The sequence below is a fragment of the Crassostrea angulata genome, chromosome 5 (assembly GCF_025612915.1).
Source record: "Crassostrea angulata isolate pt1a10 chromosome 5, ASM2561291v2, whole genome shotgun sequence".
Taxonomy (NCBI): domain Eukaryota; kingdom Metazoa; phylum Mollusca; class Bivalvia; order Ostreida; family Ostreidae; genus Magallana; species Magallana angulata.
The window spans coordinates 8,918,554-9,495,269 of record NC_069115.1 but is presented as its reverse complement, the minus strand read 5'-3'; the positions used below and the strand labels follow the sequence as shown (position 1 = coordinate 9,495,269).

General features: G+C 32.6%; 12 protein-coding genes, 4 long non-coding RNA genes and 3 pseudogenes across 20 annotated transcripts; 11 read left to right on the top strand and 8 right to left on the bottom strand.

The window, feature by feature from the left end:
- Positions 1–19,649: 19,649 nt before the first annotated feature.
- On the bottom strand, positions 19,650–22,251 carry LOC128182995 (uncharacterized). The gene is made up of 5 exons (XR_008243513.1): positions 21,799–22,251; positions 20,875–21,018; positions 20,654–20,761; positions 19,955–20,038; positions 19,650–19,764 (listed from the first exon to the last, which is right to left on the bottom strand). It is a non-coding gene; the product is annotated as an uncharacterized LOC128182995 (long non-coding RNA).
- Positions 22,252–24,233: 1,982 nt separating this feature from the next.
- LOC128183776 (tigger transposable element-derived protein 6-like) lies at positions 24,234–25,112 on the top strand. Its single transcript, XM_052852932.1, has 2 exons — positions 24,234–24,260; positions 24,612–25,112. Exons 1-2 carry the CDS (start codon positions 24,234–24,236, stop codon positions 25,110–25,112), a joined length of 528 nt encoding a protein of 175 aa, XP_052708892.1.
- Positions 25,113–26,359: 1,247 nt separating this feature from the next.
- Positions 26,360–38,227, bottom strand: LOC128182993 (uncharacterized). 2 transcript variants are annotated; one of them, XR_008243512.1, is made up of 5 exons: positions 38,139–38,227; positions 37,969–38,030; positions 37,190–37,336; positions 31,770–32,000; positions 26,360–26,503 (listed from the first exon to the last, which is right to left on the bottom strand). XR_008243512.1 is itself a non-coding variant. In XM_052851778.1 (4 exons), exons 1-4 carry the CDS (start codon positions 38,210–38,212, stop codon positions 36,725–36,727), a joined length of 630 nt encoding a protein of 209 aa, XP_052707738.1. In that variant the 5' UTR covers positions 38,213–38,221; the 3' UTR covers positions 36,268–36,724. The 2 variants fall into 2 exon arrangements, 1 of the variants encoding a protein (XP_052707738.1); XM_052851778.1 differs by lacking the exons at positions 26,360–26,503; positions 31,770–32,000 and adding an exon at positions 36,268–37,071 and having other exon boundaries at positions 38,139–38,221.
- A 7,050-nt stretch (positions 38,228–45,277) lies between these two features.
- Positions 45,278–57,134, top strand: LOC128186158 (uncharacterized). Of its 2 annotated transcripts, none has more exons than XM_052855903.1 (6): positions 45,278–45,373; positions 53,251–53,360; positions 53,744–53,981; positions 54,068–54,184; positions 54,668–54,734; positions 55,050–57,134. In XM_052855903.1, the coding sequence occupies exons 2-6, from the start codon at positions 53,295–53,297 to the stop codon at positions 55,111–55,113; spliced, it is 552 nt and encodes a 183-aa protein (XP_052711863.1). In that variant the 5' UTR covers positions 45,278–45,373; positions 53,251–53,294; the 3' UTR covers positions 55,114–57,134. The 2 variants fall into 2 exon arrangements, with proteins under 2 accessions (XP_052711863.1, XP_052711862.1); XM_052855902.1 differs by lacking the exon at positions 45,278–45,373 and adding an exon at positions 48,161–48,204.
- Positions 57,135–57,436: 302 nt separating this feature from the next.
- On the bottom strand, positions 57,437–64,165 carry LOC128186157 (uncharacterized). The gene is made up of 5 exons (XM_052855901.1): positions 63,728–64,165; positions 60,491–60,628; positions 59,476–59,599; positions 58,710–58,895; positions 57,437–57,815 (listed from the first exon to the last, which is right to left on the bottom strand). The coding sequence occupies exons 1-5, from the start codon at positions 64,117–64,119 to the stop codon at positions 57,585–57,587; spliced, it is 1,071 nt and encodes a 356-aa protein (XP_052711861.1). The 5' UTR covers positions 64,120–64,165; the 3' UTR covers positions 57,437–57,584.
- Positions 64,166–70,974: 6,809 nt separating this feature from the next.
- Positions 70,975–72,366, bottom strand: LOC128183409 (uncharacterized). Its single transcript, XR_008243592.1, has 3 exons — positions 72,284–72,366; positions 71,388–71,463; positions 70,975–71,287 (listed from the first exon to the last, which is right to left on the bottom strand). It is a non-coding gene; the product is annotated as an uncharacterized LOC128183409 (long non-coding RNA).
- Positions 72,367–77,088: 4,722 nt separating this feature from the next.
- LOC128184274 (tryptophan 5-hydroxylase 1-like) lies at positions 77,089–133,221 on the top strand. Its single transcript, XM_052853702.1, has 13 exons — positions 77,089–77,157; positions 120,005–120,124; positions 123,694–123,847; positions 124,214–124,302; positions 129,278–129,345; positions 129,838–129,888; positions 130,027–130,172; positions 130,698–130,833; positions 131,798–131,924; positions 132,061–132,159; positions 132,289–132,422; positions 132,514–132,580; positions 133,036–133,221. The coding sequence occupies exons 2-13, from the start codon at positions 120,005–120,007 to the stop codon at positions 133,048–133,050; spliced, it is 1,206 nt and encodes a 401-aa protein (XP_052709662.1). The 5' UTR covers positions 77,089–77,157; the 3' UTR covers positions 133,051–133,221.
- Positions 87,813–90,917, top strand: LOC128184275 (uncharacterized). Its single transcript, XR_008243716.1, has 2 exons — positions 87,813–88,847; positions 90,621–90,917. It is a non-coding gene; the product is annotated as an uncharacterized LOC128184275 (long non-coding RNA).
- LOC128183775 (uncharacterized protein K02A2.6-like) lies at positions 96,722–100,879 on the bottom strand. Its single transcript, XM_052852931.1, has one exon. The coding sequence runs from the start codon at positions 100,877–100,879 to the stop codon at positions 96,722–96,724; it is 4,158 nt and encodes a 1,385-aa protein (XP_052708891.1).
- Positions 133,222–146,561: 13,340 nt separating the features above from the next.
- LOC128184082 (deoxynucleoside triphosphate triphosphohydrolase SAMHD1-like) lies at positions 146,562–164,413 on the top strand (annotated as a pseudogene).
- LOC128184083 (uncharacterized) lies at positions 149,389–154,965 on the bottom strand (annotated as a pseudogene).
- A 17,437-nt stretch (positions 164,414–181,850) lies between the features above and the next one.
- Positions 181,851–448,167, top strand: LOC128183652 (uncharacterized). Its single transcript, XM_052852754.1, has 9 exons — positions 181,851–181,974; positions 182,556–182,668; positions 206,360–206,413; positions 220,127–220,228; positions 278,920–279,395; positions 283,185–283,373; positions 336,063–336,189; positions 401,422–401,586; positions 446,429–448,167. Exons 3-9 carry the CDS (start codon positions 206,387–206,389, stop codon positions 446,624–446,626), a joined length of 1,284 nt encoding a protein of 427 aa, XP_052708714.1. The 5' UTR covers positions 181,851–181,974; positions 182,556–182,668; positions 206,360–206,386; the 3' UTR covers positions 446,627–448,167.
- On the top strand, positions 208,376–211,134 carry LOC128183653 (uncharacterized). The gene is made up of 4 exons (XM_052852755.1): positions 208,376–209,410; positions 209,829–210,005; positions 210,105–210,257; positions 210,454–211,134. The coding sequence occupies exons 1-3, from the start codon at positions 209,027–209,029 to the stop codon at positions 210,252–210,254; spliced, it is 711 nt and encodes a 236-aa protein (XP_052708715.1). The 5' UTR covers positions 208,376–209,026; the 3' UTR covers positions 210,255–210,257; positions 210,454–211,134.
- A 27,248-nt stretch (positions 448,168–475,415) lies between the features above and the next one.
- Positions 475,416–476,476, top strand: LOC128182817 (uncharacterized). Its single transcript, XM_052851569.1, has 2 exons — positions 475,416–475,882; positions 476,301–476,476. The coding sequence occupies exons 1-2, from the start codon at positions 475,525–475,527 to the stop codon at positions 476,474–476,476; spliced, it is 534 nt and encodes a 177-aa protein (XP_052707529.1). The 5' UTR covers positions 475,416–475,524.
- A 164-nt stretch (positions 476,477–476,640) lies between these two features.
- LOC128183254 (uncharacterized) lies at positions 476,641–477,470 on the top strand. The gene is made up of 3 exons (XR_008243564.1): positions 476,641–476,822; positions 476,984–477,087; positions 477,285–477,470. It is a non-coding gene; the product is annotated as an uncharacterized LOC128183254 (long non-coding RNA).
- An 849-nt stretch (positions 477,471–478,319) lies between these two features.
- Positions 478,320–486,546, bottom strand: LOC128184471 (uncharacterized; annotated as a pseudogene).
- Positions 486,547–523,751: 37,205 nt separating this feature from the next.
- Positions 523,752–566,776, top strand: LOC128182878 (phenylalanine-4-hydroxylase-like). 2 transcript variants are annotated; one of them, XM_052851644.1, is made up of 13 exons: positions 523,752–523,886; positions 550,880–551,002; positions 554,105–554,258; positions 560,385–560,473; positions 561,747–561,814; positions 562,546–562,596; positions 562,721–562,866; positions 563,644–563,779; positions 565,236–565,362; positions 565,466–565,561; positions 565,689–565,822; positions 565,912–565,969; positions 566,690–566,776. In XM_052851644.1, exons 2-13 carry the CDS (start codon positions 550,880–550,882, stop codon positions 566,705–566,707), a joined length of 1,200 nt encoding a protein of 399 aa, XP_052707604.1. In that variant the 5' UTR covers positions 523,752–523,886; the 3' UTR covers positions 566,708–566,776. The 2 variants fall into 2 exon arrangements, with proteins under 2 accessions (XP_052707604.1, XP_052707603.1); XM_052851643.1 differs by having other exon boundaries at positions 565,912–566,776.
- Positions 566,777–569,067: 2,291 nt separating this feature from the next.
- Positions 569,068–571,509, top strand: LOC128184772 (uncharacterized). 2 transcript variants are annotated; one of them, XM_052854361.1, is made up of 5 exons: positions 569,068–569,227; positions 570,043–570,255; positions 570,348–570,599; positions 570,697–570,752; positions 570,883–571,509. In XM_052854361.1, exons 1-5 carry the CDS (start codon positions 569,216–569,218, stop codon positions 571,088–571,090), a joined length of 741 nt encoding a protein of 246 aa, XP_052710321.1. In that variant the 5' UTR covers positions 569,068–569,215; the 3' UTR covers positions 571,091–571,509. The 2 variants fall into 2 exon arrangements, with proteins under 2 accessions (XP_052710321.1, XP_052710320.1); XM_052854360.1 differs by having other exon boundaries at positions 569,068–570,255.
- A 189-nt stretch (positions 571,510–571,698) lies between these two features.
- On the bottom strand, positions 571,699–576,388 carry LOC128184869 (uncharacterized). The gene is made up of 10 exons (XM_052854502.1): positions 576,216–576,388; positions 575,023–575,118; positions 574,794–574,880; positions 574,210–574,501; positions 573,756–574,038; positions 573,264–573,500; positions 573,042–573,118; positions 572,810–572,914; positions 572,158–572,322; positions 571,699–571,837 (listed from the first exon to the last, which is right to left on the bottom strand). The coding sequence occupies exons 1-9, from the start codon at positions 576,317–576,319 to the stop codon at positions 572,206–572,208; spliced, it is 1,398 nt and encodes a 465-aa protein (XP_052710462.1). The 5' UTR covers positions 576,320–576,388; the 3' UTR covers positions 571,699–571,837; positions 572,158–572,205.
- Positions 576,389–576,716: the final 328 nt, after the last annotated feature.

The window sequence follows — 576,716 nt, the reverse complement described above, 5'->3', positions numbered from 1 at the left end:
CTTGCTCTTATTACAGTGAATTTTTATTTTTTTAGTTTTGAGACAATTTTTTTTCATTTTCATCACCGTTTACCATACTTTTCACTGAAATTGAATCAATGGTAATTTCTTTTATTGTTAGAAAGGCATGCATTGTATCTTTTTAGAAAGGATGTAATCAGTTTGAGAATGTTATCATTCAAAAGTACATTTTCATTTAATTGGACATTTGATGAGAATTTTGTTTGATCAAGTCAAATTATTGCAAGATTGCAATTTATTTAGCAGTATGGTAGTATAAAATTATTTGTAGTATTTTCATGGATTTTCTTCATTTGATGAGAACTTCTTTTATTAAAGGAACTGATTGCCAATTTTTGTAACTAAGGACTTGATTTATTTAAGACACCGTTTGCCCTTTGTCATAAATATATCTTTGTATCAAAGCCTAGATTATTATCTTTCTGTGTTTTGAAGACAAAAACAAAAGAAAGTTGACACCTCTTAGTTTGGTAATTACATATACTTTGTGGTAGATGAATTGAAGGTTTGTGGACAAAATATTTTCATTATATTGCTTGAATTTTCTTGAACTGTGGCCATGTTGCAATTATTTAAGATCCATGCTTAGAAAAATTGTTAATTGCTAAATTGTCATTTGCATAACAGCCAGGTAGTTGCAAAATGATGGTATATGTACCTTGACCTATCATAAATTGATATTTGTAAAGGTTTCTAGACCAGATATGTAGTGTTCCAAAAATATTTGAACTATTTAATGCTTATAATGCTTATGAATGCCAATTGTTTTTTGAAAAATAAAAACGAAAAGTTAAAATCCGTGAGATTTGCTTCATGTGATTCAATGTGGTTATAAATTCCTCGTATTTAATTAGGAATCTTCAGTACAAAACAAGGGCTATATAAATGCCCTCTACTGATTGGGTTGTATTCTAATGCAGGAGAACAGATATTGAAGAAAAATGCCGACAGATGTTCCAAATATCTGTTAAGTTATATATCAGTTAAGGAAGATAGGTAACAAAGAGGATTTGGAGAGCCAGGTGTCCAGATCTTGTTGGGTTGTATTTCAATTAGAGAAAAATAGGTTACCTAGAGGATTTGGACCGTGTCCAATTCTTGTTGAGTTGTATTATAGTTAAGGAAGGAAGGTAACCAAGAGGATTTGGACAGGTGTCCAACTTTTAGTGGGTTATATTCCAGTAAAGGAAGAAAGGTAACCAAGAGGATTTGGACAAGTGTCCAACTTTTATTGGGTTGTATTCTAGTATTAAAGGAAGAAAGGTAACCAAGAGGATTTGGACAAGTGTCCGACTTTTGTTTGGTTATATTCCAGTAAAGGAAGAAAGGTAACCAAGAAGATTTGGACAAGTGTCCAACTTTTATTGGGTTGTATTCTAGTAAAGGAAGAAAGGTAACCAAGAGGATTTGGACAAGTGTCCGACTTTTGTTGGGTTATATTCCAGTAAAGGAAGAAAGGTAACCAAGAAGATTTGGACAAGTGTCCAACTTTTAGTGGGTTGTATTCTAGTAAAGGAAGAAAGGTAACCAAGAAGATTTAGACATGTGTCCAACTTTTATTGGGTTGTATTCCAGTAAAGGAAGAAAAAGTAACCAAGAGGATTTGGACAAGTGTCCGACTTTTGTTGCGTTGTATTCCAGTAAAGGAAGAAAGATAGCCAGGAGGATTGGGACAGGTGTCCGATTCTTTTTGAGTTGTATGCCAGTTAAGGAAGAAAGGTGGCCAAGAACATTTGTACAGGTGCCCAATTATTGTTGGGTTGTATGCCAATTGGAGAAGAAAGGTAGCCAGGAGGATTTGTACAGGTTTCTTATTTCTATTGGGTTGTATTCATTGAAGGAAGACAGGTAACCAAGAGGATTTGGACAGGTGTCCGATTTTCATTGGGTCGTATTCCAGTTAAGAAAGAAAGATAGCCAGGAGGATTTGGACAGGTGTCCATTATTTATTAGGTTGCATTCCATTTAAGGAAAACAAGTAATCAAGAAGATTTGGACAGGTTTCTAATTCTTGTTTTGTTATATTTACATTGATAGGATACAGGTAACCAAGAGAAGCTGGACAGGAGTAGAATACCTGTTGGCTACTTGTTTGTATCAAATATGAATGGGACTTTATCATAAGACTTGCTTAGTTTTCTTGTAATGAATAACATTTTCAGTAGGAAGCACTTTAAGGTAAATTGTAGAAGGAAATAATATTTTTTTATCTTAGCAAAACAACTTCACAAAAAAATAGTTTGCCTCACACAAAACATTTGCAGTTTTGTCACAATATACCTACAAACAATAAAACAAGCATTAATTTGGAATGAATAAAGAAAAATAAAAAATAAATTCAATAAATGTGGACACTTAAATATATTTACCCAATTAGATTAAAACAGTTACAACCCAAAAACTACACTCTCGTATGTACGGTTTTTTCATATCCAATAAGCAATATCCAACAGAACTTGGACTTGACGAACCCAATAAATAGCCTAATGTGTGTCTGTCCGTCTGTCCGTCCGTCCGTCTGTCTGTCCCACTTCAGTTTTCCACACTTTTTTTCTTTATGCATTTGAGGAATAATATGAAACTTGCTGAACAGCTTCAAAATGTCAAACTACAGATCAAGTTTACACTTTTGTAGCGTCTGATTGACATATTTTCGAGAAAATTAATTTTTTTTAATCCAATTTTTTAATGTTCGGGTTCGTTATCGGGTTCGGAGTGTATTGAATAAAGGAGGCCAGTATGTAATCAGTAATAATATCGTGCGTTACTTGTACCATTCCTTTTATCATTTCTAACAAACAAATAAATTCTGTAAAATAGTGTTAAACATTGTGTTGTAAATTTAATCGGCAGGGTTTTTTTTGTATTATTACAATCGGGTTCGTTGTCGGGTTGGGCTGTTTAACTGTTTGGTTTGATTCGGGGTACAGAAGACGGTAAGAAATGATATTGTGCATAACAGTGCTTTGTTTTCACAAATTTTTACCAGCGAATACAGAATAGACTTGGCGAAATTACAGGAGATGAAATAAAGAGTATTACTTTACCTATTTTGTATTTAATTTCTATATCAACTATATAGTTTTAATTTCCTCTGTTCATTTTTCTCTGATTAAAGCATGATATCTCGTTTACAATAGCTCTGAAATAGTTGTGTGCTTGGAAGCTTTCATAGAATAATACAAACCGGTAGGGGGCGTGTATTGCTTATGCAATACTCTCAGAATGCTTGTTATTATTTGTGCTTATCCTTTAAACAAAAGATAGTTTTTCAAATGTACATGTGGGAAATCCACCATATCTTGTGTAATGAATATTTCAAACTGATATATGCATATCATATCAACGTTTTAGTCTACAAATTTACTGTACATTTAAACGTTAGCGTTAGCGGGTTATGTAATTTTTTTCTGCAATGATCGCTACCTTCATAACCCGAATGAATCACGAAAGAAAGCATTTTATTATTTATATTTACATCTTTCTTTTGAATAAATAATAAATTGATTATCAAAAGTAAGTAAAATTAACTAAATTACTGTTAATGTACGTAAGTTCGTTAGCTAAAAGAAACAGCCAAATCGTCTCCTGTGAGACTTAGAGTCTGACAACATCATTTCGTGCAGTCCGTGGTTTTTCTTAAGTCGCTGTAGGCTTCAACCAATCGATAAACAGGGTGTGTCAATTTCACTCTTGTCAGTTTCAGCCGCTGTAGATGTCGACCTATCGATAAACGGGGCGTGTAGATTTCTATCTGGCTGCTTCTATAGAGCTATGAATGAACTATAAGTTTCCTAAGAAATAGTGGAAATAATACTCGGTAGATGTAAATATATGCTAATGAATTTCTATAAAGCGGAACATATGTAATTGTCTACGAAAGTAAATATTTTTGAAGCTTAAACATCTTTTCTCGGTATGAATCCGGGTATTAATAATCCCGTCTCAAAAACGTACAGCTTGAGACCATTTTTTCCAAACCTAAATGTTTTAATTTATGATATAAGAAATGTAAGATACTGAAGATATGTATGTTTTTAAGATATTAGTTTTGCAGAATGGCCTCAATATGTCGAGGCAAAAACATTCTGATATCATAAAAATGACTCATTTGTTTCCAAAAACTTGTTACCTTAAGATCACAATTTATTTTCAGTGACTGATCTATCCTGATCCTATTGCCCTTTTGGATAAATACGTAATGCTAAAATTGTCCAGACAAGATTCCAGAACGGATCACGATCTCATCCGAACATCTCAACGGAAGTAACTGGTTTTGTAGATGCATGTAAGTTCGTATACGTTACGATTCGCTTACCACAAAACGATGTGCTCTGTTGCGGTGGGCACGTTCATGATTGCAATTCTAGTCTTTTAACGATCATGATGGAAGGTGATCACGATTTGAGCTACACTTTGACCACCAAAGATATATTCATCACGGCTGACCATATCGACACATCGCAACTGAACGGAGCGTAGCGCTTCTCCAAAATTTAGTCAGATCATTACGATAAGGAGATGGGATCATATTACACTATAAAGTTGGTAGATATTATTTTATCGATTTCGATTCACACATATCTGTCTGTTTGTATGTCTACCAACCCATCTACCAGTCCTGATAGATAAATAGATAGATAGATAGATAGATAGATAGATAGATAGATAGATAGATAGATAGATAGATAGATAGATAGATAGATAGATAGATAGATAGATAGATAGATAGATTTTATACAATAGCGCATCATTGAGAAGCGTGTCATAATGTGACAGTACTTTTAGATCAAACCTTGTCGATTGTTTATATTCCCCATTGATATAAATAAACACGAACTTTATCAAATGTTGCTCAAATATTCATTTTTGGCTTGTATACATTGTTTATATTATATATTTTATGATGATTGTCAATACCTAATAAAAACATATGTCATGTTAATAAAGAGATTAGGTAGATAGAAGACATACGCTCTGAAGGAAAATTAAAGCTGGGTTCTTACGTCAAAGTGCATTAGAGTTTTCAGATCTGAATTGAATTAGGTAGGTATCTTAAAGCAAGAATTGTTGTCACTTTACGCGGATTTTTCACGATTTTATCGCATCCGTAAAATTACTTTTGGATCAACCCTCGTATATAAGCCAACAATGAATATTTTAGCAACATTAGATAAATTCTTGTCTATTGATACAAATGGGGAATTTTCCCCATTTGTATCAATTTTGTTAAATGTTGCTAAAATATTCATTTTTTGGCTTGTATAATTTGTTTATATTATAAATGTTATGCTAATTGTCAATAACGTTCTTAAATCTGTAATCACAAGAGATATAGGTTTCCAAAGTACACCAAACGACGTTTTATGCCTAAATCGATCCTTAGCATTTACTTTGATGAATTGGAAATTTTGGGTATGAATGGGTCTAGACTCAATCCTAAAGGTACTTTTATTAAAATGATGTTTAGTTTTCATTCCCTTTTTATCATCTCTTTATTAAAGTGGAGTCTAGTACCATTATAGGTCAAAATACCTAGAGCTAAAACAAAAAAATTAAACTTTTTTAACAATTGTCAAACTATAAAATCTATTCACAGGTATTGATATGTGTCAAACTAGCTCATTGTGATAGGCGGAGAACTGTAGACTGTACCTCTTGGTCGACAGGGTGTTCGAAGCATAGTGAGCGTTTTCTTTCTAATCACTGTGCTTTTCTTATTTATGGGTAACACATTTTTTTCTAATTTTTATTTAGTAGAATTACTTTGAAAAATATTTAAAACCCTTCAGATAGCGATAGAAATATATATTATGTTCTTGCTCGGTCTCAATAATGTCAAATAAACAATAGCGCTAGTCGAGTCAGAGATTGCTTGAGATCACATTGAAATGTTAATAACAGAAATGAAACTAAGGAGACAAGTGTAAAGTATAAATGTATGTTTGTTAATGGTTGGGTAATGCAGTTATTTATTGTACATGTACTGGTGCATGGTACCTTCAAATGTAAGATTCTATTATATAATATGTACATAATTCATTCAAATATCCTAGGCGCGAGGGATTCGACAGCCATTGCACGCTTTTCTCCTTTAAGTTTTTATTGAATATAAAACGCAGCCAAAGATCTAACTATTTACAGTCTGGTCTATGAGAAAATTTGAATTTTCATAGTACGTATGTACCCTAAAGCATCCTATTTTTTTTAAAGATATTATCGTATCTCCAACAATTAAAATGGAATGATTTTCTGAATAATATTGTTGACGATAAACAACAATTCATCAAAGTCTCATCTGAATTATAAACCTATTCCTCTCTTAGTAGCTTTTAAAAGAGTCGTAATAATTCAGGAAATATAGCCCAAAATTCGGCTTAGACGGCTGCTTGGTTTGAAATGGACTAAGTCTCGAATCAATTTTTTACTGTGGACATCCTTCGAACTCCTTTTCTGCCAAACGTTTGTTTTTTACCTTTACAAGGCCAAAATCCAACAAAATATCTAGTTGTTGATTTGGAATGTTAACTTTTACGAATTGGAAATGTCTATTGGTAAGTCGTACATAAAAAGTTTTATCCGAATTTTAACGATATTTTCTAAAATAGTTAACAGACTTTCTTGAAAATCGATAGGGGTTGTTCTTTAATTATGCTTATGACATGTACGTAGTTTGATGAATATACATGTACATGCGAGGGTTTTCTTTCAATCATGCTCACAAGGCTGAAATAGACATACACCCATCGATCTATCAATCCATCCATCAATTCAGCCATCCATTAATACGCACAGCAGCGATGCTATATCCCCTTCGCAACAAGTTATGCGATGGGATAATAATTATAATCGTGTTTCGAAACGCAGCACGAGCAAGTATATATATATATATATATATATATATATATATATATATATATATATATATATATATATATATATATATATATATATATATATATATATATATATATATATATATATATATATATATATATATATATGTCTGGGATGCGTTTTAATCGACACAGACGTTAGCACTACTACCCTTACCAAATCATTGCCAGGTCTTACCGGTATTCACGTACAATTTTAGAGTAATCCTAAACTTGTCCAAGTTTTAAGATTTTGTAATAAAAGTGGTTTTTCGTTTGGGGATTAAGACTTGTCGAAAATAAAAAGTTGTTTTCTTATCAATGTATATCCGTGCAGCAAAACACTGCAAAAAATCTAATTTTTAGCGGCTCTTTGTACCGTAATGATGTTTTTGTCAACATATCGACTACTCTAAATTATGTAGTAATCTTTGCAAAATTTCGTCACTTCGGGGAGTCCGAGGATATAAAATCCTCTATCTACACCTAAATATCTAATCAAAGGAAAACTAAGCACCATTTTTATAAGTTCCGTAGTAGATCTTGTGAGCAGAAGCTTTGGACATATCATTTCTACAAAACCGATTGGAAATATGTGATATGCCTTAAATATTTATTGTTACAGTAATCAAATACCAAAAAATAATTTGATTCATTATACTACTTCAAATCAATACACATTTTATATCAGAGTACAAAAAAACTGAAAATAATTATAAGCTGTGTTAATTTTTATATTTGTAAAACTTTATAATAACCAAACGATCATTATCCATAGACAAATGAGTTCAGGATACAAATTGAATATGTCCATTACTTTACTTTCCATAAAACTTATGTCTTTTTTTTGAATTAATGTTAAGTATCCACACAATAATCAATTAAAAGATATAGAAAAAACCTTACCTCAGCTTGCGTTGTTATAGATGCTTAGGTAACACGAAGTAAAGTGAGACTTAAAATTTAAACCGAATATATGCACTGCCATGTTACTTAGGGCTTCCGTATAGATTGTTCGAAGAAAAGGTTTTGTACAAAATATTCATAGCGTGAAATTTGATGACACAGGAGCACCTCTAAGTGGAGCATCCCTTCGCAATATTTTGTCGTAAAAAAAACAAACCCCAAAAGCATGGCATATGTGATGCAAATATCAATATTTATTTTAAGATCAAAGTAAATTTGATCTAAGCATTTATTTTCTGAGAACACTTTAAACCCATAGTATCCCAATTATCCCGGTTCCTATACCCATCCTTGAAATTTAGGTTAAACAATTAAATTTCTATACTACATTCTGTGTGTGTGTGTGTGTGTGTGTGTGTGTGTGTGTGTGTGTGTGTTGAAATGGGGGTTTTGTTATTAGAAACCCCCTCTATTTCTAACACAACACATATGTTTTAAAGTTCAATAAGTTATCTACATTAACGCAACATGAATAAAGTATCATATTTGACGATTCACGTAAGCCAATTCTTGTTTCATAGCAAAACTTAGCAATAGTTTTGTAACTTGCTAAATTAGAAAATTCGGAAATGCGTTTTTCTAGTATAATATTAGATTTGCAGCTGTTAATCTGCAATGATTTCCGTATCAAAGCGGACGAGATAATAGATATCCCATCTGAATTTTGGAGCAGTTCCAGTCTTAGTAACTCGGTAAATTTTCCCAAAATCGACAGTTTTCGTTGTTAAAAAATGAAAGAAATTAATATCCTATCCGTTTCATCTCTTCAAATTCGACGTCCTCCTTATTTTTAATACTATATATATATATATATATATATATATATATATATATATATATATATATATATATATATATATATATATATATATATATATATATATATATATATATATATATATATATATATATGGACTATACCTTCTACTATAGACCGGCTGTTTCTTACTTTCACACGGTCTAAATCCATCAATATATCAAATTGGTGATTTAAAACCTAACCCATTGTCGGAAATTGTTGTTGTCAAGACATACATAAAGTTTCATTGTACATGTTGATATTTAACGATATTTTAATACCATGCAGGAGAGGTGTTCGAAGTTTGATAGCTGCTGGTGTTGATATGTTGATATATTTATATATATATATATATATATATATATATATATATATATATATATATATATATATATATATATATATATATATATATATATATATATATATATTATCGGTTGTCTAAAAAAGTTGGTTGTCTTTACATGCATGATAGGAAAAAAAAACAATTGTTATTCTTAAGTGTACTTTCTCAATTATTTATTCAATGATATGTTGTAATGTAATAATCTAAAAAGAAAAACCAAAACAAAACATGGGTTTTATAAGTAGACTTATACACTTTTGTATATTGATATTAATTTATGTTACACATATTCTACTTACATAAACTATTTTACATCCTGGGGAAAAAAATGCTTTTTACGAGTTTACAATGTGATGAAAGAGACATCGCACAGATGCGTATTGTATCGAATAACTTACTAAACACTAAGTATTTAATCTTTTTTTATGTTTAAAACGCAGGTGTTTTGTTTAAGGCTGAATAAATATTCATTCCATGCAGAATAATCTGAATGCATCAAGAACTGAACGTATACTTGCAATATACTTACGTATCATATAAAGCATAGGCTGCAGCAATTGTCACGAATCCAAAAACAATTCTATGTGTTACATAAATTTCAATTATCATTGTTTTAATCATGAATCTTGGAAATCTGTTATAACACTGTTTTTGCCACCAATAATTCAAAAACTTATTTGTTTACTATTTATATCTAAATACGTTTTCTTAGAGAGGTAGGTACGTTAATTACTCTGTTTAATTGAGGAAAAGTTTGAAAGAATTTTAGTGCACTTAAAAAAAATAATAATTTCCTTTTCTCATACTTTATTTTCCTTTTGGCATTTCTGTCCAATTATAAATTTGATATATTTTACATTTGTATTTACAACCTAACCAACAGGGAATGTTACAGAATTGTACTTGTGCTAGGGAAGTTAAAAAAGATATGAATTTTCATAATATAGAATTAACAAACCTATATCTTTTTGCATTCTAAGAGACGATAACGCGTTGAAATAATAATATAAGTATAGAGTGTTAACATATAATGTTAACACTCTATACTTGTAAATATTATTATACTGCGTTCACGTTACACTTTCATGATATCATATAAGGCATAACAACGGTTTTCTTTTCTAACAAAAACAAACAAAAACATGAAGACATGAATAATTATAAGCGCATGCACATTCAGGTTGTATCAAAAGTTACTTGTTTTCTTTGTGAACTGTGTGAGATTATTAGTCCCCTACCGGTTTCACCGGAGGGGACTATAGCTTTCCTCTGCGTCCGTCAGTCCGTCTGTCCATCCGTCTGTCTGTCCGTCTGTCCGTCCGTCCGTCTGTCTGTCCCACTTCAGTTTTCCACACTTTTTTTCTTTATGCATTTGAGGAATAATATGAAACTTGCTGAACAGCTTCAAAATGTCAAACTACAGATCAAGTTTACACTTTTGTAGCGTCTGATTGACATATTTTCGAGAAAATTAATTTTTTTTATTCCAATTTTTTAATGTTCGGGTTCGTTATCGGGTTCGGAGTGTATTGAATAAAGGAGGCCAGTATGTAATCAGTAATAATATCGTGCGTTACTTGTACCATTCCTTTTATCATTTCTAACAAACAAATAAATTCTGTAAAATAGTGTTAAACATTGTGTTGTAAATTTAATCGGCAGGGTTTTTTTTGTATTATTACAATCGGGTTCGTTGTCGGGTTGGGCTGTTTAACTGTTTGGTTTGATTCGGGGTACAGAAGACGGTAAGAAATGATATTGTGCATAACAGTGCTTTGTTTTCACAAATTTTTACCAGCGAATACAGAACAGACTTGGCGAAATTACAGGAGATGAAATAAAGAGTATTACTTTACCTATTTTGTATTTAATTTCTATATCAACTATATAGTTTTAATTTCCTCTGTTCATTTTTCTCTGATTAAAGCATGATATCTCGTTTACAATAGCTCTGAAATAGTTGTGTGCTTGGAAGCTTTCATAGAATAATACAAACCGGTAGGGGGCGTGTATTGCTTATGCAATACTCTCAGAATGCTTGTTATTATTTGTGCTTATCCTTTAAACAAAAGATAGTTTTTCAAATGTACATGTGGGAAATCCACCATATCTTGTGTAATGAATATTTCAAACTGATATATGCATATCATATCAACGTTTTAGTCTACAAATTTACTGTACATTTAAACGTTAGCGTTAGCGGGTTATGTAATTTTTTTCTGCAATGATCGCTACCTTCATAACCCGAATGAATCACGAAAGAAAGCATTTTATTATTTATATTTACATCTTTCTTTTGAATAAATAATAAATTGATTATCAAAAGTAAGTAAAATTAACTAAATTACTGTTAATGTACGTAAGTTCGTTAGCTAAAAGAAACAGCCAAATCGTCTCCTGTGAGACTTAGAGTCTGACAGCATCATTTCGTGCAGTCCGTGGTTTTTCTTAAGTCGCTGTAGGCTTCAACCAATCGATAAACAGGGTGTGTCAATTTCACTCTTGTCAGTTTCAGCCGCTGTAGATGTCGACCTATCGATAAACGGGGCGTGTAGATTTCTATCTGGCTGCTTCTATAGAGCTATGAATGAACTATAAGTTTCCTAAGAAATAGTGGAAATAATAATCGGTAGATGTAAATATATGCTAATGAATTTCTATAAAGTGGAACATATGTTATGGTCTACGAAAGTAAATATTTTTGAAGCTTAAACATCTTTTCTCAGTATGAATCCGGGTATTAATAATCCCGTCTCAAAAACGTACAGCTTGAGACCATTTTTTCCAAACCTAAATGTTTTAATTTATGATATAAGAAATGTAAGATACTGAAGATATGTATGTTTTTAAGATATTAGTTTTGCAGAATGGCCTCAATATGTCGAGGCAAAAACATTCTGATATCATAAAAATGACTCATTTGTTTCCAAAAACTTGTTACCTTAAGATCACAATTTATTTTCAGTGACTGATCTATCCTGATCCTATTGCCCTTTTGGATAAATACGTAATGCTAAAATTGTCCAGATTAGATTCCAGAACGGATCACGATCTCATCCGAACATCTCAACGGAAGTAACTGGTTTTGTAGATGCATGTAAGTTCGTATACGTTACGATTCGCTTACCACAAAACGATGTGCTTTGTTGTAGTGGGCACGTTGATGATTGCAACTCTAGTCTTTGAACGATCATGATGGAAGGTGATCACGATTTGAGCTACACTTTGACCACTAAAGATATATTCATCACGGCTGACCATATCGACACATCGCAACTGAACGGAGCGTAGCGCTTCTCCAAAATTTAGTCAGATCATTACGATAAGGAGATGGGAGCATATTACATTATAAGGTTGGTAGATATTATTTTATCGATTTCGATTCACACATACCTTTCTGTTTGTATGTCTACCAACCCATCTACAGTCCTGATAGATAGATAGATAGATAGATAGATAGATAGATAGATAGATAGATAGATAGATAGATAGATAGATAGATACGTTATACCGGTTTATTTTAGCCCCATGTTATATTTGCCCTTTCTTACTTGCTTACAGTTTCGCCCTGTCTTGAATTTGCCCAGACAGTTTTGAATAAAGAATATCGTTTGATACATAGATATTCGTTCAGTTTTAAATTCGCCAGCTATCAACAAGGGCGAAAATAAAAAACAGGCGAATATTTCCCTGTATACAGTAGAAAGATGGAAGGATGGATAGACAAATCTTACAAATTATTACATTTTAGTTTACTGTTTAATTAAAAAAGCATTTGACGTTATTTCTTAATTATTTAAACAGCTTATTGTGCCAATATCTGACGTTTTCCTGGATTTTTCAAGATTCTAGGAAAGCGTCAGAACCGGTGCTTTTACGAAAACTGAAAATTCACCAGGTCAAATTTGATATCTCCTATGATTTTTGTGAGCAAGTCCTGTATTAGGAAAAACAGGAAATAGTCTTATGAAAAACTAAAAAACAAATACTTGAGAATAAACAAAAAAAGTTCTGAATAGATCCGTTTATTTTGGCTAGGGTTTACACATGTTATAGTTTTACACTAAGGAAATTAAATGGGTATTACAAGTTCATTGCAACCAACTATTTTTGTCTAATTCTTGTGAGAAAAAATATCTATCTATCTATCTATCTATCTATCTATCTATCTATCTATCTATCTATCTATCTATCTATCTATCTATCTATAATTATTGACGCTATACAGGCACTGGATTAAAAATATGTATTTATCATTATTGGGAAATAAACATGTGCAGACATTAATCGAGTGAAGTCAGCTAATAGATAACTAAATGAAGAAGCTTTTCGATTACCATCTAGTGACTTTATATTTTGTAAACTGAAAAGGATCAAAAAATATAAATGAAAACTGCATGAATAGGATGCACTTCAATTGGCATCTCGGCATTTCAATATATTTCCGGAATATGAGTGGCTCTCTCAATGGCTGTCTGATACAACTAAGTTAAGTGTTTGCTCTATGAAGGGTCATTAAATTATTCATTGATAAACACATTTGATGAGCAAGTAAAAGAAATTTGCTTAACATCGAAAAAAAATATTTTAAATAGTACCAATTATACTATTTTAGATACAAAATACATTTTTGAAACAGAGTGCAGTAAGCTTTTTGGAAAAGATCATGGTTTTTCACCTAATTATGCGTGTGACTATGGAATATGTTGTGTATCAGAAAACAATGTCGAGACCCTAACATCTAGTGTAAGGACAAGAACCATTTATTATGTGTTACTCGAGACAGATGCCACTTAAAAAATCATTCCGAACAAAAACTGTTGCGTTTGCCTTTCCAGAGCATCTATAGAAATGATATAATTGTAGGAGAAGTACTGCAGAACAGATGTTGTCCGTTCGAAATATGCAAAGATAGTGTGCATTGGTGATATTTTAGAAAAAAAAATGGGGGTAGGAACACGGAAACGAGTTTCATTGAATGTTGCAAAGAGTCAAAGGGTTTGCATAGCAATTTCACTTTCACCACGTGCATACATTTAATGCCTTGTACACCCTTTTATCTTGTACACAGATTTAAGCACGTTATTGACAATCATCATAAAATATATAATATAAACAATGTATACAAGCCAAAAATGAATATTTGAGCAACATTTGATAAAGTTCTTGTTTATTGATATCAATGGGGAATATAAACAATCGACAAGGGTTGATCTAAAAGTACTGTCACACTATGACACGCTTCTCAATGATGCGCTATTGTATAAAATGACACATCAAAATTTTTCTTATTAAAATTAAAATTCGAAGTATTTTTTTTAATTAAATTTCGTTCAACACTTAACAAGATATTGATGTTTATAGTATGATATATACGTGACATTGCCGCATTATTAATTTACATTTTTTTTAAGGTTTGTATATATGAATAAATTACATGCTTCAAAATTTGAAAATGCCCTAAACAACACAATATTTTAAAACAGATATATTATTAACTTTTTCTGACCGTTTTGAAAAATTCATTTCGGATATCTACCCAATGCCTTTTGTCTCTAGATCAAGGGAAAAAATGGCTGACAATGTTAATAGTGTTACATGTACGATGCATTTTTTGCTCCGATGGGTAGAAATCACTAGAAAATGTACTGGAATTGATGTATCTACCAACATTTGAGAGTGAGTGTACCGGATACCTAAAACTTGGTTCCAATACCTAATAAAAACATATATCATGTTAATAAAGAAATGAGGTAGATAGAAGACATACGCTCTGAAGGAAAATTAAAGCTGGGTTCTTACGTCAAAGTGCATTAGAGTTTTCAGGTCTGAATTGAATTAGGTAGGTATCTTAAAGCAAGAATTGTTGTCCCTTTACGCGGATTTTTCACGATTTTATCGTATCCGTAAAATTACTTTTGGATCAACCCTCGTATACAAGCCAACAATGAATATTTTAGCAACATTTGATAACGTTCTTGTTTATTGATACAAATGGGGAATTTTCCCCATTTGTATCAATTTTGTTAAATGTTGCTAAAATATTCATTTTTTGGCTTGTATACATTGTTTATATCATAAATGTTACGCTAATTGTCAATAACGTTCTTAAATCTGTAATCACAAGAGATATAGGTTTCCAAAGTATACCAAACGACGATTTATGCCTAAATCGATCCTTAGCATTTACTTTGATGAATTGGAAATTTTGGGTATGAATGGGTCTAGACTCAATCCTAAAGGTACTTTTATTAAAATGATGTTTAGTTTTCATTCCCTATTTATCATCTATTTATTAAAGTGGAGTCTAGTACCATTATAGGTCAAAATCCCCAGAGCTAAAACAAAAAAAATTAAACTTTTTTAATAATTGTCAAACTATAAAATTTATTCACAGGTATTGATATGTGTCAAACTAGCTCATTGTGATAGGCGGAGAACTGTAGACTGTACCTCTTGGTCGACAGGGTGTTCGAATCATAGTGAGCGTTTTCTTTCTAATCACTGTGCTTTAATTCCTTATGGGTAACACATTTTTTTTCTAATTTTTATTTAGTAGAATTACTTTGAAAAATATTTAAAACCCTTCAGATAGCGATAAAAATATATATTATGTTCTTGCTCGGTCTCAATAATGTCAAATAAACAATAGCGCTGGTCGAGTCAGAGATTGCTTGAGATCACATTGAAATGTTAATAACAGAAATGAAACTAAGGAGACAAGTGTAAAGTATAAATGTATGTTTGTTAATGGTTGGGTAATGCAGTTATTTATTGTACATGTACTGGTGCATGGTACCTTCATATGTAAGATTCAGTTATATAATATGTACATAATTCATTCAAATATCTTAGGCGCGAGGGATTCGATAGCCATTGCACGCTTTTCTCCTTTAAGTTTTATATTGAATATAAAACGCAGCCAAAGATCTAACTATTTACAGTCTGGTCTATGAGAAAATTTGAATTTTCATAGTATCTATGTACCTTAAAGCATCGCATTTTTTAAAAAGATATTATCGTATCTCCAACAATTGAAATGGAATGATTTCCTGAATAATATTGTTGACGATAAACAACAATTCATCAAAGTCTCATCTGAATTATAAACCTATTCCTCTCTTAGTAGCTTTTAAAAGAGTCGTAATGATTCAGGAAATATAGCCCAAAATTCGGCTCAGACGGCTGCTTGGTTTAATTAAATTCAAATAGACTAAGTCTCGAATCAATTTTTCACTGTGGACATCCTTCGAACTCCTTTTCTGACAAACGTTTGTTTTTTACCTTTACAAGGCCGAAATCCAACAAAATATCTAGTTGTTGATTTGGAATGTTTACTTTTACGAATTGGAAATGTCTATTGGTAAGTCGAGCATAAAAAGTTCTATCCGAATTTTAACGATATTTTCAAAAATATTTAACATACTTTCTTGAAAATCGATAGGGGTTGTTCTTTAATTATGCTTATGACATGTACGGAGTTTGATGAATATACATGCGAGGGTTTTCTTTCAATCATGCTCACAAGGCTGAAATGGACATACATACATCGATCTATCAATCCATCCATCAATTCACCCATCCATTAATACGCACAGCAGCGATGCTATATTCCCTTCGCAACAAGTTATGCGAGCGGATCATAATTATAATCGTGTTTCGAAACGCAGCACGAGCAAGTATATATATATATATATATATATATATATATATATATATATATATATATATATATATATATATATATATATATATATATATATATATATATATATATATATATATATATATATATGTCTGGGATGCGTTTAAATCGACACAAACGTTAGCACTAATACCCTTACCAAATCATTGCCAGGTATTACCGGTATTCACGTACAATTTTAGAGTAATCCTAAACTTGTCCAAGTTTGAAGATTTAGTAATTAAAGTGGTTTTTCGTTTGGGGATTAAGACTTGTCGAAAAATACAAAGTTGTTTCTTATCAATGTATATCCATGCACTGCAAACAATTAATTTTTTAGCGACTCTTTGTACCGTATTGATGTTTTTGTCTGCATATCGACTACTATAAATTATGTAGTAATCTTTGCAAAATGTCGTCAATTCGGGGAGTCAGAGGATGTAAAATCCTCTGTCTACACCTAAATATCCAATCAAAGGAGAACTAAGCACCATTTTTTTAAGTTCCGTAGTAGATCTTGTGAGCAGAAGCTTCAGACATATCATTTCTACAAAATCGATTGGAAATATGTTATATGCTTTAAATATTTATTGATACAGTAATCAAATACCAAAAAATAATTTGATTCATTATACTACTTCAAATCAATACACATTTTATATCAGAGTACAAAAAAAACTGAAAAAAAGCTGTGTTAATTTTTATATTTACAAAACTTTATAATAACCAAACGATCATTATCCATAGACAAATGAGTTCAGGATACAAATTGAATATGTACATTACTGTACTTACCTTGAAACTTCTTTTTTTTAATTAATGTTAAGTATCCACACAATAATCAATTAAAAGATATAGAAAAAACCTTACGTCAGCTTGCGTTGTTATAGAAGCTTAGGTAACACGAAGCAAAGTGAGACTCAAAATTTAAACCGAATATATGCACTGCCATGTTACTTAGGGCTTCCGTAGAGATTGTTCGAAGAAAAGGTTTTGTACAACATATTCATAGAGTGAAATTTGATGACACAGGAGAACCTCTAAGTAGAGCATCCCTTCGCAATATTTTGTCGCAAAAACCCCCAAAAAGATGGCATATGTGATGCAAATATCAGAGTAAATTTGATCGAATCATTTATTTTCTGAGAACACTTTAAACCCATAGTATCCCAATTATCCCGGTTCCTATCCCCATCCTTGAAATTTAGGTTAAACAATTAAATTTCTATACTACATTCTGTGTGTGTGTGTGTGTGTGTGTGTGTGTGTGTGTGTGTGTGTGTGTGTGTGTGTGTGTGTGTGTGTGTGTGTGTGTGTGTGTGTGTGTGTGTGTGTTGAAATGGGGGTTTTGTTATTAGAAACCCCCTCTATTTCTAACACAACACATATGTTTTAAAGTTCAATAAGTTATCTACATTAACGCAACATGAATAAAGTATCATATTTGACGATTCACGTAAGCCAATTCTTGTTTCATAGCAAAACTTAGCAATAGTTTTGTAGTTTGCTAAATTAGAAAATTCGGATATGCGTTTTTCTAGTATAATATTAGATTTGCAGCTGTTAATCTGCAATGATTTCCGTATCAAAGCGGACGAGATAAGTAGATATCCCATCTGAATTTTGGAGCAGTTCCAGTCTTAGTAACTCGGTAAATTTGTCCAAAATCGACAGCTTTCGTTGTTAAAAAAATGAAAGAAATTAATATCCTGTCCGTTTCATCTCTTCAAATTCGACGTCCTCCTTATATATATATATATATATATATATATATATATATATATATATATATATATATATATATATATATATATATATATATATATATATATATATATATATATATATATATATATATATAAAAACGAATAAGTCCTTGGTATAGGTAACGATATAGAAAAATGTTTTCAGTAGACGATAACACAATAATCCATTTCTTTCAAATTTAATCCAGAGCGCTTTCGCCTGATCGGCTCTTCAGTGGATTTCAAATTATAACAGAAATAACAAACGTTGACGTCGTTATTATGACGTCATAAAGTAGACAACGTCACGAACAGTGTAAACAATATTTGGAGATGGCGGCAAATATTTTTTACAAACACATGTAAACGTAATAAAATATGTACAAATGATATTGTTTTAAAATAAGAGGTTATTGAAATGAAAGCTAAATAAAGTCAATGCAGAATAAATAATGCAATTATCGATTAAGTTTAGGTTTAAATTTTTTTATGAAATATTGTTCTTTTGCAAGTCGCAGCTGATCACTTTCTTCGCGGACTTTGTAAAATGGAAAAATTTCAAACCGGCCTCTCTCGCACATATCAAAATGTTCACTACACGGAGTGTTACGAACAGAAGGATCCCTTATCTGCTGCTTATGTACCCTCACACGGTCGGCTAGTTTGGTCCCTGTTTGGCCAATGTAATTTTCTCCGCATCCATTACAGGTCATGCAATAAATGATGTTTTTAGATTTGCAGTTCATATTAGAATTGACTTTGAAAACTGTACTGTTTTTAAATGAAATTGTTTGTCCTGTCTGAATATAGGCGCAAGTCCCACATATATATATACTATACCTTCTACTATAGACCGGCTGTTTCTTACTTTCACACGGTCTAAATCCATCAATATATCAAATTGGTGATTTAAAACCTAACCCATTGTCGGAAATTGTTGTTGTCAAGTCATACATAAAGTTTCATTGTACATGTTGATATTTAACGATATTTTAATACCATGCAGGAGAGGTGTTCGAAGTTTGATAGCTGCTGGTGTTGATATGTTGATATATTTATATATATATTATCGGTTGTCTAAAAAAGCTGGTTGTCTTTACATGCATGATAGGAATAAAAAAAAAACAATTGTTATTCTTAAGTAATTTTTGGACATGTACTTTCTCAATTAGAAATTAATGATATAAGTTACTGCAAAATCGATTATAAAGAAGATTTATTTTCTTTGTCTGTTTATATCTCTAGTCATAAAAGATATATTGTCGTGTATAGTCATATGATGACTTGAACCCTCCTTCTTGTAGATTATTTTTTAAAACTCAATTGCGCTCAAAAAGAACCGTTGTCCTTTAGCAAATGTCTGTATTTTTTTTTCCATTAAATTGATACATGCATGTAGATTGATTTTAAAATGTACGGGAATAATGTGAGTCATTATACTACAATAAACGTGAACCAAATAATTATTAAGAGTTACGCATTTCAAATCAATTAAAAATCATGATTTTTTATACCTACCAATTAAAGCACCTTCATTGGAAAAAGTCCTAGTAATTGGTGTTGATATCTGATTTTTCTTCACCAGTCTCTGAGTACTAGTACCTACGCAAGTACATTCATTATAATAAAAGACAAATGTTTGTCACATTGTTCAACAATGTTCTCTTTATGTGTCAAAATAGAAAGTGTGACTGTTGACTTTGTCGTCACATTTTTATGGAAAGCAATATTACCCTAAAGCTCTTATGTGTGAAACTTGCACTTGTCATGCTCCATTAAATTTTCATAAGAAATGATAAAGTATGTATTTACATGTAGTATTGATACTAACAAAAAGCAGCTTGACATTTGTTTCCCCAGCATCACATGGCTTTCTCCTAGTTGCACATGTACATAATTAATTTCTAACCCCATTAAAATTTATAGACGTATAAGATTAAATTTAATATAAGGAAGCATTATTGTATCTAACCCATTTTAAATTTACAAATGTAAAAAACAATACAAATATTGATATAATATGAAAACACTGAAAAAGCCATTTCTGTGATGCATTTATGTTTAAACGTTTTAACATCACATTTACATTCTTACAATATTACTTTATTTTTAAAGCTAAGTTAATATTTTTAACGGACAAAGGTCAAGTAATGGGGCTACTAGTAATCTATCATCTCTGTTTACCTTCCAATATTTGTAAATAAAATCCATGTATACCTTGTTTAAGAACATCCATAGTTGAAACAGTATTAAGAGAAACTAAAGTCCTGTTTAGTGGAACGTTTATGCTTAGACTTTTTTGAGTAGTCGTTTTACTGATGAATTCTAAAACAAAACAACATGTATATGTGTAAAATACCATGATCTGTTTAACGGTTGCATCTCAAAGTTTTGTATTGGAAATTTGATCAAGTATAGACTGCTACTAATGTAGTTACTTTTAACAGAAGTACATCCAGTAGCAAAATTGCATCTTTGTTTGGAACATATGCAAGACTGTTGGCAACCATATCCGTAATCTGGAAATTGACACTGTGATTCACAGTATTTTCCAGTTAATCCAATGGGACATTTTGCAGCTGCTACAAAAACGGAATACAATTGAAATGAATTGCATAGTAATACATTATATCAAGTCCAATATATTATAGACGCATAGGATACATTCCAAACGTTCAGAGGAACCGACTTTACTACATGTAAAAATAATAAAATTACGCTTTTAAATAAAGAATAAGGTTTGCTCTCGTATAAAGGTACATGTTTTTTGTGGTATTTTAAAAGGTTCAACACATTTTGGTAATGTCTGAAAGATTCCAAAGTGTAAATTTGTAAATACAGTTATTACTGTGACAGTGTAAACATACTTGCAGTTTTCCAACGATAAAACAATGAAAAAAAAACAACCTAAATATGGTGATATTGGGGTTTCATCAATATTCGTTGAATACCAATTTTCGTGGATTTCGTTGTTTAATTGATCCACGAAATTTAATGTTCATCGAATTGCAGTTTCTTTTAAGATGTATTCATTTGATCAGTGGCCACATATTTACGTATTCTTGAAACTGTGATTTTCACATTATCCAAGAAAATTGATACCCTTGAATATTAATGAAACCACAGTATATGCATGTGAAAGTGTCAAATTTTGTTTATATATCGTTATTGAAGAGTATCCAGTGTAACATAAAGAAATATAGGAAACTAAGGTCTCCCTACGTTTCATTTAACAGGTTTGTGTTTTATATGCTTTGTTTATCGGTCATTTTGTTTTATTTAAAAAAATATATATACAAACGCAAAAAAAATGGAATTAATGATGAATATATTATTATATACTTTATCAAAACTTCACAAACCTGGAGGTGGGCAGCCATTGATATGATGACAGAGATGTACACTGCATTCACATTTGCCGGTACATTTAAGTCCATATTGTGGGTACGGACAAAACCGTAAACAGCGACGTCCTTGATATCCAGGGGGACATTCAGAGGTTGATTCCTTATAAAAAACCAAATTTCTGAAATATAATCAAATACATGTATAACGAAATGGGAATTTCATTATCTTAAATAAATACATACGATGAATTGCTGCTGTAATTAGGACAGTAAACTTAGCTGAAATATCCACTTACGGAGCATTCAGAAAACTATCCATACTTACGAGTTTAATTTAGGGCAAAACGCTGCAATCAAAATGAACCATCCACATATGTGATATTTTTGTATCATTGCAACTGTAATTGTTTTAAGACCAAACAAAACTAGTCAGTAATGTTAATGATAAATTTAAATCAAACTTCTCGGTTAGAAATATTTGCTCAGTCTGTAATATCAATGGGAAAATATTTATAAATTAGGGATTTTTCCATACGATTTCAAAATACAAAAAATATATAATCCATGGATATGCTACATCCTTCCTTGTGTACATTTTATGTCTTTTACAATGTGAAATTTTTTTTCGAATGAATTTTGTTTAGGTAGGTTTTAATCTGTAAAACATCTGCCATAATGGAAATGCATTGCATTTATCTATAATAAAAGCATATCCCACATATATCGGTCATGAGCTTTGAAATATTGCGTATTAAGTTGTAAATGCGAGGGTATATACTTCCATGTGTCTGGATTAAAAACAAAGTATAATTCATTAATATTTTTAAAGCTGAAAAAAAAAAACATTTCAATATCAGGCATCTTCTCACTGATTTCAAAATTTCTTAACTTTTTTCCTGACATCCAATATCATCGGGATGAATATTACAAATCGTAGCGAAATACTTTAAACAGAAAAAGGCAGACAGTTAACGTTAAATAAGGTTAAAGAAAGGCATGGTCAACTAGCTTAGTGTGCATGTATACTGAAACATACCCTTTGGGATCCAAACAAAGGATGGTAGTGATCGTTACAAAAAAATGTATTTTTGATGAAATAAATGTTAAATTGTCACAGTGTGATATTTCTGTTAATAAAATAGATTACTACAACCATTGATAATTGAGTATACACTTGGTGATCAAAACGATTCTTTTAATAACTAGAATATTAATAGTTATTGGTTATTTTAAAGTGTGACACCATAATCAATTGTTAAATATACAGTAAGACTCGTTTATAACGAACACGGATAAAGGGAATTTACGGATATAACGAAGTATTGTTGTGTTCCGGAAAGTTGTTCATAAATTTTTGATAAATATTACGGATAAAACGAATTCTGATATAACGATTTTACGGATATAACGAACTCAATTAATGTCCCACAGGCATAAAAATTAACGAATTTTTGGCTGTTTAATCAAACAATAACAATTGCCCATAAGCTTTAACGTGCGTTCTGAAAACGAATTCTGTGTGATAGTTAAGGATACTTAAGTTAATTTTACATGATTTTACACAATAATATTGCCAATTAAAATCAGTTTGGTTAACAGAGGTTCAATTTTTTCTTCTAATTGAGTTTAATTCACATACGTCATAATGATTAATACTCAGGGTAAGTTTTTCCACTATGTCAGTCTTCGTTTAAACAATGGCCTCGCCGTCACGGAAACGTAAAGCAATAACAATTGAGACAAAATTTGAAATAATAAGATGCGTGGAAATATCCGAAATTCCTAAAAAGGAAGTCGCAGTGAAATTTGAAATACAACCAAACACTTTAAGTACGATTTTGAAGAACAAGGCCGAAATAATAAATTACGTAACGTCGGACTTAAATCCAAGTAGAAAACGGCATCGGTCCGGGAAACACGACAGTGTGAACAGTGTACGATATAAGTGGTTCAGCGTAAAAATGCCCCAAATATTCCGATCAGCGGGCCAAATCTATACAAAAAGCAGAAAATTTCACTTCCAAAATTGGAGACTCTAACTTTAAAGCGAATGTGCGTTGGCTTGACAGGTTTAAGTCACGAAACGGCATTGTCTGTCGTAGAGTTTGTGGAGAAAGTGGTGCTATAGATACAGATATAAAGCACGACTGGAAAAACCATAAACTCCCAAAATTGATCAAAGGTTATAAATGTACATGTATCCCATGTGATATATTCAATGTTGACGAAACTGGCTTGTTCTATACACTAATGCCCGAGAAACGTTACAACTTAAAGGTGAAAAATATTAAGTTGGCAAAAGGTTAAAAGACTGGTTAACTCTGTAAGTTGCATGAAATATGGATGGGTCAGAAAAGTTAAAATTTATAGTGATTAGTAAATTTGAAAAACCCCGTTGTTTTAAGAATGTACTTTACTGGCTATCCATATATCGCACTAACAAAAAACAGATGTCGAGCGCCTTATTTATCGAATGGGTTAGAGCCCTCGATAGAAAAATTCCTCGACAAAAAGCGCAAGATCTTAATGCTTGTGGACAATTGTTCTGCATATCCCAAACTTGAAAACCAGGGAAGAATCTACAATCTGAAGACAAAATACAGATAGAGATTGATTGAATACATTCTAAAAGTATTTGAAAATTGTCTAAACATTTTATTTTCTGTTATTTCTCTTAAATGTTTTAGTATGATCTTTAAGTATTTCGATAATTATAGTTCTAGTCTCCTAGTTAAGTGTACATATGAATGTTAAGAGATGGCCTACGGGTATTAATGATAAAAATGGTGTGAGGTGTTTCTATTAAAGAAATCCCGTTATATTTTCAGTGTGATGGCAGCAAGGTCGGTCCCCAGTATAATGTTCTCAAAGCCATACACACTGCCGCCGCCGCTTGGGACAACGTTGGAAGTATTTGTATTGCCAACTGTTTTAGTAATGCCGGTTTCTCGTTGTCTTTGAATCCCAACAATGACTTCAACGCGGTAGATTATATGCCACTTTCAAGCTTTGTACCTTTATCCGCATCTTTAGCTCAGGACTCCGACGACAACATTCTGCTGACAGATCTCACCCAAAGACTGACGCCCGCAGGAATTACTTTCACCGACTTCGTGAAAGCTGACACTGATCTCATCGTGACGGAAGAAATGGCGGACAATGACATTGTAACTGAGCTTCTACAGAAGAAGAATCATCACACAGAGTCTAGCTCCGATTCGGAGCCGGACGAAAAACCACCAACACTACGTGACATCGCCTCGACGGTCGAAATCATTCGTCGCGGACGCAAAAGAATATCAGCGAAAACGATTTTCTCAACTGAGTGAAATCGAAGATGAACTCATGGAAAAATAAAACCAAAGTAAACACGATCTCGTTGCGAGCAACGAGGAAGTATTCCGTCTGATTTTTAGGAGATATGACGTTATCGACTTTAATTTTCGAAAAACAAAACATTATCTGGAAAGAGGAGTTGAGTGCTTATGCTCTCCTGCATTGTTTTTTGTTAGTTCTCTTACGTTGCTTTTTTAAATACGTACATTTCTTCAAATTTGGATAGAAAAGATTAAACTTTTTGGGAGTTGATTTAGATCAACTCTCCTATGCACTTACTCAGGCAAAACGAAAGTGAAACAGTGTTTGGACCTACGCACAAGCTTGCTCGTCGGAGATAAATGGAGACAGTCGAGCGTTTGGTTGAACAAGACAGGAGTTCAATCCTGCCTGGCTCCATACAATTTCTCAGAAATATTTCGACTACTGATACTACTTGCCATGCAAAATCAAATATCGCTGATTTTGAATAAATGCCTACTTCAGTACTTTGATTTACCTCTGGCCCCAAAATTCTTAGTTAGGTAACGCAGAAAATCATAATATTGGTAAAATATATAAATGTATTATACCTACTTTTGCTTTTATAACCTATTACAAAACATCAGTGTCACTCGGTAAATGACTATATCGATAATATACTTTAGGCCCATCCTGATCCCTAATTTAAAGAGTCAGTCCCTCTTTCTTAATATCAAATGAAAGGTCGTTTAATTTTAAACACACTTTGTTCAACAGGTGTTTAGAAATTCATTACCGTTCGTGAGATATATGTGAAAGAAAGTTTTTGGGGCCGATCCCTTTTGACTGTCGGTCAACCTCCAACAGAGCTTAACTTGGAAGGAGTGTCTCTGAAAGACTGGAAAGCGCAGTTGACTGCTGGCTAATTCTTCGTGACAGGAGCACAAAGAAGTGGTCTTTATAAATTTGTCAAATTACAAGATGCTGAATGATTTGTCCTAAAATGCTGAATGCTGAAATTAAACATGAAAATTTGATTGATAATTCGAAGAAAATCACAGATTATATTTGGCGTATGGCATTTTAATGTAAAGTATTGCACTGCACATCACCTAATGATATGCAACTAGCTTTTGACGGGATGCCGTGCAACTTGACTTCCTTTTCTTAATCAACATGTGCGATGCACAATATCCATTGACATCCTGTGCTTAAGTTAAAGATATAGAAGCCATATTGTTTAATCAACTACCACTTTTCGTACTTACAGCTACAAAAATCAAAGACAATATCAGACAATGTGGAGATAAACCTCCTGTTGATGGTGTCAGGGTCGGGATTTTTCACTGTTGTTCGTTCTGTTATCTTGAAGATAAGATGCTACTGCTGACACGGGCAGCTGCCAGGAATAGGGTATATGGAACTAAAAGAATAGGGTAATTTATCTTGCTTGCAATTAGTTGTGTGAACTTCTTAAAAAAATGGAACATGCGACACAGGAAGATAGTTTTTTGTTATATACGCCTGTAATTTTAACAACCCAACGTCAGGATATAATTCAGATAAATAGTCACTTAAGTTAAATGGAAGTAAAAAGGATATAAATTCAGCATTATCAAATACATTGCTATCTCAATATGGCATTGTGCATTTTATTAAAAATGTGTGCCAAGTGTGACACAATTTGAGTAATAATGACAGGAGATACGTAGAGTAATATAAAAATATACCCTTATCGCTCATTTCCATGTAAGCCATTTATTTTATACTTCGTAAAAAATACAGGGTTTTTTGCATTCCTGATATGAACAAAAGCGAGCGACGCTATCACATCATATTTAACATCAGCCGCTATTTTTCATTTCCGGAACACCTATGCACTTTTAAATCAGTTCCTAGATAAATTATGACCGTCATAGTATGACATCTTATTATAAATGTTGTCACAATACAATGAAGTGTCTAAAATACGCCAGTTTTAGAGATGAAATAACTAGGAAAATCGGAAAAATGGAAAATTAAAATAAACGTTCTTATCAAATATAATATGTTTTACGGTGCGACTGTTGGGATGAGCGCAGCAGGAATTACACATAGCTTGCATCTTTGTCAACTACAAGTATGTGATAATTTTATAATTAACATCAGAGGAATTTCAGAGAAAAGAAAAAAATAATATTTCTAAGTTTAAAAAATGCTCAGAAATACAAGCCATAAACTTACAAAACTCATAAAAACGCACTTTACTTTTGGATAGCTTTAACCAGTCAGTAGTATGTAATCTGTATGTAATGTATTATAACTTCGCATTTTCAAAGAATGACTGCACTCAGCGCCGTGTTTGGGATTTGGGGTCTTTTTCTGTCTGTTTCTTAACTTAATATCATTTTTGTTAATTTTATTAATGAGTCTTGTCAATTTCAAACATAAATCAAGATTTAAGACTGCCATACAAAAAAGTCAATTTGTGGGGTTTTTTTCCACTCAAAACGTTCGAAATACGGAGAATTGTCGCTCATCTGCCCTTGATATAACATAAAATTGATATTGATATGCATAAGAGGTGGATCTAATTTTATCAGAATGGTACTAAACTTGGACCAACATGAAAAATAATGCCATGTATAAAACTTTAAATAATCATTCTTGCACCATAGCCCTATTTATTCTATACATGGTTCAAGTAAACTATTTATTATTGTTTCAACAATAAGACCCCGCTCATGTTAGTACAGAGGCGTGTTCAACAAAGCAAGCACTCGCCGTAATTTTTATTGTAGGTATAGGTAATTTTGGCGAGCTCTCGCTCTGTTGAACATGCTCTGAAGACTTCAAATCAATGCTTGACAACTTAACGTGTTCGCAAACATTGTCCTAGTTAGGACATAATACGTCACGTGATAGACTTTTGTATTTACAGAGTTACCTGAGGTGAGAAATCACGTGGTGAATTGTAATAACCCATGGTTAAAACCAAGAAAGCGAAAGTAAGTGGAAGCAGGTTTTTCTCATTAAAACCACGACCGCATGTTTGTCTATTCATATCCTTTAGACAAAACTTAGATAATGAAAGTATACAACTACTATTAAACGGAGAACAATAGACAGACATGCGCTGACTATGTATAAGGTCAGTAAAAAAGTGGGCGATCTCATTATTGTATCGAGATTCAAGTAAGATTGACGACCTCCGCCTATGAAAACTACGAAAGTCCATTGAGCTCATTTTCGTAAGTATAAACAATATTTTTTTCGCGAAAAACCGCGAAGCTTACGCGATAAAACGAATAACTTTCGCAAATAAACGCGAGACTTTCGCGAATTAACGCGAAACTTTCGCGATATAACGCGTTGCTTTTGCGATATAACACAAAACTTTCTCGAATAAACGCAAAACCTTTGCGAATAAACGCAAAAATTTTGCGAATAAACGCGAAACTTTCGAGATATAACGCGAAACTTTTGCGAATAAACGCGAAACTTTCACGAATAAACGCGAATAAACGCGAAACTTAAATATAAATAGTGGCATTTCATACAAAAAAACCCTATGAAGAACAATGACCGAAAACAAACATATTAATTTAAAATCAAACAAAATAATCACATTATATAAAGATGTAAATGAATCAGAATTAACCTTTTACAAATTGATATAAATTCAAACGTAGGAAATATTTAAAATCTTAATACTGACTTTTCAAGAAAATCATGCAGCGCGCTTTCAACATTCTTATCGGCGCTGTATGATAGAAAATCAGGCATCAATATATATTGATTATAACAATTTTGATTCGAATTAATAAAATCTTATTTAGTATCACTTTAGAATTGAAAGGATATCATTGTTCAAAACGTTATAATAAATGTTATATCGCCGCGAGATAAATTAACGTCCAGTTTATTTTAACATCAGAAATATAAATCAAGCTGTGATTTGAAATGTCTTAAGATTTTTAAAACTTGAAGGTTTTCGATGGTTGATATTGATTGTTTTTAAGAAAAAAGATAATGAATGCCTGTTCGAACACAGGGTCCGCGAACAAATGAAAAATGATGCTTTAACTTATTATCTACTTGGAACATATAACAACTAAAAATGTTATAAAGTTTTATCAGATTTATTCATTTCTTTTTGTAAAAAAAATATCTCATAAATCAACGGAACACGATGATATAATAATAATGAATAATAAGTACTTCATGATTTAAAACTAAAAGTATTTGTTTTCATTCACTTTTCTTTATAAGGGTTCATGTATGATATGCCTTTATTTATATAACGGTTTCGCGCTAATTTGTGAAAGTTTCGCGTTTATTCACGAAAGTAACGCGAAAATTTCGCCTTTTATTGCGAAAGTTTCGCGTTTATTCGTGAAAAAAATATATTTTTTTACCTACGAAATTGAGCTCAATGGGCTTTCGTAGAAAACAAACTCGAACTTGGTTAAAAGATATTTTTATTTAACGCAATTACGTTGCAGTTGGGATGTTGACCATTTCTGCAATTAAAAGAAAAAAATCTCTTTTAAAAGTTTATTCTCTGGTAAATATCGCATAACCTTAAGTGCAGTCATCCTTTAATAGTTTGACCATATGCAACCTACATAATTGTTTAAGTGTTTATTTGTTTTCTTTTTTTTATTTTTAACAAAATGGCGAGGTTTTAACTTTGATATCAGTTTAATTTTTAATTTCCTCCCTATTTATACTTACAATGTACCAGTAAAATTAGCTTGCAACATTATGACAGTAAAACATGAAACTTGCTAGCATATTTACATGTATAATCTTATCATAAAAAAAGAAAACAAAACCAAGAGATGTTTGTAAAACACTTATGCCCTTCCTGGAGGACCTCTTTGGAAAAAAAAAATGAACGGAAATTGCAAATAATTAGAATTTTTTGTAGTCCAATGCACGTTACTCCTTCAAAAAATTGCTCAACCCTAATTAAAATCATCGATATATTCAAATGATAAATCTGTATATCAAATTTCATATCAGTAGGTGCAACCTATGCGACGTAATGAATGAAGACTTCAATAATTGGATTTTTTTTAAATTCCAAGGACATAACTCAAACATTACTTAATCGAATCTAAAATTGAACTCGACATAGATATTCATATGATAAATATGTATATTATCAGATATCATTTCAGTAGGTGCAACCTCTGTTAAGAAAATTAATGATGGACCGACCGATCATCATACGGCAGCCAAGCAATAAAAAACTAATCATCTGAGAGATTGCATTTTACACTAAAATTGCGCAGGAGGGTTGTTTGTTCCACCTTTAGATTAAGTTAAGTGCGAGATCACTGTAACTTTATATATAAAAATTATATTTTACTTTGTTTTCGCATCTTGACACAACACGATGTTAAGTCTATCTTGGTCGTTATAATTGCGTAGTGTTTGACACGTGTATTTAGTGTTTCGAAGAGAAAAGGGAGAAAAACACTGTATGTTTTGACATTTTATTGACTAAAATTTTAAACATTTCTTTTATACAGGAAAAATTAATTTGCATGCTTACCAGCAGTATGCACAGGAACATTACTAAATTTATTATAAGTAATACTATCCCGTTGTAACAATTTCGACAACTTAAATGCATTTGGACGCGTACGTGTTGTACGTGTGGGTCTACACGTGTGCTTACAGGTACACATACAAAAGTTTGGATATGTTTAATACACAGAAGGTGAACAATGTACGCGTACGTGTTCAACAATTAGATTCAACATTATGAACATGTTCAGCTTTTTATCACTGTTTTAAAATTTGTTAAATTACTACGATGTAAGCAAAAGTACAGGCTTTTTTTTAATGTTCCAGAGCACAATTTTTCTTGATGCGTCGTCTATTTTACATTTAACAAAATTTGTCTCCAATTTCTAAAAAAAAAATTACCCAATTTTGATATCATATCCTGAGAATTTACTCATCTGAGATTTTTCTCAAATTCCGTTTTGTAAATCAATAAGAAATAGAAGCCCGATATACATTTGTCTATGTTTCTTTAACAATGCTACTTTTTCTTAACCTCCATGAACGTTTGCTTGTACGCATTCTGAATACCATATTCTTACTCCGCGGTATGCAGAACTGAAGGACGCAAAGCGAATGAAAAAAGAGGAGTCTTCTAGTTACACATATTCGTACACGCTCATGTCTAAATGCTATAACATTTAACTTATAATATTGGTCTTTAGCGATCAGTTACGAGAAATGACGACAGATTAACATTTTATCACTCTTGTTAATTTAATCGGATTTTCTCTGTTTGAAACAGAATCAGACATTTATCGTACTAAGATTTCGCTCAATACGATATTTCAGTTAATTTGATCCTTGGGACCTTGTTCGTCCTTGACCAGACACCTGGCGTTGTCTGTGCCACGTTATATAACCCAGAGTTCTCTCCTCCTCAACTTGGGAAGTAGCCCTTTCCCTTTATAAAAAGAGGAGGCAAAAGACAGCTTCCAGTTGGCTACTCTTTTTTTCAATTTTACTAATAAAAAGTTTCAATCAAATTCCTCAATATAACATCATGTATAATTAATAACAATAAACATTGATTACAAAAACTCTGAAAATAAGATATTATATTTACTTGAACCCTCTGAATCATTTTTTTTAACTTTTATTAAAACCGCGCAAGTATCTTAATATGATCTTACCTGTATAAAAAGAGGAGGCAAACGACAGCTTCCAGTTCACTACTGGAGAGCCGCTTTCCCCGCACCTCCTTTTTATACGCACGGACACTATCTCCGGACCTTATTAGTAAATGCGATTAAGTGCATACTAATGATCTGACGAATCGTGGTCAGTAGAAGCGTTTTATTTAGATTTCTGACCCGGCATCGACAGGCTCATCACTGGACTTAATAACACATTTCTCCATGAACCTAAATAAACATACGTTATATATTTACCGCATGTCCTTCAACCAATTTCTGTAGAATTTCCGTTATGATACATTATTGTTTTCATTGAAAATGAATAAGATATAGACATGCAACATCAATTAAATCTAAATTTAAAACCCACTTCCTCAATTGCAACATTACTTCCTCTGCAAGTGTAAATGAATATGATTTTCCAAAACCGTTAAGAGAAACGCTTTTATATTTTCATATTATTTTTTTCTGATTCTTAGAAATCGTTCAAAGTAATTGTTTAGCCTAAGCCGAAATCACGCGATCGTTTAAATAAATAAAATCTCTATTAAATGAATCAGTTATTGTAATTTAAACCGCTAAAACGTTAAGAACTAAATCTGAACATTCTCTTTTTAGCTCACCTGAGCTGAAAGCTCAAGTGAGCTATTCTGATCACTTTTTGTCCGTCGTCCGTCTGTCCGTCCGTCCGTCCGTCTGTCCGTCTGTCCGTCTGTCTGTCCGTCTGTAAACTTTTTACATTTTGAACTTCTTCTCTAAAACCGCTTATCCAATTTCAACCAAATTTGACACAAAGCATCCTTATGGGAGGGCGAATATAAATTGCAGAAATAAAAGTCCGATCTGTATTCAAAGCGGAGAAAACCTTGAAACTGTAGAAAAAGGGGGGTGCATTTTTAAAAATCTTCTTCTCAAGAACTACTGATTCCAATTCAACGTAGTTTAGCATAAATTATCCTTATGGGAAGGAAAATATAAATTGCAAAAATTAAGGTCTAATTCTGTTTCAAATCTGAGTTATTACGAAAATAATAATAAAGGAAAGGCGTGTTTCAATCAGTTTAATAGCCTCGGATTCGGCATCCGGTAAAATGGGTAGACAAGACTTGGCCTGGGCAAAACAAAAGATAAGCAGTTATTAATCTGCCAATCTCATTAAAATTTCAGGATATTTGATGGACCAGTATATTTGTATTTGCTCTAAATATTGCTGCAAAATAATGCGTATTTGGAATTGACGATTGCCGATCTGCCCCGGCTTTTATTTTACCACGGCCCGGTTTTGCTTACCCATTTTACCAAGACTCGTATTCCATACTTCTAAAACGAGGTTCTTTGTTTAAAGCAGCCATGACATTATACGAAAAAGGGTCGATCTGACTATGATGAATTTGCTTGTTGTGCAACAGTTAGCGTATGAAGGGAAATTTTTGAAACATGAAAAATATATTGGTGCCGATTTTGTGAAGTAAATTGAGGCTAAATATTTCAATGCGTTGGCAGTTTTCACACATGACGTTGATGTTAGCTTGTTCTGATTTTCGTTTCGTTTTCATTATTTATGCTTTGTAACCTGGAAACTGTCGTCTGTATTTCGTGATTTTTACGTATCAAATCAAACAGAGACTTCGGTTAATCAAACAGTTACGTTAACTGTTTACCTGCGCAAATTAAGCAAAATCTGATGTAGGAGTACTGAAATACAATTCATTCTATCGGTAATTCGGCATTATTTTTTGCGTAATGGTAGATTAATGCAATAGGTTTTTGTTGAGATGCTCGGCATTTTCTCTAGTTTATTCAGTTTAAATAGAGTTTGATATCGCTTACGGAAATATGTAGGTATATACATGTATATATATAATTCATTTCGAAAAAATAAATTGTGTTCTTTATTTGTTATACATGTAGTGCATGTTTCTTGTGTTTAATTGTTAACAATTTCTATTAACTAACCATTTTTGAGTGTTTGCTTCGAATTATTAGCAAGATACAGAGATTTGCTAACAATTCTATGTTTGTACACAGATCTTAAAAGCTAAAGATTAAATCAAAGTACTGATAGTACTGAAAAGCGCTAACCCAGCTTCTGTATGTATATAACAGATATATGTATATAGCATTTCAGCTTCTGTATACGCACTATATTTCCTCATCACTGCATGACAGTCCCTGCAATGATGTATGTAAGCCCCGTACATTAATTTCACAATAACCCGTAAATTAGATTCACAATAGCCCGTGCAGTTATGTGCATAAACCCCTGAAACTGGTTCCCTAACCAGTTTAAATGATGTATACTTTTGCTTAGAGGGGGCGGTTATTCGATGCACCGGAAGTTGAAGTCTAACGACAATAAAGGGCTGAGCTATGCTTAGCGCTTTAAAAAGTAAAAAAATTGACAATATTTATTACGAAAATTTTCAAAATCTGTTCTTCCAGAAACCAACTTATTGAATTGTAAACTTAACCTTTTTAGCTCACCTGAGAATGGGCCACAATGGGGGGTCGAAGTTTAACAAATGAATATATAGAGTAAATCTTTAGAACTCCTCTTCTCAGAAACTAATCTGCCAGGAAAGCTGAAACTTGTGTGGAAGCATCCTCAGGTAGTGTAGATTCAAAGATGTGAAAATCATGACCCCTGGGGATATGGTGGGGCCACAATGGAGGGTCGAAGTTTAACATATGAATATAAAAAGTAAATCTTTAAAAATCTTCTTCTCAGAAACTAATTGGCCAGGAAAGCTGACACTTGTGTGGAAGCATCCTCAGTTAGTGAAGATTCAAATTTGTGAAAATCATGACCCCTGGGGATATGGTGGGGCCACAATGGAGGGTCGAAGTTTAACATATGAATATAAAAAGTAAATCTTTAAAAATCTTCTTCTCAGAAACTAATTGGCCAGGAAAGCTGACACTTGTGTGGAAGCATCCTCAGTTAGTGAAGATTCAAATTTGTGAAAATCATGACCCCCGGGGGTAGGTTTGGGCCACAATGGGAGATCGACGTTTTACATAGGAATATACACAGTTAATCTTTAAAAATCTTCTTCTCAGAAACTAATCAGCCAGGAAAGCTGACACTTGTGTGGATGCATCCTCAGGTAGTGTAAATTAAAGGTTGTAAAAATCATGACCCCCGGGGGTAGGGTTGGGCCACAATGGGGATCGAAGTTTAACATAGGAATATATACAGTAAATCTTTAAAAATCTTCTTCTCAATAACTAACTCGAAGGCAAAGCTGGAACTTGTGTGGAAGCATCCTCAGGTAGTGAAGATTCAAAGTTGTGAAAATCATGACCCCTGGGGGTAGGTTGGGGCCACAATGGGGGATTGAAGTTAAACATATGATTATATACAGTAAATCTTTAAAAATCTTCTTCTCAGAAACTAATTGGCCAGGAAAGCTAAAACTTGTGTGGAAGCATCCTCAGTTAGTGTAGATTCAAATTTGTGAAAAGCATGACCCCCGGGGGTAGGTTTGGGCCACAATGAGAGGTCGATGTTTTACATAGGAATAAACAGTCATCTTTAAAAATCTTCTTCTCAGAAACTAATCAGCCAGGAAAGCTGGAACTTGTGTGAAAGCATCCTCAGGTAGTGTAGATTCAAAGTTGTGAAAATAATGATCCCCAGGGGTAGGGTGGGGCCACAATGGGGGGGGGGGTCAAAGTTTAACAAAGGAATTTATAGGGTAAATCTTTAAAAATCTTCTCAGAAACTAATCAGCCAGATGATTCTTTATAATTGTTAAGACTTTGGCCCCAGGACAATTCTTTGGCCTCACGAGAAGGTTGAGAGTTTACTGTACGTTTATATCCCATATATAAACTATTGTTAGGGATCTTTTTGAGAACTGCAATACTCAACACATGATATGACTATAAAATCATCCTGTTAAAAAAAGGGACTAATGATTATAAACATAAGAATATCCAGGGGAAAATGGATTTTATTTATACAGGATTTACATGAATTATTGTATATTGTCCAGATAGTTTGTATTATGACTCCATTGAGCTGATTTTATCATACCTATTGTTCCTCAGGTGAGCGATGTGGCCCATGGGCCTCTTGTTTAGATTTTCATTTAATGATATTGATCAAATTTTCCAAAAATAAAACTTCCGTTATGTAATCCTATAGAAAAATTGATTCCAACAAGTTACTTGGTATATCATGTATTAAAAATAACAAATAATAATATGTTGGAACAACGTTTCTTGAAATACATCAAAATATTTTAATGAGTGAAAACATACAAAATACAATCATAATGCACATTGATAAACGATCAAGATCAAGTTACAAAAACATTTTGCATAAATTCGATATGCAATGCAATCATATTTCAAACAATGTATGATTTAAATGTTCAGAAATCTTGAAAACAATAATTTGATTCAACAAACAGTGTAATAATTAGATTTATTTTATATTTGTTTATGAATGATTCCAATTCAATGATATTTAATAAAAACCAGCGGCAATTTTAAACATGAAAAACAATGTTTTTGCATCTCTAATTTATGTTGTTTCTCTCCGATTACAAATTACTAGTTCCTAAGGGAATGTTGATTATTATAAGTACAACAAATGACTGAGAACCTTTATTAATTAAGATTTTTAATTAAATGAAAGTATCGCTTGTTGGAAGGTTTCCAGAAACATATCAAAGTCTTTTCTATTAGTTAAAACATGCAAAATACAGTGTACATTAATAAATAATCTAAATATATGACTGATATCGTACAGATAAGATAATATGGTATACATGGATGTTCAAAATAAGGCATGACTTAAATGTACAAAAATGTTGAATATACAACATTAAACAGTGTAATGATAAGTTAGTTAATCATAGTTAAATGATCAGTTGCCTTTATATTTTATTGTTGTTTATGTAAGATTCCAGTCCATTACTATTTTATAAAAACAGCGATTCTTTTTAAACATTACAATTAACATTTCTGGAACTATAAGTTCTACAGTTTGTTTTCCAATTACAAAACACGAGTTTCTTGATATCGTTGGTATGATCTCTTGCATATAATGCTAAATATAGCATTATAATGATTGCACTCAAGCAGACAAGAACAATGACGGAAAGTCGAATCGGTGTTGTATTGTTTACATGAATGCTACTGCTTGATAGTTTTGTATCATTATATTTTTGAATGATCTTTTGACTAGTCGATGATGTCAGTTTTTGAGAAATGGCATAGCCTATAGTACCAGAGAGAAAGATGGACGTGGTACTGTCAGTATGTAGTTTCATGTTACGGAATCTTGTTCCTGCAAAAAGGCATATTTAACAATGAAGTGTGTACAAAATGTTTCGTTGTTATGTCGTTTATAATTTTTTTTTAGATGCACTTAATTGTTTTGTGTGTATGATTTCAGTGGCACATACCTTTATGCGTACTTATGTGTTTAGCACATCCTTCAACGTTGTTACAGTCATTAATCTCGCATGTACATTGATTCTGACAAAAGTCGCCAAACTGTGGATATGGACAAGGATGTTCGCAAGATATGCCAAAGTATCCTTTAGGACAATCTGAAATATTAACAAAATAAAATGAATACTATTTTTTATCTACATTATATGTTCACTGGCGGAAGCCATATATGAAATTTAAATATACTATGCTCAAAATTGGGCTCCATCGAAGTAAAAATAAACATCGATCTAATGAGTTGCTTATAGATATAAGAACATTTTAGATAGTTAGCTCGCTTTTTATCCTGACTACAATTTACCGCATATTAACCACAAGACCATATTGAAAGAAGAAAACAAGCAAACCAACAAAACAAATTTGTAGATAATATCAATTCATACACCATAAATTATGAATGTTATTAATAAATAATCCCTGGAAACTTTAAACTTAATGTTTCAAAATCTATGCATAACTTTTTGAAGACATAAGCCTTTAGCTATATTTTAAATAATCTTAAAATAAATTCACCATTATTTTGGTATACAATTTATTTCTATCACCATCAATATGATATATATGCATAACATAAATGTGGTATTAAAAATATATAAATCTTATTACAATGAAGAGCATATAAATGGTATCTTATGAGTCGTTATTTTTATTTTTTTTCGCTCAATGAAACCGACGGCACATATATAAGAATACTCTTGTCGGGAAAAAAAGAGATTATTGTGTAACTTACGAACGCAGGTCCCTAATATGCTGTCATATTGAAAACCCGGGCAGCAAATACTTGTTCCGTCGCTACAATTATAATAAAATAAAAAAGTAAAAGTGAAATTCATTGATATGTTTCAACAAAAGTATTGTATAGAACATTTTATAAACCCAGTTATTTAAACCAACAGTTACCTTTTATCGCAATGCGATATGTTAACTTGTAAACATTTATTGATCGCGAGTAAAAACACAACAAATCGTATCATGATGCAGGATATCTCACGTGCTGACGCCTATTGCCCGAAATGGTGGCACAGAATGTCATAGCGTTTATTCATCGAATTTAGCGAATTCGCTGAACGGGAACTATGCTTTTTTATTCAGGGAAATTCATTATAAAAACAAATTCAAACTGTTGATTGAAACTAGATCGTAAGATTTTAAAGCCGTGGTAATATAATTTTGTACATACTTCAATTTTCAGAAAACAAGACATTTGGTAACCACACATTTATCAGACTTTTCAGAGGGTTATAACACAACATTGATTAATTTTTTTCTCGTTTCTAAATGTTTTATTTAATGGCTAATCATTCACGTGCTTAGAAATTATGTAAAATAAACATTTGTTATACCTAACAAGGCTGAGAACAGTTTTAATTCCCATACCTTTTTATTTTCATGTAGCCGTAGGTGTGAAGTATTGTGTTTTTAACAAGACTAACATTACAGTGGTTACAAACTGTTTTTCGCATTTTCTTCAACAGAGAACATCGTAGAATACATCTGATTACGTTTTGAGAAGTTTTAATTGACCATGCTTAAATAAAGTTAACTTTGTAAAACAACCTGCATTGTATTTTTTTTAAGAAAGTAACCAACCCCCCCCCCCCCTCCCAGTTTATATCTCTCCAAGAACACCATGTTATGATAAATTTTCTGCCTATTCACGGCAACGTCTGTGTATTGTCGAACGAAATTGTGACCTATATCTTTACACTCTCTCTAAGAGCGCAAATCTATCCATGTGGACCTATATATTTAAGAGGCTCTGGCTTATCAAAAAGCAAATTCAATGACAAATACCTTTCTCTTTCTTTTAAATATTAGGCCATGGTCTTAGTCTCTAGATCTATGTTTGACATAGGAAGAGCTATACTTAGTGAAGAAGTCTACGACAACTCAAATAAATTTCGCTCAAAATATTAGCTGCTTTGTGTGCGCTATACGAGCATTCCTGATGAAAATAAATGTATCGATGCTATATATTTCATGGATTCTTCCTCTTAATACAGATGCCACAGTCTATGACATTTGTCTAACATTTCGTTGAAAGCCAGGACAGTTAAATCTGTGTCTACCTCTTGCCAACAGTTTATGCATTCCAAGATGTCTAGAGTTTCTTCCATTAAAACATAAAGCGCTATGACAAAAGTATTCGCGATTTTTCAAAATGGCGACGTCATCGATATGCGTCTCGTTCATAAAAGGGGGAATAACTTCTGATGAACACCATTTTATCTAGTGTAACTTTCACAGAGTTGTCTCTAGCTAGAAAGTGACGTAATTTGTAAACTTCCGTCGTCTGCATTCTTGTACAATTGTAAACAAACATATCATTCATTATGGGCCAAAAATCGAAAGAAGTGACAAACAGCGTGAGAAAACTAATCGTTGAGATAAAGGTTGAGGGTTAGAAGACGTCTGAAATTGAGAATTTATTGGGGATATCGGAATTTACCATCAGATCAATTTGGAAAAAGTATTTCAATGCAGGGGAGATCAACAAAGCAAAGAGAAGCGGACGTCCTTCCAAGATGTCACACCGGGATCGGAACTGGCTCGTTCGTCAAACAAAAACTTTTTGAATGACATTACTTATGATTTTAACAGAAGCAGAAATGAAAACGAAAATGTTCATCCACGGACAGTACAAAGATTTCTACATGCACAAGAGGTGAAGCGACGAGTTGTGAGAAAAAAGATGGATGTGTCACAGATCAACAGAAAAAAACGTGTTTCGTGGTGTCTTGAGAAAAGAAAACTCACTTTTAATAATTATTGGAACACAGTTATCTTTGCCGATGAAAGTCAGATAGTTTTAGGTGAAAACTACAGAGTTTACGTTTGGAGAACATTAAATGAAGCATACCTTTCCCGATGCATGTGCCCACCTCGACAGAGAAGGGTATCCATTATGCTGTGGAATTGCCTTACATATTGCGGAGTTGGAACACTTTGCCTTGTCAATGGTAATATAAATGCAGAAAAATATATTTCAGTCTTGGAAAACTATTTGTGGCCTGTCATTGCTCAGCATTTTAGCAACTAAACGTACCGGTTTCAAGATGACAATGTCCCCTTACATAGAGCCCATTTTACGAGGGACTACAAACTGTGAAATAATATTCTAACTATTCGGTGGCCGTCAGAGTCAGAGTCTTCAGACATTAATATAATTGAAAATTTGTGGCTTCGGATCAAACAAACAAAATCGGGAACAAAACATCACGACCCCTGAAGAGCTTTTTGGCGTCGTTTCGGCCATCTGGACTTCCTTCGACCAGAACTACGTAAGAAACTGCATGATTCCATACCACGCCGTTTACTAGCGGTTATAAAATCAAAGGGTCTTTTAGACGTTTGTTTCTATGAAGCGCATGGTTGTTTACGTCCGCAATTTTGAAAAATCACGAATGCGTTTGTCATAGTGCTGTAGTCTTAAAAATGGTGTTTTTTTATGTTGGAAAGGAAAAATGTGTTGTAATATATATTTGTCATCTGTCATTCTTCTAATTCCTAGGAATTTACTCCGCTGAGATTTTTCTCAAATTCCGATTCCAAATTCTATTGGAAATATGGCCCCGATATACATAAGTCTATGCTATAATTAACAATGCTATTTTTTCTTAACATCCGTGCACGTTTGCTTGTACGCGTTCTGAACAACTTATACTTACTCCACGGTATGCAGAACGTAGGACGCAAAGCGCATAAAATAAGAGGATTCCTCTAGTTACGATGAGTGATGATTGATAAGCATTTTATGACTCTTGTTAATTCAATTGGATATTTCTCTGTTTAAAACACAATCAGACACTATTGTTTTCTTTGAAAATGAATAGAAAAAAAACTTGCAACATCAATTAAATCTGCATTAAAAACCCACTTCCTCAATTGCAATATTATTTCCTCCGCAAGTGTAAATGACTTTGATTTTCCAAAACTGTGAGAGAAACGTTTTTGTAGTTTCATATTAATTTTTTTTCTGATTCTCCAGAATCGTTCAAAATAATACTCTATCATAAGCCAAAATCACGCCCTAATTCAAATAAATGAAATCTCTATTGAATGAATCAGTAATTGTAATTTAAACCGCTTGATTGTTAAGAACCAAATTTAAACATTCCCTTTTTAAATTTCCTTTTAATGATATTGATCATATTTTCCAGAAATAAAACTTCCGTTATGTAACAATACATGTACTTAATCCTATGGAAAAATTGATTCCAACAAATGACTTGGTATTTCATGTACTAAAAATAACAAGTACTTCAATTTGTTGGCACAACGTTTCCTGAAATATATCAACATTTTTTTAAGAGTGAAAACATGCAAAATACAATCATTTAGTACACAGATAATCGATCAAGATCAAGTTTTCAAAAATGGTGTTTAAATTTGATATGCAATATGATCATATTTTAAAGTGAACTTTGTGGTACATCCTACATTGTATTTTTGTATTCTCTTTTTAGGAAAGTAAACAAAAATACCTCCCCACCCCGATTTATATTTCTCCCAGAACATCATGTTATAATATATTTTCTGTCTATTAACGGCAGCTACTGTGTATTGTCGAACGAAATCGTGAGCTCTCTCTTTACACTCTCTCTCTAAGAGGCCAAACCTCTTCATGTGGACCTATATATCTTAGAGACTCAGGCTTTAAAAAAGCAAATCCAATGAAAAATATCTATCTTTTTCTTTTAAATATTAGGTCATGGTCTTAGTCTCTAGATCTATGTTTGATATAAAAATAGCTATACTTGGTGAAGAAGTCTATGACAACTCAAATATATTCAAAAATATTCTTTGTTGTTGTTTGTGTGTGTGTGTTGGTTTTTTTTCTAGGAAATACTCTCCTCTTATTATAGCTTCGAACGAAGATCTTATTTGTTTTTCGTCAAAACGTGACTAAAGCTATATTTTTATCCGCTTCTTGACTTTCTTGTACTGAATTGCTGTCTGTATTATTTGCTTTTCATACGGAGATACCCTGAAAATGATATCAAAAAAATAATTGCGTTCCTGATTGACAATATTTCCATTGTTTTTGGAAATCAGGTCTTTCAACGGTCTGTTGGAATTTCTATGGGTACCAATTGCCCACCATTGTAAGCAGACCTATACGAAGCAGAGTTTATTCAAAGCCTTATACATCAAAACACAAAGAAATGTCTCATGCTGGTATTGAAGTATTAGGTTAATTTTGTGTGTAATATAACAAACTTTCCCTTGAATTGTTTTTTAAGTATCAGCCCGAGAACCCAAAATCAGAGAGAGGACGTCTAGGGTCAGGATAATTCAAAATGGTCTTTATAATTGAATAATGGCAGTGTATGTAGTGTTTAGATGGGAAACACGAGAAAGACAATGTGTGTGTGTGTTGATATTCTATTGATATAATTTCTAAAAAAAAATCTAAAATTGTAATATGTTTTTATACAGGAAAAATAATTAACATGTTATCCAGGAGGAAAAACCTTTGTATTTACCTGAACAACACTGATGTTGAGTGTCCTACTATCCGAATGAACCGAGTAATAATTTTGAAAATATAGGATTAAGCATTTGGACGTGTAAGTGTTGTCCGTGCGAGGTTTCACGTATGTTTACAGATACACGTACCAAACTTTGGATATGTTTAATAAACATAATGTGTCCGCCTTAGATTCAACATTATGAACATGTTTAGGTTTTTCTCACTGTTTTCAATTGGTTATATAACCTTAATGAAACCAAAGGCACAGTCTCTCTTAATGTTTCAAAAGCACTTGTTTCCTTAATGTATCGTGCATTTAACAACATCTGATATACACAAGTCTATTATTTTTTTAAAGATGCTACAAGTGTTTACCTTCGTGAACTTTTGTTTGTACACGTTTTGTACAACATATAGAATTATGCAGTATGCAGAAATTTTAAAGTGATGTATATATAATTAGTGGTTCCCCACTAGTTACAAATACTCTTTCACGCACACGTCTAAATGCGTAAACTCTCTAGTATTGGCCTTCAGAGGTCAGCATCGAAAAATGATGTCAAAGCAATCGACGTCTTTGGTTTTTATTATACCTTGGGTGTATATAAAATACGTCATTGGAATCAAATGTTCTCAAAATGTGCATAAAAGTAAACTGTTCTGTGCCATTTAGTCGTCTCATTCTCCGTGTCTAGTTTCGAATTATGATTAGAATGATGTCGATTTTCATAACGAAGCCGTGCAAACATACTCTTATTTAAATGTGTGTCTTACTCTATATGTACATGTATAAGGTTTTTTTTTTAAATGTTAAATGGTGTTACATCATAGGCCTTATACATTGCGTCATTTATTTCCTATAACAAAGGATAACAGTTTCAAATCAATTATAAAGACATAACTTTTTTTATTGGAAATTGCGTGGGTAATGTTTTGACCAGAATTACAGTTGACCAAATCTTATACAGAATTTCAGCATGAATAACAGCCATTTGAGAGAGAGAGAGCTGGAATCAGCCAGTTAGAACTCTGAAAAGTGTTTTGTTTTTAACCAATCAAATTCATTCTAGTATTTGGGTAAGCCTTGTTTTGAGGTCACAAACATTTACGTGACGCTTTACCAGACTCTCTGCTCGTCGGAGATTTACGGAGACAGCCGAGCGTTTGGTTGAACGAGTCTAAATTAAAACACACTTTCTTTAATGCAATTCTACTTCCTTTTCAAACGCAAATGGTTTTGATTTTCCAAAACCGTTGAAATAAACTTTTTTGAACTTTCGTGTTTTATTTTTCTTTTCTGAATCTCAAAAATTGTGAAATGAAATTGTTTATCTTAGGCTATGATCACATCATTTTTTAAATCAAAAAGAAAAAAAATCTATATTCCATGAATCAGTAATTGTAATTTAAACCGCTTGATCGTTATGAAAAAAAGAACATCCTTTTTTTAAATTTGCATGTAATGATAATATTTTTTTTTCTAAACTACCGTTACATTAAAAGGCTTTTTTCTATGAAAAAAATCCTAATTAAATGTTGATATCAACAAAGAAATTGTGTGTGACATAAAATGCACAGACCGAATTATTCATTAAGGTCTTCCACTGGGAGCGGAAGACCTTACTACTATTCTGAAAAACTTTCAGATTTCTTATTTTTTTTCTTCTATACCCCAACTTTGATCCTTAATATCTCGCTCGTTTGTTCACCGATTGTTTTGAAATTTTCAGGTCTGAAAACATGCCATGCGATGTTGTCGTTGCATATTTTAGTTGAGGATAATCCCAATCTTGTTTGAGTCCCATTTTAGTAAAATTTAACGACTTCATTTATCCAGGGGGATTTGGCTTTAATGATGACTGGCAGAGTCTCAAAGATGGGCTGGTTTGGAAGCTGATACATTGAATTTGTGCGAGACATATTTTATCTATTATTTTGATGCAAATAAAAGGAGTGGTATAAATGTTGAAACAAAGGTTAGAAAAAAATGCCAAAAAAATTCGCGTATTTTCCGTTCTAGTTTTCTACCTGATTATAATTTGTTATAAGATGTATTTTAAAAGTTTTTGGTCTTACCAAGACCTTTCATTCGGTATACAGACAAAGGGACTAGCCTCTATAATAGGGAGTTAGATGCGTTTCTTGCCAATAACTTGTAAAGGAATAAAAATTTCCAATGCATTATTGAAGCAAAGTTGTAAAGAAATTAATTTTGAACCCTTCCGTAATATTCAATTTAATATTTTCGTAATTTATAGTCAGTATTTGCAGAAACAATTTTGTCAGTTCGGTCCATTTTTGTGGGGGTACGCACGTTTAGGAGGTTATGAAAGGGCTTCTTGTAATGCACTAACTGACACATGCAGCGCGCAAAGATAATTCCAAATAACATTTCCAAATGTTTTTTTTCATATGTACATTTTCATTTCATAAAGATGAACCTCGTTGACCTTATTTTTGTTGTTTGCTTCATAACTGTGTCCCTTTCTATATTTAGATGCATTACGAGACTCATGTAACCGATCGATAGGAGAGTCGCTAGCTGTATTCAGGCCCCCGGGTCAATTTTCAACCCGGATCACAATTCTTCGTTACACCGGCAAGATCGAAAAACATATCCGAGGCTGTTTTCTGAGCTTGACAGTACTTTTAAAAGATGAAGGTACTAATTCTCAAAAGATAATTCATGTATATACTATAGGTAGAATGAATAATATTGGTGGTTTTTTTTACATTTTTTTTTCTTCAAATTTTCGTTTTCCGTTTCGCTTTACGTTTCGTTTTCTATATATATTCTTTGTTGTAGCAACGTCCGTATTTATATGAGATAAAAAAGCTATGGTGAGATCATCTCACATTTGTTGCTTAGTTGTTAAAATCGATATCAGATAGGTTTGTAAAACTGAGCATAGAAGTGTGAAACATCTGAGGTAATCTAGAAGATATTCTAGGAATATACACGTCATGGAAAAATGTTTGTAATCGTGCGTAGTACAATGCATTAAAAATAGAATGGGTTTTTCCCTTTAAAGATGATTTTGTTTTTAACAGACTTTATCAGAGCACACGTGTATGTATTATGCCAAATTCAGAACTGTATTTGGATAAATGGTTCCTAGAATCAATATATAGAAAAAATTTCTTTTTTTTTTTGCGAAAATGAAACCTAATTAATTTGGATATGTATCTCCGGCTTTTCTATAAATACACGTGGTAAATCCCAATGTAACAAAAACGAAAGATTGGCTTCTTTTCTACAAAAGCTAACATATGTATCGATTTTTTCTTATCAAAATCATTTTTTAAAAAAAACACCAGAGGCCAATGGGCCGCATTGCTTATCTGAGCAACAATAGGCATGATAAAATCAGCTTCATAGAGTCATAATACAACATATCTGGACACTGTGGTATAATGCATGTAGATTATGTGTTTAACAAATCCTCTAGATATTCTTATATTTATAATCAGGTCCCTTTTCGAACAAGGTATGTTCATAGTCTTATCACACTCAGCACTGCAGTCCTAAAAAGACCATAAACAATTGTTTATATTAAGGATATAAACCTTCATCAAACTCTGAACCCCTTGTAAGGCCAAAAAATCGTCCAGAGGCCAACGTTTTAACAATTTTAAAGAATAAGCGATATGTAAAATTACTTGGCCATAAGTAAAAGCATTAACATTTCAGTTTTTGTTAATATTTAAGATGTTTTCCTTTGTACAACTGGATTCCCAATGTGGCCCCAGCCTACTCCTAAGGATTTTAATTGAACAAATTTGGGTCTACACTATCTAAAATTGCTTTGACGAAAGGTACAGTTTTTTTAGAACAAGATTTAAAGATATTTAGCTATTCCTGTGAAAAAAAATTGTCCCCCACCCCCGTTGTGACCCCATCCTTCCCTTGGTGATCATGATTTTAATAAACTTGAATTTTGACTACCTGACAATGCTTCTACGCAATTTTCATTTTTCCTGGCAAAATGGTTCTTTAGAAGAAGATTCCTTAAAAATTAACTCTGTATAGTCCTTTGTAAAACTTCGACCCCTCGCCATTGTGACCCCACCCCATCCCTGAGGGTCATGATTTTTGCAACTTTGAATCCACACTAACTAAGGATGATTACACACAAGTTTAAGCTTTGCTTTCCTGGCCTAATGGCTTCTGATTTACTCTGGTTTTTAAGATTTACTCTACATATCCCTATGTAAAAATTTGACCCACCCATTGTAGCCCCTCCCTACCCTTGGGAGTCATGATTTTAACAACTTTAAATTTAAACTTCCTTAGGATGCTTCTACACAAGGTTCAGTTTTCCTTGCCAAATGGTTCTTGAGACGAAGATTTTTAAAGATTTACTCTTTATTTTCCTATGTAAAAATGTTGGCCCTCACCTATGCCCCGGGGTCATGATTTTCACAACTGTGATTATACACTACTGTGCTACAATGCTACTATACAATTTTCAGCTTTCCTAACCTTACGGTTTTTGTGAAGAGGTGGTTTGAAAAATTCTCGAAAATTTTCAATTATTTCTAATTATCTCTCCTTGTATTAGAGGCGTGATCCTTAATTTTCAAAACATTGAATCCCCTTAGTCTTAGGATGCTTTATGCCAAGTTTGGTTAAAATTGGATGACTTGACACTTGCTCTTAAAGACAAGAATTCTCTAGAATTGAGTTTAAAAATCATAAACGAGTTTTGCGATCATGCCGAATCAAAAATCAACAAAATCAAGACCGAACGTATTCTATTAGGGGGACTTAAAGATATAAATATGTATAATGAAACTAATGGCGTTGAAGCAAAAAATATATAGGACATAATAAAGAAGAACGTTACAATAAAATTGAATTAAAACATATCACGACATTTAAAAGTTATTTGAATCGTTGAAACGTAGAAAACTAACAGTGTTTGGTAAATCATGTATAATCAAAACATTAGCAACTTCAAAACTAGTTTATATTGCACCAATATTGTGTATACCAGATTAAGAATATATCCGTATGGTCCAAAGACTCTTATTTAATTTCATATGGGACAAATCGGAAAGAAGCAAACGAAATACCTTGATAGGCAATATAACATAATAGTTACGTACAACATAAACTTCATTAATAATATTAGCTGAATGTTCCGTTGCGTCTATGAAAAAGGCAAGTCGCTTACATTATATCTGATAAATCCAAGCTAAAGTAATAGATCCAAAATGCATTAAAAAATGGAGGCGTATATAAAGATGTGTAACTATATGCTTAAGGACATTGATTCATTAAAAGGTCCAAATGACAAATGCACCGGTACACATGTACAAAACCTTTTTATATATGTATCAACAGAATTGAAACTGAAACAAAACTATTTTAGATTATCTGATTTTTTGAATTGAAACCGAAACAGTGTATACTTTCGGTATTTCATATAAATAGTAAAACATTTCAGTTCCAGTTTTGTGAGACAAGGCAACTCAGACATAAACGTTCAGGTAACTTGAAATTTTTGATATTCTCTGCATGCAATCATGCCTGAGGTCGCAGCGTTAGGCAAATCGTTAGTTGAATATCTGCTTGGTTCGATACACCACGGATAGCATATAATATATAGCATCTGTTGCGGTTGTATTGATCATGGAAATGAAAAATAGTGGGGTTTGGGGTTGCTTGTTTGTTTTGTTTTTGTGTGTGTGGTTTTTTTTTCGGGTTTTTTTTTCTTTTTTTGTTTGTTTGTTTTTTTTTTGTTTTGTTTTTTTTTTTTTGGTTCTTTTTTTTTTTTTGGGGGGGGGGGGGGGGTGGGGATGTGGGTTTTTTGTGTGTGTTTTGTTTTTGTTTTGCTTTGTTTTTTTTTTTTTTTTTTTTTTTTTTTTTTTTTTGTGGGGGGGGGGGGGGGGGTTGTTAAGGGGGAGAGGTAAAGTATGGATAGCTATTTAAAACAATTTAAAGTCACAATTTTGATTGTAGAACATGTTTATTTTTCACATGATAAATTATTTTTTTAAACAACAAAAAATGAAAGTCTACCAAATTGTGATGTACGATTACAAATAATTACGATTATAAACTCGGATAAAACTCAAAAATATAAAAATAAATCCTCAGGTTAGATTGAGTGATGAAAGATGACAAATAAGATTTACGAGACGCACAGTAAATGGCGAACCTCCTGTCTTGTTTAAAAACTGGATAACTAAAAAATAGTGTTTTACTACAATGTTATATTTTTTTCACTTTATTATCACTTTTAATTGGCTTAAAAAAGAAAAATAGCTCTCAGTAAGATAGCAACCGAGACTCAATCCTAGCAGTTGCCACACTTTCATATTTATTACGTTCTATCGTTTATTAATAATACGCTGGGCTTACAGGTAAGATATTCTAGCAACATTATATTTATCTAAAATTTAATGCTATTACATAAATTAAGGAAATGAATTATCTGTCATATCTCTCCGATTTTGTTTTCTGCACTCATGTTTTGGATCTGGAAAAACAGCTCTTTGGAACAGTATTGTAAAAAAAAAAATTCCCTTTTTCGTAGTAGTTAAAAAAATTATAATTCGACGTAATGTTTTTTGAAGCACTGTTTTTCATAAACACCTTAACTATAATAAGATTTTAAATGGTATGAACTATTTAGATATTTCTTTATTGTTATGTTTTCCTACGCCAGTGTTTGATATCGGAAATAATCGAAAGTGTATAATCGATTAAATAATCGAAAATTTTCAAATTATGTTTAATTGAATGAAACTCTGAACAAAAACTTGCGTCTTGCGTTGTATATACAGTAATATAAACTTGTTTCAGTTGTTTGAAATTATTAACTATTTTTTCAAATAAATCAAATATGTTAATTAAATTTATATATTATGACATGTATGCACATACAATCTAATTTACTGCACCTGGTTAGAATAAAAGAAAACTAGGAATTGTACCATTTATAGTGACTAAGAAGTTAGGAACAAATTCAAAATCTTCAAACAATAAACATAAACAATTTAAAATATAACAAATTAATTTGAAATTCAGAGTTCAAATCCTATTTCAAAATTATTAAACCAAAACAATTTAACATTTAAACATCGTGACTATAAAGTTTACAACTGGCCGAGTCACATGACATACCACTTAAATGTTTCAGCAGTACATTTCAAGGTTTTTATTCAAGAAAATGAGCAAGTCAACAATCCAAAAAACTTCCACACCGTGGATTTATAGTTTGTATTTGGATATGGAAATATTTCCTGAGTCATGTTATTGTTGGGATCTTGATTAGTGGCATTTGCCTCGTACGTGAGGCTTGCACATCGCGCCGCCATTTTGTTTAAAACCTATTTTCGTTTTGGTGGCAGGGGATAGTTTCGAAGGAAAGACCCGGTCAAAATTTTGAAATAAAGAGAGAACCTGGGGTTTGGCTGGTTATTTGAGGGGTATAAATTGGTAGAATATTTATTGCATTCATTTTGTGGATAGAGGAGCTCATGTCAATTTCTTTGATATGTGACACTTTAATACTGGTAGCACTTTTCATCAGATATGGAATAAAAATGCGAAACTGAGGCCAAAATTTTCACTTTCGGTTTTGTGCTTGAAAAGTAGGGTGGGTTCAGAACACGAAATGTCACTCGAAAAGAAGGTGATTGACCCCCCATCAATTGGTGATTATTTGCATGGGTATACATTAAGCTACAAATCCTATGGTAGTTTATGGCAGTTGCTCGGGACTGGAGCGTGGTTCTGGACCCGTGAAAATGTGAAACAAGGGCAATTTTTCAGAAAATTTTGAGACCGTCCCTGGCTGTTCTTTATAGTGCTATATGTAAGTTGTACTTGTTTTATTCTGAAATGTTTAAAAATTCTCAAGAGTTGGGGCCATGTGTCCCCTGCATGCAAACCAATTTTAGCAAATTTAAAAATCCACTGAAAAATTAAATCTCATATATGAGCACTATCTGCCTCACATTTCCTCGACCAGAAAAACTATCCCCTGCCACCTTTGATGTTTGGAAAAAGTCAAGTCGTACGAAGAATTTTCGTAACTTACGTTTTCATTAATTTTTTTTAAATAATCGATTATGAAAATCTTAATCGATCATCGACATCGAGAGACATTTAGCGACCGACTTTCGATTGTCGGCGATAATCGGCCCATCACTAATATATATATATATATATATATATATATATATATATATATATATATATATATATATATATATATATATATATATATATATATATATATATATATATATATATATATTCATTTATTTATATTTGGAAGTTTAAATCCCGATATTTCAGCTAAATCAGTGTAGATATTCCTAAAATATTCTACTTCGGAAATTTATGAACAACGTTTAACAATATGTCCCTGTATATCACCAGTCTTTATCTTTCTCACCAGTTCTTGGTCATTAGTTGCTTCATATACGTTGAAAATATCTTTGTTAAAACTTTACCCTCGGTGATCATTTTTGCCATTATAACTGGCTTTCAAAAATGTTGAGGAGGAAATTATATTTTGGCACAATAAACCAGATGATGGAAACCCCAGCTTAGAATATTATAAAATAAATTTGTTATTGTGATTTAGTTTGGATCCCACTGGATTTCTGTCATACTCATTTGAATTGGTTGCTCAAAGAGAAAACTCAGTTACTTTACCCTCAAGTGGAAACGGGAAATAAGTTTGCGTGAAAAGAAAACGTCTTATTAAACTTTTACAGAAATTTTCATATTTAGATATTGTAACCTAACGTTAAATGATGATTTGAATCAATGTTAGATATCTTAAAATACAAATAAGTCCTTTTAAAAAGGTTGCCTCTATGTTTTGCAGAGAAATTTGATGATCAAAACATTCACAGTTTCTGGCATAATTTATGAAGTTTGTGTAATTGTGTAATAAACTTAAGTTGAATATGTCATACATGTATGTAGAGCCTACAACGGTTACATTGAAATTCAGGGGACCATGCATTATTTATTTCAATATATCCGTATTTCAATATAAGCGAAATTGACTGACATGAAGCCGCCATTTTTGAAAGTTCAATCCCGATGTAAGCATAGAAAACCAAACCCGAACAAATGATTTAGTCATCATGTATCTATTACAATAAACAGATTACATGGAACATTTGTCCTTGAAAGTTTGTTTTAAATTATATCCGAAAGTTCTGAAAGTTTCATTTTGTTACTATCTTAAAGTTCATCATAATCTCCGATCGCATTCTTTTACGTTTTAGAGAAAAATCACCAGACTCAACGCTTCAAATACTGCTGAACGCTTCTTGTATACCATCGTATGTGTACACGCGATAATCTCAAAATCCTTAGCTAGTTCGAATTTAGGCTTTGTTCTTTCACCAATAGCCATAACTAGTTTGTATTTAGCGTCCGGAGATAAGGTATTTCTTTTTTGTGGGGTTTCCATATTCCGTCTAGCCTCAATACATCCGTGTTCGTAAAAACAAAAAATTCAACAGTGAATACATTTCACTTTTTAATAGAAGTATAAAACACACATGATGAGAGCTAATAATTAATTCACACCAATGTATATCAACCGGTCAGTCTGGCATAATTAAAGTCACCAACCGTGACGACAGCCGCTAGAGAGTACTTCGATATAACCGTTATAAAAACAACTAATTATCACCTTTGAGGACAGATCAGTGGCTTCAATATAAGCGATATTTCAAAATAGCCGATTTCATTATATCCGTTAAATCAATGCAAAGAATATGAGAGGGAAAAAATGGGGATTTATTTCTATTTCAAATTAAGCGGAATTTCAAAATAGGCGATTTCAATATAAGTGGAGTAAGCTGTACCATTGTATAAGTTCTGAGAGGTGATGCATGTCCTTAATTTCATACCAAGATTTTGATTGGCTTTATTATTGACAAGAGTAAGTAGTTAAAACTAATGTGAGGTTGTTTTCAGGAATTGCATCAATGCTTATGTGATCGAGGGGGATATCCAGACTGAGAAAATTACCGATAATTTACTTAATCATTTATTTTGCATGCATATCTAGGTTTATTATTTGCTGTTTTGTGTTTGTTTTAGATAATATACATCATTACTGTGTTTTTTGTAAATAGTTTGCGGCTAAACTCACAGAAATACACTTGAATGGCACGAAATAAGTTATCTTCTGTTAGTTGATAAGTCATCCATCCGAAAAAAAGAAACAAAATACTTATATCAAGTCCCTTATCAATTCATGTCTCTTTTTTATCAGAACGAAAATAATGCCCGGCTAACAGTTTTTATGGGGGGTTTTGTTGTTGTTTATTTTGAAACATGGTTTCTCCTACATCTAACAAAAGACATGCATGTTCTGATGGATCAAGAAAATCTAATTTTTCAAAAAACAATATTAAATATAAATATCTACAAATATTTTCCTAATTTAGATTCTTTTTAAACCAATCTTAATACACAATTCAGAAAATATTAATGTTATATTAAAATCTTGAAAATTGAAAAGTAACATTATGAGGTATGTTTTGCTTTTTCAGGTATCTGCATCATAGTTTGCGAAAGATATGCATAAAGGGAAGATATGAACAACCTTAGTGATTTTTGGAAATGGTGTATTTTGTTTGCAATACTCATATATTTGAAGAAGGTAAATTTAGTAATGATTTAATTTTAGAATAAAAAAACCAAACATAATAAAAGCTGAAACTCATTTGTAATTTACAATACCCGTACCATGTTTTTCTTACAGAGTTTTAAACAGTTTCAAGAAAGTTTTCAAAAAATTTACCAAGAAAATATTGATACTTATTAAATCCACATAATTGTGAACTATCAACTTTTCAAATAAACAAAAAATGATTAATATGAAACTTGTACAACTTAAAACCTTTTATTAAAAAACAATTGCTCCTTCGAAGGAGTGCATAAATTTTCAAAATGGTTTCAAATTTAACAAGATAAACTTGATGAGATATATTTGAATTACAGTTAACTAAATATTATATTATTTCATATTAACCTATATCTCAGGTTTCAACGTTGCCGCGCTGTGAATTGTCACGTAATTCTGTGAAGAAGGTTGATCACTGTCCTACAGATGCTGCATCCTGGATTAAGGCAGCAGAGAAAAAGAACTGTCAATCTATTGAACATAACTGTTCAATTTCTTCTGGTTTAAATTCAAATTTTGTTGTCCAATACCATTGTCTTGTGAATAGCTGGATGAATGCGACCGTAGAGGTTTGTGCATTCAATCGTACTATTTTGGGTAAGAATGTCTTATAAGAGGCGTTATAATATCCAACAAATGTCAACCGTTATTTTCTTATTTGACTTAATATTATTTCATTAAAGGTTTTTGTGCAGAGTATAACTTGAAGGGAGCAATAATACAGGATAACTATACATACAACTGTACCAGCCATGATCCGCCATGTCCGAAAAGTTACAACTCAGCAGAGGCGTACAAATGTAATTTACTCAAATCTGTTTTAACGAACTAAAATATAACTTTAATACACGTTACACTAAACAACTATTGATTTTGAGATTATTTGTCTAAATTAAAATCCCCTTTCAGTACAGAACATGGTAATGATTATGAAGAAAGCTGGATGACTGTGGCCTTATCTAGGCAATATTCATCTCCTTTAGATGGGTACTCCGTAAAAAATGTTGAAGAAACATATTCAAATTTCAATCCTTAAATACTAGTCATAACATTTATTCTTTTTTAACAAATAGCTGATGGCCAAAATTAGCATACGTAACATTTTAAGGTAGCTTTGATAGTTAATTTGTTAACTATCCAGCCTCCTTAAGTAAATATCAAAATGCTGTGAAATATTCAACTCCCAACTGCTTTTAAAATGTTGCGATATTCACAAATAATAGAACAATTTATTTTTACTTTTGATTCATATCCATTTGTTTCTTTATTCTATATTATACTAGATCCCACATGCTATGCTTTAGCAAAAAGAAATCATCAGACTACGATGACGGCGTCTTCATCGGCAAGGTAAAAACCCAAATGCATATAAACAATATTTTTAGAATTATTTTAATTATTTGCAAACATTGGAAATGAATGTTTTAACTGTTAAATATAAGCTTGATTAAATGTATTTTTTCTTCGACTTAATTTTTATTCAAGTTTAAAACACGCTTATATTGAATATTATAATGATACCTTTAACTGGTTACATTATCATGACACAGCAAACAAATTTGTCTTGAAGTAGTTTAGTTTCGGATAGTATCAACAATGTAATGAACGTGTATACTCATTAGCACTAAGTACTGTAAAAGAATGCATTATCTTTTTTATTTGCAGACGGATCGGAAATACAACTGTAATTTTTGTGACGATCATTTTTGGAATACTCATTCATGTATGACCAAAATAAAATACATTTGTGAATTAACTAATGAGCTTTTCGGTATTTCCTAATCAGTATAAATAAAATATAAATGTACGCAATTGGATAATTTGCAATTTGAAGTTAAAAAAAGTTAGACTTATCAATACATATATGTATATGTAGTAGGCATTTTAATGGGTGCACCAAATCTCAAATCTCTTTTTTTACGAAAAATGTGTATTTTCCTTTGATTCTTGAGAAATATTTTATTTTTGTTACTGGGAAAAACAAATTGAAGAAAAACTCGCATTAAGAAATAAAAAGAAGTATTTGAATAATGCATTGTACAATAAATCATCATTTAAAGAAAGTTTGCACGCATGATATTAATTAAACATTTTTCATAGTTACAATTTAGACACATAGTGTTTTTGTAATGACATCAAGCTCAAAGCTTCCGAAAGAATATTTTTATTATCTATCTATACAGTCATTTTATTATTAAAACTCCAAAATGATATCAACAATATGTGTTTTAAAGTTGTCAATGTTTCATTTAAATTAATTTGAATGTTTTCATTTTACAATTATTTTTCAAATTATTATATTGTTATTTTTTACTGTTTTCTAAAGCAGTCGTAAGAAAATTTACATAACTTTTCCTGAACCGTTTTTGCCACCGTTAAATCTCCAAACAAGTTCCAACGAACACATTAAAAAATCGATTAGATAGAAACATATAAACCCATGTTTGGCAACGATGGTTACTTAATTAAGTACATTTTACACTTATTTAAACTAACATATCTTTATACCTCTTGATATCATTGAAAAAATTCAGTTCCTGTATAAATAAGTAATTTCTCATTAACAGAACACATGCTGAATTGCTCGCACAAGGGTCTGTAGCTATTAATTAATTCATGGAGCGCGTTTTCCACAATAGTCCGTTCTAAGTTATTTCTTCCGTCCTTTTGTGGCGATTTTTGATTAAAATAAACATACCTATCAATGAACATTCAAATCTATGAAAGGAGAACAAATCAAAGATTTTCTTAATTAATGCCGAGAGAACATCATCGGAGAATTTCACTTGAACCTAAACAATCGTCGAACGGAGATTCAAAATGGGGGAGTACTCGGACCACCTCGCACAATGTGTTAACGTTATGATTAATACAAATTAATGTTGATTATGAAAAACCCGACACCCCTTTCCAGTGGGCTCTCCCACGTGAATATAAGTGAGAGAAGCTGAGAGCTGGTGTCATTCCTGTGTTAGCAGCAGAAGGTACCGATCGCCCCCATCTTGAATTTATTTCAAACTGTCACATCAAGTAAATTTTTTTCGTAGAACTCATCGGTTAAATTATTTTGCGATCTTCTTCGTCATCTGATCGGTGCTGAACACCTAAGCTTAAAACCTATTCAACCAAAACGGTGCATTACACCTGTCTTTATCAAAAATCCTCCCTCCTTCTGCATATACTGACTTAGATATGCGATAAATGTCTTAAGGGTACTGTAGAGTTTTGGTTCTTATCTTTGAATATGTGTTTTGACACTTCCCCTCCCCCTGTATCTTTTGTCATGTGAATTTATGTGAATAATGTTTATAAAATGATTATAATTAGATTAAATACACGTGATCTGGAAGAGTTGAATCCTATATTTAGGGTTGGTAGAAAATCACTTGTTATTTATGCATTATTGTTATAAATTGTTACCGTGTTTACAGAACAGAGGAAATTCGAAATTATATTATGTTATACGTTTACAGCCTACGTGTTTGTTTTTAAAAGGCTATTTATGTACTTACGGGATTGTAATATCATTATCTATTTGTATCTTTATCCTCCTGCTTCTGTAGTTCCTCTTTATTGAGTATTTCACTTGTTTTTCTTGCACATTTACGCATTTCTGTTTTTCTGTTCCGAAGTTGACCTCTACTTCCGGGTCAAACTAATGTTGTTTTGAGGAGGCTATCTATTTATTTATTTTCTGTCTTGTATGAAATAGTTTGTGTATCAATAAATGGTGAAGCTTACAGCAGACTCTTTATTTTATTTACTTATATTTGGGTTTGGTACTTGCCAGTAAAAGTACCTGGTGTCAGAAGAACAAATTAAACCAAAATGTAGGCCTAGCGTTAGCACGTTACAGTACCATTAAAAGACAAATTTATAACATCAGGTGTGTGTGATTCTAAATAACATAGTTATGATATGAAAATTGTTTTAAATTCTTCCAGTCGTAAACTCACCAGGAGCAAAAGGGTTGAAAATAAAATAGGCCAGGGACAAATTATCCCCATGTACAGTAACAATTCGACAACAATGTATCAACACATTGTTATATTTGAAAACTATAATTTTAAGTACACGATAGTTTAGTTATTTTGATATCACATGCACTGTTACCTATCTAGATTGATTTCCAACTTTCATTCAGTGACATGGGATCAAGGGTTAGGGAATTGCTAGTACATTTTTATTCATATAAAGATACTATCTAGTTGCAAATCTCCCAGCTTCAAATCTTTTCTGCATCAGGCTAATAGTAAGAAGTGCTTTAAATAGAATTTTGCGATCACTTTGTTTAAGAAAATTTTGACATCCACTGTAATAGAATATGGGATATTCATTATCATCTAGTTTCACAGATCGTGGACTATTGACAGGCATATTACGAATTTTCTCCAGGCATGGATCTTTAACTTTTAGGAAAGTTATTTGTACCTGTAAAGATAACAAGAACAAATTACAAGAAAAAACAGTTTTTGTTTGATAAAATCAGACCTCACAACATTAAAACTTATTGTTATCATAAGTTATAATGTCTTTAAGGATATCTCAAATAATTATTCCAAGTTCAAAGAACATGTAGTTCAGAAGTGCATTTTTATGTTTTATATATTATTTTCACCTATACATGTACATTTGACGATATATGTTCACTGAATTTATTGTTAATATGCATAGAATTCATGCATATTAACAATCAGCACCAAGTAATCAACAGATTTAAAGCTTTGCTTGAGGTAAAAGAGTATTTATTAATTAGTGGTTTGGAGACTCTTCCTGTTACAAGTGCATGTAAACAACTGAAATAAGAAATACATGTAATAATGCATGTAAAAAACAGCTTGGCCCAGGTGAAAGACCAATTCAATTCAATGTTTTACGTAAAATTAGTAGAGAATATAAGTACAAATGTGAATTGATCATGCTTGGGAAAGCAATGGATTTGCCCCAATTTTATGTATTTCACTTTCAATTAGAAAAATGTGCTTTATTTTGATGATTTGGCAAAATATTTAATAGTATCTTTATTAAAAGAAATATCTAATTTAAACCAAAGCAATGACTTAAAAGTACATGACATAATAAAAGATTTCTCTTTAAAATATCTACAATCTAATGTCATTAATCACTTGCGCAGATGCGATTTATTCATATAATTTGAATTTCATTGGTGACTCAGAAACATATATTTGTATGGTTAGACAGAGAGACAAACTAATCAAATACTGGCCCTTTCCAAACTTCATTAAATAAATCACTTAACAGTGCCTCATACTTTTGTTTCATGCGATTTATGGTAAATAAACTAAAATCAATCATTTTTCTTACCCATGTCTTTTTGACAGATATCCCAAGTATTCCCTCATTTACTGATGACTTGTCAAGGTATACAAATAAGTCTCCAATATGCTGAGACCATGAACTGTTGTCAACATTTCCTGTATCCAAAGACGAACTGTTCCTAAGTTTCTTTGCTGGTGGTTGACAAACTTTTTCAGGCAATGTTTTCTTTACCTGGAACAGTTAAATTAAGCATCATACATTTTGTTACTGCACAATTGCTTAAAATCTCGGTGGCATTTATGACAATTCCCCATAACCACAACATTCCATCTACATTTAAAACAATGTACTGTGAATGTACTGGGCAGTCATCTACATGCAAGAGGGCCAATATATTATGGAGATGTTATTTCATGGATGCAACCAGATTCAGTTATAGTAAGAAAGACAACTCTTCATCAAGAATGTAAATTCGTTTGGGAAGGCAACCCATAAATACCAAGAAAATTAAGCCCCCATGAATGCTAATGATTTTACAGTATTCATTATGTAATTGTTAATATTACACAAAAAGACAATCAACAAGAAATAATCCCCACAGCATTAAATAATTTCAAATTATCAATAACATTAACAGTCACAAGAATTAGAATTAAAATACATGTAATATCATAATGTGATTATGTCCAAGAGCCTAAATTCATATAATATTAAACTACCACTATAACATTCAGACTCGTGAGAGAAAAATATTGTACATGAATAACAAATCTAAAATCATATAAGAATGTTCTTCCTATCATGTTCATACCTCACAGACACAGAGAATTGGCCTCTGAACTGCTGGATCAGAACTACAACAGAGCAGGTCAGCCTTGGAGGTCATGGTTCTACCCATGATTTGGGATTTCTTGGTGCTTATAAATGGAGGTGACCTGTGAATAAATTAACAAAAGAAAACCCATTTACTTAACATCAATACTTGTTTCTCTTTGTCTTATACAAATGAAGATTGGGCTGCCCTCTGCCAGACAAAAGGCAGGGGGCAATGTATTTATCCAAAGGGGGTGAACATATTCAATGTTGCACACAGAATCTATATTTATTGTGATAAGTGTAATGACAGTCACAAAAGTTCCAGATCAACTACCTCATAACAGAACCACTGAGGGAAATTCACAGGAAATAAAAGTTTGCAAATATTAAAAATATTACTGTAAGCCTGTGTTCAGCACAGGATTAGGGCACTAAACTGATACGTGAAATACAATAGTACTGTTGATTCATGTACCTTAAAAGTTGTTGTTACACCCTATATATAATATATATATATATTATAATTAATGTACGTGTATATGTGTATATGTAGTAACTGCTCTTACATGTACCAACAAAAAGTTCAACTTATCTTATATTAGTTTGATGTTGGCCAACTTAATACTGGTTCAGTATATGCATATATAAAATGTCTGACTACTATGTCACAGCTCATTAAATTCATTTGATCTCAAGAGATGGGCAACATATGACTTGTTGGACGTCCATGAAGGTGTCTGCAGATTCAAACGTATGAAATATCTCTCCACTTTTAGTTTTGATCAATACATTTGTATTTGTGTATTCAGGTCTAACAAATCATGTGTGGTCCTCAAAAATGAATCCCTGTAAACCAACTTGTATTCCTGTGTGAGAAATGTTCTAATTCGAAAGTTTTGTGAGGGTCTGGACTTTGCAAATATTTCAATTATCTTTAGTTAAAGCAAAATTATGTTATTGCGAATAAAAGATGGTCAGGTTTACATTTGATATAATTCAGTAGTACTCACCAAGTATAAATACCAAATAAATGTAGCAACTTCTCAAACAAGCACTGGTATTTCCACTCGGATATATCCTTGTTGGGCTCGCTTTCTGCAACTATTTGTGCCAAACAATAGTTAAATTCATCCAGTTTAAATAAAAACCTGTAAAGAAAAGGAAAACTTTCTAATTAAGAATGCTTATATGCTTAATTGGGGGTTGTAACCAACAAAGCATCTAAACACAACCTTTCAAAAATACTTAGTCTAACAGGTCTGGGGTAATTAAATTAAGTTCATTAGGTTATTAATGGGATTAATATATCTTGTATATAGGCACATATTTAATCAACACAAATGCAAAAAAAAGAAAGTTATTAAAGGAAGTTTCATTTATGAATGATTTTGTAAATTTTGTTTCTTTGTTGATACAATAGATTTAATTGATGTAAATTGAATAATGACACAAGCTGCATGTCTGGTAGTCTGGTAAAATGCTAATAAGCCCCGAGAATAAAATTGTATATACAGTGTACAGATATTTATTTTCACAACATTTTAATAGCGATTGTAAAAGCCCATGGATTGATTGTATTCAAAGAATTTTGAACATGTGCGGGCTACAATATGTCTGGCAGAACCATAATTTTGTCAATATAGAATGGTTATCTGCTACTGTAAATCAAAGATTAAAAGACCAATTTATGCAAATATGGTCAAATGATATAAATTGTTCTTCCAGAGGTCAAGTGTATAAAATTTTAAAACCATATTTTGGCTTTGAGAAGTATCTTGATATTTTACCTGTAAAACTAAGAAAAAAATTCATTAAATTTCGTACATCAAACCATCGTTTTCCTGTAGAGACAGGCAGATGGTATAACATTCCTTTGAATGAGAGGTTATGTCTTTTGTGTAATAAAGGTCTCATTGGAGATGAATTCCATTATATTTTAGAATGTTCGGCACTAGAAGAAATAAGGAAAAAATACATAGACACAAAATATTGGAAAAGACCAAATTTTTTTAAGTTTTCTGAACTCATGACTAATTGCAATTGTAAATCGCTAAGAAAATTATGTGTATTTATTTCAAAAATTTCTGATGCTGTCTGCTCCTCTTAGTTGTTTTCCTATTATGATCCTTTATACTAAAATCTAACATAAGTAGTGATTCTATAGTCTGTTCTTTTTTTTATTTATATTTTTTCCCTGTATGAAAATGTACCTGTTTGTCTGTACCTCTGACGATTTGTATTTGTATGTATTATATATATGTTCCTCTTGTACCAAATTATTTGGTCTGAGTGAATAAACTGAACTTGAACTTGAACTTGGTAGACAATTTCTTAGAAAAAGAAATATCCTTTTCTATATGTACAAATCTATGGCAAAAATATTGGTCTCTTTGTTGGCCTATAGAGTCATCATATGGGCCAAAGGGCCAGTGTTGTAAATGATTCATACATCCCATCTTTCCATACACGATATACATTTAACATGGCTTTTGGAGCAAGTGAGAATATTGGTCCCTGGTGTCTGATGGCATACATGCCACACAACATAACACTAAAGGAGTTACATCTGTACATGTATCAGCCTTCCCCTGTTACTTATTGTGTACATGTATAAGCTGGTGTTTGTATATTTATTTCCTATGTAGCTTATAACACAAGATTTGATTGGCTAATTAGCCAGTTGTAGAATTCCGTACATCTGACCTGAGCCGGAGGAAAATAACGTGACAACGGTACAATGCAATGTGAAATCAAAATGCATCAAATGTGTAAATGGGATACAATGTATATTTGGAAATTGTAATAACCCTTCATTGGACATAGGAAGCAGGTTTATCATGATGATGTTTACAAAGAAAATAAATTCACTATCCAGGGCCAATCAAGGGTGTACAGGGAATACAACCCGGGGTAAATCTAGCTAGCTTGTACACCCTTGATTGGACCTGGATATAACTACATATAATAACATGGCCCCCGAAACAACTTATAGGATACTTTGATTTTTACAATGGGTTATAATAACATTTATGCAACAAGTCGGAGCCCTGCTTATTACTCCAAAAGCTGCAAGGCTGATTTAACTATAAGAGCAAATATGAAATGCATTGAACTTTTTTAATTTCTAAATTTGTTAATCATAATTATGATCTTTGGAAGAATTAATGTTAAACCAGACCTGACCACTGTCAGAATCTGCACTCCCTGAATCTCTACCCAGGTGCTCTACTAAATTTCCCAAATAAATTCTGGCCCAGACAATGATTCAGTCTCCCTGCCACATTTACCTTAATTACCACTTTAGATGATCTTTACCACAAAAGAGTATCCCCAGGTTTTTTCCCCTGGCAGGAGTTCACCTGTCAGTTCCAGTTGTAGGTCACGGTTTCAAATTTAATAGGTTATTGCGTAGAAATAATGACAAATCAGACCAAGATTCGCAAACCAGTTTGAGTATCAGAATCTCAATATTGTATACTTTAAAAAAAAATATATAAAGAAAATCAACATCAAATACCAGTGAATTTCTTTGAGTTTTTATGATTCTCCAATATAGTTAGAGCCCCCACCCTCCCCCCCCCCCCCCCCCTTCCATTCCTATGGAATAGTCAGTCCCTGATATTTTCTACTTTCCCAATTTTCCGTGATCTCACCATGTTCACCATGCATGTTCAATGCATTCAGTAAGCTCACAATGCGTTAACTGTGCATTCATTTGCGCCCTCCAATTCCTCCATTTATGCCCACTGTTTACAAAGTGCTCACCATTCGCTCATTGTGCGTTCATCTTGCGCTCATCCTTCGTTCAGTGTTCACTTATTGTTCAGTCAGATAAAATTATGAATTTAGGCTTATGACTGTATGTATTACATGCAATTTATTTGTTATTTTTTCCTGATAACTTATATATATTAAACACAATTAATGTAAGAATAAATCATAACTTGAGTAAATTTTTCATCTTGCCTTCACATAGCACTTACAGTTCTGAATCACCGTTCATAAGTGCACACTGAAGTCCGTTTAGCCTGTGCTCACCATTCACTCACCGTTCAAATAGCAAAGTAGATTATTTCACAGGGACTGAATGTACTTGGAAGCCAACAACAACCTCTTTGAGGAAAATTTTGTTTGCCCACATGAAAAGTATAAGTGTAGCTTTTGTTTGAACATTCATTCATTGACCATTTCGACATGCTTTGAACATATATCTTTTATAAAAGGAATAATGGACATTAAAAACATACTTATCCAGCAGGGGTTCCGCTTGGATGAGCCTCAACTGTCGTTGGGTTGGCCCCCACGTCTTAGCAAACTCTTCAATTGGTGATGTGGTGTTTGGGGCAATGTCTTGTAAGGACTCGTAATTCAACTTCAAGTCACATGCATTCACACACCTCTCAACTTCCAAGCGATCATCCTCGTCTAAATGAAACAGGCGCCATTCTGACCAGATGATTTTAATGATGTCCTCTTGTTTGTAACGAACGCATAACTTGTTAACTAAATGACAATTCCAGTCCGATGAGTATTTAGGAAGATGTTCTTCACATAAAGTTGATGAACCTCTTTTCAAGACATCAGACATGTCAGATTCTGCTGAAGAAGACGAACATTTTTCGTTCTCCGGATTGCTCATCTTGTTTATATTCGTGCGCTTGAATAGGTTACCAGATAGAATCGACCTTCCGAGTTTTCGGTCCCAGACTTTTCGGTCCAGGTATAGGGAAATTATTACATTTTAAATGATTCAACAAAGATTTAATTTGAGAGTAATTTTTGTTTAGTTTTTTTTATTTATATGTAAAATTCTAATGTCACCAGGCAAAAAAAAAATCAATTACATGATAATTAATCAATGAAGTCAGGCAAAATGTACGTAATCAATATGCATTATTAAATTATAGTCTGTCCAAAGTTATTGCTTCCATCGCTTTTTGATGATTTTAAATAAAATTACACATACCTGTGAAAGAAATACAGTTGAAATTGTTAAAAGAAAATATCTCCAAGATATTTTGATTGAACAATTATCCCTTTCCACTCAGAAAAATTCACAGGAACGAAAACAGATTCCTTACGGAGATTTATAATGGGGAATGTTTACATCTTTTCTTCATTCGGAATACTCTCGGAATACATCGCGCAATTTTTTAACATTATCATCCGGGCTTATTAATGGCTCAGATGCAATGCAAAATCTCCGTAGACTTAATTTTTGGATGTGTATTGAAACCTGAAGCGGTAGAGGGGGCGTTTCAAAACAGATAATCTGGACATTTTTCATATTAGTGGATGAACGTAGTATGAGCACTAAGGTATTTACTATTATTGAAATATCAAGCAAAAAGTGGTGGAAGCAAAAACTCGGGACAGAGTATACGAGAAATCTTATAATAGAAGTACAAGTTGCTAGCATTCAGAAAAAAATCTGCTACTTTCGAATAGCCCGTATTGAAATACTATATATTTGAGAAAACATTTTACAAGTATGCTACACATAAAATATAACTCTATAATTAGCTCAGTCTGAATCATCCAATCAATTATAACACTAGCTGTGCCGGGTAATTATGCCAGTGCCAAGGTGGCATTTTTGCATCCGTCTAAACTGCACATATTGAAAAATTCAAACATGCCATATGATAAATCATTGCATATTGATTTTACAACCACCTTAAGTTTGTTAATTATCATTGTAACTCACCTGTCAGGTGAGATATTTACCTTTCAAAACTAAATTCCTACAGATAAATAATAATTTTTCTCATAGGAAAACAATAATTATTCCTTAAGGAAATTTGAAATTTCCTATTAGAATACAAGAATGTCCTATTTGAATTTCAATTCCGATAGGATTTTATAAAATCCGATAGGAAATATTAATTTCCTATAGGAAAGATACTTGTACCTGTTTGAATCAATTTCCTACAGGAAATAGCTTCTTCCTATATAGGAAATATAATTCCTAAAGTAATTAAAAAAATCCTATAGAATTCAGTTTTTAATATTTTCTTGTAAGAAAATCGTTTCTCTCATGGTAATTATCATTTTCCTATGGAATATTAATTTTTAAAGGTAAACATCTCGCCTGTCAGGTGAAACACATTAAAAACAAAAGTGGACATATATACTCTCTAGAAAATGGTCAATCATTTGGTATTTATATCAAGAATTTTCCGAAACTGCATCTTAAGCGGGTGTAAAAATGCCACCTTGGCACTGGCATAATCATCCGGCACAGTGTTTTATACATAAAGAATGGTGAAAAGAATCGTAAGAGCAGATTAATAAGGAATAAATATTTTTCCATACAAGTGAAGGTTACCATGGAAACAACATGCAAGGGCCGTCGCGCACCTCTTTTGTAGTTGAGACAAAAGAACATGTTTTTAAGTATGAGACAATAAGACCATAATTATCGTTCGTTCCGAACAAGAAATTAGGGACAACAGTTCTGGAGAAAAGCAACAAATTAACAGAGAACAGATCTTTGGGTAGTTTATCATTGAGATACCTCTAAAGCTATGAGGAGGGAGCAGCTTGAAGGTTTAAATTAGATATGTCTAGAGATTCGATGGGTTTATTATGGATCAATCAAGATAGTTTATACATTTTCTGCATTTCAATTTTTTATAACTGTAAGCTAGTTCCGGTCTCCGGGCCATCAAGGTTAGACGAGTTCAATTTTGATCCCAGTCCCACTTTTGTCTGCAAGGTCCAATTAAGGTCTTCCGTTTCCAACGGAAGACCTTATAGTTTTCGTACTGTTTCTTATTATTAAGGTCTTCCGTTTCCAACGGAAGACCTTATAGTTTTCGTACTGTTTCTTATTATTATTATTTTTTTTTTCCAAATTTTGTGCACGCGATTTCTCGAAAATTATTCGGCCGATTTCAGCCATTTTTTCACAGATGATGAGTCATGATCTGAATTTTATATGTTTTTGAAATTTTTGTTGTCGTCACTTCCGGTACCGATTTATCGGCCATTTTGTAGTTTTTTTACGACCTATTTTGTGCAGAGCTGATCTCAGAAACTATCAGATATATGAGTTTGAAATTTTCAGGATAGGTAGTCTATAGTCTGAAGTTGTGCACTATTATTTTGTTTTACGCCAGTGGTGCCATTTCTTGGAGCTCGCTTAGGCATGAAAATTGGGTACGAATTTTTATTAAAAAATTTCATACGTTTTGATCTGTATCTTTTTATCAGTTGATATTTTGTTAAAACATATATAACAAAAGTGGTAGATAATCAAAAGTTCAACAAATTCAAGAAAAAGGCCTGGCCCCTTTATTTAGGGGCCAAGGCACTTGTAAACTCTAATACAAATAACTTAAAAACGATACAGATGTTGTAATGCATTATAGAAGCAAAGTTGTTGACCGTAACAATAACTATCAGGAAAAATCATGGCCACGCCCATTTATTACGTAATTAGGGATTTTTAGGTGCCAAAGTACTTAAACTTTGACGTAATATATCTAGAGAAGGAGACATATTTTATTTAGCTTTGTAGGAGAGAAAATGCTTGCGTTGATGATTCCATCAATCAAAACACCAAGGTCTGTCCCCATTAAGGATCTAGAGGGCTGGTCCCTAAAATATTCAATCATTTGTGTCTAAAAAATGAACAACAATTTTGGATACGTGTAAGAACAAACTATGTTAGAATTTGTGAGACCTTTTGAATGAACTCAAGAAAAAGGGGCTGGACCATTACATTAGGGGCCAAGACACTCGTAAAGTCTTTTACATATTTCTTAAAAACGATTAAGATTTTGTAATGGATTATAGAAACAAAGTTGTTGATCGTAACAATGTCAGTTTATGAAACTCGTTGCAACACCCATTGATGACATAATTAGGGATTTTAGGGGACTAACTTCTTAAATCTTCAATGTTTTGTATGTGAAAAAGCAAAACACTTTGTCAAGCATTTGAAAGGATATTGACAATCGTAAACATTATCAGGGAGTGGATTCGGGGGGGGGGGGGGGGGTTCTGAAATTCCATTGATATTTTAATCGTATCGTTTAAAAAATGAACGGAAGACCTACTCGTTACTCGTAACGAGATTGTATCTAGTTATTATTATTTTTTTCCACGAATTTTGTGCACGCGATTTCTCGAAAACTATTCGGCCGATTTCGACCATTTTTTCTCAGATGATTGCCAGTGGTCATAATTCTAGAAGTTTTTTTAAAATTTGAAATCGGCACTTCCGGTTCCGATTTACGGCCGATTTTGTAAGTTTTTACGACTAATTTTGTGCAGACATAAACTCAGAGACTATCAGAGATAGGAATATGAAATTTTCAGGATAGGTAGACCATAGGTTGAAATTGTGCACAATGTAGTTTTTTGGCGCCAGTGGCGCCATTTCTATGAGCTCGCCTAGGCTCGAAAATTGGGTACGAATTTCGAATCAAATTTTTCATACGTTTTGATCTGTATCTTTTTATGAGTAGATATTTTGTTAGGACATATATAACAAAAGTGGTAGATAATCAAAAGTTCTTTTCAACAAAATCAAGAAATAGGGGCTGGCCCCTTAAATTAGGGGCCAAGACAGTGATAAACTCTATTACGAATAACTTAAAAACGATAAAGATTTTGTAATGCATTATAGAAGCAAAGTTGTTGATCGTACCAATATCTATTTGAAAAAATCATTGCCACGCCCTTTTATTACGTAATTAGGGATTTTTAGGGGCCAAAGTACTTAAACTTTGACGAAAAATAACTAGAGAAGTATACATATTTTGTTAGACATCATAGAAGAGAAAATGTTTGAATAAATGATTTAAATTGATTCCACTTATCAAAACTTTCTGTCCCCATTAAGGATCTAGAGGGCTGGCCCCTAAAATATTCAATCATTTGTATCTCAAAAATGATCAACAATTTTAGATGGGTGTAAGAACAAAAAATATTTGTATTCTTAAGACCTTTTCACACAAATCAAGAAAAAGGGGCTGGCCCCTTAAATAAGGGGCCAAGGCCTTCGTAAACTCTATTACAAGTAACTTAAAAACGATTAAGATTTTATAATGCATTATAGAAGCAAAGTTGTTGATCGTACCAATATCTATTAGAAAAAATAATTGCCACGCCCATTAATTACGTAATTAGGGATTTTTAGGGGCCAAACTACTTAAACTTTGACGAAAAATAACTAGAGAAGTATACATATTTTGTTAGACATCATAGAAGAGAAAATATTTGAAAAAATGATTTAAATTGATTCCCCTTATCAAAAGACGAATTTCTGTCCCCATATAGGATGTAGAGGGCTGGCCCCTAAAATATTCAATCATTTGTATCTTAAAAGTGATCAGCAATTTTAGATGGATGTAAGAACAAAAAATGTTAGTATTCATGAGACCTTTCGTATAAAATCAAGAAAAAGGGGCTTGCCCCTTAAATTAGGGGCCATTAGACTCCTAAACTCTATTACTCATACCTTAAAAACGATTAAGATTTTGTAATGCATTATAGAAGCAAAGTTGTTGATAGCAGCAATATCTGTTTGTAAAACTCATTTCCAAACCCATTGATGACGTAATTAGAGATTTTAGGGGACTAAAATATTAAATCTTTAATGTGCTGTATGTTAAAAAGCAAAACTCTTTGTTAAGCATTTTAAAGGATATTGACAATCGTATACATTATCTAAAAGGAGGTGGTTGAGGGAGAATTCTGAAATTTCATTGATATTTTAATCGAAACGTTTAAAAAATTAAACGGAAGACCTACTCGTTACTCGTAACGAGATCGTATCTAGTTTTATTTCAATTTTTGTGCCCGCTTTTAAACGATGGTTATGCTAAGTATGTGTTTGGTATTATACATTGCAGTGGTTTACCCGGTCAATTAAGCTATATTTTAATGAAATATGATGTACATTTTTTGAACAAAACAAACGACATTAAAAGGGTATATTAGCGTTAATTCGCCTTACATTAAAATTCGCCCTTAACGTCGAGGCGGCGATGAATGTATTTTTAACACGACTTTGACATCGCTTTAAATAGAATCTAAATATGGGTAGTGTTTTAGTAAATAAGAAAATACACCTGTGTAAATGTTGTTCAGTACTACATGTGTATTTTTGAATTTTGTTTTGTTTATAATCGATGCATAACATACATGTACGGGTTTAATAAACCCAAATATTTGGGGAAGAAACCAAATGGTTCCCTGTCCTAAACATCTTTATGAGGATTTTTTTGTATGTTCATTAAGAAATCATTATTATTCACTTTGAATATTTTTAACTTTGAAAGGAGATCGATTCTGCTGGTGTAAATGGGCGACAATCTTTAACTTTCTAAGATAATTGGTTTGTATGGATAATTATTTGCTACTGTAATAACCAAAAAAAAAAATCGGACCACGCAGCCTTAACAAGAGAAACATAATCATGCATAAAGTGCATGAAAAATGAGACTGAGATTAAAAATAGGCTCCTCAAACTTTTATCGCCCAGGACCTAGTTCTCTTAACTCTGACATCAAAGCAAAAAATATGGTGTAAATATATATAATGCAGGGCATGGCATTTGCCTCTGTTGCGCTTTAGTCGTGCTTCAGTTCGGGAAGTCCGGGGAATCGGTTCTTTTAATCAGGCGTAACGCAGTTGCAATAATATAATGCGAAACGACCAATCGACGAGAGTAAATCAGCATATTTATTTTAAGAATAGTGGAACTGACATGTGAACAGTAATACATTTGATGCTTAACTATGTACTCTAGATAAACGTTTTCACTTATTGAAGCTTTAATATTTGATAAAACTATCAGCGCAAACCGGAATTTATTTCATTTAAACATGAAACTATAGCCATAACGTTCCAAACCAATCAAAGTAAAATTTACCTAAAAGAGACACTCCATTAATAAGCAGTGTTGTGATTATTTTTGGAGTCTTCATGAAGTACATTCAACAATCATTAGAGATTTGATCCCTAGAACAAAACTTCCGCTTAACTTATTTCCTCTTAAAAAATAAGTTCTTCGAGCAAATGAAAATGATAGTTTAGAGTTTCGAAGCATCAATCTTTTATTGTCCAACTCAAAACTCAATATAAACGTTTCCTTCATTGAAAGAATAATTTCTATAGAAGTTTAAAATTTGACAGTATGACGGTAATAAAGCATCCAGTAATTGGTCCAGCTTTCAATACGCTCAATCCTTTGATTCATAATAAGAAGCGCTTTGTTGAAGCATCCGGTTCCATTATACATGTAGCTTTGATAAAATGACATGAAGATTTACATGTAATGGACTATTCGCCTACCATTAAAAAAGAAAACTGGTGCAAAAATGTATCGTTTTTACATTTTATTATCAAGCGCTGTCTAAACTTTACCATACGAAATGAACTAAATAAAGAGATTACAATATGTGACCCAACAAAAAAACCTATTTTATTTGACATTAACAATGTTCTTTTTTTCATTACTGCACTAGTCATTAGAGGAACGTTTGGAAAGAAACATTTCCATTACAGTGATGAATTTTCTTTTTTTGCGATATAAACAATCAATTTTCGAAAAAAAAATATTTAGCTATAAGGTTTTTTACACATGAAACTCATCGTGTAATTACAAGGAAAGTTCTTCAAAGAACGGGATCCTGTGTCAAACCCTGCACATCTTCGCTCCAAAGGATTTACAGGGTATCCAGGTTCCCAGCCCCTAGAACCATGTGCAGTGTGAGAGTGATTCCAGTAAAAGGTATCATCTGACCCAGAAACAGCCAATCCAATCCATATCACAGGAGCTTCTCCACTTGTTACTGATAAATAAATTTAACATTTAACAATTTATATTCATTCCAAGGATTTCTTTGACCGATTCAAAACTTCAGAGTTTATACACAATTTGCTAAAAGTTACCATTTTCAGAAACCCAGGTCGCTTCACCCGGATTTTCCAGCTCAATCAGGTAGGCGTTCATTCGTACGCATGCCATCTAAACCATTTAATATAAAATAAAAGAAAAAAATCATTCATGTTTTTAATTTGGAATGAATCTTATTCCCGTTGTTAAACGTTTCTCTTTAAAAAAAAAATGAATAAAAGCCTGTTGTGCCAAATATTTGGCACATGGACTCCTAAAACATTATAAAAAATGAGAGGATGAAATCTTTTTTCAAATGCTGGTAGGTGTACTTTTAGTAAGTGATACCCCTAAAATATAGTGAATGACTTCATCATTGATTGCGTTTGTTTTTCATCTAAACTTGTAGCGCATCATCTACACGTACATGTAAATAACTTGTAGCTTCTAGTGAATCTTGTATTTAATGAGAATTTGTTTTTATGATCAACAGTCTGCATATTTTGTTAATAATCAAATTATGAATGACTGAAAAGATGGCATTAAAACTAAATATAAAATCATGAACTTGGATGACCATAAGTTTCTGATATATGGAACGGTACATTGTATTTTATTTTCTTTGAAAAAAAAATGAAAGTGAAAAATTAAAATCAGACAACAACAAGAAAAAGAAGAGAAGTTATACTCACAATTATTTTTAATTATTGTTTATATATTTCACTGATTGAATTCTCTTCAAGAGTAAATTGCAGTTTAGTATGGAGCGAGTCTATTGGATTTGTGTAGTTGACAATGATGGGAAATTGTGGCTCTTGATGCGCTTGCCCAAACGGCCACACCATAAAACATATTACAAGTTTGAATGGATGAAAAAAGCCATGAATAATATAAATACAAACAAAGAGAAAATATGTGAGCTAAACATATGACAAGTGATAGAAACGTTTACCTTAGCATCTATCCATTCAAATCCCCGACCCACGTAGCAGTACTGGTGTGTTTCATAAACTTCCCACGAACTGGGACAACCTTAATTAAATTATACATTACATGAAGCCTGTAATAATTTTAAAACGTCACAAAACTGGTATATTTTGGAAGTACAGTATGATTTCTAAAATATCAGATCGTTTTTTACCAGTATACCAATTTAACGAATGTTTAAATATGCATCATCATGTTAAACAAAATTCATGAAAAAGAAAAATCGTTTTACTCTATTAATTTAAGATTAAATATTTATATCTAAAAAGAGAAACACAATGCTGCGTGTAATGTTTTACTGTAATCAAATATTAATCATTATTGCTCGAGCATATATCTTCTGTCCTTTTGCTTAAATATATGTAAGTATACACCAGAGCAGATGATTAGAAACCTGTATAAGCGAACAATGCAGAATAGCGAGTGCTTTAGATTTCATTTGTAACCTTGATTAGAGAGTATGGAATATATAAAACAAACACATATTTCACTTGTGTTAAGGATTTTTTTTTCATGCAAATTATACTAATGAATTTAGACTCTTTATTTAAAATGTACAGTAGCTGGGTGTCAAAAAATCAACTATAATATGTGTCTTAAGCTTTAGTAATCATTTGTTTCGCTATAAACTATTATTTAGTCATGGAAAATTGCATGAAATAAATTTAGGTGTGCTATTAAATCTGGTTTGGGTTTTATGTTTTTAAAATATAGCTTTTCCTTTAAAGGAGATAAATACACGCTTGAAATGTCGAGGACCATACAACCCTCTCAAATGAAAGGTCAGGAAAGGTCAGTTATTAATAGAGCTGTCATTCAGTCACTTTACCATTTAGTTTCAATTCAGCATCAGTTGCCTGATTAAGAAAGTCTGAACTTGTATCTTATAGTTGGCGGGTATAATTCATACCTTGTGTGCATTTATAATTAGGAACTTCCCACTTTTTGCCCGGAACACACCAAGTTGTATTTTTATCTCCAAAGTCAAAAAATCCAGAATTGCATTTGTATGTTACAGAAGGTGGGTTATACTTTCGAACTGAGATGAAACCATTCTCTATTTCTGGTTCATTGTTACTGCAAACTGCAACAAAATTAATTTAAAGTAACAGTTCTGACAATGCATCAGTTGTTGACATGAATCGGATATACATTGGTAACGAATAACCGTGCATGTATGAAAACAATACTAACTGAATTAGAAACTAGATACCGAAATCAAACAATCGTTCTGGTAATTTGGTAAGCAGCACGAAAAGCAATTTGAAACCTCACCCATAGGAATGCACACTGATATGTTGAAGGATGTTTTCACACACTTGGAATAATGATGGCAATAAACAGAGCCGCACACCTTTTTAGACTACAAAAGAAGTACACAGTGATTCCAATCGTGCATTAGAATACACAGACAATTTTTTTTATCAAATTTTTGAAATAAAAAAAAAAACAAATAACTTACAAGCAATAAGCGTTTATTTCTGGTTATACGTTTTAAAAATTCAAGTATATATGTTATTCAAAGTACAGAACCGACATTTTGTATTGCCAAATTAAGGTGTTTTTTTTTAATTTTTTTTTTTTTTTGGTTTTTTTTTTCTACCTCTACAAAAACATTCTTAATTTTATAAGTTTTATAAGAGGTTATAACAAATGCAGTTTGACCTGACTTTTTTGTTTGAATTTATGTCAAGCGTTTGTTTGCATCAAATATGTACCAATCTTATGAATGAAAATTCATATCAGTTTATTCTATAAACATCCTATTTATGTTTTTAAGTACCATTTGAACTGTTTTAAATTTTAAAGTCTATTTCTTGGAAATAGAAATTGTCAAGATACATCAAAGTGCAAACCCCGTCTTTAAAAAACCAAAACAATAAATACTCTATCTTCATATTAAAGAGGCTTTCATCCTTTTGAATTGAATTTAGTTTTCATGTTAAGTATGGAACCATTCACCCATATTTCTATTAGAAATAATTTCGCCAAAAATAAAATACTACCAAAATTTACCTGGTCAGCCATTTCGTTGTACACAAAATCGTCATCCGTTATCAAAGAACCAGACTTGTTTTCTTTCACGTTGTTCAATTCGCACACAAGAAGTTTGCGGTTATAATTTACAGATAGACACATAGCGTAGGCATCACATTCCGAGCAACACATCTGCATTCCTAGATTATTAATAACCATAAAAGGAGTACTTGGTAACTTCTTTCCAAATTTGAAGTTATCAACTGTTATTGACTGATAAAAACAAAATGTTAAAACTAAGAAGGAGGACACTTTTTGAAGCATATTTTGTACCGTGTTCATGAATTTCTTTTTAACCTTGTAAACGCATCGTGAGTGTAGTGATTATATATAATGTTCAAAGCAATTTTGACACATGCTCGAACACTACACTAAATTATTCAATTTTTCATCTTAACTTGATTAGTGTGAGGTAACTGGATTTTATAATGTATTCAAATTTACACAGTTTGAATCGTTGATAACTTCGACATAAAAAATACAATAAATTTTATGAAGATTTAATTAGCCAACAAAAGGAAATTTATTAACAACTACATGACAGTATGTGATATTGTGAATTTTACCACCTATACTTACATAACACAATATATCTCATTATTTTTAAACATAATGGAGTGTATCGCCATGCAAGCTAGCAAGAAGATTTCAATTCAAATGTTTCTAATTCCTAGGCCTCTTAATGAGGATAAATGGACAAATGTGCAAAAAATTAACCATAAGACTTACTTTAGATATACCTAGAAATTTAAGATATATATATATATATATATATATATATATATATATATATATATATATATATATATATATATATATATATATATATATATATATATATATATATATATAAATAGGCCTCTTAATGAGGATAAATGGACAAATGTGCAAAAAATTAACCATAAGACTTACTTTAGATATTCCTTGAAATTTAAGATAAATATATATATATATATATATATATATATATATATATATATACCAAAAATAAATAGTATAAATCCACACACGTAGTATTATATGAAAAAAAATCACAACATCGAAATTAACTCAACTAGTTTCATTTTAAATCATCAGGAGTTTGAAAACATGTTGCTGAGTTACACAAATACACATACATACGAATACATATTTCTTATTGTGACGTCATAAAACGCTAGTATTATGTTACGTTATGAAGCCGAATTGATTATGACGTCATAATATAAAGATATACATTAAGTACGGGAAAATAAAATTCTCCATACAAATAATAGAAATATATAAAATAATTACGGGAAACAGTTTTTATCTGATACATTATATAATTATTAGGCATTTTAAACAGGTCTATATTTGTTGATAAACAGTTTTTCTTTTGCCTCACGTTCTTTTTCTGTGGTATCCCTCAGAAACTTGTAAAAAGGAAAAACGGTAAAATTAGGACTTTTATTCCTTGCACAGTTCCTTATATGTTCACTGACGGACGTACATTGGTATTTAGGTAAGTATACTGTATGTATGTGTATTTGTGTAACTTAGCAACATGTTTTCAAACTCCTGATGATTTAAAATGAAACTAGTTGAGTTTATTTCGGTGTTGTGATTTTTTTTCATATATATATATATATATATATATATATATATATATATATATATATATATATATATATATATATATATATATATATATATATATATTGAAACACAATAAAAACCACAGTGGTCGGCGAGTTTTAAATAAAAAGAAAAATAAGAAAACACGAAAAACGTTCAATATAGCTTAAGCGCTTTCATTATATATATATTTATAGCCATTCATTTCAGTTCAGAAGGGAATGGATCTTAATAATGTGGCTTTGAAAACTTAAATGAGTCCTATATATTTATACAAAGCTTTTCTTCTAAATGAGAGTATTAGGGTAATTACAAAAATGACAGAAACCACTAAGGCCTCTGTAGCAATGTAAGATTGCTTTAGAAACATCGTAGCCAGTCGTGCCCAATCTTGTTTTGAAATTAGTTTTAAATTAATATTCCACGATGAACATTCGGTAGTTTCTTTTTGATTAAAGATTACTAACATACTATTACAGCTGCTGCTGCAAAATCATAATCTTTTCATAATGAGTTTCTGTTTAAATTTTTGAGTGGGAAAAAACGAATAGCTTCGTGACAAACATTTAGTGTTCCGTACGAATCGTAAAGATGTTCGTTTCACACGGAACGCTGAATGGTTTACACGAAACTATTATCGCACGACAGTCGCAAGCTTCTTTTGTGTAGTAATACTTTTCGGGTTTGTACCTTTCACCGAACATTTTAAGGGTGTTATTACGATGTCAAGTGTTGTACCAATAAAACCTTGTTAATTGTTATAAACGTTAGGTTTGTTTATTATTTACTTTCTGTCATTAATGCGAAAGCAGTCGATAAAATACAAGTATTATTCATCACATGAAATTTTGCGTGATCAGTTGAATTTGTATAGATCGAAAGCGAAATGTTTGTTCCAAATGTAAATTACTGACCACTTACACACCGTATTTAGGTCAAGAACAAACGCTGTAACTGATTCTATCTAAACTTTTATCATACACCCAACGGTTGAATAACGTCCCACATAGGCCTAAGTTGTTTATGTTTTGCACAGACACAATCATGCCTAAAAGTAGATAACGCTATCTTTAAAACAAATAAAATGTAAAAAAAAAAAAAAATATGTAAAGTGGGCTTTCAAAATATATACTGAAAGGTAGTCGTTGTGGAATCTTTAACTTAGACTTCGCACATGACATTGCAGTGATATTGAGGTTGATCAAGGTACAGTATACAAAATATTATATTCTCGATTGTCGTATGTTTTAAAAACTGATGCTGTACTTTAATGTTGACTGCGCATAACAAGGTATTATTTTGTTATGTTTTGTTTTTGGTTGTTGTTTCTTTGTTTGTTTGTTTTTTGTATGTTTGGTGTTTGTTTTTGCATTTGTTTGTTTGTTTTGTTTTGTTTTTTATTTGTTTTTTTCTTTAAGCAAAACGTAAATAAAGGTAGGCACAGAGCTGTGGCTGATGTTCCTCTGTTGCTTTTTCAATATAAAAACAATTTAGTAGATAATCCAATCATTTTAAAAGTATTTTTTTTATATAATTTAATGAACATGTTTGTTAAATACAAATCCCGAAACCCAGTGCTACACTTTAACGCGTATTGAAAGCAAGCAACTTTCTTATCTTAAGTGTATCGTATCGTTCAAGTAACGTACCGTACCGTTTGAGAAGCGCATCGTACCGCATGATGGAAACACGTATCATACAAAACGCATTGTATCGTAGAAAGCGTATAAAAACCACATGAAAAGCAGGCAAGACACTTCAAAATTTAATGAAAATAATACTTCTCAATACGTAACGGATAACTTTTTATAAGTTTATGTATTACGTGGGAAAAGCAAAACAAAACCGCCAGCTTTGGAGTAATATTAAAAACGATGAATTGATTTTACTGCAAAATATTAATGCATCTTACACAGTTATAATATTTTCAGGTTGGACTCGAATACTACATACTACTATCGATGTCAGAGATAAAATTTCCTTTTTTTTTATTTGATAATTATATTCTGCAAGCATGAAATTAAGTCTTTCTTTGTTTCTTTTTGAAAAACCAACTTTTCGGGTTAGAAATCATGTACACAAAGTCCCGATTTTCACACCTTACTGCAGTCACCTGTTTCACCTTTAGTTACAGGCCTGGCGCCGTGTGTATAGGAAGCGTGTTGTGTCAACTAATTGAACAATGTTGCATAATCTTTGTTGATTCAGACTTCTTTTTAGGACTTATTAGATTTTTAAATGCGCTTCAGATTCACAACTAAGTGAAAAATACTACTGCATAATATTTAGAGTGACGGTTTTAGTATTTTTTATTTATTGAATTAAAAAAGTGTAAAAACACAACTTTATTGCGTTCATTATTCAGATATTCTTAGACTTCATGTATAAACTTAAAACAACTTTTTAAGAGACACTTTTTTGCGCATTTACCATGAAATGGCAATTTTCTCTGAAGTGAAATGAGTTTTGTTGCAAAGTATGTACTTTGCAAAAATACGCTTTTTAAGGAGGCCGACTTAAGTTTTGATTACGCATGTTAATATAGTCGATTTATACTTCCTATGAGATTTTTTCGATATCATTTATAAAATTTGACACAATAAATAGAATACAGATAAAAATATTTATATTTTTCAAGGACATTTTTTAAAACGGTTTTTTCGTTGTGGGGTAGAGGAGCGTTGCCATTGCGCTCTTATGACGTTATGATAAAATGAAGCTTTATAGGAGTTCGTTGTAAGAAATAACATAAAAGAAAAAGAAAAAAATTACGCCATTTAAATTTTATTTACAGAATGATGCTTTCCTCGCGGACATTTACCTTATTTTTCAAAAGAATCCATTTTACCAATCTTCATTCGTAATGATCCAAATATATAGCAAAATTTGGTGCATTTTAATATTTTGAGATGGACCCTACTAAAAACCAGACAGTAGAATTTAATATTTTTTACATATAAGATAGAAAATGATTTTACTAATAATATATAATGATTTGAGAAAAAAAAAAAACTATTGTAGTATTTTTTTAATCTGCTTCGATGTGCGGAAAAATGACAGTTTCCTATATTTTCCTATAGTAAATGTACATCTACTTTGAAATTGTCCCTAAAAAGAACCAGACGGTCGATTGTCTTGAAACTTCGCAAATAAACTAGAGTTGGTTTAAGTTACATATGGTTAAAAAATAAAGAGTTTTGCTTCTGTAGTTTTTCCGCAAAAAAACCCTTAATCGGCCTCTGTAAAATCTAAAAAAAAAAAAATCTCAATTCATTGCTTAAATTGATGACGTAAAACAATGTACAATTTATTGATGATTTGTTCATTCATTTTAGAGTTTTTATTCTTAAGCAAATATAACAAATTGTGCTAAATTCATAATAAAATTTGAAGAACATTGCCATTACAATGAACAATACCAAAAGGAATGCACGATATGCGTTCGAAAACAGTTGGTCATCGTTTTATAAAAAGTGGTCATGCATCTTACCAGGTTAACCGTAACTTTACTTTGACAATTCTAAGCTCAAAATTTATTTGTGAAACTTGAATTTATACTCATAGTGCCCTAAAATTAAATCTTAATCTATGTATTCCCAAAAATAACAAAAACACCAAGCTTACTAACCGCTTGAATTACATTTAGTACTTTGATTCAAAATTCTTGAATTACAACAAGTCTTCCCTAAGAGAAGGGAATAAAAATGCAATTTAATGTAACACACATTTATATTAACATTTTTACCTTATTAGCCATAGTTAACCATCATATATCTAATCCTATTTTTATACTTTAGTAAACTTTTAATCATGCAAAACTCATGTTGGTCTCTTTTATATTTGTTTTGCAACCTTTGCGGCACGTTGGGTGCGTTTTTGTTCATCGTAATTTGCTACACAATCTATGATTCTTATAACTGTATTGTTACATTTACCTCATTTAAACTGTAAATGTTAAAGACAGGCAGATGTATTTAAACATATCGTATATCTAGGCGGTCGATTGACATATATTGAAAAAAAGTAAAAAAAAAATGCATTTCAGCTGGAATTTTTGTAGCTAGAAATGTAAAGCATTTAACGATGTTTAATTATTTTACACAAAGTGATTAAAAATATGACTGAAAATGATATCTTAATATTCATTAAACTTTTTTATCCATGTGCACAGCTATTTACGTCTTGTAGAACATGTGTTCTGCGGCTCATAATTATAATTTGGTTGAGGTTTAACAAGAAATGTGGTAAAATGTGTGATAAAAATAATTTCTAATGAATTGAATGACTTACTAAATACAATTTTTTATCCTACTCGTTGTGTGTTTTCTATCCCCAAATTGGCATTGCTTGGGGATGGAAAAAGAACTCGTTGTGTAAAAATAATTTATCATCACAAACTGTTAAAAGTCATAAACATTTTTGAAATTATCTTAATTAGAGATGATGATAGTGATGGTAGTTAACAGGCGTTTTTATTCGTGAATTAGTTTGCATATAAATACAAGGGCAACGTTCATTGAACAATATACAATAGTATTTTTTACATGTAAGGGAAATACAAGTAACTATGAAAAACTGGAATTTAAGTGCGGTTATTTACCAATTTTTACCCGTTGTGTTTGTACATTTGCACTATGTATGAGTTTTAGTTATTAAGAAGGAAATCCTTAATGGATATTTCTGTCGTAATACATTTACTCGATATAAAAAGGAAATATATATATAGTTTTCTGTAAAAGCAGCACATTAAATGGACTAGCAACGACACGGAACAGCTTTAGTGTATATATTTATACATCTATACTACTATATTAAAAAAAAAATAGACTCGAATTTTTTGGTCTTTAATAATGAGAAATCTGTCATCTGTTATATATACTTTAATTATCATTGGAACTTGAAGATTACTAATTAAGGTCTTCCGTTTCCAACGGAAGACCTTATTGTTTTCGTTCGGTTTCTTTTTAGGGTCTTCCGTTTTCAACGGAAGACCCTCTTGTTATTCTATTGTTTTTTTAGGGTCTTCCGTTTTCAACGGAAGACCCTCTTGTTATTCTATTGTTTTTTAGGGTCTTCCGTTTTCAACGGAAGACCCTCTTGTTATTCTATTGTTTTTTTTTATTATTATTATTCTTCTTGTTTTTCCTTCTGACTTCTTTTTTGCTTTATATCTCAAAAACTATTCAACCGATTTGCAAGAAATTTTCAGGGATTATGTTAAATAGTTGTCCCTTTAAGATTTTTAACTTTCAGTCATTAAGTCACTTCCGTTTTCTAGTTACGTCATTTTTAAAAATTTCAAAAAGTGATTTTGTCCAGGACTTTTCTCGTAAACGGTTGTTAATAAAGACTTGAAATTCTCTGTGATTGTAAATCTGAGGATTTACTTATGGCAAATTTACAAAAAAAAATATTTTGTCACTTCCGGTCGAAACAGGAAGTGATTATAATTTTTCGGAATTTTCATTTTTTTGAGCGAATAATAAAATTATATGCATGTTGTAGAGTTTGCAAAGCTTAATGCAAAACTGAAATTCGTTTTCAAATCGGATGATGCATTTCAGAGATATCGGGGTTTGAAAATTGATCTTTCCGGAAATTATGATTCCGTGTTTTTGGTTTTAAAAATAGTGCAAATTTCACACTGAAAGTAATTTCTACTGAAAACAATTCGTACTGATTATTAAACTATATATAAAACACAAAATTATATGCATATTGTAGAGTTTGCAAAGCTTAATACAAAACTGAAATTCGTTTTCAAATCGGATGATGCATTGCAGAGATATCGGGGTTTAAATATTGATTTTTCCGGAAATTTTGATTCCGTGTTCTTGGTTTAAAAAATAGTGTAAAATTCACACTGAAAGTAACTCCTGCTGAAAACAATTCGTGCAGGTCATAAAACTGGACTCTGTTTTTTAATAGTTAATTAAAGTGTTTATCGATACAATTTCGTTATTTCGATCGATAATTACGTTGTTAGTTTTTATTAGTCTTATTAGTTTTAATCGAAACAATTATCGTACGATTCCCCATTTCAACTCGCCATGTTTTGACTGCGAACAAACAGCTGATGGCTGTGTGTCTACATTTTTAAAAGAAGCAAGGCCTGCAAGATGTCGATAGTGGAAATTTCAGCTCAACTAACGTATCACAGATTATAAAGGTATGTTTCAATACAGAATATGTCGTATTGACTTTTTCTTTTCAGAGTATTTGCACTTTTCAATCTAATCCGAGATTTCTCTGACTCTAACCTCCGCTTTTGAAGTACGTCACAATATAAAAGCGGGCGTTAGAGTCAGCGGAATCTCGGAATATTATTATGTCCAGTGTATTTTCACGGTAGCTGCAGAACTGTAGCTCTCCGGGAAAAAAATAATGACAGACCGGAGAGCTACAGGGCCACCCATTGAAAAAATTGTACATGTATATTTATTACAAAGAAAAACGTGCACTAGTTTTGGACTGATTTACCTTATTTATACGCAAATTCTGTGAAAACAATTCGTACCATTAAATTCTTCATGCAATTTACTACTGATATCGCCTCTTTATTTGCCTCAGACTTTCTCCGAAACACGCTACCGACCTCGGAAAATCAAGTATGTTGAATTTACATCGAGATCGAGAGTCGCCATTTTTACATGTAAACAAAGTGGACCACATGAATTTACGGGACTGGTGATGGTGTTTAAAAGACTATCCGAGGCAAGTGAACAGAGGATATCAGTAGTAAATTGCATGAAGAATTTAAAATTAAAAGCGGTGGGAGTTCTAAGGTACACAAGAATAGAATGTTGTAATTAGAGTGCATGTTTGCATGATGATAACTTTACCCTAAATATTTAAATATAGCAGATCTTTACCATATCGCCTTCACTTAATTTATGAATTAAAAACTCAGGCTTGTGTTTAATTAAATAAATATATTTGACAAAGTAAATATTCAATCTAATTAAAATTAGACCTTTTGTCTCGCTCTCTGTTATATATGGTTATTGCTTGTGTAACAGGCATGTAAAACAGAGTGCGAGATGAAAAGTCTCAAATTTCATATTATATCAAACTCAGAATTTAGGTCAATGTTCCATGATATCTATTAAACAGTCTTCTCAAGATATAAGTATTTCACAGAATCATTGTAATTTGAGAGATTAGATTATCTTTTATACATATTGATTCATTTTAGGTAAGCTTTACATGCATATCACATCTACATAGTATGTAAATATTTTTTCTGCATGTGCCTCAGATAGATCTCTCTCTCTCTCTCTCTCTCTCTCTCTCTCTCTCTTAATCTTGGCAAAGACTCATGAAACTGTCAGAGGGCAACTTAATTTTGTGACAAAAATATCTCGATCTTGTAAAAGAAATCCAAAGTGCATTTAATTTTAAAATGAGCATGTATTATTAATCCCTCATTTTTATGCGCATTATACATAGTATTGTTTTTAAAACATGTAATTCGTAAGAAAGAAAAAAAACCCTCGCTAAATTTATTTGCAATAAACCCCAGCAGAATTGACAAAACATGGTATACACGTAGCAGAAGCTTATACTTTGACACTGTTTGGATTGGTAATATTCCTTTGTAGTTGCTCTCGCTCTCTCTCAATCTGATATGTCTATACCCAAGAAATTATTTTAATGTTATGATATTATGACTTGATATGCACATTTTTGTTTTTGTACTGGCTAAATGTTAATGTCATATATTTGGATATGTCATACTTATAACACTGCATGGTCAGTGTATTTTTTCCAAAAATATTATGTATATGTTAATGTAAACACAGCTATTACAAGTACATGTATGTTAACACAGCTAATTTATTTTTTTTATTTCAGCTTAAAGCAGACTCTTGTTACCACATGGCTTTTACCTGTTGATTCTTGTGGTTTCAGCTCTTGAGGTTAACCTGTCACCTCTACCCACATGCATATTCCTTGTGTTCTACAGACTATCTACCGGTAATTCAAATTAAATCGGATAATGCTTGAACAATAATGGAACTTTAAGAAAGCATCATGTCCTATTGTGGTGAAATTGTTCATGGTTGATAAGAAATTATGAAAAACAAAATTAAGGCTGTTTAAAGAAATATAATTGTTGTGAAAATTTGTTTTTCAATAAAAGTATGCAATTATGTTTCCTTCATTTTTTATTTTATAAAGATATTTAGATGTGTTTACATAGTTGAAAAACCACCCAACTCTTTCCAATTTTCTCCATAAGATTACATGTAGGATATGTAAATGTACATTTGACTTTTGAATAACACCAGCAATGATAATTGCGTTTGAAATGAGCAAGAAACAATCTATTTTCACCCTTTTAAGGTATATATGCATAAAAAAGTAGAAAAAAAACATGTCAAATTTGAACATTTTTAATGGAATTCTCCTCCGCCTCCAGCTACCCGGGTGTGTTTGAATTTAATTTTATTTAAGGCAGATGTTGAACTTGTTGATCTTACTGTTTTATCATGGTTAAAAAGAGACAAGAAACGAGAATAGATTAGATATTTAATAAATATGATTGTTAGCTTACCGGTACTTTTTTTCATGGAAAAAAGAAATCACATGCAGGAATACTTGTCTATTTAATTATTAAAATGCTACAAATCATTCAAGAAACATAAAAAGATCAAATTTTAGTATCATTGATGATTATTTTCAAATATGTGTGAGAAATGACTCATAGAAATTGCCACAAGTTTCAGAAAATTAGGTAAAAGATTTCAAACCATGACTTTTTATGAAAATCAAAAGATAGGGGGTGGGTATACATGTAAGGGCATTTCTAAGTTGTGTGATGCTTTTATCAAGATAATATCATGTAGATGTATGTTGTATTGCATAAGGTTTCTTATTAAAGGTGGTTGAACAACAATTGACCTCTAAAAGGTCAGGTAAAGATGTTTTACTATGGAGAACCCTGTAAATCTGTGTTGAGTAAAAGAAATTGGAAATGGTGGGTTCACTTAAATGGCCATATGTTTATTAAACCTCATTGGAATTGTCAATATGTGGTATACTTTTTTCTCAGAATTGAATCAGCTTTATTATTCTAAGACAAAGACATCTGTTCATAAAATGTACTAAGTTAAAGGTAGCAAGGGACGATTCGGTTAAAGTACCCGTTAATATTTTTGTAAAATTAAGGTACATCACTACACCTAGACTTATACTTTTTAAGACACTACTTCACAAGATGGCGATTTAAATGTTTTGTTGAACTCTTAATATCGTTCGATTGGGTTGTATACCGTCATAGCTTAATGGTTAAAGTATTGGGTTTCTAAAGCGTTTGAGTTTTAGTCCGCCTGGAGCTTTTGTTACTGTTTATTGAATTAAATTTTTGAAAATGTAATTGTTCATCCATATTTGCACATTTTTTGCCTATTTGACTTAAACACTTCTTATCAATTATGATATCTATCATAATCAAGTAATTTTCTGCTGATTTGAGAAAATATTTCAAGGTGTTTTGAGCCACCATAAGAGATGCTGCACTTGAAGGCTTATGAGTGTTGCTAAGATTCATAAAATGAATTTTAATGATCATCATTAGAGGGATCTCCCTTGTTGGAATTGGTATGCAATATGAAAACCCCTAATGTTTAATACGTACATGAGAATTGAATGGTGAAACTTGTGGCTAAGACTGTTGTGTTGACTTTACACTGTGAAATTGCAGGTTACAAATGGGAGGTTATATAACTCGAAATTTATGTGGATGGGACATTATATACCTATTCACTGGGTATGAGGATGATAGCAAGTTTATTGTCCTCCAAGACAGCCACTATTTCATGGGCGAAGCCAAGTGAAATAGTTGCTGTTGAGGGGGACAATAAACTGTCTGTCATCCTCACACAACACAACAGTCTTAGTCTGTCTTTCTGTCAGTAAATAGCTATAGATATCTTAATTATTATCCTGAAGAAAACTTTATTTGTTGGAATTTCTTGATGATAAACAAATTAGAATTATCGGACTTTGAATTTAATGCTGTGATCGGATTATACCAGAGGTGTTCCGAGTTTAAAAAAGGGAAATCGTATGCTGCTGGTGAATACTTTGGTTGACTATTCACCATGGACCACCATGGACAGATAGCATAGAAACTATTTCACAGTTAGATGGACTAGCATGTTTATTCATTGTAATTTTACATAGGAAATATTCACAGAAATATAATAAACTTTACATTGCTAAGTTTCTGACATTTGATGGTGCTACAAGCACAGTTTGGAAGGTCAAAGGTGACATCTTTTGTATCTGACTCCTTTTCGGCTTTATAACTCAAAAAGTTTATAACTGATTGAGATGAAACTTTGAGAGATTGTGTGCAACTATTATGCCTCTAAGATCCTAAAGTTTCTCTGAAAACGACCTTTCCGTTTTTACGTTACGTCATTTAAACAAACAATTTTAAAAAGTCATTTTGTCCGCAGCGTTTCTAAAAACGCTTTAAGATAGAGGCTTGAAATTTTCAATGGTTATGATTTTGTCGTTTTACCTCTGTAATAAGGCTCGAAATGAAAATATGTCACTTCCGGTCAAAATCGGAAGTGAATCAAATTTTTCGAAAAAATTGAATTTTTTGATCAAGTCAAAAATGAATATCTGTTTTGTGGAACCTATTCAGCTTAATCTAACACTGAAAGCCGTTTTAAAATCGGACGATGCATTAGAGATATCGGGGTTTAAAAATTGATATTTCCAGAAAGTTTGATTCCCCGTCCTTTGTTTAAAAAATAGCGTAATGTTCAAAGTAAAATTAACTTGTACCAAAAATTATTGTTAAGTCGTACTTGAAATTAGTAAGTTTTTTGTTAAGTCGTACTTAAAATCATTCGTATTTTGTTAAGTCGTACCAGGAATATTCGATTTTTTTCATCTTTTTATTTTAGTTACTCTTGTTATTGGTTTAAGAGCTCTTTCTCTTACAGGAACTTCCAGCTTTACTTCCATCTTTAAAGGAAGACCCACTCGTTGCTTTGCAACGAGCTTTGCTCTAGTTTATTATTATTATTCTTCTTGTTTTTCCTTCTGACTTCTTTTTTGCTTTATATCTCAAAAACTATTCAACCGATTTGCAAGAAATTTTCAGGGATTATTTTAATTTTTTGTCCCTTGAAGCCTTTAAACTTTTAGTCATTAAGTCACTTCCGCTTTCTAGTTACGTCATTTTAAAAATTTTCAAAAAGTGATTTTGTCCAGCACTTTTCTCGTAAACGGTTGTTTATAAAGACTTGAAATTTTCAGTGATTGTAAATCTGCGGATTGACTTATGGCAAATGAACAGAAAAAATTATTTTGTCACTTCCGGTCGAAACCGGAAGTGAAACAAATTTTTCGAAAAAATGAATTTTCTGATCAAATCAAAAACGAATATCTGTTTTGTAGAGCTTATTAAGCTGAATCTAACACTGAAAGCCGTTTTAAAATCGGACGATGCATAACAGAGATATCGGGGTTTAAAAATTGATTTTTCCGGAAATTTTGATTCCGCGTCCTTGGTTTAAAAAATAGCGTAATGTTCAAAGGAAAATTAACTCGTACCAAAAATAATTGCTAAGTCGTACTTGAACACATTCGGATTTTTTTTGTTAAGTCGTTCTTGAAATCAAAAAAGTTTTTGCTAAGTCGTACTTAAAATCATTCGGATTTTGTTAAGTCGTACCAGGAATAATTCGACTTTTTTCATATCTATATTTTAATTAGTCTTGTCATTGGTTGAAGAGCTCTGCTTCTTACAGGAACTTCCAGCTTTACTTCCGACATTAAAGGAAGACCCACTCGTTGCTTTGCAACGAGCTTTGCTCTAGTTTTATTATTATTATTCTTCTTGTTTTTCCTTCTGACTTCTTTTTTGCTTTATATCTCAAAAACTATTCAACCGATTTGCAAGAAATTTTCAGGGATAATGTTAAATACTTGTCCCTTGAAGATTTTAAACTTTCAGTCATTAAGTCACTTCCGTTTTCTAGTTACGTCATTTTTAAAAATTTCAAAAAGTGATTTTGTCCAGGACTTTTCTCGTAAACGGTTGTTTATAAAGACTTGAAATTCTCTGTGATTGTAAATCTGCGGATTTACTTATGGCAAATTTACAAAAAAAATTATTTTGTCACTTCCGGTCGAAACCGGAAGTGATTCTAATTTTTCGGAATTTTCATTTTTTTGAGCGAATAATAAAATTATATGCATGTTGTAGAGTTTGCAAAGCTAAATGCAAAACTGAAATTCGTTTTCAAATCGGATGATGCATTTAAGAGATATCGGGGTTTAAAAATTGATCTTTCCGGAAATTTTGATTCCGTGTTTTTGGTTTTAAAAATAGTGCAAATTTCACACTGAAAGTAATTTCTACTGAAAACAATTCGTACTGATAATTAAACTATATATAAAACACAAAATTATATGCATATTGTAGAGTTTGCAAAGCTTAATACAAAACTGAAATTCGTTTTCAAGTCGGATGATGCATTGCAGAGATATCGGGGTTTAAATATTGATTTTTCCGGAAATTTTGATTCCGTGTTCTTGGTTTAAAAAATAGTGTAAAATTCACACTGAAAGTAACTCCTGCTGAAAACAATTCGTGCAGGTCATAAAACCGGACTCTGTTTTTTAATAGTTAATTAAAGTGTTTATCGATACAATTTCGTTATTTCGATCGATAATTACGTTGTTAGTTTTTATTAGTCTTATTAGTTTTAATCGAAATAATTATCGTACGATTCCCCATTTCAACTCGCCATGTTTTGACTGCGAACAAACAGCTGATAGCGGTGTGTCTACATTTTTAAAAGAAGCATGGCCTGCAAGACGTCGATAGTGGAAATTTCAGCTCTACTAACGTATGACAGATTATAAAGGTATGTTTCAATACAGGATATGTCGTATTGACTTTTTCTTTTCAAAGTATTTGCACTTTTCAATCTAATCCGAGATTCCTCTGACTCTTACCTCCGCTTTTGAAGTACATCACAATATAAAAGCGATCGTTAGAGTCAGCGGAATCTCGGAATATTATCTGTCCAGTGTATTTTCACGGTAGCTGCAGAACTGTAGCTCTCCGGGAAAAAAATATTGACAGACCGGAGAGCTACAGGGCCACCCATTGAAAAAATTGTACATGTATATTTATTGCGCAGAAAAACGTGCGCTAGTTTTGGACTGATTTACCTTATTTATACGCAAATTCTGTGAAAACATTAGTACCATTAAATTCTTCATGCAATTTACTACTGATATCGACTCTTTATTTGCCTCAGACTTTCTCCGAAACACGCTACCGACCTCGGAAAATCAAGTATGTTGAATTTACATCGAGATCGAGAGTCGCCATTTTTACATGTAAACAAAATGGACCACATGAATTTACGGGACTGGTGATGGTGTTTAAAAGACTATCCGAGGCAAGTGAAGAGAGGATATCAGTAGTAAATTGCATGAAGAATTTAAAATTAAAAGCGGTGGGAGTCCTAAGGTACACAAGAATAGAATGTTGTAATTAGAATGCATGTTTGCATGATGATAACTTTACCCTAAATATTTAAATATAGCAGATCTTTACCATATCGCCTTCACTTAATTTTTAAATTAAAAAACTCATGCTTGTGTTTAATTAAATAAATATATTTGACAAAGTAAATATTCAATCTAATTAAAATTAGACCTTTTGTCTCGCTCTCTGTTATATATGGTTATTGCTTGTGTAACAGGCATGTAAAACAGAGTGCGAGATGAAAAGTCTCAAATTTCAAATTATATCAAGCTCAGAATTTAGGTCAATGTTCCATGATATCTATTAAACAGTCTTCTCAAGATATAAGTATTTCACAGAATCATTGTAATTTGAGGATTAGATTATCTTTTATACATATTGATTCATTTTAGGTAAGCTTTACATGCATATCACATCTACATAGCATGTAAATAATTTTTACTGCATGTGCCTCAGATCTCTCTCTCTCTCTCTCTCTCTCTCTCTCTCTCTCTCTCTCTCTCTCTCTCTCTCTCTCTCTCTTTTAATCTTGGCAAAGACTGAAACTGTCAGAGGGCAACTTAATTTTGTGACAAAAATATCTCGATCTTGTAAAAGAAATCCAAAGTGCATTGAATTTTAAAATGAGCATGTATTATTAATTCCTCATTTTTATGCGCATTATACATAGTATTGTTTTTAAAACATGTAATTCGTAAGAAAAAAAAACCCTCGCTAAATTTATTCGCAATAAACCCCAGTAGAATTGACAAAACATGGTATACACGTACCAGAAGCTTATACTTTGACACTGCATGTTTGGATTGGTAATATTCCTTTGTAGTTTATGAATTGAAATATTGCTGTTGCACTTCAAGTAAAACAAACTCTCTCTCTCACTCCTGCTCTCGCCCTCTCCCAATCTGATATGTCTATACCCAAGAAATTATTTTAATGGTATGATATTATGACTTGATATGCACATTTTTGTTTTTGTACTGGCTAAATGTTAATGTCATATACCGGTATTTGGATATGTCATACTTATAACACTGCATGGTCAGTGTATTTTTTCCAAAAATATTATGTATATGTTAATGTAAACACAGCTATTACAAGTACATGTATGTTAACACAGCTAATTTTTTTTTTTTCATTTCAGCTTAAAGCAGACTCTTGTTACCACATGGCTTTTACCTGTTGATTCTTGTGGTTTCAGCTCTTGAGGTTAACCTGTCACCTCTACCCACATGCATATTCCCTGTGTTCTACAGACTATCTACCGGTAATTCAAATTAAATCGGATAATGCATGAACAATAATGGAACTTTAAGAAAGCATCATGTCCTATTGTGGTTTGTTCATGTTTGATAAGAAATTATGAAAAACAAAATTAAGGCTGTTTAAAGAAATATAATTGTTGTGAAAATTTGTTTTTCAATAAAAGTATGCAATTATATTTCCTTCATTTTTTATTTTATAAAGATATTTAGATGTGTTTACATAGTTGAAAAATCACCCAACTCTTTCCAGTTTTCTCCATTAAGATTACATGTAGGATATGTAAATGTACATTTGACTTTTGAATAACACCAGCAATGATTATTACTTTTGAAATGAGCAAGAAACAATCTATTTTCATCCTTTTAAGGTATCTATGCATAAAAAAAGTAGAAAAAAACATGTCAAATTTGAACATTTTTAATGGAATTCTCCTCCGCCTCCAGCTACCCGGGTGTGTTTGAATTTAATTTTATTTAAGGCTGATGTTGAACTTGTTGATCTTACTGTTTTATCATGGTTAAAAAGAGACAAGAAACCAGAATAGATTAGATTTTTAATAAATATGATTGTTAGCTTACTTTTTTTCATGGAAAAAAGAAATCACATGCAGGAATACTTGTCTATTTATTTATTAAAATGCTACAAATCATTCAAGAAACATAAAAAGAACAAATTTTAGTATCATTGATGATTGTTTTCAAACATGTGTGAGAAATGACTCATAGAAATTGCCACAAGTTTCAGAAAATTAGGCAAAATATTTCAAACCATGACTTTTTATGAAAATCAAAAGATAGGGGGTGGGTATACATGTAAGGGCATTTCTAAGTTATGTGAAGCTTTTATCAAGATAATATCATGTAGATGTATGTTGTATTGAATAAGGTTTCTTATTAAAGGTGGTTGAACAACAATTGACCTCTAAAAGGTCAGGTAAAGATGTTTTACTATGGAGAACCCTATAAACCTGTGTTGAGTAAAAGAAATTGGAAATGGTGGGTTCACTTAAATGGCCATATGTTTATTAAACCTCAATGGAATTGTCAATATGTGGTATACTTTTTTCTCAGAATTGCATTAGCTTTCTTATTCTAAGACAAAGACATCTGTTCATAAAATGTACTAAGTTAAAGGTAGCAAGGGACGATTCGGATAAAGTACCCGTTAATATTTTTGTAAAATTAAGGTACATCACTACACCTAGACTTATACTTTTTAAGACACTACTTCACAAGATGGCGATTTAAATGTTTTGTTGAACACTTAATATCGTTCGATTGGGTTGTATACCGTCATAGCTTAATGGTTAAAGTATTGGGTTTCTAAACCGTTTGAGTTTTAGTCCGCCTGGAGCTTTTGTTACTGTTTATTGAATTAAATTTTTGAAAATGTAATTGTTCATCCAAATTTGCACATTTTTTGCCTTTTTGACTTAAACACTTCTTATCAATTATGATATCTATCATAATCAAGTAATTTTCTGCTGATTTGAGAAAATATTTCAAGGTGTTTTGAGCCACCTTAAGAGATGCTGTACTTGAAGGCTTATGAGTGTTGCTTAGATTCATAAAATGAATTTTAATGATCATCATTAGAGGGATCTCCCTTGTTGGAATTGGTATGCAACATGAAAACCCCTAATGTTTAATACGTATATGAGAATTGAATGGTGAAACTTGCGGCTAAGACTGTTGTGTTGACTTTACACTGTGAAATTGCAAGTTACAAATGGGAGGTTATATAACTCGAAATTTATGTGGATGGGACATTATATACCTATTCACTGGGTATGAGGATGATAGCAAGTTTATTGTCCTCCAAGACAGCCACTATTTCATGGGCGAAGCCAAGTGAAATAGTTGCTGTTGAGGGGGACAATAAACTGTCTGTCATCCTCACACAACACAACAGTCTTAGTCTGTCTTTCTGTCAGTAAATAGATATAGATATATTAATTATTATCCTGAAGAAAACTTAATTTGTTGGCCATGCAGAATTTCTTGATGATAAACAAATTAGAATTATCGGACTTTGAATTTAATGCTGTGATCGGATTATACCAGAGGTGTTCCGAGTTTAAAAAAGGGAAATCGAATGCTGCCGGTGAATACTTTCGTTGACTATTCACCATGGACAGATAGCATAGAAACTATTTCACAGTTAGATGGAATAGCATGTTTATTCATTGTAATTTTACATAGGAAATGTTCACAGAAATATAATAAACATTACATTGCTAAGTTTCTGACATTTGATGGTGCAACAAGCACACAGTTTGGAAGGTCAAAGGTGACATCTTTTGTATCTGACTCCTTTTCGGCTTTATAACTCAAAAAGTTTATAACCAATTGAAATGAAACTTTGAGAGATTATGTGCAACTATTATGCCTCTAATATAAGATCCTAAAGTTTCTTTGAAAACGACCTTTTCGTTTTTACGTTACGTCATTTAAAAAAAAAATTTAAAAAGTCATTTTGTCATTTCATTCCGATTTTACATTTGTCATTTTACTTATGTAATAGGGCCGAGAAATGAAAATCTGTCACTTCCGGTCGAAACCGGAAGTGATTCAAATTTTTCGAAAAATTTAATTTTTTGATCAAATAAAAAAAATATATGTATTTGGTAGAGCTTAATAATCTGAATCTAACACTGAAATCCGTTTGCAAATCGGACGATGCATTACAGAGGAATTGGGGTTTAAAAATTGATTTTTCCGGAAATTTTGATTCCGCGTCCTTGGTTTAAAAAATAGCGTAATGTTTAAAGTAAAATTAACTCATACCAAAAATAATTGCTAAGTCGTACTTGAACAGATTCGGATTTTTTTTGTTAAGTCGTTCTTGAAATCGGAAAGGTTTTTGTTAAGTCGTACTTAAAATAATTCGTATTTTGTTAAGTCGTACCAGGAATAATTCGAGTTTTTCATCTTTTTATTTTAGTTACATTTGTTATTGGTTTAAGAGCTCTGCTTCTTACAGGAACTTCCAGCTTTACTTCCGACATTAACGGAAGACCCACTCGTTGCTTTGCAACGAGCTTTGCTCTAGTTCCCTATTCTTTTTTTTTCTTACAAATTTTGTGTACACGATTTCTCAAAAACTACTCGGCTGAATTACGTGAAACTTTGAGATCTGATAGATATTGCTCTGAACCTTATTGGAATTTTTTTTTAATCGGGACGTCACTTCCGGTTTTGAGATATTAAGAATTCAACGATTTTTAGAGGGTCGGCTTGTCCACGAAGGATCTCATTAACTAAAAAAGATTCTGAGTTCAAAATTTCAGGAATGATAGTCACAAGAATGTAGATTTGCAATAGGGCATTTATAATTGTTCAGCGCAAAAAGTGCAGAAGCATGTCAGGGCTCCAAAAATGAAATTAAAAAAGTGTTGTGATTTTGCATGGTTTTCTTACTTTATCTTTTTTCTCGGAAATATTTTGTTAAGGGACCTAGAGTTCTTGAAAGTAATCGCCCTGTAACTAAAAAAACGGTTAAGATTTCAACATGGCTGTCGCTGCAAAAGTTGTTCATTATGATCTTATTAATGCCGTAACAATAATATTTTGTTCGGTTATTGCGTAATATGAGAGTAAAAAGCTAGACTTGTTACCATGTATATGTATTTTATTTGACAAATAAATGTGGTATTTGTGCGTATAACTGACATAATGGGTACCAGTTAACATACGGAAATTGTTTAAACAGTTTAGTTATTTCTAGTGAAACACATTATGGATAAAAAAAACTGCTTCTATGCAATGCATTTGAGTCGCATTTAAAATCTAGCTGAATTCCGAGCTGTGTATGTGAACATCTTTGCCCGCGGCTGAGGAAATAGGTCGCGGCTAGCTGGACTAGCGAGCGGTCTGCCGTTTTCTAATACACAAGATTTGCGCCTTGCTGTAATGCACACATGGGTTTATTTATGTAGCTGCAAACTCAATAATTCCGATTTTAACGATTTGAATAGTAAATAAAAAAAAGATTATACCCCTACCTACTACCATAGACAGTGTTCCAGCTTACATTCGGAAACTGTCTAAACAGTTTAATTCTTTTCTAGGGAAACACGATATGGGTAAAAGAACCTCTTTCATGCAATGCATTTGAGTCGCATTTAAAATCTAACTGGATTCCGAGCTGCATGTATGTAAACAATCATACGTATCCGATCCACTGCCCGCGGCCGAGGAAACAGGTCGCGGCAGGACTAGCGAGCGGTATACCGTTATCCAATACACAAAATTTGCGCCTTGCTGTAATGCACACATGTGTTTATTTATGTAGCTGTAAACACAAAGAATTTCGATTTTAACCATATATTAAAAGAGTAAATGAAAAAAATATTATACCATTACCTACGAAGTAATGCTGTTTTTGTCTCGTAATCAAAAAAAAAATATATAGATAGTATGACTGTCAATGAAATAAGGCGTTCATTGTGATCTTGTATATGTCATAAAATAGTGTTATTGTTGGAAAATAAAATTCAGTTATTAAACTGAAAACATTTCAATCCCAGCACATTGAGGGTACATTTACATAACACGGGCTGGGAGACGCCGCGCAAGTGGACAACCGATTCGCTGTAGTCTAGGACACATGCTTCTCGTGTTTACGTGTATACATTATCACACATTGATTCGTTGTTAAATTATTTAAATTTTCAATTATATTGGTTAACGATGCATCAAACCATTGATTAAAATCACAGTGCGTAAAATAAAGAAAAACTGCCATCAATGAATATAATACAGCGTTTCACAGTTGTACGAGTTGAAATGTAAATACATTCACCTGTGTCCATTTCTGACATTTTGCTGCTGAGAATATAATGCATTACACTACCCATTTCAACAAAAGGGGCGCTATTCTATGGAGGGTAATCGTGTTTAAAAATCCAGACATGTAAACTTGTAAATCCGAATATGCAATCGTGTTGATGTGTGAGCCTGAGCATGAATATGTGTAATTCTGATCGTGTAACCTATAAAACTCGGGCATAAACACGTGTAAAATTTGACTCAGTTCCTTCGCATGATGCACATTTTGCAACTTTATTGTTTACATTAGTTAATTAAACCTTCAATTTTGCACACTTTCAATCCGTAGTTTCTGCGTTTGTAACTTCAGGCTCGGCAATAGCACATCTGACATGATACAAATCGACAAATGTAAAGTCTACAAGCTTGTCGAATTTTGACATGACCTTATATGGAAACAATGACGTCACTGATAGAAAAAGGCTAGCTGCAGGTAAAGGCATGCCGTAATCGCCGGAATAGGGACGGAATAAATAAAAAAAAAATATTAGGGTAAGCCTATAATCATATAATCTCTGGATAACAACATTTCATTATTTTTCGGAAAATTAAATTATGAGATTGGTGTACATTTTGTCAAGAGAATGAATAAAAGATGCGAGTAAAGAATTCGATCGGCTTCAGATATCCTCATAGAACTGAAAAAATTACATTAAATGACTTTGTTTGAATACACGTGTATAAAGATATATACGCATTCTTATTAATAGGCGTCTGAACCGGGAGGGGGGGGGGGGGCTAGGGGGGACTTAGCCCCCCCCCCCCCCCCCCACATTTTTGCCAAGTTAGACCTTGTATCAATATGTCAAGAACTTTAGACAGGAACGTGGAGATCTACTATTTATTTAGAAGCACATGGTACATCATCATAACATAGCGCACACAAATCGGAATCAATGTCGCTTGTGTGATATACAAAAATACATGATCTTTTGCGTGGCCGCTTAGGCACATTATCAAACGTACAACTATAAATAGTTATAGTAATATTGTTACATCTCCCCTTTTTTTATCAAACAATATGAACAAAAGGAAAAGATCTACAGCTACTTGTAAATATTGACTAGCTTGACAATATTATGCAAAAATATCTAAAACTTTACATTTGACTAGACTTTGAAAATAATGCAAAAACAACAGTTCACAACAGTCAGACATTGTACACCGCTTGCACATAGTTCTCCAAATAACGTGGTGGTTTCACAACGCGGCCATAACGAGTGGTCGGAGCGGACTCTCTGTTAGTTGTTACTTCACTGCTCGTAATTACCATTGGTTGGTAATTTGCGTTTTGTTCCAGGTCAGCAGTTTCATCTATGGCTGGTTTTCGATCGTTCTCAGGAAGATCCTCGATAGACGGTGATGTGTATTCCGGAAATACCGTAAAGTCATTTCTTTCCTCATGTGTATCTTTTAGGTGAGATCGGTTTCTCCTGTACGTTCCGTCTTGAGTTTGCACGTTATACGATCTGGATCCTTCTCTTCCGATGATTGTTCCTTTCTTCCACTCCTTGTCTCGCAGTTGTGTTGGCTTCATTCGCACTGTGTCTCCTGGTTGCAATTCGCGTAGGTCTTTCGCTGTTCGGTTATAGTAGTGCGCTTGTCTGTCTTTTTCCTTCCTCATGTTCTTGATGTTAGCTCGATCACCAACAGATGAGAGTAGTGATTCTTTTACAGGCATCAGCGTTTTGGTTCTACGGTTCATTAGTCGCTGACACGGACTCTCTCCAATACCCTGGGATGGTGTGTTTCTGAAATCCAGTACAGCAAGCCATGGGTCTTGTCCACTGTGTTTAGCTTTTCTCATCAGTTGCTTTGCTGATTTAACTGCATTTTCTGCTTTCCCATTTGATTGTGGGTAGGCTGGACTCGATGTTCTATGGTCGAATTCCCACATATGCTTAAAATTACTGAATTGTTGAGAGGAAAATTGGGGTCCATTGTCACTGATGACTTTGTCTGGAATTCCATGCCTAGCGAAGTGTTGTTTTAACTTGTTGATCACTGCTGCTGATGAAGTGGTCTCCAATCTGTCTATTTCGAAGAAATTGCTGAAGTATTCTACTGTGATGAGGTACTGGTCATTGCTGACTGGTGACTGGAAAAGGTCTACTCCTACGACAGACCACGGACGGTTAGGTGTCTCATGCGAGATGAGAGTTTCTTTCTGTTGTGACGGTTCATAAGTTCTACAAGTGTCACACTTAGAGACTAGATCCTTGATTTCTGAGTTCATGCCTGGCCAATACACACATTCTCTGGCTCTGCGAAGACACCCTTCTGCTCCAATGTGTGACTGGTGAAGCTTCCTCATTACTTCTGCCCGTAATCCCTTTGGTATGACACAGCGGGTTCCTCTGTATACGATACCATCTTGAACGGAAAGTTCATCTCTCACATGAAAGTAAGGGTGCACTTCCATGGGTGTACTTTCCTTGGTTCTCGGCCATCCTTCAAGGATAGTTTTCTTCAGCAACTCGTGTGTTACGTCACTGGTTTGTTTAATCTTCAACATCCTTGCTTGTGAGATTGGTAGGTATTCCACCATGTTGATATCTTCAAATATCTTGAACACTTCTTCTGTACAAGCTTCTTTGGATAGTTTCTTGGGATGAGCTCTGGATAGAGCGTCTGCCACGTACATTTCCTTGCCTGGCTTGTACATGATCTCAATTTCGTACTTCTGTAGTCTCAAAAACATGCGTTGAAGGCGTTTTGGAGCGGAGATCAGAGGTTTCTTGTGAATTATTTCTAAGGGTTTGTGGTCGCTTTCCACAAGTACTTTTCTTCCATATGTGTACTGGTTGAATCGTTCCATTCCAAACACAACAGCCAATAGCTCTTTTTCAATCTGTGCATACTGCTGTTCAGCTGGAGTCAAGGCTCTGCTCGCATAAGCGATAGGCTGTCCTTGCTGTAGAAGGGTTGCGCCAAGTCCAGTGCTTGATGCATCACACTGCAGCGTCGTTTCTAGCTTCGAGTCGAAGTATTTCAATACAGGTGCCTGTGATATTGCTTCTTTGATCTTGCTAAAGGCTTCTTCATGCTCATGTGTCCATCTCCAAACAACGTTCTTGTGTATGAGGGAACGAATCGGATCGCACATGACACTTAAGTTGTTCATAAACTTGGCTAGGTAGTTCACTAGTCCTAGGAATCTATGAACACCGGCTACATCCTTAGGAGTTTCAAAGTCAATGATAGCCTGTACTTTATGAGGGTCAGGCTTCAGTCCCTTGGTTGTCAGTACATGTCCAATGTAGGGCATTTCTTTTAGTCGCAACTTGAACTTGTCCTTGTTCAACTTGATTCCTTGTTCACGGCAACGATAAAGGAATCTGCTCAGCTTCTGGTCATGGTCACGTATGGCTTCCTCTTCACTTTCTCCTTCTCCGTAAATGAGGATGTCATCTGCTACAGCTTTAACACCAGGTAAGTTTTGAATGGCTAGTTCCAATCGATGCTGGAATATTTCCGGTGCTGGTGAGATCCCAAATGGTAGACGACGCCAGCGATAACGTCCATATGGAGTTTCGAAGGTTGTAAGATAGCTGGACGGCTCATCTAGCTCAACGTGCCAGAACCCATTCTTCACATCGCAGAGTGTGAAGATACGTGCTTTTGCTAAATCCGGTAATATATCTTCGATTATCGGAAGTGGGTAATGACTGCGCCGCAGGGCCTTGTTCAAAGGCTTCGGATCTATACAAATACGTAACTTGCCATTGGATTTCTTGAATGCTAAGAGGCTCGAGACCCAGTCAGTTGGCTGGTTCACTGCTTCAATGACTTGTAACCCTTCCAGCCTTTTCAGCTCTTGCTGTAGTAGGGGTTTGATTGCGACTGGGACTCGTCGCAATGGAAGTTTCACTGGGGGAACCGTATTATCTACTTCCAGATGTACTTGTTCACTGAAACGTCCATTTCCAGTGAAGATGTCTCCAAACTTCTTCTCAATTTCTTCCATAGAGAGTTTCCGATCCTCAGCGGAGTCCTCTATGTTCATGATGTTATCATGCTGTACAGCAATTAATTTCATACGTTGACTTGTGCTTGAACCCAGAATGGGGTGTGACCCACTATTGACAACGACAAAGTTCTCATCATAACTTTCTCCGTTCTTTGGATTGGTCAAGGTAATTTCGCAGGCACCAATGGTCTTCATCTCTTGGCCATTGTAGACTCTCAAGGTGTGCTGTCCTCTATGAAATCTCACATTTTTCGGGATAATGTCCTGGCTTAACACATTGCAGGTTGCACCACAGTCAATCTGAAACTTCACTAGTTTTGACTGGTCATTAATTTTCATACGAGCGAATAATTTCTTTGGATGTTCTTTTCCCGAGGTCTGTTCCACACTGAGAATTTCATCATCAGATGTAGAGTCAGAGTCGCAGTTCTCCAACAAATGTACTCTCTTCTCGGGTTGTCGGCATACGGATTTAAAGTGGTTCTTGTTGCCACAATTTGCACAGACTTCGCCGTAAGCTGGACAAGCTTCCTTCTCTCTTGGATGCTGATATCCACAAAAGCTGCACGAGGTTTTCTTTGCTTGGTGAGATTTCCCTGATGCGTGATGAGGTTTTCCTCCGGCGTGATGAGGCTTTCCTCCTTTTCTCTGTTCCTTGTGTGGAGCGTTGGCCTTGAGAGGTTTTCTAGATGACTTGTTCAGTGCATGAACTTCATCTTGCAGGTTCATAGATTTAATCTGGGTTGCAGTCTTTTCAGCTGCTCGACATATGTCAACGCACTTCTGTAATGACAAGTCAGCTTCTTGTAGTAACTTTTTTCTAACTGCATTGTCTTTTATGCCACAGACTATTCTGTCTCGTATCATCTGATCTGCTAACTGGCCAAACTCACATGTCAGTGATAGTTTCCTCAATTTTGTGACGTAAGCGTCCACAGATTCACTGGATTCCTGATGCTTGTTGTTAAAGACGTACCTTTCATATATCGTGTTTGTCTTTCCCACACAGTACTCCTCCATTAATCTTAGGATGACAGTGGGGTCATTTTTTTCATTTTCATCTCTGAACGGAAGTCCGTTATATACCTCTAATGCTTCATGTCCGATGCAGGTAATAAACGTTGCCACTTGGTACGCATTGTCTTTGTCTGCAAGTCCTGTCACTATCACGTAAGAGTTCCATATTTGTTTCCACGTTTTCCATGTTTGAGAAATGTTCCCGCCTAAATCTAGTTTCGGGGGTAACGGAATGTGACTCTGCATGGCCGCTGCCTGGTCTCCCATATTGAATAAATGTCGTAAGGATTCACTAAAGTCAATCTGATCAGTGATGCTCATCGGCTCTTACGAATAAAGTCTACTTCAAACTCCAACGCTGCGTTTCTCTGCATGCGAGGAAATTCGGTCCACAGACGTACTTCGACGTTTTTCTCAATACACCATGTATGTTCCACAAAGCAAGTGTCTGTTACTTAAAACGTACTCACTTTTTTACTTCTGACACCATGTATCAATATGTCAAGAACTTTAGACAGGAACGTGGAGATCTACTATTTATTTAGAAGCACATGGTACATCATCATAACATAGCGCACACAAATCGGAATCAATGTCGCTTGTGTGATATACAAAAATACATGATCTTTTGCGTGGCCGCTTAGGCACATTATCAAACGTACAACTATAAATAGTTATAGTAATATTGTTACAGACCTAACCATTAGGAACATAGCAACAGAGAGGATTCAACCCCCCCCCCCCTACTTTTTCCTCGCAACAAACAAATTTGTTCCTTAAAAGACCTTAAAGAGAATGAAATATTAATAGTGATATTGAAAATTAGAGTCATAGTAAGTATACTAGCACAACCCCCCCCCCCCCCCACCACCACCACCACCACGGATTAGGAATTTCATGATTTGGGGGGGTTGGGGGGGGGGGGGGTTGGGCAGGTAAGATTGGAGTTATTGGTATAACCCCCCCCCCCCCCCCCCCCCCACAGCTTAAATTACATGTCAATTTTTTTTTAGAGATATAAGATATTAGGCATATCCTTTTATAATACCATAAGAATTATATTACGGAAATTAGAGCATTCGTCACATCGGCAACGATTTTTTTTCTACATGAACCTCTTCCTGTTTGGTCCAGTTTCAATCACACCTCAATTTTTTTTCTAAAAATAATACCGGTGTTTTCGATAGAAAAGGTGTCGTTCATTAAAAGCTTATTGCAACAGTTTAGCTGAATATTATGTTTATTTTTCGTTCATTCCGGTCCGGCGGTTACGGCATGCCTTTTCCCACAGCAAGGCAGTTGCCATATAAGGTCATGTCAAAATTCGACAAACTTGTAGACTTTACATTTGTCAATTTGTATCATGTCAGATGTGCTATTGCCGAGGCTGAAGTTACAAACGCAGAAACTACGCATTGAAAGTGTGCAAAGTTGAAGGTTTAATTAACTAATGTAAACAATAAAGTTGTAAAATGTGCTTCATGCGAAGGAACTGAGTCAAATCTTACACGTGTTTATGCCCGTGTTTTATAGGTTACACGATCAGAATTACACATATTCATGCTCAGGCTCACACATCAACACGATTGCATATTCGGATTTACAAGTTTACATGTCTGGATTTTTGAACACGATTACCCTCCATACTATTCACAACAGGATTATTCCAATCGAACATCTTAAATATCTGTAATCTGTGATATTTCATTTGGCTAACAAAATATTAGATTTTTAGCCGGGCTCTGCTGAAAGCAGAGTCCTGGCTATAGGCAGGCCAATCGCCAATGTTACTATAAATAGCACAAATAAACAAAAAACCAAACAGCGTCGAGGTAAAGCTTCCGCTATACCAAATAGTTACCCAAAGAGCCGCCACGTTTTGTCAAAAGTGTTGGCATTTTGTTTCTTTTTTAAATTTCGAATGAATTGTCTCTTTTTTTTAGTTTTCTTATTAATAACGTGTTTTTAAAACATTACTATGCATTTTGGACACATACAATGCGCATGGATTTCCATGAACTACTTTGCTGCACGATGAAGAAACGGGGATTGAATATATAATGCTTGATGCAAAATTCAAGGCAGCAACTGTTGAACTTTTTAACTTCTACTAGACAGACTTATTTTTTGTTTATAGCCGCTTACAGAATTTGGTCGCCCTCTGATGCTTTGCCGACATTAAAAGCATGAGAGAGAGAGAGAGAGAGAGAGAGAGAGAGAGAGAGAGAGAGTGAGAGATTTTCAGTCTTTACTACACAATATGCAGAAAGACACACCAAAAGAGCCCGGCTTTCAGTACTTCAGTACTTTGATTTTATGAGTTATGAGAGAGAGAGAGAGAGAGAGAGAGAGAGAGAGAGAGAGAGAGAGAGAGAGAGAAAGCAGGGTGTAGAAAGTAACAGTTGATATATATTTAATGAAAAGCGTTCGAGAAAAGGCAGCTTAAGTGGTACAAGGCTTGTGAACATTTCAGCTTGGTTTTCACAAGAGGGTAAAACGACCACGAGTTCTGACAGATTTGGCGACAAAGAGTTAAAAAGAGATTGAGACAAACAAAAGTGCAATTATATATTGAAGGAGATAAAAAATAATAAATCTATGTTTGCCATAATTACAAAATTTTATCCTAAGAATATTTTAAAATTTAGATCCGCTAGATATTTCTATTTCCCTTCAATGTTAGGTGCCTATTTAAGTTGCATGTTCCGGTTTGTCGGTCATTACAGTATCAAATGAATTTCCATGCAAACCAAATGAATGATCTTACAAAGTTATAGACGTATTTACACGGAATTGCTCTCCTTTTAACGTTTAAAATATTCAAAGTAATTTTAAAAAATTGGGTATACAAAAAAACCTAAAAATACATCATGTTAATGTTTAGAAAAGAAAACCGTTTGGTTTCATCTTCCGAATGATTGGTTTAATTGGTTTGCTTTATTTTTGTTGTTTTAAATAGTCATGCTGTACATTTTATATGTTATGATAGATCATATAAAAAGGACATATGTCAAAGTCGTAATACAAGCATACTAGCTTCGACGTAAGGAGTTAATCTAAACACGAGGCGAAATATTTGTAAACAAATTTGTACATTGTACAGCAAACCTTGTCTCAGAGGGGGGTTCTAAAAAAATTGCCCGGATAAGGCAACGCCCGGTTTAGAGGACATTGTTGCAAATTAATGAGTATTAAATGCAGTAGGTCTCGATCGTGCATATTCTTGTAAAATTTTAAATTCTTCTGAAATATATTAGATTTCATCGATTTTATTAACGGTACCAATTTTCATTTTAATTTTTTCGGAAAACCCGGGCAATAAATCCATAACGGAATACATACGATGGAAATACTTTTTCAATCAAATCACCTTTATTGATAAATTCAAAAACAACATGAAGAGTGCACGCCTAACCAGAAGTTGTTAACAAACATTAACAAGTCAACGGATGGCTGAAATACCCAATGGCGAGCATTGCTTTGATGCAGGGAACAATGGATAAATATTAATAAGAACTAGAGCAGAGCTCGTGGCAAAGCCACGAGTAGGTCTTCCGTTGTTGCTGCGGGTTAAAAATATATGTGATATGGTGTCAAACGATTATAATGACTAAATTTTCAGTTCCGCTTTTGTTATAAAAACGTGTCGTGATTGAAAACCTGTATATAAAATGTGTTTTGAACAAGACAGGAAGAAAATGTTTTTGGAAAAATATTTGTCGAACACAGTCTGTATAATCGTTTCAAAAATTCTATAAACAGTGAGATTAAATGCCGAGTTAAATTTTCAAAGGGTAGCAAGCATCGTTATAAACAGTATGTACTTATGATTCATGTCAGGAATTGCAGTTTTTTTTTTAAAAAAAACCTAACCCGCCTACAAAACACGTAACCTTTTCTCCAAGATAACTTGTTTATTTAAATTTTTCTAAATTTTTGAAGACTATTTGCAAGTTTAAAATTGTTACGTGCTGACAAAATTTAGTAATTTGTCAAAATTGATGGCATCTTTGAGATTTTCTACATGGAAATGTGTGTCGTCTGATATTATTTAATGATACGAATAGATTTGGACATTCAAAATACATGTAATATATAATCAGCTAAGAAAAAGATGAGCTGGAGAATTTATGCAAAAGCGAGCATCTAAATTTTACACCAGCTGGTGCTGTTTCATAGAGACACCGCTATGTAATGTGAATTAGATAACCTTTTTTACAGAAATGAATATTACTTCTCTCGACGATGTAATAATATGCAAAATCCTTATTTTTATGTCAGTGGGTTGACTAATTAAATTAAAAAAAAAACTTCAATTGCGCTTGCGTAAATTGGAATTCTGGGAAGGAATTAGACAGTCCGTGTTAGAGTAATTCGAAGAAGTTATGAAACTGGTCAGTTTCTATATCAAACTGTGCATTGATGTATTAAAAGACTATCATTGGTATCGTCTGTAGCCATGGTCCGGAATCCGTATGTGCAGTCATACATTGTATGTACATCGATACATCTATACCTCCTCACCTACAACCATACAAATGAGGGTGCAACCTTCATATACACAAGCATATTAGTATTATAGTTCTGGAAACTATTTATCTTGTATTTTAATATACTAGTATTGGGTATTCATTGTTCACATAAAAGCCACTTATATTCCACTGGCTGTATCTAACCTTGTAAGTAAATTAAGTTGCATTACAACCTCATAATACACTTCAATTAAAATTTGTTTTTTTTAAATCAATTCCCATACAATTAGCAATAAATAAAATTCCCAATAACGCACATCTATCTCAATTAAGTGTAACTTTAAGAAGCGCATATATTTTTTGGGAGGCAGAAATGTCGCTATATTATAGTCTGAAAGTCAAGTGAATTATCATGGTCTTTAAAAGAAATAAGAAATCCCTCGACAGTTGCAGTAATTTGATGATTTCTATGGTAATCGACTGCATTGCTTAATGTAGTCGTATTTCCCAAGAACAAAATTTTCTTTGTCTTCAAACTTTTAATTATAATATATTATGAATTATTATGTTCATAACTATAAAAGTTTAGCGTGTTCAACAGGTTAATTTATTAGCCATATTCTTAGGTTACGATTTCACATCTTTAATGTGAAGATGATTGACTTCGAATAATAGTCTTATTGTTAATAAAAAGCACCCTTCCAACTGTTACTCGATTACATATGTTCTGAGTTGTGTGCACTAAGGCGACACAAGATCTTCGGTCGCACGTGGCGATTGAATTAACACAGACTGACCGAATAAACACACGGGTGGGAAAATTAAACACGTTGAGGAGAAAATGTTACACATAAGAAGAAGTCACCAAAAATGATTTTCGACAGATCTGGATATCTTTTCGCCAATTTAAAAAAATCCAGCGCGAACACTTGTCAAAGGGGCGAGAGGAGGGGGGAACGCAGCACTGAGTTCGCTTCCACACTGAAACGAACAACCATGTAGAAAAACTACAGAGTGATTAATATGTGACTGATAGAATCTAATCTTAAGTTGTTTAAAACTCATGTGAATATTCTTTTAAATAATCATCAAATGCCTCAATTCAGGACAATTCAGGACATTCTTTTATCGTGCTAGCACCTACCGCAAACATGTAACATGGAACTTTGATTATAATTTGATTTAATTTTTAAACTACATGTACCTTGTACGCTATCGTATAATTAAATCAATGCTTAATCAACTGTACAAGTAGAACAAATTGATTTATTTTCGTCATAAATCTATACAATAGTTGAAAACATAATAAAATATAGTTCTGTCCGTGCAAAATATGAAACATGAACGCGTGATAAGGTACATGTAGAAGAACTCGAGCCGACCTCAGATCACTTGTCCACTCGCGCTGGATCTCCTCGGCCATGTGCGAGGGATGATCATCATTTAATATTTGGGGGGGGGGGGGTTAAAGTTTTTTAGATATACAAACCATCCATTAATTTATGTCTGACTATGATTCCGATTTAGAGTAATATCTTTTATTAATATTAAGTTACACTCAAATGTTTAATTAAATAAATACAAGATGGACAAACTGTTTAGTTTATAATATAAAATTAAAACAGTTCTTGTATTTACGGCTATATAAAATCAAACACGTTTCATCTTCATCTAAGTTTGCGTCGCGATGTGCGAATCCTGTGTATTAGATAACCGCTTACCGCTCGTAGTGCAGCCGTGGCTGATCTTCTCGGCCGTGGACGAAGGATAGATTACGTAAAGGTACAACGCACAGACACGCACAGCTCAGAACCCAGGAAGATTTGAAAAGTTTGCAGTATAATGACCATATTCTATCAAATAGAAGTTCTTTATTTTAAACTTAAAACCCACAATTGATCTATGTGTGATATTGCTTTAGATTGAGAATGACATTGCTTTTATTAATTAACTGAACGATTTCTTAATTGACACCCATTCTTTTAGTCCATAAACTTTTATGTGTAATCAAAACTATAACAATTTTTGAGTTTGCAACTAAATAAACTCATTTATGAGAGACGCAACTCTCGTGTATTAGATAACGCGACCATGGTGACCGATTTTCTCTGCCGCGGGCGAGGGAGAGTTTCGTTAACTTGGCCAAATTGCCGCGAGTACTGGTCAACACGTATTACTTTTTACCCTCATATTATGAAATACCCAAACACAAAAACAGTTTTATGAGATCAATAAAGTCACAAACAACATTTTTTGCAGCAACGCCCATATCGAAAAATTTACCGTTTAAGAGTTATGAAGCACAGACTTTTAAGGGATCTAGACCCCTCATTTTAGGGGCTAGCCCCTTTTATATGGTATCAAATGAAAGCTCTTAATATTCTGCACACCTTTTATTCTATATGTGTCTAGAAAAAATTTACAACTAAAAAGTTATTGAGCAAAGATATGAGCAAAATTGAACATTTTTTGAAACATAAATTTCGATGTAATTTTTTAAGCAGTATACGTGTGTTAATCAAACATGTAAAACTAGGAGGACAACGTTCAAGATGTCTACATTAAAGATTTGTAAATTAAAACTACTTGCTACGGATCTACTCGGAGCTTTTGCAGGTACACGAGACCCACTAAAAAAATATTCAAAGGGGAATAACTCAAAACCGGAAGTAGCGATTTCACCATATTTTTTGCTATAGTAAGCAATTGTCATTTACAATAAACCCTGAAAATTTGAATAAAATCTAATGACAAACAAGCGAGATATTACAGATTAAAGAAACGTCTAGAAGAAAAAGAAGAAGAACTAGAGCCGAGCTCGTTGCAAAGCAACGAGTAGGTCTTCCGTCGCAACTTCGTGTCGCGAAAGGATTGTCCATCAGTCTGATTAAAATACCCCCTTCTCCTGACACTTGTCAGAGCCTGACAGACCCTGTATTGATAAAAGGTCATCTTTACATGACAATTTCTTCTTACGAATTAGAGCTTTAGAAAATTGATTGGAACTCTTCAAATGGAGACAAAAAAAATTAATTCATACCTGTTTTCTATGTAACCTCTAGATTGAGTATTGCACTACTCATTAAACAGATAAAGGCATATTCTGTTATTGATACAGGTCTATCAGAACCTGGCGAGTGTAAGGAGAAAGGAAATGGTTTTTAATTATACTGGATTATCAATATGATAATAGTAAGTTCAAGAAATCGAAAACGAGACTCAATTTCAAAGTATTTTTTTCATACCAGGCAAGTTCTTCGTTTAACTTACTTCAAGTTTAGGATAACTTTAAAAAGTACATCATTTATGTACATGTATATAATTAATTTAATTATAATAAAAGTGTGGATGTGGCGGTGGGGGAAATGACCCAAAAATCAATTTTCTAAGCGTAAACTTAAGGGAAATTTTGGTTGAGAGAAAGGGGGCATTGCTCCCACTGGACCATCTAAAAGGTACTGTTAGCAAGCTCACAAATGATATCCCCGCTAAGAAAGAAGTCATTACTCACGTATTTCTCTATTAGAGAATAATGGATGGTTCGTTTTCTTTAAGTAGTGAGTCAGACAAGGCAGGGTATATTTACAGGTCACAAGTAATCTTTATGACAAACTCTAGCTTTTACTCATTTCCATTAATACAAGATGTGACACATGTTTAATATGACTTTGAACTTGCGCAACTGACCGTGGGTCAAGTTCATGACACATCATCGGTCATCAGGAATCTTTACATGAAATAGAAACTCCCAATGTTTCTCCTTAAATGACTTAGGAACAAATCATTACACACCCTCAGGTCATAAGCAATCTTTGTGTGAAGTAAGAAATTCCAAAGTGGACCGGAAACAAATTTTGCACTTTTCCTGTCAGTGACCTTTACTTTGTCCAAATGACCTTGGGTTTAGGTCATGAGGCTTCGTCAGGTAATGAGTATTATTTGTATGAAGTAAGAACACTTCCAACGTTTCTCCATCAGAAAGATATAGACCAGACACGACGTACGGACGGACAAGGTGATTTTTATTTAACCCCCCCCCCCCTCAATTTATTTTCGTGGGGTTTAAAAATCTTTTTCGCCCGTTTTGTGCGGCACAAAAAAGACCTATATTTTTCAATTATTTCTATCATATCTCATATAAATATACATGTAAATGTATGATTTGTATGCACATTTGAGTTCTTCTCATCATCGTCGGAAAGGATAAGAAACCCTTGGGGTCCAATAATGTCTTTTCATGGGCATTTGTCAATTTGCATAACTAAATGATTTCCAAGCGGTAATAAGCTATCAAAGCTATTGAGATGTTACATGTAGATATTGAATTTCTATAGATTTAAATTTAAGGTTAGGAAAAAAAACACTTTTTTATACAGTAAAAAAAAATCTAAAATAGCTTTATGTACGCGTACACATAAATAAGAAGATGTAGCGAAAGCTATAAAGACTTTATTTCTTCTGTTCTAGACTTTTTCAGAGTTAACAAGCTACAAGTTAACAATCTCCCACTTTGACAAGCTAGATTAAAAATGAAATATTCAGCTGAGTTTTAATCTGCATTACAACCTCATATTACACAACTTCAATGATTTTTTTTATCAATGTGCATATAACAATAAGTAAAATCCCCAAGAACAAATATCTATCGCAATTAAATGCATACATTTTTGGGAGGCAGAAAAGTCGCTATATTATAGTCTGCAAGTCAATTGAACTACTACACTTATTTCAAAGAAATAAGAAACTGTCGACACTTGCAGTATTCTGATGATTTAATGACGATCGACCGACTTTATTGCTTAATGTAGTCGCATATCATTACTTCTAATCTTGAGAACAAATTTTATTTAATATTTGACTTAAAACTGTTAACTTATAAAACCAGAGACATAAATAACTTATTAAGTTATTTAAGTCTCTGATAATATATATTTTATTCTGTTCATAACTATAGAAGTTTAGCGTGTTCAACAGGTTAATTTTTTAGCCACATTCTCAGATTACGATATCGCACCTTTAATGTGAAGTTGATTGACATCGAATATTTAAACACTTATTGTTTAACAATTGACCGCTGCATTGAAAGCACCCTTCCAAATGTTACTCAATTATTTTTCAATTGCTGATCTGCAGCCCGGGGGCAATATTTTAGGCTATGTGCGCTAACGCGACATGAGATTTTCGGTCGAACGTGGAGCGGATTCATTTGACTTAGCATAGACTGACCGAATAAACACACGGGTGGGAAGGTGACATACATTGAGGAGAAAAATGTACACATGTTAAGTAGTCGCCAAAAATGGGTCTTCGCCACATTTTGAAAAAAAAAAATCCCTTGCACTGTGATCATGAAACCGATAAAATCTAAACAAATCTTGTTTAAAAACACATGTAAACATTCTAAAAATAATCACTAAATCCCTCAATTCTATCGTGTCAGCCTCTACCGCCAATCGCAACTTCTCGGGCCTTTCTGGCAAGCTCGGAAAAACACTTCGAATGTATTACCTAGGCGTCCATGACGACCCCCCTTTTTTTAAAACTTAATATAATTACAACACATTTTATGATCTGTTGAGATGTGAGCTATATTTCATTAAAGGTATCAATATACACTAAAATATAACACAGAAACGACATACAAAACTTCTTGCCGATACTTATTTTAATGGGAAGCGACTCCATTTTGTATAATATTCTAACATCCGGTGATGTCAATACATTCGAGGTGTTTTTCCAAACTTGCCAGAAAGGCCAGAGAAGTTGCAATTGCCTCTACCGCATGTGTTAATTTGATATTTGATTTTTTTTATCCTGCCTTGAACGCTTGGAGACTGTTTAATTTTCTTAATTCGGCTAAATAATGCTTCCAATTTTGAGCGCTCTCTCTCTCTCTCCCTCTCTCTCATTTTATGTGCAACCTTATGAAGACGTCAACTACTTTCTACGATATCTATAAAACCTCTCAGCAGTATTTAGCGGAAATATTCGTGGGTAAATAAAAAAAATCTTAAATTGAAACACAAGTCAATCTTACATGTACCGGTCAAAATCTCGAATAAACAAATAGTTGGAATCGTACAAAATATCAATAAACATGCACGTGTGATAAAGTACATGCAGAAGAACACGAGCTACCGCGGATCACTTGTCCACTCGCGCGGGATCTCCTTGGCTATGTTCTAGGGGTGATCATTTGAAGGTTTAATCTTTGTGGTTTTTCGTTGTTTATCTATAACATTATTAGTACATGTATAGTTTTTAGAACATTTTAGAATTACAAATTCACTATTGATTTATGTCTGATGATGTTTCTGATTTGGAACAATATCGCTTTTATCAATTTTTAGAGGGGCTTCTCAATTCACATTCTAATGTTTCATTCAATAAATTGAAGGTGAACAAAAAGAACATAAAATTGAAACAGTTCTTGTATATATATCTTGTTATTAGATAACCGCTGACCTCTAGGTAGTGCAGCCGCGACCGATTTCCTCGGCCGCGGATGAGGGATCGGATAACTTACGTAAAGTTAAAACACACATAAAAAGCTCAGAACCCAGGAAGATTTACAATGTTTGCAGTATGATGAATAAACTCTAATTAATATAAGTTTTTTTCCCCTTTAATCCCACAGTTGATCTATCTGTCTGATACTGCTTCAGTTCGAGTTTATGATTAAACAGAACGATTTCTTATTCTATCGTTTAATTCAAATTAAGAAGAGTAAGCTTTAATGTCATTGTGTACGATTCTTGTGTTTGCTGCTAAGTAAAATCACATATGACAGACGCGATTCTTGTGTATTAGATAACCGCTGACCGCTAGGTAGTCCAGCCGCGACCTTGGCGATCCATTTTTATCGGCCGCGGGCGAGATGGGTTATGTAATGACGCACACAACGAAGAATTTAGGTCGATTTGAAATGCTTGCAGTAAAATGACTCAAATCTATTTCATGGAAGTTATTTTTTTTTAAATCTAGTTTATGTATCTCACTAGACAAGAAAAAGAACGTTTATATTTTCTCGTTTTTGTTTTTCTTAACGGTTGTCCACTATAGGACCTAAACAGAGGTTACTCTAAAAAAAAAAGGCTGTAAGAAAAACATGTACACGTATACTTTTTGGACACTTTTTCAATTGAATCAAAGCATCCCGTATATGCTGGAACACTTTCAGCTGTTAATATATGTACGTTATTCGCACGAAGACGATTCGCTTACTTGCCAAATGAATACAGGTACATGTTAACAAGACAAGCTTTTTACACTCATAATACGCATTACCGGTACAAAATAGTTTTGTAACGACATTGATAACACAATAATGAACAACTTTTCTATCAACAGCTATAGCGAAATATTAACCATTTTTGAGTTATAAAGCGAAGACTTTTAAGGGCTCTAGACCAGTAATTTAAGGGGCCAGCCCTTTTTCAATGGTGTCAAGTGAAAGCCCTTGACATTTTGCACATATTTTGTTCTATATGTGTTTAGAGAAAATTTTAAACTAAAGAGCTACATAACAAAAACACAACAAAAAATCAGCATTTTTTGAAACACAAATTCAAATTAATTTTTTGAAACTTTAAAGGAGGAAAATTGTAAATACAAAACTCGGAGGACAACGTTCAAACTCTCTATTTTGAAGATTTATGACTTTGTAACACAGGCTGTGAGCGGTTTCAGAGCCTTTGCGTGCACAAGAATGCCTATATTTTGGGGAAAAATGGGAATAACTCGGTACCGGAAGTGTCGATATCAACGATTTTCCATAGATATTGAGAAATAGTAACTACCAATAAGCTCTGCAAATTTGAACTTTATAGGACAACAAACAAGCAAGATATTTGAGTTTTAAAAAACGTCTAGAAGAAAAAAAAGAATAAAAAGAACTAGAGCAAAGCTCGTTGCAAAGCAACGAGTGGGTCTTCCGGTAATGTCAAAAGTAAAGCTAGAAGTTCCTGTAAAAAGCAGGGTTCTTAAACCAACAAAAGAAACTTAAGACGAAAAACCGAATTATTCTTGGTACGAATTAACAAAATCCGAATGATTCCAAGTACGAATTAACAAAGCTTATCGATTTCAGGAACGACTTAGCAAATACAAATCCGAATGTGTAAAAGTACGATTCAACAATTATCGAATAATTTTAGGTACGAGTTAATTTAAGTCTGAACATAAAACTATTTTCTTAACCAAGAATGTGGAATCAAAATGTCCGGAAAAATCAATTTTTAAACCCCTATATCTCTGTATTGCATCGTCCGATTTTAGAACGGATTTCAGTTTTGAATTATGAATAATAAGCTCTTATTTTCTGTTATTATGATTAATAACAAATTATAGCAAAAAATAAGTTATTATGAAAAGTCTTCGTAGCCCCTTTGGCCCCTTATTTGAGGAGTCACTCCTTTTTTCTTGATATCAAATGAAAGGTCTTTTAAATATAAACATATTTTGTTCTACATGTATTCACGAATTGTTGACCGTTCTAGAGATATCCGAACAATTGTGTTTTAGGGGCCGACCCTTAAACTCCTTACCAGGGCCACCAACATAAATGTTCTAGATACCATATCGTTAAGAACATTATTTTAAGCATTTTTTGTTCTATAGTGCTTATCAAAATATTTCTCCTTTTCTAGATATTAATGATCAAAGTTTTGGACATATGGCCCCTTGAAACCCCTAATTACGTATCATATGACATATGTATGGTACCGTATAGATAAACAGATGTACAATGAACTTTTTTGGTTCTATAATTGATAACAAATTATTTTTCAGTTAAGAGTTATTATAAAAAGAATTTACAGCCCTCTTGGCCCCTTATTTGAGGGGCCAGCCCCTTTTTCTTGATATCAAATAAAAGGTCTTGTAAATATAAACGCATTTTGTTCAACAAGTGTTCAGAAATTGTTGACCGTTCTAAAGATATCTGAACAAATGTGTTTTAGGGGCCGACCCTTAAAATCCTTACTGGGACCACCAACAAAATTTTTTTAGGGAGCATATTGTTAAGAACATTATTTTAAGCATTTTTTGTTCTATAATGCTTATCAAAATATTTCTCCTTTTCTAGATATTTAAGATCAAAATTTCGGACTTTTGGCCCCTTAAAGCCCCTAATGACATAACATATGACTTAGACATGGTACTGTTTAGATAAACAGATGTACAATGAACATTTTTGGTTTTATAATTGATAACAAATTATTTTTCAGTAAAGAGTTATTGCAAAAATACTTTAGAGCACTTTTGGCCCCTAATTTGAGGGGCCAGCCCCTTTTTTCTGAAATCAAACAAAAGATCTAGTTAATGTAAACAACTTTTGCATTACATGTCTTAACAAAATATTTACACATTAAAAGTTAGGGCCGAAAATGTGCGAAATTTTCGTGAAAAAAAAATGGTGCTTATTTTCAAGCTCGGGCGAGCTTCGCCGCCTTGCTCATTTTTCAAAATATAAGACAAATAGGATCATCTACAAACATTCATCTACTATCCCTGAAAGTTTCATATTTCTATCGCAATTAGTTTTTGAGAAGTTACGTGGACAAAATGGTCCTTTAAAATTTACTTAATCCTCAAGATCTCAAACCGGAAGTGACGTCATCAGCCAGAAATTTTATAATATCAAGTACGTTTGATGCTCAATACGTCCTGTAAATTTCATGCAAATCGGTCGAGTAGTTCACGAGAAATAGCGTTCGAAAAAAGTCAGAAAAAAAATAAAAAATAAAATAATAATAAGGAAAAGAAACAATAGAATAACAAGAGGGTCTTCCGTCGGAAACGGAAGACCCTAATTGCCAACAGAATCAGTACAAGGTCTTCCGTTGAAAACGGAAGACCTTAAAAATAATAATGAAGAATTTCCAACAGAATCAGTACAAGGTCTTCCGTTGGAAACGGAAGACCTTAATAATATGCAACTCTGTACGTGTAACCATGCAACGGGGATAACAAACGATATCGGCAGTCTTACTCCCGCAGTATCCTGAATCAAGGCTTAAAATAATGGGATGAACTATAACCTAATTATCTAATTTTGGCAAAAATGCGTATTTTATATAACAAGACTTAACGGTATAAACTGAAATGAGTTGCTAGTTTGGATCTATATTCACATTTGTTTAAATCAATAGCAATGACAGAAAAATTGGTCGATAAATTAATTGAGCATTAAACTATCTCGCAGAAGGCCGATCGATCGATAAGTGGCCGGACTACGGGAGATAACTCTTACTAATTATTAGCAGTCAGTTTTTTTTTCATAACGCCGGTTTACAGAATAGACAGGATTCGGATTGCACAACATTTTAAACAAAAATGAAAGGAAAATGTCAAAATAATGTCGCCGGATTGGACAACATTCTGGAATACACATATCCGGATTCGACGATGTTCAACATGTACATTATTTTTTTTATTATTTATTGAAATATGATTTAATTTACGGGAAAAAACTACTGCTACGTACGTGTATATTATTGCCCACATACTTAGCCTGTTTAAACCATCGTTTAATAGCGTACACTTATTTTATTGAAAATCGGGACTAAGCAGCTTTAACATTAAGATTTACATGTGTAAGACACGTTCTTTGTCACGTGCATGATTCTGCACATGAATTATTTTCAATACATGTTTATTTATTAAAAAAAAAGGTCACCAATTCCATTCACAACTGTTTTCATTCATAATCACGAGAGTTAAAGAAAATTTTGAATTTTGAATTAATCTCAACTGTTATGTATCCAAGGAATCTATTGATTTTATCCTGTGTTACGTAGTTAGGTGATTAGGTTTTAAGGGGTCAAACGTCCAAAATTTTGATCACCCACTGCAGATATAATTTAATTGATATTTGATTTTTCATTTGATATCAAGAAAAGGGGGCTTGTCTATCAAGTTAGAGGACCAGACGGCTCTAAAGTTGTTTATCTTAAGCTCTTTACTGAAAGGTCATAAAAGCAGATATGTTATCTTACAGTTATGTATCCAAGCAACATAATGATTTTATCATGCGTTATGTAATTATAGGTTTCCATAGGTCAAATATCCGAAAAATTAATCAGCCATATATCAGAAAAGAAAAATCTTTGGAAATACAGTATGGAAAAAAAGATGCTCAAAATGCTACGCGGGGGTGTTAAGGAACGCAGCACAGTTAAGGCTGTCAATAAACTCCGTTCAGACAAAAAGTACGGGAAATGTGCATTATGACATCACAGTATATAACAAACCTCGAAAGTACTTATTAATCTATTTATTAGTAAAATTAACTTATACTAATCTTTTAATTAAAAACAACAAATGCTATTACTTACAATTTTGATGTCCGTTATATCGTACACACTGAAAAATAAGCGAGATGTCGTTCTCGCTGTACTACAAAATATGACGTCATATGCTTCAAAATGACGCATTAAGTTAAATCATTGAAGGCTATCGTGCAGTTTTATAGCGAAGAAAAATAAATGTCATACATTAACGGAAAAGTATAAATGAATATTTTGTTTAAAATCATTATTAGTAGAATGCTACCTATATAGTCTTATTTTCATTTTGTTAAAAGTATGCATCGTATTAAGAAGCCACCTCGGTTTTGTATGTAATATCGTATATCTAAAATCTGAGTACCTAAATAAATCACTTCATTGCAAGGGCATACACTTACCTGATCCCGACAAACTTTTACATGTGAATTTGAAATATGCTATGTAACTTAAAAACTTCTACGATCCTTGTAAAATCTTACAAATTAATTATTTTTTAATGAAATTAACCCTGTGACCTTCAAAATTATTCAACATATGCATTATAGATTACGGTTTCTACTAACAAATATTCTTATCTTAAAAAGTTCGCACCGTTTTTCAAAATCTACGATATAACATCAAGTTATTTCATAATTCAGTTGTGAATTTTGACATGATTATGCCCTTGCAATATTGAATTTTTTAAATGACCTCAAAACCACTAATACATCTGCTTGTACCATGCGACTGCCATATCACGTGACCACTATGAACATAAAATATTGTACTGTTATATATATATTTTAGAAATATATTGCAATTGAGTGACTGTTATTAATTTTAAAAAGGACATGCCAGTTTAACTAAAGTATACGTGTTTTCATCACAAAAATTTGCCCATATTTTTATTGACCGCCTTAACTGTACTGCGAAGCATATGGACAATTTAGCGTCTTATTTTGACTGTTATATTCAAAATCGTGAAATTAAATAATTATTTGGAATAAGATCAAAAACTTAGTATTATCCTTTAAAATAGATGTCAGTGCAATAAAATCGTGTAGTACATTACTGCCACATTGGTGCATTATCACGTGACAACTATAAATAGCTTACGTATATTCCTTAACATAAAATGAGATAGAACAACACTACCCCGCGGTTAAAAAAAAAAATAAACATACCAATTGAAAGCAAAACATCTCAGTTTAATCAAAACCGCTGCTAGAATCCTATCTTTTTCCTCATTAAAACGTTATTAATCCGGTTCTCGTAAAACCTTCCTAACTTTTATATAGTTTGCACGGAAAACGGCAAATTGCATCAAAACAACACACAACTTGGGATTCTAGCAGCACTTTTCAATTTAAGCATTGATCAAACTAACGATACGTATAGAATTTCAAGTTCAATTAAACAGGGTAGTGTTGTTCTAGTTGGATTTTTATATCGTAAACAACGACGGAGGAAAGCCTGGCCGAGAAATAAAAGCAAATTTACATACCTTTTAGCGAATGATTGATTAAACTAACATCTCCCCCAGTATTCTTATGTTCAATTCTCAATAAATCACACCACAATACTTTATTAGAGTTCTTTGATTAGTTATATTATGAATATGTGTACAATGCTTGCCGATCAAATTCACACGACATTCAACTTTTAGTCATGACGTCATCAATGTGCAAATCTACGTAATAAAAACTAATTTCTGGAAAAAAATTGTCTTCAGTATTTTTTATTCGTTTTTGATCTACGTTTCGTTGCTTAGATATTTGAATATGTACATAATAATTAAGATTTGTGATTTCACGGAATTACATGTAACTCAGATTCCATATGCTTCCTTAACACCCCCGCGTATACTAAACAATATTCAACTTTCAAAATGTCCTTAAACGGCCCTTATAAGGAGATAAGGGATCGACCCAAAAAACTTTCTCTCACACGGTACACTTGTTGAACAAAATGTGTTTAAAGTTAAATGATCTTTCATTTGATATTAAGAAAAATGGATTGACTCATCCAATTAAGGATCAAGATGGGCCTAAGTCTTTTATGTTTTGTGATAGGATAAAAGAGCAAAATTATGTATAATACGTTTATATATCCTACATTTGTAACAGTATAATGATTTTTTCATGCGTTACCTTAATAGGTATTTTAGGGGTCAGAGGTAAAAAAGTTTAATCTTTTCTATCTCAATTGGAAGAAATGCAAGTATTTTAAAAAAAGCAACGTAAGAGAACTTATAAAAAGCATTACAGGAAAGCATTAGTAATCAACTCCTTTTCCAGATCATGTTTGTTTTGTCGAAAATAAAAGCCGATGACGTCATATCACATTCTAAAGATTGGACGGAAGATATCCTCGTTGCTCGCAACGAGATCGTGTCAAGTTTGTTTTTATTTTTTCTCAGTCAAGCTTTGCTAATTGATAATCAAAGAAAGTTCCTTTACAATCCTGCGCATGCGGCTTACATTCACGCTAAATCTCGGGACGATTTTTAGTTTATGTTTCCACAATATCAATTTGCATTGATAAACTCAGAAACGATAATACAAATGCGTGTAATTTTTCATTGAAAAATTGCTATATATTTTGTTCATAAAAAAATAATAAATAAATAGGAGAGATAACTCTAACTCAGTGCATTTAATACGAAAAACCCCGAGAGTTCCGAATGTTAACACGGTGTGTAAATTTGAAGCGAGTAAAAATTGTTGGTGAAAATCTGTAGAATTCTTAAGTAATAGGAGCTAAATTTTCAGATGAAAGGTATTTACAGTCTCACAATGGTTTGTTATGAATTATATAACTTATTTTCAATGCAGATTTATTATTTTTCTCCAAAAATCGTTTCGTAGCGATTTTGCAATTTTTGCTACATTACGGGTATATGGGAGGCATTTTTACTGTGTTGAAGGTCTGTCCTGAGACAGAGCTAGATTGTTCTAACTAAGCAGAGTGAGGTGAAATTAATAGCATTGTTGTAACCTTAAAGCTTGATTATGTACATATAAATGTCTACAATACGGAGAGTCGATGTATCTATTTTGTAAGTGTCCAATATCATTTGCAATGTCAATCGATGCACGCACGGGTCAAAGTCTAGTATATCATTAAATATCAATAGGAAGTTATAAGCTGGAATCACAAAAAGGCTCTGCGTGCCATGCTAAACTGGTTTTAGCACACAACTGTCTTGAAATCCTGTTCTATTGAACCACATGTCTTATATACCTGCTAAGGCATTCGAAAGGAAAACTTCACTATTTCGAATTACATTTATTACAGTTACTAGGTAAAAATGATTTATGTCTAATTCGTTCCTCATACAAAAGAAAAAAAAGCACATATATTCTAAGAACACAATGTTTAATTAAAGACCAGCAGTAAACGTACTTTGATGTTTTGCATCACAAGTTTATTTTCACTTTAAAGAAAGTATGTTGTAGTATCTGGCCCCGCCGTCACCAACTTTCCTGTAGTCAACACAGAACCTCATATCTGAGGCTTGACTTCAAATCTATGCACTTTTCTTTAAAGGATTTGAGTTGAAGTTTGAAAATTTTGGTGACGGTGGAGCCTGAACTGTTTGTTGTTGAAAAATATAAATGCATTTCGCTAAAAACATTAGGCTCTATGTACCTGTATTTAATACGGTTTCCCCAATTCGGTCTCCCTAAATGTAAATCTAATTTCAGATGGATGCCATTGGGAACACATGTAGGTCGGAAACGGAGACAAACCAAAAGAAAATTGAAATATCCTTTTCTCTACCAAATAAAGTTGGTCAGCTTGCCAAAGCACTTGAAATAATGAAGGTAATGTATTTAGTCTATAAACTAATTACAACACGTTCTTCAAGCACTTATTATTATAAAGGTTCCCCGTTTCACATGATACCTTATATAATATTATATAAACTATTATTTCTTTTATTGGGTGCCATCATTTTTTCCCAAAAAGCTGTTTAAAGATATTAATGAGTTTTCATTATTCATTTATTCGAAATGTGTTTAAGCATCTTGAAATATGTATTGAAATTCTAATTTTCTTCTTTATCTTACATGTTTGATCATTGGTGTTAGTTGGTATGTAAGTAAGTAAGTAAATAAATAATTCATTAAAGTGATCGATGAATATATCATTTACGATGATATACATACTATTATATAAATTATATTCTTAATACATGCTCGAGAGTTTAAAAAATACAAAATTTGCGGTTTGCTTTGAAAAGTTTACAAGATAAAGTTTAAAACAAATTTTGTTTTAAGTTAGGAAAAATCTTAAACAGTCATTTTTAAAAATTATTATATACATGAAGGCTATGCCTCTTTCCTATGAAACTGGTTGTTGTCTTGTACCACTGTGTTTTTATTTTTATTCGTCGCCGGCTAAAAACGATCCATTTTGGTGTGTTATTTTTAGACAATGTGAGACCAATCTATCATAAAATGCTTCATTTTTTGGATTATGTTTTGTTGTTTTGCAATTCATCATGCACCTGCATTTCATCATACAGATTCGTGTCATTTCTTTTTTCTATGGTAAAAGTATCCATTGCTCAAAGCATAACCAAACATTTTGAGCTATAAACGGAATTTTGAAAATCTGGCTAAACAGATTTTTGGTGTTTTGTTGGTCAAATGATTAAAACAAAACTGTATGGAACGCTGTTTCAATAGTAATAATAAATTATTCTAATATGAAAAATAGTAGTGTCATTGTTTGCGACATTGACTAAATCAAATATAGAATGACCCATTGCAAGTTATTGTTTTCGTCTTTTCTGACAAATTTTTAACAAAAATAACATATCTGTCAAATAAAGATAAGTGATATTCAGAATTTAAAAAAAAGGAAAACGATAAATTTTATAATATAAAATTTATTTTTTGTTGGTTTTCACTTTCAAAAAAGTGTTTTAGTAACCAACTTTTTGAAATAATGGCCATGCATTGAATATTTTTTTGAAAGAGATATATCACAATATTTTACACTATGATTGGATTTATAAATTGTAAAATATAACAATTAATTCAACTTTTTAAAAAATCAAATACAGTTTATGAATGGCAGTGGCACCATGTAATGCAATGCTTTAAGTTTTCAGTAAAATTTTATAAACATATTCCAGGCCATTTTTCAATCGGTTTGAAATATCTATCAATTTTTGAATTAATTAAACAAAAGAATAATGATTAAAGTCCTATGCCTCTTGTATTGAATATTTTCTTCTTGTTCATACATGAGATCAATGATCACCATTTTGAGACATAATGTCTTTTATGGTTTTGAAGCATTTCTTCATTTTTTTACATTGATTGCATCACGACTATCTTATTGGATGCAAGAGAGATAACAAACAGAAAATATGCGAAATTATAATGATTCAGGAATAAAATCTTAACTTGTATTATTATAATTCTGCCAAAAATGATTAGGCAGAAATTAAACTCTAAAAACTAAACAAAAATTAATCCGAGATTTCCCCTGTTTTGCTACAAAGCCATTTTTGATTGTGCCTAACATCATGATATAGAAACTAATATTATTGTTTTACCTTATGTTTTCCCGGAGAACTCACAGATAATAAATTGAATTTCTCAATGATTTTAATTATAATAGGAGATGCAGATATTTCTTTCAATTTTTAGTATATAGACAGACAGACAGACAGACAGACAGACAGACAGACAGAACACCAATATTTCACAGACTCACACACACAGCAAGTTGGTACAATGTATTGGTATACACCTACATATCTAGATACACACAGTACAAATATGTAAAGAAAAAAAATAAAATTAGCAGCTACACCATTATTATTTTAATTAAATATTTATACAGGAAAGAGAAAGTCTTAAGCAGTAAATAGTTTCATTTCAATATTGTAGTAAGTTTGTAAGTAGGATATCAACATTTCAAGACATGACTTTTTGTCTTTTTTATCGACCTTTTTTGTCTTAGAAAAGATACAAAAAAATATTTATACTCAAAATTCTATGAATCATTCTGTAATTAAACCATACCAGTTCTATGTTTTTGTGATTAACTTAGAGTTGCAATATATTAGAAAGTCATTGCATATTTTTTTTAACATCGTCATTTACTTTATATGTAATGCCAAATCCTTGTAGACTTTTGATATTCAACCGACTATTGAAATCTGACCAGCTTAAGAGGTGTTCTAAACGGGAAAACAAGTTTTCAGAATGTCAAAAGTTCATAGAGGGAGTTTAAACTGCATTGTTTCTAAAAAGCATGTACCAAACCAACGAGTAAGGCTTACAATAAAAAAAAATTCTCACAAAAAGGTATCAGACCTCAGACATTCAGTGTGTTTTGAATGATGAGTTTGTTATTTACTTACATTTCTGGTGAAATAGTTGTCACCATGGCTCATGAGCTGGTAAACCACATTGCCCCCCCCCCCCCAACCAAATATACTTTCCTTCAATCAAAGAATCCACAAAAGATGAACACACGTGCACAAGCAGGTGTATAGGAATAAAATGTGTTTGTAATTGCATTCACATATTAAGAAATTGATAATTTCTGTATTGTCTGACCTGAGCGGAAAACACCAACTACTTCATTTATAACTTATTTTTGTTCAACATGTTTTACCTACTAAGTTATGACACCAAATGAAGTTCCTGAAACTTACATAAGAATTTGCTTTTATGTATAAAATGCTTGTATTGCCTTTTCCCTGTAATCCTTTGACTTAAATACTTTGATCTTTTACCAAATGTCCAATGTCTTCCGCTCATCCGAAAATCGTCCAATGCATACAAACAGAACGGATATGAGATCCTTGTCAAGCAAAGTTAGCCCCTTGACCTTTCTAACGATCTTCAGAAACTCTAAATATTTTATCATACATCGTTTGGTCTCTTGGCCATTAGAAATGGAAACGTCTACCTTAAAGATACCATTTTAATATTATTTCAAGATAATTTATTACTGGTTTTTTTTCTCAAACAATATTGTTTTATTACAATGGTATATTATTGATATACATGTACATCTTAAGACATTTTGAAACATAAAAATTCGATCCCCAACTTAATATTTTTAAAAAGTCTTTGGCTGATTGTTTGAAAGTATGGCCGCTTCTCCTCTGAAACCATAGACATAAAATAGGAATTTAAAACGTTTCCCATTATCTACTGTGCTCTCAGAGAATATCAAAATCGACACATTCACAAAAATGAGATTTGAGGCCAACTTCTGTGATCAGTTGTGCCTTATAGTTACTAATATTTTACTAATATTTTCACAAATACAATTGTCCTTACAGCCTTTGAATCATACATCATTTGAAACAACATAAGAATATATTAAGTTATCATATAATGTCTTTTGACTCGATTTTTAGAGCCATCAAGTGAACCTTTACCATATTAACTCTAAACTCAACAGGGAGAATAGTGAAGAATTTGATTTCTTTGTGATTTGTGACAATAGCGGACGTCTGAAAGAGGCATTGGGTGGTCTCAAACAATTTTCTACGAACTTCGAGATCATATCAGGTAAATTAAAAAAAAAATTGCTACAAATTTTTAGACAACTGGGTGATTAATTAAGGTCTAATAATAAGTATGGAAAACGTCATTCATTATTCGACCAAGTGGAAGATTGTACATGTATATTATAACAATGTCGTTGTAATGACCATAAAACTTTCGAAAAAGTGACTTCATTTGATACTGTTGATAGTTCTGTTTCATTAATTTGTGTGTCAGTAGTTTGCCTCGCCTTAGAAACTGTTCATACGTAGTGCATGCCCTTGCATATCGATTTTACTGTGAGAAAAATTTGTTTGTTTAAGAAATGCACAATTAATAAGAAATATAAAAAAAAAAAACTTTCATAATCATTATGCCTATCTTTAACAGTCCCATGGTTCCCCAAACACATAAGTGATCTAGACAAAATCGTTCCATATACTTTCACCTGTGAGAAAGAACTGGAGGCAGATCATCCGGTGAGTTTTTGTTTCGAATTTGACCACTTGTACATTAGTATCAAAAACCGGTCAAAATAAGGTTCGATATTTTATATTTAAGCATTAATTCAACATTAATCATTCCATTTTGAAATCAATATGATATCACAGTTTCATGATTTTTGTTTATTGTAAATTCTATATTACCAAGCGACAACAAATGTTTTACCAAGTTTACACAGATAAAGTATAGCAAATGATTTTAGAAAAATATCTGACAGCCTACTGTTAGATACTGTTAATATGAAAATTAAATGTTGTATTAACAAACAGTATTTAAATTCAATAGTTCCAATACAAAACAGGAGCAAAATAAACACGGACCTCTACACAAATTAGTTGTAGGGTCAGGTGCTAAAAAGAAGTGAGCATCGTCTGATTCCCTGGCTTATGTAACCTATGCAGCTTTGTTATAAGTAACATCATTCATTATTGAGTTGCATTTATTTTATTTATTTTCCATTCGTACATCATTGAACAATTTCTAAAACAAGACCAGCCTTGACAAATAAATTGATAAAACAAGATTAACAACACTCTCAATTTAAGTCATCATTTCTTAGGTTTTATGACTGATCATACAACGCCATTGCCAGGAAATACAATCTTCTGCTAGGTCGAATATTGAATGACGTTTTTCATACTTATTATCAAGCAATTATCAATCACTGAATTGTCAACGGATTCTACCGTTTTCCCGATTTCGACAAAGAGCAAACGGCAAGTGTGACTTGTCAGCAGGGAATGCTTACTTATCCATGGCACCTGATCCTAGTTCTAAAATTTGTAGAGGTCAGTGTTTGCTCTTTTCCTATTTTGTATTTTTCCTTTGGACTGTTAAAATTGAATGGCTTTAAAACAAATATGACTTATGGTCGAAAACCCTACAAATGAATTCTAGACGACGCATCCAAAGATAAGACAACTCGCCTTTCAATTAGGTCAACTCGCTCTCGGTCAAGGCATGTCACCCCAATTGTAGAATCAAATTTTCTATCAATTTGATTTGCAAATGCTGATATCTCAATATCTTTCAGAAATCAATATATGCTTTAAGTATTCACATTTCTTAAGCTTAATGCAATATATCTCATAAACAGTAATTACAGACGTAATGGTGGTCAGGATAACAACAGATGTTTTTAAGAAAGGCCTGACGCACTGGCAACGTCGGCAACGAATTCGATGATTAAACCATGTAACATTATAGAAGTACATGTTTTATTATAATCAGAATAATTACAGCAATACAATAAATAATGATCGTAAAATATATTAAAGCATCAACCACTACACGTTTCCCCTTTCTTAAGACTAAATGTATGCAAAACGTACATTAGTCCAAAATAAAAAGTGTTTTAAAGTTTTGTAACAGATAAACTTTCATATATGTAGAAAAAGATATTATAAAAGAGGTTATATGTATAAACAAGTTGTGTTTGATCTCTATGTAATTCATATACAGTAGAATACACAATCTAATACAGGCATACATATCTAATTACTGGTAGATACAAAAAATGTATCATTACAATATAAAAAAAAAATGATTTTATATATACAACAATATCATTGCAAGCTCAAAAAATATAAGTATTTAAGACACAAGTCTGTATACAGTTAAAAAGACACTGTCACAAATAGCAGGGAATCTGGAGAAAAGGAAACATGTACGGAGAAAACCTTACATTTCAGGAAAGAGAAGATGGACAACCATTGGATTTCCTACGTATACGCAGATTATCGGAGGCTGTTCTGGCGTTCTTCCATCTCAGCCAGCAGCTATGGTGTGTTTGATTTTACCAAACAAAACATTTCTTCCACCAAATTCTTCTGCTACACTGAGAATGCTAATTCTTCCAACCACTGAATGTATGACAAAAAACCTACTTGGCTCTTGGAAACTTTGGGAAAAAACAAACGCAGAACATCCTGACACCTGGTCTGCGTAAACACATGATCTCTAGTAAGGTACGCCTGAACTGTGGGAACTGTCTCTTCGCATGTGGTTCCAATTTTAAGGGATCCGAACAGAACATTTTCACAGTAAAATCAGATGATGTTGTGGAGTATACGCTACAGATTCCGGTACCAACTACATTGGATGAACATCCTTGTCTGCAGCTTGACTGCTCCTGTCGTATATGTAGAAGGTGTAAATTCCAGGCTTGATGAAGATCGGCAGAGAATTTATCTGGCTCTCGGAAAAAATACTTTCCACTAGCCCTATGTCTGTGTTATGAAGCGAAGGACATATACCTTCATGTCGGGCCTCCGACAGCTAGATATCTTACAGTAGAATACCGAACAAGAGTTAAGAGACAACTTCAGGGGCTCCGAGGTACTTTTACGAAAATATCGTGGTACTTTGTCGGAAAGACGAGAGCTGGGGATACCCTTCTATTGGACAGGAATTATCTGAGAAGAAGAACTCGATTTTTTTTTCAGTCTTCGAATATGAGCTTGAAGATAAGTGACCACCTGTAGCTGATCATCTTAAGACAAGGGTGTCGTCAAGAAAACCCATCTTATGATCATCCACCAGTAAATCTAGGGCATAGTTGTTAAGCTCCATACTGTAATTGAAACAATAGCAATAAATGAACGTTTACTAATATTCGAAATAATGTGTCATAATTCTTATAAAAATATTACTATGTATATAAGCAAACATCATTGCAAGTTTAAATACACCCCTCCCTTTCCTTAAAAAAAGGAATCTGATTCATATTTTTAACAATTTAATAGGGTGCTTTTCAAGACTATATCTGGTATATTTGCTTTCAGTATGTTTAAACGTTTGTTGATAAACTGTAATTAGCAGAATTGTCGCTGGGCGGAACACGTCATTATTCGGAACATAATTTTTTCCCGTCTCTTCTCTGTACTCAACTGTTTTAAAGGGTCTGCATGGATAATTTTGGTCTTTAAGGTTTTGCAATCCTTCATTACATATGTAACATTTAAAATCTTCTTTATGATGAGACTCATCCAATCTAACCCTAACTTTTCTTTGACAGAGGGAGGGTACCTAAGAAAAACGAGGGAACCAACTTCATATGTCGAACTCTTTGCATCCTATCCTAATAATGTTTTTGATTTCCAAAACTTTTGAAAAATGATTACATATCATTTTCTAACCACTCAACATATAGTATTGACCGAGACGGTTTTATCTATACTGATTGGTGATTCGACCACAACAACAATTGGTAACGATGTTTCCTTTCTCAATCTTGCGTACAGTTGACCACAAAGCAATTTCATAGTAAACCCTAAGTAAACCCGGTGTGGACCAAGATTATCAATAAACAAAGCCAGAGTAAACCCCAAAAGTAAACCCGGGGTTTGGTTGAGTTTACTCTAGTGTAGGATTGGGTCTGATTGGTACTGTATAACAGACATGATTTTCTAAAAGGAAATCTATAACAGGAGTCTATTTTCATTGTTACTAAACGTCTTCCAAAACAGTTGTCAGCAGCGTTTTATCGAAAACTAGTCATTTGCGCATTCCTCTACTCATTCAGATGGTCTGGATTTTTTCTTTTATCTCCGCATGTTGAATTATTTAATTCATACATACACAATATTCACTGATTGCAAATAAATTCAAAAGTTCAAACTATGGTGAGGTTTTGTAGATTTGAATGATGCCAAATGAAAACATATCACAATTTACAGGCAAAATAATAAAAAACATTCTTTAAATAATAAATAAGAAGATACATATGAACTAAAGTTTAAAAGCATTCCGTCTACAGTGGGGACGAGTTGTCCTTAAAAGGTAGTGCGTTCCCTATGGCTGTATTGTGGGGCGACTTGTACTGTTGCTTACAAATAAGGAAGAGTCTGTTTAATGAAGATAAAAAACCTTTGAACTTATAAATCCCAATATACATTGATAAATAATTTCAAAAATTTGTTGATAAAAATTGCACTTAAAGTCTTTCATAACACTATTTGAATCTATACTACTATATTGAAATAATAGACTCGAATTTTTGGTCTTTAATACCGATAAATCGGAAGAAAGCTGTCTTTTTTATATATATTCTTAACGTCATTGGTACTTGAAGATTACCAATTTGTTTTTATTTTGTCTTAGTTAGGCTTCGCTTATTAATAATCAATCAATCATCTAGATTTTTCGGATTTTACAATCTTGCGCTTGCGCAATACATTCATGCTGACGGGATCTTTAGTTTTTTGTTTTCACGATATCATATATGCATGAATAAACTCAGAAATGATAATACAAATACGGGTAAATTATCATTTGCTTTACATTCTGTTCATATATTTAATGATCTCTTATGAGAGAAAGTATAAAATAACAAATATATATTTCCACTAAGTACTTACTTTTGTTTTCGTGATTACAAAAATATTTGAAAACATTTAAAAAAAATTCACATTATATTTCTTAAAAGAGTGAAGATAGAATATGTTTATCGTAAAAATGAATGATGTCCTACAGACCCAGTTTTACGATAGAAAGCGTTCCGTGTACTGTCTTTGTAGCAAAGAAAATACGTATAGGTTGGGGAAAAAGTGTTGAATTCTTCCATTATATGGCTCAAAATTTTAAGATAAAATGTATTTACAGTCTCAAAAAGGTTTAGTATGATGAATTTGACTGTGTTTTCAAGGCAACTTCATTAATTTTCTCCAAAATCGTTCCAGAGCGATTCTGCAATTTCTCCTACATTACGGGTATATGGAAGGCATTTACAACTGTGATGAGGGCCTTTCCCAAGACACAGTTAGATTATTCAAACTAAGGAAAGTGTAGTGAAATAAATAACATTATTGTAGGCTTATAGCTTTGTTATGTAAACGTCAATAATACGGTGTGTCGATGTTTCTATTTCGTAAATGACCGATATGCAATGTCAAACCGTGCACACACGGGTCAAAGTCTAGTGTTTAATAAAAAATACATATTTCTGTTTAGGGATTCACGGATGCTGAGTACAAAAAAAGAAGGAAAGAAGTGGCTGCCATGTCACGCAGTTACAAGTAGTAAGCTTAAAAGGAAATAAATATTGAATAAATAGTTTAAAGAAAAGAAATCCTAAGTATATTGGTACATGTAATTCCCCTTTTGTCATAACTTTCATTCTTACATTCTACTTCTTACACCCGTTTGACTCTTTGCAGTGTGAAAAAGATTTTTATATTCACTAGGTATGCAAAATTCTATTTGTAATAAGTGTAATAGTGAGGTTTGCATAGACCATCTTAAAAAAAATTCTTAAATTTCTCTTTACATGTTATATTATTGATAATTATATATTCACAAAAGACGAAATTTTTGTTGATATGTTATTTGTAAGAAAGGTGCATTATCATTATTAGGTTTGATCACTCTGGAAGTATTCTTAATTTAATCCATGCGATTCTTGTTTTAATTTAAAGATGAAGATTTAGATCTTTCGCAAATTGTTTATGGTTAAATATTCATTATATTTGTAAAACGTTGCTCATTTTCCATTTCTATTTCTTTGAATAAAGTGGCCAATATATCCCAAGGGTGGAATACACAGAAGAAGAAATCAACACGTGGTAATATCATAATTAAATATATATAAATAGTTTTTAAAGGCGAATACAATCACCATAGTAAATATATAAACAGTTCTATTTGAGATGTATATGATGCGTTTTTGTTTAATATTGATGAGTATTGTATGTTGAATATAGGCGAAACGTTTACACTGGACTGATCGATTTATATCCTAAAAATGCCTGTAAACAATTCAACTGCAACTTAAAACTGCTGCAAAAACAACGTTGCTACACAGCAGACAACATTCCACAACTAGAAGACGTTTCAAAATTTTTACAAAGTACATACTGTGGTTTCTTTAATGTTCAAGGGTATCAATTTTCGTGGATAAAGTGAAAATAACAGTTCAAAGATACGTAAATTCGTGGCCAATGACCCTATCAATGCAAAGTGTGAATAGAAATGGCACTTCAATGAACATGTAATTTCGTGAATCAACTTAACCTCGAAATCCACGAAAATTGGTATTCAACGAATATTGATGAAACCACAGTAGTATTCATATTTTATTCGGAATTCCATAACTTTTGTTTTACAAAATGAATAAAAAAAGACGCTACAGGTTTTAATTCATAATTTTCTGGACCTGTTTGTCGCTTTGTTTCACTGTATTATATTCGTGGTAGCACTTGCCATTTACTTAAGGAGAAAATTGAAATAATCTCAGAATAACAAAACGTAGCTAAATGATGAAAATTCAATGAAAAAAAAATTAGAAATTAAGAACTTACAGAAAAAAGTCATGCAAGATGATGCCCTGTGTATTTCTTATATGCAATTAAGTAATGTTGACTTCTGTTTATAGAACGCACTGGATTCAGACTGAGACCTGCGCCAGGGTTAATTTCTCCTCGTGACTTCCTAGCAGCACTGGCTTTCCGCACGTCATATACTACGCAATATATACGTCATAGATCCAAACCAGAGTACACACCCGAACCGTGAGTTAAAATAAAAGCGTAAAATTCAAATAAGTTAATAATCTTTATGTAACTATCAACTCTCATAAATCGGTCACCCATCGATCAGTATCCCGAATCTTAAAACATGTGTCTATCGATCAACAAATGATCGAAATTCCAAATATGCATTTTGCTATTTCACCTTGTTTTATAAAAGATAACGTATTTAATGGTTGTTGGATCTGATTTTAGCAAACACTGTACTGTTGAAAATATAAGTGCTTACATTGTCCACACCTTCACGTGAATTCCCAGGAAGAGCCCTTATAATCTAGCCTGAATGACAGAGGTTTTCGTGTAGGTGCTTTTAATGTTTTTAACGGTCCGATATGAGGGAGCGCCAAAAATATGGGTTCAGAATGTACATTTTGGATAAAAAAAATCTCCTGTGGAACTTTTTGTACCCCCTGATTTTTTGCGCTGAGAACCAATAATCTAACCAAACAGGGTTTTAAAAAAATCAAAATGACCCTTTTAAAAGACAACACGTAATCAAATGGTACATGTATTGTTTCTTGAGTATCTTGATCTAAACAAGTCTTAGTAAACTTTTCTAATTTTTGTCCGTAACAGAGAGTCAACTCAGTGTTAAAAGCTTTATATGCATCCAAGTGTTTAAGTTTAAGCGTATTTTGATCGCCAGGCGACGCTTCCCTATTTTTAGAACCACTGTGAGGTTAAATTATCATCATGTAATTATGAAGTATGGTCATGAAATGTTGAGGTATCAGTATGTAATGTTACAATATCAGCTATTGCACTTTTGAAGTAATATCATATAATGAAAATCATCCACATTTAGTTACGGCGGTTCTTACAATATGCTTATATGTGTCTTTATGTAGATGTAAATCTCACAATTATTTTTGATTTAATATTAGATAAGAAATATTTTAAATAAATAGTAGTAATAAATAATGTTATGAATAATTATTTATTTCAGCGATATTTGTCACGAGTTATTGGGTCACGTGCCTCTATTTGCGGACGAAGAGTTTTCTCAGTTTGCCCAAGATATAGGATTAGCAAGCCTTGGAGCTCCATCTGAATATATCAGAAAACTAGCAATGGTACTGTAAATAAACATTGAAGAAATATGCATAAACCCGCCTCAAATTAAATACAAAGGCGAAAAAAATGGATAATACAAAAATGAATTAAATGCAAATCACGGGATAAGATTATAACTTTCATTTTTTATACTAGTGTTATTGGTTCACTGTTGAATTTGGGCTGTGGAAAGAGGAAAATGATGAACTTAAAGCATACGGAGCCGGGTTGTTGTCTTCAGCTCAAGAATTGAGGGTAATAAAAGTATTGAATTGATTTGACAATTTTTTTGTGTTTTACATTTAAATTCATTCAACTTTGTTGTCCAAGAGTGTTTTTTTTTTTTTTTATCTTTTAAACTTGTATCTCATCTATTTGATGTAGCATTGCCTAACAGACTCGGCAGAAAAGAAAACCTTTGATCCTTCCGAGGCATGTAAAGAAAAAATTGAGCCCTCAAAAATCCAGCCTTATTATTTTGTGGAAGATAGTTTTGACATCGTAAAGGAGAAAATGAGGTTATATTTGCTATTTATTGTAAAGTCAAAACTAATAAACAAAACATAATACTTTAAGATCAATGTAGTTATTGGTTATTTTAAATTACAGAGCGTATGCCAAAACCAATCCCCGTCCTTTCGATGTATGTTATGACAAATCAACCCAGAGTGTAAAGGTATAAAGATATAAGGCATACAGTTTAAGTATATCTGCAACATCCAGTGGCTATAAAAGATAAATTGTTTGTTTGATTAACGTCTTTTGAATGATCATTGACATTAGATGTTTTGTAATCTTTAGTTCAGTGACATAATGTTTGGTATGTTTTTTGTATTACATGAAAATAATGCATATAAACACACGATAACAATACTCATACTTTATACCAAACAGATGTAACGATAATAAAATTTAACGAGAAGCATGTTAAAGTCTAAAATCATATCATAATTTCTTAGTTTCTGTATTTGTAAGATTTTAAACAGATTTATAATATAATTATGTCCTTATTCATATTATCTCTGTTTTTTGCCACAACCTCCGATGAATATGGTATCTATTCATTATGATGATACAACAATGGTTTAGAGTTAATTCCTAGCTTAAGCCTACATGCTTTGTTTATTGCAGGTGATCTATCAGTAATCTAAGGTGCTTTGCCACAATAAGGAAAGTAAAGACTTTTTTTTTTTTAAATAGAGGAGATAATGATGGATGACAACAATATATAAATATTTGGGTGTTTTGTTTTTGTTTCTGTTTGTTTGTTGTTGTTTTGTTTTCGTCTTTTTTGTTAAAATACATTTTTGGATATTATTCATTTTTTGTTGCATTTGTATCTGCGAAAATCGATTTTGAAAATTGTTCTCTATTACACAGATATTTGAAACAATACGACATAGTAAAATAGAATTCAAATCTATAAATCTTATGTTTCTATTAGATCTAGAGCATTTTGTTAACGACAATTCTGTTTCAAAACAAACATTTGTGCTAAGCAAATATATTATTTGCAATTTTTTGTGTGCTAAAAACATGCATACAAATGTTCCTTGTTATTATAAAGTCTTAGTTCTGTCTAAATGCACAATATAAAGTTATGATAACTCAACATTCATGTACGTAGTAGTTTAAGAAAAGAATGGCACGCATCGCAAGTGTTTACATTTTCAGGTGGATACTTTATCACGTCAAGTTTTGATGATTTTAGAAATATACTAAACATACTATAATAAGAAAAATAGTTATCAATAGCCTATTTTTTTCAGTTTATTTAGAACGTCTGGTATTTGTAGAGTTAATGCTTATTATGAATAATATGATGCCATGTTTAGCATTGCGAATAGAATCTATCTATCTATCTATCTATCTATCTATCTATCTATCTATCTATCTATCTATCTATCTATCTATCTATCTATCTATCTATCTATCTATCTATCTTATATGGGTGTAAATAAACACTTATTGAATATTATAGTATCTTCTTTCAAAATTTACTTGTAGACACCTCTTGAAATATAGACAGGATGAAGCTGTACATTTCAATCAAATAAAGGGTGATTTATAAGCAGAGTTCTGCCATTCTGTAACCTTTCCATACCTTTTGTTTCAGATTCGGTAAACTGCCATAAATTTAACTTATGGGTAAAGGTGTCCGTGGACATCATAATAATGCATTAAGTTTTTTTTTCTCCACATATATGGAAGTAATGAGAAATATTTTCTACGATTTAATAGATTTTCATTATATGGGTAATTTAGCCCCATCCTAGGGTCTAAACTTTTGACCAAGGGGTATTTGAATCCACAATTTAAAAAAAGAAAGAATTTATGGAGATCAAAACCATGAATTTTGTTTTTTAACAACTATGTATGGGAGGAGGGAAACCGATTTGCTAAGATTTAATACATTGTAACTCTGTGGCTAAATTCGCCCATTCCTAGAGCCTTCACCTCCGATTTAAGGGTCATCACTTTCACAATTATGGTGGGAAGCTTGAAGAACATGTTAAAATTACATTCAGTTTTTTCCTCACATGCGTGGGAATAGAGAAGAAAATAATAAACATTTTGCTTCTGTTGAATATTAAGCCCCGCCTGTGGCGTCCAGGGGTGGTAGCCCAATTTGAGGGTGCGTAATATACACCGTTGTGTGCTGTGCACTTTACGGTACTTTCAAATTTTCCTAGATGGTACTAATACGACTGAATGAATCTCAAAACTGTCTATTATTGAATTTGGCTAAATTTCAAGGTTTAAGGGTATATTATCCTATCAAAAAATGTCTGTTTTTGTGCAAGATAGATAATGATTGGACTAATGGAAGCTATAACGCAAGCCAGACTTTAATCTTATTAAACACATAAAAAAAGACAAAGTTTCATATTGATCAAAGTAAAATCTACCTTAAAGAAACATTCCATTAGCAGGCAGTGTTGTGATTATTGTACTTCTTGAAGTACATTTTACACATCTTTTAGTGATTTGATCACTGACTTCAATTAAACGAAACATCAATCTTTTTATTGTCCAAATCTAAATCAAACCAAACCAAACGTCATTAAAACAGCAATAACTATTTAAGTTTAAAGATTTCACAATTCGTCAGTTTTCAAAAATGTGACATACAAGCATTTAGTAAATGGCTCTGCTTTCAGTAATCTAAATCCTTTGATTCATAATAGATAGGGCTTTGTCGTAGCATACAGGTACGTTTTATTTTTGGTATTAGACATTAAAGCTAGCCAATACCCTTACCACTCAAAAATGGACACTGGTGTAAAAATCTTCTATTTTCACGGTTGTTATCCAGCTTTGAATTAGCAAACAACGGTTTAATTGATTTTGAATACAGTTGTAGTTTGAAACCTATGTAACAGTCAACTGATTTTATATCACCTTTATGTGACAATACTTTTAAAAAAACCTTAAGATATTCACTGTATAAATTAAAGTGTTATATTGTTCAGCTTTACCATTATACAGTATTTAGAAACACACTTTCTTTATTCATATTTTGTCATGTATATGTTAGCATAGAACACCCCATTTACTTTGGAAAACTAGAAAGCGTGAAAGCAAAAAATTAACGATATTTATAATTTAAAAAAAAATTACAGTAGAGTTTTGGTAAATTTAATCAAATTTATTTATAACAGACAAACGTAAGAAACGATAGCAAAAATGCTCATGGATTCGACAATTGTTCTTCTTTCAATCTGATTACATCGAACCACTCCACTCCTAGTTTTAACATATTATACAATTAGGTACTTCTGAACTTTGAAGCAATGTTGGTTTTTGTAGGTTTTCTTAATAAGATGAAATAAGATGATATTGTTTAATCATAAGGCTTTTTTACAGTTGAAATTTATCGAAAAATTCAAGGAAACTTCTTCAATCTTCAATCAAACCTTCCACATCTTCGCTACAAAGAATTTACATGATATCCAGGTTCAGCATGAAGACTATGTGCAGTTTGAGAGTGATTCCAGTAAAACGTTCAATCTGATCCAGCAACGAGTGTTTCTCTTGCTGTCACTGATAAATGAATTGAACATTTAAACTTATGTATATTCTTGGACCTTTTCTAAAATTCTAAATTTATTCATAATTTGCTGAAAGATACCATATTCAGAAACTTAGGTCGTTTCACTCTGATATTCCAGTCCAATTAGGTACTAGGCGTTTATCCGTTTGAATGCCATCTAGACCATTTATAGAATAAAGGGGAAATAATTCATGTTTCTAATCTGGAAAATGAATCTTTTTCCCGTCATTAAAGTTTCTCGACACATCAGAATCTTATTTGATGGATCAAAACATGAAATTTAATTTTACTAAACAAAAACAAATTTCAATTTCTAATGATTTTTTTGTACATTTTTTTAGTGAAATAAAAAAAAAAATTCTTGACGAGAAACAGGGTATTTTTGAGCATAAAATTTGGTTTTGAGTGATGTGTAATATAATATTGAATCAGTAAATTTCAAAGATTGTCTTCTCAAGTATTTGATTTTTTTTGTTTGAAAATATTTCTAAAAAAATGTGATTCATTCCAACTTTATATAATTTTGTTCGAGATCAGTTTTATAGAATAGGGATCGATTCGATTTCAATATTTTTTTTTGGTGAGTGACAGTTTATTTGTAGTTCTTATGAGCGGATAAAAAATATATTTTCAGTTCTTGTTTTTCATATGATAAATATCTTGAAAAATACTGTAAAGTTTAGTTGGCTGTCTTTGACATGCATTTAAAGATAAGTATATTGTACATTATTCGATGCCAAATGTTTAGGTATGAACTGGTCTATTCGCAGCTTAAACGACGTTTCTGATTTCTTTTAAAAGAATCTCATAAAATAATCGGAGACAGTTATCGGTGTCCTTTTTGTATAATCATTTCTCAAAACCTATTCGTTATCAATCAATCAAATAATGCATCGACAAGTCGAGCAACCTTAACTGTTTTTCTACAAAAAAAAAGATGAATTACATGCTTGTTGTGCCAAGTATTTTGGACAGGGGTTGCTGTAACATTATTATAAAAATGACGTTGAGATTTTTTAATGGTGCAGGAACGTGTACTTTTAATATGCGATTCCCCTAAAAGAGAGCATACATGTATATCATCATATGTCGTGTACATTTCATTCCTGCATGTACGACGAAACTTATAGTGTCTACATGCATACTGAGTTTACATTTATAACTTGTAGTTATGCTGAATCTTGTATCAAAAGAGCATTTGTTTATATGATCAATAATGGTCTACATATTTTGTTAATAGTTAAATTACGTGTATGACTGACTAAAGAGATAGTATAAAAACAAATATGAAATCATAAACATATAATGATCATAAACTTTTGATATAATGAACGATGCATTGTATGCTATTTTCTTTATAAGTAATTAAAAAGAAAGAAAGTGAAAAAAATTGAAAGTTAAATAACAAAAACAAAATAAAGAGAATAATATGTTTAACGGTGCGACCGTTGGGGCGAGCGCAGCATGTGATCAAATAATGAATTATGATAAATCAATAAAAATAAAAGTATCAACGTAACGTAAATGAATTTGAATGCAAAAAAAAAAAATATAAACATGCCTATTTTTTCTATTAAATTTTCATTATTCATATTTTATAAGATTGTTTATTTATTTAAATAGAATTTATCTCAGATACAATGTTGTTAAATAATAAAGATTTTAACATAATGTTTATTGCAGTTTATTTCCTCTTTTCTTGCAGCAGACATTTTTCTTAAACTTACATATTAAAAATTGACTTATCATAGAGTCCCCCCCCCCCCCCCCCCGTTTAAAAAAAAATATAATTTACGTAAAAAAAAAATTGCTGATCATATGAGAAAAACGGTTTTGGACACCCCCCCTCCCCCACCGGGAGGATGTAATAAATATGAAAATAAAGATACCATTGAGCAGTTAAAGAGCTAAATGCATACTACGCACTCACCATTCCTCACCCGGATTAGAATTTCCCTGATTTTGAGAATTTCTTTTTCATTTTGCTTGTAAATATTTTTTGAGTGATGCTGCCGCGCCCCCTTTTAAAAAGCGTTCCTGGAAATTACTGTAAATATAGTGAATAAAATAAATGTGAGCATTCATCCAAATGAGAGCAAGTTCCAACTGTTTCCTATTAAAAAAAAAAGATGTCCCCATTCGTTAGCTTTGCAAGATTTTGAGAAGTTTTTGGTATTTATATTTCAGCAGATTTACAATAACTATTAAGAGTAATTTCCCCTTATTGTGAAGTCAAAGTTCACGTCCGTCAAGTGTCGTCTGTCTCTTTGAAAAAACACTGAAAAAAAAAACTACGTGAAATATACTGTTTTGTTTACTTAAAAAGCATGATATTCTTGAAATAACACAATTTATCTGTTTCTCAAAAGTTTTATTTTGATTCTCGCGAGAAGGAATCAAGTCTAGTGAGATCGTCCGATAAATTGCATTGTGGGTCGAAATTTACTGACGCCGTAAAATACTGTGGGATCAATGTGCAAGAAATCCATTGTGACGTCACTCGAAGGAACGACAACTCTGTTAGTCTTATGTAATGGTTTTATTTACAATGCATGATGGACTTAGTCTTTTATCTTGTTCTCGTGAGAGTGTGAAATGGGAAACCATATTTACAGGGAATTTATGGGACGATTAAAACAAGGCATTACTGGTCCGATTTACTGACGCCAAAAAAATCCGTTGAATGAATGTGCAACTAGTCCGAATTTTCTATTCACACTTGCCTTGCCGGTAGAGCTCGCTTCGCGGCGGCGCTGCGCGCCGGCGAGCTGCGCTCGCTGATACTAACAAGGAATTTTGATTACCGTTTACAGATTTTACTAACTAAATTTGAAATACAAGTATCATACAATTCAAGGAAGTTTTAAACTAACACATTTACGAAGCTGATACATTTTGCATGCACGGTATAATTTTTAAAAAAACAGATCAATTTCACAGATTACAAGTCTAACAAAAGTTAAAACATGCATGTAAAAAACATGAAAAAGAAACATCGTTTAACATGAACGCAATCAAGCTAAGGATTCATATTTGAATAGAGTAAACCAATGCTGCGTGTAATGTTCCCCTGTAGTGAACTATTATTTTTGAAGCTCTATCATGTGTCGTCTTACTTAAATACATGCAAGTATACACCAAAGGAGAACTTGTATACAAATAAACGGCAGAAAAATTAGTTACAAAAAATATTGATAGGTAATTATTAAAGTTAAGATTTCATTCAAACCCTTGATTAGAGAATATCAAATGTGTCTTATAAACATACACTTTACTTGTGTTAATTAGTTCTTTTCTCGCAAATAATAGTAATATATGTACATAGAGTTTTTACTTATATAATAAATTGAATATTCATAGAATTAAACTTTGTTAAATTTCATGTTAAGTACCTGGTTGTCAAAAAATCAGCCATAATATCTATCTCAAGCTTTAGTTATGCTTTGTTTTGCTTCAAGCTTTTATTTAGTCATAGAACATTACACATATGTACGTAAACCTTTAAATATGGTTCTTATTTTATGTTATTATACTTAGCGTTTCCAAAAAAGGAGATCAGCACGCTCTTAAAATGGCCATAACTATACAGCCCTCTCAACAGAAATGTCACGACAGGTGAGTGAGTAGAGCAGCCATGCCATGCAGCCACAGTACGGCTTTGTTTCAATTCAACTACAGTTGTCTGTGTAGAAGATAGAGTAAACTTGTTTTTCTCATTCATGTGATGTATACTACCCGTTTGATAAACATTTGCTTTATCAAAAGGGTGATGCTTTATCAAATTCTTTCTGTCCGAACTTTTGTTGAAAAAAACCCTCGCTTCAACGCTCTAGATACCTATTTTCGAAGATTTGCTAGTACATACTTCCAACTTAACTATATCTACTACAAACAAGAGGTCCATGGGGCCACATCGATCACCTGAGCAACAATGGGCGTTCAAAAGATATTGTGCCATATGGTCTATCGGTAGAATAACAAAAAATAAATATTGTAAAGAATTCGAATTTTACACTTATTTTTGCATACACGTAATATTTGACATTGAACCTTCTAGAAATACTATTTTTTACCAGAATAAGAAAATCCTACGCAAGATATAAAACTAAACAGTTGGTAGGTGTACACTGTTAAGTTGTTAACTTCCAATTCCCTATTTTTTCGTTCTGCCCCCCCCCCCCACACACACACACTTTGTAAAGCGATCAAAATATATGAGAGCATATAGTTACATTTTTTTCATCAACTACTTACTAGTTATTGTATTTTAAAAAAAAATAGAATAGTTATTGTTTTTTATTTTAAAAATCCTACAAGTATAAATGTGAAAAAGAAAATTGTACCTCAATGTGCTCAATTCCTCAAATTAAAAACATTCAACAATTTCATTTGTTTTCTCCATTATAATTAAATGACTGTTATTTACTTTGCGTACAATCCAGGATAATTTTCTGCTGTGATATTTTCTTAGGAATAGCGATAATTACTTTATCCCCGCAACAGAAATGTGTCAGAACTATGGAAACTGTTTTAAAGATGTCGTTTTTATTTACTAGTGTCTGAAAAACTATCAAAATTGATGTAGATTTCACATTATTTATTGTATAAAGAGGGGGCCCCAGAGAGTAGGTATATACAGAATATCATTCTTTTATTTTGTTTGTACAAGTATTTAACATACTCTAATTCATATAGAATTTCTAATGCTCAACAAAAATTTCAGCGTCAATCGTAGAATTATAAGCAAGATACAGAGCTCACAGTTCGCTTAGGTTTGAGTCATATTTTGTTCACATGAGTTTATTACATTCAGCTTAAGTTTTTGAACTTGGTATTTCCTATTCAGCATTTAAAATGGAAAAAAAGAATGGCCTAAGATTTTCGATTTGTTTATTCACTCAAGACTAGTTGACTGGTCTTTGGGGTTCAAAATCAGTTTATACAAATGTACACAAACACAGTCAAGGGTCACATGTACAGTAGGAGTAATAATGACGAAAACAGGTTAAGTTTACAATACAATAAGTTGTTAAAGTTGGTTGCTGAAGCTATTAAACTGATTGAAACACGCTTTTCCTTTATTATCATTTTCGTAATAACTCAGATTTGAAACAGAATTAGCACCTACATTTTGCAATTTATATTTTCCTTCCCATAAGGATAATATATGCTTAACTACGTTGAATTGGACTCGGTAGTTCTTGAGAAGAAGAGTTTTAAAAATGCACCCCCTTTTTCTACAGTTTCAAGGTTTTCTCCGCTTTGAATACAGATTGGACTTTTATTTCTGCAATTTATATTTGCCCTTCCATAAGGATGCTTTGAGCCAAATTTGGTTGAAATTGGATAAGCGGTTTTAGAGAAGAAGTTAAAAATGTAAAAAAGTTTACAGACGGACAGACAGACGGAAAGACGGACGGATAGACCGACGACGGACAAAATGTGATCAGAATAGCTCACTTGAGCTTTCAGCTCAGGTGAGCTAAAGATTGAAACAAAACGGATTTTGTCATAGAATTTAAATACAAATATTAAGAAAAACACAAAACTGTTTAGCATAGGCGTTGGAACCGGGGATTGGAAGGGGGTTTACCCCCTCTCCCCCATTTTTGCAAAGTTATACATCACTGTATCCAAAGAAATGTTTTTGCTTGCTATGAATTTGATAAGTTTGCCACCCCTCCCTACTTTCAATTTGCTTCCGATGCCACTGTGTAGTTTATTAAACTGTAAATTACGTTAGCTATGAAAGCGTTCATCCTGACGGCAGTACAGAACGCTTTGATTGTGTTTATACGCAAGACAGTTAAGGCAACATTTTGCTTTCAAACATCAGTAAAAGGAGGTCGTTTGTTTTAGGTTTATTTTTTCTGATATATTAAGTATTTTTTGATTGATTTTGCAAGGATATGAGTCCCCTCAACTTTACAGTACACGTACATGTATTTACATTGTCTTCAATCCTTTTTTTTCAAATTAGTCTGACAATTTTAAATCTCTCTGCAAATAAGAAAAATAATGGACAGTTATACAAATTTACATGAACACATAGATAGGCCTACATGTCAACAGCAATTTGAACATTCTTTTAGATTTGCATGAATGGGTAAAATAACAAACACTTTAATTGTTATTTGGAAGTTTAACATGTACACTCTAAACAAACATGCCATTTCCATATTGACTCCTCTTATAGGGAAATCAGATGAAGTATGTGACATGCAATTCAGTTATTTGTATATTATAAGATTTCAAACAGTGATGATTGTAATGTTCTGAGTGATATAAAAAGCTAGTAATGACAATTAATGTGCATGCACATCTTATATCAGTTAGATGAATAGAATGTGTAAACAAAATTAAATAAATAAACTGTCATACAAGAATTTTTAGCAGAGCAGAAACGTTATTGATCAGCTGTTTATCAACTGGTCAACTAATTTTCAGAGAACAAAATCAGCTGTTTACACACAGTCTCATATTGTTTACTTACAAACAACTGTAGTTAGATTGAGTGTAGTGTGTAAAGCTTAGTATTACATGTATCTGTACAAATGCTATCAACTGATTCGATCGTGTCGATTGAGCTTTCTACAAATTTAACGGACCGACAATAAACCTAATATATAAATGTAAACAATGCAGTCTCTTCTCATGTTTTTCACAAAACAACACAATAGGTTGATCATAAATTCACCAACTGTAATCAAACACAAAAAATAGTTACTTAATAGTTATCTAGTCCATTTTAAATACACTGTTTATCTATTTTGCATACTTGATAAATCATCAAAAGATCATTACCATCGGGAACACCAGCTACACGTGTTTAAATACACTGCCTGATGAGCGCTTTAAGACGCAGATTCACACCCATTAAACAGATGTGTTATGGATATTCTTCGTATATTCTTGTTGCTGTAAATTTACAGATAAAAGAATGAGTAATTCGTTGTTAGGTTTTCGTATGAAGTATGAAATCAATCGTATATTTAGCTAAAACTGCTGTTTTCGGTATATTTTCAAGATATGGACATACAGAGGCAGGGCATGTATAATGACGTCAGATATCATTATCCTTTCTCAGCATATCAAAGCAGAGTGTAGCTTTATCTGTTCTGCGTATACAAGAACTTACCGAAATAATGTTTTTAAGACTTTTATTCCACCACCAGTAAGCATCCTTATTCAATAATTTCAATTTCGAATCAATAGGCTATCGTTTGTTTCATAAGACATCAATAACTGTTCCTCGTTCGAGCATTTTACTAACTCAACTCAAACGGTCTGAATATATTAAAACATGTTTTATTAATTTTTTGTTATTATTTCGCATTATCAAAGATGCCTTAAGAATAGGAGTAATAAAAATAACAATACAAACATTACCTCATAATGATTTTATTGGCGATTTAGGCCACGGCTGCTTACAATAAGGGAGCCAGGCATTAAGTATTGCCTTGTTGGGCATCCCCAGACAATACAAGCAAGAATGATGAGCCCTGGGAACAGATGCTCACCTGCTTGATCACCTAGTATAGATTAAAATGCAAACACAATGTCAAATAGGAGATAGTTGAGCACTACTGGTGAGCCAAATAGATGCCTGGAGAGCTCCCACTCCTGGTAAACTTGTTTACAGCCGTGACGATTGGGTTGGTGGAAGACCAGATGGACCAATGAGTGTTTCTCTGAAATTATAACAAGACAAACGGAAAAGACTGACGAACTTGTGTATGACGTCACAGATTTGGTTGAGGTTACTTATATCCGAAAGGCCAAAAGAGCCTGAGAACACTGATAATACTAAATTCAAGGCAAGACCCATTTGAATATTGAAATAAGCATATTGGCCCTTCGATGAATGGATTTAACCCTGAATGGTTAAATCCTATTATCAAAGATGCCTTAAGCATAGGAGTAATAAACATAACAATACAAACATTACCTTATAATGATTTTATTGGCGATGTAGGCCACGGCTGCTTACAATAAAGGAGCCAGGCATCAATTATTGCCTTGTTGGGCATCCCCAGACAATACAAGCAAGAATGATGAACCCTGGGGACAGATGATCACCTGCTTGATCACCTAGTATAGATTAAAATGCAAATAAAATGTCAAATAGGAGATAGTTGAACACTACTGGTGAGCCAAATAGACGCCATTAGACTATGCCAAGGTATAGGCTGCGCCACCAGTAGGGAAATCCCTAGACCGTTGAGCTTGGACCCAATAAAGGATAAAGTCAATTTGAGTAATTTTTTGTATAAATATTATAAACAAAATAATGAGATGTCAAAAATCCAAATAGCACTCATGCCACGAGAAAATGAAATAGCTTGCCACAAGATATTGTAATAAGGGCAACATCAAATACTTGATCTTATCATGTGACCAAGACAATACCACAAAATGATACTAGGTGTGAAAATACAATACCATAGACCTTCAATAGTCTATGAACAAATAATCTATGACCCAACAATTAGTCATAGCGCAGCCATGGCCCATTTTGCTCAACTCTAGGTGACACTTTGACACTTGAATCATTCAAAAATGCTTGCAATGCCTGTTTCAATCTGTTCAAAAACATGTCATTTCCTATTCCCGAAAGGTGGAACTTATCTTTGCAAAACATGCCTGTGTTGGCTTTATGTAATTCAGGGTACCTGATGTACTTTCGCGGGTAGGTTGAGGCAACTCATAGTTTAATGACCGTCAAAATTATGATCAATTTAAAAAATGTTTATTTTTATGAAAACAGCGCTGGATATTAATACCAAGTGAAAGAGTTCACCAAGATATTATTTGTCTACTTCGGAATCGACTCAATCTTTGAAGCTGCCGTGCCATGGTATCACGTGACAGTTAAAAATAGATCACTTTTTTACCTTAACAAAAAATCAAAAAGTGTAACACTACCCCGAAGTTCATTTGTATGTTTTCTACAATAATTCGATTGGAAATTAGTTCATGTTTATTAGTATTACTGCTAGAATCCTATTGTACATCGCATAAAATAAATATTGTAAATATTTATCGGAAACCCTCTCAACTTCTAAAATTTCATTGAAAATACTACGTATTATTCGTTTAAAACAACAAAGCACAGGATTCTAGCAGCACTTTTCACGTAGTTTAGGTCATATACCGTTGATATTTACCAAAATCATTTTTCCTAATATCAAGGGTAGTGTTACACTTTTGCCATTTTTTGTACACACTGACAGAGGAAAGGCTGGTCAAGCCATATAAATGTCGATCCGCTTACCTTATAACACTCGCTGATTAAACAAAATATCCATGCCTGTATTATCCTGATTATATTCGAACTGACACTCATCTAAATCTTAGGTATCTGTATTGAATAAGTCTTATTTCGGCATTGTTTACACTGCATTCCGATAATTTGTCTCCCGACATGATCTTCTCTTTTAAACATGCTTGTGACGTCATCAATGATAATTATACGTAATAGAGAGAAATCGAAGATATATTCAGTTAGAAGAGTTTTTAGTGATATTTTATGTCTGTAATTTTTATAATATAAACCAGAGATAAAGTAAAAATTTACATGTTTCTGAGTAAAATATGACATCATGCTGCTTATTGTGACGTCATATCGATCAGAGGAATTTGATCGCTGTGAGTTGCCTTATCATACCCGCGTTCACCCAACCTGATTAAAAGAGTAGCCACATAACTATTAATCCGCATTCAAGTTCTCTCCATGGCCAGCTTATTAATACCCCCCCCCCCTCAACTGAAGGCTCGGGAGAATTTGGGACCGTATAATTATGGTGGAAGGTAGTAATTTGTCATGCAGGTCGGCTGATTTAGCGTGCCTATCACCTATTTTGGCCCCTTTGGAAGCGGGTATGTTGTTACCACCACAATGGATGACTAACATATGGGATGCATTTCGTACCTTAAGCAGTGTTCTAACTTTTGAACAAATCTCTTCCACCCTCATTCCCCCTTTGCCATGCCAAGATATGGTAGCGTTATGGCGATCTAATATCCGAAAGGCCAAAAGAGCCTGAGAACACTGGTAATAAAAAATTCAAGGCAAGACCTATTTGGATATTGAAATAAGCATATTGACCCTTCGATAAATGGATTTAACCCTGAATGGTTAAATCCTATAATATTCAAAATAAAACATATCAATATATATTTAAAAAAACAATAATATGCAAATGCCAAAATACTACAATAGGATCAAATTTGAATGTTTTATATATTTTTATTTTTATTTGTGTTATACATGTTTCGTTTTCTCAACAAAAACTTTGCTCATCATGTTTTCCTTTGGATATCAAAACAGCTATCATTTATTATCGCTCACTAAAACATGTTATTTATAAACCGTGAACTAAGTTGAACAGAAGTTGATTTTTCATTCGGTACACATAAGCTTTAAAAAAATATACTGCTGTACATTTTAATAAAGTGTACGGCTGTATACTCTATATATATTTTACACATGTCAACAGGTTTTGAAATTGTTTAATCGAACAGAATCTATAAATCATACTAAAAAAAAACTTGAACCAGTCATGCAGCATATTGTAACGTTTTGCCAGGTTTACATAATTCACGTTTATTAATCACTCTTTGATCAAATATAACTTCTATTCCAACAATAAATGTATCTATTAATCGTTAATCATCATGTTTCTGTTTTAAGAACGTCCTATATTTCATGTCGACTTTGATCTGTTTTAAAGTAGATAACACTATGATAAGCACATGTAAAGTAGCCTATCAAAGTACATGTCAAAGAGCAGTCACTATGGACATATAAGTATTCCTAACTTTGTATAATATATCATTGCTGTTAGATTGCGTGATTAATTTCAAGTCCTAAAAAATGGTCAAATCCTGGTACCGGGAACTGATACGTTTTGATTGGAGACTCTAAAATTTAAGGTAATTTGGTGGTGATGTATTTTATGTATTTATGTTTAAAACATATCAAAGGAAATTTAAGAGATTCAAAACAAGATCATCATGTTAAGAATATATATAACTTAAGACAACGTTTTAAGGCTTACTCTGTTTACATTTGCAATATTCAAACAAATAATCATTTTTTATGGATCGCTGTCATTCAATAAAAAAAAACCCGCCACCCCTAACCAAACCGGGTTTAACGTAACATGTGTAGCCGAATCAGTGTCAAAAGGTTAAGAGAATCGGAAACCCTGCTTGCTTGTGATGAAGCACTGAATTGAAAAAAAACCAACAACAACAATTGATATCCTTTTCTACATAGATTTTTATCTTTTTTTAAAATAACTATTTCTCGTTGATTTGTATACAAAATGTACTTTTTTATTTTAACAATCTTAAACAAACAATATTAGATGGCTTTCACTTTATGAGACGTAGATCATTGCTTATGTATTTTCCTTTTAATTGAAATATAAAGATACTCAATGAAATAGTACCAATCTGAAAAAAAAAAATCATTAGTTTACCTCTAAATATCATTTTCTTTCAAATTTAGAAATAATGAGTAACATTAGAATGAGAATAATTTTATTTGTTTGATATTTTGTATTATTTTTAGCGTTTCAACGGAGCAGAGCGTTGTTCCATCATCCACATCTACAAAACAGATAATGGAAGCTAAGGTATTGTTTAGATAATACTACTATGAACTATAAAGTTGCCGTTTAAGTGTAATCCACCTGTATCTCAAACGACCATGCAGCTCAGTTCCGTTCGTCATCGAAAGCAAGATTTTTTGTCTTGCCGAGATTAAAGCTTTGTTACTGTCAGATGTCAGACAAATTTTTTGCCAAATCTTTGACGGACTCTGTGTCATTCAGAAATGTCTACCTTTACCTGAAGTCAGTAAAATATTGCATTACGGAATGACCAAATTCTAGGAAACTTTTATATAACCTCTAATTTCTTTTTAATATTTTTGACCCCTTTTCAAACATTTTCTCGGCAGTGATTCATGACTGGATCTATTGAGATGACTCCGATTTTTTAAATTATGTAAGGTTTGTGTTTATACCGTTTGAAAGTATTAAATAGAGCTTTTTAAAATTACCATCATGAATATAATACACATCTCATATCGAAGATCCCTCGTAAATTTAAGGAAAACGTGTTCGATAGAACAACACCAGATAGACTAAAAAAACCCAGACAACTTTCAGTAACGAAAGAACATTAGGAGATCAAGAGTATCGAATCCGATCTTTATTAACATTAGATATACACCTTTTTTCTATAACTTTGGCATATAGTTCGCATGTTACTTAATCTGTTGCTGATAAAGGTATTGTAATAAGATATAAAGTTAATATGCGTAAATATTATTTTCGCATGTTTTACATCGATGTTCTTTTGTCATATTTAATTTTCGTTTCAGTATAATGTTTTGTACTTGAAATTATCACAACAATAGTTTTGTAATCTATTAATTGATCTTAATCTATTAATCTAAGACCACTCATATATTATTGCAGAATTACTGCCATCTATATTTGAAATCCTGTTCATCATTTCAAGTGTACTAAATAATGTTTTATAAATTCAATAATCAAAATCAATCGGGATTTATATTCTGTTATGGTAAATCAGCAACATCCGTGCTTCTTCTGTATGGGTGCTGTAGATCAATTGAAATAATCAATGAAATTTTAAAACAACGACGACTTGTAAAAATTATTTTTTTTCGTTATTAAGCACAAAGTATAAGCTTTTTTAAGTGTCTGTTGATATACTGATTTTTATTCTACAACATCAAGTGCCTGATAGTTTACCGAATTATTTCTTCGTAATCAAGTGCATATTGAATAATCGTTATCTCTTTAAGTGGTGTTTGCTGTGGGAAATACAGACCATTTGAGATTATTTAAAAATCCCGCAGAGCACAGTATGCTGTTTTATGTTTACATAAACGATAACGATATAGGATTCATAAGTACAACAGACATGTTTCAGCATCTTCCAAATGCCGTAAGTTTATTTATCCATAATTGATAATTTTCAAAGTATACCATTACTGCGTATAGCATTATTTCTCACTCATGAAATAATTAACCTCTATCCGCTCGAAATTGAACCACCTGAGCCCTTCATCTTTGTACAGTAAAACATCACATAACACATAGGTATGTTGCACTCTGCCACTTTTGTGACTTTATTGTTAACCAAATTTGGTTTGAAATAATCAGGAAAATGACAATAGATGATTATATAACAATAATTAATAAGTTCATAAAATTAATCATAAAATTATGAATATTTAATTCTTTACCCATAATTTTTTACAACTAAAATAATCCATAACTCCCATTACTGATGTAATCAATAATGTGATTGATTAGATAATTTATGAAAAACATAATCCTTGTGGTCTGAAAGCGCCATGCTTAATAAAGAAAAAAGAAAATACACAAGAATTTTTCTTTTTTATAAACATGTTCATAAAAAAGGAAGGTGGAGGGGTGGAGGTGGTTTATAGATCGCTTTGAAAATTTTCAATGCTTAGCTATCGGCGTCCTGAAAGAAGTGAGAACCCACGCTATTAAAATGACGCTCCCAAGATTTTACCGCGGAATAAATTCATTGGTTACCTCCGACGACGTTGATTTTGTGTCCATATATGAAGATGCTGTATAACTTTGACAATACCGCAGGAAAGATAACTCTCGCGAACTTAACAGAAATCATCAATATGCATAAAATATTTTAAGAAATCTTAAAAATCATTTATCCATAATTGATAATTTTCAAAGTATACCATTACTGCGTATAGCATTATTTCTCACTCATGAAATAATTAACCTCTATCCGCTCGAAATTGAACCACCTGAGCCCTTCATCTTTGTACAGTAAAACATCACATAACACATAGGTATGTTGCACTCTGCCACTTTTGTGACTTTATTGTTAACCAAATTTGGTTTGAAATAATCAGGAAAATGACAATAGATGATTATATAACAATAATTAATAAGTTCATAAAATTAATCATAAAATTATGAATATTTAATTCTTTACCCATAATTTTTTACAACTAAAATAATCCATAACTCCCATTACTGATGTAATCAATAATGTGATTGATTAGATAATTTATGAAAAACATAATCCTTGTGGTCTGAAAGCGCCATGCTTAATAAAGAAAAAAGAAAATACACAAGAATTTTTCTTTTTTATAAACATGTTCATAAAAAAGGAAGGTGGAGGGGTGGAGGTGGTTTATAGATCGCTTTGAAAATTTTCAATGCTTAGCTATCGGCGTCCTGAAAGAAGTGAGAACCCACGCTATTAAAATGACGCTCCCAAGATTTTACCGCGGAATAAATTCATTGGTTACCTCCGACGACGTTGATTTTGTGTCCATATATGAAGATGCTGTATAACTTTGACAATACCGCAGGAAAGATAACTCTCGCGAACTTAACAGAAATCATCAATATGCATAAAATATTTTAAGAAATCTTAAAAATCATTTATCCATAATTGATAATTTTCAAAGTATACCATTACTGCGTATAGCATTATTTCTCACTCATGAAATAATTAACCTCTATCCGCTCGAAATTGAACCACCTGAGCCCTTCATCTTTGTACAGTAAAACATCACATAACACATAGGTATGTTGCACTCTGCCACTTTTGTGACTTTATTGTTAACCAAATTTGGTTTGAAATAATCAGGAAAATGACAATAGATGATTATATAACAATAATTAATAAGTTCATAAAATTAATCATAAAATTATGAATATTTAATTCTTTACCCATAATATTTTACAACTAAAATAATCCATAACTCCCATTACTGATGTAATCAATGATGTGATTGATTAGATAATTTATGAAAAACATAATCCTTGTGGTCTGAAAGCGCCATGTACTTGATTTATTCTATTTAAATCAAGTTCAGACCCCAAGGAGGGAGGGAGAAAATTTTAAGTGGCAAAGTGCATTCCTATACCTTTAAAATGGACTAATATTTGCCAGGATATACATATGCCTTACAAACCTTAGTCCCATATACATGCAAACACATTCAAATACTATTCATGCATGGGTAAGGATATACATATGCCCCACCCAAAAAGATGTACAATGTAACCTAATACTTGTAATATATAGTAATCATAGGTAGGAACATACATATGTCCAGCCCTTTCAAAGCTTTGACATGAAAATAACAACTTATATTTCAAATTATTTTAACGCATTATAAGTTATCAAGAAATATACATATGTTCCTGAATAACCGTGTATATCCATAAGTTCACAGTCTGTCTTTGCTCTCTCTATACTAGATTAACTGGTCTAATATAACTTTTGAATGCATCTGATTTCCATCGACCTAACAGTCTGATTTTGCTGTCACTCATGCCAATGTCAGCACAGTGCGACGCCATGCCTATCCGGAAAGAATGGCTAGTAATGCGAGTCATATCCAACTTTGCAAATGATAGACAGTTTTTTAATACCGCCGAAAGTTTACCCCTGGAAACTGGAATATTTGGTACATAACAAAAAAGTGGCCCATTTTGTACTCCTCTTAACTTGATGTAGTCTTCTAGGCATTGAACTGGACAATACTTTTTGTAACTTGCAGAGTGAATAGTGAGAAAAAATGGTTTGCCAATGTGATGTTTATATGTAACAAATTTGATAATTAAATGATCTTGCTGCCTGGAAATTTGATTAAACTGAATTAAATTTTTGTTAATTACCTTTTGACATGATGTTATTTCCCCAACTCTCAAGAATCCATAAAAGGCCAACAAAAACATTGCTTTAAACAAGGCCTTTTCAAATGCATTGGAAACTGTAACTGGTAAAAAGTCACAAATTTGATGCAAAATATTTTTTGTAATAGGTATTCTAACATCTTGTGAAGGTTTAAGTTTGCGTGTTGATAAGAGCAATTTTTGTATTAAAAAGGACGAGCATGGATCCCCAAAACTGTTGAGCTTATGGATGTAACTAATAGCTGAGAGATATGAAGAAATAGTTTTTGCAGCATAGTCCTTTGAAAATAGGTAGGCAACATAATATACCAATATGTGTTGTTTCACTGGAAACTCAATAATTAACTCGTATTTCTCGGCAAAATCTTTAAAAACTGTCCAAGCATGGGAGTACGAAGCTAAAGAAGAATTAGTAAGGCTCGCATCCAATAGTCTTTGTATGTCACCTCTTAATTTGGAAAGGGCGGTAGTGGAGATATGTTGACTGGATTTCTGTCGGCCCAGGGTGCCAGTTGTAAAAACTGATTTACCTTTGAACGAGAAAGACAATCACATAGTAAATTTTCTTTTGAAGTCAAATGCTGAGCTTTAAAATAAATATTAAACTTCAAGCATATCAATACCAGTTTTCGCAAAAGAAACATGATGTGCTTATCTTTTGCTGTTTGTTTATTAATGACATGAACCAGTGCTTGATTGTCTGTGTTAAACAAAATGCACTTATTAGCCATATATTTTGACCAGACATCAACAGCCAAAACTATTGGGTATAATTCTAAAACTGCTATGTTCTGATTTCGCCAACTGTCATTCCATTCTCCTTTGAACCACTGACTACCAAAAACCGCAGCATACCCCACAGCTCCAGATGCATCTGTATATAACCTTAGTTCAGTTGAACTTAACCATATATCTGGTAAAAACATTGAAGAACCATTAAAATTACTCAAGAAATCATACCAGACACTTAAATCCTCCTTAACTTGTTTCGTCATCCTAATTCTATAATACTGCTTTTTTACACCAATGGTCAGATCTATTAGCCTCCTTAAAAAGGCCCTGCCTGGCAACACTACATTACAAGCAAAATTCAATAAACCTATAATTGACTGCAGCTGCTTTAATGTTAATTTAGATTGTTCCATCGCAAACTGGATTTTGTTGACACACTTTACAATTTTTTCCTTTGGTAATCTGCATTCCATTTTTGTTGAATCCAATTCATAACCCAGGTAAGTTATAACTTGGTTAGGACCACATGTTTTTTCAAGTGAAATGGGAACCCCAATATCTGAACACATATTCAAGAAAGATTTCAGCTTGTAGACACATTGAGTTGGCGATATATCCACAATGATAAAGTCATCCAAAACATGTGATATACATGGTATACCAAGTTTATTTTGTGCTATCCATTGTAGGGCTGTGGAGAATCGCTCAAATATTTTACAAGATGAACTTAGACCAAACTGCAAACATGTATCAAAGTAATATTTACTCTTCCACTTGAACCCAAGAAACTGATACTGAGATTGGTGAATATTAATAATTCTAAATGCTGACTTAATGTCAGTTTTACAACAGAAAGCACCTTTTCCACACTTTTTTATGAAATGAATAGCATCTGAAATAGATGAGTATTGAACAAATGACTCATCAGGTGGTATGCCATCATTAATTGATTGATTTTCTGGGTATGACAAATGATGAATCATTCTAAATTCACCTGGCTCTTTCTTTTCAACCAAACCCAGTGGTGAACACTGTAAATTGGAAAATGGTTTATTTTCAAAAGGTCCTTGAACTCTACCAGCCGAAATTTCTTTTTGTATTTTTTGATCAATAATTTCTGGTCTTGTAAGAGCCGAATTTAAATTTTTTGACTCTATTCCAGGACATTCTCCAACAAAGCCTAAATAAAAACCCTTTGAAAAACCCTGAACTAGAAAATTAGTTTCATCTTCATCATACCCTGATAACCAATGAGCAAGTCTATTTACCTTGATTGGTGTTGGACCCTTGCTTGGATGTACCAAATGATTTTGATTGGTTATATTGTTTCCCTGTATTTGTACTACCTGTTTGGTTTTGATACCTCTGCATGATCCGAAAGGGCTGCTTGGCTTGCTTTGTACATTGAATAAAAGGGTGTGACCCGCCGCAGTTATAACATCTGTGTTGGAAGCGACAAGACAAGCCTGCTGAACAATTCTTACCTGAATGGTACTGGAAACAGACACCTCTTGGCATAGAGCTATATGACATATCTTTCTGACTTTTGTTAGGTTTTGAAGATAGAGCTGTCGTCAGTCTGGCATTAACATATAACTCCATGTGTACATCACCCCATGAAACTTGTCCTTGGGCAACAAGCATCCTAAAATCGGTGTCATAAGCTTTCCAATTGCCCTTGGCGTCTGCAATATCTCTGACTGATTCTAAATGTTTAGCTAATTTAGCTTGTTGTTCTGGATATTTAATACAATAAATTGCAGCAAATCTATTCCATGCTGTAAGCCAGTCATGCATGGATGAGAGAGTCACCTCGCTTTGGGAATCATTCTCTACCTGGTGGATTGTAAGCTTGCCTGGACTGTCACCATCTTCGACCTGAATAGATAACTTACCTTTCTTTTGTTTGTCTTTCGACAAAAGGCTTGCAAATTCTATATACTGGTTTGACCAAATTTTTGATTTAGTTTGATCCGATACCCTTGCATCAATTGGTACTGCTGTACTAACAAAACCTGTCGGACACTTACCAGCGATTTTCTCAGTGTGATCCACAACTACCGCTTCAACTGAGTGTTGAATAGCGTTGTCCATATATCTAGATTCTCTTACCAACCCGTCATTATCATCGTTGTTAGATGCCCCTAGAGGGTTTATACTAATACTCCCCTGAGAATTTGAAGCACTGTTGCTGTTAATGTTGTTTATCAGCGTTGTCAACTCGTCTCTAATTGTGGCCGTCACCCGCTGTCACCTGTGCTGTGATGGTTTCCAGTACATCGGGGGATAAAGCTGGCGACACCACTTCCAAGTTCATTGATGTCCTGCGTTTCTTTTGTTTTGAGACAGTTGATGGTTTTGCGCGAGCTTGGCTTGTTCTTTTTGGTGGCATACTTATTCTTGATGACGATAACTAAAATTACAAATTTCACTGATATTGGTTAGAAAACCATTGTCAACATCCGGTCTGAATAGAATCGGAAAATATATGATAAAACATGAAAATTCCGGAATACTTAATTTTTTTTTTTTTAAATTTTTTTTTTTTTTTTTTTAATTATTGTGTAGTTTATTGAATATTAAATGACAAACCTAAGGAAAGCATAAATGAAAAGTAGATTTAAAATTAAAATCCACTAACAACGCATGCATATAAAATTGTGGTAAATACATTGTATTGTAATAAAATAAACCTCTGGGAGTTAATTAAATATGTAAGGAAAACACAAATAAATTTGTGTTAAACACAAGAAAATTGTGTTTATTCCTATGCAATGAGATCCGCCTCAGGGAGGCAAAATTTAAATTTGAAAAATCTCAGGAAAACACAAGTAAATTGTGTTGATTCCAGTGCAATGAGATCCGCCTCAGGGAGGCAAAATTAAATATGAAAAATCTCAGGAAAACACAAGTAAATTGTGATGATTCCAGTGCAATGAGATCCGCCTCAGGGAGGCTAAAGAAATATGAAAAATCTCAGGAAAACACAAGTAAATTGCGTTGATTCCAGTGCAATGAGATCCGCCTCAGGGAGGCTAAAGAAATATGAAAAATCTCGGGAAAACACAATGCAAATTGTGTTGATTCCAGTGCAATGAGATCCGCCTCAGGAAGGCTATACAAATATGAACTATCTCTGGAAAACACCAATAAATTGTGATGATTCCAGTGCCATGAGATCCGCCTCGGAGAGGCAAAAAATACATATGAAAATTATAATGAAAACACTTGTAAATTATGCGTATTCCAGTGCAATGAGATCTGCCTCAGTGAGGCAATAAACATTTGAAATTTTACAGGAAAACACAAGTAAATTATAATGAAACTATGTGATGGATATCAAATACGGAATTACATTCCTTGCTTATTACAAAGAAATAAAACAATACAAAATATGTATGTAGATCTACATATATAACGTTATAGATATATATATATATATGATTACTTTGAAATTACAAGAGATAATCGCCCGAAACTCTAACGCATTCTAGACAAAATAAGTCCGCGCAAACTTCTATAGAGATGAACGTTGCCTTGTTTATTGAGGTGGACGCCGTCAAAAAGAAATTTATGGTCACACGCCTTGAACTTAGGCGAAGGGAAGAGGTCATTATGCTCCCAAAATGAAGCGAATTCAAATCCGTGCAGAGAAGATTTGAGAAGGATATTTACTTCATCCACAGTACTGTTGTAATCAAAACATTGCTTAAATCGTGGCAACAATTTACACACATGGATCTGAGCGACTCCAAATCTATAGTGCAGTACCGATACAAGAGATTCAATATTTGCTGCCAATTCTTCGGAAGACGTCGCACGTCGAACATCATTGCCCCCAACAATTAGAATTATGTTACGAGGTTTTACTTTTTCAATGAAACTCGCATCCTCGCGGAGAATGCCCGAAATAGTGCGACCTCCCACTCCTCTATAAAATATCCTATGATTTGCTCTTAGACCAAGATCCTCACAGTACCTAACATCCTCATTACTTACTAGGAATTGTTGAAAGCGGCGTACAATAGAATGACCCAATATAAGTACTTTATTGTGCTCCATCAGTAAAATAAATCAAAAATATAAACCTTACCGCTTTATAGATCGCTTTGAAAATTTTCAATGCTTAGCTATCGGCGTCCTGAAAGAAGTGAGAACCCACGCTATTAAAATGACGCTCCCAAGATTTTACCGCGGAATAAATTCATTGGTTACCTCCGACGACGTTGATTTTGTGTCCATTTATGAAGATGCTGTATAACTTTGACAATACCGCAGGAAAGATAACTCTCGCGAACTTAACAGAAATCATCAATATGCATAAAATATTTTAAGAAATCTTAAAAATCATACAGTAATTTAGCGAATTAAAAAGTTATAAACGTATGTTCTTTTTTATAAACAGATAATAAATGACCCTATTTGGGGACCTATAGAATTACACCCACTATGCATTAGGATCATCGACACTCCACAGTTTCAGCGACTTCGATACATTAAACAGCTAGGCGGTATTTCCTTTGTATATCCTGGCGCCTGTCACTGCAGATTCGAACACTCAATTGGGTATTAAAAGAAGGCAGTTTTCTATCTGATTTGGAATTCGATTTCATCTCGCATCTTCGCCATGAAATTTTTTGATGAATACCACCCTATTCTGTTTTTTTCAATATGAAACTATAGAACATCATATCTGGCTAGGAGTCTTGGTCTTGAACTTCAGAAGAATCTAGCCATGCTTGATGAACCTAATAAGCCAGACATTACAGATAAAGAGATCCTCTGTCTGGAAGTGGCTGGACTCTGCCATGATCTTGGTTGGTATTCTAAGGTATCTTAATTAAAACGTCGAGTCAGGCAATTTTTTGATAGTGTTTTCATTTTAATCTTTCAGGACATGGTCCATTCTCTCATTTGTTTGATCAACTTTTCATCCCCAAAGTTAAGAAGCCTGGTGATCAGAAAGCTTGGGAAGTAGGCAATATATTTATATTCATTTTCTAACAGTGCAATAATTTTTGTTTTAGATGGAGCTAGCGTGACCATACAAAGATAGATATTAGTAACTGCAATGAATTGCTTGCCTATTTGGATTTCTAGTTTTGTTTCTCTGTGGCATCTGATTTATATATACAATAATTGGTAAAAATTTCTTTTTTCGGGCTTAATTTAACTTTAAAAAGTAGGAGTATGTTTTGAATAAGCCCTCACTACATATCATTCAATATGTTTTTCCCTGGAAATAAATCATTGCATTATTTAACTTAAAAAATCCTACATTTAGCGCGAACCCCGCTTTTGAATGCCCATCGGTATATCCAAGCTGCTTTTAATGCGTTTACTTTAGATTTCTCTGTCATTACGTCTTTCATTTATATCCTGGCATGTACTCGCTTCTAAATTAAATCGTGTAAAAAAATAAATCAAAACTTAAATATAATGAGTTGTATTTAGAAATACTAGTTTGTTTTAATGTAGAATGTAATGTGTTAACCATCTTGATTCCTTTATGCATCAAAACAAAGAACCAGAGTTCACCAAATATGATTTAAAGAATTAAAATCCAGATTGAGATCAGAAATGAATATAACGAAACAAACTGGTTTAGTGCATTGTTACATTACCAAATTGATGTTTTATAAATAATGCTATTTGAATCTTTTACTTTATTCTTCACGTAATTAGCATGAGGACGCAACACTGAACATGCTCGATTCTATTTTCAAAAACATTACGTGGAATGATTATCTAGAAGACGAGGATATTGAGTTCATTAAAAATCTTATTAAGGTATGCATTGATATTGTTTTTTATACGATTGCTGTTATTGTTATTAACTCAACAAGTAATTTCATAATCTCAGTTACACATTAAATGTTTAACTTAAATCATTGTTGCTTATCTGCAATAGATAAAATGTTGATCATTTATAGATGCACATATACTATGAATCAGTCGGGCTATATGTACATAGTAAAAAAATTAATGGTACATGTGGGTTTTTGAATTTGCATTATATTCAGAAACCAGATGAAAAGGAACAAAAGAAACCTTCCCTGAACGAGGTAATTGTATCTAGTGTTATGCACATTTAATGTTACATTCAGATATATGTGCATGCGTGTATCTAACCACAGCAAACCTTGATTTGATCACAAAACTATGGTATATGTGGGTTTTTGAATTTGCATTATATTCAGAAACCAGATGAAAAGGAACAAAAGAAACCTTCCCTGAACGAGGTAATTGTATCTAGTGTTATGCACATTTAATGTTACATTCAGATATATGTGCATGCGTGTATCTAACCACAGCAAACCTTGATTTGATCACAAAACTATGGTACATGTTGGTTTTTGAATTTGCATTATATTTAGAAAACAGATGAAAAGGAACAAAAGAAACATTTCCTGTACGAGGTAATTGTTCTTAGTGTTATGCACATTTAATGTTACATTCAGATATATGTGAATGTGTGTATCTAACCACAGCAAACCTTGATTTGATCACAAAACTATTACGTATTTTGGACATTTTATCACCAGATAATTGCCAATGGTTTAAACAAGATCGATGTAGATAAATGGGACTACTTTTCAAGAGACTGTCACATGCTGGGGCTTCATCACAATTTTCAATGCAAGCGAAGCATCAAGCTTGCAAGGGTGGTCAAACATGGTAAAGAATGGCACATCAGTTATCCAAAATCAGTACGTATTTTATCATTTAGACTATCTATTTATAATACTTTTGAATTTTGAATAATTTGAATTCCTTATAATGCAAAAAACCATTTACGTACAATGTTTACTGTCAAGGTTTATCCTATTTAAAAATATGTCCGAAGAAGCTTTGGTTTTAACTTAATATTTGCAATGTGTGAGTCATATTTATGGGCTGTTGGAATAGTATTACCTGTTTCATGTGTTTTACACGGTTTGTTGTAGGCATATTATTACCTGTTGGAGGTTATCAAATAGTCTGATGTTAGAATATTACAATCTGTTTTATGTTTTATATATGGTCTGTTGAAAGGATATTACAACCTGGTTGATATGTTTTAGATGCAGTTTGTCAATGAAATGGTACAACTTGTTTGATGTTTTACACATTCCATTGATCTGTTGTAGGAAACTTGTTTGATATGTTACAACTTCTTTGATGTCTTCTTACACATGATCTGTTATAGGAATATTACAACCTGTTTGATATGTTTTACACACGGTATACATTGCATCGTCAAGCTTACCATCATCCCGTGGCTAAAGCCGTAGAAATGATGTAAGAGACCATTTCAATAATACTCATATAACTACATTGTCAATTATGCATAATAAAATATTTTTCTCATTATTTTGCTATTCATTTATATATGCAGCTATAAAAACAATCATATTTTTCTCATATAAAAAGACACGATTTTCAGGATAACGGATGCATTTGTAAAGGCGAACAAGTGTTTGCTGTTTCCACCAAATAAACAGAGGTATAAGTAAGCTTCAGAGAGAGAGAGAGAGAGAGAGAGAGAGAGAGAGAGAGAGAGAGAGAGAGAGAGAGAGACAGACAGACAGACAGACAGAGAGAAAGAGAGAGAGACAGACAGACAGACAGACAGACAGACAGAGAAAGAGAGAGAGAGATTATAAATAATTAACCAGTCTGTGAAATATTAAGAAATTGTTACTGTTTATCCTCATAGAAGTATAAAATTATTTTTAAAATATGTAAATGTTAATTATCAATTGAACCATAATAAAACAAGGCCTAATTTAAAGTATAGTTTATTTCATAAAGACTACCAACACGTTTCCCTTATTACATGAACCAGCATCCCATCTTAAAATTACTATTGTTTAAACAGGTTTGTAACTACATTGCTTTTACATTTTCAAGTCAGAAGACTCTGTCCGAATCAAAAGATGATATGAAAGCATACCTATGGGTGACAGACGATGTTCTTAATCAGATAAGATTTCTTAACTCGGATGATGATGAACTTAAAGAAGCACAGCAGATCATCAATAGGATTTATCAACGAGATTTGTAAAAACTCGTCGGAGAAAAACGAATTAAATGCATCGATGGAAATGTCTCGCCAGTATGTTGATAAATCAATATAAATTGTTATTCAGAAATTGAATGAAAACTATACCGATTGTCACTCCTACAATTTTTATAATATCTTGCAATAAAGTTATATTGACATTTATAAAATGATTGCTTTAAAGGGAGATCTTAAAGAAGGAATAGAACAAAGTCTTGAATCTGACGAGATTAAAATTTTTTTGAGATAATGGTGAGTGTATCCATGTAATTGATAAAACAACTAGGCGAAGTATTTCTTTAATGACAATAATTTCTAGGTTGTAATAAATTTCTCTCTGACATCATCTCTGTAATTCTCTAGCTCTCTGTTAAAAAAATAAACTTTTTGTTTCCAAAATGTAAAATAAAGATTGAAAATTACCATAATTAATAATTATACAGGTTGTGACCTTTAATTACGGGAATGGAAATGAAAACCCGCTGATCAACGCGAAATGGTATCACAAAGTCAAAAAAGTTAAGGTAGACTTAAAACCATGAATTAAAAACACTGTTTTATTTACAAACATACATGCATAAACAGTTACTATAAATTTGTTTCTGTTTTTTATCGACAGGAGTCGGAAAGTGGAGGAAAAGACGGAAATAAATCTACTCTTTATCAAAACATTGAGAGCTCGGTCATTTATGAGAATGACGCATATGTATTACCTCATATCTATTTTCTTTAGTTTAGTTTGAAATTGACAATTTCATTTTTTATCATAGCTATTTATCTCACTTGAATTTAAGGCGATGACATTATTTGCTTGGTGGGGCATTTTGATTTTAAAAAGTGTAACATTGATAAGGCAGATTTTGTTATTGATATGCCAGTTTTGATAGTATACTTATACTTGAATAATTGAATGTAATACAAATTTAATATCGATTTCACAATTTGATATTGTTTATCTTACATTTAAACATTTATGTTTAAATGACTAAATGTGCATGAATAGATTCATTATAACTTATATGTTGATCGACATATTAACATATCTTTCAATATCATTTTTATAATAATTAACACGCTTCAAGCTATCAATCAATGCTTTAAAATTTGATTTATAAAACGTCTAAACGATTTTAAAACAATAATAGTTGATGAATTTAAGGTAATGTAACAAATATAAATATTTGTGAAGTCATATTTAATTACTCTACAATATCAGGGAGACTATCAATATCTTATTCAGCATAAACTCCAGGAATGATGATCTACACAGATTCAACTTTAATTGAAATTGGATCAAAATTTGAAATAGAGCAACTTCGTACAGTTTTAAAAAAACATATCCAATTAATCAACATCAATTTATTTGATGTATTCATATTTCTAGATGAAATGTTTTTGACAAAACGTCAAATAAAATGATCTTTGTACTTCTGTGTATTTTGGAGGTATTGGTCCAAACATTGAACTCAATTTTTCGTTTTTAATTTGTTGTGAAGATGATCATTTTGATTTTTGAGATAACTGTAAGCAGATGTTTTATGATTTTTAAAGCATTAATTTGGCAGATTTTTTTAATTAATTGTTTTGTCAACACAAAATGTAAAAAAAACATTGTTTGAAATTTTCAATGCACAGTAAGCTACAGTAAATATGTTGCATATAATCCACATTTATACCCCTAAACGATAAGACAATTGCCAATTATTAATCACAAAAGTGGTTCATTGAGGCTTTTAAATTAAATGATTATTATTTCAATGTCTCTGGGGCTTATGTACACAATCGTGAACTTAAAGTACAGGGCGACTTCAACTTCTTTTTCTGAGGAATTTCCGGCGATGTTACCGTTCATAAAGCGATTTTTCGCCCATGTTGATAATAAAGGCTAACAAAAATATTGTAAAAAGAAAAAGATGTAGGTGTCCTAAAAACGAATTTGGGTAAAATTGGGAAAGTTTCTTTAAAAGAATCTCTATTCAATGTGGTTAAAAAAAGATCAATTTGGCAGGGTTTAATTTGGTCAGCTGCGTTAGGGGAAAATATAGTTATTATTTTGGCCTTACTCAAGTTTAGAATGCATCAGCATGTTAGAAACTATAAATTGATTTATTTTTTGAAAGACATTTGTAATTTTAAACTCAATATAGTACCTTCAGTAAAAAATAAACGTAATAAATCAATGTATTTTGCTTCTTTCTGTTGTAGATATCAGACATGTTACCTAAAACATTTGAGCAAATATACCTACGACTTTTTTGGAAGAAAGCTAGAAGTGGAGATATGTTGGGATTGTATGAACAAATCTTGCTCGAGTTTTCTAAAATAAAAAGTAAATAAGATTGTTTTATATCCCATGGTAACAAGCGTATCTCTTTTTTGATATTTACATATTTTAGAGCAGTCACTTCTTGCATAATTTTCAAGTTTTATGCCATAAAGTTGTATTTGATTTTTACCATTGCTAAATGCATGCAATCTCTATGCAAAACTTATTGTAGGAGATTTTAATGTCATGGAATGATGTAGGTTGTAAGAAATATGTTTAATTCGGCTGTACTAATAAACACCCGTAATATGATTCCTTTTGCTAGTAAGTTTTTTTTTAAAAATAAATTACCTGTGACCGAATGACATATCTCTGCAATTCAATCAAATTATCCTAATATCAGTTGTCTGAATTACACAGATTACAATTAGTAGTCTTGTGAATTGATGCATTTTGTTTTCAAAGCAGCTCAGCTTGATTTGAATTTTAAATTTTTTATGCATCCTTTATTCCGGTCATCATTTTTCTTTCATTCCGTCCGTGTGTCTTTTACAAATCTTTTTAATCACTTTGGCAAATCTGTTTTCAACATACATAAAAAGAAAAATATAAAGGAAAAAAAAGTACACCAAAATGCCTCTTAAAAGATATTTTTACTTTGTACAAAGTTTTAATGTCTTTACAATTAGTCTGTTGTTGTTTTGGATAATATATTTTCTTAATATTTTAAATTTCCTTTTAAGCCTATGAAAACATAGAACCCAAATTTTCTGTTGAGTTTGTTGATACCATCCCTGACCGCCTACCATTGTACGTATCTTTTAATGATCAATTTAGTTCAAAACAAATATTAATTATGTTCTTCAGCTTGTTTCTTACTTTTACAAAGTAAAGGCTTTGTTTTTTGTTTAACACGTTCACAATTTTGTATATTCCAAGATTTCAAAGTGACATATAGGTCCAATGGGCCGGGTGTAATTCTATTATGTATAACATTGTATTATACTACACTTATGACATACACATGTCATTATAATAAATTATTTACTTACTTACTTACACAATAAATAAGTTTTATCTATGTTTAAGTTTGTAACGAACTTACAACACTTTTAGCACAGATTTAATTAAATATAGTCCCACAACTAATTTTGTTTGCCTTCAGAAATATCAAATATTGATTTTATTATTTATACATAACGATGTCATTTAATAATGCTTTAAAAATCCCTCAATTTGTGTGTCCTTATTTATAAGAGATTATTTTATTCATCATGATTTATATTAATATTTATTCAATTTAATACAGATTAATAACGATTTTATATACTTAATAATATATCACACGTAAATTTATTCTTTTTCGAATATTCCGTGATTTGTAAGAAAAAATACATTTTTGTTTTGTTTCATAGATCATCAGATACCGATGTTTGACTTCTGGGGGAATCGTTATGACGATAAGAAACTGCATATAACCATATGCTAGGGGAAAAATTATTTTGTTTCAAACAATTAATTCTTGTTGGTATATTGAATCATGTGATCAGACTTCAGAATGTTTATTTATTAATTCCTTTACAATATATTCCTTCAAATATATGAAAAAATCAAATTTTCAAGAAGATTTCTGTAAAATGCAAAAAATGGCATATTTTATTTTTATTAATGAGAGGAATATAAATTTTATGCAAATTATTATGTATGAATGTAAATAAGATGCTTCAATCCATTTTGTGAATTTGAAATTAAAAAAAATGCAATAACACTGGTTTTTTATTTTTTCTAGTACTATATTTAGGTCAACGTCCACACTATTAAAAACACATTTACTTATTTTCTCAAAACAAATGAAACTGAAAAACGCCATTTTAGAACTAGAATAGGTTCAAAAGCCTAAAAAAAAAAACGACAAACCCAATTCCTGTCTACAATAATGATTTTTATGAAATAAATGTTTAAAGTTAGAGTTATTGAAGTGAAGATATATTAAAATCAGTCAAAAAAACAAAAAACAAATTAAAAAACCCCCAAAAACACATTTAAATCGAGTTAAATTTTCAGTCGGGGTCATGTCAGGAATTGTTTGCATTACATTTTTTTCACTTGAAAACAACAAAGAATAGCACTTTTCTGAAGGAAAAAAAATGTAAAAAAAAAAAAAAAAAAAAAAAAAGATTTTAAAATTTCAAATTAAATTATGCTACAAACGAAGGTTGGACAAAACTTGACAAATTTGTTTTGTCTTTCTACAACATCATATTGGTTATTTAGGTGTGATCCCGCAAAACTCACCGACATAAAAAATTTCCTTTTCAGACATGGTCTATATTTGTACATCTACTGAGTATTTTCTTCTTTAATACATTTGAAAATCAACTTTTTCATACCTTTTTATAGAAAATGGCAATGGTAAAATATATACAATCTATAGCTAGCTCAAGCAAATATCAGCAGCCAACGGACTGCATGAAATTATCATGACATTTAACTCAAAGTTATATAATACTAGTGTACAACGTGTATGTTGTTGTTGTCCAACGTACTGTTGAACAGTAAAAAGTATACCTGCTCTCACTTACTGTTGAAGATCAATTTATCAATTTGCTTATAAGGTGTAAACATAAACAATATATGGTTCATGCGGGCCATGAAAGTTACAATCATTGCAGACAATATAACCTTATTGATTGACGCGGGTTATGCCATTTACTGCAATAAAAAAAAATACGGCTTACGCCAATCAAGAAACAGGGTGTTTTACAATATATGTCACAGATCTAAAGGCAGAAAGAATGATAACAACACAAGTAACAAATACATTCTATATATCATTTTAATCAACAGATATCCAAAACATCAGTGACTTCGTAGTATGATTATTTTCCTGATATTTTGCAATATCATAATTGCAGGTAGTTATGCTTATCCAAGATATTAAAGATTCTTTGATATTATGCCTGACATTGTGGTAACACTTGTTTAGATGAGTGACATATATTGTGAAACACCCTGTATATACCTTATGCCCTTTTTCTGATGGATGATAAGATAGATGAATTCTAACTGCTGTCGATTTTAACATAACGTTTTTGAGATAGATCTGATCATTTATTTGTAATTCATATTAATAGTAATAAAAAAAATTCATGATTAACTCAGATTTCTATGAAATTTTAATATGAAGTTTTATGGACCACCAGAACATCATTGGAGATAATGACTTTTTCGTTCAACCTTTGTTGCCATGATAACGTGGCACCATCTAAATGTACCTGAACAGCAAACACCAACACATACTATTTTGAGTTTATCTCTAACTTTAGGCAATTAAAAAATTTTTGTTTTTGAAACAAAACTATACAAATTTTATTTTTGTTTCTGGAAATATGGCCCAATATATTCACTGTTAATCATAATAACAATACTATTCTACCTTTCCAACAAATGGTAAAAATAAGTTCAAAACATGTTGTTTTTTAAGAAATCGTCATTAATGTTTTTCCTCAGGATCAAACATTTTCAAGGGCATAATACGTAAAAATGCCACATGTGCCAAAATTTTGAGCACAGAGGATAAAAAGTACATACCCCTTACAAAACACTTTTAAGATAAAATTCATGGGTTTTTGAATACATAATGTGTTACCATAGTGATGAAACTACATGAAAATTCAAATTTTGACATATACACTACCTATCATCATATTTTGGAAAGATATTGTGGAAAAATAACACTTGTCAAAGAAATCGTAATACCTAAACTGGAAAGTACACACCTTGAACATTTTAAACTTTAGATAAAACAGATGGGTTTTTAATAAGCATTTGGTAACCATGTCAATAAAATTTCCAAAAATTTCGTTTTCATAAAAAAACAACCAAAAATTGATACATTTTGTGGATATACTGCTTATAATAAATACAAGTTTAAAATGAAATAGAGCATATAAGATAAAAAGTACACATCCTAAAAATGACAAAATATAGATAAAACTGGTGACTTATTAACTATTAAACTGTTACTATGGCAACGAAATATCCAAAAATGGCCTTAATAAATACAACTTAAATTGTTACATTTTGGGAGCATTTTCAGTTAGCCGCACAAGTTAAAAAAAAATTGAGCATATATACATGTAGCAAGGAAAATACATATCTTAAACTTGAATTAAAGCATTTGGTATTTTAGTATTACTCTTTTACCTTAGCAACAAAAAATATCACCACAATCTGTATTTTACTAAAATAAAATTTTAAAAGATCAAACTGAGATATTAAACGAAACATTCATTAATTTCAAATATACAGAATTGAGAATGCTAATCCTCACAATTCAAAATTTAGATAAATTGTAAATTTCTGTTACCATGGCAGCATAATGACTATAGAAAGAGTTAAAGCAGGAATGACTTTTCACGTGTATATCTATATATAAATCAAAGTAAAGTGCTGTGCTAATATGTTTCAACAAGGAATATTTCAAAATCACAAAGAGTCTATTAGCTAGTAATTATGACTGTGAGCAAATTAAAGTTCAGTTTTTTTTTCATTTGAATTCTTTAAAATTGATAAAAATTAATACAAAAAATAACCTACATGAATATTGCCTTTCTTTTGAAACCTACTTTTTATATATCTATGCATTATCACAACTGTCATTACCATGACAACCACAGAAGCTGAAAGAATACATATAAAAGTACACCTAGGTTTTGCCACATATCATTTATGACTCCATGCATGTTAGATGTACCGTACATACATACATTATCTAAACAAACCAACTGTCATTGAAAGACAGCACCAATATGTCTACATGTACAAGTTTAAACAATCAATTTGGACTGTCAAGTTCTAAGGTCATGGCATTTCTGATGCTGTCTCTTTCTTCTTCCTCATATATTGACTGCAGTATTTCTCGCAGATGGTCATCTTCTTCTGGTTCATCCTTGATATCCCTGGCTTTTGCATTCAGAGAAAGTCTTGAAAAAAAGGAGTTAATCTGAGAAGGCTGCAGCCATTCATCAGGATTGAAAAACTTCTCTCCAGTGCTGTTTCGCAAAGATTTCATACCTTGAGATACTTCAACAGGAATTGCTTTCCTTCCTGATTCTTCGCCCTCTTGAAAAACTCTATGGAGAAAATCTTTAACTTTGGAAGAGAAGCGTGCAAATTTCCTTGTTTTTTTCAGTGCCCATCCTTGTTGAAGCTTCTCTACTAATGAATTCTTCACAAGGGTATGGTGATCTCTGCCTATTTGCACCAGCTGTTTAGAAATGAACAAATTGGAATAACACAACTCGGACCAATGATGTCGTAGAGCATCATAAGTTGATGTTTTCTCTTGAACATGTCTATCCAGAAGAATATGCTCTTGAAGTATTTGAAGGGGAAAGAAAATATGCCCCAGATAAGTGATACCAGAAAGACAGATGGATGGATGGACAGACAGACTGATCCCTATTGGGTGCCGGCTAGGAAGATATACAAATTTTAGGGAATCAAGTATCAAAGCAAATACCTGTGACAAAGTCTCTGAATGGCACTGGTTAGCATAATTCTCTGTCCTTGATTGGAGGTTCCTGGACTGCTGAAAATGTATATATGTTGATAAGTAAAAGATCAATCTCATACAGGTTTTATTTTAAAATGCAAATTTTTGACAACTGTTTGGTCCAATTCTTTGCTCATTACAGTATTTCTGTAAATAATTTTTCATCCCAATCAACTCTCCAAAAAATTTATAATATTTTGTCAAATTACCCAAGCATTATTCATCTCTTTTCAAAGAGATAAATTCAGAAATATTCAAAGTAAAAAAAAAAGTTTATAACAGGTTAAAGAAGAAACATATGTACAATGTGCATGTGTCATGGAAATGTATAAACAAAACAAAATCATTTGAAAACAAAAACATCTGACTTTGTCCAAATTTGAGAGTTGATTGATTTACTGTACTTTGAATTTTATGCACTAAAACAAACTTCAAAAGTTTCTGACAAATTGTACAAACAACTATCTTCAGGATTTTTTTTCCATTAGCCTCATATTTTATAAGCACATGAAATTAGTGCATAAAATAAAACTGTTTGAAGACTAGTGAGAGATAAAATGATAACATTACCTGTGAGGTTGCTCCAGGGGTATCATACGAGGTAATTTTGCAAATTTGAGCAGAAGATGCATCTTTACAGCACTGAAATTATGTCATATATCAAAATTTAGCTTGACAAAATAGTTTGTTACTCCAAAATAATAGCGAGCGCAGCTCGCCGGCGCACAGCGCCGGCGCAAAGCGAGCTCTACCGGCAAGGCGTGTGTGAATAGAAAATTCGGACCATTTGCACATTCATTCAACGGATTTTTTTGGCGTCAGTATATCGGACCAGTAATGCCTTGTTTTAATCGTCCCAGTGGTTCCCTGTAATTATAGTTTCCCATTTCACACTCTCACGAGAACAAGATTAAAGACAATGTACATGCATAATTTAAATAACAAAACGCCAATTTCCATTACTTTTAAGACTAACGGAGTTATCGTCCTTTCAAGTGACGTCACAATGGATTTCTTACACATTGATCCGACAGAATTTTTCGGCGTCAGTAAATTTTGACCCACAATGCAATTCCTCAATGTCGACCGATCTCACTTGACTGGATACCATCTCGCGAGAATCAAAGTAGAACTTTTGAGAAACAGATAAACTGTGTGATTTCCAGAACATCATGCTTTTTAAGTAAACAAAACAGTATTTTTCGCGTAGTTTTTTTAGTGTGTTTTCAAAGAGACAGACTACACTTGACCGACGTGAACTTTGACGTAACAATAAAGGGAAACTACTCTAAGTAGTTATTGTAAATCTGCTGTAATATAAATACCAAAATCTTCTTAAAATCTTGCTGAGTTAAAGAATCGGGACATTTCTTCAGAGATAGGAAACAGCTGTAACTTGCTCTCATTTGGATAAATGCTCACATTTATTTTATTCACTATATTTACGGTAATTTCCAGGAATGTTTTTTTAAATGGGGCGTGGCAACAACATTCAAAAAATCTTTACATGCAAAAAGAAAAATAAAATTCTCAAAATCAGGAAAATTCTAATCGTGGTGAGGAAAGGGTAGTGCGTGGTATGCCTTTAGCTCTTTAGCTGCTCATAAGTGTCTTTATTTTCACTACTCTTTACGGTTTTACATGCATGCTCCCGGGGGACCCATTTTCCTTATGTGATCAACAATATTTTTATACATATTAAATTTGATTTTTTTTTAACGGGGGAGGGGGAATCTTTTTATTTGTAAGTCTAAAAAAATGTCTGCTGCAAAAAAAGAGGAAATAAACTGCAATGTACATTATGTTAAAATTTTTATTATTCAACAACATTTTTAAATTTATCTGAGATAAATTCTATACTGGCGTGCGACCAGGATATAAACAATCTGATTAAAATCAGATCTTTGATCCGCTCCGACAAATTCTGATGTCGCTACACTTTATTCAGCGACTATCAGAATTTCAGAGCGTTAAAGATCTCATTTTAATCAGATTGGTATATAAATAAATAAAAAATGTTATGAATAATGAAAATTTACTGGAAAAATAGGTATATTTATTTTATTTTGCATTCAAATTCATTTACTTTACGTCACTACTTTTATTTTTATTGATTTATCATAATTCATTTTTGATCACCTCCTGCGCTCGCCCCAACGGTCGCACCGTAAAACATATTAACTAAAACGAGACACGAATGCATCTAAACTTTAACTTGGCTATGCAGCGATATAAATTCTTTATTTTATAAATGGCGATCCCGATTGTTTTTAGTTTAATTTGTGTATGACGTGCGATTCCGACCAATATCATAATTATATTGAAAATATACATGATCAAACAGATAAATACATTGACTTTATTCTAAGCAAAGTTAAATACATTTTGTTAAAAATGCAGCCAAATTATTTTTAGAGTTTTATATACTAGGTAGTATGTACTTTAATTAAAATAGCATACAGAAATAAGTTTTTATTGTGTGCATGTGTGCTCATCTATTCCCTTATTCAATCATGTATATCATACATGTATAAGTTCTTTAACAGCATTCAATTCATTGTTTTATTTGTTTTAAAATAAAACATAAAAATTATTTCTTACCTCGCACCATTTCATTTCCTGGGTTACATTTTTTCTACATCTACTGCACAAGCCTAAAAATGTATTTCAAATCATACATAAAAGACATAGAAGCTAAAATATTTTCCTATATTGTGTCTTGAGTTAATTTAATAGAATATTTTTAAAGGCATTCAATAAAGATACATGAGTGATATATTACATAATTATGAAATTGTGGCATTTCACACTTAATCATAGGAGCTCCCTATATATCAATATAACAATTTTCTTTTTATCTCCATATAACCTACTAAATGTATAAAATGTTATAAAATAAAAATTTTATACATTGATTAAGATGGGTTTTAGTGCCTAATGTTTATTCTAAAATCTATCCTGTTCTCAATATTATATAAATTGATGTGTCTGCATTTTTAACATGTATGGAAAATCGATTCATTTACATGATATATGCAACTTCCACTACACAAATACAATACATATAATACCTGAGCCAATAGGGACAATATATCCATATACTGTATGAAGGTGCCGAGACATAGACAAAGTTATGCTCCTTCCACCCTCTGCCTTTGCCGTTGTACTGTGACTCGGGTGTGAGCAAGATGACTTCTTCTTCCATCGTATTCCAAGGGAATATCGATGAAATGGACAGATGGTATAGTCCCCAAATAGCGAAAAAACACCAGCACGGTAACATATCAAATGTCTCTCAGAAGCTATAGCTCCAATGTTACATGATTTGAGGTGGTTTTTAATGTTTCTCCTACAGTTTTTCACGTACACTAAACTGTTTTCAATTGGGAAATAAGGTGATGTGGACACTTGCTTTTATCAGGCAAAAATGAAGAAAAACTGCATACAAGACTACTTTCCATGGATTCTAATATTCCCCTAATATGAAATATATTAATCTACATGTTCAATATATTAATTAATTTCAAATAAAACTACGTTTTTCTTCCCTGCATAATCCTCACCTTCCATGACCTTCTACACACAGAAGAGCATAACTGTACCCTTTTCAACTCCAACACTGAAGAGCGACAAAGGAAGATAACTAGATGTTGATGAAATTGCATAATTTCTAATCGTAATATATATTCATAGTTTAAATAACCCATGGAATTTTCAGTTGATATAAATTCTGCATAATCAATTAAACACAATTTTGTTTTCAATATACCTGGAAAATGTAGGATTTTTAGAAACAAACCTTAAATGTGTAACCACTATACAATAGAGACTGTAGACTGATACAGCAACTATGGTGTTTGTTGAGTTCATTCTTTATAAAACCAGTGCACAGAATCAAATTATATTTAAGAAAAAATATTCATATAGATGTATTTCAATGTGTCTGTACCAATTTTTACAAACAAATTAACTATCATGAATCAGTCATCTATGTTTCTGCCTGGTTATTACAAATAGCTGTACTTAAGACAACAGTATCATAATCATGGCTATTGGTAAGCGTGCGATGTTTAATTTTGTCAAATTAGTTCACAACATAACGCTGAGCAATATATTTGCAATATTTTGCAATCGTCGCATACCTTTTCATCATTTTAAGTAAATCAAATTTATTGTCGTCAAAGGACCCATTTTATCTATATCGTTAATCGTAAATATGAACTAGTTTTTTAATGAAAGAACCGTTTGTACATGTATTTATCATTAAAAAAAGATACAATTTATACTTAGCATTCTATTCATTTGAAGGTTTAAAAGGTAAGGTTTGCGGCTTGCATTTTTTAGACGTTGTACTAACGTTACACACCATTTTGTTCAATATATTAAAGTCTTTTTTCTCATGAATTCAAATGAATTTTGCCTGTCCCGTTTTGTAACTACAAAAGGTCAAAGTTCATGATTTCCAATTTTCATTTTGATGAAATGTGAACAATTTCGTGAAAATATGTACATTTTATATATGATTATTATGGGGGTTATTTATGCTTAAAATGCTCGAAAATAATATTACTATTAATATCATGATTCACTTTTATTGATTTTTTATGAACTATCTAAAAATAGAATAAAATGCAACAGAAGTCTTTATTTTAAACTACTATTATAAAAACCAAAACATCTTATTTGAAACCTTTCCAAGTCCACCGATTTCAGGAAAAACGCATCTTAGAATATGTGTAATCTGATGTTTCTAAAACACTATTCAAAACAATATGATGCGGATTTCGTTTTCGTGGAAATTGATAAAATGCTTGTGTCCTCTTTTTTTTTTCATTGAAACTAAAAAACCCTGCGAAATAAAAAAAACCTGAAATCAATTATGAAATCAATAATGACGTCATATAAATTTTGACGTCATAACTGAAATAAAGGGTAGTTGGTGTAACGTCACAATATGTGTGAGTTATCTTCCTGTAACCGCAAACCTTACCTTAATAGGAAATAGCACACGATAAACTAACACGTATAAAATGAACAATACACTCACAAAATAAAGGAATGTGTGTCTATGCTAACATGCTATAATGCCAGCAGCTATAATTGTATTCTATAAGCCATTGTAATTGACGAGCAAAAATGAAATACCCGACTCGATTAATTAGAGGTAAATAGTTTATCTACCACCTTTTTATCAAAAGAAAAGTTTTTATTTTAGAAAATGCATAAAACTAAACTATTTTACAATTATTTAATGATTGAGCAGTCAATAGACCCTAATATTTTTCCCGAGGTGCAGGGAGCAGTGTTCACATTTTTAAATTACGGAAGGATTTCGTGTCATTTTGCATTTAGGTCATTGTTATCAATACTAATATGACCTAAAAGATAATTTTCAAGAGCAATAGTAAAATAAACATATTAATAAAGTTATCTTTTAATTTTGTAGCAATTAAACGTCGGTCTAACAATCAAACAACAAAGGAATGTAAATATTGTACTTTATTTCCGGTTGAGTATTCTTGTACCTGTTAATTAACTGTTATGAATAGGATCTTGTAGGTTTAGGTTATAATACATAAAATATTTATTAAAAACATAATACCGTTGCATTGTAAATTATACAGCACAATGCATAAATGATTATGCAACTAAAAATGAAAAGTGTTCGCTTTTTACACATGTAACAAGGCAAGTGATGATATAATAAAGCGCTCAGTATTCATCAAACAGTTGTGTCTAAGTTTGGGTACATGTAATAGTCAAAGCAAAACTATCAGCCTGTGTTATTTTAAGAAAGGATGCATAATATAGTTATATGCATGTGTCAGTACTGCAGCGGGTTTTTCATTTCTCTTATTCATATCAAACATTTCTTTTTTGAATAACCCTTTTAGAAAAAGGAAAATTAATATGTTAATTTGGCACACATATAAATCTGATTTTAGTCGCATCCACTTAGTCTAAAGATATCAAAAAATGCAATAAAAACAGCGACGGGATATATTTAAAAACAATCCTGGGCGTTTTTGAATATGAATTGCTTATGAGGAAGCAGAGTATTCTTTTGTGAAAATCTAGCATTTTCGGGAGATGTTTATTTAAAATCTTGCTTAAGAGGCAAGTCGGAATTTCAATAGAATTACTAAGTTGCACTTGTAAAATCATCTTCAAAACACAATTTTATTTTCAATTAAAAAATCGTTACATATAGAAGAGTTTTAATACATAGCATTGAGTCTAAGGGAATATGCGTGAACGACCCTCAAAAGACCCGGCGAAAGTGTTTTACTTATAACCACATCTTATGTCAAATTCGAAATCTGATTTCTTATTTCAAAGCGGTTCAGTTCTTATTTTTGATTAGACAAGAGAGAGAGAGAGAGAGAGAGAGAGAGAGAGAGAGAGAGAGAGAGAGAGAGAGAGAGAGAGAGCATTGCCAGAGATATACATAGAGACAGACAGTGAGTCTAAACGTGTATTTCAGCGAAATATTCGTGCACTTGATTTAACAGATACAAAGACAAAATGTCTTTAAAACTGGCGTTCAAATATTTGCGGTTTATTTGTTGCTTTGCAATACGTTGCTTCACTACAAGATACAATCTGCCTACTACCAATGGCATGGCAACACCACAGCATACTATTTCATAGCATACAATCTCATAGAATCTCATTCGTCATATCATACGATGGCATACCATAGCATAGCATACAACATGCTTTGAACTCGGTTTTAAAGGTTTTTATTTAAAGGAGTAACAGTTTACATTGCAGATAAATGGTAAACTTTTGGCTTTTTATCATTTTATTACCAAAAGTGTGGATTTCTGTGTACGGAGGGTGTTTGTTCAAATATCATAGCATAGCATACCATGAAAAACTGACAATAACAAACCGTCAACGATCCCAAAAAATCCATAAAACTAAATACAAATTTAAAGCAGAGCAACACGAACTTCTAAAATATATAGGTAGGGTCAGGTGACATGGAGGAGTGAGCATCCTCTGCCTACCGGTCACACCCGCCGTGCGCCATCTGTCGCAATCGTGGAAAAAAACGGAAGAGGCCGTAGACAATTAGGTGATTAATTATGTTCTAACAATTAGTATGAAAAACGTCAGTCGGCATGCGACCCAGTGGAAGATGCCGATCATTTTGTACCTAAAACTTTTTGAAGATTTATATTTTTAGATGAATAACGAAATGATCCATTTAATTTTACATTTTTATAAAGGAAAAGGTTAATATGCATATATTCACGAAGAAGATTTGCATGAATTTAAAGTTTCTTTTTCCAAAATTGTTATAAAACATGCACTGGCCATAGACTTCAGTGCAAGACTATAAATATTTTTTTGTAGATTTTTTTTATTTGATATCAACTCCAAAGTCATATTTTAGCAATGATTATTAAACCACTTATTTATTGATACATTGAATACCTCAATACAATAGCATAACTCTTATGCAAAGTGATAAAATCATTTCAATGATCTTTATTTCAGCATACTCTCTAGAAATTATGAAAAAAATGGATCATACTATATAATGTACTCGGTATCGTATCAGGTGCTACGATGTAAAATATAAATTTGTTTGCCTTCACCAATAGTAAATACATTTTATATAAACTCAATATGCATGCAACCATTGATTATTATTTTATCACTTTGGTTACACGTAGGCACACCTTCAAATAAAACAAAAGGTAATTCAGACACCTAATTTCTGTAAATATTTCTGGTTCGTATTTTCTTGCAGGATTATGATGCACTACTAAGATGTATATAATCCAATAACCACAAATGAAAATCAATTCATTTACTTACAAAATTAATTAAATAAAATTTACATTGCATTTATCAACGATATCATCTTAAAAGAATTTTTTCTTGGTCAGTGAATAATCAATTTCTAGTCAAGTCTATCTTTTATTAGATTTTCGATAAAATGATTGCCCCAAAAACTCCATCAGATGTAATTTAAGATTATACTCAAGGTATGACGTGCGGCATCAGGCACATATGATATATGCTTTTAATATGTAATGGGTTTTTTTCATAAGTTCTCACTAACAATGCGTTTTGAATTCGAAAATCCATACCGACCATATACGACTCTTTTGTATATAAAAACACAGCGTACAAGATGCTTCAATGATCATTAAATAAAAGGAAATCAATTTTTCAACATTGAAACTATTCTTCACCATCCATTGAACCTTTCTGTCAATTCTTTGTTCTGCTGTATAAAAATTGGTATCAGCTTACGTAAACCATTTGTACATTGTGAACAATTTACTTTGAATTCGATTACTTTACGACTCAGATTTGTTTGTATTTATACAGGGCTACATGTATTGTTCTAAGTGAAGTCAATGCAATCTATATTACAATGCATCAAATACTCTTATTAAACACAACTATTTTTAGGCACATTTGAGACAAACAAAATATATAGTAGTTCGGGTATGATCAACAACAACAAAATTAATTGGCAAATATGTGATACTAGTAAAAACGGTGTAAGATAAGCACTAAGAACAACGTTTGTAACTTAATGATTCACATAGCTCTTGACAGCGAAGTTATATTAGTATCTTAACAATCTGCATGTCACCTGCGATTTAGAACTTTCAAAAATGTTAAGCATAATGCATGTAGTTTTAAAACTAATCTGTATTATATCATTCAAGTTTATGTATCGCTATGCAATTATCAATTAACAAGTCAACTGTGATCATTGCAAGGTGGCAATTATACTAATCGACGGCTGTAACTTGGAGAGGGTTGGCCTTACATTTAATAATTTGCAAACTATCAGTTTCATCCGAACATACATTATTTAGATCTCGTCATCCTTTGCCTTTTTAGCACGCAGGTATATATATCCCATCTCTTTTAAATAAATTTATCACAATCACGTGAAAAAACTCTTTTTTATCAAGATGAACCTAACTTATTTCGTTATTTGAAACATATTTACATGTATTATAATTTGACTGTTTTAATGTGTCAGTGTAAACCGGGGTGATTCGATGATTCATTGCCACTATTCAGAATAAAGACATAGTTTATCATCATGTAAGTGATTGTTTAACGGTAATGTTTCGTAAACTGTAATCATGACAGGTTGAATGCAGTACTTATATCGTCATTGTTAACGAGTGATACATGAATCATATATGATTGTGCCCATGAAAAAAGGGCCCTTATGACATTCTTTTCACAATTTCAGATTTTTATTGATTTATACCTAAATTTGTCGGAAGATTAAAGTTATGAAGTTTCATGATAATCCAATAACTATAAATATCTTTTGATTCTAAAGTTTGTTTTTTTTACCTATGACGTTGTTTACCTTGCGACGTTACGTTATGATTTCATCAACGTCATTTTTATGTTAGGTATATAGCCCCATTGTTTTATTTGTTAATCACATCGCTGATTTTGAAGATATCATTACTAAATTCTTTTATGATTCCTTATAAATAACTTTAAATTATAATAATGCATTTATATCAATGTATATTTTTTACACAATCCTTGCACATTGAAAATGACTGTAATTGTCACTAAAACTGTGAAGTCTTTTTAACGCACATTCTTGTTTTCTGAATGAATAATATCTAGTCTTGTAACAAAACTACTTTTATAAACTACATGTACAATTCAAATAATTTTTCTAAATTCTTCATTATCAATAACTATGGACATGGCATTTTTAATTTGCATGGTGTTAATATTTGCACATTGGACTCTTAAGCATATGCTATCTGTAAAAAAAAATGCCAAAAGTAGATTTTGTTTTTCTTATTTTGCTTTAACTCCTTTATTTTTATGTACATTTACACATGATTGACACTTTAGTGTTTTCATATCAATCGTTATGATTTTTTTTTACTTTGATTCGTTTGTTTTGAATTCTTCATGGCTTGCTTAATTCTATGTTGCTTTAATATTTTTTAATCCTTAATAATTTGAATTACTTTCTTTTATATTTACTCTTGTTCCTTACTACATTGATATACCTAAAAGTGTCTCTATTACAAACATGAATTCAATCAAGTCGCTTAAATGAAAAGTCGCATTTTTAAGCAAAGCGGTAGCGTATTTGCTGTAATTGCTTCCCCGTTCCGGTTTATGAAAATGCGCAGCAAGCTTAGTAAGATTGTGTGACGTTTCGCTCTTAGAGACAATTCGCGCCGGTCATTTTGTTCCTACGTGCATCAATAAAAAATACACCGAGTTCACTAAGTTCTAAATTAGTTTATACTCATATAATAATAATCATCTTTGCAAGCTTGGCATGGATCTTGAGAGTTTGAAAATTAGCATAGGCATCTGCAAAACTAAATGAGGACTCAGCTTGAAAGTAAGCATGATAATGTGCAATACAGATACATGTACATTTCAATAAATTCTTAATTGTGTTTGGGTTAAAATTAAAGTTAAAAAAGAAAATAATATTTATCAAGTCAAAATATGAAATGAGATATGCTCTTTTTTGAATTCAATTAAATTTGTCCAGGATCGAACCGTATGTTTCTTTTAGCTCACTCTTATTGCCAAAATTAAAACTCTTCAACATAGTTAATTTTGTTTCCTTTTCATGTGTAAATCAATATGTAACGTTGCTCATACATGTATTACAGATTTTCATATTTTACGCGAGCACTTATTCCGCATTGTTTCCATTTTGTGTGAAATTGCAAGAATATAAGGTCATGGAAATCTCGAGCACCAAAATTTTCATAAAGTTAGCCGACAACAGTTTACTGTATGTATGACAAATAAAAACGAATTTAAAAAAAGTTGATTCTATTTTAATGGGAGTGATATGGGAATGATATTGTACAAAGGTATCGAATCGTGAACCTCGATTAATTTACCCTCTCCACTAGACATTTCTTTTACTGAAATCTCAATATAAGCACTAAAGCTTGTGATTTTGTTCTCTCGTGGCATTTTCTTAATGATTTTGAAACACCCACTATTTTTGTCAAGACAAAACTGTTCATTATTTGGCTTATCAAGTTCCTGAAGCAATAAATTAAAATGTGATTTTGTCAAAGAATAAAATCGGGCACAAGTTAATTACTCTTAGGTTCAATGAAAACTATAGTTTACGTCTAAATTTAATTAGAATGTAATGTCTCAAAATGCGACAGATGTTTCTACCATAAGTTGGCTCATTTCTTTTATATGGGTTATTTGTCGACACGTGATTAAACATTATTACAATGAGTTAGCTCATTTTTTAACATGGGGTATTTGTAGACACATGAATAATTTAGCGCTTATATATGTATCTCAAATGTCCCGTAGTTTTTAAATAAATAGCACACTATTTATTTAAAATATTAAAAACTTATTTCATGTTTTTGAGCGTCCTCTAAAATTACTAGTATCTTATCTGCCGGAATGCATCTACTTGTATTATAAAATAACTGAGCAGGTTATATTCTTATAGCTATTTACTATAGATCTTGTACGCACAATTAGTATGCATATACCCTTTGTCATTTAGGAACTTTTTCCGAAGAATTGGGTAAATCCCCCCCCCCTCCAAAAAAATATACAGAAAGAAATCAGGCTCGCAAAACTTCTTGAATTTAAATTTGAAAAAAAATATAATCAATTATTAATCATTGTTTATTTTTTTTGCACGGACTCCAGTACATGTACATCGCTAGCCAACATTAGTGATCACTGAATCGCTGCACAAATAGGTTCTGTAAACGTTACTTCAGAAGTAAATTTGGTGTTTAAAAATTCTTTTCATGTTTCATTATACACTACAATAGACATGTACACTTTTTTTAAAAACATTTTGATCACACAGAGAAAGTAGCCGATTAAATGTTTGTGGTCAATGTTTATTTGATCATTTCAATTTTGTAGCACTCAAGCAAATAAATAGATGAAAAAAATTTCTATAAAATGGATGCATTAAAAAAAAAGTCTGAATAATAGACGGACTTTAAAAGAAAACCTAACGAAATGGCAGGAACAATTTCTTTTAATTCTTTTAACTTGAATATCTGTAAGTTACAGTACAAAAAATGATGAAGCTTAAGTGAAAGTTTATTATTCATACCAAGAATTTAGTTTCATTATAAATTTAACAAATTTCATTGATCATTATCTATTTAAAAACACCAACAAAATGACTTATTAAAAAGCTTAACGTTACAATTTGAAATAATATCATGTTATATCAATTGATAAACGACTGGATCTACAAGAAGTATCAACCTATAGACTAAACACCTATTTTTGATAATAATGCATTCACTAGTCTATTTAATTCATATTTTAAGAACACTCATTAATATTGAACATATGAAATAAATTAAACATCTTATTTAATATCAGTTTCCCCGTGTGGAGCCTCGTGGTATTTTCTACAGAAGTGGGTTATCTTTCTTGTTTTCTGAAATGCTTTTATAAACAGTGATTAAAATATTTATCTTGTAATACAAATGCTATGGGTTTCACCCAGATTGTTAAACTTCTTTGTGGACCCGAATCTTCAGAGCCTGTTTATATGAAAATGGAAGACCTACATGAAGTTAAAGTCGGTCGCGCAAGTAAACAGATGCCGACGGGCTGATCAACAAGTTATAATCGGTAGCGAAAAACGTGGTGGTGATTTTTATGATTTCTCAATAACTGGAAACTCTAAAATTATATTATTTTCAAAACATTCAAAATCAGATTCAGTACCGCAAGTTAATCTACGGAATGTAAATTGTTTAATCGTGTTATTCTTTCCAATACTTCAGTATGCAGTACAAGTTTTTAAGTTGTCTTTTGTTCGTATCAAACAAGCACGGAAGCTACATTCGATCGTGACTAATATTTAATGAGTAAAATAAAAAAAACCCCATATACATGTGTTCGTTTTATTAATTAAACAGATACTGCAGTTTGGGGCATTGCTATTTAAACACGTTTCTGCATTAAGACACTTAATTGTTCATAAACAAAGTAACAAAATTACCGCGCTGCTGTTTTGTATTAATATCAGACGAGATTTGTTTCTTTTATGAAACGTCAATTCTATATGACGTTATTTCTCTGTTTTATACAAAACGTCATTAGGACCCTTTTCTCATGGGTGCAATCATATGATAACAGCTTTATCAAACGGATGCGTCTTCCTTTGCGCGCAAAGAACATGTGTTGTTCAACACTTTTTGAAACGATGTAGAAGTTTGCGTATTTAATGCCATTGGCTTTATTGTTTACTGTTAAAAAAATACAGTGTCATTACAACATTCATGAGCAGAATCAATTACACAAATTTAAAGCTACTAATTTGATTAACATTCAAACAGCCTTACATTAAAACGTTAAAAACCTTAATATCAGTTGCTTCAAAAAGAAAATGTGTAGTATTAATACCGATGGGCATATTCATATTCCTGAAGAAAAGTTTTAAACATCATTGATCTACTTAAATTATATATACTACGCATGTGCAGTGAAACAATTTTTCACCATATCATTTAAACAATGTTACGAATATAAAGATATTGATTTTTTCTAGGAAATTGTTATGTCATTGACAGAGCGTTGCAGTGGATGCAATTGAGAGACTGTATTATTTAAACACCTGCTGATTTTTCTGCTTAAAGAAAGAAACTGTTTATTCTAGCTCAGGTAATGCATTTTTAATACATATTATAATGTTCTTTGCTTATATTCCTGAAGAAAAGTTTTAAACATCATTGATATACTTAAAGCTGAACACCACTCGTAAATAGGCACCGTCACACAGATACCTGGTATATAAACCCTTCGATTTCGTAACACCCGATTGCACACCTGAACCTCGTGGCCGACATGTAGTTTTCCTTTCGTGGTCTTTAGATTTTATGCATTATTTTCTTATCTTATGTTCATTTTCTGTTCGTAAATAATGCATTGACCAATTTATTTGATGTTAGTATTCTCCTGGCTAAAATTTCATAATTTTATCGCGACCGAGTAACACGGCGAGACAAAATGTACGTCCACACAGGTGAGACCTCTACAGCGAAGTACTTTGAACTGTTTAGAGGTCTGTCCCTTATATAAAGGGTTGTAGGGACAGCAGTGATTAAAGAGAAATATGGCGGACAGTGCCTATTTACGAGCGGTGTTATGCTTTAAATTATATATATTACGCATGTGCAGTGAAACAATTTTTCACCATAACAATTAAACAATATTACGAATATAAAGATATTGATTTTTTCTAGGAAATTGCTATGTCATTGACAGAGCGTAGCAGTGGATGCAATTGAGAGACTGTATTATTTAAACACCTGCTGATTTTTCTGCTTAAAGAAAGAAGCTGTTTAATCTAGTTCAGGTAATGCATTTTTAAAACATATTATAATGTTCTTTGCTTATAGTAATTAAAACATTTAGCAAACAATGTGAAAAACATATGTATATTGTTACATAAACCCTTTTATCAAGATAAGGGACAGTTTAATATATATATATACATAATTATATCTAAAGAAATTAATCTTTTCTCATTTAAAGCTTGTCAGTTATATCATGAATGTATACGTCCTAGTTTATATTGATTCCTCCTTTTTGCTGTTATTCTCATTATTTTTAAAGAAATTTAAATCTTAGAGGTGATGGAACTAAATGGGTTTTTCAAACCAATTTCCTTACACTTTAGATATCAAAATGTAACAAGATAACATTTTTATTAAGTTCCTGTATGGTTTTTTAAAGGAAAAACCAAACAACACAGGAGTGTAAATACTGTAGTTTTGTACGGTTGAGCATTCCTATGCCTGTTTATTGAGTGTAGAAATTATGTATAAGACCGTGTCGTGTTAAGTTTAATTCATTAAATATTTATTAAAAAACATTATACAGTCGCGTTGTACGTGAATTATATTTTTTCCCGACAGGAATCTTTTGACCGGATCGATTTTTTTTTTGGTTTGGGACGGAGGTTTCATCGAGATCGATATTGTTATGCAACAATTTCCTGTCTGAAATGGCATGAATAAAATGTATTGAATTGAGGTTTGTGTTTATTAGGCCTGGTTTAGTTTGAAATTTGTTCGCAGGGATGGAAAACGCCGAAATCAACAACTTAAATAGATGAAACTATCTTCTCTGACCGATATGTAACTAAAGCATGTCGATTTGTTGCAAGTGGAAATGAACCGCTCACTTCAGCATCCAAAGCGCTGAATAAAATGAAATTCTTATTATTTAAAGAAAGTAAACATATTCTAAAGCAACATTGTTTATTGATGATGCCCATGCTTAACACCTCAGACTATATATTTATATATTGAATTCTTTATTCCATCCATTTTGTACGAAATGTTATTTCATTGGTATTAACGAAGATTACTCTTAATATATAAATTGAAAACTATTTGTACCTTGCTAAAATGTTTTATATAACACAACTATAACTAAAGATTCTTATAATAATAAATGACTTGATCCCTATACAATGACAAATGAGCATTGCAACATTGTAATATCAAATCTGTTTGACTAATAATCTATTGTACTTTTTTCAGTGATATGTTTAACAGATTACAAATTACTTTCACACGCTACACTTCTTGTTACAATTGATGCAGTTACACACCAAAATAATTAATTTGCAATTCATTTAATATTTTTTAGAATAAAGATAATGGCCTTTTTTCATCCAGTAGAACTTTACAATGTTGTGATTCGTAATCATAAGAAAACAAATTGTTGGTAAAAAGAGATTTTTATCTATGTTTTTTTTATTTCCTCCTCTACCGGAACTTTAACATTTTATTGTTCCTAAAAAAATAATAAAAAATGCTGGCCTAAACATTTTATTTTAGCTATTGGTACCTGTAACATAGCAAGTGTAGACATAATAAAGCGCTCTGTATTCGTCAAGCAGCTGGACTACAGTTTGGGTAATGGTTAATGCAAAACTATCTACATGCGTTATTTCAAGAAAAGATACACAATACTAGAGACGAGCTCGTTGCAAGCAACGATTAGGTCTTCCGTCGTAGCTGCGTCATACTTGTGACGTAATACAAAAATTGATACCTGACCATGGTGCAATATTAGATGTGTAAACACTGTGTAAAAGAAACAAAGTACATGTATATAAGCAAATACAGATCTTTCAAAGTTGTCTGAAGTTTGATTCGCCGCATGTTGTTTTTTTGCATGTGCATTTTATTTTGAGAAACTTATCTAATCATCATAATTGACTCAATATACACAGAATATGGACGACGATTATAATCACACAGTGGGTATGCCCGGTATGAACGTAAAAAGACCAAACATTTTACTCGCATTTTTAATCGAAAGCAAGGGCCAATGAATCTTTTAGAATGTATGCGGAGATCCTCGAAATTTTACAGGGGGTTCTGAAGAATAATTTTGTTTTTTGAGGGGGGGGGGGGGAGGGGCACGCGCGGATAAGAAAAATTTTCCTTGGGTGGGGGTTGAGTGTCTGACGGTTATTTGAGTTTGCCTGGGGATGTCCGAGGCATAATTTTGTAATTTTATATTGTACGTGTAATGGAAAGAAATTTTGCGGGGGTTAGGGTTGGATCTGGAACCCTCACCCTACTCTTCTAGATTCGCGCATGGGGAAGACCGATGCCGGTAATTTAACGGTAATTTTAACCCTTTTTATTTAATTAATCATTTTCAAAATTATCGGAATTCCAATATTACCTTTAAACGCAGTTAAAACTTAAAATACGAACCATTTAGTCTCGGTGAGTATTCGGCCAACATGCGTCCGCGTACGAAAGAAATGGCAACATTCAAGAAATTTGGATGGACGATCTGGGTCCTAGGTCGTCCATCCGATTCTTTTTCAGACTAAGAGCTACAGAACTGCACTTAGAGAATGTCAAACTGATTATGTCAATTTATTTTGTCTCAAAGAATCAGTTTTTTTAAACAATAAAGATTTACCTTAAAAACAAAAGGAATCGGGCACAATTTTCAATGTTAGCATTTTACAATTTAAAGGTCTAATAAAATTTTGAATGAAGTTTCAAGATACTACTCTTCGTTGTTTTAAACGAAATATTGCATTGAAAAAAGATTTACATCGCATATATATTGTAGAACTAATTATTTCTCTTTTTTATTTACATCAAAATAAATCCAAGAAAAAATCTAAATATTTTTTTTCCTTTATATGTGTTAATGAAAACGTTGGTCAGCAAGGGCCGGTTCTATGTCGTGCAAGCACCTACTTAATAGATTGTTACACGGATCTACCACGATGACAAATATCGAAAAGGCAATATTGTGGGTGAAGGATGAAAGTGTAGTTTATTTTTTAGGTTTATTTTTGATAATTATATTTATCTGGATCAATTTCCGTTATGAAGTCAAGCATATATTTTCATATTATTATTGACTTAAAACATGTTGGAAAAAAGAAATATTGTATCAAGCAGTTAGTTATTATGCGCAGATCATGCATTCCTCTATGGTTTTCACAATTGCATGTATCAGTTACTACACGTTTTTGCTTACGGAGAAATAAATTTCCAAAGAGATGATATACGTCTCATTCATAATTTAGTGGGCGAGTCCAAGTAAGGCAAGGGCACATGATGTGTAGATGGTCTTACCCACTCTATTTTCTTAACTGGTCATATAATAAATAGAGATATCATGGATCTTTCACTTTTGTCGGAGCATGTAATAAATGGAACCAAAAAATAAAGTAATTCTAATTGAATTAAATTGAAGTTAAAATGTAAATACCCCCTCCCACCTACGGATTAGGATTTTCAAAATTCCCCATTTTTTAAATTCCTTGTCACGATTTTTTTTTGGATAAAGCTGCCCACCTACCCCCTACCCCCCCCCCCTCCCCCCCCACACACACACACACTTTCAAATAACGATGCTACATGTACGTGTTTGAATATCCTTTCCTATATGGTTAGAAATAACAAAATGTCTTTGATTTTGCATCTAATATATAACAAATTCAATTTTCAATTTGGCTGTTTGAGATTATTCGATACATGTACATTCCTAAAATGATTTAAAATAATGAAATGATTTAATTTCCAGTGATATACAGGTACATGCACTCGATCGAAGAAAAGGATTGAAATTGCTTCTAAACTCTGCACGTTCATTTTAATAATTTATGATCCGCAGCGATAATTAAATTTAATTTCTTATAAGATAGCCTAATTGATACATGCATGCTTCCATTGAATAAATTTGGGTAGTCAGGCAAGCTTTTTGGAAAGCTATTGCTTGTATAATATTAAGGTCAGACGCGACCTTCATGTATCTTCCATTTTTTCCTATCTCCACAATGTGAATTAAGATTTCCACTTTGTTATTTCATAATTAAATTTTTAGGTAATATGATTTTTTTGGTTTGGATATAAAGTGTTCAAATTAAAATATATAGTATGACTTAACTTATAAGCATTCAAATGCATTTTGCGTGCTATTTTAAGGAAAGTTCGAAATATTCTAGCTCCAAAACGAGCCTGGTAATGTACTCTAAATTTTTTGGAATTAACAGGTTTAAATGTTAATAAATAAGGAATGAAATATCAAGGAAAATTATATAAAATTGAGGAACGTCTCGTCTGTCCTTAATTAAAATAATATAAATAGACATCATAAATCCCATATCAAACGACATATAACAACTTGAATCTGCACGTCTTTTAATGAATTTATGAACAGCGGGAAATTCTAAGGTAATGTTAGCTGCAAGTCTGTACAGCCCTTGTATGAAAAATTTCGGATGGTACTCAATTTTTCCAGACGGAGAGCTACATATATGCAGCTAAGGTAACTAATAATGCTTCCGATGAAATACTTTGTTTAGTAATGCAAGGTTTTAAGAGAGCAATACTTATTTGTTTAAAAAATAACACCCTAATACTTCGCATTTTATTCGCTGTTTGTAGAACAAGAAGAACCAGTATCAGTTCGATCCCTACCGTATGTACATTGTTCGAATTTAATAGCCCTTGCATTGCATTGCTTTGCATGTACAAAATATCTTTTAAAAATTCAACACTGAAAGTGTTTATCTATATGGCTATTAATCTATATGTACATGTACACATAGCGTTCACATGTGATTCAAAATACCCCAAACGAAAAAAATCACTTATTGAGTCTACATTTTATAGAACTTGCAAAAAATACATTGCGGGTCTGAATGTTTGTTAATGTGTCAATCTATCAATATACAGTTTGTTAATTTTTTTCGATTGCTAAGGCTACATCGTTTTTGATGAACATTGAACAACATTTTTTCCATGCCATTATTTCCACGGAAGATAGCGAGTACAATTATAAAGCACAATTTATTTAATTATCTCTTTAATATTGTGTACTAGTATGTAATTAATAATTTATAAATTGCTGCCGAATGTTGTTTGGTATTTTCGTTTGTAGATGCATTGCAAGTAAAAAACGTGAAACGCGGGGCAAGTCATAATTAATATCCCTAATAACCGTTACTTAAAAATAGCGGCTTTGGATTCAAATATTATCGTATACGAATATTAAGTTCACTTTTTAAAATCATCTCCACGATGATAATATTATATCCATCGGAAATCAGTATTTTGTTTTGCTTTAAAAGAAATGTTCTATCGGGAGCAATCCCGCGTTCGTTTAAATTGCCAGCGTACATTTGTCATGTCAGTAATACACATTGTGCTTTATATGACGGCCGTGTATACGTACTGTAGAAAAGTTGAGTTTAATTACCATGCATTCGAACCATTTTATTAACACATCTCCCAGTACTGAAACAATTCAAAATGTCTCTGTTACAGTAACACAGTGGGGCGTTAAACATGTGTACGTCCAGCTCTACAAGCATATGCACTGTCGTCAAGGCGACGGCCTGAATACAGCTAGCGACTCTTCTATCGATCAGTTACCTGAGTCTCGTAATGCATCTAAATATAGAAAGGGGCACAGTTATGAAACAAACAACAACAATAAGGTCAAAGACGTTCATCTTTATGAAATGAATATGTACATATGAATAAAAACATTTGGGAATTTTATGTAGAATTATTTTTGCGCGCTGCATGTATCAGTTAGTGCATTACAAAAAGCCCTTTCATAACCTCCTAAACGTGCGCACCCCCACAAAAATGGACCGAACTGACAACAATTGTTTCTGCAAATACTGGCTATAAATTACGAAAACATTAAATTGAATACCACGGAAGGATTCAAAATTAATTTCTTTACAACTTTGCTTCAATAATGCATTAGAAATTTTTATTCCTTTACAAGTTATTGACAAGAAACTTTTGACGCATCTAACTCCCTAATTATAGGGGCCAGCCCCTTTTTCTGTATACCGAATGAAAGGTCTTGGTAAGACCAAGATCTTTTAAATTACATGTTATAACAAATTTTTATCAGGTAGAAAACTAACACGGAAAATACGCGAATTTTTTTGAATTTTTTTCGTACCTTTGTTTCAACATCTATACCACCCCTTTTATTTGCATTTAAATAATAAATAAAATATATATCGCACAAATTCAATGTATTAGCTTCCAAACCAGCCCATCTTTGAGACTCTGCCAGTCATTGTTATAGCTAATCCCCCCTGGACAAAAGAAGTCGTTAAATTTTACTAAAAGGGGAATAACTCAAAACCGGATAGGGATTTTCCTCAACTAAAATATGCAACGACAACATCACGCGGCATGTTATCAGTCCTGAAAATTTCAAAACAATCGGTGAACAAACGAGCGAGATATTAAGGATCAAAGTTGGCGTCTAGAAGAAAAAAAAAATAATAAGAAATTTGAAAATTTTTCAGAATAATAGTAAGGTCTTCCGTTGGAAACGGAAGACCTTAATTAATGCATGGGTCGGTACTGAAATTTGAACTTAAAACGATGTTTGATTCCTCTCAATCATATACCTTTTAGAAGAAGGAATATTAAAATACTCATTGGGCACATCTACGAGTGTTGTTCGGAAATTATTGAGACAACACGGATATTACCATTTCTAAGTGACGAATTATGGTGAAAATTGTCATGAACATTGAAGAAACCTTAACGGTAGATTAACAAATCGGTGGTCGGGGTACCCGGCGCAAGCATAAACTCTGAGAATAGGAAAACTAAAACATCGTATATCTAAGTGTGCGCAAATTTACAGCTTATACTAAAAGAAATCAGATTATATAATTATGTTCATTTTGCTATTTATTGTGACTTACTTTTGATCATGTTTCACGAGTGTTTGAGTTGAAATACGGATATGGTACAGATATATTTACCAAGCAAAAGGAATTTGAAAATGACAGTTTATAGATATTTGACGTCAAGGCGGCGCAGCGAATAAATATCAAATTGATGGATATTTCGGGAAAAGACCTCTTAATGACACCCAGTTGCTTTAACAAAAACTATACGATGGCAAGGGATAAAGAACTTCAGTTTATCGTCTTTTTTCACTAATTGTTTTGCTAGAATTCAGACAAAGTGACTAAATATCAAGTACATTTTACATAGTAACTGATGTTCTAAAATATGTACACAGAATCACTGTAGGAGACATTTCACAGTAATTTGACTTTCGGTAAGAAATGACCCGATTTTTTTACACAAAAATCAAGAATGGAGGGAATATGCGAATGTTGACATCTTGAAATGTAATTAAAAGATGAGAAATGAAGAATTAATTCTAATTTTCCTTTGTTTGTTAGGTTTTTAAAACATAGGATCAATAAGAAGCGTCAAAATGACGTTGCAGTAAGTTTGCGGTTGCGCCGGGTCACTGGGCGATGGCAATTTGGTCAGCTTACCAGGAATGATCTTATCATGCTATGGACAATAATTTTTTTACATTGATAAACTCTATCCTGGTGTATGTTTTCGTGAAATTTAAAGGATTTATCTTTTTTCCCATGGAAAAAAGAGTAAATGTCTCAATAGTTTCCAAACAACCCTCGTAAAAATCTGATTTTAGGGCACCTACTTAGTCTCAAGATATCAAAATTGCAATGATTAAATATTGAAAAAAAAAACACCAATAGGAAAATAAAAAAAGTGGGCGTTTTTTTATATGAGTTGCTTATGAGGAAGCAAAGTATTTTTTTGTGAAAATCCAGCATTAATTTTTCGGAAGATGTTTCGTTTAAATTTGGCTTAAGAGGTAAGTAGGTATTTGAAAAAAAAGAATTACTAAGTTGCTCTTGTTAAACAAATTTAAACTACAAATTCTATTCTCAATAAAAAATTATACACATATAAAAGAGTTTTATTACATAGCATTTATTCTAAGGAAATATACCTGAACGGTCCTCAAATGACCCGGGAACAATGTTTTCCTTATTTATACATCTTATGTCAAATTCGAAATTTGATTTCTGATATCAAAACAATTCAATTCCTACTTTTGAGAAGACTAATATGAGAGAGAGAGAGAGAGAGAGAGAGAGAGAGAGAGAGAGAGAGAGAGAGAGAGAGAGAGAGAGAGAAATATAAACGTGCATTTCTGTGAAAAGTACATGTGCCTGATTTAATCCATACATAGACAAAATGTCAATAAAACAGACTTTGAAATATTTTCGGTCAATTTGTTGCTTTGCATTACGTTGTATCACTACAAGATAAAATCTTCCTACGACTAGTGACACGACAATCTAACTAAAACGCCAATTTAATGCGTTTCGTGGCTTACCTGTTTATAACTTAAACACTGTAAAGAAAACGGACGTGTATTGCTAAAAAGGAATGAAAGTGAAATTACATTTCACGCGCTTTATTTCATGCTACAATTGATGCAGTTACACACCACAATCATGAATTTCCAATTCATTTAATATTTTTAGAATAAAGATGATGTCATTTTTTTTCCTTCCAGCAGAACTTTCCAATTTTGTGATTCGTAATCCTAAGGGGAAAAAACTTTGGTATAAGGGGTTTTTTTTTTTTTATTTCCCCCTTCTACGGAACTTCATCATTTTGTAATTCGTAAACATAAAAAAATGCTGACCTTACATATTAAACGCTTTAGCCAATGGCACCTGTAACAAAGAAAGTGTAGACATAATAAAGCGCTCAGTAATCATCAAGCAGCTGAGTTTGGGTAATGGTTTATTCAAAACTATCTGCATGCGTTATTTCAAGAAAAGAAGCATAATATAAATGCATGTGTCGGCACTGAAATTTGAACTTAAAACAATTTTATCATTTCTCTCATTCATATCAAACATTTTTTAACATACCTTTTAGAAGAAGGAAAATTAATATATTCATTTGACACAAATATAAATCTTATGTTTGGGGCACACAATTAGTCTCAAGATATCAAAAATGCAATGATTAAATATTTTAAAAAACATTGACAGGAAAAATAAAAACAAAAAGTTGTTTTTTTTAATTAGTTGCTTATGAGGAAGCAAAGCATTCTTGTGTGCACGTGAAAATCAAGCATTTTCGGAAGATGTGTATTGTAAATCTTACTTAAGAGGTACATGTAACAGGGAATATGAAAAAAAGAATTACATAGTTGTTCTTGTAAAATCAAATTCAAAATACAAAATTTCAATTAAAAATTATATACATATAAATGTTTAAAACATATCTTTGATTCTAAGAAAATATACCCAAACGGCCCTCCAAATACCCGGCAACAATGTTTTCCTTATAACTACTTATAACTCTTATGTCAAATTTTAAATTTGACTTCTGATGTCATAGCAATGCAATTCTTTTTCTGAAATGACTGTTGAGAGAGAGAAGGAGAGAGAGAGAGAGAGGGAGAGAGAGAGAGAGAGAGAGAGTCTAAACGTGTATTTCTGCCAAAAGGACATGTGTCTGATTTAATAGATACATAGACAAAATGTCATAAAAACTGCTTTTAATATATTTGCGGTCAATTTGTCGCTGTGCATTACATTGCTTCACTACAAAATAAAATTTGCCTACGTCTAATGACACGACAATCAATCTGCAACGCCAATTTAATGCGTTTCATTGCTTACCAAAATATAATTTTAACACTGTAAAGAAAACGGACGCGTATTGCTAGATAGCGATGCAAGTGAATTTAACTAAACTTACATGTCAAAATACATGTAAAATGCCGATCATTTTGTACATGTTCATGTACCTATGACCGTTTGAGATTCATATTTCTTTGATCTATTGAATCATTAAAAGATTCATTTTATTTTACGTTTTTATAAAGGAAAAGGTTCAATATGCATATATTGACAAAGAGATTTGCATTAATTTCAAGTTTCTTTTTCCAATTTTGTAAAAAAAAAAAAAAAGCACGTCATGGCAATATACTTCTGTGTAAAACTGTTAATATTCTTTTGATGGATTTTTTTTAAAATTTGATAACAACTCCAAAGTCATATACTAGCTATGACTATTGAACCATTTTTTATTTTAATACATAGAAAACCACAGTGCTGTAGTATAACTCTCAATGCAAAGTGATAGAATCATTTCAATAATCTTTATTTCAACACACTCTTTAGATATTTTGAAAAATGGATACTATATAATATAATAGGTATCGTATCAGGTGCTACGATGTAAAATATAAAGTTATATACCTTTACCAATAATAAATACATTTTATATATACCCAATATGCATGCAACTATTTATTATTATTTCATTTATTTGATTAGGTACACATTCACATGAAATAAAAGGTGCTTTAGGCATCTAGTTACCATCAATATTTCTTCTTTGTATTTTCTTGCAGGATTTTGATGCACTACTAAGAAGTATCCAATTCAATGACCACAAATGGAATTCAATTCATTCACTTACAAAATTAATTAAATACAATTTGCAATGCATTTATCAACGATATCGTCTTAAAAGATGTTTTTATTGGTCAGCAATAATCAATTTCTAGTCCGGTTTATCTTTATTTGATTTTCGATAAAACGATTGCCTCAAGACTCCATCAGATGTAAAATTATACTCAAGGTACGACTAGCAGAATTAGGCACATATGATACATGCTTTTAAACACCAAGGTTTTTTTTCCTCATTTCTCACTTACAAAGCGTTTTGAATTTGGAGATCCAAACCAACCATATACGACTCCTTTGTTTAAAAAAAAAAAACAGCGTACCAGATGCTTCAATGATCAATTAAAAAAAAAACAAAAATCAATTTTCAACATTGAAACTACTTTTCACCATCATTGATCTTTTATATCGATTTTACGTTCTGCTGTATAAAAATTGATTTCAGCTTACGTAAACCATTTGTATATTGTGAATAATTACTTTTGAATTCGATTACATTACGACTCAGATTTTTGTAGTTATATAGGACTACATATATATTTCTAAATGAAGTCAAAATAGTCTAAATTTACAATACATCAAATATTCTTATTAAACTCAACTATTTTTTGGCACATTTGAGACAAACGAAATATACAGTAGTTCGGGTATGATCAACAAAATAAAATTAATTTGAAAATATGTGGTAATAATTAAAACAGTGTAAGATAAGCACTAAGGACAACGTTTGTAACTAAATGATGTTACTAATTTTAAACTAATGTCTATCATATCATTCTAATTGATATATCGCTGTGCAATTATAAATTAACAAGTCAACTCTAATCATTGCAAGGTGGCAATTATACTCATCGACGGCTGTAATTTGGAGAGGGTTTCGCAAACTATCAGTTTCATCCGAACAAACATTATTTAGATTTCGTCATCCTTTGCCTTTTCATCACGCAGGTATAGATATTCCATCTCTTTTAAATAAATTTATCAAAATCACGAGAAACAACTCTTTTTTATCAATACGAACCTATCTTACTTCGTTATTTGAAAAATATTTACATGTCTTATAATTTGATTGTTTTAATGTATCAGTGTAAACCGTTGTATATCATTCACAGGGTTGATTCATTGCCACTATTTAAAATTAAGACATAGTTCATCATCATAGAAGTGATTGTTTAACAGTAACGTTAGGAAAACTGTATAAACAGTTTAAATTCAGTACTCAAATCGTCATTGTTCACGAGTAATACATAAATCATATATGATAAAAGCTTCATCAAACGAGTGCGTCTTCCTTTGGGCGCAAAGAATATGTGTTGCTCAACACTTTTTGAAACGATGTAAAAGTTCGCGTATTTAACGTCGTTGGCTTTATTGTTTACTGTTAAAAAATCCAGTGTCATTACGGCATTCATGAGCAGAATTGGTTATATAAAGCTACTAATTTGGTTAACATTCAAAATAGAAAAATGTGTCCTAATGTTTACATTTTTGGCAGGATGAAAAAAGTGTTTAGATATATATCATGTACATTATCAGTGGATTAATGAATCGAGTGATTCTGTATTTTTTGGCAATAAAAACATTAAAAATCCTTACATTAAATTGTTAAAATCCTTATATCAGTTGCTTTAAAAAGAAAATGTGTCATATTAATACCGCTTGGCATATTCATATTACTATAGAAAAGTTTTAAACATAAATGATCTACTGATTTTGATATATTACGCATGTGCAGTAAAACAATTTTTCATCATAACAATTAAACAATGTTACGAATATAAAGATATTGATTGGTCTTGGGAATTGTTATGTTATTGACACAGCGTTGCAATGGATGCGATCGAGAGCCTGTATTATTTAAACATCTGCTGCTTTTTCTGCTAACAGAAAGAAACCAACTTCCTTACATTTTAGATATCAAAATGTAACAAGATAACTTTTTTTTTTAATTTCTGACAGTGTATAGTTTTATAAAGGAAGAACTATTAATCAAACAACACATGAATGTAAATATTGTACTTGTGTACGGTTGAGTATTCCAATGCCTGTTAATTGAGTGTTATGAATACGACCTTGAAGTGTTAAGTTATAATTCATTAAATATTCATTAAAAAGCATAATACAGTCGAATTGTACGTAAATTATACGGCATAATGCAAAAATAAATATCCTTCAAAAGCCAGCGTTTTTTATTTTAAGGTTTACAAACCCGCCGCTCGGTTTTCTGAATTTGTAGAAAAAGAAATAAGAATTTAAAAGAGGTATTATTCCCCGACAGGAAACTTTTGACCAGATCGATTTGTTTTAGTTCCAAGTCGAGATTTCATCGGGATCGATATTGTAATGCAACAATTTCCTGTCTAATATGGCATGAGTAAATATATTTAACTGAGGTTTGTGTTTATTAGGCCTGGTTTAGTTTGAAATTTGTACGCAGGGATGGAAAACGCCGAGATCAACAACTTAAATAAATCAAACTATCTTCTCTGACCGATATGTAACTAATGCATGTCGATTTGTTGCAAGTGGAAATGAACCGGTCACTTCAGCATCCAAAGCACTGAATAAAAAATGAAATTCCAATTATCTAAAGAAAGTAAACATATTCTAAAGCAACATTGTTTAATGATGATGTCCATGCTTAACACCTCTGACTATATATTTATTTATATCATTCCTTATTCCAACCATTTTATACGAGATGTTATTTCATTGGTATTACCGAAGATTACCCTTAATAAATAAATTGAAAACTATTTGTACCTTGCTAAAATGTTTATATAATACAACTATAACTAAAGATTTTTATAATAAAAAACGACTTGATCCCTATAAAATGACAACATTTTAATGAGCTTTGCAACATGTAATATCAAATCTGTTTGACTAATAATCTATTGTACTTTTTTCAGTGATATGTTTCACAGATTACAAATTACTTTTACACGCCACATTTTTTTTTCATTTCCTCCGCTTACGGAACGTTAACATTTTGTTTTTCCTTAAAATTAAATAAAAAATGCTGGCCTAAAAAACACCAACAGGAAATTAAAAAAAAAAAGTTGGTGTTTTTTTTTCTATGAGTTGCTTATGAGGAATAAAAGTATTTTTTTTTGGGGTAAAAATCCAGCATTTTCGGAAGATGTTTTGTTAAAATCTGGCTTACGAGGTAAGTAGGTATTTGAAAAAAAAAACTACTAAGTTGCTCTTGTAAAATCAAACTTAAAATACAAATACTATTTTCAATTAAAAAGTATACACATATAAAAGAGTTTTAATACATAGCATTTATTCAAAGGAAAATAACTGAACGGCCCTAAAATGACCCGACAATAATGTTTTCATTAATAATACATCTTATGTCAAATTCGAAATTTGATTTCTGATATCAAAACAATTCCATTCTTATTTTTGAGAAGACTAATGAGAGAGAGAGAGAGAGAGAGAGAGAGAGAGAGAGAGAGAGAGAGAGAGAGAGAGAGTCTAAACGTGTATTTCTGCGAAAAGTACATGCGACTGATTTTATAGGTACATAAGCTAAATGTCACTAAAACAGCCTTTGAAATATTTTCGTTCAATTTGTTGCTTCGCATTACTTTGCTTCACTACAAGATAAAATCTGTCTAAGAGTAGTGACACGACAATCTAACTGCAACGCCAATTTAATGCATTTTATGACTCACCTGTTTATAACTTAAACACTGTTAAGAGAACCGGACGTGTATTGCTATAAAGCAATGAAAATGAATTGAACTAAATTTACATGACAAACAACATGTAAAATGACGATCATTTTGTACTTTTTTTAAATTATGCTTTATTTCACTTCAACATCAATACCCATTTACAAAAGCCAGATATCCCGGTGTTAGAAAAGTTGGCATCATAATAATAATATTGAGAACTAGATCTCGTTACGAGTAACGAATAGGTCTTCCGTCCGATTTGTTTGATATGACACAATGAAATATCGATACTCTCGGCCAAACTTGAGATCCTTGTGAAACTAAGTTTTTTATTTCGAAAACGGAAACGGACGAACGACAGTAATTAATGGAAAAAGCTAGTAGTTATTGTACATTTGCCTAGTGTACATCACTGTTTATATTGCTAGATGAAACACCTAAGAAAATCTGTTTGACTTGTTAAAAACATGAATTGTTTGAATCCTTCCGGTGAGTACCGGAAGTGACAGTTGACAAAATTAAACTCGTTGAACACATCTTCAGTCAATTGATTCATTCATTCCATGTAAAATATACAAAATAAGGGAAACAATTATTTTCAAGTGCTTCCGGTGACGACCGGAAGTAACGACGAATCAATCAAAATAAGGTAAACACAGATACAAACTTTAGGTTATTATCCAACAAAGTTTGGTTGTTCAAGTTGTTACTGTATTTGAGGTCTCGATGAGTGATTTTTTTTGTCTCTTGACAGGAAGTGGACAAACGGAAATTCTCGGTGAAAATAAAAGTTAGTATTTCATGAACATAAGACAATTGTACTTTATTGTTTATCAATTTTACTAGAATTGTTAAAGAGAAAATTAAACTTTCAAACAGCTTGATTTGTTTGAACCCTTTCAGTGAGGACCGGAAGTGATGGTTGACAAAATGAAAGTGGTTTAACACATTGTCTATCAAATGTAATTTACCATCTTCCTTAGTGTGGTGTATTAATCGCTTGACTTTCTGACATCTTGTGGGTAAAACAGTTATCTAAAAAGGATATCTGAGATATTGGAGATATCTCACCGGAAGTAGAATTTTTTATTTATTTAACATCAAATAAATGACATTTGTTAGGATTAATTCTTATACTTTAATTCTATATGAAATAAAATTAATGCAATAAAACATTTTAGAGTGCTTCTGGTGACGACCGGAAGATATGACGAACAGAACAAAATAGTTTAAAAACATCCACAAAAATAGATCTATAATCCTACAAAGTCTGAATGCCCAAGTCCTGATCATTATTGAGACCTCAATGTCACAAAATTTTTGTCGCGGGACAGGAAACGGACGACAGGAAATGAACTTCGGAAACGATGAAATAAATTCCTAAGGATATCACTTCTGCAAGTTCATATCAAGTCTAATCATCTGTGAAAAAATGGTGGAAATCAGTCGAGTAGTTTTCGAGAAATCGCCTGCACAAAATTTGTGGGAAAAAAAATGATAACTAGATACGATCTCGCTACGAGTAACGAGTAGGTCTTCCGTTCAATTTTTAAACGATAGCATTAAAATATCAATGAAATTTCAGAATTCCCCTCAGCCACTCCCTTTCAGAAAGTGTGTACGATTGTTTTTATCCTTAAAAATGCTTAACACAGAATTTTGCTTTTTCTCATACAGCACATTAAAGATGTAAGATTTTAGTCCCCTAAAATCCCTAATTACGTCATCAATAGGTTTGGAAATGAGTTTTGCAAACTGATATTGTTACGATCAATAACTTTGTTTCTACAATGTATTACAAAATCTGTATCGTTTTTAATTTATCTGTTATAGAGTTTCCGAGAGTCTTGACCCCTTTTTCTTTAGTTCATTCGAAAGGTCTCACGAATAATATTATTTTTTGTTCTTACACTTATCTAGAATTGATGTTCATTTTTTAGATACAAATGATTGAATATTTTAGGGGCCAGCCCTCTAGTCCTTAATGGGGACAGACATTGGAATCGATTAGAATCATCAATAAAGATATTTTTTCTTCTATAATATTTAACAAAATATGTCTCCTTCTCTAGATATATTGCGTCAACGTTTAAGTACTTTGGCACCTAAAAATCCCTCTAAGTACGTCATAAATGGGCGTGACAATGATATTTTCTTATAGTTATTGTAACAATCAACAACTTTGCTTTTAATATGCATTACAAAATCTGTATCGTTTTAACGTTATCTGTTATAGAATTTATGACAGTCTTGACCCCTAAATAAAGGGGCCAGCCCCTTTTTCTTGAGTTTATTCGCAAGATCTCACGAATTCTAACATTTTTTGTTTTCTTATACTTATCTAGAATTGTTGTTCATTTTTTAGATGCAAATGATTGACTATTATAAGGGCCAGCCCTCTCGATCCTTAATGGGGACATACATTTGTGTTTTGATTAATGGAATCGATTAGAATCATCAATACAAACATTTTCTCATTTACGATGCTTAACAAAATATGTCTCCTTCTCTAGATATATTGCGTCAAAGTTTAAGTACTTTGGCCTCTAAAAATCCCTAATTACGTAATAAATGGGCGTGGCAATAAATTTTTTTGATAGATATTGTAACGATCAACAACTTTGCTTCTATAATGCATTACAAAATCATGATCGTCTTTAAGTTATCTGTAACAGAGATTACGAGTGTCTTGGCCCCTAAAAAAAGGGGCCAGTCCCTTTTTCTAGATTTCGTTGGAAAGAACTTTTGATTCTCTACCACTGTTGTTATATATGACTTAACAAAAATTCAACTAATAAAAAGATACAGATCAAAACGTATGAAAATTTTGGATAAAAATCCGTACCCAATTTTCGTGTCTAGGCGAGCTCCAAGAAATGGCGCAACTGGCGTAAAACAAATGCACAACTTCAGACTATAGACTACCTATCCTAAAAATTTCATAGTCATATCTCTGATAGTTTCTGAGATAGGCTCTGCACAAAATAGGTCGTAAAAACTACAAAATGGCCAATAAATCGGTACCGGAAGTGACGGCAACAAAAAATTCAAAAACATATAAAATTCATATCATGACTCATCATCTGTGAAAATTTTCTGAAAGCGGATCAATAGTTTTTGAGAAATCGCGTGCACAAAATTTGGGAAAAAAACAACTAGATACGATCTCGTTACGAGTAACGAGTAGGTCTTCCGTTTAATTTTTAAACAGTACGATTTAAATATCAAATACATTTCAGAATTCCTTCTCAACCACTCCCTTTCAGATAATGTTTACGATTGTCTATATTATTTCAAATGCTTAAGAAAAAGTTTTGCTTTTTCACATACATCACATTAAAGATTTAAAATGTTAGTCCCCTAAAATCCCAAATTACGTCATAAATTGATGTGGCAATGAGTTGATATTGTTACGATCAACGACTATATTTGTATTATTCATTACAAAATCCTGATCGTTTTTAAGGTATGTGTAACAGACTTTACAAGTGTCTTGGCCCCTAATTTAAGGGGCCATCCCCTTATTCTTGATTTCATTCAAAAGGTCCCACGAATACTAACATTTTTTTCTTACACGTATCTAAAATTGTTGGTCACATTTTAGATACAAATGATTAATTATTTCAAGGGGCCAGTTCTCTAGATCCTTAATGGGTACAGATATTGGTGCTTTGACAAATGGTATCGATTAGAATCATCAATGCAAACATTTTCTCTTCTACAATGCTTAACAAAATATGTCTCCTTTTCTAGATATATTGCATCAAAGTTTACGTACTTTGGCCCCTAAAAATCCCTAATTACGTAATAAATGGGCGTGGCAATGATTTTACCTGATAAATATATATATATATATATATATATATATATATATATTTACAAATATATATTGTTACGATCAACAACTTCTATAATGCATTACAAAATCTTGATCGTTTTTAAGTTATTTGTAATCGAGTTTACGAGTGTATTGGCCCCTAATTAAAGGGGCCAGCCCCTTTGTTATGATTTTGTTAAAAAGGTCTAACAAATTCTAAGATTTTTTATTCTTACACCAATGTAAAATTGTTGATCATTTTTGAGATACAAATGATTGAATATTTTAGGAGCCAGTCCTTTAGATCCTTAATGGAGACAGATGTTAGTGTTTTGATTAATGGAATCGATTAGAATCATCAATGCAAACATTTTCTCTTCTACAATGCATAAATGGGTGAGAACCTAGTAAGTTGCAAGAACTTGTGTTCGAACCCTTTGTATATTATATATACAATAAAATATGTTCAAACCAACCAATGCTTAACAAAATATGTTTCCTTCTCTAGATATATTGCCTCAAAGTTTAAGTACTTTGGCCCCTAAAAATCCCTAATTACGTAAAAAATGGGCGTGGCAATGATTTTACCTGATATATATTGTTGTGATCAACAACTTTGCTTCTATAATGCATTACAAAATCATGATCGTTTTTAAGTTATTTGTAATAGAGTTTACGAGTGTCTTGGCCCCTAAAAAAAGGGGCCAGCCCCTTTTTTTCTAGATTTCGTTAAAAAGAACGTTTGATTCTCTACCACTTTTGTTCTATATGTCTTAACAAAATATAAACTAATAAAAAGATACAAATTAAAACGTATGGAAATTTTGATTCAAAATTCGTACCCAATTGTCGTGCCTAAGCGAGCTCCAAGAAATGGCACCACTGGCGTAAAACAAAATAATAATGCACAACTTCAGACTATAGACTACCTATCCTGAAAAGTTCATAGTCATAATTATCTCTGATAGTTTCTGAGATCAGCTCTGCACAAAATAGGTCGTAAAAACTTCAAAATGGCCGATAAATTGGCCGATAAAACCTCATCATCTGTGGAAAAATGGTAACGAGTAGGTCTTCCGTCCGATTTTTTTAAGTTTGAATAATACTTTGAAATATCGATACAATTTCAAAATTACCCCCCCCCCCCACCCCAAATTTTAAGATAAAGAATAAAAACCCTTATTACGTCAAACATGGGCCTGACGATGACTTTTTCAAACCGATAATGTAGAGATCAACAACTTTGATTTTATAATGCATAACAAAATATTTATCGTTTTCAAGTTATTCGTAATGGACTTTACGAGTCTCTTGGTCCCTAATTAAAGGGTCCAGTCCCTTTTTCTTGATTTTTTTGGATAGAACTTTTGATTCTCTACTACTTCTTTTTTATATGTCTTGACAAAATATCAACTGATAAAAAGATACTGATCAAAATATATGAAAATTTTAATTCGAAATCTGTACCCTATTTTCGTGCCTAAGCGAGCTCCAAGGAATAGCGCCACTGGTGCAAAACAACTAAATAGTGCACAACTTCAAACCATGCTCTACCTATCCTGAAAATTTCAAAGTCATATCTTTAATAGTTTATGAGATCAGCTCTGTACAAAATTGGTCGAAAAAAATTACAAAATTGACCGTAAATCCGGACAGGAAGTGCCGACGACAAAATGTTTAAAAACATATAAAATTCAGATAGTGTCCCATCATCTGTGAAAAAATTGTTGAGATCGGTTGAGTAGTTTTCGAGAAATCGCGTGCACACAATTTGGGGGAAAAAATAATAATAAACAGTACGAAAACAATAAGGTATTCCGTTTCCATTGCCTTTTCTAGTGACTTTATATTTCTCAAAGCTAGAGTTACATCATCTGCGTGTTGTATTTTTTTTTTATATCTGTGGATGAGTTATTAAGTTGTATGCCTTTAATTTGATTATTTGTTTTTAGTTTCAAAGATAATATTTCTGCTACGAATAAAAACATGTACAACAAAACTGAAATCCTCTAGACATCGAGCAAGTTTTTGAAACTCAACCATTATTTTTAATACTAAAGATTGGATTTGTGTACAAAATGTTTACCCAGGTAATAAAATTATCCCCAAAATTATTTTTTTAAGAACGTGAAATAAGAAATTCCATTCCACCGAATCGAACGCTTTTTCAAAATCTATAAATAAAAGAATACCGTCATTTGCATGTTCCATGCAATATTCATAAATATCTAAGACAAGTCTAGTATTTATTCCAATAAATCGTCCTTTGATGTATTCTGATTGCTCTTTACTAATTAATTTATCAATAACTTTTTGTAATCGTCTTGCAAATATGAAGGCAATAATTTTATAATCTGTATTTGTCAAACTTAACGGTCTATAGTTTTTTAAATCGGTTTTATCTCCTTTCTTGAATAAAAGGGTACATGTACCTACTGACCAGCACTGTACCTCACTGTGCGCCACTGTACGGGGTACTGACATTGTACTCTACTGTTACCCACTAATTGTTATCTATTTTGTATACAAAATAACTGAAAGTTTACTTCTTTCAGAAATGCAAATTGAAACCAAAATCTCGCATTGCTTACAAGAAAGAGAACGGGCTTCTATTTCTTTATACATTTATTAATTTACATGTGCAAGTTTGATTTAGAAACTTTTCCCTAGCTTTATCAACATAAAAAATTATGCAGGATGGGGGTAGGGATGTTAAGAACTATTTCTAACAGTTTTATAATGTACTTTAAATGAATTTGATTTTCCCCCGACAACCCCCCCCCCCCCCCAAAAAAAAAAAGATCTGCGTAATATATTTAAACATAGTCCAACTAGCAAATATAATATACATGTTTTAGTGACTATATTAAGTTTTTTTTACAACAAATTTAGTTGAATTATGTATATATATATATATATATATATATATATATATATATATATATATATATATATATATATATATATATATATATATATATATATATATATATATATATACAGTAAAACACGCTTATAACGAAGTCCTTATTGGGGATATCTACAGAAAAAAAAATCCTTTGTCTGTTTTGAAACAAGAAAAACATCGGATATTACAGACAAGGCTCAGACTATATGCATGGCAGGGTAACCGCGAAAAGGTGTGAAACCTGGCCACATGGAACATTTAAACTATAAAAAGCCTTCTTTGGTGATTCATTCGGGATATGAAGGTAGTGACATTGCAGAAAAATACCTAACCAGCGTAAGCGGGTTATGTAATTTGTTTCTGCAATGAGCGCTACCTTCATAATCCGCATGCATCACCAAAGAAAGCATTTTATTGTTAATATTAATATTTTTCTTTCAGTTAATTAATAAATTGATTATAAAAAGTAAGTAAAATTTACTAAATTACTGTTAATGTACATAAGTAAAAAGAAACAGCCAAATCGTCTTCTGTGAGACTTTTAGTTTGACGTCATCATGATTATTTCGTGCAGTCCGTAATTTTTCATAGGTCGCTGTAGGTTTCGACCAATCGATAAAGAAAGCGTTTCAATTTCTGCCCTGTCAGTTTCAGCCGCTGTAGATTTCGCCCAACCGATAAACGGGGCGTGTGGATTTTAGTATGGCGGTTTCTATAGAGCTATGAATTAACTAAAAGTTTCCGTAAGAAATAGAGGGAATAAAACTTAGATGTAAATAAACTAGTATGCGTTGAAACCTCGAAATAAACAGGCGTATGAAGAGCGGGGAAATACACTGTTAAAATAAAAAGTCTGATTTTTCATTTTTCATAAAAAATAAACTAGTATGGCAGAGTGCATAATAATCATTAAATTACAATTTACACGGATTTAGAGAGGATTCTGAAAGGGAGATTTTATACTAGTAACCATACTACATTTTTAAGATGTACTAGTATGTTATTTATTTTCCTTCTCGGTAGATTTTTTTACCACATAGTGTAAGTCGGCAAAGATAAAACTTGAGACAAAAAGATAAAAATAATTAAGGAATGAATTCAATATTTATTTGTTTTATACGATATAAAATGGTTTGGGGCAGTTTACGCTTTATAAACCGCGAAGCGGTTTATAAAAAAGCGTAAACTGTTTCAAACCATTTTATATCGTATAAAACTAATAAATATTGATTTCATTGCTTATAATTTAATTTTTTTACTCTTCAATGTAGATAAAAACGGTCATTTGACCTTTAAAATGACGTAAAATTGTACAAAATTCAAACGTAACGTCAGGCGTATTGATACGTTTTTGACGTTAATCTTACTATGACGTAGGCAACATTCTTTATACGATATAAAATAATTTGTTAGCCAATCAAAAAGCGCGTTACAACCAGAATTAAATTATTCTATATACATGTGCATGTATAACAAGCAGATAGAAAGACAATCAATTTAATCTTATCGATTTCTTATAAATTTTTAAACTTCTCAGATTCTCTCTCTCTCTCTCTCTCTCTCTCTCTCTCTCTCTCTCTCTCTCCTTCTTTGCCGTTAAATGATTTCTGGTTTTTCTTCATTTACTGCTATCAAAAAATTTTGTTATGGCAATCATTACAATCTGAATAAATTGATTGTATATCGTTTAATATGTCACCGATGATATGTCATCGATCAAAACTCAGAATATCAATGTCTCCTGCAGTAGGTATTATTATGTTAATTTAAACCTGACATAGTAAAAGATGTAATTAAATATTTCAATCAATAGAAATCAATATGTATACAAGAAATCTGCATGCTATCTACAAAATATACTCATATAATCAAGCCTGCAGTCATACTGGGATATGTGTACATAAAGAACAAGCATGAATTCGATATAGTTTGTTGGCTCTGTGTTAATTGCCTTGTTTTTCTCTGGCTGAAGCACAATTAACGAGATAGAGGGAATTGACAGACTGGTCATATTAAACAAGGGCTTGGCATAATCTTAGAGAAATAATTCAATAACCTACTTTATAATATACATTTTGTAAACTTGCCTGTTAGGGAAGTGTATAGTACTAAAATGCTTATATTACAATGACCGGCAGTTTATAAAATAAACATATATAAAATTTATGTAGTTTTTAAAATTAGATTTAAAATGTAAAATTGAGGATTTTCATCTTCTCGATGCAATGATATTAAAGAATATCATTATAATTGTAATTGCAAGATTCAATATCAATACAAAATTAATATTTAGTAAACCATTAGATTATAATTTTATATGAATTTAAAAAATTAACCACCTGTATATTGTCTGTATAAGTACTGCAAAGATCTGACTATCGAGGAAAAGATTGAAAAAAATATCGTAATGAAAATATAAATATTGAGAAAGATTTTATCTCTCAAATTAATGGAACATTGGCGTTCAATGGGGTACACTGCTGGTAAGTGCCCTGTACAGTGGAAGTCTGTAGGACTATACAGACGCGTAAAGTGGAGTAAAGTGTTGTTCAGTAGAAATGTACAGCAGGGTACATGTACATTGGGGTACAGTGAAAGTCAGTGAAATGTACAGTGAGGTACAGTCAATGTACAGTTAATGTCAGAAAATGTCACTCCATTTCCGGGAATATCAGTAGTTTTTGAATTCAGTAGTGATTTACGCTAAAATTATAAAAGCAATATTATATTTCAACAAGGAGAAATCCGGAAGATTTCTAAACAGTGTATTTGCATTTGCATGTCATGCAACTCGTTAATAGATGTACAATAATTATTGTTCTTGTTTTTATCAGTCTTTTATAGTATCTGCAAACGAGTGAATGATGGGAGACAGAGCCGTTGATGTGGTAAGGTAATTTTTATTTTGATTAGTGGAAACAACATAATTAATATCATTTTTGTTCTCTACAGTCATTTCATGCATATCTTTTACAATTTTATGCTATGCTATGGTATGCGATTTTAATTGTGCGCTATGAGATTTGTATGCTATGCTTTGAGATTTGTATGCTATGCTATGAGAAATTGAAATGAAGGGCTTAATGATATCGTATGCTATGCTATGCTATGGTATGCTATGAGATTTGAACAAAAACGCCTCCATACACAGGAGAGTTCCACACTTTTCGCAGTAAAATAGTAAGTAGCCAAAGTTTGCGAAAAATCTATTATGTGAACATTTATTTTTTCAAATGAAAACATTTAAAACCGAGTTAAAATAATGTTGTATGCTATGCTATGGTATGCTATGATATGATATGACGAATGCGATTCTATGAGATTGTATGCTATGGTATGATATTCCAATGCTATGCTATGAGATTTCAATGCTATGCTGTGCTATGGTGTATGTTGTAAAATATATGCTTGAACTGACTCTAAAACCCTTGTTTTATTTATCAAAGGTCTTGTTAATTGCGCAAAAAAGGGTATACATGATCTTGAAGTTGTAGAAAGAAAATAAGCATGTTTACCCCAAGAATTTTTAAAGCTTTTCATGTGCAATAGATATCAATTTAAAATTCTTAAGACAAAAACAGGATAGGAAAACATCAAATTGCAAATGTTTGTTAAGGTATTTCAATTTTTTTTTTAATTTTCATAATTCATATTCTTTCTCTACAAAGTTTTTTTTATTAGTTTATTAATAAAAAGGAGAAATTGAACGCTCTGCATTTCTCTCATTAAACTTAAAAAATGTAAATTAAAATATACATTTAAACCTTTTTTCTAGAACGGCAAGATATGGGAATTGGCTTAAAAAATGTGTTACAAGAACGCAGTGCGCATAGTGTAGATATTCCGGTATAAAAGTAAATTATAAAAATAAGATTGTTTGTAGATTTTATAATTACATGGAATTTCAAGCAAAACTTTTAAGAGAAAAAAAACCCACAATTTTAGACGAATAATTGCTAAGTAGGGGACCCACCTCAGCTTTTATAATATACTACCATTCTTAAATAATAAGCAATTATGAAATAATAAATATATAATGAATATAATGTAGTCATCATGATGGTTGGGGCGTAATCAAATCCAATAAAGCCGTTAAGGCTTTATGATCTAATCACGCCCAAACTGTATGATTAAAATAATATTAAATTTGAAATTTGATAATTTTGCAGTTCTTTTTTGCTTAAGAAAAAAAGAAAAGTTAGCGCTTTCATTTCGTATCTTCAGACGTTTTACAGTCGTTTAAATTATGACGCAATTACGTTACCTAGTGTTAACGTCTACAATAATACTATGTCGTCATAATGCTTATGAAGGAAACAATCATAGAGTCAATGTATATATCGTTAAATAAATAGTAAAATAAAATGAAAGACAATGAAACAGTCTATATTAAACTATTTAACGAAGGTTTTAGTGACTTTATAAAATGTTTTTCTTTTTCCGTTCGTTCAATTGGGTTGTCCGTATATAGTTTATAAAACGGAAAACTGAAAATTGCCCGTGTCCACAGGAGAAACTGGAACGACTCTACGCACCCGTATTTGTATACACAAACAGCACGTCAATCAACCCGAGTACAGAAACATTAAACTTAGTGAACATCTTGATATGTGTGTGCTTGTGATACAGTGTTGCTTTTTTTTCTTTTTTCATATATATATATATAAATATATATATATATATATATATATATATATATATATATATATATATATATATATATATATATGCGTCTGCATACATCAATGTGCTCGCTGAGTTTTATTTTCCGGTTCTTTGGGTCTTTAATCTGCTGTTTATGCACTCGTATTCTTGTTCTTAATGTAGTCCCTGTGTCGCCGATATAAAAACTGTTGCAACCATCTCATATAATGGTATATATTAAATTGTTCGATAGACATGACAAGTTCGAATTTATGTGGAATCGTTTTCCTCTGAAGTCAATGGAGCTGCCTTGTTATAAAAACGGACACGTGCCGCATCGTAAGTCTCCACATTTAGATACCGTTTTTATTGACGTGACGTCAATAAAAAAGTGTTTCCTTTTTATAAACTTTTTACAGAGAGTGCAACGGAAAGAAGAGAAAAAGAAAAATATTTTATTCATACTTTAAAACCTTGCCTCAACAGACTGCTTTAATTTAACTTTGTGTATTGTGTATATACAGTACCCGCAACGTTATTTTTTACAATCCTATCCTATCGTATCGTGCGCAAATACTATCCTATCGTGTGTGTATACTATCCTATCGTGCGTTAATTCTATCTTATCGTGCGTCAATCCTATCAGGTTTATCGTTTAACCTATCAGTTTTTTCGTTTATCCTATCATGTTTTCCGTTTGTCAGTAACCGTATCGTGCGTTAATCGTTCTTTCCGTGTATCAGTAATGTATTCGGAAGTCCCTGGACTTATGCTTCATTGTACCGTAAAGTCCAGAGGTGTTCTTGTTAAGCTTTTCGTTTTGTCGAAAAAATAATTTTTAGGAATCACTTGCAAGTATGGCGGTGAATACGAGAGGTCGGAGAATGTCGGAAGGAATTAAACTGATGATTGTGCGTTATTTCCTTTTGGAGTTATCGGTCGAAGTGATTCGCAGACAAGGTTTGTACGCCTTCAAACGGCGATGGCAATCGGGGAAGGAACTCAGAAGAACGAGGAAGATTTGTAACAGTGCCGTGAAGTTTAAGAAAATTCATTTAAAGTTTATGGACATGTGGCTGGCCAAAAATAATGAACTAACCACAGAGATGTTGAAAAGGAAACTGTTCGAAATTTTTGGAGTGAATGTGTCGACCAGTCTAATAAGAAAACGACGATCGGAGTTAGGATGGAAAACTGTGGTGTCGAAAACGTGTCAGCTGATCAGCAAGAAAAACAAACTGGTTTGTACATCTTATACATGATAGTATAACTATTATTATATGTTTAAATTATAATATTTTTATTGCTGGTTTGCATCATTTTTGTGTTATGATATGTTACTTTACAGGTTCTCTTTATTTTTACCACAAGGGTCTGAAGTGTCAATCATACAGCTAAAATAATAATAATCTGATCAATGTAAAACATAATGAACGCTTTACTATTCAGTTAACATAAGCAAAAGCACCAAGCAAATTTAATTGTGATCTGCGGTTCAGAAGTCCAATACTCATTTAAAATGCCATGTCTTAAAAAGTATAGTATTAATCAAGGTGCAGTTAGCATGGTTAGGTAGTGCCTTATTACATTGTACACTGCTTAGACTACACATGTACAAATATTTGAAAACTGTTAACCGCTGAAATGTTTGATATTCAGGTGAGACAGAGTTGGTGCTTGGATGCACTCAACAATAAAGAGGATTTTAGGAACGTCATTTTTGTGGATGAAAGTACAGTAGAAATGTCATCTTCTGGACGACTATTCTTTCACCAGCCAGGATCAAAAGTACAAAAACTATGTGCACGCAGACCAAATCCCAAGCATGCATACACGGTAAAATGTTAACACCAGTAAACAAATGCTAATCCGTTATTATTTTGATATTCATAATGAAATGTAATAAGTTTGTAGAATTTTTGTATGTATTAACAGGTGCATGTCTTGGCTGGAATTTCGTATCGGGGAAGAACAAGCATTTGCATATTTAATGGTGTAATGGACTCCATGGTGTACCAAGATATTCTGGACAAAAATTTCATTCCATTTGTTGAGGAAAGATTTCCAGACGGATATCGCTTGTAGCAGGTACATGCAAGATATACATGTACATGCAACATTTTATATTGAAATTAATATCAAATTTATTTCTTTAATCATGAACTGGAATGTGCAAGCTAGCATTTTTGTCCTTTTTAACAGTTTCTATTGTAAGAATGATACAAAGCATTTATGTACAATATCAAACTGCAGGGATTATATTTTAAATATTTACATTTGAAAGGACAATGACAGCAAGCACAAGTCGAAGTCCACCAGGGAGTGGATGGCTGAAAAGGGAATACTTGACAACGTCATGACAACTCCTGCCTCCTCTCCTGACCTCAACCCAATAGAGAATGTGTGGGCATCCATGAAATACTACCTACAGACTGTCGCTAAGCCAAGAACCAAAGATCAGCTGATTCAAGGAATCAAAGCATTCTGGGAGACACTCTCAACACCTCAGTGTGTACGGTACATATACCATATCCATAAAGTGATACCGTATGTTGTGCTAAATCGTGGTGAAGCATCAGGATACTAACATGTGTTAAGCAAGTTGACATGCTGTTGAATGAACACAAAAACTTTAGTGTGATGGGTTCTTTTATCATGTAATAACTATTGCAACAATATAAAATATTTCTCAGAGTTTACCACTTTTAAATATCTGATGATTTCTGTTGGTAATTGATTTATTATTTCAATTAAATATCCAACAAAGTGTTAAGTAAATTCCTTCTAGTAATCAAGAAAAGTAGCAATATGTACAGTTCAATGTTTCTTATCTACATCACAACCAATATTCTTATATTTTTTTCATTCTGACTCCACTCTGCTTAAAACATCCTTAAGTCCAATTTTTACCAATGTCTTTGAATGATGCTGGATGGTACCATGTGCATTTGATTTTATGTTAATAAATTTAATAAATTTATTTGTTGTTGTCATAGCATTTGTCAATTTGAGACAATTTAAAAAAGAGGATTAAGAGAGCTGGATGGTGGTAGTCCCTTAATCTCATTTGTAATGTAAGTTGAGCTTTATAAAGGTAAAGAATAAAATAATATTATACAAAAAAATTCAAACTATATAAAAATTTGTTAATTAAATTTAAAAGCTAAATTATTTGTATTTTCTTTCTTTTGAATAGAAGTTGAAGGCCATAAATGCCATAAGAGAGCTCGATGGTTGTGGCCATTTTTAAAATGTACTGACTTAACCTCCTTTAAAGAAAGAGCTCCATTACATAATACAGGGAAATACTCAAATTTACGAAAATAAAAACATGTTGATTTTTTTTCTTTTCTAAATTATTGCATTCAATTCATATCTGAAAGTTTTTGGACGACCTGATGCTTAATTTGTTGACCATCTCTCCGTAAATTTCCAGGTAGAACTGGATGGCAATTTGTTGAGGATCGAGCCACATTTACTATCTTATACATGTATGTGTGCATTTAACTCCTGTTCTGCACTCCAGTCTGTGATATAATTACATTTCAATATCCATATTAAATAATTGTGGTTCTTGAACATCAGATACATATAGTTATACCAATATCAATACATTAATGAATATTAACTACTGTTTACTACACAGGTATTAATGGAAATAAAACAAGAGATACATGTAGAAATAAATATTTTTATTTTTATTTTAGATTTGAGAAAATATGAACATTGAATACAGAATTACCTTTTGCATCATTAACAATACATAAATAACCTTTTTATGAACAGTCTAAATCTTCATAACATGTAAGCAATTTTTGCATTTTTTTCTGTGATACCAGTCTTCCCTTCAAAACCTGCCACAGTTAAATAAGAGGGTAATGCACACTTTTTCAATTTGAAAGTTTATCGCCGCAATGACCTAATTCCATTGTTGATGCTGTTCACAGCCTTTGTAAAGTCGGCGTAGTTTGAACCACAGTGCTCAAGGAATTCAGCTTTAAGGCAGTTCCTTCTTCTTCGAGAAATGGCTAATCTTCCTTTCCGACCAAAGTAATTTCTACCAACCAGTTTCTCGTCATAGAAAAGTCTCTTTGCCAAAAGCCACATGAAATTTCCATCCAAACATGAAGCTTCCTTGAGGTCGGACAGAATATCCCTTCTCACACGGAATTCAAAGTCCCCATACACAATGTCACACTTGTCCTTTATTTCGATGGTTGTTTCAGTAGGGCGGCATTCTAATGTTAATACCGTGTCCTTGCTTCCGGTGGTCTTCTTGTCCAGAACTTTGTGGGTCACTTCTGCGAAGGGGGTTCTCTCTCCAGAAACGATGTTTTCGGTGTAAACCTCTCCTTCCTCTGGCACATCCTCCTGTTCCTTTACAAACAAGGTCTTCTTAACTGGTGGCGGAGAGTTTTCTTCATCCATTTCTCTGGTTACTACCTCGCTGTTCAACACTGGTGATGTGGGTTCTCTTGCACCTAAGATAGAGTCTTCCTCAACAGGCACAATAGTAACAGACTGCATTCCTGGAAGTGGGTTGATGTAGTTGAGGTTACCCATCTCAATACGTCGCTCACATTCAACGGCTCCTTCTTCCTCTTCAAAATAGACAGAATCTCATCCAGTTTTGAGGACACAGCAGACAAGTTGGCTGGATCGCTTTAAATGCACTTGTGGTCGGAGGAGTTCTGTAAATGGTTTCGATCTGTTTGGGAATAGCCATCAGTGGTCCTCTGGGCTGTGTTCTCTGTTTGTGTTGCACTGTCTACCATCTTTTTCTTCCGGCTTGCAATAAGATCCAGGATCTTCGCCTCATCCTCAATGACGACCACTTTTTCTGTCTGGGATGAAGAGCACATTTTCCCTTCTTTGTGGGTCCTCATGTGGAGCCTAATAACCTCGACATCGTCTGCTTCAAGTTCATCAAAATAGCATGGTTGGCGCTGTGGACTTAATGGTGGGGATATTGATGATGACCCTTCATACATAACAGTGACTTTTCTGTCTTTAGAGCCCTTTTTGTAAAAAAGTGTGCATTAGTTTTACTTTTATATTAAGAGCGTTACAAATGAAACCGACAATAAAATATGGCCAAAATAAAATTACTGTTTGTTTGGAACTGCCTCCCGCCTCATTGAAATACACCTCGCCGATGTAATTTAATTTGCACAAAATGAGGAACTTTTTTTTCACCCCCCCCCCCACTCCTTCTCCTCAGTCTGAAAATCTGAACATGGCAGTTCCAGACAAACCAATTTTTCAGGATGGCCAAACTTTTTTACATTCTCAGGTCTTTTTCAGATTGGATATGTACTAAATTTTTAAATATTTCACAAACAAGATGTTATTATAATCTGGGTAATTTTAATGTTTTCTAAAAAAGCAACATCATCATTGAGAGCTAGTTCGAATGACCCACGTGGTTCAAACTCTATACAAACAAGAGGCACATGGGCCACGTTGCTCACTTAATCAACAACAGACATAATGAAATCAGCTTATATACAAAATATCTGGACAATTAAGTACCTGTATGAAAAGATTTTTAAACCCCCCCCCCCCCATATTGTTATGTTTATTTTATTGAGACATTTTTGTAGCCGAATGATTTTATACCCAGATCTCAAATTGAGCATTGCAGTTCCCAAGAAGATTTTTAACAACCGTTTATATACATCAAGTTAATGTCATCAACCTTTGTGAGGCCCAAGAATTCTTCAGGGGCCGAAGTTCAGAGTTTGACTTTGACACAACCCAGGGGATGACATGGGCGAAAATACTTGCTTTTTGATCAGTAACTTCGCCAGAATTTCATCCGAAAGAAAGTTCAAGACGCCTTTAACTCTGTGTTCACACGCGTGTAAATTAAACCCAGAGGCTTAAAAATGACAATTAACTAAACCTACAGACATCTCTAGAGACTACTTTTAGGCTAGTGTTGATATTACAATAAGTTGGTAACTTGTATTAGTTAATAACTCTGCCAAATTAATGCTAAAATAATCATAAAACTGTATATTTACATTCTACTTTTTTTTTTCTTTTAAATTCTGTTATCTTTAAATGCCTCTTAACGCAATACCTAAGCACTGCGTATTAATTTACATTTAATTTACATAAGTAGTTATCAAACAGTGATTTACAGTTATCGGTTAAAAATATATTTCATAAATGTTGCCAAAACACCATGTGTTACAATTATTCAACAAAAAGGTTTCAAGAGTTATATTTTTCATGGATTATATTTTCATGCTCATCGATCCCATCTCAACAGTCCATATAACCAGTTTAAACCAGTTTTATAAAACAGCTGTTCTTGCCGTTACTAATTTACTCCCTCCATGATCTGCAATTTATATCGATTTAAGTAAATAATTGATATCATCAGTAGGGGAATGTAAACAATATAGCATTAAATGATTTAGTTTTTGTCGTCGTAGTGTCAATAATTGCTGTCAGATGAGCAGACAAGTCTTTAATAATTTATGCTTTTCATTATTTTTAGTCCATTTTTGTCACATTTGGTCAGGGCTAGTAGTAAAAGAGTCCAGGCTAGAAATTAAAAAAAAACTAAATGTCAAATCCTGAAGAATCAACAAAATGTCAAAATGCTTGCATACATGTATAAGTAAAACCATGTTAAAACATTTGAGATTTTGCGAATAATTTTAAGTTCCATTTGCCTATAACATCTGGAATAAATGATTTTTTATATGTTTCATACTTAACTCTAGGAGGTATATAATTGTCTTCATAACGGGTACTGTAGCGAAAATCTACACTATCTGAAGTAGCTAGCTTTAACTAATGTTACATATACAAAAATATGACCACCCATTGCTGCCCCATCCCATCCCCTGAGATCATGATTTAGTAAAATTGAAACTAAACCATCTTAGGATGCTTCCACACAAGTTTTAGCTTCTCTGGCCAATAGTTTCAAAAAAGATGATTTTTCTCTATGCATTCTTTGAAAAAAAAATAGTGACCCCTCATTGTAGCCCTACCTTCCTCTGGGGATCATGATTTGTACACTAACTGAGGATGCTTCCACACAAGTTACAGCTTTTCTGGCAAAATTGTTTTTGAGGAGAAGAAATTTGAAAAATACCGAAAAAATTTCAATAATTTCTAATTATCCCCCTTTATCCGATGACGCGTTGTGCCAAATTAGGTTCAAATTGGCCCAGTGGTTCTGGAGAAGAAGTATAAAATGTAAAGGTTTACAGACAGACGTGACTGACGCCAGACAAAAAGTGATCAGAAAAGCTCACTTGAGCTCAGCTCAGATGAGAAAAAAAAATCTAACCTTGACTATTTTCAAGTTTTGGAAAGCAATGATGTCACTAAGGGGTCATATTCTATAAATACCAGTTTTTTATACTCACGTGATGAAAAAAGTAGTACATGTACCAAAAATGGCATAATTGTTGAAATAGTATATACATGTATGTCAATTTCGAAACTGTTTTCTTTTTTTTTGGTAAAATTGTATTTGATGTATTTAAAATAAACACAATGTGGATCTCCCAAAGAGACCAATGAAAGATTATACACAATAATGATATATATAGCTGAACTTTGTTATAAATCTCATGGTCCACTTCTAGTGCAAGATAGCTTTGAATATTGTTTTTAGCTTTTAGATATATAATAATCTTTTTGTCCACTATGCAAGATATTTAGTTATGAATAGTGATTTTTGCATATAATATATGGCATTATACCATGATATCATAACAACAGGCATTATCACAAATGAATTAGAAGGTCCACTATGTTTTCACTTGTTAATGATATGGAGTTATTGTTAGTAATTGCATTTTTTTGTTTTTCTTCCTCAATATGCTATGGTCCCCCCATCCCCATTCACTTCTAATCGCTGTTAATTGCACATACTACTGGTCATACTACTTTGAAATCTTTCTTCCATTTTATAAAGGCATTTATTCTTTTTGCTCTTAGGCCAACGTGATCGTGTGTATTAACCTATTATGATAACTTAAGCTCTTACACATTTAATATTTACCACAGAACAACACTGGTTTATACCATAATACATATGTATACAGAAATAGCTCATTTTGCAGGAGAATACTCCCAATTTATAAAAATTCAAGATAGGTAACATGGGTAACTCATAATATTGTATTAAAGAGAAAATGTGTGGTTTTTTTAATATCTGGTGCATCTACTTGCCAATGCCCTTCATTCAAATTTAACACTACATGTTATTGCACGAAGAATATCTCTTTTGAGTTACAGTAATGCAAAATTGGCATACAACAGTTATTTTAAGGATGATATTACCTTTATTTCTCTTGTGCCTGGCCTTTTGTCACTGGAGGAACAGTGGCAACCTGAAAATGAAATAAATAGTGTAAAGACTGAGGGAAAAATACACTAGTTACATATCAAGAGCCAATTTTAAAAAGTTATTTATTTTTCGTTTTGTATTAGTTTTACAAGTCAAATTTTAATTAGATTTGTGGTTTAAAACCTATTTATTCATACATTTATTCAATATCACATTGGGTTTTCATATTTATTATAAAGTTTACAAGTGTTGAAAGATCAATTCTAGATACCTGATCATTTGGATCTGGCAGGTCTTCGTGAGCCTCTTCCTGATTGTCACTGTCGGGATCATTCCAAATGTCAAGGTACCCTCCTGTCTTGGCCCGTCCTCTGGAATTTTGTCTTCTGTCCCTCTCTTCTGATATTGCCTTTGCTCTGTGTGTTTGAGCCCAATCTGAATCAAAGTCTTCAAGTTCCTCCTTTGAATCTAAAAAAAATATAAAGAAAAAGAAAATCATAATTTGTACATAAATGAAGATTTGGTGACATTTTGGTTCTTCTTTTTTGTTTGTTTCTTTTTTCTCTATTTTCTATGATATCTGAAAATTTGCAGGTCACTACATTATCTTTTTAGGTAGGAATGAATGAATAAAAAGGTTAAAATTCAATGAATTTGAAAATAAAATTACCTGGTATATTTCAGCTTATTTAAAGTTAAACTGTAATTATTTGTATTTTGAATTTATTATAAGAGTTGATCTCATCATTATAATCATTAATAAAAATCCATTGATGAGAAAAATATTTCAATACTTTTATTCAGTCATTTATCAAATGAATTGAAAGATGGCAAGTTGAAAATATGTACATGTGACACAATAAAGTAAACGAGATAGAATTGGAAAAAGGAGGATAAAACAGATAAAATACTCATCTTTTCTAATATATCTAATTATAAATTATACACAAGTCAAGTGCATGTAGAATAAATCAAAATAAAATGTACCTGATAGTTGGAGTACTTCCACTTTTTGGAGACCGCCATCATAAGAAAGAGTTCCGCGACATGATACAAATAGTGGTCCTCCTAGCCTACAAGCTCTCCGGATTCTACTGCTGTTGAGAATTGCAGTATACCCATCCCAGTCAAATAGAACAAGGGATTGCTTAGGATTACTAGGCATGGCCCGTAAATAGAAAAAAACCCAGTTATAATGAAGCCAGTCTATCAGCATGCACAGAGTACATATCCTCAATGACACATTTCACATGGTAATAAAACAAAACAGTAAGCAAATAGTCGTCAAATAATTTTTATAAATTATCGTTAGACGATTGATGTTGATTGTAGATTAGGTTATGGTATGGTAAATCACCTAGCTTGCAGGACATGGGTCACCTGAATAACCATCCCATTACACTGGTTATGCTTCTAATGCCCCTAGCCAATGATCTAGTATAGGTGTTAATTAAATAACTTTGCATATACACAGCCACTTTAAGGTATCGAGAGTAAAAACAATAGATTATTAATAACGGGACTGCAGATTGACTTCGAGGGATCAAGGGTTTCGAGAGATCAAGAGTTAAAGAAATTAAAAGTAAATATGCTTAGTTATACAGTGCTGCTATCCTGAAAGTTGGCAAGGATAGGATAGGATGCACAATGCACGATAGAAATATAAAAGTTAAGTTCTATCCTATCCTATCCTATCCTGCATCCTGTAGCCAATCAGATTCGAGTATAAATTTCAAAGTTATTTTACGAAACGAAAATTGGCTTAACAATGTAGTTTCAATGTAAATTCAATACGTTTTACAAGTTAAACCATTCAAGAATAATTAATATATCAAGAATGTCAGCGCTACATCTTAAGTTCAATTCGTACGCAAGTACGGAGTTACTGGGAGAATTCGATGCATTATTTGATGTCAAAAATAGATTTCTGTATTTACTTCATTTAAAATCAGCAAAGTAATAAAAGCTTGAATTTATAAACGACCAATTTGGCATTTTAAAAGATAAACATGTATACAAGAAACAGACATTGCTTCACATTTCATATAATTTCTTCGATGCCCAATAACAGGGATGCATATTTCTGTCAGATATTACCGGTAACTTGAACATATCAAATTAATAAATGTTAGCTAGCTATAAATGCTTAAGAATTTATACTTTAAAAATAACTCCGAGTGGTTTAACTGTAAACGATATATACGTCCTAAAAGAATTATTTATTTCCAGATCGTGTTTACGTTTATCGCCGAACGAAACGCTCAAATAATGATAATTACGCTCAGTTACATGTATATGTGATAAGAAAATAATTTGATAAAAATATGTGACTAAACATTTTCTCAATAAGTGCATCGAAGTTATTTATCTGATTTTTATGCATAAATAAAATAAAATCAAAAATCGAATCGCTTACCTGTTTGTTTACGTTATTGTGTCCATCCCACGTGCGATTTTACTGAAGCACAGGTAAGTAAGTCATCCCGCTCGAAGAATATTCGGTTTTAAGATTTAATTATTCATTTTGAGTACTAAATTAATGGATAAAATCATTCAATTTTTAGATTTTGTTTCATTTAACTTGCATTCCTATATTTTGAAGGTATGGGATAGGATAGGGTAGAGCTTATTTGCAGGATAGGATGCAGGATACAGGATATAGAATATGATAGGATAGTTTTGTCAACTTTCACGATAGCAGCACTGTATAAATTATTGGTTGTGGGTAAAATGCATTAGAAAAAAGACTATTAAATCTTAATCAAATGTATAAAAAAAATTATTAATTGGGCTCAGCTTCTCATAAATGGGCTTATATTCTTAGACTATATAACACCCTTATTATTTTTATGTAAATTTAATGCCCATTTCAAATATAATGATTTATTATTCTGATATATTTCAAATGAGTTGTTATGACAATCATACTGTTGGATTTTATTCAAATTTTAATAAAATGCACTTTCTTTCAGAGACTGTTTATTAAGTGCTGCAAATTTTTGTCTGAAAAGAAAATTCACAAGTGCTCGTTTGATTATATTTGATTACCTAAAAAAATTCATTAAAGTTCCTCAGCCTCCAAATATTATTTTGATCATTAAAATGTCATTTTTCCTTCAAACTTTGGAAATGAAGTTTAAAATTTTCTTGGATGGTATCCATGCATTTTACAAAGTTATATTGCAAGTTTGAACACAATGAATGTAATGGATTAAATATACAAGCTGATATCAAATAAAAAAAAAAAAACTGTGCGGGTGCATTGTTGGCTAAAACAACTTTACCTATATATTAATAATTATATTATAGTAGATCTCCGTAAAACCACAAAGCCAAACGTTTTTGTTGATCGTAATATTTGCACTAGAAAACTAATTAAATTTGTCTAGATAGAGCAAATGAAAATACTGTGGCCGTAAAATTTTGAATTATTATACATGTTGTACAGGCTGATCATGGTTCTTTCAAACGGTGTGACTTTAATTTCATTTTGAATTAAAAATAATTGAAGGATGTTTTCTTTATCAGACAGCACTAGACTGCAAGATAAAGTTATAGGTTCTTTTTTATTTCAAATAATTTTCAAATACTATGATGTATATCTTTATGTGATGATATCTTGTATTTGAATTGTTAGGAGGAGCCCATCGAGGTCAGTGATTCTGATGAGTCCTCCGACTTCATCCCGGAACAGAATTTCCACCATGGCACTACAAGGCCACTCGATGCCTCTTTAGAAGTAAGTCAGAAAAAGTCATCATAATGATGTACTTATATTTAGAATTTTCGGTGAGTGTAGGAATGAGCAGTTTGTATTAATAAAAGTGCAATTTCTCTTATCAGAAAACGTTGCACTTAATACATGATGCGTTATTTGGGTTTTGTTTTTTTGTTTTTTTAATTTTCTGTATCAGCATTTGAAAGAGATTATTTAAGTACTTGATTTAGTACTACATGTATAAATAAATCAGGAAGTTTGTGTATATCTTTGCTCACCTGTAAATATTTGATGAACCATCTTAAAAATGATAGCTTAAGGATAAGTGATATATCTACATGTACATGTAGTAACAACACTTTAAGCTGCTAATCATGTTAATAGGATATGAGGATTAAGTTATATCCACACAATTTTTTTAGAAAAATAACTTAAAGGGAAACAGGAAAGAAGTATTGGTGTGTCTACATACAATCATAGATTGTTTGTACACTATCGAGTGAAAAAACTAATTTTATTCATTAATTTGTTGTCCAGTATTTTGATGTAGCTGTTTATTTTAAAAAGAAAACTTTTTACAGTTTGATTACTTGTTCAGGTATGACTAACATTTCTATTGTAAATGAACAGAAGTATCACTTACATAATTCATACACATAAACATTATTTTTACACACCAGTTTGTATTACTTAATATATTGGTTTGCATTCATTATCAGATAGTATTTTTTTTTTTAAATGATCAATGCACCCTCTCTTTTTTTTTTTTTTTTTCTTTTTTTATAAAATTTGAAAAAACTATTGGTGTCTAATCTATTCTGCTATTTTTAAGTATGATCTAGAAAGCTGTACATGTAAGCAGGAACAGACAGAATCAATAACCTTAAGTTGATAAAATTGATAAGATTTTAGATCCTAAACAATCGTTGCTGTCAGCTCGCAATGGTGAAAATTTTATTATAATGTGACAGTAACATTAAATACAATAAAAATCAGTGAGGTTTTCTCTAACAATAGTCATAATAAAAAGATTTAGAGACTCTACCAAGAATTATATATGTGTGAACTGTTTGAATAGATTTGAATGAAACAGGGAAATTCAATATAATTTATAGATGTGCCTTCGTTTTTACCGTGCCTCGATCAGTGTTTGTGAAATTGTGCCTATAACCATGAACTAATGAAAATCTCAAAATATCAGTTTCTTTAAAATATAAAATGCTTTGATAAAAACTATGCAGCTTATCTCTGTTGATTTTTAAAAATCATTAAAATTTTTATAACATTGCTTGCTTTTACTTACTACTTCACAAACATTTTCTCCATTCATTTTCTTTGCAAAGATTGTGCATACTGAAATGAAATTCGATTTATCATAAGAATATCTAGATCAAGTATGATTTGGATTACGATCGAACAATTTTTAGATATATATATGTTCCTTGGACTTAGAAAAATTCGAGGATTGACTTTTTTTCGAAACTCGATCTAATTGAAAAATGTATCCAAAATAACTGTGTGGTATTGTGTTATAAAACATGAAAGATAGGATGCTTATTTTGTAACAATGCTGAATGAGACATCCTTATATATATATATATATATATATATATATATATATATATATATATATATATATATATATATATATATATATATATATGTCAATCAAAATTCTGTTAAGTGTACTGATTTACATAAATTTAATGATTTAAGGAAGATGGACCCAATTGACACTTCTACAATAGTGATTTTCATGAACATTTTGAAAGGTATATAAAAACCAATAAAAAACATAACAGTCAAATTAGATTAAGTAGGGACCATTCCAAAAACTGTTTGTGTTGCTTCTCTTTTTTCAATTGAACATATGGGAAAAAGCATTCTTGTGAGAGAAAAAATAATTTTTATAAAATTCTGCAATAGATTTTTTTATCCAAATTAAAATATGACACTTATATAATGAATTTGAATTAACATCATTTGAAAAATGACCATCTCATCAACTTTGTTTTGACGTGGGCACATGATTTTTATTTTTATTTTTAATGAGAAGTACTACACAAACTTTAAGAACAAGTTAATGTACATTTTTTAGAGGTTAATTTAAGAAACAAAAAACAATCAGAGTGTGCCAAACATTTGTGTATGATGAAACTTAAACACAGGAGCGGTTTTACTCTATTTTCAATACAAGTATTAAAGAGGATTGAAATGTAAATGATGTGTTCACGGGCTCAAACTCAGTTAACTAAACTATGTAGATGGTTATAATTAACTAAAGCTAATATAAAACTCACTACTGTACAGTACTTGACATCCCCTAAAGATATTTGTGCATGGTAAATAATGTTGAAAGGCATATTAGCCTGTACATTATAGCAAGGTCAGCCACTACATTTACTTACGCTACATAAAGTGTGTATTGATGACGTTGAAATATTAGTTACATGGTTTGTAGTTGACCTAACATGGTTTATACATGGTCAGTAAATTCCATATGGGGCGAGAGCAGAGTTTGAGTCCCCAAATGGAATTTACTGACCATGTATAATCCATATTAGGTCAACTACAAACTGTATGTAACGATCATATCTTACCAACTGTCTTTTTTTAATGATAAAAAGTGAATAAAACAATGGAAATCCAGCTTTTGTAATAATATTACAAGTTTCAATTTGAGATCAGAACCTGACATCATAAAGCTCTAAAATGACTCATAATGCCCAAAGGGGGATATTTTCTACCAACTATGTATGGAATATACATAGTTTCCTAGTAACTACTGAAAGCCAATGATTTTCGTACAAGTTACAATGTAGCAGGAAGAAAGATATAGCTTTATATTGCGTCATAAGCGATTTTTCATTGTGTTTTTAAGTGATTGTGATGTAGTATTAAGATTTGGATGTTTGTAACACTCACTCCTATTAGTTGCGCGATATATCCGTTCAAATGGAATGGGGTCTGTCGACTTTAACTCATAATATGCAGAGTAAAACCAAGAAAACTTTTTTTTTTGTTTTTAGCCAAACTGAGTAAACTCATATTTGTTTAACTAATTTTCCTAAAATTGTCTACAAAAAAACCTTAATGAAAAGGTTACAGGACCCTGCATGTACAAAAAGCCCTGTCTGAATTAACCAAAAGGTATTCTGTATATAAATAGCAGTGCAACATTTGTAATATCAAAAAGTAATTAACTTATTGGCTTAATTACTACAACTTTGATCTAAGACTATTTCATTATAAACTTGACTGAAAAAAAATTAAATGGATGGTATTGGACAGCCAGAGGAAGCAAAAATTGTGAATTATTTAAGTTTAATTATTTACACATTTTTAACTTTGATTCGATATAAAGAACCACTTATGTGATATTCAGGAAAAAAATGAATAGGAAAAAAAATTATTTTCATCTGTTTTGTACCACCTTAAATTTATGAAATATTTTTAAAAAGGGGGCATTAAATTGTCCTGGTAGTACATATACATGTACACCGCTACACTGTAGTTGAACCTATAGAGTTTCTCGATATTCCGTGCAGCATATTATTTCTTATTAGGTTAGTTACTGACTTACTACGGAAATATATTGGGTTGATCAATCTCATAGATGGCGAGGCGAAGCTGAGCCTTCTATGAGATTGATCAATTCAATATATTTCCGTAGTGAGTCAGTAACTAACCTAATAAGTGTTTTGTTTTCTCGAGGACTATCTAGCGACATATTTATTCACAAATATCATGATCTACGCAAAGCCATGTACAAGATGCCTTACACCTCATCCAATTTAACTCATTTAAACTCTTCAAAAATTTCAATCTCATCTTTCAAATACTCTTTCAAAATCTTTGCCTCACCCATGTTTACTTACAGTGTTTTGTTGCTAATCAATTTTAAATGTTTTCTCCCTTTCCTCTGCAGAGATTTGAGCAAATTTGGACGCTGCCATTTCGTTCTGCTCCAGACAAAACAATGTGACGTCAATATTCTAAGGGCAACTACTCTAATTTTAAAGAATTTCAAAGGGCAACTACTCCAAATAATTTAAGAACTTTAAGAACGTCATGCAGTTTATGTATAAAATACTATGAAATGTCGAAATGAGTAAGCGAAGCGTCGACTAATGACGGCCATATTGCCTAATATTATTTCTCACAGAACAAATATAGAGATATATGAGGCAATCACGTGCTATGTTTAAACCAAAGGAAAACAAAAATATATTACGGGCTGCACTTTAAGTACAGTAAAATGTACCCACGACTATACATGTATTATAAATTAACATTGCTTTTGAAAATATAAAGTTCAAAAGGATTTTTAAGAATTTAACTGACAGATAAAAACCATAAGCTCACTCCCCCCCCCTCCCTCCTAAAACATCCACATATACATGTAACTGAATAATATGCATTACAGTTGTCTATATGCACAAAAACTAGATTACATTGTACTTACAAGGTAACATCATAGAACACATGGTCTTTTTAAAAATGAAAGCGAAAGTAGAAGTACGTGAATAAGTTATACGGGTTTAATGTCGTGTTTATAATCGCTGGCCCTAATATACATTCGATCTTATTGCCACTTTGTGTATGCAAACGGTATTTCTTAATACATTATTATACGTTTACAGTATAACAGGAAACATCTAGAAGACAATTTTAATTCGATATGTACACGTTGGTTAAATGAAGAATGCATCGAAAAATTTACGTTTAATTCAAATAAATTCCACCTTGTAATGCAAATGATATGAAATCTTTAAAAATCAATTAACTTCTTTAAAAAATAATAGAAAAAATTGAATAATTTCCGTTCGCCCCGAGCAATTGTTTCGGTCTCTAAAATGCATATTCACATACATATTTCCGATAGTTTCTCAATTCTAAAAATAATTTTAATTTCACATGTAAAGACAATTAGGACTAACTTTTGACTTATTTAAACGTAGTGTATACTTATTTTTAGGCATGGATCAGGCCTATTTGAATTATTCTAATATTGATTAATTAATCTATTTAAATACGATGAATAAACACATGATAGATGTGAATAAAAGAAATTCCCGGGTGCATATGTTTACCAAAATCGTGTTACAATTTGTGAAAATACACATACAGTGTATGCCTACATTATATTTGTACAAAAGAAAAAATGAGTTATTTACAATTATGTACTTACAATTAAGGAGATCTTGGACACAGTCAGTTCGATGCGTTTAGTTGAAGTTTCTCGGGGAGAATGAAAATTTTAGCTTCTTTGCAAACTTAAGTACAGGTATCCAATTATTAAAAACAATGGTGAAACCCTACGACTATACCATGTCACGCGACAATGTGGTAGGGAGATAGAGGGGAACTCTTGTGTTGACATGGGGTATACAACACCTGTGCTTGTTGGTAAACATGCACCAAGGGAGCACTGGGGGCTAGGGCTTCCACTTAGTATTAACCCCTCCATGGTCGGATGACAGGTGTGCATGCATGTATACATGTATACCTGATCATTGCACAGTTCATGGTTTAAGAAACGCAGAACTGCAATTAAAATTTAAATGAAATGCATACATGTAAGAAGTACGCTTATCTTAAAATTAAAGAAAATATACATATATATGTACATGTAGATATGATCATACTTACTTTTTAAACATCGATTTTTGTGAAAACAATTCCTATCAGGGCGCAGCGAGACACATGCATATCTTCTTCATCATTAAATCTTGGACATTCCTGGTGTAAAACTGCGCTTTCAACCGGTACATATATACTGCATCACTACACAGAGTGAATGGTATTAAAATATAAATAAAGTCGGCCGCTAACAAAAAAAAAGAACTAAAACAGTACTGTGGAATCATTAATTTTCGTGGGGGCCAATTTTCGTGGATTGCTGAAATTTTATAGGTTCGTGGGGACGTTATTTCGTGTATTTTCTTATTCCTACAAAACGAAATATGACTTTATAACCCTAAAATATTATTCGTGGAGGATGTTAATTCGTGGATGAGAGGTACCCACGAAATCCACGAAAATTGAGCCACCATGAAATCTAATGATTCCACAGTAATCATTTTGTATTCAACTTATTTCGTTTTGTTTAAACGGCTCTTTAAAATACAAAAATCTATCAGGTACCGTAGATCCGCTTTTGCGTTTATCCTCGATCATATGTTTCGTTTATCAAACAAAACGTTTAACGAGTTTTTCGTGTATCATTAACATCGTTTATCCTTTCCTATCGTGTATCAATCCTATCGTATCGTGCGTGTATGCTATCTTATCGTGCGTTAATACTATCATATCGTGCGTTAATCCTATCCTATCGTTTATCTTGCAAAAAATAACGTTGCGGGTACTGTATAAAATTGGTTAATTTTGATCTAAAACATTTAAAAATTAGTATCCTGACGGAATATTGGATAGAATTTTACAATTCTTGTTCGATAAATATTCGTATATGGCGCACCGAACGAGTTGCAACTTAGTAAAAAAATTACTTGCTTGTGAAAAGGCACGGATCGATTAACACGATAGGATAAACGGAAGAATTGTTGAAATTAAACGATAAACCTGATAGGATTAACGCACGATAGAACAGTATACACGCACGATAGAACAGTATACACGCATGATACGATAGGATTGATACACGATACGATAGGATAGGATTGTAAAAAATAACGTTGCGGGTACTGTATCTTTATAGTGGCCGTTTGACGTAATTTTGAAGGTTGTATATTGTTAAGAACATCATTTTGAACAACTTTTCTTCTGTACTATATTTCAAAATATTTTTTCCTTTCTGAGATATGGGTGATAAAAGTTTTGGACTTTTGGCCCCTAAAAACTTTTAATTACGTAGCACATAAGAAAATTATTACATTGCTTGGATACATAACTGTGAGATAAACGTATTTGCTTCTATAATGTTTCACGAAATATCTCTTAGTAAAGGGATACAGATTAAAGACTTTAGAGCACATTGGTCCCATAATTTGAGGGGTCAGCCCCTTTTTCTTGATATCATATGAAAGGACATTCAATTCGAAACAAATTTTGTTCAACAAGTGTTTAGGTATTCGTTATCTTTCTAGAGATATATAAGAATGAAGGTTTTAGGGGCCGATCCCTTATCTCCTTGAATGGGCTGTTTGACGAAATTTTGAAGGTTGCACATTGTTTAGAACATCATTTTAAACAACTTTTCTTCTGTGCTGTATTACATAATAGTTTTCCTTTCTGAGATATGGGTGAACAAAAGTTTGGATTTTTGGCCTCTTAAAACCCCTTATTACAAAACACATGATAAAATCATTACATTACTTGGATACATAACTGTAAGATAAACATATTTGCTTTTATAACCTTTCACAAAATATCTCTCAGTAAAGGGCTACAGATTAAAGATTTTAGAGCCCTTTGGTCCCCTAATTGGAGGGGTCAGCCCCTTTTTCATTATATCAAATGAAAGGTCCTGTAAATATAAACCTTTTTTACATTACATGTCTTAACAAAATATTTTTCAGAAAAGAGATAAACAAAGAAAACCAGAAAAAATACGACATTTTTTTTAAGGTATACGTTTACTCAGAATGAAAAAAAATTTCACTGATGATAATGAAAAACCATCTATTCGGTGTTAAAGACCTATCATGGTAGTGCTATTTTTCACTTTCAAAAAAGTAGGTCAATGACCTACTTTTTGAGATAATGGCCATTGAATATTTTTTGAAAAATCAAGGAAAATCCCATAAACTTTTACCCTATGTCTAAAATTTTCTTAATTGAGAAAAAAATACAAATTGCTAAACTCTTTTAAAAATGAAATACAGTTTATAAATGGCAGTGACACTAAACAGACACAAAGCATTAAGTTTTCATTCACAATTTTTATGAATATTCCAGTCCGAATTTCCTCTATCAATTTTCAAATTCCTACCCTTTTTTGATTTAATTTTACAAAAAAATGAATGATGATAATACTAAAACATTTATAGCATTAAACTAGGTATATTGACCTCACTCTGCAGGCATAAAAGTTATATGAGGTCAATGATCAAAATTTTGAGATATGTTGTATTTTATCATTTTTAAGCATTTTTCAATATTTTCATACTGAGTGCCATTCGAATATCTTAACGAAAAAGTGAGATAAAAACAACATAAAATATGCAAAATTATGTTGACTAACAAATAAAATCTTAACGTTGAATATTAAAGTATTACCAAAAATACTTCAGTGAAAAAATCTGAAAATTTTAGTTCGAATTTCCTCTGTGTTGCTAAAAGTCCAACTTTGTTTGAGCCTAATTCCATAATTTAGTAAAAATATCGAATGGTTTTGTCAATAATAATTCATTTCATAAATAATTTTAGTGTTTAGAACAAATATTATTCATGACATTGAACTTTTTCACAATCAAAATTTGAGAACTCAAACACTGAGTAAACAACGTCCTTAAACTCAATTTTCGGGTCCAGGCGAGCTTCGGCGCCTTTCAAGCCAGATAAAAAATGAAAATAAAATTGCAAATCTACAATCTTTTGTCTACTATCCCTGAAAATTTGAACTCAATATATTTTATAGTTTAGGAGAAGTTAGAGGAACAAGCCACCCCTCTAAAAATCGCTTAAACGTCAATATCTCAAAAACGGAAGTGACGTCATCAATATAATAAAAAACCTATAATGTTCCGATCACAATCTATTATATCAGAAAGTTTCATGAAAATCAGTCGAGTCGTTTCTGAGAAATCGCGTGCACAAAATTTGTAAGAAAAAAAAGAAAAATAATAATAATGATATGAAAAAAGGAGTACTAATGGGTTTTTTTGTATCTCTTTTTATAGGTTCTCTGACATTGCTTTTTTAAATACTTGCACTCTTCCAATAAAGATAGAAAAGATGAGAAAATCATTATGTTGTTAGGATATATTAACGTATAATACCTAATCTAGCTTTAATAACCTTTAACAAAATGGCCCTGAGTAAAAGGATATAGGTAAACTACTTTAGAGCCCTTTGGTTCCCTAATTTAAGGGGCCAGCCCCTTTTTCTTGATTTCATATGAAAGGTCATCTAATTCTTAACACATTCTGTTCAACAAGTGTTTAGAAATTCGTTATCGTTCAGGAGATATATGAGAAAGAAGGTTTTAGGGGCCGATCCCTTATCCCCTTATAAGGGCCGTTTGACGAAATTTTGAAGGTTGCATTTCGTTAAGAACATTATTTTGAACAACTTTTCTTCTATATTGCATTTCAAAAAAATTCCCTTTCTGAGGTATGGTTGATCAAATTTTGGTACCTTTGGCCCCTTAAACACCCTAATTACGTTACACATGATAAAATCCTTACATTGTTTGGATACATAACTGTAAGGTAAACATATTTGCTTCTAAAACATTTCACAAAATATCTCTCAGTAAAGGGCTACAGATAAAAGACTTTAGAGCCCTTTGGTCTCCTTATTTAAGGGACCATCCCCTTTTTCTTGATATCATTTGAAAGGTCATCTAATTCAAACACATTTTGTTAAACAAGTGTTTAGAAATTCGTTAATGTTCTGGAGATAAATGAGAAAGAAGGTTTTAGGGGCCGATCACTTATACCCTTATAGGAGCCGTTTGACGAAATTTTGAAGGTTGCAATTTGTTTAGAACAGCATTTCGAACAACTTCTCTTCTATACTGCATTTCAAAATATTTTTCCTTTCAGAGATATGGGTGATCACATTTTCGGACTTTTGGCCCCTAAAAACCCCTAATTACATAACACATGATAAAATCCGTACATTACATAAACACATAACTTTAAGATAAACATATTTGCTTCTATAACATGTATCAAAATATCCCTGAGTAAAAGGATACATGTAAAAGACTTTAGAGCCCTTTGGTTCCCTTATAAAAGGGACCAGCCCCTTTTGCTTGATATCATATGAAAGGTCATCTAATTCTAAACACATTTTGTTCAACAAGTGTTTAGAAATTCTTTATCGTTCTGGAGATATATGAGAAAGAAGGTTTTAGGGGCCGATCCTTTATCTCCTTATAGGGGCCGTTTGACGAAATTTTGAAGGTTGCATTTCGTAAAGAACATCATTTTGAACAACTTTTCTTCGGTATTGCATTACAAAATATTTTTCCTTTCTGAGTAATGGGTGATCAAAATGTTGGACTTTTGGCCCCTAAAAACCCCTAATAATGTAATACATGACAAAATCATTACATTGCTTGGATACATAACTGTGAAGTAAACATATTTGCTTCTAAAATATTTAACAAAATATCTCTCATGATCAGTAAAGGGCTACAGATTAAAGACTTTAGAGCCATTTGGACCCCTAATTTGAGGAGCCAGCCCCTTTTTCTTGATTTCACAGAAAAGGTCCTGTAAATAGTAACTTTTTTTACATTACATGTCTTAACAAAATATTTTTCAGAAAAGAGATAATTAAAGAAAACCAGAAAAAATCACGACGTTTTTAACATCTCAACTTTCGGGTCCAGGCGAGCTTCGGCGCCTTTCAATACAGATCAAAATGAAAATAAAACTACAAAATATTTTGTCTACTATCCCTGAACGTTTGAACTCGATATCTTTTATAGTTTAGGAGAACGAAGAGGGACAAGCGACCCCTCTAAAAACCACTAAAACGTCAATTTCTCAAAAACGGAAGTGACGTCATCAATAACATCAAAAACCTATAAGGTTTAGATCATTATCCATCAGATCTGAAAGTTTCATGGAAATTGGTCTAGCTGTTTTTGAGAAATTGCGTGCACAAAATTTGTAAGAAAAAAAAAAGAAAAATAACAATAACTAGACACGATCTCGTTGCGAGCAACGAGGAGGTCTTCCGTGCGATTTTTTGAAGGTTTTATGACCTTGACTTTGATATTTGACCCTTTATCTCCTTATCGGGGCAACAACAACAAAATTTGATGGTTGAATTTTGTTAGGAACATCATTCGCAGCATTTTATTCGATATTAATTGTCAAAATGATGCTTTTAAAAATATTTGTTCTGTTTGAGGTATGTTATCAAAGTTTTGTACTTCTGGCCCTTTAAAACCCATTAAAAACCCCTTAATACGGAACACATGATAAAATAATTATAATTTATTGTTAAATAAATGTTAGATGAAGATTATTGCTTCCTAAACATATAACAAAATATTTTTCAGTAAAGTGCTATGGAAGAAAGACTTTAGAGCCCTTTTGGCCCCTAAATTGAAGGGCTAGCCCCTTTTTCTTGGCATCATACGAAAGTTCTTTTGATATTAAACATATTTTGTTCAACAAGTGTTTAGAAATTCTTTGCCGTTTTTGAGCTTTCTGGGATAGGACGTTTTAGGCGCCGATCCCTAATCTCCTTATTGGGGCCAGGTAACGATTCTTTAATGATTGAATATTGTTTAAAACATTATTCTAAGCATCTTTTATTCTATATTGCTTCTCAAAATATTTGTCCTTTTTGAGATATATTCGATCGAAGTTTTGAACTTTTAGCCCCTTCAATCGCCTAATTACGTAACGCATAATACAATTTTTATAATGTATAGTTTTATTAGTAAAAGATGAACGATTTTACTTCTTAAACATTTTACAAAATATTTCTCAGTAAAGTGCTATGGAAGAAAGACTTTAGAGCCCTTTTGGCCCCTAAAATGAAGGGCTAGCCCCTTTTTCTTGGCATCATACGAAAGTTCTTTTGATATTAAACATATTTTGTTCAACAAGTGTTTAGAAATTCTTTGCCGTTTTTGAGCTATCTGGGATAGGAGCTGACCCCTAATCTCCTTATTGGGGCCAGGTAAAGATTCTTTTATGATTGAAAATTGTTTAAAACATTATTCTAAGCATCTTTTATTCTATATTGCTTTTCAAAATATTGGTCCTTTTTGAGATATATTCGATCCTTTTAATGTTATCAAACGAAAGATCTTGTAAATACATTTTTTTTTTGCTCTATATGTAATGTTAAAATATTTTCAGGAAAGGAGATAAAAAACGAAAACCCTTCAAAATTACGTTGTTTTTTCAAACTCGATTTACGAGTCCAGGCGAGCTTCGACGCCTTTGAAGCCAGACAACCATAAATGCCTTTAAACACATCTACAATCTTTTGTTTACAATCGCTGAAAATTTAAATTCACTATCTTTTTTCGTTTAGGAGGAGATAGCAGGACAAAATGATCCTCTAAAAATCACTAAAACGTCAATATCTCCCGAACTGAAATGACCTTATTAAAATAAAAAAAAATATATATATAAGGTTTTTATCAATATCTACAAGTTCTAAAATTTTCACCGAAATCAGTCTAGTCGTTTTCAAGAAATCGCTTGTACAAAAAAGCGTAAGAAAAAAAAAACAAACTAGACACGATCTCGTTGCGAGGTCTTCCGTCTGATTTTAGAATTTGAGATATATGTTCATTCTTGATTTTGCTGTGAACAACTAAACATGTTTAAGAATAGAAAAACAGGGTGTACATTCTAAGGGCAAGTTAGTATTTTGTTTCAAGTGTAAGAGCTTTGTTCAACAAGTGTTTACAAATTCGTCACCATTCTTGAGATAACTAAGAGAAAAACGTTTTAGGGGCCGGTCCATTTTCTCCTTATTGGAACTACTGTGCCAAAGATTGAAGGTTGCAAGATTAAGGTTGTAAGATAAATATATTTGCTTCTAAAATACATAAAAAATAAACCTAGGTAAAGAGCTAGAGAAAAAAAACTTTAGAGCTCTTTTAGGTCCCTAATATTAGGGGCCAGCCCCTTTTTCGTAGTATCAAATGAAAGGTCATTTAATTTTAAAGACATTTTGTTCAACAATTGTATAGAAATTCGTTACTGTTTTTGAGATATCTGAGAAAAAAAAAGTTTTAGGGGCCGGTCCCTTATCTTCTTATTAAGGCCCTTAAAGCCCCTAATTACGTAACAAATGAAACAATCGTTATGCTGTCGGTGTTTATAAATGAAAGATAAACATATTTGCTTCTATTATTATTATTACAAAATATCCCTCGGTAAACAGCTAGAGATAACAGATTTAAGAGCCCTCTAGGTCCTTAATATATGGGGCAAGCCCCTTTTTCGTGGTATCAAATGAAAGATCATTTAATTTTAAAGAAATTTTGCTCAACAGTTGTAAGTAGATTCCTTACTGTTTTTGAGATATCTGTAAAAAACGTTTTAGGGGACGGTCCGTTATTTCCCCATTAAGGCTACTGAACCAAATTTTGAAGGTTGGGTTATGTTAAATATCATTTTGAGCCTCTTTTTTCTATACTGCATTTCAAAATAGTATTCCTTTTGGAGGTATAGGTAATCAACATTTTGGATTGCACCCACCCCCCCCCCCCCCTAATTACGTAATACATGAGAATATCGTTATGCTGTTGGACTTCATAACTGCAATATAATAATATTTGCTTCTAGAATCCATTTCAAAATATCCCTCGGCGATGAGCTAAAGATATATATATATAAGATCTTAATGCCCTTTAGGTCTCTAATATATTGGGCCAGCCCCTTTTTCTTGGTATCAAATGAAAGGTTATTTAATTTTAAAGACATTTTTCTCAACACTTGTTAAGAAATTCGTTACCGTTTTTGAGATATCTGAGAAAAACATTTTAAGGGCCGGGCCCTTATCTCCTTATTTGGGCTGCTGAACCACAATTTGAAGGTTGCATGTTGTTAAGTACATCAATGTAAGACCTTAACAATAGGAGAAAAACTGAAGAATTACAATAAGGTATTCCGTTGGAAACGGAAGACCTAAACAATAAGAAAAGTTAATAAGAAACAATAGAATAATGGAAGGGTTTTCCGCTGAAGACGGAAGACCCTAATAATTAAAGACAGTATTTGTCTAAATCTTAATGGAAGAGTATTTTCAACTTGTACTACAGTCCAACAACCCTTTATGTTGAATATTTTAGTTAGAAAATCCAAAAAAGAAAAAGAAAAAGAAATTGGCTCCGGTGAGATTAGAACACACATCCTTTGCAGGTGTCATAGCAGTATTTGAGCGAAGGTTCACGTCAAAACATGGCTGACGCGAAATAATTCCCTAATTTCTTTTTGAATTTGGGGCATTTCCGCTCGGGACAGGAGCTAAATTTTTGTATGAGATGAAAAACAATGTGTGAGATGTCTGACTACACAGATTTGGTCACAGTGCGAGGTCATTTAAAATATTGATGCGTTTTTGTGTCTGGAGGGGGGTGAAAAGACCCGATCTTGATTTTCGTCGTAAATAAATCGAAAATAGAATTTTGAGTTGTGGATCTCGGATTCGGTTAACGACATTTAGGGGAAGTAAAGTCCTAAAACAATGACTGATGCATTTTACACATGTACGAGGGTTGTTCGGAAATTATTGAGACAACTCGAATATTTTCTTTTCTAATTGACGAATTTTGGTGAAAATTGGCATAGACACTGAAGAAACGCCAACAAATAATAAAACAAAATAATATTAAAAGAATATTTGATATTTTGTTTGCGACGGTAGATAAATAAGTCGGTGGTCGGGGTACCCGGCGCAGCCATGAACTCGGAGATTTAACAACTTAAACGTCTACTTTATAAGTGTCCGTAGAATTACAGTTAATGATAAAAGAAATCAAATTAAATATGTTCATTTTGCTATTCTTTGCGACTAACTTTTGATTTAGTTTCACTGATGTTCGAGTTGAAATACGGATATGGTACACATATATTTACCAAACAATAGAAATCTGACAACGACTTTACATTGAATTTGACGTCAAGGCGGCGCATTGAAAACCGTCAAACTGGTGGAAATGTCAGAAGAAGACCTTTTAAGGCCACGTAATTGCTTAAAAAAACTATACGATGACAAGACAAGGTATAGAGCTTCAGTTCATTATATTTTTTTCACTGATTGTTTAACTAGAATTAGGGCAAAGGGATTAATTATCAAGTACTTTTGACACACTAACTGTTGTCAACAGTTCTAAAATATATAAAAAATGAGCACAGGAGACATTCACAGTAATTAGACTTTCGGGTAAAAATAACTCGATTTTTTCCCTAAAAAACAAGAATGAGAGAAAATGTAAATGATGACAACTTGAAATGAAAACAAAAGATGAGAAATAAAGAATAATTCTTATTTCCGTTCGTTTGTAAGGTGTTTAAAACACAGGAGCAATAAGAAGCGTTAAAATGACGTTGCGAAAAGTTTGCGGTTGCGCCGGGTCACCGGACGAAGGCACGTTGGTCAGCTTACCAGGAATGATCTATTCATGCCATGAACAAGAAACTTTTCACATTGATAATCTCTATCCTGATTTACGTTTTGGTGAAATTTCAAGAGTTTATCTTTTTTACTAAAAGAATAAGAGAAAATGTCTCAATAATTTCCGAACAACCCTCGTATTTCAGTGTTGTGATTTTTTTTCGTGTCGTTTACTATTGTGTTTGACTGTTTTATTTCAACAGGATTGATAAAATCTTTATAAATGTAGAAATAACGAAATCAGTAACACGTAAATTTATTCGGTAAAAATTTGATGACAGTAATTTCCACAGTTCTAACATTCATATTAAGTTCACACGCTATCGTAAATACAGACTAAACGGAAAACAAGAAATATACATGCAACAGAAATATTACGCGGCTGCTTACATCCTTAGAATTATGTAAATTTTAAGTCCCCGTACTTGCTACACTCGCCGCTTTGTCTCAGGAATTTATTTTTAACTGTTCAATCCGCTGCATATTTGGCAGACAATAAGAATGGGGTCCGACGGAAGTGAAGGGCTCGGGAGTTAGAATTTTTTTCTACAGTACATATCAAGCCCGACATTCGAAACTCAAATGCCCCAAAACTCATAACTCGCTTAAAAATGAGCGAATTGGTCTGGTCATTGGTACAAAAATCAAGAATGGTACTGGGTTGAAATAAAAGGTTCAAATTGAAAGATCTAGTAATAGGGGCCAGTAACTTTTTCTTGGAAACCTTTTAAATGAAAATTTATTTGATTTTAAAGATATTTTGTTCAACAATTGTTTGAAAATTTATATTACATATAAAATATATATTACAATATATTTCTCAGTAAAGTGCTATGGAAGAAAGACTTTACAGCCCTTTTGGATCCTAAACTGAAGGCCCAGCCCCTTTTTTCTTGGCATCAAATTAAAGGTCTTTGATATTAAAAATATTTTGTTCAAGAAGTGTTTAGAAATTTGTTGCCGTTTTTGAGCTATCTGGGATAGGACGTTTTGGGGGCCGACCCCTTCTCTCCTTATTTGGGCCAGATAACAAAACTTTTATGATTGTATGTTTTTTAAAACGTCATTCAAAACATCTTTTACTCTATATTGCTTATCAAAATAGTTGTCCTTTTTGAGCTATAATTGATCGAAGTTTTGGACTTTTGGCCCCTTAAAACCCCTTATTACGTAACGCATGATAACAATTTTAGAATGTATAGTTTTATAAGTGAAAAATAAACATTTTTGCTTCTGAAATATATAACAAAAGATTTCTCAGTAAAGTGCTATGGAAGAAAGACTTTACAGCCCTTATAGCCCCTAATTTGAGGGGCCAGCCCCTTTTTCTTGATATATAACGAAAACTCTTGTAAATACAAATTTTATTTCCTCTATATGTTATGTTAAAATATTTTCAGGAAAGGAGATAAAAAACGAAAACCATTCAAAATCACGTCGTTTTTTCAAACTCGATTTTCGGGTCCAGGCGAGCTTCAACGCCTTTAAAGCCAGACAACCATAAATGCCTTTAAACACATCTACAATCTTTTGTCTACAAGCCCTGAAAATTTAAATTCACTATCTTTTTTCGTTTAGGAGGAGACCCTCTAAAAATCGCTAAAACGTCAATATTTCCCGAACGGAAATGACGTCATAAAAATATAAAAAATATATATATATATATAAGGTTTTAATCAATATCTACAAGATCTGAAATTTTCATGTTAATCAGTCGAGTAGTTTTCAAGAAATCGCTTGTACAAAAAAGCGTAAGAAAAAAAAATAACTAGAGCAAAGCTCGTTGCAAAGAAACGAGTGGGTCTTCCGTAAATATCGGAAGAAAAGTTCCTGTAAGAAGCAGAGCTCTTAAACCAATAACAAGGGTAACTAAAACAAAAAGATTAAAAAATCGAAAATTCTTCGTACGACTTAATAAAATCCAAATGATTTTAAGTAAGAATTAACAAAAACCTTTACAGTTTCATGATCAACTTAACAAAAAAAAATCCGAATGTGTTCAAATACGACTTAACCATTTTTTTTGTACTAGTTAATTTTACTTTAAACATTATGCTATTTTTTAAACGAGGACGCGGAAACAAAATTTCCGGAAAAATCAATTTTTAAACCCTGATATCTCTGTAATGCATCGTCCGATTTTAAAACGGCTTTCAGTGTTAGATTCATCTTAATTAGCTCTACAAAACACATATTCATTTTTGATTTGATTAGAAAAGTCATTTTTTCGAAAAATTTGTTTCACTTCCAGTTTAGACCGAAAGTGACAGATTTCCATTTCGAGCCTTATTACAGAGGTAAATCGACCAAATCATAACCACTGAAAATTTCAAGCCTGTATCTTAAAGCGTTTTTGAGAAACGCCGCGGACAAAATGACTTTTTTAAATTTTTAAAAATGACGTCACGTCAAAACAAAGGTGACTTTTTTTTTTGAAACTTTAATATTTTTGAGCGACGCTAACGTGCAAATATCTCTGAAAATTTCATCAAAATAGGTTAAAAAGCTTTTGAGTTATGAAGCAAAAAATATGTCAGAAGAAAAGAAAAAGAATAATAACTAGAGCAAAGCTCGTTGCAAAGCAACGAGTGGGTCTTCCGTTAATGTCGGAAGTTAAGCTGGAAGTTTCTGTAAGATGCAGAGCTCTAAAACAAATAACAAGAGAAACAAAAATAAAAAGATTAAAAAATCGAATTATTCCTGGTATGACTTAACAAAATCCGAATAATTTTAAGTACGACTTAACAAAAACCTTTCCGATTTCAAGAACGACTTAACAAAAAAATTCGAATGTGTTTAAGTAGGACTTAGCAATTATTTTTGGAAGGAGTTAGTATTACTTTGAACATTACGCTATTTTTTAAACCGAGGACACGGAATCAACATTTCCGGAAAAATCAATTTTTAAACCCTGATATCTCTGTAATGCATGTTCTGATTTTAAAACGGCTTTCAGTATTAGATTCAGCTTATTAAGCTCTACAAAACACATATTCATTTTTGATTTGATTAGAAGTCATTTTTTCGAAAAATTTGTTTCACTTCCAGTTTAGACCGAAAGTGACAGATTTTCATTTCGAGCCTTATTACAGAGGTAAATCGACCAAATCATAACCATTGAAAATTTCAAACCTCTATTTTAAAGCGTTTTTGAGAAACGCCGCGGACAAAATGACTTTTTTTCAATTTTTCAAAATGACGTCACGTCAAAACGGAGGTGACGTTGGTACAGAAACTTTAACATCTTTGAGGCATTATAATTGCACATTATCTCTGAAAGTTTCATAAAAATTAGTAAAAAACTTTTGGAGTTATGAAGCCAAAAAAGAGTCAGAAAAAAAAGAAAAATTATAAGAATAAAAAGAAACCGAAGAATAACAAGAGGGTCTTCTTTTGGAAACGGAAGACCCTGAAAAGAAACCGAAAAATAACAAGAGGGTCTTCCGTTGAAAACCTAATAATAATAACTAGAGCAAAGCTCGTTGCAAAGCAACGAGAGGGTCTTCCGTTAATGTCGGAAGTAAAGCTGGAAGTTCCTGTAAGAAGCAGAGCTCTTAAACCAATAACATGAGTAACTAAAATAAAAAGATGAAAAAAATCGAATATTCCTGGTACGACTTAACAAAATCCGAATGATTTTAAGTACGACTTAACAAAAATCTTTCCGATTTTGAGAACGACTGAACAAAACATATCCGAATATTTTCAAATACGACCTAACAAGTATTTTTGGTATGAGTTAATTTTTCTTTGAACATTACGCTATTTTTTAAACCAAGGACGCGGAATCAAAATTTCCGGAAAAATCAATTTTTAAACCCCGATATCTCTGTAAGGATCGTCCGATTCAAAAACGGATTTCAGTTTTGAACTATGCATGAAAATTTCTGTAAGATACGTACGTGAAATTTTGAAAAATAAAAAACATGAAAATTAAAAAGAAATTGTTTTGCTTCCGGTTTCGACTGGAAGTGTCCGAATTGAGTTTCCAGCCTAATGTCATAAGTAAAACGGTAGTTCTACCTACTCTGTAAATCTCATAGCTTTATCTTAAATCAAACATGAGAAAAGCTCCGGACAAAATCACCTTTTAAAACGTGAAAAACGTCAATATCTGATGAATTTGATGACGTCATCAAATATTTTTTTCATATCATAGAGATCTTTTAGATACACATTTAACCTGTAAATTTCAAAACAATCGATGCAAGCGTTTTCGAAATATTTGAGTTGGAAAAAATAAAAAGAACTAGAGCAAAGCTCTTTGCAACGAGTGGGTCTTCCGTTAATGTCGGAAGCAAGGCTGGAAGTTCCTCTAAGAAGAAGAGCTCTTAAACCAATAACAAGAGTAACTAAAATAAAAAGATGAAAAAATCGAATTATTCCTGGTACGACTTAACAAAATACGAGTGATTTTAAGTACGACTTAACAAAAACCTTTCTGATTTCAAGAACGACTTAACAAACAAAAATCCAAATGTGTTCAAGTACGACTTAAAAATCATTTTACGAGTTAATCTTACTAAAAACATTATGCTATTTTTTAAACCAAGGACGCGGAAACAAAATTTCCGGAAAAATCAATTTTTAAACCCCGATATCTCTCTTATGCAACGTCCGATTTTCAAACGGATTTCAGATTCGTATTTAGCATAAACAATTCTACAAACCACATAAACATTTGAAGTTAAAACAAAAAATTCGGAAATTCGAAATTTTTTAAACACTTCCGGTTTGGACCGGAAGTGACGTAAACTTAATTCCAGCCTTATGTCCAAATAAAAACGATCAATGCTTAAACACAGAAATTCCAAGTCTCTATCTTTAAGCGTTTTTGAAAAACGCCCTGGACAAAATCACTTTTTGAAAATTTTCAAATTGACTTAACGTTAAAACAGAAGTGACGTTTTAGTTCAAAATTTAATATCATTTAGGGACGATGATGCTTCATGATCCCTGAAAGTTTCATGTTAATCCGTTGAAAACTTTTTGAGATATTAAGCTTTAAAAAAGTCAGAAAAATAAAGAAAAAGAATAATAACTAGATTCGATCTCGTTGCGAGCAACGAGTGGGTCTTCCGTTCGATTATTGAATAGATTAGATCAAACTTATCAATTCGCTTCAGAACTTTGACGCTTAGTTTCTCGAGAATGCCTTGATAAATTTTAAAACAAAATACATATTCTGAATCAGTGAAAAGGTCACTATCATCTAATTGGAAAAAATATATTAAAACAAAAAGTTGAAAATTTTCATTTTTTAAATTTGCTTCCGGTGACGACCGGAAGTGACGGCCAACTTTCTCTTGACCGAGGTTCACCAGATAATAGCTAGATCTATCATCTCTGAAAATTTCAGTTCTCTATCTTTACTCGTTTTTGAGAAACATCGCCGACAAAATTGACTTTTAAAAATCGTAAAACGACGATAACTTCCGACCGGAAGTGAATTTTTGAAAATACCGGCGGTATAAAATTCATATCACTAGGCATCAGCCCTGAAAATTTGAAGGAAATCGGACGAGTCATCTCCGAGAAATCGCCTGCACAAAATTTGTAAGACAAAACAAGAATAATAACGAGAAAGATGTCATCAGACGCAGAATTGTAAGCGCAACTTAGATATTATGTTTTAAAATTAGTCTGAGGTCATTTTAATGCAATTTAAATAAGTTTAAATTTTTTTAAGAATTTAAAATTCATCCAATCAATTCGACAAAGATGTCATCACACTCAGAATTGTAAGCGTAACCTAAATATTATGTTTTGAAATTAGTCTGAGGTAATTTAAACACGATTTAATTAAATTTAAAATTTTCAAAAAATTTAAAAATCATCCAATCAATTCGAGAAAGATGTCATTAGAAGCAAAATTGTAAGCACAGCTTCAATATTACATTTAAAAATTAGTCTCAGGTCAATTTATTAAGATTTACTTAAATTTAAAATTTTTTAAAAATTTATAATTTATCCAATTAATTCGAAAAAGATGTCATCAGACACAAAATTGTAAGTGCAACTTGGATATTATGTTTTAAAATTAGTCTGAGATCATTTTAACACGATTTAATTAAATTTTAAATTTTAAAAAAAAATTAAATTTCATCCAATTAATTCAAGAAAAATTTCATAGGACACAAAATTGTAAGCGCAACTTAAATATTATGTTTTAAAATTAGTCTGAGGTCACTTAATTACGATTTAAATGAATTTAAAATTTTCAAAAAATTTAAATTTCATCCCATCAATTGGAAAAAGATTTTACTAGACGTAGAATTAAAGTGCAACTTAGATATTATGTTTTAAAATTAGTCTGAGGTCATTATAACACATTTAATATGAGTTTTAAAATTTAGCTTCCCTACTCGGAATTTCCAGACAATGATTTTTCTCGTGATGCTAGACTATCATGTCCTCTATCATTTCTGAAATTTTCAGCTTTCTATCTTTCTTCGCTTTAAAATAGATGTGTGGACAATGAAAACTCATCGAAAGTGTGTTCTATATCTCGGAATTTCCGGACAATGATTTTCCTCGGGAGGCTAGACGATCATGTCTTCTATCATTCCTGAAAATGTCAGCTTTTTATCTTTGGACGTTTTTGAGGAGATGCGTGGACAAGACGTTTTCGTCAAAAACGTGTCCTATATTTTGACCCCAGCTAGCTTCTGTACTCGGAATTTTCGGACAATGATTTTCCTCGTGAGGCTAGACGTTCATGTCCTCTATCATTCCTGAAAATTTCAGCTTTCTATCTTTGCTCGTTTTTGAGGAGATGCGTGGACAAGACGTTTTCTTCAAAAACGTGTCCTATATTTTGACCCCAGCTAGCTTCCGTACTCGGAATTTCCGGACAATGATTTTCCTCGTGAGGCTAGACGTTTATGTCCTCTATCATTCCTGAAAATTTCAGCTTTCTATCTTTGCTCGTTTTTGAGGAGATACGTGGACAAGAACTTTTTAAAAAATGACAAAATGGCGGATAAGTCCGAACCGGAAGTGATTTCTACAAAATAAAAACAAGTGTATCAAGTTTATATAATAATAGATCGATGCTGAAAATTTGACAAAAATCGGACCACCCATCTCCGAGAAATCTTCTGCACAAAAATTGTAAAGAAAAGAAAAAGAAAAAAAAAAGTGAAAAAGAAACATTACAAGAATAGAAGGGTCTTCCGCTGAGACAGAAGACCCTAATAATAACTAGAGCAAAGCTCGTTGCAAAGCAACGAGTGGGTCTTCCGTTAATGTCGGAAGTAAAGCTGAAAGTTTCTGTAAGAAGCAGAGCTCTTAAACTAATTACAAGAGTAACAAAAATAAAAAGATGAAAAAATCGAATTATTCCTGGTACGACTTAACAAAGTCCTAATGATTTTAAGTACGACTTAACAAAAACCTTTCTAATTTCAAGAACGACTTAACAAAAAAAAATCCGAATGTGTTCAAGTACGACTTAACAATTATTTTTGGTACGAGTTATTTCACTTTGAACATTACGCTATTTTTTTTTAACTAAGGACGCGGAATCAAAATTTCCGAAAAAATCAATTTTTAAACCCCGATATCTCTGTAATGCATCGTCCGATTTTAAAACGGCTTTCAGTATTTGATTTAGCTTAAAAAGCTCTACAAAACACATATTCATTTTTGATTTGATTAGAAAATTCATTTTTTCGAAAAATTTGTTTCACTTCTGGTTTCGACCGGAAGTGACCGATTTTCATTTCGAGCCTTATTACAGAGGTAAATTGACCAAATCATAATCATTGAAAATTTCAAGCCTCTATCCTAAAGCGTTTTTGAGAAAAGTCCGGGACAAAATGACTTTTTGAAATTTTTAAAAATGACGTCACGTCAAAACGGAGGTGACGTTCTCTTTAAAACTTTTACATTTTTGAGGGACGCCAACTTGCAAAAATCTCTGAAAATTTCATCAAAATCAGTCAAAAACTTTTGAGTTATGAGGCAAAAAAGGAGTCAGAAGAAAAGAAAAAGAATAATAATAATAACTAGAGCAAAGCTCGTTGCAAAGCAACGAGTGGGTCTTCCGTTAATGTCGGAAGTAAAGCTGGAAGTTCCTGTAAGAAGCAAAGTTCTGAAACCAATAACAAGAGTAACTAAAATAAAAAGAAGAAAAAATCGAATGATTCCTGGTACGACTTAACAAAATACGAATGATTTTAAGTACGACTTAACAAAAACCTTTCCGATTTCAAGAACGACTTAACAAAAAAAAATCCGAATGTTTAAGTACGACTTAGTAATTACTTTTTAGGTACAAGTTAATTCAACCAAGAACTTGATACTACTTTCTTAACCAAACACGCGGAATCAAAATTTCCGGAAAAATCAATTTTTAAACCCCGATATCTCTGTAATGCATCATCCGATTTTAAAACGGTTTTCAGTATTAGATTCAGTTAAATACGTTCTACAAAACATACATTCATTTTTAATTTGATCAGAAAATTCATTTTTTCGAAAAATTGGTTTCACTTCCAGTTTCGACCGGAAGTGACAGATTTCCATTTCCAGCCTTATTACAGAGGTAAATCGACCAAATCATAACCATTGACAATTTCAAGCCTCTATCTTAAAACGTTTTTAAGAAACGCCGCGGACAAAATGACTTTTTGAAAATTTTAAAAACTACGTTACGTCAAAACGGAAGTAACGTTGTCAAGAAAACTTTAACATCTTTAAGGGATAATAGTTTCACATTATCTCTGAAAGTTTCATTACAATCGGTTGAAACTTTTTGAGTTATAAGGCCGAGAAGGAGTCAGAAAAAAAAAGAAAAAGTATAATAATAATAAAAAGAAACCGAAGAATAACAAGAGTGTCTTCCGTTGAAAACGGAAGACCCTAATAAAAAGAAACCGAAGAATAACAAGAGGGTCTTCCGTTGGAAACGGAAGACCCTAATAATAATAATAATAGAAGGAAACAATAGAATAACAAGAGGGTCTTCCGTTGGAAACGGAAGACCCTAACTAGACACGATCTCGTTGCGAGCAACGAGGAGGTCTTCCGTCCAATTTTTAGAATATGGAATAACCTTGTTGTTGATTTGCATCAACGAAATGTATCCGGAAAAGGAGGTGGGATCTAAAAGTATTGGGTGAAAAACTATCTATCCCTTTAATGTCCCTTATTTAAGGGATCAGCTCCTTTTCATTCATACTTGTTAAAGGTATTTTTGTGTACCGCTAATAAGTGTTTAGAAATTGGTTACCGTTTTTGAGATATCTGGGAAAAATCATTTTGATATCCGGTTCTAATACTCCTTTTAAGGTCCAGATAACAATCAATATATGGTTGTACATTGTTTTGCACATTAGTTTGAGCATCCTTTGGTTAAATACTGCTTTCCAGAATTTCCCTCTATTTTGAGATATTGAGGATCAAAGTTTTGGACTTCTGGTCCCTTAAAATCCCTCACTACATAACATAGGAGTAAATGATTGCCATATATAGGTGAATACCGTTAGAATGAACATAATTGCTTCTATAACGTATCACAAAATATTTTACAGTAAAAAGTTATGATCATCAAAGACTTTTATATCCCCCTCAGCCCCTTATTTGAAGGGTCAACCCCTTTTACTTGATGTCATAAGAATGTTCTTGTCAATTCAAACACATTTTGTTCAAGACGTGTTTAGAAATTCTGTACCGTTCTCGAGATATCTGGAGAGGGTCGTTCTAGGGGCCGACCCTGTAACTCCCTTTAAGGACCGCATAACAAAGAAATTATGGTTGATTATTGTTAAGCTCAATATTTTTGGCATCTTTTGTTCAATATTGCTTATCAAAATTTTCCTCCATTTAAGGATATTGAGCATCAAAGTTTTTGACTCCTGGCCCCTTAAAATCCCTAATTACGTAACATAGGAGTAAATGATTGCCATAAATAGGTTAATACCGTTAGAATAAACATAATTGCTTCTATAACGTATTACAAAATATATCATGTAAAGACTTTAGAGTCACCTGAGCCCCTTATTTGAAGGGCCAGCCCCTTTTTCAAGATTTCAAATGAAAGCTGATGTCAATTCAAACACTTTTTGTTCAACAAGTAATTACAAATTTTGTACCGTTCTCGAGATATCTTGAGAGGGTCGTTTTAGGGGCCGACCCTGTAAGTCCTTTGAAGGACTGCATAACAAAGAAATTATAAATGATTATTGTTAAGCTCAATATTTTTAGCATCTTTTGTTCAATATTGCTTTTCAAAATTTTCCTCCATTTTGAGATATTGAGGATCAAAGTTTTGGACTTCAGACCCCTAAAAACCCCTAATTACGTAACACGTGATAAAATTGTTATACTGTTGGGCTTCATAACTGTAAGATAAACATATTTGCTTCTATAATTTATTACAAAATATATCTTGGTGAGGAGCTATAGATTAAAGACCTTAAACCCCACTAGGTCCCTAATTTAAGGGGCCAGCCCCTTGTTCTAGATATCAGCTAAAAGGTCTTGTAAATTTAAACTTTTTTTACATTACATGTTATAACAAAATATTTTGCAGAATAGAGATAAACAAAGAAAAGCACGAAAATTCACAACGCTGTTCATATCTCAAATTTCGAGCCCTACCGAGCTCCGGTATTTCGTGTGCTAAACAAACAGGAATGGTTTTGTTCAGATAAACAAGCTTTTGTCTATCATCCTTAAAATTTTGAAATCAATATCATTTGTAGTTTAGGAGAACACCCTTGGACAAACCAACCCCCTAAAAATCCTTAAAATGCCAATATCTCAAGAACGAAATTGACGTCATCAACCAAAATTATTTCCAATAAGGATCAGAACATAGTTGGTAAGATCTGAAAATTTCGTGCAAATCAGTCAAGCCAATTCTGAGATATCGCGTGCACAAAAAGTCGTAAGAAAAAAAAAAGAAGAAGAAGAAGAAAAAGAATCCGAAGAATAACAATAAGGTCTTCAGTTGGAAACGGAAGACCTTAATAATAATAACTAGAGAAAAGCTCGTTGCAAAGCAACGAGTGCGTCTTCCGTTGATGTCTGGAATTTCCGTAAAGCTGGAAGCAGAGCTCTTAAACCAATAACCAAGAACAACTGAGCAACAAAAATCCGAATGTGTTACAACTTAGCAAATATTTTTGGTACGAGTTAATTTTACTGTGAACATTACGCTATTTTTTTCAAACCAAGGACGCGGAATCAAAATTTCCGGAAAAATCGGAAAAAACGAGTGCGTCTTCCGTTGATGTCTGGAATTTCCGTAAAGCTGGAAGTTCCTGTAAGAAGCAGAGCTCTTAAACCAATAACAAGAGTAACTAAAATAAAAAGATGAAAATATTGAATATTCCTGGTACAGTGCTGCTATCCTGAAAGTTGACAAGGATAGGATAGGATAGGATGCACGATGCACGATACATGATAGAAATATAAAAGTTAAGTTCTATCCTATCCTATCCTATCCTATCCTGCATCCTGTAGCCAATCAGATTCGAGTATAAATTTCAGAGTTATTTTACGAAACGAAAATTGGCTTAACAATGTATTTTCAATGTCAATTTAATACGTTTAACAAGTTAAACCATTTAAGAATAATTATTATATCAAGAACGCGGTGTATAACATTGATGCGCGCTAAAATGTCGGCGTTACATCTTTGTCAATTCGTACGCAAATACGGAGTTACTGCGAGAATTCGATGCAACATTTGACAACGTCAGAAATAGATTTCTGTATTCACTTCATTTAAAGTCTGCTAAGTATTAAAAGCTTGAATTTATAAACGACCAATTCGGCATTTTATAATTAAAAGATAAACATGTATACATGAAACAGACATTGCTTCACGTCTCATATGATTTCTTCGATGCCCAATAACAGGGACGCATATATTTCTGTCCGATATTAACCTGAACATATCGAATTAATAAATGTTAGCTAGCTATAAATGCTTATGAATTTATACTTTAAAAATAACTCCGAGTGGTTTAACTTTAAACGATATAAACTTCCTTAAGGAATTATTTATTTCCAGATCGTGTTTACATTTATCGCCAAAAGAATCGCTCGAATAATAATTACGCTCAGTTATATGTGATAAGAAAATAATTTGATAAACATATGTGACTAAACAGTTCCTCAAAAAGGACATCGAAGTTATTCATCTGTTTTTTATGCATAAATATAATAAAATCAAAAATAGAATCGCTTACCTGTTTGTTTACGTTATTGTGTCCATCCCGCGTACGATTTAATTTTACCGTAGCACAGGTAAGTAATTATCCCGCTCGAAGAATATTCGGTTTTAAGATTTAATCATTCATTTTAAGTACTACATTAATTGATAAAATCGTTTCATTTAACTTGCATTCCTATAATTTGAAGGTATGGGATAGGATAGGATAGGATAGAGCTTATTTGCAGGATAGGATGCAGGATACAGGATATAGGATAGGATAGGATAGTTTTGTCAACTTTCACGATAGCAGCACTGTACGACTTAACAGAATACGAATGATTTTAGGTACGACTTAACAAAAACCTTTCCGATTTTAAGAACAACTGAGCAACAAAAATCCGAATGTGTTACAACTTAGCAAATATTTTTGGTACGAGTTAATTTTACTGTGAACATTACGCTATTTTTTAAACCAAGGACGCGGAATCAAAATTTCCGGAAAAATCAATTTTTTAACCCCGATATCTCTGTAATGCATCGTCCGATTTTCAAACGGATTTCAGTTTCGTATTCAGCATAATCAACTCTACAAGCCTCGTAAACATTTAAAATTGAAACGAAAAAATTTGAAATTCGAAAATATTAAAACACTTCCGGTTTGGACCGGAAGTGACGGTAACTAAATCCCAGCCCTATGTCCAAATAAAAACGATCAATGCTTCAACACAGAAAATTCAAAGTCTCTATCTTGAAGCGTTTTTGAAAAACGTCCTGGACAAAATCTATTTTTGAAACTTTTAAAATTGGCGTAACGTAAAAACGGAAGTAACGTTGTAGTTCAAAATTTTATATCATTTAGGGACGATGATGATACACAATCCCTGAAAGTTTCATGTAAATCCGTTGAAAACTTTCTGAGATATAAGCTTTAAAAAAGTCAGAAAAAAAGAATAATAATAATAACTAGAGCAAAGCTCGTTGCAAAGCAACGAGTGGGTCTTCCGTTAATGTCGGAAGTAAAGCTGGAAGTTCCTGTAAGAAGCAGAGCTCTTAAACCATTAACAAGAGTAACTAAAATAAAAAGATGAAAAAATCAAATTATTCCAGGTACGACTTCACAAAATCCGAATAATTTTAAGTACGAATTAACAAAAACCTTTATGATTTCAAGAACGACTTCATAAAAAAAATCTGAATGTGTTCAAGTACGACAATTATTTTTGGTACACGTTAATTTTACTTTTAAAATTAGGTGACAGGGGACAGTTTTTTTGATACAATTCATTGTAGCCAAGGGATGCATGTCTTCGGAACTCTGTTACTAGAATTTCCTCAGTTCCCATTCAGCACAAACACCTTTAATTCACTCTTTATATGGCCAATCACCCATTTATGAAGAAAATTATTAGTCAAAACCTGTAAAATCCTCTACATACTGGTTTTTATGAGATTTTGACCCTCTCATATTTTGCTAATTTTTCATGATTTTTCAGCTTTTTAGACCTCCCCCAGCTAATTCCCTGCAGAGGGTTGACCTTCCGTACCGCGTGCATGTTGCACTATCACATGTCAGAAACTTACTGGTGTATAGTTTACAATGTCCCATCCACCTCCTTTTCGTGTTATTTTACCTCCCGTCTGTAACTTGCAATTTCACTGTGTAAAGTCAGCACACCAGTCATAGCCGCAGGTTTCGAATTTTACTTCTGATTCTCATGTATCTAACATAAGGGGCCTACATATTGCATATCAATTTCAACAAGAGACACCCCTCTAACTAATGATAATCATTAAAAATCATTTCATGAATTTTAGCAACACTCATAAGCCTTCAAGTACAGCAACTCTCAATTTTACAAAAATATTGACGGGTACTTTATTCGAAACTGTCCCTTGCTACCTTACGTTATTTTTTAAACCAAGGACGCAGAAACAAAATTTCCGGAAAAATCAATTTTTAAACCCCGATATCTCTGTAATGCCTCGTTTGATTTTCAAACGGATTTCAGTTTCTTATTCAGCATAACCAACTCTACAATTCTTTTAAAAATTTTTAATTGAAACGAAAAGGTGGAAAAATCGAAAATTTTAAAACACTTCCGGTTTGGACCGGAAGTGACGGAAACTAAATTCCAGCCTTATGTCCAAATAAAAACGATCAATGCTTCAACACAAAAAAAATCAAGTATCTATCTTCAAGCGTTTGTTGAAAAACGCCCTTGACGAAATCACTTTTTTTAAAACTTAAAAATTGAAGTAACGTAAAAACAGAAGTGACGTTGTATTTAAAAATTTAATATCTTTGAGGCACAATAATGTTTCATGAGTTTCATGTAAATCGGTTGAAAACTTTTTGAGATATTAAGCTTTAAAGAAGTCAGAAAAATAAAGAAAAAGAATAATAATAATAACTAGAGCAAAGCTCGTTGCAAAGCAACGAGTGGGTTTTCCGCTAATGTCGAAAGTAATGCTAGAAGTACCTCTAAGAAGCAGTGTTCTTAATCTAATGACAAAAGTAACTTAAGTACAAAAAAGATTTTGAAAATCGAATGATTCTTGGTACGACTTAACAAAATCCGTATGGTTTTATGTACAAATTAACAAAAAAATAACAATTTCAAGACCGAGTTAACAAAAAAATCCGAATGTGTTTATGTTCGACTTAACAAATTTGACTTCATTTTAGGTAAAAGTTATTTTTACCTGGAACTAACATCTAATTTCTTAACCCAGAATGCAAAATTAAAATTTCCGTAAAAAATCAATTTTGTTTAAAACATAAATCTGAGCAACATTTCCTTTACACTGCTTTTCAAAGGGTTGACCTTTCGAACTTTGTGCGTGTTGCATCATCAATTGTCAGAAACTTATCGATGTATAGTTTACTTAATTTTATTATTCCTCTGTGAATATTTTTATTTAAAATTACTATGAACCAGACAACATTGAAATGGTAAACATTTCAAAGGGCCCCGCTGATGTTATTTTAGAGAATTTTGCTTTGACCTTGACCTATAACTTGAATTTTTTCCAGCTGGCATAGAACTTCTAATTCAATTTCATTGCCCCTAACATACAGGCATTTTTGTTCAATGTGACCAAGATTAAGCATATCCGGGAAATAATCTACTGTCTAAAACTAATTTTATTAAGATCTGCTATGACCTTCACATTGACATGGTTCGAGGCCATTAACCAATAAGCTTTGTTTAGGCAAAATATTAGCCAATTAGGGGCTAAAAGGAGAGTATATATATGCTCTTAAATTATGGATTTTTGTGTAATCTGATATGACCTTGACACTTGATCTACAAATATCATTCGAGGTCATTGCATATCCTTTGATCAAAGGCATCATGTGGGTGAAGTATGAGCCTGATTGGAGCAAAGGGAGAGAAAATGTACTCCAGACAAGGATTTTTTTGATATAATTCTGCTATGAACTTCACAGTTTACCTAGAAAATAGGTTCAAGCTCACTACACACCCTTTACTCAAAAGCTCTGCTTATGTTAAGTCTGAGCCAAATAGGGGTTAGTAGAAAGTATATATGCTCTGAAAAAAGGATTTTTGCATGATCCGATATGATATTTCACCCTTTACCTAGAAATTTCATGCAAGGTCACTGCACATCGATTAACGATAGAGACAGTCTGTGAGTATTAGCCAGATTGGACCAAAGGGAGAGAAGATATACCCCAGACAAGGATTTTATATATGTAATTCTACTATGACCTTAACCTTATACCTAACAACATGGTTCAAGGTCACTGCACATCCTTAACCCAAAGGAAATCTGTGGATGAGGTATGAGCCAGATTGGGTCAAGGGGAGAGAAGCTATGCTCCGGTCAAGCGATCTCGGATGGACAGACGGACAAACTGATCACTAGAAGGCGCCCACACAAACTTGCTTTTCTATCTAATTTGAAATAGTATCCATGCTATCTGCCCATGGTGAATAGTCATCAAAACCATTCATCAGCAGAATTTGATTTCCCTCCTTTCTAAACTCGGAACACCTCTGACCTAATCAGATCACCACATCAAATACAAAGTTTGATAACTCTAATTTGTTTATCATCAAGAAATTCTGCATCGCTGACAAATAAAGTTTTCTTCGGTATAATAATATACCAATTAACTGACTATCTGGACAATAGCAAGTTTATTGTCCCACCCCACAGCAACTATTTCCCTTGGCTTTGCCTCATGAAATAGTTGCTGTCTTGGGGGACAATAAACTTGCTATTGTCCTCATACACAGTAGATACTAAATAGGCATATAATATCCCATCCACCTCCATTTCATGTTATATAACCTCCCGTTTGTAACCTTCAATTTCACTGTGTAAAATCAACACAACAGTCTAAGCCGCAAGTTTCACAATTTATTACTGCTTCTCATGTACTTAAAATTAGGGGCCTTAATATTGCTTAGGCCTAAAAAACAAAGTTGTGTGTTTCGGGTAACCCGACCTAACCTACAAAAATGGCCCGATCCTATCATTTTTAGATGCCTGATTTTATCCGACTGTGAATTTTATCTTATTTCCAATAAAAAATACGTTTTTAAATATGAAACAAACAAACATTCTTAGGATTCAGGCAAAAAAAATAGATAAAATACAAAAAAATCCCCACCTACCTAACCTAATTTTTTCATTAGTGTTACCCTAAACACTCTATTTTTTTTAGGCCTTACCAATTCCAACAAGAGACATCCCATTTACTATTGATAAACATTAAAATTCATTTCATGAATCTACGCAACACTGGTAAATCTTCAAGTACAGTCACTATCAATTTTACAAACATATTGACGGTTCTTTATCCGAAACTGTTCCTTGTACCTTTAACTGCAATTAGTACACTAACATTTTATGAAAAGACGGTTTGTCTTAGAATAAGAAAGCTAATGCAATTCTGAGAAAAAGAATATCACATATTGCAAATTCCATTGAGGTTTAATAAAAATATGGCCATTTAAGTGAACCCCCCATTTCCAATTTCCATTAGTAAACACAGATTTACGGGGTTCTCCATGGTAAAACATCTTTACCTGACCTTATAGAGGTCAATTGTTGTTCAACCACCTTTGAAAAGAAACCTTATTCAATACAACATGCATCTACATTATATAATCATGATAAAAGCTTCCCATCAGTTAGAAATATCCTTACATGTATACCCCCCCCCCCCCCATCTTTTGATTTTCATAAAAAGTCATGGTTAAAAATGTTTTACCTAATTTTATGAAACTTATGGCAATTTCCTTGAGTCATTTCTCACACATATTTGAAAACAATAATCAATGATTCTAACATTTAATCCGAATTATTTGTTTATTTTATGATTTACACCATTTTAATTAACAAATAGACAGCTGTCCTGCTTGTGATTTCTTGTTTTTATGAAAAAAAGTAAGCTAACAATCATATTTAGTGAATATCTAATCTATTTTGATTTTTAGTCTCCTTCTAACCATGCTAAAACAGTAAGATACAACCTACAAGTTAGACATCTGCCTTGAATTAAAATAAAATTCAAACACCCAGGTAGCTGGAGACAGAGTTGATTTCCATGAAAAATGTTCAAAATTTGACATGTTTTTCTCCTTTTTTATGCATATATACCTTAGAAAGGTAGAAATAGGTTGTTTCTTGTTCATTTCAAAAGTAATTATCATAGCAGATGTTATTTCAAAATCAAATGTACATTTACATATCCTACATGTAATCTTAATGCAGACAATTGAATGGGGGGGGGGGGGGGTTCAATTATGTAAACACATCTACCTTTATAAAATAAAAAATAAAGGAAACTTAATTGCATACTTTTATTGAAAAACAAATTTTCACAACAATTATGAATTTCTTCCATTATTGTTCATGCATTATCCGATTTAATTTGAATTACCGGTAAAAAGTCTGTAGAACACAAGGAATATGCATGTGGATAGAGGTGACAGGTTAATCTCAAGAGCTGACCCACTAGAATCAACAGGTAAAAGCAATGTGGTGTCATGTCGGAACAAGAGTCCGTTTTGAGCTGAAATAAAAAAAAATAATTAGCTGTGTTTACATATATGTACTAGAAATAGCTGTGTTTACATTAACATATGCATATTATTTCTGGAAAATATACACTGACCATGCAGTGTAATAAGTATTACATATCCCAATACATGACTAACATTTAGGCAGTACAAGATCAAAAATTTGCATATCAAGTCATAATATAACATTAAAAAAATTTCTTAGGTATAGACACTTATCAGATTGAGAGAGAGTTTGAGAGAGAGAAAGAGCTAGAGTTTATTTCTTGTAGTGCAACAGTCAAAAATTTCAATTCGAAAATTACAAAGGAATATTACCCATCTGAACAGCGTCAAAGTACATGTATTTCCTTCTGGTATATACCATGTTTTATCAATTCTACCGGTTTTTTTTTTGCAAATAAATTTGGCGAGGGTTTTGGTTTCTTTTCTTTTAAATTACATGTTTTAAGAGCATGTCTACGAGAAAACCATGCAAAAAGTGGTGGGAGCAAGGTTCTCTGATCAACTTCGTATTTTGTGTGTAACAGTGTGCATCTATATGAATTAATTTGCCATAAAAAATTTTTTGCTGTGGTCAGTCTAAACTTGGTTCTGCAGCACTGTTACTAAAAATAGCATTTTGACCCTTTTAAGAAATTTTTTTTGTATAATTCACCAAATTATTGTTAGGAATTCTGAGTTTAGTTTAAATATGAATTCAAAAAGTCATTTAGAGTTAACACTAACAAGGTACACTTGTGTAATGTCTTTTGTGAGAATTCCCATATATTCTTTCTGTTAAGTGCAGATAGGTCACGAATCTGGCATGTTTCCAACTTTTTGTAAAATTGTGAAAATATACATTTTTTAAATGCTTAAAAGTCAGAAAATGGCACTTAAAATTCACTAAATCTGTTTCTAGTTATAAAAGGACATTTATCTTTACAATATATCAAAAATCTGTCTTTGGACTCTCAATAATATTGCAAATATATTGTCTTAAAGTTGGACATTTTTCTACTTTTAAAATTCTCCACAATCTGTAGTTTGGCATTAGCTATACATTGTAACATGTATATTATGGGGAAAAAACCAGACATATTCGCGAGCCAAACAATATTTTACTGAACTGAAGGATTGCTTCAACACGTTTAAGGTTTTTTTTTAAATCAATGTCATTAAAACACGAGAAATCATGGGAAAATGGGAATTTGAATAAACTTGTAAGCTGAAGTGGACTTATTTGCCAGTGCTACACATTAAGACAAGCAGAGTGCCCATTAGATACACGAATGAATAATACAGAGGCAAAACTACAAAATTCAAAGTACTGAAATACTTAAAGCCGGGCTCTTTTGGTGTGTAATTTTACATAATTATTGTTTACCACAGATTGACAATCTCCCCTCTCTCTCTCTCTCTCTCTCTCTCTCTCTCTCTCTCTCTCTCTCTCTCTCTCTCTCTCTCTCTCTCTCTCTCTCTGCATGTATTATGTATTGATCTTTTCGTTTTTTATACTTGAACTAGTGATTTTTTAATTCAGGAAGTAGGACCAAATTTCAAAGCCCCCCCCCCCCCCCCAAAAAAAAACAAAAAAAAAAAAACACCAAACAAACCCCCCCCCCCCCAAAAAAAAAAAACAAGCAAACAAACAAAAACAAAAGGATCACCTCCATGAAAAAAAAATGATTAAACATATCTTTGTTGAATTTAACAGAATATTTTTAAAAATGTGGAAGTGGTTTTCGCAGGTTGAGATCCCCTGGGGAAAGGGTAACCTAACACCTCATTTTTTCCTTTACAACTATATTTTAATTTTAAGAAAAGGTACAGTCGTTTTACCGGTAACGAATCAGTATGCGGTTTCGTCGTGCATGCGACTATTATTATCGGAATTCCAAATGTTTTTATTTTTGTTTAAATCACATTTCTTTGTCCTTCTAAAATGTAGTATCAAACTTCCGAAAATATAAAGGATGAATTACGGAGATAGTAAGTTCAACACCCCCTCCATTTTCCTAGTTTCAAATTCGTTTTCCAGTTTCGAATCAAGTGCCCTCTATTACTTCTGACCGAATATTTTGAGGCGAATTAATTTCAAACATGTACTAGAGGTACATGTTAATAGACTTATAAATGAAGAAAGAAAAATAATTGTGGGAATATGTCATATAAACAAATAATATGATCGTTATTTTTATCATACCGTTATCCCGTCAAATTGAAACTGGACTTAAGGTAACTCCGTACCTATAAAATCATGGGTTCAAAGCTAAAAACTATACTTTTTTAACTTATTGGACTTGAAAATGATTAAAAATATATATATATATATATATGTATATATATTCCATACCATTTAAAATGTAATGTAATAAAAACCAAAGGCTGAAATTATCATCTGAAAATCACCCTTTTTTTTGTTTAAAAATTAAATATAAGTGGATGGATACTTGTTTGTCTATTTAAATTTTATTGCTTACTTTGCCAGAAAACTAAAACTAATTTTAAAAAAAAGAAAAAAAATTGTTTACATTAGAAAAATTATAGTATTTAGATATATCACTTAGAAAAAAGTAGAAGAGAGTTATTTCCCTTTGTCATTATTGAATTATGTCGAATATAAGGATGAAAAACGTTTATTAAATATCTCCAAGTAAACAATGATTTGAGTTTTTGATGTACATCTATCAAAACATAGAAATTACAAATCTACTTGAAAGAATTTTAATGAATTTATGGTTTATGTAAAATGTATGACGTCACAGGAGGGTGGATTTACTTTAAACAGTTTTCATTTGCGTTACTTTATGAAATTGAATTTTCATGAAAACACTCTATAATAGTAATTGATGATAAGTAATTGTCATTTGCCTTTGTTTTGCCCGTATATCTATCAATATCATAGGCGTCGGACCGGGGGCTTAGCCCCCCCCCCTCACTTTTTTTGCAAAGTTATACCTAAGCATTAGAAACATAGCATGATAGAGAGTTCAGCCCCCCGCTTTTTCTCGCAGGAAAGATTATTGAATAGAAATGTGATGTCTATTGCAACAGACTCCGATGATAACGATGAAAAATTGCACGAGGCATTCCTAGTGAATTCCGAATTATTTCAACATAGATAGAATAATCTTAGCGTGACCAGGCTACGCTCAGGTCAAACCGGGTCCGTAGGACATCTATCATTTTCAACATATCCCATTATAAATTAAATTTTTGTAAGAAATCAGTTCTCGTTTTTGTGGATTTTTTCGAGTAAAATATGATAATTTGTGAATGAGATTATCTTTGAAAATTTCCCCTTCATCTATTTTAATTGTGCTTCTATCACAGGTTTGTATATTTTGATTAAAATTTCGTCCAAATGTGCTGCTTAATTATATCGGGACAGAAAATAGCAGTTTATAGACTGGATACAAGTCTCCATCAAACTTCAATATGTGATATAGTGAATAACACTAACAAGATGGGGCAATTTTTGTGCAATTAAAATCATTCAATATCATAACATATATTAACAACACTTACAGCATTTCTCAATACTTACACATGTAGTCTGAACTTGAACTTGTATAGCTTTGTCAACATTCTGACTAGTTTACCTTCTCTACAGAAGAGCGCAACAGGGGAGACAATTCTAACAGTAGTAATGAAATGCAAAAGTAATGAATAAGAATTCTATGAGAAACAAGGATATCCACTAATTTTTTTTAATTAAAAGCAAAATAGGGCGGTTTTTTTCATGTTTAATTACAAAGATTGACTTCAGTGGATTAAAATCGCTTGTAAAATAAAATTTCAAAAACCAACAAATTTTTATTTTATTTGAAAATGGGATGTTTTTGTTAATTTATTACTTTTTAGTCCTTGAGAGTCCAAAGATGGATTTTTATTTATTTGTAACAATATATCAAACAGTTTCTTATTAACACAACATTTCAAAAAATAATGTGTCATTTTCTGAGAAATTCTTTCTGAAAAATTAACAAAAGTGTATAATTATCATTTCTTGGCATCCTGCCAACATTTACACCCTTGGGACTTCATGGTGTAAATAGATATATGAAAAAAAATATGCAACGATTAAAGGTTTGAACTTCCTCTTTAAGAATATAGTCCTATTTTATTCAAACATTGTTTATACATTTTGTAATTATTTACTGAATTTGACAATTTTTCTCTTAACTTTTCTGGATTTTAGAGGCTAATTAACCAGAATGCAATACTGGCCGTTACTATAGATAGAAACATCCAGTGCAAAAACAAATATCATATATCTGACTCTAGATGGGTATCCTTTAAATCTATGAAAAAATTCTGTTCATTCTTGAGATTTGCTTCCGCAGCTTTTTTCCATATTTGCATGGTTTTCTCGTAGACATGCTCTTAAAAACAATAATATGTGTAATAAGCATAAAACATGTATGAGTAAACTTAATGAAGAATTTTTAATAGATTATTTTTCACAGAATGTGTTACATTACATGTATGTCAATCTTTATAAAAGTAGCGTATATTTCGTGCGCCATAAATTGCAAGTTTTAGTGAATATCATTACTTGCTTGGTAGCTATATATGTCTAACCCAAAATTTCTTCATAAAGCTACAGCTGTATGTACCACATAATTATATGTTTTGTCACAAGTATACATTTTTAAAGAATACCCAAATTACAACAGTTGAAAGTAACTCGATGAATTTTTCATTCTGATAAGTTCATTGTGCTTTGTGCGTGCATATATTATAAGTCTGCTGCAACAGCAGCCAATCAGCGGTAAGCTGAATCCACTAATAAGAAAGTTTGTGGTTTAGGAGCGGGTAAAATTGTTTATGCATAATGTAGCTGACACTGACTTGAATGCGATGCTAACAGTCAAGAACACCACACCAAATAATATCAAGAGACATAAATATTCACTTAAATGTATTGTGTTGTAAAGTAAAGGTTTTAATACAATTATTGCATCTTGCAAAACATGTGATGACTCTTATAATCATCTGTAATATATCTGATATATATGTACAAGATGGGAAAAATAATGACAGAACAGACTGGGATTCGAACCTTGCCCTCTGAATCTCTAGTCAAGTGCTCTACCAACTGAGCTACATGTATCTGGCACCAGTATTCAAACCAGTCTGACCGTCACATCCCCCCCCCCTTATATGATCTTCACCCTCAAAGATCACCCCTGGCTCTTCCCCTGGCAGAAGTTAACCTGTCAGTTCCAGGGGTTGGTTACAACACCAAGTTGTATAGGGATGGAACGATCCACCGATGCACCGGTGCATCACGGTATTGATTTTGACGATATTTGGATCGTCCAATTAATACATTACGATACCTATGCGGATTTTTTTTTATTTTCCAAAAATATCTGAGCTTCATATATCGGCTATTTTTAGTCTGCGCGCCTAATATGAAAGTACAAAGACCTTGTAAAAGTGTCAAACCTGTTAGGAAGCTAAATCTGGAGTGTGGACAACTTTTGGATTAGTTGTTAATGAAAAAGTAGTGTATATGAGACTTAAGTAATTTGTAAATTGTGCAACGCTCATTTTAAATATATCAAAATAACTTTGGACATGCGGTAATACATCGACAGATTGAATAAATTTTTAACCCTTATTAATTTTTTCATTTACTAGTTGCAATGTATCGTGATATGTATCGTATCGCATCTCATGTATCGTGATATGTACCGAATCGGCTAAGTACAGAATAGTCCACGCCTTAATATTGTAACAGGATGGGAGAAATAATGAAGGACCAAACCAGGAATTAAACCTGGGCCCCCTGAATCTCTAGTCAGGTGCTCTACCAACTGAACACTGGAATTTAAACCGGTCTGACCGTCACATATATAAAAAGTTATTTTAAACAATGGTGTTCAATAAAATATAACACTTGCAACCTTCAGTTTTTGTCTGTAATTAATCAATATTGGCGTGCGATCAGTAATCGTTGAGTACCATTTTTCATCAGTGCATTGTTACGTCATTTTATCAACACATAAAATTATATACGAAAATATGATGTAACATTGCACCAGCGAGAAATGGTCCTCGACAAGAACTGCTGGCATGCCAGTACTGCCAGTAGTCAGATTAAAAAAAGAAAAAATATAAATGAAAAATTACATTTAAAACATTAACAAGGACAATTCAAGTTCACATCAAAACTGCTAAACAAGAAAAATTATGTGAACTGGTAGAGTGGTACATGTACGCATAGTTCTAACTTGTAACCTACAGGTACATGTACTGGGTACCCGTTGGTCTGCTAAACCTCTCTAATGATACATGTACATTGATCGGCATCATAAAAATATTAAAGACTTTTTAGTCATGTTTTAACTCTGAAGTCTGAAGTATACAATTTTATTTACTTGATGTTACATGTATGTCTACAGGGTATTTATGTCTACATTTGGAGTCTTCCGCACAAGAATATGATCATATGTTTCTAATTAGACCCTCCTTTGAATTTTGAGTTGAAAATTCACAATCTGATTTTTTTTTAAATAGATAAATTCGGTCATCCTTTCCAGTCACCCATGAACCTCGAGAAAGTCTAAACATCCAGTAAACAATGTAAAAATTACACGTTAGTAAACAAACACCCACACCATAACAAAAACATCTAAGTCTGTCATTCTTATAAAATTCTTAACCCAGCAGATGTTAAATCATCAAGATATATTTGTAAATTCATACGTGATGCACATAACACAAGAAAATATATGTACAGTACCAACTACATGTATATTTGTATACTGTATGTATGACTTTCGCCACATGTGGATTTTGTCAATTAATTGAATTGTAATTTACACAAAATTCTGGTAAAAAGGAGAAAAAAACAAATGAAAGGTAAAACATTTGGGATTCAATTCTGTTAAAAGGATATTGTCTGGACTAGAAAAATAACATACATCAGTGACAGTGTGCACGTACTTACATGTACATCTACAGACTAAATGTTAACCAGTTAACATGCTGACATTTTAACCACTATAGACAAGAAACTTTAAAAGGAATTAAAAGCCTCACCTTCTTCAGTAACATCCACATAGATCACACACTTTAATGTCCATCTTTTCCCCTTAGTCCCCTTTATTACTCGTAGCTTATCAACGGCTGATCAATGGAAACATAAACATCCGTCGACATGGTCGACAGAAGTGTGGCTGTCAGAATTTCCTCGTAAACGATTCACACGAGAATATATCCCTCCTTATACAGATATGTAGTATTGTTCCCTGTGCATGTTCATATGTTTCACAGTAACTTGAGAATGCATGTGTACACCGAAAAATGCACAACTTATCTTCTGCATTACGCTCTCTCTTTTCTACAATGCCGTTCGTTTCTGTTTACATTCGCGGGTGCGCGACAAACATTGCAAACATTTGTTCTGCGTGGCCGATTAGAACGTGTTAAATAAGTACTTCAATTCATAAATGATATAGCCTAGATGAAAAAAAAAATGAAATTGAATCACAACAATTTATCTAAGACGCAACACAATGTAATGCAGTAAATACCTCTGCCTTAAAACGGCATTTGTTCGCTTGTGTGTCCATGTAGACAAATTAACTCGTTCATGTACGATTCACACATATTTGTTTTATGAAATTTGAAAAAAATAGGGCACATAACTTTTTAAATTTGATACCAAATGACATTATTTAATACATTAACAATAACTGAATTAATTTTTTTTCATAAAATGATAACGGTTTTTGCTATCCGAAAAATACGTGTATGAGCTGCTGACCCCTAATTATAGGGGCCAGCCCTTTTTTCTTAATTTTAAATGAAAGCTCACGTTATTCTACACAACTTTTGTTCTATATGTATTAACAAATTATTTTTAGTTTAAAGGTTATTATACAAAAAGCAACGAAATTTCGGACCCCCCCAAAACCTTAAAGTTTACCGGCAAATAGCTTAAAAACTAAAAAACATTTTGCCAAAATGTTCATGCCAGCAAAACTATAACATGTTACTAACAATTCTGCTAAATTTCATGCAACTTTCTTTTGTAGTTCCCGAGATCAACTCTGGACAAAACACCCCCCAATTTTCAATTAAAGGGCAATAACTCATAACCGGAAGTGAATTTTAAAAATTTGAAGAAAAAAATCTCTAGATATTAACATTGTCTACATACCCTGAAAGTTTCATAACAATCAGACAACAAATGTACGAGAAATGGCCTGCACAAAATTTGCGGATAAAAAAAAATAACTAGAGCAAAGCTCGTTGCAAAGCAACGAGTGGGTTTTCCTTTAATGTCGAAAGTAACGCTAGAAGTACCTCTAAGAAGCTTAGTTCTTAATCAAGTAACAAAAGTAACTTAGGTACAAAAAGATAAAAAAAATCGAATGATTCTTGGTGCGACTTACCAAAACCTGAATGGTATTAAGTATGAATTAACAAAATACCTTAACCATTTCAAGAACGACTTAACAAAAAATCCGAATGTGTTTAAGTACGACTTAACAAATTGATATAAACTTCATTTAAGGTACAAGTTAACTTTACCTTGAACTAATATCTATTTTCTTAATCCAGAATGCAAAATTAAAATTTCTGTAAAAATCAATTTTTTAAAGCTTATATCCCGCATTCAATCGTCCGAATAAGAAATGGATTTTAGTTTTAAATTGAGGTTGATAAGCTTTTTCAGCATTTATGATTAATGACAAAATATTGCTCCGGAAAAAGTTAAGATTTTGAGCCTTCCTAGCCCCTAACTTGAGGGACCAGTCATATTTTTGATATCAAATAAAAGGTCTCGTAAATATAAACATATTTTGTTCAACAAGTGTTCAAGAATTGTTGACCGTTCAAGTTATATCTGAAACACTGTGTTTTAGGGGCCGAACCCTTAAACTCCTTAACAGGGCCACCAACTAAAAATTTTGTTTAAAACATAATTCTGAGCAACTTTTCCTCCTCATTGCTTTTCAAAGGGTTGACCTTTCGTACTGTGTGCTTGTTGCATCATCAATTGTCAGAAACTTATTGATGTATAGTTTTTCTTTATTATACCTCTGTGAATATTTTCTATGTAAAATTACAATGAACCAGACAACATTGAAATGGTGAACATTTCAAAGGGCCCCGCTGATGTTATTTAAGAGAATTTTGCTTTGACCTTGACCTATAAATAGAAATTTTTCCAGCTGGCATAGAACTTCTAGATCAATTTCATTCCCCCTAACATACAGGCATTTTTGTGCAATCTGACCAAGATAAAGCATATCTTGGAAATAATCTACAGTCTACAACTAATTTTAAAAAGATCTGCTATGACCTTCACATTGACTTGGTTCAATGTCATTGTACGCCATTAACCAATAAGCTCTGTTTAGGTAAAATATTAGCCAAATAGGGGCTTAAAGGAGAGTATATGTATGCTCTTAAAATATATGGATTTTTGTGTGATCTGATATGACCTTGACACTTGATCTACAAATACCATTCGAGGTCATTGCAAATCCTTTGATCAGAAGCATCAGGTGGGTGAAGTATGAGCCTGATTGGAGCAAAGGGAGAGAATATATACTCCAGAAAAGGATTTTTTTTATATAAAATTCTGCTATGACCTTCACAGTTTACCTTGAAAATAAGTTCAAGGTCACTACACACCCTTTACTCAAAAGCTCTGCTTATGTGAAGTCTTAGCCAAATAGGGGTTTGTGGAAAGTATATAAGCTCTGAAAAAAGGATTTTTGCATGATCCGATATGATCTTCACCATTTACCTAGAAATTTCATTCAAGGTCACTTCACATCATTTAACCATAGAGACACTCTGTGAGTATTAGCCAGATTGGACCAAGGGGAGAGAAGATATGCCCCAGACAGGATTTTATATATATAATTCTGCTATGACCTTAACCTTATACCTAAGAACATGGTTCAAGGTCACTGCACATCCTTAACCCAAAGGAACCCTGTGGATGAGGTATGAGCCAGATTGGGCTAAGGGGAGAGAAGCTATGCTCTGGTCAAGCAATCTCGGATGGACAGATGGACATTAACTGATAACTAGAAGGCGCCCACATAAACATGCTTTTTTATCTAATTTGAAATATTATCCATGCTATATGCCCATGCTGAATAGTCATTAAAACCATTCATCAGCAGAATTCAATTTCTCTCCTTTTTAAACTAGGAACACCTCTGACCTAATCCGATCGCTGCATTAAATACAAAGTTTGATTTAACTCTAATTTGTTTATCATCAAGAAATTCTGTATCGCTGACAAATAAAGTTTTCTTTGGTATAATAAAATACAAATTAACTGACTATTCGGCAAATAGCAAGTTTATTGTCCCAATCCACAGGAACTATTTCCCTTGGCTTTGCCTCATGAACTAGTTGCTGTCTTGGGGGACAATAAACTTGCTATTGTCCTCATACCCAGTAAATAGGTATATAATATCCCATCCACCTACATTTCATGTTCTATAACCTGTGTTTGTAACCTTCAATTTCACTGTGTAAATTTAACACAACAGTCATAGCCGCAAGTTTCACAATTTATTTATTTACTGCTTCTCATGTACTTAAAATTAGGGGCCTTGGTATTGCTTACCAATTCCAACAAAAGGGCCTTAATATTGCTTACCAATTCCAACAAGAGACATCCCTCTAGCTAATGATAATCATTAAAATTCATTTCATGAATCTACGCAACACTGATAAACCTTCAAGTACAGTGACTCTCAATTTTACAAAAATATTGACAGTACTTTATCTGAAACTGTTCCTTGTACCTTTAACTTAATACACAAACATTTTATGAAAAGACGGTTTGTCTTAGAATAAGAAAGCTAATGCAATTCTGAGAAAAAGAATACCACATATTGCCAATTCCATTGAGGTTTAATAAAAATATGTCCATTTAAGTGAACCCACCATTTTCAATTTCCTTTAGTAAACACAGATTTATAGGGTTCTCCATAGTAAAAAATCTTTACCGGACCTTTTGGATGTCAACTGTTATTCAACCACCTTTAAAAAGAAACCTTATTCAATACAACACACATCTACATGATATAATCATGATAACAAGCTTCACATCATTTAGAAATGCCCTTACATGTATACCCCCCACCCATCTTTTGATTTTCACAAAAAGTAATGGTTTGAAATGTTTTACCTAATTTTATGAAACTTGTGGCAATTTCCTTGAGTCATTTCTCACACATATTTGAAAACAGTCATCAATGATTCTAAAATTTGATCTTTATTTGTTTATTGTATGATTTGTACCATTCTAATTAACAAATAGACAGCTGTCCTGCTTGTGATTTCTTGTTTTCATGAAAAAAGTAAGCTAACAATCATATTTAGTGAATATCTAATCTATTCTGATTTCTAGTCTCCTTCTAATCATGCTAAAACAGTAAGTTAACCTACAAGTTAGACATCTGACTTCAATTAAAATTAAATTCAAACACACCCAGGTAGCTGGAGACAGATCGAGTTGATTTCCATGAAAAATGTTCAAATTTGACTTGTTTTTCTACCTTTTTTATGCATATATACCTTAGAAAGGTAGAAATAGGTTGTTTCTTGTTCATTTCAAAAGTAATTATCATAGCAGATGTTATTTCAAAGTCAAATGTTCATTTACAAACCTACATGTAATCTTAATGCAGACAATTGGATGGGGGAGGGGGTTGATTTTTCAAAGAAGTAAACACATCTTAATATCTTTATGAAATAAAAAATAAAGGAAACATAATTGCATACTTTTATTGAAAAACAAATTTTCACAACAATTATGAATTTCTTTAAACAGCCTTAATTTTGTGTTTCATAATTTCTTATCAAACACAAACCACAACATGGCATGATGCTTTCTTAAAGTTCCATTATTGTTTTTGCATTATCCGATTTAATTTGAATTACCAGTAAATAGTCTGTAGAACACAAGGAATATGCATGTGGGTAGAGGTGACAGGTTAACCTCAAGAGCTGACCCACTATAATCAATAGGTACCGGGTAAAAGCCATCTGGTGCCATGTGGTAACAAGAGTCCGTTTTGAGCTGAAATAAAAAAAAAATAGCTGTGTTTAAATACATGTACTAGTAATAACTGTGTTTACATTAACATATGCATAGTATTTCAGTAAAACATACACTGACCATGCAGTGTAATAAGTATGACATTTCCCAATACATGACATAACATTTAGGCAATATTAAAAATTTTTCTTAGGTATAGACACTTATCAAATTGAGAGAGAGATTGAGAGAGAGAGAGAGAGTTTATTACTTGTAGTGCAACAGTCAATATCTCAATTCGTAAATTACAAAGGAATATTACCCATCCGAACAGCGTCAAAGTACATGTATTAGCTTCTGGTATACCATGTTTTATCAATTCTACTGGTTTGTTTTTTTTGCAAATAAATTTAGCAAGGGTTTTGTTTCTTTTCTTATAAATTACATGTTTTAAAATATACTATGTGTAATAAGCATAAAACATGTATGAGTAAACTTAATAAAGAATTTTTAATAGATTATATTTCACAGAATGTGTTACATTACATGTATGTCAATCTTTATAAAACTAGCGTATATTTCGTGCGCCATAAATTGCAAGTTTTTTTTAAATATAATTTAGCTTGCATGGTAGCTATTTATGGTCTAACCCAAATTTTCTTCATAAAGCTACAGCTGTATGTACCACATATATGTTTTGTCACAAGTATGTAAATTGTAAAAAAAAAATACCCGAATTCCAACAGTTGAAAGTAACTCGATGAATTTTTCATTCTCTGATAAGTTCATTGTGTTTTGTCTGTGCATATATTATTAATCTGCTGCAACAGCAGACAATCAGTGGTAACCTAAATCCGCTAATAAGAAAGTTTGTGGTTTAATTAGGAGTGGGTAAATTGTTTATGCATGATGAAGCTGACACTGACTTGAATGCGACGCTGTCAAGAAAACCACACCAAATAATATCAAGAAACATAAATATTCACTTAAATGTATTGTGTTGTAAAGTTAACGTTTTTAACACTTATTGCATCTTGCAAAACATGTGATGACTCTTAATCATCTGTTATACAAGTATATCTGTTATATATGTACAAGAAGGGAGAAATAATGACGGAACAGACTGGGATTCAAACCTGGTCCCCCTGAAGCTCTAGTCAGGTGCTCTAGCTACCAACTGAGCTATCTCGCACTGGTATTCAAACCAATCTGACTGTCACATATATAAAGAATTATTTAAACAATGGTGTTCAATAAAATATAACACTTGCAACCTTCAGTTTTTGTCTGTAATTAATCAATATTGGCGTGCAATCAGTTCTCGCCGAGTACCATTTCTCACCAGTGCATTGTTACGTCATTTTATCAACACATAAAATTATATATGAAAATATGATGTAACAATGCACCAGCAAGAAATGGTCCTCGGCGAGAACTGCTCGCACGCCAGTACTGCCAGTAGTCAGATTGAAAAAAGAGAATATAAAAATTACATTTAAAACATTAACAAGGACAATTTAAGTACACATCATAATTGCTAAACAAGAAAAATTATGTGAACTGGTACGCATAGTTCTAACTTGTAACCTACATGTACAAGTACATGTACCAGGTACCCGTTGGTCTGCTAAACCTCTCTAATGTAGAATGATCGGCATCATAAAAATATTAAAGTCATGTTTTAACTCTGAAGTATACAATTTATTTACTTGATGTTATGTCTACAGGGTATTCATGTCTACATTTAAAGTCTTCCGCACAAGAATATATCATGTGTTTCTAATTAGACCCTGCTTTGAATATTGAGTTGAAAATTCACAAACTGTTGTTTTTTTTTAAATAGATAAATTTGGTCATCCTTTAATACCAGTCTCCCATGAACCTCGAGCGAGAAATATTTGTAACTTCATACGTGATGCACATAACATAAGAAAATCTATGTACTAACTATATTTGTATACTGTATGTATGACTTTCGCCACATGTGGATTTTGTCAATAAATTGAATTGTAATTCAAACAAAATTCTGGTAAAAAGTAAAGGAAAAAAAAACAAGTAAAAGGTAAACATTTGGGATTCAACTTTGTTAAAAGGATTTATATTGTCTGAACTAACAAAATAACATACATCAGTGACAGTGTGCACGTACTTACATGTACATATCTATAGACTAAATGTTAACTAGTTTACATGCTGACATTTTAACCACTAAAGACAAGAAAGTTCAAACTTTAAAATGAGTAAAAAGACTTACCTTCTTCACCTTCTTCAGTAACATCCACATAAATCACACTTTTAAATGTCCATCTTTTTTCTGTTATTACTCGTAACTCTTATCAGCTTATCAACAGCTTATCAATGTAAACGTAAACATCTGCCGACAGTAGGCCTACTCTGACTGTCAGAATTTCCTCGTAAACGATTCAAACGGTTCAAACAAGTATGAAGAATATATCCCTCCTTAATATACAAATAAGAAGTAGTGTTCCCGGTACATGTTCATGTGCTTCACTGTGGATTGAAAGTGCATGTGAACATAAACATGTACGGCGAAAAAATACACAACTTCTCTTCTGCGTTTCGGCATCCATGGCTCTGTCTTTCCCATAATGCCGTTCATCGCTGTTTATATTTGGGGTTACAGGCACGGGCGCCGACAGAGGTTTGTTCGGCGCGGACACATAGCATTGCATTCATTTATAAATGATTTAGATAAACAGAATAAAACCGTGAAATTTAATCAGAACAATAACAAATACTACGCCCGGAAGCGGCATTGTTCGCTTGTGTGTCTATGTAGACAATTAACTCGTTCATGTACGATTCTCGCATATTTGTTTTATGAAATTACAAATAAATATAACACAGAGCTTGTTTAATTTCATACCAAATGACAAAATTTAATTTATTAAAAGTAATCTAGTTATTTTTTTTTCATAAAATGATAATTTGTTTAGCTATCAGAAAAAAACGTTTATGGACTGCTGACCCCTAATTATAGGGGCCAGCCCTTTTTTCTTAATTTTAAATGAAAGCTCTTGTTATTCTAAACAACTTTTGTTCTCTGTGTTTTAACAAAATATTTTTAGTTTAAAAGTTATAATACAAAAAGCAACAAAATTTCAGCCATAAAAAAATCTTAAACTTTGGCGACAAATAGCTCAAAAACTAACAAAAAAATTACCAAAATTTTCATGCCAGCAAAACTGTAAAATGTTACCGACAATTTCGCCAAATTTCATGCATCTATCATCTGTAGTTCCCGAGATCAACTCTCGACAAAAGACACCCCAATTTTCAATTAAAGAGCAATAACTCATAACCGGAAGTGAAATTTAAAAATTTGAAAAAAAACGTCTAGAGATCTTAATATCATCTACATACCCTGAAAGTTGCATAGCAATCAGACAAAAAATGTTCGAGAAATCTCGTGCACAAAATTTGCGGGAAAAAAAATAATCAAAAGAAACAATAGAATAACAAGAGGGTCTTCCGTTGGAAACGGAAGACCCTAACTAGACACGATCTCGTTGCGAGCAACGAGGAGGTCTTCCGTTCGAATTTAAAAATGAAATATGACATCATCGACTTTGATTTTTGACAACAAAACATGTTATGGAAAAAGGAGTTAAGTACTTATGCTTTATTGTATCGTTTTTTATAAGTTCTCTTGCTTTTTTAAATACTTGCATGTCTTTCAATAAAGATAGAAAAGATCAAACTTGATTACCTCTGGTCCCTTAAAAACCCTGATTGGGTAACGCAAGAGAAAATCATTATATTGTTAGAATATATGAACGTATTATACCTAATCTAGCTTTAATACACTTTCACAAAATGGCTCTCATTAAAGGGCTATAGATAAAAGATTTTAGAGCTCTTTGATCTCCTAAGTTAAAGGGCCAAGTCCCCTTTTCTTGGATTCAAATGAAGGGACATTTAATTCTGAACACATTTTGTCAACAAGTGTTTAGAAATTCGTTACCGTTCTGGAGATATATGAGAAAGAAGGTTTTAGGGGCCGATAACATGATAAAATCATTACATTCTTTTGATACATAATTATAAGATAAACACATTTGTTTCTATAACATTTCACAAAATATCCCTTAATAAAGGGTTATAGATAAAAGACTTAAGAGCCATTTGGTCCCCTTATTTTAGGGAAAAGCTCCTTTTTTATGGATTTAAATGAAAGGACATTTAATTCTGAACACATTTTGTCAACAAGTGTTTACAAATGGTTTACCGTTCTAGAGATATATGAGAAAGAAGGGGCCGATCCCTTATCTCCATATAGGGGCCGTTTAACGAAATTTTGAAGGTTGTATATTGTTAAGAACATCATTTTGAACAACTTTTCTTCTGTACTGAATTTCAAAATGATTTTCCTTTCTGAGATATGGGTGATTAAAATTTTGGACTTTTGGCCCCTAAAACCCCTAATTACAAAACACATGACAAAACCAATACATTGCTTTGATACATAACAAAGGATAAACAAATTTTCTTCTATAACATTTCACAAAATACCCCTCAATAAAGGGTTATTGATAAAAGACCTTAGAACCCTTTGGTCCCCTAATTTTAGGGGCCAGTTCTCCATTCTTGATATTAAATGAAAGGATATTTAATTCTAAACAAATTTTGTTCAACAAGTGTTTAGAAATTCGTTAACGTTCTTGAAATATATGAGAAAGAAGGTTTCAGGGGCAGATCCCATAACTCCTTATAGGGGCCGTTTAACGAGTTTTTGACGGTTGCGTTTTGTTGAGAACATCATTTTGAACAACTTTTCTTCTGTACTGCATTACAAAATATTTTTCCTTTCTGAGATATGGGTGAATAAAATTTTGGACTTTTGGCCCCTAAAAACCCTTATTTACGTAACACATGATAAAATCATTACATTGCTTAATACATAACATTGAGATAAATACATTTGTTTCTATAACATTTCACAAAATATCTCTCAGTAAAGGGCTACAGATTAAAGACTTTAGAGCCCTTTGGTCCCCTAATTTGAGGGGCCAGCCCCTTTTTCTTGATATCAAAAAAGGTCATTTAATTCTACACAAAATTTGTTCAACAAGTGTTTAAAAATTCGTTACCGTTCTGGAGATATATGAGAAAGGAGGTTTTAGGGGCCGGTCCCCTATCTCCTTTAACGGGTCTTTTAACGAAATTTTGACGGTTGCGTTTTGTTGAGAACATCATTTTGAACAACTTTTCTTCTGTACTGCATTACAAATTATTTTTTCTTTCTGAGATATGGGTGATCGATATTTTGGACTTTTGGCCCCTAAAAACCCTTAATTACGTAACACATAATAAAATAATTACATTGCTTGAATACATAACATTGAGATAAGCATATTTGCTTCCATAATCTATTACAAAATATCCCTCGGTAAAGAGTTACGGGTAAAAGATTTTAAAGCCCTCTAGGTCCCTAATTTGAGGGGCCAGCCCCTTTTTCTTGATATCAGCTGAATGATCTTGTAAATATAAACCTTTTTTACATTACATGTTTTAACAAAATATTTTCCAGAAAAGAGATAAAGAGAGAAAAGCACAAAAATTTACGACGCTTTTTTAATGACAATTTTCGAGCCATAGCTAGCTTTGGCGCCAATAGTGCTAAACATACTAAACAACAATCATGCAAAACTTCAATCTTTCTTTTACCAACCGAAGAAATTAGAGCTCAAACTCTTATAGTTTAGGAGAACGGCTGCAGACTAAATACCCATATAAAAATTAGAAAAATCTCAATATCTCAAAAACGGATGTGACGTCATAAATGCAAAAAATTGGCTATCAGGTTCAGACCACTGTCTATCACTTCTGAAAATTTGATGGAGATCGGTTGAGCCGTTTCTGAGAAATCGGGTGCACAAAAATGGGAAGAAAAAAAGAATAAAAACTAGACACGACCTCGTTGCGAGCAACGAGGAGGTCTTCCGTCCGATTTTTAGTAGGAAATATGATATCATCGACTTTGATTTTCAACAAAAAAACATGATATGGAAAAAAGTGTGAAGAACTTATGTTTTTTTGTATCGCATTTTATAACTTTTCTATTGCTTTTTTAAATACTTGCATTTCTCGAAATTAAGATAGAAAAGATTAAACTTGTTTACCTCTGGCTCCTAAAAACCCTAATTAGGTAACGCAAGAAAAAACCATTATATTGTTAGGATATATAAACGTATTATACCTAATTCAGTTTAAATAACCCTTCACAAAATAGCTCTTAGTAAAACGCTATAGATTAAGGACTTTAGAGCCCTTTGAACCCCTAATTTAAGGGGCCAGCCCTTTTTTCTTGAAATCAAATGGAAGATCATTTCATTCTGAACACATTTTGTCAACAAATGTTTCGAAATTCGTTACCGTTCTTGAGATATATGGGAAAGAAGGTTTTAGGGGCCGATCCCGTATCTTCTTACAGGGGCCGTTGAACGAAATTTTGAAGGTTGCATATTGTTAAGAACATCATTTTGAACAACTTTATTTCTTTACTACATTTCAAAATAATTTTCCTTTCAGAGATATGAATGATCCGAGTTTTGGACTTTTGGCCCCTAAAAACCCCTATTTACATAACACATGATAAAACCATTACATTGCTTCGATTCATAACTGTGAGATAAACATATTTGCTTCTATAACATTTTACAAGATATCCCTCAGTAAAGGGCTATAGATAAAAGACTTTAGAGCCCTTTGGTTCCCTAATTTAAGGGGCCAGCCCCTTTTTCTTGATATCAAAAAAAGGTCACTTAATTCTCAACACATTTTGTTCAACAAGTGTTTAGCAATTTGTTACCGTTCTGGAGATATATGAGAAAGAAGGTTTTAGGGGCTGATCCTTTATCTCCTTTAAGGGGCCGTTTAACGAAATTTTGAAGTTTGCATATTGTTAAGAACATCATTTTGAACAACTTTTCTTCGGTACTGCATTTCAAAATATTTTTCCTTTCTGAGATATGAGTGATCGAAAGTTTGGACTTTCGGCCCCTAAAAACCCTTAATTACATAACACATGGACAAATCATTACATTGCTTGGATACATAACTGTCAGATGAACATATTTGCTTATATAACATTTTACGAAATATCCCTCGGTAAAGGGCTATAGATTAAAGAATTTAGAGCCCTTTGGTTCCCTAAGTGAAGGGGCCAGTCCCTTTTTCTTGATTTTAAAAGAAAGGTCTTGTAAATAGAAACTATTTCTACATTACATGTCTTAACAAAATATTTTTCAGAAAAGAGATAATTAAAGAAAACAACAAAAAATTAAGACGTTTTTTTCATCTCAATTTTCGGGTCCAGGCGAGCTTCGGCGCCTCTAAAGCTAGATCAAAATGAAAATGAAATTGCAAATTAACAATCTTTCGTCTACTATCCCTGAAAGTTTGAACTCAATATTTTTTATAGTTTAGGAGAACTTAGAGGGACAAGCCACCCCTCTGATAATCGCTAAAACGTCAGTTTCTCAAAAACGGAAGTGACGTCATCAATAAAATCAAAAACCTATAAGGTTCAGATCATTATCTATCAGATCTGAAAGTTTCATGAAAATCGGTCGAACCGTTTCTGAGAAATCCCGTGCACAAAATTTGTAAGAAAAAAAAATAAAAATAACTAGACACGATCTCGTTGCGAGCAACAAGGAGGTCTTCCGTCCGATTTTTAGAAGGAAATATGACATCATCGGCTTTGATTTTCGACAACAAAACATGTTATGGAAAAAGGAGTGAAGTACTAAGGCTTCATTGTATCGCTGTTTATAAGTTCTCTGACATTCCATTTTTAAATATTTGCATTTCTTCCAATTAAGATAGAAAAGATCAAACTTGTTTACCTCTGGTCTCTAAAAACCTTAATTGGGTAACGCAAGAGAAAATCATTATATTGTTAGGATACATAAACGTGTTATACCAAATTTAGCTTTATTAACCTTTCACAAAATGGCTCTCATTAAAGGGATATAGATAGAAGTTTTAGGAGCTCTTTGATCCCCTAATTTAAGGGGCCAGTCCCTTTTTCTTGGAATCAAATGAAAATGTCAAAGGACATTTAATTCTCAACACATTTTGTCAACAAGTGTTTAGAAATTCGTTACCGTTCTGGAGATATATGAGGAAGAAGGATTTAGGGGTCGATCCCTTATCTCCTAATAGGGGCCGTTTGACGAAATTTTGAAGGTTGCATACTGTTGAGAACATCATTTTAAACAACTTTTCTACTGTACTGCATTTCATAATATTTTTCCTTTCTGAGATAAAGGTGATCAAAATTTTGGACTTTTGGCCCCTTAAAAACCCCTAATTAAAAAACACATAATAAAATCATTTCATTGCTTGAATACATAACTGCGAGATAAACACATTTGGTTCTGTAACATTTCACAAAATATCTCTCAGCAAAGGGCTACAGATTAAAGACTTTAGAGCCCTTTAACCCCCTTATTTAAGAGGCCAGCCCCTTTTTCTTGATATCAAATGAAAGTTCATCTAATTCTAAACAAATGTTGTTCAACAAGTGTTTAGAAACTCGTTACCATTCTGGGGATATATGAGAAAGAAGGTTTTAGGGGCCGATCCCTTATCTTCTTATAAGAGCCGTTTAACGAAATTTTGAAGGTTGAATATTGTTAAAACATTAATTTGAACAACTTTTCTTCTGTATTGCATTTCAAAATATTTTTCCTTTCTGAGATATGGGTGATCGAAAATTTGGACTTTTGGCCCCTAAAAACCCTAAATTACGTAAGATATGATAAAATCATTACATTGCTTGGATACATAACTGTGAGATAAACATATTTGCTTCTATAGCATTTCACGAAATATCTCTCAGTAAAGGGCTACAGATTAAAGACTTTGGAGCCCTTTGGTCCCCTTATTTGAGGGGCCAGCCCCTTTTTCTTAATATCAAATGAAAGGTCATTTATTCTTAACAAATTTTGTTCAACAAATGTTTAGACATTTGTTACCGTTCTGGAGATATATGAGAAAGAAGGTTTAAGGGGCCGATCCCTTATCTCCTTATAGGGGCCGTTTGACGAAATTTTGAAGGTCGCATATTGTTAAGAACATAATTTTATACAACTTTTCTTCTGTATTGCATTACAAAATATTTTCCTTTCTGAGATATAGGTGATCAAAATTTTGGACTTTTGGCCCCTATAAACCCTTAATTACGTAACACATAATAAAATAATAACATTGCTTGGATATATAACTGTGAGATAAACATATTTGCTTCTATAACATTTCACAAAATATCTCTCAGTAAACGGCTACAGATAAAAGACTTTAGGGCCCTTTTGTCCCCTAATTTGATAAAGCAGCCCCTTTTCTTGATATCAAATGAAAGGTCTTGTAAATATAAAACAAATGTACAATACATGTTTTAATATTTTTCAGAAGAGAGATAAACAAAGAAAACCATGAAAAATTATAACTTTTTTTAGTCTCAATTTTCGGGACCAGGCGAGCTTTAACGCCTTTTGAGCATGACAAATATGAATGCAAATGGCACATCTACAATCTATTGTCTACAATCCCTGACAGTTTGAACTCAATATCTTTTACCGTTTAGGAGGAGTTCCCTGGACAAGCCGACCCTCTGAAAATCGCTAAAACGTCACTATCTTTAGAACGGAAATGACGTCATCAAAATAAAAAGATGAATATTAAGTTGAGATCAATATCTATCAGATCTGAAAGTTTCATGATAATTGGCCGAGCTGTTTTTGAGATATCGCGGGCACAAAATTTGTAAGAAAAAAAAAGAAAAATAATAATAATAGGGAAAAAGAAACCGTACGAAAACATTAAGGTCTTCCGTTGGAAAACGGAAGACCTTGATAATAATAATAGGGAAAAAGAAACCGAACGAAAACAATAAGGTCTTCCGTTGGAAACGGAAGACCTTAATAATAGGGAAAAAGAAACCGAAGAATAACAATAAGGTCTTCCGTTGGAAACGGAAGACCCTAATAAAAAGAAACCAAAGAATAACAAGAGGGTCTTCCGTTGAAAACAGAAGACCCTAAAAAGAAACCAAAGAATAACAAGAGTGTCTTCCGTTGAAAACGGAAGACCTTAATAAAAGGGAAACAAAGCAATAACAATAAGGTCTTCTGTTGGAAATGGAAAACCTTAATAATAAATGACTGTTTTGTGTAAATCTTAATGGCAGAGTTTTTTTTTCAACTTGTACTAAGGTCCGACAACCCCTTTATGTTGAATATTTTAGTTAACCCCCCCCCCCCCTAAAAAAAATGGAGAGAAAGAACAGATGTTGGCTCCGGCGAGATTGGAATACACAGCCTTTGCAGATGTCATAACAGTATTTCAGCGAAGGTTTACGTCAAAACATGGCTGACGCGAAATAATTCCCGAATTTTTTTTTGAATTTGGGGCATTTCCGCTCGGGACAGGAGCTAAATTTTTGTATGAGATGAAAAACAACGTGTGAGATGTCTGACTTCACAGGTTTGGTAACAGTGCGAGGTCATTTGAAATATTGATGCGTGTTTGTGTCTGGAAGGGGGGTGAAAAGACCCGAGCTTGATTTTCGTCGTAAATAAATCGAAAGTAGAATTTTGAGGTGTGGATCTCGGATTCGGTTAACGACATTTAGGGGAAGTAGAGTCCTAAAACAATGACTGATGCATTTTGCACATGTATTTCAGTGTTGTGATTTTTTTTTCGTGTCGTTTACTATTATGTTTGACCGTTTTATTTCAACAGGATTGATAACATCTTTATAAATGTAGAAATAACGAAATCAGTAACACGTAAATTTATTCGGTAAAAATTTGATGACAGTAATTTCCAGAGTTCCAACATTCATAAGTAGTTCACAAGCTATCGTAGATACAGACTAACCGAAAAACAAGAAATATACATGCAAACGAAATATTACGCGACTGCTTACATCCCTTGCACTGTGTAAATTTTAAGTCCCCGTACAGGCTATAATCGCGGCTTGATATCGGAAATTTCTTCTTAATTGTTCAATCCGCTGCAAATTTAGCAGAAAAAAAGAATTAGGTCAGAGGTACATTTACACAAAATTTCATGAGGATTGAGTGAAGGGCTCGGGAGTTAGAATTGGTTTCTACAGTACATGTCAAACACGACAATTAAAACTCAAATGCCAAAATGTTCATAACTCTGTTAATAATGAACGAAATTGTCTGGTAATTAGTACAGTAATCTAGAATGGTACTAAGTTGAAATTAAAGGTCCGAGATCAAAGATCAAGTTAAATTGGACCAGAAAACTAAATGATTTTATGAGGGGGGGGGGGGCGGTCGGTGATTTCTATATAATTGGGGAAAATACTATATGCTCAATATCACTAGAGTTTAAGATACATGCATGACCTATATTTTGCTATTTACCATCTAAACATGATTTGGAAATAGAATGAAAAATCCTTTGATTTTAAAAAGGCTCTTTTTTCAAATTCTATATCCTCTTTTTCTTTTACAAATAAATCATAAATGTATTGGACTTCTCGTTAGTGTTTTGTTTCTGATATATGTATAAGATCTTTGATTGAAACATTTAGATCACTCTTATCATCTAATTTGAGGGGCTAGTCCCTTTCTCTTGATATCAAATGAAAGGTCCCTTAATATTAAACACATTTTGTTCAACAAGTGTTTAGAAATTTGTTACTGTTTTTGAGATATATGGAAAAGATTGTTTTATGGGCCGACTTTTTTTCTCCTTATAAGGACCATTAAACGAAACTTTGGTGGTTAAATATTATTACGAATATTATTCTGAGTATCTTCTCTTCTATAATGCATTTCAAAATATTTTGTTAAGATTTAAATGATCAAAATATTGGACTTCTAGCCCCTTTAAATTCCAAATTATGTAATATACCAGAAAACTTGTAACATATATAGGTAGATAACTGAAAAATAAACATTTTTGCTTCTATAATGCATTAAAAAATATAATTTATTAAAGAGATATAGATAAAAGACTTAAGACCCCCCGTGGCCCCTAATATGAGGGGTCAGCCCCTTTTCCTTGGTGTCAGTTAACAGATCCTGTATAGATAATTTTTTGATGCTCTACATGTGTTGGCAAAATATTGATCAAAAGAAAGATATTCGTGATCAAATCTCAAATATCGTAAAAATTGTCAAGAAAATTTAACAATCCGATGAAGGCAGAAGACCTTAATAATACCGAAGAATGAGAACGCGTAGAAAAACAGTAAGGTCTTTCGCTGAATACGGAAGATCTTAAGAAAGAAAAAGAAACCGTAGAATAACAAGATGGTCTTCCGTTGGAAACGGAAGACCCTAAAAAGAACCCGAAAAAAAACAAGAGGGTCTTCCGTTGGAAACTCATTCTCCTAGCACTAAGCGGCCACCGCGCTAACCACTCAGCCATCTAGGCAAAACAAAAATCTTGCGTTGATCATTAATATCTAGAAAAGAAGAAATATTTAAAACGCATTGTAGAAGACAATAATGTTCTTAACAATATGATACCTGAAATGTTTCTGTTGGTAGGAGTTGATGGATCGGCCCCTAAAACACAGTTGTTTGGATATCTCTTGAACGGTTAACACTTCCTGAAAACTTGTTGAACTAAATATGTTTATATTTGCGAGTCCATTCATTTGAAATCAAGAAAAAGGGGCTGGTCCCTCAAATTAGGAGTCGGGAGGGCAACAAAATCGTTTTTATATTTTTATTTTTGCGACAATAAGAGCTTAGTAAGCTTAATTTATGACTGAAATCTTTTTTCAAATCGGACGATGCACTAGAGAGGTATCAGGGTTAAAAAAATTGATTTTTCCGGAATATTTGATTCCAAATTCTTGGTTAAGAAAATAGTGTTATGTTCAAAGTTAAGGCAACTCGTACTTAAAATAATTCAATAATTGTTAAATCGTACTTAAACACCTTCGGATTTGTATTTGCTAAGTTTTTATTGAAATTGAGAAAGTTTTTTGATAATTCGTTCATTGAATCATTCGGATTTTGTTAACTCGTATCAAGAATAATTCGATTATTTTAGTTATTTATGTTTATTGGTTTATGAACCTCCAGCTTTACTTTCGTCATTAATGGACGGCCCACTCGTTGCTTTGATGTGCTCTAGTTTTCTGTATTTTTTTTTGTCTTTATTTAAGGATCTTCCAAGAAAAAAAGAAGAACAAGTAGGCTTAACATCTGATCTACATCAGAAAAAATATATCAAATGTTTCGCTTCAGATTTGCCTTCTGGACAATTTGATAAGTTTAAAATAAAATTTGATGCTAAACCAACGGATATTGATGAATTTTGTAAGATGCTTAAGGAGAAAAAACCAATACAAGGTGGTCCAGTTAATAACATTATCGAAACCTTCAAGCAGTTTATCAAAGAACATTTAGGAGACTTGAGCATAGATTTAAACTCAGTCACTGAAAAAGCTAAAAAGCATTTTGAAACAAGAAATAAAGATAATGATATAGAAGGCATTGAAAAAAAGCTAAATTTTGCTGCTTTTAATGATCTGAAGAGAGAAGCTTTTGATAAAATACGTTTAAGTACCAGGAACGTGAATAAATTCTACACGCAAACAATCAGAAGTGAAGAGTACAACAACGATGAAGACATGTTAAGGTAAAAGTTTATGGTACATTGGACATTTTAATGTCTCTTGGCTCTGAGAATTAACGTTTTCAAAGTATTGCCCCTGAAATGGTTTCCAGGCAGATTTTTTTTTTCATGGAATCTTTCTGAAAACTTTTTGTTTCTCTTTAAAGCAACTTCCGAAAAAAAAAGAAACCAGTAATTGTGAAATTTCTTCTCCAACCGTTAAATTGTTGATCCTGCAAAGACTTATTTTTCTAGAACTTATCATAGGTAATTAATCACCAATATATCTATCCCGGTTTTAATGAATTCGAAGGGAACATCTTTATTTTGAAGCATTTTCTGTTAAAGAAATGTAAAAGGGCATAGCTTGTTGAATCGTAGCTTATCTTGTTTTCTATTTTCAAAGGTGCTGGTTATCTGTCTCAGGTAAACACAACATCGACAAAGCTGTTTTTTAATACGGCCATCATAGTGCCCACTGCAAGCGTCTCCTTCAGATCATAATTGCCCAAATCAAACACGTAAAACTGACTCAATCTATGTTTGTCGAATAAATCTCATGTGTAGCTATAGACAAAACTTTATCGTCAGCTTTGACAGAAAGAGGTAATTCTGATATTTGCTTTCATCAGTGCGAACAAGAAGAGAAATGAGTGTAAAATGAAAAAAAGGTACTCTGTGGAAAATGTTTATAGCAACTAAATGTGTTTGCATAATCAACTTGTTTTGTGGAGAGAGTGAATAGCAGTAGTTATTCGAATTTAACATTTATCAATTAGAGTTTTGCGTCATCTATTTTTTTCTTTTTGCTTATTGGTTTAATATTTTTCATTCAAATATGTAAGTGTTTCCAGTCGATTTAGATAAAAGCCATATTATTTCTACAGAGTATCAAATAAGATTTTTAAAGAGTGACTACCATTTTCAAATATATCTAATTTCAAATATTTAAACAAAAGCATTCCACAACGTAGGGTTTGTAAACGTGAAATCATATTAATACTGTAAACGTATAAGCGTTTTTGTCGGAAAGCGGCTTCCGCTAATTCAAGTATAAGGCTAAATGCCTTTCATATAATTATGCATTATAATGAACACATCCAGAAAAACGCCAATTTAAATCCAATCTAACTTGTAAGAAAATCATTTTCCGCCAAATACCGTACACGTTAAATATAAAAAGTTTACAGTAAGATAAATTTTTGAAGCAAGTATTGGGAATAGAAGTCGGAAAATAAATAATTATAAGATAAAAATATGACAATGAACAGTCGAATCTTTCCTGTGATTTTAAGAATAATTAAGGAATAATCAATGTTTATAGGCGATTGAAAGTCACTTAAATGTATTCAAATTCAGTAGTTGCAATGTACAATATAAAAACTAACACACTAACACAGCAAATGATTTCCCGATAACAGTCATATATCCTACTATATTAATTTAATAGACTCGAATTTTGGGGCTTTAATACCGAGAAATCGGAAAAAAGTACTGTCTTTTGGTTTATATATCTTAAACGTCATTGGTACTTGAACATTACCAATATGTTTTTATTCTTTTTAATCAAACTTCGCTAATTAATATTCAACGAAAATTCCTTTAAAAAATTCGGAAATCATCTGAATTTTTTGGATTTTATAATCTTGCGAATGTCATTTTATTCACGCTCAATCACGGAAGGTCATTTGGATTATGCTTCCACAATATCACACTTGCATGGATAAACTTAGAAACGATATTACAAATACGTGTAAATTTTTATTGAAAATTTGTCATACATTCTGTCAATCAAAGGAAATACGGGAGATAACTCTAATGGCTTGCAACCAGATAGTACCAAGTACCATTTCTCGCCAGCACATTGTTACGCCATTTTATCAACACATAAAATGATATACGAAAAATGACGTAACAATGCACTTTCGAGTACTTGGCGAGAACTGGTCGCACGCCAGTAACTCTGTAAAATGAAAAAGCCCGAGAGTTCCGAATATCAACATTGTGTGTAATTTCGAAGCAAGTAAAAACGTCGGTAAAAAAGTGTTGAATTCTTCCTTTCTAAAAATTGAATTTTTAAATGAGAGGCACTTACAGCTTCAAAATGGTTTGTTATGAATAATTTGACTTTCATTTTCAATGCAGTTGCATTAATTTTCTCCTAAATTGTTTGGGAGCGATTCTACATTTTTTTGCAATATTACGGGAATATGAGATGTATTTTAGTGTCGTGAAGGCCTGTCCCGATACATAGTTAGACTATTCTAACTAAGCAGAGTGTAATAAAATTAATAGCGCCATTGTAGTCTAAAAGCTTGGTTATATAAATGTCCACAATACGGTGTGTCGACGTATTTGTTTCGAAAATGTCTGATATCATATGCAATGTCAACCCGATTTCGCACGGGTCAGAGGCTAGTAAAATATAATAAAAACTGTAAACTATTGTACAAGCAATCTACCCCTTTTAATATTGTTGGTTATTTGCAGATACCCGATGGGCGTGATCAATACGACACTCAGGAGCTACGTTCCTTCGTGTTGTTGTGATCACACCCATCGGGTATCTGCACATCACCAACAATATCATATGGGGGTAAATACTACTTATACTTGTAATAATAAGTAATCTGTCTGATATAGTGCATATTCAGAATTGTTCAAATCAGAACTCCGGAATCCAGGAGCAAAGTTGTAAATTTTTTAGAGAGGGTGTACTTGTTTAATGAGGCAATACTTATCTGTGACAAAGCACTGATATATTTATAACGACACACCTAATTCGATACACTTGGACTCTGCCTCCATGGTATACGCATTTGAAGCAATTATATTTTCAAGTGACTCTTTCCCATGTAGATGAACCAATGCAAAACTAGCAATTTCAAAACAATAACAGCAATGCCAGATTTTGCAGCATATGGGAACTTTTAATAAGAAACTTTGGTTTCCGAAAATGTTTTCAAAATATCATTTTTCAAATAAACTACGGTTTTATTAGCTTCTTAAGCGTTCATTCTATAGATATATTTATTTTTTAAAATCATAAAAAACAGAGTTTTTCTCTTATGAAATACAATATTTTAGATTTTCTGTCAATTTATATTTATATATAAAGTCTTCATTATAAATAAAATTAGAAATATTATGGAAACATAAAAAATAATCAGAAAATCTTCAAACATCAGAAAATTAAAGGAAATACAGGCTAAATTTTATTGATTCTAGTTTACATATTTTTTTCTATATATTAGTACAAACTGAAAAACATTGTATGCATTTATCGTTTGTTACATAATAGAAAGTGCCACACCAATGACTAATCTATTTTCATCATAGTTTTAAGCTGAAAGAAATTATATTGACCTTAACCTGACCTTGCTGCGAAAAAAAGACTGCCTAATTAAATTTGACTGGTGCTATCTATGAGATATATTATTTGATAGGTTGTATAAACATTCTATGGATCTGAATATAAAATGTATGAGAAAACTACTTCCTTTTCTAATAAACCAACACATTTTGTAAACATGCTTATTACCAAGTGACTCCTTAGAGATTTATTTTCTGATGTCCCCACTTTACTTATTAGATTTTCTCTGAAATCTAAAGTACGTCAGAAAATGTGTTGAATTAACGTGCAGACTGACTATGAAATATTTAGATGTAACATTTATTTACCACATTGCATATTAAACAAGCTGTAAAGGTTTGATAAGAATTCCAAATACAAATTTTAGTTAATACAAAAACATAGATTATTTATCCTTTCTCTCTGTCGGTTGTATTACCTTAAAGATCTTCGTCTTGCAGGTTATTAAGTCACTGGATCACTGCAGTTAATGAATTCATGCGGAGCTGTATTGATGTTGTGCGATCCATTCTTCATCCTCAAATGGTTAAAACTACTAAAGGTGAACGTGAAACAGAGCAAAACACAAGGGAAATAGTGTTTCAATCATTATTCACGAGTTTTTCCAAAATGTTCTTACTTCATACCAGGTAACTGATAATTTGATAAAATTCATTTGGAAAGTTTTAGTTTGGAAAAGTATGATAACATTATATTAAATTATGGCACTTCGTGGTTTCAGCACACTTGAGTCAAGGTTCAAGTGAGCTTTTTTATCAAAATGTGTAGGTTGTCTGTCGTCGTTGTAAATTTTTCACATTTTCATCTTCTCCAAAACTACATGACCAATGTTAATTAAACTAGGCACAAAGTATTATTCGTGGAAGGGCTCTCAAGTTTGTTCAAATTAGTAGCCTGGTCCACTTTAAAGAGGAGATAATTTTGAAATGGTAAAAATAGAGTTGCGTGTTTAAAAACTCTTATTTTCCCAAACCAGAGGGTCAACAAACAAACTTGTTAATAAGCATTCTTTTGGGAAGGGCTTTCAAGTTTGTTCAAATGAAGGATCAGGTCTCTTTCAAAGAGCGGATAATTAGGAAGATTATTGATATTTTACTAATGAAACAAATCTAGAATGCCTTCTTTCTCTGTTTTAATGTAGAATGTCAAGAAATTGTTCCACTTCCTACATAATTCCGTTAAAACCGGCAAGTACTGGAAAATCTATTTATTTTTAAACTTAACCTTAAAAGGGAACATTTTTAGATTTGGTCATCTAAGCACTGAAGTTATGAAATTCATAACTGAAGTTAAAGAGTAACGATGTCTGGACATGCCCCTTATGAAAATATGTATGTTTTAAGCATGAATTATTTGAATAGTAAACGAGTGTCTTCTTTTTTTTCCCTTCACATTAAACAGTCAGACAAAGGGACTTTATAAAAGCTAGCTAGTTGAAAAAATTAGCTATTACAGTAAAACACGCTTACAGCGAAGTGATTTTCATTCCCCGTGACTTTATTTTGTGTTGTAAACTTGACGGATATAACGAATTACGCTTATAACGAAGTACAATTGCCCATCCCTGGGACTTCGTTATAAGCGTGTTTTACTGTAGATTTACCTTATGTTATAAAAGATGATATTTCAAGTTAAAAAGGACATGTGTTTTCAGTAAAGAAAAAAATCATATATTTTAGCTTTATAATATGAGGAAGTTTTCACATTCTTATTCAGAGATCGTCTTATAAATATAAAGATATTATTGTCGTCTAAAACTGACTGCGACCATCAAGCCCCTTTTTATACCAGGAAATCTTCAACATTTTTTAAAACATTTATTATTTTTTAATATTAGTTCTTATTTTGAAATATCTTTATCAATTGTAAAGTGAAAATGCATTTGTTCTTTTCAGTTTCTTGGGTTTTTTTTTCACATATTCGTGGCATTGCACAGGTAATTGAGTTCATAGTTAAAATCAACAAAGAATTAATTACCCGTGTTTCTGGTGTCTCGGTTGGCCTCTATTGACCGTGAAACGAAAAGGCTTTGGTTTAAAGAAGTCATCTTTTTAATGTCTAGATCAACAACATGTCTTTATTTTCTAATACTTTTTATACAAAAGTTGAAGAAAATAGCTCTTAGACTGTATTTTTTTGCATTGGTTGCAACTTGTGACTAAGACTATGACCCTCTAACTAATCATGACTCAATCTCTTTGTTTGTGTCACTTTTTAGTGTGTATTGTAATGAAGGTCAGCAAGTCCTGATTAAGGGTGGTAAAAGAAATATGTGTTACCAAAATCAGGGAGATGAACCCCAGCAGGGGCAAACAAATGCGGACAATCAATCTAAACTTCAGGATATCGAACATACTAACCATCTGTACGGATTAATACAGTTGCAAGAAAGCAGCTGTTAAATCGTTTCTGGACATATTTATTACTTGTTGGTCAACATCACCAAACCAGTGCTGACTGAAAAACATGTGTTTACAACCTTAAACCAAACTGGAAAAGGTGTTCTTGATTTCTTGTTTTAAATTAAATCGCCATCTTTTTAACTCGGCATGTTGCCCACACACTGCAATGCAGGGAACTGGGATGGGTCCTTTACCGTAAGCAAAGATTTTTGGCACAATTTCCCCCATTTCATTTGTCATATACCAGTATATAATATATGTGAAGATATTACATAAACAAACTTTGCTATACCCTTGAACCCCTGGTGTGAAAAGAAAAATGTAGGTCAATATGATACATGCAATAACCAAATCAACTATAGACTACCTTAGATATACCATATGAATACTAGGAATATGATTAAGTTTGAATGTACCCATACATGCAACGATATTTCCAACGCCCACTGCCTGCAATATCCTTTTGACTCAATATGCTATCAAATGCACTAGAAACTGCCTCATTGTCGAAAGAATGAGTCATATAGATTTTTCTTTCTAAGCCAAGCATTCTTATAACTTTTTTAAATACAGATTTTGCTTGATATTTAGTCACTTGGCAGCAGGTAAAATAAAAGAAAAAGCCCCAGAGGCAATTGGCATTCAAATTGCATATTAATTCAGTTGCTGGATAGGATAGAGTGGACTAAAAGGCATAAAGTGATTGTGACGTACTTTCCCCTTCCTAAGTTTTAGAGTGTATTAAGGTTTTAAAGAATACATTGCATAACTTGCTTGTACTTGTTATATACTAACTCCCTATCATAAAATACCACAACGTGCTCTGCAAAATAGAGCTTTAAATAAAATTGATTTATATTTTGATCGACAGACTTGAGAAAGGATAGAAATGGGACATTTTAAAAATGTTGATGGTGATCGGTTTGAGGTTGTGACCCCTTGTGTTTTCGTACAACCAAACCCAAATAATACCTTTTGTAAAATAAAGGACTTGGAAGTGTCGGAAAAAAAACTTCATATTCTGCAAAAGAAGATATTCGCAGCTATTTAAAAACTGTCTGAAGCTAACAACCCAGTTAACACAACAACGTTTTCACTACGTTTTTAAAACGTTGTAGAAATGTTACCAAAACATTTTTTTAAAACGTTATAACAACGTGAATCTGTGGTTTTTTTTTACGTTATAACATTTTCTAAAAACATTTTAAGAAATGTTACAAAAACATTTATTAAAACGTTATAAAAACGTAAATCTGTGTAGTTTTTGTTATGTTATAATAACAATTTCTAAAAACATTTCTAAGAAATGTTTACAAAACGTATGAAAGAAACATTTTCTAAGAATTGTTAAAAATTATTAAAAACAAAATAAGCGTGCTGCTGGCTACAAAACCCCATTGTTTTGATATTCAGTGATTTTTTGGTTTTAAATTGACAAGTGATGTATGAAATTGGATAAAATGACGCAAATTAATTAATATCATGTGGACCCCAGAATGTATGTCAGCAAAAAATTCGATGACCCTGCCTCTGGTGGGGTGGGGTAAAGAAAACGTCATTATTTCATACAATTTATGAAAATAATGAGAACTTTTGTCCAAAATAGCATATTCTGCTTTCAATCTAGCTAACATGAGTGATACACCTCAGCTGTTTTCCACTTTCGTATCAATATTTCTCAATTTTGGACATAAATTGAGCATTTCTTACTGTAACACAAGGGCCTAAACAACCAATTATTTTTTAAATTCAAGCCCCGTAGAAGATTTTGTTGTTTATGATGATGAATACTACATCGTATTTGATCTACTGAAAGTTTTCCGGACAGTTTAGACGGTCCGATCTATTATAAATGGCTCATTGTTTTGAGATAGTAGAACATTTCAGAGGAAATCTGGGCTAATTTTGTATGCATCATTAAAAACAAAATAAGCGTGCTGATGTGTAAACAGATAGCCATGCTATGACCTTGAATTGCTAGTATTACATAATGGTCACTGTGATATTTATGTGTACCTAGATGCTGCGCACTGAATGGTGTTAATGATAATTGACAGAATGAACTCTGTGACTCTTGTAGCAATGCGTAGTATTCCTAAATGATGTTATGAAACCAGGTGCATAATACGGGCAGAATAATATCCAAATTGAGAGTTTAACAACATGTGACCTATTTGGCGATTCTGTGTCTGCAACGATAGCTCTAGTATTCTATATTGAGTCATGTATTGTGTATTCTATATATTAACCTTTGTAACCTTTTATGCCGTGTATGAATGAACGTATTGTGAGTAAGTGATGCCTCATACTAGGTGGGGGGGCTCCGAGACCCAGGACTCGGAGACCCACATCCTGCATCCAGACTCTTTGATTGGCAGTTTTGACGGTTTTGTTACTTTATTTAGAAATAAAATATTAATCTTAATTTTGAACACTAAATGTTCACTCATGATCGTCGTATATGGGCCGAACTAGTCAAAACTGTTCATCATAAGTAAAACCTTATATATACCCATATGAAATGAGATTGTGCAGACTCTTGATTTGGGCTGCTATTAGCTGATGTAATTGTAACTATACGATCACGCTTAATAAAACCGCTTGAGAAAGAAATACTGGACTTGTCATCACTAAGCTTGAGCTGACCCTCAATAGGATCCTGTAAGACGGAAGGCTTACATGAACTTTCTTGGTGCCCGTGACCAGGACTGAGCGAAGTTCAAAACAGAATAAGGTAAGAACCATTTCTTTATGTCTCTTATAGCTATCTCGAAGTAAACAACTTTGTCTAAGCAACCAATATGGCGACAGGTGATGGGTTTTATAAAAAAGAACTTAGAAATCAAATGGAGCAATTAGAAAAACAATTCGCGGGGTTGGGTCAGAGCAAAGAAAACAAAGGGCAAGAAACAGGTCAAAAATCTTCAGAAAAAGAGCAGATTAAACAAAATACTTTTGAAACATATCATGATGCTAGGCCGTATGAAACTCGTGAACCTCGACACCGAGTCCCAGATCAGGATGATGATAAAGATTTTTTCATTGGTCAAGTTAAAGCTATAACAGCCGCACTCTCAGTGCCCCTATCTTCTGTGATAACTCCTTTTGAGGGAGATGCTCAAAAATTTAAACAGTGGATAAAGGAAGTTGAAAAGTACAGTGTTATGTCTGGGAAACAAGGTCATGAGATCCCCATGCTTGCATACATAACGAGTAAGGGTTCAGTTGGGGATTATATTAAAAGGTATTTAGATGAAACAAATGCGTCTGAAGAAATCCCATCTTGGAACGATCTTAAGGAATCCCTTAAAAATAGATTTGCAGAAATAACAGACCCCCAACACGCGTTAGCAGTAATGCGTAAGACTCGACAAAATTCAAATGAAAGTGTTCAGTTGTTCGCCGAGAGACTATTACAAATCGCGGAAGACGCCTACAGTAATGACGGACTAAAAGATCCTTTGATACAACAACAGCTAGTAGATATCTTTTGTGACGGGTTGACATTCGACTACCTCAGAATGAGAATTTTGCGAGAAAACCCGAAAGACTTAGAATCCGCAATTCAAATAGCAATGCGAGAACAAAATCTGAGACAGAGGCTAGCGATAAGAGGGTAAAATATGACAGAAATTGTACAAAGTAATGACAACAGACGAGCTCTTTCAAATTTTGATACTACTCTTCCCTTATTAAAGGATAGAGCAGATAATCTTACCTCCATAGAAACAAGGCATGTAGAACCAATGGAAATTGACCATACGCGAAATAGTAGGTGTTTTAAATGCAAACAGACGGGTCATAGGGCTCGATTTTGTCCTCAAAATAAACCCCAAGCTAGGTCTCAGCCTCAAATGAATAAACGACTCAGTCAAAACAAACCCGTCCATAATATAGAGCAGAGACCCCGTTCACCTGTGGAATGTTGGAATTGTGGTAAAGTAGGTCATGTGCGTGCAGATTGTTGGAGCTCGCATATGTATCAAAGAGCGCAGCAAAATCGGGGCAGACCATCAAATCGTCAAGGCCGAACATATGAATCTAGCGACCAAGTAAATAGGGGATCGTCTCAAAATTTCCAATCTCGCTCTTATTTTGACAAACAAAAACAGGAAAACTAAGACGTTCTTCCTTCGTTGAAGCCCGAAGAAAGAACTTTAAACAAAGACCTACATATGAAATTAATTTTACTAACAACCCCAGTAGCTGTTTATTAAAAGTAGGTAAAAATAAATTTAGAGCTTTGGTAGATACAGGTGCAGCCGTATCTCTAATTAGTAAGAAAATGTATGATAATCTATTTCCCCGCCCCAAGTTGTTCAATAATGACATCCCCTCTTTACAAGCAGCAAATGGCAATTCTTTAATTGCGATAGGGTATGTAAATATTTCCTTTAAGATTTCAGGATTAACTTTAGACCACAAACTTTATGTGACAAAGGGACTCAACCGAAACATGATTCTCGGCCGTGATTGGCTCAAGAAAAACAATGTTCGTTTATACTTTGATCTTGGACTCATGCGTATTGATGGCAAAGTATACGCAGAACTTAAAGAAGATTTACACATCTCAACTATTGTAAGAACTCCTAAGAAACTTATTATGAGACCAAACACGGTGACTGTATTCTATGGAAAAATAAATAACAATTTTCCGCTGGAAAAAAATGACTTGGTTGAAGTGAACAGCATAGACAATAACTGCATTATGGAAGACCCAGGACTATATTTAAAAGACGCCGTTTGTATAGTTCGGAAAGATAAGAAAGTTCCAATGATCTTCGTTAACCAAACTAACAAAAATTATAAAATTCCAAGAGGCTACATAGTAGGACGAATTACCGCATTAAAACAGAAGGAAATCTCAGAAATACAGACTACTCAAGACACAAAAGAAGAAATTGATGTACCTAAGAGATTTGAACACTCAATCAAAAGACTTGTGAGCAAAAACAATGATTTATTTGCAAAGAAAGACAGTGATCTTGGAGTGACTGATACTGTTAAAATGAAGATAGAAACTGGAGATCACCACCCAATTAAGAACAGACCCTACCGTGTACCCTTAAATAAAAGACAGATAATTGACGAGGCCATACTGGAAATGATGGACGCAAAGATTATTGAGAGATCACAATCACCTTGGTCATTTCCCTTAGTAGTGGTGAAGAAAAAGGACGGATCAGACCGGATGTGCGTTGACTTTAGAAGCTTGAATAAGATAGTGAAACCCGTATCATTCCCGCTACCGTTGATTGATGACATCCTATGTTTACTAGGTAAGGCAAAATATTTCACTGTGGATATTGGCAAGTGAAATTAGAAGATTCAAGTAAAGAAAAAACGGCCTTTGCATGTCACAAAGGACTATTCCAATTCAACCGGATGCCATTTGGGTTGAGTAATGCACCGGCAGTCTTTCAAGAGCTGATGAACATAGTTCTTCAAGGACAAGAGGAGTTTGCCATCGCATACGTGGATGACATTCTTATATTCTCAGAGACACCGGAAGATCATCTTCGTCATATTCAAGACGTTTTCAACCGCCTAAGGAAGCATGGACTTAAAATGAAGCTAAAGAAATGTAGTTTCTTCAAGGAACAGACAGAATATCTTGGTTTCATCATTGATGAACATGGCGTTACACCTGATCCAAAGAAAGTCGAAGCTATAAGAAAGTTAACAGCGCCCACTACAGTCCGAGAAGTTCGTGGCTTTATAGGTATGTGTAGTTATTACAGGAGATTTATACCGAACTTCTCTAAGATTGCAGAACCATTGATTGACTTAACCAGAAAATATGCAAGGTTTAAATGGACACCATGTTGCCAAAAATCGTTTGACTTTATTAAAGAAAGTTAAACGGTAGTGCCTTTACTAGCATATCCAGATACTAATAAGCCTTACATCCTGTACACCGATGCCAGCGACAATTGTATTGGAGCGTGCCTTACTCAAAAGACAGATGAGGGAGAAGATAAGCCAATATATTACTTATCACACAAGCTGAGTAAAACTCAAGAAAAGTGGTCAACCATAGAAAAGGAGGCATTTGCAATCCATTACCCCCTTCAGAAGTTAGACCATTATTTACACGGTGCTCAGTTTACTATAAGAACAGACCATAAGCCGCTCAAGTATATCTTAGAATCTCCAATGCAAAATAAGAAGATTCAACTATGGGCATTAAGTATTGCAGGATATAACTGCAAGGTAGAGTACATAGAAGGAAGATTTAACTGCTGTGCAGATCTCTTATCCCGATTACCGACAGTCAACCTCGAGTGTGAAGAGGAAGAACAATCAGAGCATGATGAACCAGATGTTAAGGACAATTTCTTTGAAGTAAACGTACTTAACTCCAATGCCTTTTCGCCTAAGCGATTAGCCAGATGTGAAGTTAAACAACACGACGAATTGGTTAAACCCTTTATTAATCTACCAGAAGAAATCAACATCAAAGAAAGTCAACAACACAATGAGCAGATCAAGAAACTGAAGAATCGGTTAAATAAAGGAACAACAACGGCAACCGAAGGAAAGAAGTTCCTGGAAATTGATGGTTTAATGTACTATCTTTCAGATGGAGACTCAGAAGGCCCAAAACTTCGCCTGTATGTACCACGTGAGTTAGAACTTTTAGTAGTGCAACAGTATCATGACGGACTTGGACATATGGGAGTGGACAAAACATATGACGTAATCAGACAAAAGTACTACATACCAAATTTGTACAAAAGGTTATACTCTTATATAGAAGGATGTGTAGTATGCCAAACGAGGAGCAATAAGAAAAATCAACCTCCAATTCAAGAGACAGATATACCACCTTTTCCAATGGCTAAAGTAGGACTTGATCTATCAGGACCATATCCAACATCCTTGTCGGGAAACAAGTACATAGTTTCTTTTATAGACATTTACTCTGGTTGGCCAGAAGCTTTTCCCGTTCCTGATAAGTCAGCTGACAACATAATACATTTTATCTTAGAAGAAATATATCCAAGATATGGCTGTCCTCTTCAAATCCTCACAGACAACGGAACAGAAAATGTGAACAAGAAAGTGGAAGAAACCTTGAAAGAATTGAATATCAACCATATCAAAACATCTTATTACAGTCCTCAAGGTAATGGTAAAGTAGAACGATTTCATAGAACTCTACATGACGTGATGGCAAAGAAAATAACAGACAACGCTCAAACATGGGATATTCATCTTAATCAGACGTTGGCAGCCATTCGTTTCCATCCTAACGATTCGTCAAAGTTTTCTCCATATTACCTTATGTACAACAGAGATGTCGTATTACCTCTTGATACGTTAATGAAACCTCGAAGGAGATATGCCGGAGAAGATCAACACAAGATCGCCCTTCAAGAACAACATAAAGCTTTCCTGCTAGTACATCGTAATATGAAGGAAGCCAAGAAGAAACAGAAAGCTCAGGCCGATAAGAGAAGCAAAGATGAAAAGTTTCAGGTAGGTGACCCTGTCTACCTTAAGAACAACAGAAGACAAAATAAGTTAGATAAAAAGTGGCTACCATATTATCGAATCATAGAGCAGAAAGGACCAGTTAATTTCGTGGTGAGAGATCAATTGACTGGATTAACCACCAAATGCCATGCACGACAATTAAGACTGGCAGATATTTCGCACTGGCCCCTTTCACAAACTACTGAAGATGGTGGAAGAACTCTAAGAAAAACTAACTATGTGGTGCCACCGGAAGATGAATCGTCGTCAGAAAATGAAGACATGCAACCAGAACCATTGGAAAGAGCTATACAGTCCAAACAATGGGAAAGAGAAGGATCTTCAGACGAAGAAGATATTCCCCTAGCAGAACTTCAAAGACGTATAAGAGCTAAGACGATCATGGATGATCAGCAGTATAAACACGAGAATGATCAGACCGTAGATTCAGAATCGGATGAGACCCATGAGTCAAATCAATGTGGTGAAAATAGTGGTCAAGACTATGAAATACCCTTAGATAACCCAAATGTACCCTTAGAAGAAAATATGGAAATAGATGAAATAGCCCCTAAAGTAGGTCTAGGCTTCAAACCAATCCCTAAACCCCGTAAATCTAATAAACAAAAATTTAAAGAGGATTGTTTAGTTGTCTTAAAACAGTTAGTAATAGGGTAGATAAAGTATCCTTTATTTTCAGATGTCAGAATCTGAGTTATTGGAACTGAGATTGACGCCCCCTAGTGAACTTTATATCAAAATAAAGTTTGGAGGAGTCACATTGACAGCAACCTTGAACATATACAGCCATTATTTGAGTGATACAGAGCCATACTCTGATATGGTTATGCTAATCATTAGAGGAGAAATCATCTCCGCGAGCGTTAGGAGGGAGGGGGTCACTCGAAACCGAATGTAGATGTAAATAATCTCGAATGAGCTTTGCTTTGTACATATATCATGCTTATTAATAATTTAAAAAAAATAGGGATATAGCAATTTAGCTTTTCTCTTGTTCATGGGTGGATGTTCCTGATGTCTTGCATTTCTTGCAGAAAATGGCAAGTGCAAGATCGGAGCATCCATCAGGGAGAGAGGAAGAGGAAATGGAAAGCATTGACAACCTTGAGGAAAGAGCTATGAGGATCAACTCATTATATACCCCTGGGAACATTTACCCTGACCAGCTACCTTATCCTGTTATCGATCAAATTATGAAGTATCACCGTCTAGCAAACGCGGAATTGACCCCAAAGAAATATGTCAATGTAGAGTTAAGGCGATTTAACGTATATTCTAAGTACCTAAATAGGAGGTTAAGTCCGGAAACACTGAGACCTAGCTTTATTCGAAACCTAAAATTGATGATGAGAATTCTAAGGGATTGTGAACGCTTAAGACCTGAAGAATTAGAGTATCTGTCGGCAATGGTCCTAGATCTAGTTGATATGGGGAGTATTCAAAATGACGCAGCCGGGTTGAATATGCAGTTCAGAGATCTTAATGAACCACATTAAATGGGGAGCCTTATTAAACTTATGTACTAAATAAGGTAATAATTCATTTATTTTACAGAATTGGCCGAAAGTCAGAAAACTCCCAGGGAATTATTCACTGGAGAAGATTTTTATCCAGATTTGCCCCCATTAATCTTGGATAAAATCATGACATACCATCGATTGGCAAACGCGGAAATCGAACCAAAAAGAACAGTTCTGTTAGAGTTAAAGAGAATTGATGAATATGCTGATGCATTTTTTAGAAAATTTAGTCCAACTTTCATAACGAACATAAACAGGTTATTGAAAATTAAGAAAAAATTCGATGAAATTTATCATCTTTTTGATACCATTGGTCACGAAGAGACTAGGTATTTACAATTCATCCTAGCAAACGAGGTAGTCCCAAACTCGTTTAGAGTAGGTGAAAATGGGGTGATAATGGATTTCAATCCAATCGAAAACGAATTAGTACTTCTTGACATAAATGGTGAACCTTTTAGGTTGGGTTAATCCAAGGTCTTAATATATCGAACGTTCTTTTCAGATGTCCGATCCACGACCGTCGCCCCGCTCACTTACATCATTTTCACAATCGGGGAAGAAATTTTCAGACAAATCAAGACTTAGACCCGACCCAAAACGTGAATGGTCAATGAAGCTAGAAATGCCGAAGCAGGGAACAAATACTAACTCACAACAATTACACTCTAATTTGGGCTCCTTGCAACCTGGCTTCGAAAGAAATAAATTTGTAAAACTTCCAAGAGTTTCACATCCTAAGGTAGAAATTCCTCAGGCATTAGTCCCAATGACCTCTGACGATGAAGATATACCATTAAGTAAAATCTGTGAATTGATCCGTGATTTACCCGAATTGGTTAGGGCTCAAATAATGAAGTATCAGAGAATCGCGGAACAAAATCGCCCTACTAGGCTTAAGATAAATTCAGAATTTCAAAGAATAGTAACCCTACAAGCCATAGTGATAGGAAATAATGAAACGCTGCTGCTATACCCCTCTTTCATCAAATTTATGAAAAAACACTTTCCACTTGATTTAGTAGAAACTCATTCAAAAATGATAGAAATGTCAGAAACGAGAAGGAATGTAATTGGCTGGATGTACCAATTTGAAAGAACTTTCTGCAAACACCCTTGTATTAGAAATTTCAATTATTTATTGCAGGATGAAGTGGGTCTTGACAGTATTCCTCCTAGCTGGAGTGTTTGGGATACCTTTCGCAAACAATATCGTCAGGAAAAATGTAATTTTTGAAAAAGTTAAGGATATTTCTCTGGTGCAAGGAAAATGGACAGCAATCACGACAATAAGCTTAAATCCTTATTATACCATTCTTAATTTGTTACAAACGGAATTAGTAACTGTAAAAAATACTTTAGTTCAAGCCATTGGGGATGAATCAAAGAAACTATCAGTCACTGATACTAATCAAACTATTCGCATGACACCCATCTTTAGGCTTTATCAAATGAGCGAAAGGTTTTCAGTTGAGATAAACAATTTTAAGGTAAACAGAAGATATTTGGAACAAGAGATACAAGAAATTCGTTTTATGCACCGTAGAAATACTAGAGCTGTAATACCAATTGTAGGGAAAGTCCTATCTTTTCTTTTCGGTACATTAGACGAAGAAAATTTAAGCAGTATTAGAAGCAATGTTAGGCAGCTTGCCAATAATCAAAAGCAAATAAAACATGTATTAACCGAAAGTATGACTTTTGTTAAAGATAATCAGCAAAATATAATGGACAACCGCAGGACAATAAATGAAATTATTACTAGTCTTAAGGAATCAATGACAGAACAATCAACACTTGGCAGAGAATTGCATGACATGCAAAGATTTAATGACATTTACATACGTTTCGACAGGACATTAAGTAGTTTATCCGAAATCGTCTCAGTAACTAGAAATCATTTACAACAACTTCGTTTACGTCTCAATATGCTTTCTTTAGGACATCTCTCTCCAACCGTTATCCCCCCCAGGAGATCTCAGGCGCCTGTTGTTAGAAATCTCAGATCAGTTACCTTCGTATCTTAAATTACCTTATGATATAACCACCGACCTTTGGTCTTATTATAGGATTTTACCATGTACGACATTAATTGGGGAGGAAAATCTCATAATTGCAATGACTATACCCCTGTTAGATACAAACAAACGATTTGAGTTATTCAAGGTCCATAACCTCCCGGTGCCGAATTTAAAAACGAATCAATCAAATCTGTTGGCTAGATATGATATCGAAACTGAAGCAATCGCTATAGATGATGTTCGGGGAACATACACTACCTTATCTAAAATAGAAACCAACGCATGTAAAAGACAACACGGGAACTTTTGTTCTATAAATAAACCCTTTTACCCCGTAAGCTCGAGCGATTTATGCATATTAACAATATTTATAAATAATCTGCCAGAAATAGAAAAACATTGTTCGGTATTAGTGGAAAATAAGTTACTTGATCCAAATGCGGTCAACTTGCGTGAAGGAAAGTGGTTAATCACTTCTTCAAAGCCATTAGAAATAAATGTAAAATGTGGACAAAATACACAAAGTACAAAGGTTAAGAGCCCGATAGACATTCTGAGTTTGGGACAAGGTTGCTCGGGTTTTCACGGTTCATTATTATTACCACCATTTTAGAATAGAGATAGTCAGTTCAACATGACCAATTCTTTCCAAAAATTTATCAATGAGATCGATACATGCACCCTTGGGACCCTCTAAACACCCGACACCCCGAAATTAGCCAAATAAAAATTCCTGACAAATTAAAAGATATTAAAATTTTCCCTATGAATGCACTAATGGCGGAATTGCCAGTAATTAATTTGCAACCCATGAAATCCTCGTCTTGGGTGGGAAGCCCCTGGTTTTATGTGTGTTTAACTTTGGCAGTAACAATAACGATAGGACTTTGTATTAAGAAACGCAAAACTATTAAAAAGTGGGGTGGTATATGCTGTGGTGGTTGCTGGACAGGTTGTCGAAAAAGGGGTAGTGACGGAGATAAGAAAGGTTCTTCCAAAGACACTGTATTTTGTTGTGTGAATCCAGAGAAATGGACCTCTAGTGACATTATTGAACTTGAACCAATCCCGAAAGTCACTAGGATCCAAGAGAAACCCCGACGAGGCGGAAGAATCGCAACTCGCAAATTGACCAGTAACACGGGGACAATTTCGACTAAACTAGCACAACAATTTCTTGGAGAGGAGGAAAATGAAGATTATCCATGGACCAAATACTATCGACCGGACCCAGAGCTGGCACGTAAATACCTGGAAGAGAAGGCCGCGATGTCTACGCAACAGAGGAACGCAGGAGACGCTCCGCGAGAAGTCGCCTCGCCATCCGCGCCGACCCTCTATCCACGGGTGCCGATGATGGATGAATAATTAAGCTACAGCCGCGAAGAAGATGTGTATTTCTTATGAAAGGATTGTGGAATTTAGCGAAAATCAAAAAATGTGAAATGTGTTAAAGTAGAAATGTGCGTTATCTTGTGCTAATATAAATCTTGTATTTGGTGATTCACTCTGGAGAACTTCAGGAAGAAACCGATGGACTCCGAACTTATGACGCGAACCTCGCCCCTAGGAAGGAAGAGATATTTTTGTGAACTTATAAGCATGCACTGACTTTGAATATATATGTGACATCAAGCTTAACCATACTTAGTATTACTTTGATGATGAATTACGATTATATTCAACTATGGTTATTTCATCTTGGTCATTATTATCATACTGTATTCATTATTGTTTTCATGATTGTAATGCGATATAATCAAGCTATAAGATTTTATGAACATGTATACATCCTGGTTATAGTTTTGTTTTTATAGATGAATGAGGTTCCAAGCCGGAGGTGGAAACATGTCACTTGTTACTATCTCTTAACATAGATGTTCTGACTGGTATGTCACTAGGAAGTTCGTCTGATCAAGGGTAGATCAAGGACGCTTTCCTATTCCGGGCGCCAGGCATGAGAAATCTCCCTTCGGGATATTTCTTTTGTTTGGGGGACGTATGTAAACAGATAGCCATGCTATGACCTTGAATTGCACGTATTACATAATGGTCACTGTGATATTTATGTGTACCTAGATGCTGCGCACTGAATGGTGTTAATGATAATTGACAGAATGAACTCTGTGACTCTTGTAGCAATGCGTAGTATTCCTAAATGATGTTATGAAATCAGGTGCATAATACGGGCAGAATAATATCCTAATTGAGAGTTTAACAACATGTGACCTATTTGGCGATTCTGTGTCTGCAACGATAGCTCTAGTATTCTATATTGAGTCATGTATTGTGTATTCTATATATTAACCTTTGTAACCTTTTATGCCGTGTATGAATGAACGTATTGTGAGTAAGTGATGCCTCATACTAGGTGGGGGGGGGGGGGCTCCGAGACCCAGGACTCGGAGACCCACATCCTGCATCCAGACTCTTTGATTGGCAGTTTTGACGGTTTTGTTACTTTATTTAGAAATAAAATATTAATCTTAATTTTGAACACTAAATGTTCACTCATGATCGTCGTATATGGGCCGAACTAGTCAAAACTGTCCATCATAAGTAAAACCTTATATATACCCATATGAAATGAGATTGTGCAGACTCTTGATTTGGGCTGCTATTAGCTGATGTAATTGTAACTATACGATCACGCTTAATAAAACCGCTTGAGAAAGAAATACTGGACTTGTCATCACTAAGCTTGAGCTGACCCTCAATAGGATCCTGTAAGACGGAAGGCTTACAGATGGCTACAAAACCCTATTGTGTGTTATTTTTCGTCCAAACACACTGACTGGACACCTAAAACACAGGTAAAACAATTTTCAACACAGCAAACTCGTTTTCCTGCAGATTGCACTACAGTATTAAATGTTACTATATTTTCTTACCAAAATTGCACAACTTTACATACAGATTAAAAATTCAAAACGAACTTCTGGAACAAAATCCTGTTGACATCTTTTTAAACAACGCTTCATTTACAATTTTCTAGCAAAATACATACGTGCATCCAGCAAGGCGTGAGACTTTGTTTACCTCAAAGTTACACATGTGCTTGAAAATCAAGCCCGGGCCTTTTTCACCCCCCTCCGGAAACAACACGCATCAACAATTCAAATGACCTCGTATTATTACAAAACTGGGGTAGTTAGCCCTCTTACACATTTGTTTTTCATCTCAGAAAAAATATCAGCTCCTGTCTCGAGCGGAAACGCACCAAATTCAAAGGAAAATTCGAAAATTATTTTTCCTCAGCCATGTTTTGACGTGAATCTTCAGTGAAATACTGTAGTGACACCTGCATGTACCTTATCATGCGTTTATGTTTCATATTTTACACGGACACAACTTTATAAGTCCCCTACCGGTTTCCACCTGTAATACTCTCAGAATGCCTGTTTTATTATGTTTTCAACTATTATATTGGTTTAAGATGAAAAGATAATTGTTGTTGCGTGTACAGTTGATTAAGCATTGATTTATACGACAGCGTACAAGGAAGTTTAAAAATCAAATCAAAATATAATCAAAGTTCCATATTTCAGGTTTGCGGTAGGTGCTAGCACGAAAAAGAAATGTCCTGAATTGAGGCATTCGATGATTATTTTAAAGAATATTCACATGAGTTTTAAACAACCTTAGATTAGATTCTATCGGTCACATATCAATCATTTTTGTAGTTTTTTTTTTTACATGGTCGTTCGTTTCCTTGTGGAAGCGAACTCATTGATGCGTCCACTCCCCCCCCCCCTTCCCACCCCGCTGACAGGTGCTCGCGCTGGATTTTTTTTAATTGGCGAAAAGATATCCAGATCTGTCGAAAATCATTTTTTTTTGGTGACTTCTTATGTGTAACATTTTGTTTCACTTTCCCACCTGTTTGTTTATTCGGTCAGTTTGTGTTAATTCAATTGCCGCGTGCGACTAAGAATCTTGTGTCGCTTCAGCACACACAGCTCAGAACATATATCGCCCCAGGTCATCAATTGTTATGGAATTGAGTAACTTTTACTACATACAATAATTAAATCATCCAGAAAAAAGTAACCGTAACTCAATAGTCAATACCAAAAATAAAATTCGTATGATTACAAACTGAAATTGTTTTTTTTTTCAGTATTAGGCGGGATTTGATTTTTCTTCTAACATTAGTATTTTTATTGGTTTCAGAGAATACGATGTAAACATACAAACAGTAAATGAATCTCATATAATTTACATTGATAATGCTGAAAAATATTTAAAATAAAATTAGTCACATTCGTTACAAAAAAAATGTTATACAAGCAACCGATTAATTTTTTTCCTATGTCATATTTTTCGCGTTAATAAATATGTTCTGTACCAATTCATGTACCTCAGAAAAAATTCAAATCATAAAACAAAACAGAAAGTTGTAATTAGTATTTCGGATTTTTTTCTCAAAGTAATTTACCATAGTATTAAAAAGAACAAGAAATAAAAAAAATGATTTAAATTATTGACCCAATATTCGTATATATTACCGGCGTCCGTAAAACGGCGTGCCGTGTATAGATTATCAAAATCTATTTTTTAAATCTATATTTAAAAGACAAAAGTTAATGGCACGATCGTCTCGAGCGCTAGACATGGTATACACAGGACGAGAAAACGAATGTCAATCATTTTCTAACATCCAATCTGGGGCTTCAATTCAGTTGATTGACAGGAACACACTTACCAGGTAAATTTGAAGGCGGTGCTTATATTCTCGGTATTTTAAGTACCATGCGTATAGATTCCCATGATAATTAAATGCATGACTGTGTACACTGTAGGCAAATCCATGTGTGTTAATTACTTCTAAGACTTCTTGTTTTTCTTTAACAGTGGTTCAAATAATTAAAATGATTACATGTACATTTATTTTTAATCGATATTCCAAAGAACTTACTACCTGCAATTCATTGCAATGAACAGTATATTTTCTTTCTATGTTTACATTTAAATTTGTTCAAATAATTAATAAATTTTCTATCATTTAAATTGTGTGCTTCATCAAATACTGATTCCGATTACCTTCATTGAAGTCATTAATTTTCCATTGGCTATTGACAAAAAAAGAGACGCTTGAGCATCCAATGAAAACAAATACAGAGTTTGGTTGACAGGTTCAGCCAGGTGCAGGTCTCTGTGACTGCATGGATTTTACGGTGCTAGGGAATTCTTCTGAATCTGCATCGGTCGTATGTGCAGTACGAACCGAGCGAGGGAATGTTAGCGTAAGGGGTATAAGGTATAAGGTGTAGGAGCGCTGTAGGCCGTAAGGTAATAACGAAGGATAGGTTTGCCGTATTCCCAAAGGTCCACCAGTATACAGTTCCAGAGAAATAAACAGGCAATTGAAGCAGGATTCCGTTTTTATTGGTCGAGATTCAACGATGGCAACATTATAACAATTTATCAAGCAGATATATTACAAACAAGTCGGATATGGCCAGTAGTGGCCTCCGGACTAAAGACTCTGGGTGAGTCGGACGTGGCCGAGGCTGGCCGCCGTATGCCAGACTGCCGATTGAAAATTGTACATAACTATATAAAGGAATTTGAACAATGACTATAAATTGACAGGTGATGAAATTAATAAGCTGAGTGAGAGATTCACATATATAAAATAATTAAATAAACTCAATGAGTCTTTGATGTCCAAGAAATGAAAAACTGAAAATTGCGCAATGTTGTTATAAGAGATTAACAGTCCTTGAGACATGGCACTCTGCCTCTTTGAAATCACATATAGAGTCCGAAAAGTGTCAATCACTTAAAAGATTAGTAACTTTGTAAGAAATATAAACTGTGAGAAAATATTATGAAACAGGTGTTAAATTTTAAAAGTAAAGTCCCACATAACGTTTTAATTGAACAGTAAATTTTGCACCGTGATAGTTTCCCACCGCTCCGGGGAAAACACGTCCTCGTGTTCTGAATGAAATATCACAATATAGTCATTTTGTTGAGTTCTATGGTTTCTTGAGACAGTTGTAATTAGGCGTTGAAAGGGTGTTGAAACGTTGGATCGAACTTCACGGTGATTAGATCTGCGCTGTTTATAATGACTGTGGCTGTTGTTGTCCATCGTTGATACGTTGAGTTGATGTTCAATGGGGGAACTCACTAGTTGAAGAGGTCCAGGATCTGACTACTGCAAAATATATGCAGCAGCCCCGGGCGTTGTTGTTACCCTTAAGATTCTCCACCAATTGTGACCGCGTAGATGTTATGGTGCTAGAGCATTCTTCTGGATCTGCATCGCTCGTGTGCAGTACGAACCGGGTGAGAGAATGTTGGCGTAAAGGGTATAAGGTATAAGGTTGTGTCGCTTTGTAGGCCGTAAGGTAATAACGAAGGATAGGTTTGCGGTATTCCCGAAGGTCCACCAGTATACAGTTCCAGAGAAATAAACAGGCAATTGATGCAGGATTCCGTTTTTATTGGTCGAGACTCAACGATGGCAACATTATAACAACTTAACAGACAGACATATTAAAAACAAGTCGGATATGGCCAGTAGTGGCCTCCAGACTCAAGACGCTGGGTGAGTCGGACGTGGCCGAGGCTGGCCGCCGTATGCCAGACTGCCGATTGAAAATTTTACGTAACTATATAAAGGAATTTGAACAATGACTATAAATTGACTGGTGATGACATTAGTAAGCTGAGTGAAAGATTCACAGATATAAAATATTTAAAAAAAACTCGATGAGTCTTTGATGTCCAAGAAATGAAAAACTGATAATTGCACAATGTTGTTATAAGAGATTAACAGTCCTTGAGACATGGCACTCTGTCTCTTTGAAATCACATATAGAGTCCGAAAAGCATCAATCACAAAATAATTAAGTAACTTTGTAAGAAATGAACTGTGAGAAAATATTACAAAACAGATCTTGAATTTTAAAAGTAAAGTTATAATTGAACGGTGAATTTTTCACGGTGATATCTCACACGATTTCCGAGGTTATGTTTGCTGCTTGTACACAGCCGAATAGTCTCAGTTAAAGTTATCGATGTATATAAATAAAAAAAAAAATACATGCTTATCAAAACATGATCGTTTAAGTAAAAGATGATTAAGGTTTTATCCAATAGAAATCATGTTTTGCTAACTGTATATTTAATATTATTTATGTATAGCAAATTTTAATATTGTACCAGTACTGAAACATCGTATAAAAACGTTATCTATACATGTACTCTGTAACTAGTCGTATTTTGATATATATACCTTTCTTTTGTTTATTGAAAATTAATTCAGTTTTGTAAAAAGATAAGTATATCATTTCTTATATATTTTTTTTCATGAACATACCTACGAAAGCGTTTTGCCAATCACAAACAGTTTAAAGTAATGTAAAACACGGGCGCCATTTTGAAACAAATAAATTGTCAGAGAGTTTCGAATGAAATCTGATGAACGTTTCACACGGTCCTCGCACGCTTTGCTCGAAACAATTTATACGCTTTGCCCAAAACTCTGCACGCTTTGCCCGAAACGCTAAACTGTTTACACGAAACGTTTCTCGCACGTAAGTCGTATGCTTTTTTGGTGTAGTAGTACGTTTCAGGGTCTGTAAATTTTGGCAGCACGCAACAATTCTAAACTTGCACATAGCCTTAACAAATTTAGAAAGATTTAAATATAGAAGTTATCTTAGAGAAAGGGTTACATGTTTTGTAGGCGGGTTCGGTTTAAAAAAAAATACCATTCCTGACATGAATCATGAGTACATACTGTTTATAACAATGCTTGCTACCCTTTGAAAATTTAACCCGCCATTAAACATCTTATTTTTTAAAAAATGTTTGAAACGATTACAATACTTTTAACAAATAGTTTTCCTTAAACATTTTCTTCCTTTCTTTTTCAAAACACGTTTTAAATACAGGCTTTCAATCACAACACGTTTGTTTTTATAATAAAAGCAGAACTGAAAGTTTAGTCATTATTATAGCATTGAATCATGATTTTTTTTAAGTATACAGCCTCATAACTGCAGCGGTGTGTGCATACAAAGTGAGTCATGCGCGTTAGCGCGTTCTGAAAATTTGTATTCAAACATTGCTGCAGTTATGAGACTGTATACTGAAAAAAATCATGATTTAATGCTTATATTTACATTATCTTAACTTCATGCCTTGTCTGCAAATGTGATTTATACCTTAGAACTCCTATCTTATCCAAATAAGGATAAGTTCATTTTAAGACGTCATATTAAAACTCGTCATTTTAACCTTTTAGTACCCTGTGTGCATTACAGTGTTATAACTGCCGTAGATTTTTTTAAACACACTATTCAAGCAAAAAATTATGTGGAATGTAAATATAATCGTTTGACACCATATCACATATATTTTCAACTCGCAGCAACAACGGAAGACCAACTCGATGTTTTGTCACGAGCTCTACTCTAGTTGCTTTATATGTAAATGTATGAAGATAAATCTATACAATTATGCATATGAATTAATTAACTGGAAAATTCGCACTATGAAAAGTTAAAAGTGTCAAAGAACCGGACCAATCCTTCATTACATTGGTCCCCAACTTTTTTTTAGTTTTTGCAAATTACAAAACACGGTCATTTGTTTCATTAAATGTAAAACAGATATATAAGCGCTTTATCGGTTTACAAGTCTAACTTGATTTGTTGAAATGTTGAGTCAGATGTTTAAATAAAATCTAGACTATTCTCCTCTAGCTTCAAAGTAGATGGATAGGGTTATTTTCTAGATTGATAATATTTCACAAAGACAAAATAACTGATAAACACGTTCGCTCTCTGTCCCGAGCACTTTGAGCTTACCGCATCCAAAAGTATAGAAAAACAGCGCATTAATTTACTAAAATGTAAAATGCAAGGACACCAAAATCATTTTAAAAGAGTAGAAATATTGTTTATGTTTTCCAGGGAGGGGGTGTGAGTCTGAGCCATATTTATTATTTTTGCAAAGTTAAGAAATTTTTTCATAGAGGCTGCAAGGGAGATAGATGGGTTGGGTGGGGGGGGGGATCCAGATCCCCCCTAAATCTTCGTATGGGTGATAGTTAAATGCTAATAGCTATGTGTAGTTATGGGTGGTCAAGATTATTGATGTTTAGTTTAATAGTGTTACTATTTTTAATGATTTTTCGTTTTTAAATAATTATCAAAAACTAATGCTAACAACATAAATATTATATTATCTGCCGGTTTCTTTTTTTCTTTAAAAACAAGGCACAATTTCTCCTTCACTTATAAAATTACATTTAAAACTTACATTTTTATGAAAATGCTATTAATAAGTTTAATAATTGTTAAATTCTTTATTATTATAAAAAATACATTTTTCAATACAGTTTCACACCTTTTAAACTCTAGTGGGGGTAACACAACACGCCGTCGCGCTAACACACAACACGCCGTCGCGCTAACACAACTTTGCACAACACGCCGTCGCGCTAACGCAACTTTGCAAGTTTCACAGTCTAGTAGGAAGTCGTGTCCGGAAATATCAGACTGTGCATGCTGAAATATGTAGCCCTGCAAGCAAGCATGGATGAAAAATAAATAGAATGTACTTTGAAATATATATATTATTTTCATTTATTATCAATGCATATGAATAAAAATATAGTCACTAGTGTGTCACCGTATAAGGATATGAATTATTATAAAATCTACAATTGATAAATTTACCTTAAATATTTAATATAATTCATTAAATCAACAATAATTGCTGCATATAGGCCCTTATAAACCTCTACCACTATAAGGGCCTATATATATGCAGCAAATGATATATTCATGACATGTTATATACCTGTTGTTTTACATTTTTTTTTTTTTTGCTTTGGTAATATACAGAGCACCTAATATGAATTTGTGACATGTACATTTTATAAATATATAATTGCTGAATTAATTAATAATATCAAATATTTAAGGTAAAATTATCAATTGGTAGATTTATTAATAATTTATATGCATTCTAGCAATTTATCCTTATACAGTGACATACTAGTAACTATATTTTTATTCATATGTATTGATAATAAATGAAAATAATATATGTATTTCAAAGTACATTTTATTTATTTTTCATCCATGCTTGTATGCAGGCCTACAATTTTCAGCATGCGCAGTCTAATACTTCATACTAGTCTGTGAAGCTTGCAAAGTTGTGTTAGCACGACGGCGTGTTGTGCAAAGTTGTGTTAGCGCGACAGCGTGTTGTGCAAAGATGTGTTAATGCGACGGCGTGTTTTGTGTTAGCGCGATAGTGTGTCGTGTGTTAGAGCGATGGCATGTTGTGCAAAGTTGTGTTAGCGTGACGGCGTGTTGTGTGTTAGCGCGACGGCGTGTTGTGCAAAGTTGCGTTAGTGCGACGGCGTGTTGTGCAAAGTTGCGTTAGTGCGACGGCGTGTTGTGCAAAGTTGCGTTAGTGCGACGGCGTGTTGTGTGTTAGCGCGACGGCATGTTGTGCAAAATTGCGTTATGGCGACGGTGTTTTGTGTGTCAACGCAATATCTCGTTTATCTGAACGCGATGTCGTCACGCTATCGCAAAGATCCTATCCGGACACCATAGGTTAGCCTAAAAAGATTGGTTATTTGGAGAAAGTGTGGGGCAAGTTAAGTGACTTTTACATTGATGAACAATAGTAAATTTAATGAAGAATTTTTTAATGGATTATTTTCACAGAATGTGGTACGATACATGTATGTTAATCTGTTCAGAACTAGTGTACATTTCGTGCGCCATAAATTGCAAGTTTTTCATAATATCGTATATTTGCACCGTAGCTATAAATATAGTCTAACAATAATTTTTTTTCGTAACGCTAGAGCTTTATGTACTACATATATGTTTTGTCACAAATAATCATTTTCAAAAATACCCAAATCCCAACGGTCAAAAGTAACTCGATAAATGTTCCATTCTGTGATAAGTTTAGTGTTGTTTTGTCCATTAATATAATAATTATTCTGAAACAAGAGCCAAACAACGGTAAAATGAATCCACAAATAAGAAAGTTTGTGGTTTAGGAGTGGATAAAGTGTTTATGCATAACATAGCTGACACCGATTTGAATGTGATTATGTCGGTAAAACCACACCAAAGCTGGTATGATAATTTCAAGAAACATAAATTGTCACTAAAATGTATTGTGTTATAAAGTAGAGGTTTCAATGCCCTTACTGCATTTTGCAAAACATGTGATGACTCTAAACCATCTGTTATATATCTGGGACCGGTTTTTCGAAAGGTAGTTAAATTTAACACCGTGTTAAGGATAACGACGTGTTAAATCCTAATCAAGTGATCAGATAACGTAGTGGTTAAATTCTTTTGATCAAAAGCAAGTTAACTCATTGGCTAGCTAACACTGTGTTAACTGAGTTAACCACTTGGTAATCACTTGATTACCCATAATTCATTTCTACTTCCTATATACGAAGAAAAAAGATTTTGCTTTGAGATTTCAATAAGTTTGAATTTAGTGAAATATTTTTACTTAATTATATGTTGAACATCTATATCATTTCCATGGTTCCATCCTATATAGTCTGCAATTTTCCAAATCCTTTCTTTTCTTGTTGTCTATATAACACTTTTAACGTACAATGTAATAGCTTCAAAATACCATTAGAAATTTCTTTCAATGTTTAAATTAATAAGGTACATGTATCATAAAACACGGTCCAAAGGCTAAAAAAAACGTTTTTAAGTAATTTATAGGGTTTAACTTACACTAACATTCGACGAAAAGACATTTTCTCTTAAAATAAGAAAGCTTATGCAATTCTGAGAAAAAGTATACCCCATATTGCCAATTCTATTGAGTTTTAAGAAATATTTGTTCATTTAAGTGAACCCACCATTTCCACTTTACTCTATTTAACTAAGATTCATATGGTTTTTCTTCAGACAAACATCTTTACTCAATCTTTTAGAGGTCAATTGTTATTCAACCTCTTTTAATAAGAGACCTTATTCATTAGTGCATGAATCTTCATGATATTATCATTATAAAAGCATCACATCACTTCGAAATACCCTTGCATGTATACCCTATGTATTGATTTTCATAAAAGGGAGGGGTTTAAAATCTTTCGCCTAATATTATGAAACTTGTGGTAATTTTCCTTGTGTCAATTCTCATTCATATTTAAAAACAAGTATCACTGATATTAAAATTGACCTAAATTAGATAAATTGTAGCAAAGTGACAAATATACATGCCGTCCTGCATGTAATTTTCTGTTTTTATAAAAAAGTAAGCTTAGCAATCATATTTAATGAGAATCTTATTATACCCCTGCAAACGAAGTTTACGTGGTGTATTGGTTTCACCCTGTCCGTCTGTCTGTCTGTCTGTAGACGCAACTTTGTCCCCCTTTAGAATTTTTTACTACTGTATGAAACAGTCTGAAAATTTGTACATGTGTGGATCACCATCTAAAGATGTGAACCTGCAGTTTTTTTAAGATCACACAAGATTTAATGATTTTATGACAGTTTTCATTTTCCTTGTTCTATAAATTGTACACTAATGTTGAAAAGTAGGGGAGGTAATCCTTTTATGAATTAATTAATAAACACTCTAAAAGATATTTATATAAATACATCCAGATGGAGTATTTTTGTCTTCATGTTTTACTTAACTAAATTTATTTTTTATAAGTATTCTATCAATTGACAATGCAAAATGTTTGTTTGTCAATGATAAATTATAAGGAGCTAATAAGAACATCAAAGACAAATGTGACTGAACTCATTTTTCCCAAGGGGGCCTTCATCTGAGCCATGGTTTAGATGGGGCAAGTGTTACGGGAAAATTGATAATCTTAAAAATAGGCAGTGGTTTTGGGGCTATTTTAAAACGTTTTCATGTAAACCATAAGTTTCTATCATTATAAGGAAATAAATAATATCATAATCAATAAAGAAGTTAACTACTTTTAGAAGTTGTTTAAATTAATTAGTCAAGTAAATTGATAAAGTGATCATACAGGGCAATAATTTAAATGACATTGAAAATTACTTATATGATTGAAGTGTTTTGGCAACTGTAAAAGTGTTTGTATAACAGGTAATTCTCGATGGCTCGAACTTCGATCGCTCGAAGTTCTTGATCGCTTAAAGTGAGTCTGGGGTCCCGATTTTTTTCCCTATATAACTAAGCAAATTTACTCTTGATTTTTAGAACTCTTGATCTCGCGAAACCCTTGATTCCTCGAAGTCAAACTGCAGTCCCGTTATACATAATCTATAGTGTTTTACTCTGGATACCTCGAAGTGGCTGTCCATATCCAAGCTTTACCTACATGTAATTAACACCTACTTGGTCATTTAAATGGCGCCAGGCGTTAGACGCGTGACCCGTGTCACGGGTTCTTTATTCAGGCGACACTTGTCCTGCAAGGTGATAATTGTTTGATGATTGGCCATATCGATACCTAATCTATAATGAGGGCAAGATGGCGACTACACAACAAGGGGCCTGCACAAATTCGGTATATCCCACTGATAACCTGTCCCAGTCCGTACAGCCCATACAGCAAGTAGGTAACCTCACCTATCACCAATTACAGCCAATACAATATATACAATCTGCACATGCACCGATGCAAACTCATATGCAGCACCAACCCCAGAATGTACAGTCAAACACTCCCCAGGTTACCCCCCAATGGGTTAGTGATATAGTTTCCCCAGCTGAAAAACATGAACCAGAAATTAGACACTATTGATACTTCACTCTCAAGCATGAAAAGAGATATACAGGGTTTAAGTAACCGTGTAGTGGATGTCAAAAAAGACAGGAATTCATCTCGAAATCATTGGAGGATAACGAAAAAAAAAATACTTCCAAAGCTCCATCTGAGCTTTCAGATCTGAAAATGGCTTCAAAAAATGCGCGTATAACGGAAAGTGTCCTAGATATGCAATGTAGGTCAATGCGGGACAACTTATTGTTCTTTGGTATCAAAGAGGCACAATCAGGAGAACAGGGAAATTGTGAAGATATTATTACGTCCTTGTGTGCTTCAAAATTAGAAATCAGTTCTGAGATCCTAATTGAAAGGGCTCACAGGATTGGGTCAAAAAAGAATAACAAACCACGTCCAATCGTTGTAAAATTTAATAGATTTCCACACCGGGAAATGGTCCGCAAATGTTCTTACAAGCTTAAAGACACGCATATATCCATTGGGGAAAGGAAAATAATCGAAAGGCTGTCTTAGCGAGGGACAAATTATTCATCAACGGAAAACTTTACTCCGATGATGGTCCTGTCCAGATGAAGTCAACGCCAAACCAACCAAGGCATCGGGAGGAAGAGGACAAAAACACGGCAGAGGGAAATAGAGGGGTCAGGAGAACCAAACTGGACTGCGCATAATAGCATGGAACATACATGGAGGTCTCGAAAACAAATGGAGTGAGAGAAATTTCAAATCATTTTTGTGTACATACGACATTATCTGTCTTTCTGAATGTTGGATTTGAATGGATTTTAACATCAGTGACCAAAATTTTCAATCATTTGTGTTTCCAAGGAAATCAGGAAAATCACAGGGCGGGGGAACAGTAGTGCTTATAAGAAATGTTTATACTCCGTTTATATCCTTTGTGGAGTCTTTACATGATACTTTTGTTTGGCTTAAGATAGATAAGAGTTTTGGTAATCATACAAAAGATATTTATATTGCATTTACTTATTTTCCACCTAGTAATTCAACTTTCTTAAAAGAAAAGGATATAGATTTGTTTATAGAATGAGAAAATCAGTTAAGTTACTACATGTCTATTGGTGATATTTTTTATTTGGCGATTTTAATAGCAGAACAAAAACTTTGCCTGACTATATTGTGAATGATCAGGTGCACGAGTCTGTACTGGACAACAACTTACAATATAGCTCCGAAAATCAGCTGACTGAAAGGGTCAACCCAGATCTAGGTCACAATGAGTACGGACAGCGTCTATTGTCATTGTGTAAATCTACGGGCGTGCGCATTGTTAACGGTCGGCACGGTGGAGGACATTCCAATGACTACAATTTCAACGGCGCTCGCGGACTCAGCACAATTGATTATCTATTGACTACATATGATGTGTTTGATTTTATTAGTAAATTCGTTGTCTGCAATTTTACCACTTTCTCAGACCACGCACCGCTACATATTGAATTTAAATGTACTACACTGATAGACCCTTGTGATACGTCTAGCTACTATAGAACTAGAAATGTTTTCAGATGGGATTCTTCTTATGTTGATTCATGTAACATTTTTTTTAACTCTATAGAGGGCACATGTAATTTTGTGGATTTCGAAAAAGTTACTTTCCAAAGTGTTTTAGATGAATGTATGTTAAAAACTACAGACATGTTGAGTAAAGATTTTGGCAATTTTTTTTTATGTTAGTTCTAAAAATAGTAACCAGTCCAAACCAGCTAATTCAAAGTCAAGTTATTCTACTTATCTGTCTACGAACGATAAATCCTGGTTTAATGAAAACCTAAAATCTTTATATAGAGATTATATTACAGCGTTACGTACATTCAATGTTTGCAAAAATGCTCAAAATCACTTGAATTTAGTTAGTAAGAAACGTACATACAAGAAACTAGAAGCAAAGCTAAAGAGGTCGTATAAACAAATTGAAGGTAACAGGTTAAACATTTTGAAGAAAAACAACCCTTGACAATTTTTTGCCAAATTCAGAAAAAAGCCAAAATCGGTGGGAAATGTTCCTATCGAAATATTTTTTTGATCATTTTAAAAAAATTACCCAGGTAGATGGAAGTTCTCATACCAATTGTGAACAAGCAACTGATGAGTGTGTTTTTTATGAATTAGATAAGGAAATCGATGTAGATGAAATTAGAAAAGCTATTAGTAATTTGAAGCGGGGAAAATCCCATGGGGAAGATAGTATTCTGAACGAATAATTTATTAATTTTCAGGAGCATCTGTTGCCTTTGTTATGCAGTCTATTCAATTGTATACTAGATACTGGATATTTTCCTAAAAGTTGGTTTTCTTACATCATTGTACCTGTTTATAAAAAGGGTGATTGTACTACTGACAATTATAGAGGTATAAGTCTGGTTAGCAATATGGCTAAATTGTTTACATCTATATTGAACAACAGCCTGTTAGATTGGTCGAAAACAAACGATGTAATTACGGATGCCCAGTTTGGATTCAAACCTAATTTTGGTACATGAGATGCGATATTTGCTCTCCATTCTATAATAACAAATGCTTTGTGCAAACGGAAACGATTGTATTGTGCATTTATCGACTTCAAGAAAGCTTTTGACTCAATTGATAGATCTAAATTATGGTTAAAGTTATCTAAAGTGGGCATCCAGGGTAAATTGTTAAATGTTATCAAAGCTTTATATAATGATGTTAAATCTTGTGTTGTCGTGAATGGGCGCTTAAGTGATTATTTTTGTAACAATGTTGGTTTTATGCAAGGTGAAGTGTTATCTCCAATTTTGTTTAATCTATATGTAAATGATTTTGAAATGATTTTTTTTAAAATCTAGATGCATACCGCACGAATTATTATCATGAAATATATTTCTACTAATGTATGCAGATGACATGGTACTTTTCTCTGAATCTGTTGAAGGTCTACAACTACTTTTAAATGAATTGTCACACTATTGCAAAACTTGGAACTTGTGTATAAATGTTGAAAAATCAAAAAGTGTAGTTTTTGAAATAAGGGCAAAATCAAGTGTGATGAAAAATGGTGTATTGGTAATGACGTATTAGAAATAGTGGAACAATTCACTTATTTAGGAATAATATTCCAGTACAATACTAAATTTACAAAAGCTGAAAAGCTATCTGACCAGGGTAGAAAGGCAATGTTTGCGCTTAGGAAAAATATTAGAGGCATGATACTTAATCATGAAACATTATTATCGGTTTTTGATTGTTATGTTGGTGGCATTATTAATTATGCTTCAGAAATTTGGGGCTCTCATAAAGGTAACAATGTTGAAAAACTGCACCTCGATTTTTGTAAGCAAACCGTGGGTGTGAAAAAGTCTTCATTTAATGCTGCTGTGTATGCAGAGTTAGGTAGAATACCTCTTATTACAACAAAGGTTTTGTTCAATTTTAAAATTTTGGAAGGATATGTTATGTAGTAATAATTGTATTATACAAAAGTGTTACGAAGAAATGTACATTAACTGCGAATTACATGGACATAAAAATTGGGCTCCTGATGTAAAGAAAATTTTAAATGAAATTGGGTTCAATGAAGTTTGGAATAAACAAACAATTGATTCACTAACTCTAAAAGTCATACATCAACGAATCGCAGACCTGGCTAAACAAGATATTTTTGGTAAAATAGAAAATTCGCAGAATTGTCATTTTTATGAATATTTAGTGGGTGGATTTTATCTTCAATATTACCTTAGAAAGTTAATTCCTGTAAAATTTCAACAGTGTATATCAAAATTAAGATTGTCCTCTCATCGTTTAGCTATCGAAACTGGAAGGTACAATAATACACACAGAGCCTAAAGGAACTGCTTTTCATGTAAAAATTATGTTGAAGATGAATTTCATTTTATTTTAGTGTGTCCAGTACATATTGAATACAGTCAAAAATACATTAAAAAGTATTTTCATGAGAAACCATCGATGTTCAAGCTGTTGCAATGGCAAATAAAACTCCCAATTACGCGCCCCTTATTATAGGTGGCGCTCACACCGATTAGGTTCAACGCTATTCTCGCCTCTGTGACTGAAGATCGCTTTCACTTTAACCTTCAATCGTCATTCGCTTCGCAGATTCTTTTAAACATTATACATAATGGCTGATTACGGATTGTGGTGCTTGAAAGGTATAAGACACGAACTGCGTCGACGGAATGCGCGAGTCTCCGGTCGGAAAAGAGAGCTTGTCGAAAGGTCTGACTCTCTTCGATATTTAACCATAATTTCCTCTGTTAAACATTATTGACATGTAGAGTGTTGAATAAATGAAATCTAAATGTTTTAAGGTTGTTTTAATTTGTGTATGAGAAATATTTACTTACGCAAATGACTATTACAGTCGTAGCTATATGGTTATGTCATGGAACAATATTTTGAAGTAAAAGAAATACTGAACACAAACTTGAATATACACAAGGAAAAATGTCTTTCATTTTAGCACATAATTGAATGAAAAGAATTAGAAAAATAACAATAAATCCGAATTAAGTAAAAGATTAAACTTATTTTGGTCTATATTTTCAGACTAGAAGCTTATGACAGAAACAGTAATTTTGGTAGCAGTGAGAATGTCGAGAGAGAATATGAAATGAAAGTGCCCTGCTCTGAGCAGTACAAAGATATTAACAAAGACACATGATTGACACCTGTAAAGAAAGAAGTTATTGCTGCATATTTAGGGAAAATAGGGAAAAGTGTGGATGATCATGTGAAGTATATATATGAGAGCACGTTTCTGAAATATGTGCGATTGGCGTGTGATGTTGGTTTGTTTTTTGCCAATATAAACTGGAATTGTATATATTTTACGTCATTATTATTTTCGTTTAATTAAATAATTATACCTCCGCATACATCTATCTATAACTTTGAACATCCAGTAGTTTTCTTTGAAATTGTTTTTGCTATCATTTTTGAAAATTAAAATCACACACAAGTCCACTTAAGATTCGATTTTCTTGCATGTTAAAACTCTCAATGATGTAAAAATTTTTTTTTACATGTATTCTTACATAGCAAAATATTTCAAAGTTTTAAGCATAAATGTCACAATTTAGAAAATTACAATATATACGCCATGATCAGATACATATGGAATTGATGCCATTACAATTGCTTATATAGTTCTTTAAAAAATACTAAAGTAAAATGTCCAAATTTGGAATTGTGAAATGCACATTTGACTTCAGCAAATGCAGGCTAATACAATTAAATGGAAATAATGGAATCTATATGGGCTTGTAGAAAAAAAAAAAACACAGCTGAAACAGACCCATAAAAATTGCTGCATGGTCTGCAAATAACACATTTTAGTTTAACTTGCGACGAGTTAATAATGGAAGTATAGATCGTGAACCGAAACGTTCGTAGCGCCACCTATATTTTAAAAAAGGGGGAAAACCGACAAATTTCAATCATTGTTTAATAACGAAAATTTTAAAGATATGTGTAACCTGGGCAAATACACTTATTATAGTATGAAATTAAGAAACGATATATGTAATTAAGGTTAGATGTTGTTCTTTTTTTTTCGCCTTTACTCATGTCAATTTTTCATATTTATGTTTGTACAATATAATAGGGTCTCCTGTAAAATACCCACTTCTGTACTTTAAAATGTTTAATTTGTAAAATCTGATGAGCTGCAAAGCTTAAAGAAATAAAGAATTAGACTATAATTTACACGAAGCGTTATGCGATAATTTGAAGACGCAGTGAAAATGAGAAATTAATTGAAACGAAAAGATAATTGTGAGCCATGGTCAACATTTTAGAATTATAAAACTGTAGAATTTATGCTTATCAGCATTATTGGCATTATAATGATTATTGCTGAACAACTTCTTACAGCTGGGGAAGGACCCGTACAATGGGTGATCATGGTGATACTCATTTATTTGTTTTACGACATGTCATCTCGCAGTCGATTAGTACTGAGCAATCTGATCATAATATGATGCATAAACAAATAATTGCAGTGAATTTATTCAATATTTGTTTCTATTTAGTTTTAAAAATATGCAGGTCTGTATATTTAATTAAAAAGAAAACGTTGTTTAAGCACGTGCATACGGTTAGCACTAAATAAATGCCTTAATCATAACATCCGGTAAGACTTATTTTAAAACTCGTCTGTCAACCTGGAAAATTCCGAACTCTTGATAACTCGAACTCTTGATACCTCGAAGTTTTTCCTCGGTCCCACGGACTTCGAGCTATCGAGAGTTACCTGTATTACAATTTCCTGTTTACGATTTTTTACAGAGAATGGTAATTATGATAATGTTTTGGGAGTTTATTAAGTTTAACAAGCTCATCAAAGAAAATCATAGAACAATGGGATCAATTTTCTGATATGGAGTTCCATTGTACAACAGGAGAAAGTGGAAACAATTTGAAACAAGTAATTGCATCTGTCAAGACTTTTATCAACATAAGGGCATTGCTTAACTACCGGTATTTCCATCTATTAATTTTTCTTTATTAATAAAACAATTAAATTAAAATAAATATCATCGGATACATAATTTTGTAAATTTATGTATTACTGTTATACATATGTATTCACAGTGACATTCTGACAGTTTTGATTTAAAGTTTTCTTTGTTAACTTTTTTTTTATTGTTATGTGTTCCAAACCTTTATTATAGTGGTCTTCCGTTTCCAACGGAAGACCTTATAGTTTTCGTACTGTTTCTTATTATTAAGATCTTCCGTTTCCAACGGAAGACTTTATTGTTTTTACTTTGATTTTTTTTTCTCCATTATTATTTTTTTTCTCCCACGTTTTCTCAGAAATGCTTGGGCCGATTTTCAGGAAAATTTCAGATCTTATTTGTGAAAAAAAATGTAAGAAAATTACACGAGAATTTTTTGGTCGTCACTTCCGTTACCGAGATATTAAGGATGACGTTTACTCAGAATGAAAAAAAATTCCACTGATGATAATGAAAAACCAACTATTGTGAGTTATAGACCTTACAAGGTAGCGTTATTCTTCACTTTCAAAAAAGTAGGTCAACGACCTACTTTTTGAGTTAATGGTCATTGAATATTTTTTGAAAATTTAAGAAAAATCCATAAAAATTTTACACTATGATTGAGATTTTCTTAATTGTGAAAATAATACAAATTGCTTAACTCTTTAACAAACGAAATACAGTTTATGAATGGTAGTGACATTAAATGGATACCAAGTATTAGGTTTTCATTCACAATTTTTATGGATATTCTAATCCCAATTTCCTCTATCAGTTTTCAAATTACTACCCATTTTTGATTCAATATAACAAAAAACTGAATGATGATAATACTAAAACATTTATAGTATTAAACTAAGTATAATGACCTTTCCCTGCTAGCATAAAATTTATATGAAGTCAATGATCAAAATTGTGAGATATGGTGTCTTTCATCATTTTTAAGCATTTTTCAATATTTTTGGAATGTGAGCCATACGATTATCTAAACGAAAAAGCAAGATAAAACCAACAGAAAATATGCAAAATGATGTTGACTAACACATAAAATCTTAACTTTAAATATTATTGTACTACCAAAAATATTTCAGTAAAAAACCAAATCTGAAAAATTTAGTCCGAATTTCCTCTGTTTTGCTAAACGTCAAACTTTGTCAGAGCCTTATTCCATAATTTAGTAAACGTATCGATTGTTTTGTCAATAATAATTCATTTCATAAATACTTTTTGTATTTAAAACAAATTTTAATCATGAAATTGAACTTTTTAATAATCCGGATTTGAGAACTCAAACCCTGAGTAAACAACGTCCTTAAAGATTTTACGTTTTTGCTTGTTCACAGTTTTTCTTAAAAAGTATTTAAGATAGGACTTTTAAATTTTCAGAGATCGTAGAGAGTAAACGGCCACAGTGCCCATCGCATATCCGAACGTCCGCTGTCACTTCCTGTCGTCACCGGAAGGAAATGAAAAACCTTAATTTTTCAATTTTTTTGTTTTGAATTATTTTTATGTAACTATTTGATAGAGACGCTAAAATGACTTCAGAATATGAAATTTGTTTTAAAATCGATTTACGCATTCATGAGATTTGCTGCTTCAAAGTCCTGAAGCGAAAGTCAGCGTAGCTCACTCGTTAGAGTATTGGCTTTATGCCTAGGCGACCCGGGTTCAGTCCCCAAGTGTCAAATGTTTTTTCTTTCTTAATTTAGTTTTGATTAACAATTTTAACTTTAAAATGATGGATTTTAGTGTTTTCCGTTTTATATTTATTATAAATAAAAATAATAGCGGCTTTTTTTCATAACAAATAGACAGCTTGTTTTGGTCACCTAAATTCAAACGCTCGTCGCATCGCAGGCATCAAAGACGTGCCGCCGAAGTACCCCTGCAGTACGACCGCATTAGAGTTTACTGGGTCGCTTTGCCGGCATCAAAGAAATGCCGCCATCTCAATGACACACAGTATTTAGCAATGCACCCACGTTTAAGTAAGTATTCTATATGGCCTTAAAAGGAGGACTGATTAGTATTTACTCACATGTAAAGATACACGCATGCATGCATACATGCGTTTATTGGCATACGTTGCTGATATACTGATTCCCTAACACTATAAAAAAAAAACTAGACAATATCTCTCTCTCTCTCTCTCTCTCTCTCTCTCTCTCTCTCTCTCTCTCTCTCTCATAAAACGAACAAATGTTTTAGCATTTGAATAAGAACTAGTACAGGTTATGCAATAAATTGGATAGAGGCTAAATCTAAATGTACATTGGCGTCCAAAAATTATACATGTATTTATTTCAAGTTACGGGATAATGTCTATGGATTCAATTGATTTGAAATTCATTGTTTAATGATTGTCTTTTTCCTGATTTGAAACTCAATGCTAAAAGATGGTATACTTTTTCCTTTTTTGTGTATGCTGTATACAGATACAAATCTGTTGCCTGTCTTGGATTAAGAAAAACATCCGAAGTTTATACACGTAACTATATACAAACGAACGGGTGACTGCGACAAGTTTTAAAAACTGGACACCCGTTTAAGTGTGTTTGAGCCTAAGAATAAACAGATGTAAAAAAAATCAATAGTTACATCTTTCAAACAACACTTATACATTGTTCTAACATATGTATATTATTTAGAAATTGTGTAATATGTGATATTTAGAATTTAATATTCTACATTTAATTTAGAAGTCACCGACCGACCTACCCCCCCCCCCCTTCATAAAACCATTTTGTTTTTCTGGCCCGATTTTACTTGATCTTTGATCTTGGACCTTTAATTTCAACTTAGTACCATTCTAGATTACTGTACTTATTACCAGACCAATTCGTTCATTGTTAACAGAGTTATAAAGTGTTTGGCATTAGAGTTTCAATTGTCGTGTTTGACATGTACTGTATAAAAAAAAATTAACTCCCAAGCCCTTCACTCAATCCTAATGAAAATTCGTGAAAATGAACCTCGGACCCCATTCTTAATGTCTGCCAAATATGCAGCGGATTGAACAATAAAGAAGAAATTCCTGAGATCAAGCGGCGAGTAAAGCCTGTACGGGGACTTAAAATTCACCCAGTACAAGGGATGTAAGCAGCCGCGTAATATTTCTGTTGCATGTATATTTCTTGTTTTCCGTTTAGTCTGTATCTATGATAGCGTGTGAACTACTTATGAATGTAATTATGTTCGAATTGTGGAAATTACTGTCATCAAATTTTTACCGAATAAATTTACGTGTTACTGATTTCGTTATTTCTACATTTAAAAAGATTTCATCAATCCTGCTGAAATAGAACAGTCAAACATAATTGTAAACGACACGAAAAAAAATTCTCAGCACTGAAATACATGGGTAAAATGCATCCGTCATTGTTTTAGGACTTCCCCTAATTGTTGTTAACCGAATCCAAGATCCACACCTCAAAATTCTTTTTTCGATTTATAGACGAAAATCAAGCTCGGGTCTTTTCACCCCCCTTCCAGACACAAACACGCATCAATGTTTCAAATGACATCGCACTGTTACATGTACCAAACCTGAATAGTCCGACATCTTACATGTTGTTTTTTATCTCATACAAAAACTCAGCTCCTCTCCCGGCCGAAAACGCCCCAAATTCAAAGACAAATTCGGGAATTATTTCGCGTCAGCCATGATTTGAGACACCTGCAAAGGCTGTTTGTTCTAATCTCGCCGGAGCCAAGATTTGTTCTTTCTCTCTATTTCTTTCTCTCTTTTTTATTTAATTTTCTAACTAAAATATTCAACATAAAAGGATTGTTGGACAGTAGTACAAGTTGAAAAACATTAAGATTAAGACAAAAACAGTCTTTTATCATCAGGGTCTTCCGTCTTCAGCGGAAGACCCTTCTATTTATATTGAATTAGGGTCTTCCGTTTACAAAGGAAGAACCTTTTTTTCTTAGGTTTCATTTTTAATAAAGGTCATTAGACCTGTTATTAGGTCAAAAGACCTCTTATTTAATATGAAATAAAATTGGGCTGGTCCTTCAAATTAGGGATTCAACGGGGTGTATAATCCTTGATCCATTGCTCTTTTAGATCACATCTGCATTTCATGATATGTTTTGTTGATGAAGATAAAAGGCAAGGTCATTTCCTCTTCTAAAAATCGGACGGAAAACCTCCTTTTTTCACAGATGACTGCCAGTGGTCATAATTCTAAAAGTTTTTTGAAATATTTAAATCGTCATTCCCGGTTCCGATTTACGGACGATTTTGTAAATTTTAACGACCAATTTTGTGCAGACATAAACTCAGAGACTATCAGAGATATGAAAATAAAATTTTCAGGATAGGTAGACCATAGTTTGAAGTTGTGCGCAACGGAGTTTTTTTTTTGCGCCAGAGGCGCCATTTCTTTGAGCTCGCCTAGGCTCATACATTTTTCATACATTTTAATCTGTATCTTTTTTAGCAGTTAATGTTTTGTACGCAGCACAGTTAAGGCTGTCAATAAACTCCGTTCAGACAAAAAGTACGGGAAATGTGCATTATGACATCACAGTATATTACAAACCTCGAAAGTACTTATTAATCTATTTATTAGTAAAATTAACTTATACTAATCTTTTAATTAAAACCAACAAATGCTATTACTTACAATTTTGATGTCCGTTATATCGTGCACACTGAAAAATAAGCGAGATGTCGTTCTCGCTTTACTACAAAATATGACGTCATATGCTTCAAAATGACGCATTAATTTAAATCAATGAAGGCTATCGTGCAGTTTTATAGCGAAGAAAAATAAATGTCATACATTAACGGAAAAGTATAAATGAATATTTTGTTTAAAATTATTATTAGTAGAATGCTACCTATATAGTCTTATTTTCATTGTGTTAAAAGTATGCATCGTATAAAAAAGCCACCTCGGTTTTGTATAAAATATCGTATATCTAAAATCTGAGTACCTAAATAAATCACTTAATTGCAAGGGCATACACTTACCTGATCCCGACAAACTTTTACATGTGAATTTGAAATATGCTATGTAACTTAAAAACTTCTACGATCCTTGTAAAATCTTACAAATTAATTATTTTTTAATGAAATTAACCCTGTGACCTTCAAAATTATTCAACATATGCATTATAAATTACGGTTTCCACTAACAATTATTCTTATCTTAAAAAGTTCACACCGTTTTTCAAAATCTACGATATAACATCAAGATATTTCATAATTCAGTTGTAAATTTTGACATGATTATGACCTTGCAATATTGAATTTTTTAAATGACCTCAAAACCACAAATACTTCTGCTGGTACCATGCGACTGCCATATCACGTGACCACTATGAACATAAAATATTGTACTGTTTTATATATATTTTAGAAATATATTGCATTTGAGTGACTGTTATTGATTTTAAAAAGGACATGCCAGTTAAACTAAAGTATACGTGTTTTCATCACAAAAATTTGCCCATATTTTTATTGACCGTCTTAACTGTACTGCGTAAAGACATATATAATAAAAGTGGTAGATAATCAAAGGTCTTTTCAACAAATTCAAGATAAAGGGGTTTGCCCCTCAAATTAGGGACCAAGACACTCGGAAACTCTATTAAAAATAACCTAAAAACGATAAAGATTTTGTAATGCATTATAGAAGCAAAGTTGTTAATCGTAGCAAAATCTATCAGGAAAAAATTATTGATGCGCCCATTTATTACGTAATTAGGGATTTTAGGGCCCAAAATACTTAAACTTTGACGCAATATATCTAGAGAAGGAGACATATTTTGTTAAGCTTTGTAGAAGAGAAAATGCTTGCATTGATGATTCTAATCGAGTCCATCAATCAAAACACCAATTTTTGTCCCGATTAGGGATCCAGAGGACTGGCCCCTAAAATATTTATTCATTTGTATCTCAAAAATGATCAACAATTTTAGATAGGTGTTAGAACAAAAAGATGTAAGTATTTGTAAGACCTTTGATTAAATGCAAGAAAAAGGGACTGGACCCTTTTATCAGGGGGCCAAGGCACTCGTAACCTTTATTATAGATAACTTAAAAACGATGACGATTGTGTAATGCATTATAGAAGCAAAGTTGTTGATTATAAATATAAGGTAAAATCATTGCCACGTCCATTTATTACGTACTTAGGGATTTTTAGGGGCCAAAGTACTTAAACTTTGACGCAATATATCTTGAGAAGTAGACACATTTTGTTGAGCATTGTAGAAGAGAAAATGTTTGCATTGATGAATCTAATCAATTTCATTAATTAAAACACCAATGTCTGTCCTATTAAGGATCTATAGGGCTGGTCCCTAAAATATTCAATCATTTATATCTCAAGACTAAACAACAATTTTAGATAGGTGTTAGAACAAACAAAAAGTTAGTATTCGTGAGACCTTTTGAATAAACTTAAGAAAAAGGGCTGGCTCCTTTAAGTAGGGGCCAAGAGACTCGTTAACTCTCTTACACATACCCTAAACACGATCAAGATTTTGTAATGCATTATAGAAGCAAAGCTGTTGATCGTAACAATGTCAGTTTGTAAAACTCATTGGCACGTCCATTGATGACGTAGTTAGATTTTAGGGGACTTTAATCTAAAATCTTGAATGTGCTGTATCTTTAAAAGCAAAACATTTTTTAAAGCATTGCAAAAGATATTGACAATCGTATTCATTATCTTAAAGGAAGGGGTTGAGGGAAAATTCTGAAATTTCATCAAAATCTAAACCTATCGTTTAAGAAATTCAACGGAATACCTTATTGTTTTCGTACTGTTTCTTCTTATTATTTTTTTTTCAAATTTTGTACACGAGATTTCTCAAAATCTATTCGACCGATCTCAACCATTTTTTCGCAGATGTTTGGGCGTGATCTAAACTTCATATGCCTTTCTTAATTTTTTCGTAGTCACTTCCGGTACCGAAATGTCGGCCATTTTGTATTTTTTTACGTCTCATTTTGTAGACACGTAGACATTTCTCGAAACGTTATTTCAAATCAGGCACCAAACAATTAAAGGAAATGGAAATATTCGGCGGATCCAAATGTTAAAGTATTCTTATGATAACAATTTGTATTTTTGGCAAACATAGATTAATCATTTTTTATCTCCTATAAGACACATGGGCCAAGCCCGTTTTAACATTAATTTCAATGTAACCATAAATAAAGAAAGGGGTCGAACTCTGACCCAGATAAAAACTGAATTTTTATTCTGCAGCCACATTGACTTCTGACAGAGCCATCCATTTTGACGTCTTCGAAAAATACTGATTCTGATTGGACCATCAGGAATAATAACCAATAAAATTCAGTTTAACATTTTCTATCACAGTAATCAGAAGTTGATGTGGCTGCAGAATAAAAGATAAGTTTGGAGAGTATTTACGGAATTTTATCGGAATTTAAGGATGTAAGTAGCGTGCACTTGATGTAAGATTTTAAAAGATTAGCGCGAATATTTCTCGATTTGTTGCAATACTGCTGTTGTCAGAGGCAAAATCCCATCGTGAGCCCTGGACCGGTAAATGTCCGAGTAAAAATAAACTGGCGAATTCGAGAGAATAATGACGTATATCTCCGCTATTTGAAGACCCATCAACTTGAAATTCGGCGTGAGTGTATCTTAAACATTATTTTTCTAAAAAATACACGCATATTGCAAGTTTTGTAACAAATAATTGATTTATTATGCTTTTGAAGCGAGCTGGTAGTTTTTTATCTGGGTCAGAGTTCGACCCCTTTCTTTATTTATGGTTACATTGAAATTAATGTTAAAACGGGCTTGGCCCCTGTGCTATAAGATATAATCGCACCTGTGTTTTGTATCCATCTCTTTTAAACTCTTTTTAGCCAAATCTGTCAAAATCCTTGGTCGTTTCACCCTCTTGTTGTAAACCCCGCTGAAATGTTCACAATCGATTCGCTGTTGAACGAAAGACTCGACTAGAAAACCTTGCTGCATGGGCCGTCTAACATTATTAATTGTAATGATGAGTTCAGAAACTTATAGATTTCAAAAAGTATCATCTTTTGTTAAGTTACAGGAACATCGTCATTCATGCACATAAAATTTGTACAAAATAAGTTATATGCTATTCAACCAGTGTTTGAAATTTAAGACCGTTCTTGAAATATTTGGGAAAGAAATTTTAGGGGTCATCCTTTCATCTTTTTATCGGACCCGTGTAACAAAATTTGAGCCATTTCCAAATAAATGTGTGCACAAAAATCGTTAATAAAAGAATGCAGGTAACGGAAGCTTTTAACAGGGGAGCAGGGAGTGCTTTAAAATTCATATTTACATGTAATAATTTATCTTGTAAAATTATCAATCATAGGCATTAGATAACTGCTACCGCCTGATTGGCGAATTGGATGTTCCTATTGACTCCTTGGCATCTACAATTTCGCTTAGTTAAATGTTAACATTTTTAAAAATATATATATTAAGCATGTACTCCAATCAGGTGTTGTACTTTACATAACGTTTAAAAAACTACGCGATTGCCGAGCGCTTCTTTCTGGGGAAAAATAGTCCTAATCAAACAGCAAATACATAATACAGCATACAGACGTTTTTATTAATATATATATAATTTATGTATTAACTATTTAGGTGTGCTTTAATATGCAAATTTTAAAGCCAATTTGATTTGTATTAGACAATTAATCTACTAAGTAGTATTTTTAACTATGTGTTCTCTACTCGATTTTCAACTGTCCAAATACAATCAAAATATTTACAATGAATGCACATGTACATAAACTTTTTAAAACTTATATAATTAAGTATTAACTATTTAGGTGTGCTTGAATATGCAAGTTTTAAAGTCAATTCGATTTGTATTAGACAATTAATCTACTAAGTAGTATTTTTAACCATGTGTTCTCTACTCGATTTTTAGCTGTCCGAATACAATCAAAATATATACAATGAATGCACATGTACATAATCTTTTTAAAACTTATATAAGTTATGTATTAACTATTTAAGTGTGCTTAAATCTGCAAATTTTAAAAACAATTCGCTATGTATTAGACAATAAATCTACTTAGTATTATTTTTAACCATGTGTTCTCTACTCGATTTTCAACTGTCCGAATACAATTAAAATATTTACAATGAATGCGCATGTACATAAACTTTTTAAAACTCACATATTCTTTCAGAATCAAAAATAAAACTTGATTTATAAATTAATAAAATCAGCAATGAGTATGCTTTTTAATAAATCTGACCACCATTGAGAAGAGGTTATACCGATATTGTGACCCTAATTTTTTTACGGCCTGAATGTAAACTTCAACTACTTCAACTTCTTTAAAAATGGTTAGTTTTATCGTGCCCGCACCTACCGCAAGCATGTAACATTGTACTTCTTAAGATGCCTTATCTCGAACGTTTTTAAATATATTTGAACTTTTACTTACTACATCCTGCTTAACTCTCTCTCTCTCTCTCTCTCTCTCTCTCTCTCTCTCTCTCTCTCTCTCTCTCTCATAACTCATAAAAAAGTATAATACTTTGTTTGACAAATGAAGAATCACATTATCATAAATTACAGATACTTATTTGAATATCGCCTATATTTTGTTGAAATTGGAAGTGTAATGCATTTAATTCTCAGCAGCAAAATGTCACAAATAGACACAGGTGAATTTATTTACATTTCAAATCGTACGACTGTAAAACGTATTATAATCATTGATGGCAGTTTTTTTCCTTTATTTAACGAATTATGATTTAAATCAATGATTTGATGCATCGTTAAACAATATCATTGGAAATGAAAATAACAACGAATCAATGAGCATTTAAACGTGATAACGTATAAACACGAGAAGCATGTGTCCTACAGCGAATCGGCTGTCCACTAGCGCGGCTTCTCCTTTGCCTGTGTTATAAAAATGTACACTCAACGTGGTGGGTTTGAAATGTTTGCAGTTTGATACATGTAACTAAATTTTATTTTCCAACAATAAAACTATTTCATGACATAGACAAGATCACAAAAAAAGCCCTTTTTTCAATGACAGTCATAATACTATCTATTTTTTTTTTTTATTACGAGAGCAAAACAGCAATACTTTGTAGGTAATGGTATAATCTTTTTCCATTTACTCTTTAATATCGTTTAAATCTGAATTCTTCGTGTTTGCAGCAAAATAAATAAACCCGCGTGTGTGCATTACAGCAAAACGCATATCTTGTGTATTGAATAACGGTAGACCCTTACTAGTCCAGCCACGACCCATTTCCGCGGCCGCGGGCAAGGATCGGATACGTATAATTGTTTACATACATGAAGCTCGGAATTCTTTTAGCTAGATTTTAAATGCGATAATGTGTTTCCCTAGAAAAGAATTAAACTGTTTAAATGCTTTCCGAATGCAATCTAGTACACTGTCCATGGTAGTAGGTAAAGGTATAATCTTTTTTTTATTTACTATTAAAATCACTAAAATCAGAAGTTTTGTGTAAAAGCCAATGGTGTGCATTACAGCAAGACGCTAATCTTGTGTATTAGATAACGGCAGACCCGCTCGCTAGTCCAAGTCGTGACCTACTTCCTCGGCTGCGGGCAAGGGTGGATACGTAACTGTTCACATACACAGCTCGGAATACAGCAAGATTTTAAATGCGACTCAGATGTATTGCATAGAAACAGTTCTTTTATCCATAATGTAATTCAATAGTAAATGACGTAAATGTTTAAACACTTTCCGTATGTAAACTGGTACCCTTTATGTCAGTTATACGCACAAATACCCCGTTTATTTGCCAAATAAAACACAAATACATGGTAACAAGTCTGGCTTTTTACACTCATTTTACGCAATACCCGAACAAAATATTATTTTTACGACATTAATAAGATCATTATGAACAACTTTTGCAGCGACAGCCATATCGAGATCTTCACCAATTTTGAGTTATAAAGTGAAAACTTTGAAGGGTTCTAGACCCTTAATTTGATGGGCCAGCCCCTTTTTCTAGGTGCCAAACAAAAGATCCTGTAAATATAATTTTTTTTCTTCTACATGTCTTAACAAAATATTTGTGAGAATAAAGATAATCTAAAAAAAAAAAAAGCAAAATCACAACACTTTTTTAATCTCATTTTTTGAGCCCTACCGAGCTTTAGCCTTTTGTGCCTGAAAGTGATAAATGCCTTATTACATATCTACAATCTATTGTCTATCATTCCTGAAATATTGAACTAAATATCTTTTATAGTTTTTGATAACTCTCTTGGACAAGCCGTCCCTCTGAAAATCAAGAAAACGACGATACTTCACAAACGGAAATGACGTCATCAACCAAAAGAAGTTCTTATCAAGTTTAAACTAATATCAATAAGATCTGAATTTTTTTTTTTAAATCGATCAAACGGTTTTCGAGTAATCGCTGCCACATAATCGGTAAGGAAAAAAAGAGGAGAAGAATGAGAAACTAGAGCAAAGCTCGTTGCAAAGCAACGAGTGGGTCTTCCGTTAATGTCGGAAAGCCGGAAGTTTCTGTAAGAAGCAGAGCTCTTAAACCAACAACAAGAGTAACTAAAATAAAAAGATGAAAAAATCGAATTATTCCTGGTACGACTTAACAAAATCCGAATGATTTTAAGTACGAATTAACAAAAACCTTTCTGATTTCAAGAACGACTCGACACAAAAAAAATCCGAATGTGTTCAAGCACGACTTAACAATTATTTTTGGTACGAATTAATTTTACTTTGAAAATTACGCTATTTTCTAAACCAAGGATGCGGAATCAAAATTTCCGGAAAAATCAATTTTTAAACCCCGATATCTCTGTAATGCATCGTCCAATTTTCAAACGGATTTCACCATGGCAAGTTCTAGAAGACTGATGTATTGTCTTATTTTGTTAAAAAAAATGAAAATTTTCAAAAATTGGAACTGCTTCCGGTTTTGAGCAAAATTGATAAACAAAATTTTAAAGCCCCAATATATTATAGAATTGATACATCTATCATCAGTAAAAATTTCAAAGCGATATCTTTAAAGTTTACGGAGATTTCTACCGGACAAAATAACTTTTTTAAAAATGGCCGCCAAATTTGAACGGAAGTGACGTAAATGCTGAAACTTTAACATCTTTTAGGTACGGTAACTTTACAAAAGCTCTGAAAATTTCATTGAAATCGGATGAAAACTTTTTGAGATATAAAGCCGAGAAGGAGTCAAAAAAAAAATAAAATAATAATAAAAAGAAACCGAAGAAAAACAAGAGGGTCTTCCGTTGGAAACAGAAGACCCTAAAAAAACCCGAAGAAAAACAATAGGGTCTTCCGTTGGAAACGGAAGACCTTAATGATTAAGAAAAAGAAACCGTAGAATAACAAGGGGGTCTTCCGTTGGAAACGGCTGACCCTAATAATGATTATAAAAACAGTACGAAACACAAGACCCAAATAAAATATTCTAAATTTGGATTTAATTTATTATTATTGGTTCAATGTGTCTATTTAGTCTGTAATAATGCAAAAATAGGGAGAAGTGTTCATTGTACATCAGATGAGTCTGAATAAATGTACTGTGAGTAATTTGATTTAAGTATAAAATCAGGAAGGTATAAACTAACGGGATATACAACCTTCGCAACCTTCGCAAATCTCCCGATACCTCGCTGTACGTAATTTTGTAAAATTAATGTAAAATAAACATTATGTTATTAAACATAACTATGCATTAATAAAGACCCTTATTAAAGTTATCTTGAAAGTATCTAGAATTATTATTGGTATTTGATTTTTTTTTTCTTATCATGATTACCACGTACTTTCCTGATATTCAACACCATTATGAAACAATAATAAATAATATCTAACATTGACTTCAAAGCTGTGAAAATTTCAAATAGTTAGGGACAGGGATACAAAATCGTTGATGTGTGTAAAAAGATAATTTGGAACTTGTGGAGCTTTCACAACCCAAATATATATTTTTGTTGCTACCCTCAGCTATAACAATTCAGTAAAAGATAATGGAATGTCGCAATGTTTTTGTTTCTATGCATACTATTATAAATGTTCAAACCAGTAATTTATATCGTACTTGTGTGTTAAGGAACCTTGGCAAGTTTCTTATTTCTAAAGGTATAACATTCCATAAATCTATGGCTGTTGAAATATGAGATGATTTATAAATGTTTGGTCTACATTTCGGAATACTGCAAATTTACGATTGTCTTGTAGTATAAGTAGAGTAAAGCGAGAGAGTGCTTGTAAACTTTTACTAAGATAGTCAGGCACTAAATTGTGACTTGTTTCAAAATTGTTAGACCATATATAATTAATCATCTAATTGTCTACGGACTTTTCCGATTTCCCCCCTATTACGACAAAGAGCACACGTTGGTTGTGACCGGTCAGCAGAGAATGCTCACTTCTCCTAGGCACGTGATCCTACCTCTATCATGTTGAAGGTCCGTGTTGCTATGCTTTGAATTTGTATTTCGTTTTATGGATTTTTTTTATGGTTCACGGTTTGATATAGTCATTTTTGTTATTTTTTCATAGTTGTTTTTAGCTTTTCCTTTCTACTATCAAGATCCCACCAAGATTTATGGTATAAAGAGTCTAGTGATGCTATTGAAGTTATATTATTATTAACTATTTTCGCTGCTGCTAGCTGTAATTTTTCAAGCTTGTCAGAATCATTATTTGATCAGCAACTCCAAACTTTAGATGCATATTCCAACTGGGGTCTATAAAAAGTAGCATATAATAAGGATAAAAATTTTACGACTGACATTGAATTGTAATTTTTTAAGCAATCCTAATTTTTTGTAGGCTATTGCTATCGATGTATGTTGAGCAGCCAAGATCTTGTGAAAAAGAAATGATTTGATGTTTATGCGTTGACACAAAAGCCAAATCACAGTCTTAAAATTTTAGACATGGAAATTGTAGATTTTTCATTGTACCATATAAGATTGCTTTAATTTTAGAGAATTAAATTGCTAGAGCCATAGCTTGAGCCACATCCCAAAGCAATACACATTATTAGTAATAGCTGATTCAATGTCATGCATATTAGTTGAACAATGGTGTAAAGATTTATCATCAGCATACAGTCTAAATAAACTGAACATTTTTCTGCTACATTATTAACATAGATCAAGAATGAACGAGATCATAGAACCGACTCCTGTGAAACACCAGCATGTAAAAACTCATAGGCAGACTTGGTATTTCTATTTGAAACTATTCAAAACTCTTTGAGATCGACCACTTAAATAACATTCAAACCATTGTAGTAAAATTCCACTAATTTCATATGACTGTAATTAAAAAATGAGTCACTTCTGGCAAACTTAAGATATTTTGATACAAATAGAATAGATAACTAGACGCGATCTCGTTGCGAGCAACAAGGAGGTCTTCCGTCCGATTTTTAGAAGGTGATATGACGTCATCAACTTTAATTTTCGACAACAAATTAAAACATGATCTGGAAATATGTGTTGAGAACTCGTGCTTTTTAAAGGTTCTCTTACGTCGCTTTTTAAATACCTGCATTTCTTTCAATTGAGATACGAAAGATTAAACTATTTTACGTCTGCCCCCTAAAAACCTTAGTTACGTAACGCATGAGGAAATCGTTCTTGGAAATTGTTAGGATATATAAGCGTTTTTTTCACCTAAGTTTTGCTTTCATAACCTATTGCTTAACATCACTCAGTAAAATGACTATATATAGATAAAAGACTTAAGGCCGATCTTGATCCCTAATTTGAGGGGTCAGTCCCTTCTTTTTCTTAATATCAAATGAAAGGTCGTTTTATTTTAAACATATTTTGTTCAACGTGTGTTTAGAGATTCATTTCCGTTTCTGAGATACATGTGAAAGAAACTTTTTGGGGCCGATCCCTTATTTCCTAATAAACGACATTGTGAAAGTTAAATACTGTTTAGTACATCATTTTGAGCATCTTTTTTCTTCTATACTGCATTTCCAAATATTTTTCCTTTCTGATATATAGGTGATTAATTTTTCGGACATTTGACCGTTGAAAACCTCTAATTACGTAACGCATGATAAAATCATTCCATTGCTTAGATACTTAACTGTAGAATAACATATCTGCTTTTATGACCTTTCACAAAATATCTCTCAGTAAAGAGCTATATTTAAAGATAAAAGACTTTTGAGCCCTCTGGTCACCTAATTTGATAGGCATGCCCCCCTTTTCTTGATATCAAATTAAAAGGTCAAATATCAAATGATACATAGGCGATCAAAAGTTTGGACATTTGACCCCGAAAAACCTTATTACCTAATTACGTAACACATGATTCCTTTGATACATGACAGTTTAGATCGACTCTAAATTTGAAATTTTTGTAACTCCCGTGATTTTGAATGACAAAAGTTCTAAATAGAATTGGAGATCATTTTGGAGAATAACACAGATATGGAAAATAATTCATGCACAATATCATGCACATGACAAATATAGTGTCTTACACATGTAAATGTTAATGTTAAAGCTGCTCGGTCCGATTTTCAATAAAATAATTGTACGCTTTTAAACGATGGTTATGCTAAGTATATATGCAATAATATACGTTGCAGTAGTTTTCCCGGTCAATTAAGCCATAGTCGATGAAAATAATAATGTAGATTTGAAACTCGTTGAATCTGGATATTGTGTATTCCGGAATGCTGTCCAAATCTGGCGATATATTATTCAGCCCCTTTACATTTTCCTTCCATTTTTGTTTTAAAATTGTTGTGCAATCCGGATCCTGTCTATTCTTTAAACCGGCGCGATGAGAAAAAAAACCTGACTGCTTATAATTTGTAAGAGTTATCTCCGGTAGTCCGGCCACTTTTCGATCGATCGGCCCTCTGCGAGATAGTTAATGCTCAATTAATTTATCGACCAATTTTTCTGTCGTTGCTATTGATTTAAAGAACTGTGAATATAGATCCAAACTAGCAACTCATTTCAGTCTATACCGTTAAGTTTTGTTATATAAAATACGCAGTTTTTGCCAAAATTAGATAATTAGATTATAGTTCATCCCATTTTTTTCAGGCCTTGATTCAGGGTACTGCGGGAGTAAGACTGCCGATATCGTTTGTTATCCCCGTTGTATTGCTACACGTACAGATTGGCAAACTATTCTTTCCAAATGCTAAGTTTTTTATATAAGGTTCACATTTATATTAATATTCATCCATTGTTCCCTGCATCAAAACAATTTTCGCCATTAGGTATTTCAGCCACCTGTTGACTTGTTAATGTTTGTTTAACAACTTCCTGTTAAGCATGCACTTTTAAGGTTAATCGGATGTTTTTAAAATTATCAATAATCATGATTTGATTGAAAAAGTATTTCCATTTTATGTATTCCGTTATAGATATATTGTCTGATTTTCCCTAAAAAAAAAAAAAAAAATAAAAATGAAAATTGGTACCGTAAATAAAATCGATGAAATCTAATATATTTCAGAAGAATTGAAAATTTTGCAAGAATATGCACGATCAAGACCTACTGCATTTAATTCTATAACATTGATTTGCAACAATGTCCTCTAAACCGGGAGTTGTCTTATCCGGCCAATTTTTTTAGAACCACCCTCCGCCGGATAATAAAAGTTGTACAATGAACAAATTTATCTACAAAATAAACGACATAAAAGGGATTCGCGTTATTTCGCCTCGTGTTTAAACTGGCTCCTTACATCGAAGCTAGTAAGATTGTATTACGACTTTGACATCTTTCATTGTTATATGATCTATTGTAACATAAAATATACAACATGACTATTGAACAGAAAAAAAATAAAGCAGTGTACATTAATTTCTGTTGATTAATAGTTTTTAAGTTTACGTTGATTCTAATCGATGTAAAACATACAGGATGGATAAACCAAATTATTCGTAGGATGAAACCAAACGGTTTTCTTTTGTAAACATTACCATAATGTATTTTTGGGGGTTTTTTGTATGCCCAATTTTTTTTTATTTACCTTGAATATTTCTAACGTTGAAAGGAGAGCAATTCCGTGTAAATACGTCTATAACTTTGTAAGATCATTTATTTGGTTTGCATGGAAAATTATTTAATATAGTAATGGCCGACAAATCGGAACATACAGCTTAAATAGGCACCAAACAATGAAGGGAAATGGAAATATACGGCGGATCTAAATGTTAAAATATTCTTATGATACAACTTTGTATTTATGGCAAACATAGATTAATTATTTTTTATCTCCTACAAGATATGATCGCATTTTTGTTTGTATCAATCTCTTTTAAAGCTGCCTTATCTCGAACGCTTTTCATCAAATATATTTCAACTTTTACTTACTACACCATGCTTAATTCTCTCTCTCTCTCTCTCTCTCTCATAACTCATAAAAAATTCTAATATTTTGTTAGCCAAATGAATTATCACAGATTACAGATACTTAAGATGTGCGTTTGGAATAATCATGTTGTGAATATCGCCCTTTTTTTGTTGAAATGGGTAGTGTATTGCATTAAATTCTCAGCAGCAAAATGTCAGAAATGGACACAGGTGAATGTATTTACATTTCAATTCGTACGACTGTAAAAGTTGTATTATATTCATTGATGGCAGTTTTTTTTCTTTATTTTAAGCACTATTATTTAAATCAATTGTTTGATGCATCGTTAACCAATATAATTATAAAATTGAAATAATTTAACAACGAATCAATGTGTGATAACGTATACATGTAAACACGAGAAGCATGTGTCCTATAGGCTACAGCGAACTGGTTGTCCACTTGCGGGCGTCTCCCGGCCCGAGTTATGTAAATATATACTCAACGTGCAGGGTTTGAAATGTTTTCAGTTTGATAACTGAATTTTATTTTCCAACAATAACACTATTTTATGACATAGACATGATCACAATGAACGCATTTTTTCATTGCCAGTCATACTATCTATATTTTGTTTTAATTACGAGGCCAAAACAGCATAACTTCGTAGGTAATGGTATACTCTTTTTTCATTTACTCTTTTAATATCGTTAAAATCGGAATTGTTTGTGTTTGCAGCTACATAAATAAACCCATGTGTGCATTACAGCATGGCGAAAATTTTGTGTATTGGATAACGGTAGACTGCTCGCTAGTCCTGTCGCGACCTGTTTCCTCGGCCGCGGGCAATGAATCGGATACGTAAATTTACATACATGCTTCTCGGAATCCAGCTAGATTTTAAATGCGACTCTAATGCATTGTATAGAAGCAGTTCTTTTACCCATAACGTGTTTCCATAGAACAGAATTAAACTATTTAGACACTTTCCGAATGTAAGCTGGTACACTGTGTATGGTAGTAGGTAAAGGTATGATCTTTTTTTATTTACTATCAGAATTGTTAAAATCTGAATTTTTGAGTTTGCAGCCACATAAATAAACTCATGTGTGCATTACAGCAAGACGCAAATCTTGTGTATTAGAAAACGGCCGACCGCTCGCTAGTCCAGCTAGCCGCGACCTATTTCTTCGGCCGCGGGCAAGGTATCAAATACGTAAATGTTCACATACACAGCTCGGAATCCAGCTAGATTTTAAATGCAACTCAAATGCATTGCATAGAAGCAGGGGTTTTTTTTATCCATAATGTGTTTCACTAGAAAATAACTAAACTGTTTAAACACTTTCCGTATGTAAACTAGTACCCTTTATGTCAGTTATACGCACAAACACCCCGTTTATTTGTCAAACAAAACACAAATACATGGTAACAAGTCTATCTTTTACTCTCATATTACGCAATGCCCGAACAAAATATCATTGTTACGACATTAATAAGATCATAATGAACAACTTTTGCAGCGACGGCCATATTGAAATTTTAACCGTTTTTGAGTTATAGAGCGATTACTTTCAAGAACTCTAGGTCCCTAATTTGAGAGGCCAGCCCCTTTTTCTTGATGTCAAATGAAAGATCGTTTTAACATAAATCTTTTTTGTTCTACATGTCTTAACAAAATATTTCCGAAAAAAAAGATAAACTAAGAAAACCATGCAAAATCAAAACGCTTTTGTTATCTCATTTTTGGAGCCCTGACGAGCTTCGGCGCTTTTTGCGCTGAAAAATTATAAATGCCCTATTGCAAATCTACACTCTTTTGACTATCATTCCTGAAAATTTGAACTTAATATCTTTTTTAGTTTATGAGAACCTACGTGGACAAGCCGACCCTCTAAAAATCGTTGAATTGTTAATATATCAAAACCGGAAGTGACGTCATCATTAAAAAAAATTCCAATAAGGTTCAGAGCAATATTTATCAGATCTGAAAGTTTCAAGTAAATCGGCCGAATAGTTTCTGAGAAATCGTGTACACAAAATTTGTAAGAAAAAAAAAGAATAGGGAAAAAGAAACCGAACGAAAACAATAAGGTCTTCCGTTGGAAACGGAAGACCTTAAAAATTAATTTTCTAACCTGTTATATTGTTTCCGATTATTTAAAAGGGACTTAGATAAAAAGAAAACATGGGATTTTTTTAATCTAGAAGTTAAAAAGAAATATCAAAATATTTTAAGTATAATCAGTACTCAATTGATGGAAGTCATCCAATTTTTCATAGGCCACAAAGGATTACTTACAAAACACTACTGGAGTATTATGTAACGAGTGAACCAGACGTACTTTTTGAACAAACGTTTAATCTATCTGGAGCAGAACCAGCCACTCCGTTGATGATGATTTGTGAGGTAGGAACTTAATGTATTCCTTTTTGAAATTGTTAAACATTTTTTGTTATTTATGTTTAAGAACATGGCTAAAAATTGACATAGACATTTCATTTATTATTTTTTATGTACAGGCTTACTTGTGCATTTCAAATAATCGACCAAAATTTGAAAGTAAAATGCCATACTTAAGCAAGATGCAAGGGTTAGAAATCATTGTTGTGTAGAGTAAACTCGAGACTTATAATTGTTTATAAATAATGTAAGGTAAGAATATTACCATTTTTTTGAAAAACTGACTTCCTGTAAAAAAGATATACTGATTAATAATTAATAATACTATTATCAATAAAAGCAAGAATCATTTGAACAAAGTATCTATTAATTCAACACATATGTAAACAACAACAACAGCACTTGAAGTTTGTTTAAAGTACAAATAATTTACAACTTTGTTTCTTTATTTTCTATCAATATTTGACTCTCAAATTTTGACAAAGCATTAAATTACCCCTATTAACCATTTTTGACTTTAACAATGGAAAACAAATATTTAAAAATTTTCAGTCAGATCGTCACTAAATATACTAAATATATTTAAGTAGTATAACCATTGTTTTCAAAATAACAATATGAAACTAAAAATAAAGAGTCATCTTAGTGTTTTCTGAAAATCGGAAAATATGACTTTCAAAAACCTACTTTGGAGTCATAAAAACTACTGTGGAATCATGTTAGCTTACTCAGGGCGAAAAGCAATCTTTAAACAAGTCTGTAAAGGTGGTTTAAAGGAAATACGATCTGTAAGCCACCTTTAAGTCACTTTTAAGCTAGAACGTATAGGTCCTTATTGTCCAAACTTCTTTAAGCCACCTTTAAGCCATCTTTACGCCACCTTTAAGCATTTTCATGTGGCATTTACGCCCCCTTTAAGTTGTCTTTAAGTTACCCTTTTAGTCAACTTACACATTGATCAAGCTAAACAGTTTCATATTAAATATATAAAATTAAATGCAAAAACTTTCTTGTAGGGGTGAAAAGGGATGATGCGAGTGATTATATGGTTTCCGGGGGGGGGTGTCCAGGCGGTTGTAATTGTCAACATATATCGGGTATCTACACCCGAGTTTTGCTTGTGTAAACTCTTAGTGCCCCATTGAACACAAAATCGCTATTATCAACAAATTGCTTAGAACTATTACCCAATTAGTTTTAAAGTATTTAAAAAAATGAAATTCGTCTTCTTCCTTGCATTTCAAACATGATGTTATGAATTAGGTGAACGTATATGTAACCGGTTTAATTTAATTTACTACTTAATTAGTACTAAATAAGCACTAGTAAGCCTAACAGTTTCCAATCAGGTATAATCTATTTTTTCACTGAAGACCAAGTGTCGTTATTCATTCTAAATACATGCATGCATGTAATTAGATATTATTGATTGTTACAAAGTGATAGGAATTCAAAATTTTTTTCAAGTAAAAACTACGCACGCATTTACATTTATTCAATATCTAATGGTATATAAGATATTTAAAAAAAAAACTATCATGTATGAGCTGCCGTGGCGTAGTGAAGGTGAGTTGATTCTAGTAAATGAAGGGTCATTTTTTCTGTCTGGGAATCATTGAAACTTGCGACAGAATATGCATTTTTTTTTTCATCTACCGGACGTGTTCATGTAGAATCAATTTATCTCGTTAAAATCGCTGCGTTGTGCGTCTAGAATTGCTTTGATTTTATTTTTTTATATCTAATTAAAATCTATTGTTTGTTAAACTTTAGAAAAAACCATGAAACTAACTCAGAATATACGAGATTTAAATAACAGGTGTGTTTTTTCTCCAAACGCACGGCTATGCTTTTTTTTTAAACTTCGCATATAAATTAAATATATTTGTCCATTGAACACAATTGATTAAATTGTCACCAATTCAATACATTTTTTTGGTAAATTAAGCACAATATTGAATAAGAACTGTTATGATTTTTGGCTTAAAGGTGGCTTAAAGAAGTTTGGATATTAAAGACCAATAAGTTTACCTTAAAGGTGGCTTCAAGGTCGCTTTAAGATAGTCTTTAAGCTGCGTTAAGCACATTTAAGCCATCTTTTCGCCTTCTTAAGCCCCTTTAAGCCATCTTAATGCACATATAAGCACAAATAGCTTCAAAGGAGCTTCAAGATCGTCTTTAAGCTACCTTTAAGCACATTTAAGCTATTTTTAAGGAGAACTTACACCTGGTTATTCATCCTGTGTTGATCAAAGAATGAAAACAAATTCAGTTTAATGTTATCATTTACCTCTTTTTCTGCTTGGGCCGAAATATGTAAACACAAAACATTGACATATTTTTCAAACATGAATGATATTTCCGTTTTTAGCTCACCTGAGCTGAAAGCTCAAGCGAGCTATTCTGAACACATTTTGTCCGTCGTCCGTCTGTCCGTCTGTAAACTTTTCACATTTTGAACGTCTTCTCTAAAACCGCTTATCCAACGTCAACCAAATTTGGCACAAAGCATCCTTATGGTAAGGCAAATATAAATTGCAGAAATAAAAGACCTATCTTTATTCAAAGCTGAGAAACCCTCGAAACTGTAGAAAAAGGGGGGGGGCGTGCATTTTTAAAAATCCTCTTCTCAAGAACTACAAAGTCAAATTCAACGTAGTTTAGCATGAATTATCCTTATGGGAAGGAAAATATAACTTGAAAAAATTAAGGGCTAATTCTGTTTTAAATTTGAGTAATTTACGGAAATTATAATAAGACAGAGAGAATGAGGGTCAATCAGTTTAACTTCGGGTTCGGTATTCCATATCTTAAAACCCTCTTTGAAACAAAGAAGCAGCCATTTTGAATGTATAAGACATGGGTCAATCTGACAAAGATGAATTTGATTGTTGTGGAACAGTGTGTGTGAGAAAGGAATATTTGAAACGTGCAAGATACATTAATGCCGATTTTGTGAAGTAAATTGAAATTAAATATTCCAATGCGTTGATATTTTCACCATTCACCAAGTTTTAGCTTGTTTTGATTTTCGTTTCGTTTTCATGAATGACGGTTTGTAACTTATGGGAACTATCGCCTGTATTTTGTAGTTTTTACGTACCAATCAAATATAGACATCGGAAAGTAAGACAGCTGACTGTTACTTGCAGAAAATAAGATACATTAACAGGTACGGTACTTTAACAACAAAAATACAAATTCTAAGGGTAATACGGTGTGGTTTTTGTGTAATAGTTGATTACTGCAATGTGTTTTAGGCTAGTTGTAAGTATTTTCTCGTCTATTTAGTCTAAACGGAGATTAATTTTTGGTGATGGAAATAATAAGTGCGTGTACATGTAGCAGAGACATAAATAATAGTTAGCTCAAAACCAGCAGTATTCCCCAAAGAACAATATTATGTTCATGGGATGGAAGGAGAAAGGACAGGAAAATCTCCGAGAGGATCTCTGCGCAATTATGAAAGACACAGTAGGAGTGATCATCGACCCTGCCGACATCTTGGAAATTCATCGGATCCCGGGGGAACGTGGAAAAATTCGGCCTGTCATCGCCAAATTCAAAAACACAGAGGCAAAAGTTAATTTGATTAAACACAGATCAAATCAAGAAGTAAAAAGGAACTTTATTATGTTTGATCATATCACTCAACAAAATTCCCAACTTCTTCGGCGATTAAACAACGACCAGCGAATTGAAAGAGCCTGGTACTTTAACGGAAAAATGTTTGCACTGGACCACCAAGGAGTTCGGCACAAATTCGATCTACTGGATTCGGTGGACTTGAAGCTAAAAAAACCCTCTAAATCCGATACTGCGGAAGCAACAATTCGATCGGGATTGAGGACAAAGAACATTCAATTGATCGGGATCGTCATACCAAATAAATGAATATATGATATGTGTGCTTTGTGGTGTGAATGTCTATGTGTGTGTGTGTTTCTGTCAAATAATGGGCTGGTAAGTGGTTACTTGCTTAAATCTAAGTCATTCTCTATTATGTTATTTTGCACTGTTTTTCATTACTGTCCACGATGCCACAGTCAGATAATATTAAAATAGTTACGGTGAACTGTCAGGGGCTTGCAACTCTAAATAAACGTAAAGATGTCATTAATTACTACAAACAAAAACAACACTCGATAATTTGTCTTCAAGATACGCATTTTATACCTGAGCATGAACCATTCATTGAATCTCAGTGGGGATATAAATGTTTCTTTAACTCATACATGTCAAATTCAAGAGGTGTTTGTATACTTTTAAATAACAACTTTGAATTCAAAGTCCTTAGAGAAAGAAAAGACACAGATGGTAACTTATTTGCATTGGATGTAGTCATTGAAGAAAACAAGGTAACACTTAAAAATATATATGGGCCTAATATAGACACCCCTAGTTTTAATGAAAATATTAGGGATATTTTTCTAGATTTTGATAATGATTATTTTTTTACTATGTGGTGATTTTAATCTAACTCTAAATCCTTCTCTTGATACTTTTAATTACACAGGAGTTAATAACCCTAAGACTCGTAGTAAAATTTTAGAAATTATGGAAGATTTGCAACTTATCGATTATTATAGAGTTCTGAATCCAGATAAAAAAGTCTACACCTGGCGCAAGAAAAATCCATTGAAACAAGGCCGTCTTGATATTTTTCTTATTTCTAATAGTTTGTCAAATTTAGTTGAAAACTGCTCTATTAAACCAGGTTACAGGTCTGATCACTCCATTGTTTTGCTTGAGTTCAAATTTAACCCTTTCACCAAAGGACGTGGTCTTTGGAAGTTTAATAATACTCTTTTGTCGGACAAAGAATATGTGGTAAAAGTTAAAGAAATTATTCAGTCAGTCAGTAGCCAATATCTAGACAATGTAGAGAGTTGTAATTTTCAATGTAAAAGTGGTATTGACGAAAGTCTCTTTTTAGAGGTGTTAATGATGGAAATAAGGGGGGCAACTATTTCTTATTCAACATATAGAAAAAGGGTCAGAAACAACACTGAAGAAAAGCTTATTCAGGAGATAGAGTATATTGAATCAAATTCTACTGTTGATATTAATACTTTGGATGAAAAAAAAGTGCTTTGGAAAAACTACGCAAGGAAAAGTTACTTGGGCATATGGTTAGGTCTCGTGCTCAATGGTTGGAGGAAGGCGAAAAACCTTCAAAATATTTTTGCAATTTGGAATCTAGGAATTATTTAAACAAAACAATAAAAAAAATTGAAGCTGAGGATATTGGAATGCTACATGAACAAGGAAAAATACTAGATTATGTAAAGAAGTATTATGAAAAATTATATGCAAGTGTGGATACAAATTTGGTAAAGATTGATTTAGATAATATTATTTCTAGTTACAATTCACCTAAGTTAGAAAAGGATTTGTCAAATGGTTTAGAATAGGCTTTCTTAGAAAAAGAGGAATTGAATGTCATAAAACATATGAAGAACAACAAATCTCCTGAAAGTGATGGGTACACTGCTGAATTTATTAATTTTTTTTTGGAAAGATATAAAAAAAAATTTGTTGTACGAGCCATTAACTGTATATTTCTTAAGAAGGAACTCCCCATCTCACAGAGACTTGGAATTATTTCATGCTTGCCTAAAGGTGATAAACCTAGACAGTTTTTAAAAAACTGGCGACCAATCACTCTATTGAATGTTTTGTATAAGATTAGTTCAGGGTGTGTTAGTTTCAGAATCAGGGAAGTTTTGGATTATTTAATATCTGATACACAGTCTGGATTTATCAAGGGAAAGTACATTGGAGAGAATACTAGATTTATATTTGACCTGTTATCTTATACCGAGTTCAAAAACATACCTGGTCTTTTAGTACTTATAGATTTTGAAAAGGCGTTTGATTCTATGTCATGGTCATTCATATACCAAGTCCTTAAATATTTTGGCTTCGGAGAGAATATTATTCAGTGGATTAAGATTTTAAATACAAACTTCCATGCTGCTATTTTACAGTGCGGCCATTTATCACAACAGTTTGTTGTACAAAGGGGATATAGGCAAGGAGACCCTGTTGCTCCATATTTATTTATCATGTGTGCAGAAATCCTAGCAATAATGATTAAACAAAACAAAGACATTAAAGGTATATTTATTAACGATAATGAACATAAGATATCACAATATGCAGATGACACTTCACTAGCCCTTGATGGTTCACCAAAGTCTCTTTTTGCAGCTCTAGAAACCATAGAATTTTTTTTTTAGCTTTTCTGGTCTTAAAATAAATACATCTAAGACAAAGATTATTTGGATTGGATCAAAAAAAATTTCAGATCAGGTTTATCATTACACAAGATGGAAATTGGATTGGGGGTCAACAACATTTAACGTTTTAGGAATTCAGTTCTCGGTAGATCTTCATAATATTGTCGATATGAATTATAATTTACTAATTCCAAAAATTATAGCTATGGTCCAGCAATGGAAACGACGAGTTCTTACTCCCATTGGTAGAATTACTGTTATTAAAAGTTTGCTCATTCCAAAACTAAATCATTTATTCATATCACTACCAAATCCAAAGAAAGTACAAATTCATACCTTAACAAAACTATTTTTGAATTTTTGTGGAAATCTAAGATTGATAAAGTTAAGAGGTCAGTCATTACTCAGGACTATTCGTCAGGAGGGTTGAAAATGGTTGACATTAACAATTTTATAACATCTCTTAAGTGCTCTTGGATTAAAAGGCTTACAAAAGCACACAAACCTTGGATGGGTTTTTTATTTACTATTTATGGAAATGATTTTTTTACAGAAATTGTTTGATTTTGGTGATAGTTTTGTGATTGAATGCTTACACAAGGTAAACAATGATTTTTGGAAAGATGAGTTAAATTCATGGTTATCTTTTATTACTACCTATAAGAATCACCCAAAGGTAAAAGATAATTTTGTAAATACTCCAGTGTGGTATAACTCGAATATACACATAGCAAATAAATATGTTTTATTAAAGCCTGGTACAAGACCGGTGTAAAGGTTATACAAGATTTTTATGATGAAAATTGTAATTTTTTAGATATTGAGGAATTTAAATGTAAATACAGTCTCAAAGTTATATGTACAATGCAATATAATAGTATAAAAACAGCAATTTTTAAGTTTTTCAAAATGTCTAATATTGACAGGACTTCTGTTGAAAGAAATCCTAATCCATGTATACCATTTTTTTCCAAACAATTATACCCCATGAAAAGTGTACAAAAAGTATTTATAATGTTTTGAATGAAAATGTAGTTGTTCCAATTGCTGTAACCAAATGGAAAACAGATCTAACGGATTATAATGTTGAAGATCTTACTGTATGTGACATGTTTAAGATTTGTTTTAATATTACCAAAGATTCTTCTGTACAATGGCTTCAATTTAGAATTTTACACAAAATTCTTCCAGTTGGCTTCTACCTTAAAAAAATTAATGTCAAAACGACTGACAGATGTGGGTTCTGTAAAAGTAATGTTGAAACTATAATACATGTTTTTATTTCTTGTGAGAAAATACATACACTGTGGAGTGAACTTAGTTTATACATTTACAGAAAGACCTCTGAAAGAGTCGGATTTAATATGTCTAATATTATACTTGGCCAACTTCCATTGTCGTTTCATAACAAAGTCATTAATTTTATAATTCTTTTTATGAAACAATATATATTTTGTTGTCTTATGTCAAATAAGATTCCATGCTTAACTGGTTTCCTTTGTCACTTAAAACTAAAATACAATATTTAAAGATATGCTGCAATACAAACTTGTAAATTACAATATTTTGAAAAATTATGGGATAGTTGGAAAGGTATCTTTGATGCTGACAACTAATCTTTTTTCATTATGACTATTTTTTCTATTTCTGTTTTGTCACTTAAACTTTCTTTTTTTTTCTTTTTTTTCATGTAGGCAAGTAACCACTTAATAATATATTTAGGTGTTTTTTTCATAAGTGTGGGTGTGTATGTGTGTGTGTGTGTGCGTGTGTGACTGAATGTCTTTTCTGTATGTTTGTTGCTTGAAAAAGAAATAAATTATATAAAAAAAAATAATAGTTAGCTCACATGAGGTGAAATATACAGAGAAATATCTTTAAAAAATTCTTCTCAAAAATCAATCGGCCAAAAAAGCTGTATCTTACGAAAGCCGAGAAGGATCATTCGAGATTCGAGATTCGAAATACGAGATTCGAAATACGAGATTCGAGATTCGAAATTCGAGATTCAATATCTAAATTATCCAATCAAATCATGGATCTGAAACCTGTATCCTAGCAACATCAAACTGTTCTAAATAAAGATCATTCGTACATGCATGCTCTTTCCTACAAATAAATGTCTTTATAGCTCTTAATAAATGCTATGTTCACTTCTCCCTACCTAACTAAATAATTATGTGTATTTACATTTACACAGAATATCTAAGTAGACTAGTAATAATGCAGTGTGCTTCGCGGATCTAAGTGATTTTGTTTGCCCTGGTGCATTTCCACCTGATGCGTTTGAACCCTGGGGTATTTCACCACCAGTAATAGTTTAAAACCCGGGTTTATTCACCCCTTTTGTGTAAAAATGCAGTTATGGTAGAGAACTTCATAAGCGTAGCTAATTTTTTCTGTAGGGGGTCCTAGGCCAATTTTAAAAAATTTTACTATGTAAATTTAATAAGCTCCAATTTTCCCGAGGAGGGGGTCCAGATCCCCTGACCCCCTCCTTTCTAGATCCCCGCATGAAGATTAGTACATGTATCTAAATAATCTAAATATAAATAACCTGTCCTGTTTCACTAATCAATATAAGCATTACTTATCGTTTTTATGTATGCATTCAGTGATACACTAGTACTATGATTATAAACAAATCATTGAGATATTATCACATTATACGGAATTATTAATAAATACATTTTTTTTTCCTTTTCCTCAGTAAACAACTTATTATGAGTCTTACTTTTGGAATTGTTTTCAATATAGAAGGATACCTACTCTCTACAATTAAAGGTAGGGATGATAGGGTGCCAATTTGTTCACATTGCCGATTTCTTGTGCAGAGAACAGTAAAACGTTTTAAAAATTTGATTGTGCATTAATATTTCAAAATAAATTGTTGTACATGTATTTTGTTATAATTCATTCATTGATATATCAATAAGAAAGATTAAAAGCATATGTTTCACAGCCAAGTTAAGTTTCTCTGTAGTTTCCTACCCCCCCCCCCCCCCCGCACCAAAATTGACAATAATAACATATGAGTCATACAAATGTTTACTTTTTTTGTAAGTAAATCTCTAAGGATGTAAATAAGCACTGCAAACAAAGATGTGTGTATTTAATATACTACTACATTACACTTAGCCAGATCAAATGTAATCAGGATGAAGCTACAAGGGGTGAGTGGTGCAAATTTACCAATTTGTCGCCATACACACAGAACACCAAATAAAGAAACTGTGAGTGGTGTGTGGAATGCATAAAAGATGGCGACAAATTATGTCAAATAATCAGTGCAAAAACCAACAAATAGACTGTTATTTGTTACATATCCTGCAAAAACATTGATAAAAAATGTTATCGTCCCATAACATAGCCGATTAAGTAAATGTGTACATATGGTCAACGTACATGTAATTCTAATATACAAGAAGGCGAACGTATCAGGCGGGGATCCAGAAAATTAAATTTCAAAAATGATCGGTTGAATTACATTAAATGCTTTGAAAATTGTTTTAAACTATCGCACGGGTCAAAATGCATGATAGAAGCTATGTATAGTGTAATTTGAAACTTTCATTTTATATCAATATGTAGTATTACTTATTATAACAAATGAGAGTATAGCACAACTGCCACAAGCAATACATGTCCTTTACCGGCACCACCTCCCTCCCCATAAAAAAATGAAACAATTGTCGTTTTATTTTCTAAAATGTGCGTGGTTCAAGATTTTTCTAAAGGACATACCCGATTAGAATTGAAAAAGAGTCGTAAGTTTAAAACTAATTTTGTCAATTTTTTTAGATTCATTTGGTTATATTTTGGTCCATTTGGGTAAATAGATGCACCAGCGCAGCTCTTATCTATATATAATCAGGCCATAAATTCAAAACATTTTCAAAAATTAATAGCTTTAAATCCAGTGGATGAAAAAAAGGAAAGCAAGTCGAACTCGATGAGTGCTAATACCTGTGTTGAATGAATGTGCGCAAAAAAGTCCCGTCTACTCTTCCCTACCCTATATTTATTGGAATATTAAATCCGATTATAAGAGTCAAATTAAAAATCAAGTACGGATATGTACCTGTTTATCAAAAGTAAAACTACTCATAATTTATCTACAGTGCATCGTTATGGAGCTACACAAAAAGTTTTATATTAATTTGCCGAGCCAAATAAAAAAAACCTGGAAAACGAAGAGAAAACAAAGTGGGGACAGAATAATTGGCAAACTAATTAGGACTTTATAGCCCCCCCCCCCCCCCTCTTGAAATGTATATACTGAAAACAGATTATTGGAGTACAACATCCGCACACAATTTAAAGAAAATTTCATGTTTTTTTTATCATTTTCGCTAGCTAATGTAATACATCACAAATACCCCAAACCCCCTCACGGAAAAGGAAATGCTAGGTGATGAGAGAGAGAGAGAGAGAGAGAGAGAGAGAGAGAGAGAGAGAGAGAGAGAGAGAGAGTCGATGTAAATCACAGGTGCGCTAACACCGTTAAAATTAAAGCTTGCTTGTTGGTCTGCCCTACCCTAGCTACCTCCTCTCTTTTCTCCTTTTAGAGGTTTAATTATTGTCTATATATGCTTGTAACAAATCAAATCAATTTCAAATTCTAAATCAAAACTGAATTTGACACTACAAAACTCTGTCTGTCTGTCTGTCTGTCTGTCTGTCTGTCTGTCTGTCTGTCTCTCTCTCTCTCTCTCTCTCTCTCTCTCTCTCTCTCTCTCTCTCTCTCTCTCTCTCTCATATCGACAATGACATTGCCATACCCTACAATACACTATTCTTATCTGGATTTTCGTCTACGAGGTTGTAAATCATTATATCTTCTATGGTTTAAAACTTTATCATAACCTATATTTTGACATGTCGATTATTTCATTGAGTTTCGTTTCATAGCTAAAACATTTAGATTAAACAGATCTTTCTTCGCGAGCCAATTTTTACACAGTTGGGGCGAATACACTTCGGGTTAAAATTGTTCGAGGGAAAATACATACAGGGCAAACAAAACCACTTAGATTCGCAAAGCCAACAGTGTTATTTCTAATTTAATTGTTTATACTGTGTGGGGTTAATTCATCAATGTTAATTTAACCATGTTATAACCACTATATAAGAGCTATTAAGACATTTAGTTGTAGGCAAGAGCATGTACGAATGATCTTTATTTAGAACAGTTTGATGTTGCTAGGATACAGGTTTAAGATCCATGATTTGATTGGTTAATTTAGATATTGAATCTCCAAATTCGAATCTCGAATCTCGTATTTCGAATCTCGAATCTCGAATGATCCTTCTCGGCTTTCGTAGTATCTTGTGTGGAAGCATCCTCAAGAAGTGTAGATTCAAGCTTGTCAAAACCATGATACCCGGGGGTACAGTTTTGGAAAGGGTGTACATCAAACAATTTCAATTCTTTTCCTCAAATGATAATTCAATTTTGACACTTGTTTTTAAAATTGCAAATCCTCTTTTCTGACATGTGTCAAGCATTCTGATTTTAAATGTCCAAATAAATGTATATACACTCTGCAAGTATAGGGACTATTTTGCTTAAAGGCACTACTTTGTTGTCCTACCGATTCTAAAAATAGTTAGAGGGATATACCCAGATGTATAGAGAAAAATCATTAAAATCTTGTTTTCAAAAACCAGTTAGCCAGAAAAGCTGGAACTGTGGAAGCATCTTCAGGTAGTGTAGATTCATTTTTTTTTCAAAAATCTTCTTAACAGAAATCAGTAGGCCAGCTGTAACTTGTTTGGAAGCATCTGCAGGTAGTGTAGATTCAAATTTGTTTAAACCATGATCCCGGTGGTAGGGTGCGGCCAAAATGGGTGGGTCGAATTTTACATAGGAATACATAGCGAAAAATCTTTAACAAATGTTCTTTTCAAAAACCAATTGGCCAGAAAAGCTGTAACTTGTGTAGAAGCATCCTCAGGCAGTGTTGATTCATTCTAGTTTTTTCAAACCACGATTTTAGGGGAAAGTGTGGGGCCACCATGGGGGGTCAAATTATGGTGGTGCGTGTAATTCGGTATTATCTGTATGTAATAGTTGATTAATGCAACATGTTCTGTTAAGATGTTTAGCAATTTCAATCTAAACGATGATGATTCTCGCTGCTAGAAATATATAACTAAAGTATATGTATGATGAAAAATAAATTGAGTTTTCTCTTTGTTTCAGTGCAGTTTTCTCTTGTTTTAATTGTTTACAAATTCCAATAATTTTACTAACCTGAGATTCAAGCTTCGAGGTATAAGCAAGATACAGAGCTTTGCGCACAATGCTACTATATGTTTGTACACAAAGCTGGGGTCATCCTTTAGTTTGTTTATATTTTAAATGCAGCTATACTGAATAGGAAATACCAAGTTTGAAATTCTTAAGCTGAATGTAATAAACTCATGTGAACAAAAACATGACTGAAACCAAGCTACGTGCCCTGCTTATGATTCTACGATTGACACTAAAATTTTGATTGATCAATAGAAATGTCTTGCTAAAAGGATGGTATTCTGTAAATACTTTCTGGTGCACCTTCTTTAACGATGAATTGCATAAAATCTACACAAATTTTTGATAGTTTTTTTAACACAAGTAAATGAAAACAATGCCTTTTAAACAGGTTCTATAGGCCGGAAACATCATTATGAGAATACACGCATTATCGGTGTTCTTAAAACATTATTGCAATGGAAAATCATCTTTGTTTATACACATTTGTTGTTTTTTAATAAAGATGAAAATAATGGATGGGCCTTGGTACAATAGAGCGTCATGCCTGCCAATACATTAATTTGAATTATAGCATTTTAACATATGTGACAACATTTTCAGTTAAGTTTATTTTCTTCAATCAAGTGAGTAAGGATATGAAAGGTCATACGAAATGAATTCATGCCTGGTAAATGACAATCGTCTATAATGGAGAAGGCCAATTAAATTGTTAATTCTTTTTTTTTTAATTATTATTATCAACATTATTCACAAGAGTAAACAAATATACAAAAACTTCAAAAATTTCAATTATAAGCGTACAGACATCTTGTATAATTCCTTAATTTTCATATTAATGCTACAAATAATGTACAAGTTTTCATTGAGAAGACATTTAAAAGTATATTACTATTTGTCTTAAAACATGTATATTAATGCATGTTTATATATATAAATATTTATACATAGAAATAATGTTTTTAATTTTGGTATATAATTGTTTATGTAATATGTATTTAGAGATACATGTACGTCGATAATCTATAGATATGCATAACTATGACTCACAGTACTTGCCTCTAATATACATGTGCACACTCACAAAAAAATTGTGTACACAAATATGAAAAAACTGGTACATAGTAAGCTATCATAGTAAAAGGTAGAAATATATTAAGTAAATGTACATGTAATTCCTGGCTAACCCGGAGGACAAACACATCTACATACAGTCCATCACATGGTCCCCGGGTGTAGCATATATACACATAGACAGACCCTAAGTGTCTAGGGTATACAATAGTCATCACAATATATTTATTAATGTTTTAAGTTTTGATGAATATTTCGATGATTTTAACTACATTGTAATGTAATTCATATATCTAATTAAGTAATTCTTTACATATTCGTTTAGACTTTTAGAGGTTTCATTTTTTTCTTCAAATTTACATAACATCTTAAATGTGTAAATTCTATAAGCAACATAAGATATAATATTATTCAAAAATTGTACCTTGAGGTTATTTTCATAATAGAAGCCTATGATTACATGTTTCCACATGTTTCCACATAATATCTAAATGCAGAGTCGTACACAGTTTTGACCATATTTCTTTGACATTGTCACATTCAAAAATAAGATGTTCAACGTTCTCTGTTGTGTCTTGACAATAATCACAACATCTGCTTGGTCTTGGTCTTACATTGATGTAAAAATAAATTGCAACTTAATATATTATTCAATAATTTGTAATTAAATTCACATATGTTCTTATCATATATGCTTTTAATTTTATTAATGTATATTCTATTCCAGTTGTCTTTTTGAACGTTAAACATGTTCTTATAATAAGATTTATAAATGGGTTTTTGGAACTTAGTAGTCAACAAATTTTCATAAAAGAATTTACATTTTTTGTTTGTTAATGTATGCCATCCTAAATGAAATGTAGAACTTTTCTCAACATTACTTTTTGTGTATTGACTACATGTCATATCAAAATTCACACATTGTGTCTTATTACGTTTCGTAAAATATTATATTCACATAGCCAATTACATTTTTTCAACAAAATATCAGATAATTTATTTAGTGTTTTCATTTTGCCATCTTTCTTGAAAGGATCTTTTACATATAATATACCACTTTTTATCCATCGTAAAAAACACAACGTTTTGCCTTTATATTTAAATAGTTCGTTGTTCCATAGGGGTTGTTGTACAAATGTTACGTTTGACATGTTAAGAATGTTATATTGTTTTTTACAACTATTAAAACAACAAAATATTTCTTGATAAAATTTAGGAATATGATTAATAACAGTAAAATCTTCCATATTTCTCTCAGTCGTTGATAATATGTAGTTCAAATTAAGGTTGACCCTTTTCAAATAAGCATTAATGACCTCATTAATTAAACATGACTCTGATAATCTATTAACCCAAAATGCTTTCAGTGCTTTTAACTTGAGTTCTATGTCTATTACACCGATCCCGCCTGCTTCTATTTTTCCTTTTAATGTATTTCGTTTAATTCTGTCATGTTTGTTCCAAATAAAATTGAAAATGGCTCTATTGACTTTCTTAATAAAATCATTTTCGGGAAGTGGGAGAATAGATGCAATGTAAATTAATTTTGACACAGCTTAATTATTAACAACACATGATTTGCCAAATATAGTTAGTTTTCTCTTTTTCCATGACTCAAAAAGTTTTTCCATGTCGTTGTAAGTTTTCATCCAATTTAACTCATTACATTTATTTTTAATATGACCGATGTGAATTCCTAAGCATCGCACTGCACTGTTTGTTACTTTTACTCCTTCTATAATTTCATGTTTATCTTTTAAACTGCCCATGAGTATACATTGGGATTTATTCAAATTAACTTTTGATCCTGCACGGCAGCAAAATAGTTCAACAGTCTGTAATGCCTTTTTTAGAGATGAGGTGTTTTTAAAGTAAGAGTTATATCGTCTGCATATTGCAAATATTTAATCTCTTTATGCGTATCGTTAAATTGAAAACCATTTATTTTATTATTGTTTTTTTAATTTTAAAGCTAAAATTTCTGCTATAAAAATGTAAAGCATTGCTGAAATTGGACATCCCTGTCTTATTCCTCTTGACATTTTACATGACTTGGATATCCATCCATTATTTTTTACTTTAAAGACTGGATTTGTATACAAAATCTTAACCCAATTTATGAAATTATCCCCAAAGTTAAATTTGTTCAAGACATTAAAGAGAAAATTCCACTCAACAGAGTCGAAAGCTTTTTCAAAGTCTAGAAATAATAGAATCCCATCATTATTATTTTCTGTACAATATTCATATATGTCCAATATTAATCTCGCATTAACGCCAATATAACGACCCTTAATGTAAGCCGATTGCTCGTTTCCGATTAATTTATTAATAACCTTTTGTAATCGTCTAGCAAATATGAATGCTATAATTTTGTAATCAGTATTAGTTAAACTTAAAGGTCTATAGTTTTTTAGACTTTTTCTGTCGCCACTTTTAAATAGAACTGTGATTAGTGCTAATCGTTGAATATAACTTAGCTCTTTTTTTTCATATACGCTTATTAGTAAATCAAAAAATATTGGTGAAATATATTCCCAAAAACATTTATTAAATTCACAGGGCAGTCCGTCTAATCCAGGGGATTTGTTGTTTTTTTTGTTCAATGTTTTTAATTTGAGGAATTTTATTCATTCATTATTCATTCATTCTGGTGCATTGAGGTACATTTTTCTTCTTTCACATATAGGATTTTAAAATACAATAAGTAGCAAGTAGTGGAGGGAGAAAATGTACCTTTATGCTTTCATATATTTTAATCGTTTTATAAAGTGATGCTACCGTGAACACCAACTAAAACTTTAGTTATTTATATTGCATACGATCTTATTCTCGGTAAAAATGGTTTTCCATAAAGGTAAATATGTCAAAGATTAATTATATGCAAAAATAAGTGACAATTCAGATATTCATTTTTGGTTGATCTACCGAGGGGCCACATGGCACAATATCCTTTGAACACCCATATAAAGCCAGTGTTGCTCAGGTGAGCGATGTGGCCCATTGGGCCTTTTGTTTAATAATCAACAAATATGTGTGAATCATAATCCAAAATATTAAAAAAAAGAAATAAAACAATTGCAAGTAGAATCTAAATTTTAAACCGTGATATTTCATGACCTGTACACTCCAAACATGAACATGTTTGCTTATATCATAAAAAATAATTGCTCAGAAAAAAAGTTATCAAAAACAAAACTTTTAAAGTGAGCTATTGTTTCGAACAATATTCTGAGCAACCTTTCTTTTACAATGCTTTATTAATATATTTCTCCTTTTTCAGATGTAAATGATCAACGTTTTAAACTATTGGTCCCTTGAAACCCTTTATTACTTAACATATGATTTGAATAGTGCCTTTTTTGGATAAAAAGCTATACAATGAATATTTTCAAGGTCTTCCCTTTCCAACGAAAGACCTTGTACTGATGCTGTTGGAAATAATTTATTATAAGAGTCTTCCGTTTACAACGGAATGCTCTTTTGTTATTCTACGTTTTTTAAAGGTCTTCCGTTTCCGATGGAAGGCCCTCTTGTCATTCTACTGCTTTTCTTCTTTTATTAGGGTCTTCCATTTCCAACGAAATACCCTCTTGTTATTCTACAGTTCATTTAATTATTATTAGGGTCTTTCGTTTCAGACTGAAGACCCACTTGTTATTCTATTGTTTCTTTTTAGAGTCTTCCGGTTCCAACGAAAAACAATTTTGCTATTCTACGGTTTCTTGTTCTTTATTTAGGGTCTTCCGTTTTCAACGGAAGACCCTCTTGCCTTTCTACGGTTTCTTTTTTCTTTATTAAGTTCTTCCGTCTTCAGCGGAAGACCTGACTGTTTTTCTACTGTTTCTCATTCTTCTTTTTTTTCTTTTATTAAACACAAGTTCATTCACATTTACATTATTACACCACCATCATCATCATCATCAGCATTATCATCATCATACGCCGCACATTTAGTGTCTACAATTAATCACCTATATCGTGGTAAATATAATTTCTAATACAACCAGTCATTTTTATAACAGTATTTTAAACTAAATAAGAGGTTTTTCTCATTTTATCCTCCTTTAATCTACATTTCATCTTATATTTTTACATACTAAAGGTTATAAAAGTTATTAGGTTGTTCAAGGTAGAGATTGATAGGTTACACCAAAAAACTACCCATTGAAATTTTCAAGATTTTATATATGTTTAAGTTGAAACATTGTTTAAAATTATACTAGAATATTAGACAATTTCATCAAGCTAGTTTTAGAGAATAAGGTAATTTCAGTATGACCTCCGCCAGCCCCTAAAATAACTGAAAAAGTAAGATGAAAAAAGTGTATATGACCATATAAGAATGGCCATCACACAAGATCATTTGTCATATGCATTTTCGAAAGTCATTCAACACAAGTTAAAATTTAATATCATTTTTATATTTTGCAAGAGATGTATGATAAATTGGAAACACCTTACCAAAGCCATATGGTCAAACTTGCATGAAATATCAGATCTGCAATAAACATAAAGTCATGCTTTTCATTTGACTGAGAAAAAACATATCCATCAAATTTCTCATTTCACTCCAGAATATAGTTAGTCAATAGATATCTTAAATTTCATGAAAAAATAATACCCCGAAATGGGGTTCAATATAATGCTGCCATTACTTTTATGAACCCTTAATCTGTTCAACATTAGATGCATTATTCACGAAATACTGTTATCATCATAAATACAAAGAATTGATTGGAAAATTTGCAGCAAATATGTGTAAATTCTGTGTATTAAGTCATTTGAAATACAATATTTGCTGTTAGTAAAACAAATAATTCTCATCCAACCCAAAAATTGCATTATTGACCTTTTTGCACTTAAAAACTTCAAGATAATAATCTTTACATATATTCAGATAACTACACTGTTTGTCACCTAAAAAATGAAAGAAATGTCAAAATAGATTGAAATTGACTAATCTAAAAAAAAAAAAGACTTTAACATGTAATTTGAATTAATCTTATAATTTATAAACATATTGTTGTAATATAAAATTTAATCATCAAAAAATTCATGTCAATAAAAGATCATCAACAATTTTCAAAACAAGTACTTCATGATGAATCAAATATTGGAAACATTTTTTTCCTTTATTAGAACTAAAGACTGAGTATGCATAGATTGTACACATATTCTATAGTCATATAATAAATAGCAATCTTATTCTTCTGAATGTGTGTCCTAAAAGAAAATTTGGAAACAACGGACAGTCTTCCCTTTAAAACCACGCTCCTGAAGAATGCTTTTAACACCAGCATTTTGATCTCTCTTGAATGAAAGATGTAAATGGTTTAACCCAAGTCCAGAGTTTGCTAGCCGTCTTGCTACAGCCTTTGAAATTTTCTTTTCCAAAACCAGTGATGCAAAGCTGGCTTCCAATTTTGCCAAATGAAAGGGAAATATGTCCACATTTCTGCAATGACTGTGCAGTTTTTCTTCAAACAACTGGTATAAACTCTTCACGTCTTCTAAGGCATTATTTGCATCATAGTCCTTTCCAAGAAATGCTTTAACCAGAGTGGACTGTTTGTAGTTTGGAATTTCACTTTTTGAGAAGACTTTCCTTGCTAGTTTAAAAGTGTCTATGCAGCCACTGATTAAATGCAGAAATGTAGCAAATAATCCAAAATCTGGACAAAATTGGAACATCATACGATCCAATATTGTGTCCTATGAGGACAGGGCAACTCTTTGATTTAAGGAAATCTAAAAAACTAAGCAAGGCTTGATGGATGTGAACACTGTCTTTTTCTTTTCCATATCGATACATTTGATTCTTCTGGAAACAGTAGGACAGCCCTGTGATATCAGTTGCTTTTTGGCTTATTGGCTGACGCAGATCAATGTAAATTTTAAAGGAATCCTTGCCATCATTTGCAGAGAGCTGTGTAATATCAGAGGACCTTGACAATCCTGTTGCTTCAATGTCAAAAGCAATGAATGTTGTCTCCTTGGAGAGAGTTGCAATGGATGGAATCGATTCAATGTCAGAAGACGTTGTAGCACTTGCATTGGACTGATACGTTTGTCCCTCTTTTACAGTCTTCACTGTCTCCTGGTGGAAATTCTTTTTCTGAAGAGTAGTAAATAAATTATGTTAGAATATTACTTACACAGTACTTAAAATAGAAATTTAATAAACCTCACTATACTAAAAATAGATTTTCATGACAGAATTCTATTTTTAGCGTGTGCGACACAGTAAACATCACAACAGGATATCAATGCCAAATCGCAACTGACCTGATAAGAGAGTATCAACCCCTAACTTTGTCCTTGATCCATATTCCCTCATCAGGTTTATAAACCATGTATTGACCTTATTAAAAGGCTATAATATACAGCATAATACAAAACTATATTGTATATTATATGATAAAAAACAATATCAAATTGTATATAATACATTTGATAAATATTTGATTACCTATGTTTTGACACTAATTTATATCCTGATTTTCATGTATGTACCTTTAACAGCAGACGTCTGCATTTTTGATTTATTCTTAAGTTCTGTCTTTTATGCCACAGTTTTCTTTTGTCCATTACCATTCCCTTTATCTTTGTTACTTTCCCTGGTGATAGCATTGCATCTTCATTGATCTGTAAATTGTACATATACAATATGAGGTGTAATTCTATGGTGATATAAATTACTTGCTGAGAGAGAGAGAGAGAGAAAGAGAGAGAGAGAGAGAGAAAGAGAGAAACATGTCTATATATAATAGAATCAAGCATCCATGAGGATTTGAACAAGCAAAAATCTAGCTACAAAGCAAAATGCCTAAGACTGCTTATCAGCACATGTATCAATGCATTTCAAACAACTACCTTAAAGAAAATTAATGATATATATACCTTACTGACATATGTAAATCCAATATTCTTTTGTAAAACTGCAGCTGATAATCGATTGGCAAAAGAGCATGTGTTTCCATAGGACCTGTAAAAAATATGAATTAAGATATAACAGCAATTTAAAAAGTTTACTCCGATATGAACTTGATTCGTCACATGATTTGATCACATATCTCAATGAACTTTTTAACATTGTTCTTTATTTCATATATTTACATTTGAGAATGGCAAATCATTCAGAATCAATACTGGCGTGCGACAGTTCTCGACGAGTACCATATCTTACCAGTACATTGTGACGTCATTTTATCAACACATAAAATTATATACGAAAAATGACGTCACAATGTACTGGCGAGAAATGGTACTTGGCAAGAACTGCTCGCACGCCCAAAATGTAACACTGTTTTTACATTTACAATATTGCAACCCTCAAGCGATAAGCGGATTGGGTTATCATTGTGACGTCATGAAAGCGTTTACACAGAGTTGAACATTTTTGCTATTCTACAAGTTCATTTTGAAATACAATATGTTTATTTCAATAAAGTTTGAAGTCCTTAAAACAGAGCAAAATCACTGTGACAATGCTTCTGAAATGACATTAAGACTTTCCTAGATTTCGACAATTACCTATTCTTAGGTGCTTTACTCGCAACAATATTATTGAAGTTTTCGTTTGCTTGAGTTGAGCCCATGCATATCAACTCTGATGCCTTTTTCTGCAACCTGTTAGTTGTTTCATTCAACTCATCTCTTAAAGCTTCATTGTGAAGGGGTTTGCCTTGAGGTAGGTGCTTGTACCTTAAATAAGAAAGATGTACATATTGATTAAATATTCATTGGTACGACATATATATATACCACTGTCTGTATGTGTTTCTTTAGAATAGTTTTAAGATATCTTTACAGAAACATTTATCAACTTTTCAGCTAATTTTGTTTTTTTAAGTGTCTTAATATTTAGATTCCTGTATTTAGATAAAGATACATCTTAGTAATATTTCATTTATGAAGCATAATTTTTTAAAATTCATGTTCATAGGATATGAATAATCTGACCTGTAAGTTGATGGTGATTTGTGGTAAGTACACCATTTTGCTGAATGGCAGTGACTATGGTCTCCATACAGATGGGGCACAATAACTTCCACCTTATTGGCAAGTTCCTCTGCTGTAGCACACTTACTTGAGATAGGGTACATATCGCAACGAGTCAAATATGGAATAACTCCAGCTGTCTTCCGTTCTTTTGAGTCTGAGAAAGTTTGTAGAATTTCTTTGAGAGGTTTTTAGCTCACCTGAGCTGAAAGCTCAAGTGAGCTATTCTGATCACTTTTTGTCCGTCGTCCGTCTGTCCGTCCGTCCGTCCGTCCGTCCGTCCGTCTGTCCGTCTGTCTGTCCGTCTGTAAACTTTTTACATTTTGAACTTCTTCTCTAAAACCGCTTATCCAATTTCAACCAAATTTGGCACAAAGTATCCTTATGGGAGGGCGAATATAAATTACAGAAATAAAAGTCTGATCTGTATTCAAAGCGGAGAAAACCTTGAAACTGTAGAAAAAGGGGGGTGCATTTTTAAAAATCTTCTTCTCAAGAACTACTGATTCCAATTCAACGTAGTTTAGCATAAATTATCCTTATTGGAAGGAAAATATAAATTGAAAAAATTAAGGTCTAATTCTGTTTCAAATCTGAGTTATTACGAAAATAATAATAAAGGAAAGGCGTGTTTCAATCAGTTTAATAGCCTCGGATTCGGCATCCGGTAAAATGGGTAGACAAGACTTGGCCTGGGCAAAACAAAAGATAAGCAGTTATTAATCTGCCAATCTCATTAAAATTTCAGGATATTTGATGGACCAGTATATTTGTATTTGCTGTAAATATTGCTGCAAAATAATGCGTATTTGGAATTGACGATTGCCGATCTGTCCCGGCTTTTATTTTGCCACGGCCCGGTTTTGCTTACCCCTTTTACCAAGACTCGTATTCCATACTTCTAAAACGAGGTTCTTTGTTTAAAGCAGCCATGACATTATACGAAAAAGGGTCGATCTGACTATGATGAATTTGCTTGTTATGCAACAGTTCGCGTATGAAGGGAAATTTTTGAAACATGAAAAATATGTTGGTGCCGATTTTGTGAAGTAAATTGAGGCTAAATATTTCTATGCGTTGACAGTTTTCACACATGACGTTGATGTTAGGTTGTTCTGATTTTCGTTTCGTTTTCATTATTTATGCTTTGTAACCTGGAAACTGTCGTCTGTATTTCGTGATTTTTACGTATCAAATCAAACAGAGACTTCGGTAAATCAAACAGTTACGTTAACTGTTTACCTGCGCAAATTAAGCAAAATCTGATGTAGGAGTACTGAAATACAATTCATTCTATCGGTAATTCGGCATTATTTTTTGCGTAATGGTAGATTAATGCAATAGGTTTTTGTTGAGATGCTCGGCATTTTCTCTAGTTTATTCAGTTTAAATAGAGTTTGATATCGCTTACGGAAATATGTAGGTATATACATGTATATATATGATTCATTTCGAAAAAATAAATTGTGTTCTTTATTTGTTATACATGTAGTGCATGTTTCTTGTGTTTAATTGTTAACAATTTCTATTTACTAACCATTTTTGAGTGTTTGCTTCGAATTATAAGCAAGATACAGATATTTGCTAACAATTCTATGTTTGTACACAGATCTTAAAAGCTAAAGATTAAATCAAAGTACTGATAGTACTGAAAAGCGCAAGCCCAGCTTCTGTTTTTATATAACAGATATATGTATATAGCATTTCAGCTTCTGTATACGCACTATATTTCCTCATCACTGCATGACAGTCCCTGCAATGATGTATGTAAGCCCCGTACATTAATTTCACAATAACCCGTAAATTAGATTCACAATAGCCCGTGCAGTTATGTGCATAAACCCCTGAAACTGGTTCCCTAACCAGTTTAAATGATGTATACTTTTGCTTAGAGGGGGCGGTTATTCGATGCACCGGAAGTTGGAGTCTAACGACAATAAAGGGCTGAGCTATGCTTAGTGCTTTAAAAAGTAAAAAAATTGTCAATATTTATTACGAAAATTTTCAAAATCTGTTCTTCCAGAAACCAACTTATTGAATTGTAAACTTAACCTTTTTAGCTCACCTGAGAATGGGGCCACAATTGGGGGTCGAAGTTTAACAAATGAATATATAGAGTAAATCTTTAGAAATCCTCTTCTCAGAAACTAATCGGCCAGGAAAGCTGAAACTTGTGTGGAAGCATCCTCAGGTAGTGTAGATTCAAAGATGTGAAAATCATGACCCCTGGGGATAGGGTGGGGCCACAATGGAGGGTCGAAGTTTAACATATGAATATAAAAAGTAAATCTTTAAAAATCTTCTTCTCAGAAACTAATAGGCCAGGAAAGCTGGAACTTGTGTGGATGCATCCTTATGTAGTGAAGATTCAAATTTGTGAAAATCATGACCCCCGGGGGTAGGTTTGGGCCACAATGGGAGATCGACGTTTTACATAGGAATATACACAGTTAATCTTTAAAAATCTTCTTCTCAGAAACTAGACAGCCAGGAAAGCTGAAACGTGTGTGGATGCATCCTCAGGTAGTGTAGATTCAAAGTTGTAAAAATCATGACCCCCGGGGGTAGGGTTGGGCCACAATGGGGGATCGAAGTTTAACATAGGAATTTATACAGTAAATCTTTAAAAATCTTCTTCTCAGTAACTAATTCGAAGGCAAAGCTGACACTTGTGTGGAAGCATCCTCAGGTAGTGAAGATTCAAAGTTGTGAAAATCATGACCCCTGGGGGTAGGTTGGGGCCACAATGGGGGATTGAAGTTAAACATATGATTATATACAGTAAATCTTTAAAAATCTTCTTCTCAGAAACTAATTAGCCAGGAAAGCTAAAACTTGTGTGGAAGCATCCTCAGTTAGCGTAGATTCAAATTTGTGAAAAGCATGACACCTGGGGGTAGGTTTGGGCCACAATGGGAGGTCGATGTTTTACATAGGAATAAACAGAGTCATCTTTAAAAATCTTCTTCTCAGAAACTAATCAGCCAGGAAAGCTGGAACTTGTGTGAAAGCATCCTCAGGTAGTGTAGATTCAAAGTTGTGAAAATAATGATCCCCAGGGGTAGGGTGGGGCCACAATGGGGGGGGGGGTCAAAGTTTAACAAAGGAATTTATAGGGTAAATCTTTAAAAATCTTCTCAGAAACTAATCAGCCAGATGATTCTTTATAATTGTTAAGACTTTACCCCCAGGACAATTATTTGGCCTCACGAGAAGGTTGAGAGTTTACTGTACGTTTATATCCCATATATAAACTATTGTTAGGGATTTTTTTGAGAACTGCAATACTCAACACATGATATGACTATAAAATCATCCTGTTAGAAAAGGGACTAATTATTATAAACATAAGAATATCCAGGGGAAAATTGATTTTATTTATACAGGATTTACATGAATTATTGTATATTGTCCAGATAGTTTGTATTATGACTCCACTGAGCTGATTTTATCATACCTATTGTTCCTCAGGTGAGCGATGTGGCCCATGGGCCTCTTGTTCTTAAAGTGATTCTTGTCATTTTTCTTCTTTAAATCCTTAAATTTTGGTTTTAATCTAGCCATTGTTGTCGAGTCACTGTCTCCATGAAGTGCGTTTACCTCATATCCATGGGTCCGAAGATTAATATACCAAACTTAGGGTATGATTATTATATTATTAATTACCTTTCCAGTTTGAATTACATTTGTGGTTAGGGACAGTTTCATTCCTTCCTGAGTAATATTGACAGGTGCTGCACTTCTTATTTTCAAAGTCAAGGATTTTTCCAGTCTGTACTCCAACAAGACTAGCATGTCCTAAAATACAAATACATGAATATACAGATTATACACTATTTCACCAATGTATGCACTTTTGGGGATCTAAAAGTTCTAAAAGAACCATGCACTAGTATACTGAACTAGTGCATGTATATACAGATATGCTGTTTCATTCCCAAAGTGCAAAAATATACATATTTATAAGGTAATAAAATCAGAGTGTAACCGCTTTTTTTATTTTAATTAATACATGTAATATAAAATATCCATGCACATGTAATTGTATATGACCACATGCCAATTTTTAGGCCTCTCACAGGTAACAGTAAATGTACATATTGAAGAATAAAGCTGTTGTTCAATAACAAGAAGGCCTTACTTGAAGCATTATCCCACTGTCACTATGGCAATATAGTGTAAACTTTCTTGTATCCAATTCATATATAACATATAACAGAAGCCTTGGTTTATATTCACATACCTGAGTTACCACTATACTGCCACCCAGAACCCTTAGTCTGCCACCCTGCAGAATAACTGCACTCAAGCTTGTTTGGTTCAATGGCTTCACACTCCTCAGCTAATGCAGTATTGCATGACTCTGATGCCTGCCTTTTAAAAGATGGATAAATTTCCTTCTCTTTCTTCTTGAGTGTACTTTGGTCGATTGATGGGATGTTGCATGCACTTAAAAAGCTAACAACATGAAATGGACCAAATCCAGAATGAATTATGCCTATAAAGTAATTAATTCATTTGTAATAAAAACAAAGGAAGAATAGATACAAGCATGTATCATAATTGTATAAATACAGTTTGTCCTAATTAAATCTTTTTATTGAAATAAAAATTTTTAACAAAATATCAACTGATAAAAAGATACAGATCAAAACGCTTGAAAAATCTGATTCAAAATTCGTGCCTAGGCGAGCTCCAAGAAATAGCGCCACTGGCGTAAAACAACATAGTAGTGCACAACTTCAAACTACCGACTACCTCTCCTGAAAGTTTCATAGTCATATCTCTGATTGTTTCTGAGATCACCTCTGCACAAAATAGGTCGTAAAAATGTACAAAATGGCCGATAAATCGTTACCGGAAGTGACGACAACAAAAATTTCAAAAACATATAAAATACAGATAATATCTTATCATCTGTGAAAAAATGGTTGAAATCAGTCCAATTGTTTTCGAGAAATCGCGTGCACAAAATTTGGAAAAAAATAATAATAACTAGATACGACCTCGTTACGAGTAACGAGTACGTCTTCCGTACGATTTTTTTAAAGTTTAAATGATACCATGAAATATCGATACAATTTCAAAATTAACGCCCCCCCCCCAAATTTTAAGATAAAATAGAAAACCCCTAACCTAATTACGTCAAACATGGACCTGACGATGACTTTTTCACACCGATAATGTAGTGATCAACAACTTTGATTCTACAATGCATAACAAAACATATAGCGTTTTCAAGTTATTCGTAATAGACTTTACGAGTCTCTTGGTCCCTTATTAAAGGGCCAGCTCCTTTTTCTTGATTTTATTAGATAGAACTTTTGATTCTCTACTACTTTTGTTCTATATGTCTTAACAAAAAATCAACTAATAAAAAGATACTGATCAAAACGTATGAAAATTTCGATTAAAAATCTTTACCCAATTTTCGTGCCTTAGCGAGCTCCAAGGATTAGCACCACTGGTGCAAAACAACTTTATAGTGTACAATTGCTTTACCTATCCTGAACATCTCAAAGTCATATCTCTAATAGTTTCTGAGATCAGCTCTGCACAAAACTGGTCGTAAAAAATTACAAAATTGACCGTAAATCCGGACCGCAAGTAAGGACGACAAAAAGGTCAAAAATATACAAAATATAGCTAATGTCCCATTATCTGTGAAAAACTTGTTGAGATCGGTTGAGTAGCTTTTGAGAAATCGCGTGCACAAAATTTGGAGAGAAAAAAATAATAATAAACAGTACGAAAACTATAAGGTCTTCCGTTGAAAACGGACCTTAATAACTAGACACGATCTCGTTGCGAGCAACGAGGAGATCTTCCGTCTGATTTTAGAATTTGAGATATATGTTCGATCTTGATTTTGCTATTTGACAGCTAATTATGATTTAAAATAGAAAAACAGGGTCTACATTTTAAGGGCTAGATACTGATTTGTTCCAGAGATAAGAGCTTTGTGCAACAAGTTTTTAGAAATTTGTCAACGTTCTTTAGATATCAGAAAAAAAAAGTTTTAAGGGCCAGTCTCTTATCTCGTTTTTGGAGCCGCTGAACCAAATGTTGAAGGTTGCATTTTTTAAAGTACATCATTTTGAGCATTTTTTTCTATATTGCATTTCAAAATATTTTCCATTTAGAGATATAGGTGGTCATGGTTTATGGACTCGAGACCCTTGAAAAAAATCTTATTACAGAACACATGAATAAATCATGACATTGCTTAGATACATAACTGTAATATAAACATATTTGCTTCTATAGCCTTTCATTAAATTACCCTCAGTAAAGAGCTACAGATATAAGAATTGAGAGCCCTTTAGTTCCATAATTTGGGGGGCCAGCCCCTTTTTTGATATCAAATAAAAGGTCAATTAAATCTCAACAAATTTTGTTCAACAACTGTTAAGAAATTCGTTACTGTTCTTGAGATATATGGAAAAGAACATTTTTTGGGGTATTTCCTTACCTCCTTATAGGGGCCGTTTAACGAAATTTTGAAAATTGCTAATCATATAGTACATCATTGTGAGTATCTTTTCTTCTATTCTGCATTTCAAAAAACTTTTTCTTTCTGAGATATTGGTGATCAAAATTCTGGAGTTTTGGCCATTAAAAAAAACCTTATTATGTAACACTTGATAAAATCATTACATTGCTTGGATACATTACTGTAAGATAAACATATTTGCTTGTATAACCGTTCGCAAAATATCCCCCAGGAAAGGGCTACATATAAAAGACTTTAGAGCCCGTTTGTCCCCTAGTTTTTCAACACATTTTGTTCAACAACTGTTTAAAAATTCGTTACCGTTCTTGAGATATATTGGAAAGAATATTTTAGAGGCTGATCCCTTAACTTCTTATAGGGGCCGTTTAATGAAATTTTGAAAATTGCATTTAATTTAATTCATCATTCTGAACATTTTTTTTCTTCTATACTGCATTTCAAAATATTTTTCCTTTCTGAGATATATGTGATCAAAATTCTGGACTTTTGGCCCCTTAAAGCCCCTAATTACGTAACACATTATAAAATCATTACATTGCTTGGATACATAACTGTAAGATAAACATATTTGCTTCTATAACCGTTCACAAAATATCCCTCAGTAAAGGGCTACAGATAAAAGACTTTCAAGCCGTTTCGTCCTTTAATATTAGGGGACAGCCCCTTTTTTAAATCAAATGAAAGGTCTTGTAAATATAAACTTATTTTGCATTACATGTGTTTACAAAATATTTTTCAGAAAAGAGATAAACTAAGAAAACCATAAACATTTACAACTTTTTAGTCTCAATTTCTGGGGACCAGGCAAGCTTTTACGCCATTTGAGTAAGACAAATATGAATGCCAAATTGCACATCTACAATTTCTTGTCTACAATCCCTGAAAGTTTGAATTCAATATCTTTTACCGTTTAAAATGAGATCCCTGGACAAGCTGACCCTCTGGAAATTCTCAAGAACAGAAATGACGTAATCAAAATAAAAATATATATATTATGTTCGGATTTATATCTTTTAGATCTGAAAGTTTCACGAAAATCGGTTCAGCTATTTTCGAGAAATCGCCTGCAAAAATTTTGTAAGAAAAATAAATAATAACTAGTCACGATTTCGTTGCGAGCAACGAGAAGGTCTTCCGTCTGATTTAAGACATTGAGAAGTATATGTTTGAACTTTATTGTGTAATTAAACAGCTAATTATTATTGGAAATAGAAGAACATGGTATACATTTTAAGGGCCAGATACTACTTTGTTTCAGTTGTAAGAGCTTTGGTTGAAAACTTAAAGAACCTTCTTGGTCTCTAGTTTGAGTGGCCAGCCCCTTTTTCTTGATATCAAATGAAAGGTCTTTTAATTCTCAACACATTCTGTTCAACGTGTGTTTAGAAATTCATTACAGTTCCTGAGTTATTTAGAAAAGAATTTTTAGGGGCCGGTCCCATATCTCCAAATAGGGGCCTTTTAATGAAATTTTGAAGATTGAATATAATTTAGTAAATCATTTTAAGCATCTTTTTTTCTATACTGCATTTCAAAATATTTTTCCTTTCTGAGATAAGGGTGATCAAAATTTTGGACTTTTGGCCCCAAATTAAGTTATACATAACAAGCATCACATTGCATGGATACATAACTGTAAGATAAACATATTTGCTTTTATAACCTTTCACAAAATATCCCTCGGTAAAGGGCTAGAGATAAAAAAACTTAAGATACCTTTGGACCTCTAAATTTTAGGGCCAGCCCATTTTTCTTGACATCAAATAAAAGTTCTTTAAAATCTCAACACATTCTGTTCAACAAGTGTTTAGAAATTCATTGCCTTTCTTGAGATATATGGGAATGAATGTTTTAGGGGCCGATCCCTTATCTTCTTTTAGGGGCTGTTTAACAAAATTTTGAAGAATGTATATTATTTAGCACATTATTTTGAGCATCTTTTCTTCTATACTGCATTTCAAAAAAAAATTCTTTTCTGAGATAAGGGTGATCAAAATTTTGGACTTTTGGCCCCAAATTAAGTTACACATAACAAGCATTACATTGCATGGATACATAACTGGAAGATAAGCATATTTGCTTCTGTAACTTTTAACAAAATAGCCCTCAGTAAAGGGCTACAGTCAAAAAACTTTAGAGCCCTTTAGTTCCCTAATTTGATGGGCCAGCCCATTTTTCTTAATATCAAATGAAAGGTCTTGTTAATTTAAACTTTTTTTTACATAACCTGTGTAAATAAAATATTTTTCAGAAAAGAGATAAACAAAGGAATCCATGAAAAATTACGAGGTTTTTTTAGTTTGAATTTTCGAGACCAGGCGAGCTTTAACGCCTTTAGGGCATAACAAATATGAATGCCAAATAGCACACACAGGATGAATGACCATCTTTAAGTCCTTCTTTAAAATAGCTTAAAGGTGTTTAAAGGTAGCTTAAAGACGATCTTTAAGCCACCTTTAAGCTATATGTGTTGCTTAAAGGTGGCTTAAAGAAAGCGTAAAGATGGCTTAAAGGCAGCTTAAAAACTGTCTTTAAACCACCTTTAAGCCACCTTTAAGGACAACTTATAGGTCCTTAATGTCCAAACTTCTTTAAGCCACCTTTAAGCTACCTGTAAGCTACCTTTAAACCACCTTTAAGTCACCTTTAAGCCATTAAACACAATTTAATTCAATATTGTGCTTAATTTACCAACAAAATGTATTAACTTTATGAAAGGAAAGGTATTAAAACGATTTTTGTTCTAGAAAATTAAATGGATTCAATTAATTCAATTTCCCGCAATTTCCCGGATTTTATGATCGTGGCGCCGTTCCAGTATGTTTAAATATTTAATTGTATACATGCTTTTTAAACTATCAATTCTATAACAAACAATATTACCAATTACCGGTGACGTATTTACTGCATGTGGCAATTGCAAATGATGTATACATATACTTGTACATACAATTGTATGATGTACCAGTCCGGGTATGTGACATATTCACCCTTATACATATATTTAAATAATTAACCCCTATTTATCATGTTTATGATCATCGGTACATTAATTAATTAGCCTCAAGATTTTACTCTTACATACATGTATCGTTAATTTGTAGACGTAACATTTTTGAAACCCAGAGCTAGGAAGTAATACTTTGAAAATGAATTTCAAATTTAAATTAACTTTTATTCACTAGACTTATCGTATACTCGAACATAAGATTCAACGCCTTTAGAAACCCTGACGTGCACCTGGGCACACGACACACCTGTTGTGTATATCTTGTATATTCTGTGTTAGTTCCAGGGGTTTTCTTAAGTTGGACAAACAATAGACTTTAATTAGATATACACAAACGTGCACCTGGGCACACGACACAACTGTTGTGTATATTTTGTATATTCTATGTTAGTTCCAGGGGTTTTCTTAAGTTGGACAAACAATAGACTCTAATTAGATATACACAAACGAACAAAACTATGTCTAGACAAACAAAGCAGTTATATCCTGCTCGATATAACAAAGGCAGTTGAGAGTCTTTTTATCTTTATCATGTATCTAGCAGATCTAGAGTTAGACCAATAAGTAATGAAAATTGAAAAAAAAATACAAACCTTAAACCGATTATCAAATTAAATTATGCTTTTTTGGTTCATTATCTTTATTTTGTTTAATAACCGGATGAACTGAGAGAGAGAGAGAGAGAGAGAGAGAGAGAGAGATTTCACCGATTAATTTACATGTATAATAGGAAACAAACATACTTTAATTAGTTTTATGCACAGATTAAGATACAGAGACTGCGCTCACCCCTACAATAATTTTGAAACCCCACAAAAAATTATAAAGAATTTTATAACGGCAATCTGTGTCCATCGGAGCGGTGTTACTGATAACCATCTGTGTTTAATGGAGCGACAATTAAAACCGCCTGGAACACCCCCCCCCCTTCTTTGGAAATTATATTATCACTCGGATGACCCCCCTTCCATCCCTATAAAAGAGCTTTTGCATATAATATATATCTTTTATTGTTCAGCTTGATCAAACTTGACTTAAAGGGAACTTAAAGATGGTTTAAAGACATATTAAAGGGAGCGTAAATGCCACTTAAAGATGCTTAAAGGTGGCTTAAAGATTGCTTAAAGGTGACTTAAAGAAGTTTGGACATTAAGGACCTATAAGCTCAGCTTAAAGGTGACTTAAAGGTGGCTTAAAGATTGTATACCTTGAAGCCACCTTTACGCCACCTTTAAGCCGCCTTTAAGGACTTGCTTAAAGATTGTTTTTCGCCCTGTGATATCTACAATCTCTTGTCTACAATCCCTGAAGTTTGAACTCAATATTTGTTACCGTTTAGGAGAAGATCCCTGGACAAGCCGACCCTCTGAAAATCGCTAAAACGTCACTATCTCAAGAACGGAAGTGAAGCAGGGTATCTCATAAACATGTAAAATGCAGCCAGATAATTCAAAACACAACAAAATGAATTAATAAAACATTAAACAAAATTGTACATCGCAGTTCATATATACAGTTTCATGATATTTACAAGTCAGTTTATGCAATGTTTTATTTACACCCCTCTGACAATTCTTATGTTGTCGTCTTCAAAATGTTTTGAAACCTCTCGTAATATCTCACTGGCCACATCTCTAACATTGATGTCTTCTGGATTCAAGTCCTTTGAATAAACAATTCGGGAGTCTCTTATTTCCTCCTCTGTGCCATCCGGTTTACGTATCACCGTTTGTTCAACACTAGGCAAATTGTTGATCGTCCCGGACTGTAACATTGCTATTTTCGTCAGTCTTTTTACTTTCACCACTTAAATCACTGTCATCGTTGCTAGGACTGTCGCTAATCACATCAGTTTCGCCATACACTTGTTGTTCACCGTCTTCTTCACCATACACTTGCTGCTCATCGATTTCTCCTTCACACAAAATTTCTTAGACGAACGCCTCGTCCACGCTACCCAGTTCCACAAAATCACAAGAACTAATCGAGAGATGTTCGAGTCCATCCTCAGCACTGTGCGTTCTGTTCCAGGTTTCTTTTTCATCTGATGAGATGTTCTCATAAAAGTCACTCAGTACATATACTGGCTTCTTTGCTTGAATGAACATTCCCCGGTCAACAAGCTTCCTTTTATAACTCATAGCTTCACTTAACTGCTCACCATGAAGTCCATGTACTAAAATTAAATGTTTCTTTAAATTTAATTTCCTTACAAAAGGTCTTTGACAGAAACTACAGTTCAAGCTGTTCACACTGTCACTGTATTGTTCTCTACGATGTTGATGAAAATTACTAGATGATGTTAAAGTTTTTCCACAATCCTCGCACAACATTTGTTAACGACTATTATCTGTACCGAATGGGCTTCCTTTAAGGTCGTCCCCTACGGGTTATTTTCAAGCTTGGTTCTGATTGGTCAATATCTTAGTCTTCTGCTTTTAAGCTTGGTTCTGATTTGTCAACATCTGAGTCGTCTGTTTTCGGGGGTGGAGCTAGCCGTTACTTAAAACGCCACAGGCCAGAGTCCGGCGCGTGCCGTCGCTGACCATCTGGTGTCCCGCCAGTTGTATATTCGGATCCAGTAGCTGGTCTTGTTAGTTCCGCTGACTCGCCAGTTGTATTTTGTGGCTGCTGTCTTTCTCCTCGGTACTGTTTGATGTTGTCGGCGTGAACTATAACCGGTTTCGATTGTCTTTAATGCTGAATTTGAAAAAGCACATCACTTAGTCTTTTAATTATTGTCCACGGTCCAGTCCATTTCCTTGATAGTTTTAATTTTTCTCCTTTACAAATTTTTGCTGACTTCTTCGTACTAATTTCCCAACTTCATAATTAGTCTCCCGTACATTTCAATCAAAATAATTTTCTTTGAGATGCTTTTTTGTAATTTCACTTGCATGCTCATGAATTGTGGAAAGTGTTTTTCCTCTAAATCGCGCACATAAACTGCTTTGCTTGGCTCTTTTTCAGAAGTTGTGATAGCCTCTTTTTCAGTTCAAACACCTATTGGTAGTTTAGCCTCTTTCCCAAAAACTAGTCTCTTTTTCCGTGGCGGATTTTTCCTTTCTTCACACACATGACACGCAAATACATAGTTGTGAAAAAAATTGACGCTTCCTAGGCCAATAATAATCGGAATTTCTAACTTTTTCTAAAGTCTTTTTGATGCCCATATGACCTCCAACTCTCGAGTCGTGAAGGTGCCATAACACAACTTGACGCAGTTTCCGTGGTAGGCATATCTTAAGTTCGTCAATATTGTTTGAAATCCAGCGAATACACAAAACACCTTGATCAATACACAATAAATCCCGTCTCGAATACCAAAATTTGCACTCAAAGTTTTCACCAGACAAAATAGATATGGTGGTTTTTCATTCTTTTCCATCCAGTGTAAAATAATACGCATTCCAAAGTCTTGTTGTTTCTGATGAATAGTTCCTCGGTTTAGGGGCTCGTCAGGCTGTTTTCGAATCTTCGCTCTTAGTGTTCTGTTTGTCCAATTCTTCTTAAGAGGGGAAATAATTGCACAATCCTATACATTTTCTGAATCCATACCGTCGTTAAACAATACACTTCAACACCTGATTGTCAACCTGCTAAATTATATGTACTGGTAAACATGTGAATATATCTGACTTTCACTTCCTTCAATTTTATCACATTTACACTGTCTGCAGTTCATTTCACAAGAGACACGTGACAATGTATTTGCATTTCCATGTCGTTTTCCGGCTCTGTGCTCAATCTTAAATATGTACGGTCCAAGTCTCTGAAGCGACCGCGCAATTTGTCCATCCAGTTCTCGGAATTTATGGACCCACACTTTGGATCCATGGTCCGTTCGTATCAAAAACTCTCGACCAAGTAGGTAGTGTTTAAAATGTTAAACCAAATACACAACAGCAAGCATTTCCTTCCGAGTTACACAATAATTTCTTTCAGATTTATTCAACACGCGGCTTCCGTAAGAAATCACAATTTCTCTTCCATTTTGAATTTGCGATAACACAGAGCCTATAGCGTTATTACTAGCATCAGTATCTAGTATGAAGTCACCATCAGTCACAAGGGGAAATCCAAGAATAGGTGCAGATATTAATATATGTTTCAAATGCTGCATCACATTCATGCGTCCAATTCCATTCTTGATTTTCCCCACTAACGATATGTAGGCATTTGCTATTTTAGCTTAGTCTTTTATGAATCTCCGGTAGTAGGCTGCTAGTCCCAAGAAACTCCTAAGCTCTGTTACACTAGTCGGCGTTCTCCATTTCTTAAAAGCTTCAATTTTTGAAGGATCCGTTTTAATACCCTCCTTTGAAACGATGTGTCCAAGAAAACTTACTTCTTGCCAGAAAAAGTTGATCCAGAGAGGGCATCGAGATCATCTGCCACCCGAGGTTGCATCTTTGATGGTATATGCATTTAATTTTTGATAATCGACACATAGCCTCCAGCTTTTGTCCTTTTTCTGCACTAACACGATAGAAGCTGACCAGGGACTGTTGGATTTCTCATTTAATCCTTGTTCCTCTAACTTCTAATTTCCTTGTCCATTATCTCCCTCTTAAAAATGTACTCGGCGGATTGGTTCCTTTAAAGGTATTCCCTCCTTTAGCTTAATACGATGTTCACCAATCGTTGCACGCTTTGTTTGGATCCGCAAATGCATACACACGAGCTAAGAGAAAGTCTTTAAACTTTGCTCTTCAGTTAAATTTTGACATGCTTCCTTATAAACCTGCCCCGAGATGCGCTGGTATTTCGGCGCCTCCTGACATTACGTTACATATTTCCAGAATCTCCAAAGTTGATAAAGTTTCCACAAGATCACACATAGCTATCTCAGTACGTTTCTGTACCTACACGTCACGATCACATGGATTAAATATATGATTTTCACAACATGTAGATTTCAATTCTTCTCGTGCAACTACTAATCCATGGTTAAGTACAAATGATTTTAGAGGTAACAAATTCATCACTAGTATCTACACTGCTGTTTCACTGTAAATGTAGCTTTTAAAACACCCTCATGATGCGCTGGCACGAAACTATCCTCCACTCTAACAATAGAATATCCCCGCAATACTCTATCAGCATCTGCTTTAAAGTTGCACACATTAGAACAATAATCCCACTGACTGTGAAATTTACTGATGAAATCATGGCCAAGTAAATTTGATTTTACATCTGCCACAAATACACGAAATAGTACTTGTTATGCTTGAAAGAATAACAACATTTTTGCAGTTCCAATGATTTTAATTTTTCTTCCGTCGGCTGTAGTAAACTGCTTTTTAGCGCGCTCCAGCACAGGTCTATGCTCGAGAAGAATGCTCATATAAACATCTGTTATGAACGTGTTTATTGCACCCGTGTCATATCTCCACTTTAGCGATTTACCTTCCACAAATCCATCTAACCTCATTCCTGGCTTTCCTCTTATTACAATTATTTGACATTTTCCATCGTTAGAATCATAACTCAAGTGCAAATTTTCAACATCTGCAGATAGTTCTTCAATGCTATCATCACAATGTTTCAATTCTCCTATACTAACCCGCTTCACTAAAAGATGTGCCGACACATGGCCTACTGTCTTGACACTCTTACATTTAAAAAATTCTCATTAGCGATTTTCCGCTTTTGACGGTCTTTGTACAAATGCATAACAGAATTACATCCGTAGCACTTCCTCACTATCCTTCTCTTTTCTTCTGACTCCACGCAGTATGATTTCTTAGTATCTTGAACTTCCGCATTTCTGGAAAACTCACTAATTCTGTAAACTGGTCTAACAAGGTTGTTTTCCTTGTTTCTTAAATTCCTGTTCTCTGTCATTCGAATGCACTCCTCCTGCATCGCAGCAGTCACCGCTTCCTGTTGGCAGCTTCCTTTGCATTTTTGCCTCAACTATGTAACTCTCTTTCATCGCAGTATGTCAGAATCTAGTGTCCATCAGCAGTTTATGCTGGATGTAATCCTGTAAAATACCGCCCGGTAATCCGTACGCGAATGCTTCGGCTTGTCCATGGAAAGTTATGATGAGAGCTCATGTCAATAGGCCAGTTATTTAATGTAGCAACGTTCTCAAAATATCGCACAAATTCACTCCACACTTATATTCCTTCTCCTTTAAACATACGCTTGACGTGAAGGTTTAATCCCGATCCTGGCAATCTAACCTCCTCATTATAACTCGCGGTATCCTGATCTGAAACTCTTCCATCTAGGGTATTTCGCATCATACTATCTATCCGGGCAGTCCTTCTCTTTGAAAAATGATACAATTTCAACGAAACTGCATATACAATTAAGCTCAATAATATTTTCGTTATATTTCCTAGAGCTTCATGAGTCAAACATAACAACAGTTTTTGCGGAGAATAACGGAACACGCATAAATGCAACACTGTCAACACTAATGCAGATATTCCACATCTCCAATACATATTTCCTGAATACCTTGAACTCTCAGGCTCCACTTCAGTGCAGTTCTCTCTATTCGCAAATCTCTCCTGAACAGGGGGTGTATTGGTGACAATAGGAGTAAAGAAAACAGAATTTAAAAATTCTGATTTATCAGTTTTAAGAATTTCAAACATAAAAAGGAAAAGTTTTAAATTCCGAACATTATTCGACACAGTGATATGAATTAAAACTTAATAGCCCTCTAATATTTTCATTTTTCTAATAAAATTCAAATAAATGTAAGCTATTTTCTAATCTTAAACCCGAAACGTTGTTTTAAAGTCACGCATGTGTGTATTTACGTTACCTGCTGCCGGCAATTTTATACATGCATTAAATCATTTATGAACTGTATCATTGCTTTACATGTACATGTATAAAGTCAATTCTACACAATAATGCATATGAATTACTAAAGTGGACAATGCACACTGTGAAAAATTAAAGGTGTCAAAGAACCGGACTAATCCCCCATCTCTCTTTCTTTAATGATTTATCAGAAAAAAGAAAGATCGATATACATGATTGAAATATTGACTAATCTACTTCCTGCTAATATGAATCAACAGACATTTCACTGAGACTATGTTATTCACCACGCAAAAATGTAAAATATAGGTGATCTTTCCGATCGGTGTGTGATTAACTGCACATGCTTATTATGTTGTGTTTTATTATGCGCTTTAACTCAGGCAGGTTTTATGGATCCTCCCTTATTTTATTTTTTTTTTTACAAATTACAAAACACAATTATTTGTTTAATTACATGTGATACGATTTTTAAGCGGTTTATCTTTGTACAAGTTTAACTTGATTTGTGTCAATGTTGAGTCAGATGTTTAGATAAAATCTAGTCTCCTTAAGCTGCAATATGTAGATGGATAGGGTTATTTCTAGATTTATACTATTTCACAAAGACAAATTAACTGATTAACACGTTCGGTCTTTGTCCCAAGCGCGTTAAGGTTACCGCGATCATAAGTATACGGAAACTCAGCGCATCAATATACAATGTAAAATGCGCGGACACCAAAATCAGTTACAAAGAGTAGAAATATTGTTTAATATGTCTTCCCGGGGGGGGGGGGGGGGGGGGTCTAGATCCCCCGTTAATCTGGGCATGGCTAATTCGGGTAGATTGAATGCTATTAGCTAGGTGTTGTTATGGGTGATCAAGTTTATTGATATTTAGCTAAAGAGTTTCAATTTTTTAAATGACTTTTCGTTTCTAAATAACTATCAAAACCCGTGCTAACAACATAAATATTACAAACTCCGGCAGTTTTTATTTTCAAAAAAGGCTCAATTTTTTCTACACTTATAAAATTACATAAAAACTGACATTATCATTCAAGGAAAATGTTATTGATAAGTTTAATAATCGTTTAATTCTTTATTAGCTAACCTGAGCTGAAATCTTAAGTGAGATTTTCTGATCACTATTTGTCTGTCGTTTGTCTGTCTGTCTGTCTGTCTTCTGTCTGTCTGTCTGTCCCTTTGTCAGTCTGTCCGTAAACTTTTTACATTTTCAACATCTTCTCAAGAACAACTGGGCCAAATTCAACCAAATTTGGCACAAATCATCCTTAGGCAAAGGGAATATAAAGTTGTGAGAATTGAGGGCAACAACATTTTTCAAGGGGAAATGATTAGAAATTAATAAAAAAAATTGAGAAATTTTCAAAAATCTCCTTCTCAAGAACCATTAGGCCAGGAAAGCTGAAACTTGGCTGGAAGCGTCCTGAGGTAGTGTAAATTCAAAGTTGTGAAAATCATGACCCCCAGGAGTAGGGTGGGCCACAATGGGTGGTCGAAGTTTTACAATTGAATATATAGATTAAATCTTTAAAAATCTTCTTCTCAGAAACGAATCCGCCAGGAAAGCTAGAACTTGTGTGGAATCATCCTCAAGTAGTGTAGATTCAAAGTTGTAAAAATCATGACCCACGGGGGTAGGGTGGGCCACAATGGGGGCAAAGGTTTACATATGATGATATAGAGTGAATCTGTAAAAATCTTCTTCTCAGAAACTAATCAGCCAGGAAGGCAGAAACTTGTGTGGAAGCATCCTCAAGTAATGTATATTCAAAGTTGTAAAAATCATGACCCACGGGGGTGGGTGGGCCACATTTGTGGGGGGGGGGTGTTAAAGTTTTACATAGCAATATATAGAATAAATCTTTAAAAATCTTATCAGAAACTAGTTAGCCAGACGATTCTTTATAATTGTTAAGACTTTTGCTCCAGGACAATTTCTCGGCCCCACAAGAAGTTTCAGAGTTTGATGTAGCTTTATATCATATATATTAACAAAGTGTTTAGGATCAGTTTGAAAACTGCAATACTCAACATGTGATATGACTATAAAAAGTCGAAGTATATGACCTCAGAAGTGACGCTTTTTTTATAATTCAATCAAAATTAGTCAAAAATGGACATTTTTCTTTTTTTTTTTTGGAATAAGAAATATAGACCGACTCTTTGAACAAGAACACACTTTTTGTCACTTATAAGTCTTGGAGAGATACATCTTTGGTCAAAAATTTTGTTTGTTCAAGCAGTCGCTTAATGTTTCCTTAAAGAAAAACTGCTTTAAAACAAGCCGTTTTTTTCCTAAAAATGAGAAAATGGTGGGAAAAGGTTACCTTTAAGATGTCATATTTTTAAATTGTGGGCACTAAAATCACAACGAAAATTATGAGAGAAAAAAATCCAAATGTATATTTGTACCGATAAAACAAAAAATTACAATAAAATGACAATTTAGGAGGGTCATTTTAGGCTCAAACCATATATAGTCTTTTGCTGAATAGATTTTGTTAGGTCTTTCCAAAATAAAGAAAAAGAATAATAACTAGAGCAAAGCTCGTTGCAAAGCAACGAGTGGGTCTTCCGTTAATGCCGGAAGTAAAGCTGGGAGTCCTGTAAGAAGCAGAGCTCTTAAACCAATAACAAGAGTAACTGAAATAAAAAGATGAAAAAAATTGAATTATTCCTGGTACGACTGAACAAAATCCGAATAATTTTAAGTACGAATTAACAAAAACCCTTTGTTTTTTGAACTACTCAACAAAGTAATTCGGAATGTGTTCAAGTACGACTTAACAATTATTTTTTGTAAGAGTTAATTTTACTTTGAACATTACGCTATTTTTTAAACCAAGGACGGGGAAACAAAATTTCCGGAAAAATCAATTTTTAAACCCCAATTTCTCTGCAATGCATCGTCCGATCTTAAAACGGATTTCAGTTTTAAATTAAGCTTAATAAAAGCCCCTTTGTTGCTTTATGATTAATATCAATTATTGGTCAGAAAAGAGTTATCATAAAAACATTTAGTAGCCCTTCTGGCCCCTAATTTGAGGGGTCAGCCCCTTTTTCTTGATATCAAATAAAAGGTCTCCCTAATATTAACATATTTTGTTCTACAAGTGTTCACGAATTGTAAACCGTTCTCGAGATATCTAAACAACTGTGTTTTAGGGGCCGACCCTTTAACCCCTTACCGGGGCCACTAACAACAAAATGTTTGGTATCATATTGTTTAGAACATTATTTTGAACAACGTTTGTTATACATTGCTTTTCAAAATATTTCTCCTTTTTCAGATATTGATGATCAAAGTTTTGAATTCTGGCCCCTTGAAGCCCCTAATTACGTAACATATGGCTTAAATATGGTACTGTATAGATAAACAGCTATACAATGAACATTTTGGCTTCTATAGTTAATAACAAATTATTGTTCAGTAAAGAGCTATTGTAAGAAGAATTTAGAGCCCTCTTGGCCCCTAATTTGAGGGGTCAGCCCTTTTTTTCACATCAAATGAAAGCCCTTGTAATTTGAAAGAACTTTTGCATTACATGTTTTAACAAAATATGTACACATCGAAAGGTATTACAGAAAATGTGCAAACATTTCGTGAAAAAAATTGGTGCTAATTTTCAGGTTCAGTCGAGCTTCAAGACATTGGGCAATTTTCATAATTGGAAGCATGGATGTACATCTACAGACATTCATCTACAATCCCTGAACATTTTAAGCTTCTACCTTGATTAGTTTCGGAGGAGATGCGTGGACAAAATGACCCTTAAAAATTTACAAAATCGTCTATATCTGAAACTGCAAGTGACGTCATCATTTGAAAATTTAATAATAAGTAGCGACGACGTTGTTCTATCACTCTTAAAAATTTCGTGCAAATCGGTTTTTGAGAAATGACGCTCCAAAAAAGTCAGAAAAAGAAAAAAAAGAATAACTAGAGCAAAGCTCGTTGCAAAGCAACGAGTGGGTCTTCCGTTAGTGTCCAGAGTAAATCTAGAAGTTCCTGTAAGAAGCAGAGTTCTAAAACAAACTACAAGAGAAAATTTAAAAAAAAAATAAAAAATCGAATAATTTTAGTACAAATTTACAATATCTGAATGATTTCAAGAACGAATGAACAAAAACCTTAACCATTTCAAGAACGACCTAATAAAAAAATCCCGAATGTGTACAAGTACGAATTAACAATTTCCGCATTTTTTAGGTACGAGTTAATTCAACTTTGAATATAACACTATTTTCATAACCAAGAACGTAGAATCAAAATTTCCGGAAAACTTAATTTTTAAATCCCAATATCTCTGTAATGCATCGTCCGATTTTAAAACGGTTTTCACTTTTATATTAAGCTTAATGAAAGCTTCTTTGCTGCTTTATGAATAATATCAAATTATTGGTCAGAAAAGATATCTTATTAAAAGACTTGGTAGCCCTTCTGGTCCCTAATTTGAGGGGTCAGCTGCTTTTTCTTGATATCAAGTAAAAGGTCTTGATAAAATTAACATATTTTGTTCTACAAGTGTTCACGAGTTGTAAACCGTTCTCGAGATATCTAGTGTTTTAGGGGCTGACCCTTTAACCCCTTACTGGGGCCACTAACAACAAAACTTTTAGTATCATTTTGTTAAAAACATTATTTTGAACAACTTTTGTTCTACATTGCTTTTCAAAATATTTCTCCTTTTTCAGATACTAATGATCAAAGTTTTGAACTTCTGGCCCCTTGGAACCCCTAATTACGTAACCTATGACTTAGATATGGTACTGTATAGATTAACAGCTGTACAATGAACACTTTTGCTTCTATAATTGATCACAAATTATTATTCAGTAGAGAGTTATTGTAAAAAGATTTTAGAGCCCTCTTGGCCCCTAATTTGAGGGGCCAGCCCCTATTCCTTAGTATAGAATGAACGTTCAAGTAAATCTTAATAACTTTTGCATTACATGTTTTAACAAATTATCAACAGGTTAAAAAATAATTTACTAAACGTGTTAAAATTTTGCCAAAAATTTTGGTGCTAATTTTCGACCTTGGGCGAGCTTCGGTGTCTTGATTATTTTCAACAATGTCAAATACAGAGGATCATCTACAGACATCCATCTACATATTCCTGAAAGTTTCACGTTTTTATTAACATTAGTTTCGGAGGAATCATGTGGACATAATAGACCTTAAAAATTCACAAAATCTTGAAAATCTCAAACCGGAAGTGACGTCATGAGCTCAAAATTTTTTACTAGCAAGAACTTTTAATACTCTATCAGTCCTGTAAATTAAGTGAAAATCGACCAAATAGTTATTTAGTTATAGCGCTCGAAAAATCTCAGAGGAAAAATAATATATAACTAGACACGATCTCGTTGCGAGCAACGAGGAGGTCTTCCGTCCGATTTTTCTAAGAAATATGACATCGTCGACTTTGATTTTCGACAACAAAATAAATATGGAAAAAAAGATAGAAAATATAAAACTTGGTTACGTCTGGCCCCTAAAAAACCTTAATTAGGTAACGCAAGAGAAAATCATTATATTGACAGGATAAAAAAGCATATCATACCTAATTCAGCTTAAATAGCCTTTGACAAAATAGCACTAAGTAAAGGGCTATAAATTAAAGACCTTAAAGTCCTTATTTCCTCTTATTTAATGGCCCAGTCCATTTTTCTTGAAAAAAAATCAGAAGTCATTTAATTCTGAACAAATTTTGTCAGCAAGTGTTTAGAAATTCGTCACCGTTTTTGAGATATATGAGAAAGAAGGTTTTAGGGGCCGATCCCTTATCTCTTTATAGGGGCAGTTTAACGAAATTTGGAAAGCTGCATATTGTTAAGAACATTATTTTGAACAACTTTTCTTCTGTACTGCATTTCAAAATGTTTTTCCTTTCTGAGATATGGGTGAACAGAATTTTTGACTTTTGACCTCAAAAAAACCCTATTACATAACACATGATTAACTCATTGCCTTTCTTCGATAAATAACTTTAAGAGTAACATATTTGCTTCTATAACGTATCACAAAATATCCCTCAGTACAGGGCTATAGATAAAAGACTTTAGAGCCCTCTGGACCCCTAATTTTAGGGGCCAGTCTCTTTTTCTTGAAATCAAATAAAAGGGCTTTTAATTCTGAACACATTTTGTTCAACAAATGTTTGGAAATTCGTTACCGTTTTTGAGATATATAAGAAAGAAGGTTTTAGGGGCCGATCCCTTATCTCCTTACAGGGGCCGTTTAACGAAATTTTGAAGGTTGCATATTGTTGAAAACATCATTTTGAACAACTTTCCTTCTGTACTGCATTTCAAAATAGTTGTCCTTTCTGAGATATGGGTGATCAGAATTTGGACTTTTGGCCCCTAAAAACCCTTAATTACGTAACACATGATAAAAGCATTGCATTGCTTAGATACATAACTGTAAGATAAACATATTTGCTTCTATAACATTTCACAAAATATCCCTCAGTAAAGGGATACAGATTAAAGACTTTAGAACCCCTTGGTCTCCTAATTTTAGGGACCAGCCCCTTTTTTTTTGTTTCAAATGAAAGGTCCTGTAAAAATTAACTTTTTTGCAATACATGTTTTAACAAAATATTTTTCAGAAAAGAGATAAACACAGAGAACCTAGAAAAAATACGATGTTTTTTTTAAATTAATTTTCAGGTCCAGGCGAGCTTCGACGCCTTTTTAGTCAGACAAATTTGATTGACATCATACACATCTACAATCTTTTGTCTACAATCCCTGAAAATTTTAATTCAATATCTTTTATAGTTTAGGAGTAGTTGCATGGACAAACTAAGCCTCCAAAAATCGCTATCACGTTAAAATATCGGAAACGGAAATGACGTCATCAATATAAAAAAATTCCAATAAGGTTCAGATCAATATCTATCAGATCTGAAAGTTTCAATAAAATAGGCTGAGCCATTTCCGAGAACTTGCGCGGACAAAATTTGTAAGAAAAAAAAAAATAATAACTAGATTCGATCTCGTTGCGAGCAACGAGTGGGTCTTCCGTCCAATTTTTGAATAGATAAGATTAAACTTATCAATTCAAAGATAAAATCGTAGATCTAAGCGAAAAAAAGAGAAAAAAAATTTGCGGCACTCGAGGCTTGAACCCGGGTCGCCTGGGCCATGTCCACGACTATAACGACTGAGCTACTCGGACTCCGCTTCAGAACTTTGACGCTTAATTTCTCGAGAATGCCTTGATCGATTTTAAAACTAATTACATATTCTTAATCAGTAAAAGGGTCACTATAAGGTGTAAAAATTGCAAAGAAAAATATTAAAAAATAAAAAAGTCGAAAAATTCAATTTTTCAAATTTCCTTCCGGTGACGACTGGAAGTGACGGCGGACATTCTTTTGACCGAGGTACATTAGAAAAACGGTAGATCTATCATCTCTGAAAATTTCAGCCTTTTATCTTTACTCGTTTTTGAGAAACACGAAAGACAAAATTGACTTTGTAAAATCGTAAACGGACGATAACTTCTGACCGGAAGTGAATTTTCAAAAATGAAAAAAAAACGCATCAGCTTTAGATAAAAACACGTTCATATTGAAAATTTGAGCGAAATCGACGCAGCCATCTCCGAGAAATCGTCTGCACAAAATCGGTAAGAAAAAAAAAGAATAATAAGAAGAAAAGTGAAAAAGAAACAATAGAATAATAGAAGGGTCTTCCGCTGAAGACGGAAGACCCTAATAATAGGGAAAAAAAACAAAGCAAAAACAATAAGGTTTCCAACGGAAGACCTTAATAATAATAAAAAGAAACCGTAGAATAACAAGAGGGTCTTCCGTTGGAAACGGAAGACCCTAATAAGAATTAAACTTGAGCAAAGCTCGTTGCAAAGCAACGAGTGGGTCTTCCGGTAAAGCTAGAAGTTACTGTAAGAAGCAGGGTTCTTAAACCAACAAACATAAGCAACTATGACAAAAAAAATCGAATTATTCTTGGTACGAGTTAACAAAATCCTAATGATTCCAAGTACGAATTAACAAACCTAGTCGATTTCAAGAACGACTTAGCAAAAACAAATCCGAATGTGTAAAAGTACGATTTAACAATTATCGAATAATTTTAGGTACGAGTTAATTTAACTCTGAACATAAAACTATTTTCTTAACCAAGAATGTGGGATTAAAATTTCCGGAAAAATCAATTTTTAAACCCCTTTATCTCTGTATTGCATCGTCCGATTTTAGAACGGATTTCAGTTTTAAATTATGAATAATAAGCTCTTATTTTCTGCTTTATGATTAATAACAAATTATCGCTACAAAATAAGTTATTATGAAAAGACTTTGTGGCCTTATTGGCCCCTTATTTGAGGGGTCGGCCCCTTTTTCTTGATATCAAATGAAAGGTCTTATAAATATAAACATATTTTGTTCAACAAGTATTCACAAATTGTTGACCGTTCTAAAGATATCTGAACAATTGTGTGTTAGGGGCCGACCCTTAAACTCCTTACCAGGGCCACCGACAAAAATGTTTTAGATCGCATATCGTTAAGAACATTTTTGAGCAACTTTTGTGCTACATTGCTTTTCAAAATATGTCTCCCTCTCAATATATTAAAGATCAAAGTTTTGGACATCTGGTCCCTTGAAACCCCTAATTACGTATCATATGACATAGGTATGGTACCGTGTAGATAAACAGATGTACAATGAACATTTTTGGTTCTATAATTGATAACAAATTATTTTTCAGTAAAGAGTTATTGTAAAAAGACTTTACAGCCCTCTTGGCCCCTTATTTGAGGGGCAAGCCCCTTTTTCTGATATAAAATAAAAGGTCTTGTAAATATACACACATTTTGTTCAACAAGTGTTCAGAAATTGTTGACCGTTCTAAAGATATCTGAACAAATGTGATTAAGGGGCCGACCCTTAAAATCCTAATGGGGCTACCAACAAAATTATTTAGGTAGCATATTGTTAAGAACATTATTCTAAGCATTTTTTGTTCTACAATGCTTATCAAAATATTTCTCCTTTTCTAGATATTAAAGATCAAAGTTTCGGACTTCTGGTCCCTTAAAGCCCCTAGTTACATAACATATGACTTATGTGATACTGTTTAGATAAACAGATGTACAATGAACATTTTTGGTTCTATAATTGATAACAAAATATTTCTCAGTAAAGAGTAATTGCAAAAATACTTTAGAGCACTCTTGGCCCCTAATGTGAGGGGGCAGCCCCTTTTTCTTGAAATCAAACAAAAGAGCCAGATAATCTGAACAACTTTTGCATTACATGTCTTAACAAAATATTAACACATTAAAAGTTAGGGCCGAAAATGTGCAAAAATTTCGTGAAAAAAATTGGTGCCAATTTTTGAGCTCGGGCGAGCTTCGCCGCCTTGCGCATTTTTCAAAATATACAATAAATAGGATCATCTACAGACATTCATCCACTATCCCTGAAAGTTTCGCGTTTCCATCGCAAGTAGTTTTTGAGAAGTTATGTGGACAAAATGGTCCTTAAAAATTCACTAAATCCTCAAAATCTCAAACCGGAAGTGTCGTCATCAGCTAGAAATTTTAAAATATCAAGTACGTTTGATGCTCATTACGTCCTGTAAATTTCATGCAAATTGGTCAAGTAGTTAACGAGAAATAGACTTCAAAAAAAGTCAGAGAAAAAAAAATAATAACTAGAGCAAAGCTCGTTGCAAAGCAACGAGTGGGTCTTCCGTTAATGTCGGAAGTAAAGCTGGAAGTTCCTGTAAGAAGCAGAGCTCTTGAACCAATAACAAGAGTAACTAAAATAAAAAAAATGAAAAAAATCGAATTATTCCTGGTACGACTTAACAAAATCCGAATGATTTTAAGTACGACTTAACAAAAACCTTCCTGATTTCAAGAACGACTTAACAAAAATCCGAATGTGTTCAAGTACGACTTCACAATTATTTTTGGTACGAGTTAATTTCAATTTGAACATTACGCTATTTTTTAAACCAAGGACGCGGAATCAAAATTTCCGGAAAAATCAATATTTAAACCCCGATATCTCTGTAATGCATCATTGATTTTAAAACGCCTTTCAGTGTTAGATTCATCTTAATTAGCTCTACAAAACACATATCCATTTTTGATTGGATAAAAGAATTCAATTTTTCGAAAAATTTGATTCACTTCCGGTTTTGACCGGAAGAGACAGATTTTCATTTCCAGCCTTATTACAGAGGTAAATCGACAAAATTATAACCATTGAAAATTTCAAGCTTCTATCTTAAAGCGTTTTTAGAAACGCCGCGGACAAAATGACTTTATGAAAATTTTATAAATGACGTTACATAAAAACGGAAGTGACGTTTTCAAAGGAACTTTAGAAGTTTTGAGGCAGAATAGTTGCACACAATCTCTGAAAGTATCATCTCAATCGGTTATAAACTTTTTGATTTTTAAGCCGAAAAGGACTAAGAAACAAAAGATGTCACCTTTGACCTTCCAAACTCTGTGCTTCTTGCACCATCAAATGTCAGAAACTTACCAATGTACAGTTTATTATATTTCTGTGAATATTTCCTATGTAAAATTACAATGAATAAACATGCTATTCCATCTAACTGTGAAATAGTTTCTATGCTATCTGTCCATGGTGAATAGTCAACGAAAGTATTCACCGGCAGCATACGATTTTCCCTCCTTTTTAAACTCGGAACATTAAATTCAAAGTCCGATAATTCTAATTTGTTTATCATAAAAAAATTCTGCATCGCGAACAAATAAAGTTTTCTTCAGAATAATATTTGAAATACCTATAGCTATTTACTGACTATTTGGATGACAGAAAGTTTATTGTCCCCCTCAACAGCAACTATTTCACTTGGCTTCGCCCCATGAAATAGTGGCTTTCTTGGAAGTCAATAAACTTGCTATCATCCTCATACCCAGTAAATAGGTATATAATGTCCCATTCACATAAATTTCGAGTTATATAACCTCCCATTATTTGTAACCTGCAATTTCACAGTGTAAAGTCAACACAACAGTCTTAGCCGCAAGTTTCACCATTCAATTCTCATGTACTTATTAAACATTAGGGGCCTTCACATTGCATACCAATTCCAACAAGGGAGGTCCCTCTAATAATAATCATTAAGATTCATTTTATGAATCTTAGCAACACTCATAAGCCTTCAAGTACAGCATCTAAGGTGCCTCAAAACACCTTGAAATTTGTTCTCAATTGACAAATCAGCGGAAAATTACTTGATTATGATGGATATCATAATTGATAAGAAGTGTTTAAGTCAAATAGGTAAGAAATATGCAATTTTAAATGAACAATTACATTTTTAAAAATTTAATTCAATAAACAGTAACAAAAGCTCTAGGCGGATTCGAACTCGAACTGTTTAGAAACCAAATACTTTAACCATTGAGCTATGATGATATACAACCCAATCGAACGATATGAAGAGTTCAACAAAAAATTTAAATCGCCATCCTGTGAAGTATTGTCTTAAAAAGTATAAGTCTAGGTGTAGTGATGTACCTTAATTTACAAAAAATATTAACGGGTACTATATCCGAATTTGTCCCTTGCTTCCTTTAACTTAGTACATTTTATGAACAGATGTCTTGTCTTAGAATAAGAAAGCTAATGCAATTCTGAGAAAAAAGTATACCACATATTGACAATTCCATTGAGGTTTAATAAACATATGGGCATTTAAGTGAACCCACCATTTCCAATTTCTTTTACTCAACACAGATTTACAGGGTTCTCCATAGTAAAACATCTTTACCTGACCTTTTAGAAGTCAATTGTTGTTAAACCATGATATTATCTTGATAAAAGCATCAGATAACTTAGAAATGCCCTTACATGTATACGCTCCCCCTATCTTTTGATTTTCATAAAAAGTCATGGTTTGAAATCTTTTACCTAATTTTATGAAACTTGTGGCAATTTCTTTGAGTCATTTCTCACACATATATGAAAACAGTCATCAATGATGGTTTCTTGTCTCTTTTTAACCATGCTAAAACAGTAAGATCAACAAGCTCAACATCTGCCTTACATAAAATTAAATTCAAACACACCCGGGTAGCTGGAGGCGGAGGAGAATTCCATTTAAAAAGTTCAAATTTAACATGTTGTGTCTACTTTTTTATGCATAAATACCTTAAAAGGGTGAAAAAAGATTGTTTCTTGCTCAAAAGTAATTATCATTGCAGGTGTTATTCAAAAGTCAAATGTACATTTACATATCCTACATGTAATCTTAATGGAAACAAATGGAAATAGTTGGGTGATTCTTCAATTATGTAAACACATCTAAATATCTTTATAAAATAAAAAAATGAAGGAAATATAATTGCATACTTTTATTGAAAAACACATTTTCACAACAATCATATTTCTTTAAACAGCCATAATTTTGTTTTTCATAATTTCTTATCAAACATGAACAAACCACAATAGGGCATGATGCTTTCTTAAAGTTCCATTATTGTTCATGCATTATCCGTTTTAATTTGCAATACCGGTAGATAGTCTATAGAACACAAGGAATATGCATGTGGGTAGAGGTGACAGGTTAACCTCAAGAGCTGAAACCACACGAATCAACAGGTAAAAGCAATGTGGTAACAAGAGTCCGTTTTGAGCTGAAATAAAAAAAAATAGCTGAGTTAACATACATGTACTTGTAATAGCTGTGTTTACAATAACATATACAAAATGTTTTTGGAAAAAATACACTCACCATGCAGTGTTATAAGTATGACATATCCAAATACATGACATTAACATTTAGGCAGTACACAAGCAAAAATGTGCATATCAAGTCATAATATCATAACATTAAAAAAAATTCTTTGTTATAGACATATTAGATTGAGAGAGAGCGAGAGCAAGAGCAAGAGAGAGAGTTTGTTTTACTTGTAGTGCAACAGCAATATTTCAATTCATAAACTACAAAGGAAAACATGTATTACCAATCCGAACAGCGTCAAAGTATAAGCTTCTGCTAAGTGTATACCATGTTTTGTCAATTCTACTGGGGTTTCTTTCTTATGAATTACATGTTTGAAAACCAATGCTATGTATAATGCGCATAAAATTCCATGGGAAATTTTACTAAGCTTTAGATTTTGGTTGCACATTGAAAAAATGAGGGATTGATAATACATGCTCATTTTAAAATTCAATGCACTTTGGATTTCTTTTACAAGACCGAGATATTTTTGTCACAAAATTAAGTTGCCCTCTGACACTTTGCCAAGATTAAAAGTTTGAGAGAGAGAGAGAGAGAGAGAGAGAGAGAGAGAGAGAGAGAGAGAGAGAGAGAGAGAGATCTAAGGCACATGCAGTAAAATTATTTACATACTATGTAGATGTGATCTGCATGTACATATGTAAAGCTTACCTAAAATGAATCAATATGTATAAAAGATAATCTAATCTCTCAAATTACAATGATTCTGTGAAATACTTATATCTTGAGAAGACTGTTTAATAGATATCATGGAACATTGACCTAAAATCTGAGCTTGATATAATACGAAATTTGAGACTTTTCATCTCGCACTCAGAGTTTTACATGCTTGTTACACGAGCAATAACCTATATAACAGATAGCGAGACAAAAGGTATAATTTTAATTAGATTGAATATTTACTATGTCAAACATATTTATTTAATTAAACACAAGCCTGAGTTTTTTAATTTATAAATTAAGTGAAGGCGATATGGTAAAGATCTGCTATATTCAAATATTTAGGTAAAGTTATCATCATGCAAACATGCATTCTAATTAAGGTTTTCCGCTGGGAGCGGAAAACCTTACTATTACACTTGTACATATATAGGTCTATCATCCCACAAAGTTTGGTTGTTCAACTCCTTTCCGTTTTTGAGATCTCGTCGAAATAAGTTTTTTGGTCTTTGGACAGAAAACGAGCAAACGGAAGTGTTCAATGTAAATTGAATTAAATATATCTTGTATACTTGCCTTTTGTACATCATTTTTCATTTACCTAGCTAAAAATATCAATGGAAAACAGTTAAACTGATAAATAGCTCGATTTTTTTTAACTATTCCGGTGTGGACCGGAAGTGACGGAAGACAAAATGAAACCAGTAAAAACACATCTTCAATCACATGTCTATCATTCATGAAAGTTTCGTGTCTTGATCACTTATAGTTTCTTAGATCTCGTGGGTACAAAATGTGTTTTAAAAAAGCTACCTGAGATGATTGAGATATCTCACCGGAAGTAGAATTTTTGTTGTTGATTTAACATTGTATAGAGAACTTATGTATAGATTTATACTCATATATTTAATTTATGGAAAATGAATTTTATGCGTTAAATAACTATTTTTCAAGTGCTTCCGGTGACGACCGGAAGTTACGACGAACAAAACAGAATAATTAAAACATATCTACATACACTGGTTTATCATCGTACAGAATTTGGTTGTTCAAGTCTTTACCGTTTTTGAGATCTCGAGGTGACAAGCTTTTTCGTTGCGGGGCAGGAAACGGACGACCGGAAATGAATTTTGTAAAAATGAACAAATCAATCCTTGACTTTATTATTTCCTATCATTTCCGAAAATTTCAAGAAAATATATCTAGTCATCTCTGAGAAAATCGGGGGAAAAAATAATAATAATAAAAAGAAACATTACAATCACTATAAGGTCTTCCGTTGGAAACGGAAGACCTTAATAAGAAAGAAAGAAAAAACCTAACAATCACTATAAGGTCTTCTGTTGGAAACGGAAGACCTTAATAATAATAAGAAACATTACAATCACTATAAGGTCTTCCGTTGGAAACGGAAGACCTTAATAAGAAACATTACAATCACTAATATGTTTTACGGTGTGACCGTTGGGGCGAGCGCAGAAGGAACCACACATCTGTCATCATTGTTAAATGCAACCCGTGGACTTGCCCTAACCAAAAAACTTTGGCTTTGTCTCGAAAACTTTTACCACCGCAAGGAACCCGAAGTTATCAACTTTTATTCCAATGGCCCCTTCCTAGTCTTATACACTTAAACAAACTACCACTGAGCATTAATAAAATGTTAAACAGACTTACATTGTATAAAAATATTTTGATAAACACAACGCCGTTTTTTTTTATGTAGATACAATTATGATTTATCTTTTCTTTACCTTTTAATAATGATCATTAAAATCAGTAAAAAATAAATTTTGTCTGTTATTTCTCATTTTGTTCCTTGTTGTAACCTGTGTTTTAATTATTTTCCTCTGTGACATTAATTTTGTTTAAAATCTTTTTAATTTTTGTACGCTATATAAGCGTTGTAAACATGTGCCCTCACCCCTTTCTTAGTGTGTGATATCCTATATTATTTAACCACATATGCAACTATATAACAAATACATGTACCGGTAGATATTTTAACAGTTTAATTCTTTTCTTTTATCTATTCATTACAAAATGACGTGGCTGCACGTAGATCTAATAATGATTAGACTTTTCTTTCTTAATAATTTTTTGTTACCTACCTAACGTATGCATATATGATTGGATCAATATGACAATAAATTTAGCATGGAACTTGCATGTGTATTTACTAAGCAAAAAAAAAATCATCACAACAAAACTAATCAGCCAAAGAGTCACCGTTAACACTGATACCGAGTACTTCCTACATGATCCAGTACATATGTTTGATCCACCTCTAAATGTAACGCGAGATCTTTGTGACGTCATAGTTAACATTCTTTTGCGCTCGACATTTTTGTAAATTGTCGGACAAATTCGGAGAAGGAAATGACGTCACATGTCAGCAAAAGTTCAGGGTTTTTTTTTACGTAAGCTTATGTGTTGTTTACTGTAATGTTTTTAGAAAGATTTTTTTATTGTTAAATGAAAATGATGTATATGCGATGTAGAGGTAAGAATTTTTCCGTAGAAACACTTCCTATTCCACCATGTTGCTATGCACCGCAAAGGATCACTGGGATAGTATAACGTTTCCACGCGGGTCCACAAAATTTTCTTTGAACAATGTGCAGATTTCAACTCGAATTTCCTCCGTTCGTACACGTTGTCTATGGAGCTCGCTACACGAGCGGCGCTTTGCGCCGCCTCGCTGCGCTCGCTATAAGGTCTTCCATTGGAAACGGAAGACCTTAATAATAATAATAAGAAACATTACAATCACTATAAGGTCTTCCATTGGAAACGGAAGACCTTAATAATAATAATAAGAGACATTATAATCACTATAAGGTCTTCCATTGGAAACGGAAGACCTTAATAATAATAATAAGAAACATTGCAATCACTATGAGGTCTTCCATTGGAAACGGAAGACCTTAATAATAATAATAAGAGACATTATAATCACTATAAGGTCTTCCATTGGAAACGGAAGACCTTAATAATAATAAGAAGAAACGGAAGACCTTAAAAAGTGAAAAAGAAACATTACAATAATAGAAGGGTCTTCCGTTGAAGACGGAAGACCCTTACTAGAGCAAAGCTCGTTGCAAAGCAACGAGTGGGTCTTCCGTTAATGTCGGAAGTAAAGCTGGAAGTTCCTGTAAGAAGCAGAGCTCTTAAACCAATAACAATAGTAACTAAAGAAAATATGAAAAAATCGAATCATTCCTGGTACGACTTAACAAAATACGAATGATTTTAAGTACGACTTAACAAAACCCTCTCCGATTTCAAAAACGACTTAACAAAAAAAATCCGAGTGTGTTCAAGTACGACTTAACAATTATTTTTGGTACGAGTTATTTTTACTATAAACATTACGCTATTTTTTAAACCAAGGACGCGGAAACAAAATTTCCGGAAAAATCAATTTTTAATCCCCGATATCTCTTTTACGCAACGTCCGATTTTAAAACGGATTTCAGTTTCGTACTCAGCATGAAAATTACTGTTAGATACGTACGTAATTTTAAAATCAAAAAACATGGAAATTGAAAAAAAATGGTTTTGCTTCCGGTTTCGACCGGAAGTGTCCGAATTGAGTTTCCAGCTTTATGTCATTAGTAAAATGGTAGTTTACCTTCTCTGTAAATCGCATAGCTTTTTCTTAAATCAAAAAGGAGAAAAGCTCCGGACAAAATCATTTTTTAAAACGTGAGGAAAGTCAATATCTGACGAATTTGATGACGTCATCAAAACATTTTTCATATCATAGAGATATTTCAAAAACACAAAAAAACCTGTAAATTTTAAAGCAAGCAATGCAAGCGTATTTGAAATATTTGAGTTGGAAAAAAAATAAAAAGAATAATAAAGAAACCGTAGAAAAACAAAAGGGTCTTCCGTTGAAAATACCCTAATAAAAAACAAAATGAATACAAAAGGTCTTTCACCTGAAAGGTGGAAAGACCTCATGAGGTCTTCCGTTGAAAGCGGAAGACCTTAAAAATTAGAAATGGTACAAAAACTTAAAACGGAAAACCTTAATAACATCGATCTTGTCTTGGAGACGGGAGACTGTCGTTAGAAAATACGTTCATAACATGAAAAAGGGATAAATCATATAGTAAAAACTGTGTATTAAACGAATATTTCATAGAATTTGAAGACTTTTTGTTACCTTGATTGTATAAACTTTTTAACTGTATTCTCGATAACAACTTTTTTCCCAGCAGAAAGTCGTCAGGTATAATTGTTCAATGCTCAAGTACGCTTTTCTCATTACTTCTTGTATGTCGGTTCGTCTGTCCATCCGTCCGACTCTTTATCTGTCTTTAAACATTTTCTCATTTTGAACTACTTCTCCAAAACCCCAATTTCAATCAAATCTGGCAAAAAGCATCCTAATGGAAAGTCGAATATAAATTTCAGAAATGAATAGACTCTTGTTGCTATAGCAACAAAAAGGTCTTCCGTTCCTCATGTATTAATCTGTACAAAATTCTATTACTCTTGTAAACAGAAAATGGATATAATATATACTGTACAGGTATTCCAAAGAAATAAACAAAACAAAAAGACAACATATCAAATTATTAGTACTTTCTGTGACGACCGGTGTAACGAAGAATATTGACCCGGGTTGAAAATTGACCCGGGGGTCATTTTTCAACGTTGAATATTGACCCGGGGGGTCATTTTTAAAGTTGAAAATTGAGACCAAAATCGTGAAATCTATACCCGGGGTCATTTTTCAACGATACAAGAAAGATTTTTCTAAACTCTGATGACCTCGACCCGTTGAAAATTGATCCTGTTGAGAATTGACCCAAACCTCAGAGTTTTGATCTGAACTGGAACTTATTCTACACGGTTTAAATGTACAATCATGCACATATTTGAAAGTTTCAGTTTTGAAATGTACATACTGTCCGATACACATGCGGGCGGCTAATTTCTTTTAGGCTGATATGTCCAATTAATCATTTAGTTTTTAGATTGAAAATATGATTTCCATTTAAAATTACAATACGACGTAGAAAAGCTAAGAAGATGACCGTTTGCTTCGGAATGGAGCAGGCGAGTAGGGCTAAAATACTTTTTGACATAGATGACATGGTTTTCATTCCCTCATGTGACAGAATTTAAAGTTTAAACTTGTCACAATCTCTGATAAATATATTCTAACAAACATATTGCCCGTTATCGTCACTTTTAAGGCAATTCAACAGAGCTCTATTCGACAGGCACCTGACGTTGTATATTTTTCTAATAATTGAAAATATATAACCTCTATACTGCTTTATTGGGTAAAGGGTATATATATTTATATCAAGACAAAAGGATATAATGTCAGATACCTATGTTTAATTTGCAGAAGTCAGAATATTTCACTGATAAAATAATAAATGATTGGTTGTCATATTTTTTATCCTTTTTCATATATACTGGGTTTTTTTATACGTATAAATACAGCATATACATATTTACATGTACACATGTTTTTAATTTTTTACGACTTAAAAATAATTTTTCATAAACGTGTCTGATTAACTTTATTAAAGCACCATCCAATTTTCTGCATATACAGTCATGGTTCTTCTTAAAAACGCAATTTATTTCTATTATTTTGAGTTTTCAATTCTATTATTTACCTGTTAATTAGAAACACAGGCAACTGACGTAATATATTTTCTCAAAATTAAAAACATATACCCTCTACAGCAAAAATGTAATCAATTAAAAAAAAAGTAGGTTTGCTTCTAAATATACAGTCGGAGGATTGTTGATCTAATTATATTAATGGTATATAAATGAAGAGGTATGCGAAAAGTATACAACTGATAGATATTTTGTTAGGAGCAGCTGTATCAAGGGAAAATCCAAATTGCTTAAACATGTACAAATTGAAGCAACCAGGGCAGTGACAGAGATCAGAGTTTATTCTTCTAAAATAATGTTATATAGTGAGCTCAATTTGGAAACCTCGAAATCTCGAAGGGATAACCATAAACTAATTATATTCTACAAGACTATAAATGGTTTAGCACCACAAGATATGTTAGATTGAATTCAATCATATTTTCCTACTGAACATGCATATAACCTTAGGTCGAATGACCTTTTTTCTATCTACCACTATATACTTATTACAATGGCTTTGCTCTGTCTACATGTAAACTATGGAATAATCTTCCGGCAGAAAAGAAAATTTCATCAACTTTATCTTTCTTTTTTAAGTCAAAACTTAAAAAACAAAATATACTTAGAGCTTACAAACCTTTCAGTTAAGACAATAGGAAATATTATTTTACGTCAATTACGGAATAAAGCTAGTAAAGCTTACTTATTTAAGGATTTTTTTATCTGATGTGAGTCGATGTTTATACTGTGGGTCTGAATCTGAAGGAAATGTGATTTTTCCCCTGGATATCCAAGATACACTCAACAAAGAGACGAACTTTTTAAACAACTTATTGACATTAGTGTACCATTTTATATGAACTATATACTTTATGGTAGTTCTGATTTTTTATATAGATAAAATTGTAAAATTGTTTCCCATGTTTATAATTATATTAGATCTCCAAAGTGTTTTTGATTCTCTTAAGGTACACTGTTTAAACCTATTTAAGTATTATACCTGTATATTAACTTAATATACAGTTCCCTTTTATTTACTGTTCTTTTCAAATGGGCTGGATCATGAAAATCTCATTCTTATGTTTGTATCTCTGCAGGTATAAATGAAGGTGATATGTTTGTTAATATAGGTGTGAGTGAACATGTCTACCAACAATATGTCTTACAATCATATATGATAAATATTCAGATAATTATTTAATATTCAAGTACCTCATGTCTTATATACACATAATATACACATTTAACACGTTTAAATTGGCTGTGATAGGAAGGTCAATCATCTACTCCAACGCTGCTGTATGATCTTCTACTACTTATTTCTATTTTTAAAAAATGCAATTTACCAATTTATTGACGAAAACAATTACTTTTAGTAAATTAATGATAAATGTTTGTGAACAAAGCAATTTAGAAACTTTAAAGCAAAATTCTACTGTCATCCTGTACAAAAATTAGGTTGCTAACTTGCTACAGATTCCATGAAGCAGAATTGTTAATGCCTAGAAAAATTAGCGATTTGATGATATTTGGTTACATCAAAAGTTATTCTAACGGAACAAATAAAACAACCACAATCGGCTTTCAAGATATAGTAACTACAGCATTGTTCATGAAAGAGTACAATCATGTTAGCATATCATCATTTTGTAAACTGTTATTGGCTGGATGGGTGTGAGTACAAAATTAAGTGACTAAGTGGGTGCAAACACAACATTTTTTATTTACACCCACTCAGAAAATTTACAATGAACAATATCAAAGTTTCAATTTACTAGGTGAACGTAAAACCAAAATTAAATAATATGACGTATTGTAGTTTGTAAAAATTATTTATATTTGTACACTTCTCCAGCAAATTAAAAAAAAAAGAGATTTACTGAATTGAATATTTTAACGTGTAACCATGTATTCTAATATTATTAGAAAACATATATTTCTTTAAAAATATATAGATATCACACACAGCAATTTTACGCGAAAAGTGTATTATGAATAAAATAGTTATAATTATTTAAGTCTCATTTTAATCCCCCCCCTCCCCCGTTGAAACATGTGAACATGTAAATCTAAAGAATAAATATATAAAAACTGCTAATTTTTAATTAAATAAATTCAAGTTATAATATTGATTCGTTAATTTGTTCTTCTTTGCTGTTGAATTTTGAACCGGTTTCATGATCAAAATTCCACGATGCGGGTCAATTTTCAACGGATTAGGGTCTTTATTCAACACCTTTGGTCTCAATATTCAACGTGGAAAAATGACCCCCGGGTCAATTTTCAACCCGGGTCAAAATTCTTCGTTACACCGGAAGAAACGCCGGAATAGAACATAGTAAACATATCTTCATATATTGTTTTGTCTTTCCCCAAAGTTTTGATTTTCAAGTTTTTTAAGTTATTATATCTTGTTGAGAAAAGGTCTTTATCTCGGGACCGGAAAAGAACAAACGGAAGTGATTTAAGAAATTAAAGGTATTTTAGTACATTTACCTACGGTACGTTACTGTTTATCACAATGAGTGAAGTGTCTACAAAAATCTAAAGTAAAAAAAAATCGACTGCTTGAACACTTCGAGTGAGAACCGGAAGTGATGTACGACCAAATGAAACCCGTTAAACACATGTTTATTCAAATGTCCATTATCCATATAAGTTTTGTGTCTTGATCTCTCACAGTTTCTGAGATCTTGTGGGTACATGTACTTTGTTTTTAAAAAAGAAGGCTACCTGAGATATTCGAGATGTCTCACCGGAAGTAGAGTTTTTTTCATTTTTTTACCATTACCTTTTGTTTTTCTATAGCTAAAATGTTACTTCCATGCAAAATAGCCAAATATTTTAAAAAAATCAAAATTGGTTGTACTTCATGATCATGTGACAACCAGACGTTAGGCCGGAACAAAATAAATTAGTCTTAACACATGTACATACATAGGTCGATCATCCCACAAAGTTTGGTTGTTACCGTTTTTTATATCTCGTCGAAATAAGGGTTTTTGTCTTGGGACAGGAAACGTACAAACGGAAGTGCTCAATGTAAATTGTATGAAATATTTCTTGTAAACTTGCCTTTTGTACATTATGGTTCATCGAGTTTACTACAAATATCAAAGGAAAAAATTAAACTGATAACAGCTCGATTTGTTTGAACTCTTCCTGTGTGGACTGGAAGTGACGATTGACAAAATGAAACCGGTTTAACACATCTTCAATCAAATGCCTATTATACATTAAAGTTTCATGCTTTGATCACTTACAGTTTTTGAGATCACGTGGGTACAGAATGTGTTTTAAAAAAGCTACCTGAGATAATTGAGATATCTCACCGGAAGTAGAATTTTTTTTGTTGATTTAACATCGCATAGACAGTCTATCTATAGATTAATACTTTTATATTTACTATATGAAACAGGAATTGAATTCATAAAAATAATTATTTTTGAAGCGCTTCCGGTGACAACCGGACGTAACGACAAACAAAACAAAATAATTTAAACACATCTTCGTACACAGGTCTATCATCCCATAAAGTTTGATTGTTCAAGTCTTTACTGTTTTTGAGATCTCGAGGTGACAAGCTTTTCGTCGAGGGACAAGAAACGGAGGAACGGAAGTGAATTTAGATAAAAACCTCTAGATCTGTTTATTTTCAATCATTGCTAAAGATTTTAGGAAAATCTATCCAGATATCTCAGAGATATTCACGAGACAAAAGGGGGAAGTATACTAGCGGAAATATGAAACTGTGCATTATAAAATTTAGTATAAATTTTCTATATCTATTGTTTTTATTTATAAAATTTAAACAATCGATAACTGTATAATTTTGACAACATTGGGTGGTAAGCGTCCGGGTGCACGGACTTTTTCATGGTTAGTGAGCACCTGTTTTTTATTGAAGAATTTGTTCGCACGAGTTTTACGGGCCAATACTGTTTGGAATTAGAACTGTAAATGATTTGTTTAAACTTTTTTGCAAAGGAAATCACTTTAGTTTCAACACAGTTTACCCCTATGTCATGCCACGATTCAACGAAAACCAACGTAATCGTGCTGTTGGGATGCTGCAAGCTGGAATGGCACAAAATACTGTAGCAAGACACTTTGGAGCTCATCGGAACACCATCCAGTCATTATCGAGACGTTTTCAACAATCTGACAACACTCAGATTCGACCGCGCTCTGGGTGACCTTGTATGACGTCACGTCAACAGGACGACCACATTAGACTTTTGCATCCGAAAAATCGTTTACAGACCGCAAGTTTGACTGCCCGTAGCATTCCAGGGCTTCGACCAATTAGTCCAAGAACTGTGTGTAATCGTCTGCGCGAGCTCAACATCAGACCAAGACGTCTAGCGGTGCGCCCAGTACTGCTTCAACGTCATCTTATCGCCAGACATCTGCGATTCAAAATACAGGACTGGGCCAATATTCTGTTCACTGATGAATCAAGATTTCATTTGGATAGCAGTGACGGCCGTTGTAGGGTTATCGTCGCGTTGGTGAGCGTTACCAGTACGCTTGTGTTGTGCAACGTCGACAATTTGGTGGAGGTAGCGTTATGATGTGGGGTGGAATATCAGCACGTGGTAGGAGCCTCTACAAATTGTTAATGGAAATCTCACCGGCTTACGCTATCGAGATGAAATTATTCAGCGTCATGTAATACCCTTCATAAAGAGACATCAAAATCACATCACTCTACGGCAATACAATGCAAGGCTACACGTTGCACGTGTAGTCAGGGACTTGTTTGTTCAACAAAATGTCGATGTCTTGCCTTGGCCAGCTGTTTCCCCGATTTGTCGCCGATCGAGCACGTCTGGGATGAAAAGACCTTTTCGCAGTTTACCAGATCAGCTAGTGACATGGCTAATTAGTCCAGGCTTTAACCAACATCTGGAACAACATCCCTTAAGCATTTCTGAGCACTTTAGTGGCATCCATGAGGCATCACTGTCAAGCATGCATGAACGCAAATGGTGGTCACACGCGTTATAAATTTTGTTAATTCAATTTCAAATAACAGTGACTTTCAAGTGTACTGAACTTGACGTTATTCGACGTTGACATTGATGTGTTATGAGATTTTGTTACGAATACATGTTTTAACAGTATTACAAAAAATAGAATGTGTTCATTGTAATTTTTAAACGTTTTCATATATTAAATAATGCAGTTTCTGTTTTCCGATAGTATATTGATAACTAAACTCGTGTTGCTATAGCAACAAAAAGGTCTTCCATTTCTCATGTATCAATCTGTTACAGAAATGCATTCCTCTTGTAAAAAGAAAATGAATATTATATATTCTGTTAAGAAATTTTCCAGTAATTATTTCAAAGTAAAAAAAAACAAAAATAATACAAAAAGTCTATTTTTGAGTACTTTTTGGGACGACTGGAAGTTGTGCCGGATCAAACAGAACAAAGTAAACATATCTTCATACATTCTTCTGTCTTTCCTTAAAGTTTGGATAATGAAGTTTTTGTTAGGTATGAGATCTCGTAGGGAAAAGGTTATGTCTCGGGACATAAAATATACCAATGGAAGTGATTTAAAAAAAAAATAAAGTAGATATTCTTGTACATTTACTTAAGGTACGTTACTGTTCATCACACTAAGTAAAATGTTTATAAAAAATATAAACTTTTAAAAAACTTCTTTTGCTTGAACGCTTCCAGTAAGAACCGGAAGTGACGGACTAGCAAATAAAAACCTGTTAAACTCATGTTTAATCAAATGTCTATCAACCAATATAAGTTTTGTATCTTGATCTCTAACAATTTTTAAGATCTCGCGGGTACAATTTTTTTTATAAAAGAAAGCTACCTGATATGTTTAAGATGTCTCACTGGAAGTAGAATTTGTTTGTTTATTTAACCATGAGAAGATGATCTTTTGTATTTCTATTGCTTAAATGTTACTTCCCGGCTAAATACAAAAAAATATTTTTAAGAAGTCAAATTTTGTTGAACTTCCTGTGACGACCGGAAATTACGCCGGATCAAACAAAATAGTGTTAACACATTTACACACATAGTTCTATCATCCCACAGAGTTTAGTTGTTAAAGTCATTACTGTTTTTGAGATCTCGTCGAAATAGAGTTTTTTGCCTTGGGACAGGAAACGGACAAACGGAAGTGCTCAATGAAAATTAAATTTATTATTTTTTATCTACTTGCATATCTTACATTATTATTTATCAAAGTAACTAAAAATATCAAATAAAAACAGTTAATCGGATAAAGAGCTTGATTTGATTTAACTCTTCCGGTGTGGACCGATAGTGACGGAAGACAAAACGAAACCAATTAAACACATCTTCATTCAAATGTATATCATTCATGAACGTTTCGTGCTTTGATCGCTTATACTTTCCGAGATCTCGTTGGTACAAAATGTGTTTTAAAAAAGCTACCTGAGATAATTAAGATATCTCACCAGAATTGGAATTTTTTTGTTAACATAACATAGATAGTCTATGTATAGATTTATACTTAAATATTTATTACATGGAAAATGAATTTAATGCGTAAAAATAATTATTTTTTTAAGTGCCTCCGGTGACCCGCGGAAGCTACAACGAACAAAACAAAAATGTTTAAACTTATCTACAAAAATATATGAAAACAATTTTTATGTTAATCTGCGAGGGTTGGTTATGTCTGCACAACAGCGAACATCCTAAAACAAGTACATTTATTTCACGGTCACGATTATTATTACCGTAAAATATGCATGTCTTTAGTACCTTAATTGTGTAATTGAAATTGTTTGTTAGATAAAAACAAATGTATATGCATGTTTAAGAGCGAGAATTTGTTATTTATTTCTGCAAAGCAGTGAAAATTGTAACATAATTGTGAATTTGGAATTATTCGTTAGATTTCTTGCATTTCAAAACAGTTTGCAAATATGATATACAACTTCTTTCATTCCATATGTGTTAAAATAGTGATAACATAGTTATGTTTATAAAGAAATTCATTCCCATCTACGATAGAAAAAATAAATTTAATAGTAGTTGTACTTTAATGTTTTCTGTAAAGTAGTACTTTTAATGATATAAATCCCTACCTTCTATTGAAATCATTACTTTAATACTAGTTGTATTTCAATAGTGGTTGCAAAGTGATTCTTCTAATGGAATACGTCCCCAACCACTATTGAAATAATTTATTTCAATGGTGGTCTTATTTCAATAGTTGTTGCAAGGTGATTATTCTAATAAAATACATTCCAACCACTATTGAAATAATATGCAATTTTTAGTACATTAATTACATAAAAACAAATGTAAATGCATGTTTATTAGCGAGATTTTTTTATTTGTTTTACACAGCAGTGAAAATTGTAACATAACTGTGTATTTGGAATTATGCGTTAGATTTCTTGCATTTCAAAATAGTTTGCAAATATGATATACAACTGCTTTCAATCCAAATGTGTTACAAAAGTGATTACATAGCTATATTTATAAATAAAGTAATTCATGCCCATCTACCATTGAAAAAATAAATTTAAAAGTAGTTGAACTTTAATGGTGTCTGTAAAGTAGTTCTTATAATGAAATAAATCCCCAACTTCTATTCAAATCAGAACTCCAATAGTAGTTGTATTTCAGTAGTGGTTGCAAAGTGATTTTTCTAATCAAATACGTCCTCAACCACTATTGAAAAAAATTATTTTAATAGTGGTCTTATTTCAATAGTAGTTGCAACACACCTTCCTGCCTGAAGTCTTTCAAAAACGACTATAAACGTAGAAAACCTCCCTTTATAAACATGGTATCTATTAACACTAAATTACAAATTGGCCGCACCCAGCATAAAAACCCCTACCCTATACACTATATGAGTGATTTGACCTTGCCCTAGATTCAAATCCCTACATTGGGAGACATGAAATTAAAAATTTTGGATATATGGCTTTATTTTCTTTCTTTATTTGCAATCACTTTTTGCAGTGAATGGAAAAAAAGATGACTGTTTTGCAGTAGCACTAGCTCAAACTTTGTAAAATTTATTCTGACATTTTTTATTCAAATTTTCTATATGAATGACCTTGGGATAAATTGAGTAAATATTTGATGTGTGCCCTATGAAATTTTACCTTTGAACCTGTTCGCATTGATGCATGCTAGTGCTGTGTTTATTTTCTATGGTTCGATTGAAAGGCTGCACAATCTACTAGATATATGCTTTAGTTTTGATATTTATTACCACCAACTTTTTCTATATAGACAGTTTTATTTAATTGCAGGTAAAGAGAGATGAACCTCGGCTCAAAGGAAGTAGACAGAATCATGCTCTAGGAGAGATGGTTCCAACAAAGACAATAGATCAAATTGGAACAGAACTTTTGTGTGAATGTTCTGGATCTTATTTTTCACCTGGTGCTGTAGGAATTTTATGCTTGAGATCACAGGTAATAACCATATATTATCAGACTTCATATCGATATTTCATTCAGGGATGATTTTGGTCTGGCCTTTTAAACTGTATATAAAACTACATGTAAGATTTCAGTCATTAAGGTCTTCCGTTTCCAAAGGAAGACCTTATAGTGATTAGGGCTTTTCGACTTTCGGTCGAAAAGACCTATTGTTTTTGTTCTGTTTTATTATTAGGGTTTTCCGTTTCAACGGAAAACCTTTCTGTTATTCTACGGTTTCTTTGTCTTTATTATTAAGGTCTTCCGTTTCCAACGGAAGACCTTATTGTTATTGCTTTGTTTCTTTTTCCCTATTATTAAGGTCTTCCGTTTCCAACGGAAGACCTTATTGTTATTCTTCGGTTTCTTTTTCCCTATTATTATTATTATTTTGATTTTTTTTCTTACAAATTTTGTGCACGCCATTTCTCAAAAACGGCTCGACCGATTTCCATGAAACTTTCAGATCTGATTGATAGTGATCTGAACCTTATAGGTTTTTGATTTTATTGATGACGTCACTTCCGTTTTTGAGAAACTGACGTTTTAGCGATTTTCAGAGGGGTGGCTTGTCCCTCTAAGTTCTCCTAAACTATAAAAGATATCGAGTTCAAACTTTCAGGGGTTCTAGACAAAAGAGTGTAGATTTGTAATTTTATTTTCATTTTGGTCTGTCTTGAAAGGCGCCGAAGCTCGCCTGGACCCGAAAATTTAAATGGAAAAAATGTCGTAATTTTTTATGGTGTTCTTTTATTATTTCTTTTCTGAAAAATATTTTGTTAAGACCTGTAATGTAAAAAAAAGGTTTCTACAGACCCTGAAACGTGCTACTACACCTCTTAAACGAACCGTACCGTTCCGTGCAAGAAACGAACCGTACCGTTCACAAAACGAAACGTACCGTTCACAAAGCGTACCGTACCGTTCACAAAACGAACCGTACCGTTCACAAAGCGAACCGTACCGTTCACAAAGCGAACCGTACCGTGCAAAAAGCGTGCAAGATAATTTATGCAAGACCCGCCTCCAGACGGACAAAAAAGCGTACCGTACCGTGCAACAAGCGTGCAACTTCCATATATGGCTTATTGACCTAATGTCTTTCGATGAATACGGACGGAGATTATCGCTGACCAGATAAGTTCAATATTTTGCTAGATTTTTTTATAATGGATTAGATAACACATACTAAGATTTAAAACTGTAATTCTTATTAAAACAGTCACAAAAATATTTCCTTTCTTAGACCGTAACCATTTCTTTGTTTTTCGACAAAACTTGCATCGCCGATTTCTTAAACATTGTAAACTATTAACGTTCACACAATCCGTGGTGATACTATTTTGATTATTTTTATGAAATGTTTGAAACATTGGGTACATACTGGACTTTACATAGCTTTAAGTGATTAGAGAGAGAGAGAGAGAGAGAGAGAGAGAGAGAGAGAGAGAGAGAGAGATCTCGTTACCCGAAACGTTAGAAAAGTAGCGTTTGTTTAGAAATATATATATACACTATGGCTAAACAAGGTTGAAATATATCTATATATAATTTTATATCCTTTTTAAATTAAAAAAAAATGTCGACTTAAGTTACGCAGACCCAGAAAATGTAAATGACAACCACATATTACCGGTGACTCGAGTGATTTGTTCTTGAGCTATTTATGTACCAATAAATAAAAAAAAAATCACTCATACATGTATGATGAATTGTAAATAAATACATGTACAAAATCTTAATGCATTAAATGCAAGCATTGAACGGAAAAAAAGAACACGCATTCCATAAAATAACTTTAAACTTTATTTTCCGCATAGCTGGTAATGGCGTCGTGATTTCACATGAACAAAAATCACTCGTGCAAAACACGTGTACAGAAGCTGATCTTTGGTTCTATACACAACAGGTGTTATTGTCTTTCTTTGGTTTTTAGCAGTTATTGTACTTTACAACTAACTCTGTATATTTGGGCGCTTAAATAGGTGTACACGAGATGCCGGTATTCACACCTTTCCACGGGCACCTGTTAGGTTACTCATCACAATCTGTCGTGTGTATAGTCTGAATATATCTTACTTCTACTTTGTTAGTTTCATGGCTTTTCTTAATCTCTAAAAAACAAAAGAACCGTCTGTAGAAATGGACACAAACAACTACACGAAAGACTATCGGCGCGTGGATCCGTGGAACAATTCAGCGACTCTATACATGCGGAATTTTCACATATTAACTTGCGATAAAAATATCATTTACCGAGTACATTAATGTACCAAAAAAAAAAGATTAATTAAATCATAAATAGTTGAATGAGATAACAAGTACATGTAAGCACAAACACAGCTCTTTTAAAATTTATTTTCAATCTTATATGTGTGATGTGAAATAGCGTCGAAATTTTAACCGTCGAGATCAATCTATATGTACATCGTCCGCTTTTAGTCATTGTGTTGAAATCGTTGTGAAAACCATGAGTCTAAAATAAATGAATTCAATTCATACAAATAAAATTCTAATAATTCCAAATGGTTTGCACACAATCACATACACCCTCAGAGAGAGAGAGAGAGAGAGAGAGAGAGAGAGAGAGAGAGAGAGAGAGAGAGAGAGAGAGAGAGAGAGAGAGAGAGAGAGAGAGAGAGAGAGAGAGAGAGAACTTGTGTGTTGATTATAATACTTAAATTAAAATTTTATCACTGAGCTTTATAATTTAAAATTTCGCTGTAGGTTTCTATAGTTGGTCATTTGAGCGGGATTTTATCTCAGGACTCCACGTGCTTCGCCTGTCAATCAGTTTAAGTATAACAGTACAGATCACGCCACGCGCCGCGTGCTACTTGGCTCCTCCTATATGGCTAGAAGAAAATTATCGAATGAAACGTTTTTGTTTTATGTTTTCTTATATCCCTATTGAAAAGAGTGTTACTATTTTAAATTATTCAACAATAATTTCTCTCCGATTTCATGATTATAATTCATGTACTGGCGATCAGAGTCGTTTTCCCTCGCTGTCGTATTATTTTTGTTACTAGATAAATTCTTATATATTTATAACTTTAAACATTCATTTGTCGATTACCGGGTATTTTTTCGTGTCCTGTTTACAACAAGTATGTGTGTAAAAAGGTAAATAAAATATAAACAGGTTAGTCAGCATTTGTAAAACGTCAGCTAAATCGCATGCATGCAGTGAAGAGCGGACACTTGTTCAACAGAATAATAAATATCGCCATTATATAAATAAAAGTTATTGACTTGTTGTGTATATCCAGTTGTGTACATATCGTATGAAATATGTTACATGAACATGTATAGTTTAACGGAAAAACAAAAACTTATAGTCATATTTTGACTTTACACGCGATTCTAGTTCAGATAAGAGAGGCGATGACGGGTTAGATGTAGGTATGATCTATGTTTACAAACAAGTGCAGAAAATCATAGAATTAATATTTAAATGAATAAAAATTCGTGTCAAAAAACTATATAACAGTTGATTTCAAGATTTCTTATCTATCCATTAATTTTACATCGTCTATTCACTAAGGCGATCGACAATAGTACTACAGTAGTACGCAATGAAGAATGATCATACGAATTATGAATAATAAAAACTAGCCGAGAATCAAGACAACGATAAAGAAAACTAAACTAAAAAAATATCGGAATAAAGTCGGGGAAATTTGTTATAGCAATTTTAAATGGATTAGAAGTATTTAATGACTTCAACTCAAGTACATGTATAGAAATACAAACTCAAGATGCTTTGTAAAATTATCGACAGCTCGCTGAATTAACAAAAATATATCGGATTAAAGTCAAACAGTTCTTTTAATCTATCTGAATGATTATATTAATCTAAATTAAATACTAATAATAACAGACTGATCAAAATTAAAATTACCCCCGCTTCCCAATTGTCACTGAGTACACGATTCACGCAACGTATCAAAAACGGGGGAACGGATGGACGTTCTGATTTTAAATAGATCGATTGAAATTTTTGTTTAATATATCATATAAAAAAAGAAAAATTCTTGTCATTACCACCTTGCAAAAGTAGATCGGGCAAAAACTAAACAAAATTATATGGAGAAAAATCAAAGCGTTCAGGCCACGCCTACCTCATTAATAAAGCGCGCAAACCGTTCACAAAGCGTGCAGCTATTTTTAGCAAAGCGTACCGTGCAAGAAGCGAACCGTTCCGTTCACAAAGCGTACCGTACCGTTCACAAAGCGAACCGTACCGTTCACAAAACGAACCGTACCATTCACAAAGCGAACCGTACCGTTCATAAAGCGTAACGAACCGAACCGTGCAACTGGTGTAGTAGCACGTTTCAGGGTCTGTATTTACAGGACCTTTTCTTTGAAATCAAGAAAAAGGGGCTGGCCCCTCAAATAAGGGGACCAAAAGGCTCTAAAGTCTCCAATCTGTAGCGCTTTACTGAGATATATTTTGTGAAAGGTTATAGAAGCAAATATGTTTATCTTACAGTTATTTATCCAAGCAATGTAATAATTTTATTTTGTGTTACGTAATTAAGGGTTTTTAGGGGCCAAAAGTCCAAAATTTTGATCACCCATATCTCAGAAAGGAAAAATATTTTGTAATGCAATACTGAAAAAAAGTTGTTCAAATGAATGTCCTTTACAATATGCAACCTTCAAAATTTCGTTAAACGGCCCCTTTAAGGAGATAAGGGATCTGCCCCTAAAACCTTCTTTCTCATATATCTCCAGAACGGTAACGAATTTTTAAACACCTGTTGAACAAAATTTGTTAAGAAATTAAATGTCCTTTCATTTAATATCAAGAAAAAGGGGCTGGCCCCTCAAATAAGGGGACCAAAGGGCTCTAAAGTCTTTAATATGTAGCCCTTTTCTGAGAGATATTTTGTGAAAGGTTATAGAAGCAAATATGTTTATGTCACAGTTATGTATCCAAGCAATGTAATAATTCTATTATGTGTTACGTAATTAAGGGGTTTTAGGGGCCAAAAGTCCAAAATTTTGATCAACCATATCTCAGAAAGGAAAAATATTTTGTAGTGCAAATTAGAAGAAAAGTTGTTCAAATTAATGTTTTAAACAATATGCTACCTTCAAAATTTCGTTAAACGGCCCCTATAGGGAGACAAGGGATCGGCCCCTAAAACCTTCTTTCTAATATATCTCCAGAACGGTAACGATTTTCTAAAAACTTGTTGAACAAAATTTGTTAGGAATTAAATGATCTTTCATGTAATATCAAGAAAAAGGGGCTGGCCCCTCAAATAAGGGGACCAAGGGACTCTAAAGTCTTTAATCTGTAGCCGTCTACTTAGAGATATTTTCTGAAAGGTTATAGAAGCAAATATGTTTATCTCACAGTTATGTATCCAAGCAATGTAATGATTTTATTATTTGTTACGTAATTAAGGGTTTTTAGGGGCCAATAATCTATTATTTTGATCACCCATATCTTAGATAGGAAAAATATTTTGTAATGCAATGCAGTAGAACAGTTTGTTTAAAATGATGTTCTTCACAATGTGCAACCTTCAAAATTACGTTAAACGGCCCCTTTAAAGGGATAAGGGATCGGCCCCTAAAACCTTCTTTCTCATATATCTCCAGTATATCTCATTCATATGTCAGAAAGGAAAAATATTTTAAAATGCAGTTCAGAAGAAAAGTTGTTCAAAATGATGTTCTTAACAATATGCAACCTTCAAATTTTTGTTAAACGGCCCCTTTAAAGGGATAATGGATCGGCCCCTAAAACCTTCTTTCTCATATATCTCCAGAACAGTAACGAACTTTTAAACACTTGTTGACAAAATGTGTTCAGAATTAAATGTCCTTTCATTTGATTCCAAGAAAAAGGGGCTGGCCCCTTAAATTAGGGGATCAAAGGGCTCTAAAAATGTTTATCTATAGCCCTTTAATGAGAGCCATCTTGTGAAGGGTTATTTAAGCTAGATTAGGTATGATACATTTAAATATCCGAACAATATAATGATTTGCTCTTGCGTTACCCAATTAGGGTTTTTAGGGACCAGATGTAAACAAGTTTAATCCGTTCTATCTTAACTGGAAGAAATGCAAGTATTTTAAAAAGCAACGTAATGGAACTTTTAAAAAAGCGATACATTAAAGCATTAGTACTTCACTCCTTTTTCCCTATCATGTTTTGCTGTCGAAAATCAAAGTCGATGATGTCATATTTTCTTCTAAAAATCGTACGGAAGACCTCCTCGTTGCTCGCAACGAGATCGTGTCTAGTTATTTTTCTTTTTTTTTTCTTACAAATTTTGTCCGCGCGAGTTCTCAAAAAAGGCTCTGCCGATTTTCATAAAACTTTCAGATCTGATAGATATTGATCTGAACCTTATTGGAATTTTTTTATATTGATGACGTCATATCTGTTTCCGAGATATTACCGTTTTAGCGATTTTTTAAGGGTTACTTCTTTGTCCATGCAACTCCTCCTAAATATAAAAGATATTAAATTCAAATTTTCAGGAATGGTAGACAAAAGATTATAGTTGTGTATATTGTCAATTATAACTGTCTGGGTAAAAAGGCGCCGAAGCTCGCCTGGACCTGAAAGTTGAGTTTAGAAAAGTGCTGACTTTTTCTGGATTTTATTGTTTATCTCTTTTCTGACAAATATTTTGTTAAGACATGTAATGAAAAAAAAGTTTCTATTTGCAGGACCTTCCATTTGATATTATGAAAAAGGGTCTGGCCCCTCAAATGAGGGGACCAAAGGGCTCGAAATTGTTTCATTTGTAGCCCTTTACTGCGAGATATTTTGTGAAATGTTATAGAAGCAAATATGTTTATCTTACAGTTATGTATCCAAGCAATGTAATTATTTTATTATGTGTTACGTTATTAGGGGTTTTTAGGGGCCAAAAATTTCGATCACCCATATCTCAGAAAGGAAAGAGATTTTGAAATGCAGTATAGAAGAAAAGATGCTCAGAATGATGTCCTAAGAAATATGCAACCTTCAAAATTTCGTTTAACGGTCCCTAAAAGGAGATAAGGCATCAGCCCCTAAAACCTTCTTTCTCATATATCTCAAGAACGGTAACAATTTTTATTAAATACTTATTGAACAAAATGTGTTTAGAATTAAATGACCTTTTATCTGTTATCAAGAAAAAGGGGCTGGCCCCTCAAATTAGGGGACCAAAGGGCTCGAAATTGTGTCATCTGTAGCCCTTTACTGAAAGATATTTTGTGAAATGTTATAGAAGGAAATATGTTTATCTAACAGTTATGTATCCAAGCAATGTAATGATTTTATTATGTGTTACGTAATTAGGGGTTTTTAGGAGCCAAAAGTCCAAAATTTTGATCACCCATATCTCAGAAAGGAAAAAGCTTTTGAAATGCAGTATAGAATGAAAGATGCTCAAAGTGATGTCCTAAGTAATATGCAACCTTCAAAATTTCGTTAAACGGCCCCTAAAAGGAGATAAGGGATCGGCCCCTAAAACCTTCTTTCTCAAATATCTCAAGAACGGTAACAAATTCCATACACTTATTCAACAAAATGTGTTTAGAATTAAATGACCTTTCATTTGATATCAAGAAAAAGGGGCTGGCCCCTCAAATTAGGGGATCAAAGGGCTCGAAAGTCTATTACCTGTATCCCTTTACTAAGAGATATTTTGTGAAATGTTAAAGAGGCAAATATGTTTATGTTACAGTTATCCAAGCAATGAATTGATTTTATCATGTGTTACGTAATTAGGGGATTTTAGGGACCAAAAGTCCAATATTTCGATCACCCATATCTCAGAAAGGAAAAAGATTATAAAATGCAGAATAGAAGAAAAGATGCTCAAAATAATATATAGTATATATATATATATATAGTATATATATAGTATATATAGTATATATATTTACTAAATAGTATGCAAATTTCGTTAAATGACCCCAAAAAGAAAAAAAGGGATTAACCACTAGAACCTTCTTTCTCATATATCTCAAGAACGGTAACAAATTTCTTAACACTTGTTGAACAAAATGTGTTTAGAATAAAATGGCCTTTCATTTGATATCAAGAAAAAGGGCTGGCCCCTCAAATTAGGGGACCAAAAGGCTCTAAAAAATGTATTTGTAGCCCTTTACTGAGATATATTTTGTGAAGTGCTATAGAAGCATAATAATACGTTTATATATCCTAACAATATAATTATTTTTTCATGTGTTAACCTTATTAGGGTTTTTAGGGGCTAGAGGTAATAAAATTTAATCCTCTCTATCTTATTTGGAAGAAATGCAAATATTTAAAAAAGCTACGTAAGAGAACTTATAAAAAATGAAACAGAAAAGCATTAGTACTCCACTCCTTTTTCCGAATCATGTTTTGTTATCGAAAATCAAAGTCAATGATGTCATATCACCTTCTAAAAATTGGACGGAAGACCTCCTTGTTGCTCGCAACGAGATCGTGTCTAGGTATACTTTTTTTCTTGATCTGACTTTTTTGGAGCGTTATTTCTCAGAAACTATTCAACCGATTTACACCAAATTTTTAGGAGTTATAAAGCATCAATGTCGCTACTGATTATTAAAATTTCAAATGATAACGTCACTTCCAGTTTCAGATATTGACGATTTTGTAAATTTTAAGGGTCATTTTGTCCACACATCTCCTCTGAAACTAATCATGATAAAAGCTTGAAATTTGCAAGGATCGTAGATGAATGTCTGTAGATTTCCCTCTATGCTTCCAATTGCGAAAAATGCGCAAGGCTTAGAAGCTCGCCTGAACCTGAAAATTAGCACCACATTTTTTCACAAAATTTTCGCACATTTTCCGTAAAATCTTTTGACGTATAAATATTTTGTTAAAACATGTAAAGCAAAAGCTGTTTCAATTTGCACGGGCTTTTATTTGATATCAAGAAAAAGGGGCTGGCCCCTCAAATTAGGGGCCAAGAGGGGTCTAAAGTATATTTGCAATAACCTTTTAGTGAACAATAATTTGTTATCAATTATAGAAGCAAAAATGTTCATTGTACAGCTGTTTATCTATACAGTACCATACTTAAGTCATATATTACGTAATTAGGGGTTTCAAGGGGCTAGAAGTTCAAAACTTTGATCATTTACATCGGAAAAAGGAGAAATATTTTGAAAAGCAATGTAGAACAAAAGTTGTTCAAAATAATGTTTTGTACAATATGCTACCTTAAATGTTTTTGTTTATGACCCCATTTAGGAGTTAAAGGGTCGGCCCCTAAAACACATTTGTAAAGATATCTCAAGAACGGTAAACATTTTGTGAACACTTGTTAAACAAAATATGTTTATATTTACAAGACCTTTCATTTGATGTCAAGAAAAAGGGGCTAGCCCCTCAGATTAGGGGTCAAGAGGGCTCTAATATCTTCTTACAATAACTCTTTACTGAACAATATTTTGTTATTAATTATAGAAGCAAAAATGTTCATTGTACAGCTGTTCATCTATAAATTACCATACCTTAGTCATATATTACATAATTAGGGGTGTCAAGGGGCTAGAACTCAAAACTCTGATCATTAATATCTGAAAAAGGAGAAATATCTTTAAAAGCAATGTAGAAAAAAAAAAATTTTAAATAATGTTCTAAACAATATGATACCAAAAATGTTTTTGTAAGTGGCCCCGGTAAGGGGTTAAAGGGTCGGTCCCTAAAACGCATTTGTACAGATATCTCGAGAACGGTTTACAATTCATGAACACTTGTAGAACAAAATATGTTTATATTAGCGAGACCTTTTATTTGATATCAGGAAAAAGGGGCTGACCCCTCAAATTAGGGGCCAGAAGAGCTACTAAGTCTTTTCATAATAACTTTTTTCTGACCAATAATTTGATATTGATCATAAAGCAGCAACGAAGCTTTTATTACGCTTAATTTAAAACCGAAACCCGTTTTAAAATCGGACGATGCATTACAGAGATATCGAGGTTTGAAATTTGATTTTTCCGGAAATTTTTATTAACCACTTCCGTTCGTCCGTTTCCAGTCTCCAGACAAAAACTATTGTTTCGAAGAGATTTCAGACTTGGTAGAAACGTTAACAACGAAACTTTGAAGACAGATTAACTTATGATTGTACAAATGTTTAACCTTTTTTGTTTAGTTCGGCATTACTTCCGGTCGTCACAGAGAGTACTTCAAAAATTGATTTCTTTTTCAATCTCGTTGTTTTACATGGAAGTAACGTTTGGCTATATCATTCACAATAATTATCATATCAACTAATTTCTCTATGTAAGAGAAGCAATGCCTACGGTTAAATTGATTCATGTATATCAAAACGGGAGACCTTTTTGTTGCTTTTGCAACAAGAGTCTAGATATTAAGGTCTTCCGTTTCCAACGGAAGACCTTACAGTGATTGTAATGATTCTTATTAAGGTCTTCCGTTTCCAACGGAAGACCTTATAGTGATCGTAATGTTCCTTATTAAGGTCTTCCGTTTTCAACGGAAGACCTTATAGTGATTGTAATGTTTTTTCTTTCTTTCTTTCTTTCTTTCTTTTTTCCCCCTTTTTTGTCGGCAGAATTTCTCAGAGATGGATTGATAGATTTCTCTGAAATTTTCAGGAATGATAGAGAATAATAATATCTCGAGCTATTTTTTTCATTTTTTTAAAATTCATTTCCGGTCGTCCGTTTCCTGTCCCGCGTCAGAAAACCTTGTTCCCTCGAGATCTCAGAATCGGCAAGCACATGGACATCCAAACTTTGTGGGATAATAGACCTATAGCTGTAGATGTGTTAAAATTATGTTGTTTTGTTCGGCGTAATTTCCGGTCGTCACCGGAAGCACTTTAAAAATAATTATTTTTCAGCATTAAATTCCATTTCCATATAATAAATATATAAGTATAAATCTATACATAAGTTATCTATGCAATTTTATATCAACAAAAAAATTCTACTTCCAGTGAGATATCTCAATTATCTCAGGAATTTTTTTAAACCACATTTTGTACCCACAAGATCTCAGAAACTAAAAGTGATCAAAGCAATAAAATTTCACGGATAATAAACATTTGATTGAAGATGTGTTTAACCACTTTCATTTTGTCGACCGTCACTTCCGGTCCACACGGGAAGAGTTCAAACAAATCAAGTTGTTTATCCGTTTAACTGTTTTCATTCGATAGTTTCAGTTACTTTGATAAATAATAATGTGAGATAGGCAAGTAAACAAGAAATAATATATTAAATTTTCATTGAGGAGTTCCGCTTGTCCGTTTCCTGTCTAGAGACAAAAAACCTTATTTCGACGAAATCTCTAAAACGGTGACGACTTGAACAACCAAACTTTGTGGGATGATAGACTTATGTTTGTACATGTGTTAACACTATTTTGTTTTATCCGGCCTAACTTCCGGTCGACACAGGAAGTACACCCAATTTTGATTTTTTTTAAATCTGTCAGTTATTTAGCATAGGATAACACTTAGCTATAAAAATACAAAAGTCATCTACAGATGGTAAAAAAATAAATTCTACTTCCGGTGAAAACTCTCAAATATCTCAGGTAGCCTTGTTTTTTAAAAACAAAGTACCTACAAGAGCTCAGAAACTGTGAGAGATCAAGCCAAAAAACTTGTATGGATAATTGACATTTGATTGAACATGTGTTCAAGAGGTTTCATTTAGTCGTACGTCACTTCCGGTTCTCACTACGAAACGTTCAAGCAACAGAAGTTTTTATTTTTAACTTTAGATTTTATTAAACATTTTACTCAATGTGATGAACAGTAACGTATCGTACGTAAATGTACTAAAATATGTACTTTCAATTTCTTTAATCACTTCCATTTGTTCGTTTCCGGTCCCGAGACAAAAACCTTTTCTCAAAGAGATATTAACAACAAATTAACAAAAATTTGACCATACAAACTTTGAAGAAAGACAAAACAATGCATTAAGATATGTTTACTTTGTTCTGTTTGATCACGCCTAACTTCCGGTCGTCAGAGAAAGTACTCAAAAATTGACATTTTGTCTTTTTGTTTTGTTTATTTTTTGGGAATCCCTGTACAGTCTACATTTTATCTATTTTCTGTTTACAAGATAAATGGATGTTTTGTACAGATTAATACATGAGGAACGGAAGACCTTTTTGTTGCTATAGCAACAAGAGTTTAGTTATTAAGGTCTTCCGTTTCCAACGGAAGACCTTATAGTGATTGTTATGTTTCTTATTAAGGTCTTCCGTTTCCAACGGAAGACCTTATAGTGATTGTAATGTTTCTTTTTAAGGTCTTCCGTTTCCAACGGAAGACCTTATAGTGATTGTAATGTTTCTTTTTATTATTAAGGTCTTCCGTTTCCAACGGAAGACCTTATAGTGATTGTAATGTTTCTTTTTATTATTAAGAAATTTTTATTATTATTATTGTTTTCCCCTTTTTGTCTTGTGAATTTCTCAGAGATGTCTTGATGAATTTTTTCAGGAATGACTGAAAATATAAACATCTAGCGGTTTTTAGTAAAAGATTTTCTAAATTCACTTCCGTTCGTCCGTTTCCTGTCCCGCGACAAAAAGCTTGTAACCTCGAGATCTCAAATACAATAAAGACTTGAACATCCAAACTTTGTGGGGTGATAGACCTATAGCTGTAGATGTGTTTAAACACTTTTGTTTTGTTCGTCGTAACTTCCGGTCGTCACCGGAAGCACTTAAAAAATAATTATTTTAAGGCATTAATTTTTTCGTCCGTAGAATAGCTATATAAATATAAATCTAAACATAGGATATCTCTGCGATGTAATATCAACGAAAATATTCTACTTCCGGTGAGATATCTCAATTATCTCAGGTAGCTTTTATAAAACACATATTGTACCCGCGATATCTCAGAAACTAAACGTGATCAAGGCACGAAACATTCACGTATGATAGATATTTGATTGAAGATGTGTTTAAACGCTTTTATTTTGTCTTCCGTCACTTCCGGTCCACACCGGAAGAGTTCAAACAAATCGAGCTGTTTGTCAGTTTAACTTTTTTCCTTTGATAGTTTTAGTTATTTCGATAAATAATAATGTAAGATAGGCAGGTAAGCAAGAAATTATAAATTTAATTTTTATTGAGCACTTCCGTTTGTCCGTTTCCTGTCCCGAGACAAAAATTCTTATTTTGAAGAGATCTAAAAAACGGTAACAACTTGAACAACCAAACTTTGTGGAATGATAAACCAATGTACGTACATGTGTTACCACTATTTTGTTTAATCCGGCGTAACTTCCGGTCGTCAAAGGAAGTACACCAAATTTTGATTTTTAAAAATTATTTTGTTTACTTAGCCTGGAAGTAACATTTAAGCTAAAAAAAATATAAAAGGTCATATTCAAATGGTAAAAAAAATCTACTTCCGGTGAGATATCTCAAATATCTCAAATAGCCTTATTTTATAAAAACATATAGTACTCGCAAGATCTCAGAAACTGTAAAAGATCAAGACAACAAACTTATATGGATGATGAACATTTGTTTGTACATGTGTTTAACGGGTTTCATTTTGTCGTACGTCACTTCCGGTTCTCACTTGAAGCATTAAAGCAGAAGTCTTTTTTTTTACATTTGATTTTTTTAACATTTTACCCAATGTGGAGAACAGTAACGTTCCGTAGGTAAATGTACTAAAAATATCTACTTTTAATTTCCTCAATCACTTCCGTTTGTCCGTTTCCGGTCCCAAGATAAAACTCTTTTCTTAACGAGATACTATAGATAACAAAAACTTGAACATCCAACCTTTGAGGAAAAACAAAATGTATATATTATATCCATTTTCTGTTTACAAGATTACATAACTGGATTTTTTTTTGCAGATTAATACGAAAGACCTTTTTGTTGCTTTAGCAACAAGAGTCTAGTTATTAAGGTCTTCCGTTTCCAACGGAAGACCTTATAGTGATTGTTAGGTTTTTTCTTTCTTATTAAGGTCTTATGTTTCCCTCGAAGTGTTCAAGCAATAAAAGGTTTTTTGTTTTGTTTTAACATAAGAATTTTTTTAACATTTTACTCAATGTGATGAACAATAACGTATCATAGGTAAATGTACTAAAATACGTATTTTCAATTTCTTAATCACTTCCGTTCGTTCGTTTCCGGTCCCGAGACAAAAACCTTTTCTCAACGAGATATTATAACTAACAAAAACTTGAACATCCAAACTTAGAGGGAAAGACAAGGCAATGTATGAAGATATGTTTACTATGCTTTGTATGATCCGGCGTAACTTCCGGTCGTCACAGAAAGTACTCAAAAAATGACGTTTTGTCTTTTTGTTTTGTTTATTTCTTGGGAATTCCTTTACAGTATAAATTATATCCATTTTCTGTTTACAAGAGAAATGGATCTTTTGTACAGATTTATACATGAGGAACGGAAGACCTTTTTGTTGCTATAGCAACAAGAGTCTAGTTATTATTATTATTTTTTTCCCCTTTTTCTCTCGTGAATTTCTCAGAGATGTCTTGATGGATTTTTATAAAATTTTTAGGAATGACAGAAAAAAAAAAGATCTAGAGGATTTTAATTATGAATATTTAGATATATAGATAATGGACATTGATTGAACATGTGTTTAATGGGTTTCATTGGGTCCTACGTCACTTCCGGTTAATACTTGAAATGTACAAAAACAATAAAACTTTTTTTAAAACTTTTAACTTTTTTAGAAACATTTTACTCAATGTGATGAACAGTAACGTACGTAGGTAAATGAACTAACATATCTACTTTCCGTTTTTTAAATCACTTCCGTTTGTTCGTTTCCGGTCCCTAGATAAAAACCTTTTAGCTAGATAAATGAAATATAACGTACAAAAGGCAAGTATACAAGAAATGTTTAATACAATTTACATTGAGCACTTCCGCATGTCCGTTTCCTGTCCCGAGACAAAAAACCTTATTTCGACGAGATCTCAAAAACGATGACGACTTGAACAATCAAAGTTTGTGGGATGATAGACCTATGTATGAACATGTGTTAACACTGTTTTGTTTTGTTTGGCGTAACTTCCGGTCGTCACCGGAAGCACTTCACAAATTTTGTTTTCTTCATATTTTATTCATTTTACATAAAATGAAAATATCAGTATATAATCTTACATATGTCATCTATATAATGTTTAATTAGCAAATAAATTTTACTTCCGGTGAGATATCTCAAATGTCTCTGTGTAGCTTTATATTTTACAAATTTGATGTCCGTGAGATTGTTGTCACTGTAAGTGATTGAGATTATTCACAATATTTATCATATCCACTTTTTTTTCTATGTTAGAGAAGCAATGTCTTACAGTTAGATTGATACATGTATATCAAAACGGAAGCTCTTTTTGTTGCTTTTGCAACAAGTGTCTAGTTATTAAGGTCTTGCGTTTCCAACGGAAGACCTTATAGAGATTGTAAGGTTTTTAATTATTATTTTTTTCCCAGTTTTTGTCCACAAGATTTCTCAGAGATGGCTGGATAGATTTACTTGAAGTTTTCAAGATTGATAGAAAATGATCATATCTCCAGGCATTTTTTTCATTTTTTGAAAATTCATTTCCTGTCGTCCGTTTCCTGTCCCATGACGAAAAGCTTGTCACCTCGAGATCTCAAAAATGGAAAAGACTTGAACATCCAAACTTTTTTGGGATGATAGAACTATAGTTGTAGATGTGTTTAAACATTTTTGTTTTGTTCGTCGTAACTTCCGGTCGTCACCGGAAGCTCTTCAAATTTTTTTGTTTTTACGTATTTAATTTATTTTTCATAGAATAAAAATATTAGTATAGATCCTTACATGTGTCATCTATACAATGTTAAACAAACAAAAAAATTCTACTTCCGGTGAGATATCTCGATTATCTCAGGAAGCTTTTTTAAAACATATTTTGTACCCGCAAGTTCTCAGGTACTGTACGTTACCAAGACACGAAACTTTCACGAATCATAGACATTTGATTGAAGATGTGTTGAAACAGTTTCATTTTGTCTTCCGTCACTTCCGGTCCACAGCGGAAGAGTTCAAACAAATCAAACTGTTTATCCGTTAAACTGTTTATTTTTGATAGTTTTCGCTACTTCGATGAATAATTATGTAAAACAGGAAAGTAAACAAGATATAAAAATTTAAATTTCATTAAGCACTTCCGTTTGTCCGTTTCCTGTCCCGAGACAAAAAAACTTATATCGACGAGATCTCAAAAACGGTAACGACTTCAACAACCAAACTTTGTAGGATTATAGACCTGTGTATGGATACGTGTTAACACTATTTTGTTTTATCCGGCGTAAATTCCGGTCGTCACAGGAAGTACACCAAATTCTGATTTTTTAAAAATATGTTGGTTATTTAACATGGAAGTAACATTTTAGTTATAAAAATACAGGAGGTCATCCACACATGTTTAAAAAACCAAAAAAAGTTTTACTTCCGGTGAGACATCTCAAATATCTCAGGTAGCCTTCTTTAAAAAAAAAAATTACCCCCAAGATTTCAGAAACTGTGAGAGATCAAGACACAAAACTTGTATGGATAATGGACATTTGATTGAACATGTGTTTAACGGGTTCCATTTGGTCGTACGTCACTTCCGGTTTTCACTCGAAGTGTTCAAGCAATAAAAGGTTGGTTTTTTTAACATTATAATTTTTTCAACATTTTACTTAATGTGATGAACAATAACGTATCATAGGTAAATGTATTTAAATACGTATTTTCAATTTCTTAATCACTTCCGTTCGTTCGTTTCCGGTCCCTACACAAAAACTTTTTCTCAACGAGATATTATAACTAACAAAAACTTGAACATCTAAACTTTAAGGAAAGACAAGGCAATGTATGGATGTATGTTTACTATGTTTTGTATGATCCGGCGTAACATCCGGTCGTCAGAGAAAGTACCCAAAAATTGACATATTGTCTTTGTGTATTTGTATTTTTGGGGAATCCCTTTACAGTATAAATTATACCCATTTTCTGTTAACAAGAGAAATGGATATTTTGTAGAGATTTAGATATGAAGAACGGAAGACCTTTTTGTTGCTATAGCAACAAGAGTCTAGTTATCATTAAGGTCTTCCGTTTCCAACGGAAGACCTTATAGTGATTGTAAGGTTTTTTATTATTATTATTATTTTCCCCCTTTTTTTGTCCACAAGATTTCTCAGAGATGGCTGGATAGATTTTCTTGAAATTCTCAGGACTAATAGAAAGTGTTAATATCTCGAGGCTTTTTTTCATTTTGTCAAAAATCATTTCCGGTCGTCCGTTTCCTGTCCCGCTTTGAAAAAGCTTGTACATTCGAGATCTAAAAAACGGTAGAGACTTAAACATCCAAACTTTGTGGGATGATAGACCTTTAGTTGTAGATGTGTTAAAACTATTTTGTTTTGTTCGTCCTAACTTCCGGTCGTCACTGGAAGTACTTCAAAATTAACAACTTTTACGCATTAAATTTCTTTTCAATAGAATAAATATTTAAGCATAAATCTACACAAAAGTATTCTTTGCGATGTTATATCAACAACAAAATTCCACTTCCGGTGAGATATCTCAATTATCTCAGGTAGCTTTTTTGAAACACATTTTGTACAAACGAGATATCAGTGACTATAAGAGATCAAAGCACAATACTTTCATGGATGATAGACATTTGATAGAGGATGTGTTTAACCGGTTTCATTTTGTCTTCCGTCACTTCCGGTCCACATAGGAAGAGTTCAAACAAATCGAGCTGTTTAAGAGTTTAGCTGTTTGTCTTTGATATCTGTAGTGTGCTCGATGAACAATAAAATGCAAAGGGCAAGTATACAAAACATAACTAATAAAATTTACATTAAGCACTTCCGTTTGTCCGTTTCCTGTCCCGAGACAAAAAACCTTATTTCGATAAGATCTCAAATACGGTGACAACTTGAACAATCAAACTTTGTGGTATGATAGACCTATGTATGTACATGTGTTTACAATATTCTGTTTTGTTCGGCGTAACTTCCGGTCGTCACCGGAAGCTCTTCAAAAATAACTATTTTTACGCATTAAATTATTTTGCCATAGAATAGATATATAAGTATAAATCCATACATACGTTATCATTGCAATGTTATATCAACAAAAAAATTCTACTTCCGGTGAGATATCTCAAATATCTTAGGTTCCTTTTTTGAAACACATTTTGTATAAACGAGTTCTCAGAAACTATAAGTGATCAAAGCGCAAAACGTTTATGGATGATAGACATTTTATTGAAGATATGTTTAACTGTTTTCATTTTGTCTTCCGTCACTTCCGGTCCACACAAGAGGAGTTCAAACAAATCGAACTTTTTATCAGTTTAACTGTTTTTCTTTGATATTCGTAGTGAGCTCGATTAACAATAATGTACAAAAGACAAGTATACAAGAAATATTTAATACAATTTACATTGAACACTTCCGTTTGTCCGTTTCCTGTCCCGAGACAAAAAAACTTATTTCGACGAGATCTCATAAACGATGTCGACTTAAACAATCAAACTTTGTGGGATGATAGACCTATATATGTACATTTTTTAAAACTATTTTATTTTGTTCGGCGTAACTTCCGGTTGTCACCGGAAGCACTACAAATTATATGTTTTTTCTTTTTTTATTTCTTTTACATGGAATGAATATATCAGTATACAATCTTAGATGTGTCATTTTTATAATGTTAAATTTTCAAATAACTGTTCCTTCCGGTGAGATATCTCAAATATCTCTATGTAGCTTTCCCTTTTACAAATTTGATGCCCGCAAGACTTTTGTCACTGTAAGTGAATGAGACACAAAGCTTTCATGAATGATAGACAATTGATTGATGATATGTTTAGTGGGTTTTATTTTATCATTTACAATACTTATCATATGAACTATTTTCTCTATGCAAGAGAAGCAATGTCTACGGTTAAATTGATTCATGTATATCAAATCGGAAGACCTTTTTGTTGCTTTTGCAACAAGAGTCTAGTTATTATTATTATTATTATTCTTATTTTTTTCCCCGTTTTTCTCAGAGATGACTGAATATATTTTCTTGAAATTCTCAGGAATGATAGAGAATGATAATATCTCGAGATATTTTTTTTTTTTTTGAAAATTCATTTCCGGTCGTCCGTTTCCTGTCCCGCAACGAAAAAGCTTGTCACCTCGAGATCTCAAAAATGGTAAAGTCTTGAACAACCAAACTTTGTACGATGATAGACCTGTGTATGCAAATGTGTTTAAACTATTTTGTTTTGTTCGTCGTAACTTCCGGTCGTCACCGGAAGCCCTTCAAAAATAGTTATTTTACGCATTAAATTAATTTTCCATAAATGAAATATATAAGTATAAATCTATACATATTTTATCTATGCAATGTTAAGTCAACAAAAAAATTCTACTTCCGGTGAGACATCTCAATCATCTCAGGTAACCTTTTTAAAACACATTTTGTACCCGCGAGATCTCAGAAACTATAAGTGATCAAGATACGAAACTTTCATGGATGAAAGACATTTGATTGAAGATGTGTTTAACCGGTTTTATTTTGTCTTCCGTCGCTTCCGGTCCACACCGGAAGAGTTCAAACAAATCGAGCCGTTTATTAGTTTAACTGTTTCCCTTTGACATTTTTAGTTTGATAAATGAAAAGTAATGTACAAAAGGCAAGTATACAAGAAATATTTCATACAATTTACATTGAGCACTTCCGCATGTCCGTTTCCTGTCCCGAGACAAAAAATCTTATTTCGACGAGATCTCAAAAACGGTGACGACTTGAACAACCAAACTTTGTGGGATGATAGTACTATGTATGAAACACTATTTTGATTTGTTCGGCGTAACTTCCGGTCGTCACCGGAAGCACTTCAAAAATTTTGTTTTTTTTTCATTTTTTATTCATTTTACATAAAATGTAAATATCAGTATACAATCTTACATATGTCATCTATATAATGTTAAATTAGCAAATAAATTTTACTTCCGTTGAGATATATCAAATATCTCTCTGTAGCTTTCTTTTTTACAAATTTGATGTCCGCGAGATTTTTGTCATTGTAAGTGATTGAGACACGAATCTTTCAAGATTGATAGAAATTTGATTGGGGATGTATTTAACGGGTTTAATTTTGTCAACTGTCAAATCATGTTTTTAACAAGTTTAACTGACTTTCTTTGGTGTTTCATTTAGCCTGATAAACAGTGATGTACGTTAAGCAAATGAACGAGAAAAACCATCTTTTGTTTTTATTTATCACTTCCTTTCGTCCGTTTCCGGTCCCGAGACAAAAAATATTGTTTCAAAGAGATCAGAGATGTGAACACCCAAACTTAGAGGAAAGATTGACTTATGATTGTACAAATGGTTAACATTTTTGTTTAGTTTGGCGTTACTTCCGGTCGTCACAGAAATTACTTCAAAGATTGATTTCTTTTTCATTCCCGTTGTTTTTATTAGTGTAACGTCTGGACATATCATTCACAATAATTATCATATCCACTTTTTTTTCTAGATGAGAGAAGCAATGTCTAACAGTTGAATTGATACATGTATATCAAAACGGAAGACCTTTTTGTTGCTTTTGCAACAAGAGTCTAGTTAAGGTCTTCCGTTTCCAACGGAAGACCTTATAGTGATTGTAATGTTTCTTATCATTAAGGTCTTCCGTTTCCAACGGAAGACCTTATAGTGATTGTTAGATTTTTTCTTTCTTTCTTTCTTCTTATTATTTTTTCCCCTTTTTGTATTGTGAATATCTCAGAGATGCCTTGATAGATTTTCCTAAAATTTTTAGTGATGATTGAAATGAAAAAGATCTAGAAGATTGTGATTTGAGTTTTTTCTTAATTCATTTCCGTTTGTCCATTTCCTCTCCGGCAACAAAAAGCTTGTCACCTCGATATCTCTAAAATGGTAAAGACTTGAACATCAAAACTTTTTTGGGATGATAGATCTATAGTTGTAGATGTGTTTAAACATTTTTGTTTTGTTCGGCGTAACTTCCGGTCGTCACCGGAAACTGTTCAATTTTTTTTTGTTTTTACGTATTTAATTTATTTTCCATAGAATAAAGATATTAGTATAGATCCTTATATATGTCATCTATACAATGTTAAATCAAAAAAAATCTACTTCCGGTGAGATATCTCGATTATCTCAGGAATCTTTTTTAAAACATATTTTGTACCCGCAAGTTCTCAGGTACTGTACGCGATCAAGACACGAAACTTTCACTAATTATAGACATTTGATTGAAGATGTGTTTAAACAGTTTTATTTTGTCTTTTGTCACTTCCGGTCCACAGCGATAGAGTTCAAACAAATCAAACTGTTTATCCGTTAAACTGTTTTAATTTGATAGCTTTTGGCTACTTCGATGAATAATAATGTAAAACAGGAAAGTAAACAAGATATAAAAAAAATTAATTTCATTAAGCACTTCCGTTTGTCCGTTTCCTGTCCCGAGACAAAAAACCTTATATCGACGAGATCTCAAAAACGGTAACGAATTCAACCACCAAACTTTGTAGGATTATAGACCTGTGTATGGACACGTGTTAACACTATTTTGTTTCATCCGGCATAACTTCCGGTCGTCACAGGAAGTACACCAAATTCTGATTTTTTTAAAATATGTTGGTTATTTAGAATGGAAGTAACATTTTCGTTATAAAAATACAAGAGGTCATCCACACATGGTAAAACACCTAAAAAGTTCTACTTCCGGTGAGACATCTCAAATATCTCAGGTAGCTTTCTTTTAAAAAACAAACAACCCCCAAGATCTCAGAAACTGTGAGAGATCAATACACAAAACTTGTATGGATAATGGACATTTGAATGAATATGTGTTTAACGGGTTCCATTTGGTCGTACGTCACTTCCGGTTTTCACTCGAAGTGTTCAAGCAATAAAAGGTGTTTTTTAACATTATAATTTTTTTTAACATTTTACTCAATGTGATGAACAATAACGTATCATAGGTAAATGTACTAAAATACGTATTTTCAATTTCTTGATCATTTCTGTTGGTTCTTTTCCGGTCCCGAGACAAAAACCTTTTCTCAACGAGATATTATAACTAACAAAAACTTGAACATCCAAACTTTGAGGAAAGACAAGGCAATGTATGAAGATATGTTTACTATGTTTTGTATGATCCGGCGTTACTTCCGGTCGTCACAGAAAGTACTCAAAAAATGACGTTTTGTCTTTTTGTTTTGTTTATTTCTTGGGAATTCCTTTACGGTATAAAGTATATCCATTTTCTGTTTACAAGAGAAATGGATCTTTTGTACAGATTTATACATGAGGAACGGAAGACCTTTTTGTTGCTATAGCAACAAGAGTCTAGTTAAGGTCTTCCGTTTCCAACGGAAGACCTTATAGTGATTGTAATGTTTCTTCTTATTATTATTATTATTTTTTTTGTCCGTTTTTTTGTCCACAAGATTTCTCAGAGATGGCTGGATAGATTTTCTTGAAATTTTCAGGACTGATAGAAAATGATAATATCTCTAGACGTTTTTTTTCATTTTGTCAAAATTCTCTTCCTGTCGTCCGTTTCCTGTCCCGCGTTGAAAAAGCTATGGACAATGAGATCTCAGAAACGATAAAGACTTGAACATCCAAACTTTGAGGGATAATAGACCTATAGTTGTAGATGTGTTTAAACTATTTAGTTTTGTTCGTCGTAACTTCCGGTCGTCACCGGAAGCTCTTCAAAAATTATGCTTTTACGCATTTAATGTATTTCTCGGAGAATTGAAGTATAAGTATACATGCTTACATATGTCATCTATCCGATGATTAATAAACATAAAAATTCTACTTCCGGTGAGATATCTCAAATATCTCATGAAGCCTTTTTTAGAATAAATGTTTGAACCCCGAGATCTCAGAAACTGTAAGTGATCAAGACACGAAACTTACAGGGATGATAGATATTTGATAGAGGATGTGTTTAACCGTTTTTATTTTGTCGACCGTCACTTCCGGTCCACACAGGAAGAGTTCAAACATATCAAGTTTTTTAAAAGTTTAACCAGATTTCTCAGAGATGGCCGGATGGATTTTCTTGAAATGTTTAGGACTGATAGAGAACGATGATGTCTCCAGGAGTTTTATTTCATTTTTTCAAAATTCACTTCCTGCCGTCCGTTTCCTGTCCCGCGACAAAAAGCTATGGGCAATGAGATCTCAGAAACGATAAGAACTTGAACCTCCAAACTTTGAGGGATGATAGATCTATAGTTGTAGATGTGTTTAAACTATTTTGTTTTGTTCGTCGTAACTTCCGGTCGTCACCGGAAGCACTTCAAAAATTCATGTTTTAACGCATTTTATTTCTTTAACACAAAATTGAAATATTAGTATAAGCGCTTTCAGACGTCATCTATCCGATGATTAATTAACAAAAAATTTTTACTTCCGGTGAGATATCTCAAATATCTCAGGTAGTGTTTTTAAAACAAATATTATAACAGCGAGATCTCAGAAATTGTAAGTGACCAAGACACAAAACTTACATGGCTAATAGACATTTGATAGAAGATGTGTTTAACTGCTCTCATTTTGTCAACCGTCTCTTCCGGTCCACACCGGAAGAGTTCAAACAATTAAAGTTGTTCAAGAGTTTAACTGTTTTTGTTTGACAATATAAGATATGTTGATAGCCAATAAAGTCCTGTTGTGTAATGGTTAGGAAATACTTACTTATATTTTCATTGAACACTTCCGTTTGTCCGTTTCCTGTCCCGAGACATAAAACCTTGTTTCCTAGAGATTTTGAAAACGTTGACGACTTGAACAATCAAACTTTGTGGGATGATAGACCTATGTATGTACATGTGTATACACTATTTTGTTTTGATCGGCGTAATTTCCGGTCGTCACCGGAAGCACTTCAGAAATTTGTTTTTTTTTTCATATTTTATTCATTTTACATAAAATGAAAATATCAGTATACAATCTTACATATGTCATCTATATAATGTTAAATAGGCAAATAAAGTTTACTTCCGGTGAGATATCTCAAATGTCTCTATGTAGCTTTCCTTTTTACAAATTTGATATCTGCGAGATTGTTGTCACTGTAAGCGAATTAGACACGAAACTTTCATGATTGATAGAAATTTGATTGGGGATGTGTTTAACGGGTTTAATTTTGTCAACTGTCACTTCCGGTTTTTACCGGATGGGTTCAAACAAATCACGTTTTTAACAAGTTTAACTGACTTTCTTGGGTGTTTCATCTAGCTTGACAAACAGTGATGTACGCTGAGCAAATGTATAGGAAATACCAGCTTTTGTATTTATTAATCACTTCCGTTTGTTCGTTTCCGGTCCCGAGACAAAAATATTGTTTCAAAGAGATCTTAGATTTGGCAGAGACGTGAACAACCAAACTTTGAGGAAAGATTAACTTATGATTGTACAAATGGTTAACATTTTTGTTTAGTTCGGCGTTACTTCCGGCCGTCACAGAAAGTACTTCAGAAATTGATCTCGTTGTTTTACATGTAAGTAACGTCCGTAAAATCATTCACAATAATTATCATATCCACCTTTTTTCCCTGTTAGAGAAGCAATGTCTTACAGTTAAATTGATACATGTATATCAAAACGAAAGACCTTTTTGTTGCTTTTGCAACAAGAGTCTAGTTAAGGTCTTCCGTTTCCAACGGAAGACCTTATAGTGATTGTAAGGTTTTTTATTAAGGTCTTCCGTTTCCAACGGAAGACCTTATTGTTATTGCTTTGTTTCTTTTCCTCTATATTATTATTCTTTTTTTTTTCTCCCGCGTTTTCTCAAAAACGCTTCAGCCGATTTTTATAAAACTTTCAGATCTTGTTCATGACAAAATTTGTAAGAAAAGTACGTGGGATTTTTTTGGTCGTCACTTCCGGTCCCGAGATATTAAAGATTTTATGTTTTTGCTTGTTCACCAGTTTTCTCCAAACGTTTTTAAGATAGAACTTTTAAATTTTGAGGGATGGTAGAAAGTGTCCAGCCGCAGTGTACTACGCATACAGTCGGTTCAAGCATATCTTTTACAACATACACCATAGCATAGCATAGCATTGAAATCTCATAGCATAGCATTGAAATCTCATAGCATAGCATTGGAATCTCATACCATAGCAAACAATCTCATAGAATCGCATTCGTCATATCATACCATAGCATACCATAGCATAGCATACAACATTCTTTTAACTCGGTTTTAAATGTTTTTATTTGAAAAAATAAATGTTTACATTATAGATTTGTGGTAAACTTTGGCTTCTTACTATTTTACTTTGAAATGTGTGGATCTCTTCTGTGTATGGAGGCGTTTTTAATGATCTCATAGCATACCATTGCATACCATATCATTAAGCCCTTTATTTCAATTTCTCATAGCATAGCATACAAATCTCATAGCATAGCATACAAATCTCATAGCATATCATTAAAATCGCATACCATAGCATAGCATACATTTGTAAAATATATGCATGAACTGACTGTATCCGAACGTCCGTTGTCATTTCGGGTTGTCACCGGTCATGTCTCAAAACATGGCAGACGCGAAATAATTCCCGACTTTGTCTTTGAATTTGGGGCGTTTCCGCCTGGGAGAGGAGTTGAATTTTTGTATGAGATGAAAAACAGTGTGTAAGATGTCTGACTATTCAGGTTTGGTAACAGTGCGATGTCATTTAAAATATTGATGCGTGTTTGTGTCTAGAGGGGGTGAAAAGGCCCGAGCTTGATTTTCGTCGTAAATAAATCGAAAATAGAATTTTGAGGTGTGGATCTCGGATTCGGTCATTTCATGTAGTACAGTAATCTAGAATTGAACTAGGTTAAAAATAAAGGTTCAAGATGAAAGATCCAGTAAAATCAGGCCAGAAAAACTAAATGATTTTGTGAATAGTAGGGGGGGGGGGGGGGGTTCGGTGCGTGTACTGTGTAAATCTAATTTCCCGGTATAGGCAATAAGCGCCGTTTAATCTCAGGAATTTCGTCTTGATCGTTCAATCCGGTGCATATTTGGCAGACAAGAAGAATGGTGTCCGAAGTTCATTTTCACGAATTTTCATTAGGATTGAGTGAAGGGCCTGGGAGTTATGATTTTTTTACAGTACATGTCAATCACGACAATTGAAACTCAAATGCCAAAAACTTCATAACTCTGTTACATGTAATAATGAACGAATTGGTCTGGTAATTAGTACAGTTATCTAGAATGGTACTTAGTTGAAATTAAAGGCCCAAGATCAGAGATCAAATAAAATCGGGCCAGAAAAACTAAATGATTTTATGAATGGGGGGGGGGGGGGGTCGGTCGGTGACTTCTATATTAAACGTAGAATATTAAATTCTAAATATCACATATTACAGAATTTCTAAAGAAAATACATATGTTAAAACAATGTATAATCGTTGTTTGAAAGACGTAACTATTGATTTTTTAACATCTGTTTATCTTAGGCTCAAACACTCATAAACGGCTGGTCAGTTTTCAAGCCTTGTCGCAGTCACCCGTTCGTTTGTATAGTTACGTGTATAAACTTTGGAGGTTTTTCTTAATCCAAGACAGGCAACAGATTTGTATCAGTATATAGACATGCACAAAAAAAGGAAAAAAATCCACCATCTTTGATAAAAATGACTTTTTAGCGTTGACTTCCAATCAGTATGAAGACAATCATTAAACAATGAATTTCAAATTATTTGAATCCATAGACATTATCCCGTAACTTGAAATAAATACATGTATTATAATATTTTGGACGCCAATGTACATTTAGCCTCTATCCAATTTACTGCATGTTACCTGTACTAGTTCTTATTTAAATGCTAAAACATTTGTACTTGAGAGAGAGAGAGAGAGAGAGAGAGAGAGAGAGAGAGAGAGAGAGAGAGATTTGTAGTTTTTTAATAGTGTTTAGGGAATCAGTATATTAGCAACGTGTGGCAATAAACACATTTATAAACATGCATGCGTGTATCTATATATGTGAATAAATACTAATCAGTCCTCCTTTTAAGGTCATGTTGAATACTTACTTAAACGTGGGTGCATTGCCAAATATTGTGTGTGTCATTGAGATGGCGGCATTTCTTTGATGCCGGCAAAGCGACCCAGCGTACTGCAGGGGTACTTTGGCGGCACGTCTTTGATGCCTGCGATGCGACGAGCGTTTGAATTTTGCGAACTGCTGACAGAAACAAACTATCTATTTGTTATTAAAAAAGCCGCTATTATTTCTATATATAATAAATATAAAACGGAAAACGGTAAAATCCATCATTTTAAAGATGAAATCGTTAAACAAAACAAAATTGAGAAAAAAAACATCATTCGGCATGTCTTTGATACCGGCAATGCGACGAGCGTCTAAATTTAGAAAGCTGCTGACAGAAAAGAGCTCGATATTTGTACTGAAAAAAGCCGCTATTATTTTTAATTATGACAAAAATAAAACAAAAAACATTCAAATCCATCATTTTAAAGATGAAATCAGTAATCAAAACACAAATAAGAGAGAAAAAACATTCGGCACTCAAGGACTGAACCCGGGTCGTCTGGGCACAAGTCCAACACTCTAACGACTGAGCTACGCGGACCTTCGCTTCAGGATTTTGGGGTCCAAAATCTCAAGAATGCGTGGATCGATTTTAAAACAAATTTCATATTTAGAAGTTTTGAGGGCGTCTCTGTCAAATGAAATAATAAAAAAAATCAAATCCCAAAAATTGAAAAATTAAGGTTTTTCATTTCCTTCCGGTGACAACCGGAAGTGACGGCAGACATTCGGAAATGCGTAGTACACTGCGGCTGGACACTTTCTACCATCCCTGAAAATTTTAAAGTTCTATCTTAAACACCTTTGGAGAAAAATCGTGAACAAGCAAAAACATAAAATCTTTAATAACTCGGGACCGAAGTGACGACCCAAAAAAGCCCGTGCACTTTTCTTACAAATTTTGTCATAAACAAGATCTGAAAGTTTTATAAAAATCGGCTGAAGCGTTTTTGAGAAAACGTGGGAGAAAAAAAAAAGAATAATAACTAGACACGATCTCGTTGCGAGCAACGAGGAGGTCTTCCGTCCGATTTTTAGAAGAGGAAATGACCTTGCCTTTCATCTTCATCAACGAAACATATCAGGAAATGCAGATGTGATCTAAAAGAGCGATGGATGAAGGATTATACACCCCGTTGGATCCCTGATTTAAAGGACCAGCCCCATTTTATTTCATATCAAATTAGGTCTTTTGACCTAACAGGTCTAATGACCTGTAATAAAAAGAAACCGAAGAAAAAAAAGAGGGTCTGCCTTTGTAAACGGAAGACCCTAATAACAATAAGAATAGAAAGGTCGTCCGCTTAAGACGGAAGACCCTAATAATAAAAGACTGTTTTTGTCTAAATCTTAATTGAAGAGTGTTTTTCAACTTGTACTACAGTCCAACAACCCTTTTATGTTGAATATTTTAGTTAGAAAATTAAATAAAAAGGAGAGAAAGAAATAGAGAGAAAGAACAAATCTTGGCTCCGGGGAGATTAGAACACACAGCCTTTGCAGGTGTCTCAAAACATGGCTGACGCAAAATAATTCCCGTATTTGTCTTTGAATTTGGGACGTTTCCGCCCGGGAGAGGGGCTGAATTTTTGTATAAGATGAAAAACAACGTGTAAGATGTCTGACTATTCAGGTTTGGTAACAGTGCGAGGTCATTTAAAATATTGATGCGTGTTTGTGTCTGGAGGGGGGTGAAAAGACCCAATTTTATTTTCGAATTTATTTAATCAATTTCGTCTTAAATAAATTCGAAATAAAATTTTGAGGTGTGGATCTCGGATTCGGTTAACAACAATTAGGGGAAGTCCTAAAACAATAAATGATGCATTTTACCCATGTATTACGTGTATAAACTTCGGAGGTTTTTCTTAATCCCGACAGGCAACAGATTTTTATCAGTATATAGACATGCACAAAAATAAGAAAAAAAGTATACCATCTTTCATAACAATGACTTTTTAGCGTTGACTTCCAATCAGTTAGAAGACAATCATTAAACAATGCATTCAAAATTATTTGAATCCATAGACATTATCCCATAACTTGATATAAAATATGTCATTTTTTTGGACGCCAATGTACATTTAGCTTCTATCCACTTTACTCCGTGTTACCTGTACTAGTTCTTATTCAAATGCTAAAACATTTGTACTTTAGAGAGAGAGAGAGAGAGAGAGAGAGAGAGAGAGAGAGAGAGAGAGAGAGAGAGAGAGAGAGATTACAGTGTTTTATAATGTTCAGGAAATCAATATATAAGCAACCTAGGTCAATAAACGCATGTATACATGCATGTGTGTATCTATATATGGGATTAAATACTAAGCAGTCCTCCTTTTTAACCCGAGTAGAATAACGTGGGTGCATTGCTAAATGTTGTGAGCATACAGTCATTGAGATGGCTGCATTTCTTTGATGCCGGCAAAGCGACCCAGCGAACTCTAATGCGGTCGAACTGCATGGGCACTTCGGCGGCATGTCTTTGATGTCGGCGATGCAAAGACGGCGGAATTTAGAGAGCTGCTGACAGAAAAGAGCTAGAAATTTGTCCTGATAACAATGCCGTTGTTTTTTTTTTATTTATGACAAAAATAAAACGGAAAACATTCAAATTCATCATTGTAAAGATAAAACCATTAATCAAAACTCAAATAAGAGAGAAAAAAGATTCGGCACTCAGGGACTGAACCCGGGTCGCCTTGGCACAAGTCCACCACTCTAACGACTGAGCTACGCGGACCCTCGCTTCAGAACTTTGGAGTCCAAAATCTCAAGAATGCGTGGATCGATTTTAAAACGAATTTCATATTCAGAAGTTTTGAGAGCGTCTCTATCGAATGAAAAAATAAAAAAAATTCAAATCCAAAAAATTAAAAAATTAAGGTTTTTCATTTCCTTCCGGTGACAACCGGAAGTGACGGCGGACGTTTGGATATGCGGAGGGCACTGCGGCCGTTTACTCTCTACCTTCTCTGAAAATTTCAAAGTCCTATCTTGAATACTTTTTGAGAAAAATCGTGAACAAGCAAAAACATAAAATTTTTAATATCTCGGTACCGGAAGTGACGACTAAAAAAATCTCGTGTAATTTTCTTACAAATTTTGTCATAAATAAGATCTGAAAATTTCATGAAAATCGGCTGAAGCATTTTTGAGAAAACGTGGGAGAAAAAAAAAAGAATAATAATAATAATAGAGGAAAAGAATCAAAGCAATAACAATAAGGTCTTCCGTTGGAAACGGAAGACCTTAATAATAGAGGAAAAGAAACAAAGCAATAACAATAAGGTCTTCCGTTGGAAACGGAAGACCTTAATAATAGAGGAAAAGAAACAAAGCAAAAACAATAAGGTCTTCCGTTTCCAACGGAAGACCTTAACTACTTTGTTGTAACCACTGAATGGAAGTTCACCAAATAGTACATTTTTAACATTAAAGCCAACTCTATTTAAAGTTTTTTTCTATAAATATACATACTAAGATTATTCCATAAAAGAAGTGTTTCTGAACACGTCATAAATAAGTGCTGAATTGTTTCCACATTTTCCTTACAAAAAGCACATACATCATATGAAATAACATCAATCTTTTTCAAATAATAGTTTGTTGGTAGAATTCTGTGAAGAATTCTGTATTGTGGCCATTGTATTGACGCATCAGTAGTTGTCTTAAAACAAATTTTTTAAAATATCTTTCACAGAATCTTTTATATCTAAGTGAAGTGATAGTCCAGTGTTCCATTTTTGAATTGCCTTGGGAACAATATCTTTACTATTAATAAGTTGATGATACAAAACTTTGGAACATTTTTCCTTCAACAGAATATATTCAATATAAAAAGGAATAAATGGTGAAAAATCTTTACTCACATCAGATCTATTAACTGACATGGTCTTGAAAAACTTAGATATTGCACTGATAACACTATTAAATTGAATGGTACAAATATTTGTCAAGCTAAATTGCTTTTCAAAATCATGTTTTGATAAAAAAGTTCCATCATTATTCAAAAAGTCAATTTGAGATAAATTGTTTTATTACCAACACATATATTTGTATTGTACCAAACTGGCATAGAAAAGAGTTTTTTCTTAAATATTATGTTATCCGAAGCTTGAAATATTGTTAAGTAGGACTGAAATACATCTTTCCAGAAAACATTACTATGTTTTACAATATTATGCATATATTTGTCACCAAAATCAAGCATATTTTTTTGTAACCTCATTGCCATGGATTTCAAAAAAGATGTCCATCCATGGTTTTTTGTCCTTAAATAGTCTCCTAATCCAGGAGCATTTTAATGACTTTAAAAAAGTGTTAATTTCTAGCTTTTTAAATACCCCTTTTGAATAATCTTGGGTGATAGTTTGTCTCTTCAATTTGTCAATCTTTGAATTCCATACAAATTCATAGAAAAGATTACTTTAAAAACATAAAAGTTTCTTTATCAGGGTTTGGGAGAGAAATAAAAAGATGGTTAAGCTTTGGATAAAGTAATGTTTTGGCTACAGTTACTCGACCAATGGGAGTGAGTATTCTCCTGTTCCATCGTTGTATCAAGGCTTTAATTTTTGGTATTTGGATATCATAATTTAGGTTAACTATTTTTTCCAAATCTACAGAAAATTATATTCCCAATAAACTAAATGTTGTACATCCCCACACCAGTTTCCATTAAGTATGGTGATATACTTGCTTAGAAATTTTTTTAGCACCAATCCAAACAATTTTTGTTTTCGAGCTGTTGATCCATAGTCATGAGAAAGTAGAAAAAAAATCTACAGTGTCAAGTGCAGCAAAAAGTGAATTTGGTGAACCACCAAGTACTTAAGTATTATAACAAGTAATGTATCCTCTAAGGTACCATGGTTCCCGATAGCACAGTTGGGAAAGAAAAGGAATTACTTTCATCTCGACCTTAAGGTTATGCCTAATTGATCTTAGATACATGTACAAGGTAATTTAAAAAACATGGTATGGTAAGGGCGTAAATTCATCAAATCAGAGATACAGGTATGGAGTTGATTTAAAATTTTGTCCAATTTAACTTTTTTTATAATAATAATGACATATTCTTGGTATATCTAGCACATGTATGCTTTTAAGCATGCCTTATGCTCAGGTAAGCTAAGAATCCAAATTATAAGCATGGGCTCTTTCAAAGCTTTGAAATGGGTCCATGACTACTGAAAGCTATTATAGGAGGAGCCCAAAGAAAACATAAACTGTATCTGATCATTTCTTATTTTAAATGAACAAATAAATAAAATGAAAAAAAAAATATTGTCTAGTGAAGATCTTAACTAAAAAAAGTTTTTTTTTTAAATATACATACTGCTTCCAACTTTCGAACCTACACCTCTTCATCAGAATAAAATCAAGGTTTTTCCAATTATAAGAATTTGTTGTCATAAGCAAGTTAATTCTACCAAAATTGAGTAGAACTTACATGTATCTAATCCAGATTTGTGTATTTTGAAATATTTACCAAAAGAACATTATTATTTATTTTTTGTAAATTAAAGATTTGTCCAATCCGAAATATTGCCTAATCTGGCCAATGTATATGGAAACATTGATGTCCAGATTACACAAGTTCTATTATTTTTTCCCAAACCCCCATTTCATTGAAATAAGAACTAAAATAACAATACAGGTTTCTAAAAAATTTCAAAACTGCCACTGTAGTTTAATAAAAATCAGTTTAGATACACATGAAGCTTATAAAATAACAATACTAAAAGTGCATCTGTCTAATGGATACGGGCAATATAAAATCAAGGAAATGTTTTAATTGTTCATTTGAAACGTCTTCTCACAGTTGTTTATTTTATCAGGGATAGGATTTGCAACAGCATGTTTATGTACAGCAGAATACTTATAACGAGTCAACTCAGGGTCATATATTTTCAAACCACTGTAGCTTTAGTCTTGCACTAACAAACTGAGAATCTGCCTCTGAGCTCCCCCACTTGCAATACTATTGTATGCAGTAGTATCTAACATCTTCTCTGTTAACTTATCACCGCTGCGACCCGAGTTCAATTTCCGTGATCCACAGTGGTTGTATGTGATAACGTATGGTGGTCATCAAATTGGACACGTGGGTTTTCTCCGGGCACTCCGGCTTCCTCCCACATCAATGACCCCATCGCGCTAACATCCGTGCCAACGAGAGTTATTAATTTAAGTTGTAGAACTTGTTTATCAATCATTGTAAAATAAATAAAGTTCAGTTTTCAATCTTTTCTGTATCTGGCTCTGAATACAAGGCATTTCTAGTCTGAAACTGTTTCCAACATGTGATAATCCATCCTGATCTTGACTATTCATATGCACTTGTTCCTGAAAAAAGGGGAATATGAACTATTAAAACTATAAAGGATCACAAAGTGAATAGACTATAAAGGGTTAGTGGGTAGAAACTTTATGCATATTTTGCTGAATAAAACCAGAGGTGTTCCCTCAAAATGATTGAAACCTCAGCATAATTAGCAGAATAATCCTTAAGAATGTGTTAATATTAAAGTTCGACATAGTTCCTGATCATAAGAATTCTTTGATTGAAATATCAAATATGATCATCCACATGTGTTCATTATATGATTTAGTGTGGTCTTGCAAAAAAAAAAAATTCTTCCCAAATACTCCCTTATAAAACTATGATTCCCTATAAAGTAAAGTACTAATGTTAGCATTCTTTTATCTGATTAGAATGTTCATTTTCAGCTTCCTCCAAGAGAGATGAACCTTTCTCAGCATCTATTTCTACTCTAGAATACATATCCTTAGCCTGGTATGATGTAAAAGAGAGATTTCTAACTCTTAATTTACTTTAATACATGTACATGTATGATTTCAGAAATTGTGGTGACCCCTATCTACATTGTACCGTAGATTCACAAATAAAAAAACCTTTTGATAATTACATAAAGATGTAGTTTAAATGTTTGCCGTTCATTTAACTTGCAGTACTTAATTTGCTTGTTTGAAAGTTAAGTGCAGAAATCCAGTGCAGTCATGTAGGTTTGGGATAACTAAAGGAATTCCCGATTGCTGAGTTATGGTGCAATTAATAATAGAATAAGACATAATAAGACAGTTTCATTTAATATGGACCCAAAAATGTGTATCCCTGTTTCCTTTCCTCTGACACCGGTAGGTAGGGAGGGGAAAATTATTTTTCAAAAAATTATAAAATTTCAGAACATGTGCGAATAACGAAGAAAACAGTATATTCACAGTATAGTATGATGTAAGTTCATTAATAAGATCTAAAAGGACTATGTGCGGTATGGTCAAATATCTGCACCCGATTTCAACCAATTTTAAAATAGTATTGTATAAAAATAAAATCTTCACAAATCATTGTATAGAGGATGCTTATAACTTTAATGCTGATTTTAGTCACCATTGCTCATTCGCTGTTTATCTATGACGTCACCTAAATGACATAATTCCCGCAAAGTAAACAAATGAAAATTATTCTCACGTTTGCTCTATATTTTGCATTCGGAAAAATAGAGCGCAGGTCTGCCCAAGTGCTATTTTAACATATGTGTTTCTTCAGATGGTTATACATATTATACTAAAAATTGGTACTTGAGCACGACTGCGCTCGATGTTTCCTAGTCGAAAAACTATCGGAAAACACCCATAGTTTGCCACAAAGCATCAATTTATCAAAAAAATGCAACCTTCATGACGTCATTTCTATATTATGACGTCACTGTGGTGATAACCTTTTACAACTTTATTTCCAATATGATTTTAACTATCTTTCACCCTATCTTTAAAGTTCTTTCTAAAACTTTGATTTTGGGGGCAAAAATGCATAAAACCGCACATTGTTCTTTCCCACAAGGTCTTTGTGTTGTTATTGCATGTAATGTATCCTCAATTTGTGGTCATTGTACATGTATAGACAAACAAAAATATCAAACAAAAATTTAAAAACTTAGAAAAAAACTTATCTTATTTCTCAAATTTAGTGTTTTAGTATGACCGTTATTGGGTCATACTAAAACACGCCTGCCGACGCCTGCCGGGGAAAACACGCCTGCCGAGGGAAAACCACACGCCTGCCGTTTACCTGATGAATTATTTTAATATTTTCTTTGATATTTTATTTAACTTAACTAAATTAAGTATCATAATAACAAAAAGTTGACTTTATATTGATTATTTAGCACAAAATTACCAAAAATGTTCAATGTTGGTAAAGACAGATAACTCGTACGTAGAATTCATACGCCTTCCGATGAAATCTAGACGCCTGCCGTTTATTTGATGGATTATTATTAATGGGGAGGTGGGTAGAGTTACCCCCCCCCCCCCCTGGTAAAACTCAAATTTCTTGCGGAAGTGGGGGTGATGGAGTCCCCACCTCCCTTGGAAATTTGTTTTTATTACATACTAGTAAAATCACCAAAAATTTGCCTCGACATCCCCCCCCCCCGGACAAACCTAAATGCTACCCCCCCCCCCCCCCCCGGAAAAAAATATACTGGATGCACACATTTCGTGTTACATTTTAATATCATTGAAATCTAATTGTTATGTCTTTATTCATTTACTTGGTAAAGTTAAATGGAATATGAAATATTGTTTGAAAATACAAGATTATCAATTTTTGCGTTAGGCGAAAAGTTATGATATTGATTAATAGTATCCCTCTTTACAACACAGAAAGTTTTATTTCATTCTTATTCTATGATCATGTACACAGCTGACTGAAGAAAAAAAATTAATGAAAAAAATAATATCATGCAATAATATTGGTATTCGACAAGCGTAAAAGCCTACATACGAGGGTTGTCCAAAACGTTCGTGGACAATCGCGTTTTTGTCATTTTAAAGGGGGTTATATATACATATTGTATATTTAACTCTTTGTCATAAGATTTCAAATCAAACTTAGGTGGTTTTGAAAGTTTTTCATAGAAATAAACTAAAATTTTAATGTATCAAAGGGTCGCGGAAAGTACGCACGGCCCAGCGTAAAAATTGTTCGAACATTGTAATTGAGTTTTTAGATATGAGTACTTACAGTTTTTATAAAACATTTTAAAACTTCATTATTTTCTTTTGTGATGTAGACCGTATGCTGTACGTCATTTTCATACGTCATTTGAAACTATTTTTAAACTAGCAGAGGAGTTTTAATAGACATTACAGCAAGAACATGTCTTTAAAAACGCATGAAAATGCGACGTCAGCTGACCGCATGGAACAGCGCGCAAACATAAAATTATGTTGACTGAGGTAAAACACCGATAAAAACAAAACAAACGATGGTGGAAACAGGACAATCATCTAAATAGTTTGGGTTAAATTATCCACAAGTGGTAAAAGCGATATTTTGATAGAGTATGCGATTGTACCCTCTGACCAAACGGTGAATGCGGCATATTACTCTCAGGTAAACCCACGACTACGACGTAATAGAAACGTCGTTATAATTCAACGTCACACTGGGCCGTGCAGCCTGTATAGGCAATGTGTATATAATTATAACTCCAATACAAAAATGTACATATCGCTGATTTTTATACACATACATTATTATACCCTCTATTAGAATATTATAATACATTCCTGTTAAAAGCGCCATTATTTTGAATAAAATTACATGTGTCCACGAACTTTTTGGACAACCCTCGTATGTATGTTCCTTGGGCGTTTCGTATCTATAGACGTGTTGATAAATCTTACCTTGTATTTCTATCATAATAAGCTTCTGTGACAGGCGTAATAATCAAAATATTAAATTCTGATAGAAAACAAACCTTTGTCAGTCAAACTTAAAAGGAATGACATACATATTATATCATACTCGTATCACCCGACTTCATGTAATATGATGAATCAATAGCAGCAATAAGTAAAGTTCTGAACATAATTATAAGGCAAAATGTTAGTCTATATATAGCATAAATTAGTTTATACAAATAAAAATGACATAAATAAAATGGCAAGCGTGCATATTAAATCGACAGTCGTAAGATTTCTACATAAGAGTTTTCCCTTTATTTTTAAGCCCTTCGTATTTTTTTCCTTTTTATCTATATTTAGTACAGTAAAATAAAAAACTAACGTAAGAAAAATATTAAATCATCTTCAGGTAAACGGCAGGCGTATGGATCCGCGTATATTTACCCACGGTTTTTCTCATGTTGTGTTAATTAAAAAATGTGGTAAATTTTTAATTAATCTGATCATTTATCAAGTTAGAAAACATTAAATATGAAAAAAAAATTTAAAATCATCCACCAGGTAAAGCGGCAGGCGTGTACACTTCGCGGCGGGCGTATGCATTCTGCGTAAGAGTTATCTACTTTCCCGATTTTCACTAATTTTGTGTTAATTGATGAATTTAAAGTCAAGTTTTTATTTCTATTATCGTTTATTAAGCTAAGTGAACTAAAATATCAAAGAAAAAATCAAAATAATCCATTAAATAAGCGGCAGGCGTATACATTTTCTTGGCAGGCGTATGATTTCTTCGTAAGAGCTATCAGCTTACTCGATTTTTACTTATTTTGTGTTAATTAGTTCTATTATCATCTATTTAGTTAAAAGAAATAAAATATCAAAGAAAAAAGTATAATAATCCATCAAATAAACGGCAGGCGTCTAGATTTCCTTGGCAGGCGGATGAATTCTACGTACGAGTTATCTGTCTTTACCAACATTGAACATTTTTGGTAATTTTGTGCTAAATAATCAATATAAAGTCAACTTTTTGTTATTATGATACTTAATTTAGTTAAGTTAAATAAAATATCAAAGAATCGGCAGGCGTGTTTTCCCCGGCAGGCGTCGGCAGGCGTGTTCTAGTATGACCGTTATTCGAGCGATTCGTTCGGCGATAAATGTAAACACGATCAAATAAATAATTCCTTTAGGAAGTTTATATCGTTTATAGTTAAACTACTTGGAGTTATTTTTAAAGTATAGATTCTTAAGCATATATAGCTAGCTAACATTTATTAATATGTTCAGGTTAATATCGGACAGAAATATGTGTCCCTGTTATTGGGCATCGAAGAAATTATATTTAACGTGAATCAATGTCTGATTCTTGTATACATGTTAATCTTTTAAAGTGCCAAATTAGTCGTTTATAAATTCAAGCTTTTATTAATTTGCAGACTTTAAATGAAGTAAATACAGAAATCTATTTCTGACGTTGTCAAATGTTGCAACGAATTCTCGCAGTAACTCCGTACTTGCGTACGAATTGATAAAGATGTAACGCCGACATTTTTAGCGCGCATTAATGTTATGCACCGCGTTCTTGATTTAATAATTATTCTTAAATGGTTTAACTTGTAAAACGTATTAAATTGACATTGAAAATACATTGTTTAGCCAATTTTTGTTTCGCAAAATAACTCTGAAATTTATACTCGAATCTGATTGGCTACAAGATGCAGGATAGGATAGAACTTAACTTTTATATTTCTATCATGTATCGTGCATCCTGCATCCTATCCTATCCTATTCTTGTCAACTTTCAGGATAGCAGCACTGTATTAGTCTAATCTTTTGATCCACTTAATACCGTTATGTAAACAAATGGTAAAGGATCTGTTTAATGCTGAAGATAATTAAACAGGTTTTATGAAAATTAAAGCATTTATTGTAGAGTTATTAACTCATAACGTTATCAACTAACTGTAATATCAGGATTAAAAGTAATAATATACACCGTTTTTGTCATTTCCAATGCACAAGTATGTTGTTGCATTGCCGTATTTATAACCTCTGAACATGCTGAAGATAATATATTTGCGAGTTATGAATCACTAAAGTGTTAGTTCATGCAGTGAAAATGTCTTTCAAATTAGTTTAATATCATGTTTTTGCCAATTATGAAAATTTACACGATCGTTAACTTAGTAAACAGATACTTTCACTTCTCCGAGGAAATTCTGGCAATTACCGATCAAATAAAAAATTTGTTAGGGTCGGAGGGTAAGATGTAGAGTCAGTCGGGCGAGAGGAAACAGTATTATATATACAAATTGTTACCTTACCTTTGCTTTCACACCGATTTTGATGTTCGTTTGATACTGGTAAATCAAAATGATCATTGATTCATTCCATCTACTTCTAATATTAGAGTTCATTCATTTCTTCCATCAATTCTAGAGAGTTCGCATCAAGGGGGTAATCATTAGGTGAAATGCGAGGAACACGTGTATAGTGTTTCGGGTTTAACAGAAAACTAGTGAATTGTTTAACTTTTTTTATTCACTATTTCTGTAGCGTGCATTTTTGTCTAAAAAAACGGCATATAGCATAAATGTCAATCCTGTTGCGCCTCAGACAAATAGCGTCTAAAAAGAAGTCCATTTTACTCATTTTTATATATTTTAATGAAATATATTTTTATGAATAAGGAGATAACTATGTATTTTTTTAATGATAAATAAAATAAACTGATTGTTTTCCTTAATTTTATCACTCTAAAGATTGTTTAGATATTGTATACCCATCGATATTTGTGAAAAAATTGAAAATACAACATTTCATGAATTTCATGGTAACACGGTGTGTTGCTATAGAAACACGGGCGCAGTTTTTGTAAATCTTCACTTTTTTTATAATTTATTACCTCTGTACACAAAAGTGTGAAAAGTTCGTTCTAATTCGTGATCTTTACACTTTCTACGTTTTTAAAGATAATTATCAGTGGTTACTGACAGCCTCTCTTTAACCAATAAATATAAGTAACTAAGAAAAACAGGAAAAAAATCGAATTATTCTTGGTACGAGTTCCGAGGTCCGAATCAAAAAACTGTATCGATTTCAAGAACGACTTAGCAAATACAAATCCGAATGTGTAAAAGTACGAAATAACACTTATCGAAAAATTTTAGGTACGAGTTAATTAAACTCTGAATGTGGGATCAAAATTTACGGAAAAATCATTTTTTTAAACAACTATATCTCTGTAATGCATCGTTCGATTTTAAAATATATTTCAGTGTTAAATTATGAATAATAAGCTCTTATTTTCTGCTTTATGATTAAAAACAAATTATCGCTAAAAATAAGTTAAATAAAAAAAAATGTGTCCCTCTTGGCCCTTACTTTGAAGGGTCAGCCACTTTTTTTGATATAAAATGAAATGTCTCGTAATTATAAACATATTTTGTTCAACAAGTATTCACGAATTGTTAACAGTTTTTGAGATATCCAAACAACTGTGTTTTAGGGGCCGACCCTTAAATTCCCTACCGGAGTCACCAACACATTTTTTTTGATCTCATATTGTTTAGAACATTATCTTGAGCAATTTTTCTTCTACAATGCTTTTCAAAATATTTCTCTTTATCTATATATAAGCCCTCTTGGCCCCTAACTTGAGGGGCCAGCCCCTATTCTTTAATATAGAATGAGAGTTGAAGACAATTTTAACAACTTTTGCAATACAAGTTTAAACAAATTATCAACATGTTAAAAGGTATCTTACAAAACGTGTTAAAATTTTGCCAAAACTGTTGGTGCTAATTTTCGACCTCGGGCGAGCTTCGACGAGTGGGTCTTCCGTTAATGTTGAGAGTATAGCTAGAAGTACCCGTAAGAAGCAGAGTTTTGAAACCAATAACAAGAGTAACTAAAAAAATAAGAAAAAAATATATAAAAATTCGAATAATTCTTGGTACGTCTTTACATAATCCAAATGATTTTAAGTGCGATTTTACAAAAACCTTTCCGATTTTAAGAACGTCTTCACAAGAAAAATCCGAATGTGTTCAAGTACGACTTAACAATTATTTTTGGTACAAGTTAATTTTACATTTAACTTTGCGTTATTTTTTAAACCAAGAACGCGGAATCAAAATGTCAGGAAAAATCAGTTTAAACCCCAATTTCTCTGTAGTGCATCGTCCGATTTCAAACGAATTTCAAAAGTTCGTTGTTTTTGCTTAATGAATAATATTAAATAATCGCTTAGAAAAGAGTTTATTAAAAGACAGTAGCCCTTTTAGCCCCTATTTTTAGGGGCCAGCCCTTTTTACATGATATGAAATAAAAGGTCTCACAAATATAAACAGATTTTGTTCAACATGTATTCACGAATTGTTAAAGGTTCTCGAGATATCTAAACAACTGTGTTCTAGGGGCCGACCCTTTAAGTCCTTATCGGGGCCACAAAGAACAAAATTTGAGCTGCCATATTGTTAAGAACATTCTTTCTAATATTTGATCAAACTTTCGAATTTCTGGCCCCTTGAAACCCCTAATTACGTATTTTCACCAATTTCCTTGGTATCAAATTAAAGGTCTTGCAAATATAACCATATTTTATTCAACTAGTGTTCATAAAACGTTAACCGTTCTCGAGATATTTGTACATATGTGTTTAAGGGGCCGATCCTTAAACTCCTTAATGGGGCCATTAACATTAAATTTAAGTGGCATGTTGTACAGAACATTATTCTTAGCAACATTGCTTTTCAAAATATTTCTCCTTTTTCAGATATAAAAAATCAAACTTTTGAATTTCTGGTCCATTGAAACCCCTAATTACGTAATATATGACTAAAGTGTGGTACCTTAAAGATAAACAGCTGTACAGTGAACATTCTTGCTTCTGTAATTGATTACAAATTATTGTTCAGTAAAGAGTTATTGTAAGAAGACTTTAGAGCCCTCTTGGCCCCTAATGTGACAAGCCAGCCCCTTTTCCTTGGTATCAAATTTAAGGTCTTGCAAATATAACAATATTTTATTCAACAAGTGTTCGTGAAGTGTTAATCGTTCTCGAAATATTTGTACATATGTGTTTTAGAAGCCGACCCTTAAACTCCTACATGGGGCCATCAACACAAAATTGAAGTGGCATGTTGTACAGAACATTATTCTGAGCAACTTTTGTTTTACATTGAATTTCAAAATATTTTTCCTTTTTCAGATATAAATAATCAAACTTTTGAATTTCTAGCCCCTTGAAACCTCTAATTACGTAATATATGACTTACATATGATAGTGTATAGATAAACAGTTGTACAATGAACAACTTGCTTCTATAATTAATAACAAATTATTGTTCAATGAAGAGTTATTGTAAAAAGACTTTAGAGTCCTCTTAGCCCCTAATTTGAGGGGCCAGCCCCTTTTTCTTGATATTAAATGAAAGCTCGTGCAAATTAAAACAAATTTTGCATTACATGTTTTAACAAAATATTTATACATCGAAAGGTATTACAGAAAATGTGCAAAAATTTCGTGAACAAATTTGATGCTAATTTTCAGGTCCAGGCGAGCTTCAAGGCCTTTAGCAATTTTCATAATAAGCAAGGGGGTACAAATGTACATTTACAGACATTTATTTACAATTCCTGAAATTTTCAAGCTTCTATCTTGATTAGTTTCGGATGAGATGCCTGGACAAAATAACCCTTAAAAATTTATAAAATCGTCAATATCTGAAACCGGAAGTGACGTAAACAAAAAATGTAACAAAAAAACGTTTATCCCCGCCGATGTCCAATAAGTCCTGAAAATTTGGTGCAAATCGGGCGAATAGTTTTCGAGAAATAAAGCTTTAAAGAAGGCAGAAAAAGAATGTTAAGATTAATTATAATAGTACAAAACAGTCGAAAAACAAGAGGGTCTTCCGTCGGAAACGGAAGACCATAATAATAGTAAGAAACCGTAGAATAACAAGAGGGTCTTCCGTTGGAAGCGGAAGACCCTAAAAAGAATCCGAAGAAAAACAAGAGGGCTCTCCGTTGAACATCTAACAAAAGGGTCTTCCGTCGGAAACGGATGACCCTAATAAATTGTATTTTAGGATGTTGTTAATGCATCAGATTTTCCTCATTTTGCGCAGGTAAAGAATCAGCTGCCTTATTTACTGAAGTTTATGTCTGATTCGATATGTAAAAATTTCAAAATACAGGCGATCATTCCCGAGTTTAAAAGAAAATGAAAAGGAAACGACGTTGCAACAAGCTTAAACCAGCGTCACAAGTGAAAATGACAACGCATTGGAATAACAAACCTCAATTTATTTTTTTAAAAAACGACAACTATATACAGCCTACTCCGGATATATTGAAATTCAGGGGACCATGCAAATTATTTCAATATATCCGTATTTCAATATAAGCGAAATTGACTGACGTGGAGCCGCCATTTTTGAAAGTTCAATCCCGATGTAAGCATAGAAAACCAAACCCGAACAAATTATTAGATCATCATTTATCTATTACAATAAACGGATTACATGGAACATTAGTCCTTGAAAGTTTGATTTAAATTATATCCGAAAGTTTTGTAAGTTTCGTTTTGTTACTATCTTAAACCTCATCATAATCTCGGATCGCATTCTTTTAAGTTTTAGAAAAACGTTAGAGAAAAATCACCACACTCAAACACTTTAAATATTGCTGAATGCTGCTTGTTTATCATCGTAAGTGTACACGCGATAATCTCAAAATCCTTAGCTATTTCGAATTTAGGCTTTGTTCTTTCATCAATAACCATAACTAGTTTGTATTTAGCGTCCGGAGATAAGGTATTTCTTTTCCGTGGGGTTTCCATATTACGTCTAGCCTCAATACATCCGTATTCGTTAAAACAAAAAATTAAACAGTGAATAAAATTTACTTTTTAATAAAAGTATAAAAACACTCATGAAGAGAACTTATCAATTCACACCTTTGTATATCAACCGGTCAGTCTGGCATAATTACTGTCACCAACCGTGACGACAGCCGTCAGGGAGAACTTCAATATAACCGTTATAAAAACAACTAATTATCACCTTTGGGGACCGATCAGTGGCTTCAATATAAGCGATATTTCAAAATAACCAATTCATTATATCCGTGAAATCAATGCAAAGAATATGAGAGGTAAAAACTGGGGATTTATTTCTATTTCAAAATAAGCGGAATTTCAAAATAAGCGAGTTCAATATAAGTGGAGTAAGCTGTATTATGCATGTTTCAATAATTATTTTCAGATGTTAACTCTTGCACAACAAACCATTGATCTTTGTCTGGTTGACCCTTTTAACATGCATTTAAATGACTGCCTCAAACAAAGAACCTCGTTTTCGAGATATGGATACAAACCCAAACTTATTAATTGATTGAACCCTATTTTTTTTTCGTAATAAGCTCACATTTAAAACAGAATCGGCCCTTAATTTTTGTAATTTACATTTTCTTTACAATAAAGATGATGATGTTAAAAAAAAAGCTTGGTTTAAATAAATCAAGTGATTGTAGAGAAGAAGTTCAAAATGTATAAAGTTTAAAGATGGACGGACAGACGGAAGACAAGTGATCAGAAATGTCCACTTTAGTTTTAAGCCCAGATGAGATAAAAAAAAAATCATTCACAACTGACTCTGAATATTATCAAATTGACGTTTAAACATCATATTTTTTAAAAAAAATCAGTTCTACGTAAAATGAATGCATCGGAAAATCAAATTATTTAAAATATGTTTAAATGACTTCATTTTTAAGATATCAAATATAAGTTGTTTTTTCCCATAAGTAAACGGTATTTTAACTGGTCAAAGACAATTAAGGTCTTATCACATATCTATTGTCATAATGCTTAGATGTTCAAGTGCTCCTTCACTTTTCCTTGGGAGCTTCATACGTTATAATATATCTCGAGCTCGATGTCTTGAATTGTTATTTTATAACATATTCTAGCAATATAATACAATTGTAAATTTTATACTACATTTCAGATATTGTTCCTGTTCTTGGATATTAGTTACGAACATCTCATTGCCATTGAAAAAAACATGCCTCTAGACAACATGAATGGGCGAATTCGTTACACCGACTATTTTGACATTCTGAAGCCTTCGGATAGATTAAAGGTTATGGATATTATGTTCTACATGGCAAGAATTCAGACACTTGACTTTATACACCCATTTTAAGTCACCAAAACAGACCTACTGCAATACATTGACCTATTTCTGTCACATATGTGTTGATATAGTGTTATTATGTTTAACTTTTCAAACGCTTTAAAAACAAGATAATGATTCCCGTAGGAGAAATACTTTGCATACCGGAAATATTGAAAATCTTACAGGATTTATTTTCAATTTCCAGTAGGAAAATAAGTTTTTCCTACAACAAAGTAATTCAGACAGGTAGTTTTCCTACAGGAAATTAAGGATTCCAATGCGACATAACCAAACAACTGGTTTCCTCTGTTCCATTGTGGACCAAAGTTATCAATATGGCTGTGCTTTACAAAATTGAAACCACAGAATATTTCATGGTCTGCCACTAAATTTATATTTTATATCGTATTTATAATCATATGGAGTTTTGATCAAAACCTATTGAAATCTTAATTCCCATAGGAATGTCTTTAATTCCGGTAGGAAATTCTACATATCCTAAAGGAAAAATAATTGTCCGATAAGAAAATTTAAGCTCCTGTAAGAATTTATTTTTAAAGGTAAAAATTTTACCTGACAGTGAGAGACATCAAAAACAAAGGTGGTTATTTTTTTTTCTTTTTCTTTTCGTTTGAAGAGTAGTAATTTTGATTGAGAGTGTTTTCTTTTGTGGTAATGATGGATATTCATGCGGTAGGCTGGGTTTGAAGGTAATTATCGGTAGAGAATGTCAAGTAGTATTTATTCTGACGATTACGCACGATACAAGAGTGTTTGGCTTTTTATTTGTTTAAGAATGAAATAATTCATTGTAAAGATTTTGAACATAAAAGAAGGTAGCAAAATATACTTAATTGATGATGCACAATTTTATTGTTACTGGCAAGGTACTTTTCAGATAGACAAGACTTGAAAACGTGTTTTAAAAGTGAAGGTATTTTGTGATTAGCGACTACTTGTATCGGATGTCAATGCACAAAATATTAAGTATATATAGAAAAATTGGGTGTTGATGTTATGTCTTATTCGAGATGGAAGTACATTTTATATGTGTAAGAAACTCATTAAGCAATATTCTATCATATGGCATATTTGAATCTTTTATGCAGCTTATGCAGCTTAGAGGGTTAAAAAATGTTACCTTGGCAAAATTATCCCACACAGCTTTATTAAACTGATTTACAATAATTTTTCAGACCTAAACTTTCGCGCAGTAATGTTTTTAATTTGCTTTTTGCATATCTAATAAACTCTACCTTATCTCATCTATCTTGGTTGGTTCATTTATTAAAAAAAAAAATAATATATTGTTCATTTAATGTAGAATAATCTATCGTACAATGATATGATATTCAGCCTCTGGCATTGAATATATGGCATTTAAAAAACCTTAATCAAGGGCCTTTTTCAAGTATAGCAAATAAGGTGTATCTAAAACCGTGAAAGTACTGGGGTTTTTTGAATCGAAAAATTTTAACGAAAAATTACAGAGAGAAGTTGAAATAGACCAAATATTTAAAATTGTATTACAATATCATAGATAGAGATCAAAATGTATTATAAGTGTAAAAACGGGGTTGGGTTTATATATATATACTTTATATGTTTATTTAATACATTCGACCTTATGTTTATATTAAGATGTTTTGAAATATAATTCAAGATTAGAAAGCATAAAATTGATAACATTGTTTAAATTGTGTTTTTAATCTGCTTAATGTTAAAATTTTGTTTAGCTTGCTTGGGTGTTTATAGTAGTATTTGATATATATATATTTTAATGTGTATATAGTTCGAACTCGGTCTAAGATACATATTGTTGGCCATTCCGTTATACGTTTAAGGTATATTACAACACACTTTTCAAAAACAAATACGTACTAATTCTTTCAAAAAAATCAAATTACATGTACGCTTAAAATGGGATTAAAGTTAAGCTTTAACATGTATTCAAAAATTTGTTAAATTTGGGACCAAATTAACGCGTTTAAAAACGAATCATAGTACATTTTAATTGAACACCAATACTTTTTATCACTTGATTGCACATTTATAGAAATTCTGGAATAGGTTATCATTATAACATCTGTGCTATATTTTTATTATCATTTTTTATGAATCTTTTTTTTTTCAAGATATCATTTTGTTGCGAGTAACTCTGCGTAATCAGGTTTAGGCAATAATTGTGTTAATTAGGCTTTACAAATGTAATCAAAATTTAAATTAAATCTGTTGATTAATCATCATCAAACAATCATTTTTTATATTTATGTTCTTTCTATTTCTTATGAAAATTTATTGTAATTTAGACAGCTTCAAATTGAGAAGACCAAATGTACACAGTCTATCAAGTATAAGGATGTCAGCGCATAATCATATGTATTCTTCAAGTTTTAAAAGTGTTTTAAATTGCATTGTTTAGCTTTTATTTAGTCAACTTAAATTTTCAAACCTATAATAAATTATTAAAATAATGTTCTTTTATAAATGTGTCCTTATGTTTTGGTGTTGACTAAGAATGTATTTTTTCTTCTTCATCAATTGATCTAAAGCACGGACTACACGGACTTCCACGGACTGACTGTAAACGTCCAAAGTAGTGTCATGGTAGCCTTTACATATATGGTTAAGTGGCTGTTCCATTTCTTTTCGTTTCTTTTAATATATTGGGTCTTTTAAACATGAACATATAATTATAATAATATAGTTAAAGTAATAAACTCAGAAACATCAAGAATACTGTCATACACATGTCATACTTCACTCACACTGAAACATTCAACTTTAAGCACTGGTAGTAAGTGAATACTTTGGAAACTTAGAGAAACAAAAAGAAAAACAGAAACAAAATGAAAAAGAAACCAAAGTCGTACTATAACCAAAAAAATACTGAACATAATTTTTCAAAAATTACCCTTCATTTAACCCATAGTTCTTTAAATGTGTCCAGTTTTTGTTTTTGAATAGCTGCACATTTTTCTATATCAAGTTTTATTTTTAGATAACAAAGTATTCCAGCAATATTTGCACCAACCAAGTAAATATGTATTGTTTTACATTCAAAGTGATAAAGTATTAACTTTGTCACAATTAGACAATGGATCTTCACTAAACATGATATTAGACATTGAAATCAACTCTTCAGAAAGTCACTCCATTGTGTCTGCACTTTGACACATGAAACAAAAATATGTTATATTGTTACAACATCTTTAGTTAGAGGTTTAACATCCAAATTTAAAAAGGTACATTCTTCGTCCAAAAAGGTATTGCATAACCTTGACCCCTGTCTCCTGGCATGTGGTGACAACGAACAGGTTCAAATTCAAAAGTCCAAAGGAAAATTACAAAACAAGAGCAGAGCGACCACGGACATTTGTAAAATATAGAAGTAGTATACACGGATCTAATAAAAAGTGGTGTGTTACAGTGGTGCAATCGTGCCATACTGGAATACGAAGACATTTGGTAGCAATGTTTGGAAGATTGATAATTGGCTTTATAAATCAGCCCCAAAAAAAGTAAAATATTTTTCCAAAATGCATTTTTTTCTATAATCGAGCATTCCAATATAAAACTGTTTAAAAAATCAAATATCTTTTGTTAAATATCATGTCTATTGAATAAAATATTATGTTCATCAATAGTTTATGAGAACTTGTTAATTTTGTAATCCAAGAGTACTTTAGTGGTGTAATAAAATTCATGATATCAACATCTTTCATCCCTTCCAAACAATATTCTTGTAAAAATGAAATTGCTTCCTTCTTTATGAAAGGAAATGATATCTAAGAATTGTTCCTTTCGATAATAGTAACGCCACCAAAGAGAGTGCGAATTTGTCTTTCCTACTGTTTAATTAGTGCAAAAATTTTCGGGATTTAGAGGCAAAAGTTTTATCAACAATTTTATCAAGTTCACCGGACATATGAATTACTAAAAAATTGAATATTGTGCATCCCCATTTTAATTTTCATCAAAAAGGTGAAAACATGATTTGAAAATTTTTGAACCAATTCACACAAGTTTTATAGGAAAAGAAAAGTTATATAAAATAAAATAAATTACGATCGTTTCTAATGATTCAAACAAAGATTAAGGTAAAACATAAAGGGCTAATAAAGTATAATGGACCCTCCTCCAAGCATCCTTTAGGATGTAAAGGATGAGGGTCATTCTATGTAATGAGCCTGAGGCTCAAGAGGGTATCATGAAGCATTATCTCCGAGTGCAGCGAGGCGTTACTCAATTCAAAGAAGTTAAAAATGACCTGTGTGACGTAAACACACCTGTGGTCAGTAGTATATAAAGCACAGCTCCACGTGCCGAAATCATTCTTGAAAGCTTGTTTGTGACAACCAAAAATATAAATTGGGAGGGTAATTTTCCGCAAAGTTTTATCAATTCGGGTTGGGTACATGATACCCTCTTGAGCCTCAGGCTCATTACATAGAATGACCCTCATTCTTTACATCCTAAAGGATGCTTGGAGGAGGGTCCATTCTATTACATATCGCCTTTCGGCTCTACGAGGGTATCATGAAGCATATTTAAAGAGTTGGTCACAAACAAAAAAATTAGAATAAAGACATTATTTCAAAAAATTCAATAATTTTTTAAACATAAAATAAAAAAGTCGAAATAAACCACATTTTATTCACTATCAAAATTCATACATATCATAACAATACAATAAGTAATTTTTTATTACAATTTTAATTGATTTTATCAACAATGTAAAAATAGTACACCATCATCAAACAGTCAATTGTTTATCTATTTAACACTGTATTCGCAAAATGTCCATCAGTATCACATCCAGCTATATTCACTTCTTTATAGTAAAACTTAAAGAATGTCTTTGATGAGGACCAATTTGCTGCATCCATAATTTCTTTTATCAATACGCCTGACGAATAAGCCACCGAAGCGGAAGTTCCACGGAAGGAATGTGCAGTAAAGTTCCTGATTCTTGACAGTTCTAGGACATTTTTCAGCCATCTTGCTAACGTACATGTTGAAACAGGGTTGAATGTTTTGTAGGAAACAAATAATGTAGATGATTTTCTATTGTTTTTGGTTCTTTATAGATATTCATGTAACGTGGAAACCACACAGAGTCTGTTATCAGAAAATTTATGTAAAACAACTCTATGTACAGGAGTCCCAGGTTTACATGTCATCAATAACTTCTGAATTTGAAAAATAACCTTATCGGCAAACACTGACATATATCTCAAATCAAGAGCCAAAAGTGTCTGGGCCCTTGAAGCTGTTGTAAGCGCAATAAGAGCTACTAATTTAAAAGTTAACAGACGTAAAGATATTTCATGTACTGGCATTAAATTGCGCAAAAAACACAAAACCTTTGATACATCCCATGATGTTCTCACTTTTGGTCTACTGGGATTCAAATTAAAATATCCTTTCATTAATTTTGGAAGTAATAATGGTTCCTTAACCCATAAAACACCAAAAGGTGGCAAAGTGTTAATCAACATTGATTTATGAGTATTCACAACAGAATATGAAACTTTATTACTCATCAAAGAAATCAAAAATTTTACAACTATTTCTGCAGAGGCTGAAAAGGGATTGGTTTTCCATTTAGAACACCAAAGTATCCATTTTTGCCAGCAACATTGGTATTGTTTGTTTGTGGCCGGACGTAAGGAAGCAATGATGATGTCACTATCGAATCTTGCCAGTCCTTTGTCATAGAGGGATCTCCTGATACAAGACAGGCGGTTAGAGTTATCTTGCGGAGTGGATGTAGCTCTCCTGAGTGTGGCATCACTAATAAATCCTTGTGTCGAGGAATTCTAACAGGAATAGAAATCAAAACAGACATAAGTTGCGGAAACCAAGTCTGAGTTTTCCATAACGGAGCAATAATTATTGCCTGTCTAACTCTATCTTCTAAAATCTTATTAATTATCCTACCAATTATTTTAAAAGGTGGAAAAATATATGGACATAAGTTTGACCAAGATAAAGTGAAAGCATCAATATGAAAAGCGTCAGGATCAAAACTCCAGGAAACAAACTTTCTCATTTGTCTATTTATACGAGAGGCAAAACGATCTATGTCTGGATTAAAAAATTGTTTACAAATTCTCACGAAAATATCATGTTTTAACATCCATTCTGTAGAATCAGCAAATTGCCTACAAAGTAAATCAGCATAAATATTTTCACATCCGGGCAAATATTGGGCAGAAATGAAGATTTTTCTTTTTATGCACCAATTCCATATTTTTACTGAAAGATCATCAAGTTGTTTTGAATGCATGCCACCCTTTGCGTTAATGTAAGAAACAACAGTTGTATTGTCCGTTTGGAAACAAATATGTATTGAACTGTATTCTTTAAAAAATGATTTAAGTGCAAAATACACGGCCATTAATTCTAAAATATTGATATGATATGATGATTCCGAATATGTCATCTACCTCCTGTCATTTTATTTTCAAATCTAGCACCCCAACCTTGCAGGGATGCATCAGTTTCAACCCAAAAATCAATTGGTCTTGATCTAATATCTTTTCCATTTAGAGATTGTATATTTCTACACCACCATTTTATCTCATTAATACTTTCAACAGAACAAGTCATGAAAGAATTATAATCATCACCATTCAATTTTAGATTTTGATCTTTATCTCTTTCTAAAGGCCTGTAATGCAAAGGTCCTTCGAAAACTGCATTACAAGCATGAACCAATAAACCTATCAATGAGGCCAATTGCCGGATTTGAATTCTTGGATTAGACAAAATTAATTGACTTTGTCTTAAAATCTTTTCAACTTTTTCATCTGCAAATAAACTTTGAATTCAACTGAATCAATTATAACTCCAAAGAAAACAATTTTCTGTGAAAGAATGGTTATAGATTTTTTTTATCATTTATTGTGAAGCCAAGATTGTTTAATTCTGACATAACTATATTTGTTTGTTTTTGACATGTAGAAAATGCTAGTTCATGGCATCCCATATGTCTTATTGACACGGGGAACTTTCAATAAATTACAGTTTTCTGGCTCCGGGATCATGAAACTGTCTTAAATTTAAGTTAGAATTTTTGTCTTAAATCTAAGATTTAGACTTAGTTAAGATTGCTTACTTAAGTGGATCACAAAACGACCTAAGACAAAACTTAGCTAAGATTTGTCTTAGCTAAACTCCATAGTAACTCGCGCGATTTTTCGACAGGATTTGTTACAAGTGGAACTCTTCTTCGTTTGAAGATTCCTATCGGTTGCATCGTAAACATTATCATATATCACAATGTTAAAAAAAATATATTTAAAAGATGCTTCACACAAATATTAGCATAGTTTCTTACTGGATAACATATCAGTCATTATACAGACGTGTTTACACACTTTCACTTTAACAAAGGGAAATAACTTCAATAGCAAGTCCACAAAGGGGAAAACCCTAGACTATAAATAGAAAACCCGAGGACGAGGGAGCAACCTTCTTTGCTGATCATTTCTTCTTAAAAATCCAACGAGTGTCGCCATTTTGAACTTACTTAGTAACAATCTATAAACTTAAGTCTGCCTAATAGCAGTCTTAAGATTTAAGATAATATTTCAGACTTAACCCTAAGTCATTTTTTTGTGATCAGCTTTAAGAACAATCTTAAAATTTAAGTGCAAACTTATTGATGTAAGTCTGACTTAAGATTTAAGACAGTTTCATGATCCCGGAGCCTGGTCTGTCATATTTTTTCTCTAAATCAACCATGCTTTCTTTGCTACTTTTAATAGAGATGGCTGCATTTACAGCTTTTCCAAGTGCTTCATTTACTTTTGGACTAGTTTTTTCATTTGCATTCAATTGTGGAATATCCCAATCATTGTTATCAATTGTTATCTGAATTGATTCATTATTTAAAATCCCCTTAAAACTTTCTTGAGGGTCAACACCTTCAATAGAAGGAGAAACTTGATCATTCAAATAAGAAAAATCAAAGTCAAAATCATCAGGGGTTTCGTCAAGAGTCTGTCGTGAATCATAATCAGGTATGTTTACCAAATTTCTTTGCGGTCTATTGGGTACATTTTGTGTGAAATTACTGGGAGAATTATTACCCGAAATGCGCACCGTAGTTTCGGTGGACCGCATGTCATTTACATTGCACGTATTACGTGCCATACTATTGGAACTACCTAGCTGTTTTACAGTGTCAGTGAGGGAGGAAATAGATTGTAAGATTTTATCTATTCCTAATTGATTTTTTAGCTCGTCAACATTAAATTATTGAACACATTCAGACTGCGTTTTTGACTTTTTAGATTGTTTTGTCACCCGTGGTGGTGGTGCACTTGCACTCGCTGAACATGAGGTCTGCGCTTTGCGCTTCATTCCTCTAGTTCTTTTATTTGTTGCATTAGTTATTGTGTCCTCCGTAACACTTCGTGTCCGGGGTTTATTCTCATGGTCGCTTCCCATGAACGACATGACATCGTCCTGATTTTCCGTCATTACGGTAAAGTACCCAACTTTGTATTAACTTACCTAACCAGTATAACGTTACATAAAATTAAACAAGTTGCTGTCCTTTAAAAAAGGACTGCAATACGTGGACCATTTGCATGTGTTTCCAACGAAAACGTGAAAGCCTTAAAATTATCACAGATTCCACCGACTCTAGCCCCCCGCTTTTAACCACTAAATATGTTCTTTGTATTATGTATCCCCGAGTACCCAAACTCCGTCACCATAAGCAGAAAACATTCCGCGTTTCTCTGTAAATTATTTTTTTGCAGTTTTTATAGTCTGCAATCATTAAATATAATCTGAAACGTTATAATTTAGAAAATTATTAGCAAAAATATTTTTATTATTATTCAAATAAGCTCTCTGAATACGACGTTTATCACACGTGCTATCATAACTTATGAACCTAACTCCGTCACCCACATGATCTATGATACGCCAGGGAATGAAGACACGTTAACAATTTAGTTTAAACTCAACTTGTATCTAGGCCAAGTTATTATAAGTAAAATCGGTGTATACAATTTAAATTGTATATCATTTCATCAAAGTGAAATGATCGCCAGAATAAAAAAAATGGGCCCTTGTAACAAAAATCACAATTACCTCTCAGAATGTATGGATGCCGTTTGATTTCTGTCCTTATATATTTGAAATATATCATATCAACTATGAATATATTAATGATTATTTTATTTATTAATTACATTTTTAATAAATGTAGCATATTCCAAATACCGACATACCGTATATATCTGTAACCCTGTATAATTAAAAAATTACGGCATGAGCGATTTGACGTTATCATCAAGTGTAGTGCACAAAAGATATTGCGGACTAAAAAAAAATGTATTAATGACCTTAATAAAAAATAAATTACATGTGAAATGTTTCATCGTGACCTCTCTTAAAATGACTGATCACGGTAAGTAATCAAATAGCCCGCGTGTTAGAAATATCGTTATTTTAGTGCATCCGTGAAAAGATGTTAGCTGATTTCACGCAATTATTGTTGCATAAAATGTGCAAGGTGTAATTTTGTTATGTTTATACACATTCTTAAATTTAACCGTTGTAAATTGTTGACATTTGATTGAAGATTATTGACATGCAAAAAATGACGCCATAATCGCATTTGATTTCAAACGGCGAGGAGTTTCCCGAAAGTGACAGAGTTAGGGGGCTATGCGATACTCTGTATATGTATAGTTGACTTTTAATCTCAGAATTTTTAAAAGGGTTCATACTTCTAAAATAATAAATATTATGATCTATATTTATGAAGATTGCATGTATAGTATCAGGCATTCGGCGAATTCTACTATTTGCTCACACATTACGCGTCGCACTACTTTGTTAATTATGCAGTGACGGCTTTGTGATTTTGGTGCATTTTTCTTGAGATTTAAACTTTTATACAACCATTATATTATATACAGTCACATAATTATTCATTCATTCTTAAATACTTATATAATTTTAATCGGGAAGTACTCGATCTAGCCTCGCCTTCTATAAAAGTAAAGTTCAGCTACATGTGTATTCGGAAAACCACAAAACATTGCAAATAATGTTATTTGATGCATGCTGTAGTTTCGGCATAACATTACCTTATTTCATTATACTGACAGTTTATATCACATGCCGATCATTTCTTTAAAAGGAATACTTTGTTTCTGTAATGTTTACCGACAACTTTACAATTACAGCGCCTTTGAACTTACATGTGCATATGGCATGGAATCCCGATCCCGATTCAGATAAACCTGTGCTAGCCTGGTTCCCTGAGCTACCCATTACGCACAGGAACCAGGCTAGCTCATGCGCAGACTGAATTTTCCCCATAGCATCCGGTTTAACCTCGCTTATATATTTTCTGCGTGGACCTCAGGGTCCACGCAATAAGGTAGCTGTTTTACAGCAGAAAACAAGACAAGAAACCTGAACAACGTTCTAAGTTTTAATACACACCGCTATAAGATGTTCACCTGTTGTACAGGTATAAACACACGCCGCTCAGAGAAAAAGAATGATTTCGGCACGTGGAGCTGTGCTTTATATACGGTAACCACTGACCACAGGTGTGTTTACGTCACACAGGTCATTTTTAACTTCTTTGAATTGAGTAACGCATCGCTGCACTCGGAGATAATGCTACATGATACCCTCGTAGAGCCGAAAGGCGATATGTAATAGAATGAGCAATTGTGATTACAATGTATTTAAGTTCTCTGTAATTTATGAAAATGCCTTTTATGTCTTTGTTTTGCTGTTCCTTTTCTTTAATGATTTGATCGACAATAATAATTAATATAATTTTACTCACTTGCCACGGATGTTTGATGGAATGATGTATGAAAGATATATGTAAATGATCTATGCAAGATCTATGTATATATAAAACAGTAACATATTTTCTTTGGTTATTCATCTTTGCTGTTCTGGCAAAAAATGTTAGTGTTGTAAATTACATAAAAAGCCAAAAAAGGATAATTAAAAAAATGCATAACAAGAAGGTGTACAAAATTAACCTTATCAGGTTAAAGAAACTTATCGGGAAACACATTCCCTTCTTCTTCTTCTTCTTCTTTTTCTTCTTCTTCTAATCTAAGTTCATGCCACTATCTGGTGTATTATCGAACTTGCACGTGGTCGGAAACAATTTTACAGCTGCAGCTTAAAGCCAGTTGGCAATAGTTAAACAGTTAAAAGCACAGTGAAGTTTGGTGTTGTGCATCTTGCACTTAAATGGAAATGCGTGTTTTGTAACAACCGTTAATGATACAATGGTTATGATATAAATATCATTAAGCGTTGCAATTGCATTGCCATAGCCATAACCTTTTGCAGCAACATTTGATATCGACCACGGCTGATGATTTATTGCCGCTTAAATTATACCCACTGTATTCCGTCTGTTTTGTTGTCGGGACGAGCTGGTCGGCAATCGACTGGAATGATACCAATGCTATCAATCCATAAAGTTCATGAATCACTAACGTCTATATTTCTAGCATATTAATCTAAAATGATGCAACTCTGTTTAATAATATGACTTTTGATAATAAAAACAAACGCTTGATATATCCCTTGTACGTTTCGTTATCAAATTATGCCATTACTGGGTTAATCATGAAACGTTTGACGTAATTATACATTTATCTTTAACATCGTTAATCCTTTCCTATCATATATCAATCCTATCGTATCTTGCGTGAATCATATCCTATCGTTTATTTTGTAAGAAACAACGTTGCGGGTACTGTGTGTCTTTAATGTGTACATTGAGTTTTAAACCGATGATAACGGAATTTGTAAAAATTACATTAACAGTTGATTTATATCTGTATATCTAATAGATATTAGAAAACACGTTCATTTTATACTAAAAGTATGAACGATTGACGCCTTTAATGTCACACAAGATGTCGCGAAGTCTTTTTCCCCCCAATGAACTTCAAGATATAAATTCTTTTAATGATGCTTCATAACAATATCTTTGTTTCATAGGGTGTACCGGGGCTTAGATTTTTGGTAAGCGCAATAAAAAATCTTGTTTTAAACAACCATTTTCTATGAGGTATGGAGGATAAAAGCAACATATCTCGGAGTTTTGTCCATTTATATCTAGAATGCCTACAGTCTCTCCAAAAACGGCATTAAACAATTGACCCCCTCTTTAAAATGATGTCAAATTGAATATAGGTACCGGGATTACTTTTCCTGTGATTTAATATTGAATGTCAAAATATTATTTTCTACCTAATTACTTTTTAAAAAGCCGTAAAATGCGGGAAAAGATTCATCACGTCATTATGGTTCCAGCACCAAAAAGAAAATCGGGAATCATTTACTAGATCTTGACCTTAACTTCCATGGCCGGGCGGATCCAGGATTTGAAGTTAGGGGGGGGGGGGGTGTCAGTTTTAGGCAGGGGGTTTGGGGCCGCCTTGAGGCATGGAGGCTCTGGATTATAGATATTTTGTAAGGAAAAGTCTTCCAATTTTTTACTTTTGTGAAATTTCTTTATTAAAAGTATTTAGAATTTTTAAAAATTTGTAGATTCGCCCTTGAAAGCTCCTGGATTCTAGAGATGTGTAGGGCAGAAATGAAGTTTTCAAATTTTGACATTTGCGGTGGCATATCTCTGCCCCTTGTGTGCAAGTTATTTTTGCAAGATAAATATGTTGACCAAAACCCTCTGCCTTGCAGAAATATTAGAAATATTCTTACGAATGGCAGTAAATTAATCTGTTTTAAAGAATCAAGTTTAATGGGTGTAAATGAAGTTTTTAAAAAAGATAACCATAATAAACATGGAAGAGACTTTAAAAACACTAGCTAGAATAACCAATTACTTAAAGGTGCATGGGTGACTGTTCAGATTTAATAGAGCGTAACTGGGTAGTTATGTCAGAGAATGCTTATGCGTGTATTCAAATATGGGCAGATTGAATTAACTTGTTTGTTCGTTAATGAGTTATATAATATAAAACAAAATCGGATGTTCGATAAAAAGGTTATCATGAGAAAATATTGAATGAATGTAAATAAAAAAGCGTTATAGTTATTGATATCCGAATGTATCCCACTGTACATAATAAACCCACTGATGCTACAATAAATCCCGATATGTACCCCAATCAACCCTATATTAGCAATGGACAAAATTATGTAAAAATGTAGTTAATCACCCAATGAATATTGTGTTCTCGATTACTTATTAATTACTGTCGGTCAATTACTTTATCCAATGTGATCGCTGTTTTATGGTAAATATTAATTGTCTTTGCATCTTGTGAAATTTTCCTAGTTCAATTTAATTTCTTTATTGCAAAAGACATACGTCTTACAGCACATATAATGGTGAACAATACAAAAAATATACTAGGTAAAAATGGACACAGGTGCTTGAGGACAGAATCGCCCCCTCCCCCCTCCTTTCCACCCCCATCCCCAAGTATATAGCTCCCCGGGACTTCTTCTAATCTAATTAATTCATTCATTGCCCAGAATTACTCTGCTACAAGTATTAATGAGGAATATAAGTGACGAGAAAATGGGTGATTATTCAAAAGCAGATTTTAATATCAATTTTGATGATAAGGGCATTCCATTTATGCATAATTCATTTTAAAACAAACAATTTGTTAAAAATTCAGACCCTCTATATATAAAATACAATACTTGTATAAAATATTTAAAGGGTCTGATTTTTAAAAAATGTTTCTTTTAGGTAATTTTGTGCAATGAATGTACTTGTATGAATTAGAGAGAGAGAGAGAGAGAGAGAGAGAGAGAGAGAGAGAGAGAGAGAGAGAGAGAGAGAGAGAGAGAGATTCATTCATTATTAATAATTAAATTAATTATTGTGGATTTAATCGAAAAGCAGTAGTCTAAATCACCAAAAATTAAGTTATGAAATTTTATTTTGATTAATCGTCTTGATATTTTCATAATAATGACGCGGTATTAATTTTTTTCAAAGCCAAAATCCAGTATAGAAGTTTATGAATGGTGCTGACAACAAAGTGCGCTATAATTAAAGAAACTTTACTTAAATGGCAATTGTTTAAGTATATAAAAACCATTGTATATAAAAATTGATTGGTTTATAAAATTAATGTTTCTTGATAAATACATGTAGTTTGATTAATTTTCATTTTAAGAAATCAATTACACAGTAAAACACACTGACACACTGATAATGTAATTTGTTTCTGCTTGAATACTCCATCCGTGGTTCAAAGAGAAGATAACTCAAAATAACTCACTGGGTTTATGTAGTACAGACGTTGGAATGTAAACGAGAGAGAGAGAGAGAGAGAGAGAGAGAGAGAGAGATTATTAATTAGCGAAGCTTAATTGAGCAAAAATAAAAACAAATTGGTAATCTTCAAGTACCAATGATGTTTAGAATATATCAAACAAACTAGCGTACTCTTCCGATTAATCAGTATTTAAGCCAAATATTCGAGTCTATTATTTTAATATAGTAGTATAGATATGTAATATACTCTTTAACAGAAATACTGGGAATGAGACCTTGCTTTAAAAGTACGTGGGGGAAGACACCCAAGTTTTAGAGCAGAAAGGTCAACACATACCGCTGCGGACTCCCCAGTCCCGCCACAGACATTGGAACCAATTTCCATCTAAAGAGAAAAACAGTTTTGACACTTTATTTCATTTGACCATTGCTTAATTTAACAACAAAATTCTCGAAGATTATGAAAACATCGATCTATTCGCAGCGATGTTTATGGTTAATTTGTGGTCGCGCCGACCAGAAGTACGGGAAATGTTAGCTACGAAACAACAAGTCGTCAAAAATGCTAATAAATAATTTTCCAATTGTTATGGGTACAAAAACATTGAACTACATTAAAAATTACTTATGCGTGCAACTTTGTAGTCAAATAATTCTAGCAACAATAAATATAAACAACTTACTGATCGCGGTGCACTTGTCGTGACGTCATACTTTAAATTGTGACCCACATTTTAGGTAGAGAGAGGCTAATCAATCAATTTTATAACATGAGAAAAAAAACGAATTTTATAAATGAACAGAGCATAGTCTTAAAACAATTATTATTCCATCAAATCCTATCTATTGAGCTTGTTATGATCGGCGTGTGATTATTTTTTAGAGCGTACATTTTTTTCTTTTTTATAGTGTTTCATGTACAGGTTCGATGTGTTTGACATCGGATAGCTTATCTAAATCCGCTTTTACAAGGGCATATACTAACCATCACTAATCATAACGATTTTTGGGATATAATTTAAGGGAATGTTAAATTTATAAAACTGTTGCTGCTTTATGAAAGCTATAGAATGAATTTATAAATATGTAAAATATTAAACAAACATCAGATAAATTCCAACTGGAGCTCATTTTTTTTAATATTTATTCTTATAAAAGATGAACTGTGTACAAAGCAGCAGCACTTTTCAGAATCTTCCAGAAAAGTAGAAGTTCATTATCATTCAAATTTTCAATTCAAATAGGAGTATGCCCTTGTAATATTGATTTTTTTATGACCTTCATACGGGAGAATAGCAACACATGTCACGTGACTATCAATTCAGGGGACCACACTAAGTGTCATACAAAGCAGCATGTTGTATACTGTTTCATTTAACCACACATTTATATCATGTCAGAATAACTCTACATATTTTGTAATAATAAATACATCGTTTTATAAACGTTTAAATTCGCTGATATTTTACAGTCAGCCTTAACAGTGCTGCGTTGTCTATGAATAAAAACAAACACTTGATAAGAAGAGCCAAACATTTATATCAGCCAAGATGCATAACAATTGTACACCAAGTATAACAGCATTTTTATGCTTGAAAAACACAACAGGAGCATATTACCTTGGTCCTAGAAGGTAGTATAAGAATGGGTTAAACAAACACGGACTAAATGTCTGGCAGAAAAGTTTTATGGCAGACCTGGTCAAAGGTTGGTACATTGGCCATGACCACAACATTAAGGCAACATAAATTAAAAATTTTCTAACATGATACACCTTTCAAAAATAAGCAACATTTATTATTTCTTTTTAAATTTATACAAGCTGTCATTGAACAATTTATCGAAGGACAAGGCAACCAATACCAACATTCAGACCCCTTACCCGTCTAATTCAGAATCTATTCTTTTTCAGTCTGCCAGACTTTTAGTCCGTGTTTGTTTAACCCATCTTTATACTACTATCTAGGACCAAGTTCATATGCTCCTGTTGTGATTTTCAAGCATTATTTTTTTAATTATAACCTTTTTTTAACGCTGTTTTCCATTCCCTGAGGAGCAAATTGTCATTACCTTCTTGGCAGGATAGCAGACCAGGTAAGGGTTGTCCTTGGCAACAAAGCATTAAATCTGTGTTATGAACATCGAACATGTTCTGTAAAAGTTTTTGAAGTTTATTTTTTCTTATGTAAGGTCATTAGAACCCAATTAAATAATGAAACAGGTTGTTGCTGATCTTTTGTCATCCGTGTTCATGTTTTTCCAGTTCATCCCACACTAGGCCACGAAGTTTTGCTCTTTATCGCTGCTGTAAGTTCAGATTAGATCCCTTTGCTCTGGTGTTTTGTGCAATTTCCACCCAAAAAGGAATTGAAGACCCAACTATCCAAATGGTTAAATCTGAAAAGCTTTGTCAAGATTACTTGCTTGTAAAAATTAAGAGTATTTGTTGGGAGAGACAATGCGGCATGTTTAAAATGTATATTTGGAGTTTCAGTGAGAACCTGGCTAAAATGGGAGCTAATCTATTGTGGCGTATGTAGGACATGAAGGCATTAGATTTCCATCTCCCCATTTCTTCTATTTTTGCATCTGGGATACCCCGATTTGTTAATTCAGTGGCCATGACAATGCAGAAGTTATAGGACCTTAAATGCCCTGACACCTGAATAAAAAGAATGTAAATTGATCAACATTGCCTGAAATTTGGAGCGAGTAATTGGTGCACCATTTTTTCATTTGGACAAACAATGAATCTGTACGGGTGGGTCCTTACTTTACGTAAACCTTAATAATTGATGTAGGACTGAACTGGTTGTCAGGTAATTTTTGAATTTTTAACAGAGGCTTTTAGTCTTTGCTCTGTCTTTGATGTTGCAATTGTTATGAAAAATTGACCTAATTTGCTATGAAAGATGTCTGTAGTACACAGGGCAAGAACTTCGCTAACTCATAACAAGAAAGGCCACTGTGTACACTGCTGCAAAAAGGGATGACTAATACGGCGAGCGACACACTGATTTGTGCGATTGAATAATTTTGATTGAACTGGAATGATATGGTAAGCCTAATATCTTTAACTATAACCATTGATCTTCGATTACCTTCTAGGGCTTTTTTTACAATACAATTGTAGGTAATGTCCTACAAACCGTGGATTTTATGGTGATAAGACATTGCCTAATGTATAAACATTAGATTCTGTGTGAGGTTATTGATTGAAAGGTTAGCTAATGATTGTAACAACTGATGAAATGAAACAGGTCAAGTAATTGGTTTGTGCTAAATCATAATGAAACATAAAAGTTTTAAATTTAGCAAGTGCAGTGTTATAAGGCTGATGAGTATTGTGGGCTGAGGATCTATGCTAAAGTCTTTATACTTCCTGCTCTAAGTGTCCCAAATCCGGCATGCTTGTTGTTCGTCGAGTGACAGTCAGCGGCATTTGGGGGAAACATGCCATGAGGGACCTCCCACACAGTAGATTTTGGTTGCGCCTCTGAGGGGTTTGTGGCTCGTGTCCTTTTTCTTCCGGTCGCCCAGGGTGATTAACCAATCGAAGCTTTTTGCGCTTCTTCTGTTTGGCCGGCATCGTTGATTAAAAATTTGATTGGTTATTTTTTATAAAATCCCGGAGAACCGACGAAAACCACGTTGTTTCTTGCTAATAGAAAACAGTGGGGTTAAGTTGCAGGGGCAATCCGGTGATTAAGGATAGAATTAACTCGTACTCAGTTTAGCACAACACTAGAGGTGTCCCTAAATTAGTACAGACTATTTGATATAAAATCAAATTATCCTGATTATCATAACTGACAACATTTACATTTAAAGTTCAAAACCAAATCTACCTTCAATATCTTCGAGATGATTGGGGATAATTAATTTTGCACCAAGTGTGTTAGAAGCCGTAGGACAAAGAAATAAAAGCCAAAGCTCTATCCGCTCAATGTTATAGCAAAATCGACAAAATCTAAGGTCAAATCATGAATTAAAAATGAAAAACAAAGAACATTGGTTTGTGTCACTATATAGAATAAATCTGCGATAAATAAAAGCGGTACCGCCTACCGTTATAAAGTGGATCAAAAGTATTTGACAAGGATATTAACCTATGGGATCGATGTTTCTTGACATGATTGTAAGCGATAATGCTTTTAAATAAAGCAAAATCGATGTCAGCTGAGTGTGAAACTTAGGGAAATTTTTACTTCGAATAAAAGAGATGAGATGGACGCACTGAATACAATTTGCACCTCTACGTTCGACCAGACAAGCTGGACAAGTTTTCTTTTTGTACAATACTGATCGTTTTTGTTGTTTATTTTTGCTGATCCTAAACTGTACAACATTGATAATCATTTTCTCACCTGAAATTCACCCCTTAGTTCATGATTTGAAATTAACTTAAAACCGGTGTTGTATAGCAGTTTTTCCCCCATAGTAGCTTCTCCCCCCGGAAAACCTACTATATAGTAGCCTTTCCCCCTGGGGGGAAAAGCTACTATATAGTAGCTTTTCCCCCATAGGAGGGTTTCTCCCTCACGTTTTTGGTTCAGATTTTATAAAAAATATTGATGGAAATCCAGTAAGGATTAAAATTAATGTTTCTACACTCCCAGGTTGCATACATGTACAACTTCATTTACTATAAAGGCTAAGTTTCGTTTTGCCGATTTATTATTTTTATAGACTATGCTGAAAATTGAACATGTGTGTAATGGAATTACACATAAAACCTAATTTAGGTAATTAATACAAGTTATACACTTATATGCATAATTCTGTGTTCTGAAATTGTACTAAGCGAGAATGTTTTAAGAATTTTTTGATAAATCTATCAGACTGTCTGTCTGTTTTTGAAAATTTCATCCAGGCTAAACCTCTGTTTTAAAGAGATTTTGTTTCCAATGTTTCAGAGGCCGATTTTTAAAATCCTATTATAATGATTATAGTGCATATTATTCAGGGTCCAATGTCTCATAAACTAGAGATGACCATATCACCATATTTTCATAGTGGCAGTGGTTTACCACTTGTAGATGACTCTGAAAATTTCAGCCCTCAGGGTAGGGGCCATTGATGTTTCAGGGCCGGATGTTTAAAACCCCATTATAATGATTGAATAGTGTTCTATAAGTGGGGATCCGAATTTCATATTCTAGAGATGACCACTTAACCATATTTTCACAGTGATAGTGTTATACCACTAGTAGATGACACTGAAAATTTTAGCCCCCATGCAGGGTAGGGGTCTTTGTTGTTTTCGAGTCCGATGTTTGAAATCCAATTATAAAGAAAAAGTATTTTTTAGGGCCTCATATCTCAAAAACTAAAGATGACCACATGAACATATTTTACGGTCATTTAAAAGTAAAAACATCATTTAAAAATACACAATCGCTCATGTATTTCCTTATCAAAATGATTGAAAATTATGATTCTGTTTTTCTTTTTTAAGAACTATATATAATATGATTTAAATTTAGCCCCCATAATTCGCAATTTTTTAAATTGTTTCGGGTACAGTATAATGTTATGTTATTTTTTAGAAGAGTTGATTAAAAATATATTTTTTACCTATTCATTTGATTTATTTGCAATCACTTGCAGTATATGACGTCAGAAGTAACGCTATTATCACAATTTAATCAAAATCGGTCAAAAATTGACATTTTTCTTATCCGTTTACGAATGGGAAATATTTAATAAAGAGCACATGCTTGAACAAAGATATTTTTTTGTTACTTATTAGTCTTGGCTATATATTTCTGTGATTAAAATATTTTGTTTTTTCAAGCATGCGCTCTATGTTTTCTGAAAGAAAAACTGCTTGAAAACAAGCTGTTTTATGCTAAAATTGCAAAAATGGCGGGAAAAGGTTGTCTTTACGATGTCATATTTTTTAAATGTGAGCACTTGAATCAAAATGAACATTATGTATAAACATGACATATATATCTGTACAAAGAAAAAAAAGAATTGAAGTAAAACGACGATGTTCATTTTAGGGGGCCATCTAAGGCGCCCATATCATATATAGTCCAAAGTTTACGAACAATTTTTTTTAAAAAGGTACGCAGGTAAATTCATTATTCTTCAAAACATTTAATCAATTCATATGATGACTAATGATACAATAAATAGCTAGATAAATAAATTAATAAACTTTTCTTCATAAAAGGAGCAACCGAAAATCAAAAATAAATAACCAACCTAAGCGCCTACATGTATACGACTTTTTACAGTTGTTAGTTGATTAGAAGACCAAGCTCATATAAAAAAAAAATAAGTCAGCTCATCACAATAAATGTGTTGGTTTTTGGGGGGTTTGGGTTTTTTTTTAATTACCCTTGTTTCATTGTTCGAAGACATAATATGGTACACAAGTAAATCTTAATTGCAAAAATATGAAACAAATAGTAATAAACGATTTTTAGGTAACTGAATCGTATATCTTGATTTATATGGCATCGTTTTCAAAATTGTATATTTATAAATCACGTTGCAAACTTAAAAGTGGAAAATTAGCAAATAGTGAGTGTAAATATATACATAAGGCTCCATTTCACATTTTCCAAAGTAACCAGCAAAGATACCGACATTGTTCTGGTTGTGAAGACATTTCATTTTTTTAAACAAAATGTTTACATCATAAAATCTCGCGTTTTGTAAAAAATGTGCTAAAAATATGAATATGCGTAACTTTAAAACAAAATTGTAAACACTAACTTTTCACATGCTTTTAATATATAATCAATTAAAACACCCCTTACCCATGATTTAGAACCCCATCAATCAAAATAAAACTAAAACATTTCAGTTCTCATCATATCATTGCACCCTGTCTCCCGTTTGATATTTAGAAGAAGAAATATATAATTGTTTTTAAGATCGTCAATTCGAACGGTATTAATTTAAAATTGATAGCCTTTTGGACGAAGGGAGTAATACATTTCCACTTTTTATTCCCTTCCTCTACAAAATTAAGTCAAGATTGTACAGTTAGTTCCCCCGGAGAAGCTTATACAGAGATGGTAATACATTGGAAAATTAAAGTTCCAAACCAGCGTATTTTTACTCAAATGTGTTCGAAACTGTAGATAAGCATCGATTAGATGAAAAAGATTCGAGGTATTCCGAAATCCGTGTAAAAGGTGTTCATAAAAGGTGTAAAAACAGGTGAAATAAACGATGATGACACATGAATGTTATGGAGGCGCGTGCCTTAGTTCATATTTGGCTTAAAAAACCATGAAATACTATTTTATTCTATGTATTAATAAATGCCATAATTATCCTTTTTTATGAGAAATTTTATCAATTATTGCAAATTATTGCCACGAATGGTCCACCATATACATGGCCGGAATGTAAAAAAGGGGGAAAATCCACTATATAGTAGGTTTTCCGTGGGGGGTAATCTGGCTATAAAAAGGGGGAAAGCCCACTATATAGTCAGCTTTCCCTGGGGGAAAAACTGCTATATAGCCATTTTTCCGGGGGGAAGAACTGCTATATAGCCATTTTTCCGGGGGGAAAGATGGCTAGGGGGAAAAGGCACTATATAACACCGGTCATGATTATACATGTAAATAAGTTAAGTTTTAAAATGTTCCAGTAACCATACTTTTAAGACAGTGAAATTCACAATTGAACATCAGGACACTATGAACATAATAACAATGCAAGACTCGGTATCTTCACGACTGTTGTAGTACAGAAAACAATATCAAATCAATATATTTTCACTATGTAGACATACCGCTCTAAAACCCAAAACCCCTGAGCCAATGAACATAAAACTCACAATGTAGGTAGAGAGCTTCATTGACATTGTAATATTGCAATTAGTTATTCTCAATCATATATGGGAGTAGAGAAAATGCTTGTAGATTAAATTTATTTCTACCAATAAGGCCAGGGACCATGACTTTCATAATTTAGGTGGAAGACTTCGTGAACATCAGAATCAAGCATTTAGTTTTTCTAAAATACGTATAGGAGGAGAGAAAAAGATTTTCTAAGATACAATATATTTATACTATATGGTCATATTGGCCCCTTCCTAGGGTATGAGTCAAGAGCCAGGAATTTCATAATTTAGGCAGAGCGCGTGGACTTCATAACCATACATATTTTTTTTTTTTTACGGACATGTATCGGAGTAAAGAAGATGATGTTCTACTTCAATTTTACTATTTGGCCCTATTGGCCCTACCTTAGGGCCTGAACTCCCGACCTTGGGACCAGAAATTTCACATTTTTTATAGAAAGTTAAATGCTTAATACAATCATGCCAGCAGTTTGACCGCTTGATGTCTACGAGTAAAGAAGAAGATTTTTAAAGATGGCATTAATTTTGATGGTTTTAGCCCCACCCCTCAGGCCCCAGGCAGGCAGTGCCAATGAGTTTCACAATTTTACTCCACTTTACCCATGGATAATTTATGCCAATGGGTCAGTGGTTGAAGAGAATAAGCTAAAAATGTTCAAAAGTTTACGAACGACGACCGACGACGGTCAAAATAAGGATAGCAATAAGTCCCCTGGGTGACTCAGATGACCTTAAAAGAAATGTTGGTACAGATTGTGATCAAAGATTGTGGTCAAAGTAAGGTAGAATAAATTTACTTAACCCTCTTAGTGATACTGTAAATTCTATTGTAGGAGTATTTCAATCTGTTTGACATGTTTTACACACGGTTTACACTGCATCGAAGGGCCTACCAACATCCCGTGGTTAAAGCTGTTGAAATGATGTAAGTTGAAAACTTAAATATTGACCAAAGGTGTAATCAAAACGAACATATATACTAACAAATTTCATAATATGATTAATTATTTCCTAGTTCTCTGATATTCAACAACTTAGAAAATAATAAAACATTTTATCATATGATTATTTCGTTCTTAGCTCTCTGATTGGCTGATATTCAACAATCTAGAGAAAAAAAAAATAACGTTAAATGCACCTGCTAGAGACCTACGAAGTCAATGTTATATTTGATTTTCTTTAAATTGGACTTAAAATAGATCGTGAAATGAAATTTTGCGTTTTTCAATTTGTTCGGTTATAGCTTCAGACTATGATCTTCGCATAATATCACTTTATATGTCTGTGACAATAGCTTTCTGAATCACATTCTAAAACAATAATTGCTGGGTCTTTTTTCGATAAGAACTATTACTTAGCGACCCTGTTTACCCGTATTTACCTCAAAAACAGCAATGATTGTGTATTTTTGACATTGAATATAAATTTCATCATTTTTTCTTAATAGGATAGGGGATGCATTTTTTAAAGCAGAGAAGCTGATGTTTCCTCACGATAAGCCTACAGAGCAGTAATACAAATAATACAAACGGCGATGTTTCTTTTACATGTTTTCTTATGCGAAAAAAACTCTTATCAAATGCAGATGACACTGTGCCTAATAACTATGCAAGTGCATGGTCAATCCACTGAATTTCATGTAAAATACATTTTCATAACAATTAGTATGTATCAAATGATAGACCATTGTCTAGAGACTAGTTGACCATTTCCAAATGGAATGGAACGGTTTATGACATAATTTGGCTTTTCGCTCACCATTCAGATGTCGTATTTCAAAACATTTGTTACACCTGGTTTATCCTGTAGAACATCCCCATATTTGGATACCAATCCAATCAGCCGTTTTCGTTCTTCAGTTGATAGCGCACTGTTGACATCCATCTCTGCGCATCCACAGGAGTCTAGTTCCGGGTAGTCCTCTAATTGGCCATCCTGTGTGTTATCTGCTACACAGTCATCAACTATAGCATTTACAATACCAAATACACTCTCGTCTGTCACTACATCAACTGTTTCATACCGTGATCGTTCTACAAATTTCTTCACAAGATTTATGTGAAATGTTTTCACTTTCCCTTGAATGTTCAACTGATAATCCACACGATTAACTTTCTTTACAACTTCAAACGGACCTTTCCATTGAGGACGCAGTTTATTGTTGTCTGTTGGCATCAAGATAAGAGCTTTGTCACCTATCTTTAGAGATCGTTTTCTAGCCTCTCTGTCGTAGTACTTCTTGTACCGAGATGCGGATTTTTCTTTTGCCAATTCAACCACTGTCTGCAGTCTATCTTTAAGATATAATACATACTGATAAGTAGTTCGCACATTAGGGTCTTCTATTTCTTCCGTACACATTTCCTTTAAGATAGACATGGGACCTCATACTGACCTTCCATAGACTAGTTCAAAGGGAGAAAATCCAAGCTTTCTTGTGGTAACTCTCTATAAGCAGAAATAACTGCATTAAGATACTTATCACAGTATTTAGGTTTTTCTGCACACAGTCGTTTCAGGATCTGTTTCAAGGTACCATTAAAACGTTCAATTAAGCCATTACATGATGGGTGATAAGGAGTGGTTGTCCATGAGACGACTTACCTCTTTCATAAGAGACGATGTGAATTGGGTACCCATGTCAGTTAACATTTCTCGTGGAACACCACCTCTAGAAAAGATATCCATCAATGCCTCTGCCACTCTTTCAGTCTCGATGCTCGGCAATGGTATAGCTTCTGGATAACGGCTTGAATAGTCTACTAGCGTAAGAATGTACCTATTACCTTTGTCTGTAACTGGAGATAATAGTCCAACTAAATCGACAGCAACTCGCTTGAAAGGAACGTCTATTAATAGTAATCGTTTTAAAGGACCTCTGCTTACCTTACCTTTCTGCAAATGTCACATGATTGACAATATCTACGGATGTCACGCTGAAGTCCTGGCCAGAAAAACCCGGGATGTTGTCCTCTGAATACCTAAATGGCCTGCTAATATAGAGTCATGAGCTAATTTCATCACTAATGGACGAGTTTTCTCTGGAACGATAAGCTGAGAAAATACCCTTTTCAAAGGGTCATCCTTTGGTACATAATTCCCGATGTAGCAAACCATATTTGTTGTACCATTTAACCTTACTGTTTTTCTTTTCATGAACGATATGGTTCTCCACATATTTTCGAACTTTGGACAAAGTCGGATCCTCTACTTGCGCAGCTTTGATAGTCTGTGGATCTATCACATCAATGATGATACTGGGTACCTTTTAATGGTGGATAAAGTTTTTCTTTGTTTCGCTTCTGTTGTCGAGTTTTGACTGCGTTGAATTGCCATTTGTGATCTTGTTTGTCTGGAAGTTTTGCATCTGAAACATTTCCTATGATTAAATCATACACTTGATTTTCCATACACCATACCTCATGGCGTCCACTCAAATAGGGGGTATCGATAAATACTTCTGCCACAGGAACAGTAATTTGGGATCCTTCAGCTAAAACACACAATTTTTGTCTACCATTTATTAAGTTTTGATCACTGACTTTGGTTTTACGAACGACTATTCCACTGCATCCGGTATCTCTCAAGACTGTAACTGGACTTAAATTTATCTGTGAGATCTGCCATTTTCAGGAGATTATCTGGAATGCGTTCTTTGAGAAATAAGCGTAGATCTTGACTACAAATATGAATGAACTGGCCTCGCAACATCAGATCGTCTAACCCATCAAATGATCGTGGCACTTTAGCCATTTCAATCCATCTGTCAAAATAACTACTTAGTCGTACCGAATTGTGCGAATGTTTTTCAGTGTTCCGGTCTACAAGATCTAAACTTTTTCTTAAACCCATCGTCCATCAGTTCAAAACGTCTTAGCAAAGCTGTTTTCAAACTGATAGTTTAAAGCGTCAGTTTTGGGCATTAGTACATACACATCTAAAGTTTTACCCCATAAAAGAGCACTTAAGTGAATAGCCCAGTTTTCTTCACCCGAATTTTGAGCTACTGCATACCTTTCAAACCTGAGTAGAAAGCTATCCATCTCATCGTGAACATCATCAAAGACAGGGAGTTTTGGAGCTTTATGCATAGATTGACCATGAGCATGATTAGACTCATATTTTCTATCACTTACTTGCTGAGACTCATACTCTTTCTCTACTCTCATTTGCTCAATTTCATGCCATAATTTCTCTTTCTCTAGCTCCACTAACACTTGCTCTTTCTCTGCTTCATAACATAACCTTTTCTGTTCTAACCCTCTTTCACGCTGTCTCTCTTCACGCCGAATAGCTTGTTGCTCGCTGATAAACTTCTTTAGTTCTTCATATTTCAGACCTAATGACTAATGGACACAAAGCTTAACAGTAAGACTTGCACTATAAAAGTCTTGGCACACAATGAAACGTAAGCTGCTATGGTCTAACTTACTGAGACACCGTCCACTTCTCTGAGGTCTCAAACATCCACGCAATTTCTCTAAAAATGCAAAAATTGATGGAAATACAAAACAACAAGAAATACAAACAAACACAAAATTGAACTAAACATGAAGAAAACAATAAAAAGTAAATGAAACAAATGAAATTGAATTGTAACAGAATAAACAAAATAAAAATTAAACGATTTGATTAGATTTTTTTAGCTTAGTTTTGGGGTCTTTAAGTGGATCTCTATTTATCTTACTATCCCTTCAACAACATCCCACTTCTGACACCATTTTGTCACAAATTGACCAAGTGACCGAGGGATAATAGAAGATCTCGACCCTCAAATTATAAAAAAAATACTGACTTTACAACAATGATTTATATTTCCTTTCTACATTGAATTATAAAATACATTGTCACAATGATTCATCCATGAATCTGGAATTGGAGGAGGGCACTGCTTATTTATTAGATGATCCGTGAAGTATAGTGGTTATGGTGATACTGTCCTTCAGATATGGTTCTGCTGGTGCTGGTCCTGTAGGAGGCTGATGCTCATTCAATGTCAAAGATGTCTACGATGTATATCCGTGGAACCACACAAGGAAACAAACAGTAATACTTAGACCTGTTAATTGTTCAAATACAAATACATACTTATGTCACAAGGTGGACACCATACCAACACGTGGCATATACATATATACTGCATGTCTCAATGATAGCCATTTTACAAACTCGTAACATCTGTTACGCATAACATACATGGAATACATGCATTACTTTACATATGGATACACTTACACTTAGTCACACTTAACAATTACTAAAATAAGACCAACGGAACATATCTCATTCATATACATAAAGACATAAACGGACCACCATGATAAGAATGGTATGTAGAGGTAAACGGCTGGTAAAGATATGTAATAATAAACGTGAATACCTTAAAGTTGAATTTACCGAGAAACTTCGTAACTGGATGTTTTAAGACATTCACTTAATTTATGAAACAATAACATTAAAAACACGATAATAATGACAAAAAACGGCCCACCTCAGAGAAGCTGGACCATAGGCATTATAAATATGAATGCTTAAAGCAAAGTAAAAATGTGCCAGTACTTGGACAAAAAAAACCTGGAGAAGTCTTGGTTGCGTCCTTCCCCTCGGACTGCCGTGTCCAAACTGTGCACGGACTGATTATAATTTTAAAGGTCCAGTGAGTTGAGGCTCGTTACAGGTGAATTGAACAGGTAACATTTCGAAAGAGGGGCTCACCACAGGATAATTACAATTGTCATAAAATCAAATAAAGTAATGTGTGGCTTTTATGTGACATCTTTTCAACATGAAAACAATGCATGAATAGCATGATAAATTCCTTTCTCGGTCATCCTACTAAGTCAGTAATATTTCAGAAATGAGGTCAATGTCTACCCATGTTAAACGATTATAATCTGGGTTGGGGCAGTTAATACTTTATAATCCTTCTTGTGACATTATAAATTTCGAAGTACTCCTTTTTAATAAAAATACTCTTTCAGTAGGTTGAAGAAATATATGCAATAGATGTATATATGATATTACATTTGTAAACTGCTTTCAGCCTCGCTGCAGTACAACGAAAATAATTAGTTCAATAACGTCTTTAATCCAGAGGTTTGCGATTGAACCATTAAAGAAACCTATAAAAAACCAAAGTTTCTTCAGTTTGGTTTTTATACATGTATGATAAACAGCAGTGCAATACAATTTATAATTATTGAACAGATAAGTAAAGAACGTTTACCTATGCTGGAGGTGATTAACGGGTAAGCTGTATAGCTTTTGTTTGCTGTTCTAATGTAAACAAAACGGATTAAGCTTCTTTATAAAAATCGTACACATCGTTGCTATAAAAACCAAGGTAACGATAAGTTTGTAGAAATTAAGATTTTAGAAGAAGTAAAAAATATTGTTTCCCAACCCGTAAGTATTCTAATTTCTAATGCAAAATAGCACTATATTTGAGGTTTTTTAAAATAAGAAATAAAAAAGAAAAGGGCAAATAAAACTAAATGAATAAATACAATAGTATGCATCATATAAACAACAATTTAATGGGGTTTTGCACTCCCTCGTAGATTAAGCAAGAACTGTTAAATGTTGATATGATAGCCGTTGCAATTTCTATTATGCTTTTCATTTTTGCCAATGTACAACATACATAAAAAGTGCCAATGTACAACATACATAAAAAGTTAAATACATGGATTTATGATAATAGTCGATTTTCCAATTATACATGATATAAGCGGACATGACGTCATTTTTTTCAATGCTGTAAGCGATACCAGACATTACGACGCGCGCTATTTTTTAAGTCACACTGTCATTATGGTTAAACACTGTTGTTGGGGGACTTGCAGAAGCGATTCCCGTTACGCCGAGGGTGAGCATATGGAGGGGGTTTCATGGTTTCCGTTTCCAAAACCCATAACGCAGTTAGAAAAATGTCAGAGATGGGTTAAACTTTGCGGTAGGAAAAATTTTACCGTTGCTAATGTAAACAAGTCCACATACATTTGTTCGAAACATTTCCTGTCTGGAAGACCTACTGAAGAGCACCCAGACCCGATACCTGCTGCGGGGACATCCTTGGACATACTGAGGGCACAGAAACGAAAACGAAGGGTGCTTGTGAGAGTAAATAGTGGAAATGTCTTGGGTCCAGAGGAAAAGAAAATAAAGAATGGTACTTCTGAAAGCATTATTTCAAAAATTAACATTATTATTCAGTATTTTTATAACTCGAATTTTAATGCTACGTGTATCTGAGATTTGATATATACATATAATTAATTATATGGTGAAATTGACATCTGTATTTATTCAAAGTAGGTATATTTAACATCATACATACGACCTTTCTCAGCTATTATTTCTTATACGTACGCGTATACTCAGATTGCTGTAATCATGTTAACCATTTACTCTGAGCTTGCAATCATCACACCTTAATATGCAGAAGCAGTCTAGACTCAGACCTTACGTTGGTGGTATTACATATACATTGATAAAATAATAAGAAAATGCATGCATAGATTTCTTCAAGTTTCTCAATCTTATTTTTAATTCTATTTTTAAATGGCTTTCTTATGATTTTTGAATAGATGCATTTTGCTTGGATGTGGGGGCAAACATGGAAATTGCTGCTGAGGAAGCTGAAGAAACTGTTGTCACCTGCACCAGTGCACATGATGAGGATGTTGAATGTGTGCCTGTAATAAAGGAAATTCTTAATGACTTCTACAAAATTAATTTTCACACAAAATCAAGAAAAATTTAAAGGTTTTTAAAGCTAATTGTGCATTACTAGCACATATGTTTACCAACAACTAAAAGTGGCTATGAATAAACTGGTATATTTTCATTTTGTAGAAAATGTAATGTGTAAGCTGTGTATTTGTTTATATCATAGCAAATTTTGTTCCCTTTGTTACATGTAGTTGACCATGCTTACTGCCCATTGACCAGCATAACAAATGTTTCAAGTGTACAGTGTCAGACTGACATTAATTTGGAGGACCTGTCCATCTATCAGGATGTACACCTTAAAAACCAGGGCAGCTTAAGAAGAAGCTTAATAGTTTCAGATGTCCTGCAAGATGATAACTCTTGTAAAATTTACACAGGTACACTTAATATAACACATTTTACTTTCTATTGAAGTATTTTAACACAGTAGGTGTTTACACATGTATGCTGTATATATTTATCTCACACAACATATAACAATTTAATATTGGATGATTATTAATCACATATTTTATGTCTGTTACTTCTATTTTAACAGGGCTGTCTCTTGGAATTTTCTTTTTGTTGTTTAATTCTCTAAAAGAAAAGGCCCTAAGACTATCATACTGGAGGGGAAAAGAAACAAACTTGGAAAACCATCAGGTAAGGTTATATATAAGTAAATACATGTTACTATCAAGTTTACATTCTAGTCAGAACATCACTTCAATGGTTAACTTGGATTATTCACATTAATCTTCTGAATGTTGCTTGTATTTTAAATGATTTTCATATAAAAGTTAAAGACCTTTTTATATTATAATATTTAACTATATGATTAGAGTACATTAATTCCTTAGGCAAAAAGAAAAGGACCAAAAAGACACTTAAGTATTTTAGAGGAAATGGTAATGACACTGATACGACGTAGAAGAAGCATAGATACAACAACTTTGGGTGCCATGTTTGGTGTAAAGGCAGGAACTGTCAGCAATTTTTTTTTTCTTGGACTACTTTTCTTTACTTCGAACTTAAATTCTTGATCTCTTGGCCATCCAGATATCAAACTGTACAAAACCTTTCTAAATGTTTTAAATATTTTCCTAGCACAAGATGTATAATTGATTGTACTGAATTTTTTGTTAAAAAAAACCAGTATTCCATCTTCACAGAGAATAACATGGTCATCTTATAAGCATCATAATACATTTAAGTCTTTAGTTGCCATAACGCCAAAAGGTTCATTTTGTTTTTTGTCTAATTTATTCACAGGCAGTATTTCTGATAAACGCATTGTTGAAGAATCTGGCTTTTTAGATAATATTGAAAGAGGTGATGATCTTACGGCAGATCGTGGCTTTTTAATAAGAGGAAACCTGGCACTAAAGGGAGCCACATTAAACATACCTCCTTTTGCATTTAATAAACAACTTTCTGGTATGGCTGTTACAAAAACAAGACGCATAGCTAGGGCAAGAATTCATGTTGAAAGAGCAATTGGTCGCCTAAAATGTTTTAATATTTTGCAGGGGGTTATACCACTTAAATTAAAACCAATTTTAGACCAGGTTGTATGTTTATGTGCAGCTTTGTGCAATTTAGATAGTCAGTTGGTGAAATAGATTTTATGTTATGTATTAATATTATTGGTCACATTATTGTTTCCATGTTTAAATCTTTACATAAATTTTATGGTTTAATATAAAGAATAAAATTCTTGTTCTAATGCCATATTGGATAGCTGAAACAAAAGCAAATTCATCCACTTGTTTGTCATGTAACATTGCTTGCATTTGTCACAAAAGTACATGTGCGATGTATGTTACATGTATTAATCCTTGATTTTTCACTTTGTTTATAATTATACAGTGATAAAAAGAAATGATAAAACAATATGATGGTGCCCATGTCTACCATTTTATTCTGAATGCTATATTTTGACACACTTTGGGCAAATTTGAATTACATTTTTTAAATAATATTAAACATGGTAAACAACTGATTTTTTTTTAATTATAACATTGTATGCATAAGAGTGAAAGGATGTGAGTATGCTTAGATAAACTATCAATATGTTCCAAGTTGTGATAAATAGTAGAGCAAAAAATGCATCTCCATTTCATTTCATACATGTTTTTGTAACATCAGCCAACAGATGTTGAAATAAATACTTGTCAAAGAATTCTTTCATTTTCATTACAATATCACTAAAAAAAATTTCATCAAAATCGAGTTGTGAAACATGTATACCTTTTTCAGTGTAAATCACGAGGTCACAACAAGAAATGCCATATATACCCATTTGACCTTGCATCTGATGGTAGTACTCAGATTTCTCAGTAACTAAAGATTTGTTCCCAATAATTACACATCCTTTTTGAATGGCAACTTCTCTAGGATGCATGTGTCTTAAAGAATATGGACACTGGATCTCAATAATTTTCTTCCCGTGACAACGACAAGTGAAAATGCCATCTACACTGCAGCCAATGAAAGGATAATCACTCATGATATACAAACCCCTTTTCTCAACAACTACTCTCTTGTGTACAGACCTATTTGGTCTTGTGTAAAGGTCACAAGCAACCTTTTCTTTTTTTAATCCCCATTCTAAAGCTGGAACATGAATATCTGTGTCATATTTCGACATGATTGATTTAAGTAAAGATTGTGGACAAGAGCCCTTTTCTACTGCTTTACAAATTCTATGAAAATAAGAAGCTGTCAGCATTCCATATCTATAAGCTTTCCATGTTGGATTTTCAGCTTGACCTCTTGTGCAATGTTCTATATCCTTGATGACTTCAGGTGTAAAGTGTCCAAGTTCTTCTCGAAACTGGGCTGCAGTTGGAGTTCTATTACCTGACACTATAATTCAATACAAATGAAATATATATTTACTACATGTAATTTATTACCGATGCATATCTGCAAAATATGAATTATTAAATGTTATGATAATTAATATTAAGTCAAATTTCAGGAAAACAAATTAAAATTCACAATAAATATGATATAAGAATTTTCTTTTACCTGCACTAGATTAGTTTTCCAACTGCTCTTTCAGTGAATATGCCAAACATGGGCTTGGCACATTTTCTGATCCAGCTGCCTGATGGATAGGATCATGCTCTAGAATATCAATTGCCTGTGTACAGTACCCGCAACGTTATTCTTTACAAGATAAACGATAGGATAGGATTCACGCACGATAGGATAGCATTAACGCACGATAGAACAGTATACACGCACGAAAGGATAGGATTAACGCACGAAAGAACAGTATACACGCACGATATGATAGGATTGATACACGATAGGAAAGGATAAACGATGTTCATGATAAAACGTATGATCGTTTTAAACGATATTTACGAACAAACTGATAATGGCCGAATTTGAGAGAGAACACGTATAAATAAAGATTTACGTGGAATTTCTTTTTAGTAACAATTGCCGAGTTGTTAATCATCGCTGCATCATTTATAGAATGTATAAAAATGACCAGTAAATTTTTTTCAACTAAAATTATGAGCTTTAATGATTAATAAATTTTCTGTTTCGGTAAAAAAAAATTCGTTACCGAACACCCTTGTCGATCGCCGCGAATATTTCAGCCCGAGATTTAATCACTCGGAAAATAGCGGGTTTAGTTATATGAATCCAACTCTTGTATAGAGTAAATATAAAATCTATTAAAATCAATTATATAAATCCAACTCTTGCATAAATTAAATATAAAATCTATCATAAGTACATTTCTTCCTGTATAAGAATATGATGCATTAAAAACGAATTGTTACAGACAAGTTAAATAAATATTTACGCAGATGCACATTCCGCTTACGATTTGTTAACATTGTTTTCATTACCACACACCCTAGCTGATTGCCGAGAATATTTCAGCCTGATTATCAAATATCACACGGAAAATAACGGGCTCAAAATACAACTCGGGTTTTAATTAAATATAAATTATATCATAAATAGTTTTGTTTCTGTAAAATATGATGCAACAAAATTATATTGCATAAAAGTTAGTGTTTACGCAGGTATACACTCTGCATACGATTTAATATATTCGATATACAGGTAAATATGTTACCTTGTTCCTAAGAACTTCGTTTTTCATTTTCAATGTTAACAGATATGATTTGCATATAATATTGGTTAATTTTGATCTTAAAAATTAAAAAATTAGTATCTTGACGGAATGTTGGATAGGATTTAACAATTCTTGTTCGATAAATATTCGTATACGGCGCACAAAACGAGTTGCAACTTAGCATTAAATTTACTTGCTTATGAAAAGGCACGAAACGCGCAGCTAGGTTAAGGCCTCCCATAGATTTCACCTCATGAATATCACGTGACATTTCATGACGTTAGCTCCGCCCATTATTCATGTTTTCATCTTTTTCCTACTTTCTATTTAGTAAAGCGGTCGCTGTTAAAATTTATCGATTGACTGCTTTAAATAATCATTTAGAATTTTATTTTAAAGAATATTGTATCGAAAATATCTGACGTAAGGTGTTTATTTCTTAAAATTACATTGTCGTTTGCTTATCATCCGCGTCAACACAGCGCTTTTACTCGCCTTGTTTTGGTTGCGAACAGCTGACAGCAGAGGTGTCAACATTGTCATAAGATGCATGGCCTACAAGACGCCAAGAGTGGAAAATGCAGCTCAACCATCGTTTGAGAGATAATAAAGGTATGTTTTAATACAGGATATGTAGTGTTGACCTTTTCTTTTCAAATCATTTGTTCTTTTCAGTCCATGCAGGGTAATGTTACATGTACGTTACACACGTGTTGTTTTGCACATCATCGCTGTTTTGAATTATTATTTCTTATTAGGCTATTCTTTTGTGTATTGAACTACACACCAGACACTGTAAACATTGCACTTGAAATAGGTGGGGTTCCCCAGGGTACACAATTGTAGAATTCATTAGGGCCTATATACAAAGTGCATATGCAATTGCATGTTTGCATGGTGATTATACACGTTTTGCACTTCAGTAAATTTTTGGATCTTAGATGATATAATTCATTTTGCTGGTATAGTTTACAGTAGATATCTATAACACTGTTTTGAATTCTTATTTGTTATTATGCTATATATACATACTGTATGTTCATGTGTATATTAGTTCGGGTTTGTATTGAACTATTGTATATATATACACACCATAATATATGTAGCATACACTGTATAAACATGTGGGGTCCAATGGTACACAAGTGTAGATTGATGTAATCATCAAGTGCATGTATGCATCATGATTTCTTTACTTTATTTTAATAATTTTGAATCATATTGCCATCCACAGCTTCATTTATGAATTCAGAAAGATTTGTACTACATATTCAATTTGTATGTGCTGCATTAAAATTATATGATTAAGATATTTGATGTGTTAAATATGTGCAGTTATGCTTCATAATAATATGATAATAAACCCCAACCAGTAAAATCTAACATATGTGGTGGTCAGACCTTGGCCACTTGAGATCAGGTTGCATAGTGGCTAGATAATATTCGAGGGGCACAAGCTTTAAACTGACCTGGTTTGTTATTATTATTCACTACCTTATCCACATGTACATGCATACAATACATATATATTTCCTCAATAGCAGACTTTTAAAAAAAAAATAACCATATGCTATTCTAGAATTCATTTATGTTTTTTCTTAAAAGAAGATTTTAATTTTAAAATTGAAAAGAACTTAATATATATATTACCCTAAGGTCAGAATTTTAGGGTATTTATATTCCCTGATATTCATAATACAGTCTTTTCTGGATTTTTTTTACAGAATCATTGTTATTTGTTTTGAGTTATGGTTTATCTTTATGTAAATACATATTGATTCACTTCTCAGTAAAGTGTTCATGCATAGCACATGTACATGTACATTGTATACAAACAATTTTGAGATAACAAATACATGTGTATGTTGGAAAAATTGTTACTGTGTTCAGATACATCAGCTTATGTGTGACATTATGGACAATTCATTGATAGAAAAAAAAAATGAAGCTAATGGAACTATAATGTCAAAGATTATTTCGAGAAGAGATATAAAGTATATCAAAAGAAATTAAATATTTACTACATGTATCACACTTTGAGTAAAGCAGACTCTCTCTCTTTCTCTCTCTCAATTTGATATGTGTTAATAGTTTAGACCTAAGCTATTTGGTTTGGTTTTTGTACTGCCATCTTGTCATATCCACAGATCCAGAATTTTTTTTCCAAGGGGGGGGGGGGGATAAGAGGTCCTAAGGGTAATTGTTTTTTTTCATGTGGTCTGAGGCATATTTGCGATAATTTTACAATGTAAAATCTTCCTCCCTTCTAGATCCGCGCATGTTTTCATACATATGACACTGCATGGTCAGTGTAATTTTTTGGTAACAAATATTCATGTATTTGCTATGCATATGTTCCCACAGCTAATTGATTTTTTAAAATTTTTATTTCAGCCCAACATGGACTTCTGCTACCACCCGGCGACATGGGTTTTGCGGGTCGATTCTTGTGGTTTCAACTCTTGAGGTTACCCTGTCTTCCCTACCCACATATTCCCTGTGTTCTACAGACTATTTAATAAACAAAATAATCTGATAATGAATAAACATGATGGATAAAAAGGTGTTCATCATCATGCGTTGGTGTATTTTGAATGTGTGAAGACATTATTAATAACAAAATTGAAGCTGTTTAAAAAAATTACAATTGTGAGTTTTGAAATTTTGCTTTTCAATAAAAGTATATATTGATGCCTTTACTTTGTATAATTCATTTGATATCATATGCACTATTTTTTATGACAATTTTATACAATTATATATTTATGAAAATCTTGACAAATATGAGGTTCAGTGTGTCTTTAAAAAAATTCTGTATCTTAATATGATGAAAAAAAATATTCTGACTTTATGGTAGAGATACTCTTATAGTTATCAGCAAGATTAACTTATATCGTGGCAGAGACAACATGCGCGGATCCAAAAAAAATTCCAGGGGGGGGGGGGGGTGTCTGATGGATGAGATTGTGATTGCCGCCGGGGGGGGGGGGGGATGATTTTACTAGATGTATGTAAATTTAATAAATTTTCATTTTCCAGGGGGGTTGGGACCTCTCTTACCCCTCCTCTAGATCCGCGCATGGACACGCTTGATAACAATATCAAATTGCATATTTAATAAACAGGGGTAGATTGAAGCAGGCACGTAGCATAAGATGGGGGGAGGGGGATGATCCTTGCCGATTTTTTTTTTTTTAATTTACATATAAGAAATTAATATGCATGGAGTTGCCCCCCCCCCCCCCAACTGTTTTGAGAGTGTGTAAAGGAATATTTATTTTTTTTCTTTGCTTGTCAAGGTTTTTTGGATGAGTCTGCCCCCCCCCCCCCCCCCTTCAAAAACGATCCTACGTACGCGTGGATCTGGCTTCTTATTTTTTTTTTTCTTTAGCCTGTTATATATACACTTTAATTAGTCTAAAATTATAAGGAAGACATTTATAGAAAACCAAAACCCACCCCAGACCTTAGATCCGCGCATGGGGTTATCTGATTCTGTTTTGGTGCATTGACGAATCTATCACTCTATTCTGTTTAAACTGAACAAAAAATAACAAATTGGTAATATTCCTGTGTATTTTACGAATTGAAAGGTTTAAAAGGTTAATGAAATGTGCAGGTAAGGAATAACCAACGATTAACAATGTAAATCTTTTAAAAAATTTTCCGCGCTTCACAACGCCAGATTATCTGCCCTTGATCCTGATCATCAGTGCGTTTGAAAATCGGCTAATTTGCATAAAATCATATACATCTGTCTAAAATTGCAAAAGTTCAACGATATCCTGTCAATTTTAAGGATTGTGTTTAACTTTTTTATTTTCATCAAATACCAATGATTGTTAAAAGTGCTGGGAGTAAGTTGCTGCTTGAAAGGAAACATTTTTTTGACACGTGAATTAACTCAGTTATCGAATTTTTTTATTAAACTTGAACGATTAATGCTAAAGTTAAGCATGTTGCTGGTACTGCTATAGTTGCTCCCAGCACTTTTTAGATTAAGCAATTAATTTTCTTTTAAGTGATATAAACAACAATTTAATATTTTATTCGTATATTGTCGAACTTTTGCAATAAATGAAGTCATATGTAGCTGCTCTATTTTTAGCGTATCACGTGATAAACAGCTGATGCGGTGGCTGTGTTTCGGTGAAAAATGTAGGGGAGATCGGTAGTAACATAATGATGTAAAAACTGTATCATTGCATTATTTGGATGAGTTTGTATACTTTGTCTGGAATAAAGTCCGTTTTAGTGTATTTATTTCATACGGTAATCCATGGGCGTCCTTAACCGAGCTGCGCGATTAACACGATAGGATAAACGGAAGAATTGTTGAAATTAAACAATAAACCTGATAGGATTAACGCACGATAGGATAGGATTAACGCACGATAGAACAGTATACTCGCACGATAGGATAGGATTAACGCACGATAGGACAGTATACACGCACGATACGATATGATTGATACACGATACGATAGGATAGGATTGTAAAAAATAACGTTGCGGGTACTGTATCTGGTTGCAACTTAAAATCAAATAATAATCTTAGATATAATTAGTCTTGATTGCAATGCATATGTATGTATTACCGTACAATATATACAGGTAGTTTACTCTAAAAACATGCAGGTACCTGCAGTAACTTCTTAGTAAACATAGCTACATCCATCGTGTTACGGTCATCAACCGATCTTGGATCATACTGGTCCAAAATGTTTTCTTTCTCTTCATTCAAAACAGAATATCTATTTACATGAAAGAAAATCATGTCAATAAATATTGATGTACGTGCATACAATACATTACTAGTTACACTGATGGAACTTGAAACTATTTAGAATAAATCAGTAAAATTTAAAGTTATACATCAATTAGTACTCATAAATGATTTTAAGTCCATGAATTTACCTGTTTGAGCACCTTCATTAAAATCATCAACCAGACAGGCAACAATAAACACTCCTGAACTATGCAAAAAACAGCAACTATGAAGAAACAAGAAGAATACAAAAATAACAGAAAATTAAAACAAAAAAAAACAACAAAAGATAAAAAATTAATGGAAAACTTGTGACTATTACTTTGCTTTCACAATCTTCAAAATTTTAATAGGCACAGGACAGTCATGACTTCTTGGCCTTTTCATCCACTTGTTCTCTCCATCTGTAACCGACTTTATCTCATAGGCCTCCAATTCATAGAGGGCAGCAGAAACATGTCTACATGCACCATCCATTCTAAAATAATATAATTTATGCATTTCACAAAATGTCACTGAATATCAACTGTTCATTACATGCAATCAGCTGATTGGTTTGATCAAGCACATGTACATAAATACTAGTACATGTATATAGTTTAAATACTTTATGGATTGTACTAACCCGCCTATACAGGTACAGTAGGCTGACGTGACTTCTCCAGTTGATTTCTTGATAGCGAACCACAGTTGATAAAATTTTGTACAGCAATATGTTTTGTCTTTCTGTGTTGGTTTAACTTTTGCACGAAACAAACAAACTTCAGCGTCTCCACATTTATTGAAAGTCAGACTTTCGACATGTCCATCTATGAACAGCCTGTAGTCTTCGCATGATTTATAAGCCCGCAACTTCTTTTTATCATAATCTGATGTTTTGTGCAAAAGATACTTGAATATGTCAAATAAAGTGAAATTGGTTGGTACTTCTGAGAAGTCATTTGTGAAGTTTTTGTCTACAAACGGGTCCGAAATTGGTAGACTTGACAGTTTTTGCTTCAAATCAACGGCAGTAGACTGACGAGCAAAATCTGGATCTACCGGCAAATCCAATGATTTAACGGCTTCACAGAGTTGTAAAAGGTCTTTTTTCCGTAAATTCGTTGTCGTTATGCCACGCTTTGCCAAAAATTCCTGTAAATCATTTACCTTCATCGAATCGAAAGTGCCGCTATCCATAACATAAACAACTCAGGAATGTCTGGTGTCACGTGATCTTGGATATTATAAGTGAAAAAACCGGAACCGATTAAGGGTATTGGAAAACGGACTATTGTATACCATTTAAAATTCGTATAAATTAAACAATATTTGGCTAAAACTTGTAATATGTTTTATAAAAAACAATGTAAAATCTTTTATATTTTTTCCCCACGAAAAAGGTTTGGGAAAAAATTCTTGTCTTTTAATTACATATATGATGTCACACAATATCATCCTACTTATTTTGAAAAAAAAAATGATCTTTCTTCCAAATGAGTCTGACAAGAAAACGTGTATCTTCCGATGTAAAACTTTTTTATTAAAGGTAATATACAGGCCCCACCGTCGCCAACTTTCCTGAAATCAATACTCAGTCTTACACTTCAAATTCACACACTTTACTATTAAGGATTTGAGTTGAGGATCTACTTGAGCAATATAAAAATTCATGTGACGGCGGAGCCAGTTATAGTTATAAAATTAGGCAAAAAGCAAACCATTGGGAAAAACAACTCAACATGCAGCAATGTAAACGTGTCCTGGAGCTAAAATACGGCTAAAAAAACGGTGAAAACTGCCTCTATGAAACAAAAAAAATTTACATGATTAATCTTAATAAGAGTCTGAAAATCTCTAGCTCCAGGTATGTAACTCCCAGGTTGATAAAAACAAAAACAAAAAACAAACGGACGACCTGGGAACCAGATCGTTCATCCGATTTTCTTGAATATTGCATTTTCTTCCTTACGCGTACGCAGGTTGACCGAATACTCACCGAGACTAATTGGTTAGTGTTTTAACTTTTAACTAAATTAAGAAGTCATACAGGCATTCCAAAAATTTTCGATGAATAATTTAATTTTGGTTGTAACGCCTCATTTGATTGACGGATAGAGATGGAGGGACATTTATTATATTGTATAACATACCTTGGTATAGGGACACACCCACTTGACAACATATCCGGAACTATTTTTTTTTCAACATGTAAACCTTGCATGTACACTTGCATACATGTGTATAAAATAATAGATAAATAGAATATGACCAAGTTTATATCTTTTCATTTGCATACTATAACGTTAAATTTATATATATATATATATATATATATATATATATATATATATATATATATATATATATATATATATATATATATATATATATATATATATATATATATATAAAGCACTAAAAATGGCTAACGACACGAACAATAGAAATTGTCAAATTTTCGGGACAACCCGTCCCTTCTTCAGGACCAAAAAATAAATTACATAAGTAAAAAACAAAGAAAGCAAAATCTAAAGCTACTACTAAACTACTTAAGAAACTATGAAAAGAACAGCTACATTATACACATCATTTGATCACATTCTTAAAGGTGTTGATACTGTCGCCGATCGCTATAAAGTAATCAATCGACTGCCAACTTCACGCCTGATTAAGTTAATTAGCTAATTAAAATTGACGTCCGAGTTAATAAATGAAAATTTGAACCCCCGTTGTTAACTCGTACGGCACTTATGATATAGACTCGAATTTTTTATTAAAAAGAGATAAAATTAAATGAAAATAAATAAATAATTAAAATAAAGAAAAAAATGATTTACAAATAAAAGGTAGTAAAGAAACTAATAAATGAAAGAGGCGCAGTTGACAGATTAGATAAAATTACTATGTGGGTTTCAGGTGATATATGGCTATGAGACGTTCATTTTAGTGAAGTCCATTTGTTTGTTCATGCCATCAGGTCTGAATGATTTGAGTCTGTGCATCCAGAACTTTTCCTTGCTTTTCCTCTCCGCGTCTGTCCAATTAGGATTATGGTCAATAACCAATACTGTCATGTCTTCCCATTTGTGGCAACTTGTATTAAAATGTTCTCCGACGGGCTCCTTGACTTTTTTGGTCTTTATGGTAGAGCGGTGGTTGTTGATCCTTCTGCGGAGGTCACCTGTTTCACCGACGTATTGCTTAGAGCAGACTTTGCAACTGATGAGATAGATGCAGTTGTCTGTGCGGCAAGAAGTGTCGCCAAATATCTTGTACGTGCGACCCGTGGTGGGGCTTTTAAAACTGTCCGCGTTGGTGCTGTGTTTGCACAAAAGGCACCTGACATCGGAACATGTTTTAAAACCGCCATATGGCAACGGGTTGTCTAATCTTGCCCTCACTACCATATCCTTTAAGTTCCTCGGGCGTTTAAACGCAGCCATTGGTGGATCCTTGAAAAGATCAGCCATTCTTTCGTTAGTGTAAAGAATGGGCAGATAATTTCTAAGGATGCTGTTGTTCTTCAAAGATTTCATTAGAAGAACAGATTCGTCTGATTCGGGATGTTAATCCTTTAGGAATTCCTCTAAAAGTATGGGGAGGATGGCAACTCGAAGGCTTGAGGTAGAGGTGAGAATCAGTGGGTTTGGTATGGAGACTGAATTTTATTTCACCATCTTCCAAGGTGGATGTAGTATCCAAAAATACATTTTTGGAACTAGATATGTCCACTGTGAATTTAATCGAATTGTGGAAGGAGTTGGCAAAGGTGATGAAGTCATTTAGGCAGTCTCGGTTTTTTGACCCATTTCATCTCAATATCATCAATGAACCGCAACCAGCTCAAAGGTTTGAAAGGAGCTCTGAGAAACAGGCTGCGTTCCAATCTTCCCATAAATATATTGGCGTAAGAGGGAGCCATTTTGGTGCCCATAGCTGTACCACTTATTTGTATGTAATGTTTGCCATTGAACATGAAATTGTTCAGCTTGAGAACGTGTTCAAGGAGCTTGAGTAGAGATTCGGTTGACGGCTGCTGAATCGCTCTACTGTCCCATACCTCCCTGCAGGCCTCAATACCTTCATCGTGAGGAATATTCGTGTACAAGGACGTGACGTCCATTGTAACGAGAAGAGTATGGTCTGGCAGGCCAGAGGATGGTGTTTTATTCAGGTAATGTGTAGTGTCCTTGAGGTATGATGGCAAATCTTCTACATGTGGACGGAGATGTAAATCTATAAATTCAGATATTTTCTCCGTGGGGTGTCCGATGGCACTAACTATAGGGCGCCCAGGCATTCCTTCCTTGTGGATTTTTGGAAGCAGATAAAATTGACCCGGTCTACAGTTGGTTGGGCGAAGCGTTTATAAACATTAACACCAATCTCATCATTTTCATACATTTTGTCCAGGGTGTCAGTGATGAGAGCTGAAAACTCTTCAGTGGGATCAGAGTCCAGTTTCTTGTAGAAACGATCGTCTGTTAGTTGTCTGTTGGCTTCAGCTAAATACGCTTGTTTGTCTAGGACAACCACTGTGGATCCTTTGTCTGCTTTCTTTATGACTATGTCGTCCCTGTTTTTCAATCTTTGTAGAGCAAATCTTTCTTCTTTCGTCAGGTTGTCAGGGACGATTTTAACTTTCGGTAATACATGTACTACACAAATGTATTTTGATTGCCCCAGAATGACTCATTAAATATGTGGGTTGCCACCACATATTGAATGAATTAATCAAATCCAAAGCGATTTCATCACAGTACGTTAAACTATTTAATTGTATAAAGAAGGGGAATTTTAGTTTTTTCCCTTTTGACCTTTGGGTTGACCCTGCAAAGGGGAACAACTTTTGAAAAGTGTGGATTGGACTTTTGTGCTTTAAAGATATTGTAGATTTCTCAAAGTAACGTGAACAAATAAAGCTTTAGTATGATAAAATACTTATCAAGTTTTTACTAACTATTTGGGCATACATGTAGTATGTTAATTGTCCCTCTCGACAGCATTTTCCCTCAATTTCTTCACGGGGAAAAATTTGCATCATCACACTTGCTTGTGGACTATCACACTTGCTTTTGTCCTCATAGTCAGTTATACATTTAGGTGTACAGAAAACGGAACGGTTTGCAAGAATCTGTTTGATAAAACTGGTATTGCTTTTGGAATGCACGTCATCATGAAACAGAAGAGTCAATCAATATTTTATCTTCGACTGTAGTGGATTATTTCCATTTGTTCACAACGAAAGTGAATAAAAATTTGAGAAAAAAAATATCATACAATATTTAGTCGCGACATGTTCATTAATCAACGTTTTAAAGTACATTTATCTAATCGTATTTAGCTATATATTTATTCAAATCATTTGAATGAATTTGGGAAAGTCACATGTATATTTTGTCGCTTCTCAGTACACTTTAACACGCATAATTTACTTGCAACATTAAACTTTTCTAGTAAACTTACAAGAAATATAGATTAATTATTCAAAATAAGTTTTTAAAAACACCAAATAAACAAAATCCAAGTTAAACGCGTGTTTTTCTGACTAAACAGCTGTGTATATAAATTTCATTTTATTCTTTGCATGTACTATGGACTAAACAATAGATCTACGGTCCGTAAATCCCGGCAATATTTCCGGAAAGCTATAGTTCTGTAGCTCAGCAGAATACCACAGTCATCTATGAAGCACATTTTTTACCTTCATGTTTCATTATTTATCGCAAATATAGCATGGATGTATACGCTACAGCCGATGTAGCATTTCGTTGAGTGATGACACTTATTTCGATTGCGAGTCGCAACAAACTGGCGCATTTATATAGGCCCGCCTATTTGTAAATGGAAATAAATGTCGAAGAAAGCTCATAAAAGAGTTGTATACGCGAGTTAAAAATTATTTGAGAACAAAAGCGGTGATATTTACGTACATGTGTAAATAATGTTATCTGTTTGCGAAAAAATCCCCCAAAACCAAAGAAAAGGTTCTCTAATAGCAGGGACGGGTGCATATGGATTAAAGTCACAGATTGTACTTCGCTCATCAAATTGCGTTATTTCAGTTTAGTGTGAAAAATTTGTCAGAAACTGTTAAGTGAAAAAAATTATTATATCTTACATTACAGTTCACAATGTACTATAAATGTATATGGAATAGTGCATGCGTTGAACCGATTGTTTTTTCTCACAAAAAAGCTAGCGTTTGCTGCAAATTAGAGATACACGAGCTATTGCGCCGTGAAATCCATAAGACGTTTTACAGCATGTCTTTAATCCCTTATTTGCTTACAAAAAATCTGAACTGAAAATCTTTTAAACATCGTAAACTGTTGTTTGTTTATACATGTACATGTAAAATGGCGACTTGATTTGCACGTGAATTATACAATCCGAGGTCGATCGATTAGCGTGTTTGAGAGAAAGTCAGCAGCAAGTAAATCGTCAACATCAGTAGTAAATATTGTCTGATGAATATTGAGGTGCCTGTAATAATATTGATGTTCCTACAGACTGAGTGGGTTACAAAATTAGGTAAATCACAGGATAGTCCAAAATTAAACACATTTGTATCGTAAATTTCAAGTTGTAGAAGAAAGTGTGCCATTGATCGGTTGAAATTCAATAAAATGTAATTTATCTAATATTCATTATCAGTATCTGTTGTGAATTCTTTAGAATAAGCTACATAAAAATAAATATTCTTCCTCAACTGAAATTAATATGCGTTGAAAATGAATTTATCGATGAAGCATACTTGCTGAAATATAATGGCAAACCTTTTTAAATTGTGTGTGTTTCTGACAATTGTTTACATCATAAAAAAAACAAGAAGCGATTATTTTGAGATCTCTTAGCCAATTATCGCAGTGATATAGTTTATGCAGTCCGGATACAGAGTTTAAGGTCACAACTAGCAGTTGGTGCATAAATTATCGATACCGCGTAAGCAGACAGGGTAACGGCTCATTTAAAATAAAACACAATTACTTAAATTATTTACATATATGTACAAAATGATTAGCAGCTATAATGCTTAAAATATCTGATAAGATTAAAATTAATTATCATACTGAAATCGACACATAGGTAAAACATTGCGTGTAACACTGCATACCTAACAGAGTTATCGGTCGTTATCCGCTAGGGTCCCCGTGAGAAATACTCTTCCGGTCAGGACCGTAGCAATAGACCGTGGCTATTTATAGCCACCGTCTAACAAAAGCATGGAAATGATACGGAGAGTTAGTTTGGTTTTAAGTATTAAATCATAAGGAATGAATTTAATTTTGACGTATGTTATACGATATAACATAACTTGGGTCAGTTTACGTTTTTTTATAAACCGCTTCGCGGTTGATAAAGCGTAAACTGCCCTTAGTTATGTTATATCGTATAACATACGTCAAAATTAAATTCATTCCTTAATTAAATGTCTTAAGTTGTTCAGGTGAGCGATGTGGCCCATGGCCTCTTGTTGGTATTTAATTCTATATGCTGATGAAATGACAAAAAAACTTTCGAGAAATGGTAATCTTCGAGACGTAGTCGCACGCCATTACTTGTGGAATGACAGACGGTGGCTGTAATGTTTTTTTTTTAAAAAATGGATTCTGTGGTCAGTACAAATTTATAAATTTATAAAACCGAGTTTTAAAAAATAAATATTATGTTTGTATGATAATCACATTCAAATTTTCAATAATTCTAAATTAACCCCTCCCCCCTTTAAAGAGGGCGTGGCTCCTCATTTGAACAAACTTGAATTTCCTTTTATATTGCTTGTGCGTAAGCTACGAACTGCAGTATATTTGCATGTGACCGAGCAATGTATATTATTTTCAATACTCTCCTGAATATTATTTGCATCTACACTAGTGTCAGATGTTGTAGGGCATTCATTTTCAAGTGGTTAAATGTTGCTACGATTAATGGTTCAAAAGTTGAAAGTGTTTTAACAAAACTAAGAAAATTTAATTGCTTAAAATAGGCATCCAATCATTTTGGTGCCAAGAAAACGTTAAAGTCAACTTAAGCCATTAATAAGAGTTCAAACGGTCCAATTTTTTTTATAATAGGGACAATGCCTCTTCAACTTTATCAAAAAGTTTTTCTATACCACCCAAAGACAAGAGATACCAACTAAAAAAACCCCAAAAAACAACAAATTATTACCTTGTATTTTCTTACATTGTGCCCTTTAAGTAATTTTAATTGATCAAGGTAGACGCCTTAATCACAAGTGGTCCGACGTCTTAACACTATATAGTTAACAATTTGTAAGTGATTTTCAAAACTATGAATCTTTCAAGGGCAATAAATGCTACAAGGGGGCTTTAGGCCATTTTGACATGATATATTGAAGAACCCTCTAAGTGAGACTTAGATAATGGTAAAAATTCTAAGTCTCTATATCTCTTATAATTTCAAACTTGTAGAAATGACAATTATTTCCTACTCAACAAGCAATAACTTTTTAAGTTCTAAACGTTCATTTGGTGCCCAGACTCTTGATGAAAAGTTAAAGAAAAAGGATTTTTTTATCTAGTATATAATTTAATTCTGGTTGTAACACGTTTTCTGATTGGTTGAAAAATTTATTGTATATCGTATAAAGAATGTTGCCTACGTCATAGTAAGACTAACGTCAAAAAGTATCAATCCGCCTCACGTTACGTTTGAATTTTGTACAATTTGATGTCATTTTATAGATCAAATGACTGTTATTATTATAAATTGATAGCAAAAAAAAATTAAATTATAAGGAATGAATTCAATATTTATTAGTTTTATACGATATAAAATGGTTTGGAACAGTTTACGCTTTATTATAAACCGCTTCGCGGTTTATAAAGCGTAAACTGCCCCAAACCATATAAAACTAATAAATATTGAGTTCATTCCTTAAATAATAATATGATTCTTATAATACATTTCGTCGCAAAAATTAAGAGGAAAAATAAGAATAACTAGAGCAGAGCTCGTGGCAAAGCCCCGAGTAGGTCTTCCGTTGTTGCTGCGAGTTCAAAATATATGTTATATGGTGTCAAACGATTATAATGACTATACTTTCAGTTCTGCTTTTGTTATAAAAACGTGTTGTGATTGAAAGCCTGTATATAAAACGTGTTTTGAAACAAAGAAAGGAAGAAAATATTTTAGGAAAACTATTTGTCGAGCAGAGTTTATGTAATCGTTTCAAACATTCTTTAAAAAGTGAGATGTTTAATGGCGAGTTAAATTTTCAAGGGTAGCAAGCATTGTTATAAACAGTATGTACTCATGATACATGTCAGGAATTGTATTTCTTTTTTTAAACTGAACCCGCCTACAAAACACGTAAACCTTTCTCAAAGATAACTTTTATATTAAAATATCTCTAAATTTTTGAAGACTATGTGCAAGTTTAGAATTGCGTGCTGACAAAATTTACAGACCCTAAAACGTATTGTTATACTTTCATGTTAAATACTGAAATCTGATTGGTTAAGACGCAGTTAATAATATTTACTATTACCCTCAGCGTTAGCAACGCACTTGGCAACGGGTAACATTAAAAAATGTTACATGCGCGAAAATTATGCGCGTACGGTTCGATGTAGAATTCACGTTATTCCTATATAAAAGCAGTAAAATTTTTCTTAAAATTTTTAAAAAAGACAGTCAGTATAACAAAATAAATAGTGCCTGTTTGGGAGGATAACAGTTAAAATTGACACCCCTCGAAAACCATTGTCAACTTCCGCTTCGCGTCGGTTGACAATGGTTTTCTCGGGGTGTCAATTTCAACTGTTACCCTCCCAAACAGGCACTATTTATATACTACTACACCAAAAAAGCGTGCGGCCTACGTGCGAGAAACGTTTCGTGTAAACCTTTTAGAGTTTCATGTAAACCGTTTAGCGTTTCGGGCAAAGCGTGTAAATCGTTTCGAGCAAAGCGTGCGAGAACCGTGTGAAACGTTCATCAGATTTCATTCGGAACTCTCTGACAAGTTAATTGTTTCAAAATGGCGCCCGTGTTTTACATTACTTTAACAAAATTGAGCGAATTTTTAACAAACAAAAGAAAGGTATATATATATTAAAAAACGACTAGTAACAGATAATTACATGTATATTTAACGTTTTCATGCGATGTTTCAGTACTGAAACAATATTAAAATTTGCTATACATAAAAAATATTAAAAACAGTTAGTGAAACATGATTTCTATTGGAACAAACCTAAATCAACTTTAACTTGCACGATCATATTTTGATAAGCATGTATTTTTATTATTTATTTACATCGATAACTCTTACTGAGACCATTCGGCTGTGTACAAGCAGCACACATAACCTCGGACATCGGGTGAGACCTGCACCTGGCTAAACCTGTCAATCAAACTCTGTGTATTTGTTTTCATTGGATGGTCAGGCGTCTCTCTTTTGTCAAAAGCCAATGGAAAATTAATGACTTCAAGGTAATCGGAATACATATTTGATGAAGCACACAATTTAAATGATAGAAAATTTATTAATTATTTGAACAAAATTAAATGTAAACATAGAAAGGTAATAAAAAAATTAATTATTATGGGAATCTATACGCATGGTACTCAATTCAAATAGATTATATTATGATTTTATTATTTTATGTAGTAAAATCACCCTTCCAACTGTTACTCAATAACATAACAATTGATGACCTGGGGCTATAAATGTTCTGAGCTGTGTGCGCTGAAGCGACACAAGATTCTCAGTCGCATGCGGCAATTGAATTAACACAGACTGGCCGAATAAACAAAGGGGTGGGAAAGTGAAACAAAATGTTACACATAAGAAACCACCAAAAATGATTTTCGACAGATCTTGCTTTCTTTTCTCCAATTAAAAAAAAAATCCAGCGCGAGCACCAGTCAGCGGGGCGGGAGGAGGGGGGGGGGGGGGGGGCAGCAATGAGTTCGCTTCCACAATGAAACTACAGTAGTGATTAATATGTGACCGATAGAATCTAATCTAAAGTTGTTTAAACTCATGTGAATATTTTTTAAAATAATCATCGAATGCCTCAATTCAGGGCATTCCTTTATCGTGCTAGCACCTACCGCAAACATGTAACATGGAACTTTGATTATAATTTGATTTGATTTTTAAACTACCTTATACGCTATCGTATAAATCAATGCTTAATCAACTGTACAAGTAAAATAAATTTATCTTTTCATCTTAAACCAATATAATAGTTGAAAACATAATAAAATATAGTTGTGTCCGTGCAAAATATGAAACATAAACGCGTCATAATGTACATGTAGAAGAACACGAACCTACCGCGGATCACTTATCCACTCGCGCCGGATCTCCTCAGCCATGTGCGAGGGATTATCATCATTTAAATGTTTAATATTTGAGGGGGGGGGGGGGGGGGTGTTGATTTAAAACATTAATTGTACAGTTTTTAAGTAGTTTACATAAACAAACCAACCATTAGTTTATGTCTAACGATTTTTCCGATTTGGAGTAATATCGTTCATTAATATTCATTTACACTCAAATATTTAATTAAATATATACAAGTAGGACAAACTTTTATAACATAAAATTAAAACAGTTCTTGTATATACGGCTATATTAACTCAAACACGTTCATATGCATGTAAGTGTAGGTCGCGGTGTGCGAATCTTGTGTATTAAATAACCGCTTACCGCTATGTAATGCAGCCGTCGCTGATCTCCTCGGCCGTGGGCAAAGAATATATTTCGTAAAGGTACAACGCACAGAAACGCACAGCTCACAACCAAGGAAGATTTGAAAAGTTTGCAATATAATGACCTTACTCAAATAGAAGTTATATATTTTAAACTTAAACCCCACAATTGATCTTTGTCTATTATTGCTTTAGAGAATGACATTGCTTTTATTAATTAAATGAACTATTTCTTACTTGACATCCAATCGTTTAATCAACAAAAGATTTTGTGTAATCAAAACTAAATAATTCTTGAGTTCGCGGCTAAATAAACTCATATAGACGCAACTCTCGTGTATTAGATAACCGCTGACCGCTAGGTAGTCCAGCCGCGAGCATGGTGACCGATTTTCTCGGCCGCGGGCGAGGGAGAGCTTACGTAATGGTACACACAGCTCTGATTCAAGGTAGATTTTAAATGCATGGAGTTAATAAATAAAATGTAATGCATAGAGTTTTTAATTCCATATTTTGTGGTTAAAAAGAAAAGAAAAAGAATGTTTTGTTTTCCAATTGCCGTTTTTAATGATTGTGCACTATAAGAACTTAACAACAATGACTTAAACTCCTAAAAAAAAGCATGTACTCCAACAAAAAAAAAATTCTTATAAATTAATGCCCCCTGTATAAACCAGCATACTTTCTGCGGCAACTTTATGCCAGTTGTACGCACAAAGACTTTCGTTAACTTGTCAAATGAAAACAGGTACATGTCAACATGTAAAGCTTTTTACACTCATACTACACAAATCACTTACAAAAAAATATTGTTACGACCTTTATGAGATCCCAACAAACAACTTTTCCAGCGACATCCATATCAAAATCCAAACCGTTTTTGAGTTATTAAGCAAACACTTTTAGAGGCTATTGGCCCTTAATTTAAGGGGCCAGCCCTTTTTTATTGGTGTCAAATGAAAGCCCTTGATATTCTGCACAACTTTTATTCTACATGTCTTAACAAAATATTTTTCGTTAAAAAGATATAAAGGAAAATATGTCTAAATTTTTGCACTTTTTGGAATCCTGTTTTTTGACCCCCTACCTTTTCCTAAATAAGGAACGTAATCCAAGAACAAAAACCGATGTATACAACTTCAATGTCTTTGTTATTCAAATTCGTTGGATTCCCATTCCCTGCTATCATAGTCTCGGAGCCTTTGTCTGGAAACCAAAGGCCCTAAAAAATTTTAAAAGGGGAATAACTCGTTAACGGAAATGGAATTCTAACTTTTATGAATTGATGAAGATAGTGTTTTGTAAAGTTCATTAGCCCTGAAAATTTGAGCAAAATCCGTTCAGAAATGAGCAAGATATGAAGCCTCAAAGTTCCCGTCTAGGAAGAAAAAAAAGAAAAAGAACTAGAGCAAAGCTCGTTGCAAAGCAACGAGTGGGTCTTCCGTTAATGTCGGAAGTAAAGCTGGAAGTTCCTGTAAGAAGCAAAGCTCTTGAACCAATTACAAGAGTAACTAAAATAAAAAGATGAAAAAATCGAATTATTCCTGGTACGACTTAACAAAATCCGAATGATTTTAAGTACGTCTTAACAAAAACCTTCCTGATTTCAAGAACGACTTAACAAAAAAAATCCGAATGTGTTCAAGTACGACTTAACAATTATTTTTGGTACGAGTTAACTTTACTTTGAACATTACGCTATTTTTTAAACCAAGGACGCGGAAACAAAATTTCCGGAAAAATCAAATTTTAAACCCCGATATCTCTTTAATGCATTGTCCGATTTTAAAACGGATTTCAGTGTTAGATTCAGCTTGATAAGCTTTATAAAACTCATTTTCATTTTTGATTTCATCAGAAAATTCATTTTTTCGAAAAATTTGTTTCACTTCCGGTTTCGACCGGAAGTGACGGATTTTTATTTCCAGCCTTATCCACATGTAAATTGCCAAATTCATAACCACAGAAAATGTCAAGACTCTATCTTAGAGCGTTTTTGAGAAATGTCGCGGACAAAATGACTTTTTTTAAAGTTTAAAAATGACGTAACGTCAAAACGGAAGTGACGTTGTTATGGAAACTTTAACATCTTTGAGGCATTATAATTGCACATAATCCCTGAAAGTTTCCTTTAAAAAAGTTGAAAACTTTTTGAGTTATGAAGCCAAAAAGGAGTCAGAAAAAAAAGAAAAAGAAAAAAAATAATAATAACTAGAGCAAAGCTCGTTGCAAAGCAACGAGTGGGTCTTCCGTTAATGTCGGAAGTAAAGCTGGAAGTTTCTATAAGAAGCAGAGCTTTTAAACCATTAACAAGAGTAACTAAAATAAAAAGATGAAAAAATCGAATTATTCCTGGTACGACTTAACAAAATCCGAATGATTTTAAGTACGAATTAACAAACACCTTTCCGATTTCAAGAACGACTTAACAAAAAAAATCCGAATTGTTCAAGTACGACTTAACAATTATTTTTGGTACGAGTTAATTTTACTTTTAACTTTACGCTATTTTTTAAACCAAGGAGGCGGAATCAAAATTTCCGGAAAAATCTATTTTTAAACCCCGATATCTCTGTAATGCATCGTCCGATTTTGAAACGGCTTTCAGTGTTAGATTCAGCTTGATAAGCTCTATAAAAAACATATTCATTTTTAATTTGATCAGAAAATTCATTTTTTCGAAAAATTTGTTTCACTTCCGGTTTCGACCGGAAGTGACAGATTTTCATTTCGAGCCTTATTACAGAGGTAAATCGACCAAATCATAACCAGTGAAAATTCCAAGCCTCTATCTTAAAGCGTTTTTGAGAAAAGTCCGGGACAAAATGATTTTTTTAAATTTTTGAAAATGACGTCACGTCAAAACGCAGGTGACGTTCTCTTCAAAATTTTAACATTCTGAAGGGACGCCAATTTGCAAGAATCTCTGAAAATTTCATCAAAATCAGTTAAAAACCTTTTGAGTTATGAAGCAAAAAAGGAGTCAGAAGAAAAGAAAAAGAATAATAATAATAACTAGAGCAAAGCTCGTTGCAAAGCAACGAGTGGGTCTTCCGTTAATGTCGGAAGTAAAGCTGGAAGTTCCTGTAAGAAGCAGAGCTCTTTAACCCATAACAAGAGTAACGATAATAAAAAGATGAAAAAAATCGAATTATTCCTGATACAACTAAACAAAATCCGAATGATTTTAAGTAAGAATTAACAAAAACCTTTCTGATTTCAAGAACGACTTAACAAAAAAATCCGAATGTGTTCAAGTACGACTTAACTATTATTTTTGGTACGAGTTAATTTTACTTTGAACATAACGCTATTTTCTTAACCAAGAACGTGGACTCAAAATTTCCGGAAAACTCAATTTTTAAATCCAAATATTATTGTAATGCATCGTCCGATTTTAAAACAGATTTCAGTTTAAAATTAAGCATAAAAAAAGCTTCTTTGTTGCTTAATGATTAAGATCAAATTATTGGTGAGAAAAAAGTTATTATAAAAAGACTTAATAGCCCTTCTGGCCCCTAATTTGAGGTGTCAGCCCCTTTTTCTTGATATCAAATAAAAGGTTTCGCTTATTTAAACATATTTTGTTCTACAAGTGTTCACAAATTGTAAAACGTTATCGAGATATCTAAACAACTGTGTTTTAGGGGCTGACCCTTTAACCCCTTATCGGGGCCACAAACAACAACATTTTTGGTATCATTTTGTTAAGGACATTATTTTGAACAACTTTTGTTCTACATTGCTTTTCAAAATATTTCTCCTTTTTCAGATATTAATGATCAAAGTTTTCAACTTCTGGCCCCATGAAACCCCTAATTACGTAACATATGACTTAGTATGATACTGTATAGATAAACAGCTGTACAATGAGCATTTTTGCTTCTATAATTAATAACAAAATATTTTTCAGTAAAGAGTTATTATAAAAAGACTTAAGAGCCCCCTTGGCCCCTAATATGAGGGACCAGCCCCTTTTTCTTGATATCAAATTAAAGGTCTTGCAAATATAAAGATATTTTGTTCAATAAGTGTTTAGGAATTGTTCACCTTACTCAAGATATCTATATAAATGTGTTTTAGGGGCCGACCCTTTAACTCCTTACAGGGGCCACCAACAAAGAATTTATAGCTTTCGTATTGTTGAAAACATTATTTTAAACAACTTTTGTTCTACATTGCTTTTCAAAATATTTCTCCTTTTTCTGATATGAGTGATCAAAGTTTTGAACTTCTGGCCCCTTGAAACCCCTAATTACGTAATATATGACTAAGGTATGGTACTGAATAGATAAACAGCTGTACAATTAACATTTTTGCTTCTATAATTAATAACGAAATATTGTTCAGTAAAGAATTATTGTAAGAAGACTTTAGAGCCATTTTGGCCCCTAATTTGAGGGGCCAGCCCCTTTTTCTTGATATCAAATTAAAGGTCTTGCAAAATTAAACAACTTTTGCCTTACATGTGTTAACAAAATATTTATACATCAAAAGATATTACAGAAAATGTGCAAAAATTTCGTAAAAAAATTTGGTGCTAATTTTCAGGTTCAGGCGAGCTTCGAGGCCTTCAGCAATTTTCATAATTGGAAGCATGGGGGTACATCTACATGCATTCATCTACAATCCCTGAAAATTTCAAGCTTCCATCTTGATTAGTTTTGGAGGAGATGCGTGGACAAAATGACCCTTAAAAATTTACAAAATCGTCAATATCTGAAACCGGAAGTGACGTCATTAATTAAAAATTTAGTAATATGTAGCGCCGATCATGCTTTATCCGTCCTGAAAATTTTGTGCGAATCGGTTGGATAGTTTTTGAGAAATAGCGCTCCAAAAAAGTCAGAAAAAGAAAAAAAAGAATAATAAAGAAAAAGAAACCGTAGAATAACAAGAGGGTCTTCCGTTGGAAACGGAAGACCCTAATAAAAAGAAACAATAGAATAACAAGAGGGTCTTCCGTTGGAAACGGAAGACCCTAAAAAGAAACCGAAGAATAACAAGAGGGTCTTCCGTTGGAAACGGAAGACCCTAAAAATAAGAATAATCTTAACCCGCACAATAATAGAAAGGTCTTCCGTTGGAAACGGAAGACCTTAACTAGACACAATATCGTTACTAGCAACGATGAGGTCTTCCGTGTGAATTTTAGAAGGAAATATGACCTTGCCTTTGCTATTCGACCCTTTATCTCCATATCGGGGCAACATTACAATTTTTTGATGAATGAATATTGCTTAGAGCATCATTTTCTGCAATTTTTATTCTATATTGCCTTTCAAAATATTTTTTTTCTTTTTGAGATATGTGATAAATTTTTGGATTTATGGTCCTTAAAACCCCTTATTATGGAAAATATGAGAAAAAAAAATTAAAAGATATTACTAAATATATGTGATATGATTCATTTTGCTTCTTATTCATATTACTACATATTTTCAGTAAAGTGCTATAGAAGAAATACTTCAGAGTCCTTGTTGCCCCTTAATTGAAGGGCCAGTCCCTTTTTCTTGATTTCAAAATAAAGGTATTTTGATATTAAACATAGTTTGTTCAACAAATGTTTAGAAAATAATTACCATTCTTTAGATATCTGCTAAAAACGTTTTGTGGGTCAATCCTTTATCTCCTTATCGGGGCCATATAACAAAATTTTGATGGTTCAATATTGTTTAGAGCAACATTCTAGGCATCTATTATTCTATATTGCCTTACAAAATATGTGTCCCTTTTGAGATATAAGTGATCAACGTTTTGCATTCCTGGCCCCGTAAAACCCCTAATTACGTAACAAATGATGGAGCGTTTATAATGTATAGTTCCAAAAGTATAAGATGACATTTTTGTTTCTTTAACATATAAAAAATATTTCTCAGTAGAGTGCTATGGCAGAAATACTTCAGAGCCTTTTAAACCCTTATTTTAAGGGACCAGCCCCTTTTTCTTGATATCAAATGAAAGCCCTTGTAAATACAAATTTTGTTTTGATAAGTTATTTTTGAGAAAATAGTTAAAGAAGAAAAACATTAAAAATCACGGTGTTTTTTTTTTTAAACTCAATTTTCGGGTCCAGGCGAGCTTCTGCGCCCTCTAAACCAGACTATTATAAATGCCTTTCGACAAATCTAGAATCTGTCATCTACCATCCCTGAAAATTTGAACTCAATATCTCTTTTCATTTAGGAGGAGATAACAGGACAAGTAGAGTCCCTTAAAATCGCTAAAACGTCAATAGTTCACGAACGAAAACAACGTCATAAAAAAAGAAATTATATTTAATGTTTTTATCAATATCTACAAGATCTAAAAGTTTCACGAAAATCAGTCGAGTCTTTTTTCAAAAAATCACTTGTACAAAAAGCGTAGAGGGAAAAATACTAGACACAAAATCTCGTTGAGAGCAACAAGGAAGTCTTCCGTCTAACTTTAGAAGTTGAGATACATGGAAGACCTTTATTTTGCTATTAACCAGCTAAACATGATTTAGAAATAGAAGAACAAATCCTTTGATTTAAAAAAGACTCTTTTTACAAATAAATCATAAATGATTTGGACTTCTCGCCCTTGTTTTGTTTTCTGATACATGTATAACAGCTTCGATTGGAAACATTTAGATCCCAGTTGTCCCATAATTTGAGGGGCTGGCCCTTTTTTGACATCAATTGCAAAATGAAAGGTCTTTTGATATTAAACACATTTTGTTCAACACGTGTTTAGAAATTCGTTACCATTCTTTAGATAGTTGGGAAAGATTGTTTAGGGGTCAATCCTTTATCTCCTTATTGGGGCCATAAAACGAAACTTTAATAAATAAATATTATTACTAACGTAATTCTGAGCATCTTCTCTTCTATAATGCTTTTCAAAATAGTTCTTATTTTTAAGATATAAATGATCGAAATATTTGACTTCTAGCCGCTTAAAACCCCTCATTATGTAGCATATCAGAAAACTTTTTATTTATATAGATAAATAACTGAAAGATAAACATGTTTACTTCTATAATGCAATACAGAATAGTTATAATGAAAGAGATATTGCTAAAAAACTTTAGACCCCTCTTGGTCTTTAATTCGAGGGACCAGTCCCTTTTTTCTTGATGTCAAATTAAAGGTCTTTTTTTCTAAACAGATTTTGTTTATTGAGGGTTTCCAAATTCGTTACCTTTTTTGAGATATCTGTGAAAGATTGCTTTAGGGGCCGGCCCTTTATCTCCTTATAGGGGACATTTAATGAAATTGTGGTGGTTAAATATCATATATGCGAACATTATTCTGAGCATATGGGATTCTACAATGTTTTAAAAATATTTCTCCTTCTTAAGATATAAATGATCGAAATATTTGACTTCTAGCCCATTAAAACCCCTAATAATGTAGCATATCAGAATATGTTTAACAAATATAGACAAGAAACTGAAAGATAAACATTTTTTGATTCTATAATGCATTACAAAATATTTATCATGAAAGAGATATGGATAAGAAGACTCCTCTTGGTCTTTAATTGGGGGGGGGGGCAGTCCCTCTTTTTTTTCTTAACATATTTTGTTCATTAAGTGTTTCCAAATTTGTTGACTACTAGCCCCTTAAAATCTTTAATTATGTAACACAACACAAAACTTTTATCATGTATATATAAATAGCTGAAAGATAAACATGTTTGCTTCTATAATGCTTTACAAAATATTTCTAATTAAAGATATATAGATAAAAGACTTTAGACCCCTCTTGGCCCCTTATATGAGGGGCTAGCCTCTTTTGTTTGGTGTCAGTTTAATGCTCTTGTATTTATAAACTTTTTATGCTCTACATGTGTCAACAAAATGTTTATAAGAGGAATGATATTCGTTATCAAATCTTAAATTTCCAAAAAATTGTCAAAAAAATCTAGCTCAACATTTTCAGGTCCAGGCGAGCTTCAAGGATAATGACTTAAGGTCAAATCTAAACCAAGCAAACAAATCTACCATAACCACACTATCTTGCATATAAATTTTAGGTCTCTAACAATAACGGTTTTTTAGGAAATGCTTGGACAATATTCCAATATACATGATAAAGGGAGATAATTCAGAAGCAGAAGTGAATTTTCAGACAGGAAGTGGAATGCAAAGAGACATTTACCGAACACATCAGCCCTGTAAAAATCATTAAAATCGATGGAGAAATGGTTGAGAAATTAAGTGTCTACCAAGAAGAAAAAATAATAATATAGAAGAATGAGAAACAGTAGAAAAACAGTAAAGTCTTCCGCTGAAGACGGAAGACTTTAATAAAAGGGAAAAGAAACAAATCAATAACAATAAGGTCTTCCGTTGGAAACAGGTTTTTCACCTGTAAGGTAGAAAGAACAACTACAGCTGTAAAAACATTTAAAAAGGTCAAGAGGTCTTTCACCTGAAAGATGGAAAGACCTAATATTAGGTCAAAATAAATATAAAAAAAGCAATAAGGTTTTCCGTTTGACCTCGTTGAACCAAATGTTATAAAGCTCGAAAAAATGGAAGGAAAACTAAAGGTTTTTTATCGACCAAAGTCAAAATGCCCTAAAAAACTAAAGGAATAGCTTCTTTGATCTAAAGTCGAAAATATCTTCATATCATGCCAGATTGATTAGCTATACGTACCGATAACCAAGTTGATAAAACATGACTATCTCGTTTAAAGTCATCATTTTCGTAAGTTCTATGGTCGATACAACGACCTTGTCAGCAAATACAATCTTACACTGGGTCGCACATGCTGACCGACGTTTTTCATACTAATTGTTAGACTATAATCAATCACCTTATTGTGTACGGACTTTTTTTCCGATTATGTAAAGAGCACACGGCAGGTGTGACCGGTCAGCAGAGGATGGAGGATGCTAACTCCTCCATGGCACCTGACACAACCTCTATTTTTAAGAGGTCGGTGTTCGCTCTGCTCCTGTTTTGTAATTTGCCTTTTGACTTTTGATTTTGTACACTATTCCGTATCACCACATGTCATTGAGTATTTTCATACATGAATTGTAAACTATATCGAAAAATGCGATGATGGTGGTAGTTGTGATAGGAAAGGGGGAGCGGTGGTTTTATTTTATTAATTGAGCCACCAAAATACAACCAACTCTCTCTTATCCCGTGACTATGCCTTTAAATATATGTGTTTAAACATGAAGCGGGTAGGACTTGAGTTTTAAGTTCAGATATTACACAATTTTGTCATTAAATACTGCAATAATATGTGCGATAATCTTTGGTAAACAGTACTATTAGGTTAACTCTATGTTTTACATTTAAAAGCGTTGAAAATTAGATTAGCCAATTTGAAAGTAGTTTTAACCACGCTTTTCGACAGCTGCATAAGTAGCGATTGAGGTCTTGATTGCGATCTTGATTGGTCAACAGAAAACAAACGCATGAAAAAAGATGAAATTGAAAATGAATGGTTTAAACAGACTTAATTTTTTTGAAATTAAACATTTTATTTTTGAAAATGGCTAGTTCTAAATCACAAAAGTTAAAAACGCAGAACATTTTCTGTTAATAGGATCGATTAATATGAGAACCCAGGTATGTTAAGCTTCTAATTCACCACTGAATATCTATGTTCATTAATGAAGATTCGAGAATATAAAAGTAGTTGCTGATCTATGGGGTTTTAGATAATTAAAACTGTTTTAATTTTAGAAAGAGTTGAAAAGAGAAAGTAACATTATACTGCTGTTTTATTGAATACATAAGGATCAAGTCCAAACCAGCAGGTTTATCTAAGTCATCATACAGTGAGTGCTTTACGCAATTTATATTTGAAATAGTTCGAGTAGGTCTAATTCCTGAACACATATTTGCTGTGTACATAACAGAGATTTGATTTTTGAATCAAGAAGAAGAAAATACTTTAAGAAAAGGAGAAGAAAAAGTGAAGATTATTTTAAATCTAAAATAGCTGATGGTGTCCACCATACAAAAGAAAAGTTATTTGTTCGTTGTAATACATAGATGTAATTTGAACACCATCGTTTTTACAGATACATAACAATTAATTGACAACTGCTCGTTGCCGATTATCTTAACAAATAAAAAATCATTGAGTTTAGTGAAAAGAAGAAATATGTTAACATAAATGATTTAAACGGACCTAAAAAATGCGCTAAAGTAAGGACTAGCCTCAAGCAATTTCTTCATATAAATGATTTTGTGATTGTTTGAAAAGTTGAGAAATGAGGTGAAGGCTTGTATTGATCTTTGGAAACCGGTTTTGATTTTTGAATCTGTTTAATACTTGTATAAGTAATTAATGTCTATCAATGTTAAAAGGTAAAAAAATAGTGGTAAAATTCTTAAGGGATGTTTGCATGCTTTACAATTGTGACGTCTTTGGCATAAAATGACTATTCAAATGTAAATAAATGCTCGTCAATACATCAAAAAGCAAATCAACATGAAGAAAAGCACACAAGTTTACAATTTATTTTAACCAATTATGCCAATTAATCTGAAATTTTTGCTTATGTTAAAGGGCTCTCTTTGCAAATGTCTAATGTTCATATTTGTACAATTATCATTTTCTATATATATATATATATATATATATATATATATATATATATATATATATATATATATATATATATATATATATATATATTATCCATTTTACTTTATTATAAAAGAGTCAATTTCAAAAATACAATATACCAGTAAAAGATTTATTTTAAACCAATGACATTGATAGTGCAATGATTATGAGGCTTATTTTATCCGTTGTAGAAAAAATTATGGAGTTTCTGTCTCTTATTTGAATTGATATGCAAGTGTATCCTCGCTGCATGGACAATTTCTGAAACGAGGCAATCTACTGATACACACGTTGTTAAACAGAATTATCAAAAGTTTCAAAAGAAATCATTATTTTGTGAGTTCTATGGTCGAGACAACCAACATGTCAGCAAATACAATCTTCCGCTAGTTTGAATGCTGACTGACATTTTCCATAGTTATTGCTAGGCCAATATTTAGCACCAAATTGTCTACAGATGTATTACGCTTTCCCGAGTACGACAAAGAGCACAGGGCGTCTGTGACTGGTCATCAGAATTTTTTCACTACTACTTCATGCCACCTGATCCTGTCTCTAATTTTAGTAGAGGTCCATGTTTTCTCTGCTCCTGATTTGAAATGTTCCTTTGGACTTTTGAGTTTAAACACTGTTCCTTATCCCCACATTTCATCCAAGAGGAATCGCAACATTAACTTATTATCTAAGAAAATGTGCTTGCATTGAGTACCAGAACAGAGTTCGAATGAAGTAAGGAGTCTGATAACGTTCCACAACCTATTTAATTAATATCAGTTAAATCATTTTGGGATTATTTCTCACTAGGTTCTATTTCGATCTTCTAGATTAAATAATGTTTTTTTTCTTTTTCTTCATTGATACGGTTTAGAAATAATGAATCAGAAGAATTGTACCTTGTTGGGATGTTTCTAAAAGTGACCTAAAATAGCAAACAAAACACACCTTTGAATACTAACCAAATATATATGGCTCCAGTATCTTGATATATGACATCACATTTCAACAAAGCCTTCAAAATATATATCCTAACCATTAAAACCTATTACAAATTCACACTTCTTCGATGTTAAACGATACAATACTTTTGACAAGACTATATCTCGTTTTTGTTTTAACCTTTTAGTGTTTAGGGTTAGCGTTAGTATTTTATTTTATATTTCTAAATTTTTAATATAAGTTTCTCGACTTGTTGCAATACTGCTGTTGTCATAGGCAAAATCCCATCGTAAGCCCTTGACCGGTAAATGTCTGAGTAAAAATAAACTGGCGACTTCGAGATAATAATGGCGTATATCTCCGCTATTTTAAGACCCATCAACTTGAAATTCCGCATGAGTGTATTTTAGATATTACTTTTTTGAAAAATACATGCATATTGCAAGTGTTTTAAGAAATAATTGATTAATTTGGCTTTTGAAGCGAGCTGGTAGTTTTTTATCTGGGTCTGAGTTCGACCCCTTTCTTTATTTATGGTTACATTGAAATTAATGTTAAAACGGGCTTGGTCCCTGTGGCTGTACCTATGATTTTATACCTGTTTACAGAGAGAGAGAAAACAAGAGAGAGAGAGAGAAAGAGAGAGAAATTTGCGTATATTTAAATACAGGGGAATCAAAATACTGAAAATACTGATAGGCGGAAGCATGACTGCAAGTTGTTAATTTTAATAGTGATATTAACTTATTATGACTATTTTCTCCTTAAGAATTAGTTCGATAATAGAAAACACTATTCTAATATGTCAATTAAGTTATATACAAGTAGTAAATGTGGAAAGACTCCGTTACTGCACCAGATTAGTCTGGATATTGCCTTAAATAAAGATTAAATGAGAAAAGCAATTTAAACATCAAACCATTTGTTTTGTTAAGTATATTCGTATAACAGTTGATACTGATATGCAAGCTGAAATTACAGGAATACATTTTCATTTATTATGCTGATTTATTAGAAATGTTCATTTTGACATCAAAATGATGAAAGAATATTATAGTATTTAGAATTTAGTAAAATGAACTTCTCAAACTGCAGTATTTTATTCTATACCATAATGGTTCACCAAAATACAGAGGTGACATTTGTACATCACTTGATTATAGTATTTTACACAATCAAGTAGTCTGTGTGTCACTTTGCTTACCTGAGAAGCAATAGCCATTGAGAAATCAGCTTTAAAGAATAATACACAAAATATCTGGTCAATGTGTAGTAAAAAAGGTAATCAATAAAGAGATTTTGAAGTTTTCTTACTATATTCTCAAGTTTATCAGTACCAGGATGATTTAAAGTCATTTTATATGTGGAGAATTGCAGACCTCTAAATGATCCTCAGATTGCAGTTCATACATTTTGTTGACAAATGTTTAAAACTTAGAAAGAATGTATTTACTTACTGTACTGGCACTGTACCAGTTATCGGCTAACATTTAACGTTTTCTTTTCGTAATTCCATATTTCTTGATATATTTGGATAAAACTTGACATTCTTTAAAAAGTGAACTCCTTATTTATCAATCTGTTAGTTTATATCATTATTTAGAACCAAAACTCTCTTTTTTGTGCTTTTAAGCACGTCCAAAATTTTCCGAGTTTTTACGATTTACTGTACCAGTTATCGGCTTTGTTATAATAACATAGTAAAAATCCGTGTTCATGTTGATTTTATACTCTACTAAATGTAGTTTGAATTATGCCCCTTATAAGGCCAAACTAAAGTATTCGGAGTCATGATACATTATTAACAAAACTCATAAAATAATTCGTTTATTATCATACGGTAATACACCAAATCGTATACTATTCGATACATAATTGTGCAATCAAGCGTTCAATTGCGCTACGAATCTTTCGGAAATTCGTGAATTCCTTTTGTTTATACATGTTAAATGTATTGATTTTATATGTCAAATCAAAGAAGGGATATAATAACGTATCACAAAGAGGTAATATTCTATTTTTAACTTATTACGTCACTTCCCCCACTGCTGAAAGTGCAAAGATGTAAAATCAGCGGTAAACAATGATCGTTTAAGCTCTTGTATAAAACATATTCAAGAAAGTTTTCAAGCAAACTTACTTTCCTTTTTTCGAAAAAGACGACTGAATTAAAAAAATCTTGGATTGTCGCGTGCTATAAACCCGAACTCTCGGTTTAGCCGATAACTGGTCTTAACCGATAACTGGTACAGTACCAGTACTGTAAACCAAACATATTTTACAAAAATCAAACATATATGCAATATTGAGAATTGCAATACAATTTAAAAAACCCAGTAATTTATGGATAGCTGTAGATTGATATTCAATAATGTACAAACTATGTGTACTTTACAATTGCTCCATGTTGTACTGGTCTCTAGTACTGAAGACATTTGAACTTTTAACTTTTAGTTTTTATTTTAATACTAATGGAATATTGAAGAGAACTTCCCCCAATACAGAACATAGACTTCCAAAGAATCCCTTTATAGCTGCATGCCGTAAATGTTTTTTTGGAAAGCTGGAGTGTGCCATTTGTGGTAACAGCAATTTCAATTCACCATTGTTGTCTTGCATCCATTATACCAATGACAACTGTCTTTTTCAGCAGGATATTCTAAAATGTATTGATAAAAATTAAATAATGGATATGTTATCAAGCAATATTTCATTACAATATACTTGACCTCCAATAAAAAAACATGGATTTAAAAATAAAGTTAATCTATAAAATATTTGGAATTTATGTGTGTTTTACCTTAGATAATTAATTTTCAAAAGTATACATGTATTTTGCAAATAAAGGATGAAATATATAAGAAAATCACACGATATGGATTATCAATATCCGTGAGGTTATTTCGGTATATTACATACAATTAATGGAAAATGAAGTGATTGAACTGTAAATGAAAGTTTAATTTTTTTTCTCTCCAAAATTCTTCAGTTTATAATTGCATTTAGAACAAGAATATTTACTATATTATTAAGGACATGACAACAAGATATCTGTGAGTCAATGCTCACTGGTGATACCCCTGCTCTGATGTGTATACAAAAAAGCATAGTGAACATTACATGTAACGAGAAGTTGACATCAAATATTTTTTTTAAAATGAATTCTACCGTATGGCATGCCTTAACAAAGACTGAGTTAAAATTTCAAGCATCCGCTATTGTTGCTGAGATATCTTAGACAAAATTTGTGTTATAGACAAACAGACACACAGGGGTAAAACAATATACCCCCTCTCTTTCCGAGCATGGGTATAATTAGTTTGTACTTAAACAAGAAAACCACGGGAAATATCGTAATTAAATTTAGTTGTATTTATTAACCTTGAAAATGGTGTTTAGGCCATTAAGATGAGGGTTCCAGTATATTTGAGATGCCCTGCTTCCATTTAGAAGTTGCAAACGTGCCATGTTTGTGCTGAACTGGGAAGCCAACGCGGCATTTATAGTATCCGTCTTTTTCTTTGTTTTGCTTGAATTTTGCTGTGCGCCCAAATTTAGCAACTCTCCCCTTCACCAGAGATAAAGAATGATGTTGGGCTTTCATTGTCTCCTCTTGTCAGTTAATGTTAATCAGTTTCTTGACATTCATCTGAAATAACATACATATAGAACAAATAGATATATGTAAGGTCATTATCTATAATCATTGTCAGGTATATAATTGAGTCTTTTTGGAATTGCAATGAATCATGAGCATGGTAGATCAAAGACATACCGGTATATAGTCAAAGTTCTCAGGAATTGAAAATTTTAAAATTTAAAAAAAAACATGCAGTCATCAAAATTACCATATAAATTATGATGTAAAGAATTTTCCATAGGAAATTTTAGTCACTTTCATTATAGAGTAATGATAACGTAATTATGAGATTCAAGTAAATACAGTAGGTAAAAGGATAATTCATGTTAATTTTTTTTAAATGTTCAATTAAATATCTTTATAATAGCCTATCTGGAATATTTATTATATCAACCAATCAATTGCATCTTGTATGATACTTAAAAGCTATATTTGAGATATTTTTAGAGAAAATCCATTTGCATTATTCATGAGTCATTTTAAAATCAAGCTGAATATTGTAATTTTTTGTAAGCAAAATGAATGAACCCTATATCGTACAGTGCAGTACGTAACGTATTATGAAATCGCCATATAAACATATACATCTGCAAAGATGTCACAAAATATTGAAGGTTTAAAAAGGAAACGTTATCTTCCTTTATATGCGATTCCATTGTGCTAAATTTTGATCTTTAAAGAAATCCTATACGCCTCGCCTTGTACAGTATCCATAATTATAGACCGACATTTCAGAATCATCGATGAATGCCAAACACAAACAATATAAATTCTTTTATAAAATTGATGTACTTATCCGAGATTTCTCTGATTCCAGTCCCCGCTTTTATATATATTGTGACATGTTTCCCCCCACACGTCACAATATACAAGCGGGGATTAGAGTCAGATTAATTTTGAATTAAGAATGTATCAGCTCCTCGATCAAGATAACGTTATCACCATTATTTGAACATGAAAATCTAAAATGATGAGGCAAACGTTTATACAATTAGAAATAACACATTAGTTACCTAATTTACCTTACGTATGTCGAAGATGGACAGTCACCAGTTGTTCTCAACGTGGGTTTGTTGACAAAAATGTTACACTGCAGTATTGTCTGAGATTACTACGCGAAACGTTGGTATATTTATAAATAATTTTTAGGCATGGTATCATTCTAATAATTTTTTTTAAATAGAATTATACACACCGTTGTTAAAAAAACAAATATTCATTACCCTGTCTCCCTATTAATTTTTCCTTCTCTACACATAAACACGCAATTTCAAATTGAACTATTTTTCCCTCGCAATTTCATCTACAGGCATCAGACTCCGTGCTTATTCTTTGTTTATGTCGCATACCATCGCAAGAGTTATCGTTCGTTCCTGTACTATCAAAAACGTAACCTCTCAGATCTACCACTTGCTATCTTTGCTATTAGGCATTTTCAATGGATAATTAAAAACGATAAAGTAAAAATTTAGAGACAAACCACAATTCTATTATCAATTACGATGTTTAAACGGGGGTCGAACGGTGAGAGGGGAGGGGGTAGATAGTTGTATGCCCTTAGTTTAAATAACATCCGATAGATTTACCATGAAAAAGGGCAGGAATTTGACCTTTGACGTAGAAGGTCATGAAAGCAATTGCAATAGGCGCTTCCGCCAAAAAATCGATGTTGGTGGAAAATGAACTCTTTCGAAAAACCCATTAGTTATGACACTGCGTATGCATGCGTAGATAATTCCGCCCAAGAAAAAAAGTTGAGCAATTATGAATTTTAATTAACACGGGCGGTGTGTTTTGCCTACGTTTGACGTAAGTGACAGAATTGACCGTGATGTTATCGGAAAGATCCCACCAAATCCATTGTGAAATAAAGTCACAATGAGCGTAACAAAACCAATAAGTTGTTTTGTTGGACCTTAAAAAAAGACGAAAAAATAGGTTTCTTTGACCATAAGTCAAAGTGCCCTAGTCAACTAGAAAAAAAATCGATAGGTTTTATCAACCGAAAGTCAAAAAGCCCTAAAAATACGAAAATGAAAGTCATTTTGTCAGTAAGTTAAAGTGTTTAAAAAGACGAGAACAATATGTCAATTCGACCTAAAGTCGGAAAGCCTTTTATACACGTCAAGTACATGAATAATATATCATCAGTTGGTTTTTAGTAGTTTTATGCATAAAATTTGAAATATATCGCGAATTTACGATGGTTTTGGTAATGATAGGGGAGGGGGGTGGGGGTGAGGGATACCTTTATTAGATAAAGCCATCAAAACACCAACCAACTGTCAGCTCTCTTATCCAGTGATTATGTCTTTAATTATATGTATTTGCATATGTTGTGGGTAGGCTATTGTGTTTTAAGTCCACACATTATTGAATTTTGTTTAATAAATTGTGTCATTGATTATTTGTAATCACATGAGCGGTAAACTGTCGTGTATTATTAGGTAATTCATGTATGTACGTTCTACATTGAATATATCTGAAGTTTAGATTTGGTTACCAAAAAACAAACACAATATAAGGATATAAAATGAAAATGAATTGTTATAATAAACATAAAATTTACAAAACAATTTTTGAAAAAAGATAGTTCTAAGATAACACAAGATGAAACAGAAAACAGTTTTTGTTTATAATGCGATTGAAAAGGTGTACCAAGGCATGTTAAGCTTATAATATTTTACTGAATTCCTTCTATTCATGTCCAGTTGAAAAGAAAAATCAACATAATGATATTGTTCTATTAATATATAAAGAACATGTCCAAACCAGCAGGTAGTTCATATGCATGCTTTGCATTACGCAGTCAATGTTCCAGGTAGTGGAATAAGATGTTATTTCTGATCAATTAGTTTATGTTTATATAGCGGAGTTTGAGTTTCTGATTTAAAAGAAAGAGAAAAGCTTCAGAAAAGAAAAACAGGTAAATATCAATTTTGATATCTTGCATAGCTTATGGTGTCTAAAATACGGAAAAAAAGTTTTGTCACTATGGTTCCCATTTTTTTATTACAATTTATTGTTTTTGCTGAAAGGCAGTGATGATCTAAAATGATAAAATCAATTAGTACCAATTACATTTTTTAATTAGATGTTTAATGTAGATTTAATTTCAACACTATCGGTTCCATGATTTCCGATGAATAGCAAAATACTGACAGATCTTCGTTGTCGAGAATTAAAAGCAATTCTTGAATCAAGTAATATTTTGGTTTACTGAATAGAAAGAAAAATATTGTGAAAAAGGACTTAACAAAACCAAAAAAAATGCGCTTAAGTGAGGATTAGCGTCAAACTATTTGTTCATATGCACGAATTTCTATTTATCCCAAAGTTTAAATATGCATTGTATTCTAAATTTGTTTCATGTTTGTACAGAAGTCGATCGTTTACATGTTTTACATTTGTGACGTCTTTTTGCACAAAATGTTCAAGTGTAAAGTGGATTTTTTTCAATCTTATAAGATTAAATTATGTAAAGATTTTTTTAAAACAATGATATTTTTGGTACGGTTTAGAAATGTCGCCACGATTAAGAACTAAAATAGATATATTATTGAATTCACACTAAAGAAATATACCATGTTTCTGCTGTTACCAACAGTTACCCCAGAATGCAACTCATTATTATGTTGAAATTACAAATTTGCACATCTAAACATTTAAATACTAAACAAATATATCCAGTATCTCTATATTAAACATTTACGTTTAAAGGAAAGCTGTATAATAACCTTGAAAACCTCAAACAGATTGACAATTCTAAACTCAGGCCACGTCTGTTTTGTTCAACAACACAGCTGTTTAAAAGATTTATAATTGTATAAAATATGTGCATACATGAATTATACCGATGTTTAACAATGTATTTTTTTTTTCGATCAACCATAAATGTTTTAAATTTAAAATCATTTTATTTATCTTTTTAATCATTTCAGATTCGTTTTACCCAACCAAAATTATTATCTTATAATATGAAAAAATTGATTCCTTATTACTTAAATTGATATAATTTTCAGCAATTGCACAATTAAATATATGAATATAAATAAATAAACCCCATCTGCCCCACAATTATACGTCCTTTGAATTTATTGGACTGTGTAGTACAAAATCGATTCAAAGTATTATCACAGGTAAAGACACTTAGAAATACTAATATATGTGTTCAATTCTCGAATGGAATAACAACCAACCTCTATTTTTGCGAATTATAACCCCTACCTTTTGCATAGTTAAAATTACCTTACCATTCGATTTAATTTTGCAACCTTATGCCATAAGATTTTATTTTTTTTTTAATTTATTTTTTAAAGCATTTCACAGATTTATATAACAATTTACAACTGTCAAAGTGCTAGAGTTGTTACAATAACAATTTTATTTTGAATTGTTCTTAGTTAAATTCCAGTCTCTGTATTAATTTTGTGATTTTTGCGCTTAAAAGTTTCAAAACATTCCTGCATATTATTTCACAGAAAAGTAAATTCCTCAGCTTTTAACCCAACTTTTTGATGGAGAGACCTATTATTAGGTCAAAAGAAATCTTAAAAAAGCAATAAGGTTTTCCGTTAGACCTCGTTGAACCAAAGGTTATAAAGATCGAATAAACGGAAGGAAAACGATAGGTTTTTATCTACCAAAGTCAAAATGCTCCCCAAAAACGAAAGCAATAGCTCCTTTGATCTAAAGTGGAAAAAATCTCATTTCATATCATGCCAGATTGATCGACAAATAGATACTTGTACCGATAAACAAGTTGATAAAACATCACTATCCACAGTCTCGTTTAAAGTAATCTTTTTCGTAAGTTGTATAGTCGATACAACGACCTTGTCAGCAAATACAATATTCCATTGGCTCGCGCATGCTGACCGACGTTTTTATTCTAATTGTTGCTTAATTGTTAGACTATAATCAATCGCCTAATTGAGTACGGAGTTTTCTGTTTTTCCCGATTACGTAAAGAGCACATGGCGGGTGTGACCGGTCAGCAGAGGATGCTCACTCCTCCATGGCACCTGATCCTACCTCTTTTTTTAAAGGTCGGTTTTCGCTCTGCTCCTGTTTTGTAATTTACCTTTCGACTTTGATTTTGAACACTATTAACGAGGCTGAGTAAAAAAACGAGTACGCACGCTTTCGCACAGCGTTTCATATGTATTGTAACGTCATTTTTTTGCTTTGTTGACGCCATGGCGTGATAGATTCAACTGCAGATATTCAGTGAAATTTGTTGAAAATAGCTCGTTTGATGCGTAAAATTGATATTATATTGTGGAATAAACATAAATGTCTCTTAGTATTGGCTATATTTGGGCTCGCGTCGAAAACGTGAAGAGTGTTCAGCAAGCCTAGCCCTCTGTCACGTTTTCTTAACCCGCCTAAATATCGATTAATCCATTTATTTAAAGACATTAACAATGTATTTTATATTAATGACCCTTAATATGTGATGTTATATATTTATTTATTATTTAAATATGTCTGAATGTTTTAATAATACTATAAAGTACACCATTTCCGTCTTTGTCAAATAAAAAATAGTCATTATCTGACAAACGGAGAAATTGGGCAAACAAAAAATAACTTTGATTAGACCCCTGGAACAAACCAGGAGGTAAAAGGTTTTTTTTTTATTTGACCATTTGATGCCTTTTAGCAATAACTTTAACATGTAGAACAGAAAAAGAAATCCCTAGGGCAGAAGTTTAAAAAATGTGCAAAATTGGTACATTCAAGCTAAATCCCATAGGGTCATATGTTAAAAATTAACAAACTTTGAGATGACCCCTTAAACAAACGGTGTGGTAAAAGTCTTTTTTTTTTATCTTAAAAAAATAATTATATCAGTAAAAAATTTTGTAAAAAATTTCATTCAAAAATCTAACGCAGAACAAATTAGACCCGGCCTCGTTAATAATCACCACATGTCATTGAGTATTTTCATACATGAATTGCAAACTATATCAGAAACATGCGATATAGGTGGTACAAATGTAGTTGTGATAGGAAGGGAGGGGGGGGAGGTTTTATTTTACTAATTGAGGCATCAAAATACAACTAAATGTCAACACTCTCTTATCCCATGACTATGCCTTTAATTTTATGTGTTTAAATACGTAGTGGGTAGGCCTTGTGTTTTAAGTCCAGATATTACACAATTTTGCCATTAAATAAGTGCAATCATATGTGCGGCAATCGTTGGTAAACAGTACTTTTAGGTTAACTATATGTTCTACATTTAAAAGCGTTGAAATTTAGATTTGCCAAAGTAGTTTACACAACGCTTTTTGAAAGTTGTATAGGTAGCGATCGAGGTCTTGAATGCGATCTTGATTGGTCAACAGAAAACAAACGCATTAAATAGATGAAATTGAAAATGACTGGTTAAAATAGACATTTTTTTTAAAGTGTCTAGTTTTAGATCACATAAGATATTCAAAGTACTGAAGTGCTGTAAGTCGGGCTCTTTAGGTGTGTCTTAATGCAAAGTGTGTAGTAAAGACTTAAAACCTCTCTCTCTCTCTCTCTCTCTCTCTCTCTCTCTCTCTCTCTCTCTCTCTCTCTCTCTCATGCTTTTAATGTAGGCAAAGCGTCAGATAGCGACCAAATTTTGCAAGCGGCTAGCTATTAACAAAAATATGTCTGTCTAGTAGAAAAAAGTTCAACAGTTGCTGCCTTGAATTTTGCAATAAGCGTTATATATTCAACCCCCATTTCTCCTACGCGCAGCAAAGTAATTCATGTAAATTCATGCGCTTTGTATGTGTCAAAAATGCAAAGTCTTGTTTTCAAAACACGTTATTAATAAGAAAACTAAAAAAGATAGACAATTCTCTCAAAATTAAAACAAAAAAAAAAAGAAACAAAATTCCAACATTTTTGACAAAACGTGGCTCTTTGTGTAACTATTAGGTATAGCGGAAGCTTTTACTTTGACACTGTTTGGTTTTTTGTTTACTTTTGAAGCTGTGCTATTTATGGTAACATTGGCGATTTGCCTGCCTACAGCCAGGACTCTGCTTTCAGTAAAGCCCGACTAAAAACGCAAAACAGATTCTGTTAATAGGGTCGATTAATATGAGTGCCCAGGTATGTTGAGCTCCTAATTTACTACTGAATATCTGTGTTTATTCATGAAGATTTCGAGAATATGAAAGTAATTGCTGATCTATGGAGTTTTAGATATTAATTACTATTAAAATTTAAAAAAGAGTTGAAAAGAGAAATTAACATTATACTGTAGCTTTATTGAATATTTTTTACATAAAGAACAAGTCTAAACCAGCAGGTTTTTCTAAGTCAGCATACAGCACATTACGCAATTGAGGTTTTAAATAGTTCGATTATGTCCAATTCCTGAACAAATATTTGCAATGTACCTAACAGAGATTTGATTTTTCAATGAAGAAAAAAAAATAGTTTTAGAAAAGGAAAAGAAAAAGTGAAAATTATTTTTCAATCTTAAATACCTTATGGAGTCTAACATACGAAAGAAAAGTTATATGTTCGTTGCATTATATTGATGTATTTGTAACACCATCGTTTCTACAGATACATAACAATTAATTGACAACTGTTCGTTGCCGATTATCTTAACTGATAAAAAATAAATCAGTATAGTAAATAGAAGAAATATGTATATATAAATGATTTAAACAGACCAAAAAATAAAATGCGCTAAGGTAAGGACTAGCCTCAAGCAATTTCCTCATATAAATGATATTGTGATTGAAAAGTTGAGCAATGAGGTGAAGGCGTGTATTGATCTTGAAATGAAAACCTGTATTGATTTTTGAATCTGTTTAATATTTGTACAAGTAATTAATGTCTATCAATGTTTAAATGTAAAAATTAGTGGTAAAAATTCATAAGGGATGTTTGCATGCTTTACAATTGTGATGGCATAAATTGACTGTTCAAATGTAAAGAAATGCTTTTCAATACATCAAAAAGCAAATTAACATGAAGTAAAGGTACAAGTTTACTACTTATTATATCCAATTATGCTAATTAATCTGAAAATTTTCACTTATGTTAAGAGGCCTTTTTTGCAAACGTCTGTGACTGGTCATCAGAAAATGTTCACTACCACTTCATGCCACCTGATCCTGCCTCTAATTTTTGTTGAGGTCCATGTTTGCTCTGCTCCTTATTAGAACTGTTCCTTTGGACTTTTGAGTTTGAACACTGTTCCTTATCCCACATTTCATCCAAGAGGAATCGCAACATTAACCTATTATGTAAGAAAATGTGCTTTCATTGAGAACCAAAACAGAGTTCGAGTAAAGTAAAGAGACTGGTAAAGTTTAACAACCTATTCAATTAAAATCAGTTAAATCATTTTGGGATAATTTCTCTCACTAGGTTCTATTTCGATCTTATAGATTAAATTATGTCAAGTAAGTTTTGTTTTCATTGATACGGTTTAGAAATAATGAATCAGAAGAATTTCACCTTGTTAGGCTGTTTCTAAAAGTTACCTTAAGTAGCAACACAACACACATTTGAATGCTAAACAAATAAATATGGCTCCAGTATCTAGATATATGACATCACATTTCAACAAAGCCTTAAAAAATATTAATCCTAACCATTAAAACCTATTACAAATTCACACTTCTTCGATGTTAAACGATACAATACTTTTGACAAAACTATATCTCGTTTTTGTTCTAACCTTTAAGTGTTTAGGGTTAGCGTTGGTAATTTATTTTATACCGAGCGCAGCGAGAGGCGGGCGAAGCCCGCCTCGCGAAGCGAGGATTAATGGTAACACGTATATATAAGAAAATCAGTGAAAAATGAAAGTTGAATCGGGGGTACTAAGGCCAAAAAAAATTTCTTCCAGCCCTGGGCGCCGCCATATTGGCTGCCATTTTGTTTTTAAAAAGCTAGTTCGATCATTGATTGACTGGTACTTATCGATGTTTATTGCCCCTAAACTCGATTAAAATGCTCCGGCGTTTCAATAGAAAGTAATTTGAATTAAAAGTAATAAAAAAGGACACCAGATAAGTTTCAATAGTGCTTCAATCAAGAAACACGACTAGTTCTATGTATATCTTATCAAATTATCAGATGAAAAATAAAAACATTCACATCAACAGACTGATCAAGGAACTGATCTTTTAGATACTAAATAAAGTATTCATTTTTTTTACCGCGGCATTTATATGAATTAAATTGATAAACAATGAAAGAAGAATTAAAAAAAAGTTCGGAATAACGTAACTCTCTTCGGCTATTTCCGATGACAAAACATGTACGTTTTACGTCTGAAACATGACGTCATAATGTAGACTATGCACGCGAGGTTTAGTTAAACTTTGGCTAATCATTTGAGTAGGCAACCAGGCGTATCCTAATGTGTGCGTTTCAAATAAATTTTGTTCTACAAAAATCAAACTGCACTGTGTTAAATCTGCGCTCGGTCCAACGGTCACACCGTTTACAATATTATATCTAAATTTTGAATATAAGTATGCAGCTGTGCTGTTCTGATATGGACATTGATTTCTATTTGTGTATACATCTTACATGTATTAACAAAAAAATCAGGTGGAACCTCATTGTTATAGCTTTTAAAAACCATTTTACAACAGTTTTACTTAACTTGCCAAAAACATTCTCCTAATAAGCAATTTATAAGCAAATCCGCCTCACTAAACGGATCAAGAGTCGTCATCTTTATACGTAAACAAACAATACCACTGATTGAGGTGATGATGGCGTTCAGAGAATTTCAAAGAAAAGTTGAGAAATGTTATCTACGGTGAAATGTATGATGATTTTTGATAAAGATTTACATAGAATGTGGTAGGGTAAAAGAGCAATAAATGAAACTTACCGCGTAAACAAACAATACCACTGATTGAGCTGATGATGACGTTTAGAAAATTTTAAAGAAAAGTTGAGAAATGTTACATGTATCTTCGGTGAAATGTATGCTGATTTTTGATAAAGATTTACATAGAACGTGGTAGGGTAAGAGAACAATAAATGAAACTTACCGTGGGAAGATGGTTCAGTTCTACGTTCATGAACATATAACCCTTTGAACTTTCCAGTGTTTAACTTGTTTATCGACAGTCGACTACCACTCAAAAGTTGCAGATATCGTGTTTTTAATCCTCAATACTTGGACTGGTAATTACGTAGATAGAAATATATGCATTATGCATTTATACAAATAAAATGAACAGTGAACACATGCAGCATTATGCATGTATTTTATTTAATGCAATCATCGTAAACCACGGCCAACATGCAGGATCCTCTTCGATCTAGGACAGAGCTATGCGTACACTGAACAGAAGCTTAATCTATGATTTTATACCTATTTAGAGAGAGAAAGAGAGGAAGAGAGAGAGAGAAGAGATTTGCATAAATTTAAACACAAGAGAAAAATAGATGTTTGAGGAAAATGAACTGTACCAAAGAACCCATTAGCTTTGGCAGTGCGTATGCATGCATAGACAATTCCGCCCAAGAAAAAGAGTTCAACAATCATAAATTTTGATTAACACCGGCGGTGTGTATTGCATACGCTTGACTTAACTGACAGAATTGACCGTGATGTTCTCAGAAAAATCCCGCCGAATAAATTGTGAAAAAATAGGTCACAATAAACGTAACAAAAGCAATAAGATGTCTCGTTGGACCTTAAAAAAAGACAAAAACAATAAGTCTTTTGGACCATAAGTCAACGAAAGTACCCTGATAAAATAAAAAAACATCAATAGGTTTTATCGACCGAAAGTCAAAAAGCCTTCAACATACGAAAACAAAAGTCATTTTGACAGTACGTTAAAATGTGTAAAAAGACGAGAACAATATGTCAATTCCACCTAAAGTCATAAAGACATAAAGTCAAACATGTAAAGACAAACATTACACGTCATGCACATGAAGAATATATCATAAGTTGGTTTTTAGTAGTTTTATGCACAGACTTTGAAATATATATAGCATTAACGATGGTGTTGGTGGGTAAAGAGGGGGGATACCTTTATTAGATTAAGCCATCAAAAAACCAACCAAATGTCAGCTTTCTTATACCGTGATTATGCCTTTAATTATATGTATTTGCATATGTTGTGTGTAAGTTATTGTGTTTTAAGTCCAAACATTACTGAATTTTGTTTGATAAATTGTGTTATTGATAACATGTCATAACATGTGCGGTAAACTGTCGTGTATTATTAGGTTATTCATGTACATACGTTCTATTTTGAATATATTTGAAGTTTAGATTCGGTCAGCAAAAAACAAACACAATATAAGGAAATGAATTGAAAATGAATTGCTATAATAAACATAAAATTTACAAAACAATTTTTGAAAAAAAATTCTTAGATCACAAACGATGAAACAGAAAACAGTTTCTGTTAATAAGGTCAATAAAAAGTTGTACCTAGGTATGTTAAGCTCATAATATTTTACCGAATTTCTTGTACTCATTTCATTAGATTTTGCAAATATGAAAGAATTTGCTGATTTATGGGCTCATAAATATTACTAAACCTTTAAATTTTAGAACGAGTTGAAAAGAAAAATAAACATAATGTTATTGTTCTATTGAACATATAAAGAACATGTCCGAACCAGCAGGTAGTTCATACACATGCTTTGTATAACGCAGTCAATGTTCCAGGTAGTTGCATTAGATGTTATTTCTGATCAAATAGTTGGTGTGTATATAGTGGAGTTAGATTTTTCAATTCAAAAGAAAGAAAAACGTTTCAGAAAAGAAAAGAAAAGGTAAATAACAATTTTGCATATCTAGCATAGCTTATGGTGTCTAAAATACGAAAAAAAAGTTTTGTTATTATAGTTTCCATTTCTTTATAACCATTTATTTATTTGCTGAAAGACTGTGATGATCTAAAATGATAAAATCAATTAGTATCAATTTTTTAATTAGATTTTTTTGTAGATTTAATTTTAACACTATCGGTCCTATGATTTCCGATACATAGCAACATACTGACAGATCTTCGTTGTCGAGAATTAAAAGCAATTCTTGAATCAAGTAATATTTTGGTTTACTGAATAGAAAGAAAAATATTCAAATAAATGACTTAACGGAACCAAAAACAAGTTGAAATCTGCATTGAATTCTAAATTTGTGTAATGTTGTATGAACATCAATGGCTTTTTAATGCATACGTGTACAAAAATAGTTGTAAAAAAGGGATACTTGCACGTTTTACAATTGTGACGTCATTTTGCACAAAAAATTCAAGGGTAAAGTGGATTTTTTCAATCTTATAAGATTAAATTAATATGTTTAGTAGTTTTTTAATACAATGACTTCGTTGGTACGGCTTAGAAATGTCGTCACAATTAAGAACTACAATATATATTGAATTCCCTTTAAAGAAATATACAATGTTTAGTGCTTTTGCCAACAGTTACCCCAGAATGCAACTCAATATTATGTTAAGAATTACATATTTGCACATCTAAGAATTTGAATACTAAACAGATATATCCAATATCTCTATATTAAACATTTACGTTTCAGGAAAACCTGTAAAATAACCCTGAAAACTTCAAACAAATTGAAAATTCTGAACTCAGGCGTAGTGTTAACACAGGTACAGACACTAAAAAATGCCAATATATGTGTTCAATTCTCGATCGTAAGAACAACCAACCTCTATTTTGCAAATGATAACCCACACCTTTTGCATGAATAAAATTACCTTACCATTCGATTTTATTTTGAAACCTTATGCCAGAAGATTTTTATTTTTTTTTCTTCTTTTATATATTTTAAGTCATTTCACAGATTTATATAACAATATAAAACTGTCAAGTTTCTAGAATTGTCACAAAAAAATTGTTATTTTGACGTTATCGTACATCTCTAGTCTCTGTACCAATTTCGATTTTTGCGCTTAAAAGTTTCAAAAAGTTTTAAAACATTCTGGCATATTATTTTACAGAAAAGAAGTAAATTCCTCAGCTTTTAACCCGACTTTTTGTCTTTGCTAATCTGAGAATTCTTACAAGGGTGGGTTAAGCCAACCCCAAATTTAATAATTACAAATATTATGGCTTTCTAAATGAAAATAATGCTAAATCTTTATATCAAGACGTAGTGAGTATGTTTACTAAGAGAAAACAAATGTTTATACTTTGTAATAGAGTCCCTCTTTGAAGCTGTCGTGTCAAAATACAATGTAGCAGATGACATTTAAAAAAGATCACTATTGAACGTTTAAACAACAAAAAGTGCATCTTTACCATGCAGTGTTTAGTAGGTTTGATACACTAATGCAATCGGTAATGAGTTCATGTTTATAACATGTAATTTTTCTGCATAAAATAAATATATTTGTTATGTACTGCAAACCAACTCAACTTATTCAGTTTTAAGTCTACGTTATATTCAAAGACAACAACGAAGCAAAGGAATAAATCAGTACGTTTCAAGTATTTTAGGCCATTTGTTTTTTTATATTTGCCAAATTTATTTCTCATAATACCAGGGGTAGCGATAAACCGTTGCCATTTTTTGTACACAGTACACACTGACAACGGAAACGCCGTTCGAGCCATATGTATGTGTACCTGCTTACCTTATAACACTTGCTCATATAACAAAATATCCATGACTGTATCATACTTATGATAACCTAATTACACTCATCAAAATTTGGGGTATCTGTATTTAATAAAGTCTTTATTTTGGTACTGTTTAAACTGCATTCCGATCATGTGTCTTCTGGCAGTGTTCTAATCTACTCAACATGTCATGATCATATTGATCGGAGGGAATTTTACTCAAGCTATCAATAAGAGTTATCTTATCTTCCCTGGGTAACAGAGATATGTAAAGTGCACATCAGTCATGCCTTCTGTTCATATTTCTAAATATCAAAGATATGTCTACTGCTGTGCTGTTCTACTTTGACATTGATTCTTACATCAGTGATTTAAATGAAAGAATCCCGTTTTAGTCATTTAAAAGATAAAACTTGAAACATTATTGTTGTAATTTGTAATAGAAAAAAAATATGCATGGTTATAGGCAAAAAAAAGACAACAAAATTGACCTAGATAATGGCACTGATTTTGACTGCTTGAAACTCTATAAGATTCTACAGGCTGTTGACAAAAATAAGACGCATGACCATCCAGCTTGATTAATAGGTACAGACAGCTGCAGTTCGGTGATATATGTTGCTAACTTTACACAGCCGATCGCGGTTTGCTATCAAAAGGGATATAAGGATTACTGGGGGTGGGGGTAAAATTAGGCTGAACATTTGTTACTGAATTCCTACGGGCGGCGGAACATCAACAGTAACCGTTTAATGCCAACGATATTTTGGAAAGAAACTGTGCAAAACTGAATAAGTGATATCTGTGCTGAGCTGAGAAAATTACGGCGATCTGTTTTCAAATCCTTTCTTAAATTCTGGTTTGTTTCTTCATATAACAAAACAAATATTGATTGGGGTTTAGGGTTACATTGATTGTATTAGCCCCTTGGGATGAATATATCAGCCTTCGCTTCGCGTCAGGCAATATTTCGTCTCTCGGGGGCTAATATAATCAATGTTTTCATCAACCCCAGTCAATATTTATATAATACATACAGTAAAACTTGTTGAATACGGATGTTGTGCATTCCGGCATGTTGTCCAATCCGACGACATTTGTCAGTCCCTTGACATTTCCCTATCATTTTTATACCCCCGCTCCGAAGGAGAGGGGGTATACTGTTTTACCCTTGTGTGTCTGTCTGTCTGTCCGTCCGTCCTTCTGTCTGTCTGTCCGTCCGTAACAAAAATTTCTGTCGCATTTATCTCAGCAACTATTTATCGCAGATGCTTGAAATTTTTACACAGTGTTTGTAAAGTCATGTCATATCGTGGGATATATTTTTGTACCAATGGGACGTCAACTTCCTGTTAAAAGACGACTTTGCTTATTTTTTGACCAACATTTTCAAACAAATTTTCGTCAAAGATTTCTCAGCAACTGTTTATCGCAGATGCTTGAAATTTTACACAGTATTTGTATGGGCATGCCATATCGTTGGATATATTTTTGTACCAATCAGACGTCAACTTCCTGTTAAATGACGACTTTGTTTATTTTTAGCAAAAATTTTCAAACAAATTTTTGTCAAAGAATTCTCAGCAACTGTTTATTGCAGATGCTTGAAAATTTTACACAGTATTTGTATTAGCATGCTATATCGTGGGATGTATTTTTGTACCAATCGGACATCAACTTCCTGTTTAATGTGGACTTTGTTTATTTAAAGCCAAAATTTTCAAACAAATTTCCGTCAAAGATTTCTCAGCAACTATTTATCGCAGATGGTTAAAATTTTAACACACTATTTGTTTTAGCATGCCATATTGTGGGATATATTTTTGTATCAATCGGACGTCAACTTCCTGTTAAATGACGACTTTGCTTATTTTTTAGCCAAAATTTTCTAACAAATTTTCGTCAAAGATTTCTCAGCAGCTATTTATCGCAGATGCTTGAAATTTTACACAGTGTTTGTTAAGGCATGCCATATCGTGGAATATATTTTTGTAGCAATCGGACGTCAACTTCCTGTTAAATGAGTACTTTGTTTATTTTAGCCAAAATTTTCAAACAAATTTTCATCAAAGATTTCTCAGCAGCTACATCTCGCAGATGCTTGAAATTTTAACACACTATTTGTTTAGGCATGCCATATTGTGGGATATATTTCTGTACCAATTGGATGCCAGTTTTCTGTTAAATGTCGACTTTGCTTATTTTGCATATTCACATCAGAGCGGGGGTATCACTAGTGAGCATTGGCTCACAGATATCTTGTATGTTTGAAAAATGTTGTGCAATCTTGTCAATTCTCTAAACCGGCCACAATGAAAAGCTGCTAATAATTAGTAAGAGTTATTTCCCGTAATTCGTAATTCGCCCACTTATCGATCGGCCTTATGCGGGATAATTAACTCAATAACAGCTCAATTATCGATTAATTTTCCAGTAGTTCCTATTGATTTAAACAAATTCTTATTATAAATAAATGCACAATTTTTTTTAGCCAAAATTAGATCAAAAAGGTGTTGCGTATTATACTTTACCCCCGGGCCGATTTTTTTTCAGGCCATGATTTTGGATACCATGGGTGTAAGATTGTCGATATCGTTTGTAATGCGCGTCATATGGGTACATTTAATGCTCCATCCGTTATAATATATATATATATATATATATATATATATATATATATATATATATATATATATATATATATATATATATATATATATATATATATATATATACCTATTCATAATGTTTGCAGATAGTTTAAAACCAAAACGTTGCGTGTTACGCGGAGATTTTAGGCAATTATTTTGAAGTACATATACCAGCCAGTCAGTCTTGAAGGTAAGTCTTCCTTTTTTTTAATTATATCTACACAAACACAAAGGCTGTCAAAAACATCAATGGACAGATGCATTTTTGACAGTAACTATTCCTTTTTTATATCTAAATGTTCGTCATAAAATTCAAAAGCAAACAAGAGTTGTTTAATATGTTTATATAAAATTAAACTAAAATTTTACTTTTCAAAGGCCGCCAAAACTACGCTCGGTCGAATCTCGGAATTGAGCTCGTAAATATAAATTATTTTTGGGGGTATTGTGTAAGTCATTTCTGTGCGTCTTTTAAAGTCGTTTTTAATTAAGCAGAACATATTGAAGAGGTATTACTTAAGGCAAGCAAATTACTGTAAAACTACAGAGAAACCACGTCGGCTGACCGCACGGAACAACCTTCGTATACCTTACAAATAATCAGGCATAGGCACGATTACTTAAAAATGAAATCGATTTCGCTCATTTGTCCTGTAGCCGATTGTAATCAATTATTTTATAACTTGCAATCGATTTTTAATTGATTACTTTAAAGTTCTTTTTCATTGAAATGTGAATAGATTTTTCTTCCGCACAAATTGTATAAAGTCTTCAAATTCATTTTGAATGGCAATGTTGTAATTCATTAGATCCTTTTTAAGGATAGTTAAATTCTTATCTAAACATAAGGGTGGTCACACCCATTAACTGAACTGTGGATTCCTTAACTGAAAAGGATAAACACACTAAGGTACACTTAGTGTGTTAAACATATAAAAATGTCTGCAATGAATTGAGAAACACAGAGTGAACAATGAACAATAAACAACAGATTATCTGATTATATACTCAACATGCTCACGTGAACATATTTTTATATCTTAAGTGAAAGTGGAAATCATAGTAAATTTATATAAGCCATCTTATTCTATGAATTATATTATAAACAACATTTTTAGAGTATTTTTATTCAATATGTGCATCCCAAAATATTTATGTGAATCGAAAAAAGGATTTACGATAACTCGATGACAACTACATCATTCCGTCTAATAATATTAATTGTACATTCAGCTGGATTCATGTTGCTGAAATGATTATTCATAATCATAATTTTCAAAAATTCTTATTATATATTTAGTGACATAAAAGGCATTTTTTTCATTTTGAATTGTTTGAATTTAACTAAAAAGTTCAAAAGTGTGTGAGGCCAAAATTATTTTAAATTATAATAATAAGATATTATCTAATGACGAGAAACAAACTTAACTCTATACAGTGAGCATTTATGAATTAATGATAAAATGTGTTTAAGATTGTTTTAATGATTATAATGTAGTTAATTGCACAGTTAGGGCTGCCTTGAAAACGTGTGTCGTTGATACAGAGTGCATATTGACAATTAGATCAATGTTAACCCCGGCTGCACTACATCCAACACAGAGGATAAGACAAGTGAAAGTTAATCCAAGAAAATAACATCGTATCATCGTTTGTTGATCAGTTTCTACGTAAAAAAAAAATTATTTTGAATTCACGTAAACGTTGTCACTATACACGATCTGCTTTAGTGTGGTTTGTGCATGTGAAGAGTTAAGCATTACGATACATGTTTAAGGCATGATCAATGTCCGATTATTTCACAACCCTAATTATGACTTCGTAATATTTAAATGATAATTTCATATTCCTTATAAATGAATAATTGTTGTTAATAAAATACTTTATATTAAGTTATTGACATTATTTACGCTATATTCATTTTGTAAAATAATGAAAACTGATTACCTATACATTACATCATTTGCATGAATTTTTAAAATTTTAAACTGAATTTTACAGCGAATAACAAAAGAATTGACCTATAGGGAAAATGGATTTCCCAGAAAAGAATCTTTTTTTTAAATCAAAGTATGTTTTGTTAGTTTCTATTGTACATATGTCTTTATTTTTCGAATTACCATATTGAACCTATCAAATTTGTCTTGCAATTTTATTATTAATCTTCAACGTCACGCTTCCTGTTTTTTTTCTCTGGAAAAGTCTAAGGCGAAGTATATTTTTTGTCGCAAATAGTCAAAGGGTTTGCGAACTTTGAAATCGCTTCACGCAATACTTTTGATAGTTGCTAATATGTCTCTGATTGTAAACAAATAAAGTACATTTATAGCATTATAGAAAGTAAACTAAAAAAAATTAAGAGAATAAAGAGAGAAAAGTGTCCATAACTCATATTGCTCAGAAAACGACTGTGTCACTATTTTTTCCATCACAATTCATTATCACAACTAAAATCGAAGGGTTTTTTTCTGTGTATGGCCTTAAATCAAGAAATATAACGAAAATTTATATTCTTTTGTAAAGACAGAAACCAATACTCGTCATTTTTCTTTTCTCATTCGCAATACTAGTATATCCCTTGGTTCTTATCATTACAAACAATACATGTACGCTTGAAAGTTTAAATAATTATTTAAAGAACGAAGGTGTATCTGTGCTTAAGATTGTTTCTTTTTTTCAGTAAAACAAACCCCCAAAAAACAAATAAACAAACAGACCATCGAGCGGTTTTTGCTATACTAATTTAATTGAAAAATAGCAAAATAAGAAAATTTCGTCGAAGGATGTTTATCGTCATCGGAATCTTTTTCTTAGTACTCAGATCAAGTGGTAAGTAAAATTTTGTTTTTCAAACCCTCATTGCTATAGTGTATTTATATAATGAAACAGCTTGTGTCAGTGACACGGTTGGACAACCGTTTATCCAATCCTTATCAAATGTATTTAAAAACGCCTTAAAAGACTAATTGCTTATCATCCAGGTTTGTGCAATACAAAAAAAAAACAAAGAAAAGAAGATTATGTTTGTTAATATACACGACTTTTTATGTTTTATAAACGGTGTTTTTTTTACAGAAATATCACTGTCTTAAGGACAGCTTTCTGATGTTGAATAAGGCAAAGAGGGTGTTTACATTGTTATTTTGGATATTTGCTTTGCGTTTAGATGCAGTGGGGGAAGAATGTGGCGACTTTTGTGATGAGTTGATTCAAGATGAAGTTAGAAAAGAATGCGGCAGTCAGAATGGAATTAAATTGTATTGTCGTAGTTTCTATTATTGTTGTAATGCAGACACTGCAACTTGTTGTGGAGCCGGACATATATGTTCAGGAGCAACTTGCATAAGCATTGCGTAAGTTTAACCAATGCTCTTTTAGCGAGTATTTTGGTAAATATTTTAAACTGTATTGTAACTGTACTATTTGTTATATAAAAACGACTTATTAAAGTTCCTAAAAAATACCACTTCTGTATCACGGGGTTACTATCTTTTAACCGATCACCGGGCCAATTTTGTTGACGATAGTTTGTCAATAGATTTTTTTAAATAAAGAACTCGTTGAAATGACAAAAGTACTCCAGTATAAGAAAAACATTATCTAGGTTTATATACCTGATTTGTAAAGAAGCTGTGCATGTACTTGCAAGAATAGTTTACGTATTTTACGTATTTTCGAAAATGGAGTATGGAAGGTTTGAATGCAGATACACATATACACTAACCATCTTACTAAACAAATCAGGGCTGGTGATGGAGGTTAAAAATCAGAGACAAATAATGCAATGACAATTCTTGTAAAATGCATTTTTTGCACTCGAATATTTGTAAAAAAAACAAGAAAAAAAAGCCAGTAAATGGGCTTGTTCAACGATAAATTCGCTCTAGTTTTAATTGATATTTAAATTCTAAGCCAGAAAGATTGCTATCGTACATATAGTCCTTTGCACACTAGTATTGCTAACCTGAATACCAGAATGATCTTGCACTACGAGATGAATGCATGATTCTGTTTTGTTTTTTATTTCAGGGTTCTCGTCGTACCTATCTTTGCCGTCTTCATCGTCGTATTCGTAACCATTGCCATCATAGTAAAGAGGACTAATTCATGTTAAAGCAACATGTATCTTCCTGTATATGTATTTTTATTTTAGTTTATGAATAATTAATTGACAATATAATTGCAATGTACTTCCTGCAATGTCTTTGCTACTCATATTAAATATATATCCTAGGTTATTATATGTGAACATTTTGTATTTTGATAACGGTAATTTTTTTATGAAAGATAAAATAGTAATTTCACAAAACACGTGGTCTTTTAGTTTTTTATAAATTAACGCGTAAAATGAAGCTTTAAGACGCGAAATTCATTAAATGTTATTTGGAAAACAAATTGATTTATTGATAAATGTCATTTATTGGTTCACCTGTGTATTAATTGAAGTGGTATAATTGCTTTTTGATATTGTACTGCTTACATAAACCACCAAATTTTACTTTTGTTCAGTGTTTCATGACTAAATATATAAACGTGTAATTTGGGGATTATATCAAAACAGTGTAAGGTTACTTTAGAACAGTATCGTTATGCTTTAAGACGGTGCAAAATACCCCACGTTTTACAAGGTATGGACTAAAGCACATGAGATAACAAAACGAGTAGAAAAACATAGGTATGTTTCAACCACTATTGAAATAAAACCACTGTTGAAATAAATTATCTCAATAGTGGTTGGGAATGTATTTCATTAGAAGAATCTCTTTGCAACCACTATTGAAATAAAACCACTATTGAAATAAATTATTTCAATAGTGGTTGGGAATGTATTTCATTTGAAGAATCCCTTTGCAACCACTATTGAAAAAAAATCACTATTGAAATAAATTATATCAATAGTGGTTGGGGATGTATTTCAATAAAAGAATCATTTTGCAAATATATTTGAAATACAACTACTATTGAACTTATTATTATAATAGTGGTTTGGGATCCATTTATTACAAGAGTCATTTTACATTAGTTTTACATTTAGTTTTTTGGTTTTTGTTTTCTTCAATCGTAGTTAGGAATGAAGTTCTTTATACACATTACTTTGTGATCATTTTTGAAACACATTTAGAAAGAAAGAGGTTGTCTATCAGTTTTCCAAACAACTTTTTTTTAAATGCAAGAAACACTTTATCTAACGAACAATTCCAAATGTATTACTAGTAGACTAAATGTTCTCGAACAATTAGAGAACTTTCCACCTCATTATGTTTCATGTTTTGTTGCATTATAAATAATAAAATATATCCTCTGTGTAACTTTATAAAAAAACATCAAAAACTTAAACATGGGACTTTTTTGGTTTGACCTTGACTTTTGACCTTTATGTCACATTGACTAGTAGGTCAACATGTAGTTTAAAGGGATTTGATGACCCTTCGATGTAACGTTCAAAAGTTGTAAGTTTTTTTTTAACAAACTTAAGAAATTTTCAGGGGCGATAACTGCTAAAATGATTACTCAGGCCCTTTTGGTTTGATAAACTGAAGAACCTTTAAGAATACTGAATACATTAGTAAAATTTTCAAGTCTCTTCACCTAACGGTTTATGAGAAAAAGCGATTACAAGCATTTTTTTGTACGATAGGAGCAATAACTCTATAATTGTTTCGAGGTAGGGGCTGAAGGTTTACACACACACACACACACACACACACACACACACACACACACACACACACACACACACATATATATATATATATATATATATATATATATATATATATATATATATATATATATATATATTTATATATATATTTACCTTTCTCTTTCTATAAATAAATCTTGTTTTAAAAAAATTGCTAATTATTAGCACTAGTGTAAAAATACCTTATAAGTTTCAGAGCTTTATTCAAACCTCTTCTTCATTTTATATACAATTAAATATTTTCAAACCAATTCAAACCAATTCAAAACGCAACTATAATAAAAATAAATATTGTCGTTTACTTCTAATCAGAGTGAGGGATATTTAAATTTGTGGGTTATATAAATTGGGTTTGACCAAACATCGGACCGTTTTCCGTCTATTCTGTTTGTGTGTAACACTTTCGTTAATCACAATAGAAACAAATTTTTTCAATAGTGGTTGGGGAAGTATTTCATTACGACCTCTATTGAAATAAACTATTTCAATAGTTGTTAAGGATGCATTTTATTACAACCACTATTGAAGTAAAGTATTTCAATTGTGGATGGAATTTCTGTCGTTTTAGGTCTATTTGTTCGACTTTGTGTAACACTTACTATTTCGGATGACAGGTGATATGGGAAACATGACATATGATATAACATTGTTTGATATCAAGAGAATAACACATGGCAAAACCCGTATAACATCCCATATCAACCTTGGACTCCAATATCAGCCCGAGGGCGATATATCATAGTCAAATCGATATCAGCTATACAAGTTTGATATAGTTCTATTATCAATGAAACATGTGACCAGTTCTAAAGAACTAAACCTCATCCAGCATCCGAAACCATTGGCCAATATTCAGCATTCAAGCCTGTCAGATGCATGAGTGTCATAAGAGAAAGACACATCATTCATTCCAGTTAAGCGAAGATAGGACAAGTAATAACTAAAAAATAATCATCAGAGGACACCTGCTCCAAAGTTTTAACTAGCTCTAAAAACCTTTACCTGTTTCAGCATCCAAACGGATGGCTCTTTTTCAGCATTCAAGCCCGTCAGGTGCATCAGTATCATAAGACACATCATGCAAGTTTGGTGAAGTTAGGAAAGTAATAATTAAGATATAATCATCAGAGGGCACATGTTCCAAAAACTTTAACCAGCTCTTAAAACCTAAACCTCTTTCAACATCCAAAACCTACGGCTCAGATTCAGCATTCAAAAACCTTAACCTCTCTCAATATCTAAAACCTATGGCTCAGATTCAGCATTCAACTGTCAGGGCATCATTCATGCAAGTTTAGTGAATTTAGAACCAGGAATAACTATAATCAGCAGAGGGCACCTGCTCCAAAAACTTTTTTTATTAGTGTCATAAGACGCACCAAAAAACCTTAACCTCCTCCAGCATCTGAAAATCATGGCCCAAATTTAGCATCCAAGTCTTTCAAGTTCATAAGTAGGTCCAGATTCATCATCCATGCAAGTTTAGTGACGATAGGGCAAGTAATAACTTAAATACAGGATGTGCAACAAAAACTTTAACCAGGTCCAGATGCCGACACCGACGCCGACGGTATAGCATAAGAATAAGCATGAGCTCCCCCGGACTTCGTCTCGGTGACCAAAAAAAAACCCCGAATGTTTGGTACAATTACTTCATTCTCGACAAAGGAATCGACCCATTTAGAGAAGTTTGCGCGTGAATTTTCTTGTGAAAATATGCACTAAAACCGACCCAATTTATACAATGTATATCTAATTATGACAATGATACAATTTTAACATCATCATGTTATTTTTGTTCTCTCTTACATTTTTCAGGGTAAAGTCATCGCACCAGCTGTGTTACACGTATTCCTTAAAAATAGAACAACTATCTATAACATTTATTGCATAGGTTCAATTGTATACAAAGGAAAGATTTTTAAAAAGTGGTGTTACCAACCAAAAAAGTACAGGTAATCTGTCTTGTTTTAAATTTTTCAAGTATTAAAAATACAGTACCGATCAGACCCAACCTAACACCAGAGTAAACCCTAACTAAACCACGGGTTTACTTTCTGGGTCTACCTTGGGTTTACTTTTTGAAAATTTGGGTTCACTCGGGGTTTACTTGGGGTTTACTCGGGGTTTACTTTGGGTTTACTCGAGAATTGCTTTTGGAGTCAACTATATGCACTGATGTGTGACCTGTATTTTATCTTATCATTCTACTGCCTGTAATTCCTGCCCCTTGTATTCCGAATGCACATGTAGGGTTTGCTTTCAGCGTATACTTCTGATCGGGGTTTACTTTCTGTGTCCACTCAGAGTTTACTTGGGGTTTACTCTGGGTTTACTCTGGATCCACTTTAGTAGACCCAGGGTAAACCCAGAAAGTAAACCCAGGGTTTAGTTGGGGTTTACTTTCTGTTAGGTTTGGTCTGATCAGTAATGTATAATCGATATATGTACCAGAGTGAATTCATGTTTTTAGAAACGGTATTCTCTCTCTCTCTCTCTCTCTCTCTCTCTCTCTCTCTTTCTCTCTCTCTATTATTTTTGAAAGTCCTATCTTGTTTACTGCATGTAATTTTTTTGATGCATGATGAACTTGAATATATATTAACATGGTCGGAAATGTAGAAAAACTATCTACACATTAACCGTTTACAACCGTTTTTATTTTTTTATTTGTTGAAAAAAAATAGCGGGTTGATTTAAAGATCAATATATTGTTTTACTAGTTCTTTTATTAGTATACATGTAGTAGTGTTTTGTCAATCACAAACCGTTCTGAAAAATGTAAAACTCGGGTGCATTTTCAAATTATAAATTTTGAAAAAGATTCCGAGTAGAATCTATTAAAAAGTTTACACGGTGCTTGCACTCTTTTCTCGCAACACTGTATTCTTTGTACCAAACTTTTAACGGAACACACAAATTGCTACTCTGTTTACACGGAACGATTCTCGTACGGAAGTTGCACACTTTTTACGTGTAGTAGTGAATTTCAGTTTTATAATATGGACATTCAACCTCCCTGAAAATCCCTGACTATGCGTGGCCACAGATTTTTAATTCTAATCTTAAATCTCTAACGTTTGCAAAGATCTTCTGATAACTGAACTTCTTTGGGCGTTTATAGCAATCAATGCATCATTTAATTGTGATATTTAAATATAAACATGTCATCTATATACAGATATTACCAGTTAATGAAATCAATCTTATAGAATGCCATTGCCGAAAAACTGGTGTGGGGGACAGTGTATACAACCTATTGTATTACATGTAGGGTGGAATACTCCAAAATTGTTTAGGGAGTTAATTGGCTTTTTTATAGGTACTATAAAAAGCATATAAAGAGATAAAAGTTAAAGTTTAAGACATAAAAATGTTGTCCCTGGAAAAAAAGAGAAGAAAAAATAATGAAAAACATAAGAATTACAACAGAATTACTAAAGGTTTGTTAGTACTAGTACTCGCTTGAGGCGGTGTATAACTGACGGCATCAGTAAAGTCTGGTCCTTTGATACTGTTCCTTTCATCACCCTAACATACGCATGTGATTATCTGTAACATGCCCTGGGGCTCTCCATGTAACCTTCTTTCTCATTTTATGACGAAAGATGGTTCCTCCTTTTTTAATGTACAGGCTGATTAAGGGAGCATAATTTATTGCATTCAAATCCTTGAGTACCCATGACGCCGTAGTTGCTAGTGTTGCCCGCTCCAATCTTATTGGAGTGTAGATCCGACGGCTATCGTGACAATCTTTTTACCACTACAGGTGTTCCTAGATAAATCAGGGGGAATGTAGTGACAATTATGAATGGCTTCAATGCTCTTTCAAACACAACAAGGACTATTAAATATCAATTATTTAATTATTTTGATTTTGATATAAGACAGTGGCAAGGTAATAACAATGGGTTGGTATCGAAATGATAATGAACCTGATAAAGGTATAAATGTGGAAAGTATTTCAAGTTACATGTACATAACTGCTAATCTCAGATAATCGTCGGTCTCTTAATGTGGCAGTACATATAACAGCAAACTATGTAATGGCTTAAAACTACAGTTTATATGAACACGTAATGCATAACGTAAAGAGTACTAACATTTGTTTACCTATAATTACCTCTAAACGAGGCAGGGTCTAATTTGTTTTGCCCAAGATTTTTGAATGAAATTTTTGATATGAATTTCTACTGATACAATTAGCATTTTAAGATTAAAAAAGGCATTTACCACATCGTTTGTCTAAGAGGTCATCTCAAAGTTTGTTAATTTTTAACATAAGACCCTATGGGCATTTGCTTGAAATATATCAATTTTGCACATTTTTTAAACTTCTGACCTAGGGATTTCTTTTTCTGTTCTACATATTAAACGTATTCCTAAAAGGCATCAAATGGTCACATGGAAAAACCCTTTTTACCTCATGGTTTGTTCCAGGGGTCTAATCATAGTTGTTTTTGTATGCCCAATTTCCAAGATTTGTCAGATAATGGCTATTTTTTATTTGACAAAGACGGAAATGATGATTTTTATAGTATTTTTAAAACATTCAGATATATTTAGGTAATAAATAAAATATAACATCACATATTAAGGGTCATTAATATAAAATACATGGTAACTGTCTTGAAATATATGAATTAAGCTATATTTAGGCGGGTTAAGAAAACGTGACAGAGGGCTATAGGCTTGCTAGACCCTCTTCACGTTTTCGACCAAACTCCAAATATAGCTTATACTTTGAGACACTTATGTTTATTCCTCATTATAATTTCAATTTTACGCATCAAACGAGCTATTTTCAACAAATTTCGCTGAATATCTGCAGTTGAAACTACCACGCCATGACGTCAACCAAGCAAAAAAGTGATGTCACAATACAAATGAATCGCTTCCCGAAAACGTGTCTGTACTCGGCCTCGTTAATATATCCTACTAATATCATATTTTCTCGTGTATGTTAAACAAGATATTCAACACGTACCGATGTTTTTTAAGGTTTCTTCACTTGAAAAATGCTTTAACATGTCATGCTTTGTATTGTTTTGTTTTTCGTTTACCACAGAATGAATCTCTGAAATTCAGTCAACTGAATGTTAACTGAATGGTCTGGAAATGTGACTGAATGCCACAGCTATGCTTTTCAGTCACATTTCAGTTACCTTTCAGTCACCTTTCAGTTAACTGAATGGCAGAGATTCATCCTGTCGGCAGAGATTTATCCTTTGTACATAGCATAACGATTGATAACATTTTGTTTAATCTTTACGAAAAACTATGACTTGTGATGATAACGAAAAGTGGTCATATTCAAAGTACAAAACAAGAGCAGAGCAAACACGGACCTCTATAAAAAACAAGAAGTAAGATAAGGGGCTCGTAACATAAAGCATGCTAAAGTTTTGACTTCAGTAGGGTCAAAAGTAGGACTTAGGCGGAATTTTATGACCTACATAAGTCCTGTTAAAGTATGTCTCATACCGTAACATAACGCAAATTTAGCAATGTCTTAGCTAAGTCATGCTTATGTTAAAAAGTAAAAACGTATTTTGCATTCCTTTTGTCGAATTTGCATGTATTGGTAATAAAATCATATTTTTAAAGCTACAAGTGCATGACATTTTTGATATCAGATGGGGGTACCTATTGTTTTTTAAAAAGCTCAAAGAAATGAATCTCGGGCAATATATTCAATCTATTGTTGTTGCCTTTTTGTTTTTACGAATATTCACTGTTTTAGTCGCTCTCGCAGACTGCTTGTCGCGTAATATCGCTATGCCGTTAGAATTTGATATAATTATAAAGTGGATTTATTTTTTATTTTTTGTTCAACATCTTACCTCATCAATAAGGCAGTTCAAATACTCCGACTATAATTTCCGTATTAAGTTATAATATTGAATTGAGGCAATCGTCGTCTTTAAAATCGATGAGTGTTTTTTTCTGTCCTTTAACGTCCTTGTTAATTTCTCAACTTTTGCAAGTTTATATATGCAGTTACCTCTTGTAAACCAACCATTAAGTGTTAACAACCTATTCAGCAGCCCACTTGCATACTACCGGTTTATGAAAAATGTTACAGATCATAACGACCACTGTTAATATTTATATCAATCAAATCAAAATTTAATATTGGTAATATGAAAATATAAATTCTGTGTAAATATCATAATGTGATAAATACTTTTTAATCATATGCTGAATTGAAATGATTAACAATAAAACTTCTAAATGTGTGAAAACAACACTCAATACATACTTAAGTTTTGGGTAAATTGTCCTAGCTAAGCACTCTTCTAGTTACGGATTTAAGTCTAAGAAGTCCTACTTAAGCACTGTCTTAAATTCAAGTACTCATAACGTTACGAGCCCTAGGTTTCTTAGCAGCTAAACATTCTTGATTCAACAGTTGACATCATCATGATAATGATTATAAATCGCCGCCTAATGATACAATTTTATCATTAACTGTCGCATATGCGAAGCAGACCTAACGCTTAGTGAAACAAGCAAAAAGCTACAAGGTCAAACCCTAATGATACAAACATTTTTATCATTAAGCGTTGCAATTGCTAAAATACAAATGTAAAATTAACGACATTTAAAATATTATCTAGGGAAGAAAGACAAAGATGGATGGCAGGAAAATTAAACATACAGCAAAAAGATTTTATCATAATATATTATGCAATACAATGTCGTATCATACGGAATAATACCATAATGTAACATATTATACATAACAATATCAAGTCATGAAACAACATCATATAATTTATTATACAATATCATATTATATTATATAAAAATAAGATTTTGGGATATAATACATATTATACAATATTGCATCATATGATTTCATCACATGCTAACCAAATCATCAACGTTTCGTTTTCCCTATTATGACATTTTCCCGATTTTGAAATTTACCTCGATCATGACATGCCCAATTGTGACAAGGAGCACACGGCAGGTGCGGCCGGTAAGCAGAGTAAGCTCACTCCTCCTAGGCATCTGATCCTACTTCTATCTTTAAAGAGAGCTGTGTTGATCTGCTTTGAATTTGTATTCCGTTTTATGGATTTTTGAGATGGTTGACAGTTTGTTATTGTCATTTTTATTTAAATATTACTTTACTATATGGAACGCAACAGCTGCCTTAATGTGGCTATGCTGGTGCTTAATTATATTATGCTGTGATTATTTCATGGGAAGATGGCGCTTTATTATATGAAGGTTGTGCTTTATTATATGAAGATAGTGATTTATTATATGAAGATGATGCTTTATTATATGATGTTAGTGCTTTATTATATGAAGGTTGTCCGTTATGAACTGAAGATGGTGCTTTATTATATGAAGATAGTGCTTTATAATATGAAGATGGTGCTTTATTGTATGAGGATGGTGCTTTATTTTATGAAGATGGTGCTTTATTATATGAAGATAGTGCTTTATTATATGAAGGTGGTACGTTATAAAATGAAGATGGTGCTTTATTATATAAAGTTGGTGCTTTATTATATGAAAATGGTGCTTTATTATATGAAGATGGTGCTTTTTATATGATGGTGCTTTTTAATGTAAAGGTGGTCACTCGAAACTTTATTTTTGAAGACTAAGTTAAACATGTATTATCTCAAAATTTTTAAACTAGAACAAAACTTGATACAATAAAAATCCATTTAATACACCATTGCTGGTTCCTCTTTTCTCCCATAATAAGTATTTAGGAACGATATGAACTTGATCTCAACTGAATTGACAAATAAAAATGATACATTATATTTTGTCAGTATTTCTTGATATTTTACCAATAAAATGGCTTTTTCTGAGCTATATTATAGTATAGTAGACCTTTCCCGGTGACTTCCCTTACTTTCTCTTCTAGTCAAATAATATCACCTAGGGAATCAATTTGTTTAAAATCAGATCCTCGATCCGCACTTTTGTTTGTTTTTATATATTTTGTTTTGTTTTGAAACCACTAAGTATGTGGTCACTTCCTCCAACTCGCGAGTTAGGTAAGAGAGGAACGGTCATTAATGACGAGGACCGGCTAGGCGGTGACAATAACAAAATTTAGAACGGAACAAAAATCTGGTTTTAATCAGATTGCTAGGGCATTTATGTCTCATCGAATAACCTGTTCTTCGCTTAAACACAAATAATTGATAATTTCAATTTTCCGCTCTTCAAAGTTCAACATAACGTTACTAAGCTTAAATTTTTGTAATATCCTTTCTTTATATAGTTGTCACTTAATAGATGTAAGATAAGAGTCGTACACAGATCATCTTGTTAGGTTATATACTTGTGTATCAAATGGATTTTGATCGCAGCAAATGTTTGTATTAATTTTAAAATGTCTACATAATAAATGGGAAACTAAGTATTCGAAAAAAAAGAAGTTCCGAGTGTCCACGTTCACATTAAAAAGCACCCTTTTATAAAAAAAAAAAAGCACCATCATGTAAAAAGCACCATCTTCATATAAAAGAGCACCACCTTCACATAAAAAGCACCTTCACATTAAAAAGGAATATCATATAAAAAGCACCTTCTTCACATAATAAAGCGCCATCTTCATATAAGAAGCACCTTCAAAAAATCTTCAAACAATAAAGTACCATCTTCGTATAATAAAGCACCATCTTCACATAAAAAAGGACCATCTTCATAAAATAAAGCACCATCTTCATATAATAAGCACCATCTTCATATAATAAAGCACCATCTTCAGATGAAATAAGCACAGCATAATAAAAAAGGGCCATCTTTAAATGAAATAACCATAGCATATCAAAATAAAGAACCATTTTTTTCATGAAATAGCCACATAAGGAAGCTCTGGCAGTCCATATTGTTATTTCATATTTTATATCATATTAGTATACAATATCGTATCATATGATTATAGGATACAATAAAATTTCATATGATACAATATCGTGTCACATGATTCAAATCAATATCAAATCATATTCTACAATATTGTTCCATATGATACGAAACATTAGGGGTGTTATTTTTCTTCTTTAGAGCCACTAGATCAAAGGACTATGTGCGGTATGGTCAAATATCTGCCCCCGATTTCAACCAATTTTTAAATAGTATCGTATAAAAATGAAGTCTTCACAAATCTTGTAAAGAGGATGCCTATAACTTTAATCTTAATTTTAGTCATCATTGCGCACTCGCTGTTTATCTATGACGTCACCTAAATGACCTAATTCCCGCAAATTTGCAAACAAATGAAGATATTCTCATTTTGCTCTATATTTTGCAATCGGAAGTATAGAGCGCAGGTCTGCTGAAGTGCGATTTTAACATATGTTTTTCTTCAGATAGCTATACATATCATACTAAAAAATGGTACTTGAGCAAGCCTGCGTTTGATCTTTTCCAGTCGAAAAATCATCGGAAAACACCCATATTTTGCCACAAATAATCAATTTATCAAAATAAGACAATCTTCTTGACATCATTTCTACATTATAACGTCACTGTGGTGATAACCTTTTACACCTTTATTTCCACTATGATTTTAACTATCTTTCACCTTATTTTAAAGCTCTTTCTAGAACTTTGATTTTGGGGGGGGGGGGGGGGCAAAAATTGCATTAAACCGCACTTAGTCCTTTAGCTAAGAAGGAACAAGATGGAACCGATTTATGAGTTCAGCTCATTTTGAAGTAATAAACACCGAACTTGTAAAGAAATCGCTGTATATAGTTTTTCCTATTTGTAGCAAACACACTTTCATTTCCACAAATTGATTGTTAACATGTACATTTACATCTGTTCTCTTGTCGACATATGGCGGGGAATGACGTTGCACTTGTATATCAATCGGCTGAACTGTACTTGACACTTTACATGAATAATTCTACACAACATTTTATATAGCTTTATTATTTAAAAACGATATTTGATCTACACAATTTATGCACAGCTTGCTTAACTTTTAAAAGTTATTCTATCGCGATTTTACAATTGCATCGGCAAATTTGCCACTCTAAATGTGTCTATTTAGCTCACTTGAAATTTGTCATTTTTGTAACTTTTCACAACGATATTGTGGTGAATGGTGGGCCGTTTCTTTAAAGTGCACATCCAACGAATGGCAGGGCAGTGCAGGAGACTTTAAGGGCTATTATATCCAGGTCTCAAATTTGGGCTGTACGGGTGCTACAAATGTACCAAGTGGTTTCGAGGGGTTTATATCTCCCTTGGTTTTGATCACAAAACGCATTTATGTTTCTTATCCAGGCGATCTTTACTGCCTCCGGAGTTACCAATGCTTCTACAAATTACCGATGCATTAATCATCTTGATATTAATTAAAGTATGCCGATGATAGAGTGAAATATATTTTTTGTACGAGCACTCTCAATACTTTGATGTTTATCCTTTTTGGCCGTTAGCTTCTACTGGTCTAATTAATGGCTGCTGTTAATGGCTGCTAACTTTAGCATGGTTATAATGCCTAACAATGGAGTAAGCTTTTCATAACGTTGGTTTCATCATTTATTCTGGGTGTTACACTTGCATAGCAAATAGTTTGAAGTAGGGGAAAACGTCAATATGCAAGTATAATTCATGAACGATATTAAGTCTACTTTTACATCGCCAATAAACAGAATTTTGTTTTATAGTGTTTTATATCTCGAAATAATTCTAATGTGTTGTCGATTGTAATAATGAGATGCATGTAAATGTAACTTGTTAAGATAACAACCATACCAGTACCCCGATACAACACGTCGGTGTCTTGTTATAATAAGGAATTTTATTTTTAAGATATACCCCTTCTTTCCGGTACTTTCTGTAGTAAAAATTACAATATTGTACAGACTATTTCATTAATAAGAAAAAATTACTGAAAGAAACTTCATCTATAAGGGGGTCATTCTACTTTTCTTCATTTAGAGTGTGCTTATTTTTTATCAAAATTACACTTATTCTACAGGCAAAAGGGTCATAGAATAATGACCGGGGGGGGATTGTAAGCTCTGTATTTTGCTTATAACTTTACGACAGATACTCAAACTTAGTTTAACACAAGAAATATTTCTAAAGCATTGTAATCAATTTTTTTTTTTTAGATTTTTAAAGTTGAATGTTAGTAACCAGTATTTGCATGCTACATGTACAAATACATTAGATAATTTTTTTTTGATGACTGTCAACATACAGTGCTTTCTGGCTGCAATATGATTAAAATGGTTACAAATGAATATCTAACTACGACACAAATTTTAATTTTTAGATACTTAGTTTAGCCATGAATTGACGTCATCGACTGCCAACTGACTTTGTCAGACATATAATTTAACCATTTATTACAAATTAAATCTGTTGATATAATTTATTTCAAAGGGCTTGGGGACAATATTTTACTTCTAAATGACACTCATTTCTACAGTTATATTTGAAATCAACGCAAATTTGTTATTCCGTAGCATAGATCGCTATTTGGTAACTTGTCCCAGCATTTTAAGATTACGAGTTGTAAAACATACAGATTGGATTTTAATCATATCACTGATTCTATCATTTAACGGGCATAAAATAATTACATCTCTGATCATTCTCATAGGGATAAAAAATGTTATTTTGAAAACAAGGGTGCATTAAATAAAAATAAAACTTCTTTAACCTATCTAGACTTAAAATGTTCTACTATTTAAGTTATTGTTTTAAGGAATAACTGTGCAAATATCATTCAATATTAATATTTCAATCAGACTAACGCACTTTAATGACAGTCATGTACAACGGCAACTGTTTAAAAAGAATGTTATGTTTAAAGGGGGATGGTCACGATTTTGGTAAAGTTCTATTTTTCTGTTTTTTATTATTTATAATGCTTTAGAAATGCGTTTCCACTGACCAAATGAAATCGGAGAGTCAATAGTGAAGTTATAAGCAAGATACAGGCCTCACAATTCTTTGTCATGTAAACAAAGCTCGTGCCCTGTTTTTGTTTACATTAGTTCAATATACCGGTAAAAGTTCTTTTTCACGCTGAATTGTTCATCTTCTTATTCATTTTAAGCATAAATAAACATATCTTAACGTTTACTACATTCATTTTTGGTCTAAAACTGGAGTTTTCACTTCAACGTTCAAAATGCAAACAAAAGCATTGTTTACATAGCAAAGAATTGTAAGCTCTGTAACTCACTTTTTACTCAACGAATGACACTTAAATTGTGGTTGCCTGTTAAAAAAGCCTTACTAAAGCATTGTAAGCATTAAAATCGGGAAAATAATTTTGACCAAAATCGTGACCATGCCCCTTTAATATCTCTTTACTTAAGATTTTAGCTACAGCCAAATGGTAACGCATAAACACGTGCATGTAGTTATGTACAGTACCATCATAATGCATTGTTGTTAGGTGGCAGGGAGAGTTCTATAAATGATATAAAATTGCGATTTTCATTGAGTTTTATAGGTGTTTTTAACGCTACTTATATTGTATTATAACCACTATAGAAATTAAAGACATTTACAACAAGTCGTACGTTCATTGCAGATCAGTGTTTTACAATTAGATATATTATTATATCATTTAGAGTGCAATTGCAACGCTAAATGACATAAATGTTTGTATCATTAGGGGCTGACCTTGTAGCATTTCGCTTGTTTCATTAAGCGTTAGGTCTGCTTTGCATTTGCTGCGCTTATAAAAATGTATCATTAAGCGCCGATTTATCATTAGTGGTTGTCAACTGTTAATGCAAGAATTTATAGCATTAGAGGTTGCATGCAATTGCAATGCTTCATGATATTTGTATCATTAAACGGTGTTTTATCATCAGAGGTTGATACAGAGCATCCTCTCTTGATTGATCACACCTGCTGTGTGCTTTTTGTCGTTATAGGGAAAAGGGAAATTCAGTAGAAAATTTGGTTAATTATGGCCTAACAAGAAGTATAACAATTGTCAGTCAACATTCGACCTAGCGGAAAATTGTGGGTTTTTTGACAAGGTCATTTTATCGACCATAGAACCAAATAATGACTTCAATTTGCACGGTTGATAATTTTTGATTATCAACTTGTTTTTGGTTGGAAACACTTCTTGGCAATCTATTAGTTATAGTTATTTCATAATTCTAGCAATGCAACTTGAAATTAATGGTACTTACCAATTGTATTGCATTGGCATGAAAAGGGAAAAGGGTGAAATTTATATTGTTGGTGTGAATCAAATTAATAATTTATAGGAGACTAAATGTTTTCGAATAGTTATAGGTCTCTCTATCTAAATATTCTAAATAATTTAAACATTTTTTTAAAGAACTGTCATCATAAGTAATTTTGAATAAATAAAATATACTACAGTTAACTTAAATCAATGTACTGAAAGTACTGACAAACTCTAACCTTGGATGTTAAAAGATAATTTCTAAATGAAAACCCGAAGAAATATTTGATTTGCAATTTTGATGTTGATGGCATTAAATTGTAGGGAAAAGGATGGACTGCAAGATTTTATATGTCTTTCAGAGGCGAAGAACTTTGCATATTAAAATTTAAAGGATTCAATAATATTTAATTAGTATCAAAATGTGTTTATAAGTACTGAATGTTTGCTTAAACATGCAATAAGTGCAAACTGTGTCCTTATGTTGCTTTATCACGAAAATTTAACAACATGTATTTGAAATGTGTATTTTTTTTTAAACAAACAATTTACTGTAGACGTTTTTACATGCTTATTACAACCATGAGAAAAGCTAGAAAATTATCTTTAGATTTGAGTAATTTTGTTGCATTTTCTAAATATCAAGTTTACCTTTTATTCCAAGTTCATAACACTAATTAATCTTTGATGAAGCTGACTTTTAAGGTGATATTGAGGAAATGTGAGGATACTGTGCATCAATAGTTAATATGTTAATTATAAAAGTTCTAGGAATTTTGGAATGTTAAAAGTGGTACGACAGGCTGGAAAAGGACAAAAAACAATTTTTGAAACATCTATTATTTAACTGTTGATTAACATTTGTTGGTATACCATTGTTTGCTTTTGTGCAATTTTAGTTTAATTAGATAATTTAAACAAAGCAACACATTACAGTATCTTTTAATTCAGTATAATCTTTAGATAAAAATGCAGTCGATAACCATGAATAAGGATTTATTTAAAGCAAATTGTATTCATCTGCTCTCATTACTGTTTAATTTGTACTATATTGTGCAAATTTTATCAAATTGTTTACTTATTTGTATGTAAAAATATATCATTATACATATAAAAGAGTAACGCTTATCTTTGCTTAAAGAGACCGAGTACAAAACGAGTACGCACGCTTTCGCGCAGCGTTTCATTTGTATTGTGATGTCATCTTTTTGCTTTGTTGACGCCATTGCGTGATAGTTTTAACTGCAGATATTCAGCAAATTTGTTGAAAATAGCTCGTTTGATGCGTAAAATTGATTTTATATTGCGGAATAAACATGAGTATCTCGAAGTATAAGCTATATTTGGGCTCGTGTCGAAAACATGAAGAGGGTTCAGCAAGCCTAACCCTCTCACGTTTTCTTAACCCGCCTAAATATAGCTTAATTCATATATTTCAAGACAATAACCATGTATTTTGTATTAATGACCCTTAATATGTGATGTTATATATTTATTTATTACTTAAATATGTCTGAATGTTTTAATACTACTATTAAGATCATCATTTCCGTCTTTGTCAAATAAAAAATAGCCATTATCTGACAAACTGTGAAATTGGGCATACAAAAACAACTTTGATAAGACCCCTGGAACAAACCAGGAGGTAAAAGGGCTTTTTTTATTTGACCATTTGAAGCCTTTTAGCAATAACTTTCATATGTAGAACAGAAAAAGAAATCCCTAGGGCAGAAGTTTTAAAAAATGTAAAAAATGTGCAAAATTGATACATTTCAAGCAAAATCCCTTAGGGTCCTATGTTAAAAATTAACAAACTTTGAGATGACCCCTTAAAAAATCTAGGGCAGAAAAAATTAGACCCGGCCTCGTTAAATCAATTTGACGTGCAAGAACTATTTGTTGTGCATATAGATACAGGCGTTTCAGATAATGAAATCTGCAAGATAACTATTAAATAGCTGCTGAGCATAGCTTGAACCCTCAACAAGTTTGGTAGCCGTGTATGTTTCTGATTAGCATTAATCCTCACTGACTGTAGGTCATGGGTTTTTCGAACTTAAGTAGAAAAAAAAGAATAAGACAATGTAGTTTGACTCAAAGTTTTAGATTGAAATGCAGAGAAAATAAAAGGGCATATTATGTTTTGTGTGTTAACAAGATGTTATATCTATTACAGTTGTTATATCAATAATATGGCACAGAGCAAAAGGGCGGAATGAATGAATACATGCATTTTCGTTGTTTAAAATGTTATAATAACTGCAGTATATATACACCAAAAATATGTCACAAACCAAAATTATATGAAGACCGAAATGAAACCAAAAAACAAGTTTAATCTAGATCAACACAAATAATTTTTATGAACACTTTTACTGTGAATCTTTAATGTGCTACTGCAGTATAGTTGCATGTTTTTTACCTTAACACCGATACTGCATACGCAGCTGCTCCACCTCCCCGCGTTCTAACATTGAGATCTAGTCATTATACTATTTTTACTGAATATAGATGACGTTGGATCGAAAGCGTCATCCTCTTTTTTCTATGCCACAAGGGCTTTGCTTACAGCGTACAATGTACACGTGTGGCTTTATAACAGAATAAAGACAATAGAAATAGTTTTAGGCAATCATTAGTCATTTTTTTTAATATTCGATCAAAAATGGGTAGAATTTTAAAAATTGAGGAAATTCGGATTAAAGTAAAAAAAAAAACTCACTTAAAATGATTAACTGAAATATGAAACAAGTAAAGGTGTTCATGTTTTATCATTTTCCTACCACCATATTGTTATATTTTTTGTAGTAATTTTTAACTAAAGAAAAATTTGGTATTGGTGGTCAATTTTAATTTTGTTTTTCAAAAACATTCATAGGTTACCAGAATTAAAAGTAGGTTAAAGACTTAGTTATTTAAAAAAAAAAAAGCACCTCAATAGTAAGGCTACAGTGTTTAATACATATTTTTTCTTTTTCTATTAGTTGCATTTTTTGGCCTATTGAGTAAACGTGAAAATAAGATATAAAATAAAATGTAGTTTGAACGATCAAAGAGGTCATCGGATCCGTTTGATTTTTACTAGTTTTAGAGGAGTCAATAAACCTAAACACGCTTTAATTTTCGTCAATTTTGAACGACAGTGAAAACGCATGTGTTTGTTTACATATAAAAGTTAACTATATTTTTTAAATTACAGCAGTTACTTCATTTTAGTTACAAAGATATATAATTTTAATTGTTTATTTTCCTGACATGAAAGTAATATCCGTTTTAATTTTATATACATTTTTAACAGTTGTCACTTTGAAATATATAAATGGTTAATGAATATAACACGTTTGTTGTTCACGGGACCATTATTTTTTAATGTTTCAAAAAAGAATTAGAAAAAGACCCTTTTTTGTCGTAATACCTGTACTCCATATCAGAAGTAAATAGAAAATATTGATATCGTGAAAACGCCTAATTTAAAGACTACAATTTCATTTTAAGCATCACACGTTCATTGTGACTTTTAGCAAAGTATGAGTATGATCTGGTTAGAACAATGTTTGTTGGAAAATTATCAAAATGCATTTTGCATAACAAACCTGAGCTTAATATGCATGTATTTAACATGGTATCTCAAATTTGGCCTTCCTAAACGCAAATATAATTTCAGATGGCTGCTAACAATCAGGAAAGAAGCTTCACGGAAACGGAGACAAACCAAAAGAAAATCACAATTTTCTTTACCCTCTGTAATAACGTTGGTGAGCTTTGCAAAGCACTGGAAGTATTGAAGGTATGTCTTCTTGAAGATGATAAACTAATGACGATAATCGCATGTCTTAAATGTGGTCAAGCCTAGCTAAAAGAAAAACAAACAACCAAGTGATTCATGTACCACGTAATTGATCAAATAAAATTATTTAACAACGTTCATAGTGACGATCCAAAACTAAATAAAAAAAATGAAGGAAGGAACCAGTGTTAGTCTGCGTGGGTGAGGGTTGGAAGAAAACAGTTTTCACCAATCTTCAAAATCCTTATCGTTGGAAAGGGGGCCGAGGGAACCTCCTTGCATTGTGAAATTTGAAAGTTGTTTTAAAATCAAACTGCTCATGTTAATTTCCTTAATGGAATGCTTGTATTAATTGTTTGAAAGGCATTATACATGCCCTTTATTGATCACTCATATAATCATTGTATACAGGAAATGGACGAAGTATCCGGTAATCAACACCAGAAGTATCGATAAAAATATAAAGTATATATCTTTCAGAAAATACAACAGCAAGAAAAAGAAACGGAAAAAGTGATTGTTAGGGTATTATGAATTTCGCTGCCTTTCTTGGACGTTTTACCTTTCGCTTGAAATCGCAACTTATTTGCCCTTTTCGACAGACAAAGATGATGTGACTAAAATTTTGCTATGAATGTGCAAAAAATCAATGAATGAAACTACCATCAATCATTATCAACAATATAGAGTTACATGTTTACATCTATGAACACAATGGAAGCAGGAATTTTTTTATATACAGATAAATAATTTGGTATTAGATAAATACAGTCATATCCAATATTGAGGAAATCTGCAAGTTGAAAAGTTTTTCTAGCATTTGTCTTCGATGCTACAGCCCTAACCCCCCCCCCCAAAAAAAAAAAAAACCAAAAAAAAAAACAAAAAAAAAAAACGTAAAGACAACGGACCCAATATGCTTTGCGCATATACATCGCGCATTTAAAAAGAATAATTGTTACGAAAAATTTAATTCTCAATAAAACGTTAAAATCACTAAATTTCAATAAATAATCCCTTCAAACGCAGGATAAAGCATGCTAAAATTCGCCTTTCAACGTTATCATACTCGCACTTTCTAAAGAAAGTTCGGTATATTGTTGTCACCCTGATTCGTCAGTCTGTGTGTCAAGTTTTACTTTCTCAAACTGTTCTTACATTTTATAAACCAGCAAACTGAACTCCTACAGTTTGATTTGGGGTGTCATGTTGTGGTGTAAAAAGATTTCAAAAATTCTCTGGTAGTCCTGTGGGTCAAATAATAGATACAAAATAACGTTGTTTTTGTTTCTTTTTGGTTTTTTTTTTTTTTTACAAAACACCTGGTCATCGAACTCCTTTTATATTTTCAACAGTATACAAATCATCTCTTAGAACATGTTTTGGGATGTCCTATAGATGTGCAATACGGTTTTGGAAATTTCAATTTTGTCCTGGGGGTCTTTGTTTGGCTGAGAAATGACTTTTTTTTTTACAAAAAAGTCTGATATCAAAAAGTCAGTATATTTTGACAGTAGCCAAATGAAAGATTGTTTCTAGCTATTATTATTTTCCCTCTTTTTTCGCGATAGATATTCTCAAAAATGAAATGACTAAAGAATTTTTTTTCTGAAATCATCAGAGATGATAGGTAAAGATAACACCTCGTGGTATTTTTTATTTATTTTTTTTCAAAATTCATTTCCGGTCGCCCGTTGCCTATCCAGAGTTAAAAGACTTTGTATCCACAAGTTCTCAGAAATGGTATAAACTTAAACACAAAGAATTATTTGGGGCGTTTGACCTTTAACGTAGATGTGTTTAAACTATTTTTTTCCCCCAACTTTCGATCGTAAAAGGAAGTACTTCAAAATAATTTTTTTTCAATTTTTTTCAATTTTACAAAGAATGGATACTTCGGTATAAAATCATACATATGTCTATATGAATATTTTTTGCCTGAAAAATTATTTCACGCTGAGTATTATATTCATGATCTTTTTTTAACATGAAAATAGTAATTTCCTAGAATCTTTAATGATTTGCCATGGTATATGATTTTATCTAACGAGTGTGGGTTTTCTATAGGCACATTTTGATCGATAGAAAACACACAGCAAGTTGGATGAAAAATAAATACCATCACACATCATGAGAGATCATGATAGATTCTTTTTATCACATGTTTAACGGCGTTATTTGTTAGACCTTAATCTTTCACAGGATGAAGCTCTGCAATTTAGTCACCTGAATGATAACTGAATGATTTGGAAAGGTGACTAAGTGGCACAAATATGTCTTTCAGTCACTTTTCAGTTACCTTTCAGTGATATTTCAAGTGTGTTTACCGTAGAAATTAAAACAGTGAGCCGCACAACACATATACTACAATACGTCAACAAACTTTACGCATGGGAAAAAAGTTCCTTGAAGAAAAACAAACAAACATTTCAATTTTTAGAATAATTTATGCATTAAAAAATGAAAAATAAAACAGCATTTAATGCTTCATAATTATGTACAACTCCTAGCGTTTCAACTGATATTTTTCTACTTTTTTATTTTATGAATTATAGAAATGTTATATATTTTTTTGCAACAAAAATGTAAAAGGTGATTTAGGATTTGTACAAAAGTACAAATCACAATAAAAAAAGAAATAAATGGTGAGTGATTTCAAAAACAAAAATTTCTTTCGGGCCTTTTTGTTTGTTCCATGGTTTCTTTAAGTGATGTATTACGTTTTAAGCAATACGCCGCGATTGATGTTATCTGTTACACTTATATTGACAGGCGGATTTTCGAAGTAAAAACCCACTTATATCTGTTAATAGTTTCCACCTATAACCTTAGTTAAAGCGAAACAATTACTTGTATGATATATGTTAAAACTGCAATTCAGTTATAATTAACACACATGCTCTCTCTCTCTCTCTCTCTCTCTCTCTCTCTCTCTCTCTCTCTCTCTCTCTCTCTCTCTCTCTCAGAATCGCAATGTAACGTTTTCTTATGAGTAAGTTAGCAATACTCAACAGCTAAATGATGCCCTTACTTTAAAGGTTTAAGTTAATATTAAAAAAAATCCCATAATTATATAATAATCAGTTTTATCTTGATGTTTAGGACCATCAGGTAAATCTTCACCATATTAACTCTCAACAAAACAAGGAAAGAAGGGAAGAATCCGATTTCATTTTGATCTGTGACAATAGTGGAAGTCTGAAAGGAGCCATTGAGGGTCTCAAACGTGTTTCTAAGAACCTAGAGATTATATCAGGTAAGATCTAGACATACATTGACCTGGGTACTAAATAAACATTGATTAGATTTGAAAATGGTAGCAAAGTCTTCCGTTTCCACTAAAGACTATTGTTTTCATACTGTTTATTATAAGTATTATAATTAGGGTCTTCCCTGTCCAACAAAAGACCTTCCTGCGATCGCTTTGTTTCTTTTTCTTTAATCATTTTTTTTCTTACACATTTTTCTGGACACGATTTCTCGAGAACGGCTCGGCCGATTTTTGTGAACATTTTGAAATTATAGGTATTGATCTGATCCTTATAGGATTTTTTGTATTGATGACGTCATTTCCGTTCTCGCGATATTGATGTTTTATCGATTTTTAGAGAGTCGGCCTGTCCAGGGATTTCCCTCAAAACGAATAAAGAGATATCGAGTTCAAATCCTTAGGAAATATAGACCAAAGATTGTAGATGTGTCAGAAGCATTTTCATTGTTCTGTGATAAAAAATCCGACGCTCGCCTGAACTCGAAATATAAAAAAAAAACAGCGTCGTGAATTAGCATGGTTTTCTTTGAATAGCTGTTTTCTACAAATTATTTTGTTAAAAATTATAAAACATAAAAACTTTATAAAATCAAGAGTTTTCGTTTGATACCAAGAAAAAGTGACTTGACTTTCAAACAATGTGTCGAAAGGGTTCTAAATTATCTAGTGATACCTTTTAAATGTGAAATATTTTGTAGTGCCTTAGAGAAGCAATTATGTTCATAGTAAAGGTCACACCAAGCTACGTCCCCACGGCGTGTTCACGGCGTTGTAAAATTCCTGAAAACGCCATAGGATCGCAAGGAAAATTCAGAAAAAATGTATAGTTTTATTTGAAAATTTTACAAGTGGAGATGTCACTGCGTCCTGAGGGCGACCGAGGCGTTCTTACGGAGCTCCAACGGCGTGTAACCGCGTTTCCAAGGAGTTCTACTTGGCGATTTATTGCGCTCTCGCTGAGTCTCCGCCGATCGCCCACGACGTGCTAGGAGTTTTTACTGAGCGTCCACTGCATGCTCTGCGCGCTGACTGCGTGCACAAGACATTCTTTACTTCTTTGTAGTTTAATATTAATTTGTACAATTGTATGGGTAACAAACAAGAATTTACAACTAGTAAATAAATGATAAAAAATTGTTTTGATTTTATGAAAAGGTACATTGTAATTGAAACATAACTACTTTTAACCAGTTTGTGAAGGACTAGGACAGAACTCTTACTAGTCAGGTCTGCAAAAAAGATCCGTTGTTAGTTGTTAGAAAACAGAGAAAATGTGTGAAAACATCAGAACCAAATGGTATGAATTCCATCTACGTCCATTGATAGGTCTTGGAATATTAGCAAATGCTACTTTTTACATAGTCATCTACATCCAGTTTGATAATTATTACATCACTTGCTATTGTACAACAGCTATTGTTCGATTTTTCGTGGTCCTGATGACAACGCACTAGAAACACCGTGGGTGCGCGGTATAAACACAGAAGAAACGTCACGAGAGCGCGATAAACGAAGCAACAGCTCTTTGGGGTCGCTGTGTATACGCAGTCAAATGAAAAACAACTTGTTCAAACGCTGTGGATGCGCAGTGAGAGCACGATAGAGACGCAGTGAGATCCCGAAGGACTCCGTGAGGTCTCCGTGCAAGCGCAATAGACTTATCACTGTGTCTACACTGCGGTTATCTTCGTTTATTGAGTGCGCCGAAAGAGCTTTCGTGGCGCTGTGGGAGAATTTACGGCAAACTCACTACGCCTCTACGCAGAGCCACGGTTTGTACTTTGTGCATATTCAAAGTGCGCGCCGTTGCCTGCCGTTCTAAAATGTTCAAGGCGATCCCACCGCGACGGACGAAGATGCCGTTGCGTTGTTACGGCGCTATAGGAGACTCTATTGCGTTTACTTTGACGTTTTTCATTATTTAAGGACTCAGCGGGATCGCCTCGAGGACGCAGTTCCGGTGTGACTGGGGTTTAACGTTATTCATCTATATAAGACAATTGTTTTCTCCATTCTTATGTTATTAGGGATTTAAAGGTCATATGAAACGATTTTTTACACTATGATTTTCTTTCATAAATATAAAGCTTTGTATAAACAAATGTTAAAATACTTGAAGTAAGATTTTTTGGCCTTTGCATTACTGAGAAATAACCGTGAAAACTGAGCACCTGAAAAAATTCTTCCCCGCTTATCGTTCTTCATTTTGGGGATTTATGACGTCACACAGAACCACAGATGTAAACAATGCATCAAAACTAGTGTAATTTTACAGTAGTTTATCGATTTGATTTAAGTAATTTTTGCATATATAAACGTGTCTTTCTTTTCAAATGAGATCATTTGAATGCGTAGTAGAGATTACTTCGTTTTAATTGGTCGTTAATGAATAAATCTAATATCAGTTTCTCCCCAGAGTAATATTATGATGAAGATCCCGTACTGCAGTGAAAATTTAACGAAAGAAATGCCCCAACATTAACAGCTGATTAATGAATTATCCTAATCCTTTTGAAATAGAAACATAATTTTCTTCTTCGATACGTATAATGATTGGGCTACATTTAAACGGAATTAAAGCATTTAATTCATTTGATATATTTTGTCACATAAAAAAGTAAAAGGCAGGCCAATGAAAATGTTTGAGGCATTGTTTACATAGTTTGTATTTAAGAGCTGTTGTAAAATGCCGCAATATTATTCTTAAATGTTATTTTAAAATAATATAAATTTATGACTTATTGATATATACATGTAGCAATATCTTTAGAAAATACCTTGTGTACACGTGTATTAACGTTTTATTGAATTAGATTGCGGAAATATGACATTTAAGGATTTAGAAATGTATCGGTAAAAAAAATCGGTTGTTTGATGAAAATTGTTGTGAAAGAATGTGAAGATAATCAACAGATTTTATTAAGAACAAGCATCAATAATAATAAAAGACGAGAGAAAAAATTACGGAAGAAAGTGAGATAGAAGGGATCTGTGAGTAAACACCGCACATGTAACGTTATACGTTGTAAAATCAAAACACCGCACATACATGTACACGTTTCAAAATCAAAACATTTGAAGAAATTTCTTTTAGAATTAAAATGATTAAATGGTAACATGTTTGTGAATTTGAAGGCGAAACAAACAATTTAATCGTGAAGCGAATTAGGCACCACGAGGCCTATAAGTTGTTTAGAAAAAAAAAATTAAATGAATTGCATAAACGTGCAAATGGGAAAAAACGATCAGTTATTTTTTAATTTGACAATTTCATTAAAAAGATTGTAATAAAACATATATACATGCATACATTAAAATTATATTATACTTGCATGTAGATCTATGAAGAAAATCATTCATTTTCCGTCCAGTCTCTGAATAGGTACACGCTATCAAATATAAACGCACACGATTTCATATCTTGAGAGAAAAAATACTGCCGTGGTTGATTATGGTATAATTATACACGTTTTTATATAAAATAGTATTTTTTTTTCCTTTTAAAATAGTGCAAAATGACATGGATATTTGTATTCACAACAAAGCTTTTTAAGGCCATTGGGTCTTACTGACGTCATAAGCAAGGGAGATACGCCGCGTAAGTCAATGTTCCTTTTCCCGATTAAGTGATTTTGACCAGGACCAGAATTCCGAAACTTTGATTTTCAAATATTTCAAAAAAGAGAAAAAGAATTGAAAAAGCAGTATTGAACAAAAGATGTTCAAAATAATGTAGTTAGTAAATTGCAACCATATTTTTATTAACCGGTCCCTTAAAGAAATTATAGGGTCGGCCCCTGAAATTATGTTTTTCAGATATTTCGAGAACGGTACATTGTTTCTAAACTCTTGTTTTTGGCAATTTGATTTTGGACCAGTCCCTTAAGTATGGAACCTATGAGGATCGAAAATCATCTCCAAATATCTTAAAAACGATTGCGATTTTATAGTTTGAGCTAACTTGAGCTAAAATCGCATTTTTGTTTATTTAAGAAATTGAAATGGAACTATCTTATTAGAGGCATTTCCTTTTAAAACATTGTCGCTTTCTTATTATCTCTGTCAACGAAGCGCTATCACTCGCCTTGATTTTAATTACCAACAGCTTACTGCGTTGTGCCAGCATTTTTTTAAAATAAGAAACATAAACTAAAGAACGTCGATGATGGAAATTGCAGTTCAACAATCGTACGGAAAAAAATATGATATAATATTTGACACTACATGTTTGTAATTTGTTTTGACTTTTCTTTTAAAAGAAGTTGCTTTTTTCAAACAACTGTCTATAGTCGGCTTTTATTTGGAATTAAATAATACGGGACAATGAAGTCAAAATTAGCTACTTACTTTGCAGTCTATAAGGTAGACTTTGGTTATCATATAATTATAATAAATCATAATAATAAGCATTATAATGTAAAAGGTAAGACATTTTTTATGGATAGTTGATAAGGTGCAGCTCCGTTGGACACATTACGACACAACACATTGTTTGGGGAACTAGAATGGTCATTTTAAAAGCTAATAAATGACAACAATTATGCAAAAAATCACGTAAAACAGTCATGAATGCTAAATACAAATACCACAGTACCATGTGGCTTATGCTAGTAAAACATCATATAGATGTTGCCACACTCTTTAAAAAAGTACAAATTTAAAAAATCATGAACACAGTATTGTGACTAGAAATGACCTGAAATGATAAATTGGCATGCTGCACGGTGCGTTAAGGATAATCCTTTCATATTCATGCATTACATACAGGAAAAAAGCGAAACCTTTTAAGATGTACATATCAGATATGCATGATTTGTCATAAATGGGTCGATTAGCTGTTCTTCTTAACTGGTTTGAAAACAGTTTCTTTTCATGTATTGACCTAAAAACAAGCTGTGCATGAATTTGCTTACATTTTGAAAGGAAAATGCGATTACCATAGGTTAAAACAAACGGTTACAGCGTATAAGTGTCAGAAGTATTGCAAAGGTAATAAAAACACATTTTTAGATGTAACATATGTACTCGTTTTGAAAGAACATTTCTGTGCAGTACATATTGAAGTACATATATATGAAAATATATTTTTTATTTCATTCTAGTATATTATATTAATTATTCACATTGTAAAGTTACTGAAAATGATATCAGACTCAAAAAATCATTAGCTCACCTATATATTATTGAGATGTCTCGGAGAAGGACACGAGTAGTCTATAGTTTGTTTCTGTTGGTATTATTGAAATCAAAAAAAGATTTCATTAAATCACACAATGTATACTGGATTCAAAAAGCAAGAGTAATGAGCATGAAAACCTCTTTTATATCATTTACAACCGAATAGACTTCAATTTCTTGTAAACACAGTATTTATAACGTGTACTACATTTCTGTACCAACTTTGCAGTCAAGGGGGAGAGTATTTAAATAATCATCTCCCTCAAAACTGTTATGGAATATATATAAACAAGTTTCTTGAAAATCAATGCTTCTGATGACATTTTATCAAATTTATCGATTTTTTTTATCGGGAAATAAGTCTTGTCTGCGGTGTTTGTTCTTCATTTATGATTTGTGCTTAAGTCCAAACACTGTTTTACTCCCATTTCATATAGTAACTGCATATGAGAGTTGATTAAAATCAAATAAAAAGAATCAAAACTTGAATATATATGGTTGGTCATGAATATTAACAATTCAATTGTATTCATTGAATTCATTTTCTTAACCAATGAAATGCCCTCAATCGGGCTATAATAAGTTGTTTATATTTGTAAAGCAAAAAAATACACAATGTTCATCAAACGCATTCACAATATTGATTGAATGGTGATTAACTTAGTAAAACCACCAAAAATGAGCCTTGGACCCCCCTCCCTCCCATTACCGACATTAGACAACTGTTCTGGATCCGTACATATATGTTACGTTTCCATCGTCAACACAAACAGTAATTTAAAAAAAAAAAAAAAGGGTTAATCGTTATTTGATACAGCATTTTTATGTGATGAAACCAACTAACCTTTGTTATATTTACAACCATTTGTTAAAAAAATGCGAAATGAAAAATAAATCAGAAAAATGTTTGTTATGATGTCTTTTTACGAACAGTTCCGTGGTTTCCGATACATACTAGTGATCTAGACAAAGTTGTCCCAAAAACCTTCAGCTGTGACAAAGAATTGGATGCAGATCATCCGGTGAGTTATAGTTTATAAAAATGACTACATTGATATTCGTATATATAGAAAAAATGGGTTTCAATATCTTACATACATGTATCAACATTTATGCAAAGTTGTGTCTAATTACGTTTAATACAGTTTACAGATTTGATGAAACACATAATAAACGTCATAGTAAAACTCGTCATTTTAACCTTTGAGTACCTTGTGTGCATTACAGTGTTATAAATGCCGTAGCTTTCAACACACTATATTTACATTCTACTGTGTTTTTCCTATAACATTATGTGATCTCTAAATGTCTCTAAATGCAACAACTAATCACTGGGTACTGAAAGGTTAAAATAACGAGTTTTATAATGACGTCACAAATGTTGAACACTGTAAACTGCAACGTCACAATCTTGCATTCATATTAACTTACCCTTAGGATAAGATAGGAATTTTAAGGTATAAATCACATTTGCAGACGAGACAAGAAGTTAAAAAATGTAAATATAAGCATTAAATCATGATTTTTTTCAAGTATACAGTCTCATTACTGCAGCGATGTGTGCATAAAAATGTGTATGCAACTGCTGCAGTTATGAGACTTTATACTTCAAAAATCTTGATTCAACGCTATATTAAAGCAAAAAAATATGTGGAATGTAAATATATTAATTAAAAGAATACAATTGTGTACACTTTTTGTGACGTCTATTTTTGGCGTCATAATAACGACGGCATTGCTTGTTATCATTGTTACAATTTAAACTGTTTTCAGAACTATAATTAAAGGTAGATACTTTTAAAAGAACCCCATTTAAAATAAGCTTTCAACCTTTCATGGGTTATCCTGGTATCATATTCATTATGTCTTTAAAATGCAACGTTTTTCAAATTATTATCCCTGAGTATTATGTTCAATAGGCATGTTTATATGTACAATAACATGATACCAAATAAGTCTATCCTCCAAATCGAAAACTACTAAAGCGAGTTAACGTGGCATCGATGAACTTCAAGTTCCGTGCTACAAAAAATGAATGAAAATTTGGACTAGGTTTTTCTATCCTGTTTCTCAAGTAAACACACACAAAAAAAGAGATAAAAAATGGATTTGATAGTCAATATAATTTTGCATTGTTTTCTGCTAGTTCAACTCTCATAATATTCTCTAAGATAATCAAAAGACATGCGGTACAATAAATAAATATCAAAAATGCTCAGACAAAAGCTTTGAATACTTTGGACGTTTTGAACATGGGCCTTATTTAATTATGACTTATATGACTTATTTTGTTAGGGTTTCAAAGATGATGATTACAAAAGAAGAAGGGCGGAAGTTGCTGCCATGTCACGCAATTACAAACAGTAAGCTTTTTTTTTTTGTAAATGAATATTTTAAAAAAAAGGTTTACAGACAATAAAGCTTCATAACTCTGCTAACTTTTTTTTTTATTTCTGTTTTTTTTTCCATTCTTATGTTTTACTTTATACAGCAGTTTGACGCAATGCAGTGAGATTAACATTTCAATATTTACTAAATCTGCACAATTCAGACTTCATTAAGTGTAATAGTAAGGTTCATAAAGACCATCTAAAAAAATCATAAAACTCGTTTAAACATTATTGATAGTTTTACATTCACTATAGTAAACGGCTACTTCGATGTTTTAATATTGAATCATTTATAATTTTATTAATGTAATTGTTGTTTTAGTTAGAAAATCAATACGTAATCATTAAAATTAAACTAAAATATGTAAATGTTGCAAACTTTCTTTCATACTGTAAGGAGCTACATGTAACACAATTAAATTATCAAAGTTGAAACACAACTATTCTTATAGAAAAAAGCCAAAACCCAGAATCACTTCACACTAATAATAAAGCCGACAATGGAAAAAAATATTACTCCTGATGACGTCATGCGACAATCAAGAGATCCATTTGTGTCGTGTTATATAAACTAGATATAAATCATTAATTGCATCTATTAAAAAAAAATTAATATTTTGAAAATTGTAGTTTACTGTTTTGATGGTTAATAATCGTTATATGTCAAAAATTCTTATTTTGCACTTTTGTTTGTTTTGTTATAGTGACCAGGAAATCCCAAGGGTGGATTATACAGACAAGGAAATCAACACATGGTAATGTTATACTTTTCTTTTCAAAGGGCAAACGTGGTCAATACGGTGAATTATTAGATGTTTTATTTAAGTTTACATTATCAGTTTTTGGTTGAATTTAATAACAATCACATGCTGTATTTAGGCGAACCGTTTACAGTGCACTCGTCAAATTGTATCCTGATTATGCCTGTGAAAGATTTAACATCAACTTCGAACTGCTCCAAACCAAATGTGGTTACAGCCCCGACAACATTCCACAACTAGAGGACGTTTCGAAGTTTTTACAGAGTAAATTTATTCATATTTGTGTACAATTCCCATAAAGTTCCCATAAAAACCCATACAGGGTACAGTTTCTTGTTATCATTTTCTAGACGTTTTTGTCGCATAATGTCACTGTATTACTTTCAACACGTCGTGGCACATGCCAATATGTTTTATTATACTTTCATGTTAAATACTGAAATCTGATTGGTTTAGACGCAGTCAATAATCCGATCTATAACCCTAAGCAGTAGCAACGCACTTGGCAATGGGTAACACAATGAATTGTTACATGCGCATAAATCATGCGCCACGTCATTTCTATTCAAAAGCAGTGAAAATTTCTCTAAAATTAAGATTCAGTATAATAAAATAAATAGTGGCTCTTTGCGAGGATAACAGTTGAAATGACACCGCTTCGCGTCGGTTGACAATGGTTTTCTCGGGGTGTCAATTTCAATTGTTACCCTCCCAAACATGCACTATTTATATAGTAATAACTGATACTTATAATGTTGTCAAATTTGTGCTCAAATAAAATGACAAAATCGTCATTTGAGCGATGCAACATAACTTGATACTTTTTATATCTAAAAAGTTAAACCGAAAATTCATTTTATACATGTACACCCAAGGAAAAAAATCTTAAAAGTCTCTTAATGATGATGTTAGTAGCATAATAATAATACGAAGAAATAAAGAAATTTTTTTTTTTTAAAATGGTTTAGTATGCAGGATGATGTTCTCTATATATCATACCTGCATTGAAGCTATGTTGACTTTTACACTGCCTATTTATAGATCGCACTGGATTCAGATTACGTCCTGCGCCAGGTTTAATTTCTCCTCGTGACTTCCTAGCAGCACTAGCTTTCCGCACGTTCTATTCTACACAGTACATACGTCATTATTCCAGACCAGAGTACACACCGGAACCGTGAGTTTGAAACACATACAAACACATATCTTTTTTTTATTAAAAGAAACAGTTTATATCTTTATACACTATTTTATTTTTCATTGATAATTTGTTTTTCTATCGAGTAACACTATTAATGACATGGTTTGTAGTTGACCTAATAGGAAATAATGCGCGGTCAGTAAATTCCACGTAGGACGAGAATAGAGGAAGACCCATATTTTAATAACCCTGAATAAACCTTATAAGGTCAACTTCAAACCATGTGACGAGTATGCTTTACCGATTGCGTTTGTATTATTGACAACAAGTAAAAGAAACAACATAATTTACATTCTACTGTGTTTTTCAAATAAACTATGTTTTATCTTTAAATGGATCTATATGCAACAGCCAACGCAATGCGTGTAAAAGTAGTTTCCAAACATTGTTTCTATGATTAAAAAAAAAATCCATATACGTTTTTAGAACATCATGGTTTACAATGATTCAACAATGAGGTTGATTCTTGTAAGAGCACAATTTCAAGAGTTATTTTTCATATATTACTGTGAAATCATTAACACTCTTTATTGCTTAATTATGGTGGTATTTATGGGTATTTCTCTCACGTGAGTTAACTTCCTCTACGAAAACAGATTGTGTTTTTAAAATGTGTTTAAAATTAAAAATCGGCACATTTACGAAATAACCTCCCAATAAATATGCAAAAATCCCACAATCCACGAAAATTGGTCCCACGCAATCAAATGATTTAACAGTACATATATCATTTATTTAGATAACAGCTGTTCTTGTTTTTACTTATCTACTCCCTCTGTGAACTGCATTTAATACATTTTTTTTAAAACAAAATAATTGATTTGATCAAAACAGTGATGTAAATAAAGACATACACGATTTATTTTGACATTTTTGTGTCAATACATGTAACTTCCGTAAAATGAGCAGACAAATCGTCATAATGCGCGTTTTTTCATTTGTATGTTTATCTGACAGTAGTTTTTATCACGACAAGGTCAAAACTTAATTTCTTAGTGAGATGAAAATCAAGCGATTTAACAATTTTAATGTTACAAGTTTCAAACTGGGTAATATTAGTATATGTATGACGTCATTATGCCCACGGAGAGGTGTATTTCTTAATGCCTGTATATGAAATACACACTGCACATGGCTCCACATTGGTTAACAAATGGTTTCTTTAAAATTGGTTCTATATTCATTCGTCTCAAAATGATTATATTGTTGCATATGAAAAAATGTTATTAGTTTAATGCTGAATTTCCCCCCAACTTTTTGCACTGTACTATAAAAAGCTCTGCCATCTTAACACAGCATGTAAACGTTACAGTAGACTTTATGGTTTTTGCATTATATATATATATATATATATATACATATATATATATATATATATATATATATATATATATATATATATATATATATATATACTAATAATTAATTTCAGTGATGTTTGTCACGAGTTATTGGGTCACGTACCTCTTTTTGCTGACGAAGAATTTGCTCAGTTTGCCCAAGAAATAGGACTAGCGAGCCTTGGAGCCCCTCTTGAATACATCAAAGTTTTGTCTAGGGTATTGTACAAAAATATATGTTTAAACAAACACAAACGACACAAAATATAAAGAAATATGCCAATGAATATCAAGGAAGGAAATTGAATTTTTTTCATTCTAGTTATATTGGTTCACTGTTGAAGTTGGTCTGTGGAAAGAAGCAGGGGAAACAAAAGTATACGGAGCCGCACTGTTGTCTTCAGCTGAAGAATTGGAGGTGAAACAGTATCGGATTTTATATTTTTAATTCTTATTTTAGTGTGTTGTCCTTTTGTATTTCATTTCTCCGAACTTTAATGTCCAAGGATGATTTTTAATGTAAGAAATATTATGTTTTTTTGTAGTTTTGTCTAAGAAATGCTGAAAAGATAAAAACTCTCGACCCTGCAGAGGCGTGTAAAGAAAAAATTCAACCCTCAAAAATCCAGCCCTATTATTTTGTGGCAGAAAGTTTTGAAACCGTAAAGGAGATAATAAGGTTTAACATACTAATTAATGAAATCAAAAATTAAAAATATATATACATTTACAATTTTTGATGTAGTTATCGGTTATTTTCAATTACAGAGAGTTTGCAACAACCAATCCCCGTCCTTTCGATGTTAAATCAACCCAGAGTGTAGAGGTACAATGTATATCAAATTAAGACCTATGATTAAATATTCAACCTCACACACGCTATTTAAGAACACTTTCATGTCTATTTGTTTATCGATTTTCGAAAAAGTAAACGTTAAAGCGTGTGGTATGTTTTCACAGGACCATTTATATAACCTTTTATGAAATTTGATCTTTAGTATATGCTTGCCAGGATGTTTGGTATGTTTACCGTATTACATTAAAAAACTATCAGAGGAAGCTTTACCATTCAGTTAACTGAAAGGTAAATAAAATGTCTGGAAAGCAGGGCTATGTCATTCCTTCGCCTCTTAGTCATATTTCAGTCATCTTTCAGCTCATTGAATCGCAAAGCTTTATCCTGAAATAACAATGATGTATATGATGACATGAGAACAAAATTCTTTAAATATTTATGAATGAATGAAAACAGAAGCGGCAAGTTGAAAAGTGAATGCCAAGTAGTAGGAAGTATCTTAACAAGCTCTCAGAATCAAATAATAATTAAGTCCATAAAATTATAGTCGAAAAAACAACGAAGGGTAATGGTAATTTGACTCGAACTAACAAGTTTGTGTATACTTATTGGATATAGTTTCTGTATTATTAAGATGTCTTATGAATATAGTAGATATGTCTCTACATAGTTATCTATTTTCTATCATAACCGTTAGCAGCTAATGTGTTTCAGTGTTAGTTTCAAGCCGTTCTACTATGTTTATTACAGGTTATTTATCAAAGATAATCGAAGATACTTTGTCAAGATAAAGAACAATTTATTTCTAGAGGAAATAATGATGACATGAAAAGTCAATCAATTTCTGTTTGTTTGTTTGCTTGTTTAAACAATTATAATTACCGTGCGATTTAAAGAACTAAATTGTGTTGAAATTGGTGTATCATGGGTTAAAGCATACAAGTATCATACACCATTTATTTACATCTGTATTTGTTAGTGAATCGTAAATCTTATAATGTACAAAGTCATTTGTTAAGGTCAAACATGACATATACTTTTATAAATATTCCTATGAACGTTGAAAAAGTACTAAAATTGTACTTGTTTACAACCTGGAGACGAATGTTAAAATCAAGAAAGCGCAAGTGAATAGAAACTTGGAACTGTGCATTTGTTATAGTTATTTATTTATTTTTTATTATTTATACTGTGTGATGTCACTTTTAACTCATTTAGAATTTTACAAAATATATGTATTCTTTAAAATTAGGTTTGTTTAAATGCATTATTTCACAAGATGATACTTGTGAGTCCATTCTTTTTCGGGAATGGTGTGGTTGTCCCGAACGTTTTGCATTTTGTAAATATTGGGATTTTTTTGCAACGTATCAACGCATTTAACAGCTAATAACAATTGTTCTTTATAGGAACCTAATAATGTTTTAATATAATTCCCAAACCACAACTAAATGCATTTAGTCATTAAACAGTAAACTATATTAAAAGTTGACGATTTATATATTAGTACATTAATGCAATATCAACATGCACTAATGCCACTACAATTCATTAACAGATGAAACAATAAATTACATGTTTTTATAAATCATTTTATTTTTTAAAATAAAAATAAATAAGTCTGGCATTTTGTAACTACATTTTGCCCGTTAATTTATAACAACCAAAAGATCGCAATATTTGAAATTACTGCATGTATCACATCTTTGGTAAAAAAAAAAAAAAAAAAAAGGTGCTGTCATTAAAATAAAAAAATGTTAACGTATAATAATTTTAGATACAAATCTAAGAATGTGTATGAAACACATTGCAAGAATTACATTGAAATTATATAGACAATAAACATTTCACAAACCAAACCAAAAACACATACACAGCAAAATAGGTTTGCATTGACAGGACTTAGTCCTATTTACTATGATGACAATAGTTACGGATACGACGATGAAGATGGCAATAATAGGAAAGACGATAACCTTGAAATAAAAAAACGACAAAACAAAAACATTCATTTATCTCCTAGCTTAAGATCGTTCAGCAATTGACGTAAGCTTTACATCATTTCATTGCGCAAAGGACTATGTACATGTATGATAGCAATCTCTTCTGGCTTAAAATTTAAATATTATTAATACTTGAACTAGTTTACTTTATTATTGTGTTGTTGTTGTTGGTGGTGGTGTTGATTAATCTCCTTTAATTACGTTTTTGTACAGATATTCGAATAAAAAATGCAATTTACAACAATTGTCATTACTGTATTTGCCTCTGTTTTTTTTAACCACCATCACATCACCAGCCCCGATTAGTTAAGAAACATGGTTTGTGTGTATCTCTCTCTCTCTCTCTCTCTCCCTCTCTCTCTCTCTCTCTCTCTCTCTCTCTCTCTCTCTCTATATATATATATATATATGCATGCAGACCTCACATGCTTTTTCTGAGGTCGTTTAGTGTGTTTAGAAAGTCTGAGACACGTGAAGCGACGACATTCGTGGTAATTTGTCCGCAAAATGTTTGTATCTTAAAAAATCTTCAAAGAATCTGTAAAAAAACTAATACTTATAACTAGGCACGATCTCGTTGCGAGCAACGAAGAGGTTTTCCGTCCGTTTTTTTTTTTTGAATATGAAATGGCCTTGCTCTTGCTCTTCGTCAATGAAACATATCTGGAAATGGAGGCGGGATCTAAAATGGAAAAAAAATATCTACCCCTTTGATGTTCCTTATTTGAGGGATTAGCTTGTTTTCCTACATTTCAGTTAAAAGGTATTTTTGTATACCGCTTAGAAGTGTTTAGAAATTGGTTAACGTTCTTCAGTTATCTGGGAAAGATCGTTTTGAGATCTGGTCAGAAAACTCCTTTTAGGGTCCAGATAACAAACAATATATGGTTGGGGATTGTTAATCACATTATTTTAAGCATCTTTTAATTTTGCTTTTCAGAATTTTCCTCCATTTCGAGATTTTGAGAATCAAAATTTCGGACTTCTAACCCCTAAAAATCCTTATTACGCAACGAAGGATTGAACAATTGCCATGTATAAATAAATTAAAGGGATAGTAGCTACGATTTTGATATATTTTTCATACTGCTGAAAGTAACTAAAAACCAATTTATATACATCAAATACTCAAACAATGCATCACTGTGTTTATTAAAAGCCTCCTAATCATTAATTAATTGATCAAATTCGTCCGAACTCACCGTATTAATTATGCATCGGAAGTTTTCCGACGTCTACCGAAGCTGATTTTCACATACCCGGATGCAGCGTAATGGATGACGAGGTAAGCACATGACAATGATTTTATGTGAAAATAAAATTATTTATATTCAGTGGAAGGTGTATTGCAAGCCTATTCATTCTTTAAAGTATTATTTCATCCATTTCTATTAATAAACCGTAAAAATTAGTGAAATTTGTTTCCTTTCGATGTTGTGTACGTAGAAACATGAATGGGGTACCCCAAGGGGTATTATTACTTTTATTTCAATTACGTTATATAATATAAATCATCATCATAAATTGTGATCGTTTCATACTTACAAACTATATTATTATATACGGAAAAATAGGTTATGAAAATTTGATTAGCATCAGAATCGAGGTGTAGTGTCTCCATATCACCAGTTCACAACTGACGTTTTGACGTAATGTTTGTTATCACAGACTCCTGATTTTATTTTATTTTTATTTACCAACAAATCGCTCAATAAAACCAAAGATCGAAAAATTCTACCCCTTCTATTGATAAAGTATGATGAAAAAATCCTACTCCTAGTACTTTATATATACATTTATAAAGGGGTTGGATTTTTTGGGCCATATTGAATCACTTTTTATAAACAAAATTCATGTGCCTGTGTTATATGTTATAGAATTTACATATCAATAATAAATAAAAGATTTTACTCCTTATAAATATGCAATTCCATTTGACAATATTTTGAACATTTAAAAAAACATATTCTATATAAGAGGATAAGCTACGTACATATGTATATTAGGCTTACTTGTATATTATGATTACCTCCACCCTAGTGCCCTCCACTTACCATCCCATAGACAAATTTATACATACTCTAAATGCAACTTATACAGGTTTCAAGAAGTTCTATGTCTGATAGAGAGTCTTCCTCTAGCCCCGAGAGACCAAGCAGGGGCAGAGCCAGAGGGAGAGCCAGGGCTAGAGGTAGAGCAAGAGGGCAGGGTCCAGCTCGGAGACGGGGTGCTAGAGCTAGAGGAATATGCAGGGGGCCAAACAGACACGAGACGCTCAGACAGCGTGTAATAGACCGAAATCTTCAACTAAGGGTATACTATGATATCTTGTAACACTCTTCATTTTCTTGTATGTGTCGTATTTTCTTGTATAATTGATTTCGTATTTTCATTAAAATATTTAGAATCGTGTTGCCGAGATGACGGAGGATGCATTGAGAGAATTAGTGATGAGCGTCTGTGAGAGAGACCCATCACTAATTCTCGACATCGTCGATCGGGCATCTCAAGCTGAAGCCGCTCAAGGTGGATATCATCCACTGCCCGGAAGCAATTCCCCCAATTGGTGTGTGTGCAGCAAGTGTCGGGAGATGCCCACCGAGGAGGAGAGGGTGTGCTGCAGGCAAACACCTTCCAACTGCCTCTCTACTTTGCCAGTAAGTAGTTCTATATGACGCACATATAACTAATTTTAATATTAAAACATTTAATAGAATTGTATTATAATATTAATGTAAATACCTATAATTTCAGGACTTTGACCTGATAGTTCTAGACCCATTAGTTTTGATGGTAGCTCGTCGGTACAGGTAAGGAAGTTTTTTTAAAATATTATTCTAGATCAATTTGTATTGTTTACTCCCATGACTTTAATTTTTAATGTTGTGTTCGCCTTATCACTGAAATGCCATTTCAATTTATTTTCATCTCTTTAAACAGACAGGATGTCCTTGCTGCTGGTGAGGACGACGACTTTAACCGGAGCAATCGCCACGCAGGATACCAGCAGTTTATCCTCTGGCAGCATGGGCATTTGGGGGCAGGAAACCGCCGTGTCATTCCAAGCTGCTGCAAGTGGAGGATAAGAGATACTTATCCTGACAGTTTTGGACAATATAGGGGATTTGTGGGTGGCCGTCTGGGATAATATACATGTATATTAATAAACAGCACTAATGTTCAAATTTCAAGTTTCTTTTATGTTGAGCAAACACCTACATGTATATCATAAAAACTGTTCACATGGAACACATATCTAATTTAATTCAAAATTACATGCAAATGTAAAAGCAGAAAAATTGCTAGATCTCAAGATGTTATTCTTTGAAAAAACTACATGTACACTTTATGTAAACGTGCATCTAGATAAAAAAATAAAGCACACTCATGAAATGGGAAAGTTCCACTTAAAATCACCTTCCCTTATGAAGAGCTTTGTGATCAAGAAGTATAGAAAACCTCTTAAAAATCCAATGATAAATAACATGACTATCAATTGAATATCAATTTAAGTACATGAAAGCACGCCTCATAGCTAATCATAGACATGTAAAATGTATGTCTATCATAAAGATAGCAGGAACAGAGTAGTCCACAATGAGTTCATTCTACCCAGTAATCAATAGTTTTGTCCATGTCAACACTTGTTCTTAATCGTGATCGCTGTTCATGAACAATCTGTTGAGTAGGTGGTGGGGGGATTGGTGCAAGGTGAGATGAAACTCTCCTGGGGTCATCCTGCTCTAGAACCATCTTCTGGTTCATACCAATGGCATCATCCAGGCGTTTAAGGATAATCTTCCGCATCATCTCAGGCACATATGAATACTGTTTTGGTTCTTTACATGTTGTGACTGACCATCTACTACTTTTCTTCTGAAAAACTCTCTGGTACCTTAAATAAGAGAGAATATTACTTAATGAATTTCTATTCAATACAATAAACAAATGATCCACTATGCAAAGCATACCTCCTCATTACATGAAATGGTTTTTAAATGCATTGTATTATACAAGCACATGAAGTTTCCTCTCCATTTTAAGTAAAATTTCCTTGAACAATGCAAGTTAAGTCAAGAGAACCCGTTCTTTAATTTGTTTGCCTACAAGTTTTTGTATTCTAAGTTCAAAGTAGTACTATGTTCCTTGCACTATGAGATAAAATGTCATCAAAATAAACATTTCCTTGCTTAAGTTGACAAAACTTGTTATAACCTGATAGATCCATCTTTGTTTGTCATAACTTCTCTATCAATGTGACCATTATGATCCAATGCAGCCAAGAGATTTCGACATCGGTAAGCAGGTGGCGTGTATGAATGTCGCTTCGATGCGTACATCAAAATGAGGTTCTGGAAGTTTTCCAACTCTGCTGTACTTCTGAAGTAATAAAAGATTTTCAATTGTAAAAAATAATATTTTCTAAAATAAAACATGGTTGAAACTAGGGTTAGCATCATAAAAACTCCTCAATAATTGTTCTAGAATAACTTTAGAATGTATATCTATACAAAAATATATTTTTATTTGTGATACTGTTAGAAATACTTTAAACTAAGAATTGACAAATGATATGAACCTGCAGTTCAGATAATATGGGATGTTGTTCAATAATCTTTTGTCAAGAACAATACTCCTTAAGGAAACATGAGCTGGCGAATCTTTTTCTAGCCATCCCTTCTCTCTAGCAGATGTCAATGGACCATGTTCACACTTATTACTGGAACTGAATGGCAATATCCAACTGTGTACATTTACTACATGATGTAATACACCAATCCACATCCCCTGAAAAAAATTTACCATCTTAATTTGTCTTCTAACTTTAAATTACTAGAAAAGGGTTTTTATGAAATTTTTAACTTACAACAAAGTCTTCTTTTGTAGTACAAGTTTGTGCTGTATACCAGTAATGGTTAACCACATCTTTGGTCCAGTCCAGCAAACCTTTATTCTTCTTTTCTTGACCTGCCTTAGTAAACATGAAAGCATCGCAATGTCAATGAAATTGCTATAACTAATTCATGCAAAGTTCTTCACTGTAGTCTTCAGTGTTACGAATGGAACAAGCACATGCCAACACAGTATATCATGCTTACCTTGATGATTTTTTTCCCCAAATTCTTGGTCCCATGCCAAACATCAAATAAATGCTTGATGTCTGGATAGTTTTTCTCTATTAAAAAATATCAGATTTCATTTATCATTGAAATTTTTAGTATGTAAAAACATGAAAAATATTCACCTGGCTATGTAACAAATACAAAGGTACATGTATATTACATGTACTAACAAAAAAACTTATTACAGTTTATACGCACTCATTAGTGATGAAATCTGCACATGTGCATCAGTCACAACTTCTATAATTTTCATCCCCTTCTCTATAAGAAACCCAAGTCCCTTTATAAAGCACGCCTTTTCCAAGTTTGTACTTTTCTTTTCTGTAAACCTTTTGTCTAAGGTGATGATGCATAGGATCTTTTTGGTAGTATACTCCATGAAGGTATAAGAGCAATACTGCGCGGAATGTCCCGGACTGTCCATTCTTCCATCCCCTTCAATTTTAAGAAAACATTATTGTTTAAGTTAGAACTACATCAATGTCTAATGTTATACCCTTACAGGTATTATATTTAGTTCTAACCAACAAAAGTCCAATAAAACAAATGTTGCAATCAACCAGCTAACAATCCAACACAAAAATTGTTGGACTGTTGCATCTTCACTATCCAATATTTGTCCAATCTCAATCTTGTCAGGACAGAAATACTGATAGTTTACAAATGCATAGAAGCAATATTTGTATTTACCAAGAACAACCAAATCAACTCCTCTGAACTCCTCCAGTACTGCATTTTGGTGGTTTATCCAGTGTTCATCGACAGATGGGACAACATACTGGCGCTGCATTTTATAGAAGGTGCTTTTGCTAAGAATAGGAAGATGTAAAAATTTAGCAAACATCGATATCTTTTGGAAATTACTTCCTGAGAGGACAGTGCTTGCAGTCAGCATCAAGTCCCCAATGTGTACACCTCTATTCAAGATTGGCTGGGAGCACCATCTATAAAGCGTGTGACCATCTGGACAAATCTGATAAACAAAAATAGACAACTGTATTAAGTAAATAGCAAATACAAATGGGGATAATGAGATACAATATTTTATACACAAATACTAATCATGAAATCTTATATATCTCAGGACAAGAAGTGATGACTAAAAAATGATGTGCAATTTTATATTTATGAATAAACACATTACCCATTTCAGGTAAAGGGCTGATGCAACAACTTCTTTCTTTATTTCTACTCCTAGTCCACAGCCTTTATGCGAACAAGTTTTCTGTATGTTTGCTGTAGCTAAACTCAGCAGCTGGTTGTAATATATCAAGAAAGGTTGATCATTCATAAAGCCTTGTATCTCTTCATTGGTTTTGATGCGATGACAACCAGGACTTTGACTAAAATCAACTTCTGTAGTCTCGATTTCCTCATCACTTATGCATTCGTCATCCTCATCATCATCAGTAGCAGCAGTGGTGTCAAGTCCTTCTCTATCTGATAAGAAAATGCATTGTTTTGAAATATAATTTGTATCTACAATTATTATATTTTACAAAACTATTTTGGCCCCTTATTGACCCTTCAACTCCCCCCCCCCCCCCCCCCCCCACCTTGCCAATCACCTGTAAGCAGAGAAATCTTAGTTTACATCTCTTCACTACTTATAAACACCAGACCCTTATATAGCTAAATTGAAAATGAGAGTAATTTATTTTCTTTTTTGGCTACAAACTTTATGGGATTGTATCACCCACATATGGAGTAAAAATTCATATTATGTACCTTAGAGTGATGTTAAAACTTGGTTCATAATCATCATCCTCTACATCATCATCTGTCATTTCCACCTCAGTCACATCAATGGTCAAACTATATGGGAATAAAACCAAATTACTAAAAATGTATTATTTTTATATGCATAGGCATTATAAAATATAGTTCTTTGAATTTCTGATATCAGATTAATTTATTATTTACTGTGTAAAAAAAAAACAAAAACAATATGACTAACTCAAAAGGGTTTATGAAACTGTTTGACTCCTTCACAATGGGACATCGACAGCTTTTTTTCATTTCTTCTATTCCAGACATGTATACATCTGACTTACTGAAATATAGAAGGCATTCTTTTTTAATTACCACACAGCATAAAAAAGTCTGAATTCACAGTGACTTTTAAGGATTTCTCTGCTTGGTCAGTTGAAAAAACTATTATTTCCTATGTCGTTTGTAATGCGAGAAATGATTGGTTAACAAGCTAGGTGTAAATTTCCGAGCACCTGCTGAAGCCGCGGGTGTAAATAAAATGTGACGTCACAATGCAATTCTTGCTTTAATCAAGTGCACCTATTATAGATCTTTGTGCAAAATAATGTAACATGCAATGATGTAAATGAATAAATAATTTGTCAAAATACCTAATATATCTTAACATTCTATTGGTAAGAATAAATGATTTTCAGCACAATTTCAATTAATATTAATTGATTTCCAAGTTGCAAAGCACTAGTAAAACTATATATAATTTCAAAATTTGTATAACAGGTTATTCAGGTCCAATCAAGGGTGTACGGGGATTTACCCTTGGGTTGTATTCCATACACCCTTCGTCCTGCGAACACAAGCCAGGGTATATCCCCGTCCATTCTTGATAAGACCTGGATAACTTATAGTATCAGTGTGTACTTTGACAAACGATACTGGCATATGACCAATTCTCACCAGGGACCAATCCGCCTTGCACATGCATTTTTACATCATTATTAACAGTCATAAAATTATATACAAAAATGAAGAAAAAATGCGCTTGCAAGAATTTGTGCACTGTATTATTATTTAGTATTCATTTCTTTTGCTCTTTATATTAATTTTTTTAGGGGTGGGTGGGGGTGGATCATGGATAAATAATGGTTCAATTGGAAAAACTTATATTTGAGAGGGAAAAGGACTGAAATCCTTACCCAGACTCTAGCTATCTGGCTGCAGAAATATTATATTACTTAGTTGATGCATTTATGGAATATCTGTAGTGAAAATGTTTTATATATATATCGTCTGTTGTCTTCCACATAATGTAAGGCAAGACATCAGGTATTTTTACTATGTATGTTTTGTAGTTTCTCTGCTACACAACATATCAATGAGACATTGCATATCAAAATGTTTACATAAAAACTTTGAGAAATTTGCAGAATAAATATATACTCAGTTATTTCCGCCTCTGAAGAAGTAATTCTTGACACATCACACTTGTATGGAAAAGACGATGGTCCTGGGGTAGAGGTAATAGGTGCACCCGCTGGACTCATGGGCTCGACTGTAGATCCTTTGGGAGAACCGAAGCAGTCTTTTCTATACAGGTCATACCTATATAATAAACATAAAGCATAAGTAGTGTGCAATATAAATCGATGACAAAACAACTGCGATATCGTTTTTCAAAGTCCAATTCAATTCTATCATTACAATGTTTTTTCGGTATGACATCTACCCCTTGGGGTACCCCAAAACTAACATTATCGATAGAGATGCTTCGGAAAGGAATTAAGACATCATAGATTGCATGCATGTTTTTCTCTGCCTAGATTAAAATTTGTTAATGAAATAATCTGTATAATATCGTGAATTATCACACTTTACTCAAAATTTAATACTCACTTGTCCAGTAAAACTTTCGCGACATATGCATGGCTCTCGAGCTTCAGA

Excerpts from the sequence above, each read along its gene's own strand:
- LOC128184772 (XM_052854360.1), top strand. The coding sequence starts at position 570,028 with ATGCAACTTATACAGGTTTCAAGAAGTTCTATGTCTGATAGAGAGTCT. Across the intron at positions 570,256-570,347 it reads ACCGAAATCTTCAACTAAGG|AATCGTGTTGCCGAGATGAC; the intron begins GTATACTATGAT and ends TAAAATATTTAG. Across the intron at positions 570,600-570,696 it reads ACTGCCTCTCTACTTTGCCA|GACTTTGACCTGATAGTTCT; the intron begins GTAAGTAGTTCT and ends CTATAATTTCAG.
- LOC128186158 (XM_052855903.1), top strand. The coding sequence starts at position 53,295 with ATGAACAACCTTAGTGATTTTTGGAAATGGTGTATTTTGTTTGCAATA. Across the intron at positions 53,361-53,743 it reads TACTCATATATTTGAAGAAG|GTTTCAACGTTGCCGCGCTG; the intron begins GTAAATTTAGTA and ends CCTATATCTCAG. Across the intron at positions 53,982-54,067 it reads ATTCAATCGTACTATTTTGG|GTTTTTGTGCAGAGTATAAC; the intron begins GTAAGAATGTCT and ends ATTTCATTAAAG.
- LOC128183653 (XM_052852755.1), top strand. The coding sequence starts at position 209,027 with ATGGCGGTGAATACGAGAGGTCGGAGAATGTCGGAAGGAATTAAACTG. Across the intron at positions 209,411-209,828 it reads TCAGCAAGAAAAACAAACTG|GTGAGACAGAGTTGGTGCTT; the intron begins GTTTGTACATCT and ends TTTGATATTCAG. Across the intron at positions 210,006-210,104 it reads ATCCCAAGCATGCATACACG|GTGCATGTCTTGGCTGGAAT; the intron begins GTAAAATGTTAA and ends ATGTATTAACAG.
- LOC128184869 (XM_052854502.1), bottom strand. The coding sequence starts at position 576,319 with ATGAGTCCAGCGGGTGCACCTATTACCTCTACCCCAGGACCATCGTCT. Across the intron at positions 574,881-575,022 it reads AGTTTCATAAACCCTTTTGA|TTTGACCATTGATGTGACTG; the intron begins GTTAGTCATATT and ends ATTCCCATATAG. Across the intron at positions 572,323-572,809 it reads CTACAAAAGAAGACTTTGTT|AAGTACAGCAGAGTTGGAAA; the intron begins GTAAGTTAAAAA and ends TTATTACTTCAG.
- LOC128182993 (XM_052851778.1), bottom strand. The coding sequence starts at position 38,212 with ATGATACGATTTGTTGTGTTTTTACTCGCGATCAATAAATGTTTACAA. Across the intron at positions 37,337-37,968 it reads CATATTAGGGACCTGCGTTC|ATTGTCCTAAAGGATACTTT; the intron begins GTAAGTTACACA and ends TTAATATTTCAG. Across the intron at positions 37,072-37,189 it reads ACACATAAGTACGCATAAAG|GAACAAGATTCCGTAACATG; the intron begins GTATGTGCCACT and ends GCCTTTTTGCAG.
- LOC128184274 (XM_052853702.1), top strand. The coding sequence starts at position 120,005 with ATGGATGCCATTGGGAACACATGTAGGTCGGAAACGGAGACAAACCAA. Across the intron at positions 129,346-129,837 it reads ATGTCACGCAGTTACAAGTA|TGGCCAATATATCCCAAGGG; the intron begins GTAAGCTTAAAA and ends CTTTGAATAAAG. Across the intron at positions 132,160-132,288 it reads CTTCAGCTCAAGAATTGAGG|CATTGCCTAACAGACTCGGC; the intron begins GTAATAAAAGTA and ends TATTTGATGTAG.
- LOC128182878 (XM_052851643.1), top strand. The coding sequence starts at position 550,880 with ATGGCTGCTAACAATCAGGAAAGAAGCTTCACGGAAACGGAGACAAAC. Across the intron at positions 565,363-565,465 it reads ACATCAAAGTTTTGTCTAGG|TTATATTGGTTCACTGTTGA; the intron begins GTATTGTACAAA and ends TTTTCATTCTAG. Across the intron at positions 565,562-565,688 it reads CTTCAGCTGAAGAATTGGAG|TTTTGTCTAAGAAATGCTGA; the intron begins GTGAAACAGTAT and ends GTTTTTTTGTAG.
- LOC128183652 (XM_052852754.1), top strand. The coding sequence starts at position 206,387 with ATGATGGGAGACAGAGCCGTTGATGTG. Across the intron at positions 220,229-278,919 it reads CACTCGATGCCTCTTTAGAA|GATCTTCCAAGAAAAAAAGA; the intron begins GTAAGTCAGAAA and ends TCTTTATTTAAG. Across the intron at positions 336,190-401,421 it reads CGTTGATGATGATTTGTGAG|GTAAAGAGAGATGAACCTCG; the intron begins GTAGGAACTTAA and ends ATTTAATTGCAG.
- LOC128183775 (XM_052852931.1), bottom strand. The coding sequence starts at position 100,879 with ATGAGCATCACTGATCAGATTGACTTTAGTGAATCCTTACGACATTTA.
- LOC128183776 (XM_052852932.1), top strand. The coding sequence starts at position 24,234 with ATGTCGAGCGCCTTATTTATCGAATGG. Across the intron at positions 24,261-24,611 it reads GCGCCTTATTTATCGAATGG|TGTGATGGCAGCAAGGTCGG; the intron begins GTTAGAGCCCTC and ends TTATATTTTCAG.
- LOC128182817 (XM_052851569.1), top strand. The coding sequence starts at position 475,525 with ATGGTTAAACACTGTTGTTGGGGGACTTGCAGAAGCGATTCCCGTTAC. Across the intron at positions 475,883-476,300 it reads GGAAAAGAAAATAAAGAATG|ATGCATTTTGCTTGGATGTG; the intron begins GTACTTCTGAAA and ends ATTTTTGAATAG.
- LOC128186157 (XM_052855901.1), bottom strand. The coding sequence starts at position 64,119 with ATGAGCAATCCGGAGAACGAAAAATGTTCGTCTTCTTCAGCAGAATCT. Across the intron at positions 60,629-63,727 it reads GCGGAACCCCTGCTGGATAA|GTTTTTATTTAAACTGGATG; the intron begins GTATGTTTTTAA and ends TTTTCTTTACAG. Across the intron at positions 58,896-59,475 it reads CAATTCTCTGTGTCTGTGAG|GTAAAGAAAACATTGCCTGA; the intron begins GTATGAACATGA and ends TAACTGTTCCAG.